The sequence below is a fragment of the Brassica napus genome, chromosome C5 (genome assembly GCF_020379485.1).
Source record: "Brassica napus cultivar Da-Ae chromosome C5, Da-Ae, whole genome shotgun sequence".
Lineage (NCBI taxonomy): Eukaryota > Viridiplantae > Streptophyta > Magnoliopsida > Brassicales > Brassicaceae > Brassica > Brassica napus.
In genome coordinates, this window is record NC_063448.1 from 1,689,535 (window position 1) to 2,235,610 (window position 546,076).

The 546,076-nt window shown below is 35.9% G+C and overlaps 90 protein-coding genes, 4 long non-coding RNA genes, 3 other non-coding genes and 4 pseudogenes across 142 annotated transcripts; 42 read left to right on the plus strand and 59 right to left on the minus strand.

The window, feature by feature from the left end:
* The first annotated feature begins 6,077 nt into the window (after positions 1-6,077).
* LOC106401190 (tyrosine-protein phosphatase DSP1-like) lies at positions 6,078-9,486 on the plus strand. The gene is made up of 5 exons (XM_013841656.3): positions 6,078-6,465; positions 6,551-6,644; positions 8,720-8,777; positions 8,884-8,927; positions 9,017-9,486. Exons 1-5 carry the CDS (start codon positions 6,215-6,217, stop codon positions 9,200-9,202), a joined length of 633 nt encoding a protein of 210 aa, XP_013697110.2. The 5' UTR covers positions 6,078-6,214; the 3' UTR covers positions 9,203-9,486.
* A 107-nt stretch (positions 9,487-9,593) lies between these two features.
* LOC106401189 (1-aminocyclopropane-1-carboxylate oxidase 4) lies at positions 9,594-11,157 on the minus strand. The gene is made up of 4 exons (XM_013841655.3): positions 10,904-11,157; positions 10,600-10,826; positions 10,132-10,465; positions 9,594-10,035 (listed from the first exon to the last, which is right to left on the minus strand). Exons 1-4 carry the CDS (start codon positions 11,006-11,008, stop codon positions 9,736-9,738), a joined length of 966 nt encoding a protein of 321 aa, XP_013697109.2. The 5' UTR covers positions 11,009-11,157; the 3' UTR covers positions 9,594-9,735.
* A 5,329-nt stretch (positions 11,158-16,486) lies between these two features.
* Positions 16,487-19,767, minus strand: LOC106398190 (clathrin coat assembly protein AP180-like). Its single transcript, XM_022703049.2, has one exon. The coding sequence runs from the start codon at positions 18,495-18,497 to the stop codon at positions 16,578-16,580; it is 1,920 nt and encodes a 639-aa protein (XP_022558770.2). The 5' UTR covers positions 18,498-19,767; the 3' UTR covers positions 16,487-16,577.
* Positions 19,768-20,042: 275 nt separating this feature from the next.
* LOC111198127 (receptor-like protein 20) lies at positions 20,043-21,920 on the minus strand. Its single transcript, XM_022703346.2, has one exon. The coding sequence runs from the start codon at positions 21,918-21,920 to the stop codon at positions 20,043-20,045; it is 1,878 nt and encodes a 625-aa protein (XP_022559067.2).
* Positions 21,921-22,185: 265 nt separating this feature from the next.
* LOC106399385 lies at positions 22,186-24,868 on the minus strand (annotated as a pseudogene).
* On the minus strand, positions 24,741-25,193 carry BNAC05G03080D. The gene is made up of 2 exons (XM_013840780.3): positions 24,928-25,193; positions 24,741-24,840 (listed from the first exon to the last, which is right to left on the minus strand). Exons 1-2 carry the CDS (start codon positions 25,191-25,193, stop codon positions 24,741-24,743), a joined length of 366 nt encoding a protein of 121 aa, XP_013696234.1.
* A 5,381-nt stretch (positions 25,194-30,574) lies between these two features.
* On the plus strand, positions 30,575-32,714 carry LOC106398191 (receptor-like protein 20). Its single transcript, XM_013838778.2, has one exon. It carries the CDS (start codon positions 30,658-30,660, stop codon positions 32,185-32,187), a length of 1,530 nt encoding a protein of 509 aa, XP_013694232.1. The 5' UTR covers positions 30,575-30,657; the 3' UTR covers positions 32,188-32,714.
* A 4,104-nt stretch (positions 32,715-36,818) lies between these two features.
* On the minus strand, positions 36,819-38,036 carry LOC106401916. The gene is made up of 3 exons (XM_013842532.3): positions 37,758-38,036; positions 37,389-37,412; positions 36,819-37,289 (listed from the first exon to the last, which is right to left on the minus strand). Exons 1-3 carry the CDS (start codon positions 37,948-37,950, stop codon positions 36,940-36,942), a joined length of 567 nt encoding a protein of 188 aa, XP_013697986.1. The 5' UTR covers positions 37,951-38,036; the 3' UTR covers positions 36,819-36,939.
* On the plus strand, positions 38,035-40,863 carry LOC106401915. Its single transcript, XM_013842531.3, has 3 exons — positions 38,035-38,574; positions 38,724-40,297; positions 40,385-40,863. The coding sequence occupies exons 1-3, from the start codon at positions 38,209-38,211 to the stop codon at positions 40,551-40,553; spliced, it is 2,109 nt and encodes a 702-aa protein (XP_013697985.2). The 5' UTR covers positions 38,035-38,208; the 3' UTR covers positions 40,554-40,863.
* Positions 40,864-46,118: 5,255 nt separating this feature from the next.
* LOC106399513 (mitogen-activated protein kinase kinase kinase 18-like) lies at positions 46,119-47,375 on the plus strand. The gene has a single exon (XM_013839989.3). It carries the CDS (start codon positions 46,202-46,204, stop codon positions 47,210-47,212), a length of 1,011 nt encoding a protein of 336 aa, XP_013695443.2. The 5' UTR covers positions 46,119-46,201; the 3' UTR covers positions 47,213-47,375.
* A 523-nt stretch (positions 47,376-47,898) lies between these two features.
* Positions 47,899-52,202, minus strand: LOC106401094 (DNA repair protein RAD16). 2 transcript variants are annotated; one of them, XM_048757768.1, is made up of 16 exons: positions 52,029-52,202; positions 51,829-51,909; positions 50,695-51,671; positions 50,481-50,603; positions 50,319-50,392; positions 50,164-50,227; positions 49,922-50,068; positions 49,745-49,830; positions 49,585-49,654; positions 49,369-49,491; positions 48,996-49,226; positions 48,803-48,907; positions 48,565-48,717; positions 48,397-48,485; positions 48,235-48,315; positions 47,899-48,136 (listed from the first exon to the last, which is right to left on the minus strand). In XM_048757768.1, the coding sequence occupies exons 1-16, from the start codon at positions 52,072-52,074 to the stop codon at positions 48,064-48,066; spliced, it is 2,523 nt and encodes an 840-aa protein (XP_048613725.1). In that variant the 5' UTR covers positions 52,075-52,202; the 3' UTR covers positions 47,899-48,063. The 2 variants fall into 2 exon arrangements, with proteins under 2 accessions (XP_048613725.1, XP_048613724.1); XM_048757767.1 differs by having other exon boundaries at positions 52,008-52,165.
* An 11,043-nt stretch (positions 52,203-63,245) lies between these two features.
* Positions 63,246-64,096, minus strand: LOC111206608. Its single transcript, XR_002658934.2, has 2 exons — positions 63,888-64,096; positions 63,246-63,723 (listed from the first exon to the last, which is right to left on the minus strand). It is a non-coding gene; the product is annotated as an uncharacterized LOC111206608 (long non-coding RNA).
* Positions 64,097-68,558: 4,462 nt separating this feature from the next.
* LOC106401097 lies at positions 68,559-69,564 on the minus strand. Its single transcript, XM_013841535.3, has 3 exons — positions 69,333-69,564; positions 69,020-69,231; positions 68,559-68,801 (listed from the first exon to the last, which is right to left on the minus strand). Exons 1-3 carry the CDS (start codon positions 69,456-69,458, stop codon positions 68,609-68,611), a joined length of 531 nt encoding a protein of 176 aa, XP_013696989.2. The 5' UTR covers positions 69,459-69,564; the 3' UTR covers positions 68,559-68,608.
* An 835-nt stretch (positions 69,565-70,399) lies between these two features.
* On the plus strand, positions 70,400-73,433 carry LOC111206609. Its single transcript, XR_002658936.2, has 5 exons — positions 70,400-70,637; positions 70,750-70,798; positions 70,896-71,023; positions 71,138-71,369; positions 71,460-73,433. It is a non-coding gene; the product is annotated as an uncharacterized LOC111206609 (long non-coding RNA).
* Positions 73,434-75,215: 1,782 nt separating this feature from the next.
* LOC106401098 lies at positions 75,216-77,514 on the plus strand. The gene is made up of 3 exons (XR_007323668.1): positions 75,216-76,233; positions 76,459-76,593; positions 76,679-77,514. It is a non-coding gene; the product is annotated as an uncharacterized LOC106401098 (transcript).
* A 3,672-nt stretch (positions 77,515-81,186) lies between these two features.
* LOC125586855 lies at positions 81,187-81,969 on the minus strand. The gene is made up of 3 exons (XM_048756637.1): positions 81,838-81,969; positions 81,559-81,761; positions 81,187-81,361 (listed from the first exon to the last, which is right to left on the minus strand). The coding sequence occupies exons 1-3, from the start codon at positions 81,967-81,969 to the stop codon at positions 81,187-81,189; spliced, it is 510 nt and encodes a 169-aa protein (XP_048612594.1).
* A 3,847-nt stretch (positions 81,970-85,816) lies between these two features.
* On the plus strand, positions 85,817-88,124 carry LOC106346591 (annotated as a pseudogene).
* Positions 88,125-90,219: 2,095 nt separating this feature from the next.
* Positions 90,220-91,212, minus strand: LOC125587399. The gene is made up of 3 exons (XR_007323669.1): positions 90,807-91,212; positions 90,677-90,714; positions 90,220-90,409 (listed from the first exon to the last, which is right to left on the minus strand). It is a non-coding gene; the product is annotated as an uncharacterized LOC125587399 (long non-coding RNA).
* A 2,474-nt stretch (positions 91,213-93,686) lies between these two features.
* LOC106400559 lies at positions 93,687-95,609 on the plus strand (annotated as a pseudogene).
* LOC106400558 (ATP-dependent helicase rhp16) lies at positions 95,302-99,344 on the minus strand. Its single transcript, XM_048757769.1, has 15 exons — positions 99,059-99,344; positions 98,192-98,847; positions 97,973-98,095; positions 97,815-97,888; positions 97,638-97,707; positions 97,429-97,560; positions 97,258-97,343; positions 97,097-97,166; positions 96,885-97,007; positions 96,477-96,710; positions 96,229-96,333; positions 95,993-96,145; positions 95,817-95,905; positions 95,651-95,731; positions 95,302-95,556 (listed from the first exon to the last, which is right to left on the minus strand). Exons 1-15 carry the CDS (start codon positions 99,102-99,104, stop codon positions 95,484-95,486), a joined length of 2,115 nt encoding a protein of 704 aa, XP_048613726.1. The 5' UTR covers positions 99,105-99,344; the 3' UTR covers positions 95,302-95,483.
* A 336-nt stretch (positions 99,345-99,680) lies between these two features.
* On the minus strand, positions 99,681-102,705 carry LOC106371085 (uncharacterized TPR repeat-containing protein At1g05150). The gene has a single exon (XM_013811116.3). The coding sequence runs from the start codon at positions 102,277-102,279 to the stop codon at positions 99,841-99,843; it is 2,439 nt and encodes an 812-aa protein (XP_013666570.2). The 5' UTR covers positions 102,280-102,705; the 3' UTR covers positions 99,681-99,840.
* Positions 102,706-103,125: 420 nt separating this feature from the next.
* On the minus strand, positions 103,126-107,263 carry LOC106401854 (ent-kaurenoic acid oxidase 1). The gene is made up of 8 exons (XM_013842460.3): positions 107,061-107,263; positions 105,536-105,875; positions 104,275-105,016; positions 104,087-104,176; positions 103,912-103,990; positions 103,733-103,839; positions 103,528-103,652; positions 103,126-103,436 (listed from the first exon to the last, which is right to left on the minus strand). Exons 2-8 carry the CDS (start codon positions 105,772-105,774, stop codon positions 103,346-103,348), a joined length of 1,473 nt encoding a protein of 490 aa, XP_013697914.2. The 5' UTR covers positions 105,775-105,875; positions 107,061-107,263; the 3' UTR covers positions 103,126-103,345.
* Positions 107,264-107,428: 165 nt separating this feature from the next.
* Positions 107,429-110,454, minus strand: LOC106401855 (probable beta-1,3-galactosyltransferase 2). Of its 2 annotated transcripts, none has more exons than XM_048757770.1 (11): positions 110,033-110,454; positions 109,833-109,935; positions 109,681-109,754; positions 109,309-109,526; positions 109,165-109,228; positions 109,018-109,090; positions 108,816-108,936; positions 108,629-108,716; positions 108,429-108,554; positions 108,226-108,335; positions 107,429-107,892 (listed from the first exon to the last, which is right to left on the minus strand). In XM_048757770.1, the coding sequence occupies exons 1-11, from the start codon at positions 110,161-110,163 to the stop codon at positions 107,744-107,746; spliced, it is 1,257 nt and encodes a 418-aa protein (XP_048613727.1). In that variant the 5' UTR covers positions 110,164-110,454; the 3' UTR covers positions 107,429-107,743. The 2 variants fall into 2 exon arrangements, with proteins under 2 accessions (XP_048613727.1, XP_048613728.1); XM_048757771.1 differs by having other exon boundaries at positions 109,681-109,745; positions 110,033-110,370.
* Positions 110,455-116,201: 5,747 nt separating this feature from the next.
* Positions 116,202-119,568, minus strand: LOC106401148 (NEDD8-activating enzyme E1 regulatory subunit AXR1). 2 transcript variants are annotated; one of them, XM_013841605.3, is made up of 14 exons: positions 119,421-119,568; positions 119,178-119,350; positions 118,944-119,107; positions 118,679-118,789; positions 118,482-118,561; positions 118,227-118,377; positions 118,040-118,133; positions 117,864-117,952; positions 117,716-117,789; positions 117,463-117,625; positions 117,259-117,344; positions 116,898-116,981; positions 116,633-116,813; positions 116,202-116,527 (listed from the first exon to the last, which is right to left on the minus strand). In XM_013841605.3, the coding sequence occupies exons 1-14, from the start codon at positions 119,456-119,458 to the stop codon at positions 116,444-116,446; spliced, it is 1,572 nt and encodes a 523-aa protein (XP_013697059.2). In that variant the 5' UTR covers positions 119,459-119,568; the 3' UTR covers positions 116,202-116,443. The 2 variants fall into 2 exon arrangements, with proteins under 2 accessions (XP_013697059.2, XP_048613729.1); XM_048757772.1 differs by lacking the exon at positions 119,421-119,568 and having other exon boundaries at positions 118,944-118,968; positions 119,067-119,107; positions 119,178-119,222.
* A 554-nt stretch (positions 119,569-120,122) lies between these two features.
* LOC106401552 (50S ribosomal protein L6, chloroplastic) lies at positions 120,123-121,519 on the minus strand. The gene is made up of 3 exons (XM_048757777.1): positions 121,368-121,519; positions 120,750-121,049; positions 120,123-120,577 (listed from the first exon to the last, which is right to left on the minus strand). The coding sequence occupies exons 1-3, from the start codon at positions 121,400-121,402 to the stop codon at positions 120,241-120,243; spliced, it is 672 nt and encodes a 223-aa protein (XP_048613734.1). The 5' UTR covers positions 121,403-121,519; the 3' UTR covers positions 120,123-120,240.
* A 1,019-nt stretch (positions 121,520-122,538) lies between these two features.
* Positions 122,539-127,080, plus strand: LOC106400965 (glutamate receptor 3.4). 4 transcript variants are annotated; one of them, XM_022702677.2, is made up of 5 exons: positions 122,539-122,840; positions 123,593-124,002; positions 124,087-125,420; positions 125,650-125,959; positions 126,033-127,080. In XM_022702677.2, exons 2-5 carry the CDS (start codon positions 123,669-123,671, stop codon positions 126,914-126,916), a joined length of 2,862 nt encoding a protein of 953 aa, XP_022558398.2. In that variant the 5' UTR covers positions 122,539-122,840; positions 123,593-123,668; the 3' UTR covers positions 126,917-127,080. The 4 variants fall into 4 exon arrangements, with proteins under 4 accessions (XP_022558398.2, XP_048613730.1, XP_013696829.2 ...); XM_048757773.1 differs by lacking the exon at positions 122,539-122,840 and adding an exon at positions 123,102-123,117; XM_013841375.3 differs by lacking the exon at positions 122,539-122,840 and adding an exon at positions 123,192-123,428.
* A 34-nt stretch (positions 127,081-127,114) lies between these two features.
* Positions 127,115-128,199, minus strand: LOC106400968. Its single transcript, XM_013841383.3, has 3 exons — positions 128,020-128,199; positions 127,615-127,694; positions 127,115-127,337 (listed from the first exon to the last, which is right to left on the minus strand). Exons 1-3 carry the CDS (start codon positions 128,128-128,130, stop codon positions 127,268-127,270), a joined length of 261 nt encoding a protein of 86 aa, XP_013696837.2. The 5' UTR covers positions 128,131-128,199; the 3' UTR covers positions 127,115-127,267.
* Positions 128,200-128,308: 109 nt separating this feature from the next.
* LOC106400967 lies at positions 128,309-129,543 on the plus strand. The gene is made up of 2 exons (XM_013841382.3): positions 128,309-128,701; positions 129,070-129,543. The coding sequence occupies exons 1-2, from the start codon at positions 128,378-128,380 to the stop codon at positions 129,250-129,252; spliced, it is 507 nt and encodes a 168-aa protein (XP_013696836.2). The 5' UTR covers positions 128,309-128,377; the 3' UTR covers positions 129,253-129,543.
* Positions 129,544-129,563: 20 nt separating this feature from the next.
* On the minus strand, positions 129,564-135,418 carry LOC106400966 (homeobox-leucine zipper protein HDG2). 7 transcript variants are annotated; one of them, XM_013841378.3, is made up of 13 exons: positions 135,162-135,405; positions 134,841-134,886; positions 133,535-133,814; positions 133,334-133,451; positions 132,404-132,592; positions 131,730-132,143; positions 131,543-131,644; positions 131,256-131,456; positions 130,988-131,165; positions 130,641-130,912; positions 130,473-130,568; positions 130,033-130,400; positions 129,564-129,941 (listed from the first exon to the last, which is right to left on the minus strand). In XM_013841378.3, the coding sequence occupies exons 2-12, from the start codon at positions 134,872-134,874 to the stop codon at positions 130,053-130,055; spliced, it is 2,232 nt and encodes a 743-aa protein (XP_013696832.2). In that variant the 5' UTR covers positions 134,875-134,886; positions 135,162-135,405; the 3' UTR covers positions 129,564-129,941; positions 130,033-130,052. The 7 variants fall into 7 exon arrangements, with proteins under 7 accessions (XP_013696832.2, XP_022558399.2, XP_048613732.1 ...); XM_022702678.2 differs by having other exon boundaries at positions 130,641-131,165; positions 135,162-135,408; XM_048757775.1 differs by having other exon boundaries at positions 130,033-130,568; positions 135,162-135,407.
* Positions 135,419-139,195: 3,777 nt separating this feature from the next.
* LOC106370132 (peroxidase 1-like) lies at positions 139,196-141,176 on the plus strand. Its single transcript, XM_013810197.3, has 4 exons — positions 139,196-139,445; positions 139,552-139,737; positions 139,823-139,982; positions 140,167-141,176. Exons 1-4 carry the CDS (start codon positions 139,233-139,235, stop codon positions 140,571-140,573), a joined length of 966 nt encoding a protein of 321 aa, XP_013665651.2. The 5' UTR covers positions 139,196-139,232; the 3' UTR covers positions 140,574-141,176.
* Positions 141,177-143,773: 2,597 nt separating this feature from the next.
* Positions 143,774-145,338, minus strand: LOC111213387 (peroxidase 1-like). Of its 2 annotated transcripts, none has more exons than XM_022715135.2 (4): positions 145,017-145,338; positions 144,752-144,937; positions 144,519-144,678; positions 143,774-144,326 (listed from the first exon to the last, which is right to left on the minus strand). In XM_022715135.2, exons 1-4 carry the CDS (start codon positions 145,227-145,229, stop codon positions 143,923-143,925), a joined length of 963 nt encoding a protein of 320 aa, XP_022570856.2. In that variant the 5' UTR covers positions 145,230-145,338; the 3' UTR covers positions 143,774-143,922. The 2 variants fall into 2 exon arrangements, with proteins under 2 accessions (XP_022570856.2, XP_048613735.1); XM_048757778.1 differs by having other exon boundaries at positions 143,774-144,338; positions 145,017-145,302.
* Positions 145,339-154,410: 9,072 nt separating this feature from the next.
* LOC111211707 lies at positions 154,411-158,181 on the minus strand. Its single transcript, XM_048757779.1, has 10 exons — positions 157,524-158,181; positions 156,779-157,023; positions 156,406-156,679; positions 156,108-156,222; positions 155,912-156,036; positions 155,558-155,639; positions 155,374-155,485; positions 155,140-155,297; positions 154,952-155,072; positions 154,411-154,860 (listed from the first exon to the last, which is right to left on the minus strand). Exons 1-10 carry the CDS (start codon positions 157,783-157,785, stop codon positions 154,600-154,602), a joined length of 1,755 nt encoding a protein of 584 aa, XP_048613736.1. The 5' UTR covers positions 157,786-158,181; the 3' UTR covers positions 154,411-154,599.
* A 514-nt stretch (positions 158,182-158,695) lies between these two features.
* Positions 158,696-161,464, plus strand: LOC106371075 (peroxidase 3-like). The gene is made up of 4 exons (XM_048757780.1): positions 158,696-158,975; positions 159,082-159,270; positions 159,351-159,513; positions 160,933-161,464. Exons 1-4 carry the CDS (start codon positions 158,763-158,765, stop codon positions 161,346-161,348), a joined length of 981 nt encoding a protein of 326 aa, XP_048613737.1. The 5' UTR covers positions 158,696-158,762; the 3' UTR covers positions 161,349-161,464.
* Positions 161,465-161,474: 10 nt separating this feature from the next.
* Positions 161,475-163,974, minus strand: LOC106371073 (traB domain-containing protein-like). The gene is made up of 9 exons (XM_048757781.1): positions 163,601-163,974; positions 163,106-163,153; positions 162,965-163,018; positions 162,726-162,815; positions 162,505-162,609; positions 162,260-162,370; positions 162,047-162,138; positions 161,824-161,935; positions 161,475-161,750 (listed from the first exon to the last, which is right to left on the minus strand). The coding sequence occupies exons 1-9, from the start codon at positions 163,940-163,942 to the stop codon at positions 161,628-161,630; spliced, it is 1,077 nt and encodes a 358-aa protein (XP_048613738.1). The 5' UTR covers positions 163,943-163,974; the 3' UTR covers positions 161,475-161,627.
* A 731-nt stretch (positions 163,975-164,705) lies between these two features.
* Positions 164,706-167,311, minus strand: LOC125586856. Its single transcript, XM_048756640.1, has 5 exons — positions 167,043-167,311; positions 166,176-166,587; positions 165,502-165,738; positions 165,121-165,423; positions 164,706-164,822 (listed from the first exon to the last, which is right to left on the minus strand). Exons 1-5 carry the CDS (start codon positions 167,309-167,311, stop codon positions 164,706-164,708), a joined length of 1,338 nt encoding a protein of 445 aa, XP_048612597.1.
* A 9,630-nt stretch (positions 167,312-176,941) lies between these two features.
* On the minus strand, positions 176,942-178,285 carry LOC125586857. The gene is made up of 3 exons (XM_048756641.1): positions 178,017-178,285; positions 177,228-177,639; positions 176,942-177,154 (listed from the first exon to the last, which is right to left on the minus strand). The coding sequence occupies exons 1-3, from the start codon at positions 178,283-178,285 to the stop codon at positions 176,942-176,944; spliced, it is 894 nt and encodes a 297-aa protein (XP_048612598.1).
* Positions 178,286-180,109: 1,824 nt separating this feature from the next.
* On the plus strand, positions 180,110-181,925 carry LOC125586858. Its single transcript, XM_048756642.1, has 3 exons — positions 180,110-180,584; positions 180,703-181,521; positions 181,855-181,925. The coding sequence occupies exons 1-3, from the start codon at positions 180,110-180,112 to the stop codon at positions 181,923-181,925; spliced, it is 1,365 nt and encodes a 454-aa protein (XP_048612599.1).
* A 546-nt stretch (positions 181,926-182,471) lies between these two features.
* Positions 182,472-184,368, minus strand: LOC106427699. The gene is made up of 4 exons (XM_048757782.1): positions 183,774-184,368; positions 183,158-183,268; positions 183,045-183,107; positions 182,472-182,931 (listed from the first exon to the last, which is right to left on the minus strand). Exons 1-4 carry the CDS (start codon positions 183,860-183,862, stop codon positions 182,892-182,894), a joined length of 303 nt encoding a protein of 100 aa, XP_048613739.1. The 5' UTR covers positions 183,863-184,368; the 3' UTR covers positions 182,472-182,891.
* Positions 184,369-193,551: 9,183 nt separating this feature from the next.
* On the minus strand, positions 193,552-198,938 carry LOC125586860 (zinc finger protein CONSTANS-LIKE 12-like). The gene is made up of 3 exons (XM_048756644.1): positions 198,717-198,938; positions 198,590-198,596; positions 193,552-196,123 (listed from the first exon to the last, which is right to left on the minus strand). Exons 1-3 carry the CDS (start codon positions 198,936-198,938, stop codon positions 195,600-195,602), a joined length of 753 nt encoding a protein of 250 aa, XP_048612601.1. The 3' UTR covers positions 193,552-195,599.
* LOC125586859 lies at positions 194,746-195,530 on the minus strand. Its single transcript, XM_048756643.1, has 4 exons — positions 195,327-195,530; positions 194,928-195,244; positions 194,851-194,879; positions 194,746-194,807 (listed from the first exon to the last, which is right to left on the minus strand). Exons 1-4 carry the CDS (start codon positions 195,528-195,530, stop codon positions 194,746-194,748), a joined length of 612 nt encoding a protein of 203 aa, XP_048612600.1.
* Positions 198,939-200,769: 1,831 nt separating the features above from the next.
* LOC125587401 lies at positions 200,770-202,914 on the minus strand. The gene is made up of 3 exons (XM_048757786.1): positions 201,503-202,914; positions 201,204-201,406; positions 200,770-201,003 (listed from the first exon to the last, which is right to left on the minus strand). The coding sequence occupies exons 1-3, from the start codon at positions 201,620-201,622 to the stop codon at positions 200,817-200,819; spliced, it is 510 nt and encodes a 169-aa protein (XP_048613743.1). The 5' UTR covers positions 201,623-202,914; the 3' UTR covers positions 200,770-200,816.
* A 211-nt stretch (positions 202,915-203,125) lies between these two features.
* On the plus strand, positions 203,126-215,636 carry LOC125587400. 3 transcript variants are annotated; one of them, XM_048757785.1, is made up of 3 exons: positions 203,126-203,902; positions 214,040-215,044; positions 215,121-215,636. In XM_048757785.1, the coding sequence occupies exons 1-3, from the start codon at positions 203,378-203,380 to the stop codon at positions 215,301-215,303; spliced, it is 1,713 nt and encodes a 570-aa protein (XP_048613742.1). In that variant the 5' UTR covers positions 203,126-203,377; the 3' UTR covers positions 215,304-215,636. The 3 variants fall into 3 exon arrangements, with proteins under 3 accessions (XP_048613742.1, XP_048613741.1, XP_048613740.1); XM_048757784.1 differs by having other exon boundaries at positions 214,040-215,120; positions 215,194-215,412; XM_048757783.1 differs by having other exon boundaries at positions 214,040-215,636.
* On the minus strand, positions 205,984-206,090 carry LOC125588096. The gene has a single exon (XR_007324493.1). It is a non-coding gene; the product is annotated as a small nucleolar RNA R71 (small nucleolar RNA).
* A 2,175-nt stretch (positions 215,637-217,811) lies between the features above and the next one.
* Positions 217,812-225,463, minus strand: LOC125575664 (zinc transporter 5-like). Of its 10 annotated transcripts, none has more exons than XR_007323671.1 (5): positions 224,634-225,402; positions 223,649-223,798; positions 222,411-222,448; positions 222,047-222,151; positions 217,812-218,375 (listed from the first exon to the last, which is right to left on the minus strand). XR_007323671.1 is itself a non-coding variant. In XM_048757789.1 (5 exons), exons 1-4 carry the CDS (start codon positions 225,249-225,251, stop codon positions 222,142-222,144), a joined length of 873 nt encoding a protein of 290 aa, XP_048613746.1. In that variant the 5' UTR covers positions 225,252-225,402; the 3' UTR covers positions 217,812-218,375; positions 222,124-222,141. The 10 variants fall into 10 exon arrangements, 4 of the variants coding, with proteins under 4 accessions (XP_048613746.1, XP_048613747.1, XP_048613745.1 ...); XR_007323670.1 differs by having other exon boundaries at positions 222,047-222,208; XR_007323675.1 differs by having other exon boundaries at positions 222,124-222,208; positions 222,325-222,448.
* A 4,908-nt stretch (positions 225,464-230,371) lies between these two features.
* Positions 230,372-234,168, plus strand: LOC125586861 (annotated as a pseudogene).
* A 5,971-nt stretch (positions 234,169-240,139) lies between these two features.
* LOC106395198 (probable pectinesterase 8) lies at positions 240,140-242,932 on the minus strand. Its single transcript, XM_048757791.1, has 6 exons — positions 242,451-242,932; positions 241,568-241,795; positions 241,257-241,428; positions 240,794-241,000; positions 240,426-240,685; positions 240,140-240,320 (listed from the first exon to the last, which is right to left on the minus strand). Exons 1-6 carry the CDS (start codon positions 242,804-242,806, stop codon positions 240,164-240,166), a joined length of 1,380 nt encoding a protein of 459 aa, XP_048613748.1. The 5' UTR covers positions 242,807-242,932; the 3' UTR covers positions 240,140-240,163.
* Positions 242,933-244,067: 1,135 nt separating this feature from the next.
* LOC106391148 (myosin-6) lies at positions 244,068-249,819 on the plus strand. Its single transcript, XM_013831734.3, has 7 exons — positions 244,068-244,304; positions 246,526-246,638; positions 246,910-248,601; positions 248,678-248,908; positions 248,989-249,123; positions 249,221-249,373; positions 249,465-249,819. Exons 2-7 carry the CDS (start codon positions 246,552-246,554, stop codon positions 249,639-249,641), a joined length of 2,475 nt encoding a protein of 824 aa, XP_013687188.2. The 5' UTR covers positions 244,068-244,304; positions 246,526-246,551; the 3' UTR covers positions 249,642-249,819.
* Positions 249,820-250,298: 479 nt separating this feature from the next.
* BNAC05G03420D lies at positions 250,299-250,820 on the plus strand. Its single transcript, XM_013834572.2, has one exon. It carries the CDS (start codon positions 250,299-250,301, stop codon positions 250,818-250,820), a length of 522 nt encoding a protein of 173 aa, XP_013690026.1.
* A 510-nt stretch (positions 250,821-251,330) lies between these two features.
* LOC106391307 (protein CYSTEINE-RICH TRANSMEMBRANE MODULE 3) lies at positions 251,331-252,192 on the minus strand. The gene is made up of 3 exons (XM_013831926.3): positions 251,947-252,192; positions 251,678-251,819; positions 251,331-251,571 (listed from the first exon to the last, which is right to left on the minus strand). Exons 1-3 carry the CDS (start codon positions 251,972-251,974, stop codon positions 251,526-251,528), a joined length of 216 nt encoding a protein of 71 aa, XP_013687380.2. The 5' UTR covers positions 251,975-252,192; the 3' UTR covers positions 251,331-251,525.
* A 683-nt stretch (positions 252,193-252,875) lies between these two features.
* Positions 252,876-256,038, minus strand: LOC106391152 (ubiquitin-like modifier-activating enzyme 5). Its single transcript, XM_013831736.3, has 14 exons — positions 255,824-256,038; positions 255,543-255,611; positions 255,345-255,458; positions 255,130-255,258; positions 254,986-255,054; positions 254,607-254,759; positions 254,451-254,487; positions 254,201-254,283; positions 254,011-254,085; positions 253,812-253,886; positions 253,611-253,697; positions 253,394-253,512; positions 253,267-253,319; positions 252,876-253,173 (listed from the first exon to the last, which is right to left on the minus strand). Exons 1-14 carry the CDS (start codon positions 255,902-255,904, stop codon positions 253,028-253,030), a joined length of 1,290 nt encoding a protein of 429 aa, XP_013687190.2. The 5' UTR covers positions 255,905-256,038; the 3' UTR covers positions 252,876-253,027.
* Positions 256,039-264,260: 8,222 nt separating this feature from the next.
* LOC106393934 (CRAL-TRIO domain-containing protein C23B6.04c-like) lies at positions 264,261-268,298 on the minus strand. Its single transcript, XM_048757792.1, has 7 exons — positions 267,917-268,298; positions 267,696-267,813; positions 267,072-267,160; positions 266,931-266,977; positions 266,756-266,844; positions 265,383-265,516; positions 264,261-265,153 (listed from the first exon to the last, which is right to left on the minus strand). The coding sequence occupies exons 1-7, from the start codon at positions 268,022-268,024 to the stop codon at positions 264,485-264,487; spliced, it is 1,254 nt and encodes a 417-aa protein (XP_048613749.1). The 5' UTR covers positions 268,025-268,298; the 3' UTR covers positions 264,261-264,484.
* Positions 268,299-276,750: 8,452 nt separating this feature from the next.
* LOC111206226 (increased DNA methylation 1) lies at positions 276,751-281,994 on the plus strand. Its single transcript, XM_022702658.2, has 7 exons — positions 276,751-278,976; positions 279,085-279,208; positions 279,301-279,383; positions 279,819-280,057; positions 280,191-280,277; positions 280,620-280,719; positions 280,816-281,994. The coding sequence occupies exons 1-7, from the start codon at positions 277,111-277,113 to the stop codon at positions 281,611-281,613; spliced, it is 3,297 nt and encodes a 1,098-aa protein (XP_022558379.2). The 5' UTR covers positions 276,751-277,110; the 3' UTR covers positions 281,614-281,994.
* On the minus strand, positions 281,930-283,139 carry LOC111206227 (photosystem II D1 precursor processing protein PSB27-H2, chloroplastic). The gene is made up of 3 exons (XM_022702659.2): positions 282,728-283,139; positions 282,300-282,661; positions 281,930-282,225 (listed from the first exon to the last, which is right to left on the minus strand). Exons 1-3 carry the CDS (start codon positions 282,816-282,818, stop codon positions 282,088-282,090), a joined length of 591 nt encoding a protein of 196 aa, XP_022558380.2. The 5' UTR covers positions 282,819-283,139; the 3' UTR covers positions 281,930-282,087.
* TRNAN-GUU lies at positions 283,041-283,114 on the minus strand. Its single transcript has one exon. It is a non-coding gene; the product is annotated as a tRNA-Asn (tRNA).
* A 1,322-nt stretch (positions 283,140-284,461) lies between the features above and the next one.
* Positions 284,462-288,446, minus strand: LOC111206456. The gene is made up of 3 exons (XM_022703360.2): positions 287,723-288,446; positions 287,258-287,430; positions 284,462-287,086 (listed from the first exon to the last, which is right to left on the minus strand). The coding sequence occupies exons 1-3, from the start codon at positions 288,444-288,446 to the stop codon at positions 284,462-284,464; spliced, it is 3,522 nt and encodes a 1,173-aa protein (XP_022559081.2).
* A 539-nt stretch (positions 288,447-288,985) lies between these two features.
* LOC111206457 lies at positions 288,986-290,254 on the minus strand. The gene has a single exon (XM_022703361.1). The coding sequence runs from the start codon at positions 290,252-290,254 to the stop codon at positions 288,986-288,988; it is 1,269 nt and encodes a 422-aa protein (XP_022559082.1).
* Positions 290,255-291,785: 1,531 nt separating this feature from the next.
* LOC111206590 (transcription repressor OFP12-like) lies at positions 291,786-293,281 on the minus strand. The gene has a single exon (XM_022703855.2). It carries the CDS (start codon positions 292,934-292,936, stop codon positions 292,136-292,138), a length of 801 nt encoding a protein of 266 aa, XP_022559576.2. The 5' UTR covers positions 292,937-293,281; the 3' UTR covers positions 291,786-292,135.
* A 2,427-nt stretch (positions 293,282-295,708) lies between these two features.
* Positions 295,709-298,072, plus strand: LOC111206435 (protein OBERON 1-like). Of its 2 annotated transcripts, none has more exons than XM_022703264.2 (5): positions 295,709-295,872; positions 296,075-296,460; positions 296,756-297,315; positions 297,377-297,437; positions 297,501-298,072. In XM_022703264.2, exons 2-5 carry the CDS (start codon positions 296,094-296,096, stop codon positions 297,926-297,928), a joined length of 1,416 nt encoding a protein of 471 aa, XP_022558985.1. In that variant the 5' UTR covers positions 295,709-295,872; positions 296,075-296,093; the 3' UTR covers positions 297,929-298,072. The 2 variants fall into 2 exon arrangements, with proteins under 2 accessions (XP_022558985.1, XP_022558986.1); XM_022703265.2 differs by having other exon boundaries at positions 296,762-297,315.
* A 2-nt stretch (positions 298,073-298,074) lies between these two features.
* On the minus strand, positions 298,075-299,709 carry LOC111206436. The gene is made up of 6 exons (XM_022703266.2): positions 299,548-299,709; positions 299,260-299,365; positions 299,117-299,158; positions 298,926-299,046; positions 298,566-298,842; positions 298,075-298,473 (listed from the first exon to the last, which is right to left on the minus strand). The coding sequence occupies exons 1-6, from the start codon at positions 299,602-299,604 to the stop codon at positions 298,252-298,254; spliced, it is 825 nt and encodes a 274-aa protein (XP_022558987.1). The 5' UTR covers positions 299,605-299,709; the 3' UTR covers positions 298,075-298,251.
* Positions 299,710-300,908: 1,199 nt separating this feature from the next.
* LOC106370182 lies at positions 300,909-302,745 on the minus strand. Of its 2 annotated transcripts, none has more exons than XM_048757794.1 (3): positions 301,714-302,745; positions 301,498-301,623; positions 300,909-301,403 (listed from the first exon to the last, which is right to left on the minus strand). In XM_048757794.1, the coding sequence occupies exons 1-3, from the start codon at positions 302,374-302,376 to the stop codon at positions 301,119-301,121; spliced, it is 1,074 nt and encodes a 357-aa protein (XP_048613751.1). In that variant the 5' UTR covers positions 302,377-302,745; the 3' UTR covers positions 300,909-301,118. The 2 variants fall into 2 exon arrangements, with proteins under 2 accessions (XP_048613751.1, XP_013665694.3); XM_013810240.3 differs by having other exon boundaries at positions 300,938-301,403; positions 301,498-301,647; positions 301,714-302,471.
* A 208-nt stretch (positions 302,746-302,953) lies between these two features.
* LOC111206247 (putative B3 domain-containing protein At3g49610) lies at positions 302,954-304,980 on the plus strand. Its single transcript, XM_022702711.2, has one exon. It carries the CDS (start codon positions 303,858-303,860, stop codon positions 304,683-304,685), a length of 828 nt encoding a protein of 275 aa, XP_022558432.1. The 5' UTR covers positions 302,954-303,857; the 3' UTR covers positions 304,686-304,980.
* A 1,604-nt stretch (positions 304,981-306,584) lies between these two features.
* Positions 306,585-307,910, plus strand: LOC106371190 (non-specific lipid transfer protein GPI-anchored 21). The gene is made up of 5 exons (XM_013811222.3): positions 306,585-307,028; positions 307,171-307,197; positions 307,318-307,368; positions 307,528-307,581; positions 307,684-307,910. The coding sequence occupies exons 1-5, from the start codon at positions 306,701-306,703 to the stop codon at positions 307,824-307,826; spliced, it is 603 nt and encodes a 200-aa protein (XP_013666676.2). The 5' UTR covers positions 306,585-306,700; the 3' UTR covers positions 307,827-307,910.
* On the minus strand, positions 307,898-311,760 carry LOC106371189 (probable RNA helicase SDE3). Its single transcript, XM_022702907.2, has 5 exons — positions 311,578-311,760; positions 310,533-311,323; positions 310,287-310,451; positions 308,734-310,188; positions 307,898-308,658 (listed from the first exon to the last, which is right to left on the minus strand). The coding sequence occupies exons 2-5, from the start codon at positions 311,307-311,309 to the stop codon at positions 308,092-308,094; spliced, it is 2,964 nt and encodes a 987-aa protein (XP_022558628.1). The 5' UTR covers positions 311,310-311,323; positions 311,578-311,760; the 3' UTR covers positions 307,898-308,091.
* A 3,074-nt stretch (positions 311,761-314,834) lies between these two features.
* LOC111206572 (type IV inositol polyphosphate 5-phosphatase 6) lies at positions 314,835-318,864 on the minus strand. The gene is made up of 11 exons (XM_022703813.2): positions 318,331-318,864; positions 318,128-318,224; positions 317,971-318,042; positions 317,808-317,895; positions 316,897-317,722; positions 316,620-316,813; positions 316,288-316,545; positions 315,949-316,192; positions 315,417-315,490; positions 315,205-315,331; positions 314,835-315,081 (listed from the first exon to the last, which is right to left on the minus strand). Exons 1-8 carry the CDS (start codon positions 318,358-318,360, stop codon positions 315,970-315,972), a joined length of 1,788 nt encoding a protein of 595 aa, XP_022559534.1. The 5' UTR covers positions 318,361-318,864; the 3' UTR covers positions 314,835-315,081; positions 315,205-315,331; positions 315,417-315,490; positions 315,949-315,969.
* Positions 318,865-331,884: 13,020 nt separating this feature from the next.
* LOC106397265 lies at positions 331,885-333,999 on the plus strand. Of its 3 annotated transcripts, none has more exons than XR_007323676.1 (6): positions 331,885-332,331; positions 332,454-332,516; positions 332,600-332,749; positions 332,866-333,032; positions 333,121-333,207; positions 333,334-333,999. It is a non-coding gene; the product is annotated as an uncharacterized LOC106397265 (long non-coding RNA). The 3 variants fall into 3 exon arrangements; XR_001279665.3 differs by having other exon boundaries at positions 331,888-332,331; positions 332,860-333,032; XR_001279664.3 differs by having other exon boundaries at positions 331,889-332,331; positions 332,860-333,032; positions 333,121-333,999.
* An 808-nt stretch (positions 334,000-334,807) lies between these two features.
* On the minus strand, positions 334,808-340,350 carry LOC106397725 (SNF2 domain-containing protein CLASSY 3-like). 2 transcript variants are annotated; one of them, XM_048757795.1, is made up of 4 exons: positions 340,068-340,350; positions 337,234-339,995; positions 337,009-337,158; positions 334,808-336,922 (listed from the first exon to the last, which is right to left on the minus strand). In XM_048757795.1, exons 2-4 carry the CDS (start codon positions 339,967-339,969, stop codon positions 334,997-334,999), a joined length of 4,812 nt encoding a protein of 1,603 aa, XP_048613752.1. In that variant the 5' UTR covers positions 339,970-339,995; positions 340,068-340,350; the 3' UTR covers positions 334,808-334,996. The 2 variants fall into 2 exon arrangements, with proteins under 2 accessions (XP_048613752.1, XP_022559092.2); XM_022703371.2 differs by having other exon boundaries at positions 340,093-340,349.
* Positions 340,351-343,575: 3,225 nt separating this feature from the next.
* Positions 343,576-347,737, plus strand: LOC106401384 (synaptotagmin-5). Its single transcript, XM_013841892.3, has 13 exons — positions 343,576-343,795; positions 343,882-343,986; positions 344,114-344,164; positions 344,257-344,377; positions 344,706-344,827; positions 345,136-345,237; positions 345,453-345,527; positions 345,823-345,902; positions 346,116-346,266; positions 346,352-346,582; positions 346,694-346,969; positions 347,062-347,175; positions 347,316-347,737. Exons 1-13 carry the CDS (start codon positions 343,691-343,693, stop codon positions 347,460-347,462), a joined length of 1,680 nt encoding a protein of 559 aa, XP_013697346.1. The 5' UTR covers positions 343,576-343,690; the 3' UTR covers positions 347,463-347,737.
* Positions 347,738-347,926: 189 nt separating this feature from the next.
* BNAC05G03600D (oil body-associated protein 1A) lies at positions 347,927-349,160 on the plus strand. Its single transcript, XM_013840409.3, has 3 exons — positions 347,927-348,137; positions 348,259-348,662; positions 348,839-349,160. Exons 1-3 carry the CDS (start codon positions 347,992-347,994, stop codon positions 349,012-349,014), a joined length of 726 nt encoding a protein of 241 aa, XP_013695863.1. The 5' UTR covers positions 347,927-347,991; the 3' UTR covers positions 349,015-349,160.
* Positions 349,161-355,746: 6,586 nt separating this feature from the next.
* BNAC05G03620D lies at positions 355,747-357,492 on the plus strand. The gene is made up of 3 exons (XM_013840754.3): positions 355,747-355,889; positions 356,116-356,840; positions 356,925-357,492. Exons 1-3 carry the CDS (start codon positions 355,833-355,835, stop codon positions 357,247-357,249), a joined length of 1,107 nt encoding a protein of 368 aa, XP_013696208.1. The 5' UTR covers positions 355,747-355,832; the 3' UTR covers positions 357,250-357,492.
* Positions 357,493-359,064: 1,572 nt separating this feature from the next.
* LOC106398214 lies at positions 359,065-361,627 on the plus strand. The gene is made up of 2 exons (XM_048757796.1): positions 359,065-359,240; positions 359,461-361,627. The coding sequence occupies exons 1-2, from the start codon at positions 359,190-359,192 to the stop codon at positions 360,160-360,162; spliced, it is 753 nt and encodes a 250-aa protein (XP_048613753.1). The 5' UTR covers positions 359,065-359,189; the 3' UTR covers positions 360,163-361,627.
* Positions 361,628-370,123: 8,496 nt separating this feature from the next.
* LOC106399419 lies at positions 370,124-371,867 on the plus strand. The gene is made up of 4 exons (XM_048757797.1): positions 370,124-370,176; positions 370,301-370,384; positions 370,606-371,336; positions 371,417-371,867. Exons 2-4 carry the CDS (start codon positions 370,328-370,330, stop codon positions 371,739-371,741), a joined length of 1,113 nt encoding a protein of 370 aa, XP_048613754.1. The 5' UTR covers positions 370,124-370,176; positions 370,301-370,327; the 3' UTR covers positions 371,742-371,867.
* A 433-nt stretch (positions 371,868-372,300) lies between these two features.
* Positions 372,301-374,136, plus strand: LOC106400406. Its single transcript, XM_013840771.3, has 3 exons — positions 372,301-372,561; positions 372,788-373,503; positions 373,625-374,136. The coding sequence occupies exons 1-3, from the start codon at positions 372,505-372,507 to the stop codon at positions 373,953-373,955; spliced, it is 1,104 nt and encodes a 367-aa protein (XP_013696225.1). The 5' UTR covers positions 372,301-372,504; the 3' UTR covers positions 373,956-374,136.
* Positions 374,137-386,714: 12,578 nt separating this feature from the next.
* Positions 386,715-388,713, minus strand: LOC106400405 (UDP-glycosyltransferase 75B1-like). The gene has a single exon (XM_013840770.3). The coding sequence runs from the start codon at positions 388,237-388,239 to the stop codon at positions 386,818-386,820; it is 1,422 nt and encodes a 473-aa protein (XP_013696224.1). The 5' UTR covers positions 388,240-388,713; the 3' UTR covers positions 386,715-386,817.
* Positions 388,714-389,537: 824 nt separating this feature from the next.
* LOC106400407 (callose synthase 1-like) lies at positions 389,538-400,431 on the minus strand. Of its 2 annotated transcripts, XM_048757798.1 has the most exons (43): positions 400,207-400,431; positions 399,512-399,728; positions 399,333-399,433; positions 399,138-399,256; positions 398,950-399,043; positions 398,748-398,858; positions 398,531-398,647; positions 398,363-398,455; positions 398,190-398,281; positions 397,987-398,113; positions 397,753-397,890; positions 397,608-397,684; positions 397,426-397,519; positions 397,226-397,345; positions 397,024-397,141; positions 396,607-396,944; positions 396,463-396,515; positions 396,319-396,379; positions 396,089-396,170; positions 395,950-395,999; positions 395,778-395,864; positions 395,530-395,667; positions 395,347-395,441; positions 395,180-395,264; positions 394,931-395,091; positions 394,744-394,867; positions 394,567-394,664; positions 394,354-394,483; positions 394,093-394,244; positions 393,823-393,932; positions 393,619-393,744; positions 393,459-393,527; positions 393,187-393,376; positions 392,953-393,112; positions 392,695-392,814; positions 392,454-392,572; positions 392,286-392,369; positions 392,091-392,203; positions 391,786-392,015; positions 390,552-391,352; positions 390,429-390,479; positions 389,996-390,181; positions 389,538-389,913 (listed from the first exon to the last, which is right to left on the minus strand). In XM_048757798.1, the coding sequence occupies exons 2-43, from the start codon at positions 399,696-399,698 to the stop codon at positions 389,665-389,667; spliced, it is 5,850 nt and encodes a 1,949-aa protein (XP_048613755.1). In that variant the 5' UTR covers positions 399,699-399,728; positions 400,207-400,431; the 3' UTR covers positions 389,538-389,664. The 2 variants fall into 2 exon arrangements, with proteins under 2 accessions (XP_048613755.1, XP_048613757.1); XM_048757800.1 differs by lacking the exon at positions 398,748-398,858.
* Positions 400,432-403,712: 3,281 nt separating this feature from the next.
* Positions 403,713-407,241, minus strand: LOC106370781 (protein SOSEKI 1-like). The gene is made up of 6 exons (XM_013810771.3): positions 405,731-407,241; positions 405,586-405,655; positions 405,389-405,504; positions 404,811-405,318; positions 404,431-404,535; positions 403,713-404,351 (listed from the first exon to the last, which is right to left on the minus strand). The coding sequence occupies exons 1-6, from the start codon at positions 405,867-405,869 to the stop codon at positions 404,153-404,155; spliced, it is 1,137 nt and encodes a 378-aa protein (XP_013666225.2). The 5' UTR covers positions 405,870-407,241; the 3' UTR covers positions 403,713-404,152.
* Positions 407,242-408,970: 1,729 nt separating this feature from the next.
* LOC106400324 (cation/H(+) antiporter 23, chloroplastic) lies at positions 408,971-412,462 on the minus strand. The gene is made up of 4 exons (XM_013840697.3): positions 412,119-412,462; positions 411,566-412,022; positions 410,679-411,220; positions 408,971-410,490 (listed from the first exon to the last, which is right to left on the minus strand). The coding sequence occupies exons 1-4, from the start codon at positions 412,371-412,373 to the stop codon at positions 409,144-409,146; spliced, it is 2,601 nt and encodes an 866-aa protein (XP_013696151.1). The 5' UTR covers positions 412,374-412,462; the 3' UTR covers positions 408,971-409,143.
* A 3,793-nt stretch (positions 412,463-416,255) lies between these two features.
* On the plus strand, positions 416,256-418,123 carry LOC106396999 (pentatricopeptide repeat-containing protein At1g05600). The gene has a single exon (XM_013837521.3). The coding sequence runs from the start codon at positions 416,550-416,552 to the stop codon at positions 418,071-418,073; it is 1,524 nt and encodes a 507-aa protein (XP_013692975.1). The 5' UTR covers positions 416,256-416,549; the 3' UTR covers positions 418,074-418,123.
* Positions 418,124-418,335: 212 nt separating this feature from the next.
* On the minus strand, positions 418,336-420,783 carry LOC106397000 (inactive glucose-1-phosphate adenylyltransferase small subunit 2, chloroplastic). 2 transcript variants are annotated; one of them, XM_013837522.3, is made up of 8 exons: positions 420,164-420,783; positions 419,804-420,073; positions 419,567-419,734; positions 419,207-419,292; positions 419,010-419,127; positions 418,814-418,912; positions 418,618-418,743; positions 418,336-418,545 (listed from the first exon to the last, which is right to left on the minus strand). In XM_013837522.3, exons 1-8 carry the CDS (start codon positions 420,632-420,634, stop codon positions 418,429-418,431), a joined length of 1,455 nt encoding a protein of 484 aa, XP_013692976.1. In that variant the 5' UTR covers positions 420,635-420,783; the 3' UTR covers positions 418,336-418,428. The 2 variants fall into 2 exon arrangements, with proteins under 2 accessions (XP_013692976.1, XP_048613760.1); XM_048757803.1 differs by having other exon boundaries at positions 418,336-418,743.
* Positions 420,784-422,133: 1,350 nt separating this feature from the next.
* LOC106398216 (B3 domain-containing protein At2g24670) lies at positions 422,134-423,130 on the minus strand. Its single transcript, XM_013838807.3, has one exon. It carries the CDS (start codon positions 422,972-422,974, stop codon positions 422,336-422,338), a length of 639 nt encoding a protein of 212 aa, XP_013694261.1. The 5' UTR covers positions 422,975-423,130; the 3' UTR covers positions 422,134-422,335.
* A 1,002-nt stretch (positions 423,131-424,132) lies between these two features.
* LOC106400297 (type I inositol polyphosphate 5-phosphatase 13) lies at positions 424,133-429,195 on the plus strand. Of its 3 annotated transcripts, XM_048757801.1 has the most exons (10): positions 424,133-425,257; positions 425,347-425,599; positions 425,828-426,638; positions 426,722-426,846; positions 427,037-427,121; positions 427,245-427,410; positions 427,513-427,553; positions 427,635-427,902; positions 428,216-428,700; positions 428,760-429,195. In XM_048757801.1, exons 1-10 carry the CDS (start codon positions 424,453-424,455, stop codon positions 429,078-429,080), a joined length of 3,360 nt encoding a protein of 1,119 aa, XP_048613758.1. In that variant the 5' UTR covers positions 424,133-424,452; the 3' UTR covers positions 429,081-429,195. The 3 variants fall into 3 exon arrangements, with proteins under 3 accessions (XP_048613758.1, XP_022558525.2, XP_048613759.1); XM_022702804.2 differs by having other exon boundaries at positions 427,245-427,553; XM_048757802.1 differs by lacking the exon at positions 428,760-429,195 and having other exon boundaries at positions 427,245-427,553; positions 427,635-427,910; positions 428,216-428,553.
* Positions 429,196-437,070: 7,875 nt separating this feature from the next.
* On the plus strand, positions 437,071-439,935 carry LOC106399644 (aspartic proteinase Asp1-like). Its single transcript, XM_013840101.3, has 8 exons — positions 437,071-437,570; positions 438,027-438,144; positions 438,226-438,452; positions 438,540-438,821; positions 438,972-439,110; positions 439,202-439,399; positions 439,477-439,549; positions 439,635-439,935. The coding sequence occupies exons 1-8, from the start codon at positions 437,416-437,418 to the stop codon at positions 439,724-439,726; spliced, it is 1,284 nt and encodes a 427-aa protein (XP_013695555.1). The 5' UTR covers positions 437,071-437,415; the 3' UTR covers positions 439,727-439,935.
* A 9,165-nt stretch (positions 439,936-449,100) lies between these two features.
* LOC106400268 (polygalacturonase-like) lies at positions 449,101-452,544 on the minus strand. Its single transcript, XM_013840647.3, has 4 exons — positions 451,773-452,544; positions 450,826-451,115; positions 450,401-450,629; positions 449,101-450,287 (listed from the first exon to the last, which is right to left on the minus strand). The coding sequence occupies exons 1-4, from the start codon at positions 452,208-452,210 to the stop codon at positions 450,060-450,062; spliced, it is 1,185 nt and encodes a 394-aa protein (XP_013696101.2). The 5' UTR covers positions 452,211-452,544; the 3' UTR covers positions 449,101-450,059.
* Positions 452,545-455,034: 2,490 nt separating this feature from the next.
* LOC106401197 (pentatricopeptide repeat-containing protein At1g05670, mitochondrial) lies at positions 455,035-458,052 on the minus strand. The gene is made up of 2 exons (XM_013841665.3): positions 455,517-458,052; positions 455,035-455,364 (listed from the first exon to the last, which is right to left on the minus strand). The coding sequence occupies exon 1, from the start codon at positions 457,894-457,896 to the stop codon at positions 455,707-455,709; it is 2,190 nt and encodes a 729-aa protein (XP_013697119.2). The 5' UTR covers positions 457,897-458,052; the 3' UTR covers positions 455,035-455,364; positions 455,517-455,706.
* A 6,077-nt stretch (positions 458,053-464,129) lies between these two features.
* On the plus strand, positions 464,130-467,696 carry LOC106435823 (zinc finger A20 and AN1 domain-containing stress-associated protein 5-like). Of its 2 annotated transcripts, none has more exons than XM_048757807.1 (2): positions 464,130-464,927; positions 467,514-467,696. In XM_048757807.1, exons 1-2 carry the CDS (start codon positions 464,476-464,478, stop codon positions 467,524-467,526), a joined length of 465 nt encoding a protein of 154 aa, XP_048613764.1. In that variant the 5' UTR covers positions 464,130-464,475; the 3' UTR covers positions 467,527-467,696. The 2 variants fall into 2 exon arrangements, with proteins under 2 accessions (XP_048613764.1, XP_048613763.1); XM_048757806.1 differs by lacking the exon at positions 467,514-467,696 and adding an exon at positions 464,997-466,037.
* Positions 467,697-467,751: 55 nt separating this feature from the next.
* On the minus strand, positions 467,752-469,451 carry LOC106398220 (UDP-glycosyltransferase 74E2-like). The gene is made up of 2 exons (XM_048757804.1): positions 468,764-469,451; positions 467,752-468,584 (listed from the first exon to the last, which is right to left on the minus strand). The coding sequence occupies exons 1-2, from the start codon at positions 469,406-469,408 to the stop codon at positions 467,868-467,870; spliced, it is 1,362 nt and encodes a 453-aa protein (XP_048613761.1). The 5' UTR covers positions 469,409-469,451; the 3' UTR covers positions 467,752-467,867.
* Positions 469,452-477,434: 7,983 nt separating this feature from the next.
* On the plus strand, positions 477,435-479,889 carry LOC106400520 (BTB/POZ and TAZ domain-containing protein 3). 2 transcript variants are annotated; one of them, XM_013840874.3, is made up of 5 exons: positions 477,435-477,598; positions 478,180-478,406; positions 478,655-478,785; positions 478,871-479,494; positions 479,568-479,889. In XM_013840874.3, exons 2-5 carry the CDS (start codon positions 478,185-478,187, stop codon positions 479,692-479,694), a joined length of 1,104 nt encoding a protein of 367 aa, XP_013696328.1. In that variant the 5' UTR covers positions 477,435-477,598; positions 478,180-478,184; the 3' UTR covers positions 479,695-479,889. The 2 variants fall into 2 exon arrangements, with proteins under 2 accessions (XP_013696328.1, XP_048613762.1); XM_048757805.1 differs by lacking the exon at positions 477,435-477,598 and having other exon boundaries at positions 478,164-478,406.
* A 167-nt stretch (positions 479,890-480,056) lies between these two features.
* LOC106400706 (probable LRR receptor-like serine/threonine-protein kinase At1g05700) lies at positions 480,057-486,333 on the plus strand. Its single transcript, XM_013841078.3, has 10 exons — positions 480,057-480,243; positions 480,332-480,869; positions 480,963-481,438; positions 481,512-481,650; positions 481,732-481,803; positions 481,980-482,051; positions 482,132-482,370; positions 482,453-482,658; positions 482,951-483,330; positions 483,416-486,333. The coding sequence occupies exons 1-10, from the start codon at positions 480,057-480,059 to the stop codon at positions 483,753-483,755; spliced, it is 2,649 nt and encodes an 882-aa protein (XP_013696532.2). The 3' UTR covers positions 483,756-486,333.
* LOC106397462 (transcription factor bHLH153) lies at positions 486,144-488,088 on the plus strand. 3 transcript variants are annotated; one of them, XM_022703027.2, is made up of 6 exons: positions 486,144-486,436; positions 487,063-487,180; positions 487,269-487,334; positions 487,410-487,475; positions 487,558-487,602; positions 487,704-488,088. In XM_022703027.2, the coding sequence occupies exons 2-6, from the start codon at positions 487,073-487,075 to the stop codon at positions 487,857-487,859; spliced, it is 441 nt and encodes a 146-aa protein (XP_022558748.1). In that variant the 5' UTR covers positions 486,144-486,436; positions 487,063-487,072; the 3' UTR covers positions 487,860-488,088. The 3 variants fall into 3 exon arrangements, with proteins under 3 accessions (XP_022558748.1, XP_048613765.1, XP_013693497.1); XM_048757808.1 differs by having other exon boundaries at positions 486,146-486,436; positions 487,069-487,180; positions 487,698-488,088; XM_013838043.3 differs by having other exon boundaries at positions 486,148-486,436; positions 487,698-488,088.
* LOC106398221 (inactive protein RESTRICTED TEV MOVEMENT 1-like) lies at positions 488,072-488,634 on the minus strand. The gene is made up of 2 exons (XM_013838811.1): positions 488,467-488,634; positions 488,072-488,386 (listed from the first exon to the last, which is right to left on the minus strand). The coding sequence occupies exons 1-2, from the start codon at positions 488,632-488,634 to the stop codon at positions 488,072-488,074; spliced, it is 483 nt and encodes a 160-aa protein (XP_013694265.1).
* A 2,312-nt stretch (positions 488,635-490,946) lies between these two features.
* LOC125586862 lies at positions 490,947-491,223 on the plus strand (the record flags this gene model as incomplete). Its single annotated transcript, XM_048756646.1, has 1 exon — positions 490,947-491,223. A coding segment is annotated over one exon (255 nt), but the record flags the coding sequence as incomplete, so codon positions are not given.
* A 1,672-nt stretch (positions 491,224-492,895) lies between these two features.
* On the minus strand, positions 492,896-493,963 carry LOC106397461 (protein RESTRICTED TEV MOVEMENT 1). The gene is made up of 2 exons (XM_013838042.3): positions 493,685-493,963; positions 492,896-493,329 (listed from the first exon to the last, which is right to left on the minus strand). The coding sequence occupies exons 1-2, from the start codon at positions 493,958-493,960 to the stop codon at positions 493,009-493,011; spliced, it is 597 nt and encodes a 198-aa protein (XP_013693496.2). The 5' UTR covers positions 493,961-493,963; the 3' UTR covers positions 492,896-493,008.
* A 578-nt stretch (positions 493,964-494,541) lies between these two features.
* On the plus strand, positions 494,542-496,506 carry LOC106397463 (vesicle transport protein GOT1). 2 transcript variants are annotated; one of them, XM_048757809.1, is made up of 8 exons: positions 494,593-494,624; positions 494,748-494,774; positions 495,079-495,128; positions 495,410-495,501; positions 495,584-495,664; positions 495,736-495,833; positions 495,925-496,000; positions 496,251-496,506. In XM_048757809.1, the coding sequence occupies exons 3-8, from the start codon at positions 495,101-495,103 to the stop codon at positions 496,281-496,283; spliced, it is 408 nt and encodes a 135-aa protein (XP_048613766.1). In that variant the 5' UTR covers positions 494,593-494,624; positions 494,748-494,774; positions 495,079-495,100; the 3' UTR covers positions 496,284-496,506. The 2 variants fall into 2 exon arrangements, with proteins under 2 accessions (XP_013693499.1, XP_048613766.1); XM_013838045.3 differs by lacking the exon at positions 494,748-494,774 and having other exon boundaries at positions 494,542-494,624.
* Positions 496,507-497,297: 791 nt separating this feature from the next.
* On the plus strand, positions 497,298-501,453 carry LOC106400156 (diacylglycerol lipase-beta). The gene is made up of 13 exons (XM_048756647.1): positions 497,298-497,397; positions 497,483-497,675; positions 497,766-497,866; positions 497,944-498,065; positions 498,152-498,243; positions 498,349-498,427; positions 498,798-498,952; positions 499,036-499,136; positions 499,226-499,299; positions 499,420-499,517; positions 499,670-499,884; positions 499,981-500,335; positions 500,445-501,453. Exons 1-13 carry the CDS (start codon positions 497,298-497,300, stop codon positions 500,515-500,517), a joined length of 1,758 nt encoding a protein of 585 aa, XP_048612604.1. The 3' UTR covers positions 500,518-501,453.
* A 3,106-nt stretch (positions 501,454-504,559) lies between these two features.
* Positions 504,560-505,444, minus strand: LOC125586863. Its single transcript, XM_048756648.1, has one exon. The coding sequence runs from the start codon at positions 505,442-505,444 to the stop codon at positions 504,560-504,562; it is 885 nt and encodes a 294-aa protein (XP_048612605.1).
* Positions 505,445-510,016: 4,572 nt separating this feature from the next.
* LOC106400641 (galactolipase DONGLE, chloroplastic) lies at positions 510,017-512,332 on the plus strand. Its single transcript, XM_013840998.3, has one exon. The coding sequence runs from the start codon at positions 510,875-510,877 to the stop codon at positions 512,294-512,296; it is 1,422 nt and encodes a 473-aa protein (XP_013696452.2). The 5' UTR covers positions 510,017-510,874; the 3' UTR covers positions 512,297-512,332.
* Positions 512,333-523,110: 10,778 nt separating this feature from the next.
* On the plus strand, positions 523,111-527,192 carry LOC106402252 (transcription factor bHLH128-like). The gene is made up of 6 exons (XM_013842949.3): positions 523,111-523,683; positions 525,655-525,944; positions 526,184-526,312; positions 526,517-526,582; positions 526,688-526,756; positions 526,877-527,192. Exons 1-6 carry the CDS (start codon positions 523,200-523,202, stop codon positions 526,931-526,933), a joined length of 1,095 nt encoding a protein of 364 aa, XP_013698403.2. The 5' UTR covers positions 523,111-523,199; the 3' UTR covers positions 526,934-527,192.
* A 2,311-nt stretch (positions 527,193-529,503) lies between these two features.
* On the minus strand, positions 529,504-531,870 carry LOC106401093 (chitinase-like protein 1). The gene is made up of 4 exons (XM_013841530.3): positions 531,631-531,870; positions 530,895-531,303; positions 530,646-530,805; positions 529,504-530,170 (listed from the first exon to the last, which is right to left on the minus strand). Exons 2-4 carry the CDS (start codon positions 531,280-531,282, stop codon positions 529,753-529,755), a joined length of 966 nt encoding a protein of 321 aa, XP_013696984.2. The 5' UTR covers positions 531,283-531,303; positions 531,631-531,870; the 3' UTR covers positions 529,504-529,752.
* A 201-nt stretch (positions 531,871-532,071) lies between these two features.
* On the plus strand, positions 532,072-533,582 carry LOC106401767 (INO80 complex subunit D-like). The gene is made up of 2 exons (XM_013842343.3): positions 532,072-532,748; positions 532,947-533,582. The coding sequence occupies exons 1-2, from the start codon at positions 532,156-532,158 to the stop codon at positions 533,209-533,211; spliced, it is 858 nt and encodes a 285-aa protein (XP_013697797.2). The 5' UTR covers positions 532,072-532,155; the 3' UTR covers positions 533,212-533,582.
* Positions 533,583-533,745: 163 nt separating this feature from the next.
* BNAC05G04010D lies at positions 533,746-535,338 on the minus strand. Of its 7 annotated transcripts, none has more exons than XR_007323681.1 (5): positions 534,820-535,322; positions 534,485-534,677; positions 534,286-534,340; positions 534,119-534,178; positions 533,746-534,028 (listed from the first exon to the last, which is right to left on the minus strand). XR_007323681.1 is itself a non-coding variant. In XM_048757810.1 (2 exons), the coding sequence occupies exons 1-2, from the start codon at positions 535,226-535,228 to the stop codon at positions 534,598-534,600; spliced, it is 489 nt and encodes a 162-aa protein (XP_048613767.1). In that variant the 5' UTR covers positions 535,229-535,338; the 3' UTR covers positions 534,354-534,597. The 7 variants fall into 7 exon arrangements, 1 of the variants encoding a protein (XP_048613767.1); XR_007323683.1 differs by having other exon boundaries at positions 534,119-534,222; XR_007323680.1 differs by having other exon boundaries at positions 533,746-534,178.
* A 1,072-nt stretch (positions 535,339-536,410) lies between these two features.
* On the plus strand, positions 536,411-541,469 carry LOC106397455 (probable E3 ubiquitin-protein ligase ARI12). Of its 2 annotated transcripts, none has more exons than XM_013838037.3 (14): positions 536,411-538,952; positions 539,039-539,150; positions 539,234-539,324; positions 539,424-539,599; positions 539,682-539,786; positions 539,856-539,944; positions 540,032-540,142; positions 540,217-540,283; positions 540,403-540,489; positions 540,579-540,626; positions 540,701-540,772; positions 540,864-540,963; positions 541,031-541,157; positions 541,248-541,469. In XM_013838037.3, the coding sequence occupies exons 1-14, from the start codon at positions 538,717-538,719 to the stop codon at positions 541,387-541,389; spliced, it is 1,563 nt and encodes a 520-aa protein (XP_013693491.2). In that variant the 5' UTR covers positions 536,411-538,716; the 3' UTR covers positions 541,390-541,469. The 2 variants fall into 2 exon arrangements, with proteins under 2 accessions (XP_013693491.2, XP_013693492.2); XM_013838038.3 differs by having other exon boundaries at positions 540,217-540,277.
* Positions 541,470-541,534: 65 nt separating this feature from the next.
* LOC106397456 (1-aminocyclopropane-1-carboxylate oxidase homolog 2-like) lies at positions 541,535-543,134 on the minus strand. The gene is made up of 3 exons (XM_048757811.1): positions 542,501-543,134; positions 541,948-542,269; positions 541,535-541,871 (listed from the first exon to the last, which is right to left on the minus strand). The coding sequence occupies exons 1-3, from the start codon at positions 542,995-542,997 to the stop codon at positions 541,617-541,619; spliced, it is 1,074 nt and encodes a 357-aa protein (XP_048613768.1). The 5' UTR covers positions 542,998-543,134; the 3' UTR covers positions 541,535-541,616.
* Between the last annotated feature and the right edge of the window lie 2,942 nt (positions 543,135-546,076).

The window sequence follows — 546,076 nt, forward strand, 5'->3', positions numbered from 1 at the left end:
CCTCTGTCGGTTCTTAGAGTTTTGATTGTTGCTTTTGTCTCTGCTTCCACCATTGTTTTGAATATTTTGAACTTGGCGAAAGCCTCACTTTTCTCTTTCAAAAGTATAAACCACATGTATCTTGAATAATCGTCGATAAGAACAAAGATGTACCTATTATTTCCAGCCGTAGGAGGTGAGATTGGTCCGCATAAGTCTCCATGTACAAGTTCTAATGTTTTCTCAGCTCGATACGAACTTGAACTAGGGAATGGACGTCTTGCTTGTTTGCCAAGCAAACACGATGCACACGTTTCACTCTCGACATTCAGTTTTGGTATACCTATCACCAATTGATCCTTGATCATCATCTTCATTGATCTCGTTCCAATATGCCCTAAGCGTGTGTGCCACTTGCTTGTCTCTGTTTGTGCAGTGACTTGATTGCATTTGACATCAACTATATCCATAAGTACTTTGTAGAGACGGTTCACTGATCTCTTAGCTTGCACAATGAGCTTTCCATCTTTATCATGTAGGGTTAGATATCCATCTTTCATCTTGATCTCACACCCTGATTTTGTTGCTTGACCGAGGCTTATTATGTTGCTCTTAAGATCCGGGATGTAGTAGACATCAGCTAGTACTTTCTTTGATCCGTTTTGGCTCACAAAAAGTATAGACCCCTTCCCTTTGATGTTGATTCTTGAATCATCGCCGAATCACACTTTCTCTGTTATTGATTCATCAATAATTTTAAAATAATCATGTTTTCCAGTCATGTGACTACTAGCCCCATTTTCCAAGTACCAAACTCTGTCGTTGTTGGAACATTCTTCGAAATCCTTCGGTTTCACATTCTTTTCATTAAGGTAGACAACTTCGTGCATGAGCAATCTGTCAGCTTCTTGAGTGTCCTTGGCTTTGTTCTCATATGTTTCCTGAAGCTTCGGTAATCTATCTGGACAGCCAGAGGCGAAGTGTCATGTTTTGTCGCAACGAAAACACGTTATCTTTGATATATCGAACTCACGATAATATCTTCCTCGTCTGCGACCTCTCCCATAGAACCTTCCTCCTTGTCCTCCTCGTCCATTATACTCGCGATTTGATTGAGTGCTTTGGTTATCTGAGTTTGCGTACATCAATTTGTTTTGATCTTCGTTATCTGCTTCATCTTCGCCTGCCCGTTCCTCATAAGCCTTTAAACGTCCAATAATATCTTCAAAGGTTGTGATGTTGAGATCGAGAACCTGCTCTAGCGACGCCACTATGTGAATGTATTTCTTTCTCGGTAGACTTGAAACAAATTTCTTTACTAACTTTGACTCGTCGATATATTCTCCTAAAGATGCAGATTTAGATGAAATTTCAAATAGCTTACCGACGAAGTCATCAATTGATTCGGTTTCCTTCATCTTCAAGCGATCGAACTCTGCTTTTAGGGTTTGTAATTGAGCTTCTCTAACTCTGTCTGCTCCTAGATGGCGTGCCTTTATCGCATCACAAACCTTTTTTGCAGTCTCTATATCACCAAGCTGAAGAATAAGTGCTTCGGGAATAGATTGGAAGATGAGAGCGATGGCCATATCATTCTTGTCACTCTCGGTTGTCTCCACCTCCACGATTTCCCAAACTTTATGTACCTTGAGAAGGATCTTCATCCTAATAGCCCAGACAGTGTAATTGACCGAGCTTAACATAGGGCACTTCAAGGACGACGATCCCTCCTTCGGTTTCACGCTTACGATTGCAAGATCACTCATCGTTCACGCTTACGGTTTTGCTCTGATACCAATTATTAGCCAAACGTATTATGTTGAGACTCAAAGATTATCAAACACGATTTTATTAGCTCAAGAAAATATCTCAAAACTTAAGCTCTCACAAATAATCTCTAAAATTCACAAGTTCATGGCACACCTCACCATCTTCTTATATAGAGATCTATATCCTAAACCCATTAGGAAAACACTATTTGTATTTATCTATTTTAACTAGAATAAAGATAACTTGATTCCTAAGCTATCTTCAAGTTTATCTCCAACAGTATTTCCTCCCAAAACCATTTTGTATCATGAGCCATGCAGTTTTATGACTTGTAGGGGTTAGCTAGAGACTCTTATCTCAGCTGTTTCAAAAGTTATATGATGTTTTCTTATGTAATATCATTCTTAGCGAATCATGAGCCATGCGTGCTAATACTATATATTAGTCGTGAACAATTTAATGGACACATAGCTTGATCGTGATTCATGACAAACGTCAACAAATCAATTAATCTATGATATAGGTATTTGACGGTGGAATTATATATATGTTTAATTCAACTGAGGTAGTTTCGTTTGGTCGAAATTGAAGGTTTTATCTTTGATGTAGATGTATGATTTAATATTCCCTTGATAGGACAATTATAAAATAGTGTTTATAAAGCTATTAATTTTCCGAAGTTTTTAACAATCCAAATCATAAAACTAAAGAAACGTCATCAGTCACTTAAAATTTGCTCCATCTATTGTCACGTTTATTTTAACAACAGAATAACTATTATGTCATCAAGTTTAAAAGATGATAGAATATAGAGTTACGTGAAGCTTACGCGCACTGATATTCTGCAGGATTCCGAATATAACCAGTGGTGGATGTAGTGTATTAAGGATGAAGGCATGTACGTGTCTCATAAGTATAGTTTAACTAGTTCTCTCGTACACTCTTTGGATGGAGTTACAAGCTTTGGCTATCCATCGACGCGAAGTATGATATTCAATAAAGACCTAACTCGGTGCAAGCACCCTTTTAGCCGATATTACTTTTTTACAGTTACGTTTTTGTTTGTTTTTCTTTAGTTTTTTCAACTATTTCTTAATGAAAGAAACTAAATTTCATGATAGAACAAGAAATAAAAGCTTATATGCTAAAAGATATTCAATTGAAATGTAAAAGAGAGAAAAATACATGCACAGCCGATGTCGTCGTACAAGTTTCTGATCAGCCCAAGATAGAAACATTCTTTAGGAACCTCGATTAAGGGAAAATAGATGATTGATCATTAAATTTTCAAATATAAACTCAGAGTACCCCTGAATCCAAAAATGTCACTAGATGATTGATCATTAAATTTTGAAATATCCATCTATGAGTTGGAGGACTTGTTAGTTTACTAGTAAAGTTGCTTTTGAATGACAACATACAAAAAAACACTAAACCATTATGTTCTTTTGTGTTAGATAGATATATCATAGAATGGTGAAAATAAAAAGTTCTTTCAATCCAAATCCCTTTTCGAAAGATTCGATTTCTTTATTATTGGATTGTCGAATTCACATTTTAATATAGTCCCTAGAACATGCATGCACTATATGTAATATATTCTTCAAATATATGGATGATATTTTTTTTATATACTGATACATTTCCAAAACGTCAAGTAGTCATTTTGACACAAGTAATTAACTATTAGTATATCTGATAATAACAAAAAAAATTAAACAGCAATATTTTGAAAAATTGATTCCCAAATATTAATTGAAGGCAATATGATTTGTCCCGTACGTTATTTTTACGGTAAGTCCTTTACGGCGTCGAAGCACTTTCATACGTGGCGAAGCGCTTGCAACCCAATAATCTTTTGGAACCAGAAGGTATATTCCTTGGAATGTACCATTTTAGTTTTATTTTTATGGAGTATATTATCCAATTAAAGGTTCTGTGTAGGCACTAAACGTTACATATTTCTGTCGCTTGCTACTTTTTTTTTTCATCTTTTATTTTATTAATGGGTCTAAGCCCATGATCCAACAAAACAAACATAAAACATAAAGCCCGACACAATGGACCCACATAAACTAAACCCGGGCCTAAAGCACAAGCCCACAAACCAAACGGCTAAACACGCGTCCAACAAAGCTCGCATGCCCGTCCACGTGTTGAAGCCCACCCCTTTCGAGAACACGCGTCACCTGGTCACACCACCGCGACCGGCACCGAGAAGACATCGCCGGCGAAGACGAAACCACCTATAGTTTCGACGGAGCACGCCGGAAACTGAGACCATCTCACCCATCTGTTTCGCCTGGACTCTTCAACGGAGAGCTACATCGAGACTAACTCGAGAAGAACTACGCCGGAGTCAGAGAAACGACGCGACCAAACTCCACCATAGAGGCCAAACCGATAAAACTAAAGATCTCCAACCATCGATCTACACTCCAATAAGACATTAATCATCTACGATCGATCCAAAAAATCCACACGATTTTCAGATCGAGAGTCGATTGGACATAGCAAACCCAAAAGCGTAGATCATGAACTAGTTCCGGAACAAACCGGAGAAGACGCCGGCGAAAGGACAGTGCTATCAGAGTCACCGCTTTCCCAGGGACGAAAGCCGGCGAAACCGGTGCTGTAGAGCCACCGTTTCCCGGAAACAAAGCTGGCGATAGCGGTGTAGAAGAATCACTGCTTCCCAGAAACAAGCTTGCTAACCGGAGATGAATTTGGTAGAAGCTCCGGTTGAGATTTCATCTCAATCCTTCCTCTGTGTCTGATTTTTGAAAGAGGACAGAGTAGAAGGAGAGAGAGAAAACTTCTTTTCATGAATTTTCTAGTTCCTGTCGCTTGCTACTTATTAACTTATTATCAGTTTTATATATAAATTTAAAATGTCGTTTGATCAAAAAAAAAAAAAATATATATAAATTTAAAATGTAATTTTCGGTTGTGAGTGTTGTACAGAGGACAAAGACGTTGCGTGGATTTTAATTATACATTGTCGCAATGTGGTTCTTTCCTGTTGCTTACTTCGCATTGTTTCGTCTTTATTAGGTTGATAGACATATACTCTAACGGTTGGGATGATATTTTCAGCGTCGTCATAAGTTATGCAGCTAAGAAATCACTCATCTTGAGTTTTGCAACTAATCAACTAAAGATATGATTAAAACTTGGTACTAATGTACATTAAAAGTGGCTTTTAAGTCAGCAATACACATGTGGTAGGGGCTTAAATCTAGAGTAACATTACAATTTACAATCATACAAACAGAAAACTAATTACATCATGTGTAGATTGTTTTGTTCCTAGTTTAGCTTGGATCAAATCTGATTAAGATTCCACATATTAACACATACATTATATAAAGCGGTGTGTATGACTGCCACATGACTCAGACTCAGTGATTGTTCTTCCCACCACTTTGCATAGGAAGCTCTTGTCCACTGGAATCTCTTTTTCTCTCTTTCTTTCGTTTTGGAATATCTCTCTTCGGCTAGTTCCTCGTAAAATATTGCCAATAATTGATCATTTTCAGTGAATACTATATCATTATTTTCAATCATAGTAAATATTCTAATATAAATAGAAAACTAGAGTCCTAAATTACATATTCCATAGTAGTCGTAAAAGATTATATCAAACCAATATAAACAGAAGAAATCTACGGCTACTTGAACTACTTTTTTTTTTTGATCAAAAACTACTTAACAGTACATCAAACCCATATTAACTCGTAATTAATCGTCATAGTTTAACATTTTAAAATGATTAAATATATTTTAAAATGTAGTCTACATTTTAGTTCATGATGATCGGATCACTCGACCATGTATAAAATATAACCAAGACAGACCGTTACAAATTCGATGATTATTATATAGTTTCCCCCCTATAATGTTTCCAAGACCAACTTGAGTAGTATAAAACTATATTTCTTCACCTTTTGGGTCGGTTTTGTTTGAACGTGTTCCCTCAGGACCACAGTTTTCTTTTTGATCCCCTTTTATTTACCAAGTCAAGATTTGAATATGGCTTATAAACTGTACATTCATATGTATTTCAGGTGATTATTACAGTTTAATAAAAATATTTAATCATATAGGAATTTTAATTTGACGGATAAGTAGAACAATTTACACATTCTATATCGTAAGTTTCTATCTTCCTTCTTCTTTTGAAAAAAGTCTTTTTTTTTTTTTTCTCTTTTGTCAACTATACAAATCAAGATTCTGAAAATACAATAAATAAATAAATAGTAATAAAAGATAGAAATGAAATTTAACGAAAAGAGTCTTTAGTCCATCATCTCCTCCCGTTCTTTTTAACAGTCACGATAGGTAAGGCATGTCTATATAAACTCTAAGAGTCGCCGTTACGTAACGACCATCATCTCCTATTACTAACTCTCTCTCACCTCACCAAGCACACAAAAACTCAGTTCCAAAATTCTTTCCTCAAGAGATGAAGCTAGTGGAGAATACGACGGCGGCGACTGACAAATTCACCACCACGGAGGAGAAGGACGGAGAAGACGCCTGCCGCACGAGAAACGTGTTTCAGGCTCAGTTCGATGAAGCTGCTGATGCGGTCGAGGAGCTTAACCTGATACCGCCGCTCAACTTCTCTATGGTGGATAACGGAATATTCCGTTCTGGATTCCCTGATCCGGCTAACTTCTCCTTCCTCCAGACTCTCGGACTCCGCTCAATTATGTAAACACGTGTTCTGCATTTGACAATTTGTGTATCTTGACATTCGAATTACTGATTTTTAAGGTTTTTTATTTTATTTTTGAAGTTATCTGTGTCCGGAGCCTTACCCGGAGAGTAACGTCCAGTTCCTCAAATCCAATGGAATTACTCTTTTCCAGTTTGGCATTGAAGGCAATAAGGTTCGCTTCCTTGTCTCTCTGTTCTGTCTTTTCTTCGTAAGTCCTTTGTCCTAATTGCTAAACCTCTGGCCGTTTGTGGAGCCTGAAACAATTAATAAATGATTAAATATATAGTTAATAGTTTTAATCAATTTGGGATTAAATGATCTAATACAAATTAACTACTAAATTTTTTTCAGGGCTCAAATCAAATGTTTCATCTTGCTATGTCTTTTTTTTTTTTGTTGGGATCAACTTCATCTTTGCTATGTCTAGGAGTGACTCTGCCTCTGACATTGGGGCTAAATGATATATATACATATTAACCACTAAAATGTTTTGAAAAGCTAGAGGTGATTGTTTGTCTAGGAGTGGCTCTGTCTCTGGCCTGCTCTGTAATTGTAATTTACTTGGATTCTTCCCGGGGATGTCTAGACCTCTGGCTTCACTAGGGGGAATTCTTTGATTTGAAAATTATATTTATTCTAAAACCTGCAGTGTGTTTAGACAACGAAATTTGCTCCCATTAATGGTGTTCTGAGAATCACAAAGAGAGTCCATTAACAACAAATGGACTCTCCACAAGTTTGTTGTTATTTATTTATTACATCAACTTAATACTCTATGGAATATGTTAGGGGTTCTTGAATTCAGGGGTTTAACTGTTTGATATATTGCCTAGTTGTTCTTAAATATTGTCTCATTGAGACATTACTAAATCTATTTAGTATTGAAGTTGATCCTTCATGTCGACTTTGTTCCAAGCCATCATTTTTTAATCGAGTTACCAGAAAAAGAACACATCTTTGTTTATTGTTTGCCTCCTTGGCTCTTTCCGTCTCTCTTGACATTCCACTGCTTTGGTCCCACTCTTTTCTTTTCTGCCCCTTCAGCAACTCGTGGCCCTTATAGTGTCTGTATATTTAAAACCTGGATAATGGGCTACGTCAAAATATTAAATTGCTAAGTGTTGTCAACGATCCACTACTCCAAGGCTTACTTTCTGTGCGTTCGGTTGGTATTGTTTTCTTGGTTCTTGTTAATTGCGTATGCACTTTAAAAGAAATGCAGATATGATATCTTTATGAAATCATACCTCAGCAAAAGCGTTCCTTGAGGGTGGACAAGTAGTAGACCACCTCAAACTAATTTTTTAATTGTAAAAACTTTTAGAAAGCATGATGATTGTGGAAGTATACACACATATTATGTCAGTTGAAAGTTGGTTAAGTTTTAAGTCGGTTAGTGTTGTTGTTTAATAACACTTTATGATGTTTTAGTAGTTCATGTTTGGGCAAGCATTGGTAAGTGGTGGGAATAACCAGAAAATTTAGTCTTAAAGTTTATACGCTTATGAGTCATGCAGAATGTTACTTTGCTGAAGAGATTGCTATGGACGTAATTTTTGGTTGATACATAATCTTGATAACCAAAATAGGGGCTAAGACTAATTATTCTCTATATGTTTTCTCTCACAGCATCCGCCCTGTGTGTAGGTTCTGTTCCTAGGATAGTGTCATGTTTCTTCTAATGGAGATTCTTTTATGTGGGGAGTCGTTTAGATACTTACTACTGAAAAGAAAACTAAAAGTGCTCTCGTCGGTGGGCTAATTGTATTGGAAGTACTTTGGGATTTATTCCACATTCACATCGTTGAATCTCATTGACTTTGTTTTTTTTTATTCTTTATGCTCAGCGTGATAACTTTGATCATGATATGAAACCTTTATCGTTGATATTCTTGGCTTTGCTAGGCTTTTTCCATCTCATAGATTCGTATTTCAATGGACCTTTGTGTTTATTCCGTGTGGTTGTTGTTGTTGTACGTGTGTGAAAGTAACTTTACAAAAAGAAAGAATATTTCTCTCAGTACGCAACCAGTAAAAGGTATCACATTAGACATGTTTTCTGAACGTGTATGCATTGTCCTGATTAAAGAACCTTTTCCATAGTTGTTGTCTCTCTCAAGTGTCACCGTTGCTTAGTACATTTTCTTTTCTCATCCTTATCTGCTCAATTTAGTAGTGTGTTGATCGATCTTTTGATATTAAGACATATTATAAACCAAGAAAGGCATCCTTTTCTTAATTTTTCAGGAACCATTTGTGATTATTCCAGACCAGAAAATCCGCAAGGCACTCAATGTCCTTCTAGGTACGTATGAATAGTAGAAGCCTTTATTAAAAAAAAAAGTACACAAGAAACCGCACATTGATATGCTTTCTACTTCTAACTGTTTCTTATGACAATACCTCCTCAGATGAGAAAAACCACCCGGTTCTGATTCATTGTAAGCGAGGCAAGGTAAAGCTATCTCTCCAACACTCGAACATTTTCTTTATCTGCTGTGTCCCCAACCATTGTTAATGTATGATTTTTTTTGGAATGTGCAGCATCGGACTGGTTGTCTTGTCGGGTGCTTGAGGAAACTTCAGAAATGGTGTTTGACATCGATATTTGATGAGTACCAGCGATTTGCAGCAGCCAAAGCTAGAGTTTCAGATCAAAGGTTCATGGAGATATTCGACGTCTCCAGCTTCAGTCATGTTCCTATGTCTTTCTCTTGTTCCAGCAGGTAAACAGAGAAACCTAAGATCGTCACCTCAACTCAAAGAAGAAGAAAAGCCAACAAAAAAAAAATATGAAGAGATTATTCTAATCACATAAGTGTTCCAGAGGAATCATTCTTCTGTTTCTTTCCCTTTCTCTGGAATCAATAATTATATTTCAAGAAGAAATATTTCTGATTATGATTTTACCATTTTTCCTGCTCATTGTATCCCCATTTAGGTAGATAAATACGTATACTAATACGTATATATGTATACGGATAAAATTATATAGGAGGCTTTTTTTTTTTGAACCACAGGAGTTTGTTTAGAATATAGCTTTTCTTGGGTATCAATTGTTGTAGTATTGTAACAATTCTCCTCATTTATAATAAAATAATATAAAATTAAAAACTCCACATACAACAAATATAAATTTCAATTACATTTAAATAATGTTTCATAATTCATACACATACAACAACATATACTACATAAAAATTATTCGAATATAAAGAAATTATATGGAATGACTATGTATTATAAATTTATAATGCATTCATTTAGGCAGTGGCCAATGGTCCAACATTGTTGGCCACAGTTGTCTCCATAGCCTTCATGGCTTCAAACCTTGGTTCTTTGGCCTGAAACTTGACAGCAGAGTAAAGTTTCATGTAATCCTCAAACACAAATTTTGGATAGTTATCCTTCTTCTCATTCTCTTTTCCGATCAACTCCGGCGCCGGAAAAATAACAGAGTCGCTTCCAGGGTTGTAGAATGATGCAATGGACATTCTTCCTTCTCCGTCCGTTTGAGCTATCACTCTATGCTCCACGCTCTTGTACTTCCCATTGGTTATCACCTGGTTTATTATTGGTTAACACCAAAGTTTTTAATTGATATAATAAAATATTTGGTTCAGTACGGTTTGGTTTAATTTTTGGATTTAGCAACGTACCTCAAGCTGGTCACCGAGATTAACGACGATAGAATGCTTAACCGGAGGAACATCGACCCACTCGCCGTCCTTAAGGAGCTGAAGTCCACTGACTTTATCGTCCTGGAAGAGGAGGATGATGCCGCCTGCGTCGGTATGTGCGCGGAGCCCCTTTATTAAATCCGGTTTAGGACAAGGTGGATAGTTGCTCACTTTGGTTCCAAAAGTCGGGCTTTTCGACCCGTAAAACACCTTCTTCAGATAACCCTTCTCCAATCCAAGATTCTCGCAAAGCAGATCCAATAGCTCCTCCGACAACTTCTCTATCTTTCCGGCGAACTCTTTCATCAACGTCCTGTTAAAATTAGCCGTATAATATTTAAAGAACCGGTTTAATCGAAACTGGTACTGTTAAAAAATAGCAAACCAGTGATACCGTAACCGGACGGAGAAACAAATTTTGGACCGGTTTAGAAACTAAAACGTTACCTGTAATCGTCGTCGAGATCAGGGACATGGGATATATTGGAGGCAGGAAGGTGCTTAAGGTAGAAAGTTGACTCCCAGTCAACGTCATTGACTTCAGACCGAACAGAGTCGAGTCCTCTGTTCTTAATGGACTCCTTGAATCTGTCTTCCATGCACTTCTTGTAGTGTTCCTTGGTCATCTTCTCCACTCTGTCAAGTAGCTCGTGTGGAATCCCATGGTTCACACACTGTATTTACCAACCGTTAATTATAATTAATTTTAACTACGAGTTTCCATCATTAGAAATGAAACTTTCTGAAATACCTCAAAGAATCCCCAGTTTTCACAAGCGTCTTTGATCTTCTCCATCGTGAGTCCTCTCTCTTCTCCGTTAAGCTTCTCGAGATTGATGATTGGAAAACTCTCCATCTCTCTCTAACTCTTTTTTTTTTTTGGGTTTCTGTGGTGTGGGGGGGGGGGGGGGGTGTTTGGCCTAACTTTATGTTGACGCTTTTGAAGTGTGACCTAAATCTGATGCCAGAGGATAGGTTTTATAGAGAGAATAGAGGAGAAGCTTTGAGTTACTTCCACGAGTTAACATGTTACAGTAATAATAAGGTTTTTTTTTTGGACCCACACCATTTGAAATTTATTATATTACATTCCCTATAAAGTTTCACCAATTCATGTTACGGTTGAACAGAAGTCTGATGGCTGAGTTTTATAGTATCTTACTTTTGTTGTTTAAATTGTTATAATCAATAAAGGAGAAATTTAATTTGTACAATTTGTGGCTGCAGTCAACATCGTATGTGAATACAAACCGGAAAACACCAGATTTATATCACTTTATTCTCGAAACTATATGATATATTCTTAAATTTCATTTTACAAAATTACTTCTATGATTTTCTTTATGGAGTGTCCATGGTCCATGGAAGGTAGGGTTCATCATTGTGCGAGTTCTCCGCTAGCACGAATCATGGTTTGACCCGTTTTTCTATCTTTTGATTTTTGACTTTTAGTATAGTTTATATAACAACTTTATTTGAACATTATCTTGTTTTAAGAAAGACACTATTCGAAACTTACATCAAAAATCCGTAAGGAATATATTAATTCAGAGCGTCTAATCTTTTTTTGGTTACATTTTCTCTGACCGACATCCGTTTAGCCTTTTACTATTAACTAGAATCTACACTAATTGTTATTATGACATTCATTTTATTCTTCATGTATTGATTTTGATGGACCCATGGGTTTTCTATGTGTCCCATTAACAGCTGCTGTGTTGAAATATCTCCTCTATGTGCACGTCTACATTTCGTTGCTGTGTTGAAATATCTCCACTATGTGCACGTCTACATTTCGTAGTCTCTGAGCCATAACCTTTGACCGTTCAGATCAAGTTAAGTAAATTATCATTTCAGCAGAGGAGCGTACACAGGGCTGACACAGATCGAATATCCGGATTTAATTTTTTTATTTGCTTTGCTTCGAAAAAATACGAATATCCGGAAAAACGTATATTCAGAAAATAAATAGATATTTATGGATATTTACGAATACTTACAGATATCTCATTCTTTTTGATTAATACAAATAATCTTTACAAAATTGATATAAATTTGTTTTGTATAAAATTTTTTTGCATGATATATAAAATAAAAATTAAAAGAAGTAGTGAATCTACATATTTTGTAAATTTATTAAACTTAGTTAACAATTATAATAACACAAAACTTAAGAAAAAAGTTACAGTTGTCATAATTTTTATTTTCTCTTTTTTTTTTTTTATGTTATACTTTTATATAAGTAATAATGTACATAGAATTTGTCAAATTATATGTTAGAATAATAATTATATAATTTTATACATTTATAACTTTGAATATAATCAATATATACATGTATTTGTATATTTCCGGATTGGAGCGGATATCCGCTTTCCAGAATTTTAATATTTGTGATTTGCTTCGATTTTAACGGAAATTGATTTTTAATATTTATTTTCTTAGAAAGTTTACGAATATCTGAAATTTTTGGATCGAATCGAAACAAATAACGAAACAAATCAAATTTGACAGATAAAATGCTCAATCCTAAGTGCAGATTCGACCACGTTCTTCTCTTGTTGGCCACATTGATAATTTGAAAGCTGATAATATACTTCATCACTATTGTTTTTTTGAGGTAAAATACTTCATCACTATTTGGAGAACAGTGATTAGCCTTTTCTTTTGCTTAATATTTAATTACTTTGTGTTAACTCTGAAAATGATTTAAATCTTTATGTACTAGTAATTCTCATTTGTTCACCACACTTTCTTTTATAAGAAAGATAATTAAAAATCGATACATTCAAATCTTCAGTATCCAATCTCACGGCATTCACTTGATGAGCCTCCAATAATAAAATATTTGCAATTTATCGGATTTATTTTTACGTTGATTAATATGCAAGTTAGTTATAAGAACGTGTTTTATTCATGTAGACTAATATATTGGACTGGAATGTGAAACTCAAGAAGAAAAAGATTTGGCTTAGCAGCCGATGTTATATTTCAATCGTATAGTTGTAAACGATTTGGTAATAAAATAATAAAATTGAGAAGTTAAGAACGAAGACTTGTAATAAAGAAACACTACGTTCACGTCCAAAAACTTTTACCATTGGCATTGTGTAATTTACAAATATATTATACAAATTTAAGAAAATGAAAACGACTCTGGCAATGCGGAATACAAGTTTTGGTATACATGTTCGAAGATTTGCTATTTTATTCGAGTCGGTTTGTAACTGAGTCCTAAATTCTAAAATGGGTTGATTATAAAATTTAATTTTAGTTAAAAAAAGTTTTGGTATATATATAAATTGTGGTGGGTTCTTATATAGTTAATTGAAAAAGATGTGTTGATGAATTGTGATGATGTGATTGGTAGATATCCCTCGTGGCTTTTGGGGTCAAGCTACAGCATTGGTCAATCTCATACAATCGACATGACAAAACCCACTTGACCTACACCCTTTATTCCATTTAGCTACCATCTTCATCAATATCCTCCGCCAGTCTACATAATGCATGTATACATATATCATTTCACATCCACGTAGATGTATGCAAATATCTTTTATATGTTATGAACTTATGAAAATATGTGTTGCATCCATGATCCATCCTCGATGTGAATACAAGCACACTTCGAATTGCTTATGAATGGGCTTTAGCTTTACAAGTTAATAGTGTTACTCCGGTGCTAATGCACAGATCAAATGACTGTGTATTAAATTATTTGATGATAAGACTTTAATTTTATAATTATCAATTAAAATAAAATTATTTTATTAATTATATATTCTATAACTATGGATAACAATTACCCATTAAGTGATGTTCTGTAAACAAAAAAAGGTAAAATAATTTTACAAAAAAAAGGTAAAATAATATTTTTTTGTTAAAATAATATTTCTCATATTGTTTTAGCATAGATATATGTTTGCAAGTAATTTATGTTTGGAAACTGAGATACATACCAACACATAAAAATATAGTTAAAGTACTATATTTGATTCATTCAGTTTTTCTTTGTATCTGTCTTGTAAAAAATATTCCATAATATATAAATATATATTTTAATAAAAAAAGTTATGATATATTATGACAATATATATATTTTTTGAAAATGTGCTTACAGTTTTTGATAATTTGAGACATGATATAAAGAGAGAGTTTCAAAAGAAAAATAATCATGAAAAAAGAATATCATCATTTAAATGCTACATTAACCACATCCGTGGTTTTTCTTCACCATTTTACTCAAACACGTCATTCATTAGTTCAAGCTCAATTGGCTACACTTTTTCTTCTTCTTTCATTTCTATTATGTTTCTTATTAGAGCCGCAAACCGAAACTTTGAGCTTTGAAGGAAAAAAAATATATGTGCAACAAACGAAAATACTAATTTTAAAGTATTTCTTAATTAATGAACTGGGATAATACTTGAAAATTGATTTCCCGTCGTTGTTTGAAAGTATTTCTGCAAACTCATTAGTGAATTTCTGATTTCTTGATATAAATACGAGTTTTAAAGTTTTTGCATTTTTTCATGTGTAGCAAATAGATGACAGAATTGTTCTAAAAATATTGAAGAAAAGTCTGAGGATATAAACAAAACAGATATGAAAAGCACGTTGTAAATAAAAGAAGTAGAGAGAAATGCATTGTTACCTTTGTCGCTGATAAATTGGTGGAGTGTAACAATTGAGAATATAAACAAAAGATAGAAAAGTTCTTTACTACACTGATCATTAAAAAAATTTCATAGTCACGATATTTGAAAATCTGAAAATATTGAGAAGAATGTAGATTATAAAGAAAGAGAAAAAACTCGACAAAAAAGAGTGAAAAAAACAGTTTGATAATGAAACGTGGGATAATTGAGAAAAAATAAGGATTAGGTTAGTTAAAATTGCAGGAAAATAGGAGATGGAAAAAAATCCATTGATTGCTATTTTTTTAATCAGCTTTTTATTGTTTACAGAAACTTTTCTAGGTGGCAATTGTTTTTTTTGTTTTCTAAAAGTTTACAGTTTTTTATTCACAAGCGTCTTGCGCTTTAATATATAAAAATTTTGAATGGCGGAACCCGTATAGCCCAACTCGACACACTACATAAAAGGGCATGGTTCAATTCGATTACCATTAGATAAAATGAACAATTATAACCATACCAGATATGTTGATATATGCATTCAGCCGGTGAAACTTGAATTTGAATATCTGAAGTGTTACTTGTCTATGTGAATGTATAAGGGACGATAATTAATTATCAATTTTTTTTATTATATATTAATAATGCTGAATAAAAAAATTTAAATAATAAAATTATAAAGTTGCACAATATATAACACTAAAATATAAATCTATTAAAAATATTTACGTTAATATTAAATGTATATATATATATATATATATTTATAAAATAAAAATATATCCGCACGAAAGTGCGGGTCAAAGTCTAATAAGAGATTATATCAGGTGCTTTAAATTTTGAATGGTGGAACTAGTGTTGGGCATTCGGATTTTCGGTTCGGGTCGGTTCGGTTCGGTTTAATCGGTTTTTGGGTTATTCGGATTGGGATGTTTAGGAACCGTTTAGGGACCGGACATTTTTCGGATCGGGTTTCTATTTTTTTATAAAACCCGAAATGAAACCGTAGTACATATAATTCGGGTTTGGTTAGGGTTTAAAACCCTAAAACCAAAAAACCCCGAAAACCCGAGTTAAACCCAGAAAAAAACCAAAAATATATCCGGGTTATTCGGATAGTTCGGATTTTTTTAGATATTTTTTATTTATAAATTATATTTTATATATATTAAAATTTAAAATAATAAAAATTCAATATATTCAAAATATTCGGGTATCCGTTCGGTCCCGGTTCGGTTTCGGTTTTTTAGATTTAGAAATATAGGAACCGTTCGAGTTTTTGTAATTTTCGGTCCGGTTTCGGTTCCGGCTCGGTTTTCGGGTTTCGGATAATATGCTCATGACTAGGAGGAACCCCGTATAGCCCAACTCAACATGGTTCAATTCGATTACCATTAGATAAAATGAACAGTTATAACCATACCAGATATGTTGATATATGCATTCAGCCAGTGAAACTTGAATTTGAATATTTTAGCAAAAAAAAAAGAAGAAAAACTTGAATTTGAATATCTGAAGTGTTACTTGTGTAGACATGCTTAACATTCACATTCTCAATTGATGTGAATGTGAATGTATAAGGGACATACTATCTTGTTTATATATACATCTTTTCAGAAGGAAAGTGTAAAGATAGTATCCTAGTGTGTTGAGCAGAAAAATCAAACAATTGTTGTATTTCACTCTTCTCCTAGTTACGAAAAAATTAGTTACAGTTCAGCTTACAATTTAACAAAAGAAAATTATCAAAAGAAGCATCTCAATCTCTGTCTAGCCAAATTAAGATCATATCAAGTGCTTAGCCATGATCTTGTTTTGATTCTGCAACCACAACTGCTGTTCTTGCAACACAGATTGCTGATTTACCCCTCCATTTTCCGAAACCGTCTCTCCGAACCCAAAACTCTCACATGTTGCAAATGGGTCACACTTCTCCGGCAAACTCCCTATGGCCTTGAACGTTGGCGTAGACGACGGCTCAAAATCTTCAGGAAAGTTCACCTGAAACGTCGGTTCCGGCTGAAACTCCGTCACAGCCAAGGCATTGAACGTGGTCATCAGTTCTCCAGCTAAAGGCTGAAAGTCTGACTCTTCAGCTAACGGCGGAGTAGCTGTATCCTCCAAGAATGGATTGTATTGGTCTGTGGTGGCTTGAAACGCAGGCACCGGATCATTCAATCCGAACGGTACTATTGCCATCGAGTTAGTATCTTGCACTTGCGTAGCTGTTTCTTCTAGCGCAAGCAACCAGTTCCCTGATGGTACTATCGCCATAGGGTTAGTATCATGTACTTGTGTAGCTGTTTCTTCCAGCGCAAGCAACCAGTTCCCTGAATCTCTCTGATCCTCAGAGGTTGTAATCGTTTCTACGTTCTTCCTCGGATCATCTCGCAACATCAACGCCTCCCAAGGATCAAAAGCCTCCTCCACCTTTGCATCTTCTTCCTTCTTCTTCTCTTTGGCAGAAACAGATGGATTGTTAGGAAGAGACTTAGTCGAAACGGTATCGAAGCTATTCCCGTTAAGATCGTCTCTCCCTCCTCCGTAAGGCTCTGACTGACACGACATCGGAGGACTACTCGTCCCCGCATCAGTCCTGCTCATCAAATCCTCCAAAGAAGTACTCCGAAACGACCCCCCACAGTCCCAGTACCTCTCCGAAGCCTCAGGCGAGCTCAAAACCGTCGCCTGAGGCTGCGTAGGTGGAAGAAGACTATTCGGCGGCGGCGGAAACGACGACTGATCTTTCAAAAACTCCCGCAACGTCTCGAGAAGCTCTAACGAGATCTTCTGAACGCTAGGGTACTCAGACGTGCGCCCCACGCCGATGGATTTGCAGAGATCGTAGAATCCGTTGAGCTCGTCGAACTGCTTCGAAGCTCGAAGGCACGCTTGAAACGCGTGCATGCAAGACTGGTACTGGAGATGGAAGAAGCTGTCGAGGAGAAGAGCTAACCCGTCGGAGATGTCTCTGTAGAGGTCGAAGCTCTCCTGCGCGACGGCGTAGAGAGACATCTTCACGAGCTTGTTGGCTTTCGCGTCTCCCGTCGGCCGCGTCGCGATGGCTCTGTCTAGCAACCTCTGCCAGTGCGTGATCTTGTCGAGGAGCATAACCGGTTTCATGTCTCTAACCGCCGGTTCATTTAATTTAGGACTAAACCGGGATTTGGAGGTGGTTATTCGTCCGGTTTGGTCCCGGTTAGTGTAACGTCTTTGTAATTTCCCGGTTAGGAAGCAGTCGAGCCGCTCGTCGAGGTATAGCGCGAAGGTGCGGACGAAGGCTGTGTAATCCCAAGGGCACGAGTTCGAATCGTCGCGGAAGGTTGAGAGGTTTAATATTTTCGCGCCGCGTTTCATGGCGTGGAGGACTTCGCGAGGGAAGTAAGGATCGCCGTCTTGGAAGATCCTGAGGACGAGGACTAAGGATTTGAGCGCGACGATCCAGTTCTTTGTTCGTCCGATGCGGCGTCCGATGGCGGCGGCGCAAGCGGCGGCGTGCGATTTCTTCGAGGAGATGATTGCGAGGATGTCTGAGACGAGGCGGTCGTAGATCGGGACGTCCTCGTCGTGGCTCGTGGTTTTGAGGATGGCTACCTCGAGGGTGGTGAGATCGCCGCCTCCGTTGGCTCCGGTGGCGACTTTGGCGAGGCTGATGCTCGTGTGGTCTTTGACCGCTCCAATCGCTTTTTTCAGCTTGCTCGGCATTGTTGTGGACGTCGCGTTTCTTATTCTCCCTCTAGATTTTTTTTGTTTGTTTGTTTCTCTCTCTAAGGGGAAAGAGTTGGCAATTTTTTTGTTGCGTCTTCTAAATATAAAAGAGTGGAAGACAGAATTAAATGGCTGGAGACTCGAGAGATCCTTTTAAGACATGACAACGATATGGGTTGACTAGAAAACAGAGACTTCTATCATTCACACACGCGCGCTATTGGCGCGTAGAATTAACAATGTTGTTGGTAGAACTTAGAAGCTTGCATAGCACGCTTCAAACTTTGTAGATGTATGTTTTACAAGTTTTTTTGTCAAGCGATTCGTGTAAAGCTATTATTATATCACAATCAAGATGAGTTTAATTCCTACAAGCTCCTTATAGGTTAAATCCAATGCCAAGCTGTGTTATGTTATCTTTTTATAAACAAACCAAAGGAGTGGCTAGCATCTTTAAATTCAATATCTTAGGCGACAAGAATATTTATAATGTGATCATATATCTTTATTGTTTCTTATAGACGTGCAAACCATTAGATATATCATGTGAGTAGGTTTTCTTAAGCTTGTGAGACGAATCATGAAACAATATTGACTTCACGAGTTTTACAACATTTGATGAAAATAGATTTTCCAATTCTGATCTCTTTCTTTCCCTTCTTCCATTTTTAAGTCACTTCGTCTCTAGTGTTTAAAGCCAGTTCAATATTCTCTTCGAGTGATCTACCCTTCCTCTCCACGGTGATTTTTCCACGCGTTTTGTTGCTGCTTAGCTCAGGGATGATGAGACCACTTACAGGACCAGCTCCAACTGAAAAACTAAATATATATACCTGCAACAGGACGAAGCATATTTGTTATGTTTTTATATGGTACTGTGTAATTGATCTAGAGCTTTGGAACAGGAGACTAAGTATTGATGGATTTAATTCAGGCTTCTTACATGAGTGTTCCTCAATTATTGGCAGACTTTGGCTTAGATCTTCGCATTTGCAACTCGCTTAACTGATCTTGAACGATGACATAAGAAGGAAGGGAAAAGATATTTTTCAGCCGAAACTATAATCAGTGAAGGAACAAGTAGAGCCATTAAAAACTTGGGTAATGTTAAAAAGAGAAGATGCTTGGGTCATAATGGTATTTATGATTGTGAATACTAATCCGGTTGGACTAAAAATTTCAGGCGGCAAACATGTTGAAGAAGAGGGCATATTGAGATGAGAAACCAATCTTGAATAGAGAAAGCTACTGTCTATGTCTGTAAGATGGAATGAGATCTTAATAGGTAAGAGATCAGATTGTGCTGTAAGACTATAAAAAGTTGCAGTGTTGATATAAAGATGTTGTGTTTGAGTGATTAAGCTTTGTATAGATAAGGTTTCAGTCTGCAAATGTATACAGGAGTTTGATTAGTCAGTAAGTTCAAAAATAGAACTCTGAACTAGTCATTCTTCTTGATACTTGTTTGATTATTGAATAATGGTCATTAGCTTTATTAAAATAAACAAACCCTTACAAAGAGTCTGCACTCAAAAGTTGCTGCTACAAACTTGTTGAAAGTGGAATAGAGAAAAGGAGAACAAAATGAAAGACTATGAGGATGGAGAATAGAAGCATGGGGTTACTAGAATTGAGGGTATGCATAGTTTTGGAAGCATGAGATGCTTGTGTTGTTGCTGATGCATTTTCCTTGAAGCCACATAGATCGACATTCCCTTTAAATGCAGATTCATTTTGATGTTGTGTATGTGTTGTTGCTGATACATTTTTCAAGCAACTCTTTTGAAGAAAAAAGCCACATAGATCGACATTCCCTTCAAATGAAGACTCATTTTGCTTTTGAAACTGTGTACCCTGTGGTATTTGGCCAGTGAGTTTGTTGTGTGACATGTTAATATACGACAAGAAGGAGAGCTTCCCTAACTCTTGTGGAATTGTCCCAGAAATTTGGTTACTAGAGATATCCAGTGACTCAAGGTCCGTGAGGTTAGCTAGAGAGGATGGAATATGACCGGTGAAACCATTGTTGGATAGGTCGAGGATAATCAGCCACTTCAAAAGACCAATCGATTCTGGAATCTCTCCTTCAAATTTGTTTCCAGAGAAATCAACGATTGCAAAAACGTTTACGATCCTATCAAGCATCATGTTTATTCCTTTGTTGTTTATTGACAAGGAAGGATGAAACCCAAGTGAGTAAGAATCGCCGATGAATTTCAATCTCGGTCGATCATATGCAAGGCTGATGGCTGCACTCCAATTCATAAAGTAATTTGGTGGGAGGCTCCCGTCAAACATGTTACGAGATATGTCAACTATCATCAGTTTCGAAAACGTCAAGGGGTAGTGAGGAGAAGATATAGGACCGTAGAATCTGTTTGCTCGTAGGATAAGTACTTGCAGATTCGGCAAAGACTCCAACCAGAAAGGAAACGTGTCACTAAAGCAATTGCTCTCCACATTTACAAACTCTAGGCTTTTGCAATTTACAAGAGACCTTGGAAATTTTCCACTTATTTGGTTGTGGCTGACGTCGAGCATCTTCAGCGAACTGTTGGAGAATGTGTCGGGAAGGTTGCTAAGGTTGTTGTGATGGAGATTCAACAATGCTAGTGATCCACTCAAGCATCTTGGAACCGAACCACTTAACCTGTTGTTCGACAGATCAAGGAATAATAGGTTCCTCGAATTGCACAAAGAAAGAGGCATCTCTCCTGAGAAATTGTTGTCTGATGCAAGTATGTACTTAACGGTTGGTGGAATGTTTGGAAAATATCCTCGAAAGGCGTTTGAATTCAAAAACAAGTAGACTAGTACTGAAGAGCTATGGAGCGATTCTGGAGAACCATCGAAACTATCAAGGGAGTTGTGAGAGAGACTAAGAGCGGTCAAAGAAGGAAGATTCCATAACCATTCGGGCACTTTCCCTTGGAGACTATTGTTTGAAAGGTCTAGAAAATAAAGCTTGGTTAATATGGTGGTGTTGCTGCTGATTGAGGAAGGAAGCTCTCCAGTGAAGCGGTTTTGGTGAAGATCCAAGTACTCTAAGTCGGTGAGTCGCCCAAACTCTGCGGGTAATGAAGAGGAAAAGTCGTTGAAAGAGAGATCGAGATACCTGATCTCCTGTAATCTGAAGAGGCTACTGTTAGCACCGAGAGTGCCGCTGAGACATGCACCACGAAGTTTTAGCTCCGTGACCCCACCGGTATCTTCATCAAACAAACCCCCATCAAAGGAGATAGCGTCAAGGGTCCAAGAGTTTGTCACTGAGTTGTTGCATGACAGAGTAAACTCGTTTTTGAAAGCAAGAAGGCTCTCCACTTGGCCAAGGCGACGATAAGGTAGAGAAACAAGAGTAGTAACCAAGAAGCTTAAAGCAAATAAACAAGAGATGGAGCTAAGAGGCACATGCAATGTCATAGTGGGAAAAAAAAGAAGAAGATGTGCAAACTAGAGAGATGAGGATAAAATGCCTCTGTATCTATGAATGGGCTTTGCTGCCATGTAATTTAATTTATAGCCATGGTTAGGATCTTTTGATACAGCTTGACTTGGAACTTGTGTAAAGTCTTCCGTTATGTATCAACCACATTTTTATTCCACGTAGACCGGGTCCCCTATTATACTGGAAAAGTCGTCTTCGGTTTAAGTGGAAAAGTCATGTTTCTCGAATATTAAAATTCAATTGTTTGAAAAAGTACAAATTAATTAATTAACTTCTTTTTTTTTCGTAGAGATTCATATATGAATATGTCTGTGTTTATATATGAACAGCATGAGATCCTTACACAGGGACCAGGAATACATCTGCGTTTATATAGTATAAATTAAGGGAGTAAATGCTAACGAGGGATACTTTTACATATAAATATATAATTGAACAAACCAAAGAAACATGTTTCTTCTCAATGACGGAACAATTTGAAGAATAGCACAGGTTTATATGTAGCAATAACTTGTCCGATTGCTATTCCGAACAATACTCCAGGGCCATAACCTATTGCTGCTGCTTTCCAGTTTAACACTTGTTCTTGCTTCGGCGACTTTGACTGTTGTATTTGTGTTTTTGGTTGCACATTTTCCTGAAAGCATCTTTTTTCTAGCGGAAGACCACAAAGATCTACATTCCCTTCAAATGAAGAACCATTCTGCCCGACAATCTGTGTACTCTGTGGTATTGGGCCGGTGAGTTTGTTCTGAGATAGGTTAACGTACGCCAGGAAAGTGAGGGTTACTAGCTCTTGGGGAATTCTCCCAGAGAGTTGGTTCCGAGATAGATCCAGTGATTCAAGGTTGGTGAGCTTCCCTAAAGATGATGGAATATAACCCACGAATCTGTTGTTTGACAAGTCCAACGCGATAAGCGATTTCAAGAGACCTATTGATTCAGGGATCTGTCCTTCAAGTCTGTTTCCAGAGAAATCAATGGCTCCGAAAATCCTTAAGATTTTTTCCAACTTTAGGTGTAGTCCTTTGTTAGTCACATACAAAGAAGGTTGGAACCCAAGCGAGTAAGAATCTCCCATGTACTGTGGTCGCCGTTGATGATCTTCAGGGACGTTGACCAAGGATGCATTCCAGTTCAGAAAGTAATTTGGTGGCAGACTTCCGGTAAAATTGTTACGCGATATATCAATTATACGCAGCTTAGGAAACGATAGATTACTTGGAGGATAAGTTATAGGACCATATAATCCGTTTGATCGTAAGATAACGACTTGCAGGTTCGGTAGAGACTTCAGCCAGAACGGGAAAGTATCTGTGATTCTTATTGCTCTCCACGTTTAGAATCTCTAGGCTTGTGCAACTCACAAGAGACCTTGGAAGCTTCCCAGTGATTTGATTGTGGCCAACATCAAGTGTCTTTAACGAGTCGCTTCTGTAGAACATATCCGGAAGTCTTCTAAGCTTGTTGTCACGAAGATTCAACACGGTGAGTGATTCACTCAAACAATTCGGAACTGAACCACTGAAATTGTTGTTTGAAAAATCGAGGACGGACAGGTTCTTTGGATTGCACAATGAAAGAGGTATCTCTCCTGTGAAATCATTATTTGATGCAACCATGTACCTCATGGTTTCTGGAATTGTAGGAAATGGTCCGTCAAAGGCGTTTGAAGTTAGATATAAGCAGACAAGTGATGAATTAAGGAACACTTCTTTTTGAGAACCTTGGAAACTATCAAGGGAGTTGTGAGAGAGACTCAACGCGGTCAAAGAAGGTAGGTTCCATAACCACTCGGGCACTTTCCCTTTGAGTCTATTATTAGAAAGGTCTAAAGAAGAAAGCTTGGTAAGATTGTATAAAAGAGGAATACTACTGTTGAGATTGTTAGATGAAAGGTCTAGGTAGGTTAGGCGGCTTAGGTTACTGATAGAGGATGGAACTTTCCCGACCAAGTCATTATTAGAAAGATCCAAGGAATCTAAGTTGGTGAGCCTGCCAAGTTCGGCGAGGAATGAGGACGAGTCAATGTTGTTGTAAGAGAGATCGAGATACCTGAGGTGGTGGAATTTGAAGAGGCTGCTATTACCTCCGAGAGTGTCATCGAGACATCCACCACGTAGGTCTAGTTTAGTCACAACACCGGTCTCGCTATCAAACACAACCCCATCAAAAGCGATAGCGTCTCTGATCCAAGACCTGGCCACCGAATTATTGCAACTGTCAAACTCATCCTTGAAAGCCAGGAGGGTCTCAATTTGGTCGGGACGACGGTAAGGTTGAGAAACAATAGTAGTAACCAAGAAGCTTAAAGCAAAGACACAAAAGAAGAAATAACAACTGATGGAGAAAACATGCAAACGTAGTGTCATCATCGGAAAATAGGAAGAGACTGAAGAAGAATGATTTGATATGAGTGATGATGCTTCCTAATATTTTTATAGGCTAGCAAGAGCCAATTCTCCAGGTTGACTTGGAAATTGCGAGTCTTCCCACACTGTATCTGCCACAATTATTTATTCAACAGATATCATCTGGACCCACTAAAGTTATCACCATATTGAATGGTCTAATTTCTCATTTTCCTTGAAGGCGTGAATATTACGTCCACTTGCATTAAAAAAAAAGAAAAGAACAGAAAAGCTCTCGACATATAGCTTCTGTTCAGCGGAACGATTTTCCATAACGACGTTAATGTTCTAGAAGTGCTTAATGTCTAGTGATTTTTTTGAAAACTGGTCTAAGTAGTCACAAGTTATAGCTGAAACTTGTAAACATATAGTTTTCCTATTTTTTCAGATAGGATCAGGCATAGAGGCCAAATCTTCTCCATGTGATATTTCATCATGAGTTGCTTCTTTGGCAATTCCAATAGGCTCTCTATCATCATCCAAACTGTACCAAAAAATGACAATGTTAATTAGATGATAAACAACGATATTTGGCCAAACCTTTAAATATTTTATTGTGTAAGAGATCAACGTTTTGAAGGTTTCATCTGCGTCCATCTTATAATGCTTTGATCTCAAGCCAGATGAGTCTATCCGCCTCGAGGGAGATCGTGATCGAGATCGCTGCAACGGCTGTTTTTTGACAGGAGGAAGCTGACCTTGGAGGAAACCAGAGACGGCGTTATCGAGATCCCAGCTGAATCCTTCGAGGAAGAAGAGTGCTGTTTCTTGAGGCGCTGAAGTTGCCTTGCAGAAGCCGATGATCGGATCTTCCCCTGGAGAATGCTTTGTCTTCATGGTAACTAAGGGTTAAAGACTTCTCAGAGAAAAACTATTGTAATATTTAGCAATTTAATAAGATTCAACTCCTTTTTGCTCTTTCAAAGTTTTTATAACAAAAAAGAGATTTTATAGGTGAAAATATTTTATATTTGCAATAATAGTAAATTTTATTTTTGCAAATTTAACATATTTTGTTTTTGTAACTGCATGCTTAAACTACGTAGCTCCGAATACTTTGTTATGGATCAATTGTATCTCGATATCTTTAATACATACAGTATTCTCAATTTCTCATGTTACTGCAAGAAACCTATAATAAATAATGGTAAATGGTAAAGTTATATAGCTTGATTTCAAAAACTGTAACTAACTATCTGTAACCTTTATTCCACAAAGATAATTAGTGTGTGAATACATTCTCTCATTCTTCCATCAAGGAAACATATTTGGTACGGTGAATGCTCTCGCAGCCAGGACAGTTGTGCAAGCTCTCGTGATGTATATGTCGCAGTCCAGACAGAAATAGTGCTTGCATATACGACATGTGAGCAGTGAGAGCATTTATAGTTGCCATAAACGAACTATAAAAATTTCTACGATAAAAATAATAATGCATATTATAATAGAAAAAACATATGAGTAAATAAACAAAATAGTAATTATACAACACGATTTTTTATATTTATTAAAAATATTAATAACGTATTATAGTGCTTTCATCGTATAAACTCAAGTTCTTATGATTACATTATGCCTATGATAGTAGTAGATGATGCCTTGATTTTTTTTTTTTCTGTTGCCATAAGCGAAGGTTTTTTTTTTTTACTACTGTGGCACGGCACCAGACATGAATCCGACGCCAAGAGGAGCATTGAAAATAAATTTAAAACTTATAAAAAAGTAGGAAACTATTATAGCCAATAGATAATTGTGAGCTCACTTTTCTCAGTTCTACTACAAATTTTCCAAGAAAATGAGCTCTACTTCAACCACGGACCCTAGCACATTGTCTTCATGTAGATGTATGCCGTGAGCTTCTCCATGTTCAGTCATATATGCAAGTATGCAACTGGACGTAATAATTATATTTTTACTTTTTTTTTTTTGATCAACAAAGAAAATACTTTTCTAAACAATTGAATTTTATGATTTGAGAAACAAGAATTTTCCAATTAAATCCAAAAAAGAAAAGACTTGTCCAACTAAACCCAAAAAAGGAGAAGAATACTTTTCCAGTATAATAGGGTCCCCGGTCTACGTGGAATAAAAGTGTGGTTGATACATTACAGAAGACTGACACAAGTTCCAAGTCAAGCTGTATCAAAAGATCCTAAACCATGGCTATAAATTACATGGCATCAAAGCCAATTCATATATACAAAGGCATTTTTTTTTTTTTTTTTTTGATAAGTATGTGAATTATCATAAAAATGAAACATTGTTTGTACATGTACAAAAGGTTAAAGCTACTAAATCAAATGATGCCAAAAAAAGATAAAAAACATCACAGGATTTTCTAGGACAGTTTATAAAAACTCAACAGCACTAACACATAGCTAAGAGAATCTCAGCCAAGTGCACATAAGAGAATGGAACTTCTTCCTCCCTTTCCTTGCTAGGATCGTGTTTCTGATATGACGATCTATGTCCTTGAAGATGCGGTCTGTAGACGAGAAGACTGCATTGTGCAAACGGTTGTTTCTCTCAAGCCACAGGTGATAGATGACTGCATGAGCAGCCAGCTTACGCAGAGTCTGAGGGCAAGTAGAATCCTTCATGCGAAGCCATTCTATAAGCGATGTCCAAGTGTGGAATAAGAAGGGTTGATAGCCAAGCCTTCGAATGATCATTTTCCAAAGACGCTCACTAAACCTGCAGCGGAGGAAAAGACGGTCTCTGTTTTCATCCAGCCCGTTGCAGAGGAGACAAGAACTTTCAACGTTATGGTCCCAAGCTGCAATGCGAGATCTTGTTGGCAACCTATCTAAGTGAGTAACCCACATGTGGAAGGCATGTCTTGGAACGTGGCCACCAAACCAAACCACTGATTCCCAATCAACAGTACTGGACCTATCTCTAACAGATTCCCAAGTTCTAGCAGTGTTGAAAGAGTCTAAGTAGAGGTCGTCAACGTACCACTTGTAGCAGTCTCGCACTGATGAATGTGAAGGAGGCTGGACGGAGCACAAGATGATATGGAGCTGCTCTGCCTGCGGAGACCTTGCTGGTCTCAGAATCCAACCAGTGTTGGAGCAACAATCTGCCACTTTGGCATGAATGGGGACACCAAGTTGCCGCGGTCCGTCAAAACCCAGCAAGTTAATCAGAGGGCCTATCGGTAGCCAAAAATCAAACCAGAAACTGGCTTGCTCCCCATTGCCAACTTCACACCTTAGGAAATTTTCAGCAAGTGGCCTGAGCTTCAAAATAGATTTCCAAATCCAAGACCCCTGCTTCTTTTCATCTAAGCTCCAAATGTTGAGTCCTTTAAGTCGGTGGTGTTTAGTCCAGGAGGCCCAAAGTGACTCAGACTCACTGTGAAGAAGCCAGACCAGCTTAAGGGAAAGAGTTTTGTTCCATATGTTGAGGTTTCGAAGTCCTAGACCACCTTCAGAACGAGGGAGACATACCACATTCCAAGAAACCTTTGCTGCCGCTTTACTAGTGATGTTTCCATTCCAAAGGAACCGAGAACATAGGGATTCAATAGCCTTAATACAGCCCTTCGGAAGAACAAAGGATGAAAACCAGAAGTTTAGGGTACCAGCAATGACAGTGTTAAGTAATTGGTGTCTCCCTGCGAAGGAAAGAGCACGGGAGGTCCAGGAGGAGAAGCGCCTTTTAAGCTGGTCCATAAGTGGCCTGTAGTCGCAGATACGGAGCTTGCGATGCATTAGAGGGAGACCAAGATAGCGGACAGGAAGTGACCCCAGAGAGAAGCCAAGACTTGCCAAATCTGCGGTTTCCGTCTGGCTCAACCCCGCCACATACAGTTCAGTTTTGGCGCTGTTCATATGTAAACCCGACCAAGAAGCAAAGCTCTGAAGGGTTGCTGCTATTTGCTGGAGAGAGCTCTGTTCTCCATCAAAGAAAACCATTATGTCGTCCGCAAATGCTAGATGAGAGATAGCCGGATCATTCGCTGATGGATGGTAGCCAATGTCACCATTTACAAAGTTCTTGTTCAGGAGCTGTGTGAACACTTCCATAGCTAGGACAAAGAGATATGGGGAGAGGGGGTCACCTTGACGCAGGCCGCGAGAACCTTCAAAATATCCCCCTAGCTCGCCATTTACTGAGACTGAGAACCTGGTTGTTGTGATACACTGAGCAATCAGGTTGATGAAAGATTCAGGGAAACAAAGCGCCTTGAGAAGCATCAAAATGAAGTCCCAATTAAGAGAATCAAATGCCTTCTTCAGATCAACCTTGAGAAGAGAGCGCTTGCAAATATTTTTCCAGTTGTAACCTTGAATGAGCTCGGTGGCCATAAGAACATTTTCCACCAGTAGTCTTCCCGGAATAAATGCAGATTGAGTATTCGAGATTACTGACGGAAGTATTTGTTTCAGCCGGTTTGCAAGTAGCTTGGAAATGACTTTGTACACCGTGTTGCAGCATGAAATTGGTCTAAAGTCAGAGACAAGCACTGCATTTTTCTTCTTGGGGATGAGAGTTAGAATGGTTGCATTCCACTGCTGTAACATTTTCCCTGAGGAGAAGAATTCCTGGATAGCCATAATCAAGTCAGGCCCCACTGCTTTCCAATGATGAGTAAAAAACTCTGCTGGATAGCCATCCGGACCCGGCGCTTTGTTCCTTGGTAAAGAGAAAAAAGCTGATTGGATGTCCAAGCTTGTAAACGGGGCTTCCAGCGATTCCTTAACTGAAGGGGAGCATCTGTAGGAGATTAACTGAGATAAGTACTCCAGAGAAGAGTCAGTGGAAGGAGAGACACCGCCAAATAGATTCGCGTAATACGACACAACCAGGTTCATAATATCCTCCTTCGAATTAACCACATTACCATAATCATCCTGCAAGAAAATAACCTGATTCTGATATAGTCTTGTTCTGACCTGGCGGTGGTAAAAGGTAGTGTTAGCATCTCCTTTGTCAAGCCATGTTACACGAGACCGCTGGAAAAAGAACGACTCTTCCGCCCGAGCAAGGTTGACCCATTTGTCATGAGCAATTCTCTCATTTAAGCTCGCCGTTGGCGTTGGAGAAGACAAAACAATCTGTTGACACTTAGAGAGCTCTTCAAAAGCTTCAGTTACTCTTTTTTCAATTCCCGAGTAATTCTCTCGGCTGAAAGCTCTAATAATGCTCTTGAGTTCCTTGAGTTTCTTTGAAACTCTAAGCATCATCGTGCCATGGAAAGGCAGGGAAGACCAGCACTCAGCTATAAGAGGCGCAAAATCTGGGTTATCATTAAGCATTGAGAAGAATTTGAAAGGGGCCTTTGCCTTGGGTCTGGTAGTATCAAGAAAAACACAGTAGGGGCTGTGGTCGGAGATGCCAGGATCCCCAAAGACACCAAGTGAGTTTGGAAACAGCCTCAACCAACCATCATTAACAAGAATTCTGTCCAGCTCTTTGGATATCACACTTTCACCTTGGTTGTTGGACCAAGTAAATTCATTGCCACAGTAAGGGAGATCAGACAAATCAGTAGAGATAATACAGCTGAGGAAGTCACGCATACCCCGAGAGGAAGAGATGACCGCAGCTTTTGAATGATCTGAGGGGTCCAGAATCTGATTGAAGTCTCCTAGGACAGTCCAAGGACGTTGGGTGATGCTAGGAGAAGAGGAGAGGAAACACAAGTCTGACCACAGGTCACGACGAATTTTCCTATCACTAGAGCCGTAAACAAAAGTAACAGCAAGCTCGGTGGAGACAAAAGGAAGCTTAACCGAACACGTGATGCATTGAAGAGACTTCTGGAGCACCGACACAGAAATAGAAGGATGCCACAGAAGCCAAATTTTTCCTAAATCCGAGAATTCATAATTACATTCGAAATGCCACCCGGGGAAAACCCTGTTGATGAGAGATGCAGCCTTAGGCGGACCAACATGAGTCTCCAACAGGCCACCGAAGATTGGCTTATTTAATCGTAACCACTTCCTAAAACCGCGACGTTTAGTTTTATCGTTGAACCCTCTAACGTTCCAGCAAAAAATATCCATAAAGGGTAAAAAAATCAGAGGTTTAAAGGGCCCCTGACCCTAGCATTTCCTTTATTCTTCTTACGAGAGCGACGAGAAATCACCTGAATATACTGATCTCCTTCATCATCCGGGTCATCATCCTCGTTAGACAAGCCCTCTGAACTCTGGTCATCCTCATCAGAGCTGGATACGGCAGGGGACTTGGCTAGACTTCCTAAACCACCACAGCGCAGGTCCACCATGAAATCCCCCAGAGGCATTTTATCCTCATCTCTTCTCTACTTTGCACATTTTTTCCAGTCATGACGTTGCATGTGCGTTTTAGCTCCATCTCTTGTTTCTTTGCTTTGAGCTTCTTGGTTACTACTCTTGTTTCTCTACCTTCTCGTCGTTTTGACGAAGTCGAGAGCCTTCTAGCTTTCAAAAACGAGTTTACTCTGTCATGCAACAAATCAGTGACAAACTCTTGGACCCGTGACGCCATCTCCTTTGATGGGGTTTTGTTTGATAAAGACACTGGTGGTGTCACGGAGCTAAAGCTTCGTGGTGCATGTCTCAGCGGCAGTCTCGACGCTAACAGTAGCCTCTTCAAACTACATCAGCTCAAATACCTGGATCTCTCTCTCAACAACATTTCCTCTTCACTACCCGCAGAGTTTGGGCGACTCACCGACTTAGAGTTCTTGGATCTTCACCAAAACCGCTTCACTGGAGAGCTTCCATCCTCATTCAGCAACTTAACCAAGCTTCAATTTCTAGACATTTCTAACAATAGTCTCCAAGGAAAAGTGCCCGAATGGTTATGGAATCTTCCTTCTTTGACCGCGACTAATCTCTCTCACAACTCATTTGATGGTTTCCAAGGCTCTCCCCTCCATAACTCCTCAGTACTAGTCCACTTGTTTCTGAGGTCAAACGCCTTTCAGGGATCTTTTCCAAACATTCCACCAACCGTGAAGTACCTGGACGCATCAAACAACAACTTCACAGGAGAGATGCCTTTATCGTTATGCGATTTAAGGAAGCTGTTAGTTCTTGAACTATCGAACAACAGTTTCAGCGGTTCGGTTCCAAGATGCTTGAGTGAATCTATCACATTGATGAATCTCCGTCGCAACAACCTTACAAACCTTCCCGACACATTCTCCAACAGCTCACTAGAGCTGCTTGACGTCGGCAACAATCAAATAAGTGGGAAGCTTCCAAGGTCTCTTGAACACTGCAAACGCCTAGAGTATGTAGATGTGGAGAGTAATCAAATAAGTGACACGTTTCCTTTCTGGTTAGAGTCTCTGCCTAATCTCGAAGTGCTTGTCCTACGATCAAACAGATTCTACGGTCCTATATCTTCTCCTCAGCATCCTCGACCATTTTCAAAACTGATGATGATTAACATAGCGGGTAACATGTTTGACGGCAGTCTTCCACCAAACTACTTTGTGAACTTGAGTGCAGCCATTACACCAAGAGTGAAACACATCGGCTCTCTTGTTGATTTCTCTGGAAACAGATTTGTAGGACAAATTCCAGAATCCATAGGTCTTTTGAAGTCGCTCCTTGCCCTCAACTTATCCAACAATGGTTTCACCGGTCATATTCCATCGTCTCTAGCTAACCTCACGGAGCTTGAGTCACTGGATATATCTAGAAACCAAATTTCTGGGACAATTCCACAAGAGTTAGGGAAGCTCTCCTTCTTGTCGTATATTAACATGTCACACAACAAACTCACTGGCCAAATACCACAGGGTACACAGTTTCAAAAGCAAAATGAGTATTCATTTGAAGGGAATGTCGATCTATGTGGCTTTCCTCTTCGAAAGAGTTGCTAGCAAGAACGCAGACGCAATCATCTCACGCTTCCAAAGCAATGCATACCCTCAATGCTTGTAACCCCCTTGCTATTCTCGTTACTCCTAGTTTTTCATTTTGTTCTCTTTTTCTCTATTCCACTTTCAATAAGTTTGTAGCTACGTACTTTTGAGTGCATACTCTTTCTAAGTTTGTGGTTACTTTAAATAATCAAGATAATGATCATTATTCATTAATCAAAGAAGTAGCAAATGGACTTGTTCAGAGTTCTTTTTTGAACTTAATGACGAATCAAAAACTCCTGTATACAATTGCAAACCAATCTCATCTTGTTTTATTCATGCATGGTGACAATATTTGCTTTTGTATCCACCTCAAACACGGAAGCTTTGTTCTCTGGAAAACCATGCTATAACTATAAACTAACACATCCTAGACATTACCTGCACAGAAAAATACTAAAAACTATAACCAAAACTGCCAGAATTGCCTGATGTAATGTTTTACTGAAAGTGAAATGCTTAAGATGACTTCTCATCACAGTCAATAACAGACCCCCCCCCCCCCCCCCCCCCCCGAATATACTCGTTAACAAACCCATGAATCCTAAGCCTTTGGGAACTTCTTATATCAAACAAAACAGGTTATCTAAAGTAAGATGTGGAATCTTATATGAAATACTAACCCAGCAGTACTAACAGTGTATAGTAGACAAACTTGAGAAACATTTTTACATGATCATGGGTGTAAGGTGCATATGCATAGTGTTCAGTTGGCCGCAAAAGTAAGGAAGTATAAACAGAACACACCAATGCTTCGATTCCCCCTGCCTCTATCAAACAACCAAAATTGAGACAAAATGCGTCCTCTAAGATAACATAACCAATAACATGCTCTGAGTTAACTATTTATCGATTTAGAGAATTTGTGTGGGTGTCCCCTGATGATTAAATAAACCAAGGACTCTACTGTCCATGAATCCTAGTTCAAAAAGATTGATTTCCAGGTAAACAAAGAAGAGAAGTGAACATACTATGTCGAAGCCCTTCACCAGCAGCTTTCAAATTTTCTGGTGATCTCTTAGTTCATACCGTATCGGAGAAAGAGAGAAACTCGACGGCTACGAAACCACGTGTCGACGTCGGTGTCCCAAGTCAAATGTTGAATTATAATTCATTTTGGTCCACAACACGGAACTTGAGAAGATAATCGAATAATTAATTGCGGTTTTGGCCCCAATCAGACGAGATAAAAACCATTATATTTTATTTATTTTGCTAATAAGAGCCATTACATCTTTTGTTCTTCAACTGAAAATAAATACGATGAAATAACTCTAGCTGTATGTAACAATAGTTGGTTGATTCATGCTCTATCATCTTATAAACATCTATTGAGGATAAAAATGAAAAATAAAAAGATTGAATAAATCCTACATTAATATATGTGTAGTAGTAGTAGGTATACACATACATACATAAGTGACGTATATCTCTGTGGTTAAGAAAACAAATAGAGATAAAGAGTGTTTAGGAAGACTAATTATCTGACTTTTCCTCATCGCTTGTTGTGCAAAGGATTTGATCCCGTCTTAACCTTCCGTTTCTCCGGTAAGATTTCACCGGCGCCGACGACCGGCCGAGTGTGTTGAGAAGGGAGAAACCCTCTTTCTTGGCTAGGTAAGGGTTCGGAGGAGAAGCGTCGTCTTTCAACGTGAAGTCTTGAAGCTTTAGATAAAACAACAAGGAAGAAGAGAAAGCCAATGAGACAAAGAAGACGACCCTGATTCATATTCTAAGGACTTGGAGAATGTTTCTTTTTGTTTTGAGAGAGAGAGAGACTGGGTATGACTATGAGAAATAAGAAGTTGTGATGCACAAACTTCCATATGTGAAGTTAAGAGCGTGTATATATTTGCATTTTATTCAGGGATTAGGTGTAGACATAGATGGTCCACTTCATAAAGTTTCTTCTTTGTCAACATTAATTTGTATACTTACACAAGTATGGGGTGCCATTTAAGTATAATATTATGTGACTATAAACTACTCCCTCATATGATGTTTTAGTTTTTTTTTTCGTGTATACAAATGTACGATGTTTTATTTTTCATTAATGCATTTTATTTTTAAAATAAAATGTAAAAAATATAAGTGGTTAAATTTTATTGGGATTCAAATAAATCTTTAAACTAACTAAAAGTAAAACCAAAAAGTATTTGATATAAGTAAGTTTTTTAATTTCTCTTAATATGTGTGCACAACTTTAAACATCATATATTCAAATCCGGAGGAAGTATTGAAGTTTATTTGTTATTGTTGTTGTTTTTTTCTGCCAGCATTTTACTATTTTATTTCACAGGTATTCACCATAGTAAAATTTAAATGGTAAAATAGCAACAACATTACTACTCCCTCCGTTCCTTAAAGTTACATATTCTAGATTTTTTCACACGTTTTAATAAAACACATTAAATTTGCATATATTTTTGTGTTTATCTTTTTTCTATAATTTTAAGCCAATAAAAATCCAATTAGTGCAATTAAGTTTTTTTTAAGTTTGCAATCTGTTAATAAAATATACATTGAAAATGTAAAAAATAAATTTTTTTGAAACAAATTTTTTCTCTAGAATATGTAACTTTAAAGAAGAGAGAGAGTATTTCCGTACAAACTGACATACTACACTATTGTCATATTAAAGCGTTTTTGCTAATTGTAGTTTTAGTTGCAATCAAGTGTACAGTTACATAGATATTTGATTAGCATTAATTTAGCTAATTAATTGAAGATCTGCAAAAAGGACAAATATTTGTGGAGCTGACAGTAATTTGCAATGAAGAGGAAATGATAAATACAAAGGTGAAACGGTGAACCCCACTTCCCACCTAAAAATGGCCGGTTTAAAAGTGAGTATTGATTATAGATGCAACGATTTGAAATTCAACTCAAAGGAAACTAAAAATATCCAGTGTCAATAAATGTCGGGAGAGTTCACACACATAGAAAATTAATAATAAAATTAATAATATCAGCTGTAATCTTTGGTTGATCCTTTTTTTTCCGTCAATTATTTTATTTAAAATTAGGTCAAAGCCCAAGTATTACACAGCCCAGCCAAGAAGGGGGCAACCCTACTCAACACAAACAGAGGTCCATAAACCCAAAAACGGAAACCCTAGCTACCCAAACGTCCGAACACGGCAGCACCGCTCTGGTCCTAAACCGCTTCGATTCACGCCGGTATCCCGAACAATCACAACCCCGGTGCCATCTCCAACGACTGATCCACTGGTACACACCCAAGGTCGACAGCTTCACAACATCATCACCGCTAACGCCCTCAAGACGGATTTTCTAATATCGGATAGCATCAATCGCAAAAGGAGAGCTAATCCGTCACCATTAAACACCACCACCAACGAGGAGGCTTAGCACAAACCATCACCCATTTACCACCGGAGAGCGTCAATCATCACCGACGACAGCTCCTCCAGCCAAACCAACCCGAAATCGCAAGAACCTAAGATAGAAACCTTAAAACGGAAATAGAAAAGGGAAATAGGAGACCACTAGCCGGCGGCACAAGGCACAGGACCACCTTCACACCCCGGAAACTAAAGCCAGCGAAAGCGGAGCATCAGAAGCCTCTGCCTCCCGGAAACAAGGCCGGCATCGATGGATCTGTAGAAGCCTCCACCTCCCGGAAAAGTAAGACAATTCGAAACTTCCAGCTTCACCACCCCTCATCCTCCACCCGCTCGCGTCGTTACTCCAAACGCAGCGCCTCCACTGGTGACAGATCACCCCCGGAAGTGACGACCACGGACGGACAAGACCCGGATCAGAGCTCCGACAAAGCGATAGGGAGAGGACGATTAAGAGAAGCCGTAGAAAATCACGCGGTGGAAGATCGAGGGACTCCGGCGACGGCACGCTCGCTCACGCGCCGGCCGTACGTTGGAGCCCTCAACCCGATCTGCTTTTTCTCTCTCCTCTCTCTTCTTCTTCGTCTTTACTTCCAAAAGATATATTTTTTGTTAGAGTTTGCTACTTACGCGTGAGTTATACTGAAGCTTTAAGGTGAAAGTGTTCGTATGCAGAATGATGAAGCTTTGAATAGCTACATGATTTTGTGTGAATATCATAATCAAGATTCAAGAATATGAAATACAAAGAGACAAAAGTTACTTATAAAATTATATTTTTCTGATGACCTTTTATAAATGAGACCGGAAAATTATAACTTCTTTTTCTACAAAGACTAAAATTCAAAGTCATGATTATCAATAATAAAATAGAACCCCTACGATTTAAACTACTTTTACTAGTGAAAACGACCTTGGTCTTGTGGTCGATAGATAATAGTAGATCTAATGTTTGAATTACAAAATACTATAGGTGCAAAATTGACAACATCTCATCATGTCAAATATTGAACTAAACTGTTCGTAATTTAATACTATTTTTTTTTAGATTATGGAATGTTGCCGACCACGAGGATATGACACTGGACCAACTTATTGGATTTGAGGCTGAGAAGTCTGGCCCATACAGATCCAAACATGAACCGGATATTAATAACTCGATCCAGACCTAAACCGACTGAGTAACCGAGGACGCGGAAATATGAATGCCCATGCCAGTCACGATTAGGCCATACAAACTCCCAATATGATATGATTAATTGATTATGAATATGAACTACGATATTCAAGATTGTTACACGAGTGGTTCTGAAACTATGATCCTTTCTGCTGAACCCTAGAGTTTCTAAGCAGCAGCCTGAGCGTTGCTATTGGTTTTAGTATTTGACTTGATGGCTCCTTCTCTCCATCCTTTCTGACGAGCTCTCTCTTCCCACTTAGATGTTAGCTTCTTCTGCTCGGCGAGTGCCAACTCCGCTTTTTCACGAGCTTCTTCGCATGTTTCCATACCAGAGTTGCACTTATCTGCGTCCTTTTGGTATGAAGAAGTTACCTTCTTGGCCTCTAACAGCCCCATGTCCGCTCGTTTATGTTTCTCTAAAGAGTCTGCTTCACGCAGCTTCAGTTCCTCGGTCAGAAGTTCGGCATAGTTCTTCTCAGTGTCTCCGTTCACCTCCGGATCATGCTTTGCACAATCTACACGCCAAAGCAAATATGTTTAATAGTTGTAAGACTCGATTACCTAAAGGTTAAAGACTCTTAAACTGATTCAGTTCAAGTAAACAGTGAACTCACCGGGAAAAGAAGCATTGCTGAGTCCTGCAATAGAAATGAAACAAGTAGAAAAGTATCAATCTTTTGGCTGTGAAGAAAAAGCCAGAAGAGTTTATAACTCAGTTTATTTAAGAAAAAAAAAACAATAAATCTATTAATTAATATATATATAAAATCCAATAAGTTTACAGATCATAACCTAATGACACTGTTTAGCTCAAACAATAAGAGAATCAAACACTTTAGAGAGCTGAGAAAATATTCTATGATGGAGAGAGCTCAACAACACAAGTAGATCTAAACCTACTCAGTACACTAATCATTGCGGATCTAAATGTTCTCAGATTCAAACTCAAGCAACATGAGGCAAAACCTCAGCTTCTATTTTACCTTCGGGAATCGTGAGAAAAGGCTGTGAATAGCAATCACAGGCACATAGAGGACAAGAGGAGGCGGAGGAGTAGCTAACGGCAGCCAAAGCCTCAGTGAGATGCCAGTAGAGAGGCGGACCAAGTATGTAACCCACCAGGCTCATCCCCATCAAAGCTAGTCCAACCTTCAACGCCGCCGCGTGACTCGCCATCAAAACACACAGATCCGTCGATCAGAGAGTCGTCGTAAAGAGTTGAAATTCCGACCGAGTGTGAAAAGGAATTTTTAGATTTTGACGCTTTGCTGTCTTAATTACATAAAAAAAATCTAAAGTTTGTTACACAAACCAATTGGGCGGTAAACAGTTAAAAAAAAATAGATAAACCAAATCTAATAAAACCGGTACCGGTACAATTAACTGGTTATCTTTGGTTAACAATTGATCTCTGAAACCGAGTGCCTCCTTCGCATGGGCATGTATGTCTCTCTTCAACCTCCAACGCTAAAGATTCCTTACGAAATGGCGACGGAGATCTCGTTGGATCTGATCAACAATCTCAAGGTCTCGCTTCGTAAGGAGGCCAAGCTCGATTACACGGACTCCTATACACTCGCCCTTCCCACAGCTCCGGAGGCAATCGCGGAGCTCGACGCTTCGCCTCCTTACCTCCGATGCCGAAACTGTAAAGGAAAGCTTCTGCGAGGGACTGACTCTCTGATCTGCGTTTTCTGCGGCAAGCAGCAACGGACGAGCGATAATCCTCGTGATCCGATCAAGTTTACATCCACTTGTGGTTACAAATGGTTTCTCACCTCTCTCGATCTGGACGGATTGGTAAAAGAACAATCAAATCTCATCGTTCATACGCTCTGTTGATTGTGCATTGCTGAGAATATTGAATATTAGTAGTTAGATGTAGAGTATGATTGTGTTGTGGTATTATTGTTAAGAAGAAAGACTTTATGAAACGATTTAATCTGCAGGAGATGGTGGAGCCACTAAAGGAAACGAATGGATCAAGAATTGGAGCTAAGGTGCCCGTGGCAAAAGGAATCTCTGTGTCTGAGTTTCTTGATTTTGAAGTCCAATGGTTAGCAAGGGAAGAGAAGGCTTCAAACAATGTACCTGATGATGATAAGAACCGTCTTGATTTAGGAGGGATTAGTCTTGATGATTATTTTGTTGAAGAAAGAGGAGATTTTTCTAAAGTGGATCCGGTTGAGAGCAGACTGGAGGAGGAAGATGATTTTAAGGATCCACGTAGTCTTAGCTTGTTTGATGGTGTGAAGACTCAGGGAGTTGATGAATCACAGCAGAATGAAAAAGATGCGCAGAAGAATGTTTCATCAGGAGAACATGAGAATCTTAGTTTGTTTGCTGGACGAGATGCACAGGATAGTGTTTCTATAGCAGAGCAGGGGAACTTTGGGTTCTTTGAGGGAAAAAATGCAGGGGACTCTATTAAAGAGGGTGAAAACCTTAGCCTGTTTGAGGGTGTAGATGATCAGAGAACTAGTTCTTCTAAAAATGTTGAGAGTTTTGATTTCTTGGAAGGAAAAGATGCTCAGAGAAATAGTTCGTCGAAAGAGGATGAGAGTTTTGGTTTGTTTAAGGGTAAAGATGCTGAGAGAAGTAGTGCTTCTAAAGATGCTGAGAGAAATATTTCTTCTAAAGAGGATGAAGATTTTGGTTTGTTTGAGGGAGCATTATCAACAAATGCTGACCTCAAGTCTTTCGATGACATGGTTGTTGCCTCTTCCTCTGATTGGGGTTCTGACTTTCAATCTGTTTCCCAGGAAAATATTAGTGGTGATCCGTTTGTAAATTCTCAAGTTGATTTGTCTGCTCATATGGATTCTGTTTTTGGTTCCGGGAAAGATTTATTCTATGAAAAACCAGCAGATTCTTCAACTGATTATGTTTCCAAAGCTGGTGACTGGCTGCAAGATGATTTGTTTGGTGGTGTTACTCGCAAGACTCAAAACAACGACCAGACTGTCCATGAGGGACTAGTTATGGGAGGCAATGGAAGTTCATCCATGGATATTGATTGGATTGGAGATGATCTATGGCAAACCAGTGAAAAGAAAGCAGTTGAGAAGACGCCTACGGATGATAATGATGGTGACGATGACTGGAATGATTTTGCAAGCTCAGTTAACTCCAAGACTCCTAGTAATCTGCTTTCACGAACCATGGAAAGTTCCCAAGAGGAGACATTTGATGGGCTGGCGCATGTTGAGAATGATTTTAAGGAACAGAGCAAAGATGAGAGGCAGAATAGTGATACAGGCGTGATGTCTGACATAGCCAAAGGGCAAGAAGATGATCTCTTTGGAGCTTGGGATAGTTTCACACCCTCAAACGTTTTGCAAACACCTGTGCAGCCTCCCACGAACCATGTGAATTCATTTGCTGAGCAGAATCAGGAAATAAATTTGTTTGGGGAAAATAACCATCACAGAGACCTTCCCTTTGATTATTTTCCGGAAAGTAAAGACCAAACCAACCCAGAGGAAGTTAAAGACATGCCTTCTGGAACCTTGTCCGTAGAGAGGTTTCTTATTTACTCCTTAACATCTTGTTCTCTGATCTCTGTATGCAATCTCTGATCTCTTTTGTTTTCTTTTTGCTTTGTTTTCAGAACGAGTGATCCTGATGGTAAAGATCAAACGCTTGATCTTGTAGGCACAACAGCAATATCTCGCAAGTCAAAGAGTGATGTTGGGGAAGAGCTGATGTCACAGATGCATGATCTCTCGTTTATGCTCGAGACCGAACTCTCTGTGCCTCCAATCTCCAAGGCAGAGTAATATTAATACACTGTACTCTTATCTGTCTCTCGCCTCTTATGTTTTTCTTGGGGGCTCGAAAGATTGTTTGTTTTCAAGTATATAATTCATTTTCAATTACTCCAGAGTACTGGCTTTGTCGCCAGCAAATGATCTCAGTCTTAGACTAGTCGTATGGTCCACTGATTCGTTCTTACGGAGAATTTGTGAGTTCTAAGCTCCTAGTCTCGAAGTATCAAGGTTGTGAGTCCATTTAGAAAAGTTATGCATAAGAACTTTGATTGTGTGTGTTTATGGTCTACTCATTAGCAATTAATCAACGTGTTCTCTATTGTTGATCTATCAACTTTTTTTGTATTGACAACCACACGAAAGGTGAAAGTTTAATAGACGATATGAAAACTTCAATGTCTGTATCAAGAAAAAAAAATCTTAACAACTAGTGAACTACAGAGATGCATTACTTCGTCACTTGAATCACACGTTAGTAATAAAACATGTAGAACCGACGAAACTTCGTTCATCAATCATTTTCTCGAGGTCTCGCCAGCAACAATATTATATTGTAAACTACGTGTTTCCACATGATACACGTTATTACTTGTAAAAGATGGAGCCCTGGAGGTTGAGATGATATGAATGTACACAAATTCTTTAGCATCTCACCTTTTTCTCATCAATATATGAAACATTATTTCAAGGAATAATAAGCTTTACCAAAAATTTAATATATATAAACAAAACAGAAACGTATTAAACGTGATAGAATGGACGGTGTTTTTGGTCTGAGAAATTATATTTTAATAATACTGTTGATTATGTGATGTAACTAAATATAAGCATGACACAACACAAGTTAATTGCTTCTTGTTGGAATGGAGAACCACTTAATTTTATTAGTAACTTATAAGCCACGCATCAAATTATCTTTCCTCATATTTCTTTTGTATATCAAAAATGAAAATTGAATAACTACTCAATTAGTGGACTTCTTCTGTTCAAAAAAAAAAAAAAAGAATAACTACTCAGTTAAGGTGATAATACTTATTTGTATTTACGCGGCTGTGGCTTATAGAATTGATATTGCTTGGTAACTAATAAACCATGACCAAATGAATTAGTGTGATTTGTCGGTATAAATTGTAACTTTTATTGACACTTTTACGGTTTGATACTTATGTAAGTGATATATGGAAATGTTTAACATAACTGATTTGGATATTTATGTCACCAAAATTGATTTACCTTTTCCGTCGCACATCCGTTTAGAACTCCGAAGTTAAGCGTGCTAGGGCTGGGGTAGTGAAAGGATGGGTGACCTATCGGGAACTGATTTGCGATACCGTGCGAGTAAGGCCAAAGCACTGGAAAAGATCATGCGGTGATTGCAAGGTCAGTAAACAATGATTTTGAACCTTGAAAAATTAACGGACCAATCGCTGGAACGGAATGGGGTCCAAGGGCCGAGAGAGCGGGTGTGGATGGCCCATTAGTTGTGGGCAGTCGGACATTATAAGTGGTATCAGAGCTGGTTAGTCATATCGGTTCTGAACCAAGAAGCGTCTTGAGACCTGTCGTGGGGCGCAACGAGGACGTTGCGTTCTTTGAGAGGGGGTGAATTGTAACATCCCGAGTTATGATATATGGAAAGACTTAAGATGATTGATTTGGCTACCTATGTCACCAAAGTTGACTTACCTTTTCTGCCACATATCGGTTTAGAACTCCATAGTTAAACGTACTTGGGCTGGAGTAGTGAAAGGATGGGTGACCTATCGGGAAGTGATTCGCGATACCGTGCTAGTGAAGCCAAAGCACGGGGAAAGACTGGCGGTGATTGCAGGGTTAGTAAAACAATGATTTCGAGCATTTGGTAAAATTAATGGACCGACCGTTGGAATGGGATGGGGCCCACAAGACGAGAGAGCGGGTGTGAGTGGCCCATTAACCGTGGACGGTAGGGCCATTATAACTTATTTCTCAACTTCTCCTAGCCAGCACCTTTTTAAAATAATGATTCTCTCATTTACTTTATCATTGTAATCATATGGAATGATCGTTTGAGATTTCATTGGCTGTGGTATTGTTGATAAATCACAACCTGAAATATATAGACTGAATGACGTTTGTCCACGTTGGGTTTTTGAGTGCAGTTAGTGACTGATGTGTTATGTAGTAACTTCTTTGTACTTCAAAAACAAAACCATTTAAAGTCCTAAACTGAAAAATCTGACAGAAAAACAACTGGTATGAATAGTTACACTTACACACTACAATAAAGCGATTCTGTCTTCATACACCTCCAAACTTAAACTGGATTGTAATTCGGTAGACAGTAACAACATCACCTAACCGGTTCAATTACTCACCTTGAGCCACATTGGAATAAATTGAATTGAATGTTAAAATATTTTTCTACAAGTTGTATACACTCGTTTCTATTTCACACTTATGCTCCATCAAATGTTTTTACATACATTTAAGCTGGTATATTAACCAAAAACCGAGTCGGCAGTTGGCCATAATTATATTATCATTATGTAGTTTTGCTTCTTCATCATTGTTTATATATAGTAGCATTGGGTTTATTTAATAATACATTAAGCTGATATATAATATCATCATTTGACCAAAACAATGTATAATATCATCATCATTCTCGATAAGCAAAAATAAAGTTCAGCTTGTTTTTGTCCTATAACAGAGAAGAATACATGAGTTACTTATATCATACTCTTTGATTTGTCTTTGAAATTGACATCTAAAGTTTGTACTTTGAAGCAACATAACCGCTCTATTCTGCCTTTACCATGCGTAACATCAGACTTAGTCTTTAGCTTGAATTCATATATATTAATTATAAATAGTATTACATATGTTTCATAATTGATGATATTTTATAAAGTTTTTATTATTTCATATATATAATAGATGATGTTTTAACATTTATATATCAACTTTAACTTTATTAAAAACTGTTTACCAATAAGATTATATATACCTTCATTTACACTTGGTTAGATTATTTTTAATATATATATTTTAGAAGTGCTTTTAAAAGAAAATGTCTTTTTTTTAAAAAAAATTGTGTTTTTTTTTTCAAAACATCATGTATAATAAATCAGAGATTTTTTTTTGTTCTAGTAAGTTAGTGACCCAAAATCATATTCTAAGAGGTTATCTGTTCCTTTTACTATATATATAAGAAAAAAAACATTTTCAGAAATTGTATACCCATTTTCACCTTATACTTTTTCACCTTTTACTTTGGTTTCTTTTACTATGCAAAAGCAATTTCACAATTGAATTGAGTACGTTGTTGCTTGAAGTAGGCTGCCTCTCATCATTTAGAAGAACCTTTTTCACTTCTCCTTTGTATTCATGTGCTACGTGTTACTGATCTCTACACTCACACGTAGGTATCCGGATTTTTGGAGGTATTCGTAATCCGATCCGTTTCGTCCGAATAATTAATTACCCGTTCCGATTCGATTCACAACCATCCAAATATTTGATGTTCCGGATATCCGGAAAAATTTAGATTTTTGACCGGATATCCGATTCAATCCATAAAAAAAATTTAAAAATTAAAAAATCATAAAATAATATAAAATAATGACAACTAATAAAAAGTTATTTAGTTTTAAAATAACAACTAAAATAATAAATTTAGTAAATAAAAAAATGTGAAACTTATATAAAGTGTAACATATATATAACTTGTATATATAATTCTTTAAATATATGTATATATATATACATATAACGGATCGGATCGGATATTCGTTCCTAAAAATACTAGTATTTATGATTTGTTTCGATTTTTATGGATATTGCATTTTATTATTTTCTTTGCTTCGTAGAGTTATATTCGGTTCGAATCGAAACGGATAACAGATCTTTATCAAAATCTACAGATATTTTGTCCAGACGCCTTAAAAGCGCACGTACATGAAAAGCTTTGATGATTTTTTTCATTCTTTCCTTTTCAACAGGATATATCTCTAACGAAATATTACTAATATGTAATTACCGCCAAATTTCAAAAATGCTATTCAACTGCTAGTGGTGCCAATTGATGTGATAGGCATAGCCGCCTCTAGCAGCATGTCGGTGTAATACTAAAATTATACATAAAATCTAATATAAATCAAATTAAATATGATTATCATGTAGGTTGAAAATTTTAGCTAGCTCCATTGAACATATAAGCAAATTAAAGTGCACCCTTTCAAAATTCACATGGTAACTACAAATACTCAAAATGCTTAGATTTATGCTACATCAAATTCAGCTAGCCAATTTTTATATAAAAATCGTAGTAATACTACAATATTTTTTCTTATAGAAACGTAACTATTAAAAACATGTGGGTGGTAGTTAATTTGCATGTAGTTAATAATAAAGCGTACATGTGCGTATGAGCTGTGAATGTGCGTATCGCAGTGGACAGCCGTAAATGCCTGACCAAATTCGTTTTCCCTATCTTTCCACCCAACAGTACACTTCATCTAGGTAAACTCATCGTGTAGCTTCTTCTTACAAAATTCACGTATATTAATTTATTGATTAATATTCACATTTTTAATAGTATTCATTAGAGGTTTAACGAAAGTTTGGTTAATGAGTTAATGATGGCTGCTAGTTTCATTCAAAATCCCAGCTCACAGCTGGTAAAGCCACTGCTCTTCCTAGACTTATTCCGTTCTAAAAATTATTGACAGTTTGAAAATAGTAACCAACCTACATTATTTACGAAAAGAGTTAAAATATTAATAGTGTTTCAATTTGTTTGGGCATTTGTGATTTCTTATAAATAAAAAACTATGCATGTTCTTACATGTACCCCCCCCCCCCCGCCCACCCACACCCACGCACAAGCATACGTGCCTTAAAGCTTGCTTGCGTTGCTTTGAAATAATATGATTTCACTGTTTTTACAAATATCTTTATAAGAAATGTAACGACAAATCTCCAAATATGAAGATCATAAATACCATCGACAAATACCATCGACCAAGCTTCAAATCTACCAAATATCCGTACGTCTCTTTTCCATATTTTTTGCATGTTACCTAAATCACGTGAACCTAAAAAAAAGAATATACTAGTATTGTTTACCTAAAAGAAGCCAAAGGAAAGATTTGGACACTTGTCGACGCCTAGTCGCCTCCTAACTCTGACGACACGTTGCTCGAGGACATATACGGAACTCCGGTCGGAACAGAAACAAATAGTTATTTGACTACCTGAATTTCGACACGTCATCACTTTCTAGACTCACAGAGGTTAGAAAGACCAATAAGCACTCTACCATTCCTAACCAAGTGTCACGTCACTTCTTATCGAACCTTTCGTTAGATACGTACAGTGCCACCTCACTCCTCTTTGCTCACGTTTCTTTAGTTTTTCTTCTGCACACATTATGTTTTAACAAAAAAAAATTGGTAATCAACTTTTCCTTAAAACTCCACGTGTATAGACGACATCATCTTATACAGTTACTTATTTCATTTTATTTTCGCGTTGTTAGATAAACTCGATGTTACCAAAAGTATACACTTTCTCTAATTAGTCAAAAAAAAAAAATTAAAAATTAAAAACCTTCCTTATATATATACCTTCTCTGTAATAACAAAGTGAAAGCAAACAAACATTAACAAAAAAAAATGAACTGGACTAGAGAAAAAACAATAGGCCGTGGCTCGTCAGCCACCGTCTACGCCGCCACGTGTCAAGAATCCGGAGAAACCATCGCCGTGAAATCCGCCGAGTTTCACCAGTCGGAGTTTTTGCAAAGAGAAGCCAAACTCCTCTCCTCCATGAATTCTCCTTACGTCATCGGATACAGAGGATGCGAAGTTACGAAAGAGCCCTTAGCTACTTACAACCTTCTCATGGAGTACGCACCGTACGGGACGATGGCCGACGTGGCGGCTAAAAACGGTGGTTGCATCGACGAGGCTCGGGTTGTGAGCTACACGCGCCAGATACTTCTTGGTTTGGAGTACGTTCATGACTCGAAGGGAATCGCGCATTGCGACGTTAAGGGAAGCAACGTGCTGGTCGGAGTCAACGGAGAGGCCAAGATCGCTGACTTCGGTTGCGCGAAACGGGTTGAACCGGAGTTAACCGAACCGGTTAGAGGAACTCCGGCGTTTATGGCGCCGGAGGTGGCGCGTGGAGAGAGGCAAGGGAAAGAGAGTGACATTTGGGCGCTGGGGTGTACGGTGATAGAGATGGTCACCGGTTCTCCTCCGTGGGTTGGTGGGGATTCGACCGACCCGGTTTCGGTTCTTTACCGGGTCGGGTATATGGGTGAGTCGCCTGAGCTGCCTTCCTCGCTTACGGAACAAGCAAAGGACTTTTTGGGAAAGTGTTTGAGAAGAGATGCGAAGGAGAGATGGACAGCGACGCAATTATTAAACCATCCGTTTGTGACAACCAAACCGAGTACAGAACCGGAATTGGAAACCGGTTTGGTTACGAACTCACCGACAAGCGTGACGGATCAAATGTTCTGGAGGTCAGTGGAAGAGGAGGATCAGGAGCGTCCAAGCTGGTGGGAATGTCACGAGGAGAGAATTGGAGTGCTAAGCTGGATTGGTCAGGCTGTGGTGGATCCCACGTGGGATATGGACGGTGAAGATTGGATCACGGTTCGACGGAATAATGATTAGTCGGTCACATGATGAGACAGTGTTGATTATTTTGAATTAGGAAAAATTGTTTAATGCATTTGGTCAAGGAAATTGAAAATTTTGAATTTGAGTGAATGTAGGTAAGGTTTAGATCAAATTCATGTACATACATTTACTAATCCATCATTTTTTTATAAGAAAATTCCCATGATTCCAAATTTTGTTGCTCATTGTTAATAAAACAAATATAGTGAAATTGGACTTTGATATATTAATCTAAAATTCCTTTAAGCCAAGCATATATGCCAGAAATGGTATGAGTTATTTGCCAATATGTTTTGTAACTACAACTGTATGAAACTAGATTTGGCGAAGTAGTTAGGTAAAAGAATGAGATTTGTGGTAAGCATACTAAAGGATGATTTGTGGAGTGCAATGATTTTAGCTTGTGTGGAAAGTGAAAGATGAAGGCGACAAATATGCCGAACCAGCCGAACTGGTTTGCTGGTTGGTTAGTTGGTCACTTCGGAGTGTTTAGGCAAACTGAAAAGATTCCTTTCGAATCTTTGTTAAGGATTCGCACCTTCACTCTGTTTTTTTTTTCTTGTGTGGAAAGCTTTGGTTAGGTCATGTTGATGTCATTCATTCATTTATGTCTTTGCTTCTACACAAATATAATTATCGTTTGATAAAATAATTGACAGGTTTGAAAACCTACCTTATTATACTACTAAATCTCATTCAATTATTAAAACACTTTTCTTGCAAGGGAGTATCAAACCATAGATGAGTCATCATCAAATGTCTAGCTAGATATAAGAAGGTAAAAACGAGTTTACGGTACCATATCTTACATACACACTGATAGTTTTTGTTGTTAACAGATTAAGTTAGGTGGTAAACAGAAACCTCATATCTTCCGCTGTCAACTTCCCTATGGCCTCCTGAGAACCACCAACGGTCCTGTAATGACACAAAAAGAGTGTCAATGATAACCTCTAATTAATAATAGTTTATGTTGGGAAATAGAAAACAACAGAAACAGGGAATCTTTTACTCACCCTTCAAACACAAGTTCCTTCTTCTTCTGAAGCTTCAGGATCCTTTCCTCCACTGTGTTCTCTATTATGAATCTCACAACCCTGTAACACATGCATCCAAAGATTATTCTTAAGTACACACACCAACAAATATAGAGATCCAAGGAGAACTAAAGTGTAAACCTGATTGGCTTGTACTGTCCAATCCTATGTATTCTGTCTTGTGCTTGTCTCTCAACCGCTGGGTTCCACCACGGATCCATCATGAACACCTACAGAGTTTTAAACAATGTGAGAACAAATTTTGAAATAGGCGCATATCTCTCCATAGTTATTAACTAGACAACTTACATGTGAAGCAACTGTTAGGTTGAGAGCAACCCCTCCAGCTTTCAAACTCATTAAGAAAACTCTGCAATCTGGATCTTCTTTGAATCTATTGATGGCAGCATCTCTAGCTCCCATGGACATACTTCCCACCAGTTGGGCACAACCAACCCCACACTGTGTTGTAAACAAAATGGGGTTTCAGTCTGATTAAAACCAATGTCAAAGAATTAACATAGCCGGAGCGTAGTGGGTTGCTTACCTTCCCGAGGGTGTAGTGTATCAGATCCAAAAATGATGTAAATTGGCTGAAAACTATTGCTTTGGCAGACCCATCTCTTTCAACCATGAACCTGATTTCTTCCCTCTGCCATACAAACATGATCACGGTATGGTTAAAGAACAAGCAGGGTGCACTATTTGAACGGGAGAGACATATAGTTAAGAGCACATACCAAAGCCTCTATTTTTGTACTTGTCTGAAAATCATCGAGCTTTATCCGATTCAAGATGCTTGAGGCTCTAAATCCTTTTAGTGTCGTCTTGTTTGCATGTTGCTCTGCGCCAGCTTTAGTAGTCCAATCCACGGTTAGTAGTTTCGAGCATGTCGGACAGCTGACTTTTCCCAGGGATGCAGAGAAATCAATCAAACAGGCTTTACAGAACACATGTGCACACGAAGTCACCTTCACAATTTAAAAACCAAAGAAAATATTAATGGAACAAGTTAGTCCAGCAATAGAAATCTAACAGATTCCTGAACAAATTATAAGGTTGGACAAGATACAGAGAAATTAAAAAAGATCGAAAAAAAACTGATACACTTACAACACTGTCTTCAGCCGGTTCGTGGCAGAGACCGCACTCTTGCTCCCTTTTGTTCTCACCATTCAAGTTAGCGTTTTCTCCACTAGAAGCGGAATACACCACAAGGTAAGGATGATCAACAGCCTGCAAAAAGATTGCAGAGAAAATACATCACAAATTCTATAACCCATATCATCCTCAAAGTGCATTAACCAGAGAACTGTAGATGTCAAACACCTGTCTCAGACGGGTGAGAAGATCAAATATATGTGCATAGTTATTCATCAATGTCCCAGCCTCAACATACCTGCAAACAGAAACGTACAAGGCACAGTCAACATTAAATTCTGTTACATGAACCAAGGAGCAAAAGACAGTAGAATAGAAGGTACTTAACGTATTAAATTGCGATTGGCTGTTTTGGTATAGTGACTCATAGTAATCAAACTCTTTTACATCTAGTGCATCTCGCCTCAGAGTGATCTACAAGAAGTGAAACTTGTAAGTTCAAGCTAGGAAGCAACTATATAGTGAGCTTTATTTACATTAAGACAAGGGAGACAAAGCAACATACGAATCTAGGAGGAAGGGCGAGATCAGCCGCCCGGCCCAGTTTAGTACGTCTTATGAGGATGTCTTTCAGAACTTTGTGCTTAAGCAATACCATGGCTCTCCTACCCAGTTCGTTGCCTCCATATGCTGTTATTGGTCTAGCCACATACTAGCAAGATTGGAAAATAACAAAAACCAGTTTAAAACGGTGATCTTTATTTAAAGAATTTGGTAAATATAAAGTGGCAAACTCATAGTTGTTACCTTGTTCCACCAACAGAAATGTCGCACTGCATTATGAGTGCAGCTGTTACAGCTTACATGCGCACTACAATCAAACGCAGCAGACAATATTATGAGCTAATGAAACAGAAGAGAAAGACGCAATAGCTAGGAATCGAGTGTGGTGAAAAACTTACGTGTAATCAAGAATTCTACAGTCACAGTCCTTGCAGAAGTAATACGAGTATGGACGAATTTGCAAGAAGCGAATCTGGGGGAAACAAAATAGTCAAGTCAGCGACGTTGGCGATAAAGTTTAAGTGCTATAGATAAAGTAACTTAAGGAAAGATTAACTAACCAGAGAGTAAAGCTCTCCAACACGGTTCTGGAGAGGGGTACCACTCAAAGCCCATCTGTAAGTAGCCTCCAAAGCAAAAACAGCTCTCGCAGTGTTGCTACGTCTTTCTTTGATGTAATGAGCCTGGTATAAAGAATATGAAATTTAGACTTTATACAGTAACCACTTAATATTCACAAAACAAAAGAGACTAATCTTGTACAGTTGTACTGACCTCATCCAAAATGATCCGGTTCCACGTAATAGAGTGCAAAAGAGACTTCTTTCTATCCACAGAACCAAGCTGATCGTCCTCCAATCCCTTTTTACTCTTCCTCCTAGACCGCTTCGTCTTGCTACCCTCTCCTTCATCAACTTCCTTCCCTTTCTTGGACGATGAAGCAGCTACAGAGATCTTCTTCTTCTGCTGCTTAGATTGCTTATTCGTTTTCACAGCGTTGGGCCCACAGAAATACTTATTGTGGATTAACAGCTTCGCGGGATAAAACGACTTGCTGCAATACTCACACTGCTCCTTGGGAGACATCATGCACTTCCTGAACTCATTCTCAACCGTGGAATAAGTCGTCAACACAAAGTCATACTTCTTAAACTCTTCAGCATTCTTCTCACGCTTAGCCCCATGGTACACAAGCACCTTGGTGCTCCCCGGGGATGTAAACCGATCAATCTCGCTTAACCACTGAGAGACAGCAACGAGAGGACAAAGCACAAGCGTGCACCCAACAGCTTTTTTGGCCTTATTAGCCCTGTCGAAGTCGCGCTTGGCGAGAACGAGAGAGATGGCTTGTATGGTTTTCCCCATCCCCATCTCGTCCGCGAGAATGCCTCCTCTAAACGACTGCTCCTGTTTCGATCCCCACGCTAAGAACTCCTTCTGGTACCTTAACAGCGGCATGATTAAGTCGGCAGGGGGCTCGGCGGTTTCGGCGATTAAGGTGTTCTGCTGGTTCAAGTCGACGTCCTCTGTCATGTGTTGGTCGATCCACTTCTGATCCTCTTGCTCCCAAATCTCCCACAAGAGGGTGCCTTTCTCTCTGATGACACGTGTGCTCTTTCTTTTAACGCCTCTTGGGAATGGTGGCCATGGCACAGGGACACGAGCAGGTACAGGATTGGGCAAATTGACATGGACGTTAGGGACATCATCATCATCATCATCATCATCCTTCTCCTCTTCCTCTTCCTCACCTATGTTCATTCTTCACATTATCATTTAAATATCCTCGGAAACTACTTTTGCTAGTTTATCATCATTACTAATAACAATAAGCAGCAGCAGGATTGTATAATTAAGCATTAATTTATATTTAGTATAAAAAACAGTTTATTAATAAAAAGGAGAAACCTTGAAACTCTGAATCGTCGTCATCTGAAGAAGAAGGTATTACATAAGTTTGTTCATCGACTTCTTCGTCATAGAGATTCTCTGTTTCATAAGAGAAGAAAACAATGTGAGCACGCTTAGATCTATCGATGTTTCTCAGAAGAAAACAGAGACGATCGGAGGAAACAGAGAGTACGTACGGTGGCGGTGAAATCGAGTACCTTGGTTCGATTGAAGAGTCTGCTTATTGCGAGATCGAAGCTCCATATCGCAGCAAACTCAATTTCGATTTCGAGTTAGCGATTTAGGGTTTATCTAATCGGCGTGAGGGTATTTAATAAAGAGGGGGAGTAAGTGGGGATATGCAACTGCCGATAACGGCGGGAAACACAATGTCACACGTGTCAACTTCCCTTTTTTTCTTTCTTAAACCTAATAGCTTAATGAAAATAATTAACTCGAACACAACAAAAGACCAAATGAAGTCAATTATCAAAGATGTTTTCCTTCTTCATCGATTAAGTATCAACTCTTTTGATTTCCTTTATAACTTTTAACTTATTGGGAAAATTGGTTTTTTTAATAGCAAAAAAATGGTAACTATGTCTTTTTATACTAATCTCTATTATTTTATGTCCCAATAGACTAATTTTCTTCAAAATGGCAGTAATGCCCTTAAAATTGTAATTTTTTAAATAAAATATATAATGAATTCGATCATGCGGGACCGATCGATCCGAATTTAGAAGGTCCAACGGATCGATCGATCCCGATCATTATGCAGAACAAAAAAACGCGGAGTATTTACTGATCGACCTGGTCCATTTCACTCGATCGGCGAAGGTCGATTTATATAGATCGACCGATCTCTCAATACGGATCGATCGATCGTGATCATTATGCAGAACAAACAAAAAACGCACAGTATATTCTGATCGACCTGTTCCAGTACGCTCGTTCGGCAAAGCTCGATCGCGTGTAGATCGATCGATCGCGTGTAGATCGATCAATCTGTCTTTAAGATCGATCGCGTGTAGATCGATCGATCTGTCTTTAAGATCGATCGATCCCGCACCCAGATAAGTCTCTCAAATCGATTTCATGGTTTCGGTTCAATTCGGTTTGACACCCACTTAATTTGAACCGGACTAACACGATTTTATGAATAAAATCGTGAGAGACTTAGATCAAACCCTCACTTTTATCTCCTTCCCCAATTGTTCTTGAGAGAATGGGATCAAACCCAAGTTCATAAACCATATCTCTCTCGATTTAACTCCGATTTGGACGATTCTTGAGCCTAGCCCACACTTTCGGTCGATCTGCAAAGGTATTAAACTCTATCTCCACTTCTATAGTTCGAAATTCAAATAGCAAATGGTGAAATTTTTTAGTTTTTAAAGTTGTTTTGGCTTAAACCGTGTGTTAGGGTGATGATTAGGGACGATTTTCCATATAGCCCATGCCTTAATTCGTAGTTTTAAGTTTGATTTAAGAAATTATGGTTACTTCTTAATTTTTTTTTTTTGAAATTTGGAATTAATAGAGTGAGATTGATGATGCTTTAATGTTAGTTGTTGAGTTGCATTGGTGTTGAATCATTGTCCATGCCAATTTACTCGGTTTTACCTTTGAGAACTCATTTGTTAAGGGTTGTGTGCAGAAAATGGTGAAAAAAGGAGCACCAAAAAAGACCAAGGAAGCAGCACCAGCGGCAACACAGACACGTGACACAACATCTGCTTCTACCTAAGCTCAGCCCGAAAGTGATGAGCCTCGCGAAGCAGCCCCTTGGCCTCATGACCCATTGACTCCATTCTCTAAACTCCCTACAATTCATAACCGACATATCTCAAGTAAGAAGATGCTGAAAGAACTTGCATCCTACGCAAACCGCGATTACTATGCTGGTTGGAGTGATTACCACTGCATTCTCTACAATGGTTTGCAACGGATGAGATTGAAACCAACAAAGTTCATCTGTGATTACACTACAAAGGAGTTGGGAATTCTGCGTGATGTCAAAAATATGTGGAAAAACATGGGACTCTTGGCTACGATCCTCAACCCTTATATCCAGACTTGGTTATACAGTTCCTCTCTTTAGTTGAGTTGCACTACAAGTCCGAGGTAAACAAAGTTGCTAGCGAAGGTAAACTTACATTCCTATGCAGAGGACTGCTTTATGAGATGTCTATACACGAGCTGTGTACACTTTTCGGATTTGAGACCCGACATGAGGCATGCTCTTTGCCCAAGTTCCCTTGTGCTTACCTGTTGTGGGGCAAGATTGCAGACAGTTCTTATGTATCTCGGGAAGCTAAACTTGCAATGCTCAGAAACCCGGTCTCGCGAGTGGTAGCAAAATATCTGGGTCATCTTCTAATAGGAAAGTCAGAAGCATGATCACTTACTGAGGATGAAGCGCAGCTTATTCACTACAGGCTGCCATTAGCACTCAGGCCGACGTATGACGTTACAGATGAACCTCCAGCAGAGCTTTCGGTAAACATGGGAGCATTGTTTGCTCAGATGTTGTTTGAAAGAAAGTTTAGGGGTCTTCATCCTCTTGACAAGAAGCCTTTGTTTGCTCGAATTCGGATCTGGGTTGTTTTCATGTTTTATATACCCAGTTTGGATTATAACTTTTATTAATTATATAACCTATAGTGAGTTACCATTCTATTAAGTATAGTCATGAAGGAGAAGATAAATACATGTTTTTATCCTATTCTCTCTATTTTGATGAGTTAAATTTGGTTCAAATCAAGCGGGAAAATCTGTTGTAGAGATTTATCAGAGTCTGGGATCGATCGATCCATCAACTTCACTTTGCTTCATCTTCCCTTTCTTCTTCTCGTTATGCTTAGCCCCATAACAATACTTGAAGCGGTCTCAATGTCACAAGGATTTCGCTCGTTCTCTTCACTAGTACTTGCATCAATTGGCATCTTATTAAGATCAATGTCGACCTTATTTGGATTTCCTTGCTTTGCTTTATAGCTAACACACAATTGAGTTGACTGATGCTTATTACAAAACCCTAGAAAATTTTGAACTTGCCGTGAGTTTTCCAATGATCACCGGTGGACATTCTGATGAATTGATCAACCCAATAGGAAGGCAACTCAACTCCAAATCGGCATCCGTTTCTTCAAAACCAAAATCCTCTATAACGTTTTTCTGTAACTGTTCTAGAGAGGACTTTAATTCCAAAGCAAGTAACCTTCTCCCTTTCTTTTTATCAACATTAAAACTCCAACCTGAAGATATAACCAATTCTCAAACACCACATGAAGCATAGACATGAATCATTAATGTGAAATTTTTGTGAACAATCAATGGAATATAGAAGACGGCGAAGAAGGTTACCAAGGTTTTTTTTTCTTTTTTTTTTAGTTCCTTTTTAGTTTTTTTTTTTAAATCGATTTTTTTACAAAATATAAAAGTGAATATTCCCAAATATTTTGTTTCCATATTTTTAGGAACTGATTTCTTATCCGTAGAATACAGCTAATCTGTAGAAATTGGTTTCTACAGTTTCTTAGAATTATAGTAATGTGTAGATTTTGATTTCTACATATTTTAGATTTATAGTAAATCTGCAGAAGTCGGTTTCTACGTGTTTTGGATTTATATTAATGTGTAGATTTTGATTTCTAAAGATTTTAAAACGATAGGTTAAGCGCGGAATGTGTATTCTAAATATTTTTAGAATACTCCTATTTACGTAGATCACGTATTCTAAACATTGTAGATTCAATGAAAAAAGTGGATTTCGTTTTCTACTTCGTAGAATGTCATTTCTACTTTATTTAGAACATATTCTGAAATTTATGATTTCAACTTTTTTATAACTGGAAAAAATACCACTAAATTCATATAGGTATTTTATCAAAAGTTACTATTTTTCTATTTTTTTTGTTTGTAAAACTATTTATTAAATTTATTTTCAAATATATTGAAAGGTGTTATAGGAAAAAATGGCACAAAATGGAAATTAGTCTAAAAGGACGTGGTTATCATTTTTTGCTCTAAAAAAATAATTTTCCCTAACTTATTTTACATTAGAGCTATAATCCAGTTTAGAATCCCTTATACTGCTGATTCAACCGGACAAACTTTAAACTTTGATGTTTTCCTTATAAGTCTTCATCAATTAAGTATCAACTCTTTTATTTCCTTTTAAACTTTAATTTATTTTACATTAGAGTTATAATCCAGATTAGAATCCAACATACTGATTCAATCGGACAAACTTATATTTTCCGGTACCGTATTTCTATGGTAGTTTCTATGATTTCAACAATAATTAAAATTTATCGTTACTTTGATACCTTGTAGCAAAGTTTTATCAGCCGTTTCTATAATTGATCTTTACCATGTAATATTTTTTCAAATTTAATATTTTTCTTGTATTCTAAATTTTTTGATCAATGTACCATTTACAACTATAAATAAATAATATTTCAGTTGAAATTTAACAATATATTTTACTAGCAAAAGATATTTTTAGCAAAAAAATAAATAATATCTTTTACTAGCATCACAAGAAAACTTGTCTACAACAAAAATGAAAGATATCAGAATAGAACAACCAGAAAATTGTCTCACACCAACACCAAAATTAGAATTCACCAACTATGTAACAAAATTTCAATCAATAAATAAAATATTACATATCGTATGGTGATGCGTTCGATTTGTCGTTGGTGATGTTAGAAATGAATATTTAGACTTCGATGGACAATCACGATATTTAGAACATGATCAAGCATAATTTCTGACATGGTAAATAGAAAATCACCATGTATGAATTCATCGGACAAAAGCTAAAATTATGATTTAACTTCATCACCAAACTCATCATGTAGATATTTGAATGATTGAAAAATCATTGAAACAACAGTCTACAGTCTTGATCAAAACCAGGTTTTAGGCAATGTAGAGAATGTGATCGCATTGTAAATGTCATTTACTGCTCTGTAACAAACGAAATTTTATATCGCATGTGTCATCTTCCTATCCATACGAACACTTCTTTACAAGAAACCGAGGATTTTTTTTGTCAAGAAATACTTTATAGAACTTAAGACGGGCCTGGGCCCAAAGGTTAGCCCAATAAAGGGACATAAGTAGGGCTGTTCAATATGGCAAAACCGAACCGTACCGAACCGAACCAAACCGAAATAGATAATATGGTTTGGATTTGGTATATACCATACAAACCGAATGGATATGATTTTTAAAAAACCGTAGGATTTGGATATGGTTCGGTATATAACCGATAAAACCGAATAAACCGAATAAAACCGATCAAAAAATAGAAACATGTAAATATGTATATATTTTATAACAACGTATGAAAATCATAAGTTAATTTTTTTGCTAATAACTATTACCATATTTTTTACACTAATAAAATAGTCATGATTTGTAAAACACTTGAACTATAATTAAATAACAATTCATCGCAAACATGCTTCTTATTTTCTTAGTCTTCTTTTGATCTTTTTGTTTTAATTTAGCATTGACTAAATTGAAATAAAGATTATAAATTGTATAATAACAATTAGTAGAAATTCTTCACAATTTTTTTTTATCTATAAACGAATAGAGTTTCGTGTTTAATAGAAGAAACATGACTTTGATGAACGCTAAATATGAAAGAATATATAATAACTTATTTTTGTGCTTCGTGCTTCTGTTTTGTTTTTTGTTTTTAATTTTTATTATCAAAATTTTGAGCTTTGATTTTAATTATAGATTTGATTATTTTATTAGATGATAGAAACATTTTTTTATTTTTGTTCTTTTATTTAAACTTATAATATTTTTTAATAAATGAATGTGTTGACAACAAGACTCTAAAATTCATATAATATGATCTCAAAATAAAGAATTATGTTTTTTGGTATAAAACCGAATAAACCGAAAACCGACGGTATATAAACCGAACCGAACCGAAGTAAATATGGATTTAGAATGGTAGTTATATTTTACTAACCGAAATACCGAAAAACCGAAAAAACCGAACCGAAACCGAACCGATATCCGGATTGAACACCCCTAGACATAAGTTTTTTTGTCAAGAAATACTTTATAGTAGTGCAGTTTCCGGTTGGTCGCATCTGGGGCACTTAGCTTCTGGATTTATCTTTCGTTTTCTGAGATGGTCTCCTATGGGAAGAGCATCACTGAGAATGGACCAGAGGAACACTTGCATCTTCGGGGACGATTTGATAGACCATACGTCCTTCCACCAACTTATTTCAGATATTGGTTAACGACGCTGGGTGAGAGATAGCTGAGGCCGAGTGATAACCTGATCTAGTGGTGTAAATGCCAGATTGTAAAGGTTGCCAGATATAAACATCTTCCATTCCAGTTTCACTCGGCTGGAGTTGTTGTATTTGGTGTCACTACAAGAATTTGTTAATATAGCTAAGGATTGATTTGTAGCTATTAGACATAATCCCTAGCTAGAAGTGAGAAGGCAACAAATAGCTACAGATTAATTCTTTAGCCTCAGCACCGACGCTAAACTCATTCCGTAGCCAATTCGTAACCAATTAGCGACAAACTAGCTAAAGCAATTTTCGTAGCCAAAAGCAACAACTTAGCTACAGTTTGTTCTTTTGCTAGTTAGTGACAATTTAGCTAATGAATTTCCCTAGCTAATGAATTTTCGTAGCCAAAAGCAACAACTTAGCTACAGTTTGTTTTTTTGCTAGTTAGTGACAATTTAGCTAATGAATTTCCGTAGCTATGTGGATACAAACATTAAAAAATATATTGTAAAAATAAATTATATATTAAATCAAAATTTTAAATCAAATAAATCAAAACAAAAGTTAATCTGAGAACTGAATAATAAAATTAAAATTGATTTATATATTCAAATTGTTTTACAGAAGTAAACCAAAATTGAAAAAAAAAACACTAAACAGAAGCAAAAAAAACACTAAACCGAAAACAAATTATTATTATTTTTTTATCGAAAACAAATTAAACCTAAATCTAGATCTAAACAGCGTCATCATCATCAGCCGCACCACCACGAAGCTTTGTCTTCACTCTCCGGTAAGCAGAGGCGGTAAGCACCACCATCGTACCACCACCACAGCGCCGTCAAGCTCACGACCACCAACTCTGCTCACCACAACCCTTCCCGTACCATAAACAAAACAAAACCACAGAGAGAGAGAGAGAGAGAGAGCTTGACAGGCGAGGTTCATGGGAAAGAGGGGCTGAGAAGAACTTGATGACCGCAGACGTCGTCGTCTCTGCTGTGCCACCTCCACCTAGCTTCCGCTTCACCGTCTCCGCTTCAATTGAAGTCAAATAATGAAAAAGAGCTTCGGTGGTGGCGGCGGCGACGAGCTATGGTGGTAAGGACGACGAGGTTTGGTGCGACAAAGAGGAAGAAGATGAGATCTGTAATTTTATTTGTCAAATAGAGTATAGATCTGTGATGTTAAGGAAGAGAAAGATGAGAAGGAGAAACACAACACCCTCTGGCTCTACTAGAATGGTGAAGAGAATAAGAAAAAGAGCAAACGCAAACAGAGAGACGTCGAAGTTGAAAGTAAAATGGATGAAGAGAAACTCTCTGTGATATGTTAAGAGATTGACAAAAAGAGGAAGAGTAGAAACAAAAATAAAAGAAATCTGGACCATTGACAAAAACATATCAACGGTAGATATGTCAATCCGTGTGACTCAAAATTGGCCAATGGGAAGATTGGCCAGTAGAAAGAGAGAAATGAACATATTGACCAATAGAAAGAGAGAAAGGGAACCTGTCGAAGGAAGAGAACGGAGATAATAAGAAAAAGGAAAAAAAAAACGATTTTGTCTCTTGGATCAAATCTCATCCAAAGGTGTTAAAATTGTTTAATTGAATGTAGGTTATCTAATAAGATTTTTTTAAATTTTCATTTGTATGTTATTTGTTTTGGAGTGTGGGGTTGAGATTTAAAGTTGGATGTTAAGATTTGATATTTGATATTAGATATTGTTTGGGGTATGGGTTTTAAGGTTCAGGGATTGTTGCTCATACACATACATTTGTAGTTTAAGGTAAGTGTGTTAAGTTTGGATAGAATTTAGGTTTTAACGATTGATGATGATATACATAAATTTGTAGGTTTAAGTTAAAGTATATAAAATTAGGTATCTGAGGTTTAGGTTATAAGTTTTAGGGTTTAGGGATTGGTGATGATACATATGTTATTGTTATTTAGTTACATATTTTTGTGGCTATAGATTGATAAGTATAATATTTATAGCGACAACTTATCTCTAACTAAGACGTTGCTATTTAGCTACAGAGATCAACGAATTTTATCTCTAACTATATAGCTACAAATTGCTACAACTGGCTACGAATTTAGCTACAAAAACAAATTTATGTATTTTATCGCTATTTTTGTAGCTAATACATTTGGCTACAGAAATGTCTTCACCAGTCCGTAGCTAATTTAATAAATTCTTGTAGTGTGTGCGAGGTCGGGTAATAGACTCTCTATCCTTTTCTTATTCCACTGGAGAACAGATGTCAATAGATCAGAAACTCGTAGGTCGCTAGCATCTTCTATGATTGGGCCATATGGTTTGATGTTGCTTGATAGAGATATCCAGGAGTCCTTCCAGACTCTTGTACTTTGTTTGTTTCAAAACTGTTAAATTTATCAATCGAGGATATTAGACAATTTTTCTTTGTTTCAAAAGTTCAAAACTGTTAAATTTATCAACTCTCATTTATTTTTAACAATGTTAGATACTTATAAAATCTAACAATATCGGAATTAAATGTGTTTTTCTTATCATGGCTACAAAATGAGTTTAAATTTTCAGTTTTATCTACACAAAGTTCTTTATAATGATTCACATGTTCTTTAATTTATTAGTTAATACTTCAATAATATTTTCATTTGATCAAAAATTAGAAAATAGATAATGAAAATATCCTAATATTATCTCGTTTTCCATAGCACAAATTGGACAAAATATTTAATACAGTATTGATAATTTTATTTAATTAATCAGTTCCTCATTTTCAAAAAGTCATCCCCCTGCAACACAATAATTATTGTGTATCCAAATAAGTTGATTTGATTTCTTCAAGTTCAGACAAAAACAATAAAAGTAGCGAATAGTCATGCAATTACAAAAGTTTTACTTTCTATAGTCTTTACTAGTGCTCAAGAAAAGGCATAAAAACTCACAGTCCCAGTTCCAGATCTACAAAATTTTTGAATATTAGCTAATAGGACCCCGTGTTTTGCCGCTCTCAAAGAATCCATAATCCACGTCTTGTAGCCATTGTTGCTGGTGATAAGAGTGTTCTAAGGAACTTGTAGTTTATATTCAAGAAATTCATCAATGAGTAATTTCAAATGAAGATCAGCCTTTTGATCATTCTTGGTACCATTCGGTCATGCAACCAAAACAAACATAACTAACAATACATGAGGATAAGAATGGAAAAAAGCTTACAAAAATTCATATAAAAACTTAAGTTAGGTTTTTATTACATGTGTAATCTCTTCGAGTTCTTTTTACATATCTATCTTTGATTGATACAGATTTTTGATGATGTTTTGAGTTGAGAGTGTGTATATCGTTAGTGTTAATATGTATCGTTTTATATATGTTTAACGATATAACAAAAATTCGAAAAGAAAATCAATCCTTGAAACAAAAATGGATATAAAAAATCCAATCACCTGCATCCTAAGGGATCGTAGCAACATAATGCAAGAGGTAAAGCTCAACACATCAACTAAAGTAAAGGTAGTTGTGGCCAAATTGCATTTACTTACCATCAAACTATGACAAAATACAAACATACAAATATAAATACTATACAAATTCTTCCATTTTTGCAGTAAGGATTTACAGTAGGTCAGTCAATAATTACACTCCGCATCTAAAAAATACAAGAACCCACAAACAAACAGAAAAAAAAAACTGGGGATGAGTTAAATAAGAAACTAATATTGAATTGTAAATACTTCTACAAGTCATTTGTTCAGGAAGATTATATACTCCCTCTGGATACAAATGTACGATGTTTAAGGTTGTTCACACATATTAAGAGAAATTAAATATTTACTTTTGTCTATTACTTTTTGGTTTTACTATTAGTTAGTTTAAAGTTTTATTTGATTTCTAATAAAATGCAACCACTTATATTTCTATATTTTGATTTATAATTTATTTTAAAAACAAATTGCATTAATTAAAGGTAGCATCATATATTTGTATACAAGTAAAAAAACCAAAACATTATATATTTGTATATGGAGGGAGTATTTACTAACATAAGCAAAGCTATGTGGTAAAGAGTAAAATAAATATAGACACATCGTCATCATAAAAAATGGAAGTCGATGTTTTTTTCAAAAAAAAAAAGTAAAATAAATATAAGGTATATTCAGTTTAAAGTTTGAAGTGATTTGATTTTTAATTAATTTTAAAATAATTTGATTTTTAATGAGTTTTATATAATTTTATATGAATTACAGAGTTTAAAGTGGTTTTTGTTAAACCCATTCTAGAATATCACTTAAAAGGTATGCGTTAGCAACTCGTTTCTCTCTGCTCTCGCCTTTCCTAATCATTTCAATCCTTTGGTTTAATGCTAGCCTTTAGCGAAAGTTTCCCATTTGCTGGGTTGTAGTTTCTCCCATGGGAGCTTATGTCTCCAGTTTCATCTGTTTCAAAGCTGGCTTTGGTGTCCTAAAAACGTATCGACCTTGTATTCCTTTCAGTTTGGTTGAATATCACCGAGGAAAAAAAATCACCTAAAATCAATTTAACTTGTTTCTACGTACCTTTGAAATGTCCGTCAACAGAAAAAGGTTTCACACTTTGATCATTGGAAGTGACTTTTGAGTTTTTTTCTTTAACGTGTGTATTAAGGATTAGACAAGTTTCAAAAGTCAGCTTTTAGAAAAATGATACAAGTGGTTGAAGCATGCTGCCAACAAGCAACACAATGACAAATTAACTCATTATGGGAAAATGTTGTTTTGACATTACCACATCGTGGATTAGATCCTCGATTTGATTTCTTGATATCAGTGAGGTCATCGGGTTAGCGATTTCATCTATGAACCTAAAGTTTTTCATAAATGTTCTATAAGAATGTGTACAAGGGTAAACCTTGTGAACATAGACATTGATATCGAATGATTTGTGATATGAAACATCAACGGCTTCAGAAGAATAAAACATAATATGTATCTTATTTCTCTAAACCGAGTATACACCTTATATGCTTCGTAACTTCAAAATTTACTTAGCTATTGATTAAACTATCCTAAACGTTATAATTTGCAGCTGATACATAGAAACATAAACATAGATTTATCACATATATTAATTCTACAGTTGATCTGAACAATTTTAAATGTATCGACGATAATTCCTTTTAACATGCAAAAACGATATATTTTTTCTTTTCATATATGGTTTTCTTTTTATCTTTTTGGGATTCCCTATACACTACATCAAATATTGAATGAGAAGTTACATTTCATAAAACAATCGAATTGAACTGCATAACTTCAATTCATACGTAAACGATGAAAGAAAAGCGTGAGCTTTTGTATAAAAATCAAAAGATGGGTTATGCAATAGTACTCGTGTTTAACAAAGAGATTGAAGTTTTGAAAGGGGGAACTGGTGATCGTTTACTTGCCTCGAGACTCAAGGCATGGGCATCTCCCATCCTTTTCTTCAAAGCAACCTTAAGAAAAGAGATGTCCATCTATATTCGATCAAACTCAAACCCAATACCATCAACTAGTAAATCCAGATTGAAAATTTTCTCTGATTTTCACCATATCATTTGCCATCATGTATATGCTGTTGATCTATCCTTCACTTCTTCTTCAACCTTCGATCCTGGTTGATGTTCAGACAATAAAAATGTATTACTACCAAGCACACATGCACATGTATGTCTCTATACTATAAAGCAATAAAGTAGATATCGAAGTTATGAAAATATAAAATGGCAACAACCAGAACGTTTAAATGAGGAAAATTAGATGAAACTAGAGCCATACGATCGAGAATGAAATGATCATGAGTCTCTGGAGAAGGCATGGGGATCATCTCTCTCTCTCTTTAGCTCTCTGCTCAAACCATATGCATTATATGGTGATACGATATATCATATACGATTCAAAATTATAAAAATAGGTTTCACCAACTTATTTTTTAATTGCAAGAAAGTAGATGGAAAGCTAAGTACTACTTTCTTTTTAATTAGTTCTTTTCGAATATGGAATAGGACTATATTTATAATTATATTTCGTCTTTTTAAGCATGCTTTACGTTGGAAAATCATGGCGATAGCCCATACCAAAAATTATGTAGACTTAAAAGTTACAGGTTCGTTGAACCTGGTCTCCTTTTCGTTTAAGTATTGGAGAAAAGCAATAAAGTGTGGATTACAAATTAGATATCTCGTTAAGTAAGCATTTTTTTATAAAAAATCAGAAATAAAACAAGTTTTTTTTAACAAGAAAGTATTTGAAAGGGCGACCTAACCAGAGGATGAGAGGACAGTCTTTTTGTTAATTAAACACCTAAAATACATTCATGTTCCACAACAAGTATAAAGGTAAAGAAAATATAATGGCCACGTTGTTTTGTTCGTGACTATTCTATTCCATGTTTTTGTCTTCTTCTTTCATATACTGTTGTAACTAGCGAAGAAAACAGTATTAGCAAAATATTTGTCGTATGTCGGCGAAAAATAAGATTAATTTGAGGATGATCCAACTTAAGATAATTAGGTTGAGCTTTAGTCCATCAACAAGCCCAAAAAAATATTTTTGCTAAACAATACTCCCTCCATTTCTTTTATATAAGTCGTTTTACAGAAACTTTTATGTTACAAATTACATGACGTTTTCTATGTAAAATTTATTAACACTTAATGTTATATGACCAATGATAATATACCTTCTATTTTATTATTGATTGATTTGTGGTTAGGTAATAATTAATGATGTTTTTGTTTAGAAAATATAAAAAAATTAATGATTTCTTAATCTATGTGTACAATTCTAAAACGACTTATATTAAAAAACGGAGGGAGTACTGTTTTTGTTCGAGAAGTAGTTCGTTCCAGCACTGTCTAAGAGATGATTAACGCGGTTGCTTAGGTGGGATTTTTAATGTTTTTAAATTATAAAAAAAAACAAATCTCCCTATATATTAATTGAGAAGTTACTTAAGTGATTTCTGCTGACGTGTCGTTCATAGAAAAGCTTTCCAATTAATCTTTATAATTTGATTGATTGATGGTTTTTTTTATTTAACTAAAGTTTTTAAAAGAAAACTAATCCTAGAATTACTTAATCTAATACTCCCTCCGTATTTTAATATAAATCGCTTTAAAGAAATTTTTATGTTCCAAATTATATGACGTTTTCGGTTTTCTATGTAAAATTTATTAACACTTAATGTTATACGACCTTCTATTTTATTATTGGTTGATTTGTGGTTAGGTAAATAATTAATGATGTTTTTGTTTAGAAAATATAAAAAAATTAATGATTTTCTTAATCTATGTGCACAATTCTAAAATGACTTATATTAAAAAAACAGAGAGAATATATGTTTCCAAACATACAATTAAACATCTTAAATATAGATGAATTAATATGATTTATTTATAGAAATAATTATACATCATATATTACATTATAAAAATTGATATATACATTTAAATACATATGATACTACATAAACAATTATAAAAACACTTTTTAATATATTTATATTAGTAGTTAATACAATAAATCATAGATTCCAGAAAACTATTTAATGTAAACCTAATAATATTAATTAAACTCGCTCATTCATTCTCTCTCTCTCTCTATATATATATATATGTTCTAAAATGTTTCAAATGAATGCAAAACATTCAAATATATAATTTTAAAAAATTCTCATCATTTTCAAACGATAATGTGATATCATAGATAAGATATCACTTTTAGAAATGATTAAAATGTACAATAATAAAATTTTAACAAATTTCATACAAATAAAAATAAACTTTTAAAATGTACAAGATAAAATTTTAACAAATTTTATTCAAATAAAAATATTTTATTTTGATATAATATTGGATCTCACATTAATATTATATATTCCTAAAATAACATCATTTTCTTATTAAAAAATTTAAAACTTATTTTTTCTTATTAATTAATCAAATTTAATTAAAATAGGTATATTCTAAAGGAAGAAGTGGTTTGTTTAACCCATTTAAGTGTTATGTTAAACACTAAATAAACAATAAGTGAGAAAGTGTGATTGGTGATTTGATAAAATTGTGAGAGAAATTACTTAGACTATCATTTCCGTAATACATATTTTCATGTTTACATTAACCAAATTTATCATTGGTTTTAAAGAGATAAATTATACTATATATTAATTGAGAAGTCACTTAAGTGATTTTTTTATGCATTGTTAATAACTTATTTTTTAGAAAATAGTTATAATTTGATTGGTTGTTGACATTTATTAGTTATTTATTTTAATCAAATCAAAAAATAAAAGGTAACTATAGAACTAATTGATATAAATTACCAAATAACACAAGTAATATTACAAATAATTATTTATTTGGAGAAATATATATATATATATACACATATATCTATGTTTTTATCAATTATTTATATAATTAAATAAAATACTTTAACTTTTTTATTGAAAGAAATTTAATGGTTATATATTCTTATATAAAAGAATTAGATTTGTAGGTAAAGAATTATTAGAACTTCTTATGTTTTCTATAGTCCTACAAAAAAAGAAACTCTTTTTTTTTATTTGTTGAAAGCTAGAGTATTCTCAGGTTTTTTCACGTGTTAAAATAAAATATAAAGTAATTCTAAAACCAATTATCTGAATTAACTATAATATTACTTTTCTGTAAGAGAACTATTTGTAATGACTAAGGTTTACATTGTTGAACTATTTTAAATCTCACAAATCTTCTAAAAATATATACTGAAATTTTTGATTATCCAACTATTTGAAATTTAAAATTTAAAATTTTAATTATTATTCAAAAATTATAACAATGTAAACATAATTTATATTTTTTATAATATAATTACCCGCAAGATTGCGGGCAAACACCTAGTTATGCATTAAGAGAAGGAACTTTTCTTAATTAAGGACCAGAAGATACGTCTCTTATGAGACACGTGTAGGCCTGGGCATTTCATGTATCGGTTCGGTTCGGTTCGGGTATTTCGGGTTTCGGGTAGTTCGGATAGGGGCTAGAGGATCCATTTAGTACTTGACCTATTTTCGGTTCGGTTCGGTTTGGATAGTTTCGGGTTCGGTTCGGTTCGGATAGTAAATGTAGGAACCGGAAAATATCCGGAAAAAATTCGGGTCTCATTTGGATCCGGTTCGGGTTCGGATAGTTCGGGTAGTTCGGATAATTTGGATAAAATATCGGTTACTTAGGGTAAAATATCAAATAATTAGGATGATTTAGATAAAAAATTTGGATATTTCGGATTACTTTGGATATTTCGGATAAAACTATCCGGATAGTTTCAGATACTTTCGGGTAGTTTGGATACTTTATAATAATTTAGTTATCCTCAACTATTTTCAGATATTTTTAATAGAATTTTAAATTAAAAATATATATTTAGTGATGTTATATGTATATATAATTAATTAATATTTTTATATATTCGGGTACCCGTTCGGTTCTCGGTTCGGTTTCGGTTTGGTTCGGTTATTTCAGATATAAAAATATAGGAACCGTTCGGGTATTTGAGGGTATTAGTCCGGTTCCGGTTTCGGGTATTTCGGTTCGGTTCGGTTCCGGTTATTTTGCCCAGGCCTAGACACGTGTATGCCATTCATGCGTTTCTTTCTCTCTGGACGTTTCTTGACGGACCAGAAAAGGAGAGACATGAAGAGTCAGATATCTCTTCTTCTTCTTCTTCTTCTTCTTCTTCTTCTTCGAATAAGATTTCCAGAAACTGATAGAGTTTTCAAAATTATATTCCTTTTGAAATCATCTTAGATTTTATCTAGGGCCGGTGAAGATCATACTAGAAATCTGAATTTTGATCAAGGGTTGTAGGCTTGTAGTCCAAGCTTGATTTTTAGCGACTTTGAAAACCAGCCCTCGATGGAGAAGCTGAAGCCGAAACTCAGAAACGAGTTTGGGAGATTGTCTCTTTTCATAGAAAGAAGATATAATGGTGAAAATATGGATGCAGACCGAAACCAACCCACCTGTAAAATATTCTTCGTAAAAGAAAAAATATGACATTCCACACATAATAAAGGCAGAGCATTAAGAGGTAAATCGAAGCCTCTGGCACATCCGGCGTGACTTGGAGTTTGCTCGGATCTTTCGCTGCAGAAGCAGAATTTGTCAAAGATGCAGGGTCTCTAGAGCACGGAGAGTCTTGAAACGCGAGTAGTAGCACACAGATTTCAAACTCTCCGACCACGACACTGGAGCCACGAGAGAAGCCTCAGTCCACGTTCGAGTCCACATAGGAACAGAATGATTGAAAGAGGCCACCAAAAAAACACAGAGAGGGCACAAGATTGGAAAAGAACCAAAAGGAAAAGAAAGAGCAAAGGTTGAAAAGCTCGACGCCGGCGAGCAGAGGCTCCACCGGCATCGGAGGAGGGGTCGGTTCAAGTTCGGCACCTCGGTAATAGTGTCTTTGAAAATTAGGGCCGGCTCAGTTTAAACCCAAATCCTTAATAAAATATTTGTTTAGCAAAAAATTATAGTAGTACAAGAGATAAGAAATGCTATATACATTAAGACAGAGACAATGGCATGAAGAAAACACACTTTGCCTCCTAAAGACAGAAAATGTTTGTTTGTGAATCCACATTCTGGTCTTGACTCTCTGTTCATCCATATGCCCATCGTAAGTATCCCCGCTCCCGCAGTTGCTACGATCCTGTTCTCCACCATCATCCCATATTCCACAAACACCACCACCAAGTGTCAATTTCATAACAAATTAGTTCAAGTAATACTGTATATGTAATATATATATATATATATATAACAAATGTTAATGTGTTGTATATGCTCGCCAAATTTTAATCTTAAAACAATTTATGTGATGATTATGACATCTATTTTTACTTTTAGAGTATTAGTTTTTTTAGTTACCAAGTGAGAGAAATACAGGCCATGTGGATGCGTCTCGAGGTCGTATGTTCGAATCCTGGGAGTCTATCAGCAATGTTGATAGCGGAGATAATGCATCCTATCATAACGGTGATGAAATGAGCTGCTAACAGACATCCTAATGCTATTAACCCTAACATGAAAGCTTTTTTGCTTGGAGATTTACACTCGAGTGACCATGCCCTCGTTTTCACCTGCATCATGGGCATAACATAAATGAAACAATCATCGCCATCATTATCATTATTTGTTTACTAATTATATATATATATATATAAGATACATATATATGTACCTCTTGTTGGGCGACTTCGGCTTCCATTGCCACGAAACCAGCGACGACATCTAATGCCACAATCAAAAATAAACCAAAATAAATTGTAAAAGCAAAGTACTTTCCCTCTTTTTCCCCCTCTCCCATTTTTATTATATTCAAGTTTAATCTTCAGTCTTCACTTTGAAAAGATTGGATTATTGTTGAAGTTGACAGTATTGTGTGAAGGGAGAAAGTCCGGTACTCCATCTTCTAAATAAATGGATTGATATATAAAGGCTAGTGTATGGACTGGATCTTAGCTTACGTGGAAGGTAGCTGAGTGAGTAACTTTGTTCATTCCTATCTACATCAGTAGTCAAATAAGAATGTGTTCATACATAATCTTCTCTATTAAAAGAAAAATACCATTTTTATCTACCATAAAAAGTTATACTAATTTTATTAGATCCATTTCATTAATTGCATTTATTTAATTATTTAAATTAATCTAGTCAATATATAAAGATCAATACAATACTAAAAGCAGTATATAATCCATGGGGAAGGTGTCCACGTCCTCACAAAAAATCAACCAATAAAAGACGCTTTTTTTGCCATGTCAGAAGCGTTGTCTAGATAAACCGGGCCTCAGTGTGGTTTCCAAAAAAATTATCATGGCCACGTCGAGCCCCACAATTCCAATTCATCTTCAACTTCTCGATTCTCTGTAATCGCTCTATCTTCCATCTCTGTAACCCCCTATTAATCAATGATGCTTTCTATACCTTCTGGCTGGTTTCGTTCCAACTTCCGTTCATCTTCCTCCTGTATAGATGGCTTCGTCTAAACCTAAATCCTATCAAGATCGAAACCTAGCATTAAGAGCAGCTGAAACCACTAATCGCCGTAGAGCTCCTTCTGATCGATGAGCAGGTATGACATTGACTTCCTCATATATTTTTTTTTTACGACTCAATTCCACTGACCCATCAACTTCCTAAAGTGCTAGATTTCTGTTCGTTAAGATTCAGTTCCACTGTCGTAACGATTCAGCCCCTCTGATTAATTGTTGGTGTGGTATAGTTTTATTTTTTAATATGGTGAACTAGACAGCGTGATTCTTGAGAAGTCCACCATGAAAACATTGACAAGTCTGTTGCTTTTGATCTGTCTGTGATCTAAAAGCTGTTTCTTTTTTTCACAGGATGGCCTATTTGCTTAAAGTTCTTTGTTTGTGTAGCTAATGAGGGCTCTTTGATGGTGTTATAGTCTACTGGAAGTCTGGAAGCCCAGTTCATCATATGAGTTGCTTTGGAGATGTTGCAAGACGCCTTCAGGAAACCGGTAAGATTAAAAACAATACTCTTATTAAGGCTTTAAAGCAATAGATTCAGTTTTCTGTTTATAAATGAACAATCAACTTGAACTGCTTTTCTTGTGTTGTATGAATTTGCAGCTCTAGATGAAGCCACTAAAGGGAAACAATACATCCACTCTTGCCTTAGGTACTTCCATAATGATTTTGATGTTAGTCTTATCTGAACACTGAGGACGTTGCCTATATTTTTCTACCAATGACCAATTGTCAGTTTTTTTCTCCAGTAGAAAGCAGTACGGTGAAGGGCTGAAGGCAGACTGTTGTTCCACGGGTTCTGCGTTTTTGGGAGGCAAAAAATGTGAAGAAGGGAGGTGAGCTGATGGGCGTCGACATGGACTTGGTTGATGAAAAGGTGTTTCGTTTCCCAATTGCAATTTGAGTTGCTTTCTTTTCATTTTAGTCTACAATTATTACTTACTTCCTTATATATGGTTCCTTCTGTTGATCGCATGCAACCCTTATTCAGTCCTCCATTAGTGCCCGTCGACTCAACACGTTCCACCACCTCCTAAGAGAGGGTGCGATGTAACAATTAGCAACCAAACTTTAAAGTCTCAGACTCCCTCATTGCTATACACGGAGCAAACAAAATTCATTAAAATAGTAGCAACCATCAACCATGTTCCTGATGAGATGTTTAGGTTCCTTGCTTATGACCAGCGGCTCATGCTTGCACACATTTAATACCGATTTACCAGGTCTGTCTCAAACCTTTTGAAACACCGTGTTTATATTCATTATCTCTGTTCCCAACGAGAACTACTTTCTCTACCATTGTTACGCTGCAGCTGTGGTTAGTGAAGTGAGGGGGCATCAAAGGGATTTTCAACAATGAGACAAAAGACCACAAAATGCATAACTTGCATCTTGACAGGTGTATACATATGAAGTACTACGTAAGCGTTAAATCACTAGAAGCTGAGTTTAGTTATTTGTGATCAATGATTGATTGTTTGTTCACTTTTCTCACACAGAAGCGAAACAACTGTTTGCATGAGTGTTTTGACAACTTAGTCTAAAGTTGCTACTAATATCAGTTTAAAGTTAATGGAGGTAATAAATTTTTAAAGAACTAATCAACAATTTAAATTGTTTAGTTTGTCGTACAAACTCGACTTTAAGCATCATTTTTATTATAAGTTTATAGGCTTTATTATATTTAGATGATTCAATGGATCATGAGGAATGTGAGAGATTGGTGACAAATGTACACATTGATTGATATGCAATATATATACGATTGTGGTTTACTCCCTTCATACTTTGGGTTTATTATGCTTTAATGTCTTCTTTTCCTAAAAGTTACATCTATGACATTTTTATATCAACAAAGACTGTACCTAACCAAAACATCCTTGAGTACGTATTACATATTTATGTCTCAAATTTTTTAAGCAGCCTATTATCATTCTAACGTCCCTGGCCGTTTACCATTTATTTTCATTAGGAAGTGCATCAATAAGAAGGGCCTCAAGTTGTTCTACAACCAAATATGGGGGTGTCCAGGAATTTTGTTGTCTAACCATGGCTGACTTAATGCACACGTACTAAATTCATAGCCGCAGAGAGCGCATTAGAACTCATCCCATGCTTTGTAAGTCATTTACGTGTCCCTGCCTATATTTTGTTAATCTACATGGAGATAATAACCATCCTGGTGATGACATGCTTGCAGCTGGAGCGGTGAAAATTAACCCCTGCTGATGGGTTTATAATTGGATCCCCTGAGAAAACAGCTGAGGGAGATGATGTTGGAATACTTGACGGAAGTGCTGCTGAGTCTGCTCTTCCACATGTTGAACCTGTCTCAGGTGGAGTGGATGAAGGGAAGAAGCCACACATTTTTTAACTTCACTGCCTACGAAGAACCTAACTTCAAATTGGAAAATCTCAACTCTATCGCATTTCTGCTTTTAATGTTTTCACTTTCACTTTGTCTATTGTTTCCTGAATTTAAACCCCTTCTACCGGCTGTTTCTTTAATCTTTCCTTAAGGTTGTCGTAGTAACAAGGAAAAATAATTCGTTTGATCTTTAACATATACTCTGACTCTATGTAGTGGAATAACAAAATTTAGGAGAAGCGATAGGCTGGCTCCTCCATGGAAAACGTCGTACACGTACTGGGAAATACCAGCAATTTTTTTCTAAAAAAAACTGTAACATTGGTTGTTATGAGATGTCACTGAGATTTTTTGTAAGAGTGCAGCTAACACTGTAGCATTGATGTATGTAGTTTAACAAGTAAGCTATAGTTATGTCGCTCGCAATTCCAGCACAAAATTGTGAACATACTTTTTAATAGAACCGTATAATCTGGAAACTGAAATCCATCACAAGCTCGCGATAATTTAATCAATCATAACAGTAAACTTAAATGAAATAATATGGAAAAAGAAGTCCAAGTCTTAATTTACAATATACACATACTAAAAAAAAATGCAGCACAATAATCATGGATTCAGTGCCTGACTGGTTCAAACGCAGCGGTTGCGGGTGGTTGCGGTTTCTAATGGTTTTAAGAGATTTGTACGACTGGTTCTGCGGTTAGAAATTGTTACGTTTGCTGGATATTTACGACTGGTTAACTACCAAATGCAGCAGCGGTTAAATAATAAATTAACAATATTTACATTTTATATAATTATAAAAATATCAAAAATCATAATATTATAATAAATATAAAAACTATATTTAGAAATTTATAGTTTTAAATTTTTAAAAATTATAGAAAATATTTTTATTTTTATAATTCCAATTTAAAATTTTTATTGAATATTTTTATTTTTGTATTTATATTGTTTACAAAAAAAGAAAAAAAAATTATCCTCCCGCAACCGTCTGCAACCGCAAACGCTAGCTGGAACCAGCTTTTGAATTTATGAAGTTTAGAGCAGTTTGAAGCGGTTTAGAGTGGTTTGAGTGATTGTTACAGAACGCCAACAACCGCTACCAACTGCAAAAGCTGCGTTTGCGGGTGGTAGCGGCAAAACCAGTTACACCCTCAATATCATTTTGAAGATAAAGTATTTAACCAATAAATCCACAATAAAACCCTTAACAGATTGTCACATCCATGATATGGACAAAGCATGTGAGGATTATTACAACTTTAAGAAGATGAAAGAATTTGTTATCTTCATTCAAACAAGATATTCACAAAACAAACATATGCATTTACATGTTTCCCTTTTGGAACATAGATTTTCCTTTATGTTTTAAGGTCAACTGTATTTATTTTGGTGTAACTATCAGCTATTTATTCTATTTTTATTGAATCGATCAGTAAAACTACTTAATGTATTCTTTTTTGACCTAAGCAATTTCAAAACAAAGTAATACACTACAATCACTTAGCACTATCAAATAGATCAAAAATACAATTTTACACTTACTAAAAAAAAAACATACGAACCGGCGCGTAGCGCCGGAATACCACTAGTATTAATAATAAACCAATTTTAACTGTAAATTTAAAATTTATTTTTAGTTATAACAAAATGTTGAGAAAAAATCTAACAAAATCTTTCTAAAAATTTAAAATATTTTATTTCAATTAATACCATTGATTAATTTCGTAATTAATAACTTATACTATTATACATTAATTTAAATAAAATTTTATTATAAAAAAAATAAAACAAAAGTGTATGCTATTTTTCAAATTTTATAATTATATTCTATATCTTCTTTATTAAAAGAAATACCATAAAAATTCATACTAGGTATATTTCATCAATTACATCTATTTGACTATTTAAGTTAATCTACTTGATATATAACATTTCTAAAAATCTTAAAAATTATATAGATATTAATAAATAAATTTTAACTGTAAATTTAAATTTTATTTTTACTTATAACAAAATATGTTAAAAAAACTAACAAAATTTTAATAAAATTTTAAAATATTTTTAAATTAATGCAGCGATTGATTTCATAATTAATAATATGATATTATTATAATGTATTTACTTATAAAATCCCACAATATACTAAAATAAATAACATAGAAATGTAAATTATGCTAAGAAAATATCAGTTTTATAGTATAACTAAATAAAATTTTAAAATGTATTGTATTCAGTGTGTAAATATTAGAAAAAAATAAAGGAGATTCTCAATTTTTTTATTCTATACTATGAATTTGTTTTACCAAACTCGAAAATATATTAATATATAATAACAATTAATAATAAAGTAAAATATATAAAACAAATCATTATACATTAATAATATCGAATAAGAAACATAACCAATAAATTATAGATTTACACAATATATAACACTAAAATGTAAATATCTTTTAAAGTTTTGCGATTGTATCCGTTATATATTTATAATATAAAAATCTATCCGCAAATCTAGTATCAAATTAAATAATGATCATCTTTGTCCTGTGGGCCCCACCTCCTATTTTTTTTAGAAACATGGGTTAAACGAGTGGGCTTCGTATTATATATTTTGTTGGGCCTCCGTATTAAATTGGCACACTTATAGTTTGGTTTATTTTAAGTCGGACATGGTTGTGGTTTGGTCCGGACTAACATAATTGTAGTTTGGTCTGATCTGTGGCTTTTGCGTTTGGTATCATTAATGAGTAAAACGTTGCGTTTTATTCTTACATCCGATGAGGGCATCGGTGTTGTCCTCTTTACATAACTCAACCTCGCTTTCACGATCTGCAAAAGTGGTGTTTCTTTTCTCATTTCTTTACTTCCCATGTCGTTATCTCTTCACCTCCCTGTGGTTCAATGTATTTCTTTTAATTCAGGATTAATTGTTAATCACATTAAACCCAGTTAGGATTAATTGTTATTCCTTTGTTTCCATATTGATTTATTGTATCTTTCTCTCTGGAATGCTTAATGCTTTCATGATGAGTTTTACTCTCTGAGATTTTTGGTTAACGTTAGGGATATTTTTTCTTTATTAATTTGACTAAGATAATTCATCCTAATAGGATTGTCTCCGCATATTTACTTTGAATGTTATTTCTGTTAAACTAGATGGACTTTCGATATAAAACCAATAGGTGATAAGTGAAATGACTTATCTATCTTATATATTACTAAGAATTCTTTTTAATATCCGATGTGGGACACTTTGTGTATAATACGTCTCTCGAGATGATGGCTCTTTGAGCGTCAATCTCGGAATGCTCGGACAAGGATCGATGGGTCAACTTTGGACCATATCGAGGTGGATCAGGTTGGACTGCGTGGATCGGGCTTTGATACCATGTTAAGCTAGATGGACTTCCAACCTAAAATCAATTGGTGATAAGTGGAGTGAACCATCTATTTTATATATTACCAATGATCCTTTTCAACATCAGATGTGGGACACTTTGTGTCTGATAATTTCACTTCAGAAAGTTTTCTTAGGGGTTTGTGCTTTTGCTGATTCGATGGTCTTTGGTTTATTTTATTTTTTTCATTTTTACATGGCAGAACCAACATGATGAAACGGAAGTAAAGTTCTTGAGGGAAGCAAAGTTCTTGAGGAGAAGGCAGCTCTAGAAGCTAAGTATCAAAAGTTATAGCAGTCTTTCTATACCAAGGTATATAAAGGATCTTTGATTCTGTGGTCACATCGTACATAAAAGTTATATATCTGTTGCTACTTACTTAGATCAATAGTGTTGTTTGTTTTCACTTCATTTTGTATCGTACGTGATTATAGCTGATACTGATAAAACTTAAGAATAGTTCAATAAGACCTCTCTCTATTTTATGATTGTAACTGATATTGATGGTTTCTACTTTTCTAATGTGGTCATAAACAGCGATATGAGATTGTGACCGGTGTGGTTGGAGTTGAAGATTAACCTAAAGAAGTAAAAAGAGCCTGGAGAAGATAAAGTGTTAAGTCCCTTAAATCTTTTTTTTTTTAAGGCCGAAGCTCTAAATCTTCAACTTCAGTACGAGACAGTTCCATCGTCTAAGTTTCGCGATTTGGTTTATTGGAGGTTTTATTTGACTTCACCTGATTTTGAACTGATACAGATACTGGTTCCAGACAGAAGGTTGGACAATGGATGGGCATTACAGGTCACTGATATACATGAGGCCTCTCGCAATAAGGGGAATGCAATGGGCATTGTCGCTGCAAAAGGCAATCCTTGATACTCCTAAGATCAACATGATGGCCAGAGTTCACATGTCCCCTATGAGCCCCGCATATTCTCTCACAACTCCAAAGTTGTAACACACAAAGTATTTTATCTCCTTCCTTATGCTTAATGGAGTTCCTGAGAGGCCAGAACTCACTCCCTATGAGTCCCATTGGTATATAGGCGGCATAAGCTAAATAAGGACTTGATATGGAATCTCTTTCCATAGTAGAGAGTAGAGAGTGAAGTTAGGGAGGAATTAGCTAGCACAAACACCGTGACAACGAGGTTAATATTTTTTCGCCCACTATCTCAGCTCCGACTTCCTGTTTTCTTTTCTATTAAACTTTCTTCTGAGTTCTTTTTCTCACTTCATGGCAATGAGGCTTACACACTTTGGTATGTCCGCTTTTGCTTCATTCACTGTGAATGTTTATTTATTGCTCTAAAAGAACTTACCTATTTAGGTTTCTTTCTTTCATGTTTAGCGTTTCAAAATTTTCTGCAAGTTGCAATGAAGCCTGAGCTGGAAGCAGTGTTATTTCGATTTCATTAAAGAAGAAGCTGGGCGGCTATTTAGACCATTGCAAACAATCCTCTGGTACTACCTCGAGGACCATTAGCTACACTTTGTACAACGCAGAAATCTAGAATTACACATTTTTTTGGTAAACTTATTTATATACATTTGTTTGAGTTTAACTCAACATAGGTAATTTACATACATATTATTATTACATCGTTTTAAACAATTTAAAAATTCTAATAGTTGTAGGCATTTGAATAATGCTATCTCTAAAATACATCTCCTGAGCTATATTAGCAACTTTGCTTAAAAAAAAAAAGTATTAGCAACTATTAAAACTTAAATATTATCCATTACTACAAAGGTTTACTCCATCGTAGATTTAACATCTACATGCACAAATGTTTATATTAATCTTCATGTGTTAATTGTCTTTCTTATTTCTTATTCGAAAAATGAAAATGCAGACTGATAGATAGTCAACATTCTTTTTTAACTATTCAATTGTAAAGTGCTTATAAATATCATCAACTCATCGATGATTTCCAAAATTGTAATGGTCATGGTATATGCATGATTTACGAGATAAGTTGAACAAACATGCAAGCAATGAATGCATGATTTACGAGATAAGTTGAACAAACATGTGCAAGCAATAAATGAGCTTTCCATAGAATGATTGCTAACCATATCAGTTTACCAAGGAACCCGATATCATCTTTATTTATAGTTTTGGGTGGTCGTAGAAATCCAATTCAAAGAAGGGTTGAAGACACAATATAACAAAAGTACGAAACAAAATTTGTTACTCAAGAAAAGAAAACAAAGATGTTGCAAACTATTGATTACAGCTTGAAGAGACAACTAACAAAGTAACTTATTCTCACCAATACAGCTGAACCCGAACTTAGTTTATCAACCAAAATAACCCAATCAACACATGCATATGATGAAAAATTAGAAAATCTTTTTCCAGCTACAAAAAAGACGGCAAGATCACCATCAACTGTTCAATTACGTTCTCTTTCAATTGGGCTTATAGCCCCAACGAAGATCCAAACCGTACAATTTTGTTTTTCTAGAAAATATACAACACCAACTGCAAAAAAACATGTATCAGAGTTCATCACTACACCTCAACCCTATTATAATACACAAAATTCACAAACAAGCATCACATATGAACATATTGAGATACAGTAACACCAACGTCAACGACCCGCTGCGCGGGGCTCTGCCGCTAGTATTATATAATAGATAAGTTTGAGTTATTGGGTGAAAAAAAAAATCTGCAAAACATTTTTGTCTAATCAATTTGTGTCATGTGGCAAAGCTGGCCCATATTAAATTTTATCAACATGTTAAAATTTTGCGATGGATGTTGAAGCCACTTAGATTAACCCAATTTATCACCATCTTCGCTGCTGGGGTTTCAACTGTTGAAAACTAATTTCAACACCTCTATTTTGGATGGTCTACAGAAGCTTTGCCAATAATATGTCCATTAACAAAAAAAAGAAGGAAAAGTTTGGCCGAAAATGAATTTGGTGTCTATCAATACTCGTAAACTTTCTTTGGCCCTTTTGTATTTTTAGTTGTTTAGCCCATCTTGTAATGTTTAGAAATTTGTAAATAAACTTTCAGTCGAAAAAGATAGAAAACATCCAATTTTGATATTACAGTATTCAATTTATACAATTTGAGAAATATATCAATAAAGATATCATGCTCGATTAGTAAATCTCCCTTCCCTCTCCCGGCCCCACATAACGTTTATTTTATTAAATAAAATACGAACATTTCACAAAAAAAAATTGATAAAAGATTTAACATTTCACAAATAGCATTGCATACGAACATTTTTTTTTTAAAAAGGGCATTGCAGACGAACATTTCACAAACAATATATTTTAGAGACGCTAGTTGTTAAATACAGGGGCAGACCTACAGTGGAGTAGGGTGTGGCACACGCCACATACTCAAAATATAATTTCTTGTAAACACAAATTTCAAATTGGTGTCAGCAGCTGTTTTGGTTATTATAAGACCTACACCACTGCCCCACACTTCACGAGTTCAAACCTTGACTTATCTTTTTCAGTTTTTTTTTTTTGTAATTAGGCTAAAGATAAACAGTGATAAATAATATAGTGTTTTAGTTTTACTCAACTCTAAGACGGAAACCAGTGACAAAGCTGATGTTAACACAAGAATTTTTTTTCTACACATTTTATTTTATTTTAATCCCTTTTCATAAATATATATATTCTTTTTCACTGTTTTGTTAAAAAAATGTATGAGTAATTTTCTTTACTTAAGTATATAGTTGTTCTAAAATAAAAAATTGCACTATATTTTTTATTTATTTGTATTAATTTAGTGCTCAAATTGTTTTTAGTATTTATTAATTATAATACTGAGATTAAAATAACAACTATACTGAATAATATTTATAATGAAACTATATGTGTAATATATAATTTTTTTCTAAATATTACTCAAAATAAATACTTAATATCATAAAATGCATCTTTTTATTTAATTTAAATATTTTATTAAATAAGATGTAAAAATTAATGATTAATGTCATTTATATTTAATTATTATATAATTTATTTAATAAACATTAGAAGAAATTTTATGTTTACCACTTTTGATCTTTATCATCACTAAAGAGACATTTTCAAAAAATATCTTCTTCATTAAATAACAAAAGACTCTTATGCCCTTATTCTTTATATATAAAAAATAAATATTTAAATAAATAAAAAATCTAAAAAAATAAAAAATAATTTTTTTTTTCGAATTATACTATTTCGAAATTCAAACCCTAAACCCTAAACTAAACTCTAAAACCTAAACCATCAATCTTAAACTTTTTTTTTTGAAATACGAATCCTAAAACCTAAACCGTCAATCTTAAACCCTACATTTTTTTTTAAATACGAGCCCTAAACTCTGAAACATCAACTCTAAACCCTAAACCCCGAATCATCAACTATAAACCCCAAACCCTAAACTTCAACTCTAAACCCTAAAACGTCAACACTAAACTCTAAACTATCAACACTAAACCCTAAACTCTAAACCCTAAAAAGTAAACTCTAAACCCTAGACCCTAAAAAAAATAACCCTAAACCCTAAAACATCAACTCTAAACCCTAAACTTTTAACTCTAAACCCTAAACCCTAAACCCTAAAACCCTAGAGTTGATGTTTTAGGATTTAGATTTGAAGGTTTAGAGTTTTAGGGTTTATGTTTAGGGTTTAGAGTTGATGTTTTAGGGTTTTTAGATTTGAAGGTTCAGGGTTTTAGGGTTTAGGGTTTGAATTTCAGAAAAATATAGGGTTTAGGGTTTATGTTTAGGGTTTAGAGTTTATTTTTTAGGGTTTAGATTTGAAAATTTACAGTTTAGGGTTTAGAGTTGATGTTTCGGAGTTTAGGGTTTAGAGTTGATGTTTTATATTTTAGGGTTTAGAGTTGATTATTTAGGGTTTAGAGTTGATGTTTTAAGTTTAGATTTAGGGTTTAGGGTTAACATTTGATGTTTTAAGGTTTAGATTTGAAGGTTTAGGGTTTATAGTTTAGAGTTGATATTTCGGGGTTTAAAGTTTAGAGTTGATGTTTTATGGTTTATGGTTTAGAGTTGATGATTAAGGGTTTAGAGTTGATGTTTTAAGTTTGATTAGTTAACCTTATGTTTTTTTGTTAAAGTTAATGCAAAAGTTATAAATGTCTTTTACCATTCATTAAAGATAAGGGTAAAAGTGATTAGTGTAAACATGAAAATTGGTAATTTGAAAATGGTTTTTTTGGCAATTTTCCTAAACATTTTTGTAAATAATATAATATATATATGGTGCCCCATATTAATTTATTTTCTACATCCGCCCAACCAATACAAAAGGACATAGACAATGGCATGAAAGAAACACACATTGCCTCCTAAAGACAGAAAATGTTTGTATGTGAATCCACATTCTGATCTTGACTCTCTGTTCGTCCATATGCCCATTGTAAGTATCCCCGCTCCCGCAATTGCTACGACCCTGTTCTCCACCATCATCCAATCCGTAAGTACCACACCAAGTGTCAATTTCATGACAAAAGTTCAAGTAATACTGTATATGTATTATATATAACAAATGCTATTGTGTTGTATATGTTCGCAAATTTAAATCTTAAAACTATTTATGTGATAATTATGACATCTATGTTTACTTCTATAGTATTAAATTTTCATTACCAAGTGAGAGCAAGACAGGCCATGTTGATGTATGCAGAGATCTTGGGTACGGTGAGTACTTTGAACATATTGGAGGTACTGCATCCTATTATAATGGCGAAGAGATGAGCTGCTGCCAAACATCCTAATGCTATAAACCCTAACATGAAAGCTTTTTGGCTTGGAGCTTTACACTCGAGAAGCCACAGTCTCGTGTGTTTCACCTGCATCATGGGAATAACATAAATGAAACCATCATCGTCACATTATCATCTTTTGTTACTATGGTTATATATATACTTCTTCTTGGGCGACTTCGGCTTGCTTTGCCACGATACCAGCGACGACATCTAATCCCACGATCAAAACAATACAAAAAACTATTGTAGCACTAAAGCATCCACTATTTCCCTCTTTTCCCCCCTTCCCCATTTTATTGCATTAAAGTTTTATCTTCAGTCTTCACTTTGAAAAGATCGGATTATTGTTAAAGTTGATAGTATTGTGTGAAGGGAACCAGCGTGGTACTCCATCTTCCGAGTAAAATGGATAAATATATAAAGGCCAGAGTTTGGATATTAGATCTTAGCTTACGTGGAAGTCAAATAAAAATGTGTTAGAAGATAATATCAAATTAAATAATGATTATCTTTTTTTCTGTATTCAATAAGTTTTGGGTCAAATTTCCTTAAATCATAGATAAGGGCCAGGTTATTGCATCTTTTTTTTTATAGTTATTAAGATTCGAATCTGATACTTCTATTTTCAAGGAAGAAAACTTTACCAATAGAACTACAAATTTCAGAAATTCTTGGTATCTTCACAAAACACATATTATTAATATAAAAGTATATACACTTACTTATATGTAAGTCCTAAAATATAACAAAATGTATATATTTCCATTACTAATGAAAACCATAAGACTGAATATTGTGTTATATCTTACACCAAATATAGAGGGATAAACAGTAATACGTTAAATATTGAATAACATTTTTCTTTTACTCTATTTTTAGAGTGAAAATTTTCTTCACAAAATGAACCTCATTTTTACCAAAATAAAACTTTATAGAATAACTTTTAATAACTTTTCACATTTAATTATTGTGTCTAGTACATCATTTTTTTTAAATAATCATTTAGTTGTGTAAATAGTATAATTGTGGTAGTTATTATTATAAAATAAAATGAATGGGCAACTTTTGATATTTTAAAAGTTAATGATTATAAATAAATTAATAAATAAAAGAATATAGTTGAAATATTATCTTTTTAAGTAGAATATAGAGGTCACCATTTGATGTAGCGGAAGCTTCTAGGGATAGAACTAGATCTGTTGATTTTAAGAATACCCGGAAACTAAGGTTTGTGAATACTTTTCACAGTGCTTAATCAAAAGATTATTAGGGTTTGAGAATACTCTTCTTAGTTGTTTATAGAAACCTCTTCAGGAAAACTCTTTTTTATTAAGCAATCAAAATCTGAATACAGATTCAAGCATAAATGGCTATATATAAGAAACCATAAAAACCCTAAAACATTAATGATAATTATCCAAATAATAAATAAAACACTAAATAATTAAGATATTTATTTTAAATAAAATACTAAATATCTTCTCTGCATCATTCTCTTCAGATTGCAGAAGATTCGTCTTTGAATCTTGATCGTAGTCTTTGAATCCAAAACTTTTCCCAAGTAAAACTCTTCCTCGAATCTTCAATAGCATTCTTAACATAAGAATAACACAAATCTGTACGAATTTCGCACATCCCAGAATCTCCTGAAATTTTCCAAAAACTTGATTCTGCATGATTTTTGCACGGATCTGTTTGTAACTTGAATCTTGACAAATCCGTTTTTGCAAAATTTGCACGCATCAGATTATCAAGATTCTCCACAAAATCTCCATCAATATGATTTCGCCCTCACTTTGCACTTTAGTCTTGATATTATCCGAAATGAGGAGAGTTTATACGAACCGGCTCCAATTTTCAAAGGATCTTTCTTTGAAAACAAAGTCAATAACATGAACATCATCTTCATACACGTCATAGATATGATCTCCATAGATCTCTCGATAGATCTCATGGTTCTCTTCTCTTTCGACAAAAGGACTTTCGTCCAGGATAGGATAGATGCTAGACATCCAGAATCATCTTTGATTGAGAAATCAAAAGAACGAAGCTCTGATACCAACTGATGTAGAGGAAGCTTCTAGGGATAGAACTATATCCGTTGATTCTAAGAATACCCGAAAACTAGGGTTTGAATACTCTTCACAGTGCTTAATCAAAAGCTCTTTAGGGTTTGAGAATACTCTTCTCAATGGTTTATAGAAACCTCTTCAGGAAAACTCTTTTTTATTAATCAATCAAAATCTGAATACAAATTTAAGCATAGACGGCTATATATAAGAAACCATAAAACCCCTAAAACATTAATGATAATTATCCAAATAATAAATAAAACACTAAATAATTAAGATATTTATTCTAAATATCTTCTCTGCATCTGATGTAGCGGAAGCTTCTAGGGATAGAACTAGATCCGTTGATTCTAAGAATAACCGAAAACTAGGGTTTGTGAATACTCTTCACAGTGCTTAATCAAAAGCTCTTTAGGGTTTGAGAATACTCTTATCAGTGGTTTATAGAAACCTCTTCAGGAAAACTCTTTTTTATTAATCAATCAAAATCCGAATACAAATTTAAGCATAGACGGCTATATATAAGAAACCATAAAAACTCTAAAACATTAATGATAATTATCCAAATAATAAATAAAAAACTAAATAATTAAGATATTTATTCTCTGCATCACCATTGGAACAAAACCTTCTTTAGTTTTAGCGTACTTTTTAGAATAAAGAAATAGAAGTAATCATTGGAGATAGACTTATAAGTAAAACCAAGTATTATATAATCAAATAAGATAAAGTAGGAGAAAGAAAAACAATAATATCTACTAAACAGAAGTTTTGAGACACGGGATTTATACAAAAGCAATCCAAAATCATATATTAACTCATTACAATTGATAATGTTAACCTTTTTAAAAATATATGCATGCATTTTAAACATAAAACTAATACAAAAAAAATTAATACAAAATTCTTATGAATTAACAGTAATTAGTAAACTAATTTATAATTAAAACTGTAGATATTTTACTAAAAATGCATATGTTACTATAAGTATAAATTGATTTACTGCAATAGCGTTTGGTATGAAAACCATGACACAAAATTTTATTATTTTGTAAAATCATTGACTTCAGGTCCAAAGAGAAAATATATATGGACTTTAATATCAAACATGGGCCTTCACTAGTACGATTGACAGACTCGTACTAAAGGTTTTTTATAAAAGGTCTTAAAAAAATGTTTCAATGCCCTTGATCTCAGATCCGGCCCTGCAATCATATTTGATCATTGTGTTTATAAGTTAAAAGGTGAAACGTTTTATTAAAAGGTGAAACGTTTTATCTCAGATTCGGCCCTGTAAACTGTTTGAACGGGAAACTGTATTAAAAGGTGAAACATTTTATTTCAGAGGTGGGTTAAGCAAAACATCTTATAGATGGTCGGAAAGGCGTTTAGTCGGTTACAAGGAAAGGAGATGCGACAGAAATGAAACCGGAGCTCGGAGAGCTTGCCGGAAAAGTACAACACGGCGAGAGAATAAAGGTAAAACTCTAATCTAGCCGCCGAGTGTGTGTGAGTGATTTCAGATCTTTTTTACGTTGCACCCTTCTCTCCTTATATAGTCGACTTGGTGCTCTTTTGTGACCTAGCTCGCGTCATTTTCGTAGGTTTTTAACTCGTTGGACCGAGAAGTCCACGTTGCTTCGAAGAGCCGTTGAGCCGGATGCGTTTTGGTCGATGCACGGTCGACCAAAAGTACTTTCGAGTCGCGCCAAGGAGTCGGCGCTCCGAGCCGTCGAGCCGAGCTGTCGCTATGTTTTATACGGGCCGGGCCGTCTATTCTTCGGGCTTTGAGGGGTGATCAAATCCATCCCCTACACCCCCTACACGTTCATTTGTTTTATGAGTGTATATATTTTTTTTTTTGAACACTGAATATGTTATAAAGAAGAAACAGCCAAACCAAACTAGTTGGTGGGAGCAGAGTACAAAGCAGATTTGGCGTGTATATATCGATTTTGCAGAAAAGAAAATCACTCATTCATCTTTATCGATGAGGACACAATAGAAAACCAAGCATTTGCAGATTAGAAAACCACTCATTCATCTTTATCGATTTTGCAGATTTCTATTGTAAACCTTTGTCTTGTTCACTAAGTTTCTTCAAATGGATCCAAGACTTCAACAAGCAGCTGAATCTGGAAGCATCGATGAGCTGTATGATCTTATTGATGAGAATCCATACCTACTTGAGAACATTGATGCAGTACCGTTTGTGACCACTCCCCTCCACGTAGCTGCATCTTCCGGGAACATACCATTTGCCATGGAGATGCTGAACCTTAAGCCATCTTTTGCCAGAAAGCTCAACACAAGCGGGTACAGTCCGTTGCATCTAGCTGTAGACAAGGATAAAGCTAAGTTTGTCGGCAGGATGCTCTTGCTTGATAAAGGCCTTGTCCGCGTAAAAGGGAGAAACGGCATCACACCGTTTCTTTTACTAGTGTCAAGAGGAAAAGCAGATCTTGTGGCAGAGTGCCTCCTTAATTCCCCTGAATGTATCCAAGATGAGACTGTAGATCGCCAGAATGCTCTGCATCTTGCTGTGGTACATGATAGATTTGAAGTTCTCCAGGTCCTCACTGGATGGATCCAGAGAATGAGCCAAAGAGACGCTGACTCCATTGAGAAGCGTGTTTTGAATAAAGTGGATATTGACTACAACACGCCTTTGCACCTTGCAGCATATAAGAATGATCATCAGGCATGTTTTCTTTTCCTCTTCAATTCTTATTTTAAACTATATATATAAAATCAATTTCTGTCCCCTATGAATGAACTACGTGAGATTCTTATACATTAAGATTCTTTCCTAATATGATGATCCATTATATGCAGATGCTGAGACTGTTACTGGAATGTCGATCGGTTGAGCGAAATAAAGTAAATGGTAATGATTTAACTTTCCTTGATATTTTAAGAAGCCAGGGACCGAGAGTCGTAGGAGAGGACTTGGATTTGGAAGAAGTTGTTGCAAATACCGGGTGCAAAGAGGCGGCGTCCCTGCCAAAATCCAAGGCAATGCTTGATATATTAAAATCACCACTCACTTTCTCGACATTCGGCTCCACTTTCATGAGACGCCAAAGGAGTAGCACATCAGACGAAGCACGTGGAGTGTTCCTGATTGTATGCACTTTGATAATAACGGCCACTTACCAGACTGCACTCCAGCCTCCAGGAGGTGTACAGAAACCCGAGGATACTGCTAATGCAAGTTCCGAGGCGATGAAAAAGTCATTCTTCATGTTTCTTTGGGCTTCTAACACCGTGGGCTTCAGCTGTGCTATTTTCTACACATTTTGTCTCATACCAATTAGTAATAAGTTTGTACGTTGGTTCTTTTGGATTGGAGGATCTCTGTGCATTTCTTATGCTCTGGCCATGGCAGTATCCTCACCCGACCTTCTATTTTTTCTCTTCGCGACCTTGCTCTTCTTCCTGCTCGTTGCTTTGTGTATGTTACATGTAGTTTCCATACATTTCGAGGAGCATCGGACTGCGGCCCCTGAGCCCCGATTGAGCTGGTTTTGGAAGGATTGACACAACAAGTTTCACTTCTATTACAGGAGGAGAGAGGATTTTGAGAAGATAGAAGATGCAACCGTAAAAACATGCCCCTTGTTTAGTCTTTTTTTTTTTTTTTTTTTATATTGCAATAATGTTCAGTTTTGTTATTTATGACTTTTATATATCCTATGCTATGTAATGAATGATTTCATGCATGTGAAGCTCGATCCCATCTTTACTTCTATCGTCCTCTTGCTCAAACTTTATTGCTTAGAAAGGGACTCCTGCTCACAGACCTTCTACCAGGAAAAAAAACTATTGCTGAATGCATCTTTGTGAGCTTCTAGCAGCTTCTCTACCAAAACCGATGGAAAAAAACGTATGATTTCTTCAAATCACCAATCACGTTTTGGGCTTAATGCTCCACGCATACAAGACGCATTAGTTCCGACACGTCAGAGGAAGCTCGTGGAGTCTTTTTAATTATATACTTTGCTGATCACAGCCACATACTAGACCTCCAGGAGGTGTCACCCAATCAGAGGGTCATGCGGTGATGAAACAGACGTTTTTCATCGTCCTATGGGTTTCCAACACCATAGGCTTCTCCTGCGCTTTATTCTACACCTATTCTCTCTTACCAGCTAGAGGTTTGTTGACGCTGTGGTTTTTTTTAATATAGGAGCGTCTCTGTGCGTTTCATACGCGTTAGCAATGGCTGTAATCTCACCGCAGCTTTTAGTGTTTCTTACGGCGTGCTTTGCCTTGTACCTGCTGTTTCCTCTCTATGTTTTGATGGAAGTTTTAATATAGGTGCCATCAGACAGTAGCACCTGATCCCAAATTGAGCTGGTTTTGGAAAGTTTGATACAACATGTGTGTGTGTGTGGCTTTTACTACAGACTACAGGAGAAGAGAGGATCCTGAGAAAGTAAAACCGAAAAAGACGCAACATTCAAACATATGCCGTCTCCCTTGTGCCTTTTTTTTTAATTGCAATACTGTTCAGTTTTGTAATGAATTGGCTTTTACATACTACATATACATGTAGTTCAAAAATAAATGTGGTATATATGTAAATAATTCCATGCATGTTAAAATATTCACCTTTTACTTTATTAACTCAGTATGGTTCATTACAGGCTCTAATGTTATTATAACACCCTTCAAGCTTTTTGTTGTTGTTGCTACTGCAGCTCTGAAGGATCTGTAATGTTTGATTTGCTCAGCTTTGTATGGCTTGTATGGTTTTTCCCATCCCCATCTCGTCTGCGAGAATGCCTCCTCTTACAGCTGATTGTTCCTGTTTTGTTGCCCATGCTAAAAACTCCTTTTGGTACCTTAACAGCGGCATAATCAAATCAGGAGGCGGCTCGGTAGTTTCAGTAATCAGCTGATCCAAATCTCCATCCTCTGTCTTATGTTCATCAATCCATTTCGTATCTTCTTGTTCCCAGATCTCCCACAACAGCTTGCCTCTTTCTCTCTGGACTGGAGCAGGGACAAGATTGAGCAGGGGCAGGAACTGGATCAGGGGCAGGACCTCCTCCTCCTCCTCAACTTACATGATAACAATAAGAAGGTGTACCCAAGAATGAATTTTAACAATTCTAGCATAATGTTCTCAGAAAGATACACAGCAATAACACGTTAAAAGCAGAGAACTCTCGTAAAAAGATGATCATCTACAACCTTTAGCAACGAAAACATACCTTGAAACTCAGAGTCGGCTGAATCTCCATCTGAAGAAGACTCGTCATCAACGTCTCCCTCAATGTTGTCAACTATTTTCAGATGAACAATCAAAGATAACACTAATTTAGAGTTCCAACGCACAAATCAACAGTCACATCGCTTAGATCTAAGAAAAGAAACTGCAAAATTTTCAATCTGTAATCTGTAATCTGAGCCCAAGATCGCACCGAAACATAGACCTCACCCTCCTCAGACGACAAAGGATGAATAGAAAGATTTGATGTTCATTAAAATGTTCTCTGGAATCTTGCCTGTGATATTTCCCGTTTGATTTCTCTTTGTTAAGGACACACTTAACCTTAATTTCATCACAGAAATGTTGTAAATCTCTTGCAGACTCTCAACATCATACACTTCCAAAGTTCCAAACTATGCACACACAAGTTCTAATAATAATAATAAAAAAGATTCGTATGAAAACGTGATAAGAGTTAGTTTTCTTTTTTTCAAGCGGCTATAGGTTTCTTATGAGACTGCCCTGAGAAACAAACACACTTAGCTTTCATAGCTTCACCTTCACTCCCATACTCTCTAAACCTGTACTCCTCCGGCTTAAACGAAGGCGGAACCTTCCCTTCGCTGTAGCACTGGTTACACAAACTAAACCGAGCTCTCACTTCCTTAAACCGAGATCCAATTACCGGATACCGACAAACCGAACACACATGGTTTCCATGCCGGTTTCTATCGTTGCCCTCCAGTTTAAGTATCGTCGACATGATACCAAAACCCCAGTCAGGATCATCAAAATAAAATAAAATAATATAATTCAACTTTTTGGCTAAATAACCAAAACTTAAAACTCTCGATTTAATTTTATTGAGCTTAATAATACTGTTTTATTCTAGAACCAGTCCTTTTCAACACTGTCTAAGTATTTATATCATCACTAAGTAAATATCCGCGCTAAGCTGCGGTGATTTTTATCTTAAATATTTTTAAAATGTGTTTTTATTTGATAATTGTTATTTAAATTTAATGTTATTAATATTGTGAAAATTGTGATTAGTAGATATCAACATAATTTTAGTTATGTATTTTAACTTTTAGTAAAATTTTTTTTTTTTTTTTTTTTATTTTAATAAGGATCTTTCTATATTTGTTAATTTGTTGTTTCCTTGTGTAAGGGATTTTTTTGTAATCACTTTTTTGTTGTTTAATGCATGATATTAAAGTTTGTTTTATTTTTGATTTTTTTACTGTTATATTGTATTTTGGGGAACACTTTGTTTTCTTTTTGAAAAAGGGAATACTTACTTTTATTAACATAATAAAAACACATATACTGAAATGAAATATGATGATGATAATGAATATTGACGCTCCTTATTGACCCGCGCCACTCAGTATCAGTGTGCCAAAGCCTAGCATGTGAATCTCTGCGTGGAGTAGTGGAACCTACGTTTAACACAAAAGAGATTTGATTAAAGAACAAAACTTTGACATCAGGTTTAGAGAACAAATCTTATTGTTTTGTTTCATTCATCAGATCAATTATATTAGCACACTTGAAATGTAAGGTCGCTTGTAACAAATAAAACTTTCAGGTACTGCCTTTCCTAATTGTCTTCCATTAAACCAATAAGAAAGAATGTCAAGATGGACCACGAGATATATGCAAACCAACAGTTTTACTTTTAAAGCTATTAAGATAAAGTGACTTACTTGTGATTTAAGAGGACGCCAGAGACCCATCTTCACTTCTGAAAGGAAGACGGACCCAAACAAAAAACAATTACACATTGACTTGAAGCCACAATCACTTATGGAAAATATGTCACATATTCCTCCTTACATGAATGGCTCATTTACATGACCCCCTGACATATGCGAGGTCCCACCAATTGAGTTATGTAGAATGTAAAGCTGGTAAACATCTGCTCTTCTGGAAGTAATGTAATAGAAAGGAATCAGATGCCAACTCACCGCCCATGTAAAAAATAAGGCTCACTTTTGCTCTTTCCTTTCCAGTGTTCACCAACTAAACAAAAGTAGTAAATCTTAAGGTTTTCCTCAGATTCTGCTTGCAGGATACTCTACAAGTGCTACCATTTCAGATATTGAAATATAACAATGTGTAGAGGTCCATCAACTAAGGAAAAAGTATGAAAACAGACACACACACATGTGAAATGTGCACGGTTTAGATATTCCAAAGGTTGTTTTCTTAAAGTCTTATTTCACATGCTTTCAGAAATAATGTTTTCTCTAATTACAAAAGCAGCACAAGATTTCGATATGCATATCCACTTGATAAATAGAATACTTACTGTATAGCTGCTTGAAGCTACTATCTCGGTAATTGTTTTGTAGAAAGGAAGATCTTTGTCGACATGAAAGCTTTAACTCTGGGTCAGGCTCACCTACAAACAGAAGCAACATTACAAGTAATATACATAGAGAAATAAGATAGCCTTGAGACAAAGTCACATAGGCTAGTACCATCATATACAGTCAAGGCCCAAGGAAATAGCGCATGATGAGTAGAATGCTAGCCATTCAAATTCCAACCCCATGAAGAGATTCCCTTATCACGTGATTTTCTGAGCCCATGAAACCATTCCATAATCCCAGCATGTTTCTTTGGCTCAAGCAATAACGCCTCTTCAAGCTTAGTAATGATGTCTACGCACACAAAGCACATATGTTATAACCAATCCATAGATCACATCAGTTTTTTCAAATCTAAAAAAACATACTTTTAATCGTTTGTTATAACCTTGAACTGGCATCTTCCCTTGTTAAAGAGAATTAGATGTAATCCCATACACATCGTAGAAACCACCTATGACTTTCTGGTCATAGTTAATAACCAAATGTCCCTACAAAAAAAAAAAGAAAAGTAAACACCTTCATGATCAGCTTTAAATCCCCCATTGTCATAATCAAGCAGAGTGCAAGCATTATGCAGTAGCAGTGATCAATTCCAGCAAACCCCTAAGTTCTCTAAACCGCAGCCTCTCTAGACAATGGATATGATGAAATTTATATGTTCGGCTAAACATAAAATTAACTCATTAACAAATCACAATACATATGATTAAAATGGTTGTTTAGCCTGTTAAGATTTCACTTGACTTTTTTTTTGTTATAGTTAGCCGGTAATATATACTTATTATCTCGACATTGTTATAGTTAGCCGATAATATATGCTCTAAATGTGTAATTTGTAAAATAGCTGATTAAGATTTTACTTGTCTTTTTTTTTGTTATATTTAGCCGGTAATATAGACTAATTATCTCGATATTGTGACTTGAATTGTAAGTCTGTAACATTGTATATGTTTGTTTCTGCAACCAGCTAATTGTAAAAAAAAAGGTCAGGTAGAGTTTAGTAACCAGCTATGTTACATCTGCATATACATTTGCATATACCAGGGTCTAGGTTGCACAATCGAAAAGTTTGGGGCGAAACTAATGTGTTATTTCTGCAAATTAGAAAGTTTGGGGATGAATTAAAAACATCTAAGACTCTGAACACCATTCGGGCAATTCTTAAAAGGGTCGAAGTGTAGAATCTTAAAGTCTAGGGACGATTCGTGAAGCTATCTATACACTTGGAAAAATTGGGGCCAACTCGTGAATACGAAAAGGTTGGAGGGCTTGGGTTGCAAGCATAAGAAATCACCATTGTTTCTCCTTCTCTTCCGTAACGAGGCTGAGATGGCAAAGATGAGCACGACGAGTCTTGAATCCGAGCATGATGACATCGGTAGAGAAAGACTGCGGAGATGGTCTGGTGACCCGATCCAGGCACGAGGATTTGCAGCGTAGAGAAGAATCTTGAGGCAGAGACGTCCGTGGGGGCTCTGTTTTCAGTCGACAACGGAGATGAATAAAGAAGACGAAACAGGTCCACGGCGTGGTTCGAGTTAGCTGAGTACGACGGCCAAGACGGCGCAAAGACATAGATGAAGGAGTGAAACTTGAAGCGATCATGACTAGCAAATGAGCTCCGATCTATGAGTTCCATCCATGGGTGGCGTTGAGAGGCCGTCGTGGAGAGTCGGGAGAGGAATGTGCGGAAGGCTGAGAGTTTATTGGAGATGGAGTAACCAGAATCACTACGGAGTTCCATCGCTTTGAAATATGGTTTATGGTGGAGAAGTATAAGTAATTTGGTACAAAGATAGACGATGGAATTGTTGACAAGAGATAAAATAGTATCTCGGTTTTAGTAAAAAAATGAGAAACTAACTCTCTATGCACAAATATAAGCACGCTTGATGTAGAGGATGTAGGGATTTCGAATAACCTATAAATTATAGGTTGAGTAATTGTAACTATAGGGATAGAAATGCCATTTAGAAAAAAACAGTTCATGAAAAAAGTCACTTTTCCAGAATCGCAAATTATGCACTTATTTTTATACAAGGAATGCAAATTCTCTTAAAATAAAGTGAGATTGAAGTAAAACTTACTTTTACTATTCTCATTTGAAAAAAAAAAAAATACATTAAAAATGCTTTAAAAGAGAGATTCTTGATTTCAATTTTCAGATCTCCAAATTCTGAGTCCATTTTTTCTAATGAAATCAAGTAATCACCTTGATTAGATCAAAGCAAACCAACTGGGCCTGGGGTTCAAATCTGGACTAAATGAACCCATAAGAGATCACAAAGGTTTGCACAAGCTTAAAAGCCCTAAAGGTTCTCTAACTAATACTCTCTCCGGATTTGAATATATGATGTTTAAGGTTGTGCACACATATTAAGAGAAATTAAATACTTACTTATATCAAATACTTTTTGGTTTTACTTTTAGTTAGTTTAAAGATTTATTTGAATCCCAATAAAATTCAACCACTTATATTTTTTACATTTTATTTTAAAAGCAAAATGCATTAATGAAAAGTAGAACATCATACATTTGTATACAAGAAAAAAAAACTAAAACATCATATATTCAAATCCGGAGGGAGTATTTATTTTGTTACCAAAACCAATTAAGAGGAGTGTAGTTTGTGTCTTTAATCCCATCCACATACAAGAGACGGAGCCATACATGTTTTTTCTTTATCTCCTCTGTTTTTCAATGGCTTCTATACTTTCTCTTCTCCGTACTCTCAAATCTCCAAACCTCACGAAGAAACAATGCTATTAAACATCTCATCCGCTCCAATTTCTCATCGAATACCTAGCTTCCTCTCCAAGCTAAACAACCCATCCAAAACCCACCTCCCAAAATCTCACCTTTCCTTCACTTTCTTCAGAAACAAATGAAACCCATACGATGGTGAAAGGATCAGTTATAAACCACGAGCTCTCGCTGGATTCGATATTGGAAGTTTCGAGTCAGTTCTCGAAGCTTCAGCTGTTCTCACAGCGATCATAGTCGTCCACGAAACAGGTCACTTCTTAGCCGCTCATCTCCAAGGCATCCACGTCAGCAAGTTCGCGATAGGTTTCGGTCCCATCCTAGCTAAGTTCAATTCCAACAACGTGGAATACTCTCTTAGAGCTTTTCCTCTAGGCGGGTTTGTCGGATTCCCTGACAACGATCCAAACAGTGGAATCCCTCTAGACGACAAAAACCTCCTCAAGAACCGACCCATTTGGGACAGAGTGGTTGTGGTCTCAGCTGGAATCGTAGCTAACGTGATCTTCGCTTACGCTATAATCTTTGCTCAAGTTGTCTTCGTTGGTTTACCGGTTCAAGAAGCCTTTCCAGGAGTTCTTGTCCCTGACGTTAAGTCTTCCTCTGCTGGTTCTCGCGATGGATTGCTTCCTGGAGACGTTATCTTAGCCGTTGATGGCAGTGAGCTCTCCAGCTACGGTTCTGACTCCGTTACCAAGGTTGTTGACGTCGTGAAGAGCAATCCGAATCACAGTGTGTTGCTAAGGGTCCAGAGAGGTAAAGAAGGTTTCGATATCATGATCACACCTGATAAGAGTTTCGACGGGACAGGGAGAATCGGTGTTCAGCTATCACCGAACGTGAGATTCTCAAAGGTGAAACCGAAGAACGTAACAGAGACTTTTAGTTTCGTCGGTAGAGAGTTCTTTGGTCTCTCTTACAATGTTTTAGACAGTTTGAAAAAGACTTTCCTCAACTTCTCTCAAACCGCTAGCCAAGTCGCTGGTCCGGTTGCCATCATTGCGGTTGGAGCTGAAGTAGCGAAATCAAACGCGGACGGGCTATACCAGTTTGCGGCATTGCTGAATCTAAACCTTGCGGTGATCAACCTGTTGCCGTTACCGGCTCTAGATGGCGGAACATTGGCTTTGATCTTGTTGGAGGCGGTTCGAGGTGGGAGGAAGCTACCGTTAGAGGTTGAACAAGGGATCATGTCGTCTGGAATCTTGCTTGTGATATTTCTTGGTTTGTTTCTCATTGTCAAGGACACGCTTAACCTTGATTTCATCAGAGAAATATTGTAATCTCTTGCAAGGGAGTATCAAATCATAGATGAGTCATCATCAAATGTCTTATGATCCCACATACAAAAACGTTTATATTCTGATAGATTCAGTTAGGTGGTAAACAGAAACTTATAATCTTCAGATGTCCACTTTCCTATGCCCCGCTGAGAACCATCAACGGCCCTGTAAAGAACAAAAAGTAAGTTCATGATTAATAATAGTTTTACGTTCGGATATTATAAAAGAAAACACAAGTAGCAGGGAATCTTTTACTTACGTTTCAAACAAAAGTTCCTTCTTCTTTTGAAGCTTCAGAATCCTTTCCTCCACTGTGTTCTCTATTATGAATTTCATAACCCTGTAATTTTTTCACAAATCAGAAATTTATACAAAGGTTGTTCTTCTTACCCACCATACAATACAGTGTAGAGTGAAAGTGTAACCTGATTGGCTTGTACTGTCCGATCCTATGTATTCTGTCTTGTGCTTGCCTCTCAACCGCTGGGTTCCACCACGGTTCCATAATGAACACCTACACAGTTTTTGCCCACAAACAACCAATGCTAGAGCATGTTTTGAACGCGTCCATTGCTCCATACTTGTTAACTTGACAACTTACATGCGAGGCAACTGTTAGGTTGAGAGCAACCACTCCAACTTTCATACTCATCAAGAAAACTTTGCAATCTGGATCTTCTCTGAATTTATTGATGGCAACATCTCTAGCTGCCTTGGACATTGTTCCCACCAGTTGAACGCAACTAACCCCACACTGTGTTGCAAACAAAAGAGTGTTTCATTCTGTTTAAAAACAAAGGTTAATATAATAACAGAGACGTAGCATAGTGATATTACCTTCCCGAGGGTGTAGTCTATCAGTTCCAAAAATGATGTGAATTGGCTGAAAACAATTGCTTTGGCAGACCTATCTCTTTCAACCATGAGCCTGATTTCTTCCCTCTGCATACAAACATGATCACGATATGGTTAAAGAAAATAAAAAGAAAGCTCAAACTGCCAACGAAACTTAACAGGATTCATCGAGCTTAACAGGATGAAGGGGAGAGACATCAATTAAGCTGTAAATATTCAAGAGCACATACCAAAGCCTCTATCTTTGTACTTGTTTGGAAATCATCGAGCTTTAACTGATTCATAATGCTTGAGGCTCTCAATCCTTTAAGTGTTGTCTTGCTTTCCGCCTGTTGCTCTGTGTCAGCGTTGGTAGTCAAATCCATAGTCAGTAGTTTCGAGCATGTCGGGCAGCTGACTTTTCCCAGGGATGCAGAGAAATCAATCAAACAAGCTTTACAGAACACATGCGCACAAGAAGTCACCTACAAAGTTAAATAACCAAAGAAAATATTAATCGAGCAGGTTAGTCCAGCAATAGAAATCTAACGGACTCCTGACCAAAATGTAAAAAAGAAACCAGCTGAGATACCATCACTAAGAAACCAGAGTCCAGATACAGCGAAATAGCAATAGATCGAGAAAATTGATACACTTACAACGCTGTCCTCAGCCGGTTCGTGGCAGAGACCGCATTCGCTCTCCTTTTTGTTCTCATCATTCAAGTTAGCATTGGCACCACTAGCTTGTGAATACACCACAAGGTATGGATGATCAACAGCCTGCAAAAAAATTGGGGAGAAAATACATCATAAACCTACAATATATATCATCCAAAAGGTGCATTTGACTGGTTAGTTGAACCACATACCTGTCTAAGACGGGTAAGAAGATCAAATATATGTGCATAGTTAGTCATCAATGTCCCAGCCTCAACATACCTGCAAACAGAAACGTACAAGCCACAGTCAATATGAAATTCTGTTACATGAACCAAGGAGTAAAAAGACAGTAGAATAGAAGGTACTTAACGTATTAAATTGCGCTTGACTCTGTTTGTATAGTGATTCATAGTAATCAAACTCTTTTATATCTAGTGCATCCCGCCTCAGAGTGATCTACAAGAAAGTAAAATTTATATGTTACGATCAAGCTAGGAAGCAACCACGCCGAGTATCGGAGAAGGGAGACAAAGCAACGTACGATTCTAGGAGGAAGGGCAAGATCAGCTGACCGGCCCAATTTAGTACGTCTTATGAGGATGTCTTTCAGAATTTTGTGCTTAAGAAATATCATGGCTCGCTTTATTCGTTCCGCGTTTCCCTTGATCATATTCTAGCACGATTGAGGATAACAAAAAAAAATCAGAAGGTTAGGAAGAATATAAAATGGTGATATAAAAAAAGTGGTACCACAAAGTTCTTGTTCCACCAACAAAAATGTCGCCATGCGTTATCAGAGCACTGACACCTTGAATTCGTACTGCAATCAAAGGCAACAGACAAAAAGAGAACGAAAGAAATTAGTATGAGCTATGAAACAGAAGAGAAAGGAGAAAATAACTAGAAATCGAGTTAATCAAGAATTACGGGAAATCAAGAAGTTCACAGTCACAGTCCTTGCAAAGGTAATACGAGTATGGACGAATTTGCAGAAAGCGAACCTGGGGAAAACAAAATATTCGAATCAGCGATGTTGGTGATATTTTTTACGAGCTATACATAAACTTGAGAAAAGATTAACTAACCAGAGAATAAAGCTCTCCAATATTATTCTGGAAAGGGGTACCGCTCAAAGCCCATCTGTACTTAGCCTCCAAAGCAAAAACAGCTCTCGCAGTTTTGCTACGTCTTTCTTTGATGTTATGAGCCTGGTATAACGAAAATGAAAATTAAACTTTAAGAGTAACCGACATGAGTACTGAAAAAAATATTGACAAAACAAAAGAGACAGGTCTTGTACTGACCTCATCCAAAATGATCCGATTCCACCTAATAGAGTGAAAAATAGGCTTCTCTCTGACCACTTTACCAATCTGATCTTCCTCTAATGTTTGTTCAGTCTTGGACGACACGATGCATCCCCTGTATCCACTCTCAAGCGTAGAATATGTTGTCAATACAAAGTCGTACTTCTTGAACTCTTCAGCATTCTTCACTTTCTTAGCCCCATGGTATACAAGGACCTTGGCGCTTCCCGGGGATGTACACCGCTCAATCTCATCTGACCACTGAGAAACAGCAACAAGAGGACAAATTACAAGGGTGAGCCCCATTGTTTCTCTAAACAGAGCCCTGGCAGCTTCACGTCTGGCAAGAACAAGAGAGATGGCTTGTATGGTTTTTCCCATCCCCATCTCGTCTGCGAGAATGCCTCCTCTTACAGCTGATTGTTCCTGTTTTGTTGCCCATGCTAAAAACTCCTTTTGGTACCTTAACAGCGGAATAATCAAATCAGGAGGCGGCTCGGCAGTTTCAGTAATCACATTATTCAGATGATCCAAATCTCCATCCTCTGTCTCATGTTCATCGATCCATTTCTGATCTTCTTTTTCCCGGATCTCCCACAACCGCTTGCCATCTGAAGAAGATTCGTCATCCCCGTCTTCCTCAACGTTGTCAACTATTTCCAGATGAACAATCAAAGATAACACTTATTTAGAGTTGCAACACACAAATCAAAAGTCACATCGCTTAGATCTGCAAAAAAGAAACTGAAATTTTCAATCTGGAATCTCTAATCTGAGTCCAAGATTGCAATTCGCAACGAAACACAGATCCACCCTTAACTTCTCAGAGACGACGAAGGATCAATAGAAAGATTGATTGATTACCTTCGTTGAAAGGATGAATCGCCTTCTTGCCGGCTTGTATCTTCATCCCGCGCCCAGAAATTGACGATAGGCGATTGGGGAATTAGGGTTTATCAAAATCGTCGCGCGGAGAACATCGAGCGGGGAAAGTTCTAAGAGAAGCAAAAGAAGCCTCTTAGCCTTCTTCAATAGAGCATAGGTTTATTAACAGTGTAACTGTCAATAACGCGGGAAACGCAAAAACACACGCGTCAGCTTCCTATTCGTCCGACTACCTGACTTTTGTTTGACATCACAGTCACACCTGATTATCAGATACCGAGAATATCCTTATTTAAAAATAAATGATTAGAACTTGACGTTTTAGATTTTCAACATAGGGCTGCAAATAAAAAAATGGAGAAGCAATGCTAAGTAATGAATTGGTAAATGTTGTAGATTTAAGATTTTGCTCTAGAAATAGACCTGTGATTTTTTTTATGTGGATGTGAATTTTATTTTGCATTCAATCTTATGCTGAAATAGGAAGACTAATACATTGGCAAAACAGAAAAAATCAATGTTTTGATCAATTTACTTCATTAAAACGTTGTCTTCACTCATGCTTGTGATAATATTTCTAGTTTTGTTTCTCATTGTTAAGGACACACATAACCTTGATTTGATCAGATAAAATTTTGTAAATCTCTTGCACACTCTCAACATCATACACTTCCAAAGTTCCAAACTATGCACACACAAGTTCTAACAAAAAAAAGGTTACAAAACATTCGAATGAAAACGTGACAGAGTTAGTTTTTCTTTCAAGCGGCTATAGGTTTCTTATGAGACTGCCCCGAGAAACAAACACACTTAGCTTTCATAGCTTCAGCTTCACTCCCATACTCTCTGAACTTGTACTCCTCCTGTTTAAACGAAGGCGGAACCTTCCCTTCACTGTAACACTGGTTACACAAACTAAACCGAGCCTTCACTTCCTTAAACCGAGACCCAATAACCGGATACCGACAAACCGAACACACATGGTTCCCATGCCGGTTCCTATCGTTGCCCTCCAGTTTAAGTATCGTGGACATGATGCCAAACCCCCAGTCAGGATCATCAAACATGGCTAGGAACTGATTAAACGTTACCGTCACGGAGGAATCACCTCCTTCTTCCCCGTGAACTTCCAGCATCTCGCTCATACCGTGCGACGGAATGTAGATAGCTCTCAAGAGCTTGATGTACTTGTCTGCATCTGTTTTCGTGATCTGTGAGCTTCCTTCGTTCACCGGTCTCCAGAGAAGCGCCTCGAACGCAACTCTCTTCCGTTTGTCTGAATGTCCACCGCATAGAGGAGCAATAACCGCGTAGAACATACCCATATCTACTCTTCCAGACCCTGAATCATCAAGAACCGAGAGGATCCTCTCGTTGATAGCCTTAATAGCTCCTTGGAACGTCTCAGGCTTCAAGGAGATAAGCAGACGCCGGAGAATCTCCTCAAGATTCGGTTTCCTGATAGATTTCGTCGGCCCGCCGCTTCCTGAGTACGACACAGGGACGTCGTTGTCTCTCATCTCCTTCCTCAAACCCTCCACGTCGCATTTCCCGAGCCTAGTCACCTTCTGAAATGCTCTAACCTGAAGAGCGGTGGCTAAATCCGGCCTCAAAGTCGTCTTCTCACCAACGGTCTTGAACTTGGAAGCCTCCACGACGATAAACGGACCACCTTCTCCTCCGTTACCGTTACCATTCTTCTTACCTTTCTTCTTCTTCTGCAAATGCTTTAAATGAGATACAGCATCATGTAACTCAACACGGTTCGTCAGCTTCAAGGCCTCCTTAAGGGCCCGTTTAGCTTCCTCCGTCTCTCCAGCGCCGAGCAAAGACACCGCCTTGTTGAGCTGAGCGCGCCAATGGTTAGGCCACACAGCCAACACCCTAGTGTACATCTCGGAAGCTCTCTGAAACCTACCTAGATCCATGTAAAGCCCGCCGAGGTTATACAACGCATCAACATGGCCAGGCTTCAAGTCTATAGCTCTTTGAAAAACCTCAATAGCTCTCTCATCTTCCCCCATCGAATGCAGCGAAGAAGCTAAATCGCAATGAGCATCGGCGTAATCCGGTTTCAAGTATATAGCTTCCTCCAAGGCCTTAACCGCCGCTCTATACTCACCAACACCGAACAACGCGCTGCCTAGAAGCTTCAACGCTCTATAATGAGTCGGACAGAGAATCGCAGCTTCTCTATAATACTCACAAGCGCTCAGAACCATACCTTCACCTTCCAAAGAGATCCCAAGATTAACGTAAATCTGAGGAAGCAAGTAAGCCCATTGGTTCCCGCCGGACTCAGCAGCTTCCAACGCTAATAAAAACTCCTCTTTAGACTCTTTGCACTTCCCTAAAACGTAGAGACAGTTCCCAGCTTTGAAATGAGGTCTGACATCAGTAGGCTGGAGCTCGCAAGCTCTCTTGAAGCTGACGAGCGCTTCTTTAAAGAGCTGGTGCTCGTACAAGACCCTACCGATCGCCATGTGTCCGTCGAAGGCTTCTTCTCTCGATCTAGCTCCGTCTGCTTTGCTTCTCAACACTCCCAGCTCCTTCACAAAGACATTATAGTCATGACTCGACTCTTCCCAGTAGATTCTTTTATCAGAGAGCTCCGTGGATGGACCTAACTCTCTAGACCATCCCGCATCCGAAAACGCGTCAGCGTTATTATTGTTACTGTTATTACTGTTATTGTTCACTTTCTCCTGCTTAGACTTTAATCTCTTAATTAAAATCTCCAAATCATCCACCAACTTCCACGTGTCATCAAACACGATGCCGTGATTAGGCGAAACCGCCCAAGCCGCCGTCCTCTGTTTCTTCTGCGCCTCGACGGCTCTCTCATCCGCAATCGAGGACGACGAAGCCGCCTCGGAGCCTCCTTTGGCGATGATAGTCTCCTCGGGGTTGAGCTCGAGCCCCAGCGCGTCGAAGTCTCTGTCGACGTCTCCGGCGCCGTCGTCGTAGGTTCGGAGGAGGCCGTCGTAGGTCAGGCCCTTGGCGGGATCGATGAACTCGGCGTAGGTTCGGAAGACCTCGTCGAGGATGGCGTTGATCTGCTCGTCGCTGAATTTGACCCTAGGGTTCACGGCCACGACGAGGGCCGCCATCTCCTCGCGGTTGAGGCCGCCGTCGCGGTTGGCGTCGAATTGCTGGAAGATGCGCTTGACTTTCTCCGATCTGGATCCTCTCGTGGCCATTTCTCCAGTAAAGTTTCAACCTTTATGGAGGAGAACAGAGGATTGAGGATAAGGAGGGAACAATTTAGGGATTGGTCTTTGATTAGGGGAAAGGAGTCAAACGGGGGAAGGGAACAGAGATGGGAGATTGATCAATCTTGACATTGGATCCCTCCTCTGATCTGTAAAGCTTCTCTCTTTAAGGGGAAAAAATTTATTAAAAGAAAAACATAAAAGACCAAAGTCATGATAATATTATTGAAATGGTCCATGTCCAAAGGATTTACAAGCTGTTTATTTTGTCCATCTGTCTTTTGTATGGAAGTAGATAGTGGACTGTATTGGTCAGTCTGTGCGGTGTGTTTGGGCTTTTTCTCCTTCAAAATTATTTTATGTATTCAATATTTTATCAGCATTCTCTCATTTCCATCTCACACCAGATCCTATTTTTTATTTTAATATACTCCCTCCGTTATCTAAAAAAAAAAATTTCTAAAGTATTTATGCATATTAAAAAAATAATAAATGTTTACAATTAAATTTGTTATTTATGTTATTATACATTTTTCAATAAATATCAACTAATATTATTTAAACAATTCAAATATTTTTAATTAATGTAATATTAACTAATAAAAGCATCTTAAAGTTTAAGAAAATCTATCATTTTGAAACAAAAAATAAATCTAGAAAATCCTACTTTTGGGAACGCAGGTAGTAACAATTATCAATGATTTCTTATGAACCATTAATTAGCTTTTTTTTGTTCTGCACTAATTACCACTTATTCAAGATTTAAAATCTGTCAGAACTTGTGTATGATTTGCCAGAAAACCATGTTTAATGTTTTAGACTTAAAACAAGTAATTGCTTTCAAAATGGCCATTATACTAATAGATAATAACAAAAAACCAAAGAAGAGAGAAAAGCTCTGTTTCATGGAACAGAGTAAGTAGTCTTATGCAGTTTAGAAAGGAAGAAAGACGAGAGTCTCAAAGACTATTTTTATAAAAGAGTCAACCAACTCCCTAACTGATGAGCTGAACTTTACTAACAGCATCTTATACGGAGAAATGATAATCATGTTTTACTGATAACTGATTCTTGCCAAGCAGTTATCAGTTGGTCTGGTGTGAGGTAAGTACATCACTGGACACTCCGTGTTGCTCCTTTTCACCCTGCAAAATATAATCTCCATGAATATTTTTCAACATAACACAGAAATGAATTACATTTTTGTCTAAAAGATTCAATCTTTGCAAGACTTACCGATATTTGAGGAGGAAATGGTGAAGGAAAATAGAAATCTCGAGCTTAGCGAGATCATTTCCTGGGCATAGATGGCTTCCAGCACCAAAAGGAAGGAACGCACCAGCTTTTGGTATAAACCCCTTCTGATAGATAAACAGAACCATACAACGTTAGCTTTTCCTTCTTTTGGATCGAACAACACAAGATGAGAAAACTAACTTACATCCCATCTAGAAGGATCAAATTTTCTTGGATCCGGGAAGACTTCAGGGTCCATGTGGACATCCCTAAACCATGTCAAAACCTTCCAACCTTTTGGGATCAAATAGCCTGCAAGATTAACCGAATAATTTAAAAACATATTCATTTAAAAAGTGTTTTGTATTTGCATTATATACTAACCATTCATTTCAACGTCAGTCTTTGCCTCCCTAAATGCAGTGAGTGAGAATGTTATCACTCGAAGTGTCTCATCAACAACCTAGTGAAAGAAACACACCCTCTTACTATCAGTAAAAAAGAACTCACCAGTAAAATCTCTGTTGCAATAGACTCGTATGAAACACCAAAACCTTACCTGCGACAGAAACTCCATTTGTCGAGTTTCTTTTAGAGTAAGACCCTTTTGTCCCTTAGGCCTATTTTCCAGAATCATCTCTTGTTCCGCCTATTGTATCGTCATATGCAAAACACAAAGGACCATGACTCAATCCAGAGAAATAAAACATAGAAAATGAAAAAAAAAAAAACATTATCTCCATTTACCTTTGCCCTTTGTAGAAACTCAGGGTGTTCCTGAAGGAAAATAGTAGCCCACATAATGGTGTGGCCAGAGGACTCATGACCGGCATTAAGATACATCAAAAGAACATCAACAATCTCTTCGTCATCCAAAGTTTTCCCATTTTCATCTTCAACATCAATGAGATTGTCCAACATATCTTTCTTATTGGATGAACTGTTCTGCTTCCTTTGGTTTCTACGCTCAGTCACTATAGACTGAAACGCAGCTACGAGTTTCTTCCTCGCCTTGAGTGCTCTATGATAAGCAAAGCCAGGAATATTAACCGCCATCGCTCTCACTCCATAGTTAAGAGCGGTATACTCTCGTTCCAACGCGTCCATGACATTCTCACTCTCAGTGCTGATGAAGATGTACATGATGATCCTAAAGGTAAGCTTACGCAGATGAGTCAAGAACTCGAACTCTCCCATCTTGCTCCACTTGTCTAGAGCGGTGATAACGTTTTCTTCAATGTAAGGTATGTAGAGAGAGAGAGCTTCGTGGCCGTTGACTGGAGCAGCAGTCAAACGCCTGAGACGTTTGTGTTCTTCATAAGGAATACCAATGAACGACTTCCTTCCAATGAGTTCCATTGTAGATGTTGGCCAGCCTGGCCTGAAGGCGTCGTCATCCGTCAGAACACGCCGGCAAGTGTCTGGTGTTGTCACTATTATACTTGGGTTCCCAAACATGTGTGTTTTATAGACACCTTTGGGTCCATACCTGCACACCGTTGACAACATAGAGACTAGGGGAGTGAGTATTGATGTAAGTTTTGAAACCAATACCAAAGGTACACCATGGATCTAGTACAAGAGTTTTTTTGGTATGGACTATGGAGACTTTGCCCGGGCGTTTTTACCCCAAACCGAAAGTCCCAATCTTAATCCGAACCGAAAAAACTGATACCCCATCCGAAAGACTTAAGAGCTTAGTACTTTCGGGTTGTACCCGAATCGAACCAAAGTAGTAGGATCCGAAAATATCCAAAATTAGTTAAATATATTTTGAGTAGTTTTTTTTGTTAATTTTCAGTTTTTTAAAAGATATTTTTGGCGATTTAAGACATTGGTTATAGTCCGGTCCAAACCGAATCTTGAAAGAACCGAACCTGACCTGAAAGCTAGTAAAATCCGAATGGAACTTATGAACATAGTACCCAATGTCTGAGTCAACTGGATCGAATCCGACGGCCCAAACGCCACATGCCTAATGGAGGCTAGGAGTGAGTACAAGATTTACCTTTGGACTAAGGTGCGGGCAAAGGAGTCAGGGTCAGAGGTCTTGAAAGCTCTGAGAAAAGACGGCATGTTGCCGATGAAAGGCCAACCCAAATCACCTGGTGGCAGATAGTGTTTGTTCTCCCCGAGGCTAGACTCATAGAGCCACACGTTCACCTTCTTAGCCAACCATTTCAGACTAAAACACCCCAACACCATCAAAGGGAACCAAACTGGAATCCAACTCGTTGTTTCCGCCATAGCCTTTTTCACTTAGTTAACTTCCCAAACTCATTTGTCCCCTTTTATTGGATATTTGTAACCTCCTCTTCATGTAGAGTACGTGTATAAAACTCTCAGAGCTGTCATATAAAAAAAATTACCTTATGAGTCCCCAAATAAAAATGGTAAAGTATCTCAAAAACTAACTGGAAACTTTTCTTTGCAACTGCTGGTAGTATAATATCATATCTTATATTTCTTCAAACAGACAAGAGAATCATAACTGGTGGTAATTGATTTGCTAGGAAATTTCTAAGGGATCAAATGCGTGTACATGGCTAATTGGAGTAGTAAAATTACTAAGTGACACATGCCACGCTCCTGAGGATAAACATGAGCTCTATTATGACAATGCCTCTCAGTATATTTAAGAGAAAATAAGTTTTTTTTTTTGTTTAATCCAGTAAAACTAGTACAATCACTACATGTGTCAAGCATGAACGTATAAACCATGAATATCATGGATAAGATCCTATTGGTACCAAAGCTAAGTAATAAACCGAAATTATCAATAATCTGATAATACTTGGTCAGATGCGGGTAAACCATCGACCACCAATGCAAGTATGCGACCATTGATACAAGAGCTAAACCAAACTTTGCAGGTCTAACTCAGACATAAGAAACAAGTAGCTTAGGTTTGGACCAACTGATACAAGTAAACTTTGCGAGTATAACTCACATAAAGAGTTACCAAGTAAAACTAAACCGTCAACAACTTCACTTTGTACGCCAGGTAGGTAGTCTAAACTCCATCAATGCAAATGAACTTAATAATCAAAAACTACTCTAAAGCAACAATAAAAGCTTGCATTTGAAAAAAAAAATAAGATTTACGAATTAAATTGAAGATGGCTGTATAGGAAATGTGATTCAAACTCCGTTGATAAGACAACCAATGAAGGTGGTGCAGGAATCAAAGGAGCAGAGAACAGATACAAAACAGAACAATCTCAAACCCAAAAGAGAAACAAAACACTCCAAGAATACTTGTAAATTTGTCTCTGTGTAGTCCTCATTCGTTTTTAAGTTGTTTACTTTCGATCATAGTAAGCTTAACCACAGGTAAACAAGCCAGATCAAGAGTGAGTGGACTAAGTTCTCCAGATTTTGATCCATACATTTCAATTATACGATGTGTGCGACCACTTCACACTCTCATATTCAAACACCAATGACACAAATTAAAACCAAAACTTTGAGGGGGACCAGAAGAAGAACTGAGACGCAATGAGAGGAATATAGGAAGTGAAAGAGAATGACACCTTTAATAAGGCAGTGAGAGATGAGAGACCACTTGACCCTCAGACTCCGCAACTGGAACACCATCCTTTAACAAACCTGATACTCGTCGGAATAAGGATAAGCTCCGGCTTAAACCAATTTGTTAATCTTCTTCCTAGGGTTTTCAGTACGGAGTAGCTAGTTGGGTCTCAGGAACAACAGAAACCCAAAATGGAACATAAAGTGTGCGCGTGACACACAGACAAACTAAAAGTATCCAACTTTATGCACATTTATCTTACTTTCCCAAGTAATTTTACTAGTGACATTTGTTAGCTTTTAGACAGGGTTCTCTCTTTATTACATAGTATTCCACTCAAACACATTACTAGATGATTAGATGTAGCCATAAGAATCAAGTCATAGTTTTGTATTGATGTAATAAATCCACAAGTTGCTTCATTTCCAAGCCATCCAAAACAAACAAAGCAGCAAGGATGTTCACCGCAACGTATTCAAACGCAATCATGATTTTCGCCAGAGTTTTTCACACTTAATCTCTAGTCCTATGTACCTAATGTTTACAAAAAAGTGTGTGGGGATATCTCTTGGTGATACTAATAAGCAAACAAAAAAAAAAAAGAATTGTATCTCTGCTTGACCTTCCTCTTTATCTTTGGGCTGTTTTTGTATTGAGAAGAACAACCGTTATGTTTTTTATATGTCAAAACGTGGCACTCCAAAGAGCGTTTTCGCCTTCACTGCAGCGTCTATGAACCTCTTTTAGACGATCTGCTGATCTGCAGATTCCACTGCATGTCCAGTCGAATGATGCTACGCAGATGTTCCCAGCTTGCGCTTTCCATTCGCAATCTGCAATACATAAGCTTAGATCCTTAAGAATTTGTTTTAGTAGAATCATTGCAATGTATGTTACACGTTATGTATGAAACAAGAAGTAAGATTTGATGTTTTTGTCAAATGATGATTCTTGTTATGGCTTTGTATCAGTAGAGAGATTTTGATAGGGACGAGTCATCTCTTTTAAGATAGGAGGGTTCAAAGCAGATATAACTGTAGTTAGGTGCAGAACACGAAAGATGTTGACGTTTTATCTAAGTTCACAAGATCTATACATTGATTAAGACTTATCTCACTTCTTTAAGCATCATCTAAAGTAGGAGTTGAAAAGAGCTCAAGACTTACCAGGAGGAGTGCCACAGCATAATCTTCTATCATCAATGTGTTTAACATCAATCCCAATAAACCAAGCTCCTAAGGAAACATCTTCATTCGCATACTTGTGTAGAACATGCCTGAAACAACATTTAACACATACATAAGAACCAAGAGATACATTTGAGTTAAAAAGGATATATTACAATGTAGTAATCTCATCTCGAACTTACTGATTGATTGATATGTAAGAAGCCAAGTCTCTTGAAATAGCATAGATCTGTCCAGTAGCATGACGGAAGTACTTGTTCCCATTCTCACCAAACTTCCAGTACTCTGGCTCATGGTATCTCACCCCTCTGCTCCATTAAACCAACCATGACTTTTAACAAAAGGGATGAATATTGAAGGAGGGAACTGAGAGATGGTTTACTTTTGATAGAGAACAGGACCAGACTTCATGCAACCGATATAAACCCGTGGTTTTTTCCGGTGTCTAACCAGAGTTTCTCCAAGAGTTGCTGCAGATCATTTCAAATAAAACCATTAGACTCCACTAGCAAAATGGGATCCAAATTAACATATATAAACTCGTTTGCCTTTCCACATTTAGAACTTACCTATGTTAACATGAACATCATCATCTACTTTGACATAGAAATCAGCATCCCACATTGAAAATGCCGTAGCAAAATAGGTCTTCGTCTTGCCTGACAGCTCTAGATACCCTTCAACATGGTCCTGTCAATAACAAAATGAAGATAAAAGCTGAAAAATGAGGCCTTTGCACCACTAAACGGTAAACTACAGTCAGAACCATACCAGTCTCAAGAAATCTCCATGCTTCCTGTCCTCAGCCTCAATGGCTCGGTCTAGAATCCCCCCGGCCGTGGCACTATAGAGAGATATCAATGAACACACAACATCAATACACACAGAACACAAATAAAACTCAAATCAGATTCTCACCTGTGACCAATAACAAACCGGATAATAATCCCCTTCTCTTCTTCAAGCCTCCTCCTCTTCTCACCTAAACATCAACATATAAACAAGTTATGACAAGAGTCCAGGGGAAGAGACTGAAACAAAGCAAGATTGTAACTAAAAAACCTTGAGGCATCCACGTTGCACGAACAGAATCTCTTCTTTTCCTGCTACTGAAAGCTGTATTAATCCCAACAACCATCAAGTACCGTCTCTTCTTCCCCTGCGGTTGCTTCTTCTTCCCCATATCATCCGATACAGGAGCACCGTTTGTTAAAGACTCCTGAACCGACCTTGCAGCAGCTAACTCCATCTCTAAGCTCGAAATAGTCTTATCCAATGTCCTGAAGTAAGCAACAAGACAAAGAAAAGTAGTTTAATCATCACAAATTCCGAAAATTTCTCTGTAATTAAAAAAAAAACACACAGAACAAGAATACTAATTTTTTTTTTTTTTTTAAACATGGAACAAGGCTATTAATAAAATAAAACTCTTACTGTAGAGCATTGTGAGTATTGGAGACTTGACCAAGCAAAGCCTGAGGATCTCTTTTAACTTCTTTCTGGTAAAGCTAAAGAGGAAACTAATCAGATGATGATTCTTAAAACAAAAGATGTGCATGAGACTATGCAATGGAACAAACTCACACATATTTTGGATTATTGCAGCCGCCTTCGGATATGAGCTTTAGTCTCTCAGCTTCGGTTACTGATGGACGAGAGATGTCTCTAGATTCCGGAATATTCCACATCCTGCAACAACAGCAACAACAGTCGATGATTCCTGCATGTGAGCTTCTTTCTCTGAGGTTACTGAAACGATCAAATAAAAAAAAAAAGAGTAAGTTACCGATCGGTGAAGAACATTCCGACGCAGAAGCTTCCTAAACAGAGTAACAACGTCCATCTACGAGACGCGGAGCTTCTGGAAGAAGAATGCTCTCCTCCTCCTCCTCCTCCTCCTTTCATCTTCGTCGTCATTTTTATTAAAGATCCACGGGAAACTCTTCGTAGCTATCTCGAGACGATGAGCTTCATATCTCCGCAAGAATCTCTCTCTCTCTCTCTCTCTCTCTCTCTCCCTGAGAGTTTTTTGTAGAAGGGAGACGACTTTACAGAGAAGGGAGACGAAAACGAAATCAGAACGACTTCTTAACCGTTCAGTTTCCTTATTTATTAAAACAAAGGCCAAGTTTGTTGTGAATTTACCGAAATGTCCTTGTTGAGAACTTGGCCTTGTGTAAATTTTTATTTTTTTCTCCAGCTAATATGTATGTACATAGCCTAAGCTATATACATTATTTATAGGTATGTGACACATACGGGGTGTGTAGATATATTGTAACTAGAAGCACTGAGTTGGTTGACTTTTTGAGTCTTTACTCTTTCAGCCTGGAGCTGGTCCTCACCACGTTTTCTGAATAGATGGGGGAGTGTTAAATGTGTTAGTCAATAGTATAAATTGACTATTCAGTTCTAGCTATGAATCTTCGAAGAAAAAGATCTAAATTTCAACACACACAAATACGTTCGACTGTGATTCGTTTTCCATGAATATATTGAAATACGTAATTTGTTTTACGAGTTTGATAATTTTAATTGATTAAATTATTTCATTCATATCTTGGTGGAGTAGGCTTTAAGCTTTTAGATGGCTCCATATTCCGATCTTGTATTTAAATAAAAATATAACTACACCATTTTTAAAAAAGGTTACAGATGAATATGTAAGGATATGTTTGTCCAATAGACTTGAAGGATATTTTCAAATGGCTTTAAGAAAAAGAAAAATATGTATATGATCATTAAAAACATAGATAGTTATTACTATTTTAGTCGGGTCATTTCAGTTCATCAGAGTCTCCGACTGTACTGATACAACATGTGATGCTTTCCGTTTTGCATCACAAGCTCACTGCACCTGTATTCGACTCGTGGGTCCCTCCTCACGATAGCTTTTTCCACGTGTCATTATGAAATGCTACAAAACCATGAGTTTGTGTAACTTATGTCCAAAATTATACCACATGCATTGACCACGATCGATCTGTCCCTCGGTCTACTTCTTCGTTTTCATGCATTTTGCGCGTCATAGTTATTCGTGTTTTGTGTGGATATGGATACTTTATTTTAACTTTCTTTTTTTTTTGATAAAAGATTTTCTACTTTATTTTAACTTTGGAAACTAAGTATGTTCACTATTGATTTGCTTGAATTCTTTTGACATGCCTCAATAATTAGGTTGAGTAAGCACTTGAGTGATTGGTTGCATGGTTTATTGCCAGTCATAATATTTTTGATACGTCAGTTTAGTTGAGTGATTATGTTTCAAATCTTCTTGAGGGCTACATATAATTAACTAAATTCGGTTTATCAGTTGATGCCACGATAAAGTTTCAATTCCCAATGACACTTCTAATATTTAGTATTATGAAATCCAGGTTGAAGGACTGGTTTATAAACCACCATTAACTCCTAGGGAACATACATGTATGTCGTTACTGAAAGTTTCAGGTCTGAAACACGAACACACACATACGCTATTTATAAAATATTTTGGACCATTTTTAATCAGTTATGTTTAGTAAGCTAAGCGCATTTCCAAAAAAAATCTATAACTTTAAATATAGAGTTTTTTACTCTCAGAAAATGAATTTCTAAACTTCAAATTTAGAGTTTTAACGAGCGAAACTTTATATCTGAAGTTTCACTACTCAAAACTTCAAATTTGAAGTTTTATTTTTTTATTTGTATTTTGGTCCTTATAATTAATTACATATCACATTTATGTTTCTTAAGTATCTTCTCATTTATTGTTTTAATTTTCAATTTTTTGTATATCATAAATATTTCAAATTTATTTTTTATAAATTAAAATTTTACACATAAAATTAAATAAAATTTATAATATTTTAAAACTAAAATTAGACAACAAGAATATTTCAAAAGAAATTTAATAAACAAATATTTTTTTAAAAATACACAACACATAATTATTATACAAATTTAAATATTACAACAACACTAATAGTCTAGTAAATTTTCTCTAAAACCTTTAAAATATTGTCCAAACAAATTTCATGTAACCGAAGATTGAGCATATTGAAAATAATTTCATGGAATAATGTGGTATTTACTTGTATTTTAATATTTAATTATGTATTTATATTTATAATTTTATATTTTAGTGTAAAATTTTATTAATTAATATTACTGTAATATTGCTATATATGTACTTGTTATCTATAAAAGTTTTATTGATTTATATTAATAATGAAAAATATAAGAATCATAGTGTAAATTACAAATAATTTTGAAGTTAAATTTAAAGTTTTGTTTTTTGGAAAAAATACTTTAAAACTTTAAATATAGAATTTTGCAAATTCTAAAATAGATAATTTTTTTTGGAGATGTCGCTAGACCATTTTTATCACCATTTTTAATCTGTTATGTTTAGTACGTGAGACCCATTTTTACCACCCGGATTCTTAACTCAATTGTAAGGAAAATAATAATAAAACTTTAATGTTTGTTTTCTTCACGTAATATTTTTTTTTTTTTTGACAAAGGGCTTTTTCTTCACGTAATATTCCATCGATGGTTGTGCAATGCATCATGGCATGTGATCATACATGAAGTCGGTGCTATTTTATTTGAATCGCAACGAGACGAGACTGTAATTTATTGATTGGATCAATGTTATCCAAAATTATTGAAATGTCAATAATTAGTTAATTACTCAAGCTTTATCCAATGGATATGGACGGGAACAACTATCTAGTACTCCCACTGTTTCCGAAAATAAAAATTTTTAAGATTTAGTATACACGCTTATTAAAAATTTAATAAATATTTATAATTTAATTCATGTTTTACTTTATTATACATTTTCTAATAATTTTCCACCAATGAAATTTAATCAATTCAAATATTCTCAATTAATGTTCTTCGAAAATATAAAAAAGTACCTTAACAATATAGAAAATCTGTAACAAGAAAAAAATCTAAAAAAATTTTATTTTTGAGAACGGAAGTAGTATTTCGTAGCTTTTATGCTTTAATTATAAGCAAGTGCTATAATCCGGGAGTGGAATATGATGGTCAAGTACAACGTGCTTGGTGTGTCTCTGTGTGTCATAATGGCTGTTAATCAAAGCAACATGGTTGTATTTCAAACATGTTTGTCTTTTAATAGATGTTAGCTATCTTTTTTTCTTCATTTGTATATGTGTAAACAATATATCATTCTTTAAAAAACTGTAGTAGTTAAAATTTTTTTTTTTTTGTAAAATCATAAACGCAAAACAGATAAATAACTACAAACACGAATAAGATGTATGTCAACGGACAACAGCTAACGTACATTATACTGGTTTTAGTTCAGTGACGATAAAATTAAGGCTGATAATAAGTATTATATACCAAATTACATATTTTGCCCAAAAAGTGTGGTGTCTGTCACTAGCCACTCGATTATAAAATCTACTAGTGACTCAAAGAGGAAGTCAAAAGAATCAAAACTTACATTAAGTACATAACCATAAAAGTGGAGTAGACACATGCATACTTTAATACGTGTGTATGGCCACCAATAATTCAGCGAAATGATGTGAAGTAAAAATGAAAAATCCAGCGGAAAAGATTGTTATTTAAGTATACACCGTTCGCAACCGACATTGACGTTCAGTAGAATCATAATCAAATGTACAATTCGGTTTAACTAAAATGTCACTTTTATTTTAGCCACTAACCAAAATCTTCTTACCGTCCGGTTAAAAACATCTTCAATGTATTACTCCATTTTCTATTAAAAAATGGAGTAACTCTAAAATGTAGTTAAGTTTTACTCTAATGTATTACTCAATTTTTCATTCTAAAATAGAATATTCCTAATATATTATATTTTATATTTATTTAAAAATTAGTAATATCACTTTTCATTTATACTATTTGCAAAACAGTCTATTTTCATATTGTAACAATTATATTAAATACAATATTAATCACAATTAAATTTTTATTATATAAATAAAATTACTCGACAATGTTTAAAAACAAAACATTTATTACATTAAAAATTACATTACATAGCTTAAACACAATAATACATCAACTTAAATTATTCATTAGAATTAGTATAATTTCCTCACAAATGATCAACTAATGCATTTCGAAGTAAAAAATGAGCTTTTTTATCTTTAATTTTGTATGTATATGATCTGTTATGTTTTATATTATACATATTTTGTTGCATAAAATAGTTCATTAGATGGCTATATATAATTAATAAATATTAACAGTAAATTTTATAATATATATAGTAAAATAATATTATTATTACTTATTTCTAACAATTTTATTGAAAACAAAAATATTTAAATGTGGAGGACCATTTTATAAATAAAAAAATTCAACTCCATTTTGGAGTAATGAGTTGGTTTACTCCATATTTGGAGTAATCATGTCTATTACTCCATTTTTGAGTGAATTTTAGAGTGGGGTTGGAGATGATTTTACTGTAAAATGGAATTTGGAATGGGGTTGGAGATGTTTGGAATGGGGTTGGAGATGCTTTACGTCATAAGGAGGGGAAGTCTAGCTACTCCTTGTACGTCAAAATTATACAAAAACAAATTAAACAATGATTAAAACCAATCAATTATCTACTAATCTGTTAACCGGCCACGTGAATAGTTTACTGATGGTAAAGATTGGTTATGAAAAAAAAAGATTGGTTATGTTCGGTTTGATTTGGTATATTGGGCAAGTAATGAAATGGGGAGAGAGGGTGTGTGTAGAACAATAAGTTTGGTGCTTTGCTTGAAAGAGGAGACTGTCACTTTACCTAATTCAGTTTCAAAGTTTGGTCACTCTCTTCTTCAAGCAAACCCCCTTTAAAGCTGACAATCCCATTCCCATCATCCACCGATCTCTTCTTGTTGCTACTCCTTTTTCAGTGGCCTTCTTAACCATTTTGATAATAATATTTTCTTATAAAATCTTAGATTTTGATTTATTCTATAGCCACTTTTCTTCCTTTTTAATTTAGTATATATGTACTTTTAAACATATACGAGCAAAATATGGTCGTGATTGAAGCTTTGATAGCAAAGAATGAATTAATTGCTAAAGACACATTATGGTTTGTTAGGCTTTTAGAGAACCAAAGTTCAACATAGAGATACGAATTTCATTTTGGTTGCTTTACATAAAATAAAACAAGTTTCACTCATATACAAAGTGGATCTTGAATGTTCATTAGCAATAGTGTCAATAGTCCAATGCTTTCACAAACAAAATATATAATTTATTGTTTTAAACTGTGTGATGCTATTCACAATGGGTGGTGATTGCTTTTAGATGATAAAAATTCCTAATGGGTGATGATTGTTTGTGGCACCAAATGCAAATGTAAATGGAAAGACAGACGTTCCAAATTGGACGTTTACAAGACTGTTTTACTTCATATTTGTCAAAGTATATAATTATATATGCATATTAGAATAAATCCAAAGGCATATCGAAAACGAAATGCCATTGTAGTAACTAATGACACCCACCAAGCTTTGGTGGCCTCTATTATTCATGCATTTTATCTTCTTTCATAACCCCACAGCCACTTCTAATTGCCTCCACATTGTATTTGTGGCTCCTATCTTTTCTTTTGAAGCAGCAAAATTTGAAATAACTTATTCTTTGATGCCCAATAACTTCTTAGACAGTTTTAATATTCCATCTTGATTGATATTCACTTGGACCCCATTTTTTGACAAAATAACTTTTGATATAAGTGGTGTTAAAACAACTCAAATTATTGTCGTTTCTATGATTAAAACCATCATAAAATCATCTCATAAAACTTTCTGCCGACTAATCATCTGGACCCATTTTTGCATGTTTCTTTAATCCGGTCATTGTCACACAAATGAAAACCTTCCAAATTTTGGGTCTAGATCAAAAGTTAAATATAGTCAAACCAACTGGACAAAACAACTTTTCAAAGAAGATCTTCGTCCATCTAGAAGAAATACTCATTTATTTAGTATTGGACCATCTATAACAGTTATCTCTATTTTACTAAGTTATTCAGTAATTCTTTTTAGCAGTAATTCCTTTATTTAGTAAGGACAAAACAAAACAAAACAATATTGTGCCGGCTGAATCGTCCTGAACATTTTTTTTTAAACTCAGTTACGGGAAAAAAAGATATAACAAACGTCTTCTCTGTGCTTCAAGTCAATGAGAAAGTGAAGAAGATCTTCTACAATGTCAATAACTGAGACTTGTGATCGATGCCATTGAAGATGTAAGTCCCCAACATCGGAACAAACTGTTTTGTCACAAGCTGCAAAACACAGAGAGACAGTTTTAATCATCTCTCTCTCTCTTTTCTTCTAAAGGTAGTGAATTTCAACAATTAAGTTCAGAGTAATAAAAAGGATGTATGAACCTTGATGGCTTCTTGGGACGCGATTCCTCCAAGAAAGGCAGCAACCACATGAAGCTCAGAGGCACCAAAGCGACACATCTCATTGATAAGGTCATCGGGCAGTACTGAGCCGTTACATCCCAAGTCGGTAAGAAGACTCAAGGCAGTAGTTTTTAACCGAGAAATGTCCTCATCCATCCCTCTACCAAAAAACAGATTCCATATTAATAATAGCCAAACAAGGACCAATTGTTCAGAAAATACATTTTAGCTTTGAGTTTCTTACCCATCAAACTGGCCAGGAAACTTATTATAGTTGGCAGTAAACCTGTCCACAGCTCTAAGAAGGATATAAAATCCCATTGCACCACTGCGACGGCAAATAATATTAGGCTTATTAGCATAAGAGCTAACAACTGAACTAGAAAAGGTTTGAACTAAAACCAGAATCTATCTTGCTGCTATATAACGCTTAAGATGGACTAGATGTTTCGGTTTGCTAAGTTTAACTAATCAAATAGCAGTTTTGCTATATTCCATCACAACATCATATAATACGAATCATGAAACTAATAAAGCAGCATATGAAAGGTCATTATTCAAATCAGCTGATGCTTTTTTGTTCATATGAAGACACACACACACACCTGTAATCCTCGTCTGCTAAACGCTTTTGAATCTCGGTTACAGAAGGATTGCTGAATTCGTCCTCTACCATTCGATATCTGCATACCTACACATATTGCAGTTAGTCACAACATATGTTTCTGATACTGCTTCAAAAGCAAAACTAAGCAAGCAATAGATAGACCATCGACATTACAATACTTATTTAAGTTTAGTATTCTCACTTTAAGTTTTCTTGCATTCTTGCAGAAGCTCTTGATTGTTGGTTTTGAGATGCTGTTCGGATCTCTACCAATCTTCTTTAAAATATTTTTAACTCGTTCCTCCATGACAAGAAAATCAGACTCAGCTTTCGCTAGATAGATTTTCTGCAAATTGATATAGTGCCTTCAAAAAGCAACAATACAGCAGCTACATTAGTAATCTGAAAAATTGATTGCGGATGAAGTGCAGTGCCATCGAGGGAGTTGTACTCACTCTGTTGACGATGTCATATCTGGTATAGAGCCTTCAAGGGGTGCCTCTCCATCACCTTCGTTCGAGACAAACTCCTGCAGGTTGTGATGTATGAGTGAAACTATCAAAATGAGTAAGAGTATGGCAGAGAAAGTTTCTAGTTTTAAACCTTCAGAGCCGCTACCATCACCCAAAAATCTGAGGAATTAGAACTCGGTTCTGCACAAGTATCATTGCTAATCTGTTGGATCTCTGAGCCTGGAACAGAAACCAAGAATACAGTGATTTGACACACGACAAAGTTTTCTGTTTGTTACTATACCACACGACGAGATAGCAACTTACTGATTCCACGAGGAGCAAAGACTTTGAAAGCGGCTTCAATGGCTTCCTTGTAGTTATCCTCATCCATAGATATCATCTTGGACTTAACCAAATCCTAAGATTTCAAGGATTAAGGTAGATTAGAACAAGGAGCCAGAAGAAATCAAGCAGCTAATGAATTTGCAAAGTAGGGAAAAAAGAGCTACACCTTAAATGCTTTTTTCTCTTCCCTGGTAGAAGGAAGATTACCACTATGGGACTGAGTCCATTCATCAGCCATCTTCACGAGAATGACAACGTAAGGTATGTGTTTATGCGCTACAGCATCTGATACATTTAGATCAATGGTCTCCACAAAGCTGCAGTTCAATGAATAGTTTAGAAATGTCACAAATCGCCCAGCGTTGTTCCATCCGCAAGCACAAGGTTAAAGGATGCCAGCCAGAGCAACGTAAGAATGTACCTCTTAAGCTCAGGCCATGGATTATTCAAGCGAAGGTCATCAAGAAAATGATCAGGCTTTGAGTCAATTATGGTGTGCTCCTGATAAACAAGAAGGAAATAATGATAATTCAACTTAGCATACCATTGGCAATAATACTCACAGTAATCCATTAGTTTTCTAGCAAAAAAATTGGGGGTAAAGAAAGGTATTATTACCTTAACAGAGACACGAACAAAGCCAGCAAGGCCATAAGAGCGAACAAAAACCAACTTAACGTTTGCTTCTCGACAGATTCTATCTAGTTTCACCACTGAATCTTCCACCAGCTACAATGACTCCAATAAAGGCATTATGATTCACGCACCAAAGGAAACAAAAACAAAAAAAAAACTAAGGCTTTGCATGGTGAAGGACTGAAAGTAAATATATCTAGCACACTTTCACTAAAGAATGCAACAACAAGTAGAAATCAAAGGGTACCTGAGTGGCAATAACGAGAGTGAAGTGAGAGAAGAAAGAAGGATTAGTCATAATCAACGTATCCGGATTCTCCTCAATAAACTTAGCTTTAACAGAATCATTAAGCTCTTGAAGAAACGCACAAGCAGACTTGGCTTTTGATTGACCAACACTCCCCTCATCCACTTCACACAATCATCATCAAAACAATTTTGAGTAAATAAGCAAAAATTTGAGTAAAGTCAAATAAAATACCCATGAAGTTGTTTCCAAGGTCTCCAAGCTCGACTTTGGATCCATCAACGACGGTGATGCTCCCAACTCCACCGAGGACGAGATTCTTCAACGCCTCGGAGCCAGTGGGTCCGCAATTGAGCAAACAGATACTCGCTTCTTCCAAAGCAGCTTGCCCTACCTCCCCCCATATCCTGCGATTCGATGCGATTACTTACGTAGAGCGATAGAATTATAAAGAGAGAAGAGAAGGGCGGCGTATACCTGAGTTGACGATCGTACTTGGTTTTAGCCTCTGACATTGTTGTTGCTTACTCTCTTCTCTCGTTCGCTTCTTCGCAGACGAAGAGAAGCGAGAGAGAACAAGAGGCGGCTCTTGGGCCAAGCTAATGGGCTTCCTGCCGATTCATTTAATAACTATTTTCGGCCCAAAACTAATGTATCCATAGCCGTACAGATTGTGGGCTTTTCTTCCAGTCAACTCAGGTTCGAAACTCCTTGGAATCATTTATCCTTCTTCTTTTCTTTTTTTCTTTCAAAAACAGCCTATTTCAGGACCTGACTCTGCAACGAGAGATTTGGGTCTGTGACCATTCGGGAAATAAAAGGAACGATTAGAAAATGAATGTACAGAAATAAAATAGTCTTCTCAAATTTAACAAGGAATAATTTTGTTCTAAAAAAAAAGAATCCTCTATATAATATTTTTCATATCATAATTGTAAGATCATAATAAATCAACGTTAAAAAAAAAGAATGAAAAGAAATTATTATTCTTGGTGAATGGTGATTTTTTTACGAACATTAGAAAATGCATTATTCATTGTCGAATTCATATCGTTAAACAATTTTTAACTAATTTGCAAATAGTTTCTCCTTTTTTACTAACATTTTTTCTCAAAGATTTACTTTTTTTAATAACCTTTTTTCACTCAGTAGTTTGCAAGCATTGAATCATGGAGAGAATAGTTTCACAATTTTAGTTTTTTTTTCTGAAAAAAAAGATTTGAGCAAATACACATTTCAACATAGAAAGGAGAACATGTAAAGTAAAATACACAACAACAACAAGAAGACACAAAGATCACTTCTTCTTTCCAGCTTTGCCTTCTTTCCTCCTCACAATCTCATCTGAATACTTCACTCCCTTACCCTTGTACGGCTCCGGAGGCCTCCACTTCCTCACCGTCGCAGCAAACTGCCCTATCTCACTCTTGTCGTATCCACTCACCGTGATCCTCGTGTTCTCTTCCACTTTCACCTTGAGACTCTCCGGTATCTGCATCTTAACCGGGTGAGAAAACCCGAGGTTCAGAACCAGTTCCTTCCCTTCCACGGTTGCACGGTAACCAACTCCCACTAGTATCAGCTTCTTCTCAAACCCCTTTGATACTCCCACTACCATGTTATCCGTTAGCGTCCTAACACATTAGAGTTGCAAAACGGTTAGCAGCAATAAACAGCCTCTAAAGTTCAAGACTTTGTAACCAATTGATAAAAAGTTTGTGACCAAGTTCAAGAGTTTGTGACCATTTGATAAAAAGTTGAAAACTTTGTACCAATTGATATAATAAAGGTGAGAGCTTTGTTAACCTGAAGAGGCCGTGCATTTGGTTAGCCCTTCTAGTTTCGACGGTCTTTTTGACCCTCAAGAAACCAGCATCTTCTTTGATGAGCTCAACTTCGCGTGGGTAAGTTAACGCGAGCTCTCCTAGTGGACCTTTGACTTTCAAGTCTTGACCTTCCAATGCAATGGTTACATTGGTTGGTACAGCGATAGGTTGCTTCCCTATCCTTGATTCCTTACACTGGATAGTCTTCCTTGAGTAACCCACTTGAGCTGAAGGCGTGGCTGAGACTTTGAACACGTTCCTATCTCCCAAAAATGCTGACCTAAAAAAGCATCTCATATCTTCAGACAAACAAACAAAAACATGTCTAGACAGTCAAAGAACCAACAGACAGGAGCTAAGATAATGTAATAACTTCTAGAATTCTACTTTTTCGAAATTTAAAATTAAGATTTACGAATCCTGAATTAAAAAAAAAAAAAAAAATCACCAACCAAGTTCACATTCGTATCGATTTCGAAATAGAAAACTAACATATGATTCTTTACACTCTAGGGGACTCGTGATTATGAAATTAAAGAAAGCTGAACGCTAATGGAATTATAGCCGGTATAATGTTTTTTAAATATGTCAATAGTACCTGGGTTGAAAAGAAGTGACGACTGAGGAAGCCATTGCTAGGATTGACGACGGAGCTGAGGCTCTGCTCCAGGAGAGATGAGAGAGTGTTTTATCCAAAACGACTTATCCAGCCACTGTTTGTCCTCCTCTGTTATATCTTTTGAAAGTATTGCTTTGCGGCCCATTATTATATAACTATTACAAGGCCCATTAGTAAATAGCTATTATAAGGCGCACTATAGACAAGCCCAACATTTTGTTTTTAGTTTGTGATTTTAAGACCCAGCAAGACAGTAAATTTTTGGAAAAAAAAAACTGGAGTTACGTAGAGTGAAAAAACTTATGACTGTCCCCACACACTATCAAAGGTAATAATACTTTGTATCAAATGATTTGGGGTCGATATATATGCTCGATCAAATACTTGGAGTTATAAATCTTTTTTTCTTCTTTATCGTCATACTCATACATTCGTTTAAAGACATGGCTGAAATATAATAGACAAATAAACACAAGGAAATAGAAGATGATAAGGGCCCCTACATTCTGAAAAATACAAATAACAAATCGAATTAAAGAAGAAAAAACCGAATTTGTATATTTACTGGTCCAGATTTCTTTTAGTGTTATCTTTAAATATAAAAAAGTGATGTTATAAGATCCCCCAACGATCATTAGTGTGGGATCTCAACTATTCTTTGTACCTTTAATAGATTGTTCACAAATGGAGCTCAACTTTACAATATTCTTTTATGAACAATCTATTAAAGGTACAAAGAATAGTCGAGTCCATGTGTTTCATGCACCTTTTTATCATATGAAAACTTCCGGGTCCCAAAACTTGTAGTATAAAAACTTTATATCTATGGCTGATAATATCTCTTGGCTCTTGTTTTAACTTGAAATTAATTGGCAAACATTGAGGAGAAGTTTCCCTTCTTCAAGCAACTAGGTTGTCAATTAATCAAGTTTTTTTTTTTTCTGGCTCTTTTCTCAAATTTGAGGAAGAAGTTATAAACTATATTTTCCATAATGCTATGAAAGTATTTCAAATAATATATAAGTATTTTGCAATTGTTGTTAATGGTTTATAACTTCTTCCTCAAATTTGAGAAGAGAGCCAGAAAAAAAAACTTGATTCTCCAATAGTATGAATAGACAAGAAAAGCATGGATACCCCCCACCACACCTTGGCCTGCGTCCATCACTCACCACCCCAGAAATGGCACTCCTAAACAAAAAAAACGTAAATATGAAACACAAATAATAATAATAATACTAAAAAGAAAGAATATTTGATTTATTCTTTGCTTGAGCTTGAGTAACAGTTCTCCTGTTCCTCTTCTTTTTTTTTGAACAGTTCTCCTGTTCCTCTTCTTCTTCATCTTCTTTTATGTGTCTCTTTTCCTGTGCTCTACTGCTAACTCACTCGTTCACTCCAGAATATCATATTGATTTCTGATTCAAGTTTGTTGCACGTATTTATTCCAAGGTTGCTTCTTCTTTATTTATAGTTGCATTAATTTTGGTTTACTTTTTGTTAATAGAGCTTGGATTTGTGAATTTTTCTCCAAATTTTTGGTCCAAAGATCTCAAAGAGATCTCCTTCAATTTTATTAAATTATAATATTTTCCAATAAGAGTTTCGTTAAGTTTTATAAAAAAAAAGAAAAAAATCGTCAAAATTTCGATATTTATATGGATGTACTATTACATCATTTATTCTCCAACCACTCACTTGTCACTGCCATGTTCTGCAGAAAATTAAGGTCTACTTGCTTTTTTATTTTTATCAAAATGGAATATCACCGCTATTATTAGTTTCGTTTATGTTTTACTGATTTGGTTTGTGTGAAGAATAAGTTTTTTTCTTCTTTTTAATTAATTGACATATCACTGCCACCACCATATATGATTCTCTCTGTTCATTGAATTATTAATTGCGCTTTTTTTGCTTCTTTTTGCAAAACCATCTTTAAGATGTCCCTCTTATTACACTTCTTTATTTTCAGTCCTAGTTCCACATGTAAGCACCAGTCTCCACAGGATCCAAAGGTCTCCTATATATAATAGTATATGAGTATGTATCCACCCATCTCTACAGAATCTAAGTCCTGATTTCTTGGTTTGTTTGCCTTCTTTCACTAGATTTTCTGGATCAGTTCTTGTCTTTTTTTTTTTTTTTTCGTTGTTAAATCTTGATTTTGATTCATGCTCCGAACTGACGAATTGTTTATTTTCCAGGTGTCATTTCAAATAATCAAATGATTACATAGGCCTAGGGGAAGAAAAGTCAGTGCTTTTTATTGGATTTTTCTTGATGACGAGAGGAGTCTCCATGGTGAAAGCAATGATAATTGTCTTGTTATGTGTTTCTTTCTTGTGGGTGGTTCCAGAAGAATGTGCTGGTAAAGCTGATTTCTCAAGAAACTCTTCTTCTTCTTCATCTGCTTCACACCCATTATTGAAGAGGCCAAGCTCTGTAAACGTTGGAGCTCTGTTTACTTACGACTCCTTCATCGGACGAGCGGCCAAACCAGCCTTTAAAGCAGCGATGGATGATGTCAACGCTGACCAAACCGTACTCAAGGGTACCAAGCTTAACATTGTCTTCCAAGACTCCAACTGCAGTGGATTCATTGGCACCATGGGAGGTATACATACACTGCTCTCTCTTATTAGCAAAAAGGGATGTGAAAGTGATGATTATTTTTGTTTTTTAATCTTATGTTGTGTAGCTTTACAGCTGATGGAAACACAAGTGGTTGCAGCCATCGGTCCACAATCCTCAACCATCGCTCACATGATCTCCTACGTAGCCAACGAGCTACACGTACCTCTCTTATCATTCGCAGCAACGGATCCAACCCTCTCCTCACTCCAGTACCCTTACTTCCTCCGCACCACTCAGAACGACCACTTCCAAATGCAAGCCGTCGCGGACTTCGTATCCTACTCCGGATGGAGACAAGTCATCGCCATATTCGTCGACGACGAGTGCGGCCGCAACGGGGTATTGGTTCTTGGCGACGCGCTCGCCAAGAAACGAGCTAGAATCTCCCACAAAGCTGCTATCACTCCCGGCGCGGACGCTACCTCCATCAAAGACTTGTTGGTCTCTGTTAACCTGATGGCTTCTCGTGTCTACGTCGTCCATGTGAACCCTGACTCTGGTTTAAACGTCTTCTCGGTGGCTAAGTCTCTTGGGATGATGGGGAGCGGTTACGTTTGGATCGCAACGGACTGGCTACCTACAGTTTTGGACTCCATGGGGGCCGTGGATGCGGAGACGATGGATGTCTTGCAAGGAGTGGTTGCCTTTCGGCATTACACAGCCGAGAGTGACGCGAAGAGACGGTTTATGGAGAGATGGAGGAATCTTAGGCCTAAAGAAGGTCTCAACTCTTATGCATTGTATGCCTATGACTCTGTCTGGCTGATCGCTCGTGCGCTCGATGTTTTCTTCGGAGATAACAACAGAGTGACGTTCTCCAACGACCCGAATCTTCACAAGATGAAGAGTAGCAGTCTTCGGTTATCAGAGTTGAGTGTGTTCAACGAAGGGGAGAGGTTTCTTGAGATCATTCTCGGGATGAATCACATCGGTTTAACCGGGCCAATCCGGTTTGATTCAGAGAGAAACCGGGTTAACCCGGCGTACGAAGTTCTGAACATAGAAGGCACAGGTCCGCGGAGAGTAGGATACTGGTCTAACCATTCAGGTCTCTCAGTGGTGCCTCCAGAGACGTTGTACTCCAAGCCTCCGAACACATCTACAGCGAACCAGCGTCTTTATGGAATCATATGGCCAGGGGAAGTGACAAAGCCTCCACGTGGATGGGTGTTTCCTAACAACGGAAAGCCGCTCAAAATAGCAGTGCCTAACCGTGTGAGCTATAAAGATTATGTTTCTAAAGACAAGAACCCGCCTGGTGTTAGAGGCTACTGCATTGATGTCTTTGAAGCTGCGATCGAGTTGCTTCCCTATCCTGTTCCAAGAAACTATATACTGTATGGAGATGGGAAGAAGAATCCTTCTTATGACAACCTGATCAATGAAGTTGTTGCAGATGTAAGTAGTAGCTAATACTCTCTCGTTTCAGTTTAATTATAGTTGTAGAGTAAAAATTTTCAAAATTTATTAACAATATTTTTCTGTTTATTTTTCTATTGGTTAAAATATGGTTAGATGATGATATTTTTATTTTGGAAATATGCAAAACTAAATATTTTATTAATCTGTATGTATAAACTTAAATGTTTTTCAAAAGATGTTTAACTTGTTTTGTATTCCTCTGCAGAACTTTGATGTAGCGGTTGGAGATATCACCATTGTTACAAACAGAACGAGATTTGTGGATTTCACACAGCCGTTTATAGAGTCAGGGCTTGTGGTGGTGGCTCCGGTTAAGGAGGCTAAGTCTAGTCCTTGGTCATTCCTGAAACCGTTCACTATAGAGATGTGGGCTGTCACTGGAGCCTTCTTTCTCTTCGTTGGAGCCATCGTCTGGATCCTCGAGCACCGCTTCAACCACGAGTTCAGAGGCCCTCCTAGGCGTCAACTCATCACCATCTTCTGGTTTAGCTTCTCGACCATGTTCTTCTCTCATAGTAAGTATATGTTTCTCTCAACAAGATCAGTGGATTCATAGTGGGAGCTTACTTTTACTTTTGATCTTTTCAGGGGAGAACACTGTGAGCTCATTGGGAAGGCTGGTGTTGATCATATGGTTGTTCGTGGTCCTGATCATCAACTCTAGCTACACAGCTAGTCTCACTTCGATACTCACCGTGCAACAGCTGACATCTCGAATAGAAGGAATAGATAGCTTGATAACGAGCAACGAACCAATCGGTGTTCAAGACGGTACATTCGCTAGAAACTACCTGGTCAACGAGCTTAACATATCTCCTCACAGGATTGTTCCGCTGAGAGACGAAGAACACTACCTCTCCGCTCTTCAGCTCGGTCCCAAAGCCGGCGGCGTGGCAGCCATTGTCGACGAGCTTCCTTACATCGAAGTCCTTTTGACAAACAGCAACTGCAAGTACCGGACAGTAGGACAAGAGTTCACACGCACAGGCTGGGGCTTCGCGTTCCAGAGAGACTCCCCTTTGGCTGTAGACATGTCCACGGCCATCTTGCAGCTCTCCGAAGAAGGGGAGCTGGAGAAAATCCACAGGAAATGGCTTAACTACAAGCACGAATGCTCAATGCAGATCCAAAACAGCGAGACCTCTCAGCTTTCGCTCAAGAGTTTCTGGGGACTGTTCCTTATCTGTGGCATCACTTGCTTCATAGCGCTTACTGTCTTCTTCTGGAGAGTGTTCTGGCAGTACCAGAGGTTACTACCGGATACTGGGGACGAGGAGAGGGCGAGCGAAGTGACAGAGGCGTCTAGATCGGGGAGAGGTTTGCGAGCACCGAGTTTCAAGGAGTTGGTGAAGATTGTGGATAAGAGGGAAGCAGAGATCAAGGAGATACTGAAACAGAAGAGTAGCAGTAAACTCAAAAGTAGCCAAAGTGGAGCTGGGAGCTCACATTCTCAACATAGCGAGATTCCTTAAACAGATATAGAGAGTTCAATAATTTGTTTTTAACGTATACTTAGGAGGTCCGTAGATAAAATCATCATCAAGATTTTGTAATAGCAAAGTTCAAGGAAACCAAAAGCCAAATATAAATTCTAAATCTTATTCTGATATGCAATGGAAGCAAGCACTCACTCATCTTTATTCACCTCATCAGAAGATAATATTGAAATGGAACTCCAAGTACCAATTTTTATTAGCATTATGACAAAAAAAAAAACAAGAGGATATCGTTGATGCATATTGAAAAGAAACAAAACATCAGAGTGTTGGCAATTACATGCTCAGTTGAAAAGTCTGAAGGAAATAAATAAAAGAGTGATAGTTTTACTCAAGTTTTGCTTCTCTTTTTGGAGGTTCCAAGTCGAGGTACGTGAATGGCTCTGTTGGTTCCTCTCTGCAAAAAAAAAAAAGAACGGCTCAGGCATCAGTACACAAGAACGATTAAGAATGAATAAATGGCTTGAAGATCTAATCTATACTTAGTGAACCAGAAAGACGAGAAACTGGTTTTAGCAGGTCGTGTGTAAAAGCGTTACAATAACTGGTGGATAAATAAATAATCAAGAACTCATAAACTATCAATACAACAACAAAAAAAACTAACGTTCTGCAGCCTATTATTTATTATCAACAACACTATGAATGTAAAAGAGTAAGAAAAATGCACATACCCTGGCTTAGAGCGCATGCATCGGTAGAAGAGCTTAAAAGGTCCTGGAACAGTCTTAAACGGGTTCCCCTCGAAAAACGCCTGCAAAATTTTACTAAAATAGATCACGAAGAGTGCCAATGTATGAGAATTGTAACAACATTGCCCCAAGCCAAGCAATTTTAGCTCTTTCAATTGCAGTTCAACATTGTGTATGGCACAACAAAAAAAAAAAAAAAAAAAAAAACTCAATAGCTGATAAAGGAAGTAAATTTATAGTTCTTTAAGCAATTAGAAAAATGATCGAGTAAAAGAACCCTAGAAAAAAACCTTAAATGGATTCTCTAGTGTTACAAGCCAACCCAAAAACAAGAACTTTACGGGGGAAAAAAAAAACGAACTTTTAGAATAAGGAGAACGTGAGAACCTGGACGACGTCCTCGACGCGATCGTTGCAGCGGTGAGCTTTGGGCTCACGGTGACCTTCCGGTAAACCCCATGGACTCTCTCTCCTCGGCACTGGTCTCGTCTCGCTCATCGCAACGTTTCCATCTCTCCACTGCTTCAAAATCTCAAATGTAGTTAAACTAACCACTTGATTAAACCGGTGTATTCACTATTTGACCAACTTTACTGAACCGGGAAAAATACGATTTGATTGAACCGGAGATTTCTTTTCTGTTATTTAGTTCGGTTAAGTAAACCAATAATTAGATCAGTTACATGGTCAACGACGGTTTCGGAAGATTTCGAATCAATCGGAGAAGAAGAAGAAGAAGAAGAAGATGGGAGCTATTGGGAAGCTGATCGATGCGATCCTATTCGTATGCTTCGCTCTAATGGCGGTTATCGGCCCGCTCATCGACGGACAAACGGCGCTTCCCAAATCAATCTTCCCGGCGTTTCTCACCGATCTGAAAACCAGTTACATCGCCGAGTTCGGAGACTACTTGCTCATGGAGAAGCCGCATTTCCTCGTCGGACTCGTCTGGCATGAGCTCGTGTTCTTGTGGCCGCTCTCGATCGCTAACGTCTACGCGATCCTCGCCGGAAAATCGTGGTTCTGCACCACCTGCTTGCTTTACGGAGCTTCCCTCGTCACTTCCATGGTACAATGAGGAGGAACATTAATCACATAACGTAGTTATTATATACAATTATAGTTTATGAGTTGATTTTGAGATCTTTATCTTTACAATGCAGTGACTAATGAGATTTTGTATGCTATGTGATTCTTGTATCATGTAGTGTAATGTTCTCAGTGTGAATGATATATAGATTAGCGTTAGCAGTGTTTCTTGGTGGAAAAGATTTTTATTTTACTTGCAATGGTGAAACTAGATTTGATCTTGAGCTGCATAGTTTTTTTTAGGGTGTAATCTATGTTTATATCTGCTCTGCGTTTTTGTGGAGCTATGGTTTGAGAACTGTGTGTGTGTGTATCTTCTTTTGATGTATTGTCTACGTGGATCCTTAGGCTGCAATCCTGGGAGAGATGATAGGTTCGGGGAAGGCATCTGAGAGATTGCTAATGATGTATGTGCCTTTCATGGGTATTGGGGTTCTGGCTGTTCTTCGTGGTTTAGTCTCTAGTTCAACTAAGAGCACTGGATCTGTTGGAAAGAGGTACACTATTATGCCCAGGAGAAAGCTGGCGTAGAAGAGGTGTGTATGTTTCTCATTTGGGATGGTTATACCCTTTTTTTTGTTCTTTATGCGTCTTTGGATAACTTTGAATAGCTGACCTAAAAAGAGGTGATTTCTTGTGGTCTGGTTTCTTATTCTACCATAAGATCCCCTGTTCTGGCCAGGAGAAAGCTTGCTTGAGGGTGATTATTTCATTTGATTAGTCTTTTAACTCTTTTCTTTATCACATTGTATTTGATATTTTGGGATTCTGTTCAAGCTATTGTTCTCTCAGATAGTGTTTGCTTGGTTGGCATCAAATTCATGCTTGAAATCTCTGCTACATAACCTAAAGTGGGAGCTTTTTGATTAACCAACTTCCATACGCTTACAAAGCAAATACAAGCTTCAAAGTCTTAACTACAAGACAGAAAGAAGAAACACAACTGTGACACAAAAACAAGTTTATAAGAAGCATTTGTTGACCTTTTAACTTTTCTAATCCAGTATGTTGCAGGGGAAGTCAATTCCCGAACCTCTTAAAGCCATTTGCATTTTCACTTGTAAGTATAAAGTTTTTCCACTGCTTTGTTTCAACAAATAAGCAGAGAAAAAACTTAACACTACACATATAACCTTACTCAATGGTCTATCTTGTGAGGTTCGCTCTTGACTCGTCCGCTTAACACCGAAAAAGCTCTCTTCAAACCGATATCTTATTTCCTGCAGGAAGAACCAAACAAGTATTTTGATCACATTAAGGCCTAACAGCTAGACAACAAAAAATCTACAAACTGTTTATTACTGAAACTACCTAATAATGGGTGCTTTTTTTCAAGCAGTCTCACAAGACATAGCAGCTTTGATCCTCTCAACAGTGCAAGCAATCAAATTGTTAACAGTCGCAACAGATCCAAGAGACAGCTTAGCCGTGGGAACTGAGTCAACCAGAATCTGAAACGCAACGGTCAGCAGCGACCCTCCTTCTCCTCCACCATTTGCATTACCATCAGGAAGAATAGCAAAACCTGATGGAAGCAGAGCCACATAGTCCGGATCGCCTCCGTTTAGCACTATGTTCATGGCTACAATATCAACCGGAGCATAGATCACAAAGGAAGCTGTAGGATCAGTACAACTCTCTTGTAGAATCAGCATATTGCTCTGGCTAGAGTTTGCACTCTGTGACATAAAAAAAAGATTCAAAAGTATAAAGCCTTGATCATATGAATTATAACAAACAAATCTACTCACATTCACCCGGAGGAGAGAAACACAGTTTCCTGTATCCCTCCCATTAGCAATATGTGCCATTTCTTGAACAACGCCTCCATTAGACAGTATATCCCACTGCAAAAATATCTCATTAAGACTCTGCTCAAAGTTGTTAGTAGTAGACTAGTAGTAACTAAAAGAGTTAACCTCATTTCTTGAATTCTCATCTCTGAGGAAGTCAAAGACTCTCTTTGGAGGAACAGGGATCCAAAAGGAAGTGGCTGCACTAAGAACAATACCCGGAGGCCTTCCTGGGTCATCCACACTCTTCCTAGTCATCACTCTAACATCTTCAGCTCCTGTACCAGACAATGTAGTCCACGTGTGGGCGGTCGAAGCACTCACTCCTGCACAAAAGCTTATAACCATCCTCTCCGCCAGTTTCAGCATACTCCTCCTCCCTTCTTGGTTAGTTATCACTGCACATTTTATCAAAATTAGTACTATGATTCTGAGAAAGTACTTGTGTAAAACAAATAGTATTATGTTTATACCGCCAACTTCTCCTGGGGAAATGTTTGTAGCCATGACGCTAGCTAACCGCTCGCATTGGCGGTCGAGAATAGCTACCCAGCGCTTAGCACCAAAGGCATGACCAGTACTAACCATGTGTTTATATAAGTCATGAACTCCTCCTCTGTCATCAACTTCCACATGTTCCACCCATGTCACCTGTTACATTAATCATCTCTACTTAAAAAATACATTTTGAAATTTACATTTATTCCACACATAACCTAATGTTTTTTTATTTGTTGTTACCTTAGAGTATCCATTTGGCATCTCTTGAATCAAACATCCAGAAGCTCGCCTCCTGCATCTAACCGGTGGATTCGGCTGGAGACTATCTAATGAAATATCGACAACCGCCCAAGAACCATCTGCTTGTTGTTTACAGTAACGTGCGAAGTAAGTTTCCCGGGTGGGGACTAACGGTGTTGGAACTTGAAACTCTGCACTCATCTGACAAAACAGAGTGGTTTCTTGAGTTCCAAGTTATTAGGTTTACATTATTACAATAGAGTAAGTAAGTAAGACTCAAAACTTACCACTTGTAGAGCTCCATTATAGTTTCCTGCAACCCCAGTCGATAAAACCGCTAATGACACCGCTCTAGACACCATCCCCGCGAAAACAACCGACCATTGATTCTGCAACACCATATCAATGTTTAAAAAAAATCAAACATATAACAGAAAATTACTAATAATATATAAAATGCAAAATGTTTGTTACCACATCCATGAGAATCTCAACAATGTTCACATGATTCATAATCACAACCACGCTTTCTCGTGAGGCTTCGGTTCTAAATCCAGCCGGTTTAGGTCCGATCCCTCTAGGAAACGTTCGTGCATATTCTTCTTCGTCTACAACCAAACTTTTCCACAAAGGCTCGTCCACTTGAGTCATTCGCATGAGCTCTTCCATTGCAGCTACGGCTAAGTCGATGATCAGCGGTTTGTCAGATTCTGTTGGTGCAGTGATGGACTTGAAGAGATCGGTTGGGTTGTTTCCGTAAACATCTCCTCCAAAGTTTCCCATGGCGAGTTCTAAGGGACGTGGAGGAAGTGGAGGTGGAGACATAAGAGGATAGCTTGAGACTGGCTTGCCTACGTATTTGGCTGCTATTGCAGATATTCGATCGATCTAGATGACAAACAAGAAGATAATTTGTTTTCATATAATATAGTTTGGTGTCACAAGAAACTTACAATTATATATTAGTTATCTATTTACTCTCTCGATTTCTTTAAGCTAAAGTATGTTTTAAGATTTGTATATTTTCACTTAGAAAACCTGTGTTTTTAACTTTTCTTTTTGAAAAGAAAATGCTTCAACTATTATTTTACTACTTACAATTAAAGACAATAAAATATAAGGTATGATCAATTAATTCACGTACATACCTCTTCTCTTAAACGAGCATTTTCAAGACGGAGTTGGTGTTCGTCAAAGGACATTTCTCCAATAACCGTTGGACCACCACAGTTAGGACATGAAGCATTTGCAAGAGCCTCTCGATATCTAATGTTGTCTCCTCTAAGCTTTTCGTTTTCCGCCCGAAGATGCGAGTTCTCGTGCCGCTCGTGATGATTCTGCACCAATAAACTCATTTTTATGTTGTCTTCATAGTTTCACTATGATTAATTGTGTCTTTTATTTTTTGTTGCTGTTAATCGTAATATAATTAAATTAGAAAACGAATAGTTTTTTAATTTGAGTACTATCATGAAGCAACAAAGGGTTCTTACTAAAAGAGGAAAAGTATATGTATATACTACACACATGATACACTTGCATACACGTTATGTGTGTTCACCGTATTTGCATAGCGTAAGCACATGAGTCCAAAACGTTTCTGTCTATACATTATGGTTCTAACTTAGCTATTAAATGGGCAAGTTGTTTTCAACTAAACAATTTTTCTATGGCTGATTTCGCCAAAAATATAGTTTCGGCCAAAGAAGAACTTTTCAAATTAAGAAAACTAAGTCAATTATTTTAACTACATTTAAAAATTCTGCCAAAACTTCTACTAGAATCAATGTAGAAAATTTTAAATCAAACATCACTATATTTAAAAAACCTGCCAAATTTCTACTCGAATTAGTGCAGAAACTATAAATCAAACAACAAAAATCCACCCAAAAGCTTGTCATTTCTTAGGCCTATATTATACTATTATAGAATTCCTGATTAATTTTCTTCTAAAATTAATGTGATTGGGATCAGACGCATTATGTAGGTCTAGCCGTCAGAGCATAACATAAGCCTTTCAGTATATTTATACTTTGATATAGATCCATAAGTGTATAAATGATCATCAGTATATATACCTTCATTTGGGTGCGTTTGTTCTGGAACCAGAATTTGACCTGAAGAGGTTCCAAACCTAGTTCACGGCTAAGTTGTTTCCTTTGCTTGTCATCCGGGTGGGGACACTCTTTGAAGAATCTATTTAACAACCAATGATAATACTAAATTAATGGAAAAATAAACTAGTGAACCAAAACATGAAATTTGTGATATGCATATACGCTTCCATCTCCTGGATCTGAAGTTGAGTGTGTCTATGATATCGTTTCTTTTTATTAGGATGATGATTATCTTGATCGTTTCCTGATCCGCCTTCTTGATTCTCACTTCCCGATTTAGTATTCGCACTGTCGAATTCCTCGTCCCGAAGAAATCTTTCATTGTTATTGTTGTTGTCTTCATGGTTGTAGTTGTGGTTGTTGCTATCTTCGTTGTTCATAGCCGCAAGAAACATATTTGGCTCAAACATCTTTTTCTTAAACTTGAAATTGAAAGCAAGCCCTAATAAGAAAATAATAGAAAGTTTTGACAGATGTTATAAAGAATTAGGGTTTCTTCTTGGGTACAAGAATCAAGTCAATAAGAAGAGAAGTTTCACGAAGATTGTGAAAAAATATGGCAATACTTATTCCACGTCAACACCTTCAATCTTTTTGGAGTTTTCTATCTTTCTTTTTGAAGATCTTACAAAAGATTATAGGCTCAAAGAAAAACGAAGATTTTGGAGATGCTGGTAGGAATCAAAGGACCCACTAATTGAAAGCAAGAAAGAAGAGCCTTTCGTAAACATCACAATCATATTAATACGTTATTTAATAACCAACCCAAAATAATGAATTTCACATAATACAAATTATTCGAACCTCCCAACATTTTTGCCTTAAAAATTTCCAGCAGGCTAAAATGAAAAAAATTGAAACTGATTGAAAAATTATATGTTGTGTAGATGGAAATCATTTGATGACTTGATAACGAATTTTTTATTTAGAGAAAACCACATTTATATCCAATTTTCCCATTTTCTAATAGAATGGTATTGGAATTCATGAGGAGAGAGAAGATGGAAAGAGAAATTTTGGACTCATTTTTGTTCAAAGCAAATTAAAATGGGCAAGAAGTAGGTATACAAATAATCCTCTCTATCCTGGTTATGAAAAACAAAAAACAATATTTGTGAACGAAATGTAATTAAATATACTGTAATCATTAGCAGACTCTTATATAAGGAAAACACTCCAGGAAAAGTGCTAATTTACTATCTTTTGCAACTTTTCAAACAGTTAAATGAAAAATATTATATAGTCTGTGCACGGTGCGATGGACCAACGTTGAAGTTATTACACAACATACAACCAACGTGACATAAGGCCAGCTGTTTTTTATTACCACTACCGTATATAATTAACGTTTTTCTTCACAAATAGATGGAATATTTAGTTATGCATATAAAATATAAACACGTTTTTATATATCAAAACAAACGTATAGTAAGAAGAATCTACGAAGAGAAGAGAATATAATATAAACCTTTAACCTTCTTCCTAGTGTTGTCTTCAGACATACATCTCAATAACTAAAAAAAAAAAAAAAAAAAAGATAGTAGTATTAGAAAGTCAGAGGGAAAATAGTTATCAATTAATGTTACAATGAAAATTAAGACTAAATAAATGACAAATTCAACATAGGCGAGATTTATTTGGTTATATAATCCTCATGAAAGTGAGAGTTTTATGAAGAGGCTAAAACACTAGTGTAATGATCAACTACATTAGACAAATGAAAAAGGTTTTGCTTAATATCAATGAAAAAATATATATATAACTCAATAAATTAATGATGAGGATATACATTGTTAGGAAGACGCGGCGAAGCCCTAAAGGGAGAGAGAGGAGCGTATCGGTGTGTGGTCTGAGCTTTGTTTGTCGGAAAACCAGAGATGGTTTTGTACTGATCAGGCGGTTTTTTGGCGAAGAGCTTGAAAGCTAGGTGTAAATCTTGGAGGAAAAAAAAAAAATCTTGGAGGAAGAGAGAGGAAAAATTGGGAGAGGAGAGTAATGGCAAAGAGTATTGAGAGGGTGCAATGAAATTAAATGGTGACAGTGGGACACTTTATTATCATACACGCTTATAGAGAGCGAGGGAGAACATAGAGAGATAATGTTACAAAATTTGTTTTGAATTTTATTATATACTAGTATTGTTTATAACTTTATATTATAGTATACTCGAAATGACGGCTAAAAGGCCAATAGAGACCACGCTATCATTATATAATTATATAGTTCTAAAAATTTATTAATTTTATAAAATATCACATAATGAAAACAACCAAATTAATCTTCGCTTATATAGCTACAAGCGAATTAATACATCATCTGGATGATAAAATTAACCAAAATCTAGCATAGATATTAATTACGTTTTGTAAGTAATTTAATTAACTTTACATCACTTTAAAAATAATGTTTTCTTAGATGAAAGTTCTATATAGAGAAAGTTATTTAACTACAATCAAATTTTTTTACTCAGTTAATAAATCTAAGGACTTATCTAGATATATATTTCATATGAAAATTAAATATTTATTTTAAGACACAAATTAAATTCGTTATTCTATAGCGTGCGTTATCTCTATAATATTATTTGAGAAGTCAGTTTCATACGTGTCATGCTCACGTTAACTTTCACAATGGTTGATTACAATGATATCATTAATGAATCAAATATATCTAATTATTATTATTAAATATTTATTCCATTTTTTTATTTTTTTTATTTAGGTTTCCTTTTTCTTTATTTTTTTAAATAACCAATATAGTAAAGAAGGTTTATAAATTTTAAAAACGAAATTATCTTTTATATATATAGTGTAATTCATAATATGGAAAGTTTACCAAATAATCTTGATTTTAAAGTAAAGAAATATTCTTCGCTTTTAAAAGATAATCTTAAACAAAATAATATATATTTTAAAAGTATTAAGCATTTTATTTAAATCAATCTATTTCTCAAATTATTAAAAGATAATTTAAATAACATAAATTAAAATATCTTTAATGAATAAATTTTTAATTTAATCTTCCTTTTTTTATTTAGGTTGCCTTTTATTTTTTTCAAATAATATATATGATAATAAAATATTAATAAAATTTAAGACGAATATATTTTTATATATATAATGTAATTACATAAAAAGAAAAGTTTAGAAAAATAATCTTCATATTAAAGTAAATAAATAATCTTTCCTTTTAAAATTTATCGGTTATGTTTTTATGTAACTTTGTACCTATCATCACTTTATTTTTATAATTTTGTTTTTCCAAATTAACATATACTAAATTACTATAAAAAATCAAAATATATTTACACATCTAAGATGAACAACCAAACTAATACAATGAATAAAAATAATTATACTTTAATTTGACAGAAGATATATAACAAAATATACCCACAAAATGAGTAACTAGACCAATTCTAATTTTTTATACAAAGACAAACATTAAATTAAAAATAATATTTTTTTATTTATAGTAATATTTTTATACATATAAATTATAGAAAGGCTTAACATACTACAGATAAATATGAAATTTTCAAATAATATTATAAATATTATATTTGAATCGGAAATGTAAATGTTATCTAATATATCCAAATAATAACCAAACAGCCGAGAGATATTATATATCGAAAACTATACGTCTAATTAAAATAACATAATGTTTTTTTGAAACCATTCATATTGATTACAATATAAATAATTAAAAATAAAATATTATTAAATTATTGTAATGTATTTATTTTATAATATGTATACCCGTGCATGATCATGGGAAAATCAACTAGTGCTATTTAAATACAAATCTTCACCATATAAATGATAAATATTTAAATTTAAATTCATGCATTCATATGTAATTACACTCTTTATCACGCGAAGATTTATAAAGATATTGCATTTTTTAAAAAGATATTGCTATTTACTTCATTAGCTTTTACATACCGAGGTTAATAAAATAATTAAAAAAATTTGTAATATGTAATTTTATAAATTTTTTAAAAATACGCACGTATGTACACATATAGATGGAGCTGTATGTAGATGATAGAGTGGCGAGTAGGGGTGTCAATTCGGGCTGGCCTGGCCCGGCCCGGCCCAAACCCGCTAAGCCCGTAAATATTTGAGCCCGGCCTGGCCCGGCCCGAAAATAATTTGGGCCTAGAATTCAAAGCCCGGCCCGGCTCTTATAGGGCTATAGGGCTTTTCGGGCTTTTGTGGGTTTTTCGAAAAATAATTTGTCATTGTCACTTCCATCGTTTTAATACATGTGAATTTTTATTAAAAAAAAAGAGTTTCATTTAAAAAAAATAAAAAATATATAAAGTGAGTTTAAAATTTTCTTCTCTATCACAAATTTTTTATTTTTTCGTATGCTTTAAAAACATTTTATACACAAACCAAATTTAATAAGATTTAAATAATCAATTATCAATTAAAACAAAAAAATATAAGAGAACAAAATTTATGATAAACATGGTCAAACGTTTCATACTTTGTATTTTGAAAATAAAAAAATGTTGTACATGAAAGAAGAAGGTACTTTTGTAAAATTTAAAATGTAACACTTGTAATGATGAAACAATAAAGTGCATTAACAACTTTTATATTTGCTTTATTAGAGTTTGAATAAAAATATTAAAATAATATATCAATACTAATAATAGTTTCGATTACAAGAAAGAAGGATAATATTTACGCTAAAATATAAATTTCGGGTTTTCGGGCCGGCCCTAGCCAAAACGGGCTTAAGCCCAAAATACCTAAGCCCGAAAGGCCCAATTTTTGTTTGGGCTTAGCCCGAAAGGCCCAATTTTTGTTTGGGCTTATAAAGCTAAGTCCAAACCCAGTAATTTTTAGGGCTGGACGGGTTCGGGCTACGGGCTTCGGCCCTAATTGACATGTCCAGTGGCGAGTAGTTTTTTAGCATTAAATGTTAACAGAGGCTGCATGGCTTCGGCTATTTACTGCTCTCATGCCTCTCTTGCACTTTAACCTCCTCTTCATTTGTACTCTCCCATTAACAAAAACTAATAATTCAATACCTAACATTTGAGTTTTTTTTTTCCTGCTACTTTTCTAAAAGTTAAAATTTAAAAGAACTGCTACATGTACATACCCAAAAACTGTTATAAACGTCACGTAGAAAAATGATATATGGGGGCATCATGAAGTAAATAATTTATCGCATCAGTTTTGAATCGAGGCCATGAATGTATGTTCATCGTGTGAACCTAATTACAACTCTGATTAATTTTGTCTTTCTGATTCCTAGAATGGGCCGTAAAACTGATCAATTTTAGGCCCGTCAAATAAATCGGCAAGGCCCAAAATTAAACACCACTGAGACCGACGAGCATTTTTGACGACTATGTATATATAATAACCTAATTTTAGGTGGTTACTTGTCTCACAAGACTAGTTTACTAAGCAATATGGATTTCCAGTTACTAAATATAGCAACTTGGATGATTTTCTAAAATAATATAAGAACGTGGATTCCACACACCATAGCAGTTTATTATAGTTTTTTTCAACTTTGAGAGCTAAGAACTAATAAAACAACTCACATGTTGTCCAAAGTCCATACCTTTTCAAATAGCAAAAGATGATTTTGAGTTTTTCTGCTTAGTGGAGGCCCTGCAATGTCCTCCTCCCCCTACTCTGTTTTTAAAACCTAATATTAAGAAACAGAGGAAAACTGCAAATGGGTTTATGTAAATTCCACTTGATACTTCTCCATGGACATTTTCAATGTCTCTGGGTGGTCTATAAAAGGCCTGTGAGTCTCTCTTTCATCTTCATCTCCAAGCTGGTTCTGATATTTCCTGGGTAGTACTCAACAAAGAAAACGAGCAATGGCGATCAAGAACCTTCTTGTTCTTGCAGTTTTTCTGAGCGTTCTTGGAGGTTCAGTTGCTAATTCGAAGGGTCTTGACCTTAACTACTACAAACACAGGTGTCCGGATGCAGAAGCCATTGTCCGTCGTGTCACAGTTCAATATGTTTCTCGCCAGACGAGTCTTGCAGCCGCTCTTCTAAGGGTGTATTTTCATGATTGTTTTGTTCGAGTAAGCTCTTACTTCACTTTTCTTTTTTTTGCGTTTGTAAGTCTAGAACAATGTATATGAACAACAATGCTAACTATTGTTATGACTTATGATTTTATGTATATAGGGATGTGATGGTTCAGTTCTTCTGAAATCTCCAAACAAGGACGCAGAAAGAGACGCTATACCAAACTTGTCTCTTAGAGGCTACGAAGTGGTCGATGCTGCAAAGTCAGCCCTAGAAAAGAAGTGTCCCGGGGTGGTTTCTTGCGCTGATGTTCTTGCCTTAGTCGCCAGAGACGCTGTCTTAGTGGTAGCGTTTTCACACTTCACTGAGTTTTCTCAAAAACCATTTAAATAAGAGTTCTTATACATTACTTTATTATGATTTCTTACAGATCAACGGACCATGGTGGCCGGTTCCATTGGGCCGGAGGGATGGACGCATTTCAAGAAAATCTGAGGTTAATTTACCATCCCCATTCGCCGGAATAGCTGCACTGAAAAAGAACTTCTTCGACAAGGGTCTTAACACTAAAGACCTTGTCGTTCTGTCAGGTATGGCTTTTTCGAGTGTTTAATAGGGCGGAATCTAAAATTTTGAGGTTATAAACATTTAGTAAGAATTTTAATAAAAAAAAATTTTCCATAATTTGAGAGTCTATTTCGATGCGTATAACCTTTACAAGTTTATTTCTGTGTACATAACCTCTGAACTTTATTATAATGGTTTATTGTGCAGGGGCTCACACCATTGGCATCTCTAACTGCGGTCTCATAAACAGCCGTATCTACAACTTCACCGGGAAAGGTGACTTTGACCCTTCGATGAACCCTAGCTACGTTAGGACATTGAAGAAAAGGTGCAAGCCAACTGATTTCAGGACATCAGTGGAGATGGACCCAGGCAGTGTCAAGAAGTTTGATTCTCACTACTTCAACATTGTATCTCAAAAGAAGGGTTTGTTCACATCTGACTCAACACTTCTCGATGACCCTGAGACCAAAAGGTACATTGACACACAGGTTGCTACTGCTGGATCTTCATTCAACAAAGATTTCTCCGAGTCAATGGTTAAACTAGGTTTCGTTGAAATTCTCACCGGGAACAAGGGAGAGATCAGGAGGAAATGTGCCTTCGTAAACTGAGTTTCATCAAAGCTTTCTCTCTTTCTTTGGATTGTGGATTCAACATTGTTCCAACTGTTCTTTCTTTTGGATGTTTTTCCTTTCCTTCAAGTCTGTTTTCAGACAAGAGTATTTCAGTGTCCTTCTTATGATGTTTTGGAATGTCATGTTTCTTTAACTATCATCTCCTTTATAAGATGCATAAATCATAATCATTCCGCTGCAGACACGACAAATAATCTCCTCAGGCTTTTTATAGATCATTGGAGCGCATTTAAAAAAAAAATCATTGCAGAATTAGGTAGCCATCTGTAATATAAATATTTTTCCTTTAAACAAGAAAATAAATCCTGTGATCTTGATAGAATTCAGAGAACACGATCTTTCTGATGCTGGTATGATGCTTAAATAATTCAATTCTCAGGAACATATAAACTCAACTTCTTTGAAATGATCATAAGATTCATCTCTGCCGTCTCTTTTGCTCTTTGGAAAGACTATTTATTTCTTAAAATATGCAAATACTATATTAGTAACTCGGTAATAACCGCGCCTTACGCGGAATGTGATTATTAGTTTCGTTATTTTTTAATAATAAGACATTAATCTGTTTAATCTGGATATCGGTTCGGCTTTAGGTTGTTTTTTGGTTTTTAATCTCCTGAAATATAACTATCATTTTAAATCAATATTTATCTGGTTTGTTCGGTTAAAATGTTTGATGTTTTTTTGTTTTTTTTTCCTGTGATAATCAAAAATTACTATTATTTATTTGTTTTCATGTTATGAATCTTAGATAGTCGTGATGTCGAACCAATGGTTTCATATTATAGTTTCTAATGGATAATAGTTAAAAAAATAAAAGAAAATTATTAAGACAAATCATTTTACTACAATTTAGTCGATAGTGAAAGAAGCATTAAGAAAAAGAATATTTTAACTTAAAAAAAAATTAGATATTTCAGTTGTGGTAAATACTTAGTTATAAGGTGTTCACGTCAATGTGCACATGTATGTGTATATAAAAGTATATAAAGATGATTGATAAATATATAAAGATACTGTTAATTAATATTAAATGACATTTTTTTTTAAAATAATACATGAAAATTAAAATTCTGAAAATGAAATTATTTAAAAACAAAATTATTTTAAAATTTATATAAACTATAATATATAACTTATATATAATTCTTTAAATATATGTATATATATATGCATATAACAGATCAAATTGGATATCCGTTCCTATAAATATTGATATTTGTGATTTGTTTTTTTTTTACGGATATTGCATTTTAGTATTTGATTTGCTTCGTAGAGTAACGAATATCCTAATTTTTCGGTTCGAATCAAAACGGACAACGAATCGAATCAAAATTTATAAATAATTTGTCCAGCTCTATTCGTAAACAGTAAAAATAACTTAAAGAAGAACCATGCATGTGAGTTTTATATTAAAAAAACGTAAAGTACATAGTGTGAACATATTTATGTAGAGTTTAGTTGAAAAACTCTCTACATGTGACATGTGTCCATTTTAGTGTGAACGCATTTATTACAATGCTTCTTATTTAATATATAATGAATATGTAAGAAAATAGAGATAGTAATAACAACTAGTTTGTTATGTGCAGAGCCGTGCTTACGTACGAAAATTTGAAACATTGGCTTAGGACATAATATTTTTGAGAAATTCCCTAGAATAATTTTTTTTTAAGTTTTTGTCACAAAAATAAGAAAATGACCAAAATAAGTTTTATTAAAGGGTAAAAATATATTTATATCCTAGGGTTAACTAATCTAGACTTAGGGTTTAGAGTTAAGAGGTGGAGTTTTAAGGATATAGTTTCAAATTTTAAAAAATAAGTATTAAAAATAATCAAAATAAAAATGAGCTATTTTGATCATTTTTTCCTGAGGGCTATTTTTGTGACAAAAACTTAAAAATAGCTATTTGAAAAAATTGCCCTAATACTTTTATATAAAACTTAAACGGCATATTTCAAAAATTTTATATAATACACTGGTGAAAATTCTTTTTGAAAAAAGTGATAACTTGAACCTAGATAACAACTTAAGGTTCTTAAAACTTCTTTGATATATTAATTAATTACAATTATATCTACATTATTTTTAAATATTTTATTTTATTTTTATTTAATTTCCGTCAATTTTTTTTATTTTTTAAAAATATTCACTGTAATAAAAACATAATATTCCTAAGCCCAAAAAATATTGATATCATTGTGATAATGTTTTATTCTATTATTATTTATCTTAAAATTTGCAAAGTAAACCATTTTTTTGTAGAGTAAACCTTATCATATAATTTTAGAATAAATATTATTTAGACTATAATAAAGTTATATGTTACAAATTTTATTTCACAAATGAAACATAAAATAATTCTAATTTTATAAAAATATATCTTACAAAATAATTATATCTTAATATTTTACTGTAAAATATTATATAAATAATATTTTTTTCAGTTTGGTCTATGGCATAAAAAATCCTTCTCACGGCTCTGGTTATGTGTGTTACACAAGTTACACAAGTTCATATCCTGGCCTGAATCATTTTTTTCTTTTATTCTCTTCCATCGTTTTCTCAAACTACATCGTCTGCCTCAAGCCTCCTCATCCTTATTAGTTACCCCCCTTAACTTCTAATTTGTCAACAACATATCCCCCTACAAAACAAATTGTCAACAAAAGGTTATTTATTTGACATATTTACGTTTATCATGGGATAGTATAGCATGACCACCAATTTAGACAACATAATAGTTGATACACGGACAAAATAATATAAAATTTGGAAGGAACTGTCGTCCCGTCTGTCAGAGATTCTCAGTGGCATCAAAAAAACATATCACATGTACGTAAAATGACACCGCATGTTTATTCCAAATCCTGCCGAAAATAATTATTTATTTGATGGCTAAACTTATGTTATCTCAGTAAATTAACCCTTCACCACATATATGTATATACAGATATAGATCATGCATTTCTTATAATGGAAAACGATAGGAAAAACTTAAATTTTTTAAAAGCCTATAATTATTCTACACTTTTCAGTAACCAAATAAGTAAGTCAGCTATTGTACGACCTTTTACCCTATTTCAAGGAAACCAAAAAAAAAAACAAAGTATACGACCCGTGCATAATTATTGGTATACAACTATGTGGCTAGTATATACCGATACCGGATGTGGAACAATAGAAAACAGTTGCATTACTAATAATGTCGAAAAAAACATTACAAACGGAGCATACTGAACTGGAGCAAACGTAAACATTGAATCACAAAGCAAGCAGAAAACGTTTTAAAACAATAATAATCCAAAAGGGACATCGTTAATTAGTTCACGAAAGCGCATCTCTTTCTGATCTCACCCTTGTTCCCGGTAAGGATTTCGACGAACCCTAGTTTGACCATTGAGTGAGCGAAATCTTTGTTGAATGAAGATCCAGCAGTAGCAACTTGTGTGTAAATGTAACTTTTGGTCTCAGGGTCATCAAGAAGTGTTCTGTCAGATTTGAACAAACCTTTCCTCTGAGCCACCATGTTGAAGTAGTGGGAATCAAACTTCTTGACACTGCGTGGGTCCATCACTATCGTCCTGTTATCAGCTGGGTTGCACCTTCTCTTCAATGCCCTAACGTATCTAGGGTTCATCGACGAGTCAGAATCGGCTTTGCCGGTGAAGTTGTAGATACCTTGGTGGATGACACTGCAATGGGAGATTCCAATTGTGTGAGCTCCTGAGCAAGAAACCATTTTCATTCAGTTTGGTAACATAAAGTTGTCAAGTCTTTTTAGATAGCATTCAAGGTGTTTATAAACTTAACTGAATATTTTTTTTATTCTTTCACCATTCAAAAACAGTCACACGTTATGTAAAAAGGGTTTTGATGAATAAATTTAACATTCAAATTTTATTTTAATAAACTTACCTGAGAGAACAACAAGGTCTTTAGTGTTAAGACCCTTGTCAAAGAATTTCTTTTTCAATGCAGCTATTCCGGCGAGTGGGGATGGTAAATTAACTTCAGATTTTCTTGAGATGCGTCCATCCCTCCGGCCCAATGGAACCGGCCACCAGGGTCCGTTGATCTACAAAAAAGCATAGAAAATAAGTTTTAGTACGTTATGTAATGAGAAGGACCGGTCCATTATGAATTGTTACCACTACGACGGCGTCTCTAGCGACTAAAGAGAGAACATCAGCGCAAGAAACAACACCAGGACACTTCCTCTCGAGCGCTGACTTGACAGCATCTACCACTTCGTAGCCTCTCACGGACAAGTTGGGGGCAGCGTATCTTTCCGTCTCATTATATGGATATTTCAGAAGAATGGAACCATCACATCCCTATTTGCATGGATCATAACAAGAGTTAGAAGTGTTTCATATATATAATCCAGAATGTGTCTCAAAGAAGCAAACTTACTCTAACGAAACAATCATGAAAATGCATCCTAAGAAGTGCTGCGGCAAGACTTGGCTCGTGAGAAACATATTGAACTGTGACACGTCGGACAATGGCTTCTGCGTCTGGACACCTGTATTTGTAGTAGTTAAGGTAAAGACCCTTAGGATGGGCAACTGAAACTCCAAGAACGCCAAGAAGAATCACAAGGACAAGAAGGTTCTTAATTGCCATTGTTCTCTCTCGTGTCGTTAGCTTTGAGGAGTATTAGCCAAGAAATATGAGAAGGAGTTTTGTAGATGAAGAAGGATACAATCACATGGTTTTTATAGATAAACAAAAGACATTGAAAAGTTACATGTAGAGAAACGTTAACTCGAATTTAAGAAAAGTTACATGCAGTAACATTGCACATTTTCAATGTTACATGCAGTAATAGTGCACATCTTCACACTTGATGATTGTATTTTTCTCAGAGAATTAATATATCTGATAAGGCGGGTGTGGATCACACGATTCCCTTATTACTCCGACATATAGAGGTCAGGTAATGGCACGGATAGGACAGTAACAGTCAGTCACAAGATAAACTAACGACCAAGTCCACACTATTAAATTTAAAGTCAATTGTTTTGCCATTATAATAGAAATGTACCTTTGGTTTAAAAGGGAGGAATGAATTATTGAGTGAATATGACATGTTAAATTACAAAAAATATTTATAAAATGGTCCACAGTTTTGCAAAAGTGCTTGTAACTTTCAGTTTAACTACTAACGAAAGTGTCCCATATCTTTCGATATTTACAAAAAACTGCACAAGAGTTTTTGATACTGATAAAACTACGTTTGGTCCTTTTTTCTTTGTCAACAACTACGCTTGTCTATTTGAGAAGATGCCAACGTTTGACTGACTTCGAGAAAAAAACTGGCGTAATAATTAGACGAAAAGCCCTCCTTGAGCAGGTAAAGCTTTTATTTATTTTAAGGCCATCGTCTGTTTATTTATAATTTAATTCTATATTGAAGTTGTGTGAAGTTCTTGCTCTCCAATTCTCCTTATAATACAATGTTTCGAAATTGATTCTCTTGTGACAAAGAAAGATAGGTTCAAGATGTAAGCGACAATAATTTAGGACAAAACATAAACGCCAAAATAAGAATATACGTGGTAAAGTTGGAATACATGTACAACTATGGTGTTATGTTCTATTATCATATGATATATTCGCATATAAAATCGATATCGTTACCAAATCCCTTAATTAATCTTATATACTATTACCTTAAATATAATTATAATAAAAATATCGATATTAATCGTGGAATGCTCTCTTGCCCGTTACTAGTTTGTTCGTTGTACTATTAGGGATAAGGTCGAGTACTGTAATTTTGCCATAAAGAAAGATCAGTGGTATCGAAACGGTTCATTAGTGAAACATCTGGATGTATTAACTGATAACAACAAACTATATATTCAAATTTCCATTTGTCAAAAAAAATTATATATTCAAATTCACGATTAAATTGGTCTTATTTTGGTCAATAGTCTAAAACTTTGTCTATAATCTCAATAATATATAAACTTTTTGTTGTTGTTGATTATGACAGTATAAGGCTCAATACAATCAATTAAGTTTGGCTCTGAGTTTACATGTTACTTACAACTTACTATAGCTCCATTTACGGACCAAACATTCACCTTCTTTACATATAGCTCATCTAATCCTTATTTTATCACTATAAATAGATATAGTTAGTCTCTAATAAAGTTATAGCTATACTTACTTAAATATATAACGAAACTTTTCTCCCAGGCACGTAAGTCAAGAAGAGTCTTTATCCAGTAAATTTTTCTTACCACCTGCAACTACCCTCTAGACTTTACCATTCTAGGCAACTCTTGCAGAAAACTTTCGAAGGTTTTTTCAAATTCTTTCCTGTTTAACGCTTTACCCACCAGCCACTAATCGAAACAGCTCTTTAACCACCGGGTTCTTCCCCCGACCCGGGTCGGAGGGACCGCCGACGACAGCTCTGACATCCTCTGGTTTCCCTTCAATGGCAAGCAGTCTTGTTATGACGAAGCACTTAAACGCGCTGGCCCAAGATGGAAGGGGTTGAGACCAGGAGCTTATAATCTTTAAGGGAGGTTTCCCTAGAAAAGCTTTTCTAAACGGATCCAACCTTTCTACAATCTCTCAGTGTGTACTGAGCAAGGAGACACCCAAAATCTAGAACAAACCTCTGAATCCCCAAAAGGACCGAAGCATAACAATGGCAAGACGTCTCTCAACAGCCGAAAAAGGAAAGGCTGTAGCTTTGGATAGCCATGAACCACCACGAAAGGCCAGAGTCAGGATTCAAGCCCCGGACACCACGAACCTGATAGCTAAGCACTCCCTCACTTTGATTGGGAAAGTCACGAACCCTTCGGTGCAAAAGGTCTGGTCTCTAATCCCATTCTTCACTGAACACTGGAACACTGAAGTTAGACCTATAGGAGCAGACCTCGGACAAGGCATGTTTCAGTTCCAGTTTGAACTGGAATCAGACCTACTAGCTGTTCTTGAGAAAAGACCATACCACTATGCTAGATGGATGGCCATACTCCAACGATGGGAGCCTACTATCTCACCTTCCTTTCCGTCGCTGATACCTTTTTGGATTAAAGTTCAAGGTATACCTTTACATCTCTGGGAAGAAGGTACAATCAAAAGCATTGGTGAGGATATCGGAATCTTTGAAACCTCCGAGATTACTCTCACCTCGGTACGTATGAGAGTTCAGATAAACGGCCGACTACCCCTTATAACATCCTCTGTCATCGAGTATTCAACTGGAGAATAAGTAACCGCCACGCTGATATATGAGAAGTTAGAGAAACACTGCTCAAAATGTTTCCGACTGGACCATGAGATTAAAGACTGTCTGGATGCAAGGGCAGAGAAGAAAGCTAAAGAAAAAGAACAGAACAGCCTACTTGAGGAAACAACTAACAGGAGAGTTCCTGAAACAACAACAAAAAGGCAAGCTGAACCTTTCCGGTTCACAGCTTCAAGAAGCAAGGAAGAGTTTACCTCTCACTACCGATCACGAACATCAGACTCTACTCGACACTATGACCGGCCTTCTGCTTTCAACCGACTGTCTCAGGACCGGAACAGAGAGCACAAAGTCTGGAAGGAAAAGAATATCTCCTATAGAGCTACAAAACACGACCCAAAAAGACATGAGTATGATCGCAGACCTGGATCTTATTATGCTAGGGGAGAGAACAGAGTCCCAGATGCTAATGAGCAACACTTTTCAGAAACATCACAGCATAGACCCACCTACAGAGAAATCCAGAGGGAGGGCCACTCTATCAGACAAGAGGAAGGTGGCTCACCTAGAACACATCAGAGCCCTTCTGCTAGGGGGTTCCCCTACAGAACTTACAAACACCTATCCCTCAGGAAGCACTGGATGTAGCTTTGGGCGAAATCCGAGATGTAATGAAGCAATATACAAGTTGTGCCGATCCGACTGAGAGTGCTGCTAGAAAAGAAAGACTTAAGCAAGCAGAGGAACATGGATAACTACAAGAGTCCGCAGCTCAACTGGCACTTGCCACAATAGCCAGCCAAGCTATTGACGCTCCCACAGTAAGGGAATCACTCAGTGCTGAACGAATTCCGGCAACACTCCGACTAGGCCCACCACAACCGGTACCTGACCAAGAACGGAGTCCTAGTACAACCAAAAGAAAGCCAGGTCGACCTCCAGGTAGGAAGCAAACAGCTGGAAGCCCCTTGATGGGTATTGGAGCCAGCTCGCGCAAGCGAAAGACCCAACAAACCAAGCCTCCCTTGGCCAGAAGAAAACTCAACCTTGAGACTGGAACCTCTGCTCGGGTTGCTACCTCCAATCGACGCAAGCCAGCAAGCTCAAAGGACACAAAAGCAGCAAGTGGCGGGCATTCATCGGACTCACAACCAATCTGTAATCTGATACCAGTGATCAAGAGAAAGAAGAAGATGGATTTTCACAATCCATCCGATCGGGTTCCTTAGCCATTGCAAGCTGGAACTGTCAAGGGCTGGGGAATCCCGAGACAGTTCCACGGTTACGGGAAATCAAAAAACAGATCTTCTTGGATATACTGTTCTTATCAGAAACTAAAAACCCCAACGAGTTTGTTTTGAAGAAGCTGGAACAACTGGACTATGAAGAACATGTCTTAGTACCTCCCTTAGGACATGGAGCAGGAGGCCTTGCCTTACTGTGGAAGAAAGAAATAAATCTCTCTGTACTTTCTGCTTCAGCAAACTGTATTGACACCAGTATTACCTTTGAAGGAAAAAATTTCTATTCTTCCTTTATCTATGGAGATACAGACAGAATCCAACGTAGAGAGATGTGGAATAACCTGGTCGATATTTCTAACTCGAGAGACGCGTCCTGGTTTATTACCGGAGATTTCAACGATATATTGAGCGCTGACGAGAAAACTGGGGGTCCAGACAGGCCTGAAGGTTCTTTTAGCGACCTTCGTACTTTCTATTCCGAAGGAGACCTCTTTGACCTTAGACACTCCGGTGATCCCCTATCATGGAGAGGACAACGAGGCACTCATCTTGTGCGATGTCGCCTGGATAGAGCCGCAGCCAACATAGCTTGGGCGGAAAATTATCCATCAGCAAGGAGTCAATATTTAGGCTTTGATCTTTCATCGGATCACAAGCCGCTCATCTCATATTTTGAACCAAATAGGAAGAAACGGAAAGGGCTCTTCCGCTATGATAGACGTCTAAAGGACAATGCTGAAGTGAAGGAACTAGTCCGAGAAGCCTGGCAAGGTGACCGCAATGCACCTGTCTCCGACAGGATAGCACACGTGAGAAGAGCAATATCAGAATGGAACAAAGAACAAGCTCGCAACAGCAAACTTATCATTGAAGGAAAAATAATCGAACTTGATGAAGCATTGTCAAGTGATCAAAACGACACGGGCTTGATACAGAGAATCTCTGCTGAACTTAACAAGGCGTATGAGGACGAAGAGGCATACTGGAAGCAAAGAAGCCGTTTGCTATGGCTGAGATTAGGTGATCGGAACACGGGTTTCTTCCATGCCACATCCGAAAAGAGGAGACGCGCCAACACCTTTACTGTCTTTGAAAATGAAGAGGGAACCGTGGTTCACAAAGAGGAAGATATTGCGATGGTTATCGTTAGATATTTCAACAAAATGTTCACCAGCCAGGATGGAGACAGGGAGGAGACTGTCCACCTCGCACTCAGACCAATCATAACCGAGGAGCAGAACAACGATCTCATCAGACTACCCTCCTCACACGAAATCCGCAACGCTGCATTCTCCATTCATGCGGACAAGGCTCCGGGTCCGGACGGTTTTTCAGCGAGTTTTTTCCACAGCAACTGGGAGAACATTGGCGAGGATATAGTTAAGGAAGTACATGGATTCTTCTCCACTGGAGTTCTTCCTGAGCACATCAATGACACCCACGTCCTACTGATCCCGAAGAACAAGAACCCGCAAACGGTTGCTGACTACCGTCCTATTGCCTTATGTAATGTGTATTACAAGATAATCTCCAAGATTATAACAAAGAGACTCCAGTCCCTGCTCTCATAACTGATCTCAGAAAACCAGTCGGCTTTTGTACCGGGAAGAGCGATCTCGGACAATGTTCTAATCACTCATGAAGTTCTCCACTACCTCAAAACATCTAAGGCGGAAAAGCATTGCTCAATGGCAGTTAAAACTGACATGAGCAAGGCATACGACCGTTTGGAGTGGGAGTTTATTGAACTGGTCTTACAGCGACTAGGATTCCATCAAGTGTGGATAAACTTGATCATGCAATGTATATCCACTATTACATATTCTTTTCTCATCAACGGCTCGCCTAGAGGAAAGGTATCACCGAGTAGAGGTATCCGTCAAGGAGACCCACTCTCACCATACATATTCATCTTATGTAGTGAAGTGCTCTCGGGACTTTGTAACAGAGCACAAGAAGAAGGAAGACTACAAGGCGTTCGAATTGCAAGGGGGTGTCCCCGAATAAATCATCTCCTCTTTGCTGATGATACAATGTTCTTTTTGAGCACTAATTCGCCTTGCCGAGCTTCCTTACGAGACATATTACAACGATATGAGGAGGCCTCAGGACAGACTATCAATCCCGAGAAGTCAGCCATCACCTTCTCGAAGCATACTCCTTCGGATTTGAAGCAAGCAGTCAAGGATGACCTCCAAATTCAAAAAGAGGGTGGTACTGGAAAATACTTGGGACTACCAGAGCAATTCGGTAGGAAGAAGAAGGACCTCTTTGCATCAATAGTGGATCGAATCAAGCAAATAACAAGTGGCTGATCAACAAAATTTCTCTCTACTGCGGGAAAGATGGTCATGCTGCAAAGTGTTCTCAGCGCTGTACCGTCCCACTCTATGACTTGCTTTAAACTCCCCATTTCGCTATGCAAGAGGATACAGTCTACGGTTACTCGTTTTTGGTGGGACAAGAGAGAAGGCGAGAGGAAAATGGCGTGGATTGCATGGGAAAAGCTTGCTCAGCCAAAGTGTAGAGGTGGACTTGGATTCCGAGACTTTGAAAGTTTCAACGATGCTCTCTTGGCTAAATTGAGTTGGCGCCTAACTCAACACCCTGAAGGACTTTTGGGACGCACTTTATTTGGAAAATACTGTGCAGCGGAGGACTTCTTACTCTGTCCTGAAACGGATGCGATCTCCCATGGATGGAGAGGAATATTGATAGGACGAAACCTGCTACTACAGAATCTAGGTTGGGTGATCGGAGATGGCCAAGACATCAAGATATGGAGTGACCCATGGCTCAGTTTCGTAAAACCAGAAAGACCCATTGGCCGCCCACCAGAGAGGTACACACAAAGCACGGTTGCTGACCTGCTGGTTACCGGAACTACGGAATGGAATTTGCAGGAAATTAGACGTATCTGTCCTGCCTACGAGCAGCAAATTCTGAGTATAAAACCAAGCAAAAAGGGAGCGAAAGAAAAAATGGTTTGGCTAGGTACTAAGTCAGGAGAGTACTCGACAAAAACTGGATATGCAGTTGCAAGCCTGTCCCAGGTTGATGAAGATGACCAAAACAACCAAAACATGGTTGACTTCAACTGGAACAAATGCGTTTGGGGTCTGAACACTGCACCAAAAATCAAAATGTTTGTATGGAAAGCTCTGCGTAGAGCCCTCCCTGTGGGAACTAGACTGATCGAGCAACATATTAACGTCGACCCAAGATGCAAGAGATGTGGAGAACCTGAATCTATAACTCATCTTCTGTTCCACTGCCAGTTTGCGAAGGATGTGTGGCTCGCTGCTCCCTTCAACCTTGGCTTTGACAGTAGCGGAATTCTAGATTTAATGGAATGCTGGGAACACCTAAAGAACCTAACATGCTTACCCCCGACAGGTCTAGCTACGGGAAACCTCCCCCCCCTGGATACTCTAGTCGCTTTGGATAGCCCACAACAACCTCCTTTTCAACAACAGAACTTCGAAGCCGGAGGATATCCTCACTAAAGCGATTGCAGGAGCGAGAGAATGGCAGAATGGACAAGAGAAGACACAACTACCAAAAAGGAACCTAGTTCCAGCAAGAACAAGAGAAGAGAGAGTAAAATGCAGGACTGATGCGGCTTGGAAAGCTTCTGGAAGTATTGCGGGTCTTAGGTGGAACATCATCGATGGAAATGTGCCTCTTAGTTTTTCTGCCTTTGAGCTGAATGTCCACTCGCCTCTGGTTGCGGAGAGCATTGCAATGAGAGAAGCTATGGCGAAATGCCTTGAATTGGGTCTGGACTTTGTCTGCTTTGAATCTGATTCATCTCAGCTGATAAATGCCATAAATAAAGAGAAGATACCACTGGAAGTTTATGGAATTGTCTCAGACATCATCCTCATATCCTCTAGTTTTAACTCTGTTTCTTTTTATTGGATAAGCCGTGATGTTAATGCGGTGGATGACAACTTAGCAAAACAATGTTTGGTGGTTGCAGAGGCTTTTATGGCCGAGACTTAACTTTGAATGAATGAATTAGTTGTGTTCAAAAAAAAAAATAGATATAGTTAGTAGATTGTTTGAACTTCAGCGTTTTAAAATATACTCAGTGAAAAATATATTAAATTTGTTCACGAATTAAAATTTTGAAATAAGAAAAAGGAGTAATACATTCAGATTTCCTAAACAAGACCAAAGTGTTATTAAAACACATCACCGTATGCCATTTTAATACAACTAGAGCCTTTCTCCGCGCTACGCGCGGAAAAGTGGGTCGATGGTGTACTTCTCGATGATAAGTTTCAATATTTCTGTTTGTAATAGGAGTGTGTTGATGGTGTACTCCCCGATGATAAATTTCAATGTTTTTGTTTGTAATAAGGGTACAGATTTATTCAAAATGAAGAGAAGTTTGAGTGCCAAGCTTTATTCAGAGAAACCATTGTTGAGAAATGGTTGGAAGGAATGTAACCAGAGAACTGGTTGCCTGATGAATAAATAGATTTCAGACCGGTTGACCAGTTAATCTCAGGTATGTCACTGGATAAAGAGTTTGTTCATTATGCTAATGGTGCGTAAAGCCGAAAAGTCCATTGGGGGTTCCTGAGTATGAGTTATATGAGGCACTAATGCAGTATCGTTTGTTATGTTTGACTGGATCGTGTATCTTTATTATTCCTGAACTATTATTACTTAACCAAAAACATATAAGATTTGAATGCTCGTAACCCGTTTGCGTAAAGCCAAAAACAGTAATGTTTTAGATCACAATATTTTTTTAAAAAATAAAATTAATATATGTGAATGCATAGGTAATATATATATAATCCAATCCTTCAAACATCCAAACATCAATGATGTGGAAACATTCAAACATCACATATTCATTATAGTTCATTTGACTATGTATTTGTATTAATAATTAATTTTTTATTAAGTATTATTCTCAGCTTTTTTTTTGTGAATATATATTCTCTAGATCAGTTGACAAAAATATAACAAAGCTTTTATATTCAAATATAACATAGCTTGCATATTAGTCGTAAAAAAAAAAGCTTTCATATTAAAAAAAACTTTTATATAAAAAGGGCTGCTCTCATAGCTACTACAAAATACTTAAAAATAATGTGCATGTATCTAGTGCGAAATAAACACATTGACTGCATCACTTTCTTTTTTTTCTTAATCATTTTAAAGTTTGATTGGTAAAACACAGCCATTCTCTGTGCCTACTAACAATCTTAGTTTCCTCATTTTTCAGAGAAATAATTAAGTGCAGGCTCAGTTATAACATGTTCTGTTTAAGGGAGTATCGAAAGAAAAAAATCAAGCAAGCAAACTAAAAGTTAAAGGCTCAATCAAAGATGGAAAAAGCATCAGATATAACAAAAGTAAAATAACCAAACATCAAACTTGAAGAAAAAACATTAAAATAAGAGTAACCATCGTTATTTGAAGAAAGATAAGTTCAATGTTGCAAAACCAAGGTCTGAAAATGAAAAGAAATGAAGCATAGAGTTTTAGTAACCATAAAACCACCACTAATCACACCTTAACCACATTTGGCTCTCTTGGGCTCTTCTCCCTCAATGTTTTCAGCAGCCCTTTTCACCCTCTCACCATCGGATTCTTCTAAATTGACTCCAATATCTGGATCTTCTGGAGTGAGCACCTTTGTCACAGTCAAAGTTTGGGTCTTGCCAGTCAAATTGTGGGTTGATACCTTCACAATGAACTTGCGAGTCTGGCCTATGGTATCAATCAGAGCTTGAGGGACCGGAACCAAGTGATCAGATCCTTCATCCTCGTTGGCCTAATATACATTTAAACAATTGTCACTATACATTTTTAAATATATTGGGAGTATACAGTTAAATAACAAAGCCAGACAGGTTTGTAACTACCTCGAAATAACTCTCAACCAACTCAGAAGCCTTCTTCCCAGACAGCTCATGACCAGAGTCACCAAGGAGCACAAAAACCGCCTGGTCATTATTGTCGTACACAGATATCTTGGCTAGGTACCTGTATTATGAGAAGATTAATAGTGAATGCATCGAACGCATGAGTATAGGTAAAATGAATCACTTACTGTGCAACACCAACAATATCACTCTTCCCACACTTTTTACACATAAGGGTGGTAGGCCCTTTGGTTGCCTTTGTATGGCACCCACCACAGCCTATGTAATACCATCCCGAACCATGTACAACATCACCAATAGTTGCTATGCACTCAAACCAAGCAACCTGCACAATACTTTTAACAATTATATCAGAAACTAAGACTATCCTACTGAATATTTATACATTGATAATGCACGACCTTAGCATCTGCCTGCTTCATATAAGAAAAGAGCTCGCCTATGGTCACTGTCTCAGTCTTAGTGACAACGTCTGCATCAACTCTCTTAGCAACATCCAAGTTTGAGTTCAACCTGAAGACAACCTCCAAACATCAATTGCGATACTGAAATAACAAAAACAATATTTAAAACAGGAATGCTTACCAATTGAGATAATCTCGGGTTGCTTGAACATCACTGTCCATAAATATCCTTGACGACGCCATAGAAGAGAGACATAGGGCACCTACAACAGTTGCAATGTTATAATACATAGGAAACTATAGTGTAAAACGAATCGTGGAGTTATGCATATATATATCTAACATTTGTTATTGCAGAACCTATTGGGGTTAATCAACTATCAATTATTCACATACTTTTCAAATGTCTCATAGCTAATAAGCTCTAAATTCAATTAACGCAGGTCTACTGCTCAAAACTAACCTAACCAGATAAGATTCCTTGACCATCCTATGCAACTTCTTAAAATGATAAGAAAAAGCTGATGATACAAACCTCCATATCGTTTCGGGTTTAAGGTGGTGACTAAGATAACACTCGCAGTTCCTCCAGACGCCTTGAATCTTTCACCAAAGTCTGAAGCAGCCTTGTCCCAGAGGTACATCTTCATCACCGGACCACTATAACATCCAATATACATGTGGTAAGAGAGTCGATATATGAACATGAAATGAGATATAGAGTAGCTTACTCATGTGTTTGAACATGAAGCAGAACTCGTCGGGTTGAAGCTATCTCGGCTTCATCTACCACGAGACTGTCATTGAGGACCTGCCCATTCACAAGTTTGATGTGGCCAACATAATCTGCAAAAGAAAAAAATCAAACTCAATACTTTATATTTTATAAACCCAGCCATGAAACCTAAATACTTAAGACTGGATCAAAACATTATCATAGCCTAACAATGCTTGATATATTTCATCGAGTAAGAACACATCATATATGATTAGATTAAACATGATACTATAGAAACAGTGAGAACTTACCATAAAGATCCCCTTTCAAGTCGCAGGCAGCATTGAACTCCTCATATCCATAGAATCGGAAACGGTCCTCAGGGAAACAAACCGAACTGTCCTCTAGATCAGAGAGGACAGAGGTTGATGAGAAGGTGATGGTGACACTTGGCTCGGATACCCGATACAATGTCTTGTTATTAGACCCGAAAAAATTATGGAGCCTGTAAATGCCACCAGTTCTCATGTGTGGCAAATAAGTGTCCATCCTCCCAGCTGGGATGAAGCCCTGAATAATAGTTTCCTGTTAACAACATTAAAGAGATTGAGTTGAATTAGAAAAGTTAGTCAGTAAATCTTTTTAAAAAAATATTATCATAAGCTTTGAATAAACGGCTTATACCTCTTGGTCGATGAGAAGCATTTCGAGACCGATAAGCAACTTCGTCCGAACATTGCGAGCTTCCCAAAAGTGGATCAACCGAAACCTCAACTCGCTTTCATGAGGTCCAAATTTCACATCTTTGAAAGACATCACTCTCCCAACGTTGGCGGAGACAATAGCTTTTCCCCTGACGCCAGAGGAGACAGCAGCTTTGCTTCTTACGCCTGAAGAGACACTGGTCTTCGTGGTCTGAATGATCGGACCTACAGAGAAATATGAGCGTTGCCATCATCATATAATTAGTTTCATCTCTGTAACACAATTGTATATGTTTTTGTATGTACCGTAGAAAAACTATTGGAAAAAATTTTACTTGTTTGATCTCACTGTCCTAAAACACAAACTCAAACTGAATAATTTTTTTTTTGGGTTATCAAAAAGATTTGGTCGGCTATATGGTATCAGAAAAAATTCATTTTCTAATATAATAGCTAGAAGCACTTTTAGCAAAAATCAAACGAAACGATTCGGTTCTTACCATTAACACAATTGTATATGTTTTTGTATGTACCGTAGAAAAACTATTAGAAAAAAAGTTACTTGTTTGATCTCACTGTCCTAAAACACAAACTCAAACTGAATAATTTTTTTTGGGTTATCAAGAGGATTTGGTCGGCTATATGGCATCAGAAAAAAATAATTTTCTAATATAATAGCTAGAAGCACTTTTAGCAAAAATCAAACGAAATGATTCGGTTCTTACCACTGGGATTCTTCGAATTAGGTGAGCCGATCGAGACGCCAGAAGAGACACCACTATTGCCGCTGGGTTTGGTCAGACTTGGAGAGGATACCAAAGCATCGCCTTTGGCTTTCTTCGAGCGGGGATCGCCAATCGAGAGGCCGGAAGAGACATCGTGTGTGCCGATAGGCTTGATCGGACCGGAAAAGTCGCCAGCCTCACCGTCTTTTGGCTTCTCCGAGCGGGAATCACCAGAGAACGCAGATTTTCTATTGGAACTCATTGCAATAGCGATGTACTAATGAGAATATAGAACGACGTTTGATCGAAATAAAACTTCGATCGAGAGCTTTATAAATAAAATCTTGATGAGAAGAGCAAAGCGAATCCATAAATGAGAGTAAAGAGAGACGAAGTGGAGGATGTATTGTTGGTTCGAGAATTGAATCATGAAACGGAACGGAGAAGAGGAAGATCAAAAGGTACCAAATTGATAGAGGGAAGTAGGGTTGAAGGACTGACGAAGGGGATCTCGAGTCGGCACTTCTCGTTCTCCGTCTCTAGAAATAATGGGCTTTATGGCCCAGCTAATATCACGTCAAACCATATCACGTTGTTTTTTTTTTAAAAATGCAAAGCCTAGTGACGTGTCAAAACATTATAATGTGATTGGTTGATTAAACTGTCCGACGTGGACATCGTTTCTGATCAGTATATCGCCCTTTTAATACTTGTTTGATTTATTTATATTATATAATAAATAGATAAGTACTGTGTCAAATTTTAATTAAAAATATATAGAAAAAAAAGCAAACCCCCCAAAAAATCATGTAAACACACAAAATAGTAGTAGTTTTTTTTGGTTCTGTCAAACATATTAGTAGTACTTAATAGTACAGACAATTTTTCAAAAATATATATTCGAATAATTTCTAAGAACTTATATGAAAATTGGAGCTAAACATAAAATCTACTCAATAGTAAGTGCAAAGGTATTTTATATTGAGACCTTTTATAGTTATATTTATGCATTTGAAACTTTCAAATTTATTGTGGATGGCGCTGAATCCGCTGATTATGAGTCCGAAAATAAAAATAAAGGACAACTCATAAGAGCACATGTTAGTTAGCTTAGATGGACCCAGGCACACTAACAAACATGCAAAATGTTCTATATAAGCTATTTTTAACGCCTCAGTAGACCACAGAGTGAACATATTCCTCCAAAAGAAACAGTCTCAGAAAACAACAAATATAAAGATGAGGTGCTTGACAACTGTTGCTCTTTCACTCTCTCTGTTTCTTGTGGGACTGGTCGGACCAATCCAAGGTCAATTGCAAATGAACTTCCACGCCAATACTTGTCCTAACGCCGAGAAGATCGTTCAAGATTTTGTTTCAAACCACATTTCTAATGCTCCTTCTCTTGCCGCTGCTCTCTTGAGAATGCATTTCCACGATTGTTTTGTTCGGGTAAACTAATTTTTCATCTGTTTCAAAAAAAAAAAAAAAAACTAATTTTTTATCTTTTTTATAGAACATTCTAAATGGCTACTGAATTAATGACGGATATATATAGGGTTGTGATGGCTCAGTGCTTATAAATTCGAGGTCAGGAAACGCGGAGAAAGACGCAGCTCCTAACTTAACGGTTAGAGGATTTGGCTTCATTGAGGCAATCAAAGCTGTGCTTGAAGCTCAATGTCCTGGAATAGTCTCTTGCGCTGATATTATCGCTCTAGCATCTCGAGACGCCATCGTTTTCACCGTAAGCATTATATATTCACATACCATTATTGTAAATTACAAATTTTAGTATCTCTCTTCATAAATTTTGGTACGTTGTAGGGAGGACCAAACTGGAGTGTTCCGACCGGAAGAAGAGATGGGAGGATATCGAACGCATCAGAGGCATTAGCCAACATTCCTCCTCCGACCAGTAACTTCACCAATCTTCAGACACGCTTTGCAAACCAAGGACTTGATCTTAAAGACCTTGTCTTGCTCTCCGGTATGGCCCAAACCCACATATATATCACACGCTGCTAAAAATATAGCAAATCTATTCTATTAATTTAGAGTCCTATTTTTTATCTACCAGAGAAGGCTGTTTTTAAATTTTGGACTTTTTCATTTTTAGTACCACGCTTAATATATTACGAGATGCACAAGTTTGTTACACATTATATATTTACACGCTGCTTACATAATGAGACTGGATCACTTAGAGTAAACCAAAACCTTATTTACCATAACCATAGGAAATTAATCTAACAAAACCGATACGTTATTAACTATTAGAATAATAATACACTAACTCTGATTTGACTCCATGTCACCACAAATGATCGATCATCTTTGCTTATATTCCAATCTACATATACAAGACCATGTTATTATAGAAGAGCAATACAATAACACTGATTTACGATTAGAAAAAAAACATGGTATTTTCTGCTTATTCTCAGATCAATACCTGCGCACATAAAGAAATCAAAGTGTTTCATATTTGGTTCAGCTTGACCCATACAAACATTACCACCAATTCGTAGTTCTTAATACGAAAATAAGTCGCATATAAGCTTCAGTCATATATATTTATAATTCAAAACATAATTGACATTACATATGTTTTCTTTTTTTTATATATCTATTTAATCCATGTATTATAAAGGGATACTGCAGTTTATATCGATATTGTAATTCCAATTATTTTAATTTATATTAATTATCAAAATCTAATCAAATATAATAGAATATTCAACCTCATTAACAATATATAAATCTAATCTTAACTAACGTACCGTGCAAACAAGATAACCTCTAACAACTTAATTCTTTTTTATCTTCAAAATTTTCTTTTTGATCAAAGTAGATTCTTTGTTTTAACTAATGGGTTAATTCCATAGATAATAAGTATAACTATTTTGCAAATATATGCTTCCCAAACGAGTATCTATTATTCTTATATGGGCCAAAAGTTTTCAAAGTTTGAATATATCAAAATTTACATAAATGTCTATCTCTTCCAAATTGTGTTTCAAAAAGCAAATTTTTTTTGTCAACAAATAACAAACTAAAATACAAACGTTATATACACATCCAAAACAAAAGTAAATTATTTTTAAAAAAAGTTATACAAAAATAAAAAATATAATCTCATCTCAATAATTATTACGAAAATTAGTACAAATATTATCCGCGCATCTGGATCTAGTAATGTTTTAAAAGCAAATATTTTCTCCATGTTAAAATAAATGTAAATTATAAACGCAATTTCTTCTTGATTTTCTCTCCATGTTTTCGCTTTCATTTATTTATAATGTCTTATAGTATTATAACTCTAGTAAAACATTTTGACGTACGTTTTTTCACGATAAAACATTACGTTTCAAGATTTTTATTAGAAAATGTGTGGTGTTTGTAACAGGGGCTCACACTATTGGTGTATCTCATTGCTCGTCTTTCACAAACCGTCTCTACAATTTCACGGGTCGTGGAGACAAAGATCCTGCCTTAGACAGCGAATACGCAGCAAATCTCAAGTCTAGGAAATATCCTAGCCTCAAGGATAACACGACTATCGTGGAGATGGATCCAGGGAGCCATAAGATGTTTGATCTAAGTTATTACCAGCTCCTTCTCAAGCGTAGAGGTCTGTTTCAATCAGACTCTGCTCTCACCACCAACCCCACAACGCTCTCAAATATAAACCAGATCTTGAAGGGTTCGGTGGAAGGTTTCTTCTTTGAGTTTGCCAAGTCGATGGAGAAAATGGGTCGGATAAATGTCAAGACTGGGTCAGCAGGAGTGGTTAGAAAGCAATGTTCCGTTGCAAATAGTTAAAGGGGTAATAAATTTGAGTATGTGGGAGTTTGGGGGTATTTGTGAATAATAATAAGGATGATGATGTGTGTATGGATTTGGTTATAGACTTGGTCAATAAAGAGATGTTCTTGTCTTGTAGGAATCATGACATTTTAGTTGGTTCGAGTACATTGCCATTTGATTTATCAAAGCCTTCAGAAAAAAAGCTTTATTAAATTCTCATGAAAAGGTTTCATCAACTGACATAACAAGTGAACAGAGAAAAAGAAGAAAAACTCGCCCCCATCACAGTCTCTTTCACCTTCTTCTTGTAAGACGAATGACCGAAACAATAGCTATCCCTGCAAATCCAATTGCCACTGATGATACTATCCTCTTCACTTTAAAGACTGACTCCGGTATCTCCATTAGATCTTTCATCTGCAAATTCCATGAAATTATGAAATAAACCAAATCCAAGAACGCTTTAGTTCAGAGATTGTCAACAACAAACCGATATAGGTTGCTTCCATTTCTTCTTGATTCCATCAATATGCGAGCTGCCAACAACTGCCACAACTGAACTGCGCTCACTTGCAACACTCAGTAAAGCATATGACATGTACCTGAAATTTTCATTTATATTGCCACCACCAATCATCATCAACCTTCTCTATATTTGCCAGTACCAACATTACTATTTCAGTTTATATAGAGAGGGATTGAGGAACACTAACTGGTCACGCTCATGCACAAATGTATCCATGACAGATGGATAATCCTTGCTCATTTGTGTGGTTGTATCCAACGAGTCCATTTCTTCCAGTTCCTTCATCCAAATTTATCATAGAAAAAGACATCAAAAATTAAGAAATACTTGGATATGATGAAGGAACAAAAATTAAAATACATGTGTAGAAAAGGAACAAAAATTATAAAGTAAGACTAACCTTTCCGTCCACTTGAGCGCTCGGCAAAAAGAAAGCTACAAACAGCGTGAAGTATATACACTTTACCTTGAGCCATAGAGGCATCTTTGCCCATGTTCTTTTAAACGTGATCTGCTCAGAAAAAAAAGGTGAAATCTAATGAATATAAACTAGAACCATGTTAGAGACAATGCAGCAACTCCATGTTGTAAGATGCATTACATATATTAAAAAGAATACATTGAAACTGTGGACTAACATATAACCTCTTGATGACGATCGCCGAGAACCACCTTGCCGCCATATTTAAGGGCCTCTTCATATGCCACACGAAACTCATCACCATAAACATCCACATCCTTAATGGAAATCTAAAAGAGGGACATGGAAAAAATAAAAATAAAAAATAAAAAAATAAAAGAGGGACATGATGTAAATTGTTGGTTCAGAAAGTTCCGTAAAAAATATCTTGATGAAGGAAACCTGCCTTTGCAAGAATCAACTCAATAAATATTTCAAACATGTTCTCTCTCTGCTTCCAATTTTTTATCATGTCTGACATGGTTGGAGTTGGAGTCTAGAGAAACAAAATATATGTCAGAATAATAAAAAGGGTTAGAAGAGAGTCGTGTATCAGCAAATGAATCTCTGATATATCATCAACAACAAATAGGCATGGACAGCAACAAAACCTATCATCGCAATTTGTGAAAAACGAACCTTCACAGTCTGAGATTGGAGAGCAGACATTCGACGACAACACAACTCCAGGAAGACAACCTATTAATCATCAGTCACGTGGTTAGACCAAAAGATGTCAAACTTAAGTTCTCACTTCTCAGTGAACATATGTAACGAGAGACGAACCTCTGGTTTCAATATACTGATTATTGCCTGAACTTGTCTACAGGATTCCTGTAACAAAATAATTGCAACGATTATCCAACTATGAATGATTGAATGCTAGTCTATCAAAGTCTAATCAAACAACAAAGAGCTAACTAAGCTTAAAGGTCAGCAAGACTTCTAACCCGTCCAAAAAAAAACTCCAAAACTGTATCTTTTGTTAACTTAAAAATTTACAAGAAATATCATATAAATGTATTCAATTTTTGTTAGGACAGCTTTACTAAAGAGAATTAATGTAACGTAATATAATATGGATGTTACCTAGAGGATGTACGGAACTTCGAACCCTAAAGTCTAAGAAATCTATTATGATTATATATTCGATTTTCATTGGGAGGATCTGCTTTGCTAAAGAGAATTAATGAAACATAACATAGTATGGATGTTACCCCAATGTACTGAACGGACCTTAGAGCCCATAACCTTCTAATCATTTGTTTTTTAAAAGAATACCTTTGATGCATGATCAGTCCCGATGAGATACACATCGCAAGATCCATTATTCCCTATGGACTCGCACGTTAAGATCACAAGGCTTTTCGTCAGATCCTCGGGGAGGTCCACTCTCCTCGTCTCCGGTGAACACTCGCCAACATCCGCTCCATTTCCGCCGCTAACCACGGAATCGGAGACTTTATTTCCTTCTTCCTCCTCCACAGCCTTGTCGAGCAGGTCCGCCTTCTCCACATTCACTATGCTGTCGCTTAACGACATAACGCCTGTAGGCTTGGAGTCTTCCATGTGAACGAAGTCCTCGCCAGAGTGAACCTCCGACGGAGATTGCATTGGCTCCATCGACAACGAGAAGGTGATGATGACAGATTTGTAATTTGGAGGATAGGGAATGAGATCAAGCAGTGGTTACTTATATTTCATTGAAACAAAGGCAAATGGTTTATATAATGGAGAGAAAATCGTATTTGCTAATTAGTAGGCTAACGGTTACTATTATAACTCTGTTTTAATTCTTTTTCATTTTACCTTAAATTAAAACTTAATTAACGTTATTTTCCGATCATGCTAAACCAGACTCTCACATTTAAATTTTGTTATTGTGACTTGCCTTTATTCTACGTACACTGCTATCAAAATGTTGGATTCTTATCTTGTGATACAAGTAAACTATCATTCTTTAAATGTATACCTAAGAAAGAATAATTTAGCCACCCTTTAGTTAACTGAACTTTCGATTTTTTTTTTTAATTTGCCAACGTGTGTTCACTGATTCATTCTTTTCGTGCCATTCAAATCCTCTTCTCTCCCGTTCTCGTACATCTATTATATGTTTTGTCCATTAGCCAGAAAAATATTATATTACCATCATACTTATTTTATTGTTGCATGTTCATAGATTCTCAATTCAAATACATACATTTCATAAAGGATGTTACGGCCGGTGAATATATCAAAAATAGTTAACCGCAAATCTCCAAAAACAGGAGGGTATACTAGTATATTATAGTATACGGAAAATAAAAACTATTTTGCAACGATATAGGTTACATTTGGATAGCAATTAAAAACAGGAGGGTATACTAGCATATTAGTTACGTTGCGACTAGGGTTGCATATAGATGAATTCATCCTCTTTGCATTCTCGAATCGCAATTTCCATTACTTTTCCTTCGGTCGAATTATGTAAAATATCACAGCACTGTCTTCTCGGAGCCTTCAACTACCACATCCAAACAAAGATGAGTAAAATTTAAAATGAATAAAAATGTAAGATTTTTACTTGCAATGGAGAACCTCTTAAAGTATTCTCAAGCATGTATCTTCTTCTTTTTAACATTTTCAAAGCGTTTATCCTGAATTTAATATGTGATATTTCTAGGGGAACTTTAGTGATTGACATTTGAACAAGTACTTACTATAATCTAGCTATGATTTTCACAGATGACCAACATTTCACTTTTCATCCTATATATTATCGATATTCAAACACAAAATTTTAATTAGGTAAGTTTACTTACTTGTCTGATATCGGGATCGAGTCTTGTCGAGAACACTCTAATCTCTTCAATTTTGCGGGGCGATGAAATGGGATCATACGTGCAATTCTCGTAAGCTTGCTTATACACACTTTTGATAGTTCCATCACCGGGATCAGAGGAAACATATTCCATGAAGAAAGTGACAGGTCTTTTACAGGGATCAGGATTAAACTCTCTTGTGTTGAATGTGTACACACTTGCCAACCCGCCGAAATTTTGCCATGGTCGGAACGTTTGTTGTGTTCGCAAAACATCACGTACAAACATATGCCTACTCTCAATCTAACATTGAAACATCAAATTAATTTGATTTAATACATTTTCTAACGTTAAGATTGGCAAAATGATATTATAATTAACCTGAACAGTATATCCCCAGGAGACAGAGATGGTCCAAGAGTACCGACGGTCGTAGCAAACGGAGAGTTGAAGTATACGGAGAGGATCAAGTTCTACGGCGGAGAAGAGGTGTTGGACGGTTGAGAAAGTGGTTGAGTTTGGGAAAAGTGGATCAAGGTGGGACATTTGATGTAGAGACACCAATGGTCTCGTTGAATGTGACGTTAATATTCCCAATGCATTTCCATTCAGATCAAACTGCATAAATAAATAAATAAATAAAACAAGTACCTTTAATCAGTTTTTTTAATTCGACCAAAAAGTGCCTTTAATCAGTTTTTGAACAAAAAATAAGAGAAATTCCGTATGATAGTTTTTTTTAGTTTATTTTCATAGAAATAACTCTCAATGAAAAAATGATCAAAATAAATTTTATTAAAGTGTAAAAATGTATTTTTATCCTATGGTTAACTAATCTAGACTTATGATTTAGAGTTAAGAGCTGGAGTTTTGAGGATAAATTTCAAATTTTAAAAAATTAAAAATTAAAAATTTCAAAATTAAAAAGACTATTTTGGTCATTTTTTCATTTTTTCATTGAAAGTTATTTTTGTGACAAACGCTTAAAAAAAACTATCTTAGAGAATTGCCCCAAAAATGATAACTATATATAAAAAGTTAAAATTTTGTAAAACCTGATGGAAGCCAGGTTCGTGAGACAAACCAACTCCAAGCTCAAGCACACAAGCATGAATCCTAGAGTCTCCTCCGTACAAATATGGATACCGTTCGATGCAAGAATCGAAATTTTTAGCTAAAACGTTAGCCAACGAACTGCTTAAAGCGATTCCTCCACCGCCAAACGCCATGTCGTTTCCAAACACCCTGTTCGACTCATAAATCTCTGAGGCAGCTCCTATGTAATACCAAGATCTGTGGTCGTATTTAGAGAGTGTTCTTGCGAGGTTTTCCGGGATGAATATCGTGTCGTCGTCTCCAAACACGTACCATCTTACTTCATGTGCAGAGGTATTAAACATCCTTACGGTTTCTAAAACGCACCGCGCGATTCTTATCGCGCGTCTGTCGCCGCCTGCGCAAGTGTATCTGCATAATCAATAATTTAATTGGTCGATTCGATTTAGCTATACTCTATTTTTTTTTTTTTTTTGTTCACTGGGCGCTCTCTGGAATCCCGGAGGAGTCGAACCCGTGTGCCTTGGGATCCAGTTCACTCTAGTGTTTTACCACTAGGCTATTCTGTCCCGGCAGCTATACTCTATTTAGAAAGGAAAACTAAAAGAATAAAACCGAAATATTAATTATTATTTATTATTATATGATTTTGACTAATAGAATGTCAGCTTAAATTTGTTGGAAGTAATGAATTTTTTAGAAGTTATATACTATTAGAGTATAAACTTTAAACTCATTTGTAAAGAGTTTTTAAAATGTAAGAAATAAGTTTAAAGTTCCTAAATAAATTTGAAACATGGGGTAATTAATAGCACAGATTACACCTACTTTAAAATAATGATGATATAAATAGTTTGCATAGTTACCTAAACCGTGACGTATCTTCAGAAACACAAATCGGAGGGAGAAGATGAGAATCTGTGTTGTTCTCCAAAGCCGAGAGAGCTTGGTCAACAAATACACACCCTCTCATTCTTTGAGTATCCCACCAAAGCTTAACATAATCTCTACGTGCAGGCCACGAGTTCAAGCTCGATCCGATCCCAAAGACAATGTGATCGATCTCTGTAAGGCTCTGAGGTTGATCTTGAGAAGATGAGAAGTAGGAGTTAATAGTGTCTTTAGATTGAAGCATTGATACGGAGAGGGAGGCAAGAAGGTAGACAAAGGAAAATAAAACAGAAAGTAGTATGCAATTCATCACACGGGTCGAGATAATTGGAGAATAAGAGGATGAAGAATAAGCTTTCCATACGGGTCGAAAGAGACACATTTCCTTACGGTTCAAAAGAGATGTATTGTATACGAAGAAGGATACAATTTTGTATAGTACCTATATATATACAAAATGTATAAATGCCACGGCGGTGGCGACATTAAAGTGGTGGTCACGGCGTCTATAGACGGATGTAGCGGCGGCGGCGGAAAATGAAGGTCGATCATAGGGAGGGTAATGGAGTAATGTAAAAATGTATTTTCTTATGTACGGAATTAATGCGGCCTAACTATTTACCTAAAGCTAGTTGTAAAGTAACGAAGATATGGCGTTGACAAAGAAGGAGCTTATTAGATTATTTGTTTTATTTCCTTTATATATAAGTTTAATTTGAGTGTAGAGTCTTTTTGGACTTGTACATCTCCACTTTATAATTTTTCACAATTTAATGTAGGATACATCTTAGTTGGATATGTTTATTGACTAAACATGCCTCTTCCTCGTATTCTCCATCTTTGATGTATGATCAGTCTCGATGAGATACACATCGCAAGATGCATTATTCCCTATGGACTCGCACGTCAAGATCACAAGGCTTTTCGTCAAATCCTCCGGGAGCTCCACTTTCGCCGTCTCTGGTGAACACTCGCCAACCACGGAATCGGAGACTTTGTTTCCTCCTTCCTCCTCCACAGCCTTGTTGAGCAGGTCCGCGTTCTCCACATTTACTATGCTGTCGCTTAATGAGATATCGCCTGTAGGCTTGGAGACTTCCATGTGAACGAAGTCCTCGCTAGAGTGAACCTCCCACGGAGATTGCGTCGGCTCCATCGTCATTGACATTGAACCGAGAAGTTGATGTCAGAATTATAATTTGGAGGATAGAGATTGAGATCACGCAGTGGTTAGTGATTTCACCGAAACAATGGTAAATGGTTTTACTTTTATATAATGGTGGAAAAGTCGTCTAATATCTCCGGTCTTTGCTAATTGGTAGGCTAAAATTTAAAAAGTCGTCTACCCTTAAATTAAAACTTAATTTACGTTAATCATGTACTTTCCGATAATGCTTTCATGGCTAAGCCGGTCTCTGGGTCGGTTCACATTTAAATTTTGTTATTTTAACTTGCTTTATTATACACTCCTTTCAAAATGTTGGATTCTTATCTTGTAACACAAGTAAACTATCATTTTCTTCTTTAAATGTATACCTAAGTATGAATAATTTAGCCACCCGTTAGTTAACTGAACTTTCGATTTTTTTTAAAAAAATTTGCTAACGTTTGTTGACTGCTATATTCTTCTCTGGCCATTCAAATCCTCTCCTCTACCGTTCTTATATTGCCATCATATATATTTTATTGTTGCATGTTCATAGTTTCTCCAGTCAAATACATATGCTTCATAAAGGATGTTACGGCCGGTGAAAATAGTTAACCACAAACCTCAAAAGTTGAAAGGCAACAAGCTGATTAACAGTCTAATGTTTAGTATACATTAATTAATAAGAAACTATTTTGCAAATAGGTTAAATTTGGATAGCAATGAAACAAAAGAGGGTATAAAGGTATTAGGGCTCTCTATAGTGAGGCTGAGGCCTCTCAATATAAATCAGTTTGTTGCTCAAAAATGAAAAAAAAGTAACGCTGCTACTAGGGATTCATATAGATGAGCTCATCCTCTTTGCACTCTCGAATTCCAATTTCCATTACTTTTCCATCGGTCGAAGAAGTAGGTAAAATATCACAACACTGTCTTCTGGGAGCCTTCAACTATCACATCCAAAAATAATAAATTAAGATAAGTAAAATTTAAAATAAAAAGAATGTAACATTTTTACCGAACATATAGGTTGACGACTGTTTTCTTAGTTTTTAGTTTTTGGTTTCTAGTTTTTGTTTTAAGATTTTAGTTTAGCTTTTGACTTTTGATTTTGGAGTAGATTTTAACTTTTTGAAAATCATGAACGGTTGTTTTAGATTTTCGTTTTGGTTTTTACTTTTTAAATTAATAAACTGATTTAAAAAAAGATATACTGTTTATTCTGAAAAATAAATGTTTATTTTTAATATATATATATATATATATATATAATACAATCATCAACAATATATATATATATAATTATTTTGTAGTGACTAACTTCAAATAATTAAATTTATTTTATTGATTAGTTAAAAAAATTATAGGAGTTATTTTGTTTACATCCGTTTATTATTAGATAAAAATAATATTCAAATATTAAAATAGTTTTACTACGATAAAGCTTATTATGATTAGCGTATATGTAATTTACAGTATTAAATAAAAAATGTGACTATCGGTTTATTTTTATTTTTTTTGCAACTATCGGTTTATTTTTCGATAAAATAATATTCAAATATTGTTATATTTTTAGTAAAATCTGTGTTATAATAAGAATAGCTGTAAAATGACTTATATAAATGTGCTCAAGGATTATTATTAGCAATTAGGAATGCCTTAGTAAAGTGTGTTACATGTTATCTATATCATAGTAAAGTGCCTTAGGTATTATACATGTCGTTACTTACGTAAGTTATATTTGTGATAATAGATAAATGCAAAAAAGGTTTCAAGCAAGAAAACTAGAAAAAAACTGGTTTTCGGTTTTTGTTTAGAAATTGACGGTTATTTAAGACATTAGTTTTTCTAAATTTTAGAAAAGTTATTTTTCAAAAAGCTTGATTGGATGAAAAATGTTTTTTGGAAAAATAAAAACCAAAAATCATTCTAAAAACTAGAAAAAGTCAACCTAATAGTATTTTTTATATAGTGTATTTTAAAAAGTTAACACGTAAATGTCAAATTAGTTTACTCAACTTCAGTTACTAAAATGGAGACTTTGATCTGTCAAACTTATCTGAATTATCTTGATTTTATCTTACAATTCAGAACCTCGTAGTCCTTATAGAGTACATGTTCCTTCTTATTTTTAACATTGGAGCGTTTATATTGAATTTAATATGTCATATTCCTAATTTTGTTGGTACTTAATTTTAGAGTAAAAATGATAAATGTTTCTAGGGAAACTTTAGCTATTGACATTTCAATAGAGATTTTACTAATCTAGCAATGGTTTTACAGATGACCAAAATTTCACTCTTTATCAAATCTAATTAAATCAATACTGAAACACGTGTTTTTAATTTAAAAATCCAAAAATTAAGAAAAGGACCCTTACTTTTCTGATATCGGGATCGAATCTTGTCGAGAACACTCTAATCTCTTCAATTTTGCGAGGCGATGAAATGGGATCATACGTGCAATTCTCGTAAGCTTGCTTATACACACTTTTAATAGTTCCATCATCGGGAGTACTAGAAGAAACATGTTCCATGAAGAAAGTGACAGGTCTTTTGCAAGGATCAGGATTAAACTCTCTTGTGTTGAATGTGTACACACTTGCTAACCCGCCGAAATTTTGCCATGGTCGGAACGTTTGTTGTGTTCGCAAAACATCACGAAGAAACATATGCCCACTCTCAATCTAACATTTGAAACAACAAATTAATTTGATTTAATAGCATCAGGTTACTATAATCATTCAAAAATATATGTACCTAATTAGTACTAGACATTTTAGCCCAACCAAAGTTTTCAAATTAAAGATAAATCGAACCGAAATTTAATTTGAATCGTAAAAGTGTCTTTTTTCTGAATAGAAAACTAAACCGAACCGAACAAATTCAAAATCCAGGATATACTAAAACGGAAAAAAAAAATCCGGGAATTTTTTTTCCGACCAGTTACACCTATATAAATGTTTTAACATTCTCTAAAATTAAGGATGGCAAGGCGATATTAACCTGAACAGTATATCCCCAGGACACAGAGATGGTCTGTTGAGACTTAGTAAAGAAGATCATGAAGAAGATAGAAGAAGAAGAAGACGTGAAGAAGAAGTATCAATGTATCTTGGACAAGACCACGTGAGTTTCTCTTTGCAAGACCACAAAGACTAGCCGTTTGCCGCAGCTCATAAAAGCAAAAGCAAACTGCTGTTTGTCGGGTACTGAACAAGAAGATAAGAGAGAGTAGACAGCCTGGTTCCGTACATGGAGCGTGCTTGTGATGGAATCAAAACGGCATCACAGAAGCAACTAGGTCATCAAGTCTTTTCATATAAATAGGTACATTGCATAGAGATAAAGAAAAGAAGACAAGAAGTTAGAACAAAATACACAGCATAAACTTGTATCTTTGTTCTTGGGAAGTGGGTAGAGAGTGATTCCGAGAGAAGCTTTGTAAGGGGCTTGTGGGGTGTCTGATACTCTCTTGTAACCTTTGATCTAGTGGATTCCGGGAGACAGTTCCCGGCCCAGACTAACACCCTATTTAACGGGTGTAACTGGGTTAACAATCTGGTGTCTTGTTCTTGCTCTAAAGTGTTCTGTTCTTTGCTTTCCCTTCTAAGTGTTGAGTGTTCATCAACTTGTTCAGTGAGTTCTTGAGTGTGTGAGCATATTATCACGAAAGGAGACGTCTTTGAGTTGGATGCTTCTTCACATATTGGTATCAGAGCACAGGTTGGAGTAACTTGTGGAGGTTCCTGAAGATCTAACGGTCAGAACGGAACCATGTCGTCGTCGTCGTCAAGAATAGAGCTTGAGAAGTTTGATGGTCATGGGGACTACACACTGTGGAAAGACAAACTGTTGGCTCAGATTGATCTTCAGGGTTTGAGCAAAGCTTTGGAAGAATCTGGTAAACCAACAGAGAAAGTCACAGATCTGGGTGAAACAAGTGAAGAAAAGAAAGAAGCTTTAGAAAAGGCGGAAGCTTTAGCTGAGAAAGTGAAGAAAGCTAGAAGCACTATCATCTTGAGCGTTACTGATAGAGTTCTGAGGAAGATAAGGAAGGAAGAAACAACAGCTGGGATGATTAGAGCACTGGACCAGCTTTATCTTGCTAAAGCGCTTCCAAACCGGTTCTACCTGAAGCAGAAGCTCTATGGGTACAAGATGTCTGAAAGCTTGTCTATTGAACACAACATTGATGAGTACCTACATCTCATAACGGATCTAGAGAACCTTGGTGTTATGGTTTCTGATGAAGACCAAGCTATCTTGTTGCTTATGTCTCTACCTAAACAGTTTGATCAACTACGTGACACGCTAAGATATGGCTCAGGAAGAACAACACTGACGCTTGATGAAGTTGTTGCAGCCATTTACGCTAAGGAACTTGAGACAGGTTCAAACTCACGTGGGTCTAAAGGGCAAGCAGAAAGTCTGTATGTCAGGGACAGAGGTGATCAACGTGGAAGGTCAGAGGGGAAAGACAGATCTTCTAGACAGTCAAAGTCAAGATCAAAGTCTAAGAACAAGAAGGTGTGCTGGACTTGCGGAGAAGAAGGACACTTCAGGAATACTTGTTCAAACAAGAACAAATTTCAGACCAAGTCCAAGCAACAAGGAAGTAGCAGCAGAGGAGAAGCTGCCATGGTTAAAGATAACAAGAATGATGCTGCAGGTTTATATGTGTCAGAAGCACTGTTGCTAACAGACATAAATCTGGAACACGAGTGGGTAATGGATACTGGATGCAGCTATCATATGACTCATAAGAAAGAATGGTTCGAGACTCTAAGAGAAGATGTTGGAGGATCAGTACGTATGGGAAACAAGACTACGTCTAAGGTGAAAGGAGTTGGTAATGTCAGAATCAAAAATGAAGATGGCTCAACCTTTCTACTAACATGTGTAAGGTATATCCTGAGATGGATAGAAATCTTCTATCTATGGGAACACTAGAAGAACTTGGATGCAGTTTTGAATCAAAGAACGGGATTCTCAGTGTCAAAGATGGAACCAAGACTCTTATGAGTGGAAAGAGGTGTGAGAAACTCTACATACTGCAGGGAAAGCCAGAGGTTGGTCAGATGTATGCAACAGAGAGAAAGAGCGATGATACTGTCTTATGGCACAGAAGGCTGGGTCACATGAGTCAGAAGAACCTTGATCTGCTGGTTAGAAAAGGTCTTCTAGACAGAAAGAAAGTCTCTGTAATGGAGATGTGTGAAGACTGTGTGTATGGCAAGGCAAAGAGAGTCAGTTTCTCAGTAGCTACACATGACACTAAAGATCGGTTAGACTACATTCATTCAGACTTATGGGGTGCTCCAAGTGTGCCATTGTCTCTAGGAAAATGCCAATACTTCATCTCGTTTATTGATGACTACACTAGGAAGACGTGGGTGTACTTCTTGAAGCACAAAGATGAAGCTTATGGTAAGTTTGTGGAATGGAGTATCATGATTGAGAACCAGACAGAGAGAAAGGTGAAGATATTGAGAACTGACAACGGGCTTGAGTTCTGCAACACGAGGTTCAATGATTTCTGGAAAGAAAAAGGGATCGTGAGGCATAGAACGTGTGCATACACCCCTCAGCAAAATGGCATTGCTGAGAGGATGAACCGTACTATCATGGAGAAGGTAAGAAGTATGTTGAGTGACTCTGGTCTACCTCAGACGTTTTGGGCTGAAGCAACTCAAACAGCTGTAACATTGATAAACAAAACACCATCTTCTGCAATTAACTTTGAGATTCCAGACAAGAAATGGTCAGGAAAGTCGCCGGGTTACAGTTACTTGAGAAGATTCGGGTGTGTCTGTTTTGCACATTCAGACGATGGAAAGCTTACTCCACGAGCCAAGAAGGGAGTAATGCTTGGGTATCCACCAGGAGTTAAAGGTTACAAGGTTTGGTTGCTAGAAGAGAAGAAGTGTATGATCAGTAGAAATGTGATGTTCCAAGAGAATGCTGTGTACAAGGATGTGATTCAACGGGGAAAACAGATTCAGGGCAGTGAATATGAGACTTCAGAGATAATTTTCAACATTGATCCAGAAGGAACTGGAGATTCAGGTTCAGGTGGAGATCTCTCGGAAGAGATAGGATCCCTGGGAGATTCTACACCTGATGGTAATGCTCAAAATGAAGATACATAAGCTGCAGAGGAAGGACATGATCATCTTGAGCAATCAGATGAACAAGTCCAAAACGAGAATCAAGAAGCTGTTGAGTCACCAGTGAGTTATCATCTCGTCAGAGACAGAGCTAGAAGAGAAGTAAGGGCTCCAAGAAGATTTGAGGTGGAGGGGTACTTCAGTGAGGATACTGATGATGAAGATGATCACTTTGACGCAGAAGCACTCATTACCACTGTCGATGGAGATATAAAAGAACCTGGAAGTTATCAAGAAGCGAGGCTTAGTGATGATTGGGAGTTCTGGAAAGAAGGAATGGGTGAGGAGATGGAATCACATAAAAGGAATCATACATGGACTGTTGTCGAGAGACCAAAAGGACAACGTGTTATTGGTTGCCGTTGGATTTTCAAACATAAATCTGGAATTCCAGGGGTTGAATCACCAAGGTTTAAGGGAAGGCTTGTTGCCAAAGGGTATGCTCAGAGAGAAGGAGTTGATTATACTGAGATATTCTCCCCTGTAGTGAGACATGTATCTATAAGGATACTACTGTCTATTGTTGTTGAAGAGAACTTGGAGCTTGAACAGCTGGATGTCAAGACAGCCTTCTTACACGGAGAGTTAGATAAAAAGATATACATGGAAGCTCCTGAGGGTTGTGAAGATCAGTTCAAGCCTAATCAAGTGTGTCTCTTGAACAAGGCTCTATATGGTCTTAAGCAAGCACCAAGGATGTGGAACGAGAAGTTTGATGGATATATGTCTGAGATTGGGTTTACACAGAGTCTCAGAGATAGTTGTGTTTACATCAAAGCACACGAGAACGGATCAATGGCTTATCTACTCATCTATGTAGATGACATGTTGGTTGCAGCTAAAGAGAAGAGCGTTATTGCAGAACTGAAACAGAAGCTGAGTGATAAATTTGATATGAAAGACCTTGGACCAGCCAAGAAGATTCTTGGTATGGAAATCAGAAGAGATCGTGTTGCAGGGAAGCTGTGGATGGGTCAGGAAAGCTATCTCAAAAAGGTGTTAGAGCTGTATAAAATGGAAAACTCGAACAAAGTGTCAACACCTTTAGGTGCACACCTGAAGTTGCGGGCAGCTACACCAGAGCAGTTAAGAGATGAAGAAGAGTACATGAAGTCAGTGCCTTATGCCAATGCAGTCGGAAGCATTATGTACTCTATGATTGGCACACGACCTGATCTAGCTTACCCAGTTGGGATAATCTGCAGGTTCATGGGGAATCCCATCAAAGAACACTGGTTGGGAGTCAAGTGGGTGTTGAGATACATTCGTGGTACCATGGAAACGAAGCTCTGCTACAAAAAGGGTTCAGAATTTGTTCTCAGAGGCTACTGTGATTCAGATTATGCAGCTGATATTGATGGAAGAAGATCAATCAGTGGTGTTGTGTTCACGCTTGGAGGAAATACTATCAGCTGGAAATCATCTCTACAAGATGTTGTGGCTTTATCTACCACTGAAGCTGAGTATATGGCGTTGAATGAGGCTGTTAAGGAAGCGTTGTGGCTCAAAGGCATCCTGAAGGAGTTTGGTTATGAACAGAGAGCTGTTGAGGTGTTCTGTGATTCTCAAAGCGCCATTGCTTTATCAAAGAACAATGTTCATCATGAACGAACCAAACATATAGACACCAAGTTTCACAAGATCAGACAAGTCATTGCTCATGGTCATGTGAACGTTCTGAAGATTTCTACGCTGCACAATCCAGCAGATATCTTCACAAAGATCTTGCCAGTCAGTAAGTTCCAGTCAGCATTGGACTTACTGAGGGTCAAGTCTGAGTAATCAACTCAGACGCCGGGAAGGGAATCCTGTTAACTAGATCGGATTACTATCAATATCTCTATAGTTCTGTGACGTCTGTGACTATCTTTGATCTGTCTTTGCTAGGTGGAGAATTGTTGAGACTTAGTAAAGAAGATCATGAAGAAGATAGAAGAAGAAGAAGACGTGAAGAAGAAGTATCAATGTATCTTGGACAAGACCACGTGAGTTTCTCTTTGCAGGACCACAAAGACTAGCCGTTTGCCGCAGCTCATAAAAGCAAAAGCAAACTGCTGTTTGTCGGGTACTGAACAAGAAGATAAGAGAGAGTAGACAGCCTGGTTCCGTACATGGAGCGTGCTTGTGATGGAATCAAAACGGCATCACAGAAGCAACTAGGTCATCAAGTCTTTTCATATAAATAGGTACATTGCATAGAGATAAAGAAAAGAAGACAAGAAGTTAGAACAAAATACACAGGATAAACTTGTATCTTTGTTCTTGGGAAGTGGGTAGAGAGTGATTCCGAGAGAAGCTTTGTAAGGGGCTTGTGGGGTGTCTGATACTCTCTTGTAACCTTTGATCTAGTGGATTCCGGGAGACAGTTCCCGGCCCAGACTAACACCCTATTTAACGGGTGTAACTGGGTTAACAATCTGGTGTCTTGTTCTTGCTCTAAAGTGTTCTGTTCTTTGCTTTCCCTTCTAAGTGTTGAGTGTTCATCAACTTGTTCAGTGAGTTCTTGAGTGTGTGAGCATATTATCACGAAAGGAGACGTCTTTGAGTGGGATGCTTCTTCACATGGTCCAAGAGTACCGACGGTCGTAGCAAACCGAGAGTTGAAATATACGGAGAGGATCAAGTTCTACGGCTGCGAAGAGGTGTTGGATGGCGGAGAAAGTAGTTGAGTTTGGGAAAAGTGGGTCAATGTGAGACATGTGGTGTAGAGACACCAACGGTCTCGTTGGATGTGATCTCAATATTCCCAATGCATTTCCATTTACATCAAACTGCATGCATAGATAAAAAAGAAAGAAGTTAAATCAATTTTTGAACAAAATTATATACAAAGGTGTATAAAACCTGATGGAAGCCAGGTTCGTGAGACAATCCAACTCCAAGCTCAAGCACACAAGCATGAATCCTAGCGTCTCCTCCGTACAAATGTGGATACCGTTCGATACAAGAATCGAAATTTTTAGCTAAGACGTTAGCCAACGAGCTGCTTAAAGCGACCCCTCCACCGCCAAATGCCATGTCGTCTCCAAACAACCAGTTCTGGTGATAAATCTCTGAGGTAGCTCCTATGTAGTACCATGATCTGTGGTCGTATTTAGAGAGCGTTCTTGCCAGATTCTCCGGGATGAATATCGTGTCGTCGTCTCCAAACACGTACCATCTTACTTCATCTGCGGAGGCATTGAACATCCTTACGGTTTCTAAAACGCACCGCGCGATCCGAATCGCGTTTCTGTCACCGCCTGCCCAAGTGTATCTGCATGATCAATAATTTTGTGGGCTCGATCCGATTTATATTTAGAAAGGTAAGTTAAAGGAATAAAACTAGAATCTTAATTATTATTATTATTATAGTGGAATTGGATTATTATTTTTATTATATGGTTTTCACTAATATAGTATTAACTTAAATTTCGGAAAATAAAATATGTTGGATAAAAAGAAAATTTAGAAGTTACATATTAAATTATAAATTTGAACTCATTTGCAGACAGTTCTGAATCGTAAACAAATATGTTTTAAGTTTCTAATAATTTGAACTTAGAACATCTATTAATTTAAAACGGAGTAATTAATAAGCACAGATTACATCTACTTTCAAATAATGATGATATAAGTAGTTTCCATAGTTACCTAAACCGTGACGTATCTTCAGAAACACAAATCGGAGGGAGAAGGTGAGAATCTGTATTGTTATCCAAAGACGACAAAGGACTATCAACAAAGACACACCCTCTCATTCTCTGAGTATCCCACCAAAGCTTAACATAATCTCTACGTGCAGGCCACGAGTTCAAGCTCGATCCAATCCCAAAGACAATGTGATCTATCTCTGTAAGGCTCTGAGGTTGATTTTGAGAAGATGAGAAGTAGGCATTAATAGTGTCTTTAGGCTGAAGCATTGATACGGAAAGGAAGACGATAAGGTATACAAAGGAAATTAAAACAGAAAGTAGTATGCAATTCATCATACGGGTCGAGATAATTGGAGAATAAGAGGATAAAGAATAAGCTTTCCATACGGGTCGAAAGAGACACATTTCTTTAGGGGTCAAAAGAGATGTATATGAAGAAGGATACTATTTTGTATAGTACCTATATATATAGAGAATTAAAATAAAGATCTGAAAATGTATAAATGCAACGACGGTGGCGACATTAAAGTGGTGGTCACGGTGTCTATAAACGGTTGTAGCGGCGGCAGAAAATAAAGGTCGATCTTAGGGAGGGTAGTGGAGTAATGTAAAATGTATTTTTTAATGGACAGAAGTAATGCGGCCTAACTATTTACCTAAAGCTGGTTGTGAATTAATGAAGATAAGGCGTAGACAAGGAATGAGCTTATTAGATTATTGGTTTTATTTCCTTTATATGTAAATTTAATTTGAGTGTGAGAATCTTTTTGGACTCGTACATTTGTTGTTTCTCCACTTTATTTTCAAAATTTAATGTACGATACATCTTAGTTGGATATGTTTATATTTTTGGTAATGAATTTTTCTTACGGTAGTGAAGATATGTGATGAAATGGAGATCCCCAATCGAAATTAATGAAAGAAGATGAAGAAAACGAGGAAGAGGAATCAAGATCGAAAAGTGGTGAGAAACTATAACCCGAATTATTGTTAATACGTGAGGCGTCATTGGCGTTTGAAAAACATGTTTGGCATAGGGACAATCCTTGGTCATGGCACTGGACAGCCGCGGTCTGTGAAACGCAGTTATTGCACAACAGAAACCGCGAGTGATCGGGACTATCCACAGTCGCATAGTGCAAAGTCCAGTCGCACTGAAAAAAAACCTAGCCAAATGAGTCTCACAATGAGCAATGGCACTTGTCATATTGCAATGGTCGCACATTGGTGATCCCATTATTTGCACTTTTACACACCAAAACAAAACAAACAAACAAACAAACAAACAAACAAAAAAAGCCAAAAAGAGAGAAAAAGATACGTATAATTCTGATATGGGATTTCAGATTATGATATTCACAAATCACACGTAACATGTTTTTGCTTTCCCAGCTTTGTTTCTTAATTTATAACGTGTTTAGGATAATTAAGTAAGGTAATTTGTACGTGGCAAATGTGGATGATGTAGAACAGTAGAAGGCATGCAGATCGGGAATATTCCGTTTGCTTGTGAGGGTTTGGGTGGTATATTAGGTAAATAAGTGCGAAGTGATGACTCTTTTTGGGTGAATACTATGGGTGACGAAAGAAACGAATCTATCAACGAAAATTACGATTTTTTAAAGTTTAGAATAAGATTTGTTACAAGGATCAAACTATCTTTCAAGTGCAAATACAACAAAAATAAAAAAATAAAAAAAAATAAAGTCAGATCCTCTCTGACACGCTCCCCAATGCAGAACCGTTGGGCCCTCCCCGGCTGTGCTTCCGCCGTGAAACCACTGTCACCCTCCTCCGGTGAAACTCTCCTCCCTCCTCCCTTTCCCCCTGACCCCTCTACTGATCTCTCTCATGTCCAATTCCCACCCTTATCTGCTATCCCCCCCAAAATCCCGTTCTGAAATCCGTAGATCCCAACTTGCTTCTCCCCCAATTGCTGATACTGTCATGATCCACGCTGATGTTCTCTCTCCTATTGTGGTCATCTAAACAAACACTACTCAGTTAGTTAATTCATCTGAGATTGAAACTCCAATCACTGTATCTGCTACAGTAAAACCTAACTCTTCTTACCCTTTCCAAACTACCTCCATGGCTACTCCTGCTTGTTATGAACCAGAAACTACTATCTATAAGACTATTCCCCCGAATCATAACTCCCCCCTCTTAACCAATCCTGCCACACAACCTTCATCCCTTCCCCTCAAAGCCACCACTCTCGACACCACTGCCGCTTCTACCTCGGCCACCCCTCCTGTCCCTCACCCTTCATTGCCGTTATCTCTCAACCCGCCAGTCGTCTCTCAAAATTTTCCCCCTCCCTACCATTCGTCTACTTACCCTCAACCAGTTCCCACCTTAGCTGAACAACTCCGAGTGAAAGGTGACAAGTCCCTTTCAAGACTAGCGCCAGCCATGACTTCTGAGACAGGAAGACCTCGTGTTCTCATACCTGACTCGGTTTTTCAGAAGGGGGCAGAGCTCCATAAAGACTTCATAGTTTGTTATTTCAATGGCAGACCTCCCCCATTCCTTCAAATCCAGAGTGTCCTTAACCACATGTGGGGTAAGGGAAAGAGGCTTGAGATCGATTCACAACAACCCCCTTCAACGCTCAACCATTGTTAGAATCACTAGTGAGTACCTCCGATTGAAAATTCTTGATAAGAATATTTGGTACATAGGAGATTCAATGTTTCATACCGCGCAATGGTCTTCCGAGCACTCATCTGCTACTCCACCGCTTAGCTCCATAAAGATTTGGGCTCATCTTACGGGAGTTCCTCTTGATCTCCGCTACCAGCAGGGTCTTAGCTTGGTTGCGGGACTAATTGGTGAACCAAAGGAAACTGATGACTTCACACTCAACCTAGCCAGTTTAACCTTGTCTCATGTGAAGGTTGAAGTAGATCTAACTGAGCCCCTCCCTAGAGTAGTTGAGTTCCAAAGACAAAGTGGCGAAGTTGTGGAAGTACAAGTTGATTATCCATGGCTGTCATCTACATGTTCTCACTGCAAGGAGCTGGGTCATGTGATGAAAAACTGCTTAAAAATCCTTCTTCAGAAATCTTCTCCAACACCCCCGGTCCCTGGTTCAAAAACAAAGAAAACTGTTGAGGGGATAGTTCCTCAAGAAAAATCTAAGGGCAAAGTCAATGAAACTACTCCCCAAAGAAAAACGGGTAATAGTGCTGTGAAGTCCAAACACTATGTGATCAAGAAACCGACTTCCATCTCTGCCCCTTGTCCTAAACTCATCCCTCCTGCCTCAAACTCTCACTGTGTCTCTCTTCCGTCCAGTCCTTTGGCCCAAAAAACTCCCTGTAAAGCCCTCCTTTCTACCCCTAATGCTAACCAGTTAACCACAAATAGCCTCTCAGAAAAAATCGAAAAACCTTCACTTAAAAGATCTCGTTCATCTCCTACTCTTTCTCCCCCTTCCCATCCTAAGATTTCTTTCCAATCCTCTAACCCCTCCCACACTTCTCTTTTCCCTGAGATTGGTACTTTGCAGTACATCTCAGACTCCTCTTTTATCGGCCCTATCCTAAAAAACCTTTTTTTGCCTTTACTTAATGTTGATTCCCTCCAGATTTCTGGAGAACCCCCCCCCCCCCCCACCCCCCCCCCTCACTTCTTAATGAGTGTAAAACTCTTTTTTTGGAACGTTCGTGGTCTAAATGACCCGAATAAATATCGGCATATTTCGGATTGGCTTAAATGCCACAAACCCATTTTTGGTGCTTTTTTGGAAACACATATCAAGGAACTATCATTGGCTCAGTTAATGACTACAATTTGTAGAGACTGGCACTATCTCTCTAACCATAATTCAGATGAAGATGGAAGGATTGTGGTGGTTTGGAAAGACCCGGTTAAAGTCAGTTTGCTATCTCAATCAAGGTAAATGGTTACATGTGAAGTTCAGATTCCTAACAAACCCCCTATCTACTACTCTGCTATTTATGCCTCCAACATACAGTACAAGAAAACATGTATGTTCCGACTACACAATTGGTAGCAAATTAGTCGCAAAATCACACTTTACGACTGATTTGCGACTGAACATGAGGTCGGAAACCAACGCGTCGCAAAAAACAAACGGTCGTAAATCAGTCGGAAATTAGCGACTGATTTACGACTGTTTTACGAGTACATTACATAGTCATAGAACAGTCTTAATTCAGTCGTAAACTTTGGCGACGATTTTGCGACTTCTCTTATGACCAGTCTGCGACATTTTTGTAGTCGTAATAAGGTCATGTATTGTCGCCGCAAATCAGTCGCCAAGTTGCGGTCGCTAAATCAGTCGCCAAGTTGCAGTCGCTAAATCAGTCGCTGATTAACGACTGAATTGCTTCTAATCTAACAATTGATTAGTTTCTAAATAGTAATAATTGAATTTGCTGGGTTTATTTATATAAATCTAAATTTCAAAATTAAAATTAAGAAAAACCAAATTTAAAATTTCTAATACAAAATATTTAGATAATATTTTTGATACAACAAAAGTTCCAAAAAAACTCCCTATAAGAGGAGGAAACTTAACATGTTTCTTAAAATAACCAAAAGTACAAAAGCTACAAAAGGAACCTAATCATCATCTTCACCATCTTCATCATCATCTCCATCTTCTTCTTCTTCATCATCATCATCATCTTCTTCTTCATCTTGATTAGAAGCTTTGAATTCCACATACATAGGATTATTTGCAGACAAAAACTTTTCCATTATAGAAAAGTGTTTTGTCTGCTTGTTTTGCTGCCTTTTTAGCTTGGAGTTGTAAGCTGCCTGCTTCTGGATCTTGCGGATGCTGAAGATGAGCATTCAGCATACTTCCGCTTCCCATTCACAAGAGTATCCTCCAGACTGCCTAATCCATAGGGTCTGCCTCTTTTACTTGTGAAAGTGGACTACAAAAACAATTAAAATTGCAGAGATATCATTAACCAAAAAACAAAGGAAAAAATTGGTAGAAAACATTATAATTAAGACAACAAACCAGAGAAAAGAAGAAGCAACTTACCTTAAGGAAGAGCTCATTGTCATCATCCGTAGGAACAACACTCCAACTGTAGAAACAAATAACCTTTCCTTTCTATCAGTAGGAACAACACTCCAACTGTAGAAACAAATAACCTTTCCTTTCTATCAGTAGGAACAACACTCCAACTGTAGAAAGGATCATCAAATTTGTTTGTACAGATCTTTCTAATCTTCCGGGAAAGTCTGCCCTTGTCACGACCAAACCTCAAAAAACAGAAACAAAATAATTCATATATTAGAATAAAGTGAACCAAAACTGAGAGAGTGGCTAACATCAAACACTCCAAACATCTAAACTGATAAGTAAACAAAGCAACCCTAAGGTCAGTTAAAAAATCAGTGAGCTAACATTAAACACTGTGAGCAAAGCGATAGAAAAAAAGAGACCAGTGATCAAACAAAGCAAACCTCAAGTCAGCTAACAAACCATTGACTAAGCAACAGAGAAAAAGAAACAAAGCAAGCTCAAGACCTTAAACAAAAGACCAAACTTTAACCCGAGACCTTAAACAAACGACCAGACTTTAACAAAAGACAAAACTTTCGTCTTGATTTTTTATTTTGTAATAAAATTCAGCTTAACCCGAGACATAAAACAAAAGACCAAACTTTCATGTTAAAAAAGACCAAACTTTTAAGATAATACTAGAACACAAAACTCCTCATTTTCAAACATTCACTTAACTAATGAAATAGAGAATACACTCACCATGTGGTTCCAGGTTCGAAGGTGGGAGAAAGAACCTGAGTGTAGCGCTCTCGGCCTGGCTGGGAAAGCAAGCCGTTAAGAACCCTCATCTGGTCTTCAGAGAGAGTTGGGTGTACTGGAGTTGATTCCTCCGGGAACTCGCCTTCTGGAGATTGTGTGCTGTCGGAGTTTTGAGCTTGCACGGTGGAGATTGTTCAGTCGCCGACGTTTGAGATCCTCGAGGTCGCGGCGGTGGAGGAGCTTGTCGCACCGGATCTGAAGCTGCTGGAGGTTGGGCCGTCGACGTCTGAAACAGCTGCGCAGGAGGTGGGTAATCACTCACAGACGGTCCAGATCGGCGGTTGGGAAGAGGCAGAGGCGCTGTAGACCTCGGAACAAACGTGTACTGGGAGGGAAGGGGTGATGGTGTCTTCGCCGCTGACTTCCCGGTTTTATTTCGTCGCTTCGTTCCAGCCATCATCGATACTGGAGGTGGTTTCAGAGAGATGAAATTGAGAGGTCTAGGGTTTGAGAGGAACAAGAGGAGAGAGTCCCGGCACTTGATGATTTTTTTTTATCAAGTCCCGACACTTGGCGATATTTAGTAAATAAGAGAAGATTTTCGGCTTTTGCGGGTTAACTTTGGTTGGGGGAAAATAATTGGGCTTAGGCGGGACATTAGGTTTTGTTTTAGGGCGGGAAATAATTAAGGTTTAGGCGGGTGTTTTTGGTTTTAGTTTAGGGTATAGGGTAATGACTTAGAATGTGTGGGTTTAGGGGTTTATGAGATTTAATTTTACTTTGTTTATGAGTTGATTATATATTAATTTTAAAGAAAAATATATTACAATACACATTAGATTTTACAAAACTATTTTACATTACACTAAAACAAAGTTTACAAAATTATATTACAATACATTTTAAAACAAAGTTTACAAAATTATATTACAATACAAACTTAAACAAAGTTTAGACCAAAGTTTACAAATTTATATTACAATACATTTTAAAACAAAATTTAAAAAATTATACTACATTTTAGTAGGGTACTTCACCATCTTCATCATAAATCAGAAGATGATATATTACATTGAAGTTCATCTTCTGGTTCAGCATCTTCCACATCTGTATCAAGATGTATAGGTTGCACCTGAGCACGAACCAAATGGTCGACTGCTATATCTTCAATTGTAGTCATTAAAACAGCATCATCATTTTCTTGTTGCACTGGTTCTTTATCTTCATATTCTCCTGAAATGATTCTCTTTGGATTCACCATTGCTCTGCCTTGTGCCTCTACCGATTAACGGATCAATCCACTTACATTTAAAAAGTGTGATTTTCAAATTGATCGACCCGTCATACTGAATTTGTATGATATAAGTCAAGACACTGTAGTAATCGGCTTCGTCAGATGCATTTATGTAACTCTCTCCTTTAACGCTCGCACTATAGTTACATGTCTTTCTTCCCTCGTCATGCTTCTGTGTATGGAACAAAAAGCCTCTTGTGAAATAGATAGGCCATGTTATGGCCTTATTCACGGATCCATTCGCAATATCTTTAACCCACTGAAGAAAAGGATGTGTGTTGCTCCAAAATCTAACCTACAACATATGTAGATATTTACATAAATATATAATCAAAAACACTTAGTTAGATAATAGTGCTTGATACTAAGTCATGGACAATTGGAGGAGATTTTAACCAGATACTCTTCAGCAACGAGCACTCAGACTTCTGTCACACTACCCATGCTTCTCAAATGTATGAATTAAGGGATTGTCTCCTTCAGATGGGTGTGTTTGATCTGAGATATCAAGGTCCCCTGCTCACCTGGTCAAACAAACGAGATGAAGCCCCTATTGCTAAAAAACTTGACAGATGTTTGATAAACAGTGAAGTGTTAAACGCCTTTCCCCATGCCTCTGCTACATTCGTTCCCCCAGCCCCATCCGACCACGCCCCTTGCCTCCTTGACCTTGCTTTCCAACTGCCTAAAGCCGGTTCCCAGCCCTTCAAATTCCTAAACTACCTAACCAAACACCCGAGTTTCTTGGAGGTTGTTAGTGATGCTTGGTTTCAGGCCGGAAGTGTGTCAGCCAACCTAACGTCTTTGTGTTGGAAGCTGAAAAGCATAAAGAGAAGCTTAAAAAATCTAAACAAAGAAAATTACTCAAATATTGAAAAGAGAGTGAAAGAAACTTACGGTTTGTTGCAACTTGCGCAGGTACATGCCCTCATGGATCCTAATCCGACTACTTTCGCAGAGGAGCTTGCACTAAACCAGAAGTGGCAATTTCTAAGGCAGTTAGAAGAGTGCTTTTTTAAACAAAAATCGAGGATAAATTGGCTGCGTGAAGGCGATCTTAACACTACTTACTTCCAGAGGGTCTGTCAGGCGAGAGCTAGCTTCAACGCAATATGCTCTTTCCTTCTAGACTCTGGCGTAATCATCACGGACCCATTGGTGATGAGTGCACATGCTGTTGCCCACTTCCAATCTGTCATGGGTCCAGAAAATTTACCCCTGATTTGGTACTCATCAGCTGCCTGGTTCCACGATCTCACTCCTTTTAGATGCAGTCAACAACAAGGAGGAAACATTTTGTTGATGCCAACTACTGAGGAAATCACTAAGCTCATGTTCTCTTTGAACCCCAACAAAGCGCCAGGACCTGATGGCCTCTCTTCAGCTTTCTACAAAGCCACTTGGTCACTGCTTGGAACAGAATGTATAAATGCGATCCAGCACTTCTTCAATTCCGGTTTCCTGCCAAAAACAACCAATTCAACAATACTCTCACTAGTACCAAAATTCACAGGAGCAACTCGTATCTCAGAGTATAGACCCATTTCCTGCCTGAATACTATCTACAAGGTCATCTCAAGGCTACTGGTGCGGAGACTAAAGTCTATCCTGCAAGATCTAATCCTACCTAATCAAACTGCTTTTGTGGAGGGTCGGCTTCTAGTGGAGAATACAGTTCTTGCTAGTGAACTAGTGAATGGCTTTCACAAAAACAAGGGATCCAAGAAGGTTACCATTAAAGTGGATATAGCTAAAGCTTTCGACACCCTATCATGGGATTTCCTCTTCTCGGCCTTAGAGAGTCTAGCCTTGCCGGTTCCTTTTGTTCGCCTCTTACGAGCCTACATTTGCACAACATCGTTCATGGTTGGTTACAACGGTACCGTAAATGGTTACTTCAAAGGTAAGAGGGGCTTAAGGCAAGGTGATCCCTTTTCTCCTTACCTCTTTGTGATTGCAATGACTACTTGTCTCTAATGTTGGATAAAGAAGCAAGAACAGGGAATCTAGCTTACCATCACAACTGCCACAAGACTAAGTTGACACACTTATCCTTTGCTGATAACCTTCTAATTTTCATTGATGGGTCTATTGAATTTGTCCAACGAGTGCTTCAGATTCTTCGTGATTTTGAAAACCGCTCTGGATTGGCAGTAAGTCTACAGAAGTCTAGTTTCTTCGCCTCGGGTCTCTCAGATCAAGAAGTGTCCTCGATCCAAGCCTCAACTGGTATGCAGAGAGGAAGCCTTCCCATGCGTTATCTTGGTATTCCGTTAACTACAAAGAAGCTGAACCTGCAAAACTGTGAGCCCTTACTTCAACAAATAAAACAGAGATTCTCATCATGGTCATCAAAAGCCCTGTCATTCACTGGAAGGCTACTACTAATCAAAATTGTTATTACGGGTGTCTCTACCTTCTGGTGTTCAAGTTTTATCCTCCCAAAAGCGTGCATCAATCGTATCAACTCTCTTTGTGGTTTGTTCCTGTGGAAAGGTAAAAGTGAGGGACGTTTTTCAGCTAAAGTGGGTTGGGAAACGGTAATACTTACCAAAGATCAGGGTGGGTTAGGTGTCAAAGATCTTCACTGCTGGAATCAGGCTTGCATACTCAAGCTAATTTGGTTACTTTTCTTCCGTCCGAATTCAGTATGGGTCTGCTGGTTCAAAGAAGTCATCTTGAGAGGGGATGTCAGTAACTACTGGTCCATTAGCCCAAGCAACAGCTTCTCATGGCTGGTTAACAAGATGATTAAGGCAAGAGTTCTGATCTACCCATTACTAAAAAGGCGGCTTGGTAATGGGGAAAAAACAAACTTCTGGTTTGACAACTGGTCTCCGCTTGGACAACTTGATGTTCTGCTCAATGGTAGCTCATCACGTCTTGGCATCCCGAAAACAGCGACAGTGGCTTCTCTTCATCGTAATGGGCGTTGGCTTCTACCCTCTGCAAGGTCAGAAGAACAATTAGCTCTGCAAATTCATCTCACAACAGTTTCATTATCGGAACAAGAGGACTACTATGAATTGGAAATCGACGGCAAAATAAAAAGCAAGTACAACTCAGGAGAAGTGTACACTTACCTCAAAGGGCCAATACCAACTGTTCCATGGGCAAAGCTTGTCTGGTTCTCCTATGGGATCCCGAGGCAGTCCTTCTTAATTTGGTTGGTTTTACTCGATCTTTGCCCAACACGTGACAGGTTACTCCGATGGGGTATGAATGTGGATGCTGTTTGCTTGCTTTGCAATAACGCTCCAGAAAGTAGGAATCATCTTTTTTCGAGTGTTCTTTCAGCAACAGGATCTGGAGATCGATTGCATGCCGATGTCGACTGACTCCAAGCGACTCTTGGTTATCAACACTTCAACAACTTCTCACTCTTGGCCCCAACAAAGATGAAAAACGCCTAACACTCCTTGCCACCCAGGCCACAATCTATTGGCTCTGGAATGAACGAAACCAAAGACTTCATAATCAAACTTTCAAGTCTGCTGATTCCATCATCTCAACCATCGACAAGTAGGTCCGTAATCGCATTCAAAGCTTCCGTCACTCAAACCCTCGTGCTTGTTCATCAATGATGCAGCGGTGGCTCGTCTGAGCGTAACTGGGGCGGAGGAAACTGACCAAGACAACCTCGATCTTTTCTGAAACGGTTTGACTCCAATCCCCTCTGGGCCACGTCTTTTATTTTAAACTGGGCCACAAAAGTTCTACTGATATGTGTTTCGTTATTCAACTGGGCTTGACCCTTAACATACTTAAGCCGATGGGTTTGTAATATTTTGTTTCTTTTGCTCTATTTAATATGAATGCCTTCTTACAAAAAAAAAGGATCAATCTTTCCAATCTCCCCCGACGTTCCCTCCTGGAGTTTTAGTGTGCAATGTCAATGCTTCTTGGGATGTCAACTCCGGAGGCTGTGGAATAGGTGGTGTCTTCTCGGGATGCATGGAGATGCATCTTCCCAATTTGTCTGAAGCTCATAGCTATGTATCTTCAGTTTTAATGGCTGAAGTCATTGTTGTTCGTCTTGCTGTATCTTCTGCCGTATACTCAAATGTCTGATCCGTAGCGGTTCTTTCGGCTTACCAATCTGTTGAAGAAGGGAATCAACTTGAATTGTTCGATATCATGTTTGATATTATCACTACTTGTCTTTCTTGGATGTTATATCCCTTCATTTCATTTCTAGGAACTTCATTGTTGAGGCTGATTTTATGGCAAAATTAGGCCTTGCTATGTCTGTAACAAGCTCCAATTCTGGAGTGTAAACCTTTTCTTTTAAGTAATGCAATGTTGGTTTGATAAAAAAAAAGGATCTTAACCTTTCGATTCTATGTATAATTAAACATGAGATTATATGTCATAGTTATGTTTTCTTCGATCTCATCTTTATCCATGTTATACCAAAGCCCAAAATAATTACTGACCTATATCACGTATCCGCAAACTGTGTCATTTGAAATTTTGTCATCTGAAACTTTCACTAAAACAAATCCTCTACTTTTTTTTTTTTGTCAAAGAACAAATCCTCTACTAATATGCCTTTTACCAAAAATGACTTTTGTCTATCGTCGCTCGTAATCTTCCTTAGGGCCTTTTGTGTTTTTAGTTGTTTAGCCCTTCTCGTTGGGCCCTTTTTGTAATGTTTGGACCTTTGTCAATAAATTTTCAGTCGGAAAAAAATATAGAAAAAATCCAATTTTATTATTCAATTTTTATACAATAAGAGAAAGATGTTAACAAAAAAAAAAAATACAATAAGAGAAAGATATAAAAAAAGATATCATACTCGATTAGTTAGTAAATATCCCTTCCCTCCCCCGGCCCCACATAACGTTATCGTATTATTCGTACTACAACTATGATAAATAAATAGGAATATTTCAAAAATTCCCTACATATTATTTACCAATTGATTTGATCATGTGTTATCTATATTACAATCATTCTAAGAAAAAAAATGATGATATGTCAAACAAAAATATAACATCGATCCTTTTTAATTATGATATGGCGAAAAATTAATTCTGATAAAATTCAGTTACAAAAATAAAATATAAGATAATAAGTATATAGTCATTACTGTAGTTATAAAACATAAGTAAAAAAATTTGAATATTAGACTTGATTTATTATAACTTTCAAACTTAGCAAAATAATAACAAAGTAAAACTAAAAATATTCATCTGTTTATTGGAACTTGATTTATTTTCAATGTTTTTAATAAGAATTGTAAATTGTACAAAGGTATTTCTTTATTATACTTAAATTTTACGAAAAAAATTTATTATTGGAACTTGATTTACGAATAAATTGTATATATTATATACATGGTATTATAATCGATGTTTACAAATAAAACTTCTATGCAAACTACATATGTGTTACATCTCCAAAGTATTATCTAATTTTACAAAAACATTTATTCTTAAAATGCATACTATTGATTTTAGATAGTTATGGCATTCATCTGAAAAAATTCATATATATTATTTATCAACTGATTTTTTAAGTCTATAATCACTATATAAAGAAAATGATGACATAAATTATTAAAAAATGTGACATATCTATAGTTCTTTATATACAACAATAAAATTATGTATAAAAAATTATTATTCAAAACAAAAATTATTCATTTAAACTTAATGCCAGTGGAAATTAAAAGTTTCAAAAACTAAATAGAATCTCAATTAGAAATGATTACTTTATATTTTTTATAAATAATGAATGAAATAAATTAATTAAAAATGTAAAAAAATTAATAAAATATATTTTTAAAAATTACTATGTTGCCTCATGGCGCAGGAAAATATCTGGTAAACATTTCTCAGACAACATTTTTTAGAGACGATATTTGCTAAATACAAAACGACAGAGACAATGGCATGAAGGAAACACACTTTGCTTCCTAAAGACAGAAAATGTTTGTTTGTGAATCCACATTCTGATCTTGACTCTCTGTTCGTCCATATGCCCATCGTAAGTATCCCCGCTCCCGCAGTTGCTACGATCCTGTTTTCCACCATCATTCAATCCACAAACACCACCACCAAGTGTCAATATTTCATAACAAAAGTTCAAGTAATACTGTGTATGTGTTATATATAACAAATGTTAATGTGTTGTATATACTCGCAAATTTTAAATCTTAAAACAATTTATGTGATGATTATGACATCTACTTTTACTTTTAGAGTATTAGTTTTTTAGTTACCAAGTGAGAGAAATACAGGCCATGTTGATGTGTTCCGTGATCTCAGGTCCGGTGAGTACTGTGTCTGTATTGGAGAAACTGCATCCTATCATAAGGGCAATGATATGAGCTGCTAGCAAACATCCTAATGCTATTAGCCCTAACACGAAAGCTTTTCTGGTTGGAGATTTACACTCGAGTAACCATACCCTTTGTTTCACCTGCATCATGGGCATAACATAAATGCAACCATCATTTGTTTACTATCGTATATATACAAGATATGTATATATACCTCTTGTTGGGGCGTCTTCGGCTTGCATTGCCACGAAACCAGCGAAGACATCTAATCCCACGATCAAAAATATACAAAAAATATTATAACAGTACTAGAGCATCCACTCTTCCCCTCTTCTTCCCCCTCTCCCATTTTTTGTTATATTCAAGTTTTATCTTCAATCTCCACTCTGAAACACACAAGAAAAGAGTGAATCAAGAAGACTAGAGATCGGATTATTTGTTGAAGTTGATGGTATTGTGTGAAGGGAGCAAGTATGGTACTCCATCTTCCGAGGAAAATTGATTAATATATAAAGGCTAAAGTTTGGACTTGGATCTTAACTTACGTGGAAGATGGCTGAGTGAGTAATTTTGTTCATTCCTATCTACGTTAGTAGTCAAATAAAAATGTGTTAAAAGATAATATCAAATTAAATAATGATTATCCTTTGGTCAGATACTTAATGTTAAAAGTTAAGTATTTTCATAAATAACTAAAATGTATTAATTTTAAGAGTTGTGTTTTTTCTTTATAAAAAAATTGTGTCTTTTTATAAGAAATTGAACTCTATTAACTTTTAACAATTGTATTTTTAAAAAATGAATTAGTTTAAAAAGTAGTTAAAATATCCCAAAAAGTGTTTTTATAATTATTAGTTTAAGAGTTGTGTTTTCTCATTATAAAAGACAAATTAATAATAAAAATCCTAAAGATGTTAAAAAAGCGTGTCTTTTATTAAAAAACTGAAATGTATTAGTTTTAAGAGTTATGTTTTTTATTATATAAAAATTGCATTTTTTTCATAAAAACTGAACTCTATTAGTTTTAAGAATTGTATCTTTGCACTATAAAAATAAATTAGTTCAAAAGTAGTTACAATATCCAATAAGTGTCATTATACAATAATTAGTTTTAAGAGTTGTGTTTTCTTATTATAAAAAAAATTAATAATAAGAAAACCAATTAATTTTAAAGTTATGTTTTTTCAATAAAAAACTGAAATGTGTTAGTTTTAACTTTTATGAATTGTGATTATAAAAAGTTGTGTATTTTCATAAAAATGAAATTTTATTAGTTCTAAAAGTTGTATCTTTTCATTATAAAAAAAATAAATTAGTTATATCTTTTTCCTTCCAAATGGTGTCCTCTCATATTGATTGAATTTTCATCAATCAAATTTCTAGATTTGTTGATTTTAATCTAATGGGTGTGGTTTGTTCTTGATAAAAAAACTGGTTTGAAATGTAACTAAAATATTCCAATAGTGTCTTTCCACAATTATTAGTTTTAATATTATGTTTTCTCATTATAAAAGATAAATTAATAATAGAAATCTCAATTAATTTTAAAAGTTGTGTCACTCCATAAAAAAACTGATATGTATTAGCTTTAAAAATTAGGTTTTCATTATATAAAAGTTGTGTCCTTTCATAAAAAAAAACTGAACTCTATTACTTTTAAGAGTTGTATGTTTTCATTATAAAAATAAAATAGTTTAAAAAGTAGTTACAATAGCCCAATAAATGTCTTCCTATAATTATTAGTTTTAAGAATTGTGTGTTTCTCATTATAAAAGACAAATTAGTTATAGGAAACCATATTAATGCTAAAAGTTGTGTCTTTTCATAAAAACTATAGTGTATTAATTTTAAGAGTTGTGTTTTTCATTATAAAAAAGCTGTGTATTTTCATAAAAAAAATTGAACTCTATTAGTTTTAAGAATTGTATACGAACCCCACCAGAGAGGTACACACAAAGCACAGTTGCTGACATGTTTGTTACAGGAACTACGGATTGGAATCTGCAGGAAATCAGACGTATCTGCCCTGTCTATGAGCAGCAAATTCTGAGTATAAAACCAAGCAAAAATGGAGCAAAAGACAAAATGGTTTGGTTAGGTACTAAGTCAGGAGAGTACTCAACAAAAACAGGCTATGCAGTTGCAAGCCTTTCTCAGGTTGATGAAGATGACCAAACCAATCAAACCATGGCTGACTTCAACTGGAACAAAAGCGTTTGGGGTCTGAACACTGCACCAAAAATCAAAATGTTTGTATGGAAAGCTCTGCGTAGAGCCCTCCCAGTGGGAACAAGACTGGCCGATCGACATATTCACGTCGACTCAAGATGCAAGAGATGTGGAGAACCTGAATCTATAACTCATCTTCTGTTCCACTGCCAGTTTGCGAAAGATATGTGGCTCGCTGCTCCTTTCAACCCTGGCTTTGACAGTAGCGGAATTATAGATTTTATGGAATGCTGGGAACACTTGAAGAATCTCACCTGCTTACCCCCGACAGGTCTAGTTACGGGAAACCTCTCCCCCTGGATCCTCCGGTCGCTTTGGATATCTCGCAACAACCTCTTGTTCAACAACAGAACCTCGAAGCCGGAAGATATCCTTACTAAAGCGATTGCAGGGGCAAGAGAATGGCAGAATGGACAAGCGAAGACACAACTACAAAAAAGGAAGCTAGTCCCAGCAAGAAAAAGAGAAGAGAGAGAGTAAAATGCAGGACAGATGCGGCCTGGAAAGCTTCTGGAAGTATTGCTGGTCTCGGGTAGAACATCATTGATGGAAGCATGCCTCTTAGTTTCTCTGCCTTTGAGCTGAATGTCCACTCTCCCCTGGTTGCGGAGAGCATTGCAATGAGAGAAGCTATGGCAAAATGCATTGAATTGGGTTTGGACTCTGTCTGCTTTGAATCTGATTCATCTCAGCTGATAAATGCCATAAACGAAGTGAAGATCCCGTTGGAAGTTTATGGAGTTGTCTCAGACATCATCCTCCTATCCTCTAGATTTATCTCTGTTTCTTTTTATTGGATAAACCCTGATGTTAATGCGGTTGCTGACAACTTAGCGAAACAATGTTTGGTGGTTGCTGAGGTTTTTATGGCCGAGACCTAACTTCGAATGAATGAATTAGTTTGCGTTAAAAAAAAATGCTAGTCTTTCGATCACTACAAATTGGGATACGAACTTCTATTTAAAAAGTCATGAGCAATCAAATCCCTTGTACTATCTTCTGCTTCTTGCGTTTGGTCGAGCGAACGTTTACGTCCATAACGATGATGATCACATGATCGCAACCATCTTTTTATTAGGTCATGAATTTATTAGTCTCTTTACTATTATTATTTGCTCGTGGATCATAATCATAATCTGCACCAGCCTTTGTAAATCTTCCTTTCAATCGTCTCTTCGTATCAGCTGTAGATTTTCGAGATTCATATCTAATTTGCTTCCCAAACCTGCATGAATGCATTATAACCTTGAGATTTTGAATATACATACCTAGCATCTTCCTTGGAGTTATATCTATACTGAAAATTCAATATATTTAATTCATCAAAAATCATAATAATTCATACTTGCGTTTCTCCTTCTTTCCGAAATATCTCTTCAATGCTTCTAATCGTGCTTGCGGATCATATGCACGAGATGCAGGTGTTTGATCGTCCCATAGTGACATATCATGGACATCTGTCAAAATCAACTGCGATGGGCCACAATCAAGTTGAGTAAAAGCCTTTGGGAAGATTTCCACATTACTGTTGATCTCTTCCTTTGCCTTTGCGCAAATCATTTGATTCTTCTTGTAATCTTCACAACTTGCATCAGCCAAAGCTTCAGTGTTATAATCTTTATGTGTTACTGATGACATAACCGATGACAAAGATGGTAGAACCTGCTATACCCAAAAATAGTCAATCGTAAAATTAATTGATCAAAACATCAATATATAGATTTAAGTTGATGTTTATTAATACCTCTGCCTTGGTATCTGCATTGTGTTTCGTTATTTTATTGATTATTATCTGATCAGTTAGGATCAACTCGTCCCCGGTGAAACATTCTTTTAGGTCGAATAGTGCCTTGTAGTCGTAAAAATTGCTCAAACAGATGTTCTCTATCTCTTTAGTTTCGTAAGAATCGAAGCCTGAACATGAACTATCCTGCGTAAAGTGACCCATGCACAAAGACACATCGAATCGAAATAAGAAATTCATCATAAAATTATAAAAATCCCAATCCCGTTGTAATTAACTATAAGAATATACCTTAGGAATGTCCAAATAATCGGGTTGAAGCTTTTGCACTTGACGATCACTACTATTCTTTGTATAATTGTCAAAATTTTGAAAAATTCCAAAAGATGATGATGAGTCTCCATAATTGGGAGGTAACGGGACAAATGGAGATCCCCAATTGGGATCAATGAAAGAAGATGAAGAAGACGAGGAAGAGGAATCAAGATCGAAAAGTGGTGAAAAACTATAACCCGAATTATTATTAGAAACGTTACAAAGAAGAATACGCGAGGCGTCATTGGCATTTGAAAAACATGTTTGGCATAGGGACAATCCTTGGTCATGGCACTGGACAGCCGCGGTCTGCGAAACGCAGTTATTGCACAGCAGAAACCGCGAGTGATCGGGACTATCCACAGTCACATAGTGCAAAGTCAAGTCGCACTGAAAACAAAACCTAGCCAAATGATCCTCACAATGAACAATGGCTCTTGTCATATTGCAATTCTCGCACATCAGTGATCCCATTATTTGCACTTACACACAAAAACAAAACAAAAAAAACCAAAAAAAAAAAGTACGAACAACTTTTATTAATCTGATATGAGATTTCAGATTATGATATTCACAAATCACACGTAAGAGGCTTTTGCTTTCCCAGCTTTGTTTCTTAATTTATAACGTGTTCAGGATAACTGGATAAGTAAGTGTAATTTTGTACGTGGCAAATGTGGATGATGTAGAAGGCATGCAGATCGGGATATTCCGTTTGCTTGTGAGGGTTTGGGTGATATGTTAGGTAAATAAGTGGGAAGTGCTGACTCTTTTTGGACGAATACTATGGAGACAGGTGACGAAAAAAACGAATCCATCAACGAAAATTTCGATTATTTCAAGTTTAGAATAAGATTTGTTACAAGGATCTTAACCTTTCGACTCTCTATATAATTTAAACATGATTACATAGTTATGTTTTCTTCGATCTCATCTTTATCCATTTTATACGTATCCGCAAATTTTGTCATTTGAATTTTGTTATCTGATGAAATTTTCATTAAAACATATCTTCTACTAACTACTTGAGAAGTTTTGCCAAAAATATGCCCTTTTACAAAAGAAAAAAGTTTTACCAAAAATAACTTGGGAAAACTGTTTTTTTAGATCAAAAAAATGGTAACTATGTCCCTTTAGACTAATCTATATTTTGTGTTATATTTTCCTATAACACCCTTTAATATTTATGAAAATAATTTCAATAAATAGTTTTACAAACAAAAAAAATTTGGAAAAATAGTAACATTTGTTAAAATACCTATATGAACTTAATGATATTTTTTCCGGTTATAAAAAAGTTAAAATTATAAATTTCAGATTATGTTCTAAAAAAAGTAGAAATTACATTCTACGAAATAGAAAACGAAATCTACTTTTTTTCATTGAATCTACAATGTTTAGAATACGTGATCTACGTAAATAGGAGTATTCTAAAAATATTTAGAATACACATTCCGCGCTTAACCTACCATTCTAAAATTCTTAGAAATCAAAATCTACACATTAATCTAATTTTAAAACATGTAGAAACCGACTTCTACAGATTTACTATAAATCTAAAATATGTAGAAATCAAATTCTAAACATTACTATAATTCTAAAAAAACTGTAGAAACTGATTTCTACAGATTAGTTGTATTCTACGGATAAGAAATCAGTTCCTAAAAATATGGAAACAAAATATTTGGGAATATTCACTTTATATTTTTAAAAACAAAATCGATTTAAAAAAAAACGAAAAAGGAACATAAAAAAACGACAAAAAACCTTGGCAACCTTCTTCGCCGTCTTCTATATTCCATTGATTGTTCACAAAATTTTCACAAAATTTTCTACCATGATTCATGTTTATGTTTCATGTGGTGTTTGGGAATTGGTTGTATCTTCAGGTTGGAGTTTTAATGTTGATAAAAAGAAAGGGGGAAGATTACTTGCTTTGGAATTGAAGTCCTACAAAACCAAAAAAATTCGATTTGGGATTCTTCCTGGGCACGGGATCGATCGATCTATCCTTACAGATCGGTCGATCTGTGTAAATCGACCTTCGCCGATCGAGTGAAATGGACCAGGTCGATCAGTATATATTTCGCGTTTTTTTGTTCTGAATAATGATCGGGATCGATCGATCCACTATACCTTGTAAAGTGGGATCGATCGATCCCCCTTGTCGAACTCAATATATATATCTTTTAAAAAAATTACAATTTTAAGGGTATTACTGTCATTTTGGAAAAAATTAGTCTAATAGAACATAAAGTAGTATAAATTAGTCTAAAGGGACATAGTTACCATTTTTTTGCTCTAAAAAAACAGATTTCCCAAATAACTTTATGTCTCATGAGTAATCTTCCTTTGGACCTTTTGTGTTTTTAGTTCTTTAGCCATTCTCACAATGTTTGGACATTTTTTATATACTAAAATACAATTCTTCCCACGAATCAAATACTAACATGTGGAATTTTTTTACAAAACAATTAAAAATAAAAAGAATTAAAATTTCTTTGATCTCCTATTTTTCTAAAGTTTAAATATTAACTATCCACTTTCTAATTTTTCTCAAAAATTTTAAGCTACGTTGATTTATATATTTTGCATGTTTTCTTCATCTCCTCTATAAATTAATCTACTCTCTTCTCGGTTATTTCTAAACGCAGATAGTACTTTAACATTTTAAATCTCCATATTTATTTGTCTTCATCGATAACTACCTATATTCAAAGGTGAGATTTCTCAAATTGTTAGCGAGAAACTGAGATTATTTTCTTAAATTGTCTTCGAAGGTGAGATTTCTTCTCTAAATTAAAATTACATATAAACTGTTATACATAATAATACAATCCATTAAAGAACATCAAACATCATCAAGGCACAGAAAATGTTTTTTTTCTAATGTATAATATTCATGATGCATCTTTAAGTATTAAATATTATGGAAATTGCCAAAATACCATATTCCTAATACCATTTTTGATGTTTAATTTAACCATTTTTACTTTCATTTTTACCGTGGGATAGAGTTTTGGAACGTTGAGTTTAGCGTCCGTCGGAGCTCGTCTCGTCTCCCCCACCCGGTACCTGATCATCAAGACGGAGGAGTAAGCGTCTGTCATCGTCAAGGTGGTACCTTTCTCTCTCGTTGCGGTTCGGTTGGATCTCTGGTGCGGTAGAACCCCAGGTGAGCGCCGTCGCTCTGGTGGCTCGTCGGTGAAGGTGCCAGCTTCCTGTTAGAGGACTACGGGAACGTGGGTCTTGGACACACCGGCGCCGTGAAGTCTCATTGACCGGATTTCTTGACATCGGTGTCCACCGGAGTCTAGAGCTTACTCTATTCAGCTTTCTTTCCCTCGAACTGTAGTCTCTTTTGTTTCAGTATTTGCTTGTAAGCTAGCTTCTTCTCGGTGTTTCAAAAAAAAAGTGTTTCAAAAAAAAAAAAGCTAGCTTCTTCTCCTCTGTAACCTAGCCTACTGTTTCGACGGCAACGGCAACGGCAACGGTGTTACTGTTCCGATCCCCTTTTTGGGCTAATTTAATGAAATATTTATATTTAAAAAAAAAACATCTGAAAAAAATTCAATCTATCAAAACAAAATAAAACAGCCAGTGTTGAGTTTGATTTCTAAGTAAACAGATGCTATCAATCCATATTTCCTTTCTTTGTATAGTTTTATTGGTTTCTGCTAAGCACTACATATATAGCTTCATCAGAAGCGGTTTAGAGCTTAGAACTTAGAAGGTTGGAGAAAGAGTGAATATGGTAGATTTCGATCAGAACAAAGAGACTTGGATAAGAAAGAAAAAAAAAGATAAAAACCAAACATGGTGGAATCGGAAGAAAGGCTTTGGATGAAAGGAAAATTTGCTTCCACCACGTTTACTTTTTGAATTGGATTTGTAATAATATTTGTGTTTGTAGCTTGATGGAGATAATAAATGAATTACTAGCATAAATTGCGGATTAAGAATTACGTTAAGTATTAAAAGAACAAGACATCAAGAAGTAAAATAGAAAAGTTTCAAATCAATATTTATATTCAACAATCTAATTAAGATCAATATATATTTTTAAACCAGATCTATTTTATCTTTATTGTTGGGGCCCCTTATATGTTTATGGTTAATTAATTATCTGTGTTAATATTTTTATGCATACACATCTCCTGACAAATCAAAGTTAAACTATACATGTGATTTTAGTTATATATATGATTGAAATTTAGCTTAAAAATTAGTTTTATTTATAAGCAAAAATATGGTCATGCCTAGCGTGGGATCAACACTAATTTGTTAATAAACTTTCAGTCAGTAAAAAAACATCTACTTTTTTGCAAAATGATTTTCGCATTCGAACTCTCACGTTAAAATTTACACTGGTTAAAATCATTGTTACCATTAATGAATAATTATATTTACTTATTAGATTAAATTATTGATTATAAATTAATATAATAAAAATTATCCAAAAATAAAAAAAAATCAAAATTTTAAATTAGATAATTCAATAAAAAGTGATCTAATAAAATTTGCCAAAAAATAAATATATATTTTTAAATAAAAATATAATTCCTATATATATATTGTTTTGTTATCCAAAAATACCCTTTAATGATTTTTAAAATGAAAAGATCTATAGATATAATGTTGTTAACCATATATAATATTTTTAATCATAGAAGATTTAAATTAATAAACATAAAATCTATGGTTAAATATTAATGAAGTAAAAATCTTAATTTTATATGTCAAAAAGAGAATATTGGGTGATTTCAGAGATTTATTTATTAAAATAAAGTGTATAAAATAATTTAAAATATTTATAATATGAGAGCTTTCAAAAAAAATTATTGCGATACCAAACATATATATTTTGATAAATAATTTTTTAATATATGAATAATTTGATATTCAGTTAAATTTTTTGAAAATACAAATAAAAATTTATCCTACAAGTAAATATAAAATGATTATGCCGCAATCGCGGACAAAACACCAAGTTTTGATATTAAAAGTATTCAATTTATACAATTTGAGAAAGATATCAATAAAGATATCATGCTCGGTTAGTAAATCTCCTTTCCCTCTCCCGGCCCCCATAAAGTTATCTTATTAAATAAAATATGATTTGAAGAAAGAAAAAAATGAACATTTCACAAATTAGCATTAATGCATACGAACATTTCACAAAGGACATCTTTTAGAGATGATAGTTGTTAAATAAAAAACGACAGAGACAAAGGCATGAAAGAAACACACTTTGCCTCCGAAAGACAAAAAATGTTTGTTTGTGAATCCACATTTTGATCTCGACTCTCTGTTCGTCCATATCCCCATCGTAAGTATCCCCGCTCCCGCAATTGCTACGATCCTGTTCTCCACCATCATCCAATCCATAGACACCACCACCGAGTGTCAATTTCATAACAAAAATTCAAGTAATACTGTATATATATTATATATAACAAATGTTAATGTGTTGTATATGCTCGCAAAATTTAAATCTTAAAACAATTTATGTGATGATTATGACATCTATTTTTACTTTTACAGTATTAAATTTTTAGTTACCAAGTGAGAGAAAGACAGGCCATGTTGATGTATGCAGAGATCTTAGGTACGGCGAGTACTTTGACTATGTTGGAGATACTGCATCCTATCATAACGGCGAATATATGAGCTGCTGCCAAACATACTAATGCTATTATCCCTAACACGAAAGCTTTTTGGCTTGGAGCTTTACACTCGAGTAACCACACCTTCATGTGTTTCACCTGCATCATAGGCATAACATAAATGAAACCATCATCGTCATCATTATCATCATTTGTTTACTATGGTATATATATATAAGATACGTATATATGTACCTCTTCTTGGGCGCCTTCGGCTTGAATTGCCACTAAACCAGCGATGACATCTAATCCCACGATCAAAAATATACAAACAACTATTGTAACACTAAAGCATCCACCCTTGTTTTCACCCATTTTTATTGTATTAAAGTTTTATCTTCAATCTTCACTTTGAAAGATCGGATTATTGTTGAAGTTGATAGTATTATGTGAAGGGAGCAAGTATGTTACTACTCCATCTTCTGAGTAAAATGGATTAATATATAAAGGCTAGAGTTTGGATTGGATCTTAGCTTACTACGTGGAAGATGGCTGAGTGAGTAATCTACATTAGTAGTCAAATAAGAATGTGTTACAAGATAATATCAAATTAAATAATGATTATCTTTTGGTCCTCAACTTTTGTAGTCATGTTTTTCTCACTTGTTTTTCCTTTCTTTGTAACTTTTTTTCTGAAATCAATAAGTTTTGGGTCAAAGTCTATACTTTCTTTAGATGAGGGATAAGAATTGATTATTAATTCTTTTTTTAGAATTATTAAAATTCGAATCTAAGAGTATCTCCAATATATATCTCCATATTTTTTTCTAAAAAAGAAATTTCTATTATATAGATGGAATTGCTCTAATGTATGCTTCTATAATAAATTTCATCTATTTTAAAGGAAAATATAGAAAAAATTACTTTTTGTCTATATATTTAAAGGTGAAAATAACACATTTATATATTTTCCTCTATACATAGAAAAAAATATATTATAGAAAGCTAATCCATCTCTATACTAGAATTTTTCTATTTTAGAGAAAAATATAGAAATGAAAATAGAAGTGAGTTGGAGATAGTCTAACTCTTCTATTTTTAAGGAAGAAAACTTTACCAATAGAAAACTCTCTAACGGCCGTGAATAAATAGTATAATCGTGGTAGTTATTATTATAAAATAAAAAGAATAGGTAAAATTTTAATATTTTGAAAATTAATGATAATATAATAAATTATTAAACAAATAAAAAGAATATATTTGAAATATTCTCTTTTTGAGTAGAAAATAGATATAACCACTTGAACAAAATAATTCTCTATTTTTAAAATAAAATATAGAGGCAGTCATTGGAGTGATCTTATAAAGAAAATGAATCATTACATAAACAAATATGATAAAGTAGGAGAAGAAAAACAATAATATCTACTAAACATAAGATGTGAGATATAGGATTATACAAAAGAAATCCAAAACCATATATACCTAATTTATAATTGATAATATTTACCTCTTTTAAAAATATATGACATGTATTTTAAACATACAATTAATACATAATTTTCAATACAAAATAATATGAATTAATAATAATCATTAAATTAATTTATAATTAAAACTATAGATATATTACTAAAAATGTATATGTTATTAGAAGTATAAAGTGATTTACTGCAATAGCGTTTTGTTTGAAAACCATGAATAATTTGATTATTTTGTAAAATCATTGACTTCAGTTCCAACGAAAGAATATATATGGACTTTAGAATCAAACATGTGCCTTCACTAGTACGATTGACAGACCCGTTGAAAATAATAAAATTCACAATCATATTTGATCATTTGTGTGTTATAAGTTAAAAGCATTTCCAACTTTTTGAAATTCAATAACTTTTTGGTTATAATTCATATAATACAAATTTCTGTTATACAATTTTCAAGAAAGGCAATGGATCATGTCGAGAAACATTACATAACTTTCATTTCTGCAATAAAGTCGTCAAAAGTTTCGCCGTTATCTCTCGACGTTGCTACGGCGCGTCTCCCACCACGAGCACCAGATCTGGTCTCGTCTCCTCTCTACGAATTCAGCGAACTAAACAATCTCTCAGTTGTGCTCTGCTCTCTGACATGGATCTCAAGCCTCCGGACGGTGAGATCGAAGCTACGGCGACCGTAACCACTAACTGCTTCTTGCCAGCCTCCTCCTCTCCAATGAATAACAGCCTCTCCGTGAAATCGTCATCTCTCAATGCTGAGATTATGATGGGTGAAGCTCCGATTCAAACAAATACTGCTTCGATTGTAGATCCCCTTCTTTGTGACGATGAGCTCTCCAACACTCCTCTTGCAATCACCGATCAGTCAACTGCTATCACTGAAGCATCATCGCCACTGGTAGACTCAGATATAGTTCCTCTCACTGATGAGGAATCTGAACTATCTTCTAACCCACCAAATGCTTTCATACCATCGATTGGAGCATGGGCTAAACCTCTTGCATTTGCACCGCCTCCTACTCCACAAACACCAGCAACGCCGTCGGGTTTTGACCCGCAATATCTCAACAACTTACTTGATTCTTTCTGGCCGACTCTAAATGATGGAATTGGGAAAAATCAGAAGAAAAGAGACCAACGAGCTGCTGTTCGAGAGTTTGATATTCCGTGTTTTTAACGGTTTTAAACTCGTTTTGGAGCAATTAAATGGTCGGTTTTAATTAATGTTTTGGTCTATTTGATGCGTTTTGGTGTTCTTAAGTGTAATATGCAGGTTACTAGATAGCTTGAAAGAAAAGAACGCATTCGGGATTTATTCAGAAGCAAGATGGACCGAACAATGGACCGAATGAAGTATTGATCGCACAGAGCACGAGATCGACCGATCCGGGCTACTTGGATCGACCGATCCCAGGCTTTCATACACGAGATCGACCGATCCGAGCCATGTGGATCGACCGATCTCAGGCGCTACGGGCTCCACACGCACAAACGAGCTTTTCACTCCTTTTTACCCACTCCCCTCAATAATTGAGAAAAGAACTCGATCTTGGAGACTCAGAAAGGACCAGGGGCGACCAAGGAGGAGATTTACAAGTTCTAGAGAGAAGATTTGAGTGTTTTGTACTTGTTTTGGTGTGATTTGTGAAGATTTGTAAAGGAGTTCATCTCAAAACCATTTGGAGAAGATCTTCTGAACCTTTACTCTGTTTTAATACAATCTTATCATGTTTTCTTCATCAAAATCGTTTTGTTCTTGCTTAGTTATGTGTGAGTAGTCATCTAGTTGGGTTTAGGGGTTCTCATAGGGGATTTCTTGATGTTTTGATCCATAAAACGTGTGTAGACTAAGGGATTACGTTTTGGTTCTTCATCTAATGGATTTCTTACTGCTTGAACTGAATTGATCACTTAGTTCATGATTTCAGATTGTTTGATGCACCGAAAGTGATTGTTTGAACTTCCGAAAATACTTTAGATGAGCAAAGTGTCCTTAACCCTCGGAAGTTGATGTTATTGCGCTTTGTGAACATATTGAACCTGTTCTTAATGCTTGTTTAGAAATTGAAACTCAGCGGAAGTTAGTGTGGAGATTTCTATAACATAGAGAATTAGCGCTACGGAAGTAGGTTAATTCTAATATCGTGTTTGAGTTCTAGACGGTTCTTAATATATCCCTGTGTCTTTCATTAATTGTATCTTGATTAAAAAGAAATCCCTGAGAATTCCCAATGCCCAACGTTTGTTTTAAAATAGTTTTCAAATCGTTTAAATCATCTTTTTACAGCTTGTTTATGTTTTGTGACACCTAAGAAAATTAGATAAAAATCATCAAAAATATATCTTGATTCGCTGTAGCTATTAACTTGTCTGCAACTCTACGTGTGATCATCGGTCCCTGTGGATTCGATCCCGCATTACTACTGCGTACTTTACTGTGCACTTGCAGTTAGATAATCGGGTTAAAACTCGAGACATCAAGTTTTTGGCGCCGTTGCCGGGGACCATTTGGTCACCCTAGAGTTAATGATCAGTTTAAGACTATAGCATTTTCTTTATTTTGTCTAATGTTTCTGTCTTTCTCTTTTTGTTTGTGTTTTCAGGTGAATGAGCGGATTTCATACTAGAAGCAAAGGATCATCGAATTTAATACCTTTGGAGTTAGAGCTCGGCCGCCTAGAGAGACAAGTGAAAAAGAAAAGACTTGAGTCCGCTGAAGAGGTTGAAATGGCTGAACACCAAGAAGATCAATTTCAGGACAACCCGCAAAATCCAATTCCTGTAAGAGAACGAGAAGGCAACAACGCTGGTGATAATCAGCAGGCTGGCGTAGCTGCAAGACAACAGGCTGGAGACTATGGCATGCCTAGGATGACGCTTGCACATTATGATACACCAGATGCATTCTATGCCGATCGTTCTGGGATTCGCCCACCTCCCATTGAGAGAAGAGACTTTGAGATCAAGACTGGTCTCATTAATTTGGTGGAGAAAAATCCGTTTCATGGAAACCCGTCTGAGGACCCGATGTATCACTTGGAGCATTTTGAGCGAGTCTGTGACACCAGCAGACATAATGGAGTTCCTCAAGGCGCTTTGAAATGCAGGTTGTTCCCGTTTTCCTTAGCTGATAAAGCTATCAGATGGTTAAAGTCCATCCCTCCAGGATCTCTTACTACATGGGAAGAGACAAGAGCTGCTTTTCTACAGCATTTCTTCACCAAGTCAAGGTCCACATATCTGAGAAGCAGAATTGGAAGCTTTCAGCAACTTGATTCAGAAAGCTTTCATGAGGCTTGGGAGCGTTTCAAGGAGTACACACAGGACTGCCCTCACCATGGCTACACTGATGTGAGTTTGCTGAACATTTTCTATAATGGAGTTCATGAAGAGAGTCAAGATGCCATGGACACAGCAAGTAATGGTGATTTCATGACCAAGACTGTTGAAGAAGCTTACACCTTGTTGAACAACCTGTCATCCAGCAAAGCAAACCGCAAGTCAAGGTTTGATACCAGCCAGAAGGGTGTTGGTTATGAATCCAAGAAGATAGATGAGTTGAATGCCAAGATTGAGATGCTTCTCAAGAGAGATCAGAAATCTGTGAAATTTGTGGAGGAGCAAGGCTATCGTTCCTCACAAGAAGCTGTTGGTGATGATTCAAGTGATATGCAGGCTGATGTGAACTACATTGGTGGTCAAGGAAACTACAACAGAGGCTACAATCAGAACCTTGGGTGGAATCAAAATCAGCAAAATAATCTGTCTTACCGGAGCAACAATGTGGAGAATCCACAACATCAGTCCTACCCTCAGGCAGGAAACAGGCAGAACCAGAATCAGAACCAGAGTGTGTTCAACCAAGGATTTCAGAACAGAAATCAATATCAGGGGAACAACTCGGGCAACTCAGGATTTCAGCAAAGGCAGCAGTACAACAACTATCAGAATCAAGGAAATGCCTCTTCGTCACAGCCTTCTCAGGATAACGAAATTAAGAAGATGCTGCAAATGGTGCTAGAAGGTCAGAAGAATAGCACTGCAGAGATAAACACCAAGGTGGATAACATGTATGGAGAGCTTAATGGGAAGTTCGAAGCTTTGAACACCCATTTGAAAGTTTTGGAAAAGCAAGTTGCTCAAACCGCCTCCAGCAGCAGAACAGCACCTGGATTTCTACCAGGGAAGTCAGAGACGAATCCCAAGGAGTTTGTGAATGCTATAACACTTAGGAGTGGAAAAACGATTGAGGAATCGAAAGAGAAAGAGATCGACCGATCTCAAGAACAGATCGACCGATCCAAGGGGAAGGAGATCGACCGATCCGGTCCATCTGGATCGACCGATCCCGTGTCGACAAAGCCAAATTCCTCTGAACCTGAAGAGGTGTATGTGGCGCCTCCTGCTTATGTTCCTAAGGCTCCATACCCATCCAGACCAAGGCAGAAGATCAAAGAACGTGAGTACGAGAAGCTAAAGAACCTTGTTGGGGAGTTACATGTGAGATTGCCATTTGTTGAAGCGGTGAAGATGGTACCTTCTCTTAAAAGGTACATGAAGGAGATTCTTACCGATAAGATGAGCCTAGAGCGGGGTGTGTTGATGCTCAATGAGGAGTGTAGCGCAGTTCTACAAAATGTCATGCCTAAAAAGCGTGAAGATCCCGGAGCATTTGTTCTACCATGCCGCATTGGATCACTTACTTTTGAGAAGAGTCTCTGCGATCTGGGTTCAGGAGTGAGCCTAATGCCTTTCTCTGTCTCTGAGAGGCTAGGCATGACGAACTACAAACCTACAAGGATCTCCTTGGTCCTTGCTGACCGATCAGTGCGAAGACCAGTCGGTGTACTAGAGAACATCCCTGTTGGTGTTGGAAAGGGATACGTGCTTACCGATTTTGTAGTTCTGGAGCTGGAAGAGGAACCTAAAGATCCTCTCATTTTGGGCAGACCGTTTTTAGCTACTGCTGGAGCCATGATTGATGTACAGAATGGGCATATAGACTTACGTCTAGGAGACATGGCGATGAGATACAATGTGGAGAAGGTGCTGAAAAATCCGACTATTGATGGACAGACTTTCGGGTTGATACATTGACTGAACTGGTGGAGGAAATGGATGAAGAGTTGCACACTGATGATCCTCTACAAGTCGCATTGACCCAAAAGGAGAGTGAGTTCGGGTTCATGAACCAAGAAGTGGTTGGATTTTCTGAGATTTTGGATTCAGCCTCACCGATTGAGAAGCATGTCGCCTATGTCAGCCTTGAAGACTCAGGCACCGATAAAACCGTCAAACCGTCATCCTCCCAACCAGATTGGAGTGAGGAGAATGCTCCAAAGGTGGAACTTAAAGCCCTCCCAGCTGGGCTGAGGTATGCATTCTTGGGACCGAATTCCACATATCCTGTTATTATTTGTGCTAACCTGAATAATGTGGAGACCGCTTTGCTTCTTTCAAAATTGCGAAAGTATAGAAAAGCATTGGGGTACTCTTTGGATGATATTACAGGTATTTCTCCAGATCTTTGCATGCACAAGATTCACTTGGAGGATGAGTCAAAGACGTCCATAGAGCACCAGCGAAGACTGAATCCCAAACTGATGGAAGTTGTGAAAAAGGAGATTCTAAAGCTGTTGAGTGCAGGGGTGATCTACCCAATTTCAGACAGCACTTGGGTGAGCCCGGTTCATGTGGTTCCTAAGAAGGGTGGCATCACTGTCATCACAAATGAGAAAGCTGAGCTGATTCCTACCAGAACAGTCACAGGGCATAGGATGTGCATTGACTACAGGAAGCTAAACTCAGCCACAAGGAAGGACCACTTCCCACTTCCTTTCATTGACCAGATGCTGGAAAGACTAGCCAACCACCCCTACTACTGTTTTCTCGATGGTTACTCTGGGTTCTTTCAGATACCCATTCATCCAGACGACCAAGAGAAGACAACATTCACCTGTCCATACGGTACTTTTGCCTACAGGAGAATGCCCTTCGGATTGTGCAATGCTCCTGCAACTTTCCAGAGATGCATGATGTCGATCTTTACTGATCTTATTGAGGACATTATGGAGGTTTTTATGGACGATTTCTCAGTCTACGGTTCTTCATTTAGCGACTGCCTTGCTAATCTGTGCAAGGTGCTGGAAAGATGTGAGGAGAAGAACTTGGTGTTAAATTGGGAGAAGTGTCATTTCATGGTGAAAGATGGCATTGTTTTGGGTCACAGGATATCAGAGCAGGGTATCGAGGTTGACAAAGCAAAGATTGAAGTTATGACCAGCCTACAGCCTCCCAGGACAGTGAGGGATATTCGGAGTTTTCTGGGACATGCCGGTTTCTACAGGAGGTTTATCAAAGACTTCTCTATGATAGCGAGACCACTCACCCGTCTGCTGTGCAAAGAAGCGAAGTTTGTTTTTGATGCTGACTGCCTCGCTGCGTTTCAGATTCTCAAGAAGTCTCTAGTCAGTGCTCCCATTGTGCAGCCACCAGATTGGGACTTGCCATTTGAAATAATGTGTGACGCAAGTGATTACGCGATTGGAGCTGTTTTGGGGCAGAGAAAGGACAAGAAACTCCATGTGATCTATTATGCCAGCCGAACGCTTGATGATGCTCAAATCAAGTATGCTACCACAGAGAAGGAGTTGCTGGCAGTAGTTTATGCTTTCGAGAAGTTCAGGTCCTATTTGGTGGGCTCGAAAGTAATTGTGCACACAGACCATGCAGCCTTGAAGTACTTGATGACGAAAAAAGATGCTAAACCGAGACTCTTAAGGTGGATCTTACTGCTACAGGAGTTTGATATTGAGATCAGAGACAAGAGAGGAGCAGAAAATGGAGTGGCAGATCATCTTTCCCGTATGAGAGTGGAAGCTGAAACACCACTGGATGATACATTACCCGAGGAGAATGTCTATGTGATCACCTTGCTGGAGGATGAGTATTTAGATCAGGCTGATTGTTGTGTCATGAGACAAATTCAGGATGATCTCCCATGGTTTGCAGACTTTGCAAACTACCTATGTGCTGGAATTGAACCACCGAACCTGAAGGGGTATGAGAGGAAGAAGTTCATGAGAGATGTGAACCACTACTACTGGGATGATCCCTTCCTCTACAAAAGATGCTCAGATGGTTTATTCAGGAGATGTGTTCTGGAGAATGAGATGCAAGGGATTCTTTTCCACTGCCACGATTCAGAATACGCAGGCCATTTTGCAACATTCAAGACGGTTTCTAAGGTCCTGCAGGCTGGTTACTGGTGGCCTACACTTTTCAGAGACGCCCATGAGTTTGTCTCAAAGTGTGATGCATGTCAGCGGAAGGGCAACATCAGTAAGAGAAATGAGATGCCCCAAAATTTCATCCTAGAAGTTGAAGTTTTTGATGTATGGGGAATTGATTTTATGGGCCCTTTCCCATCTTCTTATGGAAATGAGTACATCCTGGTCGCGGTTGATTATGTCTCCAAGTGGGTGGAAGCAGTAGCCAGCAAGACAAATGACTCTAGTGTTGTCAAGAAAATGTTCAAGACAATCATTTTTCCAAGATTTGGGATCCCGCGAGTGGTTATTAGTGATGGAGGCTCTCACTTCATCAACAAGACGTTCGATAAACTGCTGAAGAAACATGGAGTAAAGCATAAGGTAGCTACACCTTATCATCCTCAAACAAGTGGGCAGGTTGAAATATCGAACCGAGAAATCAAAGGGATTTTGGAGAAGGTTGTAGGCAAAACGAGGAAAGACTGGGCTGTGAAGCTTGATGATGCCTTATGGGCGTATAGAACCGCCTACAAGACTCCCTTGGGCACCACTCCTTTTAATCTGGTCTATGGAAAGTCTTGTCACCTACCTGTGGAATTGGAGTACAGTGGTTTCTGGGCAACAAAGTTGATGAACTTCGACATTAAAACCGCTGCAGAAAGGAGGATGGTTCAGTTGAACGAGCTGGACGAGATTCGGTTGAACGCCTATGAGAACACCAAAATCTACAAGGAAAGAACTAAGGCGTGGCATGACAGAAAGATAATCCCGAGAGACTTCGCTGCTGGAGACAAAGTCCTTCTGTTCAACTCTAGACTCAAGCTATTTCCTGGAAAGCTTAAGTCTCGTTGGTCCGGACCTTTCACCATCACAGAGGTTAGACCTTATGGAGCTGTTGTCTTGGAAGACAATGGGAGGAAGGCTAAAACCTTACTTCACAGATGCAAAACCCGAAGAAGGAACCAACATTCCTTTATCGGAACCCGATCTCGCCTAAGGACAACAAAATAGTCAGGCTCGCGACTTTAAACAAGCGCTGACTGGGAGGCAACCCACATGGTTTGATTTTCTTTCTCTTTTGTGATTATGTTTTCTTGTGTGAATTGATTTTTGGTTGTGTTTTTAGATGATTTTCACGCATGTATCACGATCAGGCAGAGATCGATCGATCCTAAAGAAACAGAACGAGCGATCCATGTACGAGATCGGTCGATCCGACACGTATGGATCGGTCGATCTAAGGCGCTCAGGACACATGTGTGACACAGGCGCTCACGACACCGCTGCTGGACCTGAGGCAGCGGAGGACTCTGATGATGATGGAGCATTGGAGAGGCGCTCGAAGAGGCGCACTGACCGCAACGCCTGATCGGTAATCTCTCTTGGAATTATTTTCACACCGAGACGGTGTGAAGTAAGTCTGGGGGAGGATGCTACTTATGTACCATATTGCTATTATTTCTTTTATTTTCTTAGTTTATCGGATTTTCTTGTGTTTTAAAAACTCTCTAACTCCCTACGTATTTTTATCAGACCCTGTGATGATTATTAGACTATTTCCTTGTGTGTTGTGCATTATATTTCATATTGGCCATTTTTCAGGACTGTTAGCGCAGACAAACCAAGGAACCACTTGACCAAACGACCTCTCCTTAAATCTTTTATCAAGTCTCGGTGAATTGTAATAGACTCAACTATTTTTGACCATTAATGAATTTAATTTCTTTTGACCAGGAATCGACATCAGGAAACGGTACACCATATACACATTCAGGATTATCTTTACCACATTTTACCACTTTTTAATAATCCTGAATGGCCAGACTCATCAATAGTTTGGTACCTCACCTACACCTTACCCTTTTATTTCATCTCCATGCATTCTTACACACTGATCATATGTGCATACATGTGCAAAAACAATGGAGAGATTAGGGTAGACATGGTTCATCCGACTGCTTAGGTAGGATCGGAACATTTAGGTGGTTAGACACGGACCTGTGTGTCTAGAGGTGTAAATAGAAAAATTGGGTGTTGTAAGTGTGTGATTGCATCGCAGTGTATATATTCGATTTCGGTTTGTATAAGTTTTCGTTCTAAAAAAAAAAAAAAAAAAAAAAATGAAAATGAAAAAAAAAAAAAAAAAAAAAGAGTTCATGTTTATATCTCATTCAGTAGATTTGATTTAGACATTTTATTTTTATTTTGTGTACCAGAGATGATGCGTTGTTTAAATTTGGGGTTAGAGTTTGAGATTTGTTGGGTTTTGATCATTTGAAACTTGAGCAGTTCGAAAACGTGGTTATCAATATACTCGGTTTCTCCAGCGATTTTGCATAATGTTTTGCATTTTTTTTTGTTATCGCTGATACCCACAAACACTTGAGCCTCACCTAATTAAACACTAAAACAGCCTCCCAAACACCGAGCCCGTTATACCTGATGGAGATATCTTTGGTGGAAAGGTCACGCACTTTTTAATGAATGTAAAGAGTTGATTACTTGAAACTGAGACTTGCAGGTCTGAAATATGGAAAGGTTTGCGCGGTCTTGGTGGGGATTTGGAATGAATGCCTTGACAGTCTCTGATTTAAGTGGTTAGCGAAATCACAAGGTAAGGTCTACTGAGGGTTAGTGAGCTCCCAAATTTTAATCCTCTTTACTTGAGGACAAGCAAAGATTCAAGTCTGGGGGAGTTGATATTCCGTGTTTTTAACGGTTTTAAACTCGTTTTGGAGCAATTAAATGGTCGGTTTTAATTAATGTTTTGGTCTATTTGATGCGTTTTGGTGTTCTTAAGTGTAATATGCAGGTTACTAGATAGCTTGAAAGAAAAGAACGCATTCGGGATTTATTCAGAAGCAAGATGGACCGAACAATGGACCGAATGAAGTATTGATCGCACAGAGCACGAGATCGACCGATCCGGGCTACTTGGATCGACCGATCCCTGGCTTTCATACACGAGATCGACCGATCCGAGCCATGTGGATCGACCGATCTCAGGCGCTACGGGCTCCACACGCACAAACGAGCTTTCCACTCCTTTTTACCCACTCCCCTCAATAATTGAGAAAAGAACTCGATCTTGGAGACTCAGAAAGGACCAGGGGCGACCAAGGAGGAGATTTACAAGTTCTAGAGAGAAGATTTGAGTGTTTTGTACTTGTTTTGGTGTGATTTGTGAAGATTTGTAAAGGAGTTCATCTCAAAACCATTTGGAGAAGATCTTCTAAACCTTTACTTTGTTTTAATACAATCTTATCATGTTTTCTTCATCAAAATCGTTTTGTTCTTGCTTAGTTATGTGTGAGTAGTCATCTAGTTGGGTTTAGGGGTTCTCATAGGGGATTTCTTGATGTTTTGATCCATAAAACGTGTGTAGACTAAGGGATTACGTTTTGGTTCTTCATCTAATGGATTTCTTACTGCTTGAACTGAATTGATCACTTAGTTCATGATTTCAGATTGTTTGATGCACCGAAAGTGATTGTTTGAACTTCCGAAAATACTTTAGATGAGCAAAGTGTCCTTAACCCTCGGAAGTTGATGTTATTGCGCTTTGTGAACATATTGAACCTGTTCTTAATGCTTGTTTAGAAATTGAAACTCAGCGGAAGTTAGTGTGGAGATTTCTATAACATAGAGAATTAGCGCTACGGAAGTAGGTTAATTCTAATATCGTGTTTGAGTTCTAGACGGTTCTTAATATATCCCTGTGTCTTTCATTAATTGTATCTTGATTAAAAAGAAATCCCTGAGAATTCCCAATGCCCAACGTTTGTTTTAAAATAGTTTTCAAATCGTTTAAATCATCTTTTTACAGCTTGTTTATGTTTTGTGACACCTAAGAAAATTAGATAAAAATCATCAAAAATATATCTTGATTCGCTGTAGCTATTAACTTGTCTGCAACTCTACGTGTGATCATCGGTCCCTGTGGATTCGATCCCGCATTACTACTGCGTACTTTACTGTGCACTTGCAGTTAGATAATCGGGTTAAAACTCGAGACATCAGAGTTTCCACTCGCTCATGTTCCAAAAATTCCTGTTCCAGAACTTAAAGATGATGGAAGCTTGAGGTTTCCATGGGCTGCTAGAATGAATCCTGCTACAAGAAATCTTTATCGAGCGGCTAATCCTACCTTCCGACTTGACGGAACTCCTCAGGTTACCATCCCTTCTCAGGTTCTTAGTTTAGGACCAGAAAATAAAAGAGAGTATCTGATTGGCCAGTTTCATCGTTGCTCTCTACCTCCTAGAGGTTTGATTCATGCTGTAGTAAATAGGCTGTGGGGAAGAAGTTGCAGAATAGGTTGTCGTAAGCTTAGCGAGTCATCTTATATGTTTCACATTCCTCATGATTCAACTCGAGAATGGGTAGTTCAGAGAGGTGTATGGCATGTTGACGACTGTTTGTTGTTTGTTTCGCCTTGGAAATCAGTAAATTCGCTCAAAGTCCCTGAAGTATCAACTATCCCGGTTTGGGTAAACTTAAAGAATGTTCCAGATTGTTTCTATTCAAGATTAGGTCTCAGTCATGTAGCATCAGGACTTGGTGAGCCTATGCAAACACACAAACCGCGCCTTGATCCGACTTGCTTGGGGGAAGCAAAGGTTTTAGTTGAAGTAGAGCTTGACAAGCCCTTTCCTAAGCAAATTGTCTTAGATGACAAACAAGGTAATATATTCTTGGTAGATGTTGAGTATACTTGGATTCCGAGTACTTGTGGTAGATGTGGACACTTAGGACATAAAGAGAAAAGATGTCTACTCCCAGCTGTCCAAAAGAATGAGGAAACACTTCCAGTGAATGAGGTGATGAATGAAGATCGAGGGGTTGGGTCGGATAAGGAACAAGCTCAGGTCTATGCTGCATCGGAAAAAGAGGTGGTACAAGTTGAAGATTCTGAAGCAAATTTGGATTTAGCTTCTACTGATCAAATTTTAGAACCCACTAATGTGACAGAGATTGAAGAGTTGCAATCACAAAAGGGTGTTGAGCTTAAGGCTCTTTCAACGCCGGTACACTTTCTCGTCCATTCTAAGGAAACTATAGCCATTGGCTCCAACTCTCAATTCACTACATCACCATTAGCAGGTACTGCTCCTGCTCCGGCTGAACCAACTATTATGGAAGAAATTCCATCTCATATTATTGTTTCCGAGACCAGTTTGGAATCAGGAGGCAATTCATTGGCCTTTATGTACACACCTACGCATGGCAGCCCTTTTCACAATGCTATTGAGCAATTCAATGTTCATGATGTTGGAGATGGGTTAATGAGTGATGCTACGGCAAATCTCAACATGTCAAGAGGTGGAAGGCCAATAAAACCAAGTCAAAAATATCAAGATAAGGATTGGATCAAGATACAAGGGAAAGGTAAGCGACGTCGTCGAGGCCGTGGATACCACACTCCCTAGTGTTTCCTTCTTTCTTATCTTGTTTTATTAAGCTTATGTCCATAAGTTTCTATTTTCTAAGTTATTGCTTAGCTCAATATGAGATTGTTTCTCATCATGCTTTTTAAAACTTTATGGTTTCAAAACCATACCTTGTATGTTTTATGTTTTTAATTTGAATGCCCTGTTTCAAAAAAAAAAAAAAAAGAAACATTACATTATAAGTGAAATGGTGCATTCAGAGCCAACAATGGATCAAATGCACTGAGACACTACCGTTCTTCGTAAGGATCAGATGCACTGAGACAACCCTTGCAACTACAGACTCAGGTTTGTTAATTTCCCACCTTTGTTTTCTGTAGTGGTACTTGGTAGTAGTCAACTATACAATTTGATTGAGAGGAATTTACGAGATGCACAATGTTGCTTACGGGGCCGTGTAAATCTTGCAGCCAGTTATTTTTAACGGAAGATGCCTACAATCTATTTTGGTTTTAAAACTAGATACAGATCCGCGCTGTGCGCGGACATTGTTTTGACAAATTTTCTCAATAATTATTTAAATCATATTATATTATTTTTAAAATGATGGTGTATAAGAAGAGTTATATATATGTGGATATAATATAATTTAGTTTTTGTTATATTTTTAAACATCTATATAATATATTTTCATAACATGTAAACAATTGATTTGTGTTATATTATGTGATGTACATAATTTATTTTATAATGTATTAGTTTCATAAGTGGTAATTATGAGATTTAATTTGGTGATTAATAATGTACACATATTTTTGTTCAAAATATTAAACACATTTAGGCCAGATAATATTAATTGACTTTTTGATCCATTATTAATGTGAAAAAAATTAATTTTTTTGGACCCTCCCCGTTAATTACCAAAATTTTTTTTAGAAGATATATTAATTGAACCAAGTTGTTAGAAGTTTTTTGTTTTTGCTTGCGAGAAACGCTAGGCTAGGCTAGATTTGATCAAATCTATTATTAATGTTGTTAGAATATTCTACCAAATGATTATATAAAGAAAAATCTATTTAGCTTGGAAGCCACGTTCTTCTAAATTTGATGATATATATTTTTAGAATATTCTGCATAATTATTATAAATATAAAATAATTAGAAATACATATGTAATCTATTAAATTTAAAATCTCATATATACGTATGAACATATTAATATCTCCACATATACGTGTATGAATCCTATGTTTACGTATGATAATCAAAAGACAAACCTTATATAACTTTAATGATTAAAAGCGTTTCTAATCTCTATATGATTAAAGAGAATATGGTTGACATTGGTAATGGAATGATAACATTGTGTTCATAATTGCAGGTTTCTGAAAGTTTAAAATATCAGAAAGTGATCAGATTGTTTGCCATGTTGCAGATACAAATAGAAATGTTCTTCGTATTTACAATAGATATATATCATCCAAAAGTTTCAACCTCCTTGCATGTTCAGTCAGATCAGAATTGACAATATATGAATAAATTTGAATTTGATAAGTTGCAGTTAATAATCTGAAAATAAATTAACACGGTATGATTTGTTATGGTGCAAATAATGAACCGAAGTGAATAAAAATTGCCGCTTAGACAATCTTGATGTCCAAGCAGACTCTGTACGTAAGATGTAATCTATAGATAAGAGTTTTGTTTTGTATTGTTCTTATAACCATAAATAACCAACGGTATAGTTTTAATTTATTTTAGAATAAGAACGATGGTTTTGTTAAATTAACCGGTGGTGGTCTGATTTAAATAATGCGGTAGAATTATTATGTAGAGTGTATGTAATATTTGTAACTCTTTAGAAAAGGTCCAAACTTAAATCACAACTTCTATCAGTAGATAAAAAGTAGGACCCTATTTTAATAGATTAGATTCTCACTACTAAAACCATGATAATATATTGTATGTATTTAATTTTATGAGTGGTTTTTAGTGGTTAGATATATATGGATCTGATGTCGATCACTATAATATTAGTTCCCATACATTCATTTCAGACTTATCATACAAAAACTATAAGAACATGGTTGAGAAACTAGCAAGAATGCAGTCTAGATGTCTGCCTAGTTCTCAATTTATGTTTTACGTGTAAGAAAAAGATCATCAACTTTTGCCGTTTTCCATTGCCGAGTTTCTTTTATTCATATTTGTAGACTTGACATATTTATTCATAGCCAGCCACATACAAAATGACAAATCTTTGACATATGGGCTTGACATTGTAATTCAAGTTTGATTCTTATTTTTATTGTCATTTAGTTATTTAGATATGGGCTATTACCAACCTCTGCGCTTTCTAAATCTATATTATCAAAAACAAAATATATATCTTTGACAATGAGAAGGGTGAAGAAAGGATAACACACTTCAATACATGAACCGAGAAGGAGCAAATCCCGGCGATGATATACGATATGTTGTAGTGTTTCTCCTGCCTTCAAACAAAAAATAGAGTTTCTCCTATTCCTTAATAAATAAATATACAAACAATTGACAGCTTTGTAATCTATTGTGAAAGTAACATCGGTGGTAAACTTTTATAATAAACACTAAACAGTCGAGAGCAAATTGTTTTAATGCAACCAGAAACGGTAAACCAATAACAAAATCAGACGGTAATTTTATTACCAGGCTCTCTTCAGTGTCATCTCTCTATGTGAGAACGGTGTCATTCTTCGGGCAACAGATTTTCCAAGCGAGACATTAGTCCTTCGACGGTTACTACTCTTCTCTCCGGCGATGACGGTGGATGCATCCTCCGAAATGACAGAGAGAGACGGCCGCCACCTCCGCTTTCTATGGATCGTCTTCCTCTTCGGAGAAAGCGGCGCGTGGCGGTACACACTTGGAGAGATAGTCGTCTTACGTGCATGCGGATCAAACGCGGTGGAAGATGAGTCGTCTCCATCTGTTGGAGAGGAGCGATAACACTGACGAATTAGATAGAATAACATTTTAATTATCTTGTTTTGACGACGGAGAAACTGTTCATACATACATATATCATTTATATACATGTTTAATATGTGTGTGTATTGCAGATTTCGAAACTGAGTTAAAGTTTTTTCTAGGGTAGTTTAATGTGAAAGATTATATTTGCTTCATTTCGATTCATTTCCATACAAGTTTAAATTAAAAGATATTGTTTTCTTTTTCGACTTTATCCATTGCAAATAAAAGATAATGATCTCTTTCTGAATTTATCCATCGTGAATGTGATATTTCGATCACTAGAATATTCAGATTTTTATATGGTATAAATAAAATATTTTGATAACTGTAACGTGTTCCCCTCTTTTTCTTTGTCCAGAATCGTAATCTACTTAAGTTGGGAAATAGAAATGAGTCAAGATACTATTATACTATTTAGCAAAAATAAAGAAGATACTATTATACTAAGACAATCATTAACTTCAGTTAAGAGACGGTTCTTAGCTTTTTTTAGATTTTAACTAAGAGATATAAAAGCCGTCTCTTAGCCAAAACGTGTAAAAAATAAAAAAAATAAAAAGATGTCAAATCATGAGTTAAGAAACCCGGCTAAGAAAAATCTCTTTCTAATAGACATTAGTCCGTTTCTCCTCTAAACGCGTAGGATTTTTTGTTTTGTTTTAAAAAATCATGAATTTAGCCAACGTTATAGGCATTAGTCAGTTTCGCTATATTTAATTTCGTTTGATCTTTTGATCTAACTAATCAGCTAGCTGTCAGTTATTATAAGGTTTGAACTTTGAAGAATTGAACATAAACTCCATTAAATGTGATTATTTTTCTCAGGTTAAAGATATACACTTTCATTTTCAATTAAAACTAAAGGTATAGGCCCTGCGCAAGCGCGGAGTTGGTGACGTTATTGTAGCTTTGTATAAATATACGAAGGTGATGCCGTGTTTTGCTATGGTGCTTGATTTTTCAGTATTTGTATTTTTATATGTTCGAAGTGGACTACTGAAATGTTGTTATTTTATGTGTTTTGTACTGTGTTTTGAATTTTGTTGTTGTAGCAGATTAGTTTATTTTGTGGTGTTTATCTGCTGTTCTTTCACTTGAAACTAATGTTCATTATCCCAAACTTGATAGTTATTTGTGGCTTGATTTGGTAATTTGTAATTCTCTGTTACTGTGTTTTCAAATCAACATTTGAAAAAAAAAAAAAAAAAAACTATAGTGAAAATTGCATGCTGTAGTTTTATTTTTTTGGTCCTAAAATGCCTTAAAATTAAGAAAGTTGTTTTCCTAGAAATACTTAACTGTTTGGTTTGGTTCGACTTTGGGCATGTAAGCTCAATTTATAAGAAAACGTAAGCGAAACATTGGTGGTGAATTTGCCGCCTTTGGGTAGCTCGGAAGAGTTAGCTTCTGAAATTTCCAGCTTTGCTTAGTTTGATTATATTCTTTAGTTGGAGTAATTTATACATTAAGTTCGGGTTTACTTGTATTGGTGAGACTTGCTTGCCTTCTCTCCTTTGGGTTATGGTGAAGTGTGAATTGTCCGGTGAACACCATTATTAAATTCAAGCTACACCCGAAGAAGGATAGAGTGACATAGGTAGAGAAGAAAGATTTTGCAAGAGCCAATGTCATTCTTGAAGCTCTGCAATCAAGTTTTTTTTTTGGTAAAATGTTAAATATTATTACCAGCTTTTCAAATTTTTACAGAAACACACAAGAAACAGATTTGCAGAATTTAATCTAAACAAAAGAACCAAGCAGCGAGAAAGATCAACAGAAAAGAAACAAAGACTGAGACTTTGCACGGGACATCATCGGAACAATGACTGACCAGAGGAAACAAGCATGAACGGAGTGAGTATCAGTTGCCGCGAGCTACCGGAGAGAAAGACGCCCTCAAACCTTGAAACACACGGCTCTTACAGCTTCTGAGGACCCAAAAGCCACAACATGCACAAAGAATCACAATCTCCAACCAGCTTACTAACCCAAGAAGAATCTCACCAGCAGCACGAGGAAGGCTCTGAACCAGCGATGCCGTCTTTTGGAAAGGACAATTGAAGATTGCTGCCTCCAACCAACCAACCCAGGACCGTGTACACCTTTTTAACCGAAAGCTCATATAGAGCCGCCAGACTAACCTAGAACACAACCTGCTCCACCAAGCCAACAAGAAAGCCAGAAAGCCCTAGTGAAGCTCATACATCGTCCACAAACTCACTAGTTCTCGCCAAGAAACAAACTAATGACAGGTCCAGGAACCATCGGCATAGCGCCTAAGCGGAAGAGCTAACTCGGAATAAACCTCCTGATCAGGAAGGCGCACACCACTGAGACTCACCACCAAGCACACCGAAAGTTCACCATTTATTATGGGAGAGGATGACAAGCGAGCTGCCACCGCGAGCCCAACAATCATGCGGAAGCCGCGTTGTACTCGACACAAGCTGCCACAAAAGAAAACCCAACCCGGTTAACAACTCCGCGCGAGCAAGCTTCCCACCCATGCCCACAGCTTAGAACAAGCCGCAGGATCTCCGAAAGACAAAACCAACTCGGAGGAACCAAGTACCGAGATTTGAACACCAAGCCCAAAAGACACGAACCCACAGAGAGGCCTCAAAGCCACACCACCACCACAGATCCACGGAGAACAAACCTCACCGGAGCGCCACACGCTATCACCCTCAAGTCCGAATCCTAGATCCTGAAAATCTCAGGCCCCCGCCAAAGATCTAAGCAAGCGATGAGTTAGGGTTGACGCCAACCCAAAACTCCTACATCTACACGAGTAGAGGAAGAAACTTCAGCAGCAGACCAAGCCCAGGACGAACAGCAAGGCCGAGAGAGATAAAGAGAGAGCGACGGAGCTGAGAAGAGAAGAAATAAAGTGGGAGCCCTCAGAACACCGGCTAAAAGGACCACCGGCGCCGGAGACAAACGAGCTACAGAGATTTGTCTTCGAAGGTTAGAGAGAGGTTAGAGGGAGAGGATGAAGAGAGAGAGCCCGAGGAGAGAGAGCCCTATTCTGCAATCAAGTTTAGCCTAAGAAAACATGTTCTGAAACATTCAGCAGCAACACCATAGAGGTCTTTAAATTTTTTTTCTGGCTATGGCTATGACTCAGCATCTACGAATCACTTCTGAAGTTTAATTGGTTCAGCATATTAGGACAATCATGACTCATTTAATATTGGAAAAACGTCTGTATTAGTGGACGATCAAACAATCCCCTCAGTTATATCTGATTTTGACACGATCAAATTTCACAAAACAAATATGAGGCTATTGAAATTGATTACATGTCTTATAGCACATGGACAATTGCATTTAATGTTAATTTATATTTTTGGTAATTTTTTAAAATACGGTAATAACTCATATTTTACATTTAATGTCAATTTATATTTTTGAAAATTTTTTTAAAATATGGAAATAACTCATAAATCATCATTAAAATAAATATATTAAAATATGGCATTATAAATTTCGAAATATAATATATGCTAGCTCTATCAGTGGATAATATGAGTTCTTAGTTACCGATACATGAAAATGACAAAAAAAAAAAAAATCATGAGCTGGCTTTGCTTTTTCAGAATTTCGGAGAATGAGATTAAATCTCACCACTTACGGCATACTGATGATATTTCTTCACGTTTTCAATCAGAGGAATCGCACTTGAGAGCCATTTATTTTCATACCTTATAGCAATCGATACCTCACTTCAACCTTATCGGAAAAAAAAGAAAAGTTGTTTTTGGTGAGAATCCATGGACTCGTTCATATCTGCAATTCGAACCAGAGATGATCAAAATGAATCGACATAAAAAAAAAAACTCAATCGTGTTGAAGAGGGAGTACTATATATAAGGAGGGTTCACGGAGGGGTTACGAATCACAACCATTAATGGTGAATATTAAAGGCAAGAAGGTGTAGAGATTGAAGAAGAGTAACCGCAGTTGAAAATACCAAAGGTCGGTCACTCACTCTGTGTGTTGAGTTTTGTCTGAAGCAATGGAGGAAACCTAAAGAAATATTCATAAGAAAACGAAGCTTAAGGAACCAAGAAAAAACAATACATTTCAATTGGGCCTTATTTTTAATTTAAATGAAGAAGCCCATTGGATATTAATTATTACTCGTTTTACACAATTTTATACAGTTTTTTTTTTAGCTGTCGGGTAAAAGGTAGAAACTCAACTATAATAATATAGACTAGATTTTTTTAGGTAAAAAAAGAATGATTTTCTAAGAAATTTTCCCTATTAAAGCAAAAGGTTATCATACATTTTATTAATACACTTTATTACTTTATCTTTTTAACTAACAGACTGCACCTGAAATTTTGTTTACAAATATATATTAACACTAAAACAGCATTTTTTGGTAAAAGAAGTACAAAAATCTATATCTATATTTATTAGGAAACATCTCGTATTAACAAACAATAAACTATAAGTGTACTGGTTTTTTTTTTGTTGCTAATTTTAAGCCCATTTAGCTAAGAGTGACATAATTCCAGCACCGATAAGAAGAGAGATATGAGCCATAATTCGAAGCCCAGTGTTAGATTGCATCTTAGGGTGCATAAAATCAGCTGCGAGAAAATCAACGAGAGACATATAGATGAGGATCCCTGCGGATGCAGCATTAAGCACTCCTTGAACTATCAGAGCCGTCTGGCTCGACTCATTATAAGAGCTTGCTATTCCCATTCCAACTGCTATTCCGATTGGTGTCGTTACAGAAAAAAATATCGACATTATTGTTATCGACATACAATTAAATTTTCCCTGCAATATATATATATATATATATATATGTACGTTAGCTAGTTGACGTTTTCAATAATGTCTAAAGTGTGAAAAACAATAAACATAAAATTTATGTCAAATATGTGTGCAAGAGTTGAAAAAAGCAGCCACTAGTCACTTTTGAAATTCTTGCAAGTGGAGAAGAATCAAGGAAGCCGCAAATACGGACGACACACAATAAGAGAAAATTCAACGATAAGTTCAATGAGTACTGCCAATCAGCAAAAAAAAAACGAAGAAAAACAACGAATATTATACCTTTTTTAATATTATACACTTTACCGTAGAGCGTAAACCGCAAAGAATATTATACACTTTACGGTATAGTGGTATACTGATCTTAATGCATGTTTTAACTAGAAAGAAAACAAATTATGGAGAAGAAAAAACGAAGGAAGGGAGTATCGGTACCTGAGCGATGCAACCACCAAGGCCAAGACCTTCGAAGCATTGATGAAACATTAAAGCAGCAAAGAGAGCTTTGGCAGTGTGTGGACTTTGTGATGCTCCCAGGGATATTCCTATTACCACTGAGTGTACTATTATTCCCACCTCCAACACCTATTGTATTTTTTTGTAGATAATAATAATTAGCTTCACTTTTACCTAAAAACAAACCCAGCTACATGAGACATAAAAAAAAGCTAGGAATCTATGGAATCTCCATCCGAGAAATACGTAGAGTTGGAAAAGGGAAGCAAACGCATGTGGTGGCTTCATATGGACCCTTGTATATCATTGTTTTATGCTAAGTTTCATACACACGAAAAGATTGTATATCAGAGCATGATTAACCCAGGATTTTTAGGATAGGGTTCTTAGCGGAATTTAAAAAACAGTTTCTTAATTTTTAACTAAAAAAACTAAGAATCGGTTTTTAAATAAAGACTTTAAGAACCGGTTCTTAGTTTTTTTTAGTTAAAAGTTAAGAAACAGTTTATTAACTTCCGCTAAGAACCCACTCTAAGAATACCGGGTTAATCATTGTCTTATTATCTTTAATTATCAAATTTCAGGCTTTCCCGTTGACTTCATCTTTATTTTAATAGAATAGATTAAAGACACAAACTGAATTAAAAAGTTACTTTCTCGAATCAATTACTATAGTTAATATGTAATCTATATCTATATACTATATAGTATAGTTTTTATATTAACAGTAAGAGTTGATTTCTCTTGGCTTTATCGTAGCAGTCAAATTTCTCCCGAGAATCTCTTAATGCCAGGACCAAAAAACTATGCATTAAGATTTAAAACCCCATACTATATAGATTACATATTATAGTATATAGAATACTAAAAGATAAACGAAGAATAATCAAATCATTTTTATAAAAATCCAAACTCGTACCTTCGTCCATCAATAACGAAAATAGGATAAAAATATTTAATTTACCTGGGCCACAACTCGAGTACGGTGAAGCTGAACCTCGGATTCACCGGAATCTACGCTGACAATTCCGTGCGCGTGACCATGAGCATGCACGTGCAACCCTAGCTCGTCTCCACCACCACCGCCACCGATTTGCTCTTCACCTTCACCGATCTTCTTAGACGTCTTATTATGCAATCTATGAAAATATGACGTGGCAAAAGAGTCAACGGAGAGAGTTAAAATCGCTGCGACCATCGCAATGAACCCAGTGAACGGAAACTTCCAAGCTTCTCCTTTCAGACAAGGTGACGTAAGCTTCTCGTAGCCTTCAGGCAGCACGTGCATAAACCCCGTGGCCAAGATTACTCCTGCGGCGAAGGCTTTTGTCACGAAGAAGAAGTTCGTCTCCGGTCTTAACGACGGAAAGAAGTTTCCTAGCAACGGAAAGAGAACGCCAATAACTCCAGCGACGAGAACGGAAGGTATGGCAGCGATCTTGTATTTCCTGGCTCCCGCTTTGTTTCCTTCGTCTTCTTCGTGTAAACACTCGCACTTAGACTCGCCAGCAGATACGGAGATGAGGAGGAGAGAGATGAGAAAAAAGAAGAGTAAGAGCTTGACGCTATGTGTGATTCTCATCGTATCAATTACGGTTTCACAAAGGTGTTGAGTTGTGTCCCTTGATAATGGCGAGAGAAATGGCTGAATAAAGAAAAAAAAGAGCGGTGAAGAGATCGTGGAGAGTCTATATATCACAAAATGTGTGTATATATAATAACAGATAAATTTTAACAAGCGATATTCCAATGGAAGACCTATTAATTTAAAACTTGTTAAATACAGTATATCTTTATTTACCTTCTGTATTTATATGATCTTAATTTATACTTTTAGATGGCACATTATTTCCACATTTTTATTTTATTTTTGTGACCAAAAAGTTAGTTATACAAACAAAATGATAAAACGAATAAACATAAATAGATCGTGAGAACTCTGTTATACATTTCTTTTCAAAAAAAAAAACTCTGTTATACTTTTAATTATCTTTAACAGAATAATTCTATAATCATATCGGTTTGAAGCTACCTTTCTATTTTTTTTTAACAGACTCCAGTTTAAACATAAAAGAATACTACCTATTATTCGCAATCATTGGTTCATCATGACTAACTGGCGGTGTGGCCCATGTCATCTGTGTTAAAAACTTAAAATCAACTCAAATATATTATAGAATTGAGAAGAAAAGGGCAAAAAGGTTCATCGTACAAATTATTCTTAATTTGATGTCAGATTATTTTATATCTAACAAATTTCCAGGCCAGAATAGCGTTAAGCATGCGCAACGGTGAGACTCATTGAAGTCCTTAGAGACAAGGACATTTCGGATTAATCCTGGATATTTTGGATTTTTTTTTTTTTAAAAAAAGATGACCATTCACGGGCCGCCACGTAATCGTGGGGACCCGCAAATAGTGCAAGGATTCACTAAAAAAGAGTTTATTTAGGAATTTTAAGGATTGAATCCTTAGCTTTTGATAAGATCTACTGATTATTTAATTATTTTTTCCTTAAGGACTCTCATTTGAGGATTCCCACTGCGGATGCTCTTATAGTTAACATCTGAACAACCAAAAACATATCTCTTCTTTTTAGAAAGACTATGCCACTCATCAGACTGAAGAACCCTATTAAAAAACCAAATATTTCGGACGTTGTACAAAACTGCAGATTGTTGATAGCTGCCTTAAGTAGTAAATCTTTTTTTTCGAAAAAGGGTAAATTTAATTAGCAAAATTAAATAAAACTGCTTGAGACATAATTTTGTTTTCTTGTTGCTAAAAAGCGAAAGAGACTACGTAGAGACATGCTAAGTGTTACTTTTTTTTGTAACACAACTACTAGGCCTAACAACTACGTGTTACTTTAAAACTGTTTTCCTCGTGAATTGTTTTAATATTATTAAAGCTACTACTATAGTAGTATTAAAATAAAGAGCTTTACTCTTTTCACGTCTAGGTTATGTCGTGAGAATGTCGACATAAAATGAAAGAAACAAGTTGACTACATTGTTTGATTAAGCATGCGTCAAAGTCAAATGGCTCAAACCTCTAATAATGTCGATATTATTAGTCCATCAGTCTTTCATATTTCTTAAGTATTATTTTAATAATTTCCAACAAAATCTTTCTTTTTTTCTACGACACCAGTCTTTCTATCAGTTACTTTTGTAGTGTACGCTTAAAAATAGAAATTGAAGAAAATATATTGCAAGAATCATAATAGAGATCTAAATATATTAAAGGAAAATTCTAAAAAAGTTTGACAAGATAATCCAATATATACGAAAATATTAAAAGATCTATTTTTAGTGGTGGGAGTATTAAATATTGGTAATGGATGTTTTGAGACTAAACAGGTTATCAAGGTGAGCTTGCACGTTTGAAAATGAACTAGTTAATTTCGTGACGTCACGTCGCATGTTTACCATATCGACTGTAGCATCTACCAAACATTTCAAACTTTTTTTTCTTTTTTTTTAAACATTAAATCTTAAAATCTACGAAGTCCAAAGTAGCTGCTCACACAAGTCGACCCAATCCACAAGTATATAGATTCAGGGTTTTGACACTAAAATCACGAAACGCACACAACAAGAATTTACATGAGATATACATATACTGTCTCGTACAACCAAGAGCACAGAAAATGACGAATCTTGTTTCCCACGGAACTCTCGAAACCAACTTCTATAATTTTCTTTTCTACAGTAGTTTTACTATTAAACGAAACTGAATTATTGCATTATGAAGTGTGAATATTTTAAATGTGGATCTCAGCTATATGCTAAACTTTTACAGAGAAATAAAAAGTATTGATTTGATTTGAGGGACATTTTCTACCAATAAAAACGATAATATCCACTCACTGCTTTCCCATTTTTTATTTCATTATCAAATTAATTATTTATTTTGACTCAATTTTTTTTTTAATTTCTTTTAACATACATACATGCATGTCAAGGTGATTATTTTTCTGGCCAACGACACAACAAGATAATTTATTGCTTAACTCTTTGAAATGTAAATATATATATACAAGCAAACGATTTTCTTGAAACTTTTTTTGTATTCATTTATAAATCAATACGGAAGTATGAAGAGAACAAAAACCCTTTATTAATTAAAATTTTGAGTTGTGAAATGGTCCACACACCACTCCGAGAATGAGATTGATTCTTGAAGAAAAAACAAAATGACTTTGAATCTTCGGTACACTGCTTAGTTTCACATTACGAAGACTTCTCTAACACCGACGCTACGTTGTCTTGAGAGGGTTAAATCACAATAATCAACTATAGGAAGACGACCCTTTACCTAGTTTATGACGTGACCATTATTTATTTTGTATTTTTGAGCTGTTGAGATTTATGTGGAATATGACAACACAATTAATGAATTTATATCCAAAGTTTTGTATACACAAAGATCAGTGAAGGTAAGACTGGTCATGTAAAAATCCCCTCGTAATTTGAAGATATATGCAATATATACTTTGACTTACACAAATGTCTAATTGTAATACTTGCAATTGCATGCATTTGATCCATTTTAAACGCCTATCTGGGATACTAATATCTTACGAACACACAGAATGAGTATTACGAAGACTTAATGTCATAATGCTCAACCATTCAAACTCGAATCTATATATGCTAGACCAGAAGAATTGCGTATATGAACGCCCAACCAACCTCTGTAAAGAAAGCGGTCGGAAATTATTGTATGGGCCGCACAAAGAATCAATTTGACTTTTCCTTTGTGATATAGTCAATAGTCCTTCTTTAAAAACTTGCTTTATTCTGGTTTAGTTTCAAAGTTGGGTTTTAACGACTTTTCTTCAAAATATCTATATATCTAAAGGACAATAATAACAACAGGTAGCAAATGCACATGACAAGTTCACATATACGACCAAGAAATTCAAAAATCTTGGATTTTTTTTTAAAAAATGCCAAAAGAGTCAAAATTACAATAAGTGCTTATTTATGCACATAGACATTGGTGTAGATCGGTTGATTACATACGTTGAGTGAGACAAGAGAAAAACAAAAGATGCAAAACGAATACTGCATTGAATTTTCAATTGCGCGAGCTACGAAGGAGATAACAAAATAGTCATGAACAAACTAGTATGACGTAAAAAAACTAGTATGACGTATTGACCAGAGAGTCACAAACCACACACGAACCATTTGAAACATGGGTGATCCAAAACCTTCTCTAACCAGGGCGGATTTGAATATAGTCTAATGAAACTTTAGCGTTAGCCTTCAAATTTTTTGGACCTTCAAAATCTGAAAAAAAAAAACAAATTATTAAAGTTCTTAGTAGAAGTTTATAACTATTAAAATCTTAGATTCTGCGTGTTTCTGACTAATCAATATTGGAGAAGCATTTGACTGCTAAAGGCATAAAAAGGACGAGTACTAGTAGTAACCAGTAACCACTATGCACTAACCTATTAAGTAATAACCAAAAATCTGTTCCTATAGTTACTTTTTGATCGTTGTTGCACCTTTTATACGGCATTATGTTGCTCTTCAATCTCGTGATAGTACTCTTTCACAACTAGTGGTGACAGTTTGTTATGTGAGAGAGTTGTTAAAAGGTAAGTCTTGGGTTCGAGTAACGCCAAACACATTAATAACCTACATGGAGGCTCACATGTGAGTGGTTGATAAAGATATTTCTAAAATCAATGTAGTATTTAAGAGTCAATTCAATTCTAAGTGGTTTCAATGCAAAGAGAATACATGTTCATACTTAATCTAAGTGCATTCGGTGTAATGAAGTGATAAGGTTTAACTAGCAAGACTCTAATACAACAAATTAACAAACTTTCAAGCAATGAGATAAAGGAGGAATGATGGGTCTAGGAATTTGATTTCAAATGACTAAGATCCAATCTAAAATGGCAAGGTATCAATCAACATATTTCCTTAAGTCTAGACAACAATCCTAAACAAGTTTTTTATCAAGATAAATGTTCATTTACTCTCATTGATCAAACATCAAATGCATTTGGTTTGTGTCAATCAAGCAATCATTAAGAACATGTCATATAACTATCTAAACTTCTCTAACATCAAATGTCTTTGGTAGAGCAAGCTAAAAGCAAGTTGAGTTGGCTCATACATTTCAGCCAACACCTTCCGGGGCAATGAAATGTCTAGAGTTCTAATCTAAAGAGGTCAACTCTATACTAACATTAAGAACACTCAACAAGCAAAAAAACATATTAATCTAATTCTAAACACTCTAGATCTTCACTTAATCATCCTAATCATCCTAACACATGAATCTAAAATGAGTCTACACACTAATCATCATGATTAACCTTAAACTCATAATAGATTCAAGAGAAAACATGTTAAGAAGATAAGATATACTCAAATTACTCAAGAAATAAAGATTAGATTATTAAAGATTCAAACTTTCTCCAAAGTATCAAATGTATTTTGAAAGGAAAAAAAAAAAATCCCAAAATTATGTCAAAGTATTTATAGAACTTTTTAAATACGAGTGGGCCAGTTCACAAATCTGAAAAGGCCCATAAAATAAGTAAAACTCGACCAACCAGAGTGTGGGAGCAGCTTCGTCATCCCGCTCCAAACACCCGCTCCATGGATCGTGTGAGTCACAACAACCTCCTCAGACCGCTGCACACGACCGCTCCACTACTTAGCTTCGAAGTTGATGCCCGTTGGAGGATGCGAGCGGGTCGGTGATGTCGCAACAGAAGCCCGCTCCAACTCATGCTCATGGTAGGGCGAGAGCACTATCTCGCAACGTGACCTCGCTCTAAGACGCGTCCGGTTTACAGCGACCTACACACCTCGATACCACGAACCGGCTCCAACACTTGAAGACTTCGATTGAGCTTGGATGATCACGCTCTGTGTACAGCGGCTTCACTTGGTCTCAGCGTAGCCTCGCTCCAGCACCCGTTCGGTCTTCAGTTCGTGGTACCAAGTCGTCTTCTTCACGCCACCGTGCTCTGTTCCTCCTCCGTAACCGTCGTCCTCAGCCAAGCTTCGCTTTCTTCGTGGGTCTGTCCCGTCACACGACTCATCTTCTCCGCCGTAAGTCCGCTTCTCTTGTCCACGCCATGGTTGGTCGTCTCTGCCCTCTCCGATGCTCCAATCATCAATCCCGAACGCCTCAGCTCTCCTCCGCCGCACAGTCCCTGGTACAAGCTTCGTCTGGCGTCATCAGTTCATCTCCGTCGTGCTGCTCATCGTCGCCGTCGGGATCGAGCTGGAGAGATCTCCCATGGTGATTTCATAGAATATTACAGAACAGGTCCCTGAACTTCCAGTTCTTGACAAAACGGCCCACGACTTTGTAAACTATAGAAACATATTTTTGATTCAGCCCCAAACATTTTGATTGCACAGACCAGCCCTTTTCATAATTTTTCAATCAGTTCCTCACCTTTTGATTGTTTCCAAATCAGCAAGAAAGTCTTGAATACACAAGAATGACCTCACATTTTGGCTCCAAACTTCCATTTGTGCAATCCAAACCCTTGAATATGCAAATGGACAAATGTATGCAATATATACACCTAAATGCAATTTATAAATGATCATAATAAACTAAATTATGAATCTAAAAACTCATCAAAATCATTAGATATTAGAGGTTAGGGTCGATGTCCTCCAGAGCTGTGAATTTGGGGTCCACGAGACAGGTTGTCACGTTGATCCTGCTCGAGCAGTTCTCTAGACTCTTTTCGCATTAACTTCTCTTGGCTTCGGTCTCTGATGGCAGTTCCCTGATATCCATACAAGTTATTTTATGACAGATTAGTCGGGAATCGCGGAAAAGATAAAATAGTGGATTCAGTTAGGTTTTCTTAAGTTTAATTTTTTTTTTTTTGGCAACCATTTTTCTTAAGTTTCTACAAAGTTTAAACTCACCATTTTATTGCAGCCTTCTTTAAACATTTCAAGGAATCTAGCTACCCAACGATCTGCATTCTCCACCCACTCATTACGAAACGTTTTAAAAGTTTGGATCTGGAAGTTTGCTTAGTAAACCACATCAGCACTTAGAACTGACTCTAAACAAAACGAGATAGCCAGCAAGAACTAGTGATTGGAGATTATTACACTTAGTATGTCATATTCAAACACACGAATCACAGCAAACTCACACACAGTACGTAAGAATAAAAAGAAAAAAAACAGACTCATGATATTAATCTAACAAAGAAAGGTGAGAAAATACAAACCTTTCCCCCTATCTTTCTCTTGTTGTTCTTTAACCTTCTCCTAAAGTTTCTTCAACCTCATATTAACTCTAAGTCTCTCTTCCTGTTGCTCCTGTGAGGTAATATTTTGTTTCTGAGGTAAATCTTGATTTCGCGATGTTGGTAACATATCCTTGATGTTTTAAGTTGTATGCGAACATGATTTTTTGGATGAATCAGAATAAAAAGGCTGTCTTTTTTTTTTCTTCAGTGCACAAACTCACTCCTTGAATGGGATCTTATTTGGCAGATTCCTTGTTGGTCTTGGTACTGGCGTGAACACAGTACTTGTTCCTATTTATATATCCGAGGTAATAAAATGTTTGATTCCTTAACATCGATCTTACTTACTCCCAATATTATAAGTTGTGTCCTTAGCATTCTTTTGATTAACATATTTCGTATGTTTGATGACAGTCTCTCCCTTGTACTTGTGAGAAGTGTCATCATTGCAGCATCCCACTAGAAGGTAAGCGTTTGGAAACCTATTAAGCCAATACCACAGCAATGCACACAGTATAATGAATACATGAAACGAATCTACACCTACAGCAAAAGTCAGTTCACAATAATAAACATAAGCTATTCTATAATTCGAAGAGATTACCGCGAGATTCTACGAACATGACTCAGTAAAACCCGAACAAAGACACTGAAACTTGAAATAGAGTTTGAAGAATATTTTTGAAATTGAACTGAACCGGTTGGTCCGATATCGCACATTTTTCAATTTCCATTAACTATATTAATGTACTGTTAATTAAATATTTGATTATATATATGCCTTTAAATATTTCGGTAATACACTGAAAAAAATAAAAGAAGTTAAAAATCATTTTTAGCAGCATTATTCCAAGCTCAATCATTTCTTATATATTAAAGGAAAAACATTTTGAATTAAATACATTCACATTAGCTCTGACATGTGGCGGCCTGACAAGGCTTTCAGAACAAAGATGGTGACGCGCCAGTGGCGCGTTTATAGAGCTTTTCAAAAAAAATTGTTGTGTTTTGAAACACAGTTTCCTAATTTACGATAAGGGATGTGAGACACAAACTTTTCAAAAGCAAAGCTGACTTTCGAGTTTTTTCATAACGCAATCAAAGCCTGTAATTAATGAAATAGAGCTTCAGGTTGAGATGAAGAAGAGATTTTTATTTGAAGAGGAAAGGCAAGTGCCTTGGACGAAGACATAGAGTTTCAAGGACACGTCTAAAACCGTTAACCCACGTGATCTCTCTCTCTTTCTGTTACGTACATGTTTGTTACAGGCGCATATGAGACAAAGAAAACATTGCTGGTAAAAAGGTAAAAGGCTTAACTCTGGTTTGACATTACAAATAACGGGTTTCTTTTTCAATAAATCTCTGCCTACTCGCTACCTAAAAGAACACATTTACATAAGGACAGAACTTAAAAAATTTCATCGCTAAAATAGAGAGTTACCTCAACAAGATAGTTTTCTGCAACCTCAAGAAATCAGTTCAAGTGTTAACCTCATACGAGAGGCAAGAACTATCTAAAACGTTCAAGAGTCCTGATAGTTTCGTGGAGGCTATTGCTATGAATGCATGTAGGGAGCAGTTCGTATAATGTTTATCAGAGGAGCTGAAGGGGAAAGACTGTCTCGAGTGGTGGATCAAACTACTCTCTGCTCATGGTATTGATAACTACGCAAGAGTTATGTACGTGATGGTGAGAACAAGTGTCCAGTCCGAGAGTATCATTGCTTCTCTGACGCATTACTCTCAAGAATCACTAAAAGGTTTTGTTGATTGAACTGTCATGAGCAGAGGGAGATCGTTGAAGCCATTGTAACTCTTTTGCTGAGTGACGAGAGAGGATCAATCATCCCTCTCAGTTTCCTCCTTGGAATGTTAAAGATCAGAATTACAATTGATATGGAGATCTCTTACATGCATGAGCTAGAACGTAGAATAGGTCAGCAGTTAAAGAGCGCGAGACTTGATGATATGCTTAAACCTTCTATAGGAAGGGAAGAGTCTATTTATGATGTGATTACTGTATGTAGGATACTCACGCTTTCTTGAGAGGGTTGATGAAGAAGATGAAGACAATGGTTATGATATAGACTCCACTGGTCATCACCATGGTTCGTTTCTGAAAGTGGGAAGGATCATGAATGCGTACTTGGCTGAGATCGCACGAGATCCATACCTGAGTCTACAGAAGTTCACAGCCATTATATAGAGGTTACTTGATTATGCACGTATGTAAGCCCCTTTTTTTTTTGAAACACATGTAAACCCTTTCAAATATAATACACATGTTAATTATTTCAATCCAAGTTTTATATGTTTTATTTGAAATTATGGTGTGAGGTTATTTTGTTACGAGTGTTTGATCTGCATGGACCTTTGCAAATAAGCATTCGAGCAATAGATGGCTCCTAAACTTTCACATAGCTGATTTTGGACATAGCTGATTTTGGCAAACACGTGTTCTTTCAAGTTTGCATATAATATTTAGTTTTATAATTTTGTATAAACTCATGTAAGCTATATGGACCTCCATCTCAAAGCTTTATGGACCACTTATTAAAAAAATTATAAGTATATGAGTTCACTAATGTAAGAAATCTGTTTGGAAAGACATTGAAAATTAAATAACCCTTATATATATTTTTACTTAGTTTGACATCCAAATTCAACCCCATGTATAGTTTCCATGTAGCTAAAAATACTTAAATCTTTGTTGTCCTTTACGTTCTTTGGTATTTATGAGGGTGCATATTGAAAGAAACGTGTTCGACCTTTTCTACATTAGTTGGAGAAGTTTCTTTGAAATCCGTCTTTCCATATGTCTATATACAATATATTTTTATTGCATAGATTGTGTTTTTAAAATTTATCATTATTATTATCATAAGACCAATATCAAGAGACCTCTTATTGTATTTCTATTGTATATATGGAAATCTATACTATATAAAAGTTGAGGTTATAAACCATCGAGAGCGTCCACATAGGATTTTAAATCACCAATCGTAGTATGACAAATCATTATTTAAGTTTACTATTTTTAAAAATGCTAATATTACAAAAAATATATATTTCATAATAAAAATATAATTCAATATCAAATAAGATACATTTACAAAAATAAAAACATTATACATATATTGACTTAATATATATATATATATATAATATTAATTTCGAAATTCTACATAAATTAATAAAAATAATAATTAATTTTAAAATGTAATAATTCAAACAATTATAACTTTAACTCATGATTTTCAAAATTTAGGCTATATGCTATCGAAAATATTTATAAATAACATACATTATATATAAGCTAAAAATATAAATCAGTGATAAACAATTCATTATATTTTGATTAGGATTTAAAAAATTTCGCAAAATCATTTAAAATAAAATAGAAATAAATATCAAACAAGGTAAGTTAACAAAAGTAAAACATTATAAATAAATTTATTTAATATATAATATTTCTCAAAATGTAACATTAAAATAAAATACAAAATATGAATTAATATTAAAAATACAAGACTTTCAAACAATTATAAGTATATTAATTTCACTCAGGTTTTCAATATAAGAAATATATAGTATTTCTTGAAATGTAACATTAAAATAAAATACAAAATAATAATTAATATTAAAAATACAAGATTCAAACAATTATAAGTAAATAAGGTAAGACTATAAATCAGTGAGAAACAATTGATTATATTTTGATTAGGATTTAAAAAATTCCATAAAATCATTTAAAATAAAATAGAAACCAATATCAAAAAAGGTAAGTTAACAAAACTAAAAAGTTATAAATAAATTTACTTAGTATATAATATTTCTCAAAATGTAACATTAAAATAAATATAAAATAAGAATTAATATTAAAAATACAAGACTTTCAAACAATTATAAGTAAATTAATTTAACTCATGATTTTCAAAGTTTAGGCTATATACTATTGAAAATACTCAAAATAACATTTACTATATATGAGACTGTAAGTCATTGAGAGTATACACACATGATTAGAGAAAAAAAATCAAAATATAAAAAAAATCATAATTATAGTTTACTATTTTAAAATGTTAAAATTTACAAAATTGATAATACAAAATGGAATTCAACATCAAATAAGGTAAACTATCACATAAAAATTGAGGCTTTAATTTATTGAGACCGGTAGGATTTAAAATAATCAATCGTATTAAGGCAAATAAGCATTTTAATTTGTTATTTTTAAATATGTCAATGTTTCCAAAAAAGGTTTATTTCATAATAAAAAAGAAATCAATATCGAATAAGGCAAACTAACAAAAGTAAAAACATTATACATTCATTAACTTAATATATATGTAATAATAATTAATTTTGAAATTTAACATAAAATAACTAAAAATAATAATTAATTTAAAATGCAATAATTCAAACAATTATAACTATAAATTTAACTCATGATTTTCAAAATTTAGGCTATATGCTATTGAAAATATTCATAAATAACATACATTATATATAAGTTAAGGCTATAAATCAGTGAGAAACAGTTCATTATATTTTGATTACGATTTAAGAAATTCCATTAAATCATTTAAAATAAAATAGAAACCAATATCAAACAAGGTAAGTTAACAAAAGTAAAGTATTATAAATAAATTTACTTAATATATAATATTTCTAAAAATGTAATAAAATACAAAATAAGAATTTGTATTAAAAATGCAAGACTTTCAAACAATTATAAATTGATTAATTTAACTTATAATATACTATATATGAGGCTATAAGTATATGAGGCTATGAGTCATTGAGAGTATACACATAGGATTAGAAAAAAAACAATTAAAATATGAAAAATTATAATTAGTTTACTATTTTTAAAATGTTAAAATTTCCAACAAAATTGATAATACAAAATGGAATTCAACATCAAATAAGGTAAATTATTAAATAAATCATTTAAATTAAATTGATTCATAGATATAATACAATATTTTTTCTTCCAGAACACAAAATAAAAATATACTCTTCAGAATAAAATTTCAAAGTGCATTTTCAAAATAAATTATAAATCAATATCAAATATATTTTCTTTAATAATATCCAATTCGAAAAACCAAACATAATCTTCATGAACAATGAACGCGTCAAGAATAGAGGATTTAAAGTGAATGAACAATAATAGTGAATGAGAAATAGTACAAAGAAAAATGTAAAACATCAGCGACAGGAAGTAGACATACAACGCCGAAGACAAAATCCAATATACAAAAAATGTATCACACCAAAAAATTGGATAGAGTAGAGAATAATTTCAATATAAAAAAATATTTGAAATTTACATTTGCTCTCTCTAAAAGATGTTAAGTAAGAGAACATAGATAGAGAGAAAGAGAACATAGATAGAGAGAGAGAGAATCGCAAGACATAATTTATTTATGAGTTTCAAATTATTTTTTATCAATCAAAAAACTAACGAATTTTTTATCCATAAAAATTTTAAATATTAATCAACATTATTATTTTATGTTTGTACAAATATTTTTTTAGTCAGTTACAATTAAAATCTTCATATAAACTAAACAAATAAGTTATACTGAAATAAATCTAACATGATGTGATCTACAAGATTTTTAAAAACAATTATTATCAAAGCAAACTAAATGATGAATTCTTATAATCATTAGTCTGATTCATCTCATGTAACATATAAAGTTTAAGATGCTCCCTGTTGAGTTATGTTGAAGAAAATATTTAGAGAACAATGTTTACAAGTTAGATAAAAAAAATAAAGAGTCTAAGAAAGCATGTCAAATAAATTAGTTAAGATTTTGAATAAAATTATAAAGATAATGAGCAATAAATTAGCATGAAGGATAACATAAAAGAATGATAGAAAAATAATCAATATGAATTTATCATCAACAAACTAAAAACATACCAATTTACAAACTTATAACATTTAAAAAATCTCAAGATTACAATGATTACGCTATCTAAGACGTTCGTTGTCTTATCACCAGCATTTAGCAACTAGAAATATTTTTTTTATCATATTATATAATAATTTATAAAGGATCTTAAAAATATTCATGGAAACTTCGAAACAAACATATATTATCTATCGTACCAAAATAATATTTTTCATATAAAAAAGTAAATTATGATATATTGTAGTGCATTATACAATCATACAAGCTTAAATACTATACAACTAAATAATTAGATCAAGTAATAGATAAATATTATGCTTTAGGTTCTCTATATTATTAATTCAATAAAATATTATTTAACATTTGTTTAATTCATTATATTTACTTTAAATTTATATTATCTTACAAAGATTAATTAATATTAATTAAAGTTCATCAAAATATTTGTTGCGATTAAATTTTAAATCTAAATATTATACTATTACATATATATATATATATATATATATATGCATAACAATCACACATTAATTATAAAGTTTTTCTGAATATAAAGAAAAATTAGATATTATACAAATAGTTTAATCGCTTATGTTATTCAAATAAAATATGTATAAATTTTTGATAAAAATATTATAATTTATTAACAGTTTATATACATTGAGTAATCTACATAATATTTTAAAATATAATTTAATATTTCAAAAATTATGAATGTGTTTATAACCATAATTATTGCATCTATAAATACAAATAATTAAATAGCTGATAACATGATATAATTATAAATAAAGATAAATAATAAAATCAACAAATCATATTTCAAATAAGAAAATCATATAAATCAATTAAATTGTTATCTTCAAAGTTATTATAAAAACTAAACTAAATTATTAATACAGATTCGCGCTACGCGCGAGTATAAAATCTAGTGATCTAAAAGTTATATGATGTTTGGAGAAGTGTCTACACTTTTGAATATTGTGAAAGATTTTGTGACGAATATTACATATACGACCATCCTAAATTGGCAAACCTTAAATAAACGAATCATAAATATCATTTACTACGATGTACCTATATAATACCATATGATACATGAGTCAAACCTTATTACTTTCCTCACTCTTAAAACATCGGCAACATCTATATTTTTAGCATTCCTCACTGGTTGTTTTCACCCCTGTCTCTAATTTGAAACCATTCAAATCTCTAAGGAAGATCAGTGTTAAGATCATTCGTTTTAGAAGCAGTATTCAGATGTTGGAGGACTAACAACTGAGAGGGGCTTCGTCGACATTAACGTGAATAAATAATGTATACATATGAGATTATAAACGTTTATGCCCATGTTTAATTTATTATATTCTAAGGATTTTTTTTAATCTCATATTAACATGGATTGAAGATTCATGCAAAGGTTAAAAAAAATTGGCCAATCAGTTTGATCCTGAAATTCTATTTGATCATGAAACATACTAAATTGTTGTATATGAATTTCATAACTAGCCTAAACAGACTAAATGGCTGTTCTGGAATTTTATTTGATCCTGAAATTTCTAAAGTACAGTATTTCAAATCAATGTAAGCTTAATTGTATTCTATTTATTTATTTTAAATTATTTGGAGTATTTTGTATAACTTATAGGTTCAATTGTAATGTCTTATATAAATTTTGTAACAGCATCCCAAACACCGCAAATTGCGTCACGGCTGAACGGTTAGAAATTTACGTGAGCACATATAACTAAATATTCACAGCAGATGAAGATTCTAATACTTTTCAAAGTTACAAAAAAAAATATTATTTTTTCATGATTCCTTTCAACATCTCCCAGATTGTAGTGAAATGGTTTGTCTTAATAATTTTTTTTCTTCAACTATTATCTAGATTTGATTTGATTTTTCATGCATTTAAAATTTATAATATGAAGCGATTGGTTCGACATTAAAATTGTCTAAATTCATATAACATGAAACTAACCAAATAATAATAATTTTTGGTTTATAACCGAAAAACATAAACCTAGAGAATTTTAACGGAATAAACCACAATAAATATGGATTAAAAGTGATAGTTATATTTTAGGAGATTAAAAACGAAAAAACCTCATCTGAAACCGAACCGAATCCAGATTGAACAAACCTATGTCTTCTTATATGAAAAATAATGAAATTAATAATCTAATTCCGCGCAAGGGGCGGGTTACTACCTACTACTATAATTTATAAGTTAGAAGCAACCGTGTTTCGTAGATTTATTTAATTGAAATTACATTTTTGTTAATTTATTGATTTCATTTAAATATCGAAATACTGTAACCACTGGTCTCCATCAATAAAAGTCATGTTAATGAATTGAGCAACTTGAGTCTCGTTAAGCTTCTGAACATACTGTGCCCTCTTCGAGATATTAGCCCCTGGACCCGAACAATTATACTCTCCATAAAATATTGTCCTAGACACAAAACATAAACATGTCTCTGATATTGTTATTAATCAACCTCCTTAATATAAACAAAAATATATAGAATTTTTTTTTTGTAGTGTTTGATATGCTTACGCATCTCTAGATGGATCATTGAAGTTGTTCCAGCCTTCAGGCGCGATAACATCGGTCATGAAAGTGGAAACAAAGATGACACGTGAGTAGGGCCTCCATGCACGACCGAGCCACACGTGACCGGTGCCGCCTATTGAGCAGTTGACGAAGGAGAAGCCACTGTTCTCGTCCTTCGAGTTACGGCCCTTTGCAGTCACTGCTCCGTTGATAGACTTTGACCCTGCACTCACTTGGTTCGCCATTGATATTATCTGACAGTCCTACTAGGGAAGAACTAATCTTATAAACTGAACATATATAATCTTTAACTCTCTTAGTGTCCCTTCTAAAATACATGGTGAGAAAGTATATACGCATATATATCATACCTGGTAGAGAGATTTAGCGTTGCCGAAGATGAAATCAATGGAGCCTTGAATGTAGCAATCTTTGAAGTAATGACGACCTCTATCGTCATGAAGAGTGTCTTGGGCTCCGAAGAAACCACATCCTACAAACGCCGCCTCATCTCCCGGTATTCTTATCGCCACCGCCTGAGCGCCTACATCTCCCGGCTTTGGTATTGGTGCCACGTTCTGTCACCAAATATATATCACATCACCAAAAATTATTGATTAGCCTTTTTACTAATAGGCTATTGTTTAGGGAGGTCTATTCCGGTTTGATAACCGTATCCACAAAAAGTGATAAAAAATCAAAGATATTAACCGAAATCAGTTTCATAATTTACACATGCGGACAAATCATCAACCGAACATAGCTCTCGGATTAATATCTTTGATTCTAGTTATTTAATTGAATTATGTTAATTAGTTCAAAAAAATTAATTACCATGAAACTAATGTTTTTTGCGAGGAACTGAGAACCAAAGACTTGGACCGAGGCACGATAAAAAGTGCCATTAGCCGAGTAGGCCGTATCGTTCCACGCTATGGCTGTGGTTTCGAACCCTTGTCTTTGCAACGTTATGTTTGGTTTAGTCTTCGGGATCACCACTTTTTCACTGCCACACAATAATATGTAATTATTTACTTTATGTATACATATTTTTATTGTTACAAAAAATGATTAGATATTTAAAAAAAAACCTTAATAATTAAATATGGTTGTTATAACACTGAGCTGGCAAAAAATATGGGTACTAGTACATGCCGGAATTTATCCAAATGACGTTCCTTCTCTGACTAAAGTTTCCGACTGCGTCCACGGCTGATTGCACCGTTGTGAAATTGCAGCAACCGTTCTTATCCACACAGAGATAGGATGTTGTGTCGGTGTCCGGTGGAGGTAAATTTTTGGGAAAATCGTCGCATATTGAAATTTTCTTTTTACTATGAGATGGTTTGCGGCGGTGGTGATGATTAGGCCTGGGCATTTCGGGTATCGGTTCGGTTCGGTTCGGGTATTTCGGGTTTCAGGTAGTTCGGATAGTGGCTAGAGGATCCATTTAGTACTTGACCTATTTTCGGTTCGGTTCGGTTCGGATAGTTCCGGGTTCGGTTCGGTTCGGATAGTAAATGTAGGAACCGGAAAATATCCGGAAAAAGTTCGGTTCTCATTTGGATCCGGTTCGGGTTCGGATAGTTCGGGTAGTTCGGATAATTTGGATAAAATATTGGTTATTTAAGGTAAAATGTCAAATAATTAGAATGATTTAGATTAAAAAATTGGATATTTCGGATTACTTTGGATATTTTGGATAAAACTATCCGGATAGTTTCGGATACTTTCGAGTAGTTTGGATACTTTATAATAATTTAGTTATCCTCAACTATTTTCAAATACTTTTAATAGAATTTTAAATTAAAAAATATATTTAGTGATGTTATATGTATATATAATTAATATTTTTATATATTCGGGTACCCGTTCGGTTCTCGGTTCGGTTCCGGTTCGGTTCGGTTATTTCGGATATAAAAATATAGGAACCATTTGGGTATTTGAGGATATTGGTCCGGTTCCGGTTTCGGGTATTTCGGTTCGGTTCCGGTTCGGTTCTTCGGTTCCGGTTATTTTGCCCAGGCCTAGTGATGATGATGGTGGTGGCTGCAAACGGATGTTATAGCTGAATATGATATTGCTTTAATACCATATAAAATATCGAAGGGATTGTGTATAAAGACTCTAGGAGGTGTGCTAAAGAGAGTTTGGGATGCTAAAATGGCTATAATGGCAATGACTATAGATAAAGTTAATAGAATGTACCGAGATTTCATTTTTTTTGGCATAAATGATATTTGGAAAACAAAAAAAAAATTGGAACTTTTTTGGTTTATTTGTTGGTTGTGTCTACGGTTCTGAGAGGGAAATGGTAAAAGGAATTCAATGAATAGAAGAATGCAAAAATAGACACTTATGTATACTAACAAAAGGGAGCACATGAAATTGCATGAAGTGTAAGGATTTGTTGGAATGCCTTGCAAATTACCGTTTTCTGATCTTTGCTTACATAAATTATTATCTATCTCAGTCGACCTACCAAAGTCTCATAACTTCTACAAGAAAACTAGAATATATATATATTATGTACCCATCATTTTACTTTGAATTATATTTTGAAGATTTTATTGTCGATGTTATAAGGTACTACTCTCAAATGTAACGTGATTATACTATATATGTATAGAATGTATAGAAAACTAGAATATATATATATATATATATTATGTACCCATCATTTTACTTTGAATTATATTTTGAAGATTTTATTGTCGATGTTATAAGGTACTACTCTCAAATGTAACGTGATTATACTATATATGTATAGAAAATGAAATTTATTTATCTGTTTGTGATTATCATTTATGATGGATTTACTTCTGTTAATTCGGCTTCAAATTGTTGCTATATTAGTTCACATAAACTTCAAACCTAGATATGCACACATTCAACAAACTTCATTTTTTGGAAGTTGGGTACACGTTTAAATCCATTGATTGATGTTTGACTATATATATTCTTGAACTTTATGATAACTAGGATAAAGTTGTATTACTACTAATCGTTGACAAAAAAAGAGTAATACTTCGTCCGTTCCTAAAAGATCCATGTTTTAGAATTTTCACATTTTTTAATAAAACATATTAAAATTTAGCTATAGTTTTTTGTAATTTTATATTTCATATATTTTTAAACCAGTAAGATTTTAAAAAATGCAATTAATGTTCTTGAAATTCACAATTTATCATTATTAGTTGACAAAAATTGCATTGAAAATATAAAATATGTATCTTTTTGAAACAAAAATTTTCTTTAGAATATAAATATTTTAGGAACGGAGGGAGTACTACTAACTTTAACTCCAAATCTTTAAGTTTTATGGTTGTTGTTTGACAGATAACACTAGAATTTTTTTATTGATGTATTATAAACTTTGTTGATGTTCCCTCTGTTTGGTTCTTCATATTGATATGGGCCTTTCCAGCAGTCGTTTTCAGCCACCATATCTCATATGTTCTTGCCAATTGACTCATATAACCTCTTCCCAAATTTTTTTGAAAAAATTCTCATGATGGTTTTCAAGCTAAAAATACAAAAAAAAAAGCAATAACAACAAAAATCTTGGTTTAGAATGATACTAATTAAGTTCCCTAATTATTAACCATGAAAGCATATAAGTTTATTGAATCAACGCTCAAACCGGGAAAACCAAGAGAGAGGGCATAACAGGAATTTAAGACGATAGATCCGCCGGGGTTGCCTTTCAAAATACAAAGAGTTGATGTCCTGTCCACTTTATAAACACAAAGACTTCTCTTCGTCTTCCATTGACATCTCTTCACGTTCTTCTTCTACTCATGCATTTGTGAGAAATATCAAAGATAAAATCCAAAAAGTAAAAAGAGAGAAGAAAACAGATTCAGCAGTTTAAACGTTCAAGTAAGCATCTCCCATCCACCACTGTTTCATCATTTTTTTTCTTTGGTTATTGTATCTTTGATTTGATATTTTCTTTCTCTAGCCTTGATTGATCCCTAGTTATTGATATACCTTTATTTATATTTTCTTAGAAGAATTAGCTTTACGATGTTATGATGTATGCTTCGTTTCTCTCATTCTCTTGAAGTGATTTTTTATTTCTTTTTTGGAATTGTGATCGGCTCAAGTCGTCTCTCTGTTTTAGATTTACTTGAAACTTAATATCTGAAAGCGATCGCTATGATTCGGCTTTGGATTAAAATCAACCAATGGATCGATCATTTCTTCTACTAGTAACGTTCAAGAGATGTATGTCTCAATAGAAAGACAGCGTCTAGAAAACTAGGTTAATGATTACAGTTTCTTAATTCCCTCGAATATTCTTTGGTTATCTAATCTCAAACCCGGTTTAGCCTGATTTAATGCATATATCAAAACTTTGATGAGACGTTGCAGTATCTTCTACGCAACTGTAACCTTTGATCATTTTTGTTGTGTAACCAAAATTGACAGAATTTCTCACAAATTGTAATACTCTTGAATCAGATTTTTTTTTCCAAATAATAATATTTTTAAGAGTTAGTTTTGGAACAATTCGTCTTTCTTCTTTTTCTTGTTAAACTAATATACTTGTGTCATCACTCTGCATCTGGTCGCTATTGCTTACGATTTTTCTTATTATTAGTTTTTATTGTCAATGGTTTTCTGATTATTTATTTTAGTTTAACTTAATAAAAAATTTCAAATTCTATTAGTCTTCAACTATTATTAACTTTAATACTAAAATTTTGGCGTCTTTTCTTTTGAAATTCATTTTCCTATCTTACTATTTAACACTTTCATATCTAAAATATTACTCCCTCCGTTTCATATTAAGTGTCGTTCTAGAAAAAATTTTCGTTACAAAATAAGTGTCGTTTTCGACTTTCAATGCAAAATTTATGAATTTTATTTAACAATTTATTTTTCTATTAGTTGAAATATAGTTAAGTGTATAGGTAATTGTGTTTTTATACAGAAAATATACAAAATTAATTGTTTTCTTAATATGTGTGCACAAACTCAACGTGACACTTAAAATGAAACAGAAGGAGTATACTCTCTCCGTTTTATTAAGATAGATTTTTTAGAAAAGAAAAATTGTTTCACAAAGATAGAAGTTTTGTGTTTTCATAAAAAAATTGTAAATTTTAATAAAATTAATTGATTTTATTGAATTACTATTGATTAAAAGTTATTAAAATTTGAAAATTACAAAAAAATGATATATTTATTATAGTGATTTAATATGTTTTTTTTAATATGTGTGAAAACACTAGAAAATCTATCTTCGTGAAACGGAGATAGTATAATTCAACCACATTTTATTTTAAGCAAAATTTCAAAAAGAGAAATCTACTAGTAGTATGGTGGCCATTTAATGTCTTTAATTTATTGGGTAGTAGACTTTATCGATTGACACCCTGAGCACAACTTATTCCGTGCAAATGCATAAAGTATTCAGTTGCTATTCTTTCTTTATTGATTGATAAAAGCCGTTGTTGTTGTTAACTTGTTATCCTTTGTCAGACGACACAGAATGACAGAACAATAATCACTTAGTTGAATATGTTTATGCTTAATGGTTTGATCATAAATCCTCAAACTAATCAAAATAAAACGCTAGTTAATCATTGTGTTTGGTCACATTGTAATTTGTATGATCATAAGGTCTTAATTTAGGTTAAATTCCTTGTGATACTCATATACATAGGGGCGTTGACCCTTATTTAGAGATCTGTCAAGCCTTGTCATTTTTTTGCAATATTCTTCTACAATATTTTAAAGAATGATGGTGGCAATAATAAATCTACCACATAGAATTGAATTTCTTTTTGATAATGGAATGGAACATTAAATGATGTATGCCTCTCGCCGGTCACAAAGAGATGATATTAAAATCTGTTATTCTTTATCTTATTTGTAAGACTTTTGGTTTCTCTTTCTTACAAGTTATGACTTTCTTTTTGCCGATAAACGAAACTTTTGCGGTTGGAATGTTCAACTGAACTTGATCACCTATCTTGTTGATACAAGAAACAAAACTCTAAAAAATATTGCTTAATATTGACATTGACGTTTGACATCTCGTTCATGTATACAAAATATACCATCTCAAAGCCCTAATTTTCCTTGGTTGCAGAATAAAAGGTTATAGAAAATTTCTTGATGGACCAAGAAACAAAAGTTAGTTCTGAGGTTCCTGTAGTGAAAGGAGCACCCGAGGATCTAAAGACGGTCGATGTTTCTGTTAAGGTATAATGATCTGTTTTCTCATAATATTTGTGAGTTTTTTCTTCCCTTGTAACTCTAGCTCGAATGTTTCTTTTTGTTTTGCATTGAACATTTTCTTGAAAGTCTCAAAGATTCAAGTAGAAGTTCACTCCTAACCAAAACTCTAGGAGAATTGTTTCTTATATTATCCAATTTAAGTAGGATTAAATGAAGATTTTAGTTCTATCAAACCTATCAATTTTTTTTGTGTTAGTTCTTGTATGAGAGTAAGTATTGTGACGGTTTATTACAGGAGGTGAACAGAGAAATCACAAAGGAAGATAAAGCTATGCAGCAAGAAGAAGAGGATACTACATTTGATGGTGGATTCGTTAAAGTTGAGAAAGAAGGAACTAACACTAAGGGTGATGAGAAAGAAGAGAAGCAAGTTCCACTCACTATAAGCTCAAGCAGTTCACAAAGAGAACTAGAGAAGAAGGAGAAAGCTTCTGAGTCTCGGTTGGAACCAGAGCCATTGCCTCTGAAAGTCTCTGAACAGGAAAGCATTAATCTGAAGCTAAGGGAAGAACTCAAAGAGAAGGAGATGCTCGTTGCCTTATCTAAAGACCAAGAAGGAAAAATCAAAACTGCTAACGAGAAGTTGACCAAAGTGTTGCAAGAGAAAGAGATTCTTGAAACATCTGTAGCAGAGATCACTCTTATTGCAACTAAAAGAAAAGAGACCTGCGATGAACTTGAAGAGAAACTGAAGGTTTCGGATGAAAAATTCTCCAAAACAAATGCTCTTCTATCTCAAGCTTTGTCCAACAACTCTGACCTTGAACAGAAGCTGAAAGCTATGGAAGCATTATCTTCTGAAGTTTCTCAACTAAAATCTGCTTTGATAGTGGCTGAAGAGGAGGGAAAAGATTCAGCGAGAAAGATGCAGGAGTACCAAGAAAAGGTAACTAAACTTGAATCATCTCTGAACCAATCGTCAGCGAGGATCTCAGAGCTTGAAGAAGATCTGAGGACAGCTTTGCAGAAAGGGGCAGATCATGAAGATCTTGGAAAGGTGAGTACTCAGCGCTGCCTTGAGCTTCAAGGTTTGCTTCAAACATCAAAGTCAAAGCTAGAAGAAAAACTAAAAGACCTGGAAGCAGCCCAAGTGAAAAACTTTAGCCTTGAAGCTGCTCTCAGTGTAGCAATGGGAGAGAAGAAAGCGTTGGAGGAAACAGTGAATGGATATAAAGTGAAAACAACCGAGTCTGAAGAGATACTTGAGAAGCAAGCAAGAGAAATAGATGAAGCTAAAACAAGAAGCAGAGAGATTGAAGCTTTGAATAAACACTCAGAACTTAGTATCCAAAAGGCAATGGAGGAGCTCAGAAGCAGAGATACAGAAGTGAAAGATCTCAAGGAGAGAGTAAGATTGTATGAAGAGAAGTTGGCTGAAGCATCTGCTCACTCGTTTTCTTTGAAACAAGATCTTGATCAGTCTTCCTTGGAGAACGAGCTACTAGCAGATACAAACAACCAGCTCAAGATCAAGATTCAAGAAATAAATGAAGAGAAGGAAACAGCAACAAGACGGAGTGAAGAAGCAGCCAAAAGGTTTGAACAGAGAGACATAGAAGCTAAAGACATGGTTGCAAAGTTGAAAGCCCAAGAAGACCTGTTCAAGGAACATAAAAGGGAGATTCAGAAAGCATCTGAAGTTGCTAATACTAGAAAAATGAAGCTTGAAGAGTCTCTGTTGAAGCTCAAGACTTCTGAAGATACAATCAAAGAGCTTGAGAAAGAAAATGGATCTTTGGCTGAGGTGAACTTAAAGCTGAACCAGGAGCTAGCCAATCATGGGTCAGAGACCAGTGATTTTCAGACAATGTTCACTGCTTTAGAAGCTGAGAAAGACCAAACAGCAAAAGAGCTTCATGCTTCAAAGGCAGCCATTAAAGAATTAAGAAACAAGCTTGCTTCTGAAAGAGAAAGATTAAGATCAAAGGTATCAGACAATCTCATAATCTTAAGTATTAATAAAAACCATCTCATTATATAATTGACATTCTTTTCTGTTGTAGATGGCTTCCCTTGCAGAAGAGAATAACCAAGTCAATGAGATATATCAAAGCACAAAGAGTGAGCTTGTCAAGCTTCAAGAACAACTCGAAGTAGAGAAGTCTAAAGTTGATACTATGGTATCTGAAATCAAGAAGCTCAGTGCTTTGGCTGCTGAGAAGTCAGTGTTGGAGACTAACTTTGGAGAAGTAGAAAAACGATTGAAAAATTCTGAAGCTAAGTTGAAAGAAGAGGTAACAATAGTTATGTGCTATTGGATGAGTACTTACTTATACACTAGCTTGATGATGTTTCTTGTTTTTTTTCACACCAGGTCGAAAAGGTTGCAGAACTGACCTCAAAATTGCATGAACATGAAGTTAAGACGAGTGACAGAGACTTGGAGGACAAGAAAGCAACTCAGCTTTATAAAGAGCTTCAAGCATCTCACACAGTCATCTCTAAGGAGGTTACTGAATTTTATTTTTTATTTTTTTTGCTTCTTGTTACTTCAGAACTAACTTTTTCACATAAGTTGTCTTGTTTTTGATTTGTGATGGAGACAGAAAGAAGCAGTTTCTCAGAAGCATTCGGAGTTGGAAGCTACTCTAAAGAAATCACAAGAAGAGCTTGAAGCTAAGACAAGTAAGATCGTTCACCTAGAATCATTGGCCAAAGATCTTGAACAGAAAGTGCAGCTTGCTGATGCTAAGTCTAAGGTCAGTCATCATATAAACAAAACCGCATTTCCATTATAACTGTTTCTTTAGTATACGAATACTTTGTTTATGTAGAAAACAAACTTTGCAGGAAACTGAGACTATGGGAAAAGGAGAAGTACAAGTTAAATCTCGAGGCATTAATTTATCAGGAAACGTTACAACAACTAAGAAAGCTGAAACGTCTCATCTCATGACATTGAAGATCGTTCTTGGAGTGGCTATCTTGTCTGTCATTATAGGTATCGTTCTTGGGAAAAACTATTGAAGTTCTTCAACGGTGTGATTGTCTTTTACCGTCCTTTTCTATTTGTTTGGCCAAGCAAGACCAAATGTTGTGTTATAACACAAGAATCTGATCGACTGTTTAGATGGTTCATCGACATTCTTAGATAAACCATCTAAGTTGTGTGCTAACAGCAATGAAAATAAATTTACTTTGAATATTTTCATTGGTAAAAACATCTAAAAATATTTTTGCATATTAGAACCAATTTTATTATACATTAAATTTTCAAAATTCGTTTATGAGAAGGGGCAGTTAAACTTCTCTTATGTATCTAAAAAATTATTTTCCTTTTCTCTTTTCCTTTTTATCACTTGTACTTTTTATGAGAAGGGCCAGTTAAAGTTCACATATGTAAATAAATTTCCTTTGAATATTTTCATTGGTAAAAACATAAAAAAAATATTTAAAAATCTTAATTTTTTAAAAAAAGTTTATCACTACAATAAATTTCCTTTTCTCTTTTGATTTTTATTACTTTTACTTGTTTTAATTATGAGATATTCCATTAATGACTAAATCAATTAACATTAAATTGTCTAACAAACAAAACAATGACCTAATGTTTCGGCTAATATATAGGCCGCAACACCTTAGATTCAATCAAAATCTTTTTTATTTCTCCGTAAACTACAAACCATGATGAAAGACAATGCTCATCCTTCTCCCTTTAAACTGAAACTTGACCATCAACTCGAACATCGACAAGAAGCAGAAGAGTTCACTATCGATGCTAATGTCAAGATTATCCGACAAGGGTCTCTTTTACAGGATGTCTGCTTCTCCTCCACTGTCGACAATTTCATATTTGAAGACGAAGATTGTCCGGAGAAAGTAGAACTCTACGAGCTATTTATCGACGCTGGAATAGTCGAGTTCGATGCTCAGTTTATGCTTATTGACATGATTTTGTACGTTTCTGAAAAAACAAAGTCGCTTGATGACGATTACAAAGGAGTTTTAACGTTGACGGTTGAAGTCACGTTACCACCGGAACCGGTCGAGCTTAACTATGCCGGTTCGGAGCAAACTCAATCCCACGAAGCAATTGCGACGAAGACGGTCGAGCAATGGTTGAAACCAAATCATAAAATACAAAAAACCGTGTACAAAATTGGGGCTGATGGTGTTTCATTAGTCCGAATCGCACAAGGTAGCTAGGTAGGGTTTGTTACTTGTAAGAGAAGCAAGACTTTTAGGGTGTTTTAATCCTTTTGTTTTCCTTTTTTGGTTAACAGTTTTGTGTTCATTAACTCTAGCTAATACTAAACAAATGAAGACTTATCTACAAGGTCCATCTGAAATTTTGGGGGCTATAGAAAATTTCTTGAATGTATAATATTTTTTAAAAAGTTTGGGACTATAATTCAATACTTCACTAGCATATGGCTCAGGACCGGGCATGTTTAACCATTGTTAAGCAGAGATGACACTTTGTGTATGATCCCACGTTTCTGGCTCCAAAAATGATAAGGACCGAAAGTAAACGAAAAATACGCACTCACGAGTCAATCTTGAACCAGTATTCAAATGATATGGCTCCACCTTTATTCTCGGATTATATAAACTAAATAAAAACTGTAGTTTATATATTTTATAAGGTTCATTGGTTGATAATCATATTTATTCTCGTTTGATTTAAAGGTACAACAAACCCAAGAGCAATAGAAATGAACTAAAAGTACCATAAATTCATATAGAGTAAAGACATAATATGTTCGAATGGAAAAACACAAGTCTTACAGGAAATCCAATAAAACAATAACAGAATGTTTCTTTTTACAATAAGGCTAGAGAGAATAATAATTCACATGACATTCACACAACTCTTCGTAGATAAAACCATTCCAATGTTATTGTATCTCCTTAGAAGCAGATGTCCAGGGCACAACAGCAGCACATGGCCGCAAGACTACAAACACAAGATTCCAATGAAACAAAATCAAATACTGTATCATCAAAAACTATAAGGCACAAAAATATAGTTGTAGAAGTAAAGTTTCATGATAATTACTTACCATCCTTTAAAGAATCCGTCACCCTTAGAACTGGTCTCCACTTTAACAGGAGCCGCCGAACCATGACACGGGTCGTTCGTCGGGTAACCCATCGGCGGCGGCGGTGCGGGACCGGTTGACATCGGTGGTGGAGAATTAGCTCCTACGTTACGTCATATATATCATTAGTCTTTTACAAGATCATGGCTCAAGAACTTACTTATGGTCTTTACACATCTTAAAATTAACAAAATAGTAAAAAGTTACAAAATAATCAGGAACTTTCATACCTGCAGATTGGTTGTTGTACTGGCTCATCTTCAACTGTTAATGTAACAACTTTGATCTATAGGCAAGAATTGTATGTGTGTTTGAAGATGTTTTCTTTGTTGGATCAAGAATGATTTTGATCTTTGAATATCTTTACAAATGCGTGTGTATGTAGATATATAGAGAGAGAAAGCAAGGAAAAATGTCGGTTTTTGAAAACCGCGTGGAGCATAGAACATTAATGTCACCATTCACCAGAATATATATTCCAATTTATTATATAGCTTAAATTCATATATAATTAACAATTATGAATGCGTGGATCAAATTCTTATGAAAATAGGATTGTATTTCTGTAAAGTAATGTGGATAACTTCAAATGAAAAGCGTGCAAGTATTGGTTTAATATCGACACGTGTAGTATTCTAACCGTGTTCTGGTTGAATTTTGAGAAAACGTCATGAAGCTTCCTGCTTATAACTTGGTTGAATCACATTAAATAAACTCTTTTAACTTTTAGTTGGTCTTAGTTTTCGCTTTAATTAAATCAACAAACAACTACGAATTCAATTTCAAACCAATGTTTTCAAGCCAAAACGACTAGGAAATAAAATATTAAGATATATCATATTAAGGAAATAATTTGGTCGTCCACCCAAAAACGCAATCGTCCATTCACAACACGTCATCGTAGTTGATTAAAGGGAAGTTGAGAATGAGTTCTTAAAAAAAAATCGATTAAAAACTTACGGATCTCTATGACCACTTGTCATTTTATGAATGGTTCTCTCATTTGAAAAATAAAGTTTAGTCATCTAGATAAGATTATTAAAACTTAAATTGCTAGTTAGCTTCATCAAGTTTAGTTACATTGATAGAAAGCCATGCAACCTCTGTAAAAATGGTATCTCTTCGTCTTTGGTAGCCAATAGATAAAAAGGGAGAGAAATCATCATCCAAAAGGTATTCAAGTAAAAGTTTATATGCCCATGAGATCCAATTTATCAAAACTCTAACACACTCGTTTATGGTTTACACAATTGCATTTTGCCACCTCTTTCAAGTAAAAAAAAAACTGCTAAACCACTATACCACAAAGACTCAAGCAGCATTAAGAGCCTCGAGCTGTTTCTTCAGTTCTTCAAGGTCGTCCTCTTCCTCCTCTGCCTCTCCAGACCCTATAGCTATTGCTTTCTCATACTCATCTGCCTCTGGAAGCTCCCGAGTAAGCCCTTCCGGCAATGCCCCTATACAAACACAAAATAGATCATTGGAAGAAGAAGACCTACACTTGATACATTTTCACATTAATATTACAGAGAGTCCCGAGTTGAAAATACCTGAACTTGATGAAGCTTTTGTAGTATCCTTCTCATTTTCATCGTCCACCACACTTATAATAAGACATGAGATACCCATCAGGTTTCAAGTTGCAATTAAAAAAAAGAGAAAGATCTGAGCTGTTACCTTATGTTCCACTCGTTATCATCATGGAGTGGACCATCATCTACAGCTGTTGCAGCTTCGGCTTCCTTCTTAGCTTTAGCAGCAGCGTCCCTTGCTGGTTTCGCAAGCATGTACTCTTTCTGCATTTTCAGATTTCATTTTTTATTTAACCAAAACATGATAGATAACAAAGACCAGCTGAGAAAAGTTTTGTAGTCGATTTTTACTCTCAAGTTACCTGCCGTTCTAGACAAGCTACATTCGAGCATTGTGGATTAGGTCTCATTTGCATAGTTGGGAAAAAATCCTTCAGTGAATTGTAACCCTGTGGGTCAAGTAGTAGAAGCACAAAAACAAGTTAAAATTAGCACAAAAACAAGTTAAAATTAAGTGAATCATATGATAATGTTTCTATAATGAACCGTAAAGTGTTTTGTACCAGGTATGGAGAAACTTCACCAAAATTCAGTAAGAACTTGAGAGAGTTTTGAACCAAAAGACCAGCAACAACACCCTGAATTTGACATCAAACAACTCTTAGAACATAGACAAGGCTTACAAAACAAAAGCATTAGCTTCAAATGTGATAACTAATCAAGAATATATCCAAAATTTTTGTTAGGCTGTTAGAAAATTACCATAGTAGTAGGAAGAGATGCAGCACAGACCCCTTCCCTCTTAAGCGTTCGTTCATCAATTCCAGATGCAACGACCTACCACAGAAATAAAGATATTATTTAGAAGAGAAGTAAGTGTAGTATCAATACTAAGGCAGAGTATGGTAGGTTAAGAGTTGTATGAGTGATAACAGAAGAGAACAGAACATACCAGAGGAGGTGCACAAGCAAAACAAGCAGTTTCTCCAGGAACCAGAAGCTGTATGTGACCTGAAACAGCATCTTCGGAAACACCTGCACAAAATATCATATTCTTTGTTACTATAAACTCAGAAGCCTAGGTTCAGTGTTTTTATTTATTTTTGTATAAGTTGAGACAACGTATAAAAGGATGACTGATCCATCAGCATTGGTGAATTCCCAATGATACATATTAATTATAAGCTTCTCATACTATTTACCTGACTCCATCCATGTCTGATTTAACTCATTGCATGCCTATACATCAAAGGGATAACCAGATGCTGTGAGTGATTGAATCATGTATGTCCAATTAAAGATAAAAAAAGCTTGAAGGTGAAGTAAGAACTATCTCTAGAAAGAAAAATCAGAGCTACCTGGTTGACAGCCATCCTTGCTTCATAATTATCGACACAACTCAAAACAAGATCCACGCCACTGCCCTCCTTGCTAGGACAAAACGACTTGTTCTTCAAGCTCGACGTGAAGGTTTCAAAGCCTTGCACTGTTGTTATGTTCATTGTGAAACTCTAGCAAAACAAAAATAGAAATCGCATGAAATAGAATTCTGTATGTGTGAAAGTTTCATGAGAGAACCATAAGAAACATCATACATCAAAGACCTCCTACTTCATAAGTTTCTATTTCAAATCAAACACACCCATTGCAATTTTTACTAGATAAAATATGATATAACTAGCATCATCAGGCATATGCTTAAACCCCACGATGTAAGACATCAAGTAGAAAACATACCTCAAGTACTACGTCGGGGTTAATTTCAGCAAGCGTCTGAACAGCAGCATCAGTCTTTGTCATACCAACCTAGGTTCACCATTACACACACATTAGAATCACGTCACCGAGCAGAGGAGACAGATAATGAAAACTGAGAAGAACCTGATCAGGTCGGAAAAAGAGTCTGTTCATGTTAGCTAGCTCGACAGTGTCATAGTCATACAACAAAAGACGACCTATACCACATCTGGTCAGCATCTCAGCAGCCACACTTCCAACACCACCAATTCCCTGCTCAATGCACGTGTAGAGTTTTAGCTAAATACAATTTTTAAAGGAAAACATGGAAACAAAGAGAGTTTTAGCTAAATACATACAACAATAGCGACTGAAAACTCTCTGATCCTCTCATAGTTCTCAACAATACCCATCCGCTGAAGTGCCATAAGCCTACTGTAAGGATTACTATCCACCACTTCCGAACTTAACTCCTGAAATCAAAACGTTCAGCATTGATTACATACATTCAAACTTAAACTACAATAATTTTGTCAAATTAGCATATAAAAGCAGACCTTGACTTTGGAACGCCGGTGAGGGCTACACTTGGACAGAGCCGCTAGATTCTCAACATGTGATCGCAGCTGCAGCAATGCAACAACCAAAAGCTTTGACATTTTGCAAATTCACATAAAGATGAATGCTTTTTAATAGAATCCAGAGTCAGATCAATACAAGGATCACTCTTTAACACACACAATGCATGTGAAAGTTCAGTTCTTTTCGAATCTAATGAGATACCCACAAATAATAATCCACTAAGGAAACGAGATCTGAAGCAAAATTTCAAACACACCTTGTGGATGGGAGCAGGATCGGAGAGAGATTTCTCGAGAGCATCGAGGTCGTCGAGCATTGCTTTGAATTCAACCTCCATCTCAGCTCTCTTGGGAATGATACGAAGAGAACGAGAGTGATGGAGAAGATCGGGGTGCGGAATCTGCGAAGAGATCGAATTGGATTGTGGAAGAGAAACTCTGTAAACAATAAACGTTATTATTACCTTCGCAAAGGAAAGTGTTGACTAAACGCGTTGACCGAGATAACAAGGAAAGAACAGAATAATCATAATGGGCCTTTAACTTAGCCCATCGTAAATTCCTATCGGCCTGCTTTTCTTTTGTGATGGTTCACATTTTTTTTTTTTGATAAACCAGTATCCGACCACTTTTGCGTGATCGACTAGCCCACCGGGCCTGAGCCCATGCCATTACAGGATTTTTAAGCGTCCACTTAAGAGCCCATGGTTACGCAAAGTGGTCTGGAGGACGAGAAGCAGCCCATGTAAAACCCCTCGTGGCCGGGGCTCGAACTCGTGATGGCGGACACCTCAGCCGAGGTTCCTTTACCACCAGACTACGAGGCCCGGTTGATGGTTCGCATTTTTTTAACTATTATGAAAATTAACCTTGCTCAAGTCTCTTCAGCTAACAACTCCAAGGTTGAAACTTGAAATGCATCCAAAATAATTCATCTTTTTGAATTTCCAAAAAACATGTTAAATTGAGAAGACATTTATTTAGGGTTTGAATAGAGTCCTCATCTAATGTTTTCAAAAGTACTTGGGTTTTCAGTTTCTAGTTGAATCAGGAAAAAGGCGAGCATTTTTCCTAGATATGGATTACTCTCGACAAATTTATTGAAAAGTAAGCAACATTTAACCAATAATATATTATGGATTTAGAAAAAAAATAAGTTAATGAGTTTTTCCATTTGCTAAATCCCCTATGTATCAAAAGAGAAGCATTTTTTAAAGTTTTCCTTAATTCTCTATTGGTTATTTTGACATGGATGCATGAGAAAGCTTTATTCTCAATTTTGCATACGTGTCGCGCTGTGAGGGCTTCTTACAAAAGCGTTGACTTTAATGAAATAATTTATTTCCTTTTTTGATTTTTTCAGTTTATATTAAATGGTTTTTTCATATCTACGGACTCATGGCTTTTTCATGTCTACGGACTCATGGCTTTTTCACCTTCATCATGCTAAATATAATATAGAGACGAGAAATGTTGCTGCTCGAAGAGTACTTGAGCTTCCATCTTCCTCGATCAGTTTCGTGTAGAGACACAACTCAGTTCTGTTGCGAGTTATCACCTTCACCTTCATCTTATAGTACTGTTGCGAGTTATCACAACTCGGTTCTGTTGTGAGTTATCACAATTCGGTTCTCTTGCAGAGTTATTACAACTCAGTTCTGTTGTGAGTTATCACGTTTTGAAGTTGGTTAACAGAACGAGTTTTGCGTAATGAACATTATCCTTGGATGATTCATCTATTGTGTTAGCTTCTTAGATCTATTGATTTGTTTTCTCTTTAACAGGTTCTCTTTAACATGGAGACTAGCTACTCATGCGATGCTCGAGAAGATCCAGATGAGTCAATAGAATCAATAGAAGACATTATCCCTCATAGAGAAAATAGTTGTTCAGAAACTCCCTGAGAAAGACGAGGAACTCGAGATGATATAAAAAAAAGAGAAGCTTTACTTGAGGTGCGTATCGAACAAATAGCAATGGAAGCTGAGCTAGGGCAACAACGTGCAAAGTGCGGCGAGTACATGATCGCTGCTCTCAACTAAAATCCGGAGGGAACTCACGCTCGACCAAGAGATAGCATCGAACGAAGTGGAGCCAGGAAAGTGGATGACACGCTTGGTTCAATGGGGGAAACAGTACAACGACGACGATGATGTGCAGTTTTATGGAGTGAGAGAGGAATGTATTTTGTTGTTGTCATGTAAGCATATGTGTTTGTGTAAGGAGTGTGAGAGGAAGCTTAGCTATTGTCTTTTGTGTCAATCTTCAAAGTTTCTAGGGATGGATCGTGATTTATACACGACGTGTGCATGCATTGGCAGGGACAGTGGAGACAGGGAAGTGGATGACACGGCTTCTTGGGTATCTTAATAATCAACTCTATATAGTATAAGTTAGTTATAAGATTGTGCTAAAATTAGTTATATCATATAATTTTAGGCCGTTACGTTATTTTATATTGTATATGTTTTATATGTTACGTTTTACTTTTTTCAATGCATATAACAGGAACATAATTCTAACTATTATATATAATAATGTACGTATAATAAAGATAAGACTAGACCCTGATCCGCGCGCCAGCGCGAAGATGAATTTTTGATTTTTGATTATTTATTTGATTAAATGATATATTTTTAATATTTGATCATATTATATTTACTAAGTAAATATTTTTTTCATCTTAAACTATCTATTTTTTGACGAGTGTGAGGTATCATATAAGCAAATTGAGTATATAGAGTTAATTAGAAAATTGTAAGAACATAATTTTTTTTACGTGTGTGATATCATATAAACAATGACCCGTCCAGTTAACAAAAGTCATGATTTTTTTATGTGTGATTTTTTAATCTGAATCATTTCGTAAAAAACTATATTAAATTTTACATATTTTAATTAAAATATTTTTAAATATATTTACCTTTTTATTTGAAATGCAACTCAATATTTTTTTTAAAGCAATTATAACAAAACCTTTGAAAAATCTCTTTAGAAGTTTTTTTGAAAAATCTGAAAATTAAAATTTTAAATTATATTTATCCTAAAATATGATTAATTTTGATGTAAACGAAAACTAAAATGAAGTAAAAAATAATAATATTCAATGATAATAACAATTTAAATTGATTATTTAAAAAAAACAAAATATTTACAAAAAATATTGTTAGAAAAAATATTTATTTACCTTTCAAATATAAAATGAAAATATTATAATTATAAATAATAAAAATTATAAATAATAAAAATTATAAATAAAAACCATAAATTTAACAAATGACAAATAAGTTATATTATGCTAAAATTTTTCTTAATGTTATATTATCGATAGGAGCAATAATACCATATAAATTGTTTTACAAACATAGCAATTCTTAAATATTTTTTGAATAAATAATTATTTTTAAATTTAATCAACTCAAAAATAATGCCCGTACGATTATGTGGGTCGAAATTTAGTTTTATTGATGCATGCTATATATTAGTGGTGCATGTTTTAGATAACATTTTAATGATGCACGTTTTGAAAAATCTCCATTATGAAAATTATGCACGTAAGAATAACTTATGAATAACTAAAAATAGGTAGTTTAAATTCATTTAAGGATATTTCATTAATGTAACTAAAAAGACAAGAAATAAAATATATATTTTAAATTCATTTAAGGATATTTCATTAATGAAACTGAAAAAGACAAGTAAAAAAATAGGAAGTATAATTAATGAAGTAGGAATTTTTTTTAAAAAAATATGAAGTTTATATTCATTTAAGGATATTTCATGAATGAAATTGAAAAATGAAACCACATCGTGGTGGCCTAATGGTTTCCACTAGAGGAGGAGTTGCCTTGTTGGTCCAGGCCAGGGATCGACTCCCCTCTAGTGCGAAATTATTAGCTCCACATGTGGCCACGCGGATATGTGCTCATGCTTACGGCCCATTTGAATACCCGGGAGAGGATCCATCTGTGGTTTGCACCTCCCACCCGGGGGTTAGGTCTGTGTCTTTAATAGACCCGGGTTTAACCCTTTTATATATTAATCTGGTGAATCGTCGTCGATAGGGAAGCTTCGGCGTCCTCTCTTCTCCTCTCCACCAACCTCTCTTTTATTCTCACCATGGAGACAGGGATCGATGCTCCCCTGCCTTCGTCATCAATCGTCGCCGGACATGAAAATTTTGTCTCAGAGGAAGACAAGGAGCCTCTCGTCAAACATCTGTCTCTGCTATCGACATCGGCCATGTCTTCTTCTTCTCTGCTGACCGTGTCCTCACCGGCTCTGACGGATTCGGTCTGTGGAGGCTCTCTGTCTCTGGTTTCGACGCCTTCTGCGTCGTCGGTTTTGTTGAACAAAACCACTGGAAAGTCTCAAGACCAGACCATAGGCTCAGCAATCGCATCGCCACCGTCGGCTGTGTTCTCAGGCGTTGACCCTTACCGTACGATCGAAAACTCCGAAGGACATGGCCAAGGATTTACGGTCTCCCCAGTTGTTGACACGGGCCTCGACTCTACCCAGTCACCACAAGCACCAAGCGTGAGGACGCGATCTGTAGATAATGATATCACGGAGACACAGTCGGAATCCTCTGATCAAGAAACGGTGTTTGTCCCTACCTTAGGTGCTTGGGCAAAGCCCCTCCTCTTTAAACCTCCAGCAACTCCTACTACCCCAAGTACTCCAACAGATAATGAACTGGCAAAAGTAAGTAATCAGTTAGCTACTCTTTGGCCAACCTTAAATGATGCGATTCTGAACAAGAAGCCAAAAATCAAGCAGCCAACTCGTACCTTAATGCCTCCAGTTGAGAAACTTCCGCTTCCTGAGCTAAAACTTGACGGTAGTCTTCGATTTCCGTGGGCTGCGAGACTGAGTCCCCAATCACGGAATCTTTATCGAGCAACATCTCCGACTTATCGACTTGATGGTACTCCTGAGTTATCTATTCCTTCTAAGGTCCTTAAGCTTGGTCCAGAGAATAAGGATGAGTACATCGTAGGAAAATTCCACAAGTGTTCTCTACCACCAGGTGGTCTAATTCATGCTGTGGTTAATAGAATTTGGGGAAGGAGCTGTAAGATTAGCTGTAAGAAGATTGGAGAATCATCTTACTTGTTTCATATCCCGCATGAACCAACTCGTCATTGGGTTATTCAGCGTGGAGTTTGGCATATTGACGACTGTTTGCTCTTCGTCCTCCCATGGACTCCGGAAAGTTCTTTCAAAATCCCAGAAATATCAACACTACCGGTATGGGTCAACTTGAAACAGATTCCTGATTGTTGCTACTCTAGACTAGGGATTAGTCATATTGCTTCGGGCCTTGGAGAACCCATTCTAACTCACAAACCTAGACTTGATCCCACGAGTATGGGTGAAGCAAAGGTTTTGGTTGAGATGGAATTGGATAGAGATTTTCCAAAGATAATTGCACTTGATGATAAACAAGGAAACATTTTTCTTGTTGAGGTCGAGTACACATGGATTCCTTCAATGTGTGAAAGGTGTGGTAACCTAGGCCACAAAGAGAAGAGGTGTCTCTTACCTTCAATGTCGGCTGATGAGGAAAACTTGCCACAGAATCGGGTTGGTAGCAATGAGGTCCGGGTAGTGGATATTGATCATATTCTTAAAAGTACACATTCAGAAGATACTACTGGAGCTGATCCCACTCCAACCATCCAAGCTCCAACAGATACTGCTCATGACTCTACTTTAAATCCTAATGCGTCTCCAGAGGTATGCACACAAAACTTAAAGACTACCACACTATCTTTTTCTTCTACCTCACAACTAGAGAAGCCTACTGTTCCGCGTTCTTCAGCTACTCCTACCGACAAATTAGTGGATTCACAATCTACTCCTACTGCTACTCCAACTATGGATTGTTATCCATCAAAAATTACCAACAACGAGGTCATGGAATCTTTAGTTGTTGATCTGATGACCACAACACCTATACACGGTGCTTTTGAGAGCTCTTCTCAATTTTCGGTGTTAGGAAATGTGGATGAAGCAGAAATTGAGCCTCCAAACTCAATCAGTTTGACAAGAGGTGGGAGAGAATCAAAACCTCCAATCACATACCAGAGCATGGAATGGAAGACAGTGCGAGGGAGGGGAAAGCGCGGCCGTAGAGGCCGTGGCTCGTCTCATTAGCTACTGACTCTTCCCATTTTATGGTTTCACTAGGCTCTACCTTTGTTCATTGGATAGGGTCTAAACACTACACAAAGCTTGTTTCGTGCAAACTTTTTCCACTAGAAGACCCGAGGTCTTATCCTTGTAATATTTATTGAAAGCCCTTTTTCAAAAACAAATTGAAAAATGACAAGCAAACAAATAGGAAATTTGATTAATGAAGTATGAGCATTTTCAAATGGGTACTTCTCTTTTAATAATAAAGATGTGTTTTACATTTATTAACAAGAAATCTTTCAAAAATTTTACCTTAGGCAAATTGGTGTATATGAACGTTATAATATTGTTTTATATCGTATGTGTTAAAGATGATCTACGAGCAATAAATATTAGAGTAGTTACCAAGCAATTTTTTACATATAAAGAAATATCGTCGATCATTATTGATCCTCTTTGCTTAAATCAAATAAAAATGATCACGATTTTATAAATTTACCTTAAAATATGTAAAATACTATTATAAACATATAATAAGGAAAAGTTAATATTACCTTGACCTACAATTCGAGAATAAGAATTAACGCATATATCACAGTACATCTTTTTAATAAATATCGTATATTATCAAGTTTATGTATATAAGAATCACTTGAGTAAACTTTTATTCACAGCTCTAAAACATCAGAACCCCGAACTTTTATTCCATAAGTCATGTGTCAAATTTGAAACCATTCAAGCCAATGTGAAAGATTCGGGTGAGGATCATTAGTTTGTATAGAAGCATTATTCTGCTGCTGGTGGCATAATGATTGAGATGGTTCTAATTGACTCCAACGTGAGTGTTTCATAACCTTCATCTTACTAAAACTGAAATTACTTTTGTTTCATCATTTAGTTTTGACTATCTTTTTATTTATGTGTAGAATGTTAAGATTAACGCATCTGTCAGAAAAGATCTGGTGAATCAGTTTGATTCATTCTTTTCACAAGGAAGTTAGAAGATTCTTATCATTTTCTCACTCAACCACTCATGCGGTTCATACCGAATAATCATACATCCATACAAAACCAACTGATGTTATGTATTCAAAAACTATATTTTTGGTATGAATGAATAGTAACACAAAGCAATATGAAGAAATTTTAATTTTTTTACTCCACACTTAAGAGAATAAACTGAAACCAGACCGGATTACAAATTCAACATTCCTACACTAATCCCTTAGTATAATATAAAACATTAAATTTAATCATCTATTTCACTCCGCGCAAAGCGCGGATTACTACCTAGTCATGTATTATAGTAGTGGTGGCTAGGAGATTTTTTTTCAAATATATAGTTTCGTTTAAAAGACGAAGTCAGTTTTAGGAATTTACTACAAAAAGTAACAAATGAAAGTGACAAATGGGAACTCATTGCTCCATAACCCGACAAGGCGACAAAGAGTAAAAGTCGAGAGTGTAACAAAAAAATCTGTACATCTCTGTATTTGAATTATTTTTTTCCCATGCGAAGAAGACACAAGTATCAACAGTTCAACAAAAAGAAAATGACCCCGAAAATTATGCAAGAAAAGGCCATTTTACTATATTTTGTTTTGAAAAAGTAAACTTCCAAATAGAAAATGCCTAAACCCAGATTACGTCATATCGCTTCATGAATGTGATTTTGTATAAACCTTGATGCAATGGCGACAACTGCTCCAAGACATTACTAATTTTTTCTACAGCAATAAACCTTATACTAATGCAACACGATGCATATACACACAAGCACTAGAAAACAGAAGACAGTTCACATTGACCTTTCTAATCAATTATATCAGTACACATTTACTCGATTGACACATTTTCCTAACAAATATTGAAACTAGCTGAATAAAGTAATGTCAAACGACTCAAACCCATAACCCTTATGGTCTATGCCTGCATGTATTTTTCTGTCAAACTTTAAAATGTGGTGACAAAGAATTAAGATTGAAATTTGTAAAGGCTGTGTAGTATCCCAATTTAAATAAAGAAATTTATAAGTTACGTAGCTCAAAGTTTTTTGTATGAGGTCTTTCTCCTCGCTTGGAACTAATTCAGAGTAAATAACAGAGCAGGTGAGTGAATGGTTTTAAAAACATCAAATGTGTCTTTATATGTTTTTTAGCTAAAATAATCGAAACAACTCTAAACTGTTTACACCTTCTTTTTAGTTTTCTTACTACTATAAGATTATTTTGTTTTTGCCAATGGTTTGCTTTTTATATTATTTTATGATTAGGAAATAATGGGGTCACATGTAGGTACTTGTATCCTCCAACAAATAAAGAAACAACAACAGTAACATCGCATGTTCTCATTTGAATTCTCCCAATGAGCCATTCTCCGTCACGACCACGTTGTCTAAGCGAAGACTTTTTGTTGTTGTTGCATGCTTATCCCGAAATGTGCCCATGGTAATTATTAATTATAATCATCATCTATTAAAAAGCTACGAAAGTGTTAAAGTTCAAATCATAATCTTGACACAACGCATTCAAAGTTCAAACGATTGGGACTATATAGATAACTGAAATCAAACCATTAAGAAAACTGCTAAATAAATAAACAATTGATCAATAAGATTATTAAAAATACATGTGAGGAACTAACACGATAGAAAAAGTCAACAATAATGGAAACCTCTTGTAACAAAATGGCAACAAAAGTTATATACTACTACGTACTTTTTTTTTTACTACTACGTACTTTTTCTTCGTGAGGTGAATGAACTATAGCTTCATAAGCTAGAACCGTTGAGACAAAGACACGTGGCGGCGTCTAATCTGCGTTGAAACAATAGAGACAAGACCACCGAGTGGGGGCCGCATCTTTGACCTATAAGTCATCTCATCGTACGGTCTACGATAGAACTTGAGGAAAGGAAGGAACGTATCCCTCGGTTTCTCAGTTTTGCTGACGTGTGACTCTCGCCGGAAAAACACCGCCGGAGACTGGAAGAAAGACGGGCGAGGCACCCGCGGGTCACGGAGGGTTCCTCCGATGCAGTGACGGTCGGTCGTCCTAGCTGGCATTGGCGTGGAAGCGAAAAAGCTTCTCCTGGGTCCACCGATGGGCTCGCGCCTAGCCGCGGGTGACGCGAAGGAGAAAGAACGCGCGTTTAGCGGTGAGAGGTACGCGCCTGTGTGTCCTAGCTTCGATGATGACGTGTCGGTCAGCGTGAGGCACCACGGTTTGACCGTGTCGAGACCGTCGCGTGATACGGTGAAGGCGAACCTAGAGGATGCGCAGGAGCCGATCTTGTCCGTTGATTTTACTGATGACGTGTCGAAACGGAGGGAGGAGACTCGTGATGGGTATGAAGAAGAGAAGTCGTCGTAGTCAAACGAGTTTTGGAAATTCTGCATCGATACAATCATCGTGGCTGTTGACAGATCCAGGAATGAACGAATACCCTACACGTGAACGTAGAGGATCAGTATCTCGTCACTGTCAACTCGTCAAGTATCAGTGGTATGTTACTTTAGATAGGTGAACTAACACTTTGACTCGTGTCCGAGTAAGTTCAAATTCTTATCAAGTCAAAAAGAAGTAAGTTTCAAAATCCAATCGCATTAGAAGTATAGCTAAGCTTACGATATAGTATACAGTAAAAATAATAACTGAAATGATCAAATTATTTACCTTCCAAAGGTACGAAAAAAGAGAAGGAGCGTCGATGACAAAAGCTTTGAAAAGACGACAAGGATAATACTCTGCAACTATTTTGAGTGTAGTCACAAGTATGTTCATGAAGGCTGATGCTGATTTGAAGAAGCCTGACATTTCATAAGGTTCAAAAATATTAGCTAACCAGGTAATTAACGTGTTTAACAAAATAAAATAAATGTTTCCTTACAAAGAATCATCATCTTAATGAAAAAAAAAACTTTTTCTTGAACCTTTAGGTTCACCAACTAATAGAAAGTTGTCATTTTAGATCTAGTATCTTTTAATTAAGGAAACAAAATAACTTGCCAAATTATATTATGCTTTTAAAATAAAAAATTAAAAATTAAATAAATAAAAATAACAATAGTTCTAAAAAAAGATTATTTAAAAAAAATATTTATTTTTAAGATTTAGAGTTTAGTGTTTAAAATTTATAATTTAGAATTTATCCAAATGTTTAGTGTTTTTCCAAGGGTTTAGGGTTTACCTAAGGGTTTAGAGTTTACCCAAGGGTTTAGGGTTTACCCAAGGGTTTAAGGTTTTCCCAAGGGTTTAGGGTTTAGGATTAGAGTTTAGGGTTTAGTGTTTTGTTGACAACATGTTTAGTGTTTTTCCAAGGGTTTAGGGGTTTACCCAAAGATTTAGGGTTTAGGATTTGAGTTTAGGGTTTAGTATTAGAGCTTAAGGTTTAGTGTTTTGTTGACAACATTTTTTTTTTTGAATTCGTTTTTTATATATTATTTTTATTTATTTTTAAATTTTATTTTGAAAAAATAATATAATTTGCAAGTTATTTGGTTTCCTTAATTAAAAGATACTAGATTTAAAATGATACTTTTCTATTGGTCGGTGAAACTAAAAAAAAACAACTCCTGTTTTTTACTTCTAATAAAAGAGTGTACTGTGGGAGTTGCAGAGGATCAAAAGAGGAACAGTTAATGAAAAGCTAAAGAGTACTATCAGTGTTGAGAAGTACTACCACTGCTGTAGAAGCTTGACATATGTAAATGCCAATAATGCCCTCAATAATTGAGATAGTGATTGGTGTGTGACCGTGACTAAACAAGGACACTACGGACATTATCAGATCGTTACCTCTCCCACTTTCCTGCCGGAGTTCCGACATGTTCCGGTCCCCAATTTTTACCAAACTTCATATTTAGTTAAAAGTAGTCATGTATCTTTTACCATGACAAAAATTCCATTGAAGATAAAAAGACAAAATCAAAAAAGTTTACCTATATTTTGAATTTTTTTTCACTTTTCGCCTTTATTTAGGAACTTTTTTTCCTATCCTAAAATGATTTAGACAAAAAATTTGTAAACAAAAGAAAGAGAGAACTTACTGGCATCGAAAAGGATGACAAATTCTTCGACGTTCCTGCACATGGTTGAGATTGCTACCTCCAATGTAAATACCACCAAACGAGTCAACCTATTTTTGAAAAAGTAATACAGATTAATATCGAGAATTTCTGTTTGGTTTTTGATCTTTAATTTGTATGGTTAATTTATACATACTGTTTCTGCGTGTGTAGCTTCTGGTAGTCTTGTTTAATGCGGAAAACCTAAGAGAAAACAAAGTATATTATATTAGGTTTTTGGTTACAGAAAATAAGCCAACTCATCAAAAGAAGAAAAAACGATGAAACACTGAGTTACCAAAACGGGTCTACACTCGTCGTCAAGGCCGGCTACGTAAGCAAGACCTTCAGCTAGCTCCGCCGTGAACTCGTCGGCGATTAAGCTCTCTGTAAATATTATAAGAAAATAAAATAAATTTTAAAAGAATCTTAAAAAATTAAATATAAGAGGTTTAATTAAATTAAGTGGGTGTCATAATGAGTGGATATTCACTTTAACGCTCAATGTTCAAACATGGGACACACATCAAACCACGAGAAAAGGAATGAAACGTCTGTTTTCTAATTACACAAAAGATATACAAATATCAAAACGCTAACCACTAACCAATCTATCATCTATACACTGCGTCATGCGTACTTTAAGCTTTATGATTTTATCCTCTCGTTTTTAGTTTAAAATTGTAGACAGTCTATTAAATAAAGCTTTGCACCTTGAAGATGTAACGTGTGTGTAGTAAATATACGTGTATACAACTATACAAGTATATTAACATACAAGAACATCGTGAAAAGGAAAAAAAAACATACAAGAATATATGAATATATATACAGATTTTGAATATACGTGCATCCATAACTATATATATACATTTCAAAACATATATATATATATATGAACAGGTTAAGAGAGAGAGTATACCGATGCCAAGAGAAGATCTCCATGAAAGGCATGACCTTAACTGTTTAGCTGCTTTCTTCGCATTGTCTCCTTTTGTTCTCAAGAATCTACTGACACAAGCTCTGTTACAGAACTTCTCCTGCAATATTTATTAACCCGAGAATATAAAAAACCAGCACTTCAAAAAAAAAAAGCTGATAGATTAATGAAAGATCAGTGAGATAATTAATTCGTAAACAAACCTGTTTAAGAGTGAGAGGAGAATGTTTACGAAGGAGATGAAGAACAGCTTCGACTTTGTCGTCGCTTTCTACTGTTGAATGATGATCTTTCTGCTCTTTCTTCCCCATTTTCTTCGAGATATCAACCTCAAAGATATCACCTTCTTCTTCTTTATTTGTGAAAGATATTGATAAACTAGCCCGTTGTAACAAATATACCAATCTTGTTCTTCAAGCGAGAGAGAGAGAGAGTGGGAAAAGGAGATTTTGAAAAAGATGGAAATGATTGAATGGTGAGAGAGAGAGAAGAGATTCCCTTGTAGTATATATATTTTGGTAAATGGGATTAACGGCAACTGACGCCGTTAATACTACTCTAGCACATTTGTCTTGGTCAAGGTCATATATTGGATATTTTTATTAATATATTAATTAAACTAGTAAACTTTGTTTGGTTAGCAAGCAAGCAAAACAAGTGAATAGACTTAAAATAGTAATGTTGAGACCTTTAATGTAACTATCTATTACCTCCGTTCCTGAAAGTAAGATGTTTTAGATTTTTACTTGTTCCACAAAAATATATTTTCTATATGATTAAGATATTTTTTATACTTTTAAGAAACATTAAATAAAAATATTTGAATTGATTAAATTTTATTGGTAAAAAGTTATTAGAAAATGTATAATAAAGTAAAAGAAAAATTAAATTATAAATATTTAATGAATTCTTAATAATCGAACACTTTAGAAAATCTTATTTTCGGGGAGGAAGTATTTTTTAAACATATATCTAAAATCAAATTCACATGACAGAAAGTTTTTGAAGCAATATTGAAAAAAGTATATTCTCGTAATGAGAGAAGAAACGCAAGCATTTTCTGCTGGAACAAATAATTTAGATGAATAAAATAGTAATACAAATGAGGAAGAAAACAAAGAAGAAGAAAAAATAGGTCAAACGGCGTCGATAGTTTAACAGCTGCATGTTTGCCCGTTGGAACAGAGATTATTACAAGGATTCGACTTTACTAAGAACTCGCTGAACCTTCAATAGTTTTGTAAAAGCAATAATACTGATCACATCAATCTCTCTTTTTCGTTTGAAATGTATGAAATCTTGTTGTTAGTACAACAAACATATAACATACATTATATATTAATCGATAAACATTACAACATTGTTTCGTATCCACGTGTCACCATGAAAATAAAATTCAGAATTTAGAGAAATATGTTGGTTCATCTTAAATTATATTATATTTTTTTATTAAATTGATAAATAGTGTACAAAAAAATATTCTCACACTTTCATTAAATAAAATCTACAGAATTGTCTAATATGATTAACGTATATACATCAATGATTATGAATATTAAATATTTGATAATGATTTTTGTATCTTAACTCTTTTTTGTTTAATTTTATATTATTAAAAGATATTAAACAACCATATTAATCATATAATGAAAAAATTAAATTTTTTCTTATATGCTATATTTTGAATTTTTAAAACGACTATAAATTATTAAAAACATTAAATGTTTCACACTAAAATTTTGTGATCAATAGTTTAACTTTTTTGGTAATAACAAGATACAAATGATCATAAATCATATAAATATGAAGTCTCATTTACTAGAGATTCATATTATATATTAATATAGTTTAAAATTAAACTATATAACATAGAAAAATACTTAAATGTGATAATTTTTAAATTTGTATTGAAAAATTTAATTTTGAAATTTGCATTAAAAAAATCGCACATTAAAAATTTTGTATTTATCATATGAGTTTGATGAATTCTCAATAATAAATATTTATATTAAAATATACTATATATATATATGTCCATGTCATTGAAATTTAGTTATATACCATATAAATAAATAAAATGATTGTTTTGATTTATTTACTAAAAAAATATTGTAAATAAACAAGATGTATTGTTTTGATTTATGTCTTTACTCTTAATTTAATTATATACATAATACGTAAATGAATACAAATAAATAATAATAGATAAAAATTAATTTTATATATAACATTCATCCCGCGGAAGCTAGTACGGCATTGTTATGTGTTGGCGTCTACTACAAAAGACGTATTCTTCTTTTTATATGTATAATATATCATCTTTCTACAAGTCTAGAACATACGTATTCTTGTCGGGTTTAAAACAAAGTATATGTCATTATGTCATATCCGAACTAGTCCAATTTGTTTCCCGTGGACATACAAACAAGATATAACGATTGTATATTTCGTTGGGTATAAAATAATACCATTGCATCTACAACTACAAATAGTGCTTGATTCTACAAATAGTGCTTGATTCTTTTACCCTGATATACACACACATGTGTGTGTACATACGTGACAGAGTTTAAAAGAGGAAACACGAAAGGGTCAGTAAATAGGTTGATTGGGCAAGGTGTCTCTCGTGCTATGAATCGGTTTTAATTCACAGCCCTTTTGTCCCCGGAGTAGTAAATACGCGTATTTAACATTGCACTTGACTTTCAATTTTAGGTTATTAAGTTATTAAGTATTCTTAGAAATTAAATGCAATCACTTAATCACTTCTAAGGAAACAAACAATGGGAGGTTGAGAGAGATCTGAAGAAACAACAAAACAAAACATAAAGCAAACAACAGATCAATTGAAGCTAGTTAATACTCACTATGTTCCTAAATGTATGATGTTTTAAGAATTTTGATGTTTCAATATGGAATATTAAATTATTTTCATTTTTCTAGGTTATTTTTTACTTGTAACTAATCACATTTACTAATTTATTTTGTAATTGGTTGAATACCATTAATTTATAATTTTAATGATATTTTCTATTCAAAAAATATTTTTTAAATATCTGTGTTTTTAGCTCAACATTTTATATTTAGAAACGAATGAAAACTCCTTTAAATAATATGCAAAACTCCTATAAACTACGGAGTTGCGAATTGTGGCATCTCAAGGAAATTAAGTAAAATATCTACATATAACTTTCTTTTACTGATATAATATTGTATATTTAAGTGCAATTGTAATTAATAATTCTCACTACATTTTTGAATCTAAATTTGAGACATAATCATTTTTTTTAAGTGTGAATTCTGGTCGATGGCTTAAAATATAACTTTTATAGCTATTGTAAGACGTTAAAATGTATCTGTTCTCGTTGTAACTTTGCTTTGATGATGTACATGATTCTATCCGTCTATTGTTTTCCACCAAATCTAAGTTTGAATTCTAGTGGGTTTCTTATGTAATGGATACTGGGGATGATTAGATATTTAGCCAATGAGCAATTATGTGAAGTACTTGTGATCGCACGGCATTAACAACATGTACGCAGAGTAAATAATTAATATACGTATAAATTCATAACGGTCCAAGTTATAAATTTAAAGTTTGGTGATACTATTAGATAAGAATACAAATGTTCATCAGTAGGAAGTGGAAAGGACATCTTAGAAGGCTCTGTCTTTGACAGCCAACAGCAACAAATCAAATATTCAGCCAACAGCAACAAATCAAATATTCGTATCAATAAAGTTGTACCTTCAAGTAGAATGTAGTGGCCTTGTGTTTTTCATTTTCATTTTCATTATTTCTTTCTTTCTTTCATACCGGCCATGAAAATCCGCATTCAATATATTTGATTGATTTGGTCGCCTCTATCCAATACCATGATCAGATTCTCTTACAAATTAAATATGAAAACTTGTGTGTTAAAATTAACATTAAATATTTAGAATTTTTAATTTTTAATAACTCAAAGTTTAAACTTTGGTTGCAATTGAAATTTAAAAGCGTTATTTTAAATAAAAATAGTGATAACTAAGTAGATACTATAATTAGCAGTTTAGCACAAACACACACACACATATATATTGTAATGATAACCACTATAATTTAAAATCATCAATTTCAACAAAATCTCTTTTTTTTTTTTTTAAAGTTTTCATTAATATTAAAATGCAAAGAAAATAAAATACATATAGCCTAGGTGGCTTAGTTCTTGGGCAAGGCCTAGTTAGAAGCATTAAACCCATTAGATAGAGCTCTATAACCTAATACAAAAGCCCAGTAGAAAACCCAAGTGAAACCAACTAGTGAAAAAAAAAACGGAAAAGGCAATGGTCGTTGACGTCGAAGCTTTTCTGATCGATGATGTCGAAGCTTTTCTGTTTAGTAGACTCGATCACATGCAAGGAACCACGATTGCATAAGAGAAGAGGAGAGTGCTGGATTCCCATCCCGATAGCTAGAGATTTTGTCTTTTACTTGCCGCTCAATGATTGTAATCAGAAGCGCAGAAGATCCAGAGGAGTTACGGTGAAGTCGGGAGTTTCGCTCTGCCCAAATCCAATAGATGACCGCTTGCCAAGATAGAAGCAGCAGACGTTTCCTGATTCTGTCACCCCCTTAAGGATTGCATCTGTTGTAAACTTTCATTCCAGTTCCTCCTAGCCATTAGATCAAACCGATTGGCCAGCGATGTCCAAGTTTCCCAAGAGTAGATGCAATCAAAGTAGATATGGCTTCTGCTTTCCTCATAGTCACCACAAAGCAAACATACTGAATCCGTTTGGAGGCCCCATGATCGCAATCAATCACGAGTTGGGCAACGATTCAGAGTTACAAGCCAAGTAAAGAACCTGTGCTTTGGTACTCCTCCAGTAATCCAGACTGCCCTAGTCCATGGTAAAGTGTTTGATTCTCCCTTTAGTTTCTTATAGACCAATCCAGTTGAGTATGTAGTTGATGATTTACTGTCTATCACCCACTCATAGGTGTCTTCTTCTTCTGTAAAACTGATACTCATTAGGAATGCCAGAACCGCAACTTGATTCTCAGAGCGAGCCTGAGGAATAAGCCATTGATCCTCCCTACAAAAACTTGCTAGTGTAGTGTCCTTCCTGATACTTGGGCGTGTGTTCATCCCCTGTAGCATGAAGTCAGTAACTCGTTCTATCGGGAATCAGTTATCAGTCCAGAATCTGCAGCTCCTTCCATCACCTATCTTCAGCTGGATCCATGTAAACATTGTGTCCCTCATCTTGATTATTTAGTTAGTTAACGAATAGAATTTATGGCTAGGTTTGATAGTCCAAAAGTTGCTTAGTCAACAAAATCTTGTCACACTCAAATGTCAAATTGTTCACATGCGCAACATTTATTGAAAATATTATTTCTTTTAATTAATAAACAAATATATCAATTTTTTGATAAATATATATATATATATATATATATATATTTGTTTGTTTGAAAAAAAATCTCCCGTGTTCAAACATGTATGTCCCTATAATCTTAAAAACAAACAAAAATATAAATATAAATAATAGTCTTACTTTTGATCAAAACTAACTTCGTTTTGAAAAATAACAAGAAAACAAGGGTATCTATACACAAATGAAAGGAAGAAAAAATGCCCGTGAACAAATAGTTGAATGTGTTATCAAGCTAAATGAAGTACTTATTTAGTTTCATCACGAGTGATCCTGTTAGTTTATGTCTTTTCTGTTTGTATTCACCTATAAAAGAATGAAATATTAAATATAGTGGGAGGGGAAGAATACATTAGTATTAATTTTAGTAAAAAAAAAAAAGAATTTGTTTATTAATATGCAGTGAGACGACTTTGAGTTTAGTTCAAACTTTTGATTATTAATCGCATGAAAAGTCATTATGATTATGTTTGTTGTTCATTTACAACACGCTCATTGTATTTTAATATACATTAAGTTTGGTTATAGCTTTAAGTGACCATGGTAAGTTATCTGCCTTTAATTCAAATGAACTTGCATGCATAGTTGACAAAACCTTTTGATAGTAAGCTCTAAATTCGTTTAGATCTAGATTTCGTTAATAAACAAACAATATATTTACTACTATATATTGTTTTTTGGTTTTACTTCACTCGACTGGAGATTACCTAACAAGAAAAATGTTCACTTGATGATTAATTTAATGTTAGATACCTTTAGTTTTAAAAATAATAATTCTTTGAATAGTTAATACACTTGTTTCTTTATTTCACTCGATCCAAGATTAATTAACAAAAAGAAACTCGATGATTAATCTAATGTTACTTAATAATTTTTGCGTGGAAAATATTACTTTTTTTTTTTTTTTTGGAAAATATTACTTCACTAACTAGTTGGTCAGTTAAATGTCTTGATGAATCAGGCACCTGATATATAGATATAAAATCAAAAGTAAATTCGTCTTTAAAGATTACAGTTTTCATTTTCGATCTGTATACAAAGTAGAAACAATCCATTTTGAACTACCAACTTAACAGTATTTATTCATTCAAATATATCAATATCATGACGATTAATAAAACAAGGTCGATCGTATCAGCCTAACGTGAACTAAACGTTAAACAGTTTGCTCATCTAGGAATGTATATACTTGTTAGAGTAAATATTTACTCTCAATTCAGTTTCTACTCTTTTTTTTTTATGCCAATCAGATGAAAAAAAAGGTTTTCCAACAGTTTATTCTAAAAATGAAGAAAACTATAAGAAACTCTCCATTCGCTTTAAACAAGTGGAAAACTTTACTCTAAAGTGTAGTGTTCTATTGATCTTGTGTTGTTGTTTCTTTTGTATGTAATAAATTGCTTGCAACAATGTTAAATTTTTTGTAAATGATATAAATTTTAACGTTTTACCAAAAAAAAATTAAAAATTTATTTCATTTCTTTTTCACCTCATTTTTTTCACAATTTTATTCTGCTACTAACCAGTCATATATGTTATCGTAATGAAGTCCGAGAAATCGATGTTTATATGCTAATTATCGTAATGAAGTCCGACAAATATTCCTGATATTAGATTTTTTTTGAGAAGGATATTGACAATATAGTATTGACAGATAAGAAACAGTGGTGACATTATTATTACAGTAATAATTGACTTAGCGACTTTTGGAAATACTATAATGTTTATATGCACTGACGCAATATGTCAACAACGACTCACGTGAGGCCCCCCCCCCCCCAAGTCTCCTCTACTTCTCCTTATTCTCGCTACACATTTCTCTCAGATGTACCAAACCTCCTACAAAATCGATTTCAATTTTTTCCTTCTGTTCGTTCAAATTTTGAAATCGGGCAGTGACAAGATACTATGATAATTTCACTGAGTTAGTGGCGTTTGATAATCATTCGATTTTTTTTGTTCATCATTTAACATTTTCACATCTCTCATGACTGATCAAAATAATATAATATATGTACCTTTGTTACCTATACAGATGAGGATACTATCCCTTCTTCCACTCCGTTCGTAAAAGGGGTCAACACAAATCCTGCACGTTTTCATCATTCAACCGATCGAACATTTCTGCACAATTTGATTATGAAAATATATGTCGAAATTACTATGGTTATGTTTATTTGATACCAATTCTATAATTAATACTCGATGATTGTTCTGCATCATGCCCATGCACGATATATATATACTAATTTTGAATATGCATGATTGTTCTTTTTTTTTTGGAATAGAATGTACGTAAAATTAATTCAAGCCCAAAAACCGTTTTATGTACAACCAGTAGCTTATGTTTTGGAAAAAATAAACCAAACGATGAGCATTGTATTCTTGGTTTTATGCATGATTTTGTTCAAGCTTAGTAATATGATTTATTTACTATTTTTTGAATATATCATGACCTCTGTTGACACAAACATATCACTCAATAGTAAAAAAACATGAAATCTAAGAGTGCGGTCTATGACTTAGTAAAATTTGATATATAATACAACCAAAACAAAGCTATTAACTTAAGAAAAAAAAGACAAACGAACTTAAGTTAACCATTAGAAAAAGGAGAATATAAATTTTAAATTATTACCTCATATCAAAGAGAACAATACAATGTAGAAATAAGAATTTCTGCTTAATTCATAGAAAATCAATGTGTATATAATATATAATAAATACCAGTATTTATTTGATTAAATATGTAATATCTATATTATTAAAACTGGAGTACATTTTGGTACTACTGTATTTGGAAACATGAATAACATTATAAATGCAAATTATTTGGAGACATGGATAACATTATTTTTAATACTTCATTTTATCTACACATTTAACCATTGCATTTACAATAAATTAAACATTTTTTGTGTATTTCTTTTTATTTACAGATTCTGCCACTGCATTTAAAATTAATTTTAATTAATTACTTACAATTATGAAGCTTATCTAACGAAATCGATATTTATATATTGACTATTATTAATATTGTATGAATATTAACTAAAAATCGCATGTATTAAAAGGAGATAACATTTTCCTATATTACATCAAATTGCATCGAGTTATAAAATATATAATATAATATTATGTACAAATAAAAAATATATTATCAAACATCTACATTATAAGATAATATATTCTATTCTATATGTAAATTACAAAACATAAAAAAAATATACATGTAATTTTTTATAATCAGCAGTTTATGAGTTTACGTTGAACACAAGTTAGATCAAACATCCGCGGATCAAGTTTTAGTTATAGTTTATATTAGTAGTAAAACTAAGATGGCATGTTCTATGTAAACATCTTTGAGTTATAGCAATAAATCTATTTGAGAAAGAAACATACAGCGTGGACATTTAATTTCTGGGCTTCGACGGTATATTTCGCTGGCCCATGAACACCTCGTCTCTTTCCGAGGCAACAGTCGAGAAACAGTAAAGAATCTGGATGTATCAGAGGGGGGGGGGGGGGGGGGGGGGGGGTTAAGTGATAAATCACAAACTATAGGGTGCATTCCGAATTAAAATCTTGATTAACTATAAATAAAATCCGAGAAAGAAAATAAAAGTTTCGTTTTCGCTTCCTATCTTTCGTACCGCTCCATTGCGCCCCCCCTCCCCCTACCCTCTCCTTCCTCTCGCGCTTGCGGCGGAGTTACATTGTCAGCCGCCGAGGAAAGCCAGCAACCGTCGAAATCTCGAAGCTCAAAACCTCCTCACGCTCGATCCTCAAGGATATTTCTCCGAGACTCTCACCTCTCCTGTCTTCCGATAGGATCGAAGCTTTCGTCTCTCCTCACCACGGATCCGGCGATTCGGGGTGCGATTCGACGTTTATTGAGTACTGGGTTTATCGATTTGGGTGATTTGCAAACGGGATTAGGATTAAAGGTCAGTACTTTCGGTGTTTGTTTGTTTATATGGAAGGAGGTAGTGGGTCGGGTGAGCGGGCACGGGTAGTTGCGAGGTTGAGTCAGAAGGAGAAAAGAGATGGGCTTTGCAGGAGGAGTGCGTCTTCTTCTACTGGAACAAAGCGTAGTTTTCATAACAAGAGACCCAAAGTTGTTGTTAGCGAGTCCGAGTCGAGTGATGAGTTCATGAAGCCTCCAGCGAGGAGCGTTGACCGCAAAACCCTTGGAGCGAAAGGCAAGAAGGATGACCGAAATGGGTTTGTGAGGAGGGCAGGGATGAAGAAGTTGGATGTGTTTGAGTTTGACGAGTACGATGGGTTCGATAGCGCGAATTTGATGAGGAAGCGTTTTGATAATGGCACCGTTGGTGTCAGTGGGAGAGTTTCTTTCCCGCCGAGAAGGTTTGATAATGGTGTTGTGGGAGGGTCTGGATCAGGCAGGGAGGGTGTGTTTGTTAGAAGGGAAAAACCGTACTTGAATGGCGGGAGTAGTATGAGTTTGAGTAGTGAATCTGATTCAGATGAGGCGATAAGGGTGCAGGGGAGAAACGGTGTTCTGAAGGTGAAGGTAAACAATAAAACGAGCACTCTCCCAGCTTCAGTCATTCCCCGGGAAGGTGAAGTATATGAGAGTCTGCCTTCCTCCTCTGGGAAGGCACAAAAGCGTGAGAATGTTGTAGCAAAACCATCCTTTAGGAAACCAAACAATTATTCGGAGTCAGAAGACAGCGACGTGGAGAGGAAAGCGAAAAAAAGGAAACCTAAGAGGGAAACAGATACCAAATCCACTGAATCGTTGAAACCTGCAGCGAGGGAAGAGAGGAGGGGAATGCGTAATGGCGGAACAGAGAAGCAAAGACTACGTGAGAAGATTAAGGGAATGCTTACTGATGCAGGATGGACGATAGACTACAGACCTAGGAGGAATCAAACTTACCTGGATACCGTATATGTAAACCCCTCAGGGATAGCATTTTGGTCAATTATTAAAGCATATGATGCTTTTCGGCAGCAGTTAAAGGAGGAAGACATCGATGTTAGATCGAGGAAGGACGTTGCTGCAGTCGTTTCTGTGTCAGAGGATATTGTGAACAATCTAGCAAGGAAGGTGAAGAAGACAAGGACTGAGGCTTCAAAGAAACGGGGAAAGGATTACAGTGGTAGCGAGAGTGAAAAGGATAGCTATGGAGAGGGAGTGGACAGTGATACCTGTGAAGAGAGGTTCGTAAAGATGAATGGGAAATCTATAAAAAGAAGAAGAATTGAACCTATTCGTGATGATCTACACTCGAAAAGTAAAAGACCGTCGTACTACAATGATGCAAGGCCGTCTTCTGGATCAGATTCACATTATCTAGATGGAAGATTAAGCAATAAAACAGGAAGATGTACTTTGAAGGTGCGTAGCTCCGAGGATAAAAAGAATCCAGCGATCAACGGGTTCAATCCATACTCTGGGAAAAGGACATTGCTCTCTTGGTTGATGGATTGTGGAGTTGTCCAGGTAAGAGAAAAGGTGCAATACATGAACCATCAATGTACAAAGGTGATGCTGGAGGGATGGGTAACAAGAGCGGGGATTCATTGCGCCTGCTGCAGTAAAATCCTCACAATCTCCAGGTTTGAGATCCATGCCGGGAGCAAGTCATGTCAGCCTTTCCAAAATATATACCTGGAATCTGGCAGTTCTCTTCTTCATTGCCAAATCAGAGCGTGGAATATGCAAAAAGATGCCAAGAGTCTTGGTTTTCATCACGTGGACGCCGACGGCGATGATCCGCATGATGATGCGTGTGGTATCTGTGGCGATGGTGGAGATTTGCTTTGCTGTGATGGTTGTCCATCAACATACCATCAAGCCTGCCTAGGTATTGAGGTATGAATTACTGTGAAGTCTTACCTGTTTAAACCTTTTGTATTATTATTTATTTTCCATTTTCTGGTTTTGGAGTTCCAACGTACTTGTATCATGTTTTAATTGTAGGTGCTTCCGGTGGGTGACTGGCACTGTCCAAATTGCACTTGCAAATTTTGTGATGCTGTGGTGCATTCTGGTGGCGAAGACGAAAATCCTTCATTGCTTTCCTGCAACATGTGTGAGAGAAAATGTGAGATGTTTCCTCCGTTGAGCTTGATTATCCTTTTCATGAACTTCCATTGGTAAAAATTGCGTCCTCAATGTTTATAACTGCTTTTGTAGATCACCAATCATGCATGAGTGAGGTGGAAGCTCATAATGTTCAGTCTTCAGCTTCTTCGTTCTGTGGGCCTAAGTGCTCAGAGGTATTTTGACGTCTAATACCTTCCTCAGCAATCTTGCTGACTTAATTTTTAAGTCTGTTTTTCTGCTTATTGATAAAGGACATGCATATATGTCAAAGCACAAGGTCTCAATGTATGAGCATCATGTCTGATAAAAGTATTGTCTGGTTGTTGTCTTGAGTTCTCATTTCTTGTTTTTATTGGTCAACACAAACCTCATTTTCGTGTTAGGCTGTATAGTTTGTGCATCATTCTCATATATGTAATAGCATCGGTAAAAGGCTTATGCTCTTGGTGTTTTCTATTTATATCATCAATTTCCTAGGAGAGGTTACAATTTCTAACGACGGTCAAATGCTGGTTTGCTTGAGCTTTTGATCTATTTGTTCGTCAATGTGTGGTTGGTCTTTCTTGCCTCTTTTCCTCCTTGTATGCTAATTACATTGTTTTCTACAGCTCTTCGAAAAGCTAAAGAAGTATCTTGGTGTCAAACATGAAATTGAAGGCGGCTACACATGGTCTCTTATACATAGGGTGGACACGGATTCAAAATTCAACTCTCAATTGTCGGCACAAAGGATTGAAAACAATTCAAAGCTAGCTGTCGGGCTGGCGATCATGGATGAGTGTTTTTTGCCCATAATTGACAGGAGGAGTGGGATCAATCTAATTCGCAATGTCCTTTATAACTGTGGGTAAGTTTTTGTTTTCAATCCGTCTTTTATTACTTATGCTGGAAAAGTATGATGTCATCAACTCCTCTTTATATTCGTTGCTCTTTGCTATCTATATGTTTGATTCTATATGATGTCTGCCTTCTCTATGCAGATCCAATTTCAACCGGATTAATTATACTGGCTTCTACACTGCTATCCTAGAGAGAGGAGATGAAATCATATGTGCGGCATCTCTCAGGTATTGTCCAGCATCTCAGTCAACACTTTTTAATAACAGCATTTCCCCCGAGTATTATCTTGTCAGTCTTATCCAGCGTTGTCTGGAACTCGTTGGAAACTAGTTATACTTATTCATTTGTTACTCTCTTTTGCTATAACTCTTGAGTCCTCTCGTTATCTGTTTGTGTCTTCTGTCTGCTCAAATGATAGAGCGAGCAGGCCATTTATGCAGCTTTATTTTTTTCAGTTGCTTACGTAAATGAGTGCATATGCTCATACATTCTAATTAAGTACTAGTTGTTCCATCGATGTTGAGCCCGGAGGACTTTCTAGAAGTTAAATGTTTTTGTTGTTTTGTTAGGTTCCATGGAATGCAATTGGCGGAGATGCCATTTATTGGAACCAGGCATATATACAGGCGTCAAGGAATGTGCCGTCGGCTTTTTGATGCAATTGAGTCGGTAAGCTGGTTAGACTATATAATCATTGTTTCTAGGCATCACATGCTGAAAGGTGATTTCTACTTTCTAACTCTTGGTTTCTCCTTTTTTATGAAGGCTATGCGTTCTCTTAAGGTTGAGAAATTGGTAATCCCTGCCATTCCAGACTTCTTGCACGCCTGGACCGGTAACTTCGGATTCAGCCCTCTTGATGATGCAGTTAGGAAAGAGATGAGGTCCCTCAACACGTTGGTGTTTCCTGGAATAGACATGTTACACAAACCTCTCCTCCATGAAGAAAAGAAATCCAAAGTCGCAGCTGAAGGTGATTGTGTGGTCGTACTTAAGGATGCCATGGGTTCAGAGATAGAGACAGAAAAGAAATCTGAATCTGCGTCTTTTGCTGAAACTTGTCTAAACTCCAATGGACATGTCGCTGATGATGATGCAGACTGCGACAAGAAGACTCTCGTTTCTCATGAGGAAACCAGTCCTATATGTACACCAGTTGAAACAACCATGGACACGGTTTCCAAGCCGGAGAATGGTGAATCGAGGAGATGTATACCTGGTGAAGAATCTGGGATTAGCTTTTCTTCTTGTCAGTTCACATTGAAGTCTTGCTCCAAGCAACGTGACAATACAGGATCATCATGCGAAGATGTGAATGTAGAAGCTGTTGCTAAGTTACTACCTCTGGAAATCGTACAAGCATCCACCGAGGTTCAGATTGAAAACAATCTCTCTTCATCTACTTCCGGTTTAGGATCATCAGATATGAGTTCCATCACTCAAGAAGGCAAGACTGGACAAAACTCACCGAACAGAGAGGCCACTCCTTCATGTAAAGACAGTGACAGACTCGGTGCTGGTGCTAAGTTGGCTGTATCGAAAGCAGATGGTTTACTTTTATGAAAAGATTGTGTTCAAGACGTGAGTTCTCCAAGGAGGAGGAAGTACAATATATCCTGTCTGGATTCGTGATGCTCATTGATTATAGTCAAGCTTCCATTCTTCAAAGGTTGAGATTAGGTAATGAGAGATTCAGTCAGTTTCACATAGAAAGATATTTTGTGATGAAGATATATGCTTTACGCCTTATTGCGCTATGATACTACAGAGAATAAGGAGAAGCATGCCTAAGTTTTTTTTCTCACATTCAGAGTCCTGTTGTTGTTGTTGTTGTCTGTCTTTACTTTTGTATTTATCATTATTATTAACTCCAATCCAGGGATTTACAACATTGTATTATATAACGTTCCATTAGTAAATTTGGAGCAATTTGTTAGTTTTTCATATCAGAGCGCCTTTTTTTTTCAGTTGCTTTCACAAGTTCTCGAAGACTCAAGCATCAATACAAACATGTTACATCAAAACTTGTAGCTGTGGTCACAAAAACTCTTCAGCCTTATTAAGATCATCCAAAATCTCAGCCTTGACCTCATCAGGAAGAGGTGCAGAAGGGCCCGCCTTTGAGTAAAACGTCGCCAAAGCTCGGATGACTTTCTCCAGCTCAGCGTAAGATTCCTGAACACATATCGAAATGGTTTCATTCAAAGCGATGAAAAAAACAAACTAGAAGGAAGCAATTGCGACTTTACTTCTCCAGCTACACTCTTCTGCCCTCTCCAGTTGCTCAAGTAATCACGAATCGACTCCTTGGCGGAATCAGCGCTTCTTCTAAACTTGGCATTGTCTTTCGGGTTCTCTTTCAATGACTCCCTCATCGTCTTCACAACCTCTCTTGCAGATTTCAAGTAAGCCTTTGGAAGCTCTTTCCCAGACTTTGTCCTCTCGTTAGGATCAAACAAAGACTTGAAAGCACCAACGACTCCTTCATCTTTCTCCTCTGCTTGAGCAGCTTGTAACCCAGAGAACTCAAGTGTGGCCACCAACGAAGCACCACCAACGCAGTGCAAGAAACCACGACGAGCAAACAAAGATCTCCCTTGAAGCTTCTCCTCTGTTCAGTTTGCAAATTTTCAAACAGTTGAAAAAAAAAACAGAGGAAAAGATGTAAAGGTGATACCTTTACTACTACTACATCCATGCTTCGATTTCACTTGTTGATGGATTAATGTAGGAGGAGGAACGTTAATGGCGGCTACAAGGAAACCCATGAATCTTCTTCTTCCAGCCTGATAGCAAGGAGAAGCTCGTCGGAGAAGAATATTGTCGACGAAATGAGTCACCTTGACGACGGAGAAGAGTTTACCGGAAGCGAAGCAGCAGGCGTTTGTTTGAAAGGAGAGGAGAGAGATGAAAAATGGATGGTTCGTGTTGTTTTGTTTAAATGACGAAATTGCCCTCTAATTCAAGAGGATACAAAAATATAAATAATGCGCTAGAAGGAGGGGTCGAACCTCCGACCTTGTGGTTAACAGCCACACGCTCTAACCAACTGAGCTACTCCAGCTTGTTGATAGGTGAGAGGACAATGTTTTAAAAAATAACGAATAAAATTTCTTTTATTATTTCATTCACCTAACGAATATTTTATATCTGAATCACACATAGGCAATATACTGTATATGTAAAATGAAAACGTATATAATTCTATGTAAAATGAAAACGTATATAATTCTGGACTTATCTCTCTCAAACACATGTGCTCAAAGACATACATATATGTACTTGACCGGGGAGAATCAGAGACAAGCGGCAGAAATGCAGGCAATAATAATTCATACCACATTACAAAATAGTCTAGATAACAAACTTGCTTAGTTTCTGCACCAAAAAATCGTATGCTTGCTTAAAATATAATGTTAGTGCAGTAGTACTTCTTAAGTCTTACAAAAACAATATATATAATCTTATGTTTCTTAACATGTCTTATTTACATTTAATAATTTTGTTTGGTCAACTGAATTCAAATATTGGTTGAATATGCATAAAATCTCCCGATTGATTATCCTCTTTTGTTTTTTGTGTTATAATCTAGTACATATATTAGTTGAATATGCATATAATCTAGTAGCTATAAGCTTCAGCCAACATCCGTCTCTTATGATTCTCCTCTTTTGTTTTTGTCTCGCCTTGTGTTATGTGTAAAATCTCATGGCAAGAATCACAAACAACATATTTCAATATTTATTGAAGTTTGATATTTTAATTTATTTGTACCACCTTCACTTATCAATGTTTTGATGTGCTTCTACAAATTGTTTTAAAATTAATATTCTTTTTCACGGGTCTATAAATCATTCTTGCGTATCATCTCTTTAAAAAAAATTAAGAAATAAAAAAAAAGAAAATTGCATGGCTTGTGGATTTTTTGTCAACGTATTATATCATCTATATTATTTAGCTTTATATTCAAATTAATAAATCAAAATAACAATAGTTTATGATGACGAATATAGTACTAAACTAGTCTATTTTCATTAAATAAGTTTTTATATATCTAATAATTCATCGTACAACACAAATCACGCCTTGATTTAATATAGGGTCTGTGACAAGAGTTTCTCGATGCCTTTTTGTTTTGGAGTCACTGTAATACTGTACCAAGTTCAACTCTCACCATCATATACAATCAAACTTCTATAAATTAATAATGTTGAGAATACACCAAAACTATAATTTTTTTATTAATTTATAGATATATTAATTTATCGATATACTAATTGGACCAAAAACTCGATTTGAGACTATAAAATTATATTATTTTATAGAGATTTTTAGTGTATATTAATTTATAAAGTATTAATTTATTTTATATTTTTTGATCAAAATAACTTATATTAAGGCAAAGTTAACTCTACTCGAGAGTAACAGAACGTAGGTGATACAACGCTGATTTTGCTAATGAATCAACTTGAGCATTTGCTAAACGCGAAATGAAAATAAAAGAGATAGATATGAAAGACTGAGCCAACAGATGGATATCATGTAGGATGCCTTTCAAAGCAACATCTTGTCCTTGTGTCTTCAGGAATAAGATAAGAGCCTTTGAGTCAGAGAATACTTGGAGACTGCTGACCTGTGACGATACTGCAGCACTGACTGCCGCTTTAACTGCCAGTGCCTCAGCTACAAGGGCCGAGGTAACAAAGCGTCGGTGAGAAGAAGAATTCTCTGCACAGAATCCTGTGGAGTCTCGAAGATGCCATCCGAGACCACAGTTACCCGTTGAAGCATCCCACGCTGCATCTGAAAAAGAAGACCATGTATAAGAGTTAACAGGCGGGGGGATGTAAGGCATCGACGGGACCACATAATGTGGTAGTGAAGGACAGGCGGTGGTAGCGGTCATAGTCTGAGCTGCCTTCCAGGCTCGGGCATCTTGTATAGCTTTGAGGATTGAGTCTTCCGCCGAGAAAAGTATGTTGTCAAACAAGAGCTTGTTCCTATTCGTCCAAAGGATCCAAAGAATCCATGGATAGAGAGGCGTTTTCCCAATACCAAGTGGTGGGAGTGAAACCATCTTTTTGCACCGTTGGAGTAAGTCTGAAACAGAGGAAGTTCCAAGAAGGTCGGGCTTGAAGAGACAAGGAACCAGTTCCCAGACTTGCGAGGCAAATGGGCATTGTAGTAAGACATGAAGCTCAGTTTCTAAGTTCCCACAACGCTTGCAGGTAGGCAAGATGGATAACCCTCTACTCGCAAGACATGATCCAACCGGGAGGGCCTTATTGTTTGATTTCCAGAGGAAATGTTTTATCTTCGGAGATGTGTCTACTTGCCAAATGCACTTCTTCCAGTCAAAGATAAAATCACTGGGATAACCATTGCAGAGTTTAGCGATAGCATATCCCGACTTCGTGGAGTACACGCCAGAGGCATTTGGTAACCAAACACGCTCATCTTGCATACCAAGAGTACTAGGAATCAGCCTGCGAATCATCTCCTCATGCTGGGGCAGGTGTTCGCGGATGATCGTGAGGTCCCATTCCATAGAAGGGGTCAGGAGCTTGTTAACTTTCCAATCCTTAGTAGGTGTTGTAGGAGGACCCATAACGCCAAGTGGTTCAGTAGGCGAAAGCCATGGCTCATTCCAGATATTAACTTTTGATCCTGAACCAATAGCCCACCCTAAAACTTTAGAGAGAAGGTCGCGTCCCACCAAAATTCCTTGCCAGCCGTGAGACGCGCCAGATGCTGTTTTCGTTTCTAGGAAGTGTGATCTGAAACAATATTTTCCTAATAAGATCTTGGCCATAAGAGATGCCGGTTCTTTGAGGATTCGCCAAGAAAGCTTGGCTAGCATTGCATCGTTGAACTGGGCAATTTCCCGGAAGCCCAAGCCCCCTGCGTTTTTAGGTTTAGCAAGCTTCTCCCACGACACCCAACAAATCTTTTTGACTTCTGGAGAGGCGTCCCACCAGAATCTAGTCAAGATGGATTGAATCTGTTTGCAAAGGGACATGGGGAGTTTGAAGCACGACATTGAGTATGTCGGCATCGCAGCCAAGACAGACTTCAGTAAAATATGTTTCCCGGCCCCGGATAGAAATCTTGTGGTCCAACTGTGAGAGCGTTGCCGTATGCGGTCCACCAAGGATGCAAAAATGTCTCTTTTCTTCCTACCAAAGTGCTCCGGAAGTCCAAGGTATTTACCGAGCCCTCCTTCATTGAGGATTTGGAACTGGTGACGGACTCGCCGTTTCGCGTCTCCCGGGGTCTTAGCCAAAAAAGTAATGGAGGACTTGTTTAGGTTAATGCACTGACCCGATGCATCACCATATTTCTTGAGGATCGAGATGAGTTTTGCACAGCTCTTGTGATTCGTTCTACTAAAGAAAATGGTATCATCGGCAAAGAGGAGATGGTTAATGGCCGGGCTATTACGAGAGACCTTGACACCAATCACGTCCCCATGGAGCTGTGCTTTCCGACAAAGCCCAGAAAGAACCTCGGTGCAAAGAATGAAGAGGTAAGGGGAGAGAGGATCGCCTTGGCGGATTCCTCTTGTTGGTACAACCCGACCTTGTGCTGACCCGTTAACCAGGTAGGAATAGGAAACAGAGGTTACACAGGCCATGATCCACATGATCCACTTCTCATGAAAGCCTAAACGAGAGAGCACATTCCGCAGAAAGCTCCACTCAATACGATCATAGGCCTTGCTCATGTCCGTCTTTATCGCCATACTACATCGAACAGTAGCACTAGAGTGTTGCATGTAGTGAAGAATCTCATGAGTAATCAGTACGTTGTCCGCAATGGACCGCCCTTTAACGAAGGCTGACTGATATTCCGAGATCAACGCCGGGAGTAGAGGCTGGAGTCGTCGGGTTAGTATCTTCGCTATGATCTTGTAGTGGGTGTTGCACAAAGCAATAGGTCGATAATCAGCCACACTCTTCGGGCTGGTGGTCTTCGGGATGAGCCTAACGTGAGTCTCATTTTGCCGTGCATCCAAAATTCCATCCGTGAAGAATCTCTGGATGTCTCGAACAATGTCATCACCAATAATGTCCCAAAAGGACTAGTAGAAACTAGCTGAAAAACCGTCGGGGCCCGGTGCCTTGTCGGGATGAATCGAGAACATATATTCTTTAATCTCTACGGCCGAGGGAGATATGATCAATGTGTGATTCATCTCTATGGTTACCAAGGGGGAGATTCCTTCTTCCACCACCAGAGAGGAGTCAGACATTTGTCCTGAGAAAATCCGAGAATAATACTCGGTTATACACTGGACAATCTCCTCTTCCTTACAGAAGGCCTTGCCTTCGCTATCCTCAATCACTGAGAACTTGTTGACAGCTCTTCGTCCTCGAGTAGCTGCATGGAAAAATTAGTATTGCGATCGCCACTATGAAGCCACTGGATGCGGCTCCTCTGCCGCCAAAAGAGTTCTTCTTCTTTGTATGCTGCCTCCAAAGAGGCCGAGAGAGAAGCTATTAGGCTACTGTCCGGAGTTGAGCTGGATAATGCCTCCTCTAGCTCCCGTTGGGTCTTGATGATGGCCAAGTCGCTGTTTTGGTTTTGTTCCTTCACCCATTGGATTATCTTGTGCTTGATTTTTCCAATCTTGGTGAACACGAATCTTCAGGGTCGCTACGCCATTGATCACCAACTATATCTCGGATCTCCGGTTTGTCTTTGAGTCTTTGATCAAACATGAACAGTCCTTTATTCTTGCGGGTGGAGACGTCGAAATGGATGACAATGGAACGGTTATCAGAGCCTTCGAATCGAAGGTACTCACAGCGTCCAGCCGGAAAGCGTTCAAACCACGAGGAGTTGGCCATAGCCCGATCTAGTCTCGATTGGATGAAATAGCTATATCTGGTACCTCGCCAAGATAAGTGATTCCCGGAGTGTGGAAGATCCCATAAGCCCATCTGAGACACAAAGCTTCTAATGGAGAGGAAGGAACCTTCCCATCGGGTCGGGCCTCCCACTTTCTCGGAATTGTCGAGGAGATCATTGAAATCCCCTGTTATTAGCCATGATTCATCTCTTTCGGATCCGAGCTCAGTGAGTTTACTCCAAAAAGCTGGGCGATCAGTAGCCTTAGGGGCGTCATAGATAAACGAAACAAAGCTAAAAGTTCCTCTAGCTTCAATGCGTGTATCAATGATATTAGCGGACGAGAACAAGATTTCAACATGGATTTCATCTTTCCAGGAAAGAGAGAGACCGCCTGCCAAACCAACTGGGGGGACCGTGAAGTGGTTCGTGAGCTCGGTGTTCCTGAAGAGTTTAAATAAATCTTCATCTTGGTGCTTGGTCTCCATAAGAAACAGGACAGCCGGGGAGATTCGCTTTCTGAACTCCCGGATTCGCTGGACCATCAAGGTGGGGCCAATGCCTTGACAGTTCCAGCTAACACAAGCTAAGGAAGAGCCTTTGAGGGGAGCCGAAAATCCTTCCCTTTCTTTTCCATCGGTGGTACCAGTCTTGCTCCCGAAGTTGTTTTTCGTGAAGTAGTTGCTCCTCCTTTTCTCCCAGCCACAAAGGCATCAAGCATAAGCTTTCTTCTGGGTGATGGCTGCACTTTGGTGACCCTTCTGCGCTTAACACTGATGCCCTGGACTGGACTTGAAACCGTCCTTTTACGGGTTTGAGAAGGGCCTACTTTCTTCTTTCCTGCTGCTTTTGAAAGTGTTGCTAGCTCAAGCTGTAGTTCGTCGTTATCTTCTTCAGTCTGGGGGAGGGAGCCCAAGCGGAGTGAGACATGAACCCTATCCTCACTGAGGGTTCTGATGGGTGATCTATCACCAAAGCCTAGCCTTCCTGAATCAAAAATTTTTGAACTCGAGGGTCGAGTAATGGAGTTAGTGATGGACAAAGGCATAGTCTCTTCAAACTCTTGAACCTCGACTTCATGAAGTTATTTGAAGTTGGATTGTGCTTCAGTCCTTTCCATCTGGCTGGTTCTTTGAGTGTGAACAGAGAGTCTCTCCTTGGCTGGGATTCTTTCTTCACTCAGCGAGTTGGTGTCTCGAGGATCAGAGAGCCGAGAAGCTAAACTAGATCTCCTCTGCACAGGGGCCGCCGTCGTTCCAGGAGAGTGGTTGGATTTGGAACTAGCATCTCTCGTTGGTGAGATCAGTGGTTTCGCAGGGAGTCGAGGAAGCGGAAGGTTCCTAGAGTGGGAGATGAATCCTGAGGTAAGTTTCTCTTGAGATTCCCTTCTTGGTGGGGTTTTTCTTGAGGAGAGATTACTCCTAACAGACCCCCCTCTATCATCATAACGCCTCTTATTTTCCTCAAACTCAGAGCTTCTCTCGGAAGCCATCCTAGAGGATCCATCACGATCTGTGTAATGGGCATTCCTAGGTTCCCCATGCTTGTAGTTTGTCCAGCGAGCACCGTCAATTGCATGGGCATGTCGGGATCGAGACTGTTTCCTGACTTCTTGGCGTCTTTTGCTCTCTTCAATTCTGTCCAAAGTATTTTGTTGCGCAGTGTCGAAGGGTCTATTGTCTCTCCCATGTTTCGAGGGAGGGCGCAACTCACAGTCCTCATCTTCATGTGAGAGAGACTTGCAGAAGAAGCAATGTTTTTCAAGCTTCTCATACTCTAATTCCACCTCTATAACTTTCTTAGAGGGAAGTTGGATATCCATGCGCATGATAAGAGGTTCAAGGCCATTAATTTGTACCTTCATCCTTGCTCTGTCATAGTCGCACAGTTCAATAGGTCCTAGCGCTGCACCAATAGCATCAAAGGTTTCCTCCAACCAGTAGTGAAGTGGGACTCCATGGACCTTTATCCAAAAAGAAATTGCCGCTGGAAATGATTCTGATACAACCGGTTCCCACCTCTGCAGAATCATCATCCATCTCTTAAAGTGGAAATGAGCTTTTGAGAGGATGGCTTGTAGGTCTTGTTCAGATTCAAAGCCAAACTGGAACAAAGACGGCCCTAAGTCTCTTCCAGTAATACGACCAACTACATTCCATTGTTGGAGAAAGAAATCAACCAACGCCCGGGTGTTTTGAATTGAGGGGTTGGTGACACGTCCAATAAGCGTTAACCTATTACGTTCAATGAGATCAGAGCTGTCAGAGACCGGGATTTTCACCAAGGGCTTTCGAAAGGGAGGACGGTCATCCTTCCACTTTCCCTTGGCAGCTCGTGAGTACCGATGGGTCATGAAGCAGGTCTTGTGTGGTAGAGGAGAGGCTTGTGATGGGACTACAACAATGTAGTAAATCTTGTGCGGTAAAGGAAGAACCAGTGGTTATGACTGATTAAAAACTACAGAGATGTAGTAAGTTGTAAGTGTGGAGCAGTTTCATAACCGAGGCTCAGCATCACCAGAGTAAGGAGGAAGCTCCATTACACAGTCACTGGTGGTAGAGCTTGCGTCGGTGATGAGGATGGCCGGAGGCGACGGTCCCTCCGACACGGTCGGGAGAAGAACCCGGTGAATAAAAGTCAGAGCGGTCGAAAGTCCAGTGGTACCTTCCTTAAACGGTACAAGATTCGAAAAAGTAGGAGATAGACCGGTGGATTTTAGCTAGAAGGGGAAAGTCAACTTGTAGAACAGGTGGAAACCTAGTGGTTAAAGACCAGTCTTGCAAGTCGTGCCTGAAAGCTTTCTGGAAAACTGTCTTTATAAATCTTAGGCATGTGTGAGTATTAATTTTAAAAAGTTATACTGTATAGTATTTTGGGCGCATTTAATTTGCTTCGGTAGTTCCATAAATTAAATATCCAACAAAAAGAAAATAAAATTTGTATATAATAAATACTGGTTTTGAATTTACAGTGAATTTTGCTACATCTAACCAAGTTGTTTTCCCTAATTCTCTCCTACAAGCCGCATCTCAACTCCGATTTATGTTTATTACCACATTTTCTATGACTTTATTCTTAAACCCAGAGTTTTATGTGTAGCCAATTTCTAGTTAATTATATGTTATAACGTATATCATCATTTTGGTCGAAGTCGTGATTATACTATGCTACTATGAGATTCTTCGTATAGCTAGCTACGAAAAATGTATTTCACCATGATAGCATTAAACCAGCGTTGCGTATTGATAAAATGGTGAAGTTCTATATATCCGGCCTAAAAGATCCTAAGCAAAAATATAATAATTCAACGTATAACTCATCATATATCAGTTTTAGATTCTGTATTCAATGTAAAAATGCATATGAAAGTGGGAACATTACAAAAAGCAGAGAAGAAAGTCAATCACAATTTTAGATTCTCTCTAAATTGATACGTTATGATAAAAGAAGAAGAAATAGTTCCAAATGTCAGTCGACATAGCTTTCTTGTTTTGTCATGGACGTTTTTTGGTAGTGTCTGCAAAAGACAAACTTTTGAAACAATCATATATATATATATATATATATATATATATATATATATCATATTCATACCAATTAGCAATTAGCCCATTTAGGTAATTAATTTTATAGTCCGCAAACTGTATAAGTGAAAATGTTATCACATGCAGTACTACTTCTAGCCTTCTACCAATCACAAGTTTTTTTTACCATTCGGCAAGATTAATATAAATGTAAAAATAAATAAATTATATCACTCTTTTTTTTGGTAAAAAATTATATCACTCTTGAAGTTGATATAATTATATCAACTCTTGAAGTTGATATATCACTCTTGAAGTTGTAAAAAAAAAAAAAAAAAAAAAAAAATTATATCACTCTTGAAGTTGAGGTTCCTCCGTTTCATGTATTTTACAATCTGTGTTGAAGGAAATGTAAGTTTGGATTGATGAATAAATATCAATTAATTCTCCTTAAAAAATTGAATAATATAAAAAGTTAAAAGAAAAAAAGCTAGCTAGCCTCAATCAAATTTTACCATTTATTTAAGAAGGTAAAAACAAAACAAAATAAAAAGCAATCTAACTGCATGCGATCGAGACAAAACCTCACGCCTCTCTCGATTTTCTCGTATCATTATACAATTATTACATTTGATATACCTATTTTTTAATCCTAAAGCGCTAATCCCAAAACATGACTATTTTTTTACGCAGCATGGGGATTTGCCACGTCAATTAGTCCGGTGACCGTCAGATAAGAGAGATACGAGAACGTCGGCGAAAGCTCTGATAATGAACTTATGTGTATCTTCTGCATTCAATGAGAGGTAACTAAGTAACAGCTCGTGCAAGAACTCGTAACGGCGAGCATCTCCTGCGTCTGTAACGGCGTCAAGCATCTCTTGCATTGATCTGCGGAAGTCGTTGTAAGGATCAGGAGATTGCACGCATTGTTTCACGGCGGCTCCCCCGGTTAGAAGCGTAGTAGCAGCAGTAGTAGTAGTGGAAGTTTTGTATTCAAACCGGGGACGGAGATCCGGAGAATCGGTGATTGAGTTGGAGCGGCCAGGGGAAGAGAAGAAGAAGCGACGTGAGGCAAGAACGGCGGTTAAGTCCAAAGTGGGAGAGTCTTCAGGGGCAAAACCGTAATTATCAGACTCATACAAGGAGGAGGAGGAGGAAGAGTTACCGGTGGTTGAGGTGGAGGTGGAGGCAGTGAATGTCGTGGCGGTTGTAATGGAGGAAGGTGGAATGACTTCAATAATAGGCTTAGATATGCGGTGGCCGGTGGCTGTGGAATCGTCGTAAAGTTGGTTGAAGTTGTTGATGAGAAGAATGGATGGCCGGTTCGGTTCTTGGGAGGAGGCGGCGGCGTCGGAGGAGGGCTTGATGAAATTTGTTGGGAAACAAAGATGGAAGTCTTTCCACATGGTTCTTGGCATTGTGTTTCTTTTTTTACAGAGAGACTGATAAAATGTATTGAGCAAGTGACTTAAGCTAGTTGGCTTAGTTTGTTTGATAGTATGTATCATGTACCATCTTGTATTCGTTTATTTATATATCATATGTATATGGTTATATTTACACCATGCATCGTTCTTTCTTCGAATTTTGAACTTTCTATTATGCCTTATTATTTTAGGATGAAATTTAAGTTTGCAGAATTGTATAATAGTTAGATACACTCAAATCTAGTAAACTATAAATCATTTTGAAAACAAAAATATTGCATTTAACTCTATTATTATATTCCCATTTTATTTTTGGTTTGTTAAAAGGCTTTTAGAGTTACCAGTTTTCAATAAATTATACAAAACATCTGTCAATTACTACTAGCATAGGCGAAGATGATAACACATAGTGCTAACTTTAGCATATTACTTTTCTTACATCTACATTTGGCATAGTAAATTATAAAATTCATATTATATTAATTGTTGTTGGAAAAAAATAGTTATATTTGATTTGTATTAAAGATTTAATAAAATAAAACTATAAATTGTAACATTACAATTTCCAGTCTAAAACATAATTAGAAATCTCAGTAATATTTTTGTTTATTTGTCTAGAATTTTATGAAAAAGGTTGATCTGAGTGGTGCTCAAAAGCTTACCTGTAAAACTAACAGACGACAAAACTATTTGATATTCTTGTTTGTTTTCCATTTAATAGACAACGGAAATTAGATACAGACGGAAGATATTAATATGTTTCTTCGTTTTTTATACTATATAACTAACTCGAGAAATAATCTTATCAAAAACAAAAAAGAGTCAAGAAACTGATATACTCGGTCTATAAAAATTGCAAAAGAAAAAAGAATCATTGTCCTTGTAAATAAAACAGGGACTCACGAGGAGGCAATGTCTTGGACTACCTTAAGTGGCCATCTCATGGCTCAACGATGAGAGATCGACATTTGTGCAAAGTACACTGACTCACTTCACTTCTCATTTCTCATCTTAACTAATCTTTGTTCTTTCCTATTTTTTCATCTTATCTTTTGAACCGTTTAATCAACTTGTTTTCATTAGGAACAAATTCACTGAAAGATATAATGACAAAGATGAATATGCTCTTTGACGAGAATCGACCCGCTATCTTCAAGCATATCACTACCCCGAAATCTATGACCGCATAATCCCCTTTTTTTTGTAATCCAAATATGTTGGTTCGCGTTAAAGCATACTTTTTACACGTTACATGGAAAAATATACCAAAAGTATTCTGTAGAAGAATCAAATTGTAGACGTAATGTTTTTCTACTTCGGCAGCCTTTTCGCATCTCATTGGAACGTCACCTAAATTCAGCATATCCTATTCTGTTAACTGCTAATTTTTAGAGGGTATACCATCGATGATTCTGTGTATAGTTCAGTCTTAGTTTGGTAGTTTCTCCGCGCCTAACTGCAATTCAGGAGATCAAGGTATTTTCAGTGACAGTTTTCAGCTGCTCTCAAAATCCATTGGTTGAATTTTTCAATGTCGATTTCGACTTTATGTTCTTTCGAACATGGACTTTAGGACTAAAAGTAAAAAAAATTATTTGGATTTATTTTCTTTAGCCACTCCTATTTTTTGTTATATTTTAGGTGTATTAGCTTATCAGTTATATTTTTTAAAATGAATCCATGTTTCTACCTTAACAAAATCCAACATCTTCAACAAATATTTGCTCGAGAAAATATATGCATGGCAAGTTTCTTTAATCAACAACGATATTTAGAGCACCCGCATTGATACAATTTTTAGGAGAGTTTCTGAAGATAAAATTGATTAAAAATGAAAAAGTAGGAAAGAGAATGAAAATTTTAGCAAATATGTTTTTTTATGTAGAGACTCTGACCCAACAATAGAGGTATTCTAAACTAAGTGTCATTTCCATATTGAACAAATTATATTTGTTATAGTTAATTTTAATTATATAAGTAAATAATATTAAGAAATTAATTGGTATAATAATCATAAGAATTTTTTTCTGAGAGCTTATCCACTATGCTCTCAGATTTGATCAATCTCTCTAGCCAGAGTGGGGACAGATGAGTCATGTCAAATATTTATACAAGCATTGATCTTTTTTTTTTGTCTGATAATTAATTATATGGGAAATGTAAATGCTTGTAATACCATAGGCCGTTATGCATAAATAAAAGTATGGTATCAAGTTGTCATATACAACAACCCCACAAGTTGTCTTTTCCTTGGAAGATACATTGAGATCAACTTCTATTTTTGTATTAGTTTGAATTCATCATATAGTTTCATTGGATTTTATCACAAGAGGAATCTCATAAGATGCAGAATGAGTGGTTGTTTTCCTTGGAGGGGGGCTATCTATCTATTTATCTATCTTTCAATCTTTGTCACTTAGTGTCGTTGTTATTGTAGGGACAAGCAAAAAGAAAAAACTTATTGACAAAAAGCTCCATTAACGGGAGACATATCAAGACTCAAATCACATGATTTCTTGAAGCTGTGAAAGTTGTCTGAATGTGAACATCAGACTCACCATAAAACTCCATAGTAGTTTCTCTGTCATGAGACACAAATACGATTCAGTATCGTTTTCCAAACCCCTTTTAAGTAGCGCCTGATTGCAATGTAACAATTTTGTAATGGACCCACGAACCCCTATGACGAATAACGGTTTAACCGTACCGGAAACACTCGGGTAACTCGGAAAAGGAAAGCAAATCAGACCGGCTTAAATTCATTTTCCTATCAGACACGGCCCAATAATAACCCATATACGGCCCAGGAACGGCCCAATGATAGGATTGTCATTGTGAACTTTGATATTTGTAGAGAGCACTTCGCTTTCTTCCTTAACCGTCGTTTCATCCAAAAAGCCACTCCTTCGAGTGTGACGACGGACGCGAGGTTTCACGGTGGGGGAGAAGAGAAGAAAGAACTAATCGTCGTTAAGATCTTCAGAAACTGATCGGCGTGCACGACGTCTCTGGAGATTGTACGTTACATCTCTCTCTTCCTTTTCACTTATTTTCATCATCCGTAAAATGGATTTGGTATCGCTGATGCTTTGTCCCTGCCTCACTGAGAGATCGAAACTCATTTTCTTTATTAAATAAAAAAAAAAAAACTGTTATTCCGTTATTGTTTGGATTTGGATCTTCACTATATTTATTTTGTATTTGATTGATTATTTGCAGGTATTATTATTATACAATCATGGACACTGATACTACTACTACTGATCAAAGCAACAGAGAGGTAGTACCACCTCGCCTTCATCTGAGACCAGTAAGGCCAATGGAATCAGGCATAGGCCTACCTTACGCACCTGAAAACTGGCCTAAGCCTGGAGACACGTGGCGCTGGAAGGTGGGACCGAGAATCACCGGTAAAGGAACCTTTTTGGACCGCTACTTATACCCTCCCAAGCATCTCCCCGGTTTATCCAACACTGAAACGTTGCGGAAAGGCACCGCCTTTAGGAGCAGGCTCTCTCTTGAACGCTACATTCGCTTAGCCTTCCCTGATGCAGATGTCCGCAAGTTCTTTGCTTCTTTCAGCTGGGCTGTACCCAGCACAGATGGTCAGATTCAAGTGATATACTCCCTCTGTTTCTTCTTTATGCAAGTAGTTTTAGTTGAATGCACAAAGAAAGTTATTATTTTTTTTTAAAAAAAAGTAGCATTTGATATATAAATTAGATATAGTTGAACCAATCATAAATAAGTCTATATTATTTGACTGATCATTCATATTATACTCAATAAACGTAAAAGTTACTAGAAATATGAAAACTACTTATGTTTTGAAACGAACAAATATCTCTTAAACTACTATTCTGAACTAATAGCTCATTGTGGTGTTATTCTGTTTGATAGCCATAGGTATGAAGAGGTCTATATTGCCAGTGTATACCTCAGATGAAGATCCAATGCATGATAACGTCTCTGACATTATGGTTTGCAAGGCTGGTAATGACAAATGCGGCAGCCTGATGATGCCACCACCGAGTGAAACCGAACCGATGACTTGTGACATTTGCTGTAGCGAGCCTAGTTTCTGCACTGACTGCTCTTGCATCCTCTGCTGCAAATCAGTAAGCGTAGAGCATGAAGGTTACAGCTATACCAAATGCGAAGCTGTGGTTTCCGAGGGTCGTATATGCGGACATGTTGCTCATATCAACTGTGCTCTTCGAGCTTACATGGCTGGAACCGTTGGAGGTAGTATTGGGTTGGATGCTGAGTACTACTGCAGGAGATGTGACGCCAGAAAGGACTTGGTTCCGCATGTCAACAGGTTCCTGGAGATTTGTAAGACTGTAGAGTACCAAGGCGATGTGGAGAAGATTCTTAATCTCGGTATTTGCGTCCTGCGTGGCTCGCAGAGAGTGGATGCTAAGGAGCTGCTCAACTGTATCGAATCAACGGTCATCAAGGTACAATAAAATGTAGTATTTACTGAAGTTTCCTGAAACTAAAGATGCTAATCTTTGGCAGCTTAAGTGTGGCACTAGCTTGGAAGATCTTTGGAATGATGATACACCAACTATATGGTCAGGTAACATCCCTCATCACTATCTTTTGCTATGTGATTATGTGTTAACTTTCGTCTTGGTTGTAGATTTCTCTGAGAGTGAAGGTAAAGACAATGATGATGCAGTGCAAAGTCTACAAGACGTGACACCGATAGAGCCAATGCCATTCAATCGCGAGGCAGAGATGCACAAACTGGAGGAAGAGATCCGTGAGGTTCTAAAGGCGCTGAGAGAAGCTCAGGAATCAGAGTATCAAATCGCTGAAGTCAGACTCCATGCTCAGAAAGAATGTCTCGGTGATCTGTATAGGCAACTTGAGGAGGAGAAGTCAGAGCTGTCTAGGCGTGTATCAGGTTCAGACGCAGAGAGCTTGATGACGAATGTGTTGAAGAGATTGGATCAGATAAGGAAAGAAGTGACAAAGCTTAAGGAGATGGAGGAAGTGGCTAAAGGATTTGGCAGGACGCCTAGAGGAATCCTTGAAGAGTACTTTCATCTAGCAATCGAGGAGTAGAGAGAGAGATCAAATAAGCATAGGAACAATTATAAATTGTACATTCGTCGTTGTGACATTGTCTGCTAAGTTCCTGGTGGATTCTTCATTATGTACCCAAGTTTTGCTTCACCATTATACATAATCATCTTGCTTAACAGTTCATATAAGGTACCCTGAAGATCTTAAAAGCCTCAACACTTTTATTACATAATAGTCCTCTAGAAAATGGGATTTAAAATGACTAATGGGATGTATATAAAGTTAATGGAGCTTACAAAAACTCAAGACAAATTCATCGTGATAATCATCAAGCAGTAACAAGCATTCTTGTTTTGTCTCGTCTAAGCACGTTCGTACTGAGGAGTACTATTATTAATGGAAGCTTCTTCACGGTTTTTCCGTCTCTGTCTTCGTTGAGCTCTCTTCTGTTTGCGAGTTTGCGCTTTGCTTGAAGCAGCTTTCGCATTAACCTGCGCAGCAGGAACGCTCTCTGTTGGTTCTGGTCCACCAAATACACTGTCAAGACCATCTTCATCATCCACCATTTCGCCATCCGAATTTCCCTGAATAAGATTCAAGATTACACACACTGATGCTAAGCATTTGCAGAGGATAAAGAACTACAAAACTAAGATTAGGATAGAGAGTAACTCACAGAGCTGTTTTGGACCCCTGGTTTAGTCTTTGAAGCATCAGATCCATGGGAAACGCTTCGATTACGAGGGTTTTGTAAGCCATTGTTGGTTCTCTGAGGTTTAGCTTCATTTACATCATCATCATCATCATAAGAAGCGGCAAGTTCTGTGAAAGTTCTCCTCTTACGCCAGCGCATCTGAGGCTTCTCTCCTTGATCGTTGTAAACAGCTTCAGGGTAGAAGTGCTTGGACATAAGCTGCCATCTCCAAGCTTCACCTCTGTTGTACTTGACTAACCTGTAGTTAAAAGAAAGATAATACTGCATTATATAAAACATCCATCAAAGGTAAATCAACAAGTCTCAGAGGCAGATGCTTACACATTGACAAGCTCTCTCTGCATGCGTGTAGCATCTTGCCTAAGAATATTATCAAGGCATGAAACAGCAGTAGTGGAGTTTGACCAATCCCAAGCAGCAGTAAAAGCCGCCACAGCCGGCACTGTGGATGAAACATTGAGAATAAAAGTTGATGATAAAAACATGTAATAAAAGTCCAAGAAAATACTTACAAACAGTAAGAGGAAGCTTCAGCATTTTCATCCTTTTCGCCACTGAAAGAAAGCACCAGAAAATTAGAAGAGGAATCCAAAGCAAAAACTCTTTATGAATCAAAGTAAGTTGGAGGGAGAGCTATGAAGAACTTCCAACTAACCTTGCCAACCTAAACCACCTGCAACACCAGAGGCAAACCCAGCAGTCCACAAGACTTTGAGATGGCAAGAGGCAATGACACTCATCTCTTCGGCCGTTATCTTCTCCTAAAACACAAGCAAAGGTTTAATTTTTGTTTTCACCCAACAGAATTACACACATCCTCTCAATCTTAAAGCTTTATCCTTTAGAAAATATAAAGAACAAATCTAACAAAAACTAATCAATTAAAAAAAAAAGAGTTCATTTTTTGGGGGGATTGATTAATCTAGGGTTCAATTGAAAAAACCTGCTCGGGTTTATCCGCGAGGGCAAGATAGAGCTGACTCAATGCGGACAAAGCCATCGTCGTCTTTCCTTAAGAATCGATTTCCCCAGAAGCGATTCTCTCTGTTCCTGATCCAACAAACTTATTATACAAAGGACAAGCAACTCTGAATCTTCATCGATTATGAAAGAACCGGTTCGAATCAGGTTAAGTTCGGTTTAATCTGTTGTTTCACATTATACCGGACATTTCCCATATTTTCTCGACAATTTCTTCACAAGATTACGGAAAAAGGTATCGAACCGAAACCAAAATCTTACAAACCAGTTGATTTTATTGTAACCGGTTTGGTGTAATTGAACCGAACCAAATGGAATAAAACATGTATTTGAGCCAGAACCAAACTGTGAACTGGGTTGTTGTATTTAACCAAAACGACAGCGGTTATAGTTCTCCCACAAGTCAACAACAATAAACCAACAAAAAATGACTTTAAAATAAAGATGTCAAATGGGCGGTCCGTCGAATGGTTGTCCAACGGGTTTAATATGCACAAACCCATTTTTCCCATTAGTTTTTATCGGACAAAATGTGGAAGACCATTAAGAAAATGGTCTTCGTTGGTTTTGGACTTTATGGATGTGGACTGTCCAATGGCCACAAAACCTAGGGTTTCTAGAATTTAAGTTTTTCCGCTAAAATCGTAAAATCGATTTTTTTCCCTTAAATTTTGATATCAAATTTTCACGCCAGAACCAGAAAATCGAGTTTTTCCGTCAGAACCGCAAAATTGAGATTTTCATCAAAACGCAAAATCGAATTTTCCCGCCAAAACCGAAAAATCGAGTTTTCCTGCCAAAACCGCAAAATCGATTTTTCTCGCCAAAACCGAAATTGTTGTACTTAAGAACTTATGTATTATTGTACTTATGAATTTATGGATGAATTTTAATTTTATGAACTTGTATATGTAATTGTAGGCTTATAAATTAAAATTTTCTTATATGGTCATTATGGACCCCATGGAAAAACTGAAAAATCGAGTTTCTCTGCCAAAATCAGAAAATTTAGTTTTCCGCCAAAACCGCAAAAATGAGTTTTTCCGCCAAAACTGCAAAATCGAGTTTTCCCGTCAAAACTGCAAAATTAAGTTTTTCCGCCAAAACCGCAAAATCGATTTTTCCCGCCAAGACCGGAATTGTTGTACTTATCAACTTATGTATTGTTGTATTTTTGAATTTATGGATGGATATTAATTTTATGAACTTGTATATATAATTGTAGGCTTATAAATTAAAATTTAAAATTTCTTATATGGTCATTATGGACCCCATGGCAGACCATGAAAATATGAGTGTTAGTGGGTATGGTCCTTGATGGACATGGTTCTTAATGGACATGGTCACTTTATGTCCGCAAACAATAAATGGACAAATGGATATGGGCTAATAGACATGGGCTCGCCCAGTTTACGGCTCTATTTAAAACAACTTCTACATAATAATTAAGCACTTGTTATTCATGACTATACTATTACAATCTAGGACGACAAGATGTCAATGCTTTGAAAGGAAGAACCAACAAAACGATTGCTAAGTTGGTGTCATTGTCGTTCTAGCCTCTGATACCACTTCACTATACAATCTCCCCGAGGCTGAAAACATCCAGAAAAGCTCCCGGTTTACATTCTTTGCCGCTTGGACCATCACGCGTGTCAGGAGATCAACTGCCATTGACAACAAACTCGAACTCTCCATCAGCCTGTACTCAAGAACCCATGTGTTGGGATCTAGTTGCAGAACCGATGTGCTCCATTTTGTTCTCCTCCACGAAGTGTTGGCCTCATGTATCGAGTAACCAAACTTCCCTTCTGGCCACTTCCAAGGACAACATCAAAAGAACACAAAGAAATATGAAGTGTAAGACATAGATTACACAAACAGATACTAAAACAAAGAGAGATTTGGTTACCTCAGTTACACGGCCTGACAAGACGGTGAACGAACCAGAGGAGAACCCGGTACTGAACAGTCCAGCCGTCTGCAAAGGCCATCCCCATATACTCACCTCTTCAATAACGGACTTGTACAGAACACACTTTGAGTTCAACATCGAACCATCCTAGAAATAAATAAAAATTAAAACTTTGGTTGAAAAATCGGAATAAAAATGCAAACTTGACTAAACCTGATTGAATCTCCATCTGGAATCGGAATCTACGCAGCTAGAAAACTTTCCATTTTTAGCAAAACCCTTTAACTCATCTTCCGAGATTCGCACCTTCGCGCCCAGATCATTAGCAGCCTGAGATCTCTCCCCAGAGACTCTCACTATCTCCTCCGTGAACTCAGGTTTCAAAACCCCTTTAACCACCCAACCAAACTCTAACTCCAAACACAGAACCAAACCAATCACCAAAACCGCTCTCATAACAACGAAAGTCAATGTCTTTCTCTTCTTCTCGATCTTCTTCTTCGTCGGCTCTTCGTTCTCTTTTGGCTTCTTCGCTACTTTCTTCTTCGGCTGAGAGATAACCCTCGAGATAGGGCGAGAAACAGAAGCGGGCGTGGTGACTACTACATCCGGGTCAAACGACGTCGGAGTGGACTCAACGGTGGGTTTGAAAGTGGAAGATGCGTAAGAGAGCTTGGTGAGGGAGCTTCTCTGCACGCTCAAAGGCATGAGATCGAGCGTCGCGTTGAGACTGTCGAGACAAATCTCGCAGCTGCAGTTCGCGTCTTTGCGACAGTCTGGGAAGTAGCAATTACTACTGTCTCTCCTCTCGGAGTCTTCTTCCGTGGAGACCGTAGCTGTCGTCGTCGTCGTGGTGCTCGAAGATGATGATGCCATTGATTTTCTCCGACCGACGATGAGGAATCTCAAATCTAGAAAAGCTTCTGTTTTGTTTTTAAAAATTGGCCCAGATTTTTGTCTTTATTTATTTCAAATTTAAATGTAAAGTACCCAACGGTCCTCTGATTTCGGCAGTTTTTCTCATTTAAAAATTATTAACACGTATTTTTTTTTAACCACACGCATCCTTTCTCTATAATAGGGGTGAGCAAAAAATCCGAACCGAACCGAACCGAGTTAAACCGAACCAACCGAACCGAAACCGATTCAAACCGAACCAAAGTTTATTTTAAACCATTCGGTTGAAGATTTTTCAAACCCGAATGGTTCGGATTAAAACCGAACCGAACCGAGAAACCAATATGTTTTTGTAATTATTTAAATTAAAAATATTATTAATACCAATATACTAAAATTATAATATCATACCACGTATTTTCTATTTTTCATTTATTAATATATATTCTTCTAACCGAATATGTAATCATTAAAATATTTCATTTAAAAAAAAAGAAAATTATGTATCTTTATATTCTTATATATGTAAACATGGATGCTAAATCTAAACCTAAAACGTAAAACAAATTTTATTAAAAACAAAAGTTTTTCTCCACATCATCGCATTGAAGATGATTCATTGCTAATTTTTTAATAATGATATAAGAGACATTACTAATGATGTTGTTTTTTTAGTTAACTTTCATTTGTTTTAATTCTTATATATTTTTGTGATTTTTTAAAGGTTTGTGTTTCAGTTTTATATTGAATTTAGTTCGCATAGTTTATGTTTACATAATTTATGCTTTAAAACATAATTTTCCTTTAAAAAATTAAACTAAGAAGAACCTAAATAAACTGATCCAAAAAATAAATCCAACCGAACCGAATACAAATCAAACCGAATATAAACCGAACTGAACACAAACCGAATCGAACCAAACCAAACTAACTATGGTTTATTTCAGTTGGAAAAATACTAGAACCGAACTAACCTAACCGAACCCGAACTGAACCGAGAAAATAACCGAAGTGCCCACCCTAATTCCTAAGAGTATATAATGGAGAGAGAACACATACATATATATATATATAGCTTAATTAATTTGCAATAAAAATACAAATCAATATAGTTTAAGTTTAAGAAGAGATATATATGAAACATTTAATACATGGTGTGTATTAATTATCTTTAAGAAATATTAAACCAAAATTTATTAGATTCTAAAGAAGATAACAATAGACAATCGCAGAGAATCTGGTAAATAAAATCTATGAAACATATCTTGACTTGTTTTAGATTTTAACTTTGTTATTAATTGGAAAAAAAAAACTAAATTAGTTAGTATATATTCAAATACACAATTAGCAAAACAATTCCCTAACATTGATTCATTAGCTTTCCTCTCACAAATTTCATTCATTAATCTTATTCTCTGCTCTTTTTTGTTCTTACAACTCGAATTTTCGTTCTAATTATAATGAAGAGTGGTGAAGATGATCACTATCCTTTGCGCATGAAAATAAATTGGTCTAATATATGTGATAAAGTGACCAAAACTTTAGAGGACGCTATGCTTAAAGCAAAGTCGTCTTCTTCTTCATCACCACGTATTCTCAAATTTGATCTTAATGAACTTCCTCCTTCTGATACAGATGATGAAGAGCAGGATGAAGCAAAGAGAAGAGACCATAAAGTTTCTAGTGGAGCTTCTTCTAGGTTTTGTAATAATTTTGACCTTAACAAGTCTCCAAAGGAAGAGCCACCAAACCACGACGATCACAAGGTAACTCAGAACTCTCTAAACCCTAAACCTCTCAAGAAAAGGGGAAGAGGTAGTAGTGGTAGGTTGAATAAAGCAAAGAAGCAAAGACTCAACGTTGCTTTGGAAGTAAAAGACGCGATACTCATCTTTGAGAAGACTTTGTCCGTGAGTGATGTCAACCCAAACCAAAGCCGTTTCTTAATCCCTTTCAAAAAGCTAAAAAGAAACGACTTCTTGACTCAAGAGGAATCGAGTTTTTTAGAGCAAGATGAAAACAAGAAGGGGATGAAGAAGCCTGGAGTGGAAGCGCTTCTCGTGAACGAAAGGTCTCAAACGTGGAGTTTGGTTTTCAAGAGATGGGTGATGAAGAAGGAGAAGGACTCTCAAAACGGTTCGTTGAACTACGTTTTGAACCGTGGCTGGAACGACATCGTTAAGGACAATAAGTTGAAAGCCAACGATAAGATCAGTCTCTGGTCTTTTAGGTTCGATGGAGTCCTCTGCTTTTCCCTAGTTACTCATCCTTCCACCATTAGCTCATAGTAGCTCTTGTGCTATCTCGTGATTGTCTTTCTCTCTTTTTTGCATGTGGTAAATTTTGGTTTTTTTTTGTTAGGTTTGACATTTTGTTTGAAATTATTTGTTTGGTTTTTTTTTCATTGACATCTTGTTTAAATTCTTCTTCACTGTTGGTACGTATATGTTTATTCGTCGTTTCTGCTTCCACAGACATGAATCTATGTTGTTTTGTTTCGTTTTCAGAGTGAATGATCATACAAAGGAAACACTCTTAGTAAAGTTTTATTTTAACTAAAGAAGCTGCTAAGGGAAACAACTAGCTAGCTAGATTGATCAATCATCACTCTAAACTTTTAGTATGTTTTCTGTTCTTGTTTATTTGCAATTACATTCTTAAGATTACTCTTTTAAAGTTTGAAGAGTTTTCTCTAATCATAGGATAACATAACTATAAATGGATATACATACACGCTTTTTAGACTGAATTCTCTAAATATCCACTAATTTATCGTACATGTAATAGTTGATAAAAACCAAATCTCACGACAGAGGTAGAGCTATATATACATTGTTTAATCTCTTTTTCTGTCACATAATTTGAGAAATAATCTAATCTTGCAGCAAACCGATGAATGAAAGAGAGAAATATAGAAGCAACTTCGTCCCTACTTTTCTTACTAACTTTTTATTTAGCAAATATTCAAATAAAATATGATAGTCATGCTCTGATACACACAATTACCTCAAATTTCGTAAAGTAGACAAATACATATATGATACATATATGAGATGATAACTATATATGTGAATATATTCATATCTGAGATCCTTCTACGGTTAGATTATGTGGTAAAGACTCTTTTAATATATAATAAGGAGTAGTGTCGAATCTAAGATTAATCTATGGACAATGTGGGTGGTTATGATTAAAATTGCATCAAAGTACTCGAACTTTGATATCAATCCATATGAAAAACCTTCAACCATTGTATGTACTACCATAGTTGGTTGATCGTAAAGACATGCAAACTATAAGAGATAATACGTAAAATGTAATAACTGATTATTTTTTTGTAATCGTAAATAATTGATTTTTTTTTGGTAATCGTAAATAATTGATTTTGTAAAGAAAAAAGGGTAATAACTGACGTTAAGTCGATCTAGGTGGTAGTAACTTAAACGTACCGCTGAACTAACTGTGTTTGTATTATTTAGTTCATCTTTTTTAATATGACTCGTATTAAACTTGTTTTCCAAAAACAAATGCTAAGAGTACTTTATCATTTTGTTTTGTCATATAACTCATAAACTCAATACAAATATTATTTAAGTAGCCTAACTTTGTGGCAACTTTTTGCTGGTGTTTGTTTACAGAAATCTTTGAAGCACCGACCAACCAAGTAGCACGTCTCTTCATCTACATCACATTAGAAGTAGTATTGTGTTTAGTTCAACAAATTATATTACTAAAGTTATGATATTACTCTATTTGGGAAAACTCCACAATACATTTGAAAAGTCACACTTCATCTCGTTAATGTAATCACGATACGGTCTAATATTTTTTTCTTTATCGTCTTCACGTCACAATTTATCTGATACAAATTAAAGTACTTCTTAAAGTATCATCACGATGTTGCCATAATATTAGGCTTCAAAGTCCTTTAATATATTAATTATCATTAATTTTAAGATATGTCTTTCTAATTAAAAAGAACACATAGCCAAAAGTTTGAAGAAACCTTATTCGTGTTAATGATGTAATAATTAAAATACATAATTTCAAAAGGAAGCAAATTAAAAACTAGCTTTCACTGGTAAAAGTTAGTTAAGGTAGTTGAGCTTCAAAAGTCAAAATCAAGACCAACTTCCACAAGCTACCTTATTAGCCCATCTCTATCTCATGTATATATCATTCACACAAAGTAACCATAAAACCATAACCATTTCATTTCCACAAAACAAAAATTCTATTTATTTTCTTGACCAGAGGAAAAAAAAAAGATTCAATTTGCCTAAACCCCTAAAAACACAGCAAAATGGATCCCAGATTTTGCTTAATCTCAGCTCTAATCTTCTCGTCTCTCCTTTCAAACTCGCCCATATTGATTCTTGCTCAAATTAGTACCCCGTGTTCACCAACCATGCTCTCTAGCGTTACGGGGTGCATGAGTTTTCTAACGGGAGGTGGTAGTTCTCCGACTTCTGATTGTTGTGAGGCTCTTAAATCGTTAACCGGAACCGGTTTGGACTGTCTGTGTCTGATCGTGACCGCAAGTGTGCCCATCAATATTCCTATTAACCGAACTCTAGCCATCTCTCTTCCTCGTGCATGTGGCATGCCTGGTGTCCCCGTTAAATGCAAAGGTTATCTAATCTCATTTTCCTATAATTCACACATTGAGTCGATTAATATATGTTTAGTTTTGATGTTCTATATCTATATATCATCATCGATCTATATTTTTCAATTTCTAAATTTTAACGTAAAATTTGTGGAATTTCGCAGCTTCTGCAGCACCTCTTCCTGCTCCAGGTAAAAGATTTTTCATAAAATTTTATAGTGTTTATTTAAATTTCTTTTTTTGACATACAAAATTACTTGTAATCAATATTTATTTTTTATTAACCAAAGCTTATTGTGAATAACACACAGGCCCTGTGTCTCTCGGTCCAACCACTCCTCCTACAGAAACGCAATCACAAGGTAAATTAACAAAATTTTAACTCCCCTAAACATTATTTCGAGTTTATTGACATCACGTAGACCAGACTAAGGACCCAAACTGTTCCAAATACCGTTTTAATGATCTTTATTTGTTAACATAATAAGCTCATTATTCATTAATATACGTTACTCTCCCAGGCTCAGCTTCTTTCGGTCCTACCACTTCTCCATCAAGTTCGATAACTCCTGATGGTAAACACACAGATTTTCTTACATACATAAAAAGTTTTTTATGCTATTTTTTTTTATTGATAATTTGTTACTAACACATTCGAGTTTACTGTCATTACGCAGACCAGAATATTCCCGCATCGAACAAGGGAGAAAACCCGACAGTCTCAACTCCTTCAGGCTCGTCGCCTTCCTCTTCGCACTCTCTCAAGCTTCCGCTTCTTCTACTTACTTTTTTCGCCTTCGGGATTATCAATATATTCTAAGTTAAGCCCAATTACATATATCATATATATGTATCATTACTTTCCTATATATTGATCTGATTCTGATTAAATACTGTTCTAAAATTTAGTTGTATTTGATGCTTGCATGTCTCGTATTAACAAAGATGTTACCACAAAAGTTTATCCACACCAAATTAAGTGGTTATTAAAGCTATGAAAAATACACCAAAAGGTTCCAGAAGATCGAACGTACGAAATCCAAAATAGTCTTAGTTCATTCATCAACGCTCATAATATTATCAATTTACTTCCACCCATCAGACCACTCGTCTGTGTTCTTAGTCCCACCACCATTTTCGTTCCAACCATCAGACCATTCGTCTGCATTCTTAGTCCCACTACCATTGTTGTTACAGCCATCAGACCATTCTTCTTTTTCCTTACTCCCACCACCATCGTTACCATCAGAGCATTCTTCTTTTTCCTTTGTGCCACCATTGTTGTTCCAAACATCAGAGCATTCTTCTATCTCCTTTGTGCCACAGTTGTTGTTCCAACCATCAGAGCATTCTTCTTTTTCTTTATTCCCAGCACCATTGTTGTTCCACTCATCAGACCAATCGTTATTTTCCTTCGTCCCAGCACCATTGTCGTTCCATCCATCAGACCATTCATTTTTCTCCTTTGTGCCGTCGTTGTTGACCTCGCCGCTCATGTTCCACGCTTCTTCTACAGAGTATAGAGGAGGAGCATTGCTGCTTTCTTCTTGAATGAATGCTTCCTCCTCAAACTCTTCCCGCTCTGGTAAACCGCACCCTTGGTAAGCATTGTTATCCACACATCGCCACAAAAGCTTGTTCCAATTCATGTCCTGTGGCATACAACAGTTCTACATTAGTAGGGAGGTATGAGTCACCGCTTTACGTTAGAAGTAAGCAAGTAGTACCTTGCAAATGATATGTGGGTTTCCGATGATCACAAGCAGAGATATTGCACGGGTGATTGCGACATTAAACCTCCTTGGATTGCTCAAGAAGCCCAGACAATAAGCTCTATCAAACTCGTTGTGTTTGATTGTAGATCTTACAGTTGAGATAATGATAACTTGTTTCTCTTGCCCTTGGAATTGCTCGACGCTACCGACTTTGACTTCAGTCATCTCCAACCTATCGAGAACCTCCTTGATCTTCGTCACTTGCTGCCTGTAAGGAGTTATAACTCCGATATCCTCTTCTGCCACACAGTCGTTCGCTGTCAATCTCTTGATCGTCTCTATAACTTTACTGATCTCTATACGGTTGAACCATGACGGATTGTTGCCTTCCCTCTCATCGCATCCTTGGATCCCATAGAAAACCATTGGGAACTCTTTGTTCGGAAGGAATTTTAATGTCGCAAGAACAGAGTCTGTGTCTTCTTTGGACGCTACGAGTTCTCCATCATAGAACAGCTCTGATGGGAGATCAAGAATCTCTGGGTGGCATCTGTAGTTCTTGACTAGCTTTGTCACATAGTTCTCATCCCCTTCGCAGTAATAATCGCACTCAAACAATCTTTCCAAGTACGATTTCCCCAAGCCGAGTGACTCCGCATCTCTCGAGTATATAACCGGCCCCAACTGCCTTGGATCTCCAGCAAGGACAACCACAGTTTCTGACAAGCAGAGATTTGAGAGAGCAATCATGTTTTCTGGCTCTGACGCTTGACCAGCCTCGTCTAAGAAAATATGGGTGAAGTGACCACGCTTCACACCTTCTGCGTTAAGAAGGGATGCACTCATATATGTTGAAACAATGAGTTTGTAATGATTCAAAGCTTGGAGAGGAGGGCACTTGAAAACAAGCTCATCAAAGAAGCAAAACCGGATAATCTCAGGTTTGATTTCTTCGTAGGAACGAGTAGCTGCATTCAGCCTGAAAATCTCAATGTCCTTGATGCGAACTCCCTCCAGACAAAGCAGCTTCTCTAAAATGTGATCAGCCGCGCTATTGGAAGGAGCACAGACGAGAATCCGAGCATTTTTCTGAGTTGTATAGAGTTGAACTATCGCCTCCACCACTGTCATGGTTTTCCCAGTACCGGGAGGTCCATGGATCACATACGGCGGCGCTCCTTCGCATCCAAGAATCATTTCAACGGAACAAAGCTGCTCTGCGTTAAGAGCTGGCGAAATGGGCACGACGGGTTTCGTCTTTATCATCCTTTTCCCGGATTTCAAGGACGGGAAAAGGAAGTTTGGATCCAAACCTTCTGCCGCATCAGCAGCCTGATACAATCTTCTAGTGTTGATCCGATTGTAAGTAAACCTCACATTATAGACACTCCCAGATGTGTGGCGAAGGTGGAACTCGGAAGCAAACTTCAAATGCACTTCATCCGCCTCCACGCGGTGTACAAAGCCCTGTGAGAAAAAAAAAAAAAACCGTTTCCAATTTATTTATTCCTCCAGAAGAAAAATGGTGAAACATATTTGTAAATCAAGTAAATCAAGAAGATAACCTGATAAGCTTGAGCAGTTACATCATCATAGGCATGTCTTACAAAGATAAAGTCTCCATGGACAAGGGAAGGTCTTTTCTCAGCAAGGCCAGGGACTTCGAGAGACAAATACAGACCCCTTCTCCTCATCGAAACATTCTCCATATCATAAGCTCGCATGTCTTCCTAAAACCCCCATAAATTACAATTTACATGATTGTAACATGTCTCATGCCAAAAAAAATTTTGGAAAACAAATGAGAATACCTCGAGTTGTAGTTCTTCCATAATAAGCAACATTTTGTAATATTTAGCATAGTTTCTAACCGTCAGACCTTCGTTCAAAAAATCAGGAACCTCCTTCTTCTCAAGCATCTCTCTAGTCTCCTTGGGAATCTCATACCGAGGGAGCCTATTCTTATAAGGACGCTGCGCCACCGCCTTCGAAGGCCTAGACCCCGTCACGTAGCTATCCACAGCGAAATCCTTCCTCGGAGCCCTCCTATTCCTCGAGTAAGGCCTGTTAGTCGCCAGCGAGCTCGAGATCTTATCCTCAGCCAAAAGGAAAACAACACGCTCGACGTTGTCACATCCCCAATCAACGCTAATCACAGTCGTGTGCAAACCGATATCCTTGGGCTTGCACGACACCCACACAGTCAGCGCGTCGCCAGGCTCGAGCATCCTGTCTTCGAGGGTGAAGGTCTCGTAGAAGCTCTGTATCTCCTTGGCGTCAGAGTCTTTGGAAGGCGGTTTGAGGACGGAGAGGGTGAAGGAGTCCTCGGGGTTGGAGGCGTAGATCTTGGTCCAGAGATCCACGGCCTCGTCGGTGGTGTTCTTGATTGTGAAGGAGTCGTGAGAAGTCTCTCCGACGGTTATTGACTGAGGCTTCTCGTTTCTGAAAGGGAAAGGGGCAGAGATCACGACGGGGCCTTCGTCTAACGGATTGTATACGCCGTCGTTTTGGTAGTCTATGAATCCGATCTCTCCCTTGTCTGCGATTACGGAGTACTCGTCATCTGACTTGTATCCACTCACACTCATCGCTGACTAAGAATCTGAAACATTAATAACAAAGTAACAATTCCACATTTCAACAAACATATTGATGCTAATTGCGATCACTATAACTTCCTCCTAACCTAATAATTCAAATACGAACATTGATAGGTTCTTAATATTTCGGAATCGGATAATCAAAGACGATTTCTATCGGATTTTGAGTAGCGAGAGCTCGGAGAGCAATAGTAAAACCCTAAGAACCGAAACGAAATTGAGCAGATGCTCTGAGAGAGTTGGAGCGTATACGTACTAAGTCTGTAACGAATTTGGATGATGATGCTCGTTGAAATGGAGAAGCGTCGAGGTGCAGAAGAACAATCGCGGGATTTAAAGGGAAAGCACGAAAAGAGAGTGAGTGAAGAAGACTGAAGAGTCGCAGAATTGCTTTTTTGGAGTCAGTTCCGTCTCGGGAAGAAGGATGTGGAATCAATATTGGGCCTTTGATTTTTCATATTGTAATGGGCTTATAAAGCCCAGATAACAATGGCAGTGACACGTGGCTGTGTTAGTTACTTTATAAATAACGATGTGGATTCCTTATTTTCAAAACTAATAAAGGGAGTGTTTTAAGTTCCCAAATTTTGGGAATTTAAAAATGTTATTGCATTTTAAAGAATTAGCCAAGATTTTCCATTGTAACAAATACTAGGCCTGGGACTTATTATCCGAGATCCGGATTCGATCCGAGATCCGCTCCGGATCCGCTCCGAAAATAGGATATCCGGGGTGCCCGGATCCGAATCCGGATAGTAAAATCTTGGATCCGTGCAAACCGAATCTGGATCCGGATATCATAATTTTTAGGTCCGGATATCCGGATCCGGATCTGTGTTTTTAAAATACATTAAATTTTTAAATTTTATTAATATTTATATTTGATATATTAATATTTATACATGAATTAATCTTATAATATTATATTTTAGATTTTACAATATTATAAACATATATAAATATATTTATAAATATTTAATTTATGTATTATATTAAAAAATTAGTATTTTTTGTTAAAAAAAATTATTTTTAATTATTTTGACGGATCCGGATCCGGATCCGGATATCCGCGGATAATAGAATATCGAGACAGATATCCGAAATCCGGATATCCGGAAACCACGAATCCGGATCCGGATATTAAATCTACGGATCCGGATCCGGATCCGGATACCCTAAATTTCCCGGATATCTGGATCCGTCCCAGGGCTAACAAATACTAGTAGTTGTTGTATGAGAAGAAGGTTTATTGATCGTTTATTTTTTCAAAAATTGTAATATTTTATAGCTGATTATAAATTTTATTGTATCAATGTGATTTTTTTTTTTGCTTCTCATGAGATCAATCAAAGTATAACACACACTTTATGTATCTAGTTTACATGAATTGAGAAGTTTGTGTAGTTGATACAAAATAACAAAAGTTCATGTGGATCCACCTTGTTTGTGATAGCTTGAGTAAATTTCTACACTGATCATTGCTTATGCTCTAAGAATTAATATTTGGAGACGTAATAATTAGTTCCATGCATAGTAAATATGATCATACATGTTAGTCCCCGTCGAATACTAGTATCATTATTGTTACCTATAATCCTAAAGCCATTAAATCTACAGATTTAGATGATATGACGTTAGCCTTTAGGTATAATTGAAAATACAGCGTAATAAGGAAGGTTTATTGATGGAATGATGGTGAGATATTTGTATTTTAAGAGTTTACATGATGTTGCAACAAGTATATGTTCATATTATACAATATCTCGAAGAGTTAATGACGTTACATGTTTTATACTGACAGTCATTAGAATCGATTCAATCGCTATGTGGTACTTCAATGGTGATAGACTGATAGTCCTTCAGATTTGTGTGGGTTATTGGGCACGACAAATGTTCCATCATTAGTCAATAACTACAGCATTATGTGTTTACCAACTGAAACTTGTTCTAAGCCCTAGACAAAATTGAAAGGAATTGGTACAAATTGCTAACTAGATGGGTAACAAGAGGAATCTAAATGGCACTATTGATTTAGTTCTGTGTTTATTTTCCGAGTGAAGTGACACTATGTTGCCTACCCTGAGTGTCTTTTCAGAGCCAGTGGGTTTTGTTAAAATTGAAAATAAGAAGCATGCTGTTTTGGTTAGTCTGCTAGCCTATCCTTTCACACTCCCAAAAGCCTATACCAATCAAATCCATGCTCTTTAATCTTATGCAAACTTATTTTATTTTTATTTGTGCAATCAGCTTTGACCTTGTTCTAGAAGAGAAACACGATATACCATTATAAAGATAAAATCATTATTTTACTTTATATTGACTAGTGTACATCACAAATCATAATATTTAGATGATAGGCCATTATTTTTCTTAAGAAAAGCTTCTCCTTTTTCAATATTTCTCTTATAATCGATATGTTACCTGACAATCCAATATTGACATATCCTCCTAAGCTAATTTGCTTAAGTTTGGACAGGTGAATACACTAAAGAACTCATCGATTCAATGAACCATAATCTGATCAACTCCATGTATTTGAACATCGAATGACTTGAATATGCAAATAAATTAGTCCACGAATTATTGTTTTATCTGAACAATACTGTTATCTCATAACGTATTGTCTAAGTAATAGAGTTTATTTTCATAGTTAATTCATACGAATAAAAATGATCAGGAGATTAGAAACGAACAACATAAGCCTTTGAAAAAGATTATTATAACTGGCCACCAAGCTTCTGAACAACACTTTCTTTCACTTGGATTGTTAATGTTTTTTTTTCTTTATAGTAATTCTCTTGGAAAAACCGAACTTATCATTGTCTGTGTAATTAATCATATGGCTAGTTTTACAAGAATCATCGTTTTAATAAAATATTGATAAGCGTTGTTGTGAATGTGATCAACAAAAGCTGAAAGAAGACAAAGCATGAGGAAACAGGAAAAAGACAAAGCATGATTTACACAGAACACTCTCTTCACTTTCATGCTCTCTTTTTTAGTTTTTAATCATTCCCTTCTACGTTTACTGGTCCAGTCTTTGTCTCTCACATAGTATAATATTTATTTTATCAAAGTTATAGTATACACAAATCAAAATCTCGGTTTTTGAAAAAGTTCTTAACATAAGAATCTTTGAATTTGTTGGAAAACAAAATCTTAGACTTTAGTGAAAACAACATGTCATCTAAATTTCTCTTGAACCATACTGCTTAGTATGGTATACAAAAATCAAAATCTCGGTTTTTGAAAAAGTTCTTAACATAAGAATCTTTGAATTTGTTGGAAAACAAAATCTTAGACTTTAGTGAAAACAACATGTCATCTAAATTTCTCTTGAACCACTGCTTAGGTTATAGTTCTTGAAATGACAAATAAACATAGAAATCTTTATGGTAACTTGTATTTAAATGCAAGATTGATCATTAATTTATCTAGAAACACAAACTATGTATAGTCAAACGATCATTACAAGAAGGCATCAGTTCCCTTTTACTTTTCGGCAATTTTCACTAAATAAAAACAGAAATTCTTTGTTTTTTTTTGGGTATAATTTTCGTTACACTTGACATTAACATCACATAATAAACATTACAAAATAATTACCGTGGGGACACACCGCAGTTGATCACAAAAAAAAAAGAACAGAAAACCATATTTTCCCTAATTGTGCTTAAATCAAAAGAATGAAAACTAAACAAAATCAAAAGAACTTTCCTAATGTGTCTACTTGGCGATCTCTGATTGGTTAGTTGATTGCCTGCACAAAACAAAACATAGTTTGTGTAAATAAAAGTGTTTAAATTACACAATTACTTGAAATAAAATGGGAATTAAGTTACAAGCAAACTGTAAATTTGACAATTATCAACTGAATTCTTACCTTATAACGTAGCTGTAAAATTTCTATCCACCAGAAGTTAGCAAAAACCATGAACTGGATACACCACAGAACCCACCGGTATGTGAAAATTAGTTAACCGAGGCCAAAAATAAAACACTTTCTACACCTGCAAACCAGAAATTACCCGGTACAAAGAGTTTAAAAATCAAACCGGAAAACGTAAAGATAATAGTATATTTTTTACAACGAACCTGTTCCCTTGGAGCTAAAGAAGCAATGTAACGTCTCCATCACTCTCAAAGATCCAAAAAACACTTTAGTTCACCTGACAAAAGCCAATCCATTTCCACCATTAGTGAAAAAAATTCATCTGGGGTTCAAGAAAGTTTAAATCTTTGTAGAATTTAAATTAAAGACAGCAAAGACTTTATAATATGCAGAAGGTGATGACAACTTTATCAAACCTTTAAATGTTTTGACTTATCCTTATATGCAAAAAAAATCTAATGGGTCCAGGGAAATCAAAATCAAATGGTTGATCTTATAAATGATCTAAGAGGTGGCGGTGGCTCATTCTTTGGTTGAGATTACACACACACCTTTGCACATAAATGCAGAGAGCTAGCATTAGACTGGTCTCCACTCTCTATTATGCAACTCAGGACCACAGACATCTTGTGGACTTGTTTAGTTTCGAAACAGCTCATGTCACTGACACAGTGACATTATCTACCTACCTATGTCCCAATATGCTGGTTCGGTGAAAGACTTAAGAAAAATTACCGTGAAACACGTGTGTTACTTTTAAAAGAAGCTGAGCTCGGTGTAGCCACGGGAATAAGGTAAGAGCTCTTCAGCTTGAACACGTGAAGCTGAACAACTCATGGTTCGCTTTAGCTTATTATGAGCTGACTCAACCTCAGCGCAGAAAATGCCGTAGACAGGTCTATGATCCGAGAACTTTGACTCTCCTCTTACATAAGATAACTGATGCAGTCCTTCACCGTACCACAATATCCTATCACACCTTTTTAAACATAAAAAAAAAAAAAAAACAGTCAGATCATATACAAACAAGAAGTTCTTGGTTTCTTGATGTTGTTGTACAAAGGGAAACTTTACCAAGCAGGAGTGCGACGTTTCTCCTTGGGATGCAAGTCATCTCCAGAGTATCTATCTGAGTTTCTAGAGTACTTGTACGTTGGTGGGAAGTAGATCTTTCCTTCGTTCCATCCTTTGAACACATGGCCTCGTTTCTGCTCTATTCTTAGCTGGTCGTTTTCAAGCAAAGCTCTCCAGTTCTGCATCTCAACGAGGGCTTTAGCAGATCGGTAAGTGAGTGCTATCCGGTAGTTCAGATCTCCAAGCCATATCACCCGGCTGGTAATAATAACATATGATAAAAAAACATCAAGAAACTGTTTTAAAAAAAATGTAAGATCATTGAAACTTACTCATGCTGAAGTATATTTTCAGGAGACTTCTCCTCCTCTAAGCTCTTAACGCGAGGAAACCTCGTCTTCTTGAGTATCTCCATGACATCAGAGTTCCTCTTCAGCTCATCACCTTCCTTTTGTCCTGAAGTCAAGTGAGTGCACACAAAGCAAAAGCTTGTTTGATGAAGCAACATGCTTATCGAGATTGATCCCTACAAAAACAACCAAAGAGGTTAAGACAGTAATGTAAAAAAGACAAAACAGGACAATATGTAACGAAAGAACATTATCTAACCTTGTTCCCGAGATATCCCATTAGCCCTCTCCCAACGCAAGACACTTTCATGTTCTTGACGTGTTCTCTTAACTCACTTTTCACCCAAATGGTTAAGAACACACCAACCATCTGCTTGCTAGCGACTAAACAATACTGAGAAGAGTTCCAAGGGATCCTATAACCGTTCTCGTTTGCCGCAGAGCCTGGCGAGTACAGGACAGTGCTTGGAGAGTCACCAGTACCGTTATCATCATCTGAGGACCTTGAGAAGTCACTCGGCCGTGAGTAATCACTCGGTCTAGAGTAGTAATCACTCGGTCTATTAGAGTAATCACTCTGCCTTGAGTAGTCACTAGGCCTTCTAGAGTAGTCACTAGGCCTGTGACTGCTGCTGCCACCATGGAAGCTAGGGTCGAAGTCACTTGGTCTTTGGCTGAAGAAGACACGGTCACAGACACTGAAACGACCTGGCTGAGGGACTGAAGGATCGTTCCATGTACAGCTTGGTGTCTGAAACGAGCGTCTGTGGAAGAATGTGGAGTTCTTCTGTCTTGTGGAGCCGGAGAAGTCAGCGTCAAGCTCAGCCATAGGGACAGGTAGAGGGGAAGGCGCGTGGTAGCCGGTGGCCCCTGGTCTGTTGTTGAGCGTTTTGCGGATGAGAGAGAGCCATTTCTGAGCAGGTCCGTTGTCTTCGGAACCGAGGACGTTGCCAGCGTTGAGAGGAACGATCTCTTGGAAGCCGAGGACGTATATGTCTGCGGGAGCTGAGGAGTGGAGCCACTCGTCGAGGTTTAAGTCAGGAGGTGGAGAGCGTCCAGCTACGTTCCAGGTGGCAGTGAAGATGCTGCTCAAAAGTAAGTCAACACCAAGGTTTTTTAAGTGTCAATGGATCATAAGGTTATGATAGTCATGTGTGATGTATGGTTTACCTGTAGTTTTGGACATCAATGATCCTAGGATTCTCATAGTTCATTCTCCTTTGGCGAGCTTGCTGCTCCCAGTTCTTACTTAGCTTCTCTGTTAAATCAAGAAATCATCAGTAAAAAAAAATTAAAATTAATGTGGGGTAATAATATGTTACTATGATTATACCAGTTTTGGACTTGTTGATTGTGGTGGGAGCTTTCTCTGCTGAGAAGCTACTTCTGTGCTCTACTTCAACACCTTTAAACAAATGAAGTCAGAAGAGACAAAAAAACAAGAAGTAAACAAAGTTTAATTACATAAAGAGAGAGAGAGAGACTTTTACCATTAGGAGCAGAAGAAGCAGGATCATCTGTTTGAAACTCCTCTGTTTTGCTTTTTATATTAAACCATTTCCTTACCATCTTCTTGGACCATGCCAGCTTCATTTTCAGAACCATTCAAAAGAAAAAGGAGCAATTTTGAAAAATTCCCATCAAGATTGGCAATAAAGGTAACAGATTTAGAGAGGGAAAAAAAAATAGAAACCTTGTTTGTTTTGGATTTGTCTTCTCTCATTGTTACTCCTTCTTTTGCTTCTGCACTAGTAAGTGTGTGTGTGGGGCTATTTTTTTCTCCTTTTAACAGAAACTCAATCCATCCAACAAAAAAAGGATGAAAATTTCCCAAATTTGAGTGGAATTGGGGTTTGGGTTTTCTCCCTATGGACCAGACAGAAGCTTAAACAAGAGAGTCAAGCTAGAGGAAAGCAGAATCTTTGGTTTTTGCCTAAGACAAGAAGTGAGTTTTAGATCCCTTAGACTTTCTTTTTCTCTCTCAAATGGAGGGGAGAGGGGCTTTTTCCTTTTTTGTTCTTGAGGGAAGGTTTTTTTTAAGAGAGTGTTCAAAGAGAAAGAGGAGAGAAGTGCTTTAAAATAAGAGAAAGTGTTTTTAAAGAGACATCAATTCTTTGAAGTAGAGACAGAGGCGAAGAGACAATGAGGGGCAGATGTTTAGAGTGAGAAAGTTAAAGTGAAAAATTCTATAGAGAGAGAGAAGAGAGTCTTAAGCTTCTTTTTGTGCTTGTGTGATGTCTGAAAGAGAGAGATTAGTAGTCTTCGTTGAAACGGCAAAGTAAAAAAAGCAGCGGAGGATTTTGAACCAAATTAAAGTGCGGAGTGACTTGGTTTTAGTCTTTGCTCTACTTTTTTTCATTTATTTTTAATATTAATTAGGTATTATTATGGGAATGTGTATATTTCTTTCCAAACTTTATAACCATCTAATTTAATAAGATGACAGAGAGATAACCCATTGATTAGATCTCCAAAAATTCAAATCACATTAGCTTATACTCCCTCCGTTTTTTTAATATAAATCGTTTTAGAAAAAAATTTATGTTTCAAATTATATGACGTTTTCGGTTTTCTATGTAAAATTTATTAACACTTAATGTTATATGACCAATAATAATATACCTTCTATTTTATTATTGATTGATTTGTAGTTAGGTAAATAATTAATGATGTTTTTGTTTAGAAAATATAAAAAATTAATGATTTCTTAATTTATGTGCACAATTCTAAAACGATTTATATTAAAAACGGAGGGAGTAATTTTGTTTGCCAATAATATTTGGGATTTGTTGGTGTTGAAAGTTTGTTAATAAAATATTCTATATGTTCTTCTATTTTTAACACGTTTTATCTCTAATCTTGAAAGGTGGCAACCTTCATAATTTTTGTTCATGGATTTACTCATTTTAATTCAGGGTTCAATGCATTGAAATACGTATAAATATGGTTCAAGTCTCTGTTCAAAAATACAAAACCAGTTTTAATGCAGCTGAAAAATCTGTGGACTGACATCATCATTTATGCATGTATTATTAATCCTGTAGAATTATAGAATAAATGAAGGTAAATCATGATTCTACGGATATTTATGATTTGATAAAAAACATGCCGAGTGATTTTGTCAACTCTAGTAAAGATTATCATTTCATCTTGTAATAATACAATAAACAGAAAATGCAAAAGAAAAGGTCGAGGCGTTTTTTCTTTTCTTATAATCATTTAGCTAGTGAGACGTGTCAAGTGCATGCTCTTAAAAAGAAGATGTGTTACATAACATGTCAGATAATAAAAAGGCTTGAAATCAAAATTAATTTTAAACAGTTTTTTATCAACCATTACTATATTAAAGGCACAAAATGTCCTAAACCAGAAGAGTAACATTTGAAACGTTACAAACTAATTTAAACATTATTGTTGGTGCAACTAATATTTTCAAAAACTATAGAAATTAGGACGAAATTTGCAGTTCTCAAAAGAGGTGCATGGTAGAGTTGTATATGTATATAGAATTATATTCTCCAAGTTAAAAATTAATTAATAATTGCACCAACAATAATGTCTCATTTAGTTTGTAAAGTTTCAAATGTTACTATTTTTAATTAATTTGATCTTCAGGTTTATATGTCTACATTTTCTCTCCAGGATTTTGGTCTATCAAGAAAGTAGAAGAGCAAATAAAGATAAAGACTGTCATCGTGGCTCGGGTTTCATCGTGGTCAGCAAAATCACTCTCTTTTGCAGGTCGCCTGTTGTTGATCAAGACTGTCATCTCAGGCATTGCAACCATTTGGTGCTCCACTTTCATCCTACCAAAATCATGCATCAAAAGAATTAACACCATATGTGGAATGTTTCTTTGGAAGGGATCCACAGAGGGGCATCACACAGCAAGGGTAGCTTGGGAGACTGTGACAAAGACTAAAGAGCAGGGAGGACTGGGAGTAAAAGACTTACTGACATGGAATAAGGCTTGTGCCCTTAAACTGATTTGGCTTCTGTTTTTTCGAGCTGGTTCCATTTGGGTGGCGTGGTTCAAAGATATTGTCTTGAAGGGGCCTGAAACGAACTACTGGAGTGTTAAACCAAGCCAAAGGAACTCATGGTTTGTAAACAAATTGATCAAGTGGAGAGATATCATTTACCCGATGATCAAGAGGCGTTTGGGGAACGGGATGTCAACACGCTTCTGGTATGACAATTGGTGACGTTTTGGACAACTGGATTCCTATGTCAAGCCATCAACTTCTAGATTGGGAATCTCCAAAAACGAAACTCTATCCAACCTGTATCAAGGAGGCAACTGGTTAATACCTCCTGCAAGGTCAGATACTCAACTCATGCTTCAAATTCACCTGACAACTACAGCCCTAACTACATATGATGATTACTATGAATGGGAGATGGAAGGAAAGGTAACTGAATCTTACTCTATGGGTGGTATGTATATGTATCTGTGTGAGGATACATGCTCGGTTCCTTGGGAAAAAGTGGTATGGTCTCCCTTTGGAATACCAAGACATGACTTCTTGGCTTGGCTTATTGTCCTAGATAGATGCCCAACCAGAGACAGACTTCTCAGCTGGGGCTTGACTGTGAACCCGCTGTGCCTCCTCTGTAACTCAGAGAATGAATCAAGAGATCATCTTTTTTTCAACTGCGATTACACTCATGCTCTCTGGTCTGGAATTGCCCAGCGATGTAACCTGCTTGCACTTCATTCCTGGAATGATACTCTTACGCAACTGCAGGGTCTCTCTGCGAACCGTTCTATCAGGCGCTTGACTCTCATGGCGGTAAAGGCCACCATTTACTGGATATGGAATAAACGCAACAGCAGACTTCATAGAGGTATCTTCAGAGACAAGGATTCCTTATTCCTGATCATAGACAGGCAGATCAGAAACAGGATATCGTCGCTTCGAGTTTCTCATCCGACGACTTCATCTACTATGATGCAGTGCTGGCTGACGATCGGGTAGTAGACAGCATGGCAGATCATCATCTCTATCTCGTCTGGTGTTTTCTTCTCCACCCTTCTCTCTGTTCTGCCATCTCTTTCCCAACGACAAAACTACGGAGAAACCAAAGGGGCCATCACTATTCGATTAATGGGCTTACACCACTTTAATTTTTCACCTGGGCTGACTTTAATTCATAACTATGTGTTTCCTTTTGAATTGGGCAGGACTCGTTAAACACTAAAGCTGGACTTGTAATATTTTTTTCTTTTTGCTTTAAATATGAATGCTATTTACAAAAAGAAAAAAAAAATAAAGATAAAGAGATAAAGAAAGCTATGTCTTGTTCTATTGTTATAGTTGCCATATCATCTATCTTTTTCAACTTGATTATTTATTTTCTATTTTGCTATTATTTTTCTGAAATTTATATTTATTTAAAATTTTCACTTTCTAAATTTCCTAAATTTGGACGGTTATTTGTATATAGAGTTATTCTTTTCTTGTAGCACAAATGCTGGACAAAAGATACTGTATTAAAGTCCACTCGCCACTCGGCACTGGATATCAGGAGTTCTTTTTCTGTAATTTTTCTCGAGACTCCCATTGTTCTTAATTGAACAGTGAATATACATATAAAAGTATTTTGTGCCCACTTTTAATTTTACAGTATATTTTATTCACTTTCTAAGTTACTAGACATTAGACTTAAAGTGTACAACATAAACATTCTACAACTCCCAGAAAATCCAAAGTCTCTTTCAACTTTCAAGTTATATAAACTTGGTTGTTTAACTGTTAGGAAAATCGGTAAACACATGTAGTTATTACAAGATCACGGTGGGAACATTGGCACCGTGCTATTATTGTCGTTTTGCCAAATTATAAAAATATCTTGAGATATACCTTATACAGGATTCGCTGATAATCAATCGATACACCTTTCTAAGTAATATGCCAAACTCCAGCTTTGAACATTCACACCGTGATATATACAGCAACTATGTTGTTATGATACGATCTTATCTTGAAATCCCACAAACCTTGTTTTACGTATATAAAATTATATAAACCTAACTGAACTAAACGAGATACGGAATATAATTAAGAAACTGATAATGGCCTGACGGCGAAGAATTCCATGCTGGGACAGTCCAATGACCCATACGATTAAGACTATCCGCTTAATCGGGAATATAGATATTGTAAAAATTAAATTAATTTTTAAAAGAAAAGCTGCAGAAGTTTTATCAAATTAAATGATCAACAATGCAATAAAATACGAAAATTAGCTCCACTATACGTCCAACACTCATGATTAATGCTAATCATGATTAGCATACACATCATTAATTCGTTTTGCTAATTGCTTTGTCCCATCAAGATACATCCAATTTGTTTACAGACAATGGGAAACGCAATAGCAAACTTATACGTGAAACAGTAATTAACAGTTATCTATTTGATGATATGTAAAGTTTATTGATCATAAAACTTGATGCATAATTATATTCAGCATATTCTATGATTTAACTCTTTTTCTGACATCGTTAGAGTATTCTTAAACACGTTTTAAAACACTAGATAGTCCATGTTATTCGATAAGTGTTTGATGATGCTTAATTATCAACACATGCGATTTTCGTTGACAAACACAATTATATATTTGCGTCTAGACTGGTGAAGAAGCGACAAGTAAATGGGAAAAGCGCCGATTTCGACTCCAAATACGATCCGAACAATTGATCAGTGCCAAATACGACATCAACTCAATTATAATTCAAAAAAACTGTCCGAACTTCATAAAACGTGCCTAAATCTACATTGACTCTAACAAAAATTAGTAACCGTTAACAAGATAAAACGACGTCGTTTTGATATACAAAGAAAAGTGCCAATTTCGACCCCAACACTCTCAATCGTGCCAAATAGGACCCGAACAAATGATCACTGCCAAAAACGAACTCAACTCAATTATAATTTAAGAAACATTACCCAAACTTTTTAAAACGCTCCTAAATCTACATTGACTCTAACATAAGTTAGTCAACCGTTAACAAGATAAGACGACATCGTTTTGATATATATATTTTTTAAAAAAATATGTTCATTTCGGGACTCAAACTCGTGCCGGGATATCCTTTTAAAGGGGCACACTAACAACTAGACTAAAGTAATTTTTTGAAATATTATTACAAATTGAAATTCCCCATTATATAAATTTCTATTCTTCTACATCTTATCCAATTTAAAACTTTGGTGATTGCTTTATATTTTTTAGTTATTGTTTAATATGTCTAATATTTTGTATAACATATCTTAGTGAGAGACAGGTAAAATGCCTCTTAACATTTTTGAACAAAATATCAAAATATATAATATTAACTTTGAAAAATAAAAAAAAATTCCACTTAAGTTTAAAAATTAAAAATATTATATAAGAAAATTTTATAAATAAATTCAAAGTTTTAAGTATATTTAAGATTGTATAATAATAAATATTTTATTATTTATATTTTAGTAAGATATAAGTTTATTAAAGATATGATAAATAAAAAACATTTTAATGTATTTATATAAATCAGAAAAAATTGTCACCAAAATTTTAAATTGGATAAGATGAATAATAGTAGTTTATATAATTTCAAATTTGTAATAATATTTCAAAAAGTTACTTTTATCTAGTTGTTAGTGTGCCCCTTTAGAAGGGTATCACATCATGATTTGAGTTCCGGAATGAACATATATTTTTTTAAATATATATATATATATATATATATATATATCAAAACGACGTCGTCTTATCTTGTTAACGGTTGACAAACTTCTATTAGAGTCAATGTAGATTTATGCAGATTTTAAGAAGTTTATGTAGTTTTTCTTAAATTATAATTAATTTGAGGTCGGTTTTGTCACTGACCATTTGTTCGGGTCCTATTTGACACGACTGAGAGTGTTGGGGTCGAAATTGACATTTTTCCTCGTATATCAAAACGGCGTCGTTTTATCTTGTTAACGGTTAACTAACTTCTTTTAGAGTCAATGTAGTTTTAGGCACATTTTAAGAAGTTCGAGTAGTTTTTTTGAATTATAATTGAGTTGAAGTCATATTTGGCACTGATCAATTGTTCGGATCGTATTGGGCACGACTGAAATTGTTGGGGTCGAAATCTGCACTTTTCCCCAAGTAAATAGAGGAAGAAACAATATATAGCTATACTATATGTGCAAATAGACGCATTTGAAAGAAGAAGAAAAGTTTACCATAGAACTTCAATTCTTTTATCTTTGTGTAACATATCTATTACATGGGTGGACTTTGATTTTATTGGTATCTAATCAGCAGGAATATTATCATTAATTTGTCTCCACGAACTCTCGTAGATGACGTATACTTTCGTATTAGATGAACACTAGGCAATGCATTTTTGCTTTTTCTATTTGCGAGCTAGATAAATATTTTAAAAGAAGAAACAATAGAGGGCATGTAATGCAAGTATGTAACACATAATAAGCCGATCTATTATGTTTTTTCTTGCACAGCAAATTTCCACAGCCTAAAATTCAGGATTCAAACATCAAACTATAGCAAATATTTGTGTTATGTGTTATACTTAAAAAGCACAATCACTAAATCGAATCATTAATGAAAACTTTGTCTTCTTTACATATTCTATGTGCAATTTTGTTTAATGCGCGAAAGAACAATAGACATGACCAAGTGGTGTCAAATGGATGCGCATTTGAAATGTTAGTCCATATTTGTCATCTCCAATATAAAAGGGGTATTACCTAATTTGGACTATGCTTTCCTATACTGTAGAGCATTTCAGCTTTGTAGTTTTGTTATATAGTACTTGATAAAAATAATAATTCTAATAAAATAAATCAATTTTCATTTCACCGGCTATCTTTTACTAATAACTATGATACAATTTATTATATAATTTTTTATCTTGAATGTCCTCTTTGATTAAGCAATAGTGGTTTTGGGGTTTATGGTTAATAACAGAAGCATTAGCGTACTAGGTGAATACATTTCATTTTGGAAAGAGGTCTCCATCCGTGCATTTAAGCTATCGAGAGGTGGCATGAAACTAATAATGTTTGACGTGTTAATGTAAATTAATCTTATATGTCTTCTGTTTCATTCTTGTTCTCTGGTTTTTATTTCGATGTTTAGTTGAAATTTGACTCGTGACTTACATGCATCTCAAACAAAGTTTTTTTCGTCTATATATACTATTTCACTTACATGTATAGCAAAATGGTTTTTACGTTATGTTATCCAGGCCTGAATAATCTTTTGGATTAAACGCAATTTATTTTGAGTTTTAACTAAAAAGAAATATGTGCTTTAGTTATATAAAAATGATTCCCTTAAATCATTTCCTTATCCTAACACTCCAAATCTCCAATAGTACGTAACTTTTAAGAGTAAAACCTAGCTACTCTTCTTCATGTAGAAAATATCCTAGAGATAACCGATATGCATGATTTTCTTCTACATATTAACTATTAAGTATATATCATGTGTGATTTTTCCATAGTATCTCTACTTTAGTAACCACTTTACTTGCACAAAACAAAAATCTCTACTTTAATTTATAGTTTGATGGTGCGTATACATTATTATGCCACAGACGCCATATGAGTCCATAGTTTATGATAATCATGAAATGACATCCATTGAAAGTTTGTAGTAAGAGGTGTTTGATTTATAATTGACGGTTAACGAAACGAAGGGGACAAACGTAGATTGCATGGTTTCACATGGTAATTACATCTAATCACCAAAAAAACTGAGTTAATAAAAAAGAAAACACAACTAAGATTTTGCTTTTACTTTCTCTTTTTAGTACAAATCCCCTCTCTTAAATTTCTAGATTTACGAGGCAGTCAGAGCAAAGAAGATTCACCTATATAAAATAATAAAATTATACTATATAATTCTTAATTATATAGTATATATGCATCTGTTTTTTCTTTTGCTTTTATTGTGGGAAGACCCACATTTTCTTTATGTTTCCTTGTAGGCTATGTAATGCCCGTTTGTATTTAGAGCTGGGTCACATAGCATTTTCAGGAAAAAATGAGTTTGGATAATGTTTGCAAATTTTCCTCGTATTTACAATTACTCTAAACTAAGGGGTAAACTAAGTTTCCTAAACCAGAAACACTGTTTTACACAAATTTTCTGCTTTTTTTTTAACACATACAAATTTTCTGCTTATATATCAAATTGTTTTGTTCAAAGCAAGGTAGATATGTAACTTTGTTGAAAATTGATTATTTACAAGCATGGATGTTGATGGACGATTATGATAAGGTAGTTTTGTAGTTTCATAGTTGTTGATAAATCTATACTATATAAAAGTTGAGGCTATAAGCCATCGAGAGCGTCCACATAAGATTTAAACGACCAATCGTAGTATGACAAATTATTATTTAAGTTTACTATTTTTAAAAATGTTAATATTACCAAAAAATGTTTTCAAACTAAAATATAAATCAATATCGAATAAGGTAAATTTACAAAAATATAAATACTATATTAAGTTAACATAATGTTTAATATTTTTCGAAAATTAAAAAATAAATAACAAAAAGAATAATTAATTTAAAAATACAAGACTTTCAAACAAGTATAACTATATAAATCTAAATTTAAACTCATGATTTTCAAAGTTTAGGTTATATACTATTGAAAATATTCAAACTAGCATATACTATATATAAGTTGATATTATAAATCATTGAGAATATTCACATATTATTTTAAAGCACCAAAAATATACCAAATCGTTTTCAATTTGGTATTTCTAAAAATGTTAATATTGGCTATAAGCCATCGAGAGCGTCCATATAGGATTTAAACGACCAATCGTAGTATGACAAATTATTATTTAAGTTTACTATTTTTAAAAATGTTAATATTACCAAAAAAATGTTTATTTCAAACTAAAATATAAATCAATATCGAATAAGGTAAATTTACAAAAATATAAATACTATATTAAGTTAACATAATGTTTAATATTTTTTGAAAATTAAAAAATAAATAACGAAAAGAATAATTAATTTAAAAATACAAGACTTTCAAACAAGTATAACTATATAAATCTAAATTTAAACTCATGATTTTCAAAGTTTAGGTTATATACTATTGAAAATATTCAAACTAACATATACTATATATAAGTTGATATTATAAATCATTGAGAATGTTCACATATTATTTTAAAACACCAAAAATATACCAAATTGTTTTTCAATTTGGTATTTCTAAAAATGTTAATATTACGAATTTTTTATTTCAAAATAAAATATAAATAATTATCAAATAAGTTAAACTTACAAAGTTAAAAACATCATGTACAAATCTATACTATATAAAATAAAGTTTCGAAAATTAACATAAAAAATAACAAACAAATATAATAGTTAATTTAAAAATGCAATACTTTCAAACAATTATAACTATATAAATCTAAAACACATGATTTACACAATTTAGGTTATATACTGCTGAAAATATTCAACAAAAATATGTACTATATGTAATTTTATGCAATAAATCATTGAGAATATCCACATATTATTTTAAAGCACCAAAATATGTCAAATTACCATTTTAATTATTATTTTAAAAATTTCAAGATTTTCAAAAAATGTTTATTTCAAAATAAAAAGGAAACTACTATTCAATTTAGTGAAAATGCAAAATTATTAAATGAATCAATTTGATATATAAAGTAAACCTTTGAAAGGCCAACATAAAATCAACTAACAAAACAAATCTTAAAGAATACAAGATTTTAAAATAATAAAAACAATATGAATCTGAAGCACTTTTCATTACATATGAATCTAACAAAATATGATTTCAAAATGGAAGCTATTTCTTTCAAAAAAATATCAATAATAAATTTTGTAAGCGAAATTGCCAAATAACTAAAAGAATTAGTTTATTATAAGAAATAAATGTTTGGAAGATCAACATAAAATTAAGTAACAAAAATAATCTTAAAAAATATAAGGATTTCAAATAATAAAGACAATGTAAATCTAAATCACTTTTTCATTACATATGAATCTAAATAACATATGATTTCAAACTTGAGGATATATATTATTTAAGTGTTCACATAGAATTTAAAAATATTATTATAATAATATAAAAGTCAGCATCTTAATTTGATAAAGTAAATTAAAATATTATTAAAGATAATTAACTTGATATATAAAATAATTATATATTTGAAATTAAACAAAAAATTAACAAAAATAAAAATATTCAAAAAGAAACAAAGTTTTAAAAAACATATTTATAAATAATCACGTATGTAAAAATAAATTAAAATCAGCACAAAACTATAAAAAGATAAATTAAAATTTGTAAAACTTATCTTTAAAGTTAGATTGATATTTGTAGCTAATTATTGAAAACTTAATATAATAAGAGATTGTTCACGTACCTTATAGGAATTGGTACTGATCGCATATTATTACTAAAAATATAATTATGTATGTAACCTTTAATATGATATGGACTATATGCTTTAAAAAAACAGAAATAACTGAAAATATTCACAAATAACATATACTATATATAATTTGATGCCGTAAATTATTGAGAATATCCATATATTATCTTGAAGCACCAAGAAAAATATGTTAATCACCATTTTATATATTACTTATAGAACTTTCAAAAATTGTTTCTTTCATAATCAATGTAAAATTTAGAAAAAGCCAAAATCATTAAAGAAATCATTTTGATATATAAACTAAATATTTGGAAGAATAACATAAATTTTACGTACAAAATATAATATTAAAAATAAAAGAATTTGAAATAATAAAGAAAATATGAATCTAAAGCACATATGATTTTAAAATTGAGGCTATATGTTATTTAAAGTGGTCACATAGAAGCTAAAATTATTATTAATAATTTGTATTTTCAAAATGTTAATTTGATATTTTTAAATATAAAATTTCAGATATTTTATTTCTCTCAAAATAAAATTAAATAAGTTTAAATTTTTTTGCCAGAAATAATTAACTTTATTTTTAAACTAAATATTTGAAAATTAAAAATAAAATTTCATCGAACAAAAATAACATTTTAAAAAAGAAATCAACATAAAAAAATGTTCTAATAATCATGTATGTAAAAGTAAAATAAAAATAAATACAAAATTACAAAAATGATAAATTAACTAATGTATTAATTATCTTAAAAATTAGATTGGTATTTATACTAAATTCTTGAAAACTTAACATAAAAAAAGTTTAACAAGAAAACAACAAATTATGTCCACAGCCAATATTACGATAAGAGCTATATACTATTAAAAATATTCATATATAAATGAAAATACGAAAAATATTCCAAATCAGTATCATTGTTTAATATTTTTATAAATCTTAATATTTCTAGAGTAAATCTATAAATTAATTTCAAAATATGAACTAAAATTAACTAACTTGATATATATGCTAACTATCTTAAAACATAACACTAAAATTTATTTAAAAAATTCATTAAGTATGTCAAAACATAAAATAGCATATACATAAAAATAAAATATATAATTAATATTAAAATAATTAACCTTATCAAATAAGTAAAAAATAAAATTTTAGTATTTTTAATATTGGTGTTAGCTACAAAATCATCTAATTTTATAATAGATTATAAAAGGTTCTTAAAAACATTGGTCAATTTTTGTTTCTTTCTTACCGGGCCAATTCAGTTTTGGCTTATAATAAGCTTACAAAGTTCTATTAAAAATAAAATGTGGTAAGAATAATCCACAATTAATACACATATTGTTGATTAAACAGTTTGTTTATATGCTTTTGAATTGCCTTTTATCAATTAAATAAATTAACATAGTTATTTACTCATCAACAATTAGATTTTAATAAATTTTGAGACAATTGTTTTTAAAAAGTCATAATCCAAATATTCATTTAACTAACCAAACATGTTTTTATGAAACATACCTAAATTTTTTTATTATCTAAAATATTTTTTTTTTAAATTAGGTCACTAATAATAGTAAATCGAAGTACATGGTAACCCTTTTCCGAGAAAAGTAACTTCTCAATCGGGGAAAACATTTTGTGAACCGCTAAAACATCATAATCCCACCACTAATTTATATTGTAACTATAGCAAGTAGGAGATATATTTAATTTTTTAGATTTTTATTTTTTATTTTAATAAATAAAATATTACTTAATATTAGCTTAAATTTTATATATATATATATATATATATATATATATATATTCTCCTTTTCTTATATCTAACAAACAGATAGTTACTATTATTTAAATTTCATCAAACTATTTATTATGATTTAGACCTAAATATACATATAAAACTATTAGATATGCATTTAAAAGAATTAAATAAGAGTATTTTAAATACAAATATGCATAAAATAAGTATATAATAATACATTCATTCTAAAAATTTGGTAAATACAAAAAAGTTAGATATATTGCATAAGGATTAATCTTTTATGTCATTCAAATAGAAATACATATAAAATTATAATAAAATATTTATAACAGTGTTGTATTAGTTAATAAGCATGGAACAATCTATATGACGCTTTTAATTTTTTTTATTAAGAAACAATATACACATGTTTATAAATACATTTATACATTTACGTATACAAACAAACTGATATCTAAATATTAGTTATTTAAATGATAAAATTGTATAAAAACTTAACTATGAAAAATAATAAAGCACACTTTAAATAAATTTCATAGAAAATTTTATATAAAACAATTTTCTATTATATTATCTTAATATTATTAAAAAATAAAACTAATTATTAATAAAGTATTCATAGTAGTGTATAGTATAGTATAATCTATGTGATATTAAAATTATGTACTTATAAGAAACTATAAATACTTTAGTAACAATAATTTTACTTTTATAATACAAACAAATAAATAGCTAAGTTCAAATATAACAATTTATAAAAAAAATGTAAATAGGAAATCAAATAATATTTTAATAATATTAATAAAAATATTTTTTACGAAATTCATCTTTTTCTTAAAAAATATTACAAAATTAAATTAAATTATTAAAGGAGACTCGTGCGTAGCGCGAGTAAAAAATCTAGTCATATATATAATGAGCCACTTTTGTCTCTGCTAAAGCTGTCCACCTATGCATTTCATAAAGACAGTGGGCTCCATTTAATATCCGGTTTACTATGTCCGATTGAATAATGAGTTTGGTCTGATAAAATAGTTAAACTTCGCGTTTTAAGCATCACACGCTTAGGGCTTCCACGCTATCGTCTCTTCCAAAACTTTACCTCGCTGTCTCCGGCTTTTGTAGCCTCATCTCTTCGCCTACAGTTTTGTTATCTCTTCACCTTCCCTATTGTTCAATGTTTATGTCTTAATTCTCCATAATTTTTAGTAGCATTGGATCCAGATTCCATATCGACAAATTCGTTTCATTCATCTCAAATCTATAAATATGATTGGGTTGAGAGTGCGATGGATGTTCATCACCTCTATCAGTTTATCAATTTTTAAAGCATAGAAAGATCCTCAAAAAATTCTTCCTCCGGTGCTGTTGTTTCACACTCCACGTTTGACGCTCTCTGGATCCGAAAATTTGGCCAGTTTATTGTTGCCCGTCTGCTTTGTTTTCAAAGGCAATGGATCTCGAGGACCTATGAATGGTAAGAACTAAGAACGATCAACTGGACTAACTAATGAGAGTATATTCTCAATTAAATTGAAGTTCATGTCATATGTCGTGTATGAATGTTGCTTGCAATTGGTCGACATGTTACTCTCTCAGGTTCAGGGTTTCGATTCAGTCCCATCATGTGGGATTAGTTTGCTTGCTCTTCTTCCTCTTCTGGTACATATCTCGTGCACTCCAGTTCTCCATTGCGATCATTTCTCCATCTTGACTAATGCGATCACATTGAATATGTTGATTAGGAAAGGGATACCATCGAAATTTAGGTAAAAAGGTCTGGCTTTCTCTTCCTGATCCTGCCAAGAAAAAAGTCCATCTTCCTAGAGAGTTATTACAGTGATTTGAGCAATACTGTGATTGGAAGACCACAAGCAACACTGCAGATTGATCATGTGAGTTTGATCTTATCCAAATTCTCAATTTTTTTTGTTCTTCAGGGAAACTGATGTATTTTATTTGCATTTAATTTTCTACATTATGTTACACGCCCATTATTAACCAGAAACAGCATACCGGCGTTGAAGGTCCAAACCTTCCTCTGTGCCTTGAGGACTCCATTGTTAGTTAACCTTTGAATCAAAATAAGTGCAGCGGCTACAATGCACATGCCCTGAGAAGGCTCAAACTACAATGAAGTCTCTATTCAACAGTCTGCTCTTTTCTGATAGTCTTAAGGTAATATTCAAAAATCTTGAAACTGAGTAATCTTCACAAGTCTTGTGACTGATCAATGCTAAATTCCTTCCATGTTTCAACGAATCAGTAAGAGTATCAACAAGAAGAGGTTTATTAGTATGACATCTTTGTTTTACATGATCTGAAGAATCTAAGAACACAGCTGTATTCAGCAGTTAAGTACTTCGAACTATCCTACACAAACAATTGAAACACATGCACAATCATCAGTGAAACTTTATTCCTCTTAATTGCTATTAGACTTTTTATTTATTTGTAAAGCTTATACGTGTGTATGCAGAGTCGTGGAGACACAAAACGATTATGCGATAAAGGCTCTGGTAAATACAGTTGACCATTTGGGCTCTGTTACATACAAAGTCACTGAATTTGTTGATGAAAAGGTTGATCAAGTAGCTGGAACCTGCTATGAGTAGCTTGCATCGAACAGGTATATAGATATCAACAAACTGGCCTTTTTCTAATCCTCCTGCTTCTAGCTGGTAATCAATATGTATTCCACATGACCGAGGTTGTCTCATCTTACCTTTAACTTGATTTAACAGTGTTAATAGCAATAAAACCTTGACCGTATTTTTTCTTATATGAACCCGAGGCTGAAAAGGCTCTAGGGGGAGATCTCTAACCAGAACAAGCACCATCATCTGCCAGCGAGACTGGGGGGATTCTCCCAGCAACGCCAAGGAAGTTGATGAAGAGAATCAGCCAAGCTTGGTTGAGAAAGACAAGAGTTGCAAGCGCCTCCTTGAGTGATTGGTACAAGTCCAGCAAACCGTCAATCCCACTTAACTTTCCTGCGCTTTCACTTTTTTAAATTGCTATGTTTTTCAATTTTTGAGTTTTCTTATTGTTTTTAAATTTCTACAAACTATCACCCACTAAGTTAGTATTTAGTTTTGATTAAATTATGGGGAACGTTAACGAGTATTAGAATTTATGGTGTCCACTTATGCACTTCATTTTATCATGCAGTACAAATGCTTACGTGTCATAACTTTGACAACACATCAACCTCAATGAAAAAAACACTGGTAGGGTCACTTACAAATATGGGATATTAACACAAAAATATTGAAAGGATTTGTATAAATGTAATGGCCACCGTAGTTGGAGTTAAAGTTTAATAGGCACTACGATTTAACGTTGCCTTCAACAGCTATATTGTAGAAGAAATCATGATCAATCATCATCTTCACCAAGCTAATACATTCATGTTCAAATACTATGGAAGCAAAACCTCTGAAATATAATAGTTATACCACAGCAAGTAATGCAAGTGCTTCAGCCTCCAATGCAGAAGATGTCATCCCCAAACACAAACTGTCCCAAAAAATAGCATCACCATTGGAATTACGAGCCGTCCATCCTGCTTTGACGAGATCCTCGACAACAGTTCCTATAACATTTTCAAAGTACGATACATCTAATTGTCGATATCCTCGCACTTGCGCGGAGCTCCGCCCCTAGTAGACATAACCGCATAAAAACCCGTTGGTCGGTAAAACTAAGAGTGCCAATTTTCAATACAGACCAATGTTTCTCCTACGTGCCGGTTTGATTAACCGATCCAGTTCCATCCTAACTCTGCAACACAAAACATTTTGCCATATAACCCAAAGTTCATAGCAGACAAGGCCAAGCCAAACATATATAAGCCTTACAAGAGGTCCATCAATATATGTGATCATTGCTCAGTTGTCTAGAGAGACTCGTGAGGTCCATCTTTTTTTTTACCTGTACAGTTCATTCCATCGTTTCCAATAAAACTCTTTGCAACATATATAACATAAAACCTGATTACTCACAGTTCATAGCAGACAACACAAGTGCAAACAAAAGCCAAGTTTGTTTCTCTCTGAGAATGGAGATACTCAGATAACAATCCCACAAAGACATACATTAATAAGTCTTACAAGATTAAATAGAATATAAGGAAGAGAGAGTCATGGCATGAGTATGCTGAAGCCTTCAACTAAGTCAGCTTCCTTTGGTTGAACAATGAGATTATCAAACATATCCCCAAGGTTCAGATGCTTCACCATAGTGTCCAACACTTTATCCTCAGTCACAGCTTCAGCAATCTTCTCTTTCCCCTTATCAGGCCTCGAAGAACACGCAAACACCAGCTCCGAGATCCTATCCTTCTGCGCTTGCTTACAATACTTAGTCCCCTCAGGAGTTCCTTTAGCAACCAAATGATACGTGTAAACAATCCTCTTCTGTCCGATTCTATAAGCACGGCTTATAGCTTGTCTCTCCACCGCAGGGTTCCACACAACATCTAGTAGTATCACCCTCGACGCTCCCACAAGATTGATCCCTTCAGAGCACGCTTTCGTCGAAGCTAACAACACTTTGGCCTTGGACTTGGGATCGTTGAACTCGTTGATCAGGGTTTGTCTCTGCTTCTGCTCGAGCTTCCCGTGCATGTACAACACCTCTTCCCCTTCGGTCCATTTAAACCAGTTCACCAAATGCTTCATTATCAGCTTCAGAGGGTCAATGTACTGGCTGAACACAAGCACTTTCTCCTTGATCACAACGCACAGCTTGATGAACTCCATGAGGAACCTTGTCTTCACGCTTTGGTTTGGATCAAGCCTCACCTTCTTCAACTGCGCAAGCAAGGCTTCATCAATAGTCAAACTCTCTTTCCCGGTGAGTTTGCAGTGAGAGACGAGAGAAGGATGAACCGAGACCAGAGATAGCTTGTGTTCAGTCTCGAACACATTCTTGGTCTTCTGGTTGTGTGTGACTTCAATTGATTCAAGAACTCTCCTCTGGAGATCAGGAGGGTTTAACACCACAACACACTCTCTCAAACCGGGGAGGCTCTTCTGAAGAATGCTTCCTTTGTGAACATGCACAAAGGGAAGCATCACAGCCTTAAGCTCCTCTATCCCACGGTTGTTGATTTTATCCCCCAAAGCTTTTTTCCCTCTCTTGGTTACTGTCATCCCACTCTTCTTGAGCGTGGACGTGAGCCTCTCTAGGTACTTAGGCCTCGCAAGGCCCAAGACGTTCCCAAGCTCCAAGAAGTTGTTCTGGAAAGGCGTCCCAGAGAGCAAGATCCGTTTCTGTGTCTCTACCTTGGACAGTGTCTTCCATATACAGCTTCTCTGGTTCCTAGGGGTATGCGCCTCGTCAAGAACAAGCAGTCCAGGTACATCCATGAGTATCTCTCTGATATCTTCCAGCTCCTTGTCTGGTTTCCCTTTTGTCTTTTTGTCCTCGTCTTTAACTCCTGCAAGCTTCTCGTAGAGGTTGTAACTGATCCCAAGTATGCTCTTGGATTTTATCCAAGAGTATATCTTCACCATCCTTATCTCATTATTGCTTCTAGCGCTTGAGTTCTTCTGCATCAGGAGCTTGGAAGCAGCTGAGTTCTCTCTCCCAGTGAACTCCAAGCTGCTGAGATTGTGAAAGGGAATGCTTATGTTCCATTTCTTGAACTCTTCAGCCCATGTGAGAAGCAGGCTTGCAGGAGCGATGATCACTGGTTTGCAATTAGGGAAGCACTCCAAGTAAGACTGAAGGAAGATGATGGTGAGGCGAGTCTTCCCTGTCCCTGGAGCGTGTGACATGATGCATCCTCCAGTTTCTTCACTGTTCTCAAAGTCCTGAAGCTCGTTCAGCATAATGGTACCAGCCAAGTTCCTCCAGATGAACTCAAAACCTTCTTGCTGGTGTGGGTACATCTGAGATTTAACGCCTGGGATCTTATCCCAAACAGTCCCTTGAGTAGATTCAGATCTTTTCTTTAAATTGTTATTGCTGTTAGCTTCAAACTCAAGGTTCCCAATGAAGTTGCTGTTTTCTTCCTCTTCTGATCTGTCATTCTTCCTCCTTCCACTTGTGTTCCTCTCTCCCTACATGAAAGAAAGAGTTACCATCACACATCAAAACGTTTTTAGTTAAAACTTTTTAATCATTTTGAGAAGATATATAAACTGACCCATTCAGATACATCTAGTCCTCTGATCTCTCTCAACACAAAGCAGCAGTGTATGCACTTCAAACCGATCTCAAGATCTAGACAAAGTTCGTGATTCCCTTTTACACAAGCTGCTCCTGGACTATCATCAGCTGATATCTCTTTCTCAATCTGCAAAAAAAAGGGTTCAAAGTTAGAGTTACTGCTGTTCTAAAACAAAATGAGTTTTAAGAAAAAGGAACTTGCCTCTGAATGAAGCTGGAGATCGACTTCGTTTGCATTAGTGTAAAACGCCACCTCTTCCCACATCTTATCTTCTTCTATCTGCGCCTCGGAAACCACCGGTGGTGCAGGCTCCACCATGCCAAACATCTCCACCAGTGGTGGTGGCCTGATGATTAGCAAGCCGTCGTCATCGTATTTTCTTTCATCTTGTTCTTCAGGTTGCTCTACTTCAGGTGAAGAAACAAGTATGTCATCTTCTTCTTCTTCCCCTAACCGATCATTCTCCCTGACAGAGTTCACAAGAAGCCTGAAGAGATCAACTTCTTTACGGCTCCCATCCAGCATTCTCCACCCGGAGTTGTTGTTGTTAGACTTGGCTGCCTCTTTCTCTTTAAGTGAAGGCTCAGATTCATATCCAGATTCATCTCCAGAGCTGATGGAAGAAGCAGACTCGTTATCCACTGGCTCATTCACCAAAGCAGGCGTGGATAATCCTTCTGCAGCTGTAACAGGCACACTTGTCTTCAGTGAAAACTGTCTTGACGGCATTTCAGGAGCTTGGATCTCTTTTGCTTTCACAGTTTCAGGTCTTGATGTGGACAGTCTTGCAGGTGTTATGACTTCTTTTGGATTCTCAGTTTCAGGTATGGATGTGGAGGGCCTCTCAGGCGGAACATAATCATTTTTGTTCAGATCATCATCATCAGCATCTTCTTCACCTCTTGTGATAGCATGTGGTCTGAAGCAACAGCTGTCTGAATCAAAGATTCCTGTATTCTCTTTGCTACAGTGAACACAAGTGAACACCACATTGCTATGCTCCTTTGTTACTCTTTCAACTTCTTTATGTTGTTGTTCTTCTTCTGGACAGTGGAACTTCTGAATCCTCCTGTCCTCATTTCTAGGCTTGTCTTGAAATCTATCTTCTTCTTCTTCTTGGAGGTTAAACTTCTGAAGAGTCTTGTCCTCATTCCTAGGCTTGGTTTGAAATCTATCTTCTTCTTCTTCTGGACGGTTAACCTTTTGGATCCTTTTGAACTCTTTTACAGGCTTGGCTTGGAATCTATCTTCTTCCTCTTCTTGACGGTTAACCTTCTGAAGCCTTTTGAACTCTTGTACAGGCTTGGCTTGGAATCTATCTTCTTCTTCTTCTTCTTGAAGGTTAAGCTTCTGAATCCTTTTGAACTCTTTTACAGGCTTGGCTTGAAACCTATCTTCTTCTTCTTCTTCTTCTGGATGGTTTAGTTTCCGAATCTTCAGTAACTGTTTTCTAGGCGTGATAGAGCAAGGACCAGCTCTTTTATACCTTCCCAAAGGCTTCCTTCTCACTTCAGATACTTTCCTGATTGGTGAACTGGCCTTTCTACAATCATCATCATCTGATTCTCCAACCACCTCCTTTGAACTGACTTCATCTTCACTTGAGGAGGAGGAGGAGGAGGAAGAGGAAGATAAAGATAAAGCTGAAGATGAAGAAGAAGAAGAAGATGATGAAGAAGAAGACAAAGACTCCACGGTTACATCATCTTTAGCGTTATTATTGGCTTCACTAGCTCCTTCTTCCTCGCTGCTTTCACTGGTGGAGTCTAAGACTCTGCTACACTCAGCAAAAGAAAGCTTCTTCTTGGCTGAATGTTTGGTTTCAGACTCAGAATCTGAAATGATCTCTATCTCAGCAGGAACTGGTTTTGCAGCTTCCACTCCTCTAACCTCAGAGGAACACTTGTCCTTTGTGTTCTCTTCTGACCCTGAGGAGCTTGTAACAGATTTGACCACATCAGAATCCAAACTCTCATTCCCCTTGTTACTTGACCCAGAGGAGCTAGGAACAGACTTGACCACATCCTCAACCAAAATGTCATCAGACAACTTTGGAACTGATTTGACCACATCCTCAACCAAAATGTCATCAGACAATTTCTCCTTAATACTTGACTCTGAGGAGCTTGCAGCTGATCTAATCACATCCATGATCTCATCACACAACTTCTGCTGAATGCTTGACTCAGAGGAGCAGCTAGGAACTGACTTGATCACATCCAAATCCGGAATCTCATCAGACAACTCTGGAACTGTCTTGATCACATCTAAGCCTAAAACCTCATCAGGCAAGCTTGGAGCTGATTTGACCATATCCAAATCAAGATTCTCATCAGTAACTGTTTTAGCCACATCCAAATCCAAAACCTCATCAGACAACAACTTATCCTTAATACTCAACCCTGAGGGGCCCGGAACTGATGTGTCTACTTCCTCAACCCTAACACTAAACAAACCCTCCTCCTCCTCCTCCTCCATGTTGTGTTCAGACTCGGTTCTTTTTACACCACCACCATCAGAGAAGTTGTTATCAGTTACCTCAGCAGGGAGATTGTTGTTGTAAGTCACTGTGACATCTACAAGGTCTGAGTCATGGTCCGTGTTGTAAGTCTCGGTGACATCTACAAGGTCGGAGTCATGGTCCTTGTGGTAAGTCTCGGTGATGTCTTCAATGTCAGAGTCATGGTCCTTTCTCCTTCTTCTTCTTCTTACGCTACCAGAGGACTTGCTTTGAGTTACATCGGCAGAGAGATTGTTGTTGTTGTGGTAAGTCTCGGTGATGTCTTCAAGGTCAGAATCATGGTCCCTTCTTCTTCTCTTCCGCTTTCGTTTCCGGCGAGAAGACACGCGAGCCTCTTCCTCTGCCGGTTTCCTCTTCTTCACTTCTTCAAGACGCTCTTTGTTCCTAAACTTGATTCTTGAACCAATCCAATCCATTTGAAAGCTGAGCAGGAGAAAGAGATCTGTTACAAAGAAAGAGATAGAAAGATTATGAATCTGAAGAACAAAAAGAGAAGAATCAAAGATAAACTAACCGTAAGAGAAAGAGTAAGTGCAAACCCTTAAGATGATGTTTTCACTGAAGAAACGTTAGACCATATCTTCAAACTGAGCTTCTTTCTAGATCTGTGGTTTCAAAAAACTTTTTGCTTTGTGGATGTGTCTGGGCTAGTGAACCAATGAGAGTGAAATAAGGTTTAAAATGGGCGTTTCCGTAAGAGAAATGGCTTTTGCTAGTTTTAGCAAGTGTGAGAGAGACATAGAGAGAGTGATGGGTGGGGAAAGAGAAGAAAAGGGCATGAAGAAAGCGTGATGACAAAGCCATAGCCCCTGCTATTTCAGTGAGGACTCATACCGCCAAAAGTTTGACCCAAGAAAACGTACCATTCTTCTTCTGTTCATTTTCTTACATTTTTCATTAAAGCAACTTCATTAGTCAGTTTCCATTTCTAGCATTGTTTTGTTAAAATAATAAAAAAACAAAATAATATTCGTATATTCTGATTTCTCACTGGTCAAAAAAAAAAAAAACTGGACAAAGTAATATGGAACGTCATTCGCTCTTCATTCTACAAGACAGAGAGATTCATTACAAGACAAAAAAAGTCTTGTACTAAAATGTCTTATCGCTTCTGCTTTTGTTGATTGTGATATTTCACTTGTATTTGCTTCTGAACCTATCCGGTTCAACCACCGGTCAATTGGCTTTTCTTTCTAAAGTAAAACTTATTTATGTAAATGAATGTTTTATTGCTTTTAATTTCCTAATAAAGGTTATATTGCTTTTAATTTTCTTTTCCCTCTTGTATTTGCTTCTAAATATATCCGGTTCAACCACCCGTTAATTTGTTTTTTTCTTTCTAAAATAAAACTTATTTCTTTAACAAAATGTATTTTTTTGGCTAATGTAACAAAATGTCTTACTGCTTTTAATTTTCTTTTCCACTTGTGTTTGCTTCTAAATATATCCGGTTCAATCACCAAGTAAACTTTCTTATGTAATAAAAATGTATTATTTCTTTAATTTAAATGTGATTTTCAACTTTTATTTGTTTCTAAGAGCATGTGCAATGGTGATACTGTCTCAATCTCAAGAGTCTTTAGGATTAGAATAATATTGTTTTTTTTTGAATTGTTAAGGATCATAATCAGAAATATGTGTGCAATGGTGATACTCGATTTGGAATCCTTAGGAATAAATAAATATTTTTTTTAAAAAAAAAGTGAAATTAAAATTTTTATTTATTATTCATGATTCAATAAAAAGATACAAGACTTATTAATATTCATCACCAAATTTGTTCCAAATATGCTCAATTAGATCCGTTTTCAAATGTTCATGTATACGAGGTGTTGTTCCCACCAGTTGCAGACAGTTGTTGTAGTAGTCGACAATCCTCTTCCAGAAGCGACCAACTTTCTGGTCATTGCTCACCACCGCATCCTTACTGGTGTTAAGCCAAGCACCAATAAGGATTTTGTCCTCCCTCGGGGACCATTTCCTCCTCTCCTTGGCACTAGTGTCGACAGCAGAGTTGAGAGGAGACTCGAGAACTGACTCATCAGGACCTTGGGTACCGAACCAATAAGGTTCGGGTGATTCAAGGTCCACTGTAGTCTAAGATTGACTAAAGCTGAGGTTTACATAACTAGTTTGCTTATCCATGTTTAGAGATTGCTCTGTGTTACTCTAATAGCAACACAGATAGTTAAATAGGCGAGATTAAACTAACAAACATTAAAAGCCAATTAAAACCGAGCAGTGAGGAAGGTAGAAAGCTAACTACTTGCATTAAACACCAATCATATCACGGTAACAGCCATTTAAAACAATCAAATCTATGGCGGTAGGAAGATAGAAACCAAACTAAATAGGTTCTATTTAACTAGCAATTACCACCAATGCAGAGAAACCAAACAACTAGCTTCTACTAAACTAGAACCAATTTATGAGGTATACAAATACAAATACAAATACACTACTATACGTTTATATTTATTAGAAAAGAGACTAGGCAGTTGTGGTATCGTACCTAAAGAGAGACTCGAGCTTCTCGACACTCTCGTTTACATCTTTGAAGCTCTTCATGCATAAACATTAGATCAAATTCTCATAAGTTTTACAAAATATCATGAAGAACAAACAAAAACTCAAGAGAGATACGTACCATTGACAAACATAAGCGCCAAACCTAGAAAAACCAATACGGAGACCATTACACAAACTTCCAATGCATAGCCATTTGTAGACTCTTTGTTCTTCTTGAGCTCACAGACGGTCTTCTGTAGCTTAAGCAGCTTCTGATCACACTCGAAACCTTGCTCCTTAAGCAGCCTGAGTTCTCTCTGAACCTCAAACACCTCCTCCGTGACTGCCACATCCCACCATTTCCATATGTGGCAGCCCCCATCATCTCTATTCTCGCACGTGTAGTACAACCTCCCTGGATCTTTTCGCGTGGAAGATGTTGCAATAGCAGCCTCACTGCCACAGTAACATCTCGTTGGGATGCCATCATCAGCCTCAGGTGGGTTGCGAACCGGCTCGCCAACAGAGAAACTACTCTGTCCTTCATCCGCGTAAAGAGCAGCCTCTGCTTCAAGAATGTACGTCATGTCGAACTCATCTGACGAAGACGACTGGCTGTACGAATAGTCTTGTCCCATGATTGGTTAAACCTGAAAGAAAACCAAGATTTTTAGTAACGAAGATGATATAAACAACAACAACCACAAATCTTTAGAAACGAGCACGGATTGAACAAACCGTAAGCAAACATGAATCACATATAAACCGTAAGCTAACACAAATAAGAACATCAAAGAAGATTGTAATTGAATGAGAATATCCGCAAATCGTTTCAAAACAAAATAGATTGAAAACCCTAAATCGAGTGAAAACCCCAAATCGATTGAAACCCTAATTTTAAAAGATAAATCGATTGAATCTTCACAACCTAACCCTAATTTGAGGAGAAGACAACAAAGAAAACAAAATCTCGACGCATAAATCTACAAAATCACCCTACGATTTACCTTCTTCTCGGGATGGATAGAATCGTCTTTGATATCGCCTTCACTCGAGACGTTTCTTTTTTCCTCGCCTTTGGTCGAAAATGAATAATTTTTTTTTGATACGTACGAATGACAAAGCCGACGGACGAACCAAAACGTGCCACGTCTCTAAGGATCAACTCCGTTAAATCCTTATTTACGGATTGATCCTTGGATTATTTCGGTTAAATAATATTTCTTTATTCCGATAACCATCGGATTAGGCGCTAAGGATGCATTAAGGATCAGCGTTGCGGCTGGTCTAAACATTCAACCACAAGTTTAATTATTTTTCTTTAAATAAAACTTGTTTATGTCAAATCTCACCCTTTCCCGTGTTTCAACTATACGACGTGTCGACCGTTAATTGGTGCGGAAGATAACTCAGCCTTTTCGTTTCCGTCCGTAGGATAATATGTTAATCTCAAATTAACTTAAGACTAGTCGTCTCTCACTAATAATCCCAATCTATAATTGAAAATAATTAAAATAAAATAAAGCCTACCCTTGTTTTTAAACATTTCTTAGAAAATAAAATAATAATAATAATCACTTTTAGTCTTAAATCGATTAAGTTCGCGAAGAAGCTGAATCGAGTAGAAGAATGGGATTCATAGTGGGCCTTGTGATCGGACTAATCGTCGGAATCACAATCATCATCGGCTTTGTCAAGGCCGAGAATTATCGATCCAAGCTTCGCTCTGAACTTGTGAGCCCCACCTCTTTAACCTTTTTGAAACGATTCGCTTTCCAGATTCGTTTCAGCTCCGATTCGATTTGTCTCTTTCCTCGTAGGCGAATACGGTGGCTGCTTTCGCGAGGATGACGGTGGAGGATTCGAGGAAGCTTTTGCCTGCTGAGTTTTATCCTTCCTGGGTCGTCTTCTCCGAGCGTCAGAAGTTAAGTTTCCTCAATTTCATTTTCTTTCGCAAAAGCTTCTTCCTTTTTGTGAATTGGTTGGAGAATAGATTGAGCCTGTTCATAGTGCTGATCCTAAGTTGCTTTTTGGCATTTTTGTTTACTTCAGTTGACGTGGCTGAACCATCACTTGACAAAGATCTGGCCTTATGTTGACGAGGTATGTCAGGATCATTGAGTGAGAAAGATGTAATCATTATATTGTTTCTGATGGAGTTTTTTTTTTTTTTTTTTTTATTCATTGGAGTTTAGGCAGCGTCGGAGCTTATAAAGGCATCCGTGGAGCCTGTTCTCGAGCAATATAGACCTGCCATTGTCGCCTCCTTGACATTTTCTAAGCTTACTCTCGGCACCGTGGCGCCTCAGTTTACAGGTTTGCTTTGTTCCTTCCTGTTTTGATATGTAAAGTGCAACTTGAATCATGTTGAATTGGCGCTTGTTTTTTAACTTGGTTTAGTGCAGTCCATCTTCTGGTTTCATTCCTAGTCAAGATTAATTTTTGTTTTCACGCGTCTCCACTTTGTAGCCTGTGTGTCTGTGATAGTAAGTGATTTCATGTATGCTAGTGAATAAACATATGAGAAGTGGATTTACTGGAAAATTAATTAGTAATTAGCAAAGGAGGTCCCATAATCTCAAAACTAATATTAAGATTTGCTTTGGAATTAATGAGTCTGCTTCTGCTCCTTGGTGTTCTTTAGGTGTTTCCATTGTCGAAGGTGATAAAAATGGTATGACCATGGAACTTGATATGAATTGGGATGGAAATCCAAACATAGTACTTGGCATCAAGACCTTAGTTGGTGTATCTCTTCCAGTTCAGGTACGGGACATGTGTTTTATGACTGCCTTCAGTTGCTTGTTTTTATATATTTGCTTGAGATCTAGTAAACAAACATTTTAAGCTTTAACGAAACGTTTTAGAGTCTGGGGATAAGTTAACTAAAGGGTAGCTACTGTGATTTTCTAGAAGTTCATCCTGGGAAATAATTTATGCGGAAGTAAATGACTTTGTAGTACTTGTTAGACTTTCTGACTTGCAAAACCTGTGAAGGAAATACTAATTTCTTATATGTGTGGTTTCAGGCTGATAAGCTGACTGCAACTGATGTTTTATTATCTGTTTTCTAGGTGAAAAATATTGGATTCACTGGTGTTTTCAGGCTGATTTTTAGGCCACTGGTTGATGAATTTCCTTGCTTTGGAGCTGTCAGTGTTTCTCTTAGAGAAAAGGTTGGTGCCCTCTGAAACTTTTGAAGCTGTCTCTGTAATTGACTAAGAGTTCATAACTGTTTTTGTTACTTTTCCTTAATGTTTTTGTGTCCTTGTCCATGCATGCCTGAGCATACTTGTTTGTGTGTTTGATATTAGAAAGTCATGTTGACACAAAATCGCCAGCTGGAAATGCGTCTGTCGTTTAGCTTAAAACATCCAATTCTTTATTGCAGAAAAAGTTGGACTTCACCCTTAAGGTCGTTGGAGGTGACATTTCAGCAATCCCTGGACTTTCTGATGCTATTGAGGTTTGGCCTACTGTTTTTTTTCTCTCCTGGTGTTGCCCACCAGTTATCACAATAGCATATTAGCATTCATTTGTTACTAAATGAACACATTTTCAACTAGTGCCAAGAACCTTTTTAAGACATGAACTTTGTTTGATTGATTTTTTTTGTAATCATAGTCTACATTCCTAGTTTTCTATTCCTTTTCCATCTTAGTTTCTTAACCAGCGCTCAATATGAGCAATGCTGTAATCTTTAAGATGCTCCTTTATGCACTGGGGCCTATGACGCTTACCAGTAAGTTGATATGCAACAGGAAACAATACGAGATGCCGTGGAAGATTCAATCACATGGCCTGTTCGGAAGGTCATACCGATTTTGCCTGGTGATTATAGGTACACCTCTGATTAAAAGACATGAAGTTGAACCGTTGACGTAATATATATATATTTTTTTATAGAGGGTTTAAGCCATGCTCAACTTATTTTTTTCCTTTTCAACTTACTTGCTGCTGTGGTATAGCACTATCTAGATGTCACTGCAAAATGAAGTTGTTTGCCTTTCTAGTTTCGGATTTCTGTTTACGCTATTCTGTGTTCCTTTCCCAGTGATCTAGAGCTAAAGCCTGTTGGAATGTTGGAGGTGAAGCTTGTTCAAGCGAAGAACTTGACCAACAAAGATCTAGTGGGAAAATCGGACCCCTTCGCTAAAATGTTTATACGCCCTTTGCGAGAGAAGACTCAAAGAAGCAAGACAATCGTAAGTAGTTCATTTGATTCTTTCTTTTTTCTTGCTTAACTTACTACAATGATTTGATTGATACTTATTCCATGTGTTCCATCAGAACAATGACCTGAATCCCATCTGGAATGAGCATTTTGAATTTGTTGTGGAAGACGCATCAACCCAACATTTGGTGGTTAGAGTATATGATGACGAGGGTGTACAGGCATCTGAGCTTCTTGGTTGTGCCCAAATCCGACTTTGTGAACTTGAACCTGGTAAAGTGAAAGACGTCTGGTTGAAGCTGGTCAAAGATTTAGAGATCCAAAGAGATAACAAGAACCGTGGAGAGGTTAGATAAGCTAATAAAAGCTCCTCATATATAATCGTCATAACCTATAAATCCTGTGATTATTTGTCATGGCTAATGATTACACGTCGTTATTGATTCACTCTAACTTAGGTTCACCTTGAGCTACTATATGTTCCTTTCGGTGCGGGAAACGGCGTAAATCCCTTCACATCTTCATCGATGACTTCCTTAGAAAAGGTGCTCAAGAATGATACAGCAGAAGAAGTGAATGCATCATCGCGTAAAAGAAAAGATGTCATCGTAAGAGGAGTGCTCTCTGTGACAGTGATATCTGCAGAAGAGATACCCATACAAGATCTGATGGGGAAAGCTGATCCATTTGTCGTTCTCTCCATGAAGAAATCAGGTGCTAAGAGCAAAACTCGGGTACGATCGCTTAATCTTAGCATCAAAGAGTTTATCCAAGTTATCAATGCTTCATCCTTAAAATCTAACTAATTGTAAGTTTGCTTCACCAGGTTGTCAATGACAGCTTAAACCCGGTTTGGAACCAGACTTTTGATTTTGTAGTTGAAGACGGGTTACACGATATGCTAGTTCTTGAAGTTTGGGACCATGACACCTTTGGAAAGGTAAAACCGAACCGACGCACACTTAAGTCTTACGTAACGACCTTGATTGCGCTGCCTCGCATCAGATGGATGTTTTTTTCTCGCTTGGTTTACTGTTATTGTGTTGACAAATAAACGTTGTGGCTTTACTTGACATGTAGGACTACATTGGGAGATGCATTTTGACCTTGACAAGGGTTATAATGGAAGAGGAATACACAGACTGGTTCGAGTTAGACGAATCCAAAGCGGGCAAGCTGCAGCTGCATCTCAAGTGGTTGGCTCAATCTATTTATCGCGACTCCTAAGTTTGTTTACTCAAACACACATATTTGGAGGATTCTCAACTTCAGATGTACATTGTGTCTAGTAGCCTCAAACGTATTTGTTCTGTCAAACAGAGATGAGTTTGTGCATGTAGCTGAGAAAGCTAGAGACATGGAAATGAGTTCCCCTGTTTTGTGAAAACCCTAGTCAATAATTTTGTTACTTGCTTTAAAAGGAAACAAGAAACATCCACTCGAGTATCATAAGAGTTTTGCTAATACCGGAAGCCATAAATAAATTATTTCCTACGTTTTAATAGAAGCTCATAAAAGTCTACACGTATATCTTAACAGGTTTCTGAATCTGTTGACACATCTTGACAAAACATTTTTGACAAGTTCTTGTATATATCCTAGTAAGCCACGCACACTCGGTGACAACAGCACCATATGCCACATGTCACAGTCCATGCACATGTTTCATCTCTTTATATTAAGACGAGATGTTTGTCTTCTTCACTATCAGACTGAATAAGGAGAGAGAGAAGAGGAAGAGAATCAATTTTGTTCAATGGAGAAGGCAGTCCATTTGTCAACGAAAGCTGGACCAGAGGTTCCAGGAGAGCCAACGAAGATGGGAACCTCCATGGTTGACTCGGCTGCTGCAGCTGTACAAAGCTTCACTCCGATTAACCAAATCCACCAACATCTCTGCGCGTACTATTTTTAGAAACTATCCTTGTTTTCATCACTTTTACGTACATGCATGGATGAAATTCGAGTTTCTTTTTTCTTTCACCAATAAAAAAACTTAAACAGCCTTTTTGCCTTATGTTAGGTTTCATTTCTATGCATATGACATGACTCGACAAGTGGAGGCACATCATTTCTGCGGTCACATCAACGAGGACATGCGTCAGTGTCTGATCTACGACGGTCCTGATGCCAACGCTCGTCTGATCGGCTTGGAGTACATAGTGTCAGAGAAGCTTTTCATGACGTTGCCTGATGACGAGAAGAAGCTTTGGCACACTCACGAGTGGGAGGTCAAAGGAGGGTTCCTGTTCATGCCCGGTGTTCCCGAGCCAATCCAACGCCAAGATCTCGAGAAAGTTGCCAAAACTTATGGAAAAGTTTACCATTTCTGGCAAGTCGATTTGGGGCATGAGCTCCCCATTGGTTTGCCTAATATTATGATGGCTGTTACTCGCGACGGACAACTTTACCCCGAGATGGTCAAGGGTAAATCGGTCATTTAGTTTATTGGTTTGAGTACTAGTGTGTGTGTGTCATGTTAGGAATCACGTATATGAACCTATAGTATACAAGAACATGGTAGATTCATATTCAAAATATTAAAAATTTGAATGAATATTGTGTGACTTTTAATGAATGTGTGGTGGTGGATGAATATGCAGAGACGGAGAAAAAGTTTGGGATATCGATAGATAAAGAGAGAGAGTCAAGGGCTTATATGACTGGACCAGACCATGGGATCCATCCCTTGGCGAATGGAGGTGGCAAAGGGCTGAAGTTGGAGGTGCGAGAGGTTGACATCAAGCCTGTAGAGTCTGTTCCAAGAGTCTTTGTCTAAGTTAGTTAAAGAGAGAGGGATCTCTTAAGAGAATAATAAATAAAGAAGCGATCGACCTTTGCTTTTGTTAAGTATAGTCCTCGATCATGTGTATTAAGCTGTAAAAGACACTTGAAATAGTATATGTAGTGTTCTTACTTTTGTCTTGATGACTCGTAGAGGATCCTGTTTATAAATCTATCATCCAGTTTAAAGCTAATATGATCCGAAGAAACAAAGCAAAAAGTTCATATTATATAAGGGGATGCATATTAATAGGGAAACGTTCCCGGATGATCATCTGTGCATCTTCTTGGTTGAAAACCAATGCCCTGGTCAATTGCAACTACCATAACGCATTACCTGGTAGTGTTCAGGCTGATTTTGATAGCCTAAGTTGCGACATTGCGCTATGGTCATTCCATGGAAAACAACAACACTTATGTAAGAATCCAACAAGGGGATACCAACAATGCAGGGTGAGGTAAGGGCTGTTCGTTTTTCCATCTACCATTTTCATCCGGCTGCTCCATCTACGTGATCCATCCTTCCATCTACCATTTTCATCCGGCTGCTCCATCTACGTCATCCATCCAAATGAGTTATCCAGATTTTATGAGCTGTTCGTTTCCCATCTAGATATGGTAAACAAACTACAAATATACTCCTCTTTTGATTTAATCATATATTTGATATTAATTTTAACTATACTAATTTTTATTATTTAGTATAAAATATATTTACACTAAATTATTTTAAAATTATCATTGCACATTTATAAATATTTTTTTCATATAATTTTTTTTTTAATTTATATTTGCAATAAAATTTAAGTACAACTATACTTTTAATAAAACTCAAAATAGAAACTCAAATTTGAATACTTCCAAACAATTCAAAAAGAAAACTCAAATTTAATAAAACTAAAATTTAAAAGATGAAAGCAATGGTGAGCATCATGTACTCAAATTTTGCAGTTTTAGCGGAAAAAATATATTTTTGCGGTTTTGGCGGAAAAATTCATTTTTGCAGCTTTGGCGAGAAAATGCCTTATTGCGATTTTGGCAGTAAAATGCGTTTTTACGATTTTGGCGAGAAATCACATTTTACGGTTTTGGCAGAAAATCACATTTTGGTGAGAAAACGCGTTTTTGTGGTTTTGGCGGAAAACACATTTTTGCGGTTTTGGCGGGAAAATGCAATTTTACGGTTTTGGCGGAAAATTATGTTTTTGCAGTTTTGGCGGGAAACACATTTTTGTGGTTTTGGCGGGAAAATCGCGTTTTAACGGTTTTAGCAGAAAAACATGTTTTTGCGGTTTTGGCGGGAAAACACGTTTTTGCGGGAAAACACATTTTTGCGGTTAGGAAACACGTTTTGCGGTTTTGGCGGGAAAACACGTTTTTGCGGCTTTGTGGAAAAACACTTTTTTGCGGTTTTATGGAAAAACGAATTTTTGCGGTTTTGTGGGAAATCTTGTTTTTGCAGTTTTTGCGGGAAAACATGTTTTGATGTGAATTTTTATGGTTTTGACGGGAAAATCTATTTTGGTGGGCAAGTACATTTTTACGAGAAAATTGCGATTTTGGCGAAAAATTGTGTTTTGTGATTTTTGCGAAAAAACACATTTTGCATTTTGGTGGAAAAATAATTTTTTTTGCGGTTTTGTTGTTTTTTATGAGTGATAAAATGATATTAGGTTTGAGTTTATAATTTGTTTATTATATGGGGTATAATAGACATTATACCATTTTGACAAACTCATCTCCATCCAGATGATCTAATTTGGATCAACCTGATTTTCAAAATTAAGTCTAAATTTTTAAAATTCATTCAGATCAATCATCCAGATGATTTGTAATTTTAATGTTTAATCGAACAAAGAAACGAACAGGCCGTAGTGTATTAAATGAATCAGTTGTTAGAGACGGCCGAGTCATAACAGCTGCGTTTGATATATTTTCTCTGGTTGTAGGCAGTTGTAATGACACGAGACTTTAAAAAAAAACCATGCGAGCTTCCACGCGATGCCATAAACCTGCCAAACTCTTATACACATTCGAACCGCTCTAACCAAAGAATGTAAGTAACTTTTGTATAATTTTTTTGGGCTAACGTAAATTATGTTAAATTTAGATGATCATGATATATGTTGATTTTTTTTTTGATGCTTACGGTTAAAATTATTTTTTTTGGGTTTGTTACGGTTTAGTATAACCATTCAAATTGATTTAATATAATAAGAATAAATAAATCATTCAAATTCTAAGTAAATTTGTGGTCAAAAGAAAAATAAATCTATCAGATCATATAATTAAGGGATGTAGAATTTGAAAAAAAAAATTGAAAGATTTGTTATAAACCATTTAGTGATCGACCCATTTATCAGCCCGTGTAGCAAGACGGGCCAAACCCATCCGCAGGATCATACTGGCGCCTATCTACTCTTGTGTTTATCTACATTATAGTTGGTGTTTATCTTACGTATTGCTAGTCATTATCTAGTTAAGGATAAGTACGATCTCATGTTGATCCAGTACTTAGACCGTCATTACCATATGTATATAAAGACCAGTTGGTCGACCTAATAATACACACAAGTTCCCCTCTTCATTCATAACACGTTATCAGCAAGACCTTGTCTCTAAATCCTTCCAAAAATCCACCACCCATAAATCAGAAACCAAACGATCTCTTGCTATTTTCCGGCGACTCCTAAAGCTCTTCCAGTCGCCTCCTTTTCTCTCTGTCAGCAACCAGCAGCAGCTCTCTCTCCTCACAGACCGTTCAACTCATCACAAAAGAATGAAAAGTGGAATGGATACAATCGTGGTGGACAGTGGCACCAGCCACACCATTTTGAGAGACAAACGATTTTTCATACATCTCACACATAAGGTAGCTAACATCACCACTATAGCTGGCACGGCTAGCTTAATTGAAGGCTATGGCCACACCAATATCTTATTACCAAAAGGTACACATCTTGAGATTGAAGATGCTTTGTACTCACCTAGCTCAAACAGAAGTCTATTGAGCTTTAAAGACATAAGACTGAATGGTTTCCACATCGAAACAATGGGTGAAGGAAGTAAAGAATTCCTACAGATTTATAAAATAACCCAAGGCAATAAGAAAGTCTTTGAGACTATACCTGCGTGTGGGACTGGTCTTTATTATGCCCAGACCAGTCTTGTTGAGGCTAATGCCGTCTTGAATAAAGAATTCAAAGAAGAGTTCACTCTTTGGCATAATCGGCTGGGACACCCCGGTTCGAACATGATGCGAAAACTCATATCAAATTCAAATGGTCACAGTTTGAAAACAAAAAGAGTTATCCCTAAGAATATCACATGTGAACCATGCTCACAAGGGAAACTAATTACTAAGCCATCACGTACCAAAGTGAATAAGGAAGTGACAAATTTCCTAGAAAGAATACAAGTTGATATTTGTAGACCAATACACCCACCCTGTGGGACATTTAGATATTTTATGGTCCTGATTGATGCATCCACAAGATGGTCACATGTTTGTCTCCTATCAACTCGTAATCTAGCACTTGCAAGATTGCTGGCTCAGATAATAAGACTGAGAGCACATTTTCCAGATTTTCCATTAAAGACTATACGTCTAGACGCAAGTGAATTCACTTCCCAAGCTTTTAATGACTATTGTATGTCCATGGGGGTAAGTTTGGAGCATTCTGTAGCACATGTCCATACTCGGAATGGCCTGGCTGAATCCTTTATAAAACGGATCCAACTGATTGCCCGGCCACTCTTAATGAATACCAAACTCCCAGTATCAGCTTGGGGACATGCAGTACTACATGCAGCTGAGCTAATTCGCATCAGGCCATCTAGTGAGCACAAATACTCGCCATCCCAACTACTAACGGGTCATGAGCCAGATATATCCCATCTAAGAGTTTTTGGATGTGCCGTCCAAGTGCCTATAGCACCAACACAGAGAACAAAGATGGGACCTCAGAGGAGGATGGGAGTATATGTTGGATACGATTCCCCTTCTATTATTAAGTACCTAGAGCCAACAACAGGTGATTTGTTTAAGGCCAGGTTCGCAGATTGTCATTTTGATGAATCCCAGTATCCAGCATTAGGGGGAGATTATGGTAAGCTGGTACATGATATAAAATGGAATCAAACATCCTTAACATGGCAGGATCCTCGGACTAGAGATTGTGACCTAGAAGTCCGGAAGATTATACATCTTCAAGAGCTAGCTAACAGATTGCCAGATTCCTTTGCTGACCCAAATAGAGTAACCAAGTCATACATACCAGCTGCAAATGCACCAATAAGACTTGATGTCCGTGATGGACATAATCAGGCTGCTACTACGTCTAAACCACAATTGAAACGTGGTAGACCAGTAGGTTCCAAAGACAAAGAAGTTCGGAAAAGAAAGAGTGCAAAGAAATCCGACAAAGTGGAAACTCTAGACATGGAAAAGAAAACTCATGTACCACCAAAAGATACTTGGGACGCTAAGAATCAAGGTAATGAAGTTCCTGACAATAATGAGATCTCAATAAATTATGTCATGTCTGGAAGGAAATGGAACAGAAAACATGTCGACATGAGTGATATATTTGCTTATAATGTAGCAGTCGAATTGATGGATAATAAGGATCTAGAACCCACATCTATACTAGAATGTATGCAACGACCAGATTGGTTGAAATGGAAAGAAGCCATTAATGTGGAGTTAGAATCACTGAAAAAGAGAGGAGTGTTTGGACAGATCATCCGGACACCTCACAACATAAAATCAGTGGGATACAAATGAGTTTTTGTGAGAAAAAGAAATGAGAAAGGAGAAGTTGTGAGATATAAAGCACGACTTGTTGCACAAGGATTCTCACAAAGACCAGGAATGGATTATGAGGAAACTTATTCCCCTGTGGTGGATGCTACGACCTTAAGATTTCTAATAAGTCTGGCTGTAAGAGAAGGTCTTGATATGCGGTTAATGGATGTTGTAACTGCCTACTTATATGGTCTACTGGATAATGAGATATACATGAAAATTCCAGATGGTATTGAATTGAAAAACAAAGAGAGTTCTCGAGAACAACATTGTATCAGATTGAACAAGTCTCTTTATGGATTAAAGCAATCAGGTCGAATGTGGTACAATAGACTGTCTGAATATCTCCTGAAAGAAGGATACAAAAACGACCAGATCTGCCCATGCATATTCATAAAGAAGTTCAATAAGGGTTTTGTAATCATTGCAGTATATGTAGATGATTTAAATATCCTAGGAACCTCTGGAGAAATTTCCCAAACTGTTGAATATCTCAAGAAAGAATTCGAGATGAAAGATCTTGGAAAAACAAAGTTTTGTTTGGGATTGCAACTTGAGTATATGAAAGATGGAATTCTTGTGCATCAAAAGGCATATACAGAAAAAATACTCAAAAGATTTAATATGGACCAGTCTCACCCATTGACTAGCCCCATGGTCGTGAGAAGTCTTGGTCCGGACACTGACCCATTTGGTCCGAAGAAGAAAAATGAGGAAGTCCTTGGTCCCGAAGTGCCTTATCTCAGTGCCATAGGAGCTCTGATGTATTTAGCTGGCCACACACGACCAGACATCAGCTTTGCTGTGAACTTACTTTCTAGGTTCAGCTCCTGTCCGACCCAAAGACACTGGAACGGGATTAAACATATACTTCGTTACCTACAAGGAACGAAAGACTTGGGTCTTATGTTTACTAACAAATCTAAGGAAGATTTAGTTGGTTTTGCTGATGCAGGTTATCTCTCTGATCCACATTATGCTAGATCTCAGACTGGTTATGTTTTTACACACGGTGAGACAGCTATATCCTGGCGGTCCATGAAGCAGACCATGGCAGCCACATCCTCTAACCACGCAGAAATATTAGCCATGCATGAAGCCAGCCGTGAGAGTGTATGGATGAGATCCATGACACAGCATATTCGTACCACTTGTGGTATGATCAAAGGAAAGGATCCACCGACCATCCTATACGAGGATAACACAGCATGCATCACACAGCTTAAGGATGGATACATTAAAGGAGATAGGACGAAACATATTCTTCCTAAGTTCTTCTTTACACACGAGCTTCAGAAGGCAGGAGAGGTCCAAGTATTGCAAATCCGTTCAAGTGAGAATTCAGCCGACCTCTTCACCAAGTCACTACCAACCTCAATGTTTAAGAAGCTCATATGGAAGATAGGCATGCGTCGACTGAAGGATCTTCAGGTGATGCATTCATCAGGGGGAGTTCATGTGTTGTACTCTTTTTCCTGTCTTGTTTTCCTTTTTAATTATCACATTGGGTTTTGGGTTTGTCAAGAGAGGTTTTAATGAGGCAACATCCAAAGCATGAATGAACCTTGACCGGATGTGTCGATCAAGGGGGAGTGTTATAAACCATTTAGTGATCGACCCATTTATCAGCCCGTGTAGCAAGACGGGCCAAGCCCATCCGTAGGATCATACTGGCGCCTATCTACTCTTGTGTTTATCTACATTATAGTTGGTGTTTATCTTACGTATTGCTAGTCATTATCTAGTTAAGGATAAGTACGATCTCATGTCGATCCAGTACTTAGACCGTCATTACCATATGTATATAAAGACCAGTTGGTCGACCTAATAATACACACAAGTTCCCCTCTTCATTCACAGCAAGATTCCTTTATTGTGTTTCACAAAAATGGAAAGTGGAAAGAAAGAAAGAAATCTTGGTAACCAAGCCTGACCTACTCTTTTTTTCTTATAATAATTTTCTAATTCATCAAATCATTATCTGAGGTTTGTTTGAAGAATATACAATGTCTCAGCTTCTCTTCTGTCTCTCCAAACTATCATCTCGGAACAACAATGTTCTTGTATGTAAAATCTTCTCTGTCTATTGGTTTGGATCTGTAGTAGTTAATTAGGTCTTGTTTAATTAGATAGGCTTTTAGGGAACACCAAAGAGTTTGTCTACGAATATATTTTGACATCAGGAAGATAAGGATCGGAGGGTTTGAGATTGCCCCTTGGCTTAGCGAGTGTTTTGGAAACTAGCTACTGTTCGGTTTCTGATGTCTGATTTGCTTTTTTACTTGGCAGATACACAAGAACTCTCGTTTTTTATCAACCAGCCCGTATCTGATACTTGGCGTATTTGGGGATGACTTTAGGTCAGCATGTGGCGGCTTCCTCAGTGATATCCTCTTGTTTGACCCGGCAAAGGAAGAGTTACTCACAGTGCGGGACAAAACAGTGCCCGTAGAGCTTGTTTGCTCGCAAGTGATGGGAGCGTCACATGGATGGGGTTTTTTCGCTGATCATAATTCCGTATGTATCAGCGACACTTTTAGTCCACTGGCTTCCAAATCAGACAGCAAGGTAATTACTCTGCCTCCTATTACTAGTATGATCTATGGCCAAACCGAAGTGGTCTGGAACGTGGCCATGTCGTCCTCTTCTCCGTATCATCAAGACAACGAGGACGGAGAGTGTGTAGTGGCTATCAAGTTCTTGGGTAATCATTTGACCATGTGCAGGCCTGGCCGCCGTGACCTAGGTTGGACTAACAAACTGATCCCTTTCGTCTGCTTCGAAAACTCAAACCTCATGTATTCAAAGAGAGATCAAAGATTCTCTCTGCCTGCTCCTGGAGGCAATTACTTGTGCTCTTGGGATCTCCACTTCGAGAACGAACCTAAGTTCACTGAGTTGGTGTTTCGAAACATTCCCCAGTTGCCACAGTCCGAGTGGGAGATGATGGATTCTTGTTTCAAGGAGGACCATTGGGTGGAGTCACCTTGTGGCCAAAGTTTCCTAGTCAAATGGTATAATATTAATTAACAAAGTAACATGCAGACAGAGAAGTTTGATCAAATTTGAATCATAATATATATATTGTGCCTGTGCAGGTACTCTCATGTCCCTTCTATAAGATGCAAAGAGACGATGGTTATGGTGTTTAGAGAGGATCAAGACACAAACGAGCGAACAAAAAACATGTCTTACACCGAGGACATAGGAGATCTTTGCATATTCCTCTCGAAAAGTGAACCTTTCTGCGTTGTGGCCAGCTCTTGCCCTGGTCTCAAGCCCAACTCCATCTACTTGATGGGCCATAGCTTTGCTGTTTATGATATAACCACTAAAACCGCCCGTCACTTTGAACGTCCCAAAGGTTTACCAGAAAGCCTTACTCATTTCCTCCCTTACTGGCTTGCTCCATTTTCTATGTAAAGTTCTATGGTGTGGCTAGCTGCAGCTCGAAGAAAGCATAAGGTTAAGGGTAGAAAGCAGTCAAAATAAGGAGTCTGGGAGTGTTCTATGGTGTGTAGTAGTAGTAGTGGAAATATAGGTTATATTGAGTTAAATAAGTCTGTCTGTGAGTGTTCTATGGTGTGGTGTATTTCATTTTAATACTTTCTCTCGGTACCACCGTTTGGATTGCTTTTAGATAATGTGACTTTTGTTTTCGGTGCAGTTTCTATACTGATGACATATATATATTTAGTTATATAATATTAAATTGTTCAAGACAGAGATAAATGTTGTTTTGTGTTCATATCTGTTTTAAGTTTGATGATCGAAATTTGGCTTTCAAATTCACAACATGAGGCAAACAATGGTAAATAAGTACGGATAGTGATCGACAGATAGTGACGTTAAATCACGCCGGAGTATTATTAACCTTGTAGAAAAGGAAATGACGAATGATAATGAAGTTCAGAAACATACAAAGATATTAAAACAAGACAGCAACAAATGTAAATGTTTATATTCATTTACACAGAAACGTTTGCCAAGTACTATTTATGAACTATATCTCCACGCGCAACCGCGCGAGTTTTAGTTTTCATTTATTTTTATATAAATATTTTTTTTCAATTCTAAATTAGTATATATTATAATATATGTGTCTATCAATTTTTAAAACATAATAAGTTAACAGTATATATTTTTTCATTGAATAGATTGTTTCAAACTTTCACATGTATTTGTATCTTCTTCTATATATATCTATATATATTTTCGAATTATTATTTCATTATTAAAATCATAACTATATATAAAGATTAGAAAAATATTATTTTATTGTAATATTCAAAGATATTGTAACATTTCACAAATTTAGAAAGTTAAAAAAAAATTAAAATTTTCGCTTTATAGATTTATATTATCGAGTAAATAATTAAAATTTTAGTTTTTGTTTATTTTTTAAAATAAAATATATAGTTTAAAATTTGGTTTCATTGGTTTAAGGTACTAAAGATTAATCATTGTTAGATAATATGATTTTTGTTATTTAAAAAAAAATCTTTATAATTTTAAAATTTAACATCGACAAATGTTTAAATATTTAACATATAGAGGTATAGTATTACAACATTAAATTATATCTATTTAATTTATATTAAAAAATCTTTATAATTTTAAAATTTAACATCGACAAATGTTTAAATATTTAACATTTAGAGGTATAGTATTACAATATTAAATTATATCTATTTAATTTATACTGTCTATAAATCCAATGAATCATTTATTTTTTAAATCCAATTATTGATAGCCCAATAAAAATTTCTGGTAATCCAAAATTTAAATGATAAGATTAAAGATTTAATGTAACATGATTTTTTAAGAATAGGTCCATTAGATCTATTTTTAAAAAAATCACACATGAATCAAGGTTGTGACTTCTATTTTAATATATAAGATTACGGTCGGTTAAGCATTTTATTGAAAGCATTTTAGTAACAGCTACGTTTGATATTTCGGGTCCAAGTACCAATTAGTATGAAATGTGGTCGGTTAATTATATAAAATTAAGTTGCTGACCAAAAAAAAAAGATATTATATACAAGTCACGTGAAAGTTATTGAAAGCATTTTACCAACAAACAAAAAAGGTTATCGAATGCACTTGATTTTATTTTGTCAACAGAAGTTATTGTAGAATGAACGGAGTCCAGGGTCAAAAGAATACTGTGTAACAATGTACAAGGGATGTTGAATTTGAAAACAAAATTATATTGAAAGATTCCACTATTGTGTTTCACAAAAAAGGAAAGTGGAAAGAAAGAAAGAAATCTTGGTTGACTTTTTTTATAATTATTTTCTAATTCATCAAAATCAGTATCTAAGGTTTGTTTGATCTGGTGGGGTCTTGAAGAATATACAATGTCTCAGTTTCTCTTCCGTCTCTCCAAACTATCATCTCGGAACAACAATGTTCTTGTATGTAAAATCTTCTCTGTCTATTGGTTTGGATCTATGGTAGTTAGGTCTTTGTTTAACTGGACAGGCTTTTAGTTTTAGGGGAACACCAATGAGTTTGTCTACGAATATTTTTGACATTAGGAAGATAAGGATCGGAGGGTTTGAGATGGAGTGTTTTGGAAATTACTTTTTTTTTTTGGGGCTCTGATGTCTGATTTGCTGTACTTGACAGATGATACACGAGAGAGCTCGTTTGTTCTCAACCAGACCGTATCTGACACTTGGCACTAGGGTCAAGGAAGTTTTGCCAGGTGGCTACAAAATTGCAGATATTCTCTTGTTCGACCCTGCTGAAGAAGAGTTAGTCACGGTCCCCGACAAAACAATTCCCAAAGAGCTCATGGACGAAGAAATGGTCGGTGCTTCCCATGGATGGGGTGTTTTCTGTGCTCGGCACGACCGTTCCGTACGCATCAGCGACTTATACAATCCATTGGCATCCAAATCAAACCCCACCATGATTACTCTGCCTCGGCTTACTGCTCTGTCCTCTAACTACTGCAACGTGGCAATGACCTCTTCCCCTCACCTTGAAGACTGTGTAGTGGCTATCAAGTTCGTAGGTGACCATCTGAGTCTGTGCAGGCCCGGTCGTGACCTTGAGTGGACTAATATCTTGACCCCTCCTAGCTGCTTGGAAAACTCAAATCTTATGTATTCCAAAAGAGACAAAAAATTCTACTTGCCTGCTCCTGGAGGTAAATACTTGTTCTCCTATAATCTCCACTTCAAGGAAGAAGATATCCCTGAGGTCCAAGAGGTGGTCTACCGTGGCCACCCAGAGTTGGATCAGTCGGAATGGGAGCTTTTGAGTTCGTGTACCAGGACGGAGCATCTTGTGGAGTCACCCTTTCTGGTTAATGTGAATAGATAAAAAAAAGATTGTTACAAAAATGATGAGAACAATTTTGGTATCTTGAACGGCGGTGCAGGTACACACATGGCTTCTACTCGACTGTGTTGGAAAGAATTGACCACATAACACAGAGGTTTATGGTGTTTAGAGAGGAGGAGACGACAGAAGGAAGCATCATGTGTTACACTGAGGACATTGGAGACATGTGCATTTTCCTTGCGAACAGCGAGGCTTTCTGCGTCCCCGCCAGCTCCTGCACCGGCCTCAAACCCAACTCCATATATCATATGGGACGTGGCTTAGGTTTTTACGATCTCACTACTGGAAACCCACATCAGTACCTAGCTCCTGATGGTGCACCCAGCGTTCTCACCCAACCTTACTGGCTTCCTCCTTTTTCTACCTAGAGGTAGTAGCTATTGGGTGTGTTTGATTAATCTTAGTTACTCTTGACCAGTTTGGATTGCTTCCTTTAGATAATGTGACTGTTGTTTTCGGTGCAATTTCTATACTGGTGACATATCTTAAGCTTATATATATAGTTAGTTATATATATATATATATTATATTGTTCAAGATATTGATATATGTCTTTTTTTGTGTTATAATGAAATTGATGAACAAGTGACAAAAGTAACAAGATTAGCAGCAGTTTACAACCAATTGAAGGATTTAGATTCCTTTTGAACACTCATCTTTGTCTTTAACCTCCTCTGCTTCACTGAGCAGAATCTCATCCACAAAAGCCTCCATGTTCTTATCACATGACCCACCTTCTCTACCCGCTTCAACCGCTAAACGCTTCCATTTCTCAGCGTTTTCCCTCAGCTCCACCAACCTCTCATCCATCAAGATGGTGTCTGAAACCAAGACACAATTATACCAAAACAAGCTCGTGTCTGAAACCATGTTAATGCATTCAACAGTAAACTGTGATAGTCTTGCGTTGGATTTCATGCCGGTGGTCGGGAAATCCGTTATGAGGGTCATAGCCGATGTGGCCGCAGTGGAAGCCGGACTAAGCCCGAGTGACGTCAGCAACGTCAAATACGAGGGCAGAGAAGCATCATGCTTTGAAATCAGCACCGGCACTAGCAAGGAGCTCCATGTCTTTGTTCACGAGAGTGCCAAATTGGCTTTACATAATCGCCACAACCCTCAACAACCGTCAAGAGAGTGCCACTTTTGATCGAGTCTATGATATCCAGATGCCGCAGAATCCTAAGGGCGGGTGGGGAGGAGATGGGGCTAGCAGCAGCTCCAAGAAGAAGTAATGTTGGCGAGTAAGATAGAGCTAGCAGCAGCTCCAAGATGTGATCTGTGAGTGTTCCTTATGTTTGATGTGTGTGGTGTGTATTTCCCAGTACTATGTTGCTTATGAATTATGCTTTTATGTTACATTTCCTACTCTGCTTGCTGCTTATGTATGATATTTGTGCTTTCTAGACTTTGATTATATATAAATGTGTGTGTTTTATGAAAAGTACTATCGACACCATAGAACTTCTCAACTAGTACAGCTTTCAAAAAAATAACTAAATAGCGCACAAAATTTTGGCCGAAGAACATCTTGATTGTTTGAAAACGCCATTGGGTATGTAAGAGTGTTGACATAGAGTATGACCAAGAAATCTCATAAAACAAGCAAATGCACGTGGTGTACACTACAAGAGTTTCAAAAAATGTTTTTAACCATCAACTAAGAAATGAGATTCCAAGCTCAATACATCATGAATAACCTAATTTGATTGGCAAATTTGCAGGAGCTGCTGCTCAGGTAATGTTAGAATGAGAGAATTATTGAGAGTTTATTTATGGAGAATGAAGAATATGAAGAACATAGAGAGAGAGAAAGTAGATCTCAAAATGTAAGAGGGAGAATGAGAGAATAATTTCCTTAATTTAATTGTGGATTTGAGTACAAGTATTTAAAGACAAATGAACTCAGTACACAATATAATCAAATATATTCTTCTCTCTTTTTCTTCTTTTCAATAAAATCGAGCTTATAAAACCCTTATAAAGCCTTATAAAACCTTATAAGGCTTATAAAACCTTATAAGTCTAGCAGCTTAATTCTCAAGTCTGGCAGCTTAATTCTCAAATCTGGCAGCTTACTTCTGCTTCATGTCAACACTCCCCCTCAAGCTTGACCATATGGAACAAGTCAAGCTTGGAAGCCATGAAGTATTCCCTCATTAAAACCTCAACTAGGTAAAACCCTTTGGGAGAAAACCCAAGTCAAGGAAAAAGAGTAGAACACTTCATGAAGGAGATATCAGTGACATGAGAGGTCTATGAGTCCCAATTTTGGATGGATAAACTCACAGACTTTAGTGCTTGCTGCCTTGGTGAAGATATCAGCTAACTGATCTTCACTTTTAGTATAGCAGGGTAAAATGATCTTCTGCTCCACAGCTTGTCTCACCTTGTGACAGTCAACTTCAATGTGCTTTGTCCTCTCATGAAACACTGAGTTTGATGCTATATGTATGGCCGCCTGATTGTCACAGTGCATTGTCATTGGTGTTGTTGTCTCTATGCCCAAATCCTTTAGTAAGTTTCTGATCCAAATGAGCTCACTAGTAAGCTTCCTCATTGCTTTATACTCTGCTTCAGCACTTGAACAAGACACCACCTTCTGCTTCTTGCTCTTCCATGTGACCAGGTTTCCTCCAATGAAGGTGCAATAGCCTGTAGTTGATCTCCTATCAACTCTGTCTCCAGCCCAATCATCATCACAATACCCAACAACTTCAGTACTCTTGTTACATGCCATCCATACTCCTTGGCCAGGCGCCTCTCTTAGGTACCTTAAGATCCTCTCCACCATATTCCAATGATGCACCTTAGGAGCTCCCATGTGTTGACTCACTTGATTCACAGCAAAACACACATCGGGTCTGGTGATGGTTAGATAGATGAGCTTGCCCACCATTCTTCTATACTTCTTGATATCTCCAAATGGTGTAGACCCATACTCCCCCTCTCTCAGCACCTTGTATCCTTCTTCTAATGGAGTCTTGGCCTTTTTACTCCCAAGGTTTCCTGCCTCCTTTAAAATATCAAGTGTGTACTTCCTTTGAGATAAGAATAGCCCCTCTTTAGAGCGGAAGATCTCAATCCCAAGAAAATACTTCAACTCTCCCAAATCCTTGATATCAAAGACACTTTTAAGAAATGTTTTAGTTGAGAGAATACCTTCCTTGTTGCTACCAGTGATGATAATGTCATCCACATAGACTAAGATGACCACAATACCTTGCTTACTAGTTAATGTGAAGAGGGTGTAATCAGCTTCTGACTTTACAAAGCCTCTTCCATTGAGGGTGGTGCTCAACTTATGGTACCAAGTCCTTGGAGATTGCTTCAAGCCATAAATTGCCTTCTTTAATCTGAGAACATTTCCTGGCTTCACCATGTTCTCAAGACCAGAAGGTGGTCTCATGTAGACTTCATCCTCCAATTCTCCTTGAAGAAAGACATTCTTGACATTCATCTGCCATAAATCCCACTCAAGATTGACAGCAAGGGATAAGAGAATCCTTATAGTGTGAAGCTTGGCCACTTGTGCAAAAGTGTCTAGATAATCTTCACCATACACTTGAGTATATCCCCTTGCAACCAGTCTTGTCTTCTTTCTTTCTGGTTTTCCATTGGCTTCATACTTGATAGTGTAGAGAAGCCGGCTTGTCACTGCCTTCTTTCCTTTTGGAAGTTCAGTCTCAAACCATGTATCATTCTTGATCATGGCTCCCATCTCATCTCCAACAGATTCTCTCCACTCCTTGTGTTGCATAGCTTCTTCATATGTTCTTGGAATGTATTCCAGATCCAATTCACTGATGAAGACTTGATGATCTTCTGGATATTGAGCAAGGGAGCATACTGCACTTATTGGGTGAACTACAGCTTCAGCATTGAAGTAAACTTCTGTGTTGATCCACTGTGAGGGTTTCCTGATCCTTGTACTCCTTCTCAAAAGTTGTATCTGCTCAGGTTCTGCTTCATTTCCTTCACTTGGCGCCTCTACTTGAGTCTCAACATCTGATTCTGATGGCATCTCATCTTGATCATGAGCTACAGAGCTCTCTTCAGGTTGAGCTTGTGTAGACTGCTAAACATTTCTACTGCCCCCCTCATGATTAGGATGAGTGCTCTCAACACTACCAGCTGCAGTAGATGATAAATTTTCAGGGACAGGTTCCACACTTGGTAAAGAGGGCATACTGATTCCCAGGCTCTCCATTACTCCCCTAAGGTTATTTGCTCTATCTGAGGCTGATTGAGAAAGATCTTTGAGCTCATCCCAACTCTTTCCATCATAATAGCCTCTAGATTCTGCAAACTTCACATCCCTCGAGACAAGAACCCTTCTTGACTCTGGATCATAGCACTTATACCCCTTCTGAGTTGGAGAGTAACCAATGAACATAGCTTTTGAGTTTTTAGCATCAAGCTTGTTCCTCAGCTCCCCAGGTATCATCACAAAACAGAGGCATCCAAACACACGCAAATGGTCCAAAGATGGTTTGGTCTTATTTAGAACCTCAAAAGGAGACATGTCGTTGAGGACTTTAGTTGGAGTTCTATTGATCAGATAAGTAGCAGACATCACAGCATCACTCCAGAATCTTTTTGGAACATTGGTGCGGAACATCATTGATCTTGCTACCTCCATCAAATGTCTGTTCTTTCTCTCAGCAACTCCATTCTGTTGAGGAGTGTAAGGACAACTTGTCTGGTGAGTAATCCCATGTTGAGCAAGATATTGCTTAAATGCATGACTTGTATACTCTCCACCATTATCTGACCTTAGAATTTTCATCTTGGCATTGAAATGGTTGCAGATAAGGGTCTGGAAATTCTTGAAAGCATCCAACACCCTGTCCTTAGACGGAATCAGTGTCACCCAAGTGTATTTGGATTTCTCATCAATGAAGGTGACAAAGTATTTGTGGTTCTCTCTAGACACACATGGAGCAGTTCATACATCAGAGTGAACTAGGTCAAAACATCTTTCATAGATGGTGCTAGACTGTGAGAAGACTGTTCTACAATGCTTCCCCAATATGCAAGCTTCACAATCATCATTCTTGAAGACCACACCTGGAAGCATCAAGTTTAGGGCTCTTGTATGAGGATGTCCCAACCTAGCATGCCATAGTGTGCTATCAACCCCGCTGGATGTACTAGCCAAACACTGAGAAGTGGATGGTCTAGACATCTCTGTCTTCTGAAGATGATATAGTTCATTGTGAACGTGCCCCTTTCCAATCACTTGGCATGTCTTTAAGTCTTGAAATTCAACCTCATCTGGTTTGAAGACAACCTGACAACTCAGATCAACAGTAGCTTTTCTCACAGATAGCAAGTTTGATGTAAACCAAGGCATATACAAGGCAGTAGATTCCCTATCAAACAACCTCAGGTTCCCCTATCCCTTCTATCTTAATCTTATCACCATTTGCTATTTGAACATTCTCTGAGGCAGGCTGGACATCACTCATCAAGTTTCTATCACTAATCATGTGATGGCTTGCTCCTGAATCTATAATGATAGGTTTAGGGTCAAGAGAGTGTGTACCAGCCTTCTTGAATGAGATAAAGGCTTGGATAAGGGAATGTAGGTCACTCATGGTTGCTGGACCATCAGTGTTGGCTGCACTATCAGTACTTCTCCATGTTCCTTCTTCATTTGAACCACCAATGACAGATGAATACATGGTTCGACCTTGAATCGATGGATGCTCAAACTCTTTGATTACATTCTTAGCTTGATTGAAGTCACTTCTTCTTGGCATATTGTGGTTCTTATGTTGTTCCTTAGCCTTCTTGTACTCTGGAAACAACACCATGTTGGAGTTCTCCCTCATGGAGAGATATGGACCAGTGGACAATAGATTGTTCCTACTGATTTTGAGATAAACTGGACTTTGAAGAAGCTTTTCCTGATATGGTTGAAGCTTTCTTGAGTTCCAGAGAATAGGGTACTCCTCTATCTTGAGTTCTGGTGAGGTTCTTCCCTTTTGAAAGACCTTTGGACCAGTGGATAAAAGGATATCCAACAGATTTTGAAGATAATCTGAGAAAGAAAGAAAGAAATTTGCGGAAGTTTTTGTGAGTTTCAGGAGCTTAATGCTCTGATACCATGTTAGAATGAGAGAATTATTGAGAGTTTATTTATGGAGAATGAAGAACATAGAGAGAGAGAGAGAGAGAAAGTAGATCTCAAGATGTAAGAGAGAAAATGAGAGAATAATTTCTTTAATTTAATTGTGGATATGGGTACAAGTATTTAAAGACAAGTGACCTCAGTACACAATATAATAAAATATCTTCTTCTCTCTTTTTCTTCTCTTCAATAAAATCGAGCTTATAAAACTCTTATAAAGCCTTATAAAATCTTATAAAACCTTTATAAAGACTTTATAAAACCTTATAAATCTGGCAGCTTAATTCTCAAGTCTGGCAGTTTACTTCTGCTTCATGTCTAACAGGTAACACAAACCTAGCCTTCTAATGTCCCTCTATAGTGTATACCATAAAAGAAGACCTAGGACTCGATACCTAAGGCTAACAGAAAGTGTTATGGAGAAAAACCAAGCAAACAAAACAAGTCAAATCCTTGAAAGATGTGTAGCAAGAAGCTGAGAACAACGTATGAAATTCCGCCATGCAGCCTTTCTTGGATATCACGTAAACTTGAGAAATACATCAACGTCAAATCTTACGTTGTAAACTAAAGCACAAAGACGCTTTGATTCGCTATATTAAATTATGCTATTATGAGACCACAACTCTAAAGGAAGTGCTCCGTCATAATTGTCTCTTAGCATATATTCATATTTTATTTATTTAATATAGTTATAAAGTTACATCTGTTTTGGCTTTAACATGATAACATGAGTGATATCATGTATACACTGGTGTTTTTAAAGAAAATATTTTTTTTTTGGTTAAGGAATTTAAAGAAAATATACACACTGGTGTTTTTACTTAACAATAAAAATATATACACTGGTGGTTCGTGAAAATCTTTTTCTAGGTTGCTTAAGTCTCATGAGTGGCTGGGAATGTTTTCTGTTAGTGTCGTAAGAAATAGTGTTATATATGGGTTAACAGAGAGGTTAGAAACTGATGCAAAATCCCGTAAAACTGTTAATATTGTGTTGTCTTGATTTTATGTGTGAATGCATAATAATATATGTGCTGTGCTAGTACATGCTATAATTTAAATGAAAAATATGTAATGGTGGTTAATGATGATATAATCTGTTCGAGTATAATGATCTACTCAGTTTAGGTGTTCCAAAAAGATTGTTTAATGTTCTTTTTGATTTCAATATGAGATTTTTCTAATATTTGATGTATCTGTTTGGAGAGAAAAAAATAATTATAGGAGACAATGAACACGTCAGTGAATCCATTACAAAGATTAAGTATGATTTCGTAAGTGGAACCATTTCAAATTGATACGGCAAAAGGATGTTTATCAAACTATATACTAATATTATGACAATGTGTTAGTTGAATCGCAGTGGTATTTTTTGTAATTATTCTAGTAAAAAGAGGATAATTAATTATTTAGAGTGAAGAGCACCGTGGAGCTAACACCTCAGCAAAATGACGTAGAAATAAATAATCTATATAAATGTTTCTGTATCTCCTATATATTAATTGAGAAGCATTTGAAAAATTAGAACCTTAATTTTGTATTAATTAAAAAAAATCTCAAATCCTAGATGGTACTCTAAATGCCTTCTAAATTTCATTTCAAAGAATTCTAGAGCATCTAATATAAAGTATAGTTTAATCTAATGGTGTCACATTATTCCATAATTATATAACACTAGAGAACATTATATTAACCTAAAATATATGAAGTATGTATTTTTTCCTTAAATAAAAGCTACAGAATTACCTAATATGATTTACATATATACAGGAATTAATGATTATGAATAATAAAGATTTGATAACAATTTTTGCATCCTTCTTCATTTTTGTTTAAATTTATATTATTAAAAAAACTTAAACAATCACATTAACCATATAATTAAAAAAATTAGATTTTTTCTTATATGTTATATTTTGAATTTTTTAAAATGACTTTAAATTATAAAAATGAGGAAACCTTTATATGTTATATATATTTTTTAAACGACTTTAAAATACAAAAATGAGGACACCTTATATGTTATATTTTTCTTATATGCTAGAATTTTCTTATATGTTATATTTTGAATTTTTTTAAGACGACTTTAAATTATAAAAATGTAAGTTTTCCTTAAGTATACGACTAAAAACATTAATATGAGATGTATCAATTCGATGGTTGATTTGAAAGCTTTCAAAACCATATGGAAGATAAAAGTGAAAATAATTCAACTGTGAAAACAATACTGTTCACTTTTTTCAAGAATGTGTTCGCTGGAAAAAATAAGGTTTTTATGTCATAATTTGTTTAATGTCCACTAGAGAACATTATATTAACCTAAAATATAAGAAGTGTGTATTATTTCCTTAAATAAAAGCTACAGAATTACCTAATATGATTTACATATATATGACAATTAATGATTATGAATAATAAAGATTTGATAACAATTTTTGCATCCTTCTTCTTTTTTGTTTAATTTTATATTATTAAAAAAATAAACAATCACATTAACCATATAATAAAAAATTATATTTTTTCTTATATGTTATATTTTGAATTTTTTAAAATGACTTTAAATTACAAAAATGATGAAACCTGATATGTTATTTTTTTTAAAACGACTTTAAAATACAAAAATGAGGACACCTTATATGTTAGATTTTTTCTTATATGTTATATTTTGAATTTTTTTAAAACAACTTTAAATTACAAAAATGTAAGTTTTCCTTAAGTAGACGACTAAAAACATTAAAATGACATGTATCAGTTCGATGGTTGATTTGAAAGCTTTCAAAACCATATGTAAGTTAAAAGTCAAAATAATTCAACCGTGAAAACAATACTATTCACTTTTTCCAAATTGTGTTCGAGGAAAAAAATAAGGTTTTTATGTCATAATTTGTTTAATGTCCACTAGAGAACATTATATTAACCTAAAATATAAGAAGTGTGTATTCGTTCTCTAAATAAAAGCTGCAAAATTACCTAATATGATTTACATATATATGACAATTAATGATTATGAATAATAAAGATTTGATAACAATTTTTTGCATCCTTCTTCATTTTTTTTTAATTTTATATTATTAAAAAAATAAACAATCACATTAACCTTATATGTTATTTAAAAAAAAAACGACTTTAAAATACAAAAATGAGGACACCTTATATGTTAGATTTTTCTTATATGTTAGATTTTGTCTTAGATGTTATATTTTGAATTTTTTAAAACCACTTTAAATTACAAAAATGTAAGTTTTCCTTAAGTATACGACTAAAAACATTAAAATGACATGTATCAATTCGATGGTTGTTTCGAAAGGTTTCAAAGCCATATGGAAGATAAAAGTGAAAATAATTCAACTGTGAAAACAATATTGTTCACTTTTTTCAAGAATGTGTTCGATGAAAAAAATAATGTTTTTATGTCATAATTTGTTTAATGTCCAATCCGATCAACCCATGATGTATTAATTATAGTTTTGTTCCATTATTTTTAATAAAAATTGTTCCGATCCATCGGAAAGAAATTATATAATAACAACAAAAAATATTTTATATATATAAATAAAATGATCACATATATAAAAAAAAAACTATCGATAATATATGCAAATAAACTCATGCTGCGCAAGGCGCATATCTTATCCTAGTTAATAAGTAAGAGATTAAAGTCACGTGAAATTTATTGTTGTATCTAACTCGGTTTTCTTTGTCAACAAAAGTTATTGTAGAATGAACGAGTGGTGCACGGTGAATGAATATTGTGTAACAATATATAAATGTAAATTGAAGTAATAATATAGAAAAGTGGAAAGATTCCATTATTGTGTTTCCCAAAAAAGGAAAGTGGAAAGAAAACAAGCTTGGTAACCAAGCCTGACCTGCTCTCTTTTAAAATGTTGGAGTTGGAGAAGAAGATATATGGGAGATTTTTTAATTTCTAATTCATCAAAACATTATTTAAGGTTTGTTTGATTCTGTGTGTGATAGGTGATCTGGAGGTATATTGAATATACAATGTCTCAGCTTCTCTCCCGTCTCTCCAAACTCTCGTCCCGGAACAAGACTGTTCTTGTACGTATACGCATCTCTCTCGCCCTCTCTGTCTATTGGTTTGGATCTCTAGTAGTTAGGTCTTGTTAAATTAGATAAGACTTTAAATGAATACCAATGAGTTTGTCTCTGAGTATTGACATCAGGAAGATAAGGCTCGGAGGGTTGAGATTGCTTCTTGGCTTAGCTATACAAATAGTGTTTTGGAACGGTTCTGATGTCTGATTTACTTTACTTGGCAGAAACACAAGAACTCTCGTTTGTTATCAACCAGCCCGTATCTGATTGTTGGCGTATTTGCCGAAGATGCTAGGGCAAGAGGTGGCGGCTTTCTCGGTGATATCCTCTTGTTCGACCCGGCAAAGGAAGAGTTACTCACCGTGCGCGACAAAACAGTGTCCGAAGAGCTTATTTGCTCAAAAGTGATGGGAGCGTCACATGGATGGGGTTTTTTCTCTGATCTGCGCAATCATAACTCCGTACGTATCACCGACTTTTTTAATCCACTGGCTTCCAAATCAGACAGCAAGATAATTCCTCTGCCTCCTCTTACTAGTATGATCTATGGCCAAACCGAAGTGGTCTGGAACGTGGCCATGTCGTCCTCTTCTCCTTATCGTCAAGACAACGAGGAAGGAGACTGTGTAGTGGCTATCAAGTTCTTGGGTAATCAGTTGAGCATGTGCAGGCCTGGGCGTGACCTAGCTTGGACTAACAAACTGATCCCTTTCGTCGGCTTCGAAAACTCAAACCTCATGTATTCAAAGAGAGATCAAAGGTTCTCCCTGCCTGCTCCTGGAGGCAACTACTTATGCTCTTGGGATCTCCACTTCGAGAACGAACCTAAGTTCACTGAGTTGGTGTTCCGAAACCTTCCTGAGTTGCCTCAGTCCGAATGGGAGCTGATGGATTCTTGTTTCAGGGAGGACCATTGGGTGGAGTCACCTTCCGGCCAAAGTTTCCTAGTCAAATGGTATAATAACAAGTAACATGCATATCACATAAATTTTATCAAATTTTAATCATAGTAATCTGTCTTATGTGTCTGTGCAGGTACTCTCATGTACCTCCTATAAGATGCAAAGAGCCGATGGTTATGGTGTTTAGAGAGGACCAAGACACAAACGAGGGAACAAAAACCATGTCTTACACCGAGGACATAGGAGATCTTTGCATATTCCTTTCGAAAAGCGAACCTTTCTGCGTTGTGGCTAGCTCTTTCCCTGGTCTCAAGCCCAACTCCATCTACTTGATGGGCCGTTGCTTTGCTGTTTACGATATAACCACTAAAACCTCCCGTCACTTTGAACGTCCCAAAGGTGTACCAGAAAGTCTTACTAATTTCCTCCCTTACTGGCTTCCTCCATTTTCTATCTAGTTCTATGGTGTGTTGTATTTCGATTTCAGTACTTTCTCTCGAGCGTTTGGATCGCTATGATCTAAGCTTATAATCATCTTAATTTATGGTATGTGACACTTGTTCTTCTAGAAATTTTGGCCCCCATCTCGCATTACGATAATCACTTTAATATTTAGAAACATACAAAAATATTAAGCAACAATGCAAATGTTTATATTAATTTACACAGAAAAATTTGTGAAGTACAAATTTATATGAAATGTAGTCGGCTAATCATATTATACTATAAGTCACGTGAAAGTTATTGAATGCACTTGATTTCTTTGTCAACAAAAGTTATTATTGACTGAACCAGTGGCCCATGGTAAAATGAATACTTATACCAGTAGCAAATGTTTTCATAATTGTAAAATGTTTGTAGCTAATCTTATAAATGTTTATGTAATTAGTAAAAAGTTTGTAGGTCTAATAACGCCACAGAAGAAAATGAAAAAAACTATAGGAAAAATAAACTGGAAAAGAAAAGTTTCTCTGGTGACGAGTACAATAGCTTGCCAAGATTCCATTATTGCCTTTCACAAAAAAGGAAAGTGGGAAAAAAAAACCTTGGTAACCAAGCCTGACTTGCTCTCCTTTAAATGGTGGAGAAAAAGATATATTGGAGGCTTCTTTATTTTCTAATTCTTCTTTTTCTGTGCAACCTATTTTCTAATTCATCAAAACATTATTTAAGTTTGTTTTAGTTCTATGTGGTTTGATTCGAAGGTGTCTTGAATATACAATGTCTCAGCTTCTCTTCCGTCTCTCCAAACTCTCGTCCCGGGAGAACAATGTTCTTGTATGTAAAATCTTCTCTTGGCTTCTTTGTCTATTGGTTTAGATCTGTAGTAGTTAGGTCTTGTTTAACTGGGTAGGCTTTTAGGGAACACCAAAGAGTTTGTGTCTGAGTACTGACATCAGGAAGATAAGGAACGAAGGGTTGAGATTGCCCCTTGGCTTAGCTATACAAAAAGCGTTTGGAAACTACTGTTCGGTTCTGATGTCTGATTTTCTTTACTTGGCAGACACACAAGAGCAGTCGTTTGTTCTCAACCAGCCCGTATCTGACACTTGGCACTAGGGTCAAAGAAGTTCTGCCCGGTGGCTGCAAAATTGCAGATGTTCTCTTGTTCGACCCGGTTGAAGAAGAGTTAGTCACCGTCCCCGACAAAACAATTCCCAAAGAGCTCATGGACCAAGAAATGGTCGGTGCTTCCCATGGATGGGGATTTTTCTGTGCTCGGCACGATCGTTCCGTACGCATCACCGACTTATTCAACCCTTTGGCATCCAAATCAAACCCCACCGTGATTACTCTTCCTCAGCTTACCGCTCTGCCCTCTAACCAAATCGAAGAAGTCTGCAACGTGGCAATGACATCGTCCCCTCACCTTGAAGACTGTGTAGTGGCTATCAAGTTCTCAGGTAACCAGATGAGTCTGTGCAGGCCCGGTCGTGACCTTGAGTGGACTAACATCTTGACCCCTCCTAACTGCTTGGAAAACTCAAATCTTATGTATTCCAAAAGAGACAAAAAATTCTACTTGCCTGCTCCTGGAGGTAAATACTTGTTCTCCTATCATCTTCACTCCAAAGAAGAAGATATCCCTGAGGTCCAAGAGGTGGTCTACCGCGGCCATCCAGAGTTGGATCAGTCAGAATGGGAGCTTTTGAGTTCGTGTACCAGGACGGAGTATCTTGTGGAGTCATCCTTTAGTGGTGAACGTTTCCTAATCAAATGGTCTCATCTCTATACATCCTGGTTTTGTTTATTAGATAAAATGATGTAGCGGAAGTTTTATAAGATAGAACTATAGAGAAAATGCTGAGAAGAGTTTTTTGTTTCTTGAACGGCGGTGCAGGTATGCACTTGGTTTCTACTCGTCGGTGTTGAAAGGAGTCTACCACATAACGAAGAGGTTCATGGTGTTTAGAGAGGAGGAGACTACAGAGGGAAGCATCATGTGTTACACTGAGGACATTGGAGACATGTGCATTTTCCTTGCAAACAGCGAGGCTTTCTGCGTCCCCGCCAGCTCTTGCGCCGGCCTCAAACCCAACTCTATATATCATATGGGACGTGGCTTAGGTTTTTACGATCTCACTACTGGAAACCCACATCAGTACCTAGCTCCTGATGGTGCACCCAGCGTTCTCTCGCAACCTTACTGGCTTCCTCCTTTTTCTACCTAGAGGTAGTAGACTAGTAGTAGTAGTAGCTCTTGTTGTGTTTAACTCTTGGTTACTCTTGACCAGTTTGAATTCTTTAGATAATGTGAATGTTGTTTTCGGTGCAATTTAGATACTGATGACATATCTTTGATATTTCAGCTTATATTTAGTTAGTTATATATATATTAAATTGTTCAAGACATAGATAAATGTATTTTTGTGTTGTAATGAAAGTGATAGACAAGGGACAAAGTAACAAGACTAGCAACAGTTTACAACCATTTGAAATATTAACATTCTTTTTGAACACCCGTCTTTGTCTTTAACCTCCTCTGCTTCACTGAACAGAATCTCATCCACAAAAGCCTCCATGTTCTTATCAGATGACCCACCTTCTCTACCCGCTTCAACCGCTAAACGCTTCCATTTCTCAGCGTTTTCCCTCAGCTCTACCAACCTCTCATCCATCACCGCTTCCAAACACCTCCTTATCTCTACCGAACCGGAAACGCCACCACCGGAACTCCTAAATCCAAACTCTCAAGCGTTGAGCTCCACCTGCAGTGAGTCACAAAGCAACCTACGGCTCTGTGTCTTAAAACCTCCACCTGAGAACACCAAGACACGATCTCCTGTCTGAAACCAGCAATCTTCTCAATCTCTGTCTCGACCTCTCGTTCTGTCTTCGCTTCTCTGTTGGATTTATCCTCTATGAGAGCTCTCGCTAGCTCCCCAATCTGTTTCTTGGACAGCTCAACCATTGTTCCAAAAGAAACGTAAATAACAGAGGATTCTGTTTTCGAGTCTAGCCAACGGCTTTAACCACTACTTTGATCTCTTGACAAATGTTGCTCTCGCTAGATCTCTCGACAAATCTACTAAGACGAATGTTTCTTGGTCTAGAGCCAACTCTGCTATTTACTTAAGTCGTGTCATCTTTTTCTAGTGAAAATAAATATGGTTATGAAATTTGTACAAATCACTTATCAAATAATGTTTAGAAAAAATATGCATCAAAGTTTTTTTATTAATTTTTATCTTTTTTTTTTTTTGACAGCAAACAATGCACAGATTCATATTGACTCTGTGAACCAACTTGGAAACTCTGCATCCATGTGTACATACGACGACGAAAGACGGTTGATGCCGGGCACTACGTGCTAAGCTGTCCGCCGTTTGGTTTGCCGTCCTTGGTACATGAACGATGTCTGAGTTGTGGAAGCTTCTTCTCAAAAGCTTGATGTCTTCTAAATAGGCTCCAAATGCAGGCCATTCCTCAGGTTCTGAAACCATCTTCACTAACTGAGAACAATCTGTTGCAAACGTAACCTGAAATTGTCTTAAATTTCTCATGCATTCCATTGCCCAAATCAATGCCTCCACCTCCGAGTGAAGAGGTGATAAACATGCACAAACATTTCGTGCCCCTAACAAACCATCAAAGCCTGGTAAAGTACTAAACCATCCTTGCCCTGAGAACACATCCTTATCTTTCCAAGAACCATCTATAAAACAGCATCGTCCTGTATTCGTTTGGATGGAACTATTCTGTGTAACTGGTGTCACTCTCTGATTCCTTAAAACCTGAGCCTCAGTCCAAAGTTTTGATTCCAGTACAGCCAGGTTAAGTGTATCTCTCGGATCAACATCAATATTACTAAACACCTTCTTATTCCGACTTTTCCAAATATACCATAAGATCCATGCAAACTGATGGTCATCCATCTTTGGATTAACTCTCCAGAAAAGATGATCCATAATCGCAAAGAAAGAATCTAGAGGGAAATTATTCGGATTCGAGTGTATCTTAGATAAGGCCCACACCTGTCGTGCTGGAGGACAATAAAAAAACACATGGTTTATCGATTCCTCCTGATCACCACAACGTGAGCAAAATATATCTCCATGTATTCCTCTTGCATTTAAGTTCTTCATAACCGCTATACATCCTGAAAGTAGTTGCCATAAGAAATGCCTTATCTTCGGAGGACACTTCAATTTCCAGCAATAGGCTTTAAGAACATCAACTGTGGGTCCATAAAAATCTGGTGGTTTTTCCTTATCTGGATAGACTCTTTCCACTTGATACCCAGATTGGACCGTATATTTTCCATTGTTAGTAAAATGCCATCCAAGCCTATCATCCATCTGATTTGTACTCAAGGGTATACTTGTAATGATCTTAATATCCTCCGGGGAAACCAAAGTGCTTATAGCCCGTAAATTCCATGTACGAGATGCCGAATGTATTAAGGAATCCACGGTGAGATCCGGGTAACAGTGATTAGGGTTTTTATTTGCTGGTCTCGGGCGAGTGAATGAGAGCCAAGAGTCATTCCATACATATATAGATGACCCTGTCCCCACCCGTTTAATTAGTCCTTTACAAACCAGAGATCTAGCAGAAGTAATACTCCTCCAGCCATATGACGGGGAGTACGAGCGGATCGGTTCCAGGGGTGAAGCATTCCTATAGTACCGTCCTTTAAAAACTCGAGAAAATAGAGTATTCGGTTTCTCGATCAAACGCCACAATTGCTTACCAAGCATCGCCGTATTAAAATCAGTGAGATCCTTAAAACCAAGGCCACCATTATCTTTAGGAACACATAATTTATCCCATGATTTCCAATGCATACCTTTCGTGCCTCCACCTGGGCTCCACCAGAACTGAGCTACGGCACTTGTGAGCTTCTTCACAGTGGCCTTTGGTAATCTATATACAGACATCACATGATTTGGTAGAGCCGTAACCACTGATTTTATAATCACCTCTTTTCCTCCTTTCGTGAAAATCAACTATAAATAATTATAATTTAATTGTGGGTGTTTTTTAATTATTGAAATATGAAATAACGTAAATACTAATTACATATCACATTTTAAGTAATAGTAGAATTTGATAATTTATATAAAAAAATGATACAAACTATTTTAATTGTTAAAAATTAATTATTTTAGACATCACATATTATATTTTAAAATATCTACAACTTGTAACTTGCAGTTACAATGTTATAAATCCATGATATGGATATGTGGATTGCCATTAACCATTAAGGAGGTTTACATCTGACCCGACTATCCGGTCCGTCTACACCCGTCTCCGGTCCGTCTACATCCGACCAAGACTAGTCAAGATGAAGACTCATTCAACCGGAGCATTTATGAGCTTTGACCAAGTCTAGATATTTGTAGTCAAATGTATTAAATGTGTAGATTCTCTCCTTTGTGTAAACCCTTATGAACCTCCACTATATATTGATAGTGAGAGCTAATGAGAAAGACACAACTTTCAAAGCAACACTTCTCTCATATTTCTAACACGTTATCAGCACGATTGTGCTCTCCACCTGAGAAATCTCTTTCAGCCGGCGATCCCCTTTCCGGCCAGCTCCTCCGGTGCTCAGCCTTTGCTCCACCGGCGCTCAGCCTCCGCTCCACCAAGCCAGCTCTCTCTCTCCGCTGGAAAACTCCTCTCTCTCTCAAATTCCGGCCAACTCTCACGGTGGTCCTCTCAGATTCTTGTGGTGAAAATGGTAAACAAATCAAAACCTTGAAATCTAAAGAACACCATTATATCTGAAACAAATCTAGGATCTATATGAATCCATAACTTATAAACAATCTATGGATTTAAAATATTGATCTTGTTTCTATGATCCATATGAAACTTGATTCTAAAAGTATCTTGAATCCATAAAACTTAAAATTCTCTAAAGGTTCTATGTTTCTCTAAAAACTTATAAACTTATCAAAATACCTAAAGATCTACATGAATCTTGTTTATAAAAACTTATGAATCATAAAATTATTAGAGAAAGCTTAAACTTTTGATTCAATCCTTTTGTTTGGCCATTTTACCAGATGTGATAAACATAAGTGTATAATCTGGCCAAAACAAAATTCCATCAATCCCTTGCTGTGCCATTTTCGGCCAGATCTCCTAAAATCAGTCAACCCATCAATAAAATTGAAATTAAAATCATTCATTGCATATCCTTGACTATTAATATTTATTTTGTAACTATCAAAGTTTTAAAAACCTTTTATGATTTTTATAAATGCATAATCGATTTTATAAATGCTTGTTTGATTTTATTAAGTGCATATCTTTGACTGAAAATTATTTCTAAAGTTTTATAAGCCATAGTCTTGATATGTCATAAGGTAGAATAAAATCTGGTTGAAATCATTTGATCATATTGTTAATTAAACCAACCATGAACTGATTTTATATCATACTGAATTTTGATCACATAGTTTGCTAGTTAAAATAAAACTTGATCTAGTTTCATCCTTGAACCTGATTCTATGATTAAATTATGAACTGATCATTTGCATACCTGATAGTATCATTTAGTAAATCATTAGATCGAACTTGAATCATCCATGAACTGACCTTTGCATGCATCCAACTATCATATTGTTAAAATTGGACATAGGTATCACATAATTGAAACCAAATCATACATGTTCGCATAGCTTTAGCAATGATGATACTAGTGCGTCTGAAGTGGTTCATGTTGTTTGCATCTAAATGATTCACACTGTTTGCATATAGTTAGACAAAATCGGTTTCCATTTAAAATTTAGTACATTTGCTTTATTCAAAATTATAAACCAAGTTTTAACCGATTTTGAAAATCTACTTTGGTTTACAAATATCTTGAACATTATAAAAGTTATTTGTCTTGTCCATGATGCATTTTAAATCCATCCATATTGATTGACAAAATTTTTATCTTAATGCATATAAAATATTTTCTGAAAATAAAATGCATAATAAATCATCAATCTCCTTGGCATATAAATTCAAACCCTGAATTATATTATGAATCCTTACTCCTTTATGGATATTTGATTCAGATGTCGAAAATCAACAACCTTGAATATGCTTCCCTCAATCTCTCCGGAGATAATTACCTCCAATGGGAGCTTGATACCAAAATCCTCTTAAGGTCCAGTAACCTTGGTGATACTATCACTGAAGGCACTGAGCCATCAGACAAGGATAATTACAAGGCACTTGTTGTCATTCGCCATCACCTTGCTGAAGGTCTCAAGGACCAGTATCTCACAATTGAGAATCCTCTGGAACTTTGGACAGAGTTGAAAACCAGATTTAATCATCAGAAAACTGTGATATTGCCAAAAGCCCTTTATGATTGGAGAAACCTGAGAATCCAAGACTATAAGTCTGTGGAAGAGTATAACTCGGCTTTGTTCAAAATAGTCTCAAAGTTGAAACTTTGTGGTGAGACTATTACTGATGCTGATATGTTGGAGAAAACATTCTCCACATTCCACACCAGCAATGTTGTGCTTCAGCAACAGTACCGAGAGAAGGGTTTCTCCACTTATGCTGCCTTAATCTCTTGTTTGTTGCTAGCTGAGCAAAACAATGAGTTGCTCATGATGAACAGTGAGCTAAGGCCTCCTGGTGCTAAAGCATTGCCTGAGGCACATGCGGCCGTAGAGCCAAAAGATGAGACTCCAAGAGAGTCATACTGTGGTCGCATGAGAGGCCGTGGTAGATGGCAAGGTCGTAACCGTGGGTTTCAACCACGTGGCCGTGGATTTCAACCACGAGACCATCTTGGTCGCAGCCGAGGCCGAGGCTACAGCCGAGGCCGAGGCTACAGCCGAGGTCATCAAGCTAACCGTGGGTATAAGTCCGACTTCAAAACCCATGGCTCGAGCTCGGCCAAATCTGCTTGCTATTGTTGTGGGATGACCAATCATTGGGCTAATAAATGCAAAACTCCCCAACACCTTGTTAAGCTCTACCAGGAGAGCATAAAGGGCAAGAACATTGAGGCAAATTTGGTCCATTATGATAATGAGAATGATCTGGATCATGAGGATGATCAAGCCCATGACAAAGATGATCATGAGGACTTTGAGACTTCAGACCTCCTTACAAGTGGCTGAATATGAAGATTTCGATATCATATTGCTTTTGTCTTTGCATTCTTGATTTGGCTTTATGTCTTTTTCCTATGTTCTATGACTTTGGCAATTCCATTTATGAAATAAAGTTTTTTTTTTTACTTTATATATATGCCTTATACAAAGTCACACTATATTAAAAGACAAAAGATATTTTGTTAACCTCATTTTAAAGAGTGCCAATATCAATGATCTACATGTTGAAACTAGGGGCGAGGGAAAAAAAAAAGAATTCCTCTTGATTTATGAAAATGCCCAAGGCCATAAGAAAGTCCTAGAGACTATCCCTGCTATATCAATAGGCCTCTATTGTGCCAATATAAAATCGAGTGAGGCTAACACTTCAATTCCTAATGAGTTCAGAGAAGCCTTTAAACAATGGCATGAAAGGCTTGGCCATCCTGGCAGATCCATGATGCGCAAAATAATCTCGAGCTCAACTGGCCATTCCTTGAAAGATAGGATAACTATCCCTATGAGCATTTCATGTATTCCATGCTCACAAGGAAAATTAATAATAAGGCCATCACCTAGAAAGGTGAGTAAGGAAACATTAAACTTTCTGGAAAGAATACATGGTGATATATGTGGACCAATACACCCACCTTGTGGGACATTTCGATATTTTATGGTCCTCATTGACGCATCGACCAGATGGTCGCATGTTTGTCTATTATCATCTAGAAACTTAGCATTGGCAAGACTATTGGCACAGATCATAAGACTGCGAGCCCATTTTCCAGATTTTCCACTAAAGACTATACGTCTTGACAATGCAAGTGAATTCAGTTCCCAAGCTTTTAATGATTACTGTATGTCCATGGGGGTAAGTGTGGAACACTCCGTGGCACATGTACATACACAGAATGGATTGGCCGAATCCTTCATTAAAAGAATCCAGTTGATTGCTCGACCATTACTCATGAGGTCGAAGCTACCAGTATCAGCTTGGGGACATGCGGTATTACATGCTGCTGAATTAATACGCATAAGGCCATCCAGTGAACATAAATATTCTCCATCCCAATTACTCTCGGGTCATGAGCCAGACGTATCCCATATCAAAACATTTGGATGTTCTGTGTACGTCCCTATTGCACCACCACAGAGAACAAAAATGGGACCTCAAAGGAGGATGGGAATATATGTTGGTTTTGATTCTCCAACCATTATTAAATATCTTGAGCCTACTACTGGAGATTTATTTAAGGCCAGATATGCTGATTGTCATTTTGATGAATCAGAGTACCCAACATTAGGGGGAGAAAATAACAAGCTGGGCAAAGAAATTGTATGGAATCAAACATCCTTATCATGGCAAGATCCTCGGACTCAATCATGTGATTTAGAGGTCCAGAAAATAATTCATATGCAAAAGCTAGCTAATCAATTGCCTGATTCCTTTGCTGACCCGAAAAGAGTGACTAAGTCCTATATACCAGCTTGTAATGCACCAATAAGTATTGATGTCCAAGATGGACACAATCAAGTGGCTACAGAGTCTAAAGCACGTCTTAAGCGTGGTAGACCAATTGGTTCCAAAGATAAAAGACCTCGGAAACTAAAGAAAGGTGCAAAAGAAACCGAGGTCATAGATTGTCCAGACAAGGCCGAAATGGCCATGCCTAAGGTACCAACCAATGAGACTCGGGACGCCGAGCCTCATGGTACTGAAGGTGCTAATGATGAGATCTCAATTAATTATTTAATGTCTGGGACAAGATGGAACCGGAAAGATGTCGACATCAATGATATATTTGCATACCAAGTAGCCCTTGATGTTATGGACTTAGATGAGGATCATGAACCCACGTCTATACTAGAGTGCACTCAAAGATCAGATTGGCTCAAATGGAAAGAAGCCATAAACGTGGAGTTAGAATCATTTAAGAAAAGGAATGTCTTTGGATCGATTATCCGGACACCTTATAATGTTAAACCAGTGGGATATAAGTGGGTATTTGTGAGGAAGAGAAATGAATATGGTGAAATTGTAAGATATAAAGCACGGCTTGTTGCACAAGGATTCTCACAAATACCAGGCATCGATTATGAGGAGACATACTCCCCTGTGGTGGATGCAACTACATTTCGATTTTTAATAAGTCTGGCCATCAAAGAAAATTTGGATATGCGGTTAATGGATGTTGTAACCGCATACCTTTATGGTCCACTGGATAACAAAATATATATGAGATTACCAGAGGGTGTTGAGCTCAAAGCTAATAAAGGTTCTCGAGAAGAGCACTGCATAAGGCTGAACAAATCCTTATATGGACTTAAGCAAAGTGGTCGAATGTGGTATAATCGTTTAAGCGAATACCTTGCCAAAGTTGGCTATAAGAACGACCCTATCAGTCCATGTATCTTTATAAAGAAGTTTGCAAACAAAGGATTTGTTATCATAGCAGTGTATGTTGATGATTTGAACATCATTGGAACCCCTGGGAAAATCGCCCAAACAGTTGAATATCTCAAGAAAGAGTTTGAAATGAAAGACCTAGGTAAAACTAAAGTCTGTTTGGGGTTACAACTTGAGTACATAAAAGGAGGAATCCTTGTGCATCAAAAGACATATACAGAAAAGGTACTCAAGAGATTTAACATGGACCAGGCTCACCCATTGACCAGCCCAATGGTCGTGAGGTCCCTTGGAGTGGACACTGGCCCATTTCGTCCTAAGGACGAGAATGAGAATGTCCTGGGTCCAGAAGTGCCTTACCTCAGTGCCATAGGAGCGTTACTGTATTTGGCTAGCCACACTAGACCAGATATATGTTTTGCCGTTAACCTCCTAGCCCTTTTTAGTTTATGTCCGACCCAAAGGCACTGGAATGGAATTAAACATATCCTACGTTACCTTCAAGGAACTAAGGATTTGGGTCTATTTTATACCAATGAAACCAAAGATGGTTTAGTAGGCTTTGCTGATGCAGGCTACTTATCTGATCCACACCATGCTCGGTCCCAAACCGGTTATGTGTTCACTCATGGTGGTACTGCAATATCATGGCGTTCCATGAAACAAACTATAGCAGCCACATCATCTAATCACTCAGAAATCTTAGAAATGCATGAGGCAAGTCGTGAGTGTGTATGGTTGATGTCTATGACTCAACACATCCGATCAGATAGTGGAATGGTCGAGGACAATGGTCCGACCATCATATATGAGGATAATGCAGCCTGCATTGCTCAACTCAAAGATGGGTATATCAAAGGTGACCGAACCAAACATGTACTACCCAAGTTCTTCTTCACACATGAGTTGCAGAAAGCCAAGGAGGTCAGCGTCACTCAAATCCGGTCAAGTGAGAACTCAGCCGACCTCTTCACCAAATCACTTCCCACCAGCACATTCAAGAAGCTTACGCAGCAGATTGGCATGCGAAGACTCAAGGACCTTCAGTGATGTCCAAATCAGGGGGAGTAATGTGTGTTGTACTCTTTTTCCTGTCCTTGGTTTCCCTTTTTACCACATTGGGTTTTGGGTTTTCCAGGAGAGGTTTTAATGAGGCAACGTTAGCACATTACAAGCCCGATATGGTTATGGCATCCAAGGGGGAGTGTTATAAATCCATGATATGGATATGTGGATTGCCATTAACCATTAAGGAGGTTTACATCTGACCCGACTATCCGGTCCGTCTACACCCGTCTCCGGTCCGTCTACATCCGACCAAGACTAGTCAAGATGAAGACTCATTCAACCGGAGCATTTATGAGCTTTGACCAAGTCTAGATATTTGTAGTCAAATGTATTAAATGTGTAGATTCTCTCCTTTGTGTAAACCCTTATGAACCTCCACTATATATTGATAGTGAGAGCTAATGAGAAAGACACAACTTTCAAAGCAACACTTCTCTCATATTTCTAACATACAACAAATTTAAGTATATGAAGAATCTTTGCAAAAAAATCTAACAGCCAACTCATCAACAGCCTATATCCAAAAGTTGTTTGGTCCGGGCCGAAACATAAGGTTCAGACTCTTGTCTTTTTGCCTTCACAACAAAAATTAATAGATCCAAGAAAAATGGGAGCCTCGATATACAAGAAAAACTTTATAAAATAATAATGTTAGGACTTAGGAGTATGATAATTTATTAATATATAAAATTGTTAATTTAAAAAAACGTTTTTTATTATTTTTATTTTTCTATTGTATATATATATATATATACATATATATATATATATATATTCTAAAATAAAAAATATTTGATTTTTGTGTATAGACATTAATTAAGTTTTTTTTTAATTTGGCATTCATACTTTGTTTACTAAATTATTTACTGTATATAAAATATGTTTCATAGACTCTAACTGCGGTTTTATATATAACTTTACTAACTCTCATCAAAATATATTAAATATTAAGAAAACATAAAGATAAATTTATTATGAATATAAAATGAACAGTATAATGGTTTTTTGTACATGTATACAATCTATATACATATAATTATTAATTTATAATTTTAATGAACCATATATTTTCATAGGATGTTTTTAAGATGTTATTATCTTATTATTTTATTGATTTGTGTCATATTTTGAACCATTCCAACTTGGGACCGGAGAAATTGATTAATTTATAATATTTATTAATTATTAAGTATTAATTTATATAGTTTTAATAAGATAATATTTCTAAAAATCATATGTAAATATATGGTCCCGTTGAAATTAAAAATTATAATTTTGTATATATACATTGTACATAGCTACAAACAAACAATTGTATTATTTTCTTTATTAAACAATAAAATTATCTCTATATTTTCTTAAAAATATAATAAATTTTGCTAATATTTAGTAAAATTATATCTAGACCACATTTACATTTCGTAAAACATATTTATATACAACAAATAATACAATAAAATAATGTGAAAGTCAAATTTCAAAAAATTAGTTAATTTATAGGGATTTTTGCAAATATGACTCAAAACTTGAAGTCAAACATAAAACTAATTCATGTTTTTTTGGAACTTTGACTTGCCTTTTTCATCTCCAAAGTTCAAATAATTCACGAAAATGCCATCAATTTTTTTTTGAAAATTCATATTTTACTCTATCACCCTCATCTTCCTCAAGTATTCACAATATTGTCATTGTCATCAATACACCAACCACTATGAACAACCAATTTGAAGCTCTTAATGCACCTAAAAATCGATTTACACTCTTTCTCTTTCAATTCTTATGAACTAAAAACAACATCCCTTTCACTTTCTCTCCATATTCATCCAAAAACCTGCAAAACAAGATAAACTAGTGAGAAAGACATGAGACAAAAACAATAAAGTTTGGTGTTTATAAGTTCAAAGAGATTAAAGAGAAGTTGAAGAGTTTTAGAATGAGAAACATATCATTTTTGTTGCAGCCATTTGAGAAGAGGAGAGAGAATGTGTAAATTTTTCTGTATATATGGAGACAAAAATTCTAGTAAGGTTAAATATTTTCGATCAGAGGACTTACTAGACGACTTACTTGTAAGTCGCCCAGAAGACTTCAATATTTTTAGCGGGAAACTAAAATATTTTTAGCGGGAGTTAGAAGACTTTCAGAGAAGTCTTCTAATCGCTAGACGACATGTTAGTCGTCTAGACCCTAAACATAACCTCTAAACTAAATTAACTTACTAAACACTTCATAAAATCAAATTAAACTTAAAAAGTGTTTACTATACACAGAAATAATTACATGGTAAAAATTTAATTTTTCAAAAAACACATTTAAGCTTTCCAAAATCTAACCCTAAGAATACATACAATACTACAACATATGTTGTCAAACCCTAGACCAAAGAATATCATGATTCACTACTTCCACTCATCTATGTTGAAAACAACTCAATTTTATTATATCTTAATTTATATCATTTAAAACTGTTTATAATTACATGATTTTAATTTTTCGCTTATCAAAATATTTTTTACAAAATTTATAAATTATTTTTAAGATCAACTATACCAGACAACTTCCGTAGACGTCGTCCAGAAGACTTAACAAAATCTCAGAAGACTCAGAAGACTTAGCGGAGCTATATTCGTAAAAATGAGTTCTATTTTTTTGTTTGGTCATAAGGGACTGACTGTAATTTCACAAGGCTTTTATGTTACTTTTGCATTTGATTCAAGTTTGGATATACTTTTGCAATCAAAATCAAGTTTTGAGTCATATTTGGTAAATCTCCCTAATTTATATACGGTAAAATCAATTATTTTGTTTATTTTATAAAAAATATTCTAAAATAAAAAAAAATCCAGAATTTTTTTTATATAAATTAATAACTCTATAAATTACAAAATATCATTGTCCCAACATTATTAATTTATAGAGTTTTTACTATATATCTAATTCAATTCGAGTAACATGTGGACTAACCCTAACCAAGCGTCTTTTTTAACATCTCTAGTTTAAGGTTTGATTGATTCTATGTGATGTGATCTTAGCTTATAATCATCTTTATGTTCCCTTTTGACGTTATTAATTTATGGTACGTGACAATTGTTCTTCTAGAAATGTGCTTATACATCAGTGCGGCAGTACCCAGCTCCTGATGGTGCACCCAGCGTTCTCTCGCAACCTTGCTGGCTTCCTCCTTTTTCTACCTAGAGGTAGTAGCTATTGGGTGTGTTTGACTAATCTTAGTTACTCTTGACCAGTTTGGATTGCTTCCTTTAGATAATGTGACTGTTGTTTTCGGTGCAATTTAGATACTGATGACATATCTTTGATATTTCAGCTTATATATATAGTTAGTTATATATTTTGAACACCAACAAAAAAAAAATATATAGTTAGTGATATATATTAAATTGTTCAAGACATAGATAAATGTATTTTTTTTTGTTGTAATGAAACTGATAGACAAGGGACAAAGTAACAAGACTAGCAACAGTTTACAACCAATTGAAGGATCTAGATTCCTTTTGAACAGTCATCTTTGTCTTTAACCTCCTCTTCTTCACTGAGCAGAATCTCATCCACAAAAGCCTCAATGTTCTTATCACATGACCCACCTTCTCTACCCGCTTCAACCGCTAAACGCCTCCATTCCTCAGCGTTTTCCCTCAGTTCCACCAGCTTCTCATCCATCACTGCCTCCACACACCTCCTTATCTCTCCCCTCTCCACCAATCCTTCCTCGTTCTCTCTCACCCTCACACCTGTCCTCCACAACTCCTCCACAAGCTTTGCAGTCGTCGGTTGATCCGACCACATCGGAAACGCCACCACCGGAACTCCAAGAACCAAACTCTCAAGGGTCGAGCTCCACCCGCAATGAGTCACAAAGCAACCAACCGCTCTGTGTCTCAAAACCTCTACCTGAGAACACCAAGACACGATCATACCAACCTCTTCCAGCTCGTGCCTAAAACCAGCAATCTTCTCGATCTCCGACTCGTCCTCTCCCTCTAACTTCGCTTCTCTGTTTGATTTGTCAGTTATCACCCACAAGAACGGTCTCTTCCCTTCTATGAGAGCCCCCGCTAGCTCCCCTATCTGTTTCCTGGACAGCTCAACCATCGTTCCAAAAGAAACGTAGATAACAGAGGACTCTGTTTTCGAGTCTAGCCAACGGCTATAACTACTACTTTGATCATTTGACAAATCTCTAACTGATTCTTTGAACATCTCCGAAGGAAGTAAAGGACCAACCGCCACCATTCCGACACGCGGTAAAGCCTTTAACGCCTCTTGCTCAAGAGAATCGAACGTGTTAACGAGAATCTTCGGGTTGGTTTCTTCTATGAGAAGCTCCATGAGTTCTTGAAACAAGTTGTACACCCCTTGGTTTGTGTTAGCAGGCGTGAGGAAAGAAGGAAGATCACGGACTGCTATAGACGAAAGGTTCTTGAACTCGAGACAAGAGCTGTTGTTGTGCCCGTTGAAGTGGTTGTAATAGATGTTGAAAACCAAAGCAGGTTGGATCCAGAGAAGAGCAGAGGGGAGCTGAAACCTACTCGCCACTTTCGGAGCCCAGTTGAGGAGCATCGTGTAGACCAAGCAAGTCACCGGAGAGTCACCGTTCTTGTTACCTTCGATGAACTCCGACAGGGCTTTCTCGCCGTTGTTCTTGAGGTTCAGAGACCGGCTCTTAATCTCTTCGGCGGTGGTAAGGCCTCCTTGGTCGAAGCCGTCGGAGAAAGCAAGGAAAGAGAGGTTGTTGTCAAGGTCGCTGTGCTTAGATATCATGGAGCGGTGGAAGACGGAGACGCACGTGACGAAAGTGACACGTGCGCCGGTGGTTCTGATGAGGCGACGAGCGAAATGGAGAGATGGGTTCACGTGGCCTTGAGCAGGGAACGTTACGAGTAGAAAGTGTGGTGGTGGTGCCATTAATTGTTGTTTGTTTTGTTCTTCACACTGAAGTTAATGAAGTCCAATACAAGATTATATGTCTCTTGGAGTCTTGGGGTTGTTATATATATATATAGGGAGAGAGAGAGATGTGTAATTAAATTTTGATACATGGTCAGGTATGCATGCACATGCAATGTATACGTCTTCATCAAAAAGATACGCAAAACTGTATCAGACTGCTTGTGACGTCTGTGGTGACGCTCGCTGGTTTGTATGTACCCTTTGGCCTTCTTCGTGTAAAAATCCAAATTTGCGTTTGCAGACTTTGACATTGACGTATGATTGGAGATGCAAACATTTAACTCTGTTTCCCTTTACAGCTGACAAATTGTTGTAGTTTTGTTTGAAAGTAAAGATGCTTGCTACCCTTTTTAATTCACCAACCCCGTTTAATTATTGTTGTTTTTTTCACATAGATTAAAATGATAATTAAATTTAATACACTTTTTTGCTTATACAATTTCCTTTTAAATATAAGTTCTAAAACAGTGACAGACTTACAGTTATTATAAACTAAAATATTACATTTTTAATAAAATTGTTTTTAAACAAAGCTAAACCCTAGGATCATTCTAATGGTTTATTCTATTATTTTCAAAATAGAATAGAATTCAACACTAATAGTATTTTATTTTAGAGTGAAAATCGAGTAATAAACAAAAAATAAAAAAAAATTATTCTATTCATAGAATAAATCCAATTTTTATTTTATTATAGAATGTAAAATATAATACTAAGTTAAAGATATTAGAAGTCTGTCTGCTACTGCTAGAACGGAAACCCCTAAGTTATCTTATTTCAAACAAGACTAGTTTGATATTGCTAATGTGTCATAATTAATGTTTGTCCTTGTTAGATCTTCAAATTTCTAGTATTCTTCTTCTACGATGTAATAGATTGCAAATCATTATTAATAAAACAAAGTGTTAAAAAAATGTAAAATATAATATTATTAGAATATTTTTATTCTAAATTCTATTTTAGAATGAAAAATAATATTCCAAATTCTATTTTAGAATGAAAAATAGAAACTGCTCAGAGATGCTTTTAAAAAAATATATTAACAAAGAACACGGTAAACGTGAGCAAATAATTACTCTATCGTTATCATCATTCATGACGTGTACAGTGTACTAGAAAACGATATATCATATGTGGAGAAGTTCAAATGATTAACATGTTCTTGAGTCTTTTAAATCAGCGGGGAAATGTTAAGAGATACGTCTAACTTTCCTCCATGCAATGATTGACCTGCTAGTGAATGAACCGAAAAAAGAAAGAAGAAACATAGTTGTATGATGGTTATAAGGCTGACGGTTATAAGGCTTAACTTTCTTAATGTAGATAACTTGTGAATCAAGCAACATATAACCATTAATTTATATTTACATATGTTATGTATCACTCCTTGTTTTTGGAAGACCTGTCTTTTCTGTGACCACCAAGAATACGAGAAATTTGAAGACCTCTGCTAAACGCTTGGTTAAAGAGCATTCTTGTCTGGAACTCGGACACAAAAGGAAACCAAGCCAAGAAAGCAACCGGCGTGAAGAGAAGCAATCCCATCACGATCTCATAGCCACGTGCTAGCGTCCTAACCGATGACCATATCCTTAGATGTTGGATCAGAGGCTTACAAGCTTGCGCAATCTGATGAAGAGGACAAAACAAACGAAACCAATGTCACAAAACCAGACAAGAGAGGAGTTTGATGGAAGAGAAATATACTTACAAGAAGCATTCCCCAGCCAGTTGGCATGAAGGCAAGCATGCAGATGAATAAGTCTTTGATTGTTATCAGAGGAAGTGCCAGGAGAGTTATGAGAATTGTAACAAATGCGAGGAACACAAGACCCTTTATGATTCTGAATAGAAGCTGGAAACTCGTGCTGAATCTTCTCCTTCCCATCCCCAAACCCTGCAATGATCATTACACTACATAAGTAGGGCCGGCTCTCAGATTTATAGGGCGATTTATTAAAGATTTCAACTAAAATTATTTTTTACAAATTTGGGAGCCTAAAATTTTTTTCGGAAGTGCCTATCTCTATATAACTTTTTTCAAAAACTTTGGGGCCAAAGCCAATGTTTTATTCGGCTTTGTCCAAGATCGGCCTAAATTCTCAATGAAAATCAACTGAGAATGTGAATAAAAAGATTCATACCTTCACAATGAGTAGAAGGAATAAGATGACAAACCATGAAGCTCCATAAACCTGAAAACACACCAATTCTCATTAATCAAATTCATTAATCAACTATTTAGAGTTATAAGCTTATAGCATTACCCAAAAGCTTTGATTCTTCCCTTTAAAGATACTGAGCTGATACACAAGCCCATACTGAAATATAAAGAACCTCAACGCCAAGAAAATCTCAAGTACAATACCGCGGACCCCCGAGTGCTTAAGATGCTCCAACTCTTTCTCCCACCAAGACTCCCAACTCTTCTCAGCCGGAACACCGATCCCTCCCCTGTTGTATATCCACTTGTTCCAGTCCGTCCAGTCATCAACGATCTTCTGCCACTCGAAGCCAGAGGGATTAAACAAAAAGGGGGCAAACAGCCACGTCACCACCATGAACCATATCGAAACAGTGATGAGAATATAAGTCACAACGCCCCGGTAAGATTGACCAAAGAGCTGATACACTAGCAAGAGAATCATCAGCTCGATGCCCTTCACGAAGTGGCTGCGGGAATAAAATCTATAGTTCTCGGCGAATTTGGCGTGGAAGACAACAAAGCCGCGGCCTGTTCCTCTGTACTCAGCGCCTCCGTGGAACAGTGTCCTTCCGTAGTAATGCGTCTTTGTGCCGAGCTGGAACGTGAAGAAGACAGAAGCGAGTTGTAGCTGCATCAGGACAAACTCGATTAGTGCGTTGTGGAAGCCTCTTTCGAGTCCAATCTCCATCATCATAGGGAGAGCCATTAGAAAACCGATCTGCACGAATGATTGGGAAGCGAGAGCTGCCTCGAGAGGCCTGTTGTTACGGAAAGCTCGTTGGTTGCTTAACCCTTGTTCAAGCCCACTGAGTACTAGGTATAACCGGCCGTAGAGAAAGACATATACTGTAAGCACTGTTAACTGTCAAAACACACACACAGAAAATGGCTTCAGACATAGACATCTAATGATTGAGACCAATGTTCAAGAAATGGCTAAGCATTAACTAGATGCTCTGTAGACTTTAACAAATTATTAATTTATTTTATAAACATTTTACATTTATATCAAATATTTTAGTTTTTGGTTTAATTATAAAATTATTTTGATGAATTATTAAATTAGATATACAAAATAAAAGAAATTAGATAAATTCGTGAATTTTTACTAACATTATTATTTAATTTAACATATTTATACTAATTTAAATCGATCTAAAGCGCTTTAGAACGATTTAAAATGGTTTAAACCGATTTGAGTCTTATAAATCAGATTTTAAGAAAATCGTTTATTTGCCACCTGGACCGACTTTTAAAACCTTGACTGAGACAGAAAAGGGAAAAACTCAACTTACCATGGTACTGAAATAGAAACCAATGGTGGTGAAATAACAAGACAGCATCCGGAAGAAATCAAAACGGTGTCCCAGTCTGTACAAGTCGCGGCTCAGAGTTTGCTCACCGTTTCCATTGGCGATTTTGGCCTCAAACATTGAGATCTGGTTGAGTCCCACGTCTCTCCCTTTACCGACTTGTATATATTCATGATGAGTTACGTTTCCTTCACGCAGAGTTGAGTTAAAACCTGAAAGCAGTAATCAGAGGTATGAGATAATGAAAACTACATGAAGTTACACTAGAAGAGATCAAGCAAGTAGACCTGCAAAGATGTCTTCACTAAGGTTGATGACTTTAGAAGCTTTGCAGATACCACCTCTGGTAAGGTGAAACAGACGATCAAAAATATCTGGATGACCGTAATGGAATCGTATCCTGGGAGCAGCAAAAGAAAGAACACATTAACTTTGACAATCACAATATCCACATATTTCACAATAGGGATGATAATACTTACTTTAAGGGACTAGCTAGCACCCTTTGCCCAATCGTTACAAAGCTGTTCTCCTGATTTGACATAAACCATGCAAGAGAAGACACACTGGGCCACAAGAAACCACAGACATAGGAGATCAATATTGTCTAAACAATCTAAAAGAGAGAAACTAGATCATCCAGTAAGTACCTTCCAGTGAAAATATGCTCTCTGAGACCAAGAATGGTAGGGAATCTCACGCCTCCATGCTTAACAAGAAACTCTTGCAGCAAGTTCCTCATTTTGAAAGCTTCCTCCATATAGTTATCCTATTTTGTCAAGTCTTTAGAGGTTAAGAGTCCCCATGATGCTCATTTTTTAACTACTCATAAGCATAAATGAGATTTATTCGGTGACACATCCTAGACAAAAGAAAATTAATGCAACGCACCTGGTTCATGTCAATTGTTTGCAACCCTTCTCCACGTGTAAAAATGATAGCATGGTTCTGATTTTCCGGCTTTCCCTCTCCTAGTATAGCTGGCCCCGGAAGCTTAATCCTATAAATGAGCTGAAAGAAAAGAAATATAAACTCAGTCTCTCCACAAAGTAGAGCAATAGCATCAAATATCCTCTGATCTCATCTTTGTAGTTTAGAAAACACACAAGAGTCCACTGGTTTGAACAGCATCAATACTCATTTAGGTACCTGATCTAGTGTTTGAACAGATTCAGAAGAATCCATTGGTTTGGTCTGTGGAGCAGCTTTCACAAGAGCTGAGTAATAAATCTTTTCCTCTGTCCCCTTATAACTTTCTTTATGTGTTTGCTCCACCTCATCAATATAAGCAACACGAATAGACGGATACCTAACACAAGAGAATAAAGGCTAAGAAATTAATAACAAAGAAGATCAAAGGATGAAAAACAATGAGGACATTACGTTGTCATAAGTCTCAATATGTCTTTAGCACGTTGGTCACCAGATCTCTTATGAATACTGTATTGCTGGCAGGAAACCACAAAGGTGAATTTCATATCCGCAAGTGCCTGACACTGTGCCCATAGTGACTCTCCACTCTTTGATGCTTCTTCACTGGTTAACTCCAGAGCCTTGTAGCCTTTCAATAATTCTAAAAACAGAAAGGTAGTTTAAGGAGTGCTTTCACACTTGACAAGAATCAAAGGAAACCACAGTGGAGATTATTCAAGTACCTTCATCCTTTGCCATGTCAAGGAAGGCCTGAAGTTCCAAAGCCTTTCGATAGTACATCATGCCTCGCACTTGTTGAAACAAATCAAAAGAATCAGGACAACAGGTTTATTACTCCAGTTATAAAAATGAAGAGAGGACACTAAAGTCTACAATACATACCAGTTTTAGTCAGAGTTTGGCCTCTGTAAGATGCCCATAGACGAAGCTCCTCTTCCAAATCATCTTTTGTTCTTAGTTCTTCTTCGCTGCCACATTTAACTCGTTCCAGGAAGTTCGTCCATTCGTCTGATGTAAGCCATGAACTCAGCTGTTACCTCAAATACAATTATAGCGCCATGTGAAAAAAGGAGAGAAAAGTGAAACCTGGGAAGATCTTCTGCAAGTAAAAAAGTATGGAGACTCCATCTTCATTTTGCTGTTCTAAACCAAATATGGAGAAAAGAACATCCTCTGAAAAGTATGGTGTTAGGACCCTACGAACAAAAAGAAGAAGCAAAATGGGAGTTGTTAAGATAGAGTAAGGCTAAAGCTTTCCACATTCATTTACTGCTTGTATGAAACATGAAACTGAGAGGACAGTTAATAGATGTGTCATAGATGGCCATGAAATAAGTTGAAAGTGATGGAACCTACGAGAAGGAAAGCATATTGCGGATCTTGGGTGCAGGAGGCATGTCCATGAATAAAGAATTTGAAAAGAAAGTAAGACGCCTTCGAGCTTCCAAGTTGGACGGAACATCCATAGCTGACTCCTTGACAGTAAGCAAAAGATGAAGCCTCTTGATCTGCAAAATGACAAGAAAAAGAAGCAAACCACTTAGACGCTCCTCATGCCAAAGAGAGATCATGTTTAATGAAAACAAGAATTAGACAAATGAAAGAGAAGAGCCTTGCTTTTTCTTTCCAGGCTTCCTTTTGAGAGAAAACTGGGAACTGAAGCTGGCTGAAATATTTGCGCTGCTGATGAAGAGGGGTCATGACGTCGTACTTGACATAAGCTCCATTGTGTGCAGTCTCTAGTAAGCTATGGATTGAAAACTCTATATCAAAGTGCTTAAAACAGAAAAAAAAAATGTTTGACCAGGTTCATGCAAATGGTCTTCTTACCTTGGAACTTCTTCGTCCATTATGTCTCTAGTCACCACTTCTAACATGTTCAGCAGGACGATTACAATCTGATCCTTGTCCTCCTCTCTGTTTTGTATCTGTTGCAAGTAGAACAAACAAGCTCAGTAATTTCCTTAAATTCATGCAAATTTTGGCAGAGATGTTCAGCATTCGTACCAAATATTCGATTAGCTGAACAAACTGGCCATACAGATCAGGAAGAGAACTCAGGTTCAGTTCTGTTATCAGTGTTTCTTTCTCGATGTGTTCATCAATCTTGGAGAAGATATCATTTATGACCCTGGACAAGAACAAGTTAGAAAAAGGCGGTTGGAACAAAGGAAAAGAGATTTTAATAACTTACTGTCTTTCTCGTTCTCCAATAACCAAATAATTAATGAGATTCTTGAAAGAGGCATAGCACTCGCTAACTGCACAAGTCATGTAGCTGTCAACAGCCAGTCTCTTTTTCAGTTCACGGTCTTTTCCATTGCTGTCTTTGGCCATATCCAAAGCTATTGGGATCTATGACATTTAATCAGGAGTGCATCAGAGCAAGAAAAAAGGAAATGTAACACCAGAAGACATAATAAGTCATAAGATAAATCTTCACCTTACTAGCCAGTAGAAAAGGTGGCCACCGGATAAGATCCAAATCAGGGTCAGACCAATATGGCACAAGCAAAAGTTCCATTTCCCTGTACACAAACCAACATTATCACATATCATTAATTTCAGATTGAGACAAAAGATAAATATATATTTGAAGCCAGACTTTACCTATCACTAATCAAATCCTCTTCTCGGAAACTACTGATTATTTTGTTCCACATCTGAGCAAACCGCGCTGCTTCCTTGTCTTTACTAGATGGTAGCTGGATACCAAAACAGAGAACACAACCTTCAATAAAGTTCTGATAAAGAGACAGTGAAAGCAGCTGAACATAACAGCGGTAATAAAACCTGATCAAACTTCCGAGAGAAGGTCGCCTTAAATCCCCTTTTCTTTGTATCGTCGCTGTTATCATGTGGTACCAAGCAATCATTAAAGGCCCCTGGTATGGACTGGAATCTTGACCTCAACATTGCAAGTGTCCGGATCTGAAGTGAAACAAACTTCTTTCAAGAGACTATCTCACTTGGTAACTAAACAAGTGAATGTATGCCACTCCGTTATGTAAATTAAGTAGTCCTAGTTGTTTTTTTAATACCTCTCCAAGACGGCGGAAAGCTCCATTCAAACCTCCAACCAGAGTTGAGACGATAGCATACCATATTTGAGTGTCCATGAAATAAACCTGCATATAGAAGTTAGCATATAATAAGGAGAAACAACAAGAACGAAAGAGAATATAAGAATTAACAATATGTGTAAAAACTCACGAGAATAACCGGTGACCACAGTGCAATGACGACTCCTAAATTATTCTTTGCTGCAGAAACAAACAAAACAACGACAGAGTTATTAGACAAAATAGCATTACACAATAATAACAAATCCCAACATTCTATATTCCATTACCATGAGGGAAAAACTCATGCCAGCTGTAGACGGATATATGGATTCGCATTATATCTTTGGTTGGACCAACAAGGGGCTTAATCTGTTTTAAAGATGGAAAGCATGAGAAATATACATTGATGGACTGATATGAATGTCAATAGAATCTCAGTGCCTGTTAATAGAAAAGGTTCTTTCATATTTCTCTTGTTACTAAACATAGACATCACTACAAAAACATGTGATAATACCTCAGCGTAAAAACTAAATGCCAGCTTTGAAACCAGAAGAACAATCCAAAACATCGTGTACCTAGAAATCATTAAGTAGTGTTAACAGACCAACCAACATTTCACTATTTCAGCCTGAGGGTGTAAAGATTTTAGGCTCCTTACTTGAAAAGTGACAACGCACTCTCATGCATACCCCTTCCTATGTACAGCCGAGGCTGTACCACACAACAACCATGATAAGTCAGATATTTTCGGTTCAATACAAACATTTAATCAAAGATAAAAGGCACATGGATAAGGTCGTACCTGAGACCACCACATCATCAGCATCATTATCTTGAAGTCCGATCTCTCGAGATACCGTCGAATGAACGGAAACAAAAACAGCAACGCAGAAAGCATGTTCGGGGACAAGTAGATAAGAATCGCCACAATGAAAAGGGAAGGCGAATTATGGCTGTGTCCACCAAACCAATTCTTTATGGTCAGCGCAAAGCCAGAAGCGTTTTTCCAGCTGTAGGCGTAAGCAACCGGCATGACTATAACCCACCCTGCAGCCGCACCAGCCTTCAAGACGTATCTGAGTTTCACATAGTGTGACATGCTGTGTCTTGCCTTCCAGCTCAGGGCTATGTCAAGGAGAGCTGTGAAATATTAAGAGAAAACAGTCAGAAAACTGATAGGAAACAACAGAATTTTTTTAACAGTGTAATGCATCATCACCTTGTGCAAGCTTTAGTACAGCTGCAGTAATGAAAATGCTCAGAACCTTTAGGAAGACATCACCCTGAAAGATGGCACTCAACTCTCCGGATCCATTCCATGCAATAACAATCATTGCCTTAACAAGAAACGATACATCAAATAACACAACAGGTGATAAAAAATACAATATAATTGGAAGATAAGCATACTAAATACGTACTTGCAAACACAGGATGTAGAAACTCCACATTCTATCAAAGCTTCTAAATATATGCCAGAAGGAGCGTATCTCAACAAAATTGACTTTTCCCATCCACCGATCTCCACTATTTGATTTTATCTGCACCATTGTGAACAATAAAACAATAAATTATAGATACAGAAAATTTGAGACAATTGTTTAGTCTCTATTACTCATACCTCGCTGTTCTCAACTCGAAGTTCTTCAGCTGTCAGGCAAAAGAAATCAGCATCAGCTCGCATAGGCCACCCTAAGCGAAAACATCGAATTGACCTGCAAAGTTTACAGGCAACAATTGGATTAAGACCACCATTAATTATGATGGATAGCATGAGATTCCAAATAGTTTATAAGCATTTACCAAAAATACTCATTCAAGTCATCATAGTTTCTCCAAACAGAATGCTTTGACTTTCCATCTCTACTTCTCTTTGCTTCCTGTAACACACAAAGATCATTGAAGGAAGGCTCGAGAAGAACCACCATAAGTTAAATCAAATATAAACCTTTGCTATTGTCTTGTATATAGGAGTCACTACTTTCTGCAGGAAAGCTTCATCGTCACCACCATAAGCTGGCTTTACATGCTCCCCTGTTAGAGAACTAACACTACCAGCCAACATACCATACAACTCGAAAGCCATCTGCACATATACAAAAAAAATTAAAATTAAACTTAAACAGCTAGGAAAATGTTAAATCTTCTTCTCAAATAATCAGAAACTGAATTGGATCCGTACATGGTGGTATATATAACAGAGGCATTCTGGCATGAATCTCAGGTTTGCTGCTTCTCCCCAGATCAGAAGATAAAGTCCCATGTAGAGCAATTTACGCTGCTGTACCTCTTGTTGAATAGTCGGCAACCTTCAAATTCCAACAAGAGGATAAATTAGACAGAAAGTATTATAGTCTGGTAAGTTAATAAAGTATGAAATCTCACCAAAGACTACTTTTCCGACCCAAGTACTTGCACCACTTTTTGTAGTTTCTGAACAGTTTCTTCATCACTATGGTCAAGGCCCGATCATCCAACTAGAGAAGTTATTGCACAACAATCCCTTCAGCACAAATGCCTAAGCAAAAAGCAAAAAAAAAAGACAACAAAACGCATACCTTTGGTTCTTGTTCTGGTCTTGGATATTGTCGGATGTGGACATTAGCAAGTAACAAGATCAAGTGCTCTCGTTGATTGGAAACACTATCTTCCTGCACTCAAATTGTTGAATAAAAATTCAGTAAATACAAAACTTTCCAAGTCAGAATATTCTCTAACATAATCACCTGGAAACCAAACATGGACTGAAGCCAGTCTAGAATGTCTTCGTCTATTTTCTTCTTGTGACCTGCTTTCCATGGCAATCCCCTTATATTTCTAAGAGCGGTGACAGCAGCTTGTATCTGCAGAACATCATTCAAAACAGATTGCTTAGAGTAAAAGACAATTATAAAAAAAAAAAAAAACAGAACAGTAAAAAGCTAAGCAGGTGGATAAAAAAACCTCAGGCAATCTCATTATAGCCTGATTCTGACTATCAGGGTCTAGGGGAAGTATATTGTAAGGCTTGTAAATCTGTGTCTTCTCTTCCACCTTCTTCTGCTGTTGCAAAATCTACAGCAGAAGAAGGAAAAAGAAAAAAGATGATAAGAAACAGATGTTGATCAATAATACTACATTGGATAATATCTATTATCAGCTTCACCTTTACAGGCACTGGCACATCTTCTGTCTGGTTAACAGCCTTCAAGACTTCAAAGAGAACGGAAGCAGTTTGATAGGCCTTTGTAAGTTGAGCACTAAAGGTAAAAAAGTATGAATTGAAAACGCAGTGAGAAGATAAAAGCCCCAAGTTTGAATAAGTTTTTGTATTCAGTCAAAACACAAACTAACCGGTCAGCTTTATCAGCAGCATTCAAAGCGTGGATGTACTTCTCGTAGTAGTGTTGATAAAACCTCTGCATCTCACGCGCATCACTCTTTTGCCTTCCTGCCAAAGTTGTTTCGTTCTCCTAGTAAAACCAAAATCAAAACCGGCATGAGTTCACAAAGATGTTAGTGAAAACCATAGTGTTGACATTCATTCACCCTTTCTAATCGTTGAAGAAGAGCAGTCTTAAACTGGCGAACACCACGTCCACTCGATGTCGGATCAAGCCTATGCGCCTTCTCAAATGCGTAAAATCGACCTGGTAAAATTATATCATCGAAGATCATTAAAGATGAGTAAGTGAAGTTTCATCAATCACAATCAAAAGCAAACTCACATAAGTAAGCAACTCGTGGGTTACTAGCTTCAACTTCATTAGCCACACGAAGAATCGGAGCAATCTCCACTAAAGAAGATGGCACCACTTCACTATCTAGCATAGCCTCTCCGAGACTACCAAGGGTCTGAGTCCGTTGAATCGGCCTGTGCGGCCGAGACGGACCACTCTCCCTTCTTTGAGACATCTTCTAATATCTTCCGACAGTCAGTATGAACTACCAAATTTAAGTACTTGTCAAAAAAAACAGTGAAATTAAATATCCTAAATAGTAGTAAGATGTTACTTTAATAGGTAAGCAAACTTTCGATTCATCTTTGCAAAAGGTTTAATCACTATAAACCACGTAATAAACGAGAAAAGCTATCTTATTTTTTTTGAAAAGAAACAAAAGCTGCAGACGATGTAAAGCACAAACCTTTAGCACAATTCAACAATCCATTAGCCAAATTCTGATTCTACAAACAGAAAGTTCTAATCTTTACAAAGCTTATAACCAGTTTAAGCAAGCTAAGAACAAAGACCTAGAAGATGGATCATCATGAGGTAAGTAAAAAAAAAAACAGTGAAAGTTGAATTTTTTCGAAACCATAGAATCAGATAAGTGAAACCCACAATCAAAACAAGGAAAATTCAAAAGACCCAGAATCTGCCAAAATCGAAACACAGTGAAATGACCTAAGATGATCAATTACCTGACGAGAAACGGAGGACCAAATACTCAAGCAAGCGATTGATGAGCAGAAAGTCAAAGTCAGCAGCTTTATTCTTCGCCGGTTAAACGGGTCTCCGGCGACGAGAGTCGACTAGAGAGAGAGAAAACGCCGGAAGAGGAAAGCAACGGCTTCGAGTCAGGCGCCAAATTTCTATATAGGTAGACCTTTCCTTTTTAGCAGCCTTTCATTTCAACCACTAATAATTTGCCACGTCATTATTACTTAATGACGTTTTTATATTTTTGGAAGCCGCTGATTCGTTTTCCTTTTTTACTATATTTTTATCTTTTTCTTAATGTACATTATGGTTCGAAAAGTCAAATGAGTATCATTACGTCCAAAATAATGATTGTCACAGTTTTGTATTCTATTGGATAAAACATAAATAAAAGAGCTCAGAACTTTATTTTAATTGACTCGTGGATATTGTATATTAGTTCAGTTATTATTATTCTCTGTTCCTGAATATAAGATGTTTAGGTAGAAACACACATATTAAAAAAACTATTTTTTGTCTAGAAAATATCATTAAAACTATAAATTAATAATATTCAACCAATTACAAAATAGACTATTAAAATATGATTGGATACACAATTTTTAATAAAGTAAAAGTTACCTAAAAAAATGAAAACATCTTATAAATTGGAACATTAAAATTCTGTAAAACGTCGTAATTTTACAAACAGAGGAATTATTCAAGATGTTTATTAATTATTTAATATGAGATATGATGTATCCATGACTCATCAATTTTGAGCAAAGCGTTTGTTGGACTGCAATGTCATCAAACTTGATTTTCCTTCGAAATTTTTATATAAGTGTTTCTCTATATATGATCATCATATATTAAGAAGAAAATAAATGATCATAGCGACTATTAAACATTTATTCTATTAGCTTGTCGTCTAATCCAACTAGTAGTGGTTTTTGTTGCTGAGGTCTCATGCATGTCGTAAGCGAGTCAAGCTCTCATTAGTCAAGAACAGTGGTCTGAGATAGTATTATTCTAGGCTTTCTAGCTAATTCACACATTTTCTTCTTTCTGATAATTAAAACTAAAGAATAAATGCACAACTTTCCTACCCACTAGATATTTCCAGTAGTAGTGTATACACTTTATCATCATTTTTCCTCCTTATACAAGTAGCTTTCTTTTTTTTTTTTTGATCAAAATACAAGTAGCTTTCTATAAAGAGGTACCAGCTATGAATAAACTATCATCATTTTCTGGTTGCCAAAATAAAACTATATTCATATATATATATATATATATAGCATAGAAAATCGGTTCGAAAGATATGATGAATATTTGATGACGAATACTTAACTAACAAGCTGACGTTTTGTTTCTCTTGTTTAACACGGGCTCATGTCATTTCTTGTTTTCTTAATCAATCATGAATCAAATCCCTTAGAGCATCAGCATTGGTCTAAGGGATATTAAAATAATAAAAATCAATGAACCTGTCTCTTGAGAGTTCACTCCGGTGTACCCGGATTATCACTGTAGCGCGGGCCCCACGACACGTGGCGGCCCGCGATTGGTCCTATTAATATATATATATATTTTTTTTTTTAAAAAAAAAAAAAAAATCAAAAGAAAAAAATAATAATAAAAAATGCTTTGTGAACCCCTTCCATGGGGTTCACTAATGCTGATGGTCTTATATATTATTTAAGAAACATTGTAATAAATGCGTTCACACTCAACTGGACACATGTCACGTGTATAAGCATTGTAATAAATGCGTTTATACTAAAATGGACACATGTCACATGTAGAGAGATTTTTAGCCAAACTCTACATAAATATGTTCACACTATGTATTTTACGTTTTTAAAATATAAAACTCACATGCATGGTTTTTCTTTACGTTATTTTTACTGTTTACGAATAGAGCTGGACAAATTATTCATAAATTTTGATTCGATTCGTTATCCGTTTTGATTCGAACCGAAAAATCCGGATATCCATTACTCTACGAAGCAAATCAAATACTAAAATGCAATATCCGTAAAAAAAAAAATCACAAATATCAATATTTATAGGAACGAATATCCAATTTGATCCGTTATATGCATATATATACATATATTTAAAGAATTATATATAAATTATATATTATAGTTTATATAAATTTTACAATATTTTTGTTTTTAAATAATTTCATTTTAAGAATTTTATTTTTCAAGTATTATTTTGAAAAAAATGTCATTTAATATTAATTAACAGTATTTTTATATATTTATCAACCATCTTTATATACTTTTACATACACATACATGTGCACATTGACGTGAGCACCTTATAACTAAGTATTTACCACAATTGAAATATCTAATTTTTTTGGAAGTTAAAATATTCTTTTTCTTAATGTTTCTTTCACTATCGACCAAATTGTAGTAAAATGATTTGTCTTAATAATTTTTTTTTCTTTTTTTTTAAACTATTATCCGTTTAGAAACTATAATATGAAACTATTGGTTCAACATCACGACTATCTAAGAAAACAAACAAGTTATAGTAATTTTTGATTATCACATAAAAAAAACCAAAAAATCAAACATTTTAACCAAACAAACCAAATAAATATTGATTTAAAATGATAGTTATATTTTAGGTGATTAAAAACCAAAAAAACAACCTAAAACCGAACTGATATCCAGATTAATGTTTATTTATTAAAAAATAGCGAAACTAATAATCACATTTCCGTGCAATGCGCGGATTATTACCTAGTTGGAGATTAAATTACAAATAAACTTTATAAAAAAAAACTTTATAAACAAAGGAATTTGAACATTATCTAACATGCAAAAACAATATTCAAACATAATTCACCAGAAACTACTGAATCATATACGTGGTGACGATGAAGGAGAAGCAAGAGAAGAAGAGAGACTCATGGAAGAAGGAGAAATCTCGCCGCCTGCAGGCATATCCTGAAGAACCGCTAGAATCCGGCTGATGCTCATGGATCTCGCTGACCGGAAACTATGAAGTCTCTTCATCGTGATTGACTTAGAGAAAACACTCGAAGATCTTCATCGTGTTTGACTTAGAGAAAACACTCGAAGATGTAGACAGAATAAGATATACAAGAGCTTGAACCAGAGCGAAAATGCTCACTTTCATCAGCATACCTTCCAAGCTTCCTTCCATTAATGATATTAAGAGTCACACAAGAATTATATACTGCACCGTTGACTTTGTTATTGTTGTTCTTGTCTTAAGATGGATCGATGAGTTAGAGATTTAATTTTTTCAGGCAAAGTCACTTGTTTAAATAGGGCTTGACACAAGAGTGAGCCTTATTTGACCAGAGTCAAGAACGTCGAAGTAACGAAATAAAATTATAATATAGTTTATAGAGGCCTTAAATTTCCATTAGAACTTTCAATCATATCTGGTCAAAGCAGACGTGAAGTTTTCGATTAAAAATATTCTAAGACAAAATGATATGTACTAGAAACAGAATGAAAATTCAAGATTTTATCTTCGAAAACAAAACGACAAAGATCATGTTGTATTTATTTAGTTCATGTGCTTAATTATTCTCAACCTAATGTATCAATATAAGTAACATGCATGCACTGACGCACATGATGGCATGAACATACGTGCGCGCGTACGTAAGATATAACCGTATATATAAAGGTTTTAAAACGTGAACGAAATAAATATCTGTTTGCATTATATCAAATAATGAGTCATTAAGACATAAATGTTCAAATTGTGATCAATTGAGCATCTAAAACCTTCAGTTAGATTACCCAAACCCACTTTATGCCAAAGACCTCATGATATTCTAACAATTTGTGCGCTTCATCAAACTGAACTTCACTGAACTAGTGAAAATTTTACCCGTCTGCATCCATTCACATATCGCACAGCTAGATAATCAATCATAGTTAAGCTTCATTATTCTTTGAGAGTAGCTCTCACTACACGTTGATGTCCTGATGGATCTCCCGAAATGTTTCTGCAGCGTTGCTGGTTCGGTCTAATGGTATTATTTCCCGTCATCAAATCATCATCCTTCGACAATGAACTCTTCATTCTTAGACACAACTTCATGTGTGAATGCATCTTCTCGGGTTTGAATGACTTCCCACATTGCCTATATTATGAGTTACCATCCATTTTAATTACATCAATCCTAATAATATCATTAAGTGATAAAAAATAGTTAGGCTTACGAGCATAGTGGAGCCATTGAAGGCTTGCTTGAAGCCACCTTTGGTTTACAAAATTCAATTGTGTCTTTCATCTTTATGGCATTCCATGCCCCTTCAAAGCTTTTTCTATATAACCAAAAGAAAAAACATGTTACCAATTTGATATAAATTGTTGATATAGTATAACAAATATTATATAATTTAATTAGCTTGAGAGCGCCAATGATATGAGAACTAGTCAGCTAAAAAGTAATGATTTCTAGTTGAAATATATCAAAGAGTACTAGTCCCAATCATATGCGGCAGTAACAGCTAAACAGTAACGATTTAAATATTTAAATCGTTAAACAACTATTAATAAATTGATTAAAAATACGAGTAGGTAGTACTTTGGAGCGTACCGAGCATTGTGCTGTTGGTATTGGAATCTGGGTTCATCTTCCCAAGCCGCACCAAAAGACCTTGACGCAGACTTATTCAAAGGCACTAATACGGCGTCGTTCGTGTCCAAACCACCGCACTTTATCAAATTCCTTAGCACTTGCGAGGCACGCGCGCTCGAATAGCTCTTACCTTTAATAAAACTCGAAGACGACGTCGTCGACGATACACTTGTTCGACCTGACTCTGTATCGTTACCCGACACTTTTCCTGTCGACCCGTCTCCTTGGCCGGATACTTTTTTCAGACCTGGTTTCTTTAGAACGAACGTTTCTTCTTCGTTTGTGGTGGATTCATCGGTGACCGTCGACGTTGTCGCCGTCGAACGTTGAGAGCAGAAGACGGGAGACTCTTTGTGGATCATGTCCGACGTAAACTTCGACTTCAGTAGATTTTCTTTAGCGTCAATACTGCCGTCACCGACGTTTCTTGTCTTCCAAGCTTTCTTTTCCGGATGAGGAGACTCCTCTGTTTTAAAATATTAAGAACCCTAAATTAACCTCAATTCATGGAATATAGTGATAACTACATGACATACCCTTTGGATTGTTTAGAAGAATCTCAGATCCTTTGAGAACGTATTCATTATCGGAGATGGGAGTAATAAGATCGTCATCCAATAAATCTTGCCAGACATATCCATTTTTATACCTCCTGTAACATCCCAAGATCCATATTCAAACCACTGATACATATATAAATCGGTATAATCAATAATTTACGTAATATTTTTACCTTTTACACGACCAACAGTATTGGTCTGGCATCGCACTCCCTCGTACACCCGCTAACCATCGCTTCACATCTACGTTTCTAACACAATTTTAGATGAGACTGATCGAGATAAAAGAGATAAAGAGAAGAAAGATCAATCATTAACCTCGAAGAAAGACACCATTACGGGAGAGATGATGAACAGACAAGAGATGAGGCTGGTCAACTTGACCAGAACGGCTGCTAAGGAAATATACTAATTTCACTCTTCTTACTTCTCCAGCTCCACCAATATTACTTTCCATCTGTCTTTTTTGTCTTCGAATTTATTCCTTGTTGAGTCTTTTGCAAAAGAACTTGTAGAAGCCAAAGGTACTTAGATTTTAAACAATATATATGAAAAAGCTCTCAAAGAGTTTCGTTTATCTGCTTTTCAGACAACAAAGCGACAAGAGATCGGACTTAAAAACAAGTACAAGGGCTTCTTTTTCTTCTTTTGTTAACTTATAGACTCTTTTAAATTTGATTTTTGAGAGCAAAGGTTAGTTTATTCCCTGAATTTTGAATGTATAATAAAATATTTAGGTAGAGACAAAAATAAGGCATGTTTGTGGAGACAAACCCAAACATATGCATAGACAGAGGTGAAAAAAGTCTCTGCGGATTAACGGAAACTGCTTATGTATAGTTCGAGTCCAAAAATTAAGCATAGGGTTTCGAGCTCACTCACCTTTTGTTTTGCTTCCTTGGTAAAATATATTTTTATGGAAGTTCTCTCTCTTTAACTCCTTTTAATGTTACCTTAAAGGCCTAAAAAGCTTAAACAGAAAATATCTTTAAGAAAGAAAAGGTCTTGAGTAATAAAATAGTTTTTTGACGTCGAAGAAAAAAAAAAAAATCTTGCAGGAGATATTGATGGATTATGGTTAAAGACTTAAAGTGGTCTTAGTCTTTGTAAATCTAAAGATAGAAAGAAGAGAGAGAGACTTTTTAGCAGATTTGTCGTGATTTAGTGATTTAAGAGCATGATTAACTCAGGATTCTTAGAGTGGAGTTATTAGCGGAAGTTAAGAAACACCCACTAAAAAAATCTCGGGTTAATCATTGTCTAACATTTGCGTACCTACCACCTTTGAGAAATTTATTTTGTGTATATACGCAGGATATTTGTCTATTATACGAGATTTTAAAAATATCCAACTTTTAGGTTTTACCATAAACACAATCCAGAAGACAAAAGGCATAAACAAATCCCAATTATTTGAACTGTAATCTAATAAGGGAATGTTGAGTCGCCTAGGGATAAGTAATATTAGATGGATAAACTAAAATATATCTTTTCCTTTGAAAAGAACCAAATAAGAAATAAAAATGAAGATATATGAACTAAGATGATAAAATACTATCTCATTTGAAGTGTTTCAAGAAAAGAAAAACTATCTCATTGAATTTTTTGAACTATCCCTTTAACATGAACTCATGACTAAATCAATTTCATTCAAACTTACGAAATTATTTTGGCTAACACGTAAAATAAATATTGACAAATTATTATGGTAAATAGTGAAAATTAGAATGTAAATGATCTAATAAAAACACTCAATAAGTTCTATTTTGTACTCTGTAATAAAGGAAGCCGAGTTAATTAGATAAAAAATGAAGTGGTTATAATTAATTTAAAAAGAAGGGGAATATGTAAAAAAGTAACTTAAAATTAGGTAAATATTATTGGGAAAATTGTTTTTTTAGAACAAAAAAATGATAACTATGTCCTTTTACACTAATCTCATATACTTTATGTCCCATTAGACTAATTATTTTGAAAATGGCAATAATACCCTTAAAGTTGTAATTTTTAAATATAATAAATAATGGGTTCGATCGATCCAAAATTACAAGGTCGAATGGATCGATCGATCCTGATCATTATTCAGAACAAAAAAAAACACGAAGCATATACAGATCGACCTGGTCCATTTCACTCGATCGGCAAAGGTCGATTTCATACAGATCGACCGATCTCGAATTATAGACAGATCGATCTCGTGCCCATGTAAGTATTCCAAATCGATTTCCTGGTTTTCTCCGGTTATATCCGGTTTGATTTCAACTTGATTTGAACCGACCAAACACGATTTCAACTCTTTAAACTCGATTTTTTTTGGGATGAAACCCATAATTTCTCATCTCCTTCACGGACAAAGGGGAAAAAAATCAAAGTCTCAAGTTCATAAAACCTAACTCACTCAATTTCACACTGATTGGTAGAAATAATGTGATTTTTTTGTGAAAATTTTGTGAACAAGCAATGGAATATAGAAGACGGCGTGAGAAGAAGGTTACCACGTTTTTTTTTGCTGTTTTTTTTTAAAATCGTTTTTTTTTCAAAATATGAAAGTGGATATTCTCAAATATTTTGTTTTCATATTTTTTGGAACTGATTTCTTATCCGTAGAATACAACTAATCTGTAGAAATCGATTTTTACAGGGTTTTAGAATTATAGTAATGTGTAGATTTTGATTTCTACATGTTTTAGATTTACAGTAAATCTGTAGAAGTCGATTTCTACGTGTTTTAGATTTATATTAATGTGTAGAGTTTGATTTCTAAAGATTTTAGATCGGTAGGTTAAGCGCAGAATATGTATTCTAAATATTTTTTGAATATTCTTATTTACGTAAATCACGTATTCTAAACATTGTAGATTCAGTGAAAAAAATAGATTTCATTTTCTACTTCGTAGAATGCCATTTCTACTTTATTTAGAACATAATCTGAAAATTATGATTTAAACCCTTTTAGAACTGAAAAAATACCACTAAGTTCATATATGTATTTTATCAATAGTTACTATTTTCCAAAAAAAATTTTGTTTGTAAAACTATTTATTAAATTTATTTTCAAAAATATTAAAGGATATTATAGATAAAAATGACATAAAATAGATATTAGTCTAAAAAACGTAATTATCATTTTTTTGCTCTAAAAAACAATTTTCCCAATATTATTTTGTACTTCATATATACTCACCGGTGACAAAAAAAAGAGATGAATATATATTCTTGCCTTTTATAGATCTTTGACTAGGACTAGCGTATATGTACACTATTTTCTTTCTTATAATATTCATACTTTTCTGGTATTCTCTTCAGTTTGAGACTTTGAATAGAGCTCCTTCAGGAACGATTGTTGTTATTTCTCATAACATTTTTCTTTCTTGAATTCTGACTTTCTATAAGTTCTACCACGAGGAAGATCGTATATATACGTTAATAAATCATTAATATACATCTTTCCCAAAAAAAATTCGTAGAAAGCAGTAAATAACCTTTTCACGTAAGACTAGCTAGTTTAAAAGATAATTAATACCATTATATCCGAGATAAAAAATATGATAAAACGGGTTGAACAAAAATATTCTTTTCGAGCAAATTAAATTAATCGTTTCACAATGAGAAATTTCGAATTCTCCAAACTGAATACAATTACATTTTTCAAGATCCTTCACATTCATTCTGGCTAATTAAATTAAAAAAAAAACATAGATTCAAAGAGCATATATGTATAATACAACTCATTACCTGTGAATTCCATAGTGGTGCTCCTCTTCTTCATCATCCCCATCATCCTCGTACATAGACTTCATAAATGGCTCAGCATCATGAGTCGTCTTTGGCACAATTCCAATGGCTTCTTGATTGTTACCGACACCTCCTCCGATCGCTCCAACAGCTGTTGCTGCAGCTGCTGCTGCTGCTGCGGCTTGTCTGTTAACGGCAGAGAATTGTTGAATGACTAAAACCGACGCATGCATTGTGAAATTCGACGAAGCTAATGTGTCCCCTATTGTCCCTAGCTCAGGACTACTGCTCCAGTCGTTTAAACCGGCGGTCACCGGAGAATCTGAGTTGTACCCTCTTCCGACAACGTAAAGATCGTACGAGTTATTGTCTTCCATTTCTCTGATCGTAGATATCGTGTCTTGACCATCATTAACCACTTTTTCGATATATTTCACGGAGGAATCGTTCATAGTCTTGAAGTTGAACTCATAGATGCACTCGTCGTCGACTTGTTTCTCCCTCTCGTACTCGGCCGCAACTTTCCCGGCCGAGACTAAAGCTTCGCGTCCCGGGACGAATCTTACTACGGTGAGATTGATCTGGTGTTGTCCGACCATCCGCCATGCGTATGATAACGCCTCCCGGTCGTCTGGACCTCCCACGAAGAGCATTGCCACTCCTCTCTTCGTGGGTTCGCCATGGAACGACTCGGAACGGACCATGGCCATGCCACGGTCGACTAAAATCCCTACGGAGCAAGGCGCATGGTTCAACACGTTTTGGTTGATGTCGGCGTGAGACGAGTTTCCTTCTCCCATCCGACCGTCTGGTGTCAAGTGTTTGTGGTAAGGCAATATGATGAAACAAACTCGCTTGTCCTCGGCTAAAGCGCATATGTCTTCGTGCATGGTCGTGTAAGGAGAGACTGCGGTGATGGTCTGGACCATCATAGCGTCGTTGTTCACTTCCATAGCTTCGAAGCTCTCAGCTATTTGGTCGGACTCTGCTCTGACTCTGTCCGAGAAGTTAGCTTTAGGTTTGTTTTCGTCGTTCATGATTAGCAATGAGGCAGTGGTTCGACCAGTGAGCTCCACAAGGTGAATGGCGAAGACATTGAGAGGTGATTGTTTGGTTGGGTTTGAGACTTGTAAGAGGTTGGTGACCCCTGAGACGTTGGGGAGAATATGGACGCAAGCTAAGACGCGAAACTCTGTTTCTCCTTTGATCTTTTGGACCGTTCGGTGCTTGTAATGAACCAGCCTTTTCTTGGGCTTGTATGCAACTGCGAGAAGTGGCTCCACCACTAGTGACATTACTAGAAGTGCGATCGTCATATGAGTGTACATTGGACTATCCAGTGCCTAACAATTGTAACAAAAAAATTAAACTATGTTTCAAATTTTCGTGACAAAAAAAAAAACTTTGTTTCAAATTAAAATATAGTATATTGCACGATAATGAGTGTAAATAGTAAACGATAAAATATAATTATACTAATTCCCTATCATTCATATATTATTTGTAAGTAGCATATGGTTTCGATTAATACCTTGGTATCACGACCAGCATTAAGGACGACAAGTGATAAGGTTCCCTTGGTATTCATAAGAGCTCCGATAGCAAGAGCGTCACGAGTAGGCATTTGCATGAATAAAGAGACGACCACAGTGGTCACGATCTTTACTAAGAAGGAAGAGCAAATGACTAAAACCATGATGAACTTGTCAGTGAACTTGAGCATGTAACCAATATCAGCTCGTAACCCACAAATGATGTAGAAAAGAGGCATGAGTATTCCGGAGAGGAAGTCATGAAGCTTCTCCTCAATCATGTTACGTATGATGTGGTCGTGCGGGATGGAGAGACCGAACAGGAAGGCCCCCGTTATGGAGTGGACCCCGCACGCGTCCGTGATCAGCCCACATAGGACCACACCTCCTAAAATGAACCAAACGTGGGTGTCTCCAACTTGACCTGCCTTTACGGTTTTGGCGAAGATCCATGTAATTCCGGGACGGATCACGTAGATGCAAAGGAGGACGAATATGAACGTGGTGAGAATCACCCACGGCATCATTTGGTTCCATGTCCCTTTTGTAAAAAAAAAACAACAATCATAAATCTTGATAAAACATATTTATCTATTGGATTCATTCTATATCCGGTTAAGATAATATTCCCTCCGTTTCATAATACTTGACGTTTTGCCTTAGTGCACAAAGATTAAGAAAATTACCTTTTTCTTAAAAAAACATTTTAAAGATATAATTTTAAAATTAGTTAACCAATTATAAAAATAACGGTAAAATCTAATTGGTTGAACAGTTTCCAATAAAGTTAAAGTTAACTTTAAAATATCAAAACTTCGTGTAAATTGAAACAAAATAATCCTTCTAAAACATCATCTATATTGAAACGGATGGAGTATTAATTTACCTGCTTTGTTAAAAGAAGCGAAGGCGAAAACAAGGAGAACCCAAGTGCACAAATCAGTGATAATGGCTGCACACATAGCAGTACGACCCATGTCGGACCGCAACAGCTTGAGATCCGCAAGGACCCTAGCGAGGTCAGGGAAGTTGGTACAGGCCAGCGCAAGGGACCAAAAGACACAGCCAGACTTGATCTTCTCTGGGTCACCATTTCCAGGAAGGTAGTAAAGGAAGACACCAACGGGTAAGGCAATGAGAAGTCCAGCAAAGGCGATGATGACCGGTTTGGCCTCAGTGATCCGCACCATCCTCAAATCCATCCCAAGACCAAGAAGGAAAATATTGTAGACAAGAGCTAAGTTTGCGAATGTCTCAAGAACCATTGTGAATCTGTAGGGGAATACATGCTGGACTATAAACTCTGAGTTCCCAAGCACACTTGGGCTAAACAATAACCCACACTGCAACAAATATAAATCACAAAACACAAATTAAATTACATCATTGCTAAGAGAGCAATAAAACACCAAAAAATAATAATTATGTAGCATACGCACGAGGATCTGAGCTACAAAAGGAGGAAGATAAAGAGGTCGGGTTAGATAGTAGATGACGCGGTAGCTAAGGTTAGCTACAAAAAGCTGCGTGATGAAGAAGGGCAAGGAAGAGGCGAGCGTGCTTCCGCTCTCCCATCCCTTTTGTTCTCTCTTCTCAAAGAGAAGAGATTGATCATAACACACAATTTTTCCAAAACGAGATACGTCAATCTCATAGGCAGTGTTCGTCGTACTATTAGGGAGTCCTGAAGTCATCTTGTCTCACGATGGCTTCTCGGAATCCCTAAAGACGACGGTACTCTCCGTCTGAGACCCCTACGTATTTTTTTTTCTAAACCAAACGTTTTAGCTCATATATAGATATTAAGATATATATGTGTTAACTGCATGAAACAGCTAAAATAACAACCTCATTTTCTACGTTCTTTCTTTCAAACGCGATGGCTAATTATAGCTGATGCTATTAGTTGCCATTGGGGAGATGATTGACCACTCGTTTTAAAATGTTTCTTTTTCTTCTTTTAAAATTGGACTTATCAGAATTATTTAAAGGTTTAAACCGCTGGTTGTAAACAAACACTTGATGCAACAAATTCTTTTTTCTGAGTTTTAATTGTGTAACACACTTACAGTTACAATTCTGGTCTTATTTGGTAACGAATCGTCTTAATTTAGTTTAATATGTTGAGCTACATTACGATTACTAATCTATGAGTGAAGATCGTTCTAGATCACATACAATGTTGTGTTAAGCAAATTCTTTGTTTAAACTTTTGGGTAACAAAATAATTAAAATGTCTAATTTTACACAATTAAATTAATAAAAATTGGAAACAAGTTACATTACAATTAAAGTTTGTTAAATAAAATAAAATGCTAACAAAATTTAATGATAAAATACAATGTTCTAAAAATCGGTTGGCGGTAACTAGGTGCTTTATAGAGGACTAGCGACTAGACAGATTATTCGGGGCCTAAGCGAGGCATAGGCGTTAGCAAATTGTTGATTTATTTTATATATTTTATACATTTGTATAACATATTTTAGTTTTTAAGTTTAATTATAAAATTATTGTGATGAATTATCAAAATTAGATATACAAAACAGAAGAAAGTAGACAAATTTGTAGACTTGTAATAATATTATTGCTTTATTTAACATATATAGACAATTTTAGATTGATTTTAACAAATTTTAACTGATTTAGAACAGTTTAAACCAATTTGAATCATATAAATCGATATAAATCGAATTTTAAGAAAATCGTTTCGGATAGGACTGAGTTGCTGCCTAGGCGGGAGCCTAGGCGCCGCCTAAACACTACAAGAAAACAGCGGCATACTGAGGGAAAAAATCGTCGGTATGTCGTCGGAATAACGCTATTCCGACGACATACCGACGAAAAAAGTCCTCGGAAATAACTCCTCGGAAATTCATCTTTCCTCGGAATATTCCGAGGACTTTTTTCGTCGGAAATTCCTCGGAATATTCCGAGGAATATGTCGTCGGAATATTCCGAGGGATACACTTCCTCGGAATATTTCCAAAATTCAAAAAAAAAATTATAAATTTATTTTTTTAAACTGAAATTCAAAAATATAAAATTAAAATTGAAATAGAAAACATATTTAAAATACAAAAAATAATAAAATAGTTTTTATAAATAAAAAAATGTTTTATAAATACAAAATTAGTTTTAATAAATATAAATATTTTTATAAATATGAAATCATCTTTTTATAAATACAAAATAGTTTTTATAAATAAAAAAATAATAAAATAGTGTTTATAAATAAAAAAAATGTTTTATAAATACAAAATTAGTTTTAATAAATATAAATATTTTTATAGATATGAAATCATCTTTTTATAAATACAAAATAGTATTTATAAATACAAAAAATAATAAAATAGTGTTTATAAATCAAAAAATGTTTTATAAATACAAAATTAATTTTAAAATATGAAATCATCTTTTATAAATCCAAAAATCGAATTTATATACAAAAACGTTTTGTAAAATCGAATTTATATAAACGTTTTGTAAATACAAAAATAATAAACAATTTATAAAAAAATTCTAAATCAATTCAACACAATCAAATCACAATTCTAAACCTATTACACAACAAATCACAATCCTACCCAATCACCCTAACAAAAATCTATCAAAAAACTTCTAAAATCATCAAATCTACTTAAAAACCTTACAAATAGGACGTAAGAGAGTGGGATAAGGTCCTTACATGATTTGTAAAGGAATGGAAAGGATTCGCCGGAGAGATCGTCGCGAGAGAAGGTGGAGAACGCCGGAAGGAGAGAGAGATCGCCGGAGAGGAAGAAGAGAAAATGGGGAAGAAGAGAGAAATGGGGAAGAAGATGCGGTTCGAGTTTATAAAACCTTGGGTCTGACGGATATTTTCCGTCGGAATTCCCTCAGTATTTTCAATTTCAATTTTCGCGAAATATTTGGCGGCTTGTTTGCCGGGTTAAATGAAAATATTCCGAGGAAATTCCGACGGCCACTTAAATATCCGTCGGAATTTCTTCGGAATATTTTCATTAATTCGAGGAAAAAGAATATCATGTGCATGTATTTCTATTAATTTATATTGTTCCTCGGAATTTCCTCGGAATATTCCGAGGAAATACCGAGGAACTAGTGTTTGGGGTTTCAAAACATCAATTTTTTTTGCCGTATTTCATTTCTTATGCAATTGTAATGCATACCATTGAAGATTCTTTGTATAGATGAGCATAAACCATGAAATAACAAATTTCAAAACGAATTGTAAGTATTCCCTTTACCGTTCATTAAAGTGTATAAGTGTTTCTCTTATGTTGTGGGGATTTCGTTCATACAATCGGAAAAGTGTTTATTATAGGGTAATGAACAAATTTTTGACTTCATAATGAACGTAAGACACTTAATAAGGGTTATATAGGTGTTATTCAAACCGCAAAACGTTGTTTTCGGTTTAAAAACCCTATTTCCTCGGAATTTCCTCGGAATATTCCGAGGGAATTCCGAGGAAACCCTTTTCTTCCTCAGAATTTCCTCGGAATATTCCGAGAAAATTCTGAGGAACTAGTGTTTGGGGTTTCAAAATCTCGAATGTTTTTTTATAAACGGATCGATCGATGTATTTATGTCCAAAAACGCATCGATCGATCACTAAGATGGACCAAAGCGTAACAATGTGATCGATCGATGAGATTATCCCATCGATCGATCAAGGATATCAAGTGTTCCTCGGAATTTCCTCGGAATATTCCGAGGAAATTCTGAGGAACTAGTGTTTGGGGTTTCAAAATCTAGAATGTTTTTTTATAAACGGATCAATCGATGTATTTATGTCCAAAAACGCATCGATCGATCACTATGATGGACCAAAGCGTAACAATGTGATCGATCGATGAGATTATCCCATCGATCGATCAAGGATATCAAGTGTTCCTCGGAATTTCCTCGGAATATTCCGAGGAAATTCTGAGGAACTAGTGTTTGGGGTTTCAAAATCTCGAATGTTTTTTTATAAACGGATCGATCGATGTATTTATGTCCAAAAACGCATCGATCGATCACTATGATGGACCAAATCGTAACAATGTGATCGATCAATGGGTATATGTCCAAAAACGCATCGATCGATCACTAGTTCGTCGGAATTTCCTCGGAATATTCCGACGGATTGATGTTTCCTCGGAATTCCGTCGGTATATTCCGAGGAAATTCCGAGGAAACCCAAATTTTGGGTTTCCTCGGAATTTTCTCAGAAATTCCTCGGGAAATTCCGAGGATTTCATTTTTCGTCGGAATGTCCGTCAGAATACCGATGTTTTCTTGTAGTGAAACCGATTTTTAGAACCCTGATAAAATACGAATCCAATATATATAACTTGGTAAGAAAAGTTAAAGAAGAATCTTTTGTTGATAAATTTCCTTAATTGTTATTTTACTGGCAGAATATAACTTCTTCTTTTTTTTTTGCTTTTGGCACTAATCATGTCACATGTTTTGAGAGAGAGAAAGACATTCATGGATTGTCAATGTCACACATTGAAGTCTAAAAGCGGGGTTTAACGAGTAAAATAAAAAAAGTTATGGGGTTAAAGTTGAAACCTACATTATTTACCGATTGCGACCAAAAAAGTCAACACTTTCTCTTCCAAATCCTTTGTTCTCTTCACGAGACAGAACCTGAGTTACTTACTGTAGTAGCCGCAATCTCCAGGTATGTCTGTCTAATCTCCCGATTCCTAAAGTCTCAAACTTTAACTTTGTTACAATACTTTCTATGGCTAATTAAGTTGGAAGAAGTCAGAAAGCTTATCAATTTCAATTTGATTTGAGTGAAAAAAAATCAAATCTTTATCCCGAATGTGAGTCGTTGAAGAAAAAAGTTTCGAGCTTTATCATCAATCAATCCATGAGCGTTAGATGGCCAAGAGTGTTAACCCCAACGCTTCTTTCCCAAATCCTAAAGAAGCAAAAGAGCCCCGTCACAGCTCTCCGTCTCTTCGACCAAGCGAAAGAGCGGTTCCCTAGCTACAACGGCCACAACGGGTACGTCTACGCCGCCATGATCACCATCCTCGGCAAATCCAATCATCACATTCCTGAAATGAAGTATGTCATAGAGACGATGAAGGAAGACTCTTGCGAGTGTAAAGATACAGTCTTTGCATCGGCTATTAAAACATTCTCAAACGCTGGGAGGCTAGACGACGCCGTTTCGCTCTTCAAGAGCCTCCACGAGTTCAACTGCGTGAACTGGACTCTTTCCTTTGATACTCTTATGCACGAGATGGTTAGAGAAGAGAAGCTCGAAGCCGCTTGTGGCTTATTCAGAGAGTATTGTTACGGGTGGGAGGTGAGTTCGAGAATCAATGCATTGAATCTGCTTATGAAGGTTCTCTGCGAGGCCAACCGCTCTGACCTTGCTTCTCACGTCTTCCAAGAGATGAACTACCAGGGATGTTACCCGGACAGGGAGAGCTACAGGGTTCTGATGAGAGGGTTTTGTCAAGAAGGGAAGCTTCACGACGCCACGCATCTGCTGTACTCCATGTTCTGGAGGATCTCTCAGAAAGGCTCCGGCGAGGACGTTGTGGTTTACAGGATGTTGTTGGACGCGTTGTGTGACGCTGGGGAGGTCGAGGAGGCTGTTGAGATTCTCGGTAAGGTTCTGAGGAAAGGACTAAAAGCTCCGAAGAGATGTTACCATCGTATAGAAGCTGGACACTGGGAAGGTACCAGTGAAAGTAGAGAACGAGTGAAACGTTTGTTAACAGAGGCTTTGATCAGAGGAGCTATTCCCAGTTTGGAGAGCTATACCGCCATGGCTACCGATCTTTTCGAGGAAGGGAAGGTTGTTGAAGGTGGAGAAGTGCTTCTCGCGATGCGGAGGAGAGGCTTTGAGCCGACGCCTTTCATCTATAGCGCCAAGGTTAAGGCACTGTGTAAAGCTGGGAAGGTTGAAGAAGCGGTTTCTGTTATCAACAAGGAGATGATGGAAGGTCGTTGCCTACCAACGGTTGCGGTGTACAACGTTCTTATAAGAGGCTTGTGCGACGAGGGAAAATCAATGGAAGCTGCTGGATATCTCAAAGAGATGACTAAGCATGTTTCTTGCGTAGCGAATGAAGAAACGTATCAAACTCTGGTGGATGGTTTGTGTGGGGATGGCAAGTTTGTGGAAGCGAGTCAGGTCATGGAAGAGATGTTGATTAAAAATTTCTTCCCTGGTGTTGAAACTTACAGTGTGTTGATCAAAGGTCTTTGTGGTATGGAGCGGCGGTATGAAGCTGTGATGTGGTTGGAAGAAATGGTTAGTCAGGATATGGTGCCTGAATCTTCTGTGTGGAAAGCTTTGGCTGTGTCTGTTTGCTTTGGGGCTGTTGATGTTGTTGAGACAATTGAGCAAATGTTAAATCATACTCCTCCGTATTAAATGTTGTTGTAGAATAAAATTTTCGTTGCAAAATAAATTTCGTTTTAAGATTTTAATGGGTTTACCACCCTTGTATACATTAAAAAAAAATATATCGAATCTAATGGTTAAATAAGATAAAACGAACATTTAATTTTGTTTGTAGTTTGCTAGAAAAACTTAGAACAACGTCTAATTTGAGACAGAGAGAGTATAACTATGTTGCTTGATTTGTGAACTTAAGCAAGTTTGATGAGAATCAACGTGTTGAAGTTGGTATATGTGTAAGATGATGAGTTTTGCATACTACAATTTATAAGAATTTATTTTTACATTGAAAAAATGATGAATTTTGCAGATTACGAAGAAAAAAGGTTTAGATGATGGAGTCGTCTGGGATGACTGCGTTTCGAAGTATGACAATGATTCCTTCTCTTATAACATATCCTTCAGATTCTCTGTTACTTTCTTCAACATTGTCTCTATTGATAATCTGTGAATCAAAAAGATATTTAAAACTATGGAAACTGATTATTAGTTTTACGTAACCTGATTGTTTATTTACCATAACGTTTTGACCAATCCTTGCATTTTTATCTACAATGGCTTTTCTTATTCGACTCTTTTCACCAATCCCTATTCGAATCTCTTTCTTCTTTTCATTCCCTTTTCTTCTCACGTCTTCTTCCATCTGTAGACACATTAATGTAAGTTGATCTCAGCTAATCAGCGTAGCTTGCGATCCAAGAAACCATGTTTACCTCATAGATGTTAGAACCAACGATGATTGAATCTTCTATAATCACTTCATTTGCGATTCTTGTCCTCATTCCCACCACCGATCCTCTGATGACACATCTCTGTTCAATCAACCCCAAATTCACAAAACAGAAAGAAAACATGAGCTTTTGATCAACAATGGGGCTTCTAGGGTTTGAAGAAGAGTCTTGAAATTACATCGAGAATGCAACCGTCTCCGATGATACTGTCGGTTATTACAGCTTCTCCCATGGAGCTTGGAGGCAAACACCGAGGCATTGTGTAAAGAGGACATTGTTTGTCGTAGAATCTGCAACTACAAAAGAAGAAACCTTGATTTGAGTCACAAGTTTTCACATCTTAGAGTCATTAATAGGTCTCACAAAGGTTCAAACCTCTTAATACTCTCCATGTTAGCTCTATAGTAAGCTCCAACGCTCTTCACATCTTCCCAATATCCATCAAACATATGAGCTTTCACCTGAATAAAAAAAGATAGAGGTCTAATCAAATATAGGCTATAGTTTGGTTAGTTCGGTTCGGGTTTTTGGTATGGTTTGGTTATAATGTATTTAAAAAAATTAACCAATCGCCAAACCGAACTTAAAAAAAACCTACCGGATCGAACCGAACTCCCAGCAAACTAACTGGAAATTTTGGTTCCGTTCAGCGGGTTCGGTTCGGTTCAAAATCCCAGCCCTAAAGGCCTAAATATAGCTTATGATTGGTTCTTGTCTCTGTCAGATAACCTTTACCTTCATTCCATGAGAGATAGCACCGGGAATGATCTCACTGGCCATGTCTTTCGCTTTTACCAAACATTCTCTCAAAAGCTTCACCATCTGTTCTCGACCGATCACGTAAATCCCTGTGCTTGGAACATAGCAAGAAGATGTTCCATCACTTCTTGTTCTGCTCTCAACCTGCACTATTAACATTAGTCTCCAGCTCATTCTAAATGATACAGAACGTTACAAAGATATCTAACTCACGGAGATTAAATCTTGTTGAGTTTTCTTGGGATTGATAGTGAACTTAGTGACGAGATTAGTGGAATCAACTTCCATTAAACCAAAACCAGAGTCATGGTCTGTAGCAGAGCTTAGCCCAACAATTGTTATATCAGCTTTGCTTCTTCTATGATCTTCTATGAGCGTATTGTAGTCCATTCTATAGAGATGATGTCCTGGAAGAACCAAGAACTCTGTCACTGGGAACTCCTCGAATACCCACAAGCACCTTCTAATCGCATCAGCAGACCCCTTTTTGTTAAACAAAGGTTACTTTAACAACACGCAACAGATTTAAAAACAGAGGAAATTGATTTTTTTATTGACAGTTTTTGACCTAACCTGAAACCATCCTTGATCTTCAAGGCTTTGATAAGCTGCGATGACTTCAACGAACCGGTCTTTCCCGAGTCCAAATCCACTGTAAGCTTTAGTGAGATGTGAATTGAGAGAAGTTGAGTTAAACTGAGTGATTGCGTAGATCTTGGTGATGTCACTGTTGATGCAGTTGCTGATGACTGAATCGATAAGTCTGTAGTTCGCTGCAATGGGAATAGCACCTTTGGATCTCGTTTTGGTCAGTGGATAAAGCTCAGAGTCTGGTCCTCCTCCGAACACAATGGCAGCAACACTTTGGTTCAAAGGAAGCTGTTGAGTGTTTGAAACAGAGAGGTTAGGGCATGAGTTTGGAACGAAGATCTGCTTCAAGTTATAGTTATTTCTCTCTTGGTTATGATTGCTACTCGATCTTATCATATGAAGATTGGTTAATTTGGTGGAATATGAAGAGTAAGAAGAAGAATAGATCTGCATTTTCGATTACAAGCAGATATGCTTCAAGAAATAAAGAAAATGGGTTTGAGGTTTGAGAATATAAGGTGTTTGGTTTTTGTATTGGAGATTGAAACGTGTGATGGTGGTTTGTGGTGAGAACCGCCCGACATTTTCTGTTGCAGACATGATTTTTAGCTTTGCCCTTTGCTTGTGAAGCTATGTCTTCTGAAAACCTCTTTAACTTGTCCTGTCTCTTTACATTAGATTCCTACCTTCTTCTGCTTCTTTTTCTTTTTCGGTATTATAAAGATACCTCTAGCTAGTGCTAAATATATACAAATATATCCGATCTAAGCTAATTACTTTATAAAAATGACAGGAGAAAAGGATATCTAGGAAATGCTTGAAAAAAGAAACTTCAGAGGTTTTGAGGAATAGTGCATGCATCACATGAATCACGCATGTGGAAAGATCTATTTTATAATCATTTATGGGAAACGAATAATATTGCCGAATATTTCTAAATAGGAATGGTCAGAACTGAATATAATAATAGCCAGAATAGTGTTTTTTTTGTTGGGTTCTCACTAATCCTACTTTTTGTTTTCAAACTATTCTCTCTAATCATACTTAAGGAATTGTACAAACTTAAACCGCACAGTTTCCTATCAGTTTTTTTCTTTCTGTGTGTTAATTGTATACTACAAAAATCAATTGTGGTAAAAAAATAATAATATGTTCATTTAAAAATCCAATAACAAAAAAAAAGTAGCCAGAGCAAACAGTTTTTATCAAAGATTTTTAGAAATTTAGAATCCTAAAATGATAAGGGCATAATGGAAAAATTATCAAGGATGGCGTGGATCCGAAGGTAAGCATGCTATGCCCTTGGCTAATCATTTGTATCTTTTTGTTTTTGTTTTTGTCAATCTTACAAATTAGGCTTTAGTTTTGAGAAGCTTGAAGCTTATTTAGCCTCCTTTAAAGTTTTCGTAGCAAATCAAACGTACGTATAAAATTATGTTTACGAATCAGATTAACGTACGTATAAAATTAACACCAGTTTTTATTACGAATCAGATTAACATACGTATAAAAAATGTTAGGGTTTTAGCCTCAATTACAAAAAAAAATGTTAGGGTTTACGGTTTCAACTTTTAAGGTTTGAGGTTGTATGGTTTCATGGCCAAGAGTCAGTAGATCTCCAAGTAAATAAGGAATCAGATTAGCATCAGTTTTAGTTTCTTAGATCAAATTATTAAACATTAGCAGTCAATAAACCAAGTACTACTACTTTTCATGTTAAAGAACAAGTCTACTCGTAGCAAGACTGTTCTTTTACAGTTTAGTACATCTTCATTTGACTTCATTGAATATTATGAACAAGCTAGGTACGAGATTCTACTGAATCGATGTCTGGGTATCAAAAAATTACTAAAATAAGATAAATTAATCCGTGTATTTCAACTCAACTTTGTTGTGAGACAAAAAAAAACTTTGTTGAGACAAAAGCAGTTATGTCATCAAGATAATTCAATGAACCTAAGCACCCAAAAAGAATCTTAATGAAGAATTGAATATTTAATTTAGTGAATGAAGATAATTATTAACTCTTAACTAATTAGTAAACAAAAAGATGATTACTAATTAAGTAAATCCCAAAACAAAACACAGGAAAAATAATGAATTCAGAAAAATCTCAAACTTACCTACTTAGCCATCATTAGGTTTTCCCAAGTGTCACGGTTTAGGTTTGCCTGAATCAGTGGATGGCGGAAGAAGGATGAGAGCAAAATAGAGTTTGCCATTAGAGTGAAAAGACCAGAGGCGAATGTTATCTTTTTCTTGAAGGTTTATATCTTTGACCACTTGATTCCACCCTGTAAGCAAATTATAAATAGGACGACCGCTCATGTCCCATATCCTCAGATTCACCTCCCATCTACGCAGCTTGCAATCAATAATAGTTGCGTCTAAGCCTTTCCCGCTAAGCCCCTTTTCTTTGATCGTTTTCTCTACTTCAGTCACGAAATCTTCATCAACGATTTGACTAGGTGGCATTGAGAGACGTCCGTTATTTGGATTGAGATCAGTAGCAGTCAGACTCTTCTCTATGATCATCTTTGGTCCGACTCCGATATTGTCTCTTATAAACTTATCCAGCCAATACGGCATCTTCGATTTCGTTCCCACGTCCAAACAACGACTAACCTTGCAGTCTTCAGTTTTAGGAATAATCGTTAACTCCATAGCATTAGCAATATTTTTCCATAGTTGAATCTTCTTATATTCTTCCGCGGTTGGCTTTGAACAATTCAAAGCCATTAATAAATTTGCACACTCCAAAACGTCTTCAGGTACCTCTTCTTTGCTCGTCATTCTTTCTATCTTGCTGTGTTTTTATTCTGTCTAATCATATAATACAAAGATACTATATATAGAGAGATTCGTGAGCTTCTTCTCTCTTTACCAAATTCTATTAGGATTTTAGTGTTTGACTTTGTTTCATACGTTTAATATATTTTTTTTAATTATTGTGGTTTTCTTGATGGATTAGGATTTATAAAATCACGTTATTTCCGGACCTAAATGTTCACAAAATTTGTAATAAAAATCTAGATAAACCATTACGGGAAAAGCCCTAAAAACACTTTGAAAGTAAGCGGTGTGGGTTTTATATTTTCTCTTTAGAGTTATGCAGATTAAAATTCCGAATAAAAAAATACTTAAACTCGCAGTATTTACTTGGATGAAAGCCCTTTTTTACTTGGATAATATCGACTTCTCATAGACTTGTCATGCGACCTTCTTCGACTCGGCTCCATTCTTGCTAGTCATCAACTTTAACAAGGCAACAGCCACTCAGGCATTGGCCGTATCGTACACGGAGAAAGAGACTCCCGTTGCTGAACGATGATCGGTCTTGCGTTTTACCGTCATATAGGTTATTTTTCCATGGGATATGCAAAAAAGGAGAATTTGATGTTTCTGGTGGGTCTTTTGGAGATTCCATTAATGGGCCGTCGTAAGTCAAAATATTTATTTTTTTTTAAACAGCAAAAATCATTTCAGTGCTAAGTCTAAATATTTGTTAAACTAATTTTTTAATAATCATATCATCAAAAGTCATTTCATTGCCATGCTTTCACCCCAAATAATCTCGACCTTTAACTCTTTCTCGCTTATTCTGCCATCAAATTTCTTAACTTCTCTAATGACTTTGCGTTTGGTCCAGAAGGTTTAGCGCTCTTGTTCTAATTCCTTGTTTTATTTTAAAATTAAGTGAATTGTGTTCGTTTTTTTCTAGTTTCAAAGAAGGGGGGGGAGAGGGGGATAATGTTTACCTCACCGGCTTATGGCTATGGAAGGATTGTGTTCATTGCCGGCTTAGATTTGTACTAGCTGCAGTTTAGTCCGTTTAATATAATCTTCTGATGATAAAAAAAAAAAATTCTCATAATCAATATGTCATTACCATGCATTGCACGATCTCCATGTAGATAATAAAAAGAGGTAAAATAAAATAGGCAAATTGAGAGAAACAGAAATAACTAAGGGGTTTAAGCATAAATTAGCAAAAGTAAAACAAGTGAACGTGATAAGGACTGGAAGCATAAAATATTGAAAATATAATAACACTTCCGTTTCTCTGACTGCTTCTTCCTTGGAAGAATCACAGAACACACTCGCAAAAAAAAAAAACCACAGAGACATGAAAACAATAACAAACACATTCGATTCCGTAAGTTTCTTCTCTCTCTCCCACAACGACGTGCTCTCCTCTATCTCACTCCTCTCTTTTTATCTTCCCCATTCTTCACATTTACCTTTGATCATCATCATCATCATCACCTCATATGGATTCTCGAATCATCAAAGAAGAAGCCGAGGAGGCGGCGTTGGCCTCTCTCCTCCCTCCCCCTCCGCATCGCAAGACGCAATCTTTCAACCAACAATTCGGCGAGAAGCCGCCGCACCACCAGATCCGCAAGCACAGCCTCGACGAGGTCCCTATATCCTCCACGCCGGCATCCGCAACCGAATCCGCCGTCTACTTCGACTCCTCCGACGACGAGTTCTCCACCGGAGGAGCCGGAGACAGCTTCTTCGACGGAAGCAGCGCTGGCGAGGATTACTCCGTCGTCACTCCTCCTCCTAATATTGGGGACGACGCCGTCGAGCCGCTCCCGGAGTTCATCGGCGCGGGAGGCGGCGCCGGGATATTCAAGGTTCCGGTACGCGCGGCGGTGCACCCCGGCCGGCCGCCGTGTCTGGAGCTGAGGCCGCATCCGCTCAGGGAGACGCAGACGGGGAGGTTCTTGAGGAACGTCGCTTGCACGGAGGCCCAGCTGTGGGCGGGTCAAGAGAACGGCGTGAGGTTTTGGAAGTTAGAAGAGGCTTACGTGGCGGGGCGTGGGGTCGGCGGGAAAGTAGAGCGAGGGGATGAGGATACGGCGCCGTTTCGTGAGTCTGTTACAACTTCCCCAACCTTGTGTTTGGTGGCTGACGAAAGCAACAAGGTTCTGTGGAGCGGCCACAAGGATGGGAAGATCAGGGCTTGGAACATGGATCAGCATGATGATGATTCGGATCCGTTCGAGGAGCGAATCTCGTGGCAAGCTCATCGCGGTCCGGTGAACTCAATCGTCATTAGCTCTTATGGTTAGTTTATTCTGATTAATTAGTTTGTTTCTATATTCAAAAAAAAAAAAAATAGTTTGTTTTTGATCATGCTTATGTTGATGGTGTAGGTGATATGTGGTCATGTTCTGAAGGAGGTGTGATCAAGATATGGCCTTGGGACTCGTTAGAGAAATCTCTTCTGCTTAAACCTGAGGAGAAACATATGGCTGCGATGTTAGTGGAGAGGTCTGCCATTGACCTCAGGAGCCAAGTTACTGTCAACGGGACATGCAGCTTATCTTCCTCGGAAGTCAAATACTTGTTAGCCGATTCTGTTAGAGCTAAAGTGTGGGCTGTGCAGTCACTCTCTTTCTCTATCTGGTAATGACACATTGATGTTTGAACTGTTCTTTTCAGCAGGACCGGCCTTTGGGAATTGTAGATGACTTAGTAAAGATTTTAATACAATTTTTTTTTTTACAAATCTGAGGAATTTTTTTTTTTACAAATTTGAGGTCCATAAACAAATGTTTCATCCGGCTTTGCCCAGGATCGGCTCTGCTTTTCAGTCACTTCTTAATCACTACAAGAGATTATTGATATGTGCAGGGATGCTCGGAGTAAAGACCTTTTGAAAGTTTTCAACGTTGACGGACAAGTCGAATGTCGTGTAGACATCATGCCATCTATACAAGACCAGCAAGTCGACGACGAGATGAAACTCAAGTTCTTCTCACCTTCCAAAAAGGAGAAACCACAGGGGTTTCTACAGCGGTCACGTAACGCCATAATGGGAGCTGCTGGAGCTGTACGCAGAGTCGCCAGTAGAAGTGCAGGAGCGTTCTTGGAAGATACAAGGAAAACAGAAGCTATCGTCTTAGCTGCGGATGGAACTATTTGGACAGGAAGCATGAGCGGTCAGATTGCTCAATGGGATGGAAACGGAAACCGCTTGAGGGATGTGAACCACCACCACAGGCCTGTTTTGTGCTTTTGCTCTTTTGGTGATCGGATCTATGTTGGTTACGCGAGTGGTTACATCCAGGTATTGGATCCTGATGGGAAGTTGATAGCGAGCTGGGTTTCGCATAATGAGCCTGTGATAAAGCTAGCAGCTGGTGGTGGTTTCGTTTTTAGTTTGGCTAGTCATGGTGGAGTACGAGGGTGGTATGTGACGTCTCCAGGACCGTTGGATAATATAATCCGAACTGAGTTGTCTCGGAAGGAAAGTTCTTACGCTAGACAAGACAATGTTAGGATTTTGATTGGTACGTGGAACGTTGGTCAAGGACGGGCTTCACACGATGCGCTTATGTCTTGGTTGGGATCTGTCACTTCAGATGTTGGTATTGTCGTTGTTGGGTTGCAAGAGGTGGAGATGGGGGCAGGTTTCCTTGCTATGTCTGCCGCTAAGGAAACGGTAACTAATAACTCCTTTTAGTACTTGTTTGATTTTGCTTGAACTTGAATTCAACGTGAGATCATGTTTTTCGTGGTTGTTAGGTTGGACTTGAGGGAAGTGCTGTGGGGCAATGGTGGATTGATGCAATTGGAAAAGCACTTGATGAGAATAACACTTTTGAGCGTATGGGTTCAAGGCAGTTGGCTGGACTTCTGATATCTCTTTGGTAAGTGAAACTTCAGTCATGAAATGCATTGTTGTGTTACAAAAAAAAGAAGAAAAGAAATGATGCATTGTCATGCTTAGCTTGTAACATTTTTTTGATGTCTGTAATCACTTTGATTATTTAGCTAAAGTATGTGTCACATGTTTTCTTCCCATGTTAAACTCCTTGTGTGTTGTAAATTTTTGCTTAGGGCGAGGAAGGAGATTAGAACACATGTTGGAGATCTTGATGTTGCAGCAGTCCCTTGTGGCTTTGGCCGTGCCATTGGCAACAAGGTAGGTCTTACTCTATCTCCACTTTATTTTGAATTACAAAAAAAAAATATTCCGTCTCTTATCTATATTAAAATGTGTGTGAGGAGCTTGTTCCGCTTACTAAGATTCTACTTGTCAAAATAGGGAGGTGTGGGTCTGAGAATCAGAGTTTATGACCGAATCATGTGCTTTGTGAACTGCCACTTGGCTGCGCATTTGGAGGCAGTTAACCGCAGAAACGCCGATTTCAATCACATTTTTAGATTAATGGTCTTTTCAAGAGGACAAAATCTAAGTAACGCAGCAGCTGGTATGGTGCAGTTCCTGTTTATGTCTTGCTCACTTGGCTTATCCACATATTTATTCTGGCTACTTTACTCTTCTGGTTTGCCGTGGGCCCTCTCTCTTGCAGCTGGCGTCTCCACAGCAGCTTATACACTCAAGACTACCACTGTATGTTCACAAAGCCAGTGGCGAGTTTATGTTGTTTCTTCCTTTAGTGTTGGTATTGAACATGTTTTGTCTGTTTTCTAGAGTCCAAGCATTGGCACTGAAGAAGCCAAGTCTGATTTAGCAGCAGCAGACATGATCGCATTTTTTGGCGATTTTAACTATAGGCTGTTTGGTATAACCTATGATGAAGCGAGAGACTTCATCTCGCAGCGGTCCTTTGACTGGCTCAGAGAAAGAGACCAACTCAGACAAGAGATGAAGGCTGGAAAAGTCTTCCAAGGAATGCGTGAGGCATTAATCACTTTCCCTCCCACTTACAAATTCGAAAGGAATCGTCCAGGCCTAGGAGGTGAACATGTACTCTCTCCTTCAAATTAGTTGTCGTTCTAAAGTTTTGCACACAAGTTAAAACTAGTTAAATATTCAAATTTACCTTGTTTATTAGAATCACATAACATTTATTGTTTATTTTAGTTTAATTAAGAACGAAAAAGATAAATAAATAGAAAAAGTTGCATTGAATCATTAAACAATATTTGTTTTGTAACAAAATTTATATGCTACAACGACATTTAATTTGAAACGATGTTATTAACATATGAATTTGAGACAGTTTTGTTCTGCTCTAGAAAAACTTAGACTCTCTGTTCTGTACCCTCCAGGATATGACTCAGGGGAGAAAAAGCGAATCCCTGCATGGTGTGACAGAGTTATATACAGAGACACTCAATCAAGCCCGTTTTCACAGAGCAACTTGCAATGCCCTGTAGTTTCATCGGTTATAATGTATGAAGCTTGCATGGATGTTACTGAGAGCGATCACAAACCTGTACGCTGCAAGTTTCATGCGACCATAGCACACGTTGATAAATCTGTGCGGAGACAGGAGCTGGGAAATATAATAAGGTCCAATGAGAAGATAAGATCCATATTCGAGGATCTTAAATTTGTTCCGGAAACAACTGTTAGCACCAACAACATTGTGCTTCAGAGTCAGGACACAGTCATACTAACAATCACAAACAAATCAACAAGCAAAGCTATTTATAGCATTCTCTGCGGTGGTCAGACTATAGTTAGGGATGATGATGGTGAAGAGTCTGATTATACTCCACGAGGCTCCTTTGGTCTACCTCGCTGGCTTGAGGTATTAAATTATATTACAATGCTAAATGAAACTCAAAATTTAATGATTTTTTTTTGTAGGTTTCACCGGGAGGTGGGATAATTAAACCAGAAGGATCAGTGGATGTGAAAGTTCATCACGAAGAGTTTTACACGTTGGAAGAGTATGTTGATGGTATCCCACAGAATTGGTGGTGTGAAGACGCTCGAGATAAAGAAGCAATCCTGATGGTGAACATTCGAGGTAGCTGCTCTACTACATGGACAAGCCACTCTGTTAAAGTCCGTCACTGCTACTCAGGCAGAGTATGTCTCCTTGATCCCAAACCCACAAACCTTACAAAGAACCTAGGCGGTTCACGTCGCCATCCAACGGATACTAGACGGGGTAAAAGCCGGTGATGAGCTCTTGTAACATTGACACTTATGACTAGATCCTAGAGTAGAAGAACAACAAAGCCATCAAATAAAAAAATGCATGAGGTGAAGAATTGCTTTTATTCATTTTTTTAAAATATTCTTTCGAGAATCCATGTTGTATCAGAAACTGTAGATTTGCTTTGAGACCATTCCTCAGTTAGGCTCGTATTCAACTTTGGAGTCTCCTCACTTGAATCTAAATGGTTTAAGTAAGACTTGTGTAAACATATGTTACTTGTTGAGACTTAGATTAGGTAGTTTATCAGTTTTTTTTTTGAAACACTACTTATATTAATTCAAACGCTCTAAACAGAGTTTGTTGCTGCCATAGTGGCCAGCTCCAAAGATAAAACATTCTTTGCCAATCCATCCGCTACACTGTTTCTCTCACGCGAGATCCAGGTGAACGAAATAGATTCAAAAGAAGAGGCAATATAATAAATGTCAGCTAAAATGCCATACAACCCAACTAGTGGGGAGCGCAAGTTAATAGCTTTGATCAGGATCGCCGAATCCGACTCACATCTAAGCTTGGGAAGGCCAATTTCCCTGCACTTCAGGAGGGCTTCTCTCATCGCCAGTCCTTCCGCTGAAAGAGGGGACTCAACATGCTGCTTGGTGGTCGAGAAAGGGGAGACTCTCTCCTGTCGATTAGTTGTCCATCCTAGCCTACAACTTTTAAATTCTCGTTCCAGGCAGCATCGGTTCTCACCAAGACTCAGTCATTATGAAGTGGGGGTCTGGGTGGTAGTGCTTGTTTTGGCGAAGACAGTTGAATTTGGCTAGATATCCATTCTTGGGCGCAAGCGGTTGCTCTGGATATAGTTTCCTCCACCGTGATGATTTTTCCTTCAAACACCAACTTGTTGCGAGCTAACCATAATTGCCAAGTGATCCAAGGGGCAAGAGCTCCTGTAGAAACTCCGGTTGGTGGCAAGTTTTTCCTTGAGCAGAAGCTGCTCCAGTTGCTCCTTAAATCTATGGATCCACTGTATTCAATGCTTGGGGAGACAGGGGCTGTTTCCCATACCTGTCTAGCAAAGTCGCAATGAAAGAGCAGGTGATCAATAGATTCAGGTAGATTACATCGTTTGCACTGTCCATTGGTGTTGATTCCCCGGGATTTGAGAGCTTCGCCCACAGGTAGCGCCCCATGAAGAGCTTTCCAGATGAACAGCTTGATCTTTGGTGTTGTTTGAAGTTTCCAAACATTCCTCTTCCAGTCGTAGGATGCGTCCTCCGTGCTTACTGCATCCTCTACGGTTCGAGAAGAGAGGACTGTAGCATAGCCGGTTTTGGTAGAGTAATCTCCTGTATCAGTGCTCAGCCATGAGAGTTTATCCGGAGCCCCGGTTAAGCTTGGCTTAATGGCTAAAATTCTTTGTTCCTCGAAAGGGAGAACACGCTGGATCATCCCAATATCCCATTCATTCCGGTCCGGGAGCATGAGGTCAGACACAGTGAGATGTGAGAATTCTCTTGGTGGTGGTCCCATGGGTCTCAGCTGTGTGGAGCAACTGAGCCATGGTTTTGCCCAGATGTTGATGCTGGAGCCATTTCCTACTTTCCATCCTGCGGAGTTGACGATGATATCACGTCCAATCAAAACTCCACGCCAGCCATGTGAGATAGCAGTTTTTTCTGAGCATTCTAAGAAGCTTTCAGAACTGCAATATTTTCCAAGTAGAACTCTTCCGAGTAGGCTCTCGGGGTGGTTAATGATTCTCCAGCTCAGCTTTGCGAGAAAGGCTTCATTAAAGCTCTGTATGTCTCTGAAATTTGAACCTCCACTCTCTTTTGGTTGCACCAGCTTAGACCAAGCAATCCAAGCCATTTTCTTATCTCCTATGTTTGTGTCCCACCCGAATCAAGTCAGCGTTGATTGAATTCTCTTGCACAGAGATATCGGCAACTGGAAACAGGACATGGCATGCGATGGAATGGGAGATAATACACTGGTAAGCATAGTCATCTTCCCCGCAGTAGACAAAAACCTGTTTGACCAGCCGCATGCTTTTTGCTTTATTCGATCCACAATAGATGAGAAAAGATCTCGTTTCTTCCTTCCAAACAGTTCTGGGAGTCCGAGGTATTTTCCGATACCTCCCTCTTTCTGAATCGAGAGAACATCCTTGACAGCTGTTTTGAGAGCTGCCGGTGCGTGCCGAGAGAAATTAATCGAAGATTTCTCAGTGTTGATTGACTGCCCGGAAGCCTCCTCATAGCGCTTCAGTAACCGGCACAAAGCCTCGCCATTTTCCTTGCTTGCTCTAAGAAAAAACATTGTGTCGTCGGCGAAGAGGAGATGGTTGAGACGAGGACAGCCTCGTGCTACACGGACCCCTTTAAGGGTTCTTTCCTCTTGCGCTTTGTTACATAGACCCGAGGGAACCTCACTACACAAAATAAATATGTATGGTGAGAGAGGGTCTCCTTGACGGATACCTCTACTCGGTGTGACTCTTCCTCTAGGCGAGCCGTTAATGAGGAAGGAGTAAGTAACAGTAGAGACACACTGCATAATCCAGTTGGTCCACTTCGGATGGAAGCCGAGGCGTTGAAATACCAATCTGATGAAGTCCCATTCGAGCCTATCATAGGCTTTGCTCATATCGGTTTTAACCGCCATAGATACTTTCTTCTCAGCCTTGGACGTCTTGAGATAGTGAAGGACTTCATGAGTGATGAGGACATTATCCGATATTGCCCGGCCCGGGACAAAGGCGGACTGGTTCTCTAAGATGATGTTCGATAACAGTGGCTGCAATCTCTTGGTCAAGATCTTGGAGATGATCTTGTAGTAGACATTGCAGAGAGTGATGAGCCTGTATTCCGCAACTGTCTTCGCTTTGAATCTTCGGGATGAGACGGATATGGGTTTCGTTGATCTTGTCTGGAAGCTTATCCGACACGAAGAACTCCTGGATTTCCTTGACTATATCCACTCCTATATTTTCCCATTTCGTGTGGAAGAAGCTGGCCGAGAAGCCATCTGGCCCCGGCGCTTTGTCTGCGTGAACAGAGAACGCTGCCTCTTTGATCTCCAATGCAGATGGTATGCGTATTAGCACTTCATTTGTCTCTGTCGAGATCATTGGGGAGAGGGCGTAGTGCACCGTATCTTCTCTATCTCCACCCATAGAGGTAAACAATCGCTGGAAATAATCAACAATAACCGTCCCAATTTGATCCTCCTGGTAGACTGCTTCCCCTTCTGAGTTCTCAATGACCGAGAGTGCATTAACTAGTTTCCGGTTCTTTGAAACAGCGTGAAAGTAGCCGGTGTTTCTGTCTCCTAGGCTGAGCCACAACTGCATGCTCCTTTGTTGCCAGTAGCTCTCCTCTGCTGCATAGGCTTCGTCGAGTTCCTTTGACACTTTCGCTATCAGCTCTGTGTCATTTACAGGATCCGTTAATGCTTGCTCCAGCTGGTGCTTCTTTTCCTCTATACGGGCTCTACTGTTTAGAGCCTGCTGTCTGCTCCATTCGATTAGGACTGTTCGTATAACAGAGATCCTATCATTGATAGTTCTAAAGGATCCATTCTTCCATGTCTTGGCCACTAAGTCTTTTACTTCCGGGTTGTTCTTAAGCCGTCGATCATAGCGGAACAGTCCACGCTTCTTCTTCTTTTCTGGCTCGAAAAAGGATAGTAAGGGTTTGTGGTCAGATCCTTCAAAGGCAAGATAATGGGATCTTGCAGTCGGAAACAAACCAGCCCAGTCACTATTTGCAACTGCACGATCTAGTCTACAGCGCACCAGATCATCACCACGTTGCCCTCTCCATGACAGGAAATCTCCCGAGTATTGTAGGTCAAATAAATCACCTTCGGAGAAGAAGGTTCTCAAATCTGTGAAGGATCCTTCAGGGCGAATTGCCCCACCATCTTTCTCTGCGTTGCTAAGTAGGTCGTTGAAATCACCGGTTAAAAACCAGGGTGCTTCTCGGGCCGCATTCAGATCAATCAAATGATCCCATAGTTCTTTTCTTCGAGGTCTGTTAGTATCGCCATAGACAAAGGAAGCGAAAAAAATTTTCCCTTCAAAGATAATACAAGTATCGATACAGTTTGCAGAAGTAGATATAACTTGAAGGTTGATTTCTTGCTTCCAAAATAGCGCCAATCCTCCAGCACCTTGTCCCACAGGTGGTACTAAAACTCTGCTTTCATACTTCAGCTTGTCCGTCTTCTTTGCAACAAAGCTGTCTGGGTTTTTAGTTTCCATGAGGAATAGAGTGTCAGGAGAGGTGTTTCTCTTCATCTCTTTTAGACGTCGAACTGTCCGGGGATTCTCCAAACCCTGACAGTTCCAACTCGCAACTTTTAAGGAACGAGAGAAGATGGATTTTGAAAATCCACCTTTCTTCTTCTTGATGACGCCGGAATCAGATTGCAGATGGGCAGGTCCTCCGAGTTTGATTGTACTTATGTTCTTCCGTTTGCTCCTCGGGCTCCTCAGGATCCTCGTGATGAGGAGGGTTTTGACTTTGCCTTCTGCGGGTTTCTTTGATCCGTTTCCGGAATGAGTTTTCTTCTGGTGAGAGGTGGCTTGTCTTGTTGGAGTTTTCTCTTTTTGGAAGTCGATCCTCTGATTAACTTTGGGCTTCCTTGCACCATACGTCTTCCTGGTGGTCTTCCAGGCTTTCGCCTGCCTGTGTCCTTGGTTGCGTCTTGGGCTGATTCTTGTATCGTTTGGACCGTAGGCCCTAACTGGAGAGTAGCTGGTACTCTTTCCGCTGTCGGTTGCTGTTCCGGGCTTTGCAAGGTATCTGTAGGATCTATCAAGGTTGCCTGCAACATAAGTGCCGCTGTTTCCTCCATTTCACCTTCTTCCTCTGCTCTTCTCATATGTTCCTTGCGGGCCGTACTCTCAGTTGGATCGTTGCATTGGGTGTATTGTATCATGGTCTCCCTGACTTCTCCCACTGCTGCATTAAAGACTTCCACTGGGACCGAGGCTTGAACTTCTTCCAGGGGAATCCCCCTATTTGGATTGATTCTTGACTGCCTTGAAGGAGGTTCCTCTCTTGCTGGTATTGATCTATCACTGGATCTAGCAGGTTGCAGGCTGCGGTCCCTGGATAAGTATTTATCTGAAATGTCCCTTCTCAGGTCCCGTGGCCTAGAAGAAACCTCACGCAGGTGCATGTTTGCGTCACGGTGATAGGAGGAGCGACTATCTTGACTATGGTAGTCCTCTCTCCCCCGCTTGGGGTCCTCACTAAAGTATCTTCGAGGGACTGTATCCTGGCTGGAACGAGACCTGCGTCGGGCCTCTAGTTCATCTCGCGCATCAACCTGTCGATCTCGCCGGTTATAGTCTTGCCTTCCTCTGTGCTCCGATTCTTGAGCTGTGAAATGGAAGATATTTGACCCTGAGTCATGTTGCTTGTAGTGCGTTCCCCTTCTCTTGGACTCCTCATTTCCCACTGAAGCTTCCTGGGCTTTAAGAGCTCTTGCTTCATGCTTGGCCTCCAAGCAATCCTTTAAATCATGATCCAAGCGAAAACATTTAGGACAATGCCTATCAAGCTTTTCGTAGACGAAGCTCGCTGTGACTTCATCTCCATTCGCATACTCAATCACCGATGATTTGATCAGCGGGAGCAGTCCATTAATCTACACCCTCATTCTCACCGTTGATGAAGTGATCTCCATCTTTTCAAAAACCCCCAGATCTTCGCCAAGTTTCTGGATTGTCTCCTCTGTCCATAGATGTACAGAAATTCCTTGAACTTTAATCCAAAAAGGCAAGAGAGATGGGAAATTTTTGGAGACTGTGGGTTCCCATCTCTGGACAATAACCATCCATCTTCCATAATAATAGGGTCGTTTTTCCAGGACCGTTAGTAGATCCTCCTCATTGTCAAATTGAAACTGGAACATACCGTTTCCTAGTTCAGAGCCAACCGGTTTGGATTTTGCCTTCCAGAGATCGGTGAAGAAGGGAATGAGAGACCAGACTCGCTGCGCCGTTCGGTTAGTAACACGACCTATGAGTGTTAGAGAGTGGCGTTGCAAGAGCTCAGCATTATCCGGATCTTGGATTCTGATGCGAGCAGTTCTTGGGGCTTGAGAGGGGTCAGTAGCCATTTCTTTTCCCTTATCCTCTCTCCTGAGTCTTCTAGACATCTTTTATTGTGTGGTGTAAGGCACGAAGAAAACTATTGTAATAACAGGAAACCCTGTGATAGATAGTTCCTTAGAAGCCGCTTGAGGGCTTTAAGTAGTTGCTGGTGGAGTCAACTTGTGAGCAATAACTTTTTGGTGGTTGGGGTTTAAAGCCAGATCTTCTTCTAGTTTGTGATAGAAAAGTATATAAGGACCTCCTTAAGCAAATTTGTGAGCTCCTTGAAAGGCTTCTGTGTTCACGTCTCTGTTTTGAGGAAACCCTCGGTGTAGTGGAGATCTTCAGCAAGGTTGGGACCTGGAAAGGAAACAGGCTCCGTTGCCGGGAAAGGCGTGACTTTGGGTTGAAACGACCGGTTGGCAATCTCCAGCAGGCAAGTTAAGCGGCGTGATGGCGGCTCCGGCGGTCCCTCCGACCATGGTCGGGGGAAGAACCCGATGTGTAATAGACCAGAACGTAAAGATATCCAATGGTTTTTCCAAAAGAAGAAAGAAATTCGAAAAAACTCTGTTGACTTTTGGACAAGTGCAGGTTACTGGACAGGAATATGCTTGGGTCTCTTGGTTAAAGACTGCTCTCGAAAAAGTAGCCTGGGAGAGAAAAAGTCGCTTCAACTCAGGGGCGGAGGCAGCATATGAGGAGGGGGGTCAGCTGACCCCACTACTTTTTAAAAAACAATTGATTTTTTTTAAACAGAATTTGTGTTGACCCCACTAAAAAAATAATTTTGACCCCACAAAAATAATTACTAAACATTGGAGATAAAATTTAATTGTACAACTAAAATAATTATACTTTTTATCATTGAAACTTTGGAGTTATATTAGTTTGAACCTCATTTTTCTATAATTATCCAAAAATATAAAAACTCTAAACACGTTTTGTTATTTTAAACTTTAGTAATATGTTAGTTTAATTCCAAGTTGTATTAGGTCCAACTAATTTACAATATATAAACATTATAAAACAAGTAAACATAAAAAAGAAAAGAAGACTATATTTTTAACTCGTGAACGGGAACAGAAGACGACGGCGGACTCATAACTCGTGCTCTATAATTATTTTTAGTTCAATTTTAGGTTGGTTTTCTATATTTTTAGCCAATAAAACTGTCATAAAAAGTTTCAAGCTATGAGTGTGCATATAGTAGAATTGATATAATCGTGTGGTTCGGTCTGAGAAGATTTTAAAGATAGAGATAGAGCTATGTTTTTATTCATTGTTGCTATGTTTTTTCTTGAAAGCTTAAAAAATACAGAACACTCTAAACAAGAATCGGTCATTGTACAAACGTTTTTTGGTTTGAATAAATTCTTACATTCAACGGAAAAGGAAGTGTGCCTATATGTAGTTTTTTGTGGTTTATAAATTATTTTTTTGATTTTTTCTGACCCCGGTACAAAAATTTTCTGGCTCCGCCACTTGCTTCAACTGGTTTAGTAGGCTTTCCTTACTAACCAAGATTTTATCAGTTTGTTAGTGCTTGCTTTTTTGACTATAAATGTTTGCTATTTCTTTTCTTCTTTCTTTTTTTTTGGAAAAGTTCTTTTCTTCTTTCTTGCTAAAATTGTTCTATTTTGTACTTTCGTATATTATAATTTGACAGAGACCATGACCATTTAAAGTCCTCCAATATTTCCTACGAGGTTTCCTCGGCTCTTAACATTTATTCGTATATATTAGAATACACCAAAAAAAATTTTGGTATGATAGAATACACCAAATTATTTGCCCAGAGTAAGAATACAGTAAAAAAAAGTTCAATAAAATGATTTCTACGAAATATCGTATTTTGTTGTTTGAACAAATAAATACGTATATTTATTTGTTCAAACAACAAAATACGATATTTCGTAGAAATCATTTTATTGAACTTTTTTTTGTAGAAATCATATTTATCTTCTGTGAAATCAGATTAATTGTTTTCAGCTAACTCTTTGATAAATTAATTATTTTAGTATAAGTGTATAACATAAAGGGTTAATCGATATTAATGCATGCTGTTTTTCTTTCTTTCTTTTTTTGTTGACTGAATATTTATTTTTTCTTTCTTTCTTTCTTTATTAGTATATAAGAAACAGAGATCTTGATCGCTATATGCATATATCAACAACTTTCTCTCTCTCTCTGCAAACTGTTTGATTTGCTTGTGAAGATTGCTTTGCAAGAAAGTGAGATAAAAGATGAATTTGAGACTGTCTCTTCCTTTGATCTTAGTTTTGATTATAGTTCCTCAATCGATTCAAGGTTCCGGCTTGAAAACCTTCTTAAATACGCTATCTCCCAAATCTCCTTACTCATTCGTCTTCCCTCTCTCCGGCAATGTCTTCCCTCTCGGGTAAACAGATCGATGTTCTCTTCTTATCGCTTTTATTACGTAGCTTCTAAAATAAGATTTAAAAATATTAATCTGGAAACTAAGCCATATGTATAGTCTAAAACTAAACCATGTGTAGATTCCTTGGTGAAGAAGAGCTTTGGTCGAATTTTGCTCTGTTCAGAACGTTGGTGTTATATATTTATCTTTCAATTAAAAAGACAATTAAAAGTTATTTAAAAAAAAAACTAAACCCTCAAAAATATCAAACTGTAAAAATCTAAAACTATATCTGAACATTGTGTGTTTTCTTAATTTTGAACGATCAAACCTTCTTTCTCAACGTAGACTTTTTAGCCCTTAATATCTTCCTTCATCGTCGAATAGTATTCGTATCTTTATTAGTAAACTATACTACTAGAATGTTTATTTTATTTCGATAATAATAATGATATTCCTGTGGACTTTGTTTTGCAGATATTACTCGGTCTCTCTTCAAATAGGAAATCCTCCAAAGGACTTTACTTTTGATGTTGATACTGGCAGTGATCTCACATGGGTTCAGTGCGATGCTCCTTGCTCTGGCTGCACTGTGGTATATATTTATATCATTCGATTCATTTTCTTGTCAAAATCAACCTCTTTCTCTTCTTATCTCTATTTGTTTGTTTTGTAGCGTACTGAACTTCAGTACAAGCCTAAGTCAAACACTGTCCCATGCTCAGACCCAATTTGCTCAGCTCTACACTGGCCTAAGAAGCCTGAATGTCAAAACCCTAAAGACCAATGTGACTACGAGATCGAATATGCTGATCAAGGTTCATCAATTGGTGCACTTGTCGTTGATCAGTTTTCTTTAAAACTCCTAGACGGCTCGTCTTTGGTACCTCGCTTAGCATTCGGGTGAGCTACCTAAGGGAATTGTATTTTCATTAACACAGTAACGTGAGTCTTGAGATGAAAATGTTGATTCTTGCAATGTGTTTATAGGTGTGGTTATGATCAGCATTTCCTTAGTGCACATCCTCCACCTGCTACTGTTGGAGTTTTGGGGCTTGGGAAAGGGAAAATCAGCATCTTGACACAGCTTGTCTCGGCAGGACTAACTAGAAATGTGCTTGGGCATTGCTTAAGCTCAAAAGGTGGAGGCTTTTTGTTCTTTGGAGACAATGTCATTCCCTCTACCGGTGTATCCTGGACAACATTAGTGTCACCCGGGTTCGATTCGCGCTGGGAGAGACTATTTACAATGCTTGGGTTCCCGACAAAGAGGTGAAAACACCTTTTTATTTTACCAAAAAAAAACATTAGTGTCACCTAAGTATAAATACTTCTTCAAGTATTTCTTTTATATTCTACTAGAAGTCGGTATTGTTTTATTTTTAATAATAATTATTTATTCGTTTATTATTTGGCATTAAGCAACCACTACACGACTGGACCAGCCGAGCTTCTTTACAACGGGAAGCCAACAGGTTTAAGTGGCCTCAAACTCATCTTTGATTCCGGAAGCACCTATACTTATTTCAACAGCAAGACATACCAAGCAATAGTTAACCTGGTAAATGAAGAAAATTATACAAAAATTCAAGAATAATGTATGTATTTTAATTTTATTGTCACTTAATGCAGTATCTTTTCGTGTGTCTCAGATTGGAAATGATCTGAAAGGTAAACCGTTGAAGGATGTGAAAGAGGATAAGACTTTAGCAATATGTTGGAAAGGAGCTACGCCTTTGAAATCTGTTCTTGAGGCCAAGAACTTGTTCAAGACCTTAACAATCAACTTTAAGAATGGCAGAACAAACTCTCAGCTCCAGATTCCACCTGAGTCTTATCTCATCGTCTCTGTAAGAAATATAAAGACCTAAGAAACTCCTTTATTATTCAAGATTGTGAAAATGATTTTTTTTATTTTTATTTTTAGAAAACTGGGAACGTCTGTTTGGGAATACTGAATGGAAGTGAAGTAGGACTACACGACTCCAACGTAATTGGAGGTGAAGAAGGAACAACTATTAACAGTAATGTTTTATTTTTTGGCTAAACAAAAACTGATTTGTGTCTTTGTTTTTTTCTTTGAAGATATATCTATGCAAGGAACTATGGTGATCTACGACAATGAGAAACAACAACTCGGATGGGTTTCTGCTGATTGCGATAAGCTTCCAAAGTGATGATAGATTCAAAGATTCACCATATATTATTATATAGCTTCATAGTTTAAATTTTTCACAAATAAAACAATTGAGTGACCGTAAACGATTATCATAAGACAAATCCACTAGAATATACCGGAAGTATTACTAAACTTTAACGTGCGACTTTTTGATACAAGGAAATGTGTGGAAAAAATATATAAATTACATAGTTCTTTTATTTTTTACACTGGTCAATGTGTGGAAAAATATATAAATTACATAGTTCTTTTATTTTTTACACTAGTCAAATACTCAAATATATATAATTATATATCATCACATAAATCAATATTTCTATTTTCTATAACACTGATGATCGAAGAAATATAAAGATCATAAATTCGCTCTTTCCTTTTTTCATCGTCTAAAGCAACAATTTTAAGAAATTGTATCAAATACCATTAAATTAAAACAAACATATAAATGAGAAATAATTCATTTTTTATGTGTTGAACTCACTGAACACAATTTTTAAGAAATTTATGAAGTCAAAGTACAACAAACATTAGTTTTTTTTTTTTTTTTGTCATCAACATTACAGACTCATATAGACTCTGTGAACCAAACTGAGAGATCTTGATCCATGTGAACTACAAAAGACGTTTCCTTCCTAGCGCTACGGGCTAAGCTATCCGCCTTCTTGTTCTGCGTTCTTGGTACATAGATAATCTCTGCGTGGGAAAAACTCTCTTTCAAGCTGTTTATATCCTCCAAATAACTTGTAAATGCTGGTCATTCCTCTGGTGTTAAAACCATCTTCACCAATTGAGAACAATCCGTTGCAAACGTAACCTGAAATTGTCGTAAGTTTTTCATACATTGCATTGCCCATAATAAGGCTTCCATTTCTGCATGAAAGGGAGAAAGTGACGCCCGGACATTCCTTGCACCCATCAAACCCGCAAATCCCTCTAGAGTACTATACCATCCTTGGCCTGAAAAAATATCATTTTCTTTCTAGGAACCATCCGTAAAACACCATCTTCCTGGGATTGAAGGAAGAATCATTGCCCCTACCGATTGGATCCTTTTGTTATCATTCAAAATTTGAGCCTCAGTCCAAAGTTTTGATTCCGTTTCAGCCAGTTTAAGGGTATCCAACGGATCCACTTCCATATTACTAAAGACTTTATTATTTCTCCCCTTCCATATATACCATAGTATCCATGCAAACTGATGATCCTCCATCTGTGGAACAACTCTCCAAAAAAGATGATCCATGTTCACAAAGAGAGAACTTGTTGGAAACAATGTTGGACATGTTGGAATCTTTGAAAGAGCCCATGTCTGAAGTGCAGGAGGACATTCAAAAAACACATGGTTGATCGATTCCTCCTCCGCACCACATCTTGCACAAACAATGTCGTCAGGTATCCCTCGCTTATGCAGATTTTTCTTGACTGCTATACACCCTGTCACCAATTGCCATAGAAAATGTTTAATCTTTGGTGGACACCGTATTTTCCAGCAATATGCTTTCAAAATATCCACTGTGGGTCCAAACACTACTGGTGGTTTTTCCTTATCTGGATATATCCTTTCAATCTGATATCCAGATTTAACAGTATATTTTCCATTATTTGTGAAATGCCATCCATCCTTGTCTGCTATCCAAGTTCTACTCAATGGTATACTCTCTATTAATTTCACATCCTGTGGATCCACCAAAGCCTGAATCGCCTGCGAATTCCATCGTCGCAAATGAGGATCAATAAGCGACTCCACTGTAAGGTCTGGGTAAAGATTGTGTTGATTTTTATTGGCTGGTCTCGGGCGAGTGGTTGGGAGCCAAGGATCATTCCATACTGATATAGAAGATCCTGTTCCCACCCTTTTGATTAGTCCTTTGCTTACCAGAGATCTAGCAGAAACAATACTCCGCCAACCATATGACGAAGAGTATGAACGGATCGGTTCCAGGGGTGAAGCATTCCTGTAGTACCGACCTTTAAAAACTCGAGAAAATAAAGTATTTGGCTTTTCTATCAGCCGCCATAATTGTTTACCAAGCATCGCAGTGTTAAAGTCAGTGATATCTTTAAAACCTAAACCTCCATCTTCCTTACTTACACATACTTTGTCCCATGATTTCCAATGCATCCCTCTTGTACTACCGCATGGGCTCCACCAAAACTGTGCTACCGTACTCGTCAACGTTTTTGCAGTAGCCTTGGGTAAACGATAACACGACATCACATGATTTGGCAAAGCCGTAATCACGGATTTGATAATCACCTCTTTTCCTCCTTTCGTAAAGAACTTAAAAGTCCAACCATTGACCCTATTATTTAACCGTTCTTGAACAAAGACAAAAACTTGTATCTTAGAACCCCCAAGATTCTCCGGTAATCCTAAGTATGTTCCCAGTCCTCCCAAATTTTGTATGCCCAAAATATCTCTTAGCTCCTGTCTGACAGATTCTTCAATTTTGTGTCCAAATTGAATTGAAGACTTATCAAAGTTTATTAGTTGACCCGAAGCTTTCTCATAATCCTTTAAGATCCTTAGAATAGTATGACACTCTTCCTTTTTAGTTTTACAAAAGAAGAGACTATCATCCGCAAAAAGCAGATGAGATATTGAAGGGCATGCCCTGGCCACTTTTATTCCTGTTAATTGTTTCTCCCTCTCCGCCTTCTTAATATTCGATATCAACGCCTCGGTACACAGAATAAATAAATAGGGAGACAACGGATCTCCTTGACGTAAGCCCCTCTGTGGTATAATAAGTCCTCTAGGTTGGCCATTTAAAAGAACCCGATATTGAACTGATGATATACATTCCAACATTAGTTTAATCCAATGATCATGGAACCCCATTTTTTGTAATAATGCCTTAATAAAGTCTCATTCAACCCGATCATAAGCCTTACTCATATCCGTTTTGACTGCCATATACTTTCCTTTACATGCCTCATTAGTCCGTAATCCATGAAACATTTCCTGTGCTATAAGGATATTATCAGAGATCAGTCTCCCTGCCACAAATGCCGATTGCGTTTCTGAAACTAGGGAAGGCAGCAATACCTTCAACCGTTGACACAAAACTTTTGAAATAATCTTGTACCTTACATTACATAAACTGATAGGTCGCAACTCCGTCATCCTTGTAGGTCCCTCTGTCTTTGGAATCATGCAAATATTAGTAATATTTAACCTTGTATCCATTTCTCCAGACACCAAAAAATCATTCACCATCTCCACCAAATCTCCTTTAATAATATGCCATGAATGTTGAAAGAACAGAGCTGTCATACCATCCGGTCCTGGTGCCTTCTCTGGATGCATCATAAACAGAGCCTCTCTGACCTCATCCTCTGTCGCTATCCTCAATAATCGTTGATTCATCTGTGGAGTTATGCCCGGTGGTACCTCTAAGAGAAAATCATCAAACTCCGATGGAGAAGTTGTAGTAAATAATTCTTCAAAATAATCAACCGCAACTTTCTCTACTCCATTATTCTCTGTAATCCAATTTCCCTCTACATCATATAGCCATACGATCCTATTACGGACCCTTCGTTGCTTAGTTAAAGCGTGATAGAATTTTGTATTGAGGTCTCCAGATGAATACCACATATTTCTACTTTTCTGATGCCAGTACTCCTCTTCGTCCTTGTATGCCTCTTGCAACTTCCTAGACACCTCCATAATATCCTCCTGAGATCTAGTATCATCTGTTTGTACCTCTTCAAGAGCTTTCTGTAAGTCTGATATTTTTTCCTTCCCATAAGGTGGGTTATTTTTCCTCCATTTGGCTATTTCATGGCGGCAATTACTAATTTTTGCCACTATACCAGTTCCTGTTCCTTCACTATTATCGGACCATCCCATTGTAATTGATTCCAGAAGGCCTTCTTGTCCAACCCATCTCTTATCAAATCTAAACTGCCCTTTTCTCCTGAGAACTTTATCTTCTAAATAAGCCACCACTGGGCGGTGATCCGATGCCACCAACCCTAAATATTCTGTATACGAACAGGGGAATAGCGTGTGCCACTCCTCATTCGCTAATGCACGATCTAAACGACATCTAACCATTACTGCCCCTTTGCCTTTGCCTCTTCTTCCTTGCCATGACAACTTATTTCCTTTGGCGGGAAACTCCAGTAATCCACAATTCCTTATCATATTGTTAAAAGGAACAAATGAGTTCGCACTTCTCAAAGCTCCACCTTCTTTTTCATGATTTCATGTGATCTCATTTAAATCACCAATAATAAACCAAGGTTCGGATCGCGAAATTCCATATCTAGTTAAACGTTCCCACACTTGTTCTCGTAGGTCTTGAACTGGATCTCCATACACAAACGTCATATATACCGTTTTCCCAAGAGCCACTGCTTCCACATCTATCATTCGATTACTTGAATATAAAACATTAACCTGATACTCATTATTGTAATAAAGCGCTAGTCCACCACTTCGTCCCAGTGGATCCACTGTGACCAGATTATCAAATCCGAAATGAGATTGAAATTTCTGGACAAACTCAAACTCTTGCTTTGTCTCCGTTAAAAATAAAAAATCTGGCTTATGTTTATGCCATATTTCCGTTAAATAACTTATAGTCCACTTACTTCCCATTCCTCGGCAATTCCAACTTAGTGCTCTCATTTAAAAAATATATAGAAAGGCTCCTTGAGCTGACAAAATTGGATGTAATGATACCCTGAACTCTCCAACCCCCATAGTAAAAAGGCTCTCCGCCACGTTAACGCCTTCAAGCTTATTAACTTTACTATCTCCCCATTCCATAATAATTTTCCTTGAAACCTCCAAAGAAAACACTTGTGTGTCCCGTGATGAAATAAAATATTAGAATGGTCTCTAGCCAACAACAAGTTCCTAATTTCCAACCATCTGTTGTGATTCGTTATTCTTCCAAATACCATAAAAGATCCCATTGAAGCACCTCGAGCATCCTCCGTAAAGCCTTTAATACGTAACAAAAATATCTGTCTAAAGTTATAATTTAAATAACTTATAAAACTCCTGCTCCATATCATGAGTAATAAAATATCACACCAATTCATAAAACCCATTACAAGTGATCCTTTGTGGCATCGGGGAAACTCCAACACATAAGGCCATGATGATCTAAAAATTCCCATAATACGTTGTTTATTAAAGAACTTCATCCATAACAAAACCATATGTCCAAGTACCCACTTTTGAACTCCATATCTAAGTCCAAGAGAATCTCTATATCCCACTACTCGCTGATGACCTCCATGTCCAAATCCAACTAATGCGCGATGTGGCCGTCTTCGGTTTGATGAGACCAGAGACCACATCTGCAAGCTCCTTCCGTGATCCATTTTCGGATTCCAAAAAACCTGAGAACCATCCAAAGACCAATATCTCTCCTTCCACCTCAATATATACCAGTACAGTACCAAGTCTCTCATAGTATCAAACATATCCAACGAGAGATACAAGAAACATCAAAAACACCAAATTTCTTCAAGCATAAAACCAGAACCAGATAAACTAGAAATACATAAACCAACCCAGTGCCATAAAACCCCAAGCCCCAAAAACAAAGAAATGCTCATATAGATTATTGATAAAAAAGAATGAAAAACTCCCCAACCCCACCACAATACTTCCCGAGTCTTAAACGGTTTGGAAGAGGAGAGTTTAGGGTTTAATGGGCCCTTATCCTCTGTCTGCCTTGCTCCATCTCCTTCTCCCCGACCCTTCCCTGGCTTAGCAGGATCATTCTTTCGTGGTGGAAGCACTGCCTGGACAAACCTCATCCTAGAGATCCCTACTGCGATCGCCGTCATTCTCTTGAACAAGGCCTTGCGTGCTCCTTTCTTCTTCTCCTCATCTCCTGCATGAATACTCTGCTCTCCAGTCCCCCCTGCTCATGCTCCTCTCTCGGATCTCGTGATTGATATTCCGAATTCCTCATCTTCTCCTCTGATCGCGTAAAAATCCCGATCCATTGAAGCCCCCTCATTATTCTAACCCCGTCAATGCCATGTTCTCCTTTGAAAACCCTTGATTCCAATACTTCGTTATGATTCTGTATCCCTCCAATCCTATCATAATGATAGAGATCAAGTCGACTCCCATAGACCCCCGGATCCCATTCGAAAAAACAACATCAAACCCAAGAAACCCTCGAAACAGAAAGTCGCCGTCACCATCGCAAGTTGTATATTCTTAGCAAAAAAAAAAAAAAAAAAGTTTTTGTAAGTACAACAAACATTAGTAAAAGTGCATTTCTATAAAAATCTGTAATGGTAAGATAAATATATGATCTGTAAATAGACGAATGAATAAAAACAAAAATAATGAAGGTATTGTATTCCACTAAATGTGAAAAGAAAAAAATATTACGTACTAAACGAATTCAAAAGAAGCTCAATATTAATTCTAATATTGTTATGAAAATAAAAATACATATTCGCACAATCCTAAAAAAAGTATATGCAATATACAAAAGTCAACAAGAAACACATAAGAGCATAACTGAAACTACATGGATTAAAATAAAATAAAAGTATATTAAAACATCTACACTGCCAAAAAAAACATAACATAGCTTATTCAAAATATCAACAATTTAATAAACCACAACTAAACTTGTACTAAATCTCCTAACACTAAACAATTTCAATGAACAATACTAATAAAAAAAACAACAACCTAAATAACGATTCATACAAGATATTAAACTAAATCATTCAACATAAAAACAAATGTTAAATAAAAAACTTGATGAAGGCAAATTATCCGTACTAAATGCAGACCACCACTAATATTTAATATTGATGAATAATTTCACGAAAAACAATTTTCTAATGTATTTTTTTCTGTGACACTCAAATTGACGGACAATTTTCCATGTATGGGGAATCTTAGATAAACATGTTTCTCCGTAGCATCTAATCTATTAATTTAGGGTCTTATTTTTATTTAATATTAACAAGTCATAGTAAAACCACTTAAAAAATTAGTTAATATGATATATTTGATTATTTACATTAATAATAAACCAACTATAAATTTGATTTTTTTATAATTAAAAAATCTGTTGAGAAAAAATCTAACAAAATCTTACTTAAGAATTTAAATATTTTATGTTATTTATTAATTAATTTCGTGATTAGTAATATAATATTATTATAAACTAAAATTTTATTAGAAAACAAGAAAATTAAAATTATCTACTATTTTTTTTATAAATTCTATAATTATATTCTGTATTATTTAAAAATAGAATTAAAATATGACAAAATTATATTAAATAGGTAAATTAACAAATTTTAGTTTTTTTTAAATTGTTTCATTTAAATAAATTATCACTCATCATTAAAATAAGTTAAATTCGTCAACTATATAATATTTTTATACAATATTAAATTTATTAACATAGGTTAAATTTTTATATCTACAACGATATATTATCTTTTTTTTTAAACTCTCAAAAATATATTGTTTAAAATGTTTATATACAATATATAATAGTATATAATAACATTTAGTTCATATACTATTTAAAAAAATATGTTATTAGAAAACTATGAAAATTTAGTAATTCATTTAAAATATAAATGACAAATCAATTTTTAATTATAATTTGTTTTTTAATTATAACAAAATCTGTTGATAAAATTTAGAAAATATTACCAAAAATTCAAATATTTTTAGAAAATAATGTATTAATGTAGTAACAATAAAAATTCAAAATTCATGTCATCTTCCAAACTAAAAATAGTAGTGTAATTTTTCAAAGTTTTCTTGACAAAATATAAAATTTTGAAAATAAATATTCAACCTCAAAATGATAATATTTTAAATTTTACAAAATATAAAATTATAGGTAATAAAGAATAAATTTTTGAAATGCACTACGAAAAAACAAACTATATATGTCGTAAAGATTAAAACAATCTAATATTTTGAAATATAAATTAAAAATAAAAATAAAGCTTAATATCATAACATCCAAAAAAATCTTATATCAATAAAATTTACTAAAATAATACGACAGATGCTACTATGTATTAAATTTACTAAAATAATAGAGTTACAATATTAAAACAGTGTTTCTACTTATAAATCCCGTAAAATACTAAAATAATATATGTTAAACTATATTTTTTTAAACACAACATGTAAATATAAATTATCTTAAACATATTTTTTTCTATAATATAAATAAATAAATTTTAAAAATGTATTATAGCAAAATGTATATATTAAAGAGAAAACATATTTTGAAGAAGGTTATCTATTTGATTATTTCATATTGTTATTTTATTGTATCTAACTCGAAAATATATTAGTAAGTAATAAAAATTAATAACAAAGTAAAATGTATTAAATAAATCACTATATATTACTAATACCGAATAAAAAAATATAAACAATAATATTATAGAGTTACACAATATATAATACTAAAATTTAATTATATATTTAAAATATTTGTAATAATATCAATTACATTTATAAAATGAAAAAATATCCGCACGGACGTGCGGGTTAAAATCTAGCATGACTATTATGAAAGACTTTGCTTATAACCTTTTGGAACTTTGAATAAAATTTACAACTTATAATCTCCGTATATGCCGAGGTTTGTTACATATATCTTTGATACTACCTCTTAGTATTTCATTGTAAGTGTGCTTTCCACAGCCTGTATTACTGTTACTGGCCCTTTTATTTCCTAATCGAACAGTTTACTGGTCATCCAAAATTCCTTAAACGATTGAAAGTACCAAGAAGTTTAGGAGCAGGAAATTGACAAAGTCAGCAAACACTGCTGATGATGATCCTGAGGAGAATGTAACTGAAGTCCTTGGAGAAAGTACCATAGCTCCCCTAGTGATCCTTGACAACATAGACCGGAAACCATGGATGGGGTACTGTTGTCAAGATGATCTCATCTGAATATATGTTGTCCAATAACAAGAAGAAGAAGAAGAAGTCAAAGGATCAAAAAAAAAGAGAGATTCTATGAAAGGGGTCAATAACGAAGTTGACCAAGCTGTTTAGAGTACAACTTTTCCTGATCCTCCCTCGAGGCATGATGCTTCCACAGTTGACAGGCAAATACCTACTGACTAGAATGCTGAGAGCATTGATCATCTTCTGGTACCGGAAAATCTTACCCGGTTTAAACCAAATGAGGCTTCTCAGTCTAGACATTCGGCTGGAGACAAGTTGACAAAGATTTGATCAGCTGACTGTTTAAGAGACTCGATTTATGATTGCAAACTTTTAATCTTCTTCATGTGCTTTTTGGCAATTTGAAGCTCCCGTTGAAAATCGTGTTCCTTGGCAACCAAGGAGGATTCATATCCCATCACCATGTAATTCATGTGGCGCTGCATACTGAAAAACGATGATTAAATGATTATAATACGTCATAGTCATCTTGAAAAAGGATAGTCCAAGAACGTTAATAATAGCGATTCAAGTGCAAGAGACATCCTTGTACGCTTCAGGATTCGCCAAATCCTTTAAGGCAGGAAGATTCTTAACCCCCGAATTTATCTGACGGTACAAATCCACGCATGTATCTATGTTGTTCACAAACGAGGTGATCTTAGAATATGAGAATTCCATGGTGCTGGGGGGAGCAGCCGGAAGAGTAGAAAGTACAGCTGTTGTCACATGCAAAACGGCAGGCAGAGCTGAAGCAGCCGGCAAGGAGGAAATGGTAGGAAGACGGAAGTAGTAGATGTCTCCAGAGGTCTCTTTGTCCTTTTTGAGGGCGGCTCTTAAGTGACATGATCTCGGCCTTTGATCTCTGAGGAAGATCAACATTTGAAGGAACATCTTGTGGCTCGTTCCTCTCATCCCCTTCAGCCGCATGAATCACAGTCTTCTCGGCAAGATCTGAAGTCTCTTCAGTAGAAGACGTGATTGGAAGAGCATTTGGATCGCTCCGGTCTAGGGTTTCCAAAGACGTTGGAGGCTGTAGAGGAGCAACGATGATGCTTTCCACAAAAGCAACAGAGTAGTCGGGAATTGTAGCATCCACTTTCCCCATGACTGGTCAAAGTCTTTCACTTTGTAGTAATATGAAATAAAATATTTTATTTATTGAAATAAAACTAGCAATTTGGGTAGCCTCAGCCGGTTAATATCCAAAGCCATTGGGGACAAAACTATTTGGATCATCGTTTTGTTAATCTTTATTATATTCACCAGGTTGCACAAAAAAAAAGAAAATTATATTCACCAGGTAACAACGATTAAAAGATGAAAAAACTCAATCTCCTAATAACGTTTTACCATTTCACCTTACAAACAAATGAATGTACAACAAGAGTTTTTGATGTTATCGGTTGAGACAACTCGTAGGCTGAATAACACCGAGACTAGTCCCAACAGCATTGAAACAGTAGGAAGTAGCAGGAGTTCCTTTGTTGTAAGTAAGCTTAATGTCTTGTAATGTGATTCCAGTGCATGGATTGGTCTTGCTACATGCCAGATTCATCGCTTGCTGTGTCGCGGACGTTCCTTGTATGTTCCTATACGTCACTTGGCTAATCTTTACCCCCGAATGCTATATAATAATAATCATACACATAAATCTTTATCAGGATTTATATCAATGATTGATAAACATGTATATTGAATCAGTCTCGATCAAAATATGATATGCATGTTTATATATACCTCGGTAGGGCAACCTTGGTGGGTAGGACAATAGTTTTGGTCGATTATGATAGGGTTTTGGACGTTCTTCATGATTAGGTTTTGGAAGAAGACTTTATTAACGAATCCAGTACTCGCCCTCGCCCACGACTTTATCCTTACGCCGTTTGTTGTCCCGGTGAATACGGAATTCGATACTGTCACGTTCTCTACTCCATCTTCGTTCAATGTCTTTGCCAAGCTCCCAATGCTGCGAACCATCACATAGTCGTATATATATAAATTCATAGCCACCTCAAACTATATTGTTACATTTATTTGAAAGTCTTAAACTAATTAGACGTTTCGTTAAAGCAGCACTCCAAAAAAAATCAGAGTACAGTATGTAGTATGAGTTTGTACATGTATGAATTTCTAATAAAATAGATGGTGTGTGTGACACATACCTAACCCCATGACCTGGGCCACAGTTAAGTTTGGAGATAAGGAAGTTGCGGGAGCCAGGGCCGATAGAAACACAATCGTCTCCGGTCTGAATTGTGCTTCCAGTGAGTGTGATTCCTGTGGAGGATTGAACGCCAAAACCATCGGTGTTTGGGCTGTTTCCGGGAGCCACTAGCTTGATGTTACGGACAGCCACATTGGTGCAACCTTTGAGGGTCATATGGGACATCTGACTGTTCATCGATTTCACTCCACTTATGACCACGTCTTTTGCGCCGTTGAACGTTATGGACTACAATAATGCATCAAAGGTTTTATGAGATCTACGTATACATAATGCTTCAAAAAAAATTAGTATGTATTCGTTGTACCATAGATTAATTAAGACTATCACTACATTTTATTTCCTATCCAAAATTCATTATTGTAAAACTTACTACACATAGTTTTTTATTCAAAAAATCATAAAATTAATACGGATTGGATAAATAAATAATTGATGAATGGTAATGATGAAAATTAGAATTATCAACTTCATTTTTTTAATTGCAAATGCATAATTGGAACATGGATGCAATTGACTATTACTAATGGATAATGATTAAGGCTTGACTATTATGTCTTATCAAATTTGAGAAGTAACAAATTTCAATCTTATCATTCATTCTTATTATTCTGTTTCATTTTCATTCTTTTCTTTTTCATTTATATTGTTCCTCTAATAGTAGTTATCAATTAGAACCTAAGGAAATGATTACCCTTTTGCATTATGGTGATTGCGCTTATGTATGCTTGATCATGTTTACAAATTTTAAAAGATATTGGATTGACTTTTAAAATCTATATATATTTTTTTTTTGAAACATTATTTTGAAATATTATTACCCAATATTTTAAAAAAAGTACGCGTAGACGTATATATATGTGACTATAGAGAAGCAATGCATACCCTAACACCGGGAGGACAATTCTGACCAGATTTCCGGCAAGCCCAGAACCCACTAGCCCGAGCGTCGAAAGTCCCACCGACAAGTGACATTTTGCTAACCCTGTTGAAGAGAATCCAGTAGCCAGAGTTTCCAAATGCCCAGTAATCTGCTGGAGCAACGACGGTTCCGGCTACTTGAAACTTGAGCTTGCTCTTGCATGGCCCTGTAAACGTTATCCCCTTCACTAGAAACGTACCAGTCGGAACCATCACAGTGGCTGAATATGCCGAGACACAAGCCGCTTGCCATGCATTGAGGAATGCTGCCGTCGAATCTGTGACTCCGTCAGGTTTGGCCCCGAAGCTAACGACGTTGAATACAACGGAGGAGCTGGTTGAGACATCGATGAAGGTGAGGAGGGTGAAGAGAAGTGCTAATGTAATATTTGTTTTCGTCATTTTTAGTTGTGTGAGTTTGAGTTTGTGTTTTGATATGGGGTTTGATGCATGGGTATATATATATAGTGCATGAATGGTTCGTTATTGGAGTCTACGGGTACAATTAAGTACATGTGCTGTCTATATGATAAGAGGTTGTGAAATTATTTGTGTTTGATAAAAGAGTTTACATTTCTAATCATTAGTTGCACACAACACATGGTTGGTATCTAATTTTTAGGAGCAACGGTCGTTGCATTAACGATGACATTTTTGCAAATAATCATTTTCCACTTCTATATATTACTAGGTTAAGACCCGCGCCTTCCGCAGTATCAACATTATATATATAAATTATTTTATGTATTAAATATTTTTACATATTATAAAATAATAAATATATATTATATAATTAAAAATCAGTAACTATTAAAAATATAATTAAATTGGTGCGAACATATAAATCAATTGTATTAATCCAAAATTTTTTTTATTTGATTGGATATGTTATTAAATTTAAATGATACTAACATAGATAATATATTTTAGTATATTTTTAATATTAATGTCTATTAAATGATGATTTCTACTCATATAGTTGTTTGATCATTTGTATCTTTTATAGAAAAAAAATTAAATTACTGATAACAAAATTTTCATTGTGGGATTAATAGTTTTAGTAATTTATAATTTAAAAAAAATAAGTTGTCAATGATCGTTCAAAATTTTTATCAAAAAATTGTTCAAAGTAAATTTTGAAACTAAAATATTGTATTTTATATGGTTTATAGTTTAATTTAAAACGATATATATATTAATCTTATTAATTAATTAAATTATACTTTTTACTTATATAATTTTTGTAATCATTTGTATTTTGTCATAACAAAAATTTTAAACCATGGATCATAAAATTTGAATGTGAGACTTTTAACAGTTTTAGTAATTTATAGCCGTTTGTAAAAATTCAAAATATAACATATACATAAAAATCTAAATTTTTATTATATGGTTATTGTGGTTGTTTAATTTATTTAATAGCTTAAAATTAAACAAATATGATAGAAGATACACTATTTTTTATCAAATCTTTATTATTCAAAATCATTAATTGTCATATATACTTTAGCCACATTAGGCAATTCCGTAAATTTTATTTAAGGAAATAATAAAGTACATTAATGATGAATTTATTGTTAGTTTAATAAAAAGCTTATTATATAATTAGATGGACCAACATATTTTTCTAATGATTCTAAAAATCATTCTATTGATGACATGTGGCTACAAAAAGAAGTTGTAATGCTTCTCAAATAATATACATGGGATATTATTGGTAGTTAGTGAATGTTGCTTTTTATTATTGATGTATAAGAAATACGTTGGGCCAAATTGTATTTACGTTAAATCGATAGAGAGACGACGACGACAAGTCGACAACAACGTGAATCGGTGAATGTCGTACGTAGCTTGTCACGTATGCGCGTCGCGGCCAAATCAGTTATACCGTTAATCAATGTGAATTAAAAAAATTTAATAAATTGAAATGTAGTGAAAATAGAATATATGTGAACATACATCACGACATCACCACATATTTTAAATCACATGACCTTTGATCAACTACGAGTTGACCATACGAGTTGACCAAACGACGTGATTAACAAGCTCACACATTATTGAAACTAACCCAATCATATATCCGTTAATCATTCTGAACGGAATAACAGAAAAGTCAATCTGTATACAAGCGAGCACATGTATTTATTGTAGATCCTAAAAAATCTACACTAAAAATTTAATAGTAATCGGGAGTTCAATCTAGGAAAAAAATAACGTGGGCAACGATATCTTCAGAACCCAACGATATAATCAGGTTTGAGTCGTCAGAAAATGGACTATATTCGTAGGTCGAATATCATAGAGATATCGGGAGAAAAAAGGATCGTGACTGAACTCGGGATCGAGCTACCTACGTACCCGTCAAGGGATCAAGTCTAGACGTAGTTTGGTTATCATCATCTCGAAAGAGATGTCGGTTTCACTGGTCTCGAGCGTGACATCGGCTTCTTCGGTTCTCGAGAGAGACGTTGGTTTATCTCTTACCATCTTGGACGAGAGGTCGTTTGAGTTTGGTCAAGAAGTCTTTAGGAACTCAGGGTTCGATATCGGTGAACAAGGACTCGTGTCTTGTTCATTGTGGTGGAGAGAATTCGACATTGTGAGCATTACGTAGACGTCATCGGGATGGCGGTGAAAAATGATATGGTCTCAGGTGGATGGCGCTTTATCCCTCAATAAGCCATAATCCTCTTTAATTAAATAGAAAAATCGTGAACAATTGTATTCATGGTCGTGAGCCTTCGTCAGCTCCCCAAGTGGGATCCTTGTGAAGATAACTTTTTTATAGGACTTTCTCTACATATTCTTTTGTTATTACACATGCTCCTCATCTTCAGCTTTGACCTATTCTCGCGTTGAACGAGACCGAGATTCTAGGAGGTCGACAATTAACATATTTGATCCAATCTATAATATAATAGTAATTAACGACCAATATTAATGGCCAACATTTATGTGTTAATTTGGTAGATGATTAGAGTAAGACGAAATTAAGTAAATGAAAATAATGTGATTTAGTACTATAAAATAGTGTAAGCTTAATTTTGATTATTGTCAATTTTATTGCAGTAAATGATTTGTGTAGAAGTCGTATATTCAATGATTTGAGTTTTGACTATCGAATAAACAAGAGCTGATGTATATTGTTTTTAGCTCACACCTCACCACAACAGGGAACAAAAACTATTGAATCGATATAGACTTTTTAATTACAAATTGAAGATATATAAGAACAATGACAATAATTTTCATAAAGAGTGGTACAATTTAATGTTAGTGCGTTCTTAAAACCGTATAGCCTAATCTAATTATAAAGTTTCACGACAGCACAAAGAAGTCAAAACATGTTTCTATCCCCAATCATAAAAAAAGCAAGAGAAAAAAACCATCTATCTCGTCGTCATCATCCGTCAACATCTTTACAAGCCACCTGTGGCCCGTTCCATTTTCATGGCCGGAATGCGGATAGCTTTGAAGAGGCTCTCTCAGAGGAACATCATCTCCTACAACCAGTCGTCGCAGCTTCTTTGCAATTTCTGCTCGACATCTTCTCCTGCAACAATAAATATAATCAGTGAAATAATTTTGACATCTTTGACATATTCGTGAAAAAAACAAAGGACTCAAATAGCTTTTTTTTTTTTTTTTTTTTTTGGTCAAACAATGACTCAAATAGCTTATAATTATATTCAGTGATCAACTCACTGTCTTTCTGAGCAATTATGCTTGAGAATGCATTGAACAGCAGAGGGAAAAACGCATCCAAGAAGATGCTGTAACCTTCATTTAGTACCTTCCTGCCCCCCTTGCTTTGAATAGTTGCTTTAGTCACAATCAAAGATACACACTGACCACTTGAGAAAGATAAACTTCTGAGTACTGACCTTACCACCACCTAATTAGCTCCCCTCAATTCTTCATCCACAAGGTAACTCTCTATTATTTCATCAACAGGATCCACAACTGTATCCGTCCTCCTCCTGCCCTTCAATTTCACATCACTGAAGAAGTCATAAATCTCTTTATCCGCAGCTAACCCTTCTCTTTTCATCTGCTCAAAAACCTCTCTCGCCTCCGCAAACTTCTTCCTCTTAAAGAACCCCTTAATAAGATCACTATACGTGCCAGCAGAGACGCTAAACCCTTTCTCCACCATCCCTCGGTACAAAAACCAAGCCTCCTTCATGTTCCTCGCCTTGCAATGCCCTCTAATCAGATTCTCATACGTCCTACCATCAGGCCCCACTTCCCGAGCACACATGTCCTTATAAACCGCAGCTGCTGCCTTCACGTCACCTCTAATGCAATACAGCTTCACGAGAGAGTTATACGTGGTTGCGTTAGGTGCTATCCCTTTCGCCAGCATCCAATTAAGAAGCTTCTCGCCATCTTCCAACATCCCGTTCAAACAAAACCCGTTCATTAGTACGTTGAATGTGACAACAGTAGGCTCAATCCCTCTCCCAAGCATCTCCTTTAAAATCTCTTGAGCCTTAGACATCTCCCCTGATTTACAGTAGGCGTCCATTAACGTTGTATAACTGACAGCGTCTGGTTTAATCCCCGCAGCTTCGAACTCTCCAACAAGTTTAATTGCCTCTTCGATGTTCCCTGACTTACACAGACCATTGACGATGGAGTTATAAGTAAAAAGATTCGGTTGAAGACCTATCTTCCACATCTCATGGAGAAGGTCGTTTGCTGAGTCCAAGTCCCCTTCCTTACAGAGCCCATCAATCAATGTAGTGTACGTGACAACATTAGGAGAACACCCAGCCTGAATCATGCGATTGTGAACACTGAAAGCCTCTTTCATCTCCCCTGCTTTGCAGTATCCATTAATAACTTCGGTGAAAGTAACGCTATCCGGTTCCAAACCCCTGCAAATCATCTCATTGAAGAGCTTACCAGCCTCCACCATGTCTCCAACACGACAAAACCCTGAGATAACAGCAGTATACGTCAAAACATCTGGTGCAATATCCAGAGAGAGCATCTCGTGAAAAAACTTCGATGCAGCTTTTATATTCCCTCCCTTGCAGAAACCATCGATAAGAGTTGTGTACACTACATTGTCAGGAACTATGCCGTCCCCTATCATCTCTCGAAAAGCCTCCTCTGCTTCAACTAGCTTACAGCTTCTGCAAAGCAGAAGAATTACGCTACCGTAAGTATAAGAGTTTGGCTTCAAACCCTTCTCTTTCATTACTTCAATTAACTTCCAGACCTTTTCAAGCTCCCCAAATCTACAGTATCCGTTTATCACCGTACTGTAACTTACTACATCAGGGGTGTACCCTTTCAACTCCATGAGAACTAGTAGATGGTGAGCTTCGGTAACCCTCCCAAGTTGACAAACACAATGAATCACAATGTTATAAGAAGCAACGTTCCAACAAACACCCGCCTCAGGAAACTCTTTGAATACTATAACAGCCGTTCCAGTTTTTTCTTTCGAAAGGTATAAGTTACATGAATCAACAGAGAGAACCAATCCGTAATTCAACATCTTCTCAAAGACTCTCCTAGCTTCACGTAGCATCCCAAACTCGACTAATACTTGGAAGAAAACATCGAACACATTAGGATCCGAGCCCCAGTCCTTGTAAGTATACACTAACAGATCAAAAAACTGTACAAAGGAATCGTTAACACTCAGCTTCGGTCTCTCCCAGAAGCTGCTTACAAGAGAATAAGCCACGTTTAAATCCTTCGACGCTACAGCTAAGTGAGTGACGATGCAGAGTGCTTCAAGGGTGGAGTCTCTGCGAGAGCGCGCCCATTCGAAGAAGTCAAGAACCAAATTGTAATCGGATTTGATCTTCATCAGGACCCAGATCAAATGGTCGGTCTTGAACTTGCATTCGTAAGGCTTTAAGCTGCGTCTCAGAGGCTCAGCGCGACGGAGCTTAATCGCATTGGCGATTTGGTGGACGAGCTCGGTGTCGATTACTGAAGGTTTCTTCGGGGAGTAATCGGGGAAGGGTCTGGTGGTATCAGTTATCGACGAGGAAGAGAGCTTACGAGCGTTAAATGAAAAGAGCTGGATGAAGCTTCTCAAGGCAAAGGTAGTACCTTTCTTCATCACAGAGTACAATAGACAGCTGCTTCATCGCTTCATCGCAAACCCAGAAACACGTCGCGAGCTGAGTTCATTCGCTCGCTCGATTCGAAAACCCTAAAAAAACAAAGCTGTTCCCTTTTCGAAAACGAAGGGCACAAGTGTGTGCAATTGAGGACGACGATCGATTTGGGGATTTTGGTTAAGACGGCGTCGGGAAAACCAAAAACCGGTTCGATTTGGAATTGAAACTCTTAAGGCCCATTAATGAGAACACAAAGGCCCATTATATGTACCCTGCCGTGCAAGTTACAACTATTCTTTTGTTTAGGACTGGGCGTTAGGGTCTTTCGGGTTCGGGTCAGTTCCTTTCGGATTCGAATCTTTCGGGTCCTAAATATTTAGACTTAATAGGTACTTATAAAATTTCGGTTTAGATTCGGGTCGGTTCTTATCGGGTCCGGGTCGGTTCATGGTCTATAACTAAAATACTTAAAATACCCATAATTTTTCGAGTCCATATCGAGTCCGGGTCCGGGTATTTAGGATTTGAAAAAGACATGACATACTCAATTCCATCAAATTTAGTTGATATTTATCATATATATCTAAAATTTTACAAAATAACTTAAATGAAACTATTAATAATTAAAATAAAACATTTTTAAACTCTAAATTTTACATTTTAAAGCTTCATATTTCTTAAAATATTACAAAATAATAACAAATATTGTTAACAAAAGATATTTCAACTAAATCATAAAATCCTTTATATACTAAATCATAAGTCACGCGACCAATCCTATTATGACATGTGGCTTAAACTAAAAAAATCAATTAAAAACATAATGGTAAAATTGATCAGTTATACTAAATCACAAGTAAGTTACGATTCTTAATTGTCTTAAACTAACTTAATCCTAAATTTTCTCTAACCACTATTACCACGTTCAAAGTGAATCATGTTATTTATGTAACTCCCAAATCATGCAACGATTTTAAACTGTTCACCTTCTATATATTTTAATCAACTAATTTTTTTTTCTTTTTCCCCCCTTTCTGTTTTTTTACATATAGTTACGTCTTCGTTGATCAAAAAAAAGTTACGTCTTCGTTTTCAATTATTTTTAGGTTTTGAGTGTAGTCAAAAATTGATTCAAATTTATAACAATTCTTTATCCAAATTCACTATCTCTTCTTCTCAACTTGATACTCTCTTTTTGCATGACTTACACTGAAGATGACAATTGAGTTTCCTCCTGTTGCAGTGCTTAATTCTTCAAAAACGAATATTAAATCAAAGTGTTGCCAATGAGGTAATAATATATAAATGATTTTTGAGGTAGATTCTCTTTTTTGACAAACAAAAAAGATTGACTATTTAGTATTTACAAATCTGTTTTTTTTTTCAAATGGATTATTCTGATGAAGACTAAGGGACAAAAGCTGTGACTGCGTTCAAAACATCAGACCCATAACTCGATTTGAAATAAGACTGTGAGTTTTGACACTTTTCTTTCCGCTAAATTTGATAATTTTCAATTTTAATTTTTCTTCAACAAGAATTTTGGTTTATTATGTGGTTAGAAAGCAAAAGAAAGTCATTTCGGTGATGAACATGATGAAGGTCAATCATTACTAATAGAGGAATTTTAGTTACTTATATGGATTTATGCAAATACAAATTATCACTCTCCTGCATCCTTTGACATAAGGAACAGTAAATACTATCATGCAATCTAATTTATTGATAAAATGTATTTTTATACATAAAATTTTCAAAGTATTCGTTCTTGGAAAATAGATGTTCATGTAGGTAGCATTGATCAGTTGCAGATCTTTGATTTAAAATGTAAAACATAAAAATGGTTTCTCATATTTAGATGTTAATATAATTCCTGACATACTCATAACTAAAAGCAAATATTTTAAGCTTTGGTTACACTGTTTTTGTCAATATAGTACCAAAAATAAGGCTTGGAGATAATTGATTTAGTACATATAACTCTTAAGTTTTGACTATGTATGTAAATATAATTGATACTAGGGGCGCAGGTGGTTGATTTAACTTATATTCAACGTAAATTCATAAACCACTGGTTTTATAAAAATATCTCATGTATGTTTTTTTTATGTTTTGTAATTTACATATAGGGTAAAATATATTACTTTATAATATAGATGTTTGATAATAATTTTTTTTATTTGTGCATAATATTATATTAAAAAATTATAATTTGATACAATTTGATGTAATTGTACTATTCATATATTAACATGTTGTTTTCTAAGAATTATTATTAATTTTATGATATTTTTTTTCTTGAAAATTGAACTCTCGAAATTTTTATATTAACTAAATTAAATAGGGCTTAAAAATTGTTTAATATAATATATACTATATATTTCTGTTTGTGTTTTTATTTTCACCATAAAGAAACAACAACTATTATAACTAATTTATTTAAATTAATTTTAAATGCAGTGGCAGAATCTGTAAATTAAAAAAATACAAAAAAAAGTACTTAATTATTATAAATGCAATGACTAAATATGTAAATAAAAAAAGTAGTTAATCTGCAATCTATGTTTCCAAAAAGTTCTTGTTTTAATTGTTATCTATGTTTCCAAACAGTACCAAAAAGTACTTCAGTTTTAATCATATAGATAGATGTTTTCTAATAAAATGTACTTGATTTTACTTTACAATATGCATAAAAACTAGCCAATCCGTGCTTTTGCGCGGGCAAACATCTAGTAATATATATAAAATAGAACACAAAAACATCATAGTTTTAGATATACATGTTTTTAAGTCGGATACAAATCGGTTCTTATCGGGTCGGATCTATTCGGATCGGTTCTTTTTGGGTCCGGGTTATTCGGGTCGGTTCCTTTCGGTTCTGGGTCTATTCGGGTAAAAAAATTAGACTCAAAAAGTACTTGTAAACTTTCGGTCCGGATCCGGATCGGGTATTTTTGGGTCGGTTCGGGTTTTCGGGTTTTCGGGTCCATGTTAAAATGTCCAGGCCTAATTTGTTTATTGCATTGGTTTTTATTTAGCATGCCTGTTAATAGTGGGGATTAAAACGACATTAAAAAGTAGTACAGAGTGAAGTTCAATTTCGTAAACGGCTAAAAGTAGCGCCATATGGCCTTTGACAGTGGATAAGGCCGTCACGTTTAAGCAGCCTTTAAGGTGTAAAGTTCTTCTTTTAAGAAGTTTCAGGTGAACTTGACCAAAAAAAAAAAAAAAAAAGAAGTTTCAGGTGAATTTTGTAAAATGTTCCTAGTAGATTGGTAACGGTTTGGTGGGGTGTGTATAGTCAGTCAACTTTATGAAGTTTGAGGTCAAATTAGAAAAAAGAATTATTGGCATCTAGTCAATCATTGAAAGCGAAATTGTGATTAAAAATGTCACATAGAACATACAGACAGTTCAAAACATGGCTGTCACGTGTTGAATAATAACATCTAGATAAGGTGAATTTATATGAAAGTTATTTAAAAAAATATCGTATGGAAAAATAAAATTTATATTTTTGATCGAATTAATATTTTTGGCCCTTAAACAATTTTAATTTTTTTGCTAATTACATAATTTGTTTCCTGATTCCATTTTTAAAAATATTTTAGGTCAAAATTGCATAAAATGTTTAGGCAGAAAAATCTCAGGCCTACTATTTGATTACAATGAAATTATGTCAGCATGGTGTTATATCATTATTTACCAATTTAAAAGTTAATTACGGTTATACGAAGTTTACGTTCACGTGTCAATACTATCTATCTTCAATTTTTTTTCTTTTTGTGTAGTTTTTTTCATTTTGATTATTGTTCGATATAAATATTAATTTTTGAATTTATTCTCATTTCGTTCTTTTGTTTTGGCATGAGATTTAAAAAAAATGTTTAAGATTTAAAATTATTACAGAGATATATACTTAGATTAAGATCCGCGTCTTGTGCAGAAGAAATATTTTATATTTATTACTTTTATATATTTTTGTATATTATGAAATAGTAAAATAATAATTATATATCAAATAACTAAGAAATCAGTTACTATTATGTAATAAATTGGTGTACACATATAAATCAAACGACCGCTCTTATTTATTTGCAATTTTAGGGTAAATAAAAAAAAAAAAAATCTTATATATCGTATATGATATATAATTAAATTTAAATGATATTAACATAGATATATAGTATACTTTTAATATGGATATTTATTAAATGAGGTTTCTACTCATATGATTATATGATTCTTTGCATATTTGTGTAACAAAATTTAACACTAACGATTTTTTTTATTGTGGAATGTTTAGTGGTTTCAATAATTTATAATCATTTAAAAAAAACAATGAAGATTTCAAAATTAAAATATTAACTTTTCAATATATGTTCAATGCAAATATCAAAATATAAGTATGTATTTTCATATGATGTAAAATTTAATTTAAACGATATGAAATATATATTAACATAAACACCTATTAAATAAAATTATTTATTCATATGATTTTATAATAATTGTATCTTATTATAGAAAAAATAAAATAAACTTTGATCACAAAAATTTATGTGAGACTTTTAACAGTTTTAGCAATTTATACTTGTTTTGAAAAATTCAAAATACAACATATACAAAAAAATCTAAATTTTTATTATATGATTAATGTAATTGTGTAATTTATTTTAATAATAAATAATTAAACAAAAATGATAAAAAGTAATTAGATTGTTAGCAAATTTTTATTATTTAAAATCATTAATTTTCATATATATATCTTAATCACATTAGGTAATTCCGTAAGTTTTATTTAATGAAATAATATATAATAAAATTCAACTTGATAAATAAATAATCCATAATGAACATACTATATAATATAACATTCACTAGAAATTTAATTTTGGACTAACAAAATTCTCAATTGATTTTTAAGCCACCACGTAAGCAAAATTGACATTCTAATTAAGTGACACTTAAACAAGACTCTTTTTTAATTAATACAAACTTGAGGTTACAATTTTTTAAATGTTTCTCAATTAATATATATGAGATTAACTCAAAACAAAACAAATTTAACGACAATTAACAGTGGAGAATAATTAGTTGAGATCTAGATGCAACTTGGATGTATAATATACTAGGGTCGGCCCGCCCTACGGGCGGAAAGTTATAATAAAAGTGATTTTATAATAATTTATGAAGTAATTTAAAATTATGATAGATTAAAAAATATTATAAACGAAAAACTAATGAAAGACTTATGAGATCATTATAATTATCTTTTTGTTTTGAATTATAATGACAGTAAATTTCACTATTCTCTGATAAATAACATTATATTTTTAATATTTATTTTAATTCAAATGTTTTTTTTAATAATATTCTTAATTAAACTAACTTATTTAAGGTTTTTTTGCGAATATGACTCAAAACTTGAAGTCATTCCTAAAGTAATTCATGCTTTTTTTTTTGTCATGTAATTGTATATTCCCTTTGTATGTATGTTTTGTAAAATTTTGTTAAGAGAAGTATATAATAATGTTTATGGTTTTGAGAAATTTAGGGTGTCGAAGGATTATTTATGTTAAGATTAATTATATTTTAGTTAAAAAATTTTAATGAGGGGGTTCATTGAATGATTTAATGTGATAGTCAATGAGGATGCATGAATCCAACCGACTTCCATAACAGTTCCAAAATTCAACCAAGGGTAGAAGAAGTGGAATCGAACAGCCAAATACGACGCCTTCCAATTGACATTGATCGGAATTCAGCGTGGCCGGTGCATCAAATTTTCATTGGCCGTAGGTTTGAACCGGAGTTGTTAAAACGCAGCAGATCTGTCTTTCGTTCATCGACATTATTTTTGGAGAAGAAGCCGTCAAATGTGGGACTTCCTGTTACCCTAGAGCCCAGAAACCCAATTATGTTAAGCCCAAAACACTGATCTGAAATATTTATTAACAAAAAGAGAAAAGCCCATTAATAATCGTGATTAAGTGAAACGGTGAGTATCATCCAACCCGGACACATGTCGGCCTGTCAGGAACCGACTTTATGACGTGGCAAAGCAGGAGTGAGGCGAACATATTTTTATATATATAGATAGATATAGATTATATCCTGTTTTGAAAAAATGAAGAAACATGTTCGGTAAATTGTAAACAATTTGGCCCAAATATCAAAAAAAAAAAAAATCTGGGCCCATATCCCTTCATATCTCAATTGTAAAAATCATAATTAGTAAGTTATACTTTTTTGTTTTTCAACAAAGTAATTTATACAGAAAAAAAGGAAATGATAGAGAACGCATATTGCCTCGCTGTATGCATTCTAGAATCACTAAAACAACATTTAAATCATCTGTAATTCCCCTAAAGCAGTGAGGGTGTATACGTAATTTACACCTGAAGACGGAAAGCGAGGGGTGGTGGAGAGAGAGAGATGATAAGAGTTGGAATCGCGTCTCTATGAAGCCCATATATTCCATTCATCTCCTCTCTCTCTCTCTCTCTCCTCTCCCCTCCTCTCCTCTCCTCTCTCAATACGATTTGTAAGCTCGCCGGAGTAAATCAACAACACAGATGGCGCAGAGAACTGAAAAGGAAGAGACGGAGTTCAAGGTCCTCGAAACCTTGACGACGACAACAACCCCGACGCTCTACTCCAACAACTGCGGCGTCACAGCGTGTCCATCAACCAACAACATGTGCCAGAAATGTTTCAACGCCGCCGCCGCCGGTATAGATCCAAATCCGATCGCAAAAAGATCAGCCAGATCCGTCAGTCTCCGGTCAACGCCAGCCAAAGCCGCGATCCGTCCCAGGGAGACCGATCCAGTCAAGAGAGACCATCATCAACAGACCGTAAACCGATGCTCCGGTTGTCGGAAGAAAGTCGGGTTGACCGGATTCAGATGCCGATGCGGCGACCTTTTCTGCGCGGAGCACTGGTACTCGGATCGCCACGATTGCAGCTACGACTACAAAATCGCCGGTAGGGAGGCAATCGCTAGGGAGAATCCGAGTACACACAGGTATACATCTTGTCTTAAACAAACATAAGCCCGGTTATGGAGTATTGAAGACACGTGTCGTCTCTATAGGAAAGGAGTTTCCACGTGGACACACAGGAGAGACACCAACAATTTTATATATATATAGATATGGATGACTTACTCTTTAATAAATAATTTTGAAGTAGACAATCTACTCTATTAAAATAGAGTCATTATTTTATCTACCATAAAAAGTCTATTTTAGACCACTAACTAAAAATTTAACAAAATATCATAAATTTATACATATAAATCTACTAATAATAGCAATTCCAATTAATTCCAAAAGTTGTGAATTCCAATTATGTTGAAAGGTTGTAACTATTGAAAAGTTGTGACCAATCATATAAGTATTTTTTTTTTAAATTGAAAAGTTGTGACTATTCATGTAAGTATATTTTCAAGATAACTATCTTTAAACTGAAAGGATGTGACCATTTAAATTGAAAAGATGTCACTATTCAAAAAATATTGTAAAGATATCATTTAATAACTATTTATAATCTAAAAAATTGTGACTATTCATGCATAGCTTTGAAAAACTATATATATTCCATGTTATTGAGTTTCTTATTGTAATCTTTCACAATTAATTAAAATGTGTTTCTAAAGCGAGTGTTTATAATTATTTATCTGATCTATTACAATAGTCAAATGAAGAATTGTAACTTCTCAAATGTAATGCTGCAACTATTGATGCTTGGAAATATTGTTGATTAACCATACTGATGATAGCAACCTTGGGTTAAAAACTATATTATCTAGTGTGTATGTATTTTCATTCTATATATATAGAAGTATAGATAGAAGTTAAAATCTTTTAACTAATAAACACATAAACTTATATCAATTTTATTAATTATTTTTATATTTGTAATATTTTATAAATATAATTTAACTGACTTAACTTAATTTTTCAGAGATGCAACTGTTAATTTAAAAATACAGAATTTTCATCACCGAAAGCTGCATCTAATAGTTATGAAGATTAATATGAAAAGTTGTATCTATTGGTTTTGTGAATCATTCTATCTATATAATGTGTCTATACAACACGTTTTTCCTTAAATCCCATTCTTTCGGAAGTCATATTATATTTTCTGTTAATTAAATGGGTAAACATTCAGTAAACGTAATACACAATTGCAAGACTTTAATCGTTCAATTCAATCATTTCCCTTCAGGAGTACGAAGAATATTGTCTTATACATATCCGTATAATCAAAGATCCAGTACTGAAGTATTCAGTAACGACAAAGGTTATCTTGCATTTCATAAAAAAAATAATATATTAATTAACAATCTATTTTTCTAACTGTATTTGAGTTTATAAATTTATATATTAATTTAATTTTCCTCATTATTTTTAAACATATAACTAAAGGAGTTAAAAAACAACAATGATACTGAAGAAAAACAAAAAAAAACTATTGCAAAAGATGAAAATGGTGAAAACAATACGGATGTAGTGCCTGAGATGGATTATTTTTTAGATTGTAGGTATGTATCAGCCTATGAGATTATGCAACGGTTCTTCAAATTTAAAATTCCTCACCAAAGAGTTCCTATTACAAGGTCAAGTATTCATTTGCTCCTTGAACATCAAATAATTGTACAAGACAATGACAGTTTACAAAAGTTAGTCTTTAACACGGAGTAGGATAACATGTTTACTGTTTGGTTAAAAAAAATAAACATGATTTTGTGGCACGTGAGCTAAGTTACGTTCAAATTCCATCAAAACGTTTATGGAAGACAATGCCTCATTTAAAAAAAATATTTTAAAAATACCATTTTAAGATAACTACCCATAATCTGAAAAATTGTGACTATTTATATATAGCTTTGAAAATTTATAAATAGTCCATGTCCATGAATTTTTTACCGTAAATATTTCACAAATTCTTAAAACGTTGATGAAGAAACTTCTGTATAGTTACCTAGTCTAAATAATAACATTCCGGTAAAAAATCCAATCCAAATCTGTTATGCAATTTTTGTTTTACCAACCATATTTAATCTAGGCTAGATTTTATGTATTTTTGGGTAGTTAAATATGATACATTAATTTTTTTTTTCAAAATATAATATTATCTAATTTAATTTTCTCACATAAAATATTTTGATAATAAAAACTTTTAATAATTCACATAAAACTAATGTTTAAAATTAAATTATTAATATGATGTTAAATTTTTTAAATAAATAAATAAAAATATGCGGTGAATATATGATTAGTACAATTTCATCAAAAATAAATTTCAATCTTTATATATATATATATATATACAGTTTCAAAGTAATATTTTTTACACAATCAAAAATTGGTATAAATATATATTTTTATAATTTTTTTTATATTTTCTACAACAAAAATAAATTCGCACTGACGTGCGGATTCAACTTTTTTTTTAACACCACGTGCGGATTCAACTCTAGTTAATTTCTAAGAGCATGTTTAACGGAAAAATCTAGTGGAAATATCAGCTATTAGAAAGAAAAAAATTAAAATAATAAAAAGACATGTGAAATGGTAAGAAAAGCTTCTATTGGGGCACCTTTCAGGTACAGGTTGTAACACATGTTACCAACGGTGGGGATGTTCTTTGGAGATCTTAGCACTGAAAAATTGTTATTTTACTGCATGTTAATTATCTATTTAAATTAATTTATTTTACATAAAAGTCTACAATTGAACTAAAGAGAGGTGGTCCGATAACATCTTTTTTAAGATTCTTTTGGGTTTCTCTCTTATTTTTTCTTATTAGATATCCATTATCATATCTTCCATAGAAAAGCTATAAAGAAAAATAAAGTCATTTTATCATTTAAAAATGATTTTTTTCTTTCTCCTAGAAACTTTAACATCTTGTTGATCAAAAAAAAAAAAAGAAACTTTAACATCTCAAATGAAACTCTTCAATAAAACATAGAAACAAACTCATCGATGCTCTTATCAGAACTACCTCCTTCAGAAACAGCTTCTAGAGCCAACACTTTCCACTTCTCAGCATTCCTTCTCATCTCTTTCCCTTTCTCTTCTCCCATAACTTCTCCCACACATCTCACAATCTCATCTCTTCTCACAAACCCATCAGCTTCTGCCTTAACCCTAACCCCCACCTTCCACACATCCTCCATGAACTTAGCATTCGTTGGCTGATCTGTCCAATGAGGCATACCAATCATTGGAACTCCTAAACTCAAACCTTCCAACGTCGAGTTCCATCCACAATGTGTCAAGAAACAACCCACAGATTCATGGGCAAGAACTTCAAGCTGCGGACTCCAGCTCACAAACAATCCTTTCTCACCGATTTCCTCTACATAGCTTATTGGAATCTTGTTCATCTCTGTTTCCCTCACAACCCATAAGAAGAAACATCCGCTCTGTTTCAGACCTTCTGCGAGCTCCATCATTTGATCGTCTTTTAGAATCACCAAGCTTCCAAAAGATACATAGACAACTGAGTTAGGCTGCTTTGAGTTTAGCCACTCCATGCATTCAGCGGATTTTGCGGTGAAGAGGCTGAATCCGTAGTTCTTATCTTCAGAGAGTCGCTTGTCTAAATACATCGATGGAACCGTTGGTCCAATGTTTAAGACTGACCACATGCGTTTGACCCATTTCAATAACTAAAAAACAGCAAAATAAAACAAATGAAATTAATCATAATCATTTACAATCATAACCATTTACATTGATATATATATATATGATGATAATAAAAACAAGGCTAGACTAATTAATTTTTTGTAACAACCTAACCATTTATATAATATTTTTAAAAAATATCTCTGATATAATTCGATACCTTTTCTTCCAAGTTATCGAAAGTGTTGCACACCAATATGTCGACTCGGTCAATGTTTGAGAGCTGTTCGGTCACAATCCTTAGTATCTTCGGGTAAGAGGACGATTCACAGAGGTAAGACGGCAAATCGTTGGCACTCAGCATAGGAAACGCAGGGAAAGATGCTAACGTCGAGTGACCGTGCTTTGAGGACGGTACGGAGAACGATCCCTTGTGTGCATGGTAGTAAATAACTGAGACAAGCCAAGGTTGCGTGAAAAACGCGGCACCTCTCAAACCATGATCATGAGCTACATCAAGAAGCCAAGGCAAGGTGGAGTCGTACACGAGAGCCCTAGGAGGATTCTCCAAGAGTTTCATGTCTTGTATCAACTCCGGTAAGTGGTTTTTGATGCTGGTGTATACTCTGTCGATGTAATCATCGAGGTCTTGTAACGGGTCCTTGCCTTCTTGGGAGCCACTGGGGATGGGGAAGACACTGATTGAGTCATTCTCTGTTTTGTAAGGCGGAGAGGGTTTGTCGGAGACGAGGACAAGAGTGGACGTAAGGCCCTTTGAGGCTAAGCGTTTGCAGAATTGGAACATTGGAGTAAGGTGGCCTTGTACCGGGAAAGGCAAGACGATAACATGAGATCCGTGTATCATTTTTGTTTTTCTCTTATGTTATTGGTTATACTCTGGTTCGATGTGAGGGGTGTGTTTAACTGTTTATACAGAGCCAATAAGATTGGATTAGATGATTTTTATTGGACTACGTCTTTGTTGGGACGATTCCTTGGACTAGAATCCAAGAAGGGTAAGATTTCTTGTCGACCAAGAAGTGATGATAATGCAATAAACCAATCTATGTTGATATAACAATTGTAATTTTATTATAGTTTTACCTTCTTTTTTGTCAACTTATAGTTTTACCAATAGCATGTGAAAAAGTACGATAGGTTCGGTTGGTCATCTTCCATGAGAGAAAGAGAGACTGAATCTCAGCTTGTTGGGTTTTGTTTTATGTTTTCTGTGTTAAAAAAATTTTATTTGACTAGTAGGAATCTTTTTTTTTTACTGAATAGGAATCTAAAGAGAACCCTAGACACGGGATGCTAGGAGGGTTTTTAAGGGAAAAGGTGGTGTGGAACCCACCGAAAGGGAGAGACGAGTGTCTCCTGTCGCGAAATAAGCGATGTATTTTGCACTGTTTCGTGGGTTCCATTGACACGGAGCGATCCGCGATTAGTTGATTTTTAATTTTTTTTAAATCAGACAAATAATAATAATAATAATAATAATAATAAGAAACTCAAGTTGGGTATTTACGTTGAGGGTGCTCTAAGAACATTATTAGTGATTGATTTCTCAAAACTAAGTCTCTCGTATTATTATATTAATAACTTGATTTATTAATTAATTTTAAAATGTAAAATAAAGTTAGATCAATTAGAAGAAGACACGTTAGCACTATAGTTTCTTAAGAATTATGTTGAGTCCGTCCCTGCACATATGATTCTTACCTTTTGATGTTTCTCTCTGCTACTGTGTAGTTGTTTATTAATTTTTGTAGCAAGAGACTCTTCCAAAAGAACACCAATGCAGGTACTCTAAGACGATAATTATCGCATGGATTTTAAGGGGGTTTCTTCAAAAATACAATGTGTGGCTCCACTAAACCATAAAAACCGGTCCCAAAAGTCATGAAATAAAGACCGATCTTGGAGGGATTTTTGCACGGTTCGCGGGCTCCACCGACACGTGGCGGCCCACTAATACCATGATTAACCCCAATCTCTTAACTGGGGTTCTTAGCTTCGGCTAAGAGACGATTCTTAGCTTTTCTTAGATTTTAACTAAGAAAATGTAAGAACCGTCTCTTATATTAAATAAGAGATATAAAAGCTTTTTCTTAGCCGAAAAGTGTAAAAAAAATAAAAAAAATGTTTAATCATGAGTTAAGAATCCCGACTAAAAAGATAAAAAAAAAATGTTAAATTGAGATCTACAATTTTTAGACTAATAAACTGATTGTACAATGTTTTCGATGCTTTGTAAAAAAAATTAAAAATAGGGTAACAAAAAATGTACATATCCATGTGCGTCACTAGAAAACCAAATGACAGCGACTTTGTCAGAATACTAAATTTTAGTTTTTAGGGTGTTGATTTGATCCCCAAAAAAAAAAGGTGTTGATGAGTTTATTTGACAAATAATCAAAAAAGTAATTAGATTTGTAGTGAAAAGTTAGAAAGAGATAGAAAAAAAAAAGTAAGGAGAAAAAACATGTGTTTGGTTAAATAGTGAATTTGAAGTTTTTATGTATATAAAATTACCGTTTCGATCAACAATCCGAAAAGTGTCCAATGGAGTTTTGTAGAATATCAAAACCCTATTTATTTCTTTCAATTCTTGTTTTTTTCCTTTGTTCTACTTCTGAGAGAGCATAATAGGTTTGCAGACTGTAAGGCTAAATTTGCTTTATATAATATGCACTCTTCTCGGACCTGGACGTTTATTTTTATAAAGTACTAGATAAAGAAACCGGTGCGATATCGCACGGAATCGTTTTGTATAAAAAATATAATACAATCTATATAAATAATCAAGTTAATCTTAATGATTAAAATATGATTTGCAAAGTATTTATATAATATATATATAAACCGTAATGTTCCGGTTATACTTTATCTGAACAAATATTGCATACAATTATGTCTATATCTTTTAAAAGGTTTTCTTACAATTTTAACATGATATTTAGCTCCAACCACTTCTTAAAAAATTCAATTATTTTGGCTGAATCAGCAAATAATATTTTAACAGTCGATTATAAGTTTCTTCCACTGAGTTTAATGATAGTAACCAGAGATCTAAATGTATTAAAACAGTAAGTAAATAAGGAAAAAAAACAATAGCGCTGGAGTCACCGTCGGCCAGAAATCAAAAGAAAATTGTTTAAGAGTTCAAAAGACATAAGATGGAAAAGATACAATTTTATAACAAAAAGATACAACCGTAGTTTACCGTTAATGATTATAAACGAGAAGATACAACAAACAAACATGAGTAGAGTTATAATGAAAAGAAGCAACTGTTGAATTAATTGGTATTGCCTATAGTAATTGTAGGTTGGAGGCACATATGCTAATCTTGAAAGTTTATTAAAAAAAACAAATATAGAAAAGGTTTTAGAATTAATTTACAATTATGATAAAATGAAATTTTAGATTTTTTCAAAATATAAGTATTAATGTGTTATTTTAATTTTAATATATAAGTTTAAGACAAAGATAACCTGTATAACTACATTGTCAATTCCAAATAAACGTAACATTATAAACTTGATAAAAACATATATACACAAAAAATGAAAAAAAAAAATCAATTTGGATACTTGTTATTTTTTAAAGCTGTAAAATCTACAGCATGTTACTTTTATGTTTAATTATATTTTTTGTTTTACAAAAAAAAGTATAAGAAATCGAGGAAAAATTACCTGGATTGATATCCTTTTTGTCTTCTCGATGCAGACCTTTTTGCACCAGTGTTTTTTTGTAACTTGAGCAAAGGGATAGTTATATTTATAGTAAAATAAACAGTTAGTAATAATTACTGGAGAAAAGATACGTTCATAACTATTCATTACTTTCGGATTTCTTAAATAATTATAATTAAGAAATAAGGTACATAATTAAGGCTAAACATTAGTGTTACATTCTTTGTTAACATCATTAAATGTGGGGTGTGGTATGATCAGAGAAAAATATATATCCAAAAACAAATATATATATATATATATATATAAGAAATCAATTCATAAATTATTTTTTTAATGATGGAAAGACATGTCCCTTTAAAAAGTAACTAGATTTTGATCCGCGCTTTCAAAGCGCGGATTTATTTTCCTTAAATTTTTTTAAAAAATTTACAAATATTTAATAAATGTCATATTTTCATATATTTGTGTTTTATTTTATAGAAGACTTAAATTTTTTATCTTTTGATCCGCGCCTTAAAGACGCAGAATAATTTTCCTTTTAAAATTTTATTGAAAAATATATTTGTAAAATGTAATTTGTTTCGTAGATTTTATCTTTATTTTATAATATAATTGTGTTAATATAATTTTGTTGATTTTATATTTTTTTTGTTTTTTTAATGATTATCTTTGTTTATTATTGGAATAACATTACATCATGTTTTAAAAGGTTTCAAATCTTACTGCATATGGAATATAATATAGGAATTATATAGATTAGAGCGTGTAATTAATATATGTAGTGTTGCCCAAGTTATTCTTTAATATGTTTATTAGAGTTTAGGAATTTGTTACAATATCAATTTCTAATTTTTTAAACAATAATAATATAGAAACCATTGGTGATAATCGAAATAGGAAATTAACTTAAGTTTTTTATTATTTTCGATTGATTAATCAAACTAATTTTAATTTGTTTGTTCCTACTTTAATATTTTTGTATTCTTCTCAAATGAGATTCGGAAAAAGTTCTTGTTTGTTTGCAGTGCCTAGAATTTGATATTTTTCTGAAACAGTGAAACTACGATGATAATAAAAGCGTCTGTTATCTGTAAAAACTGACTAATCTCCCCATCAAATTTCCATGGAATCTATCCAGAGAACAAACCTCTGCCTCATGGTTCCTGTTCCATTAACAACCAGGCTCCATCTCCCTTTTATAGTTAACCCCTTGAACATCTTGTTAACATTTTGTTAACATCTTATTTTCTGCAACAACGGGGAATTTTTTCTCCATACTCTTTGCCCATTTAGTTTACTATTTTTTTCGCTATTTAATTAGTAAAAGGTCCTTCCAATGAAATATGAATACATAAACAACCCGCAATATATTTCCTTCTTATCATAATAAGACTTGGACTGAAAGATGCATTCTTTGATTAACCAGCCATATTATACATAACTATGTTCAAAACTCGCAAAACCGTACAACACGATAAACAACCATCAACCCATAATAAGGACCTCCCATAAATTATTGCATCCCATAGACCTTTGATAGTTGAGAAACCTATTGAATGAAGGGTGTATGTACCATGTATCCATCAAAAACTCATGTAATATATACCAAGATAGACCACCCGATTTCCTTTCTTGTACTTCCTTTGAGATACTATGTATCCACAAAAACCTAGGACCTTTTAGTTTTTTTTTTGCAACCTCTTGTTCCTTGTATATATGACTCTACATCCCGCTTAACTTGAACCCCCAAGACCCCATGAACACATGTAAAGTGTTTAATAGAATAAGAGAAAAAGTACCAACCATAGTGAATCAAGTGAGAGAACTCTATATGCTTGTAAACACCAGAGCCACGAGAAAAGGTTATAAGACCTAAACAGTCACACTAATCCTGAAATGTCAAAAGCCTACCAACCTTGTATTATCTACTTGATAAAGCTGTAATGACTTTACAAACTTTTGTGTTAAAAACCTCAAACAAATATCCAATAAGCTCAAAAAAGAACTGAACAGAAGAAAAAAAACTCAAAAGAAACCAGAGAATCCAGTTCAATATTCCAAAACTTTGAAAACAGAATAGGAAAATTATTTGAACTTGGACTCAATGGCCCAAAAGAAAAAAAAATGTGAAAATTGGATATGATTTCTTAATCGGCGCAAATGGCCCAAGGGAGATCTGATGTGGACAGTGGGCTGGATCCGAAAAATGGCCCAATATAGATGTGTTATTAATATACTTGATTGCCCTTAATAAAACATGCAATGTTAGTAAAGAAAAGGCAGACTAAGGTAAAAAGGACGATATGATCCTGTTTTAATAGTATAGATTATTCATTCCAAACAGTTAACTTATAAATAAAACTAAAACTACTTACATACTTCTTAGAATACGTCTATATAAATAATACGCCTACAACACGAGAGTTGAATTATATCAAAACAGATAAAACAACAGAGAATAAAAACACCATTTTCATTTCTTTTTATTGTCTTTATTACAGTGTCACAGACACAGATGATCACTAGAACACACGATATCTTGCTCTTTTGATGTTACACAAAAGAGGCACTTGGTATGTAAGGTTTAGTAACGCGTGGATCAATAAAAACATTGTGTTGTAGAAAATAGAATACAAATAAAAAGAAGGTATGATGTTGCTTTCTTAATATCGTTAACATTAATCTCTGAAAACCGTGTAATCGTAGTTCTTAATCTCTGAAAACAACACATGAAGAAATATGAAGATGCGTGTAAAGATAACTCCACCGTTATATGGAATCTGTTCGGATTGTTAAAAATCTCGTGTCCAACTCTATATTCTCCGATTAGTACGATATTGTCCACTTTGGGCATAAGAGGCAGGCCCGCATGGATTTACTTTTGGTTTCCATCCCAAAAGGCCTCGTACTATTAGAGTTGGACATCTCTTTATATATTAGACACTCATTGTCTAATTCTCCAATGTAGGACTTAGTTTGCTATCTCACATTCTCCCCCTCAAACTAAGGATCACATTCATCTCGTGTCCCACAACTGACTTCCAGAATCTTTTGACTTGATCTCTGCCACACACCTCTCACTCCTAACTCATAGGATACCATTCATCTCTCGAAGGGTATATTGGTCTTTTTGCAGATTTCTCATCAACCGTTCTGATACCAATTGTTGGGATTGTTAAAAATCATGTGTCCAACTCTATATTCTCCGATTAGTACGATATTGTTCACTTTGGGCCTAAGAGGCAGACCCGCATGGATTTTTTTTTGGTTTCCATCTCAAAATGCCTCGTACTATTAGAGTTGAACATCTCTTTATATATTAGACACTCATTGTCTAATTCTCCAATGTGAGACTTAGTTTGCTATCTCACAGAATCGTCTTTTCAATTATAAATTTCTTCCACTGAGTTTAATGGTAGTAACCAGATATCTAAATGTAATAAAAACAGAAAGTAAATAAGAAGAGAAAATAACCAGCGTTGGGTTGACAGAAAAAAAAAACCAGCGTTGGAGTCAATGTTGGACGGAAATATAAAAAAATTGTTTAACAATCGCTTGGAAATAGCCGGTTTAGAGCGGAGAGATGAGTACTAGTGAGGATGAAATTATGATGATATGAAGGTGCAAAAATTTAACAACACAATTATATAGAGTTCAAAAGACATAAGAGGAAAAAATTCAACTTTATAACGAAAAGATACAACCGTAATTACCGTAATCGGTTATAAACGAAAAGATAAAACCAACATGTATGAATCAAGTTATAACGAAAAGACGCAACCTTATGAATTAATTATGATTGCTATTATAAATACATTGTGAATCCAATTAATTCTAAAAGTTGCGAATTTCAATTAGGTTGAAAAGTTATTTCCTTTTATTAAAAACTGAAATCTATAAATAATAACAAACTCAAGATGACTTAATCACTTTTTCATAGGAAAATAAAAACTAAATCTAATGGTTGAGTTTATCAATATCTTGTAATCCAATGGACAAGATCATCCCTCGTATATAAGATCCTACGTCATCAATATATTTCAATAAAAGACTCAACGGTTCTCTTCTCTACATCCGCCTCTTCATCGTGTGCTTCCTTTCGGATTCAACCAACGCGTCTCAGCAATTACACCTTTTTGGAGTCAGCTCTTTAATCAATCTATAGAAGAAAGTTTCAGATTTCTTATTTTTACATATTCTATCATCGTACATCAGTTTTTTTCGAGATGTGTGAATTTTCCTCTCATTACAATTCACCATCATCGTCGTTTTTCTTTGGGACATGCATTTGTAATTGCAATTTTCCTCTCACATAGTAGAGACGCTCTGGCTGTACATTTTATGAGAACCTGATTTTATGATTTTACAAAACACTAAATTACAATTAAAAATTATGTGCTTTGAGTTCAGAGTGATTAAAATTTTTATTTAGTTGTGTTGTTCTCTGTCCCTAAAAAAACACTGTAAAACAGTGAGCAAAATTATAATGAAAAGAAAAATCTATAAAATTCAAAATATATTGTAACAAACTAATTGCATAGAACTTTTTTTCTTCACCATTTTATTTGATTTGTCAAAATTATGTTTTCAGAAAGTATCGACATAGCTATTTATAGATTTTCAAAATTTTGTTTGAAGAGTCACATCGTTTCCATTTTAAATGTTATTTTTATTGAAATAATACTTATGAAGAGTCACAATTTTTTAATATAAAGGGTCACATTTTTTTAATATATACAGTTATTTTAAAATAAAATGAAAACACAACTTTAAAATAAAAAGATACTAACTTTTAATTGTTGAAAACACATAAGCTTTCAATTTAAATGAAGTTCACAATCTTTGGAATTATTTGAGATTGCTATTATAAGTAGATATCTTGGTTGCTCAAAAAAAGGGACAAATTTAAAATATCCCATTAACTGGATTTTTATAAATTGGTTTCTCAAAACAAAAGGACAAATTTAAGATATCCTATTAATTGGATTGTTGCCAAAAAAAAAAAAAAAATATCCATTAATTGGGCTTTCAAATAAAATTATTGGGCCATTGCTAACAAAGATCACTAACTTTGGTCTATACTCTACTCTATTCAAGATCAGCCGCCATATGTCTTTCAATCTTTTCCTGGCCGCTATATAACGACGACGTTTTGTATGCAAACTTGCTACTTCCCGCCGCGTCCTTTGGTTTCTCTCTGTATTGAGATTTAACGACGAAACCACTAGGCAACAAAGCTTCTCACTCTTCGCGTTCATTGTCTCTCTCTCTCTCTCCCTCTCCCCTTATTCTTCAAGATTAATATTATCAGCGTTGAGTTCGTGGTTGAAGATTAACGAATTCTCACTCTCTGGGTAAGTGAATGACAATGCTTCTTTCCTTTCTTCTTCTTCTTTCTTCTTGGTTAACAATTTTGATTTCTTTGAGTATTTTCTGTCGTTCTACGTTCTAGGTTTTGATTACTTTCTTAAATGACTCAGAATCTTCCGTATACTTTTCACCTTCTGATCTGTTTTATAAAGTCACCAGGATGCTATTGTTCTTTGTTCTCTCGTTTCTTGGTCTTCAAAATCTCTGTATTCTCTTTGATATTCGTTTAAGTACGTTGGCAATGGTATTGATAATCTCTGTATCTACCTCTGTAGTCACCGTTTGATCTTTTTGGATTAAGACTTGCTGTCCAAGTTACTAACTTTGTGTTCTCCGTTTTGCTCAAATGGGATTCTTGACTTTTTTTTACCGAGTTTTGATTCTTCTTAAGTTATAAGATTGCATTGGATCAGGGAACTTGAGAGTTGAGATTTGACTCTTATGTTTCTGGTAGCTTATTGCATTTGATTGAAAGAATCGTTTCTGTCCCTTAATGAGAGATTAGAAGAGTCTTTTTATATATATGCTTCTGCTGATGATGAGTTGATTATGTTTCATTCTACAGAAACAATGTCTAGTACCAAGATGAACATTCCGAAACCTCCTCCTCTTCCTCGTGTAACCTACCAGCGTCTTCAAGCTTCCAAAACCAAACCTTCCAGCTCATCATCACGCCTTGTGCCAAAAGAAACAGTAGCAACTTGGGATAAGGTTTTCAGAGATGGAACTGGAGGTGATACCAATGTTCAAACCGAGGACAACTATTATCTATTAGCCCATTCAAGTATCCTGGTACGTTCTTTGTCATAACATGAATCTATTTTCTTTTAACTCATGTGAGAGAGAAGCAATGTGCATGAGGGATGAGATAATTCTTTAGAATAGAGAATTAATTTTTTTTTGTTTCTTTCACATTTCAAACTCATAGTTACATCTTTTGTACAAAAGGTTTTTTGGATGAATAAAATTTTACATTTATTCGAGAGAAAAAAAAAATGTGCATGAGGGATATAATAAAACAAGGTTGTTGTCTTGTGCAGTCTGCAGCTTCACCTGTTATAGCGAACCTTCTCAATCAGTCCAGGGACAAAAATGGAAAACCATACCTCAAAATCTCTGGAGTGCCATATCAACCAGTCCACATGTTCCTTCGGTTTCTCTACTCGTCCTGGTACGTCCTATCCTCTCTGTGTTCAATGCTAGTTTCTCTTTTTTCTTGTGTAAAGCTTGCTTGACACACAAGAAAACACTTTCAGCTACGAGGAGGATGAAATGAAGGAGTGTGTGATCCCTTTGCTTTTTCTCTCACACATCTACTCGATTCCATCTCTCAAAAGAGTCTGCGTAGACGTTCTCGACCAAGAAGGATACATCAACAAGGAGAACGTGGTCGACGTGCTCCTGCTAGCACGAGCCTGCGACGCCGTGAGGATTTTCTTTCGATGTATTTCGATGGTCGTCAAGGACTTCGAATCTATCTCTCAAACGGAAGGGTGGAAAGAGATGATACGGTCTGATCCTCTCCTCGAACAAGAAGTCGAGGCAGCTGTCGAAGCGCAGAAAGAGAGACAAGAAAGAAGGGTAAAGCTCGTGGAGAAGAAGATGTATTTGGAACTCTATGAAACCCTAGAAGCTCTTGTGCACATATACAGAGAAGGTTGCGTGACGATCGGGCCTCGTGATAAAGAGCTTAGAGGAGGAAGCGAGACAGTGTGTGAGTTCCGGTTTTGTAAAGGAGTTGAAGGTGCGCTTCGACATTTCTTGGGATGCAAGTCTAGGGCTTCTTCTTGTTCTCGTTGCAAAAGGTTGTGGCAGCTTTTTCAGCTTCACGCTTGTATCTGTGATGATGATTCTGATTCTTGCGAGGTCCCTCTCTGCCGGTAAGTTTCAGTTTTACAGGTCCAGTTTTATGGAAACAAGATTGTGACGGTCCATTGTTTTGAATCTTTGTAGGAGTTTGAAGGAGAAAATGAAGATTAGGAAGAGAGAAGAATCTAAATGGAGATTGCTTGCGGAAAAAGTTATGGCAGCGAAGAACAGTCTAGGGCCATTCTCTGCACGTCTTTTTGCTTTGGTATAAGACAGGTTTTAGAGTCATTAAAAATGTAAATATATTCAAGGGAGATCGACATAGACTATGTGCGCAAGTTAATTGTATACTGCGCAAGAAGAAGGCGCACAATAGTGCCGATTCATGATATACAAAGTTGGTTTTAACGACTTTAGAGGCAGGCAAATGATAATTGAAATTTTTGACTAATATTTGTTCATATCATGCTTGTCATGTCTTAATATTTCAAGTTGAGTAGTATTGTTTTTCTTTTGTATGGATAATAATTGATATATTCGGCTGGTCATTCGTTTACTTTTGATGGAGATTTGACTTTGCGGTATAGTCAAGATGAGCAAGTAGCTAATATAAATTACTTAAAAACTTCAAATATGTTGAAGTTTGGTCTCAGAGTTTACTTTCAAAACAATTATTTTTTCGAGTTTAAGTACAAGACTTCATCACGTCAAGTTTCAGAAGATCAGACTAAAATGGAAACCTTTCCTGTTCTCTGTTTGATATATTCAGCAGCTTTTGCATTGTGTCTTGTCGCTTCTGCTCTTGCACAAGACCAATCAGGTTCTCTTAATTGGATCCGTTAATAGTATATTTAGCAAAGAAAGTCTAAATATTTACTCTCTTTTTTTTTACGTTGCATGATTCACAGGTTTTATAAGCATCGACTGTGGAATCCCAAGTGGATCATCCTACAAAGACGACACAACGGGCATAAACTACGTCTCAGATTCATCCTTCGTCGAAACAGGAGTCTCCAAATCTGTTTCCTTCACAGCTCAAAGACAGCTTCAAACCCTTAGATGCTTTCCCGAAGGTGCAAAAAACTGCTACACGCTGACTCCAAAGCAAGGGAAAGGCAAGAAGTACCTCGTAAGAGCCAGTTTCATGTACGGTAACTACGACGGAGAGAATGGTTCTCCAGAATTTGATCTGTTTCTCGGTGGAAACATCTGGGACACTGTCTTTCTCACCAATGGATCGGTCGTTGTATCCAAAGAAGTCGTTTACTTGAGCCAAGCAGAGAGAATCTTTGTCTGTTTGGGTAACAAAGGCAAAGGAACTCCATTTATGTCGACGCTAGAGCTTCGGTTTCTCGGCAACGACAATACGACGTATGATTCTCCAAACGGTGCTCTCTTCTTCTCCAGACGCTGGGACTTTGGCTCTCTTATGGACTCACCCGTCAGGTAATGCTCTGTTTCGTACTCTGTTTTTTGCTCTGTTTTGTGTTCTGTTTCTTTGGCTCAAAGTTTCCGTATATCTTTTTAACACTGAATCAGATACGATGAAGACGTGTACGATAGAATCTGGATACCTAGAAACTTTGGATACTGCAGAGAGATCAACACCTCGCTTCATGTGACCTCAGACGATAATAGTTACAACCTTTCAAGTTTGGTGATGAGCACAGCGATGACTCCAACAAACACAACGAACCCAATCACAATGACTTTAGAAAACAGCGATTCAAACGTTAGGTACTTTGCTTACATTCACTTTGCCGAGGTAGAAGATCTTAGCCTCAAACCAAACCTGACCAGAGAGTTCGATATCCGAATCAACGGAGTCACAGTTCATGCTGCCTTCAGTCCCAAGTATCGTCAGACAAATACTTTTGTTCTAAACCCTGAGAGCCAAACAGATATTGTGTTTTCTCTTGTGAGAACCTCCAAGTCTACTCTTCCACCAATTATTAACGCACTAGAGATCTACATCGCAAATAGTTTCTCTCAATCTCTTACTAACGAAGTAGACGGTAGGTGCTAGTAAAATGAACCAACAAGTTTTAGTTTAGTTTTCTCATTTTGATCAATGGTTTTAACATATAGTCAACGCGGTTACGGGTGTAAAGACAAGCTATAAAGTGAAGAGAAACTGGCAAGGAGATCCTTGTTTGCCTAATGACTACCTTTGGGAAGGACTTAACTGTAGTTATGATAGTCTTACTCCTCCAAGAATCACATCATTGTAAGTGTAGTTTAATCTTCATCTCTTCTTGATCAGCTCAAAGATTCTGTAACTTAACTTAAATTCGTTGCTTGGATGCAGGAACTTATCTTCTAGCGAGTTAACTGGTCAGTTATCGCCGTCCTTCTCCAACCTCACAATGATTCAAGAGCTGTGAGTTAATCGAATCTATGTTTTTTTTTTTTCATTTTTTTGGTCAAGAATCCAACTCAAGATTAGGGTACCAATTTTTTGTAGTGTTAAAGATTTTCTTGACTTGAACAAGGCAACTCTATAGTCTTCTTATAATAATTTTTTTTACAAAACTATGTTATCTTCTTAACCGACAGAGACTTATCAAACAATGGCTTAAGCGGAGAGATACCAGAGTTTCTGACAAGACTGAAGTTCTTGAGAGTTTTGTAAGTACTAACAAATTGATACAACGATTAAAAAAATTAGGTCGATAAGGTTGGACTCTGAATCTTTATAGTATCTGTAGAAATCTAGAGAAAAACAAGCTAACAGGTTCAGTTCCATCCGAGCTATTAGAAAGATCAAAGACAGGATCACTCACCTTAAGGGTTGGGGAGAATAAAGGACTCTGCAGCGAGATTTCTTGCGGAAAAAGCAACAAAAAAACACTAGTGACCGCGTTTGCGGCATCATTTACAGCATTGTTCATTCTCCTGTTGTTGTCTGGTGTGTTTTGGAAGATCAAGAACCGAAGAAAGAAGTCTGGTAAAAAAAATCTTATCTTATTAGTTATTACATATATGTTTAGTTTATCATGGTGCCAATTGTTAGAATTTCTCTTGCATAGTAAACTCTGCGGTTGTGAAGGCAAAATCAGAGAACAAGTTACTGTTTACATATGAAGACGTTGTGAAGATGACAAATAACTTCGGTCGTGTCCTCGGCAGAGGAGGGTTTGGAACAGTCTACCATGGCTACTATAACAACCTTCAAGTCGCTGTTAAACTTTTATCAGAAACATCAGCTCAGGGATTCAAAGAGTTTCGCTCCGAGGTAATGTAAAATCTCAGATACTGATACCAGAAGGATAAATGATCTATAGTTAAGCTCTAACTAGACGTTTTTTTATATGCCAAGCTGATGGACTAAGCGTTATAACAAAATATTTATTTATTTATTATATTTTATAGATTTATATTACCAATTTTTTAAAAAATTTAATTATAAAATTATTTTGACAATACAAAATCCAAAATCAGACAATTTCGTGAACTTACACTAACATTGTGAGTTGATTTAACCGATTAGACCGATTTTTACAACATTGCATGTATATTTCATATAGGTTGAAGTTCTTGTGAGGGTTCATCATGTAAACCTCACTGCACTCATCGGTTACTTCCACGAAGCTGATCAAATGGGGTTGATCTATGAGTTCATGGCTAATGGAAACATGGCTGATCATCTCTCTGGAAAGTATGACGGTACATTGAGCTGGAGACAAAGGCTTCAGATTGCACTCGATGCAGCACAAGGTCTTGAGTATCTTCACTGTGGATGCAAACCTCCTATAGTTCACAGAGATGTGAAGACTTCGAACATATTGTTGAACGAAAAGAACAGAGCTAAGCTTGCGGATTTTGGACTCTCGAGGAGTTTTCAGACAGAGAGTCGATCTCACGTATCTACTCTTGTCGCTGGAACTCCTGGATATCTCGATCCGCTGTCAGTTTTCTCTCTTTTGTCTCCCCAACAATTTAACAAAAAAAATAATAATAATTGAATAATTGTTTTTGTTTTGTTTGTGTAGATGCTTTGAGACAAATGGGCTAAACGAGAAGAGTGACATTTACAGTTTTGGAGTTGTTCTGTTGGAGATGATTACGGGCAAGACTGCGATCAGTGAGTCGCAGAGGAAGCGTGTTCATGTGAGTGATTGGGTGATATCGATCTTGAAGTCTACTAATGATGTGAACAACGTTATAGATTCCAAAATGGTCAAAGATTTTGATGCGAACTCTGTTTGGAAAGTTGTGGAGCTTGCGCTGGCGTCTGTTTCACAGAACGTTTCTGAGAGGCCAAACATGCAGCAGATTGTTAGAGGACTGAATGAGTGTCTTCAAACAGAAGAGTGTGACAAGAATTATTGATGTCAACACCACAAGTGTGTAGAAGTAAAGGGGTTGGAAATGTAAAATGTGGAAAATTTGGGGGTGTTTTTGTAAGTTTGTGCTGTGACAAGAATTATTGATGTCAACACCACAAGTGTGTAGAAGTAAAGGGGTTGGAAATGTAAAATGTGGAAAATTTGGGGGTGTTTTTGTAAGTTTGTGCTGTGTATCTTAAAGCCCTAAAATAGTTGAATAATGAGTAATTCTCATGTTGTGACTTGTGATTCAAGCTTCTTAGCAGATTGGTTCTCTTGTTTGAGGGATAGGATAAATCTACGGTGTTACATTGCAGTTTTGAAAGCCCATATATCAATTTACCGGGCCGGCAATAAAAGTTTTGGAAGCCCATATGGTTTGCTTTCAAGAAACAAAGGAAGAAAAAAAAATGAGAGGAGAAAAGAAGATGGTGACAGGGAGACAAAGACCAAAGCAGCAGCGTGGGGACCCCACGTACCTTTTGAAGAAAACGCTGATTCATTTGGACTTTTGAGACGCACGGTCTGTGCCGCTGTCCCTACAAATCTTCTGTTTAACTCACGCGATCGCTCACTCCACGGCTTCGTTTTCAAAACGTGCTTTTTGTTATCGCGCAGCGTGAATGATTCACAGCGCGAGTTCAGTTTTCCGTGCATGCGCGCGCGTCTCGCGAGCGTCTATCTCTGATTTTGGGTTGACGTCAGATAAATCTAATTTTGTCTTACTTGTAAATTTTAAAATAAAAACTCTTGAACACAAAAACTTCGTAAACATATATAGTATGGGGCAAAGATAATACTCAGTGCTTGTGATTAATTAACAGAGATTAATGTTCCAATTGTATTAGTATGATTACGTGTATGTGTATGATATTTCTAAACAATCATGGTAGAAGTTAAGTAGTACATTGGTTGAGAATTGATGATATTATGTGCAATGGATTTGATTGATTGATTTATACATTTGTACTGATATGTCAACAACTCCGAGACTTGTACTGGCTGTGTGACTAGCTAGAGTCCGATGCGTTAACCTCTTCTCTGGCTGATAGCTTTATTGGTTAATTTCAAAGAGAAGAGAACAAAATTCAAATGTTACAAAAAAAAAAAAGAACAAAATTCAAAAGAAAGAAAAGGGCCAAAAAGTGGAAAGGGTTGCACATAGATAGAATTGGTCAAATATTTAGACAAAAGCTCAGTGAATAACCTACCAAATGTCACTGTCAAACTAGAAAAAAAAAAGTTATAATATTCAGTCTGTAATGATAATAATGAGTGATGTTGAAAATAATAAAAGCCAATTTTACCTGGGACTGATATGACTACGACTACGACGACCTCTCTCCATCCCCATAGGTTGTATAATAGCTGTCAGATTATGATAGAAAAATATCAAATGGTTACCACGAGAGTAGTATCATCATTAGGGAATTTAATTTCTTATTGGTATAGTAAGTAGTAGTCCTAAGTAATAAGGAGTAGTGATTTTTTATTTATTTATTTTTATATAAGTAGTGATTTTTTTTTTTTTGAAGAACTTATATAAATAGTGATTATAGTGGAGTATTCACTGTTTTTTCTCAACAGTTGAAGACATTTTTAAAAAATCAACGTGAATATTAATGTTTTCGTAACTTTGATAGATTGCTAAATGTCAAACACAGTTTAGTTATTCCGGGTGAAACAAAAGGCAACTAGTCTTCTCGATTAGGAAGTATAAGTCTTTTACTCTTTAGTCATCTGTTACAACTTCAACCATTAAAAATAGTTTGCACATTTGTCAAATGGTAGGTGGTAGATGATAATGTTGAAGATCTGATTTATACAAGGTAACTACTCCATCGGAAATTTCATTGAAGAGTGGTGTCTAGAGAAGGCAAATGAATAATGTATGGATTGTATAAAAATTATGGGACATCATTTAAATCTGAAGCCCTATGCATGCAACTGAAGATATACAATCCCAACGTCTTTATCCAACCTCTGGTTTGGGGTTGAGACTTTTAGGAATAAACTAACTAACTTGCTTTGATAAGTCCAGCTCAACAAAATTATAAACCACCACAAGTTTGAAACTAGCTACTAATCTAAAAAACTTAGCATATACTAATATGTATCTAAATACGTTATATTTGCCGACAAAATGTCATTACTTGCCCCCACAAATTTTTTTTTTTTTTTTTTTTTTTTAACCGTGGCGATCCGGCAACCGAGGTCAACCGACTAATCCCACCAAGTCTGCAACAGCCACGTAATTTCCTCCCCATGAATTAGTATGGAGGGCCCGGGTAACCAACACGATTCGAACAGCCCCACAAAAATGTTGAGAGGAAAAAGACATATAGAAAGCAGTTCCAGTTCCTTTCTATATTTCTTTCGTTTGGTTTTAGCATTCACAGAATCAAAGACACAGTTTCTTCTTCTTCTTCTCTATCTCTCTCTTTTTCTAAAGAAACGAGTTCATTTTCACTCAAGCCTGGGATCTTCATCAAGAACTGATTTCGCGTTACAGCACGATCATGAACGCCATTAACGAAGGAAAAGACTGGAGTATATACTAAATACCAGTTAGACTGAGAAAACTCAAAAGAGAAAGAAACATTTATGTGTGTTTATCGGGTGTTGTGTTGTCAAGAAGCTGTAAGGACAAAAACAAAGCTTTTTATTAGTTTCCTCTACCAATTTGTGAGTTTCTCTCTCTCTCTCTTTCCCTCTCTCTCTTTTTTTTGCTCTGTTTGGTTTCTCCATTTCTGGTTTAACTACTCTCTCTTGTTCTTGGTTCTATTAATTTCAGTCGGATTAGGTTTTGATTATCGTTCAGACAATTCACCTGATCAAAAACGTTCCCATCTTTGATAGTGTTAAATGTTTTACTCATATAGTTATAGTTTTAAGTTAATTCAATAATTCTATTCTGATCCATGGAAGATTCTGTGTGGGGTTTCTCTTGTTTGTTAGGGAAGCAAGTGATTCATGCATATAAGATGTTATTGTCAGTTCATGAGTAATACGGAAAAACAATTTAAGCAAGTTATGATAAGATATTCTGTTTGAGCTTATAGTTGTGCTAATGAATCCTTAAAATAATGCTTAAGCTGATGTGAACTCCTCGCCTACTTCGTTGACCAATGACTGTACCTTTTGTCTTGGTTTAATATTCTTAATCCATGTCCTGTCTCCCAATGCATTGGTTGGTCCAAAAACATTCATAGATCTTTGTAATCAATCGTATTGGTCTCTATAAAATTGCATTAGGATGGTAACGTCTCGTACATCATGTCAATTCTCATTTCTTGATGTTTTTCTCATAGACAAAGGGGGATGGATTTTTCTAGTAACGCCGGAATGATGATGGAGAATAAGAGGAATGTCGTCTGCTCTCTCGAAGAAAGCAACATCAAACGCCACAAGTCTGATCTCTCTTCCAAGGTACTGCTTGTTTAGTCTTCCATCTTTTGGCCTTATTAGACCAAAGAGTGTAGTTTAGCGAAACTTTGTTCTCTTTATGGTTAAACAGGAGAGGAAGGACAAAGTGGGAGAACGTATCTCGGCTCTTCAACAGATAGTTTCCCCTTACGGAAAGGTAACTTTCTCTGATTAGAAAACCATGAGTTTTCATCTCTTTTCTCTTAACCTACTTTTGACAAAAATGCCACAGACCGACATTGCGTCAGTTCTTCTAGACGCGATGCACTACATAGAGTTTCTTCACGAGCAAGTCAAGGTCTGTATTCTTCTCTTCACCCGTCAAATACCATTGCCCAGCATGGTTATAACATCTGAGTTTTCATGTTCTTTTTGAACAGGTTCTAAGCGCCCCGTATCTGCAAACAGTGTCCACTGCTACGCTGGTGAGCATGCACTTGAATCTTGAACATATTATACTTTTGTTCACTATGTCCTGAGAGCTCGAATACATTCCACCTAATATTTTCTTTATAACTAGGTGGAGATGGAGCAGTACAGCCTGAGCAACAGAGGATTGTGTCTTGCTCCAATGGAGTTTACAGCTGGAGTTGCTCAAAGCAACGGAGCTGATATATGGGCGTCAGTGAAGACTCCTCCATCTCCAGCTTTAAATGTCAAGTCTCAGTCACCCTTCAGATGACCGCTTCAGACTCTCCACAACCTACTAAGAATATCTTTCTCTTAAAGCCCAATGAAGAATAACAACTTTTTTTATGATTTTAGACGGACACATAAACACGTTTTTAGAACAGCTTATGGTTGGCAATGGTCTGTTATTTATTTAAATGCTTAATGCATACCCTTATTCGGGGACTTATGTAGAGTTTTAGAAAAATTAAATTTTTGAAAGCTTTATCTTTCCTTTGGAATCTCTGAGTCAGAGTTGGGTGATGACATTGTTTTAGGATTAAAATAGGCACCGATAGATAAGAGACCACAGGAGTAATAGGTTCCATGAAAACCACCAAATCGACGAGACTCTCCAAGCCTAAATGAAAAACTTTTCTCTGAGCTCAATGTATACAAGCCTTGGCTGGCTAGACCGAAGGGACCGTACTCCTTGATGTTGGTGGTGAATGTGAGCTGTTTGATATTATAAGAATCGCCAGAAGTGTTATATAGACCACTGATTCCACAAATGTACTCAGCCGGATGGTTCAACTCAATCTGCAGACAGTTATGTCAAAGTTAATATTGAAGAAAAAAAGAAGATAAAGGCAAATGAAGATCATTGCATGGCTTCTTACGGTGTGGAACTGGTCTCTATTGCTTTGAAGACCATATTCATCTGATAAAACGTACTTGCTATCTTCCACGTATTGGAACTGGATTGACGTTATCCCAAGGTCTCCTTCGGTAAGAAGGATCTGGGAGATTTCGTGGTGACCTTTTAGATCAAAATGCCGAGGATTCATGCAAAGTCGAGGATTCGTAAGTAAACTCCAGAAAGATGGAGGATCCGTTTGGTTATTCCTCCCTGATGGACCAAGTTTGATCATCCTTCTCTTCAAAATGTTCGCTCACTTTTTTTTGTAGATAAAAGAGCGAACATGGTTTGCACAGAAAGGAAAGAGATCGAGTGAATATGTATAGCGAGGTGAGCTTAGTAGTAATGGCTGGTGATGCTTAAATGCAATAGTACGACTCCTTGCATATCAAACGTTCCCACTTCCCAATATATACAATGTACCTTGTAAACATGCAAATACTTAATTAGTGCCTAGTCTGATTTCTAGGAATGTGTTATCTGTCTTTATTAATACTAATTACACCTTGAGAGAAGAGTGAAGACGACGATGAACAAAGTTTTCAAGGCATGCATGTCCCGTTGATCATATACTGTTTCTCAATTAAAACACTATATTCCTCATGCATGGAACCATACATTAATTTATTTATTTATAGCGAAATTTGCATAAGTATTCATGTATAATTTTGATTATCGTTCGTTCATAATGAACATTTACTAAACAAATATTACTATCCCTCAGCCCCTTCCCTGCTATAAGGCTGGTGAAGCATTAGGTTTAGGTGACATAAAATATAGGCCAAAATTTTGAAATTATATGTTGCTTAAATGGTTAAAGGCAAAGGAGTTTGAGGTTTCTCCACCTTCTGTTCACAATTTCGAACAAGATCCCGAGCAATTTCACACAATTTTTTCATTTACAATTTTAGATTTAACTATATGGGCCAAATTACTTTGACGTGCTTTAGGCCTCAGAAAAGTTTGGGACGGCACTGCTAGCCCAAGACACTCTTTGACTCCATTCCTTCTCCATTGTTTTTATCGTTTTTGGGTTGGACTGTCTTTGGTCTGAGGTAAACACCGATGTAGTGTAGTCCGGATGCATCATCATAAGTCCCATGGAAACTGCGAAAGTGAGAAGATTTCCCAAGTTTAAAAGATAATTTTTCGTAGCTGGAACCGGAGGTACCAAAAGGACCGTATTCACTAGTGTTGGTAGTGAATTTGAGAGATCTAATGTGAGAATTGCTAGCTTTGTATTTGTAATACTCTCCACTTATTCCAGTGATGTATTCGTGCATAGTTCAGTTCTATCTGTTAGGTCCAAAATCATATGTTTTGAGTTATAAACTTATAACCATGAGCATGGATCAAGCTGCTATATACTCGTACTAATTAGCCAAATATTTTATATTCTATCCTGTGGGTAGGGTAACTAGTTAAAAAAAAACTTATACGTGTCCTTGTGATCTAATATCAAATATTAGCTAAAAATGATCATGTTCTTAGATTGCTAGCTTCTTTACCGCTTATGAATGGAATTGGAATCCGCCGAAGGATGTATTCTTCTTTATAAAACTTTTTCACCAAAGCATACCAATTCACAGAATTTTCATCAGATTGCATACAAACAAGTATTGATGTCTCTTTTTTTTTTTTTTTTTGAAAGAATTTTAAATTTATTCACTTCAAAAAACCTTTGTACAACCTAATGCTTATTGTTATATACATAGGATCAAAATTTTAATAGCCTTTGTGAAGGAAAAAAGAAAAATGGATTCTCATCTCCTCCAGAACCATACTTCCATTGCTTTCTCGTGCTTCCACCCTGGTCTGCGTAGCGACGAGATTCTGTTCCTAACCAGCTTATCTATGTAGAGAATCAGAAGAGAAGCTGGCTTTGGAGGCTCTCCCACGCGTCGCGCATTCCTCTCAAACCAAATGGCATAGACCAAAGCTTGGAAACAGTATCTAAACAGAAAGGTCAGGGTTCTGCTCTGCAGTCCAGTTTCCAGCTTCCTAATCAGACGACTCCACTTGCTCGAAACTCCCAAGCCTGCCAAGTCTTTGATAGTTCCTCGCCAAACTACCTCAGAGTACGTACATTCGAAAAACAAGTGGTCTCTGGTTTCTGCAGCAGATTTGCAGAGCCAGCAAGTAGACATAGCTTGAGGGTTCCACTTCAGCAAACGATCACCCGTTGACAATCTATTATGGACCGCGATCCATGTAATGAAAGAGTATTTTGGAGTAGCTTCCGGGAACCAAACTCCTTTACTCCAAGGGACCGTCGGGGTGTGAGTGCGTATGAGGAGCCATGTTTGAGAGGTAGAAAACTCAGAACGGTAGTCTCCATTCACTCTCTTCCAAAGACATAAATCCTCCTCCTGACTAAGACCAATATCCCTGAGCGTAGTTATCTCCTGCTCAATACTCCTTAGTACATCAGTCCTGCGCCTCCGACATCTATAGGACTGAACTGCCCTTTCCACAGTGGCATTGATCGGAATTCCTAAGTCAATGCAACCTCGATCTCCAGTCAAATCAATCAGCTTGCCCAGCGAAGACCATTCATCATACCAGAAGGAAGTCGTTGAGCCATTTCGAATATCTACTCTTGCTAGCTGCGAGGCAAGTGGTCGAAGCTTTAGCAGTTTCTTCCACATCCACGAGCCTAGAGAGCTTGTGTCTTTTACATTCCAGAAGGGCCCTTCTCTTATGAGATATCTGTGAATCCATTGAACCCACAGAGTTGATCTGGCCGAGAGTATACGCCAAATCAGTTTTAGACATGAGACCTTATTTGCTTCCTCTAATGATCTCAGCCCTAAACCTCCCTCCTCTTTCGGGGTGCAGACATCAGCCCAAGCTATCTTGGCTTTCTGAGTAGATAGAACAGGCCCTGACCAGAGAAACGCTGAGCAGATGCTGTTTATTTCTTGAATACACTGATTGGAGAGGCGAAACGCTGACATCCAGAAGTTTATCAAGCTGTAGATAACCGATCCAATCAACTGTACCCTTCCCGCAAAGGTTAGATGCCTTGCTGTCCAGGAACTGATCTTTGATCTAATTCTTGCAAGCAGAGGCGAGTAATCAGTTACTGACATTTTCTTCGACATCAGCGGAAGACCGAGATATCTAACCGGTAGGGAACCAGCTTCGAAAGGGAACTGCTCAAGGATGGCAGCACTCACATCTTCTGTTACCCCAGCCATATAAAGAGTAGACTTCGCTAGACTAATATTCAGTCCCGACATCTTCGCAAACTCTTTAAAAACCTCAAGAATACCTTCAATCGATCTTTGCTTCCCGTCTGAGAAGACAAGAACATCATCAGCAAAGCTGAGATGCGTGAGACTTAGTTCCTGGCAATAGGGATGATATCCAATGCGCTTCAATTGATGTCTCTTTTATGTTATGACATGATCTGAGATCGAAGATGTCTATGTCATTGATGAAGCTTCTGATATTCTTGGATATTAATTACGTCATGAGACTTTGGCTTGAAAGTGGAACTCTGGCAATGCACTACGTTACAAGCTCGTAAGGAAGATGATATGAGAACCTTTATCTTAGACTATTTTCTTGCTGCCATTGCCATATTTTTATCGAGGATGATGAAGCAAGAAGGTGACCAAGAAATTTAATTGTTACCTTTAAAATGAGCAACAACTCTTTAAAATTTAATTGTTACCTTCATTTTTTTTCTTCAAAATTTGAAGCACTTAAAAAATGAATCAACATGTTCTCCAATAGTTTACTATATTTTTCTACAAAAATGAATATTCTAAGTATATTTATCACCACTTTATAATTAATTATTAATAACACTTTATATTTTTCAAATGTACTAATTTTACCATCTATTTGTTTTAAGAGTAATCCGACCCAATTACAATTTATTATAAGTTAAAAAATATTTTATGATATAATTATTACACTAAAGAAAAATAAATAAACAAAGAATTTTAGATTTTGTAGAGAAACACCAAATACATATATTTCTTATGTGAGGAGCCAAGTATTTTGAAACAAAAATGAATTTATTTTATTCTAAATTCTTCTAAATCAAACATAAAATTCTTGGAAATTAATAATTTTATGTTCTTCGTTATTAACATTTAATTAGATAAAATATATAATAATATAAACTTTGAACTTAATTATGTGACATTAACACTTATAATTTATTGAAATATAAAATAACAATAAGTTAAAATCAAGAATTAGTTTGAGATTCATGAACTAACGCGAAACAAAGAGTAACGTAATGAAAAATAAAATGATCGATATTCCGGTGAATGATTTAACGTACGATCACACTCACATTCCGCAGAGTGTAGCAGCAACAACATGCGCTACTTTGTACGGCTCATTAGTTATCGTTGATCATATACTGTTTCTCAATTAAAACACTATACTCCTCACGCATGCAACCATACATTAGTTTATTTATTTATAGGGACATTTTCATATGTATTCATGTATAATTTTGATTATCGTTTGTTCATAGTAAACATTCAGTAAAAAAATATTATTATCCCAAGACAATCTTTGACTCCAGTTCTTTTGCATTGCTTTTATCTATTTTGGGTTGAACTGTTTTAGGCCTGAGGTAAAAACCGATGTACTGTAGTCCGGATGCATCGTAAGTCCCATGGAAACCGCCAAGCTGAGGAGATCTCCCGAGTTTAAACGAGAATTTTTCGTTGCTGGAACTGGAGGTATAACCAAAAGGACCGTATTCACTAGTGTTGGTAGTGAATTTGAGAGATCTTATGTGAGGATTGCTACCTTCGTATTTGTAACACTCTCCACTTATTCCAATTATGAACTCGTGCGGATAGGTCAGCTCTATCTGCAGGATCCAAAATCACATGTTTGAGTTCTAAACTTATAACCATGATCATGGATCAAGCTGTTATATACTCGTACTAATTAACCATATATATTCTTTACTCTATCATGTGGGTAACTACTTCAAAAATAAAAAAAAACTTATCATGTGTCTCTTGTGATCTAGAATCAAATATTAGCTAAAACAATCAAGTTTGACGATAATTATTTGTTTGTTTTGTAAAAGGTTTATGAAATAAATCTTCTTATAATAAAGTGAATCCCTAATCCAAGATGTTTCATATTGGTTGTTCTTAGCGTTTAGTTTGTAAATAAAAATTGTGATGGAGAAAAAGAAGAGTAAAAATCAGACTTACAACGTCAAACATGTTGCCCAAACCTGGACCGTGACAGTCGGATAAAACAAACTTTCCGTCTACCACGAACTGGAACTGAATAGACATGATTCCTGAGGCATTATGAGATATAAAGATCTGAGAGAGGATGCCATTGTGACTTCCTTCATCCCAGTTAACAATTGTTGTGCTTCTAGCATCATGCTTCCCTACTGGTCCTATCTTCATCAACTTTCCTTCCATTCTTTTACGACCAACTCTCTTAAGCTTTCTTATTGATGTTATGTTTAATTTCATACAATATAGCCCATATCTTTAAATAGTTCTCTAAGTTTGAAGCCTCGGATTGGAATATTCCTTTCCAATCTTGTTAAACTTCTGATTTCATTTTTCCAGTACTTTATTACTTTATATAATTTTAGGGGTAGTCTTCTACATTTTGAAATATTCCAATCTTGCATCACGTGTAACAATCAAATCCCTTCCAGAGAGATTATTCGTTTGTTCATTTCCTCATAATAAAGAAGATTGCCTGTTTTTATTGCAATGCCCCTCATATATTAACTTGTCTATTTTTTTACTCATTTAACAATTATTTCCATGAAATTCATGAGATGTTCAATCATATGTTAAGCTTTGAATGCCTAATGAACCAACAAAATGTTCAAATGCACTAATGCAGAGTATAAACTAACAATGTTAAACAAACATTGGCTCTGAACAAAGAAAGACATCTCATGTAACTAATTTTAATTTTGATTATTTCTGTTCCAAGTAAAGTCCATCGCTATTTTTGATTTTGATTCAAATATAAACTATAGGGGTAATTTCCGAAACAAGAAAAACTATAGGGGGTATAAATAAAATATAGTTTAATAAGAAGCAGCATATTGTAATGAAAGCGGTCGTCGTCGTGTTTTTCTCGTCGGAAGCTTCTCTTTGCATTCACCGACTCACTACGGTAAGTCTCTTTTCCCCTTCTCTGTTTCGAATCCGAGAATCGAGCTCGAAGGATTCGAATCCCTTTGCTTCATTTGCAAAATCGATCCTTGATGGGGTTTGGATGATCTCGACCTTTGACCAGCTTCACCTGTTCTTAGATTTATTAAAGGTAGCTACTTTTGTTTAGGGTTTAGAGTAATCATATTTTAAGGATCAGTACTCTATTAGACAAGAAAAAAAGTTTGAATCTTTTTGAGCTGTTCACGATTAGTTGTTTCAGAGTGTTTTTTTTTTATGCATGAGACAAAACATCTACATTATCCTTTTTGGACATTGTTTCTAGATATAAAGCTTGAACATATGGTTAAAGTTTGTGACTTGATGTTATTACTACTATATTCTTCTAAGCTCTGTTTTTACCTTAAAAGTAAAATTTGTTCAAGCTTGCTTATGATGTTTACTCTGGCAAACAGATCTTAAAGTGGAGTTACCAAGATGGCGTATGAACTAACTGAGCAAAAGAGTAAAAAAATACTTTCTCTCAACTTAATATGTTTTTTTTTTTTCAGCTACAGTATAACCGTTTTAATGCGTGTCTACGATATCTCTTTTGCCACCAGCTTCTTTTGTTAGTTGTGAGCGTTATTGGTAACTCTTTAGCTAAGAATGTATATCTCTTACTTGTGATTTGAGTCAGTTACAGAAATGCACAAAAACTTGAAAACTCTGTACTGATTTGAAACTCCTTCTTCTTTGTCTTATGGCATCCATTTCTTGATTCTTTTGTTTGTTTGTTGTTTGCAGAAGTTGGATTAGGCCTGATTGGCTTTGGTTTATCCTTTTCGTTTCTTGGTGTCATCTTGTACTTTGACAGAGGTTTGCTCGCTCTTGGAAACGTGAGAATTCTCTCCCGTTCTGTATCTTAGGAGACATTCCAACATTTGAATCTGATTTTGGCTTTGTGTTGTTGTGTGTCAGTTGTTTTGGTTGATAGGTGTTGGTCTTTTACTTGGTTGGCAGTCAACTTGGAGACTGTTCACCAACGTTAACAACTTGAAGGTATGCGCATAGAACTAAGGCTAATCTTTGTTTAACAGTTGTTATTCCTTTTGGGGGGTTCCTTGTTGCAGGGCACAGTCTGTTTCGTGCTTGGACTCTTTCTTATATTTGTACGTTGGCCAATAATAGGCATTATCCTTGAGATGTATGGTTGCATCGTCCTATTCGGGTGAGACCATTTGTTTCTAGTTTCTTATCGATCTCTTCATACAATTACGTTTACTTGGTCTAACTAATGTCACATCTTTGATCATTTGCAGCGGATTTTGGTCAACGGTAAAGATGTTCCTTTCCCAGATTCCTTTTGTTGGGTGGATGATACAGTATCCTCTCACGGTAAGCAATCCTCGTCAGCACTTCCCTTTGCTTTCCGAACGAGCATTTAGAGCTTAGGGATTTGTTCTCGAACAACATCCTGTGCAAAGATAGTTACTGCCTTAAATTCCCTGTGTCTCTTTGTGGTTAGCTAAGTTGGCTTCCACAGGATCATCCAAACGATGATCTAGAGCTTTTGAACATTTTAAGGACTTCGGTTTTCTTTCCTTAAACTGTTTTGTCCTTTGGTTTGGAATGTTCTGTTTTGCAGGTTCTTGAGCAACTTGTACGAGGTTCTCGTTGAAGAAAGAGACATAATCTCAATCCCATCTCTTCAGCCTCTTCAAAAAGCTTCTCTAGAATTCCAAAACAACTGTTGCTTTATTTTTTTTTTTGTTTTCTTTTAGAAACAGAATCAAATCCTTTCAAGCTCTCTTTTTTTTTGGGACATGACAGAGACTTTGCTCTGCTTCACATTCTAACTTTCTTTCTATATATATCAAAAGAAGTAGTTTATTTCTTTAAAACGGTTTTTTTTCTCTCATCGTAACGTACCAACTCGATCTTCACCATGTAACAATAGGAGTGACGTAACTATAGTTTAAAAAAAAGTATTTATTTATTTATATTTGGTACGGACATTAGTTTCCAGCTGGTGCCTGTCAGCAAAAAGATCAAATTGTTTTGTCTGAAAACATATCTGAAACAAAAATCGTCATCCAGTGCGGATTTGTCTCGGAGATGTCTCTTCGTGCTTTCATGCCCGTCGAGGCATTGACCTAATCTCCGACAACAACCAACGGAACAAGAACACAAACATCAAACGATCAATGTTGATTACGAGGTTGAAGAGAGTTAGGAGAACGATATTGGTTCTCGCCATTGCCAATTTGGCCGTCATTGTCTCCGGCTGTGTTCTGACTCTCGTTTCCAACTCAAACTGCGACAGCCCCGCTCAACTATTCCCCCTCTACGCCGTCTGTTTAGCCGCATGCGTCAAACTAGCCTCCATGGTTAAGGTCGCTACTACACAGGAACTCATGGCTATCACCATTATGGATTCTCCTACTCAGATCACTCTCCAAAGAAAGGTGCCGTTTTAAACAATCAAAGTCTTTGAGTGCAACTTTAAGATTTTGGAAGCTATAAACGATTTAATTATATTTTAATAATATTTTTTATATAAATTTGGAGATTTATTTTTATGTAATTTTTTTCAAAAATTTTGGGGACCATAGACGAATGCTTAACATGGTCTATTGGCTTTGTGGATCTGCAGTTGAAGTATAAGACTTGGCTTTGGTGGACTCGGTTTGCAATGGTAATAACTTTACTGCAATTCCTTGGTGCAACTAACCTTATGTTCCGTGTCTCCACATTCGTTTCCCCTGATGGCATGCCAAGACATTGCGTTTTAGGTAAAACTTATGTCACAAAATTTACATTTGAGTTTTTTTTAATTATTCTTGATTTAAAATCTCTTTAGTAACTTTTTGTGCTCAGGGCTATCTCCAGACACACGTGGGTGGAAGCAAAGGCTGCAGGCTTCCTTCTTGATCACAGTTTGCTTTGTTGCGTTGGCTCAATGCTTGACGGGATCAGATATATTGCAATGGCGGTCTTTCTACGCAACTCAAGATGATGCATGGAAAGCTCATTACCAGGAGGTGTTTGACCATGGCATTCGTGAAGTTTTGTGCTGTCGTGAATATATGTAACGTTTCTGAAAACTCTATGTACTTGTTCAAACTCTTAGGCAAAATTGATTGTATCTGTCTGCTTCTAGGGGTGTTATAGAGGAAGATGAAGTGTGTTCAGTTGCAAGACTGTTGGGTGATCTTGTTTCATATAGAGCATCAGGCACTGGCCATTTGGAGTTTTTGGCAGGTTGAAGATCTGAAAATCTCGTCTCTAGTTTTCTATTAGTCTATGAACCTTTTATCTAGTCTTTTGTCTATTTTTAGGCCTTGCTCTGTTGCAGAATAATAGCCAGTTTCCTAAATCATATGAGAACTGCATGGAAGCTCCAGCTTTTCATCTTCAGGAGGCTGCCACGTTTCATAAATTTGCTGAAGCTGCTTACACTGTATTTTTTGAACTACACATACTCCAAAGCTATTCTTTAAATTTGGTAGATGTTTCTTAACCTGCGTGTGTGGTGGCATTGTGCAGGGGCCACTGCTTGATGTTGGGAGAAACCCTGCCTTGTTTTTATGCACATGGGTCTGTAGGCAAGGGATCTTAACACCTTGGAGCCGTAAATGGTATACTATATACCTGGTTAGCTCGTTTCTATACGTTTTTCTCCTTTTATCTGATGTTGATATATAAATATTTGTATGATACTAATGTAAGAAGTTTCCTTGCAGGCGGCCTAAACTTGATGGTGATAATTGGTGGAGAGGTCATGCAGCTGCCTTCCTTAAGTTTATAGATTTTCCTGCTCATGTTCTTCGCCGAGGTCGAATTTGTAGTGTAAGTATTTTTTTTTCATTTAATCCTATGTTCTAATACCAATAATGAAGATGGGATTCATAGCAGTATTGTGTCAGAAAGATCTTGTATGACCAGAGGTCCTTAACGGGAAAGGAATCTAACCATTGTGTTAACATTTCGAGTGACCACACTCCGCTGGGATGAAACTAATATTATATATTGTGGTTTCGGGTCTGGGGGAATACAGACTTCGGCCCGAACCTCCTATGGTCTAACACAACGAATCGAATTAGTGGAAAACAACTATTTGAAGTTGTTTGGTATCTTGTGGCTTCAATGCATCAGTTTCTCATCTATTCATGTAATTGTTCTTTTATTTCAGGAGAAGTCTAAAGCAACATACTTCGTTGTAGTGTTACATTATCTAAGATGTGTTGTAATTGCTGTTAGAGGAACTGAGACGGCTGAAGACCTCATAACTGATGGTTTAGGTCGTGCTTGTTCGTTAACTCCTGAAGACATGGACCGCCTAGCAAAGTTAGTCTCTATCTCTCTATTGTGCTTGTGAGTATAGAATCAATAATGAAACTCTTATTGTTTCATGTGTGTTTATGTTATAGTCGCATTCGTGTTATGGATTCTTCTCGTACACACTACGGGCATTCGGGAATAGTAGAAGCTGCAAGAGATCTATTTACGCAAATAGAAGGAGACCCTGGAGGTAAAGAGTTTAATTAGGTTATAACTTATATGTTCATAACTTGTCACACAATTTTTCTCTATTCTAATTTATATAAATGGAGAATGCAGAGTCAGGATCTACTGGCTTCCTGTCCTCGTTGATTGGTGATGGAGGCGAGTGTGCTGGCTACAGCATTCGCATCGTACGTTGGGCATTCTTTAGGAGGTGCTATTGCCTCGTTACTAGGAATTAGAGTATGTTTTCACTTAACCAAAGATTACGTTTATCTTATATCTTATGTCCGACTCTTTTTGGCGTATAGCTTCGTTGCAGATTCCCTAACCTGTATGTATATGCATATGGACCTCTCCCATGTGTAGATCAAGATGTGGCAGAGGCATGTTCTGAATTTGTTACAAGGTTAGATTATTTATTTTCATCATGATGACTTTACTTAGTTTATAATAAGTCACTAATGTTATATAGTAGTCCCTTTGATGTTACTTAGTTTATTGAATCTTGATGACTTTTACTTAGTTTAGATTAAGTCACTAATGGTAATCCTCAAACAGCATTGTACTGGATAACGAATTCTCATCACGGCTCTCGTATGGATCAATCCGCCGACTACAAGTAGCAGCAATCAAAGTACTGTCTCAAGATCCTAAAGCTGATACAGCACTCATTTTCAGACTCGCACGCCGGTTTTTGTCTGCTAGCAAACGGCATAGGCAACATGATGTTGAAGAGCAAACTACAGGAGAATCTATACCATCAATAGTAATTGGTAACAGCTTTTATCTCTAACTCTGATGATAACTCTTTAACTTTTAGCTTGTTCATCAAGAAAGGTTAGCTAATGAAAGCCTACAACTGCGAGAAGAAGATCAAACTTATCCAATTTTGGAAGAAGCTGAACCAGAAATGAGGCAACATGATGAGGAATTCATTAATCCGTTCCACGAGACGGCGGCGGTCTCAACAGTTAGTCCTGTCTCTCAGTTTATGGAAACAGTCCAAACAAGAGGAGAAGATGTTGATGATGAAGCTCCGGAGATGTTCTTGCCTGGTTTAGTCATCCATATTGTACACGAAGGAAACAACATGAGCGTGCCTATATGGCGAGGGTGGCCGATATGTGATGTGCCAGATGGTTACAAAGCTTATGTTGCAAACAGAGAGAGCTTCAAAGAAATTATGGTTTCTCCATCAATGTTTCTTGATCATCTTCCTTGGAGGTAGCTACTCTCCTCTTTATCCATAACTTCTATTTTCTTTCTTCTTTTTTTTTGAAGGTGAAGCGATCTGAATACAACTTTCGGAATTTTTGTTGTTGTTTCAATGCAGATGCAGACACGCAATGCAGAAGGTTTTAGAATCTCGCAATCTCTACTGCGACATGACTAGTGATCTGACATAGTATGTATGACACAAGACATGAAAGATGTTTCGATTAAATAACAGCAGAATGTGCATATATGTTTTTTCTAACCAAACATTCAAACAACATTATTGAATGACCAATGTCATTTACCTTCACAATTGAATTAGTTCTTTCTATTTTTGGCAAAGGCCACTAAGATAAAATGGTTAATTTTTAGATGGTACGTACGTGAAGTGATTGAACACTTGACTGGTTACGACAGTTTACAGTTATATATTCCTTTAGAATATTGTCGGCTGGTCGTTATTATAGAATTTGTTTTCAAATTTAGGTCACCAGTTACTTGTGGAGCAAGAATTTTTTTGAAATAGTTTTAGCTTTATTTAGACCATCTCCAACAATAGATCCACCATTAAAGTTCTAAATCAATTTTTTAAGTGAAAATAATTAAATTAAAAATTTTAGATACTTGTTTAATTTTGGCCCCTCCAATGATAGAACCAATTAAGGGTTCTAAATTTCAAAATTTTGAAAATTTGTAATAAGAGATTTGATTACTTGCATCACACTCTACAATAAAAAAAACTTATAATTATTGAATTACATAAAATTTAAATTAACTTGACATAAAAACATATAACATAGATTTAAAAATAATAAATAAAACTAAACGATTAATAGTTATTTTGCCTTGTACCAAATTTACGCCATATATGCTCAACCAAATCATTTTTCAATTGTTCATGTATGTTGCGATCACGAAGTCGAGTTCGAATTGCCATCAAATTGCCAGTATTTGAAGGCATATCTGTAGAATACATGAAATCGACATGAGAACTTCTGCTTGATTCTACTTGTGCGAATTCTGATACATCAAATTGAGTGTACCCATCTCGTTCGTCTTCCACTATCATATTGTGTAATATGATACATGCTCTCATAATCTTTCCGATTTTTACCTTATCCCAAATAAGAGCTGGGTTTTTACCTTATCCCAAATAAGATCCAGAAAACCTGAGGACTGAGTAAATGAATTCGAAGAATCCATTCCTACTTTCTGGTGGATAAAGAAAGGATAAAAAAAGAGAGAGGAAATGAAAGAGCAATGGAGAAAGAAGATAACCGAAGAAGACGAGCTGTGAAGTGTTTAAAGTGAGAGTGTGTTGCTTTCATTTATAAAAACTGTGAGTGTGTTCAAGTGTTTCAAGTGTTTGGTGTTAGCAGTAAAGTCTTACCTATTCTAAAACCAACCAAGCATTGATCACATTAGGTGAGCACATTTGATTAGACAGCCCGTAATAAAATCTAACTACCAAGATACTAGACTCTACCAAGCATTGATCACTTGAGTAAATTTCATGTAAAAACAGAATTATAAATTAAATGAAAAATGAAAACGTTTTTATAACAAGAGATGCATGTACCTGAATGTTTTCGTTGAAAGAACACTGGCTCGCCACTACACGCTTGCCCTGAAGTATTCCATACATCCCATAAGCTAGGCCCGAGCATGTCCATAACCTGAGGCCAAAAAAAAAAGAATCTACCATCAATTAAACTGACCGGAGAAAATTAGAAACGAGAGAAGTGAAAGGGAGGATCCAATACCATAACATAATGGTCTCCTTGTCTCCCTTACTAGTTCGATGCTGGTTCGATGCTCAAACTTCAGAGCAACCTATTAAGGAAAATGGAAATGTGTGACAATGTTAACACAATTACGCAAATAATAACGCAGACTGAGTTACATTACCTCCAAGATGCTAGCTCCTGCACTACGTTCACTACCACCATTAATACACTGCCCCACAAACACTTGTCCAAACTAGGTAAGACAAGAGACAGAACCGTTAGTCATTACCTCGAACTAGGTAAGAAAAGAGACAACTTTCTCTCAACCTTAATGCTACTAAACATTCGTGCTACTATCTAAGGAAGATTCTTCATGTAATCACAGTACCCTCTGTTCTTAGACCATCTTATAAAGCACAGACATTGCAACTCAAATCGTTAATATAAGCTAAGAGTAGAAAGAGAAGAACATAAACAATCTTACCATACACAACATAACTCGCAAATTGTTTTCTTAGTCTAACTGCAAAAACATTAAGAAACAAACCCAGACGATTCAATCATGCAATTTAACAACATTAATCACAGCATAAGAGTACACAATCACAACATTTGCATCTCAGTAATCATCACCATGTGCCAATCGAAGATTATACAAAACCCTAACACACCAGTTTCCTCGATCATCGCTATGAACTCCTAATAAAACCCCAATTCCTCTTTAAATCCAGATTCCTATTCTATTTCTCTCTCTCACTCACTCTCTAGGTACACAACAAGGAGAATCTGTGACGGATCAATCACTTCGTTCTCTCTATTCCTCGTCAATATACAAGGAAATAAAAAAAAGAGAGACCAATCATGTGGTTGTGAACTCACCTGGGATCTCAATTGAAAGAAGCGTAGTAGATAGAGGATGGAGCGGACTGATTCCTTCTGTCGCCAAGGTTTCTTCTTTCGATCGGTTCACGGAAAGGAGAGAGACAAAGAACATTTTTTTTTAAAAAATACCACATCTCAATGACACCTGTCATTTAGAAGTGGATCCAAAACCTCTAATTGTAGAACCATATCTATCTAAATTATGTCCTTTTGATTTAAATTTAATCACATAAATACTTAGATACATGATTTAGAAGTGCCTTGGATACTCCTTTGGACATGCTCTTAGAATCAAATCCAAGAACCCTCACTGCAGCTTCCTTGAAGAGCAGACAGACTTGTCTCTTAATTTCTTAAAGTAAGGCAAAGATGGATAACCCTCGAACCAATTCTGGCTGCTATGATACATTCAAAGTAATATTCAAAAAGAAGTTTTGTTTAGACTATTAATATCGAAATTCATATTTGACAAGATTCTTTTTACTTGTCAAAATTTCTCAAATCCGAAAACAGACAATGTTGGTGACTATAAAAAGAAAAAAGGTAGCAACTCAAGTTGGTTAGGATGCTCTTGAAAAATCATAATCTTATAGTGTTATTGGGGGAATCGTTTGAGATAGTTATTCGTTTTGCACTATATTGAAAGTTGAAAGAAGAGAAGCTGCTGGGTAGATCCATTGAAGCTGAGGATTTGGACTAAAGGAGTCTCTTCTCTCCTCTTAATAACCGAAAGTTATTTTTAAGTTTTGAATTTCTTTCGACAGTCTTCCACCGAACTATTTTATATATTTCAAGATGGCTGGTCAAGTCTCACGTATGTTTTCCTTCCGAAATTAAAATTGAGTACGAAGTTGATGGTGGTAATATGATCTAACACGAAAAATCAGCAAAAGATGTATCATGAAATAGCTATTCACTACATTTTATGGTTGTTTTACATCATTCCAATGAAACTATTAGTATTTGATTGTAAAGGAAAAAAAATAAACAAAACTAAAGATTGTTGATCTGTATTAATTAATCAATTTTAATATAATGCATATATTACTTCTCAATAATATAACATACGTACTTCTTTTATGAGTATTATAAAACAGTAGTAGATGAATAACGAATCGCAATTATGACAAATTAAACATTATAAAGTGTATACATTCATCATGTTGCAGAAATAATATCTTTGACTCGAGCTTTTACGCTGCGTGGATCATGGATGTACTCCGTCCTTAGATTTGCCTTTTCCCCTTGATAATAAAAAGTGATATATTACATATTAAATCCAAGAGTCAAAACATCTAGTTTGGCAAACCATTATAATAATGGAAAATCCTTTACGGACCACAATTTAAATTTTTGTTTCAAACATACTATTACTATTTCTTTGAATATATAAAAATTGTAATATAATACGCTTTTACTTATTTAGTAATAGTAATACTAGATACTATTTAGTTCAATCATTTTTTTGTAAACTATATTTAGTTCAATCATCAATTAGTTATAACTTATTTTTTTTTTTGAATGAAAATAAAATTATAATCAAACAAAAACTGTGTTACATCTTGTGCTTCTGTTTTACTTATGAACTCATAAGGCAATAAAAATAAAAGATTCTAACCACATATTACGATGGTGTTAGATCTTCTCTCGTGCCAAACCAAGTACGCAGACTTCTCTCCAAGTAGGCGTGGCCTCTTGCCTTGACTGCAAGCAGATGCAATATGATCGTTTTATCAACGAGTTTGCTCAGAGTAATGGCATCCTTTGGTTCTTCACCATGTCTCCTCGAGTTTCTTTCCCTCCAGATACTGTGAACTGCTGCCTGCAGGGAGTATCTGATAAGGAACAATTCTGTGGCAGGAAAGGTCGAGCCAGATATTATAGTGATAATGGTATTCCAGTCTGCGGTAAAGCCATCTTTGAGAAGCCCTTGTACCAATGATTTCCAAACCTTAGATGAGTAGGTACATTGGAAAAAGAGATGATGGCAAGTCTCTTGCACTTCATGACATAGAGTACACTCTGCGTGTATGGTAGCATTCCAAGCGTGCATTTTATCTCCTGTTTGCAACCTGTTCTTTATTGCAATCCAGATCATAAATGAGTATTTCGGGGTGGACTCGGGGAACCATATGCCTCTGCTCCAAGGACAGATAGATTGCCTCGTCCTCAGCTGATGCCATGTCTTTTTAGTGGAGAATCTGTTTCCAAATGTTCCTTCTTCGCTTCTCCATAACGGGACATCATCCATGTCCCTTAACCCTCCAATGCGCAATGTATTTATGTCTTCCTCTATATCATTTAGAATGCTCTCTCTATGTCTTCGCCTCCTGTTATTTGAGAGGACATCTGCCATCGTAGCATTTTCCACAATACCAAGCGCTATTTTACCTCTATCACCTACGGCTTCCTTTAGGCAACCAATCTGCGACCAGACATCATACCAAAAGGATGTATGGTTCCCATTTCTGACATCTATACGCAGAAATTGCTTTGCTATGTCTCTCATTCGTAGAATCTTCTTCCATATCCAAGACCCCAAATTTGTCTTAACTGAGATCGACGAGAAAGACCCTTTCCTTATCAAATAACAATGTTATAACTTATCCATTGGTTACTTATCTATAAAACTATCATAGTTCTTTCCATTTCACAAATTTTGTCAACAGTCTGAACGAAAAAAACAACGTTTGTAGTGTAGTAGTTTTGTATATTACAACTTTATGAATATATATATACATGTGTGTATTTAATTGGCTTTTGAATAGTAAAGGAAAAAAAAAAGTTAACTAAAATAAAGCTGAAGAAATGAAGAAGTAGAGAGTTACACGTACGCTGTGACAAAAAAAAAAAGAGTTACACGTACGCAGGAAGAAGTCAAATAAGGAACAAAGCAAAACTGAAAAACTTCAGCTGTAGCTTTTCAGTCTTTCTCTGCTCACTCCCCAAATTCTTAGTCAAACTCATTTCCTTGCCGCGTAAAATCTTCCTTGGTTAGTGCCCAAAAATCAAAACACTCTTTCTTGTTTTTTTTTTAATTGGCTCGTATTTTTCCATTCATTCTTCTTCTTTTGTTTTTGATAGAATGTTATGTCAACTTCGCTCGTAAAAGTAAAAGATAAGTCAACCTTGCTTACAAAATGTCAATATTTATAATATATATTTTTTTAAATCATTATTACGTTAGCTGGCTGAAGTCCTCAATATATACCGTGGTACGTACGTGTTTAATTTTCTTTTCTATTTTTTTCTTCGATATTGGATTTGGCTATACACACTTACTTTCACACGTACAAACCTAAAAATATGTGTCAGAGTTGTGTGTGTTGGTTATGATGTCAACTATAAGCCAATTACTGAAATGAAAACATGTTACGCAAGAAGTGCTTTGGTTATAGGAACTTTATATTGTTGTATGTTGTCCTAGAAATTCAGTTAGTTCAAGCTGTCAATTTTCTTGGAAGGTTTTGAGTTAACTTGTTAGATTCTTAGGGGTTTTTTAGAAATCTTTTCGGCCCCTAAAAATCAGAATGACTGTTAAAGCAGCCATGGGTGCAACTAATTTTGTAACCAAAACTTTCATTTCTGTGAAATGATATTTACAATTTAGCAAAAAAGAAAACATGTTACGCAGTGCAGATTCTTTTCTTCTTTTCAACTACTTCACTCACTAGGTCATATAACCGTACGTATGTAATTTAGTTGCTGAAGATTGAAATCCATCGTTCAATAGAAAGTAGCAATAGATAATAATAATAATAGATCATAGAAAGTGATTCCAACTTCCAAAGCTATTGCAGATACTTCTTTAAACAGATTGGCCATGCATGAGCGACATTAACAGTTACATTGTAACAAAAATTTCAGAAGCTTGAATGTATATTTAAGTAATACTGTATAAATTGTCTATATTAGCAAGGCAATCAATGACAGGTATGTGGCAGCCGGTGAGATGGTGGTTACAGCCAATAGGTGAGAAATGATCAAGACAATGACAGATATGCGGCATTTTTCTCAAACATGTGTTTTGTATACATATCAAAAGTAACAAATAACATTTTGTATATGTTTGAGAAAAAAAAACGCAAATAGCTCAATAACTTATTTTTATGGCGTAAAAATAGCTCAATATATAACATAAACGTATACTTCCATATATTGATCAAGTTCTGAATTACTTTCATACATAGTCCAACATATATAACAAACCTATTCATTTTCCATGTAACTGGATATTTTAATGGGATAATTTGAAAAATGCCTTATTGATGAGTTACAATTTGAAAAATACATCTTTGTTTTTCTTTTTTGAAAATTACACTTTTTTATATGTGAAAAGACATTGTTATCCTGATTTTAATTAGATATTGTTAGTTATATTAAGATAATTATTATTACTTATATTAAGATAATTACATGTTAGTATTTAAAATAGCATCTCCGTAAATTTTATGAACTATTTTAAAGTTTATTTCTGTTTTTTTTAGCAATGTAAACAAAAGTTGTATACATACAATCTCGTTGCTAGTATCCTCTATCGGATCAATACTTTGTAATTTATTTTCCTTATAAGCTTAATCTTTGAATATTATGTGCAAGACCGTGAATTTGAGTCTCTCTTTACAATTGTGGCCCAAATGTTGTTTAAAAATTGTTATATACATCTCTTACTTTTCTCATCCTTGTTTGACTTTGATGTGGATGATAACATATAAATGATAGAATTTCATAGATTAAACAAAATTGATCGCCAGAAAAGATGTTATGTCGATCAGATTTAAAACTAAAAATATATAAATTCAAATTACATCCAGGAATATATATCAGTGAAGAAATAATATAAACCTTTAAATGATTCAAAAATGGAGAACAAGAGGAACAAGACGAGAGAAAAAGATATAGTCAATTCTTGAGTTTGTTGATATATAGAAAACAAGAAAATAGGTGCAAAAAAAACACAAGAAAATAATGTTAACGACGTCTATTGTTTTAAACCTTTATTAAAAGAAATATAAAGTATATTTAACAAGAATTTTTGTTAAAATATGATATAATAAAAATACTAAAAATATTATTAATACAGAGTAAAAAAAGATTGCCGTTGACTATTTTTAATGCATAACTCTAAGTTTTTATGCTGTTATTAAAATATTAAAATAATTAGGAATTCTATTTGGATAATTTAGTCAATTTACCCAGATAAGAGTGTAGTTCTCAAAAAATATAAATAAGAGTGTAATTTTCACAATAAAATCTTATATTGAAATATTTTTCCAAATTTTCCCTATTTTAATTTAACAATATTCTTTTTAGAAAGTCGAATCGTTGCTCCCAGGTTTAAGTCGATCCGATAAAAATGCATGTTTTTGCGCTTTAGTAAACTATCAAAACTTATCCCAGACCCAAAGAGACTAAACTTTCTTGTTAATCGATATATTTTAATGTTACTATTTTATTTTAAAAAAATTGAAAATGAATAAAAATAATAATAAAGTTACGTTTTGGTTCTACATGAAGAGAGTATTTCTATTACTCAAAAAAAAAAGAGAGAGAGCATTTCTGACATATTTCACTTTCGGTCACACATTTTTATTCATTTATAGTTCAACAAAAAACTACTCTACAGTGACCAGAAAAAAAAAAAAAGAGAAACTATTTCTGACATGTTTCACTTTCGGTCACACAAATTTCTCTTTCTTCAAACAACTAGAACTTTACATGAAGTTAGAAATTCAAAATTTTTATGACAATTCATCGTCGTATTATTAATAGCTAAAATTAACATATAAAATAATATTATTGAACTATGATCACTGTAAATGAATGAATTTCGTTAGTATGAAAGAAACAAAAGATTTATATAAGTTAAAAAAAAACAAACATATATCATTTTCAAACTTCTGAGAAAAAAAATCCAAAAGGAAAAAGTAAAAACGATAACCCGAAGAACAGACAGCGTTAGGATTTTGACTTTAGGAAGCAACATAGAAAACCCCACTTGACATTTCTTTCATGCCGTTTACTCTCTTGTTTTCTTTCTCTCGTTATTTTACCTTGTTTTTTTGATAAGTTTAGTTTACCTTGTTTCTGCATGGTTTTAAAACAAAGAAAGTCATAATTTGTAGATAATTATAAAATAAAACCAGTCATATGGGTTGGATCTACAGTTTTTCCTGTTTCTGCATAATTTTTATAATTTTAAAGTAATTATGAATAGTCACCAGTTATCGGTGTTGGATCTGCAATTTTCATATAATATGGTGAGTCATGGGGGTGACGCCAAGGACATTTCCACGCACAGATTTTTTTAGTTTTGTATATTTTTTATTTCCAATACAGAGATATGCAGAGGGCCATTGCACCTTCAAAATCTCTCTCCAGTCAACCGTCTTCCGGAAAGCGGATGATCTGCTTATATTTGCCGAAGGTTTTCCTGGTCTGGACTTTATCTATCTGCTTTATCTTTACTTTTTTCAAAATCATTAAACTTTACCAATAATGCTTTAGCTTTATTTTTTAAAGTTAAAACCTACATCAAATTTCTATTATTTTTTTATCAATCATACTTTACTTTTATTTTTAAAGATACAACAAAAAAATTAAAACAAATACTTTTCGTATGTATTTAGTTAAAAACTTACATCTTTCATTTATAGGTTGCAGAAACTGTAAAATTAACAAAATTATTTATAATATCAAATAAATAAGATAATCATAATAAAAAAATATCTATAAATATTTTACTCTAATTTTGGGTGCTTTTAAATTATTGAAATAATTTAAATAATATAAAAACTATTTACATATCACATTTTAAATAACAGTAAACTTTGATAATTTTTAAAAATATTAATATAAAGTAATTTAAGTAATAAAAATAAGAATTATTTTATATATATATCACATATTTCACATATTTTGTTTTAAAATATCTGCAGCATATATTTTACAGCTACAACAAATTTAAGAACAAAAATCTCTGCAAAAATATAACAACTTTACAATTACAATCAATTTATCTACAGCAAAAAATTTACGGCTAAGATTCTACCGCCACAGTCGAACCAATCATCACCCTAGTTCTTCAATTTAAATATAGCTCAGACTTTGTCCAGTACTATGATATATTTTAAGATTATAATCACCACGATATACACCCTGAATCCAAGTTGATTAGTAAACTTACCTAATGTAGTTGCTATAGTTAAGTACATTTATTATTTTATCTACTGAATAAATGGTAAAGGTAATAGATATGATGATAGAAATCATACTGAGAAACATCAACATCCGGAATCATACTTCCAAATAAACTCATTCTTTCTCTTATTTTGGTAAACATTATCTTTCCTTTTTTCCCCTAAAACGTTTGTTGTAAACTCTAAAAAGGTGTAGATTTTTTTCCAACGAAAGAAAATAAGAATCAAATGTCAAAACTTTTATATCCACTGTATTAAACTCACAGTTATAAAGTTCTCCGACCACAACCCACCTAAATCATTATAGAGTACCTAGTTAAAATTATTGTTTTTTTGTTCTATTTTTGTTTGTATTCAGACACCGAGTAGTCAAGTAAGTATATATAAGAGAAGCATGAGGCATGAACAGAGTTTATAAGATTAATAGAAAAATGTTAACTAACCGGAACCGACCACATAAATAAATAATTCTTGCCTCCCAACGCTTTTATTAAAACTTTTGTACCAACGATACCTTTTGAATATTTAATTTCTCAGTCAATACTCGCCGAACAAGTTTTGCTTTTTCTCTCTCCTCAAAATCTCCATTCACATTTTTGCTCTATAAATATGCATCTCACTTGTTGTCTCTCTCTTTATACTTGAACCAACATCTCTCTCTCTCTCTCTCTCTCTCTCTCTCTCTCTCTCTCTCTCTCTCTCTCTCTCTCTCTCTCTCTCTAACATAGTGGCCTCCATTAATGGCGACCAACATATTCACTCAAAGCCCTAACTACTCTCCATTTCTCATTGGAGAAAAAATTCCTCAACAGAAACACAATCTTGGCCACATCTCTCTCTCAGACAAAACCTCTAATAAAAAGCTTGTAATCTCTTCTTCTATAATGGCCCCTCCGATTCCATCTTCTTCTTCACTCTCTCCTCCTTCTTCTTCTTCTATGGTGGCTCATCTTCCTCGAGCACCACCAGCATCATCTCTGCCGTTGTCTCGAGTATGGAGAGAGATACAAGGAAGCAATAACTGGGAAAATCTAATTGACCCTCTAAGCCCTATTCTCCAACAAGAGATCACTCGCTACGGGAACTTACTCTCCGCTTCTTACAAAGGTTTTGATCTAAACCCTAGCTCCAAACGTTACTTGAACTGCAAGTATGGCAAGAAAAGCCTGCTTAAAGAATCCGGAATCTATGACCCTGATGGCTACCAAGTCACCAAGTACATCTACGCCACGCCAGACATCAACATCAACCCTATCCAGAACGAGCCTAATCGCGCACGTTGGATAGGGTACGTAGCGGTTTCCTCTGATGACTCGGTGAAACGTTTGGGGAGGAGGGATATTGTGGTGACGTTTCGTGGGACTGTGACCAACCCTGAGTGGATGGCTAACCTAATGAGCTCCTTAACTCCAGCTAGGCTTGACCCTCATAACCCTCGTCCTGATGTCAAGGTTGAATCTGGCTTCTTGAGTTTATACACATCCAGCGAGAGTGAAAGCAAGTTCGGGCTAGAAAGCTGTCGTGAGCAGCTTCTCTCCGAGATATCGAGGCTTGTCAACAAGTACAAAGACGAGGACATGAGCATAACGCTTGCGGGGCATAGTATGGGGAGCTCTCTAGCTCACCTTCTAGCTTACGACATAGCAGAACTCGGCTTGAACAAGAGAAGAGGCGAAAAAGATGTTCCGGTAACTGTATTCTCATTCGCGGGTCCAAGGGTTGGTAACTTGGGGTTTAAGAAAAGATGTGAGGAGTTAGGAGTTAAAGTCTTGAGGATCACTAATGTAAATGATCCGATCACGAAACTCCCTGGTTTCTTGTTCAACGAGAATTTTAGGGCGTTAGGTGGAGTTTACGAGCTTCCTTGGAGCTGTTCTTGCTACACTCACGTGGGAGTTGAACTCACGCTCGATTTCTTCGACGTTCAAAACATTTCTTGTGTCCACGACCTCGACACTTACATCAGTTTAGTGAACCGTCCGAGAAGCTCAAAGTCTACGGTTGCAGAAGACAATTTTGGTAGCAACTTTTTCAACAAAACAAGTCAGATGATGTTCCCTAAAGGACAACGTCGAGCGTTGCGGTTAAGAAACGCAGCGACCAAAGCGGCGTATCTAATTGGGTCTGTATCCAATCATATGATGTATTGTAATATATTTTAGGTCTAGAAATTTGATCGAAGGTAAAAATTTTGGGTCTTTTTTTAAAGATAGCTAGGTAAATTTTTTTTGTAGTACATGTATAGTTTTTCATATGCAAAACCTAATATGGTTTGCATATGTATTCAGTAATCAGTATATATACATGGTGTTTTGATTAGTACTTATTTCATATATCTTAGATTAATAATTAACATAAGAATTTCCAGCTACACAATGTGTAAACAAAGTATTTACTTTTAAAAATTCGTTATATGTCCTCTTTGTATTTACCAGTTATCACAACGTGTAAACAAAGGATTTACTTTTAAAAATTCCTTATTATTTGTCATGTTTGTATTTCTTTTTATTTTATTTTATGTTTTTGAGATATTACTGGATGAAGTTATATTAATTTTCGACTTTTTTTTTCTGAATGATAATGTACATGACTATTTTCGTTTCATGCATCTTCTTGTTATTTATTTTCTATCAGTTTTTTGGATTAAAATACAGATACTAATCTCGAGATCTAGAGAGGTAATGCAATTCCACTAGCTAGAATTCAGGGGAAAACTTATAGCTTAATTTGCTACTCCCATTTTTCGTTTTGTCACATCTAACATGTTGACTTTACTCAATGATGCATTTTATTGTTGAAGAGTAATATAATATTAGTTTAAAAAACTGAATTTATATGAAAGAAAATAAATTTTAACAGATTTATATTAGGACAAGGTTGTTTCACATAGGAAAGACATTACAATATGCATGCATCTTAAACGAAACTCTATGAATGTCCGGGATAGATCGTCAAGGCATAGTAAAATATTCGTCATGATGAGCACGAGAAATGAGAAAATGAAGCCCCCCTAGACATTGGAGATACATATGTACATCCAAACCTAAAGCCACAAGTCTATTTAAGAAAAGAATCTGGAAAATAAAAACCACAAAGAAAACCCCAAAGCATGTTTCATAATAACAAAGACTAATTTTCGATATATCGTGTCTTCTTGTGCACTAAACCGAGATGTTTTGAATGATGTCATCAGATACAAGTTGAAATAATTGCCGATGAACGAATAATAAAACAGAATTACCAAGGAGGCTTTAACGGTCAACACTTCTTTTGGTGATGACTTTGTAATTAACATGGCAGTAGAAAATGGGGTAAGAAATCACTAATTGAGTAGCCGGTAGGGTACTAATTAGGGATCACAGCTAGTTTGTTGACTTGTGAAGATCCCTAAATCTTTTTAAATCTGCGCTTTGATCCGATGATTGATCCACTGTTTATCTTAGGGTTTTTTTCTCTTATCTATCATTTGTTGCTCTGGTTCTTTTTTGTGCTTGAGCGAAAACAAAAGAGAGTACTTATTCATTTAGACATAGTAAATTCCGCAGCAGTAAATAAATACGTAGGCTTCACACGGATGATCGATGCATTTGAATGAATTGTGTATCATTTATATATTTATTGTAATATTTAGTTGAAATGCATGCCGTGAAACTAATTAAAACTGAACCACTCAGAAACATCGAGTTTATTCATGAAGGAACTAGAAAATTATCCGGTAGTCAAGAGATTTTAGTACTCTTTCTGTTTCGCTATAAGTAGTGTTTAGGTTTTTTTTTTGTTTCAATTTAAATGATGTCTTCAATTTTCTATGCAAAAATTTAAAGATATGTAGCTTTTACAACTATTTGTATTACGTAATATGATGTCTATTGGTTGATTTTTTTAATTCAATGATGTTTTGATGTAAAATAGGTAAATTTAATAATTTTGTATTTTCTTAATTATTATGCAAAAACCTTACAAACCAAATAAAATGAATCAAAGGGAGTAGCAAACTTATGGCTGTGTGACAAAGAAGTGTGCAAATTCTGACACAGATTTCAGTAAGAAAATGGATTACTAAACATATTTGATATTATTTATTATTAGTTCATCATTTTAATTAGAATAAAGCTATAAATATCACACATTTGCTACAAATATGTTAAAACTTGTTACCATTTTGAATTTAAGCTCTGAAAATTTTGTTTTTCAAATTTTTTGTATAACCCTTCAGGGATTTAAATTGCTACGGAAAAAATCCGAAAAAGAATCCCTTTACTTTTTATTAATTAAAAATATATTTTTATCAAAACAAAGAACCAGCTGAATAGAAATGATAATTTTTTATTAGTTTAAACACAAAAATATTTCATTCGTTGCCTTCTTTACGAAGCACTGTTGATCTTGCAACTACTATAACAATTATTTATTTGTTATAATGAGTCCACAATAATATAATTAAATACTTTTCTATTCGTTAAAGTTCATAACATCAATCTCCCAAATATATATTAAGATCCGTCAAAACTTAGATTCTGAATGAAGAAAGGGACATCCAATATGGCGCGTACTTACTAGCATGGTGGTGTCTCTTTCTATTCTATATTAATTCGTAGATGTATTTTTTATTTTCTTGATAATTTGTGAGAGTACATAAATATACTATCATTCCTTTTCTAATCGATCATAGAACTTTAGGCTTTTGGCCTATAATATTTTCTGATATCAGACACAATGTTTATAATAGTATGTTTAATACATAAGTCACTTCTCCTAATAAATTAAACTAGAAATTTATGTATTTTTTATAAATAAAAATTATTAAGAGAATTTAAAATTCGTAAGAGATTTAAACATTGTTTTATAGTTATTTTAGAAATCTGGCGGTTGATATATATATATAGGATGTATTATAGACGTAGAAGTGACGAGACCAAGCAAACATAGTAAAGGTATCCCTACAAATTTGTGACCAAAAGGCATCCTACAAATATTAAAGCACGATTAATCTCGGTCTCTTAACCGGATTTCTTAACTCATGATTTGATAAAAAAAATTATTTTTTGTTTTTTACAGTTTTCGGCTAAAAAATGGCTTTTATATCTCTTATACTAACAATCTCATAACTCCGAATAAAAGAATCCCAGAACTTGGCCACCGATCGGTGGCAGCGCTCAAGTCAAATATTATAATTATATATGATGACCAAACTTCGACATCGCTGCAAGATAAAAATGACCAAGAATAAATCCTCTTATGCCAAAATTTCCACAATGTTGCAAGATATAATTTATACTTTCATTTTTCAAAGCTTCATATGTCAATTTTCTTCTTTTTTTCAATTTTTTTTAATAACCGTGGCGTAGTCCTAAAAGCTTTCTAGGTCCAAAAATTAATCACTACAAGATTCGCATGATCCGCATTTTTAAACGTTTTGGGTGGTCAAGAGAAATCGAACCTATAGCGAAACCTACAAAGGCCAAGACGATTTGATTTTTGTTTTCAAAATTTAGTCATCGAGTATATACATATAGAAAATAACGTTTGCTATATTAACTTACAAAGGCCAAGACGATTTGATTTTTGTTTTCAAAATTTAGTCATCGAGTATATATATATAGAAAATAACGTTTGCTATATTTTACCATTATATAAACTGTCCGTGCTCTATTTGTCAATGACAGCAATGGGATTTATGTACACACACACGATCGCACAGATATATTACAATATTTTTTCTTATTTTGTATGTCAAGTCTCCAATGTGTTGCTTCTCGTGTTTTGCGAGGATCTATACTTCCTATATTTTCCTTTTGGAAGCTTACAGAGTAATATAAAATTGCACAGCGTAAATCAAATTCGTAAGATTTACGCTGTAGTATTATTATAAACTCAACGTTACGCTTACGAGTTATGTTGACTTACGTCGATAAAACAGATGAATTTGTGAAACTGAAAAATGTTATTAAGCCATGCATGAGATCAAAGTTTGCCAACTAATGTCAATCATCTGACATCTTAACTCTATAGTCTTCTATATCATCATGAAACACAGCAAAACAGGCCAACTTCCCTTGAAATTAATGTACAAATTCATATATACGATACCCACAACAACAAGAAAAAGTCTTGGAAAATGTTAAAAATATTTGAGAAATAACAATTTTCAAAATGTAGTTTTCTTAAATAACACTTTGTCATCATTTACTTAGTATTTAACAATATTTATAAAATATATCTTTTCCAAAACATGTAGAATTTAATTACTATTTATAAAAAATTAGTTTTGTTTTTACGCTTAAATTTTATATTATATATAAAATTCGACCCAGAGATAAAATTTGTAGGCACATCTTTATTATTGAATAACATAAAATCTAAATTATTTTTAAAATCATAGAATAATAATATAAGATTTTGATAATAAAACTTAAACCGTCCAAAAGACAGATAATTATATATAGATTTTAAATCACTGAATCCCATAAACCAATTACCCAAATTAATATATTATTTCTATTTCTATTTGAGACACTTATATATGTCTTTAAAATGTATGTATATCCATTTTCTTTTATTTTAAATATGTAGAAGGTAGCTATATTTCTTTTTGAAAAGTGAATCTATCGAAGAAATACTCTCATCCATTATGAAATTCATAAACTTATATATGGTTTGAATCAACCTAATTGTTTAGAAAAATATTTTTCAATGAGTTTTGTTAATTTTGGAAGTGTCTTATAATCTTCGTGTCACATTCGATTGGCCCGCAGTACAATATACTTCTTAGGATTAGGAACGGTCTATTTAATACGATAAAAATATTTTTCTAAAGAGAAAATGAAATCGGATTTGAAACTACTGTAAATATAGATTTAATAAATTACTAATTATTATTTACATAATCAATATACAACCTTGAACGGGTATTTTTCTAAATAGTTATTTTTATCCTAAAGTTTTTTGCTTTCTTCTAAAGTTAATTAACGTTTGTTCACAACAAGTTTCATAACAAAGAATACAAAAAAATGATTTTACAACGACATGAAATTTTCTAATTTGAGACTTTAATTTTCAAAAGAGGTTATCCAGCTCATTGGCCCCAAATTGATTTCATTTGACAAACAACAAAAATCTTGTACAGGGAAGACTAACTAGAACTGTGTTTGTAAAAGCATAGAAATCAAGCATGAATGTGACCTTGATCTTTGGTTTGACGGTATCTATCTAAATTGTGATCTGATTGGCGAGTTCGTGGGAACATAATATGATCTCAAAAGTTAATTGAAGAATTGTATCCTCAAAACTTTTTTTAAAAATGTTTTTGAAATTAAATATCGTTCAGACTAGAGAACAAGATTCTATTTCTCTTTCTGACTACAGATTGTTCAAATTTTCGCCAGTGATATGAAGATGTTCTTATAAAGTCAGACAAAATGTAAAGAAATGGTAGAAAACAAAATCACAAGAGACATGTCGTTCTCTTCCGTGTTTGTTCATATGGGCGTCGTCTGAGCAGACCGTTTATTTAAGTCGGATTTGGACAATTTAGATGTCTGATGAACGAACGTTACTGCGCTCCCTACATATTATATTTCGCACGTACGTGCAACGCAACCCTGTTCTATAAAAATGCATTTACATGAAATTATATATTTACGGAGTTGGATTAGCATATGTTTGATGACACGATAGTGAATCTATATGCCTTTCCAAAGAGATTAATACATGTTTTTTACAGATGGAGGTTTGTCTAATATTATTAAATGGCCTCAAACCCAAGCTTTCTTTACTTTAGAATACTATAGTATACTACACTCTATAGCTACAATAACACCTTATTTATATATTAGGCAGAAAATTTGGAACTGTGTTACATTAAAAGAAAAGACGACAAAGCTGGGTTTTACTGAATTATCTGACTGTTTTACTCAATCATATAACCATTGAATTAGTATATAATATTGCAGTTATATTACTAACTTAATTTGGATTTTAGCTCACGAGATATTTTGTTTGAAAATTAAAATAGGAAGTTTGGTTACAGATCACATCATTCAACATTCAACATTAAACATGTCGGGAATAATAAAGACATGTTTATGTATGATCAGAACTGAAATTAATATTCAAATTTCAAATTTTCACGAATCACATTGGTCAAGAAGGGTGGGGTAGAAAACACGTACGTTTATATTCCCGAATGTGCATTAGATGTGTGTATATTAGTCTCACTCTCTCAAAAAAAAACGTTTAACTAATTGTGATTGCGTTTACAGAAAGAAGAACGTCTGTTTTGCATGCAAAAAAATCTTAAGAGTTCGTACGCATCTTAATTACGACTCCAATTTGTACTCTTAAGAGAAGCGTTGGATGATCCATACAATATGAAACATCGTTTTCGTTCTTTCCTTATAAGGATGTAGTAAATTTATTTGTTATTTTTTGAGAAAAAGAGACGGACAACGAAAACGATAGGTGAGAGAAGAAGTTTCCATCTTTGCGGGCTCTATATTTCAACTAGTAATAAAAATAATTACTGATAAAAATATTTCTCTTAGGCCATGATTAACACCGGTCTTTTGACCGGGATTCTTAACTCATGATTTGACATTTTTTTCCACACTTTTCGACTAAGAGACGACTCTTATATTTCTTATTTAAGAGACGGTTCTTAGCTTCTGTTAGTTAAAATCTAAAAAAAGTTAAAAACCGTCTCTTGTCCGAAGCTGAGAACCCCAGTTAAGAAACTCTGGTTAATCATGGTCTTAGCTACCAATTTGAACGCAAGGGTCGGTAACAAGTTTTCAATGTGAATTTAATTAGTTGTACTGTAATTATTTTATATTAATTAAACATTTTATGCAAAACTATAGCAAATTTGAAAACTTGTAACAATGTTTTTGTTGAAACTTTGCACTTTTATGATCGTAATAATTTAATTTTGAATACAAAATTTGGTTCTATAGTTGTGTTGGATATTATGTGATCCCATTCGGCTTGGTAAACCAAGCTTACTGCATAGGCTTGGTAATTCTTCTAGATTGTTTTGGAAATTGGATTTTTATTTTACATATATAATTCACAAAGGAATTATTTTCTGTGGATAATTTATGAATTCTTTATGTGAAAAATATATTTGTTGCTACAATTTCCATGAAGCAATATAAGATGAGTTTTCCAATCTACCACACATTGATTTTCTTGTCAATATATTGTTTTACTTTTTTTCACAAATGTAAATAGATTTGTAGCGGTTTTTCTGTATCAAACATATCTTATAACATTTCATAAGAAAGGCCGGTGACAAAAAACAAAGGTTTTATATCGAGTTTCTGTGTTTCCCATTTATATTTTATTCAATTTGGTCATGAGTTTTTACGTAATCCATGACGTACTCGAGTAGCGTGTTTAAAGTATATATGTTGGGAAAAACGATAAAAGTAGGGGGCGTCAATAATTTTGTTGGTCCGTTTGTAACAATCTCTCGTTTATCATGTTCTTACAAATGAGGAGATAAAAGAAAAGTAAAATTGGCTTGATGTATAATTACCAGACAAAACCAAGTGATCTCTGGATGTGTGTAGCTGTTTAAGTCCATGTGCGTTTTTTCGAAAATCTTTTAGCTAAATAGTGGGAATGTACTAAGTACTAATGCACTGTTCTTAATATATAACAAGTAAATTTGTATGGTTGAATGTTAAAAGTTCCATTATTATGACATGGCTGGAGGGTTTACAACAGTTAGATGGAAATGGATCTGATTAAAAACTAATATTTTACGAACAATATTCAAAAACAAATCTATAGGGGAAATTTCGGGGAACCCAATAAACACGGGGCAAAATAAGTATCATTTGTTACTATTTGTTTAAAAGAAAGTTACACAAAAAGTTACTTTGTGTTGGTCTTTAACATGTTTAGGTACTTTTTGTTAGAGGTATACTTTTTGACTTTTTTTTGTATTTCTTCTTTCCTAAATGCTCCTCTCTAACATACTTGCAATCAGGTCAGAAATGAATAGCAACTAGTTACTGATATTAGGAGTTTTCAAGGCTCCTAAGACAAATGTTATAGTATAGTGATTGTCGAACCAGTTCTAAGGGATATCAAAGCACTGAGAATGCAAGTACTCACTTAATCTAAGTGCAACCAATGATTTAGATGGGTTTTAAGCTATGACTAAAACTAGAAAGCAATAACATAATGATACTTTCTTGACTAAGGGAAAAGAGAACTCATGGGCATAGGGATTAGACCTTGGGTGATCAAGTATCGAACTAAGGATGGCAAATGATCAATCAAACTATCAACCTTAAGCCTAGACACAATTCTAAACAAGCTCTATGTCTAGATGAATGCTCATTTGCTAACATATCTCAAACATCAAATGTCTTTGGTTGAATAATATGAAAGCAATCATTACTAACAAGTCTATTAGCTATCTTAGCATCTTTAACAACAAATGTCTTTGGCAAAGTATACTAAAAGCCTAGGAGAGTTGTCTCAGGCATTTCATCAAACACTTTTCGGGTGGGAAATGCCTATTGATCAACTTTTGAGTGGCCAACTCAGAAGATGCATTAGGAATACTCTACTAGCAAGGAACAAGAATGATCTACACTAAAACATCCTAGAACTAACCTAATCACCCTTAATCTCCCTAACCCATGAATTCAAAAGGTGATTACTCACTAATCTCCATGATTCCTCTTAAACCCATATTGGATTTCAGATTAATCATGTAGAGAAATAGATAAGAAATCAACAATAACACAAGAACATAACAATCAAAATCCAAGAGATGAACTTCTCAAGAGAGTTTTTGTGTATTTCTCAATAGATCCAAAGATAATCTGTCTCCTCTACAAAAGATGTTTAAAACATAGGTTTTAGAAATGTAAAACGTCCAAAATAAATTGCAAAAAGGTCTTTGAGAAGTCATGATTTTCGGCAGCAAAATAACGCGGAGCAACTTGCAGGTGTCGCTCCGGAAGGTCGCTCCAGGGCCGATTTTTGGTGTCTCCGGGCGAGAGGTCCCGAGCGACTTTGGTGTGTCGCTCCAACGGGTCGCTCTGGATCGGGATCGACCTTGATAGGTCGCTCTGAGAGGTCGCTCCAGGGTCATCTAAGACTGTTCGGAGTGACGAGAACGCGAGCGACTTCATGGCGTCGCTTTAGGAGGTCGCTCCGAGAGGGGTGTGAGATGCGAGCGACCTCGGCGCGTCGCTCTGGGCAAGTCGCTTCACGGGGTGAGTATGGCGAGCGACTTCACGGGGTCGCTCCAGCTAGGTCGCTCTGAGAGGTGCTTTGGAGCGACCTCATGACGTCGCTGCGGAACCTCGGTCCCATGCTCTGCTCGTCCAATGATCACATATTTCACCTCCTTTGAGCTCCAAATGCATCCAAATAGCCCCAAGAACTCCATGTGGCACTCCAACACCTGATAGAGACTCATGTATGCAAAATGTAACCTAAACATGACTAAATCCTAGTCTATATGATCAAAATGCACATGGATAAATGGATAAGATAATGGAAATATGCAAGATATCAGTTACCATTTTCTTAGTTACAATTAATTGGTAGGTTTGTTTAACAGTGTGATTTGTTTGGTATCGTTAGATTAAAAGATGAGAAAATTAATCTGATGGCTGGTTGGGTAAAGAGAGGGAAGGCGGGCGTGAAATGGGGAGATTTGGTCAAGCGAAGCGTGGTTAGGTGAGGAGTGGTCACGGGAATTGGGAGAGGGTTGACTAGAGTGGTCACAGTAATTGGGAGAGGGTTGAGGAATTTTGGTCGAAGAAAATGTGATTGAAAGTGCCATGCGTTGTATTGCTGTTTATTGGAGAGTTGGGGTCAGTTTCAATCGGTGTGTCACAGTTGTGGCCGGGCTGATGTGGTGGAGGAGTAGAAGACGGTTGAAAAACAGACAGCATCCACACTTCCCCAACACTTCTCCCAACCAAAAGACATGGATTGTGTCTTCGTCGGATCGGAGGAGAAAGATGGCGGTCGTCGCTATTCATCTGAAAAGGAATCAAATGGATCTAAGTAAATCTATAACACAAGGTTTGAAATAAGATTAAAATGGTAAAATAATTGAAAAAAGGTGGAAACTTGGAGTCACCGTAGAGTTTGGGCTGCAACAGTGAGAATTGACAGTTTGCCGATGAGACAGAACAAATTGCCGGCCAGAATGAAAAAAATCGCTGGTGAGAATAAACGAATCGTGGTTGAAAATTGAAGAAATATTATAATTTGGAGTCACCTATGCTTTGGGATGAAGCGGTGGGAAGATTTACGGTGTCTAAGGTTTAGACAAATATTGTGGTAATGAGGAGTTAGATATGGAGAAAGTAAAAAGGTAACTATTATAATTTTAGTTTGAAGAATAGTTTAGACATTGCTATATGAGAAAATACTTGACAAGAGAAAGTATGCTAGGGTGATACGAGGAGTCACAATAATTAAGGAGGTCCAATGCTCAACTAGACCGTGGAGGGTCCAATGGTCCACCCAACTCTAAACTAATTTTGTAACCATTATGCCCAAAAACCTAACAAATCTCACAATGGTCAGATTTATTCTAAGCGAGCCGAACCAAATGATTAATTAATTATCTTTTAGTTAAAGTTATACTATATCAATTTCTCAATAAACTACCTATTACAATTAGTTAAATCTTCCATAAACCAAAATTCACGGAAATAATGCTTCATGAAATATTTAGATATTAAACCCCATAAGAAAACAAAAATATCATAAACAAGAGTTATTATAAAAGCCTTTTTGGTTTTGTGGCCCAAAGGTGATTAAGCTGACTCGATAATCGGTTTAATATAACATTAAAGGTTTACTTTTGATTTGGTTCGGTTTATTTTTCTATAATCTATTGCGAGATCACGTGAGGCGCATGTGGACAGGACATCCAACGAAATGGGCCAATCGCTTTAAAGTGAAGACTTTTTATTACCCCATAAAAAAGCATCTAATCTTTTTTTTTTCTTTCTCAAAACGTCTTTTGCATCTCTCTCTCTCTTTCCCCTCCTCCTCCGGCTCCATTTGGCGATAGAACAAGTCATGTACCAATCATCTTCCTCCACGTCATCATCGTCACAAAGATCATCGCTCCCCGGCGGTGGAGGCGGTGGCGCAGGACTGATCCGATACGGGTCAGCTCCTGGATCGCTTCTGAACTCTATGGTGGATGAAGTCATTGGAGGGTCAAACGGTCGAGACTTCAACTTTCCACCGCCGGATAACTTCCTCGGTGATTTCTTCGCCGGAGCTGATTCTTCCTCGCTGAGATCCGAGTCCATGACTTGCGGAGTCAACTCATCCGACGGCCAAAAACATCTTGGCAGCAGCAACAATAATAATAATAATAATAATAATAATAAAGATTTGCTCCTGGACAGATCCTACGGTGGATTCAACGAGATCTCACAGCACAAGATCAACAACCACGTTGGAGGAGGAGGAAGTAGCTCTGGATCTTACTCTCTAGCTAGACAACGTAGCTCTCCTGCTGACTTCTTCAGCTACCTCTCCGGTGAAAAAAACAGTGAGTTTACTATTTTTATTCTTTTCAAGAAAAATTTATTTGATGATATTAATATAAAAGATTCATAACTTCTAGGATTTGCCATAATCGTAATGTAGTTTATAAGATTAAGTTGGTTACTAGATGAAGAACAACAACCATCATTCATTCTGACGGATCTATTTGGTGAAATCTTCTGTCAAGAGGCAGCTGAGGGTATTTTTGGTATCTCGTTATACTGATTACGTAGCTTTATAGAAACAGTTTCCACTTTCCATAGTATTTTTACGATACGACGCTATAATGAGTTGACATTTGTGAGATCAAGGGTGTTTGGTAATTTAGCTAGTTGGTATTTGTGCAAGACGTGATCCTCGTATCTTCAAAATGACGAAAAGGTCCTTGGTCCGAACCACGTGCTTGAAAATACAGTACAATGTGGCTCGGTTACCCTTAAAATCCCCTATATATTATTTGTGAAACATTACAACTTCTTTTTGTAGCCACGTATCGTCACTATGATGATTCTTAGAATTACTAGAGAAATAGATTGGTCCATCTAATTATATAATAAACTTTTTATTAAACTAACCATAAATTCATTATTAATGTCAATTATTATTTCCTTAATTAAAGATTACGGAATTGCCTAATGTGAGTAAAGTATATATGACAATTAATGATTTTGAATAAAAAAGATCTGATAAAAAAATGTATCTTCTATCAAATTTGTTTAATTTAAAACTATTAAAATAACTTTAAAAAAACAAAATAACCATATTATAAAAATTTAGATTTTTCTGTATATTTTATATTTTGAATTTTAAAAAATGACTATAAATTACTAAAATTGTTAAAAGTCTCACATTCAAATTTTGCGATCCATGGTTTAAAATTTTTGTTATGACAAAATACAAATGATTACAAAATCATATAAGCAAAAGTCTAATTTAATTAATCATTAAGATTTAAAATATATATGTATATATATATCATTCTAAATTAAACTATAAACCATATTGAATAAATAAATATTTTAGTTTCAAAATTTACTTTGAATAATTTTTTTGATAAAAGTTTTGAACTAACATTGATAAATTTTTTAAAATTATCAATTACTAAAATTATTAGTCCCACAATGAAAATTTTGTTATCAGTAATTTAAAGTTTTTGCTATTAAAGATACACATGATAAAAAAAACATATGAGTAGAAAACACCATTAAAAAAATAGACATTAATATTAAAAATATACTATGTATGTTAATATCATTTAAATTTAATTACATATCCTATCAAATTTTTTTAAAAAATTGTTTGTATTAATAAAATTGATTTATACGTTCGCACCAATTTTATTATATATGTAATAGTTACTGACTTTTAATTATTTAATATATATTTATTATTTCATAATATGTAAGAACATATAATACATAAAATAATTTATATATATAATTTTTATTCCGCGCAAGTTGCCGATCTTAATCTAGTAGGATATTATTTAGTATATATCTTCGAGGGATCCTATAAGCCAAGTTGCATTTTAAAATCAAATAAAATAAGAGGATGGTGTTTGTAGTTCGTGACCAATAGTATGTCTGCTGATGTGGCGTAATTTCATTGGTTGTTTAGAATATTATTTAAATGGAAAGCGATAGATCTTAATTGGTGGATCTGTCCATTTTTTTATTTCTATGGTCCTGCGTATTTCATTTGCCTCGTTGTTATCTAGTAATAATAACATCTTCCACTTCCACCGAATCTGGATGTGACTTTCAACAACTAACCGGTCACCAATCTGAACCGGAATCTAACTAACCGATATCCATAAAACCAATCTTGCTTTTGGATCGATTCGTTTTGCTAACTCTTTATTTACATACACGTAATTTGTTTCTAACATGACGTGGAAAGTGAAATGATTGCTTCGAAATTATTCTCGTAATAATGTGATAACAGTCTAATACACTTTACTTACTTTGAAAATCAGACTTCTCGTTGAACCAACCAACCAGTGATTATAATCAGCAAGGAGGGTCTAATGCAGGACGTGGACCATCGAGACTCAAGTCTCAGCTAAGCTTCACTAGTCACGACCCACTGTCTCGTATCTCTGAGGTCAATGAGACATCTGTCCACGATGGTTCAGGCCATTCGTTTTCCGCGGCTAGCTTCGGTGCCGCCACTGATTCTTGGGATGACGGTTCCGGTTCAATAGGGTTTACTGTGACCCGACCCACTAAACGACCCAAGGACATGAACTCAGGTCTCTTTTCACAGGTAAATTATTTTGTTTTGATAGGTTACACAGTTCACTATCTAATTTTTTGTCAGCGGTTAATTATCCGTTACATGTTATGTTAGTATTTCAAACTCACAAATAAAAATACTTTGTTTTTACATGTTATATTAGTATTTTGAATGCAGCAACTATTTTCTTGCAATAATATAAATTGTTGTTGTTGGGATCAAGGGGCAAACACTAACGAAATCTCTTTTAATTATCATTGCTTTTACAGTATAGTCTTCCTTCAGACACTTCAATGAACTACATGGATAACTACATGCAGCTTCCCGAAGATTCTGTACCATGCAAAGTTCGGGCCAAACGTGGCTTCGCCACCCACCCGAGAAGCATCGCCGAGCGGGTCAGTGCAACACACTCTTTTCTTTTGTAGCAAGATGCAACCGAACTAATTATGTTGTTGCTAATCTATCACAGTTCAGTGATAAAAGAACCTACAATTATATGTCGCTGAAAACATAGAAAACAATTAGCGAGAGGTTTATTTATTTATTTATTATAAAAACCTTCTTGTTTATGTGTACTGATGATGATGATATATATGCAGGAGAGGAGAACGAGAATTAGTGGGAGACTAAAGAAGCTACAAGATCTTGTCCCCAACATGGATAAGGTTACTCTTCATTTTGAATCATATCAAATTTAGTGTATAGTTGTAACATTGTTAAATAAAAATGTTAATTTACTTATATGATATACTTTTTACTGGTTTTATTAGCAAACAAGCTATTCTGACATGCTGGATTTAGCGGTACAACATATCAAAGGCCTTCAACACCAACTTCAGGTCCCCTACAAAACTATTAACCGGCTTATTTTTCTATTTACATCAGCTGAATCCATTTTTAGATTTCTCTATAAATTCATTGATAAATATATACGTATACGTTTTAATCTACAAACGCAGACTTTGAAGAAAGAACAAGAGAATTGCACGTGCGAATGCAGTGAGAGACCAAACTAGCCTAGCTACGCAACCCTAACGGTAGGGATGCAGTGAGAGAGGTAGCTGCAACCCTAACGGTAGGGATCATTCTAAATTTATCATATGCTGTTTGATAATGTAAGAGAATTAGAGAAGATGTAAATAAATACATTATCAATTGCCTAATTCTCTCTTATAAGCTTCCCTCATCGAAACAGTGCCAATTGTCCATTACATTTTTTTCAAGTCTTATGTTCTCTGAATATTTGGAATAATTCGAATTATGAATTTACAATTATTTGGTGTTTCAAAAAAAAAAAGAATGACAGTTATTTTATTTTAAAGTTTTGATCTACTTTTCTTCTAGTTTCAATTTTCACAAAATAATATCTCAAACAGAAGATTGATATGTCAATTTGTTTAGTTGCATATCAAATCATTTCGAGTCCAATGCAGACACTCAACTACTCCAGCCATATTCAGAGCACTCTTTTTACCACTTAAGGAATAATATGTTGAATCTATTTACACATGAGAAACTGTTGTCTTTTCGTAGTATTTTATTATTTTTATTTTCCATCGTGGACTTTAAAATTTCCTCAACTCTTCACTGATAAGCTGAGAATTTATATCTAGGACCGGACATTTTATCCGTTAAATTTGATTCGATTCGTTATTTGTTTCGGTTCGATCTGAAAATTCCGGATATCCGTAAACTTTCTAAGCAAAGCAAATACTAAAAATCAATATACGTTAAACTCGAAACAAATCACAAATATTAAAATTTTGGAAAGCGGATATCCGATCCGATCTGGCAATATATAAATACATGTATATCTTGATTTTATTTAAAGTTTTTAATGTATAAAATTATATAATTATTATTCTAACATATGATTGATAAATTATATTCACATTATTACTTATATAAAAGTATTACATAGAAGAAAAAGAACACATTTATGACAATTATAATTTTTTTCTTAAGTTTTGTGTTATTATAATTGTTAACTGAGCTCAAATTTTTTACAAAATATGTAGATTCACTAGTTCTTTTAATTTTTTTTTATCATATATATCATGTAAGAAAATATTTTACAAAACAATTTTGTATCAAAATTTTAAGATTATTTGTATTAATCAAAACATATGAGATATCCGTAAGTATTCGTAAATATCCGCAAATATCTATTTATTTTCTGGATATTTGTTTTTCCGAATATCCGTATTTTTCTGAAGCAAAACAAATCGAAAAATTAGATATCTGTGACATACGAAGCAAATCACAAATACTTTCAAAATTAGATATCTATTTATTTTCCGGATATCCGTTTTTCCGAATATCCGTATTTTTTCGAAGCAAAGCAAATAGAAGATTAGATATCTCTGACATACGAAGCAAAAAATACATTCAAAAACCCGGATATCCAATCCGTGTACAGACCTATTTATATCTTTCACTCATAGAAGTCGGAGAAGCCCATAAACAATTGTACAAAAAAGGCCCTATTAGTCAGGTCGATTGAACTCATGGTAACGTGTGGATTATTACCTAAAATAGTAATAGTTTACTTGTAATAAGTTTCCTTTTTAATTAAACTATAAAAACTAGAATTTCATATCTGATTTAGATACAATGATATAATAGTAGATGGATATGTGTTTGTATCATAGTATGTTATGAAATTGACAGAGCAGCCCTGAGGTTAATTCTGTTTTAAATAATTTAGAAGTTATATGTTTATATACATTATCTTATAAAATTTTGAAAATACTATGTCAGTGTTTCAGTATGATCATAAATGGAGTGCTGTAGTTATTTTTTCTTTTGAAACAATGGGATCCGAAGCTAATAACAAAGGATGCAACATGAATACTGTATTACTAGGAGTTTTCCTGCGCGCATAAATAGTAATCAATAGTTATAAAAAATCATAAACGTATTTTTGTAATCTTTTTTTTTTGGTATAATTATTTAAATTTGATTTGATTTATTTTTTAATAAAGATAAAATTAAATTTTATAAAAATAGTTTTAATTATATTATTGTGTTTAATGATTATTTATTTTATATATATATATATATATATATTCCCATCTAATTTTAAATATATACATTTATATACATAAAAATATAAATTCTAATAAATTTGAGACTTTGTTTGTTTTAGTTAAACTGAAAAATCTTTTTGTTAATTTAAATGATGAAGATGAACGGATAAATTTAAATAATGCTTAAATATTTAACTATCAATTTTTTTTTGAATTAGTATTACTTTATTTAGTTTATTTTTATTAATGTGAGATACATATACATATATATTATTATTTTAATTGTGATTTATGAATTATTAATATATTTAATAGTTTACCATAAATAAATATTTATATGAAAAATTGACATTAATGATGATATTTTTATTACCATATTTAAAATCCCTGCAAAAAAAATTTTAAATTTTTATATGAAAATTTTACATCTCACAATTAACATGATGCCATGTCACTATTTTCAAAAACCATGTCATCTATTATAAGTGTCATATCATCTAATGATTGTAACGACGACATGTGTATAAATCCCTTAATATAGTTTAGGAGATGAAAACTCAAAAACAAACTTATAGTTATATAATAAACGAATAGAAACACCAATCGCAACACACATTCTTTCTTACTTTTACACATTGAAAATACAACAATTTCAATACCATATACAATACACAAAAATATAAAAATTTCGTTTGTATAAGTTCTACAGGGACGAGCCCTAAATAAAAATCATACACTTATTGTACGTAAACACTTCTCGAATGAAGCAATGTGACTTGAGAACAAAGGCAAATACGGAGAGAGACTTACGAAGGGGAAGTAGAAGGTGCAGTTGCAGGGTTAAATGCCTTCTGCTCAGCGCAGCTGAGCTCATCGTTTGGCCCCGCGTCTTCCCTTCCAATACCCAAGAGGTCGAGGAAGTACAAGTAGTGCGAGACTATGTTGCTCATTGGCTCAATGTCACCTTGACCACATGTGTACTCACCGTACAAGACGTTCATCGTGGTACCAAAAGTCGGGCCACGTTTGGACAAAGTATCATTCTTTGTCGGCTTCCAGTTCCCAACAAAGATGTCGTGAGCTGACGGCTGAGCTTTCTTGATCGGTGTCATCCATCTCCAGATTGCAGCTTGGAAGGCAAGCGTCGCGTTCTGCTCGATGTACTCGGGGTGGTTCAAGAGATCGGCTTTTAGAGCATCCCCAGCTGCACCGTAGTTGAAGTTCCTTCAAATAAACACAAGTAAAAATATTAATTAGCCATGGCGCTTTGGGTCCAGTCACGAGGATAGTGTCAAAATCATTACTCCATGACGTATTTTTAAAAAAGTTTCGCACATATTAACAAAAACTTGTTAAATTTTGATTATAAATGTTTTTTTTTGTAACTAGTTATTTCCCACAATTTTTAGTCAATCAAAATTCAGTAAACACAATTAATGTCTTTGAAATTTACGATTTACCATAATTACATGTATTGAAAATGTAAAAACTGTATTTTCTAAAAACAATTTTTTTTCTAAAACATGGAACATTTGGAAACAGGGGGAGTGTTTGAGTATCCATTTCAACAAAAGTAGAAAGATTTGTAAAACAGCTTTTATTTGAAACATTCTTTCAAAAAATAATAGTATATTAATTAACCTTTGAGATCCTTGAAACTGAGTATATAAGAGCTTCAAAATAGACGATAAATGCATACCAGTAGATGGGTAAAGCACCACGTCCGTAGTACTCAGCTCCAGGGCTGCAAGGGTACTTGTATTTCCATGTCTCGTCACAGTAAGATTGCATTGGACTCATCTCCCTGTTATAGCACAGACCCCAAGCTAAAGGCCCTCCTGTCGCAACTCCGTATCCACCTACATAAACACAACCACATTAACACTCATGCTAGTAATGCAAAGCTGCTTAAATCTGAAGCTATTAGAGTTTGGAAGAGGAAACTGACAGGAGGTTTTGCTGGCGACATGACCGAGAAACGCAGCCATTTCTTTCTGTCCCATGAGCTTTCCACCAGTGGTACCAAACCCGAGAGGCTCGAAGAGAGCAGCGGCGGTGATGAAGGACTGGTAGTCCCAGAAACCAACAGCATGAGCTATGGGAGTGTTTCTTTTGGCGAAGAGCTGCTCAAACTGGTAAACCTGAAAGTAATCTGATATGGTCTGGTTACAGCAGTACTCAGACCACCAGACACATTCCCACCCTTGCGTGCACACTTTCTTCCCCTTCACTTTCTTCACTTTAATCGTCTTGTCTTCCCCATTTGCAACCAAAAGAAGACTTGACACAGCCAGCAGAACAAGGATAAAGACTGAAACGCTCCGGATCGTCACCATAGCTTAACAAGCAAGTATCAGCTACAAAATCATTAAAAAAAAAATAATTAGACAGCTTAGTGTTTGTCTTGTCTGAATCTTGTCTGAATCAAAACAGCAACAATACAAAAATATTGAAGTTCTTTTATTTCTAGTAATAACAAACATCATTTCTGTAGCTGTAGATTAACCAATATCATACAAAATTGGAGAGGATTGATGAACAAGATTAGAATTTGAGAATAGTTCAATGTAGATCAGAGATTGTCAGATTACGAAATGAATAAATGAATCAGCTATACAAGATCTCAAGATTAGCTTTGAATCGTTACCAATGTTATAACCAAGTACTAGGGCAGTAGCGCTTACCTGAAATGCTGCTCAGCTAGATCCAGAGAGATTGAGAAAACTACTTTTTTTTTTTTTTTTTTGCTTCGTTGCCGAACAATTAAGAGATCCTCAGGGGAACGAGAGAGGAAGGAAGGAACTAAACTAAAGCTGGTGATGGGTCAGCGGTCTCTATCAACCGTTGGATTAGAGTGCAAGCAACGGTGAAGATTGCGTTTGGTGAGGTGAATGTGTCGGTATGAGAAGACAGGGTGGTAAGTGGTGTGGGCCCTACTTAAGCGAAGTGGAGCCTTCCACCGACAGCTGAGCAGTCCAGAGAATCTCTTTTAACCAACCGGTTCATTACGGTTTGATTCCGATCCGATTTGATTAGTTTTAGACTTTCTGTTTATGTCGTACGGCCCAATGGGCTTTTAGTTATGGCCTTTTTTGAACAATAAACCAAGAGGCGGTTCCTCGTAAACAAACCGATTCGCCCTCCCTTCTCTCTCCTCCCCCCCCCACACACACACACACACACACAGTCTCTCTCTCATCGCCGTGAGAATGGCGTCTGCTTCGAAGCAAAATCCTTCCTCTTCGAAACCTCCCAGACACCCGTTCACCGCTTCTGCCTCAATCCCCACGAAATCCGGCGTCGGGGAAGAATCTCAATTTCGAAACCCTAACCCTAGCTCAATCCTCTTACCGTCTCCGTCGAATTCACCGATTTCGATGTCAGTCGAAGATCAGATCCTCGGACTCTCCACTCACCTAACCCGACCCGAGCTTCTCCGGCGCCGATCGCACAACCTGAAGCAGCTGGCTAAATGCTACAGAGACCATTACTGGGCCTTGATGGAGGATCTCAAGGCCCAACACAGAGAGTATTACTGGAAGTACGGTGTTAGCCCTTTCAAAGAAGATAATCACCACCAAAACAAGAGGCGTAGGATTGATGGGGGTGAAGTCGCAGCCCTCGAAGGTAGCGGAGACAACGACAACGGCGTTAAGAGTGACCCGAGTCTGAAAGGAAACTGTGTTGCTTGTGGTAGTGGAAGCAAGTCAAAGGCAATGCCACTTACTAATTACTGTCAGCTTCATATCCTGTCGGATAAAAAACAGAAGCTTTACACTTGTTGTACTTTCGTCAACAAAAGGTTTACTTTGTCTCCTCTTGTGACTTTTGCATTGTTCATTCAATATTCTTAAAGGTTCTAGCTTTAAATAGACCGGGTGTGTCAGATGATATAGTCTTTGTTATTACATTTGGTTTGTGTTCTGAAGTGTAACTAGCATGTGATGAATAATTAACCAGCTCTATTGTAACTCGGTTATTGTTGTAATTGTATGTGCAGAGCTCAGTCAAAAGCAATCACGTGTCCAAAGCCAACGCTTGCGTCGACGGTGCCTGCATTGTGTAACGCGCACTTCCAGAAAGCTCAAAAGGATGTTGCCAAGGCTTTGAAAGATGCTGGTCATAGTGTTTCTTCTGCGAACAAGCCTTCACCCAAACTACATGATATTATAGCCGCGTTTGTGCATCATATTCAAGCGAAGAGAAAGAATCCAAGGAGAGAGAGCAAACTAAGAAGCTCGGTCAAAGAAGAAATTACAAGCTAAGTGGAAACTGTTACAGAGAAATAACTTGTGTTCCACGGTTGTGCGCAAAAGCAGAAGGTAATATAGCTGACGTACTGTAGCGTCATGAGGGAGAGAAACGGGCAGCTGATCTTAATATGTTTATAGGCAGAGATACTGTATTCAACTATGCCTGATCATGAAGTTTGATTCTATGGTGTAGATCTTGGATACACAGAACATCCTTGTAGAATTTTCTTCTTCTTCGTTAATCCTAGCGAAAATGATACTTTTTTTTTTTTAATGACTAGCTTATAAGAGGCGCCTTGTAGTGTGCATTCTGGTTTACCGTCATTTGTACTGACAGTCATTGTTAGTAAGTTGCTTATAATAAATAGTATTTTGGCCTTGCATATTGCTTTTCTGGTAAACTAAATTTTTTGAAAAACAACTTTATATTGTTTTGTAGAATATACAGCGAGTTGTAGTAGAACATATTGTACCATTGGCCTTAAGTTTGTAGAGTTGTAGTCATCTTGTCGATTGTGCTTAATGATGATTAGCTGGACTAACAAGAAGCTTACAACGACATTGACAAATTTAGATGCGAGTGCCTCTTACAAGGTTACAACTTCCTAGAAGCTTCAGCCAATATAGGAGCAAGATTGACACAGAGATTAGTTAGGCCTTACATATCTTGCTCTAACATGAGAGTATCTTTGGATGTTATAAGGCACTATTTAGTTATATACTTAACCAATGTAGATTTTCAAACAGTTTGCTTTTAAGGAAGAAGATAACCTTGAAGATAACACATAACATCTGGAATCCATTTTTCTTTCTTTTCCTCCCACTCATTCTTCAGAAAGATCCAAGTAGCATCACGTAAATAGGCACACAAGTCTCCCACGAAACATATTGATCAAGTTATGAAGTTAGAATTAGTTACCTCAGCAGTTAGAGGTCACTAACCAGTTAGTGATAGCTTCAATAAACACGTCTCCCACCACTGCACAAGGGCAACAATCGAGCTTTCTTTTCTCATGTACTAAGCTTTACATTGTAGCATAAGACATAACCCAACATCACACTCAGTTAGATTAGTTAATAGTTTACCTTTCAGAGGGTCCATAACCAGTCAGGGGAGTTAAAAGCTCCAGAGAGCTTGAGACTAGCAATGAAAATGAGAAAGAATATGATGCTTTTTATTCATTGATACCTTTATTACCGTTCACAAAAATAATTAGACTAGATACTGCTAAAGATAGATGGAATCAATGAGAGTAAAGAATCATTATTCAGTTAAATTTCAGACCTTCTAATGCCTTTCTGAGATCTCCACCTCAGCTAAACACTGCCTGAGATAAATGTTCATGTAAATATCACATCTTCACTAGTGTTCCTGCTTCAGACGTGACAATGAACCATTCAGCTGCACAACTGGACAGTACAGGCAACGGCTTGTGCCCAGTACTTGAGCCTAGCTTTCACATCATCCGGATTATCACCTAGCGAACAACAAAATTAAAACATTTTCAGACATCAAAAAGGCCTTAATGTCATTTTCAAACATTTTCAGACAAGAGTCAGATCTGTGATCTGAACAATTCATAGTAACCTTAAAACATTTGTCTAGAGATTTGTTTTTACCGGGGCTAGATATTTTCCAGTTGGCAATCGGAGGCGCCGGAGAATCGTCAACCGACGAATTTTCCGGCGATGACTTGTTGTTGTCGTCAGAGAATCTCTGGCTCATGGAGTAGCAAAGCTCTAGAGCAGGTAGAGTGCTGCAGAGCTCAGGGATCTCGTCGTAGCTGAAACCAAAGCCTAGATCTAGACAACCTTTGAGATCTTCGAGATCGTCGTCGGTCAAGCTCTTGGATCTCGTCAGATCGTCTTGGTTATTATTATCCAGCGTGGCGAGACTCTCCACGTAGCCTTCTAGCAACACGTGGCTCTTCTTCTTCTTCTCCAGCTTCTTCCTACTCTCGATGCGTTCGGAAGCAATGACAGGTGTGCATTGCGATGGATCTGATGATTTGTAGCGAACAGAACTCATCACTCTGTCACTGTTTTCTCAGGTTGCGGTCTGAATCTTTCTGTCTCGGCTTCCTTTTATAGCTGTGTGGTCGGGAAAAGTATGTGGAGTCGATTTGGTTGCTTATAAAAGCTGCAATGAGCTGTACATGCATGATCATGATGATGATGATGATGGTGGATGTCATATTCTCTAGCGTGACTATTGACAATTGTCGTATTAAAATTGGTGGGGCCCAGCGATAAGAAGACAAATTAAGCAGCGATTAACGGAAGGTAATTACTTCCATATCAAATAAGTATCATTGACTCAAAAAAAAAAGTTTAAAAGACTTATAGAAAGTTTTTTGATTTGATAATTGATTTGTCATCATCCGTTACTCCCTAATTTCCTCTTTTTTTATAATCAGCTGACTAATCAGCCATCTATGTTAAAGGCGACATGTAAATGTGCATATATATTGCTAGTAACGTGGTGATCATCAGGATTGAGGACGGCATGTGCATGTTCTCCATGCGTTATTATATCATATGATCCCTTTGGCCTTTGCGTGTGAATGTGAAACAGTGACCATTACTTTGTTGTGACACCCAAGAGATACAGTTGGAGTTAGTGCTGGGGTGGGACACGTGATTGATAAAGAGTGGAGAGATCCTAAATAGAAGATGAATATAGGCCAACAAACACCACGTCTCCATGTCCTTTATCACTCAATAATTTTTTGGAGCTGGTAGGAGAAGAATACAGAAGTCACATCATTATTGGTGTTCAGCTCACACTTAATACATATATGGTCCAATCTTCTTTTACATGTATGTCCATTGTCCAGGCATATTTACAAATGACATGTTCTGGTATAACTCACTTTTTAACCGTAAACAAGAAAGTTATTAAGATTTTATTTCTTTCCTATAATCTTTTTCAATCAAAAGCAGATAGATTTATTTTGCACACTTGCACTCTCGTGTGTTGCGAGCCATAACGGAGATACTGCCTGGTGGGATCGACATGATCTATCTAAAAGGCAAAACATGATCTATCTAAAACGCTTTCGCCTTTTTCCATTAGCTCTTGAAAGGCTACACACATGTCACTTTTACAACACAAGAAACTCGTAAAGGCACAGCACAAATATCAACAAAGACTATGGCTCTGAATTGTAACAGCGGGACGAGCAGTGCGGAATGAGCATATTAGATACTGCGGTATGAATAAAATGTGGTTTTGTTAACTGCAGAATATTAACGGTTATAAAAAGTAAAAACGGTATATAGTAAAATGTGAATGGTAGCAAAAATGAAATGCGGTACGGAACCAATAGTAGAATGGTAAAAATATTATAAGCGATGCAGAATACAAATTAAAATTAAATATATTAATATAACAAAATATAATTATTACTAATGAGAACTCTCTCCGTTTTTTTTATATTTGACGCTTTAGGATTGTGCACATAGATTAAGAAACATTTAATTTTCTAAACAAAAACATTATTAATTGTTTACCTAACCACAATTTAACTAATAATAAAATAGAAACTATAATATCATTTGTCATCTAGCATTAATTAGTAATAAATTTTACATAGAAAATTAAAAACTTCAAATAATTTAAAACGAAAAAAATTCCTCTAAAACGTCAAATATAAAAAAGGAGGGAGTATATGATAAATTAAATTCTTTTTATGACACAATATAGACAAATATACTATCAAAAATTTAAATTTACCCACAACATATTTGCAATTTTATGTATCATTCGAGCCATATATTCGCCATCTACTGCATTTGTAGATTTGATATTTTTGCATCATGTAAATCGTTATCTTAGCATGTGTTGTTTATTCTCGTCTCTATCAATACTTCAACAAAATTTGCATCTCAAAATTAGAAATTTTGATAATATTATGTAGCCCCATTGTACATTAATTTACATGATATATTCTAGACAACTACATTTTTTCTTAAATTATTTAATACAAATAACTAAGTTTGATATATATATATATATAAATATAAAAATTAGTATATATTTTGTATATTACATAGTTATTGTATTTCTAAAATGACATTTTCTGCTTGTAAATGAAAATTAGATTAATATATATTTTAAACTTAATTATTTATATTTAATAAAATAAAGAAATTGAAATGAAAAAATTGAAAAGAAAGAAAAAAGCTCACCAACACATCAAACCGCACCAATTTATCTTCTTATGCGTGTCATGTGCGGGTCGTAGAACACACTTCCAATTCTATTTTTTTTTCTTTTTTCTTTTAATCACAAACCACACTATGTGTTATGTGTGTGTGTTTAAGGTGAATGGTTACTGAAATGAAAATACGCATGCGTTTACGTGTATCCACTACAAACATTCATAACCTATTTCTTAATAAAAATACTAAAAATTATAATGTTTGAGGGATGATAAGAAGATCAAAGCCTCGTTTTCCTTTCTTTCGTCTGAAATTTCTTTGTTCATTTCGTGTCCTTAACTACATTAAACGCGTTATCCATGGACCTGGTTGAAATAAACAGACGGTGCACTTATCCGATCTAGTATATACATATATGTTTGATGTCAGCATTAAATAGCGTATGGATTCTTAGTCAACTAAGGTTTAACTTGAGTTGAAGAGACGAATCCAACCAGCTTGTATGACAAATTCTTCGAGTGTTGCGTCTATTCCATCGTGTCATCTGAATAAAAAAAACGCTTAGATAATGGATTTAAACATATTATAACAAGTTAATTCAGTAAAACTTCCCTAGATATACATAATGAACTGATTCGGTTCAGTTTTACACGGCCCCGGCTAATTATTTTACGTCACCACTACACGTACCATTTCCTCATGGAGGCTCCTTCTTAAATAGAATATTCCCAATTCCACTTATTCTAACATGTATGACTTTTTATCATCTAATATATAGAATAGTGGTAGTTTGCATGACTTATATATCGAAATCAAGATTAATCTTAAAATACGTATACAACTGGTATGAATTATACACTAATATAAACTGAAATAGTGAGATATAAAATGACATTTTAACAATACCAATGTGATTTTATAAAATGAAAAATGTAAAATGAAAAAAAACAATCATTAAAAATAAAAGAACAAAATGAAAAATAAGAGAAAAATAAGTCAAATAAAATTTAAATCTCATATCAGCAATTTCATTGTTTTGGAATGTATCTCTTATTTCCTTGTATTCAAAAACTCAATAACCAGAATTTAAAAGACCACGGTGAAAAGTCGAGAGATATAGATAGCTTGTCATAAAAGTCAAAGCGACATTGCAAAACTCATTTCACATTCATAATATAAAACTTCGACGACTTGGTCTTCTTCTCTGTGTGTGTTTTGATTGGCAAGTCTTCGTCATCTCCCATTGTTCAACACGAGGGAAAAGTCGTGAGACTTTGTCTTATTCCATTGAATTATTTAAACAGGTGAATAAAAACTCATGAGACTTATCTTCTTCTCTCATTTTGCTTTCTCATGGATGATTCAGATATCAAAAGGCTGGGCGAGATCCTTATTACAGCGGAGGAGGAGGAGGAGTTGAATACACCTGATGAACATGATCACACCGAAACATCTACCCACCAGAGTTATGTAACCATTCTGAAAGAAGGAGATATCCGAAGTCGTATGAAAGAAGAGATCCAACGTGTTTCAAATACTTACTCAATCTCCAAAGACGACGCCACACTTCTGCTAGCCCACTTTCGCTGGTACTGCCTCATAACATTTTTGCATTTCTTGTTTCTCAAGAAACCTATTTTGATCTCTTGTTTCTTTAAATTCTATTTAATCTCAGGGATGATATTGAACTTCATAAGAACTGGTCTGATAACGCTAAAACTGTTAGAGAAAGCGTCGGAATATTTGAGTTGGAGAGACCACTTGATTTACCTTCTGACGACAAAAATGTACCATCCATATTTTTTTGTTTATCCTGACCGTGTCTAAGTTCAACAATACATGATGATCACCTTAAATAATCTTTGTATAGTTCTATTGCGGAATCTGCTTCAAAATACACTCACTTGAGAGGTCTGCATCGGTCTCATGTGGCCATCGTGTATGCAAGTTCTGCTGGAGAAGTATGATCTCCCAAACCTTTATTCTAGTTCTTTGTTGACCTTAATATATATATATATATATATATATAAATAATCAAATACTGACCTGTAAATTTATAGGTCATATCAACAAAAGAATCAATGAGATTGCAGATGTTGACTGGTATGGGACATTAAAATGTCCATATTGTCCAGCTTCCTTTGGTTGGGACATGATAGAGAGTTTTGCTTGCGAGGAAGAGAAAACTAAGTACTATCGATATCTCTTTAGATCTTACGTTGAAGGCAGCAAAGTGGTACATTAAGTCATAAACACAAACCTTAGATTGGTCATATATATATATCAGTTAGATTTAGATTGTTTATTTTTGGAAATAGATAAAATGTTGTCCTGCTAAGGGGCGTAGCTGCGATGTTCATCTTACTCCTGGTTCCGGAAACTTTGATGTCTTATGTCTCTGCCTGCTTAGTTTCTGTTGGAATGTGAGTACTTAGACTTGAGTTATTGTCTCCACTCCAGTTTCTATATATGTACTGAATTTTAGCTTCCAGTGCAGCCAGGACACTCACAGTCCAATGGACTGTGAATCAGCTGCAAAATGGTTAAGAATGAACAGTTCTGATTACCAAGACCCCAACTGGTAAAACAAAATTACTATCTAATTACCATTTATTTAAATCTTGAATCTTCTTTCAAATGTTTCAGTTCTTTTGGCTTATGAGTTCAGGGTACGAGAGAACACGGTGCCTTGCCCTAGGTGTAAGCTAAGGATCAGAGAAAATCAAGATTGGTCACTGAAGATGAGATGCTTTCCACCTTGCAACTATGACTTCTGTTGGTAATTTACTAATATCTGATCTCTGATTCTTCCACTAGTTCATGTCTTTGTGGTTAACTCAATTTCCTCTCCAGGCGCTGCCGTGGTCAATGGACTGAACATGGCTTAGATTTATACACTTGTACCCATGATGAGGTCTCGGTACTTGCCATCTGATCTTGAAAATTTATATTGTTTGTGTATTAACTAATATGTCTTCTTTAATCTCTCATTTATATATATATATATATATATATATATTTTTGGTTGATGTTTTGTAGTATGAAGAGACTGTTTTTGGGAATATGGCAGAATATGCTGCAGGTAGATACAAAGACTGTCATGAAAAGTGGATGAGTAATGAATCGGTATATTAGAAACTTTCCAATGAACTTCATATCCTATACTCGTTTAAGAATTTTCATTGACATATCTCTTGACTGTGCTTTTGGAGCAGTTGATGCAAAAGGCAAAAGCAAAACTCCAGCAACTACACACTGATGTTGTAAGAGAGATCTTATGCTGTTCCGTTTCAGCTCTGTAGACTACAGTTTAATGAATCTTTTTGTTTTTGGTCAGATTCCGGATTTGAGTAACAAACAGTTAGCAACTGTACAGCAGCTTGAGTTCATTGCGGAAGCTTGGTCTCAGGTTAGCAAAACTAAAAACCAGTGACAGATAATCTTTGTTATTGTGTGTTATGGTATCCACATAATTGAACTGATGCATACATAAAATACAGATCATGGAATGTAGAAGGGTCCTGAAATGGACTTATGCTTATGAGTATTACCTAGGAGAGGACCAGGTCGAAAAGCAAGCTTTCTTGAAGCTTAAGCAAGGTTTGTAACTTGAAGACGTTCACTATAGCTAGTAAGACTAAACTAACTATTCTATGTTGTTGATCAGACAATGCAGAGATTCCTCTGGAGAAGCTCAATTACCATGCAGAGAATCAACTGAATATGTTGCTTGACTCAGATGGACCATCAGAGAATTTTAATAGATTCCGCAGCGATTTAACTGACTCAACTAGGTTTTTACTATATCCTTCTTTCTTGCTTTTCAAGCAACCCAACACCTAAAAACCCTAATCTTCAGATATTTCCGTTTTGTCTCCCAACAGAATAACGAGAAATCACTACGAGCTTCTTGTAAGAGATCTTGAAGATGGCTTAAGTAATGTTGTCGGTGCTTCAACGTCGCAAAGGGCACGTAACGAGGATGATGCTAGTGGTTCGAGCAGTATACATGATGATTTATTTTAATGTTTAAATTACTATAAATATTTATAGGAAATCATTGGATTTCTCATGTCTGATATGAACTCTGTTTCGTTTTGGATCTATCTTATAATCTTCATTCGCTATTCATACAAGACACACAAGGACCAGTTGTTGTAGACAGACAGAAAAACCCGGAAGAGTTTTATACTTTTACTTCCAACTAACTTCGTGTTTATACGAACAACACATGCACTCTTTGATCACCATGTTCATATTTTAAAATGGAGCAAATCAGAGGTTCCGTCATGTCCTTTGGCACTGCGGTGAGCAGCGAACTCCTTAACGGTTATCTCTCTGTACTTTGGAGGGTTATCTTCAGACACAAGCTCTCTTATTGGTCCGTAAGTTCGAGGATTCGGTCTAATGCCGGTTGTGAAGAAACATGCGACCGAGACTCTAGCTCCTGTGGCTCTGTTAGCCAAGACTCTATGCTCCGAACTAATGAACTTGTCGTTTGTTATAAGCTGCATGCATAAAGAAAACTTTGAACCAATAGGAAGGTTTTGAGCAAAAGGCATTGATTGTTGAACAAGAACTTGCCTGGAGAAGGTCTCCGAGGTTGATGATGAGTGCACCAGGAGCAGGAGGAACATCGAACCAGTACCCTTCGCGGAGAACTTGAAGCCCTTTGATTTGATTCGAAAGAAGGACGGTAAGAAAAGAGCTGTCGCTGTGCTTACTTGCGCCTAAAGTTAGGTCAGGCTCAGGACAGGGTGGGTAGTAATGGCAAAGCATGCGCAAGCCCTTGGGGCAATCAATCTCCTTGAGGTGATTAGGGTTCAACCCTAGAGCTTCTGATAAAAGCTCAAATAGAAACTCCCCTAGACTCACCACTTGCTTTGTGTACTCCAACATAACATCCCTGAAACACTTTTCACCATATGAATACATAGAGAGATTACACAAATCAATTTTTTTTTTTCTTTTGAAGGGCTAAGTCCGTAATCCCCCAAGCACGGAACCACAACATGTAATATTAGTTTCGTCCCATCGGTCACGGTCACTAAAACTGGGGACCTCTGACACAATGGTCAGGATCCTTTCCAGTTGAACTAATGCCTCTGATTAAAATGTAAATGAAGCCATATTGTACCTACAAATCGCTGGCAGATCTTGTGGTTTTGGAGGATTTGGAGCCATGTAACAAGAGAAAGTGTCTCTCCAACTTGCAGCTGATGAAGTGTAGAGATCGAAGTTACTTGTATACACAAACTCTCTCCTGAAATCTCGGCTGTAGTATTGTTTCTTCACTTCAGGGGGTTTGCTCGTTAAACCCCCACGAACTCCATGGTTGATCACCTGGAAGAACCCCCACTTCTCTGCTGCATCTCTAACCCCATCAACTGTATTCTTGCGCTTAGCCTCGTCCTCAAAGACTCGTCCTCCAAGATCTATCGTTGGAATCGTCGTGAGATGTAGCAAGTCGGTGGAAGGCGGCTTGGGGTTTGCTAAGTTGGAAGGTGATTCGTGGAAGATTCGTGGGAGATGTGTTATTCCGGCGTTGACGAGTCCTTTAACACCTGTCTTTGTCTCGTCGAAAGCTCTAAGCTCGCTGGCACGATCGAATGAACCAAACTTGGTCGTCTCCATAGCGTTCTTTGTCTTAAATAAACAAACAGAACAATCTGATTCTCAAGATAAACTTTTTTCCTTGGGGCTAACAGCAAAATCAGTGACCATAGATAATTTTGTAAGAGCATCTCCAACGAACTCTTCCCAAAACTTTATATTTGAAGTTTCTACGTGTTCTTCTCCAAAACTAAAACTTCAAACCTAACTTCAAAATAATTTATATTTTACACTATGATACTTATATTTGTCATAGTTGATGTAAATTCATAAAACTTCTATAAATAACTAGTACATATATATAAATATTACATAAATATTAATTAAAAAATCTTACACTAAAATATAAAATTATAAATAAAAATACATAATTAAATATTAAACTGCAAGCAAATACTACATTATTCCATAAAATTATTTTCGTAATGCTCCCATATATAATCAACTAGTGCATTTCGAAGTAAGAAATGATTCTTTTTATTTTTTATTTGTAGATTACGAGCCAAAAATTGTTGAAAACGGATATCCTCATAATATACCCGCTGATAGTTTGATATCATCAAACGAAAAAATCTTTGATCTTTTAAACGAAAGTGCAACAAGCAGGGAAAAAGGTCATGACATGATTGAATTACGACTGCAAAATGAAGCAAAAAGTTAGTTTTTAAAGAAGTAAAAGAGGAAAATAAAATATTGCTAAAAAACTTAGCTTCTATCGATGATGTTAATATTCTTGAATACATTCGAATTTAACAAGAAAGAATCGTACGAAAAAGGCGTCAAGAGCAACAACAACAATCATCTTCGGTTACACAAAATTTGTTTGGACAATATTTTGGAGATTTGAGAGGTTCTGGAGCAAATTTACCAGACTATTAGTGTTGTTATAATATTTAAATTTGAGTAATAATTATGTCTTCATGTGTCTTTTTAATAAGTTTTTATTATGGTTTTTTGTAATATTCTTGTTGTTTAATTCTAGTTTTAAAATATTATAAATCATGTTTTAAAATTTTTATTTAATTTCATGTGTAAAACTTAAATTTATAAAACAAGTTTGAAATATTTATGAGATATACAAGTTTTAATGATTAAAACAATAAACAAAAAAATATTTAAGAATTATAAATATGATATATAATTGTAAGGACCAAAATGCAAATAAAAAAGATGAAACTTCAAATTTGAAGTTTTGAAGTTTATTTTTGGAGAGCAAAAAACTTCATATTTGGAGTTATAGAGTTTTTTCGGAGATTATATAAGTTCAGTAGAAAATGAACGGTTTGTGACCGTTTATGGCCCACTGGCTTTAATACAGTCTTATCTTAAAAAAATAGGAAGTTATTACAGGCAAACCAAAGTCCAACGCACCTTTACTAAAACATAAACGTGCATATTCTTTAGATCTCGAGGTATAGTAATCCAGAGGTACCATCGAAACCTTTGGATCTGTAGAACTTTGAATACTCTGTAATGGTGGTGTCTCTATATATTGGAGGGTTTTCTTCAGACAAAAGCTCTTTGATAGGTCCATAAACTCTAGGATTCTCCATCCAATACGAACTGAAGAAGCACGCAACTGAGATACGCGGTCCAGCTCCATTTGCCAAAACACGATGCTCCACGCTTATGAACTTGCCGTTTGTGTTGGAATGAAAAGTTTTATAAAGATGGAGAAAGTGTTTAAAGTGTTTGAAGAGAAAGAAATTTTGTGAAGAAGAAAGATTTTATAACTTAGAAGAAGATTTTTATTACTTGTTACAAGCTTTGTTTATTTCTTGGTGATACAAAATGAGAAGAGAGTGGAGGTATTTATAGCCTCCAAAGTACAAAATATCTTACATATTTTAATCCAAAATCTAGAAAATTCTACTAAAATATCTAGATAATCTTATCCTAATTATCTAGATAATTCTACCAAAATATCTAGATTTTTTTATCTTATGGAGGTGGAGATTTTTCTAGACACTTTCTAGAATTTGGGTTGGGCTAAACATGATTAGTGAGTTGTTAGCCCAATAATATGACAACAAATCAAGTTTACTTTTCAACACCCCCTCTTAAACTTGATTTGGTTACTCCGAGTAAGCTCCTCATCTTGATAAAGTCTTCTCGCTTGAGTGGCTTGGTGAAGATATCAGCTACTTGATCATTTGTCTTCACATACTCTAACTGCACGTCCATCTTGGTAACACATTCTCTAATGTAGTGATAACGAGTATCGATGTGCTTACTCCGATCATGGAAGACTGGATTCTTCGCCAATGCTATTGCCGACCTGTTATCCACAAAGATCTTTGTTGGCTCCTCTTGTGGTAGGTTCAACTCCTTTAGCAAGTTTCGTAACCAAATAGCATGGCAAACACATGAAGTAGCTGCCACATACTCCGCTTCACAAGTAGAAAGGGTGACAATCGGTTGCTTCTTTGACATCCATGTGAAAGCGGTTTCTCCAATGAAAAACACGAAGCCACTTGTGCTTTTCCGGTCATCTACATCTCCACCCCAATCGCTATCGCTATATCCAACAAGCTTATAATCGTCAGAAATAGAGTAATACAAGCCAAAGTTGATTGTACCTTTGATATAGCGTAGGATCCTCTTGGCTGCCTTGAAATGAGTTGTTGTTGGATGCTCCATGTATCGACTCACAACTCCAACTGCGTGTAGGATGTCGGGCCTTGTGCATGTTAGATATCGTAAGCTTCCAACCAAACTCTTAAAAAGTGTTGGATCCACACTCTCTCCTTCTTCTTCCTTTGATAACTTGACTCCACATTCCATTGGCGTGCAAACTGGATTTGAGTCATCCATCTTGAACTTCTTAAGCACCTCTTTAGCATAGCCTTCTTGAGTAATGAAGATTCTATTCTCTTCTTGCTTTACTTCAATGCCAAGGTAGTATGACATCAATCCAATGTCGGTCATCTCGAACTCCTTTGTCATCTCCATCTTGAAATCTTCAAACATAATCGGATTGTTGCCCGTGAATATCAAGTCATCAACATATAAGCATGCAATCAATATATCATTGTTTTGAGTTTTGATATAAAGTGCATGCTCATATGGACACTTGATGAAGCCTTTCTCCTTGAAGTAC

Excerpts from the sequence above, each read along its gene's own strand:
- LOC106370182 (XM_013810240.3), bottom strand. The coding sequence starts at position 302,376 with ATGGCATCATCATCTTCGAGCACCACGACGACGACGACAGCTACGGTC. Across the intron at positions 301,648-301,713 it reads CCAGATGGAGATTCAATCAG|GATGGTTCGATGTTGAACTC; the intron begins GTTTAGTCAAGT and ends ATTTATTTCTAG. Across the intron at positions 301,404-301,497 it reads TGTCAGGCCGTGTAACTGAG|TGGCCAGAAGGGAAGTTTGG; the intron begins GTAACCAAATCT and ends TGTCCTTGGAAG.
- LOC125586856 (XM_048756640.1), bottom strand. The coding sequence starts at position 167,311 with ATGCTTCAATCTAAAGACACTATTAACTCCTACTTCTCATCTTCTCAA. Across the intron at positions 165,739-166,175 it reads ACGAACCTGGCTTCCATCAG|TTTGATCTGAATGGAAATGC; the intron begins GTTTTACAAAAT and ends TTATTTATGCAG. Across the intron at positions 164,823-165,120 it reads TCGATCCCGATATCAGACAA|TTGAAGGCTCCGAGAAGACA; the intron begins GTAAGTAAACTT and ends TGGATGTGGTAG.
- LOC111206435 (XM_022703264.2), top strand. The coding sequence starts at position 296,094 with ATGGACACTGATACTACTACTACTGATCAAAGCAACAGAGAGGTAGTA. Across the intron at positions 297,316-297,376 it reads TCGAATCAACGGTCATCAAG|CTTAAGTGTGGCACTAGCTT; the intron begins GTACAATAAAAT and ends AATCTTTGGCAG. Across the intron at positions 297,438-297,500 it reads TACACCAACTATATGGTCAG|ATTTCTCTGAGAGTGAAGGT; the intron begins GTAACATCCCTC and ends TCTTGGTTGTAG.
- LOC106401189 (XM_013841655.3), bottom strand. The coding sequence starts at position 11,008 with ATGGAGAGTTTTCCAATCATCAATCTCGAGAAGCTTAACGGAGAAGAG. Across the intron at positions 10,827-10,903 it reads AAAACTGGGGATTCTTTGAG|TGTGTGAACCATGGGATTCC; the intron begins GTATTTCAGAAA and ends TGGTAAATACAG. Across the intron at positions 10,036-10,131 it reads ATCTCGGTGACCAGCTTGAG|GTGATAACCAATGGGAAGTA; the intron begins GTACGTTGCTAA and ends ATAATAAACCAG.
- LOC125586857 (XM_048756641.1), bottom strand. The coding sequence starts at position 178,285 with ATGCTTCAGCCTAAAGACACTATTAATGCCTACTTCTCATCTTCTCAA. Across the intron at positions 177,640-178,016 it reads GAAGATACGTCACGGTTTAG|ATACACTTGGGCAGGCGGTG; the intron begins GTAACTATGGAA and ends TTGATCATGCAG. Across the intron at positions 177,155-177,227 it reads ACGAACCTGGCTTCCATCAG|TTTGATGTAAATGGAAATGC; the intron begins GTTTTATACACC and ends CTATGCATGCAG.
- LOC106400297 (XM_022702804.2), top strand. The coding sequence starts at position 424,453 with ATGGATTCTCGAATCATCAAAGAAGAAGCCGAGGAGGCGGCGTTGGCC. Across the intron at positions 427,122-427,244 it reads GCCGTGCCATTGGCAACAAG|GGAGGTGTGGGTCTGAGAAT; the intron begins GTAGGTCTTACT and ends TTGTCAAAATAG. Across the intron at positions 427,554-427,634 it reads ATACACTCAAGACTACCACT|AGTCCAAGCATTGGCACTGA; the intron begins GTATGTTCACAA and ends TCTGTTTTCTAG.
- LOC125586863 (XM_048756648.1), bottom strand. The coding sequence starts at position 505,444 with ATGAGAGACATAGCAAAGCAATTTCTGCGTATAGATGTCAGAAATGGG.
- LOC125586859 (XM_048756643.1), bottom strand. The coding sequence starts at position 195,530 with ATGGGTCACTTTACGCAGGATAGTTCATGTTCAGGCTTCGATTCTTAC. Across the intron at positions 195,245-195,326 it reads ATGCAGATACCAAGGCAGAG|GTTCTACCATCTTTGTCATC; the intron begins GTATTAATAAAC and ends TGGGTATAGCAG. Across the intron at positions 194,808-194,850 it reads AACTCCAAGGAAGATGCTAG|GTTTGGGAAGCAAATTAGAT; the intron begins GTATGTATATTC and ends GCATTCATGCAG.
- LOC106427699 (XM_048757782.1), bottom strand. The coding sequence starts at position 183,862 with ATGAGGGTTCTTAACGGCTTGCTTTCCCAGCCAGGCCGAGAGCGCTAC. Across the intron at positions 183,108-183,157 it reads CCTACTGATAGAAAGGAAAG|GTTATTTGTTTCTACAGTTG; the intron begins GTTATTTGTTTC and ends TAGAAAGGAAAG. Across the intron at positions 182,932-183,044 it reads ACAATGAGCTCTTCCTTAAG|TCCACTTTCACAAGTAAAAG; the intron begins GTAAGTTGCTTC and ends TTGTTTTTGTAG.
- BNAC05G04010D (XM_048757810.1), bottom strand. The coding sequence starts at position 535,228 with ATGAGTTCTGTTCGCTACAAATCATCAGATCCATCGCAATGCACACCT. Across the intron at positions 534,678-534,819 it reads CTGGAAAATATCTAGCCCCG|GTGATAATCCGGATGATGTG; the intron begins GTAAAAACAAAT and ends GTTGTTCGCTAG.
- LOC106401767 (XM_013842343.3), top strand. The coding sequence starts at position 532,156 with ATGGCGTCTGCTTCGAAGCAAAATCCTTCCTCTTCGAAACCTCCCAGA. Across the intron at positions 532,749-532,946 it reads TGTACTTTCGTCAACAAAAG|AGCTCAGTCAAAAGCAATCA; the intron begins GTTTACTTTGTC and ends TTGTATGTGCAG.
- LOC125586855 (XM_048756637.1), bottom strand. The coding sequence starts at position 81,969 with ATGGGGAAGGGGGGAAAAGAGGGAAATAGTGGATGCTTTAGTGCTACA. Across the intron at positions 81,762-81,837 it reads CCGAAGTCGCCCAAGAAGAA|GTGAAACACACGAGACTGTG; the intron begins GTATATATATAA and ends CCCATGATGCAG. Across the intron at positions 81,362-81,558 it reads GCCTGTCTTGCTCTCACTTG|GGTCGTAGCAATTGCGGGAG; the intron begins GTAATGAAAATT and ends GGTGGAGAACAG.
- LOC106397000 (XM_048757803.1), bottom strand. The coding sequence starts at position 420,634 with ATGCAGATCTATTCTTCTTCTTACTCTTCATATTCCACCAAATTAACC. Across the intron at positions 420,074-420,163 it reads AAGATCAAGGATGGTTTCAG|GGGTCTGCTGATGCGATTAG; the intron begins GTTAGGTCAAAA and ends TTTAACAAAAAG. Across the intron at positions 419,128-419,206 it reads AACATGGAGAGTATTAAGAG|TTGCAGATTCTACGACAAAC; the intron begins GTTTGAACCTTT and ends CTTCTTTTGTAG.
- LOC111206590 (XM_022703855.2), bottom strand. The coding sequence starts at position 292,936 with ATGATACATACTATCAAACAAACTAAGCCAACTAGCTTAAGTCACTTG.
- LOC106397461 (XM_013838042.3), bottom strand. The coding sequence starts at position 493,960 with ATGAAATTAAACATAACATCAATAAGAAAGCTTAAGAGAGTTGGTCGT. Across the intron at positions 493,330-493,684 it reads TGGGCAACATGTTTGACGTT|ATAGAGCTGACCTATCCGCA; the intron begins GTAAGTCTGATT and ends TGGATCCTGCAG.
- LOC106398190 (XM_022703049.2), bottom strand. The coding sequence starts at position 18,497 with ATGCCGAGCAAGCTGAAAAAAGCGATTGGAGCGGTCAAAGACCACACG.
- LOC106401854 (XM_013842460.3), bottom strand. The coding sequence starts at position 105,774 with ATGGCGGAAACAACGAGTTGGATTCCAGTTTGGTTCCCTTTGATGGTG. Across the intron at positions 105,017-105,535 it reads GCCCGCACCTTAGTCCAAAG|GTATGGACCCAAAGGTGTCT; the intron begins GTAAATCTTGTA and ends AACGGTGTGCAG. Across the intron at positions 104,177-104,274 it reads AGTTTCTACAAAGGGCAAAG|GCGGAACAAGAGATGATTCT; the intron begins GTAAATGGAGAT and ends ACGATACAATAG.
- LOC106397456 (XM_048757811.1), bottom strand. The coding sequence starts at position 542,997 with ATGGAGACGACCAAGTTTGGTTCATTCGATCGTGCCAGCGAGCTTAGA. Across the intron at positions 542,270-542,500 it reads GATCTGCCAGCGATTTGTAG|GGATGTTATGTTGGAGTACA; the intron begins GTACAATATGGC and ends AAAGTGTTTCAG. Across the intron at positions 541,872-541,947 it reads ACCTCGGAGACCTTCTCCAG|CTTATAACAAACGACAAGTT; the intron begins GCAAGTTCTTGT and ends TTATGCATGCAG.
- LOC106371075 (XM_048757780.1), top strand. The coding sequence starts at position 158,763 with ATGAGGTGCTTGACAACTGTTGCTCTTTCACTCTCTCTGTTTCTTGTG. Across the intron at positions 158,976-159,081 it reads TCCACGATTGTTTTGTTCGG|GGTTGTGATGGCTCAGTGCT; the intron begins GTAAACTAATTT and ends GGATATATATAG. Across the intron at positions 159,514-160,932 it reads AGACCTTGTCTTGCTCTCCG|GGGCTCACACTATTGGTGTA; the intron begins GTATGGCCCAAA and ends TGTTTGTAACAG.
- LOC106401197 (XM_013841665.3), bottom strand. The coding sequence starts at position 457,896 with ATGAAGAAAGGTACTACCTTTGCCTTGAGAAGCTTCATCCAGCTCTTT.
- LOC111213387 (XM_048757778.1), bottom strand. The coding sequence starts at position 145,229 with ATGGCAATTAAGAACCTTCTTGTCCTTGTGATTCTTCTTGGCGTTCTT. Across the intron at positions 144,938-145,016 it reads TTCATGATTGTTTCGTTAGA|GGATGTGATGGTTCCATTCT; the intron begins GTAAGTTTGCTT and ends CCATGCAAATAG. Across the intron at positions 144,339-144,518 it reads AGACCTTGTTGTTCTCTCAG|TTTCTTGCTCAGGAGCTCAC; the intron begins GTAAGTTTATTA and ends GAATGAAAATGG.
- LOC106397455 (XM_013838037.3), top strand. The coding sequence starts at position 538,717 with ATGGATGATTCAGATATCAAAAGGCTGGGCGAGATCCTTATTACAGCG. Across the intron at positions 539,945-540,031 it reads GATTACCAAGACCCCAACTG|GGTACGAGAGAACACGGTGC; the intron begins GTAAAACAAAAT and ends TTATGAGTTCAG. Across the intron at positions 540,284-540,402 it reads GTACCCATGATGAGGTCTCG|TATGAAGAGACTGTTTTTGG; the intron begins GTACTTGCCATC and ends GATGTTTTGTAG.
- LOC106371190 (XM_013811222.3), top strand. The coding sequence starts at position 306,701 with ATGGATCCCAGATTTTGCTTAATCTCAGCTCTAATCTTCTCGTCTCTC. Across the intron at positions 307,198-307,317 it reads AGCACCTCTTCCTGCTCCAG|GCCCTGTGTCTCTCGGTCCA; the intron begins GTAAAAGATTTT and ends AATAACACACAG. Across the intron at positions 307,369-307,527 it reads TACAGAAACGCAATCACAAG|GCTCAGCTTCTTTCGGTCCT; the intron begins GTAAATTAACAA and ends TTACTCTCCCAG.
- LOC111206247 (XM_022702711.2), top strand. The coding sequence starts at position 303,858 with ATGAAGAGTGGTGAAGATGATCACTATCCTTTGCGCATGAAAATAAAT.
- LOC106393934 (XM_048757792.1), bottom strand. The coding sequence starts at position 268,024 with ATGGGGAAGAAAGAGCAGAAAGATCATCATTCAACAGTAGAAAGCGAC. Across the intron at positions 265,517-266,755 it reads TGTCATCCTTTTCGATGCCA|GCTTCTTCAAATCAGCATCA; the intron begins GTAAGTTCTCTC and ends ATGAAATGTCAG. Across the intron at positions 265,154-265,382 it reads TTTTTTCGTACCTTTGGAAG|GGTATTCGTTCATTCCTGGA; the intron begins GTAAATAATTTG and ends GTTCACGTGTAG.
- LOC106400965 (XM_022702677.2), top strand. The coding sequence starts at position 123,669 with ATGACGAGAGGAGTCTCCATGGTGAAAGCAATGATAATTGTCTTGTTA. Across the intron at positions 124,003-124,086 it reads ATTCATTGGCACCATGGGAG|CTTTACAGCTGATGGAAACA; the intron begins GTATACATACAC and ends TATGTTGTGTAG. Across the intron at positions 125,960-126,032 it reads GACCATGTTCTTCTCTCATA|GGGAGAACACTGTGAGCTCA; the intron begins GTAAGTATATGT and ends TGATCTTTTCAG.
- LOC106400706 (XM_013841078.3), top strand. The coding sequence starts at position 480,057 with ATGTTGAAGTTTGGTCTCAGAGTTTACTTTCAAAACAATTATTTTTTC. Across the intron at positions 482,052-482,131 it reads CTGAAGTTCTTGAGAGTTTT|AAATCTAGAGAAAAACAAGC; the intron begins GTAAGTACTAAC and ends TAGTATCTGTAG. Across the intron at positions 483,331-483,415 it reads CCTGGATATCTCGATCCGCT|ATGCTTTGAGACAAATGGGC; the intron begins GTCAGTTTTCTC and ends TTGTTTGTGTAG.
- LOC111206456 (XM_022703360.2), bottom strand. The coding sequence starts at position 288,446 with ATGGTCCAGCGAATCCGGGAGTTCAGAAAGCGAATCTCCCCGGCTGTC. Across the intron at positions 287,431-287,722 it reads GGAGATCCGAGATATAGTTG|CTACTCGAGGACGAAGAGCT; the intron begins GTGATCAATGGC and ends TTTTCCATGCAG. Across the intron at positions 287,087-287,257 it reads AAGAAGGAATCTCCCCCTTG|AGATTCTTCACGGATGGAAT; the intron begins GTAACCATAGAG and ends CGAGACATCCAG.
- LOC106400268 (XM_013840647.3), bottom strand. The coding sequence starts at position 452,210 with ATGACGAAAACAAATATTACATTAGCACTTCTCTTCACCCTCCTCACC. Across the intron at positions 451,116-451,772 it reads ATTGTCCTCCCGGTGTTAGG|TCCATAACGTTCAACGGCGC; the intron begins GTATGCATTGCT and ends GCATTATTGTAG. Across the intron at positions 450,288-450,400 it reads ACCAAGGTTGCCCTACCGAG|CATTCGGGGGTAAAGATTAG; the intron begins GTATATATAAAC and ends ATTATTATATAG.
- LOC125587400 (XM_048757783.1), top strand. The coding sequence starts at position 203,378 with ATGGATCTCAAGCCTCCGGACGGTGAGATCGAAGCTACGGCGACCGTA. Across the intron at positions 203,903-214,039 it reads AACGAGCTGCTGTTCGAGAG|TTTCCACTCGCTCATGTTCC; the intron begins TTTGATATTCCG and ends GAGACATCAGAG.
- LOC106400641 (XM_013840998.3), top strand. The coding sequence starts at position 510,875 with ATGGCGACCAACATATTCACTCAAAGCCCTAACTACTCTCCATTTCTC.
- LOC106391307 (XM_013831926.3), bottom strand. The coding sequence starts at position 251,974 with ATGAGCCAGTACAACAACCAATCTGCAG. Across the intron at positions 251,820-251,946 it reads GTACAACAACCAATCTGCAG|GAGCTAATTCTCCACCACCG; the intron begins GTATGAAAGTTC and ends GACGTAACGTAG. Across the intron at positions 251,572-251,677 it reads GACGGATTCTTTAAAGGATG|TCTTGCGGCCATGTGCTGCT; the intron begins GTAAGTAATTAT and ends TTGTGTTTGTAG.
- LOC106401148 (XM_013841605.3), bottom strand. The coding sequence starts at position 119,458 with ATGTCAGAGGCTAAAACCAAGTACGATCGTCAACTCAG. Across the intron at positions 118,562-118,678 it reads TTGTTCGTGTCTCTGTTAAG|GAGCACACCATAATTGACTC; the intron begins GTAATAATACCT and ends CTTGTTTATCAG. Across the intron at positions 116,528-116,632 it reads CGTCCCAAGAAGCCATCAAG|CTTGTGACAAAACAGTTTGT; the intron begins GTTCATACATCC and ends TGTGTTTTGCAG.
- LOC106401855 (XM_048757770.1), bottom strand. The coding sequence starts at position 110,163 with ATGACGACGAAGATGAAAGGAGGAGGAGGAGGAGGAGGAGAGCATTCT. Across the intron at positions 109,936-110,032 it reads GGAATGTTCTTCACCGATCG|GATGTGGAATATTCCGGAAT; the intron begins GTAACTTACTCT and ends CTGTTGTTGCAG. Across the intron at positions 108,555-108,628 it reads GGTCCTGTTCTCTATCAAAA|AGGGGTGAGATACCATGAGC; the intron begins GTAAACCATCTC and ends TTAATGGAGCAG.
- LOC106401094 (XM_048757767.1), bottom strand. The coding sequence starts at position 52,074 with ATGGAGCTTCGATCTCGCAATAAGCAGACTCTTCAATCGAACCAAGGT. Across the intron at positions 49,655-49,744 it reads AGCCAATCGCAATTTAATAC|GTATGTTGAGGCTGGGACAT; the intron begins GTTAAGTACCTT and ends TTCTGTTTGCAG. Across the intron at positions 48,137-48,234 it reads AAGGAACTTGTGTTTGAAGG|GACCGTTGGTGGTTCTCAGG; the intron begins GTGAGTAAAAGA and ends GTGTCATTACAG.
- LOC106400520 (XM_048757805.1), top strand. The coding sequence starts at position 478,164 with ATGTTTCATTCTACAGAAACAATGTCTAGTACCAAGATGAACATTCCG. Across the intron at positions 478,786-478,870 it reads CGGTTTCTCTACTCGTCCTG|CTACGAGGAGGATGAAATGA; the intron begins GTACGTCCTATC and ends AAACACTTTCAG. Across the intron at positions 479,495-479,567 it reads TGCGAGGTCCCTCTCTGCCG|GAGTTTGAAGGAGAAAATGA; the intron begins GTAAGTTTCAGT and ends GAATCTTTGTAG.
- LOC106371085 (XM_013811116.3), bottom strand. The coding sequence starts at position 102,279 with ATGGCCACGAGAGGATCCAGATCGGAGAAAGTCAAGCGCATCTTCCAG.
- LOC106395198 (XM_048757791.1), bottom strand. The coding sequence starts at position 242,806 with ATGTGCTCCCTTTTGTTAGTATACATAAGTGTCTATTTTTGCATTCTT. Across the intron at positions 241,796-242,450 it reads CACCACCATCATCATCACTA|CAGGCCTAATCATCACCACC; the intron begins GGCCTGGGCAAA and ends ACCCGAAATGCC. Across the intron at positions 241,429-241,567 it reads ATAAATTCCGGCATGTACTA|TGAAAAAGTGGTGATCCCGA; the intron begins GTACCCATATTT and ends ATTGTGTGGCAG.
- LOC106398191 (XM_013838778.2), top strand. The coding sequence starts at position 30,658 with ATGACGTTGCATGTGCGTTTTAGCTCCATCTCTTGTTTCTTTGCTTTG.
- LOC125587401 (XM_048757786.1), bottom strand. The coding sequence starts at position 201,622 with ATGGGTGAAAACAAGGGTGGATGCTTTAGTGTTACAATAGTTGTTTGT. Across the intron at positions 201,407-201,502 it reads CCGAAGGCGCCCAAGAAGAG|GTGAAACACATGAAGGTGTG; the intron begins GTACATATATAC and ends CCTATGATGCAG. Across the intron at positions 201,004-201,203 it reads GCCTGTCTTTCTCTCACTTG|GATCGTAGCAATTGCGGGAG; the intron begins GTAACTAAAAAT and ends GGTGGAGAACAG.
- LOC106401916 (XM_013842532.3), bottom strand. The coding sequence starts at position 37,950 with ATGGCGAGTCACGCGGCGGCGTTGAAGGTTGGACTAGCTTTGATGGGG. Across the intron at positions 37,413-37,757 it reads TTTTCTCACGATTCCCGAAG|GACTCAGCAATGCTTCTTTT; the intron begins GTAAAATAGAAG and ends TTTCTATTGCAG. Across the intron at positions 37,290-37,388 it reads CAGCAATGCTTCTTTTCCCG|ATTGTGCAAAGCATGATCCG; the intron begins GTGAGTTCACTG and ends TTTGGCGTGTAG.
- LOC106391148 (XM_013831734.3), top strand. The coding sequence starts at position 246,552 with ATGGACCAAGAAACAAAAGTTAGTTCTGAGGTTCCTGTAGTGAAAGGA. Across the intron at positions 246,639-246,909 it reads CGGTCGATGTTTCTGTTAAG|GAGGTGAACAGAGAAATCAC; the intron begins GTATAATGATCT and ends GGTTTATTACAG. Across the intron at positions 248,602-248,677 it reads GAGAAAGATTAAGATCAAAG|ATGGCTTCCCTTGCAGAAGA; the intron begins GTATCAGACAAT and ends TTTCTGTTGTAG.
- BNAC05G03080D (XM_013840780.3), bottom strand. The coding sequence starts at position 25,193 with ATGAAGACAAAGCATTCTCCAGGGGAAGATCCGATCATCGGCTTCTGC. Across the intron at positions 24,841-24,927 it reads GCAGATGAAACCTTCAAAAC|TTTGGATGATGATAGAGAGC; the intron begins GTTGATCTCTTA and ends TTTTTGGTACAG.
- LOC111206227 (XM_022702659.2), bottom strand. The coding sequence starts at position 282,818 with ATGGGTTTCCTTGTAGCCGCCATTAACGTTCCTCCTCCTACATTAATC. Across the intron at positions 282,662-282,727 it reads TGGATGTAGTAGTAGTAAAG|AGGAGAAGCTTCAAGGGAGA; the intron begins GTATCACCTTTA and ends CAAACTGAACAG. Across the intron at positions 282,226-282,299 it reads AGAAGAGTGTAGCTGGAGAA|GAATCTTACGCTGAGCTGGA; the intron begins GTAAAGTCGCAA and ends ATATGTGTTCAG.
- LOC106401384 (XM_013841892.3), top strand. The coding sequence starts at position 343,691 with ATGGGATTCATAGTGGGCCTTGTGATCGGACTAATCGTCGGAATCACA. Across the intron at positions 343,987-344,113 it reads TCTTCTCCGAGCGTCAGAAG|TTGACGTGGCTGAACCATCA; the intron begins TTAAGTTTCCTC and ends TGTTTACTTCAG. Across the intron at positions 345,238-345,452 it reads GTGTTTCTCTTAGAGAAAAG|AAAAAGTTGGACTTCACCCT; the intron begins GTTGGTGCCCTC and ends TCTTTATTGCAG.
- BNAC05G03620D (XM_013840754.3), top strand. The coding sequence starts at position 355,833 with ATGTCTCAGCTTCTCTTCTGTCTCTCCAAACTATCATCTCGGAACAAC. Across the intron at positions 355,890-356,115 it reads CTCGGAACAACAATGTTCTT|ATACACAAGAACTCTCGTTT; the intron begins GTATGTAAAATC and ends TTTACTTGGCAG. Across the intron at positions 356,841-356,924 it reads CAAAGTTTCCTAGTCAAATG|GTACTCTCATGTCCCTTCTA; the intron begins GTATAATATTAA and ends GTGCCTGTGCAG.
- LOC106400156 (XM_048756647.1), top strand. The coding sequence starts at position 497,298 with ATGGTAATAACTTTACTGCAATTCCTTGGTGCAACTAACCTTATGTTC. Across the intron at positions 497,867-497,943 it reads CCATTTGGAGTTTTTGGCAG|GCCTTGCTCTGTTGCAGAAT; the intron begins GTTGAAGATCTG and ends GTCTATTTTTAG. Across the intron at positions 499,300-499,419 it reads CTGGCTACAGCATTCGCATC|CTTCGTTGCAGATTCCCTAA; the intron begins GTACGTTGGGCA and ends TTTGGCGTATAG.
- LOC106398216 (XM_013838807.3), bottom strand. The coding sequence starts at position 422,974 with ATGACGAGCAAAGAAGAGGTACCTGAAGACGTTTTGGAGTGTGCAAAT.
- LOC106400968 (XM_013841383.3), bottom strand. The coding sequence starts at position 128,130 with ATGAGCGAGACGAGACCAGTGCCGAGGAGAGAGAGTCCATGGGGTTTA. Across the intron at positions 127,695-128,019 it reads GCGTCGAGGACGTCGTCCAG|GCGTTTTTCGAGGGGAACCC; the intron begins GTTCTCACGTTC and ends AAAATTTTGCAG. Across the intron at positions 127,338-127,614 it reads TGCATGCGCTCTAAGCCAGG|AGAGGAACCAACAGAGCCAT; the intron begins GTATGTGCATTT and ends TTTTTTTTGCAG.
- LOC111206457 (XM_022703361.1), bottom strand. The coding sequence starts at position 290,254 with ATGACCCATCGGTACTCACGAGCTGCCAAGGGAAAGTGGAAGGATGAC.
- LOC106400324 (XM_013840697.3), bottom strand. The coding sequence starts at position 412,373 with ATGACTTCAGGACTCCCTAATAGTACGACGAACACTGCCTATGAGATT. Across the intron at positions 412,023-412,118 it reads CTTTTGTAGCTCAGATCCTC|TGTGGGTTATTGTTTAGCCC; the intron begins GTGCGTATGCTA and ends TATTTGTTGCAG. Across the intron at positions 411,221-411,565 it reads CGCTTCTTTTAACAAAGCAG|GGACATGGAACCAAATGATG; the intron begins GTAAATTAATAC and ends TTTTTACAAAAG.
- LOC106400966 (XM_022702678.2), bottom strand. The coding sequence starts at position 134,874 with ATGTCTGAAGACAACACTAGGAAGAAGGTTAAAG. Across the intron at positions 132,593-133,333 it reads ACAAACGCACCCAAATGAAG|AATCATCACGAGCGGCACGA; the intron begins GTATATATACTG and ends TTATTGGTGCAG. Across the intron at positions 131,457-131,542 it reads ATAATGGAGCTCTACAAGTG|ATGAGTGCAGAGTTTCAAGT; the intron begins GTAAGTTTTGAG and ends CTGTTTTGTCAG.
- LOC106401190 (XM_013841656.3), top strand. The coding sequence starts at position 6,215 with ATGAAGCTAGTGGAGAATACGACGGCGGCGACTGACAAATTCACCACC. Across the intron at positions 6,645-8,719 it reads TTGGCATTGAAGGCAATAAG|GAACCATTTGTGATTATTCC; the intron begins GTTCGCTTCCTT and ends TTAATTTTTCAG. Across the intron at positions 8,778-8,883 it reads GGCACTCAATGTCCTTCTAG|ATGAGAAAAACCACCCGGTT; the intron begins GTACGTATGAAT and ends ATACCTCCTCAG.
- LOC125575664 (XM_048757787.1), bottom strand. The coding sequence starts at position 225,251 with ATGAGAATCACACATAGCGTCAAGCTCTTACTCTTCTTTTTTCTCATC. Across the intron at positions 223,799-224,633 it reads GTACTCGAGTTGTGGCCCAG|GTGTTGGAGGTGGGAATAAT; the intron begins GTAAATTAAATA and ends AAAATACAATAG. Across the intron at positions 223,217-223,648 it reads TTGGTGGTTGCATCGCTCAG|GGAAAATTTAATTGTATGTC; the intron begins GTACCGATACTC and ends TATATATTGCAG.
- LOC106371189 (XM_022702907.2), bottom strand. The coding sequence starts at position 311,309 with ATGAGTGTGAGTGGATACAAGTCAGATGACGAGTACTCCGTAATCGCA. Across the intron at positions 310,189-310,286 it reads TAACTGCTCAAGCTTATCAG|GGCTTTGTACACCGCGTGGA; the intron begins GTTATCTTCTTG and ends TTTTTCTCACAG. Across the intron at positions 308,659-308,733 it reads ACCCACATATCATTTGCAAG|GACATGAATTGGAACAAGCT; the intron begins GTACTACTTGCT and ends TGTATGCCACAG.
- LOC106399513 (XM_013839989.3), top strand. The coding sequence starts at position 46,202 with ATGAACTGGACTAGAGAAAAAACAATAGGCCGTGGCTCGTCAGCCACC.
- LOC125586860 (XM_048756644.1), bottom strand. The coding sequence starts at position 198,938 with ATGTCAAGAAATCCGGTCAATGAGACTTCACGGCGCCGGTGTGTCCAA.
- LOC111206436 (XM_022703266.2), bottom strand. The coding sequence starts at position 299,604 with ATGGCTTTGTCCGCATTGAGTCAGCTCTATCTTGCCCTCGCGGATAAA. Across the intron at positions 299,047-299,116 it reads GAAGCTTCCTCTTACTGTTT|TGCCGGCTGTGGCGGCTTTT; the intron begins GTAAGTATTTTC and ends TTTCATCCACAG. Across the intron at positions 298,474-298,565 it reads CAGGGGTCCAAAACAGCTCT|GGAAATTCGGATGGCGAAAT; the intron begins GTGAGTTACTCT and ends AATCTTATTCAG.
- LOC106370781 (XM_013810771.3), bottom strand. The coding sequence starts at position 405,869 with ATGGAAAGTAATATTGGTGGAGCTGGAGAAGTAAGAAGAGTGAAATTA. Across the intron at positions 405,319-405,388 it reads TCTTCTAAACAATCCAAAGG|AGGAGTCTCCTCATCCGGAA; the intron begins GTATGTCATGTA and ends ATTTTAAAACAG. Across the intron at positions 404,352-404,430 it reads TCAATGGCTCCACTATGCTC|GCAATGTGGGAAGTCATTCA; the intron begins GTAAGCCTAACT and ends CTCATAATATAG.
- LOC106400967 (XM_013841382.3), top strand. The coding sequence starts at position 128,378 with ATGGGAGCTATTGGGAAGCTGATCGATGCGATCCTATTCGTATGCTTC. Across the intron at positions 128,702-129,069 it reads CTTCCCTCGTCACTTCCATG|GCTGCAATCCTGGGAGAGAT; the intron begins GTACAATGAGGA and ends GTGGATCCTTAG.
- LOC106370132 (XM_013810197.3), top strand. The coding sequence starts at position 139,233 with ATGGCGATCAAGAACCTTCTTGTTCTTGCAGTTTTTCTGAGCGTTCTT. Across the intron at positions 139,446-139,551 it reads TTCATGATTGTTTTGTTCGA|GGATGTGATGGTTCAGTTCT; the intron begins GTAAGCTCTTAC and ends TTATGTATATAG. Across the intron at positions 139,983-140,166 it reads AGACCTTGTCGTTCTGTCAG|GGGCTCACACCATTGGCATC; the intron begins GTATGGCTTTTT and ends TTTATTGTGCAG.
- LOC106398220 (XM_048757804.1), bottom strand. The coding sequence starts at position 469,408 with ATGATACACGGATCTCATGTTATCGTCTTGCCTTTCCCGGTACAAGGC. Across the intron at positions 468,585-468,763 it reads TCGATAACTTGGAAGAAAAG|TTATTGAAATGGGTCAAACG; the intron begins GTATCGAATTAT and ends GCTGTTTTTTAG.
- LOC106398221 (XM_013838811.1), bottom strand. The coding sequence starts at position 488,634 with ATGAATCCTCGGCATTTTGATCTAAAAGGTCACCACGAAATCTCCCAG. Across the intron at positions 488,387-488,466 it reads ATAGAGACCAGTTCCACACC|ATTGAGTTGAACCATCCGGC; the intron begins GTAAGAAGCCAT and ends AACTGTCTGCAG.
- LOC106398214 (XM_048757796.1), top strand. The coding sequence starts at position 359,190 with ATGTCTCAGTTTCTCTTCCGTCTCTCCAAACTATCATCTCGGAACAAC. Across the intron at positions 359,241-359,460 it reads TATCATCTCGGAACAACAAT|ATGATACACGAGAGAGCTCG; the intron begins GTTCTTGTATGT and ends TGTACTTGACAG.
- LOC125586858 (XM_048756642.1), top strand. The coding sequence starts at position 180,110 with ATGGCTACTCCTGCTTGTTATGAACCAGAAACTACTATCTATAAGACT. Across the intron at positions 180,585-180,702 it reads TGTCCTTAACCACATGTGGG|GAGATTCAATGTTTCATACC; the intron begins GTAAGGGAAAGA and ends TTTGGTACATAG. Across the intron at positions 181,522-181,854 it reads TTCTCTTTTCCCTGAGATTG|ATGAAGATGGAAGGATTGTG; the intron begins GTACTTTGCAGT and ends ACCATAATTCAG.
- LOC106371073 (XM_048757781.1), bottom strand. The coding sequence starts at position 163,942 with ATGGAGCCAATGCAATCTCCGTCGGAGGTTCACTCTGGCGAGGACTTC. Across the intron at positions 162,816-162,964 it reads CTGCTCTCCAATCTCAGACT|ACTCCAACTCCAACCATGTC; the intron begins GTGAAGGTTCGT and ends TTGTTTCTCTAG. Across the intron at positions 162,371-162,504 it reads TCGGCGATCGTCATCAAGAG|ATCACGTTTAAAAGAACATG; the intron begins GTTATATGTTAG and ends TTTTCTGAGCAG.
- LOC106401915 (XM_013842531.3), top strand. The coding sequence starts at position 38,209 with ATGGGCATGTATGTCTCTCTTCAACCTCCAACGCTAAAGATTCCTTAC. Across the intron at positions 38,575-38,723 it reads CTCTCGATCTGGACGGATTG|GAGATGGTGGAGCCACTAAA; the intron begins GTAAAAGAACAA and ends TTTAATCTGCAG. Across the intron at positions 40,298-40,384 it reads GGAACCTTGTCCGTAGAGAG|AACGAGTGATCCTGATGGTA; the intron begins GTTTCTTATTTA and ends CTTTGTTTTCAG.
- LOC106396999 (XM_013837521.3), top strand. The coding sequence starts at position 416,550 with ATGAGCGTTAGATGGCCAAGAGTGTTAACCCCAACGCTTCTTTCCCAA.
- LOC106399419 (XM_048757797.1), top strand. The coding sequence starts at position 370,328 with ATGTCTCAGCTTCTCTCCCGTCTCTCCAAACTCTCGTCCCGGAACAAG. Across the intron at positions 370,385-370,605 it reads CCCGGAACAAGACTGTTCTT|AAACACAAGAACTCTCGTTT; the intron begins GTACGTATACGC and ends TTTACTTGGCAG. Across the intron at positions 371,337-371,416 it reads CAAAGTTTCCTAGTCAAATG|GTACTCTCATGTACCTCCTA; the intron begins GTATAATAACAA and ends GTGTCTGTGCAG.
- LOC106401093 (XM_013841530.3), bottom strand. The coding sequence starts at position 531,282 with ATGGTGACGATCCGGAGCGTTTCAGTCTTTATCCTTGTTCTGCTGGCT. Across the intron at positions 530,806-530,894 it reads TGTCGCCAGCAAAACCTCCT|GTGGATACGGAGTTGCGACA; the intron begins GTCAGTTTCCTC and ends GTGTTTATGTAG. Across the intron at positions 530,171-530,645 it reads GGTGCTTTACCCATCTACTG|GAACTTCAACTACGGTGCAG; the intron begins GTATGCATTTAT and ends GTTTATTTGAAG.
- LOC106397725 (XM_048757795.1), bottom strand. The coding sequence starts at position 339,969 with ATGGATTGGATTGGTTCAAGAATCAAGTTTAGGAACAAAGAGCGTCTT. Across the intron at positions 337,159-337,233 it reads ATCTCCAGCTTCATTCAGAG|ATTGAGAAAGAGATATCAGC; the intron begins GCAAGTTCCTTT and ends TTTTTTTTGCAG. Across the intron at positions 336,923-337,008 it reads GACTAGATGTATCTGAATGG|GGAGAGAGGAACACAAGTGG; the intron begins GTCAGTTTATAT and ends TCTTTCATGTAG.
- BNAC05G03420D (XM_013834572.2), top strand. The coding sequence starts at position 250,299 with ATGATGAAAGACAATGCTCATCCTTCTCCCTTTAAACTGAAACTTGAC.
- LOC106401552 (XM_048757777.1), bottom strand. The coding sequence starts at position 121,402 with ATGGCTTCCTCAGTCGTCACTTCTTTTCAACCCAG. Across the intron at positions 121,050-121,367 it reads GTCACTTCTTTTCAACCCAG|GTCAGCATTTTTGGGAGATA; the intron begins GTACTATTGACA and ends ATGCTTTTTTAG. Across the intron at positions 120,578-120,749 it reads CAAATGCACGGCCTCTTCAG|GACGCTAACGGATAACATGG; the intron begins GTTAACAAAGCT and ends CTAATGTGTTAG.
- LOC111211707 (XM_048757779.1), bottom strand. The coding sequence starts at position 157,785 with ATGAGTTCCAATAGAAAATCTGCGTTCTCTGGTGATTCCCGCTCGGAG. Across the intron at positions 157,024-157,523 it reads TAATTCGAAGAATCCCAGTG|GTCCGATCATTCAGACCACG; the intron begins GTAAGAACCGAA and ends ATTTCTCTGTAG. Across the intron at positions 156,037-156,107 it reads CTTCATGTTCAAACACATGA|TGGTCCGGTGATGAAGATGT; the intron begins GTAAGCTACTCT and ends TGGATGTTATAG.
- LOC106401097 (XM_013841535.3), bottom strand. The coding sequence starts at position 69,458 with ATGGGAGAGGGGGAAAAAGAGGGAAAGTACTTTGCTTTTACAATTTAT. Across the intron at positions 69,232-69,332 it reads CCGAAGTCGCCCAACAAGAG|GTGAAAACGAGGGCATGGTC; the intron begins GTACATATATAT and ends CCCATGATGCAG. Across the intron at positions 68,802-69,019 it reads GCCTGTATTTCTCTCACTTG|GATCGTAGCAACTGCGGGAG; the intron begins GTAACTAAAAAA and ends GGTGGAGAACAG.
- LOC106400558 (XM_048757769.1), bottom strand. The coding sequence starts at position 99,104 with ATGAAGATACAAGCCGGCAAGAAGGCGATTCATCCTTTCAACGAAG. Across the intron at positions 98,096-98,191 it reads ATCGGATCATTTTGGATGAG|GCTCATAACATCAAAGAAAG; the intron begins GTCAGTACAAGA and ends TCGTTATACCAG. Across the intron at positions 97,167-97,257 it reads AGTCAAGCGCAATTTAATAC|GTATGTTGAGGCTGGGACAT; the intron begins GTTAAGTACCTT and ends TTCTGTTTGCAG.
- BNAC05G03600D (XM_013840409.3), top strand. The coding sequence starts at position 347,992 with ATGGAGAAGGCAGTCCATTTGTCAACGAAAGCTGGACCAGAGGTTCCA. Across the intron at positions 348,138-348,258 it reads ATCCACCAACATCTCTGCGC|GTTTCATTTCTATGCATATG; the intron begins GTACTATTTTTA and ends GCCTTATGTTAG. Across the intron at positions 348,663-348,838 it reads TTACCCCGAGATGGTCAAGG|AGACGGAGAAAAAGTTTGGG; the intron begins GTAAATCGGTCA and ends ATGAATATGCAG.
- LOC111198127 (XM_022703346.2), bottom strand. The coding sequence starts at position 21,920 with ATGACATTGCATGTGCCTCTTAGCTCCATCTCTTGTTTATTTGCTTTA.
- LOC106400407 (XM_048757798.1), bottom strand. The coding sequence starts at position 399,698 with ATGTCTCAAAGAAGGGAGAGTGGTCCGTCTCGGCCGCACAGGCCGATT. Across the intron at positions 396,516-396,606 it reads TGATGATGTGGTGGTCTCAG|CCTCGGCTGTACATAGGAAG; the intron begins GTACGACCTTAT and ends TGTGTGGTACAG. Across the intron at positions 392,573-392,694 it reads AAACAATTGACATGAACCAG|GATAACTATATGGAGGAAGC; the intron begins GTGCGTTGCATT and ends TTGACAAAATAG.
- LOC111206572 (XM_022703813.2), bottom strand. The coding sequence starts at position 318,360 with ATGAGAGAAGACAAATCCAAAACAAACAAG. Across the intron at positions 318,225-318,330 it reads ACAAATCCAAAACAAACAAG|CTGGCATGGTCCAAGAAGAT; the intron begins GTTTCTATTTTT and ends CTGAAAATGAAG. Across the intron at positions 317,896-317,970 it reads AATCAACAAGTCCAAAACTG|AGAAGCTAAGTAAGAACTGG; the intron begins GTATAATCATAG and ends TTGATTTAACAG.
- LOC106402252 (XM_013842949.3), top strand. The coding sequence starts at position 523,200 with ATGTACCAATCATCTTCCTCCACGTCATCATCGTCACAAAGATCATCG. Across the intron at positions 526,313-526,516 it reads CGAGAAGCATCGCCGAGCGG|GAGAGGAGAACGAGAATTAG; the intron begins GTCAGTGCAACA and ends ATATATATGCAG. Across the intron at positions 526,583-526,687 it reads TTGTCCCCAACATGGATAAG|CAAACAAGCTATTCTGACAT; the intron begins GTTACTCTTCAT and ends TGGTTTTATTAG.
- LOC106397463 (XM_013838045.3), top strand. The coding sequence starts at position 495,101 with ATGGCGTATGAACTAACTGAGCAAAAGA. Across the intron at positions 495,665-495,735 it reads CCAACGTTAACAACTTGAAG|GGCACAGTCTGTTTCGTGCT; the intron begins GTATGCGCATAG and ends TCCTTGTTGCAG. Across the intron at positions 495,834-495,924 it reads GGTTGCATCGTCCTATTCGG|CGGATTTTGGTCAACGGTAA; the intron begins GTGAGACCATTT and ends GATCATTTGCAG.
- LOC106400406 (XM_013840771.3), top strand. The coding sequence starts at position 372,505 with ATGTCTCAGCTTCTCTTCCGTCTCTCCAAACTCTCGTCCCGGGAGAAC. Across the intron at positions 372,562-372,787 it reads CCCGGGAGAACAATGTTCTT|ACACACAAGAGCAGTCGTTT; the intron begins GTATGTAAAATC and ends TTTACTTGGCAG. Across the intron at positions 373,504-373,624 it reads GAACGTTTCCTAATCAAATG|GTATGCACTTGGTTTCTACT; the intron begins GTCTCATCTCTA and ends ACGGCGGTGCAG.
- LOC106435823 (XM_048757806.1), top strand. The coding sequence starts at position 464,476 with ATGGCGCAGAGAACTGAAAAGGAAGAGACGGAGTTCAAGGTCCTCGAA. Across the intron at positions 464,928-464,996 it reads GAGAATCCGAGTACACACAG|GAAAGGAGTTTCCACGTGGA; the intron begins GTATACATCTTG and ends TCGTCTCTATAG.
- LOC106400405 (XM_013840770.3), bottom strand. The coding sequence starts at position 388,239 with ATGGCACCACCACCACACTTTCTACTCGTAACGTTCCCTGCTCAAGGC.
- LOC106391152 (XM_013831736.3), bottom strand. The coding sequence starts at position 255,904 with ATGGAGGTTGAATTCAAAGCAATGCTCGACGACCTCGATGCTCTCGAG. Across the intron at positions 254,760-254,985 it reads ACCCCGACGTAGTACTTGAG|AGTTTCACAATGAACATAAC; the intron begins GTATGTTTTCTA and ends TTGTTTTGCTAG. Across the intron at positions 254,488-254,606 it reads CAAGGATGGCTGTCAACCAG|GCATGCAATGAGTTAAATCA; the intron begins GTAGCTCTGATT and ends TTTGATGTATAG.
- LOC106397462 (XM_048757808.1), top strand. The coding sequence starts at position 487,073 with ATGGATTTTTCTAGTAACGCCGGAATGATGATGGAGAATAAGAGGAAT. Across the intron at positions 487,181-487,268 it reads AGTCTGATCTCTCTTCCAAG|GAGAGGAAGGACAAAGTGGG; the intron begins GTACTGCTTGTT and ends ATGGTTAAACAG. Across the intron at positions 487,603-487,697 it reads CAGTGTCCACTGCTACGCTG|GTGGAGATGGAGCAGTACAG; the intron begins GTGAGCATGCAC and ends CTTTATAACTAG.
- LOC111206226 (XM_022702658.2), top strand. The coding sequence starts at position 277,111 with ATGGAAGGAGGTAGTGGGTCGGGTGAGCGGGCACGGGTAGTTGCGAGG. Across the intron at positions 280,058-280,190 it reads AATGTCCTTTATAACTGTGG|ATCCAATTTCAACCGGATTA; the intron begins GTAAGTTTTTGT and ends TTCTCTATGCAG. Across the intron at positions 280,278-280,619 it reads ATATGTGCGGCATCTCTCAG|GTTCCATGGAATGCAATTGG; the intron begins GTATTGTCCAGC and ends TTGTTTTGTTAG.
- LOC106399644 (XM_013840101.3), top strand. The coding sequence starts at position 437,416 with ATGAATTTGAGACTGTCTCTTCCTTTGATCTTAGTTTTGATTATAGTT. Across the intron at positions 437,571-438,026 it reads GGCAATGTCTTCCCTCTCGG|ATATTACTCGGTCTCTCTTC; the intron begins GTAAACAGATCG and ends TTTGTTTTGCAG. Across the intron at positions 439,111-439,201 it reads ACCAAGCAATAGTTAACCTG|ATTGGAAATGATCTGAAAGG; the intron begins GTAAATGAAGAA and ends CGTGTGTCTCAG.